The sequence below is a fragment of the Hemicordylus capensis genome, chromosome 4 (assembly GCF_027244095.1).
Source record: "Hemicordylus capensis ecotype Gifberg chromosome 4, rHemCap1.1.pri, whole genome shotgun sequence".
In the NCBI taxonomy this organism is placed as follows: Eukaryota; Metazoa; Chordata; class Lepidosauria; order Squamata; family Cordylidae; genus Hemicordylus; species Hemicordylus capensis.
The window spans coordinates 311,457,085-312,033,800 of NC_069660.1; the positions used below are offsets into that span (position 1 = coordinate 311,457,085).

General features: G+C 45.2%; 8 protein-coding genes, 1 long non-coding RNA gene and 1 pseudogene across 12 annotated transcripts; 8 read left to right on the forward strand and 2 right to left on the reverse strand.

The window, feature by feature from the left end:
- Positions 1–65,209: 65,209 nt before the first annotated feature.
- LOC128323241 (leucine-rich repeat protein soc-2 homolog) lies at positions 65,210–66,061 on the reverse strand. The gene has a single exon (XM_053245970.1). The coding sequence runs from the start codon at positions 66,005–66,007 to the stop codon at positions 65,210–65,212; it is 798 nt and encodes a 265-aa protein (XP_053101945.1). The 5' UTR covers positions 66,008–66,061.
- An 803-nt stretch (positions 66,062–66,864) lies between these two features.
- Positions 66,865–97,943, forward strand: LOC128352836 (uncharacterized). The gene is made up of 3 exons (XR_008320652.1): positions 66,865–66,940; positions 94,307–94,368; positions 97,887–97,943. It is a non-coding gene; the product is annotated as an uncharacterized LOC128352836 (long non-coding RNA).
- Positions 75,006–336,525, reverse strand: COL22A1 (collagen type XXII alpha 1 chain). Of its 4 annotated transcripts, none has more exons than XM_053313307.1 (65): positions 336,443–336,525; positions 298,797–298,955; positions 295,791–296,357; positions 251,670–251,744; positions 233,781–233,892; positions 229,475–229,598; positions 227,951–228,226; positions 226,849–226,929; positions 223,346–223,459; positions 222,171–222,215; positions 215,966–216,019; positions 213,890–213,928; positions 194,813–194,866; positions 193,031–193,084; positions 189,972–190,025; positions 189,689–189,742; positions 187,269–187,313; positions 185,427–185,480; positions 183,608–183,661; positions 182,792–182,827; positions 179,382–179,411; positions 173,567–173,620; positions 171,192–171,245; positions 157,262–157,315; positions 153,753–153,788; positions 151,966–152,010; positions 150,818–150,871; positions 150,174–150,227; positions 146,500–146,544; positions 146,068–146,130; positions 145,508–145,561; positions 139,266–139,307; positions 136,163–136,195; positions 132,922–132,975; positions 132,604–132,657; positions 129,803–129,856; positions 128,203–128,256; positions 126,664–126,717; positions 124,741–124,845; positions 122,542–122,586; positions 120,527–120,604; positions 116,790–116,825; positions 114,597–114,650; positions 112,315–112,359; positions 111,324–111,371; positions 109,580–109,693; positions 109,152–109,205; positions 107,596–107,649; positions 103,459–103,512; positions 102,206–102,259; positions 100,606–100,659; positions 98,440–98,493; positions 97,717–97,770; positions 97,325–97,369; positions 95,871–95,924; positions 93,977–94,030; positions 92,407–92,460; positions 91,634–91,705; positions 90,435–90,470; positions 88,278–88,322; positions 87,692–87,871; positions 80,869–80,935; positions 79,726–79,908; positions 76,929–77,006; positions 75,006–75,330 (listed from the first exon to the last, which is right to left on the reverse strand). In XM_053313307.1, the coding sequence occupies exons 2-65, from the start codon at positions 298,885–298,887 to the stop codon at positions 75,143–75,145; spliced, it is 4,830 nt and encodes a 1,609-aa protein (XP_053169282.1). In that variant the 5' UTR covers positions 298,888–298,955; positions 336,443–336,525; the 3' UTR covers positions 75,006–75,142. The 4 variants fall into 4 exon arrangements, with proteins under 4 accessions (XP_053169282.1, XP_053169281.1, XP_053169284.1 ...); XM_053313306.1 differs by lacking the exon at positions 336,443–336,525 and adding an exon at positions 325,546–325,989; XM_053313309.1 differs by lacking the exons at positions 295,791–296,357; positions 298,797–298,955; positions 336,443–336,525 and adding an exon at positions 283,649–283,717.
- Positions 336,526–352,324: 15,799 nt separating this feature from the next.
- On the forward strand, positions 352,325–353,272 carry LOC128323242 (mas-related G-protein coupled receptor member H-like). Its single transcript, XM_053245971.1, has one exon. It carries the CDS (start codon positions 352,325–352,327, stop codon positions 353,270–353,272), a length of 948 nt encoding a protein of 315 aa, XP_053101946.1.
- Positions 353,273–383,304: 30,032 nt separating this feature from the next.
- Positions 383,305–388,079, forward strand: LOC128323243 (mas-related G-protein coupled receptor member H-like; annotated as a pseudogene).
- Positions 388,080–433,123: 45,044 nt separating this feature from the next.
- Positions 433,124–434,089, forward strand: LOC128323244 (proto-oncogene Mas-like). The gene has a single exon (XM_053245972.1). The coding sequence runs from the start codon at positions 433,124–433,126 to the stop codon at positions 434,087–434,089; it is 966 nt and encodes a 321-aa protein (XP_053101947.1).
- A 32,362-nt stretch (positions 434,090–466,451) lies between these two features.
- On the forward strand, positions 466,452–467,489 carry LOC128323245 (mas-related G-protein coupled receptor member H-like). Its single transcript, XM_053245974.1, has one exon. It carries the CDS (start codon positions 466,452–466,454, stop codon positions 467,487–467,489), a length of 1,038 nt encoding a protein of 345 aa, XP_053101949.1.
- Positions 467,490–486,035: 18,546 nt separating this feature from the next.
- On the forward strand, positions 486,036–493,467 carry LOC128323246 (mas-related G-protein coupled receptor member H-like). Its single transcript, XM_053245975.1, has 3 exons — positions 486,036–486,084; positions 486,334–486,363; positions 492,662–493,467. The coding sequence occupies exons 1-3, from the start codon at positions 486,036–486,038 to the stop codon at positions 493,465–493,467; spliced, it is 885 nt and encodes a 294-aa protein (XP_053101950.1).
- Positions 493,468–529,278: 35,811 nt separating this feature from the next.
- LOC128323247 (mas-related G-protein coupled receptor member H-like) lies at positions 529,279–530,223 on the forward strand. The gene has a single exon (XM_053245976.1). The coding sequence runs from the start codon at positions 529,279–529,281 to the stop codon at positions 530,221–530,223; it is 945 nt and encodes a 314-aa protein (XP_053101951.1).
- Positions 530,224–559,358: 29,135 nt separating this feature from the next.
- Positions 559,359–560,288, forward strand: LOC128323248 (mas-related G-protein coupled receptor member H-like). Its single transcript, XM_053245977.1, has one exon. It carries the CDS (start codon positions 559,359–559,361, stop codon positions 560,286–560,288), a length of 930 nt encoding a protein of 309 aa, XP_053101952.1.
- The last annotated feature ends 16,428 nt before the right edge of the window (positions 560,289–576,716 follow it).

Consider the following 576,716-nt stretch of genomic DNA (forward strand, 5'->3'; position numbering starts at 1 on the left):
TGGCTGCAGTGTGGCACCGCGCTGCAGCACCGTGCCATGGCAACACATAAGGAGACCCCCACCAGGTGGCTGAAACAAGCCTCCCGCCCCTGGGGATCTCTCTAGGGTGCCCTGCATGCTCACGCGGGGCATCCTGGAAATTCCGGGGGCTGGGCAGCACCCGGAACCCCACAGTCCTTGCCGGCTCCGTGACAGAGCCAGCAGTCATGTGGGTGTTCGATCCGTTCGATGCTCGTCTGCAGGTTAAGCCCGCTCTCCCCACTAACCCCATTCAGGTGAGTCTCACTGATCGTGAGACTCGCCTCTCTATCTATTTCCCAAAGAGCTAAAAATGCTGTGATCCTTATGGATGGCAGCCTCTGCAGGCAGACTCAGGACAACCCACAGATATGTCACAAAAACCACAAGGTTCTGAAAGGGAAACACCCTCAGGTTCCCCACTGTGGATTCAGAGGGTAGTTAATGGATAATCGAGTGAGCAGAGCTAATGGACCAAAGTGGTAAGGATGAGGGGCAGGGCAGGAAGGAGGTCTTTAATAAAAAGAGCATGGAATTCCTCAGCTTGCGGGAGACTCCCTCAAGACAGTCACAACCCCTTCTTTTTCTGAGGTGTCTACAATTTTCACCATGCTCAGGCACAAGTATGCACCAGGGAGATACTGCAAGTCATCACACCCAAATAAGTACCAGGTCCTGCAACCAAAGCAGGTCAGATGAAGGAGAGCGCTCACAGTCTGGTGACAGAACAGATGCAGAAAGGCCCCCGGTTTTTTTCAATCCCTGTTATGTGAACACTTGGTGAAATACCAGCAGTCAGATCAGCCACTGGTACAGCCTTAGAAAAGCATACAATCTCCAGATAACCCTGAAGTCCTGAGGCACCCCCTGAATTGAAGCAGGGCTACTAAATTTGCACAGTCCTACAAACTCTCCTCCGTGAATGATAGGAAGCATCTCATCTATCTCCAGAGGAGCAATTATTCTGTAATTGCTAAGTGTTATCGTAGCTCGGCAGCTTGGGAGAACTGCAGTCCCCAGAGATGCAATTCCAACAAGAGTGTCTGCCGGCATATTAGGATGTATGCCTGTTTAATTCAAGCCGATCTCTGAGTTGTCGTCTTTCTCCCAGTCTTGTTTTCAGCTGCTTTCAAAGGAAACAATTCGATCTTTGCATTTCCCATTTCCCACATCTGAAAAGTGACATCAAGTTGACCTGCATTATGCATATTCAGCTATTAACATTTCCATATTTTTAGACTGTAAATACCACATGCACATCATCATTTTGTCCCCAGTCCAAGTGAAACGCGCAGATGCTCAACTTCTCTTTAGCACCAATGGCAAGTGGCAATTGCCAATCTCCATTTTTACAACTGTGCATGAACAGAAGGACATATCCAGAGCCCAGCTGGAGCAGACCAACCCCCCGCCTAATCCAACTTCCTGTTTCCCACAGTGACCAACAAGTGACAACAGTGCCTCTGGGAAGCCCACAAGCCGGACATGTAGGTGCACAGCCCTCTCCTGGTATTGCTTCTCTACAACTGCTATTCGGAGTGGTGCACAGTCTGAAACAGATCGTAGACTTCAGGCAGATCTTAGACTAGACTTTGTGCTCAGAAATTTACTGGGAGCAATACTCAGAATAGTGCAGTGGGGAAGGAACCTGCCTAGGGAGCAAGAGGTTGCCGGTTCAAATCCCCACTGGAATGTTTCCCAGACTATGAGAAACACCTATATTGGGCAGCAGCGATATAGGAAGATGCTGAAAGGCATAATCTCCTACTGCATAGGAGATGGCAATGGTAAACCACTCCTGTATTCTGCCAAAGAAAACCACAGGGCTCTGTCGTTGCCAGGAGTCGACACTGACTTGATGGCACAATTTTACTTAATACTCAGATTGTGGGAGGGGCTAGGGGCAATCCCTCCTGTAGCTTTGAAACAGCCTCTTTAGCTACTTTTAAAAGAAGGCCATGGGGGAGCACAATTTGGCTTAAAGTGGGGAGAATCATGGGATATAGCTTCTGGATTTTCTTAAGGATCCCCTATATCCTCCCCCCCCCCCGTAATCCAAGTACTGACCGGGAATCTTTAGCATACTTTGATTTGAATTTGACAGAGCCTCCAAGGGATCAAACTGACTCTGCATCTGGCCCCTGAGTTGTCAGCCGGCCGTCTCTGACCTGAATTATAAAATGCCCCCTGAGAAACAGAGAAGCTGGCCATTGTGCATTAGAAAGTTCTCAGGATGACAAGAAGCACCCCAGGGGATAGAGCAGTTTTGGAAGGATATAAACGACATGGGACATGAGACGTCTTGAAACGCAAAGACATTCCTTAATGTTGCCTCTGTGCACATTGCAGAGGTGGAGGGAAGAGATCAGGAGCTTATAAGCAGCTTCCTGGGTTCTGCCTTGTGCTGACTCTCCAGAGACTGGCGGAACGAAAGGATGACATTCTGCAATATCGAGGGCCTGGATTTCATTACCTGTATACTTGCTGCCTGGGAAATAAAACCACAGCAGGTTTCTTTAACATCCCTACCAATAAGCACTTCTTCTCTACTCACAGCCCTTGGACACCAATAAGAGCAGTTCCACATAACCAGATGCTTACATGGAACAGGCCATGTTTATCCAGCATGTTGGTTGTCATAGGATGATCACACATCTAATCTTAAATATTATTTATACAATTTAGGGGCAAGCAACATAGTAAGGTCATTCACAGGACCGCTACTGGGGTGTGGAAGGCAGTGCAGGGGGGAAGCGGGGTTGAACCTACCATCCCCCCAGATAAGCATCTGTCTTCTGTGTGGCACATGGCTCGTGCGCCCTCACAATCTTCTCTGCTTTGAGCAGCACAGATCTCTGGAGGCTGGAAACATGAAGCCCGGACTCCAGATATCCCTAAATGCACCATGCGAGGAGCTGGACGCTTTAGGTGCTTGGCGCTGTGTCAGCTTGGGCTGACCTGGATAAAAGGGTGTGCTCATCCAGGAAAAATTCCTGGAGGTGGGTCTCACGATCAGAGAGACCTGCCTGGGGAGGGTGAGTGGGGAGAGCGGGCTTATCCCACTCTCCCCGCAGATGACCAGTCAGTCTGCTCTGGGCAGCTGCAGCGGTCACCCACACGACTGCCAGCTCCTTCACGGAGTCGGCCAGGGCTGGGGAGTTTGGGGGCCGTGTGGCCCCCAGAAGCTCCATTATGCCCTGTGCGAGTAACTCATGAGCAAAAAAACACAACAAAACAGGTTTGCAGAGTGCTCGCTCCGCAAACCCAGAATAAGGGGAGGGTTACTTGAGTGGGTTAACCGCTCAGGAACCACTGGACTCGCAGCCGAGCCCAGTGGTTCACACGGTTGTAGAAAATCGGGCTAGCAGAAGCTAGCCCAATTTTCTACAATTGTGTGAATAGCCTCCTGGACTGTCCAGGGATGTAGCACCAGGATTGGCCTCAATCCAAGCCCTTCACACGAGCAGCACTACCCGGATAGGGTTGTCCAAACTTGGGTAGGGCTCCTCTTGTGAACAGCCTAATTATGTTAGAGCTCCATGATTGGAAGTCCCAATGTCATGTTGTTCTTATAAATGTAGCCACAGCTGCGGGGGGGGGGGAGGGGGGCTCAATTTGGCTTTGGGACACCATGTAGAGAGACTGTTCGAAGTTAAAGGACTTTGCGCTGTCTCTTTGTCTCAGACAGTGGAGGACAGACTAGTAAGTCAGAGGGCTAGAAGGTCAAGACATTGGTCATCACTTCTCCACTGCTCTGATGCTATCCCTTTGATATGTAGATTGCTACTCTTAGGGATAACTTCCTCTTCCTCTCTCTCTTCCTACCTGCCGGCTACCTTGCAATATGGCAAGCCTCTCTCCCTGCACCATATGTTCAGAGAGGATGCAGAATCCATCTGCATCCAGATAGATAGATAGATTAGAGATCCTAACTCCTCACTTTCCTATCTAGAATGGAGTTCCTTAATAAATGCCTTTTATATTGATTTGAAACTATGAATTGGCTCCAAGTTACTTTACTCTCAGCATACAAGCATGCCTAAGTAAATTCCGCTGTGTTGTGCCTCTGTGCACTCTGCTATAATGAGAAAGGGATTCTCTCACCACAGAGAAATTCCAACAGAGACAAGGGGTCCAACTCTTCTCACCAGTGCCGTAGTTCCAATCCAGATTGCCAGCCCCCACCAAGCTATTTGCCATGGAGGCAAAAGCTTACTGCTCCAAATTGTGCTTCTAATTTCTCCCCATGTGGTTAATTACAGCTTTGGGGGAGATTTAAGCTGGGAAATTGGCTGCGAGGGGAAAAATCAAACATCTAGTCCAGAAATGCCTACTGCTACTGCTGTGGCAGCTGCTACTACAGCCTGCATTGACAGGCAGAAGATCTCCAGGTCTCAGGGAGAGGTCATTCCCAGCCCTACTAGTTGAGATTCTGTTAAACCAAAGATACTATGGATAGAACCTAGGGAGCACACACTTTATGACCAGTTTATAAGCCCTTCCCCAACCAACGGTTGCTTCTTGTGAATTTTGTTCCTCAGGTACAATACATAAACATTGGCTGGCATGCTGCACACCCCTCTCCTTCTTTCTCTTTCCCTCTATCTCTCTTTTCTTTTCCCACCTCTCTCCAGTCAGCACACAAAGGCTGGCTAGGGGTGGGAAGGTTGGAGGTGGGGCGGGGTGGGGCGAGGGGAACGGCTGGGAGAAATGGGGAAAGATGTATGTAAATTACAAATTGTCCAAAAAATTTTTTTTAAAAAAGAATACATCTGCCTAGTAACACTGCATTTGCACAATCTTTATGGGTTGCAATGAGAAAGGTGTGCAAATTATATAACAAAAGAGTAAGACTATTGGAATTAATGGGTTTACTCACATGTAACATGAATTGTGCATATGCCTACCCAATATAAAGGATATGTCTGGTTCTCACGATGATTGATTGATTGATTAAATGCCGTCAAGGCGGTGTCGACTCGTAGCGACCACACAGATAGATTCTCTCCAGGATGATCTGTCCTCAACTTGGCCTTTAAGGTCTCTCAGTGGTGCATTCATAGAACAATGGACTTGACTGCTGACATAATCAAGTCCATCCACCTTGCTGCTGGTTGTCCTCTTCCTCTCTTTCCTTCAACCTTTCCCAGTATTAGGGACTTCTCAAGAGATGTGGGTTTTCACATAATGTGTCCGAAGTATGATAGTTTGAGCTTGGTCATTTGTGCCTCGAGTGAAACTTCTGGATTGATTTGTTCTATGACCCATTTGTTTGTTGTCCTGGCTGTCCGTGTTATCCTCAAAAGTCTTCTCCAGCACCAAAGTTCAAAAGCATCAATGTTTTTCCTATCTTGCTTCTCCAAAGTCCAGCTTTCTCATCCATAGCATGTCACGGGAAAAACTATTGTCGGGACGATTCTAATTTTTGTAGGTGTAGACACATCACAGCATCTAAATATCCTTTCCAAGGCCTCCACTGCAACCCTTCCAAGTACTTGTGTGTGGTGTGTTTCTTGACTGCTGGATCTTTTCCTGTTCATGGTCGATCTTAAAAAGCAGAAGCTATCCACTGCTTCAATGTATTCATTATCAATTCTGAGGATGGTTGCTGTACTCCTTGGCTTTTATTACTAGAGCTTGCAGATACTTGCACAGTTGGACTTGGTGGCGGGGGCGTTTCCACCATCTTTCCCTTTAACATTTCTTCAAGTGATGAGCCCATGGCCTTTGGGATGAGGTGGACTCAACAATTCAATTCCTTCACAAAGACAATAAAATTAAAATGAGGCTGCTTGGATTTGTTCTACCTTCCATCTTGCTGATGTTGCAACTTTAATAAATGATGTGACAATGACAACAATCTTATCTCCCTCAGCAGCACTGCATGTGTAGGTCACACTGATGAAAAGAATAACACCATCTTCCACACAGAATTTAATTTAGCCACCAATACTTTTAAAAAAAACAACACACCACAAACACCCATAAGAACAATAACTGTACAGGCTTGATTTCCTTGCTCGGAAGTAGAATTGGATGTACATAGATCCCATTAATCTTTGCAAATAGCTGTCTCCCACTTTCTTGGCCTGTGAACTCCTCATATTCAAAGTTCCAGAGTGTGAGGAGAGTCTCCTCAGCCCAGTGCTTGCCTCTACAGACAAGTGCTAAACCTGGTAGCAGCAAGGGATGGTGCAATGAACCCTGATTTCATCCAGGACTGAGAGGGAAGAACCTGGCAAATCCCCAGTACAGCCACTCGCTGCTAAGGTGCAGGCCTCAGGTCCCAACAGTGAGGGTGAACCAGGCAATGAGGAGCTCCAGGAACCCACTCATCTGAGGGGTCAGACCCACATGGATCAGGAACCTCTTGACTTTCAATGCCCACTTACTGATGCAGAGAATGCATCAGGCAAGAAGTGGCTAAGAGATGGTGGTGTGGTTGAGGGCTGCTCCTTTAAGGATCCACTCTCCACCTGACAGGCTGACGGTGTGACACCCTGGCATTAAACCATCATGCCAGTGGCTGCATTCACACATAACACAAAACCGGAGTAGAAGGGCCCTCCGGCTGAAAGTTGTGTACATCCGAATGTGGGCAACTGTAGTTTTTACCAAAAATCTACCTACGGTTTCCTCCCCCAGACTCCTATTTGTAGCTTCAGTTTGCAGTAAGTTTTGCTGCCTTTAGTTACAGTTTTGCTGTCCCAGTGTTACATCCAAACTAGAGTTGAGAGAGGAAGCTTCTCCCTTGCTCCAGCTGCAATTGGCTGCCAGGGCTGTCCTTCAGTCAAGAAGGAAGCTCACACAGCCAGTTCCCTCTCTTCTTTGCAGTCTCCATGACTGCAGTTCGCCTCCTCTCCATTACATGGAAACACGGACAGGAGAGCTGGGGGAGGGGGGAGAGGAGCCACGGTTCCATTGGACCTGCTGTTCCATTTTCCATGTGGATGTGGCTAGTGTGTGGATGTTAGAAGGTGTTGGGAAAGGGCCAGACACTCAGTGAGTGGGACAAGGAGATGCAATCTTGCTTCCCTCTGGTGTATAGGGAGAAAGTATAGAAACTCTTTGAGCTCATTTGTAACAGTTTGGTGATAACACAGAGCCCAAAAGAAGCCATATGAGATCTCAGGGTTTTGAAAGGATTATTTTTCCTTCCCCCCCCCCCCCTTTTGTCATTTCTATTTTTCTTATGTTTTTCTGTTTATATCATGGATAAAATAATAAAAATATTATTTTAAAGGGGGGTTGGATTCTGCTTCTTAGAGATGACTGAAGATATCACAGGGACAAAATGTGGTCTTTCAAGGGCCAAACTTTTACCAGACACAGAGGAGACTCTTTCTGTCATTGTCTTATGAAAAAGTCACTCCTCAGCAAAAACCACTTGTGAGAAATCTCGTGAACTGATTTCTGCATTGCCTTGGCAGGCAGCTGAGATCAATTTCAATTGAGTTACTCCTTTGGCTAGCAGAATGGGATTATGTTTACATGGAAGCAAGATTTTTTAAACCTCAGTCAGAGTTTTGTTCTGCCAGCATTGGCCGTCCTGATTTTAATTAGTCTTTGCAGGGTCATTGCATAGTTGGCCACAGTGAGATGCAACTCAGGCTAAGAACATAAGCGTTGGCTTTCTGGCTCACACCAATGTTCATTGGGCCTATCATTCTGTTTCCAACAGTAGCCACCTAAATAATTCTGGGAAGCACACACGCAGGTCATAAAGGCAGCAGCCGACACTGTTCTTTGTCTCCAGCACTTATATATGAGGTATACTGTCTCTCTCTATAGAGGTCTATTGAAATTGCCACATCTTGGAACAATGAATTAAATAAGTTAAGGACGATGGCGGTCACAGTATGCAAGGGTTACAGGGACGGGAGGGTCTCACAGCACTGCTGCTGTGGACAAGGAAGCAGCAGAGCCAATGAGAAGGATGGCAGTTACCAACCACCAATGGAGAGAAGACATAGTATTGTCATAGCGAGCATGAATTGTCACAGTTGCTAGGCAGGGTTCTCCCTGGTTTGCATTTGAATGGGAGACAACATGTGTGAGCACTGTAAGATATTCCCCTTAGGGGATGGGGCCACTCTCAGAAGACCACCTGCATACTTGCATGCGGAAGGTTCCAAGTTCCTTCCCTGGCATCTCCAGATAGGGCTGGGAATCTGGGAGAGACTCCTGCCTGCATCCTTGGAGAAGCCACTGCCAGTCTCTCTAGCTAATACTGAGCTAGTTGGACCAATGGTCTGACTCAGTAGAATGCAGCTTCCTTTGTTCCTACCAGCATTTCTGCAGTTTCTCCCAGCTTCCCTGGTGGTGCTGCTACTTCTGTGTCCACAGCAGTGATGTTACAATAGCCTCCAGTCCCAGTTACTCTTGTCCATCATGTCAGTGACTGAAGTTATAAGGGGGGGGTGAGGAGAGGGGGGGAGGGAGGATCAAATATGCTTGATTTCTCAGGGCTCCAAGCCAAACAGCACAGGCCAAAGCAAGACAAAAGATAGCAACTGTGAGTCCAAAAGGCAGGTAATATGGTACAAGATAGCAGGTAGTAAAGCTCCTGGTAGGCAATGTTTAATGGAGCCAGAGGCATGTGACCAGATCTAAAAAATGGAGATGACCAGATTTTAGAAAGCAGGCAAGGGGATTCTAAATAGCTGTTTTTAGTGATGTTGTTTAGATCTAGAAGACAGGTCAGGGCAAACTGGGATCCAGCCGGGGCCCTATTGGCTCCCCAGATCATGTGATTCATGTGGGTTACCATCTCTCTGCTTACTATGATCAGGGTGGCTCTTTGGAGACTTAGGTCAGCTATTTCACCCCCCTACAAGTTGTCCCTGGAGATCAGAAAGTAAGGGATCTGGGTTCTGCTGCTTGATTGCCAGGTGGCGCCTGGTGACACCTTTAACTCACATTTCAAAGGGATTTATTAACATAAGAATGGCCCTGCAGGATCAGGCCCAAGGCCCATCTAATCCAGCATCCTGTTTCACACAGTGGCCCAGCAGATGCCTTCAAGAGGCCCACAGGCAGGAACTGAGGGCATGTCCTCTCTCCTGCTGTTACTCCCCTGCAGCTGGCATTCAGAGGCATCCTGTCTCTGAGGCTGAAGCCGGCCTATAGCCCTCAGACTGGTAGCCATTGATAGATCTCTCCTCCATGAAGTTATCCAAACCCCTCTTAAAGCCATCCAGGTTGATCCTCAGAATCCACATCTGAATGCAAAATCAGGCTTGTTTTGAGAGTAATGTTTTAGGATTTCACAATAACCAAAAGGGGAAGGAAGGACTAAACTCCAGCCTCGGCTTCCCAGTGACTTGGCAGGGGAACTGGGATGTATCACCCATCAGCGAAACTCTTTCCTTTGGTTGGGGGAAACCTCCAGTACCAATTGTAACTCAAATTTTCACAACCCAAATCACAATCTAACAGAAAGCAAACGCCACCTTTTAAATTGCACTCTTCTTTCCATCGCTTTGAGGTGACTTCTACACATCCATTAATTTTACATGTTTCAACCACTCAGACTTACCACCACCTGGACACTCAGGATATGACCTAGTAAAGAGATGAGTGCTGAAAACAGGCCTACACAGCCAAGCTTAATAGCAAAAGCATGAAGAGGATATGAACGAATCAGTTTGTCCCAAAGTTTGCTCTGTAACACAAGCCTGTTTGACCTAGTAGCTCTGAAACAAGAACAATGCCGTTGATTCAGATAGTGTTACATGGGCCGCCTGCATGTTAGATATAAACTTTTAAGTGAGGAGCAAAGAGTACCGTTGTCTTGCTCTCAGGCGTACGGGGGTAGCAAGTGTTGTGATACTTAGAAACTGCCGATGTGATCAGATGTGAGCAAGACCTCTAAGAAAAAGGCAAGTGTCACAGTAAGAGTGAAGAATATCTGCATATGACTCCAAATATGTGAAGTATGGAGCTTTTTTAGTGTAGATAACTAATGGGGCCCAGATAATGGAGGGTTATAACATTAGAGATGGTATGGAAAAAGAGAAGCATGCATCTATCTATCTATCTATCACATTTTTATACTACCCAAAATGCAAGTTCTCTGGGCGTCTTACAACAAAACAATATCTATCACATTTTTATACTACCCAAAATGCAAGTTCTCTGGGCGTCTTACAACAAAACAATAAAAACAACCAATAAAACGATTGAAACATTTCAACAATTAAAATGTACAACATTAAAACTATTAAAACACAATTAAAACAATATCTAATTAAAGCCTGGGTGAACAAATGTCAGCCTTTTTAAAAGTTGTAAGAGATTTTGGAGACTTAGGTCAGCAATTTCATCCCTCCACAAGTTTTCCCTGGAGATCAGAAAGTAAGGGATCTGGGTTCTGCTGCTAGATTGCCTGGTGGCTCCTGGTGACACCTTTAACTCACATTTCAAAGGGATTTATTAACATTAGAATAGCCCTGCTGGATCAGGCCCAAGGCCCATCTAGTCCAGCATCCTGTTTCACACAGTGGCCCAGCAGATGCCTTCAAGAAGCCCACAGGCAGGAGCTGATGGCATGCCCTCTCTCCTGCTATTACTCCCCTGCAGCTAGTTAGGGATGCAGTATTTTAGGGATGTGCAGACATGTTCAATGGTCTGATATCGAACCGAACCCCCCCTTCCCAGTTCAGTTCTCTAACGGACTGCACCCCCCTGGCTTTTTGGGGTGGGGGGGTTGTGAGTTTAAAATTTAATTTTGTGGAAAAAACCTTGCACCCCCCCCCAAACCAAACTAGGGGGTGTTTGGGGGTGTGTGTGTGTGCCAAAACCGAACATGCCCATCCAGTTCAAGTCCAATCCAGACTCTAACCAAACCGGGCATCCCAGTTTTGTGCACACCCCTAGAAGTTGATTATTTTTCCCCTCTCCCATAATTCTTTGCAATTATACAGCAAGGGGCAGATTACACATTACCAGCTTAATGCTGGAAACAGTTAATTATGAGGTGAACTGCCTCAGGCAGAACTGGGTTCTTGGTAAACTGACTTCCATGAACCCCCTCCTGTCTAAGCCTTATTGTTATTGTTATTGGTAGTAGTAGTAGTAGTTAGCAAATTTGTATGCCACCCACTACCAAAGTATCTAGGCAGTTTACAGCATAAAACAAACCAAGAATTTAACAGTTAAAACATATAAAAGCTAAAATTAAGATACTCATAAAAACACACTAAAAAGCTAGACTGAAGAGCTGTGTCTTTAGCTGTTTCCTAAAAGCCAACAGGGATGGAGCAGTTCTAATCTCAGCAGGAAGCGCATTCCACAGCTGTGGGGCAACTACAGAGAAGGCTCGCTTTTGTGTCATCACCAGATGGGCTGGGGGCACCCTCAGATAAACCTCCCCTGAAGAGCTTAATAAGTGGCGGGGTTCAAACGAAGAAGGCGTTCTCTTAAATACCGTGGATCCAAGCCGTTAAGGGTTTTAGAGGCTTGTTGTGGGGATTAAGTTGGATGAGATGCGAGAAAGTATACAAGGGAGTGACTCTCTTGGCAAAGAGAGATGCTCCATCACTGTAGATGGGACTTCTAGGATTGGCAGTGGGTCCTTTTCAAGTGATCTGGCCCAACATTGACTCCGGATGCCAAGTCCACAAAACTGTACAGTGACATATCTAAGCTTCTAACTTCCTGTTCCTTTATCTTTTAGTTGTAATTCACACTTCCATAGTCTTGCCATGTCCCCCAGAATTTAGGGTAGCCCCCGGATTTTGGCTCCTCCACCCGGCTGCTAAATTCCACCTGGATTTACATGGATTTCAAATGCGCTGTCTGGATTGCCTGGATTTTACTCTGGATCCGATCACATGGGAGGGCAGAGAATGAGGGGAAAGCATACGGATCTGTCAAATAAATAAATAAATAAACAAACAGCAATGCAAATTAGCTGCTGCATCATTTACATAATATGTAAATTAGACCACCCGGATTTGGGAAGCTTGAATATGGCAGCCCTACACTTCCAGTCTGCGAGAGCTTCCTTATTTTAAGGTGATAGGCACATTTCTCAGAACAGCGGTGAGCAGACTTTGGGCTTGTGGGATCCACTTTGTTTTTCACAAAATCACAGGGATCTGGAGAAACCATCTGAGAAAATTCTCCAGTGTTACCCTTGGGAAGAACTCTCTTTGCGGGGGGTGGGATATCAGTTTCAACCTCACCACCTGGCACTACATGCAAAATAGTGGCTCAGGAGAGTAGACATAAACTTAGAATTAAGGGGGAAAGTGCCAACATGCACATCTTTAGAACTGGAATTTGATCTCAGTGGCTGACATCCTAAATGAATTATTCAGTGGAAGTTCCATTGAGATGTATAGGGCAAGTCAGCCCTCAATGGTTTCCCATTGAGTAATTCAGTGGTGAGTTTGCATGACACAGAGAAGCAGTGGTGTAGCTGAACCACCAGTTCCCAGAACATGCAGGGAACTACTACTACTACTAATACTACTATGGATATTTATATACTGCTTTTCAACAAAGGTTCCCAAATCAGTTTACATAGAGATAGAGAGAGAAATAAATAAATGAAATGGATCTCTGTCCCCAAAGGGGTCACAGTCTAAAAAAGAAACATAAGATAGACACCAGCAACAGCCACTGGAGGGATGCTGTGCTGGGGTTGGATAGGGCCAAGTCCTCTCCCCCTGTTCAATAAAGATAAGCACTGCTTTAAAAAGGTGCCCCTTTGCTCATTTAGCAGGGTGTTAGAAGAAGTTAGCAACCTCCACTTCCAGTGCTGGGAAGCTGATTCCGATATTGGATGTGTTGTCCAAACTCACCAATGTCAACATATTCTACCCTATTTGCATTTCCAAACCTGGGATCTGTAAGCAAGATTTGAGGTAGGTTACAGTTCTCAGGTTCAGAACTGCAAGAAGGGTGGATGGTTGCAGCACAGCTGAGATCGGATGACACGCCAAATGCCAGCACCTGCTTCCCAACACTGGAAGCCATGATTCCACGCACATGCAGGGAGCCAGCACTTGGGCCGCATCACCAGTTCTCCATGTAGTACAGACCGACCCAGGATGTTAGCCAGAACAAAAACTGTAGCCTTGCCTCATAAAGAAGGTGCCACAGGCACCTGATCATCTTGGTTGCTCTCTTCTGCACCTTTTCCAGTTCTGCAATGTCCTTCTGGTCACCGTATCTTAAGAAGGACATTGTAGAACTGGAAAAGGCACCGAAGAGGACAACCAAGATTATCAGGGGCCTCGAATACCTTCCTTATGAGGCAAGGCTACAGTATCTGGGGCTCTTTGGTTTGGAAAAGAGGCAACTACAGGGAGACATGCTCGAGCTGTATACAATTATGCATGGAATAGAAAGAGTGGACATAGAGAAATTTTTCTCCTTCTCTCACAACATTAGAACTAGGGTACATCATATGAAACAGAAGACCAGGAGATTTAGGACCAACACAACGAAGCACTTGTTCATGTAGCACATAACAAATTTATGGAATTCTCTGCCACAGGATGTGGTGATGGACACTAGTTTGGATGGCTTTAAAAGGGGCTTAGACAAATTGACAGAGGACAGGTCTATCAATGGTGACTAGTCTAGTGACTATAGACCACTTCCAGCCTCAGAGGTAAGATGCCTCTAAATGCAAGTTTCAGGGAGCAACAGCAAGGGAGAGGGCATGCCCTCACCTCTTGCCCATGGGCTTCTCAGAGACATCTTGTGAGCCACTGTGGGAAACAGGATGCTGGACTTGATAGGCCTTGGACTTGATCCAGCAGGGCTGTTCATGTGTTCTTATGAGATCTCCGACCTTTCACACAAAAATCAACTCCTGGTTTCTCCCCATATTATCTTCCTTTCAGAAACTTAGTTTGTGGGAGGGGACAGGTTTTTTTGCTGCAATTTTTGTTAAAATATTAAGAGTCATAAGCAATAGCAATAGAACATAAGAACAGCCCCAATAGAACATAAGAACAGCCCCAATGGATCAGACTCAAGGCCTATCTGGTCTAGCATCCTGTTTCACACAGTGAACCAGCAGATGCCCCTGGCTCTGGGGAGCCCAAAGGCAAGAGCTGAGGGCATGTACTCTCTCCTGCTTTTACTCCCCTGCAACTGGTATCTAAAACTTCAGAAACATTTGCTGATCTATCACAAATTTCACAGGGATCTGTCAGCTCTGTAGTAGAACAAACTGGAATAAAAGGATACTATTTATTTGTTTGTTTGTTTATTAATTAAAATATTTAATATACAACCCAATCCATGGACTCGGGGCGGTGTACAAAGCATGAACAGCATCCAAGGTTTGTGTGTGTGTGTGTGTGTGTGTGTGTGTGTGTGTGTGTGTTTTAAACCTTAAATTAAAGGGCAAATGCCTGGTGGAAAAGAAATATCTTCAATAAAGATTTAAAGGCTGAAAGAGAGGAGGCAGACCGAATCTGGGGCAAGGGGAGAGAGAGTTCCAGAGTTAAAGGGCAGCAACAGAGAAAGCCTTTCCATGGGTCCTAATACTATTGACCTCTCTAAGACCAGGGATATACCACCAACTATGCCATCAACATGTCCCAAATTTAATTATTCAGTATCAGTGAGAGGCATCCTGTATTTCAGTCCAGCCAGAAAGCATATATATGCTCTAGGCCAAAAGTTCAGCCTGAAGTGTTAGCAGTGCTAATTAAGATTTCTGAGTTTCCCATGGTGATTACAACTTTCATAAAGAAAGCACTAAGGACAGCTAGTCATTACTGAGCAGGGTCAATGGGACGGCACATAACATCAGTGAGAAACAGCAAGAGGGAGAGGTGACTTCACGGAGTCTTAAAGATTGCCTTGTCCATGCCCGTATGTTATCCAGGCACACAATTAAAAGCTCTGCTGTGACCTGGCCATATGCTTGGTGTTCAGTCTAGCTTTACTTTATTCCACAACTAGCTGCTTAATGCAGCAATTAGTGAACAATGTGACTGATGGAGAGATTAATTATGGATGCAAGCAGCCCTAATTAGAGCTGGGTCAAAAGATTTTTTAAAAGCATACATTTACCGTGAATCTGTCAAGCAGGGGGTGAGATTATAACTCCATGTGCTTTCTGTTTTCCATGTCCATGTTTGCATGACTCAGTTATTGCAGGATATGTTGAGCGGGATTCATCATCTTGAGAACCTTATCTTGTATTTATTTCTAAAGCAAAGAAGCAACTCGGCTTGATGGCTGCAGAAGCAAGCTTGAAAACATGCATTCAGTGTCTATCAAAATGTTCAGATACTGCCAGGAAGTGAAACTGAGAGCACAATTTCAGGGAGTCGGGAACTTTAGCTCTGAATATGCAAGCAGTGCTTTATGACCTACCCTCGGTTTTTTTTACAGATGGGGAAGTAAAGTTGAAAGCTTCCTAGAGTTAGAGAATTGCTCGAATCGTTTTGGCACCTCTTTGGAGAGGCACTGAAACGATTCGGCCTCCTGAAGCTGAAATGTTGTGGCATAGGGCGAGGGGTACCTTTCAAAGGTAGCAGGCATGACCCACCTGCTCCTCAGCGAATCACCACCTGCTGTTGCTGACCACACAAATGCCATCGGCACATGAGTCGATGCCATTTGTCTGTCAGTGTTGCATGAGGGCTGCTGGGAGCAGCATCCCATTGACACAGGGTGGCCATTTAAAGGGGTGGCAGTGGGGCTGCTGTTTTCAAGTTATATTTAAAGAATGACAGTGCCATGATAGAGCGGCGCGTAGTGGCGGCAGTTGACTGGAGGAGCAGGTAGGACTTGCCTGCCTCCTCTTAAAGGTACCTCACCCCACTTCCTGGGAAATGCATGAAGCATTTTGTGCACATCCCTATCCTATAGTCAGCCAACATATTCTTCAACTGGCCCTATTTATCAGTGAGACTAACTGTTCTGAAGCCTTTCTCCAGTAAATCATACTTCCTAGTTTTGTCCCTTGAGGATGCCCAGTTAAAGTTTTGTTGTTGTGGTTTACTGCAGCTCTGATTCTTATACTTCCTTGGGGACTCCTTAAATTAATCTCGAAGTGGGTAGTGGTGATGGATGAGGAGGAGGAGGAGGAGCAAGAAAAGGCGGACATGGAGATGGTAGAAACATTTTTATTCTAACTCACATGCATGCAAATGCGTCCACAAAAACTTTATAGTGCCATATTAACATTAAAGTGTCATGTTAACGCCTGCCATTTCACCTGCTAGTGAGGCACTTTCAGAATTGCTAACAACAGATCATAGGACAATTATGCTCTTCTAGCATATCTCGAATGTAAAGGGCAAAGACCTTCTTGGCTTTTAAAACTGAGGATTTTTCAAACTACTCAGTGGAAGAGTAAATGAATACAACATATCATGGTGGAGGAGTTTCTACTCCTCAGCAGTGTGTAAAGCAAGGTAGTCAGAGGTCAAACTTGTGGTATCTATTTTGTTTTTTATATTACATTGTTTTTCTGCTGCAGCACCAGCTTAAACGAGGGCAAAATACTGGCAGAGGATAGTAACTTAGAATTAAGATACATTCAAGCACATGCTCAGCCTTGGGCTTTATTTTCAGTACCAAAGCTGAGCCCACAGTCCTATCATACAGAAATCCACTCCTGGTTTTCCTCTGAACATTCTTCATTCTGGCTGCCTAGGTGGGAGATAAGCTTGGGCAGATCTACTGCAAATAACCCATAGATATAGAAGTAGTAGATATGCTGGTATCTACTGTAATGGGGTGGGAAAATAGCTTACTCCTTTACACCAGGTTGTCACCTACTTTCTGCCCACCCCTGGTGAAAAAGACAGAAGGGCTTGGCCATCAATCTTCATAACCTTCTTATGTTCTTATGTCTTCATGGCCATGAGTTTCTATGACTTTAGGTGGGGCTCAGATACATTCATGGAGAACAGGTCTATCAATGGCTACTTGTCTTGATGGCTATAGGCTACCTCCAGGTCCAGAGGGAGGATGCCAGTATCAGAGGAGCAATGGCAGGAGAGAGGGCATGCCTTCACCTCTTGCTTGTGAGCTTCTTAGAGGCTTCTGGTGGGTCACGCTATGGGAAACTGGATGCTGAACTAGATAGGCCTTGGGTCTGATCCAGCAAGCTTTCCTTATATTATGTTATCAGTCCTTGCTGTGAGAATTAGAGTATTACAAGATTCCCTCTGCTTTCACCTGTAAAATCTTGGAGGGCATGAACTGGTATATCGATAGCTGGACTCCATAACTTTTGATACACCAAACCAAAAGCTGCACACTTGCCAGGTATGGCAGTGCATCAAACACTTGAGAAGTCGAATTGTTTTACTGTAATCTAGGGATAGCAAAAGAGAGGTGGGACATTCAGGAACCTAGCAAGCTGCAATAGATGGCCGGTGGGCTGCATTTGGTTTGTTGGGTCACAAGTTAGGCAGATCACCTGTCATAGCTAATCAAGGCTTAGCTTAGCATAGCAGATTATGCAGTTACTCACAAGAGCAGCCCTACCTGGGTTTGCACAGCCCTATCTGGTTAGGGCTGCTCAGGTAGAGCACAGGGATAGATCCCAACGCTTTTCACCGGGGTAGTTTGGTTTGGTTTGGTTTTTACCCGGGCTTATACTGGGGTAGAAGGATATGAGTGTGTATAAATGTGAGTTGTATAAATACTTGGGCTGTCTGTGTGATGCATTGTGGGATTTCTGGAAGCTGGGTTGCATTTCCCTGGCCTCTAGATGACTGCATCACTCGCTGCAGCTAGGCCTGTGTGGGCACACAAGCGGCATGGCTGAAGAGGAAGGCTGGATCATCTGAGAGGAAGATAGGTGTGATCTTGCCTTCAACTCAACCTCCCCAGCCTCACACAATCAGGTCGTGTGGACGACCTTAGTGTGTTGGCTATATTTGCAGGCTGGCATTCAGATGGGCACTGTGCTGGTGCTGTAGGGGAGTGGCATGGTCCTCATGGACCTATTTCTGGGAGGCACAGTGGGCTCCTGAGGGAAAGGAGAGATCAGCAAACATTGTTCTTTCCCAGCAAAGCATTAGACTGGATGTCAGCCAAGGCATATTCTTTCAGGTGATGTGATAAACTTTGGACATTTGTGCTTGGTTGAAAGTGAAGATAACAAGTTGGGAACAAGCAAAGAACATGGAAGATATCGTCATCATACGGCAAGGCAAGAACCCCAGGAGGAATGATAATTAATGGAAATGAATGTCTCTGCTTGAGTCGCTGACACTGGCATGAATATAAAAATCCATGAAAGGTGAGAACTGGAACATCAGAATAGAAATGATGCCCCAGGAGTCTTTTTATAATGTGGCAGAGGCCTCAATAAATATAAATAAGTTTTGGAAGGGGGAGAGGGAAAGCACAAAGTGTAAATCGCAGCAGTTTGAAATGGACAGTGTATGGGCAAGTATCTTCAACTTGCAACCCTTCATGCCAAAGACAGGCTGGCCAGCTACAGATAGGCCACCTTCAGATATAAGGCACACACCCCTCCCCCCACTCCCCTATCTGCATTCAGACATTTGGGAGAGCAGCCTCTTTGCAGTCAACGAGACTGCAGAGAGGTGGGGAAGCTGGCTGTGTGGGCTTCCTTCTTGACAGAGGGACAGCCGGCACAGCCAGTTGGGTTGGAGTGAGGAAGGAACTTCTTCCCTCAATTCCAGCTCCATGGGGATGAAACTGTGGTGCCAGTGTTCGGATGTGATGCTGGCACCACATAACCGGAGTTAAGGGCAGCAAAACTCCATTCTGAACCCAAGGTTCAGATTGCAGTTTGGGGTGGGAAACCACAGGTACCTTTCGACTGCAAGCTCCATTTTCCCGAATACAGATTTGCAGGTAAGGAAACTGGTGAAGGGAACTCTGGTTTTCTGTTAGATCTGAAATGAGCCATAGTCTCTGGGCCTACCAGTTGTTTAACAACCCCTTGTTTTTTGCATATATGAAATTGCCTTACACTGAGTCAGACCATTGTCTGTTCTGACTGGCAGCAGTTCTCCAGGATTAGAAGAGGAGGTCATTTCTGTCACTTTCTTCATGAGATCTTTTTCACTGGAGATGGCAAAGGTTGAATCTGGAACCTTGCTTTTTCACTGAGCTAAGGCCCTGTTGTGAGAGATTATACTTGGTGCTAGTTTGGTGTCACCTGACTCCCCAGGCCATGAGAATTCTAGGGTGTTGTGATAAGAACATATGAACCATATGAACAGCCTTGCTGGATCAGGCCCAAGGCCTACCTAGTCCAGCATTGTGTTTCACACAGTGGCCCATCAGATGCCTCCGAGAAGCCCACAGGCAAGAGGTGAGGGCATGCCTTCCCTATTGCTGTTGCTCCCCTGCCACTGGTATTTAGAGGCATCTTGCCTCTGAGGCTGGGGGTAGCCTCTATAGCCACCGGACTAGTAGCCATTGATAGACCTGCCCTCCATGAATTTGTCTAAGCCCCTTTTAAAGCCATCCAAGCTAGTGGCCATCACCACATTCCATGGCAGAGAATTCCATAGATTAATTACGTGCGGTGTGAAAAAGTATTATGTGAAAAGGTACTGTTGGTCCTAAATTTCCTAGCCTTCAGTTTCATAGGATGACCTGTGGTTCCAGGGTTTTGAGAGAGGAAGAATTTTTTTCTCTGTACTCCATGCATAACATTATACACCTTGATCATGTCTCCCCATAGTAGCCTCTTCTCCAGACTAAAGAGCCTCAGATGCTGTAGCCTTGCCTCATAAGGAATGTGCTCCAGGCCCCTGATCATCTTGGTTGCCCTCTTTTTGCATTGTCTCCTAGATGGAATGGCAGTGCCCTTCTGTGACTTTGGTGGCACAAAGAGTATGAAAGCAGTGCCTCATCAACAGAGCTCCCAGTCTGAGGATGCTGGTTGTGTTGAGCCTGGAGAAGCAAAGACTAAAGGGACAAAGGAGAACCATCTTCAAACATCTGAAGGGCTGCCACATAGAAGGAAGAGCATATTTCTTCTCTTTTGCCCCTGGGGACAGTACTAGAACCAATGGGTTGAAGTTACACAAGGAAGCAGATGTAAATTTGAGATTAGGAAGAATTTTCCAACTCCAAGAGCTGTTTGTTTGTGGTATAGTCTGCCTTGGGTGCTATTTCTGGTGGGAAGAAAGAGCACCCTTCATGGAAGGCTTTCAGAGAGGTTGCCCAGCCATCTGCCAGGGATGAAATAGCAGTTTCTGCACTGAGTAGGGAGCTGGACGAGAAGACCTCCAAGTCCCCTTCCAACTCTTTGATTCTAAGGGCCCCATTACACCTGATGGTTCTTAAAGAACAATAGCATGGAAGTTAAGCGAAGAGTCTCCTGTTGCTGCTGTCTAGTCAGTCCTGTGGATGCAGAAGCCAGAGCAGGGAACAACTAAGCTTTCTCTTTCCTGTGCAAAAACTCCAAAAACTGGGCATTTGGCACAGCTGTAAGCAGCAGACTCCATGGCTTGCCTAACTGTAGGTTGGGGACACTCGATGCTGTCAGATCTCACGGCTCAGGCCAACAGTCAGATAAGAAAGAAGGAAAACAGCTGGCTGGTGGACAGGAAGATCTCCACGGACTAACAAAGGTCCAAGCACCATCACTTCACACAGCCTGTAACTCAGTGGGCATCAAACAGACACCCACTGCGAGCTGTCACTTCAGGGCAAGGAGTTAATGTGCATCAGTGCTATCGGAAACATCTTGGGGAACTGTGTGAATTACATTTATCTTTGGGTCTGGAAAAAATAAGCTGTGTTTAAAGGGCCATCAAGAGCCTGCCTTCCTGTTCTCATTCCTTCAGCTTGGATGCAGTTCTAAGAGGGCTACATACTGTCCACCCTCTGCAATAGTTGGGGTGATTCATTTTGCTAAGGGGCCCAGGCAACAGCCTTCTTACTGTGGGGGCTTTATTGCCTTTTGTTTTCCTCTTGAAAAACAGGGCCAGGAGCCCTGTACTTCTTCAGTACAGAGGAGGAGTTTAAGGGCTACAGGCCACCTCTAGCCTCAGAGGCAAAATACCAGTTGCAGGGAAGTAAGAGTAAGAGAGATGGCATGCACATACCTCTTGCCTGTGGGATTCTCAGGAGCATCTGGTGGGTCTCTGTGTGAAACAGAATGCTCAAATGGATGGGGCTTCTCCTGGTGGAAAGTTTGGCATCACACATGGAACCCACTAGCTCAGATGGCTTTAAAAGGGGCTTGGACAAATTCCTGGAGGGCAAGTCTATAAATTACTACTCTGGTGACTATAGACCACCTCCAGCCTCAGAGGCGAGATGCCTCTAAATACCAGTTAGGCAACAGTAGCAGAGAAGGCATGCCCTCACCTTTTGCCTGTGGGTTTCTTAGAGTCATCTTTTGGGCCACTGTGGGAAACAGGATGCTGGACTAGATGGTCCTTGGGCCTGATCTGGCAGGGCTTTTCTTATGTTCTTACCCAGGTTAGAAGCGAGAGCTCAAAGGAAGAGCTGCTGAATCACCAAATATTACCTGCAAAGGGGTTGCTTTAAGAGTCTTCTCCCCACCAGGGGGTTCCTCTATGTCAAATGGGCTGTTTGGTGTCCAGCTTCCATAAATGACACTGGCTCATTCAGGCTTGCCTTGCAACAATCATGTCATTCTCACAACCAGCCCTACCTGGGTAGCAATGGGCAAGCCCAGGTAGCACTAGTCATCTGCAGCCCCAGAATTCCTCCTGATTCTGCCGCTCCTCCCCTGGGTAGCCCTGCTCACCAGCCCAGGCTTAAAGAGAGGTAGGAAGGCAAGCATGAGTAGAATCCAAGGGAGAGAGCTGTGGCATGCAAGGATAAGGCAGTGGAGTGCAATCAGGAATATTAATGAAATAGATATTATGCACAGAAAGACAAATGCAGTCTTCTTTTTCAGTGCTCTTGCTACTGGCTGTTTCTTAGCCCCACCTTTACTCCAGGACTGGAATACAAGTAACTAAAGCCCCATTCAAAATCTGGCCTGGATCAAGTAATGGATTAACCAGAAAACCCACAGTGTGGACCTCCTCGATGGTCATGTGGAACTTCTCGCTCCTGGCAGCTGCTCCCAGTCTGCCAGCAGCCATCTTTATCATAGAGCCAGTGGGAAGGAGTGGTGAGGCAGTGCAGAGCTTTCCCAATGAATGGGGTACCTGGTGACCCTGGCTTGCTTCCATCTGATCATCGCCACTGGGCTTTCTGCCACACCACTCATATGGGCACGTGGGCAGTGAAGCCCAACAGAGGCTACAATGGTGTGGGAGGGAGCAGGTAGGTTCCTGCATTCTCTCCATCTCCCTCCATTTGGTCTTGAAAACAACCTCAACATGTACACTGTTTTTCAACAGGTAACAGAGAACAAGGCAGGCACAGGTAGCTGCCTACATCTGTGCCTGCACAGTCCTTCTCCCTCAGGTCCTGGGGCTTGTTAATGCACAGCCTTCCAGTAGGTGGGCTGGTCTGCCACATGGACTGACATCTATCTTTCTCTTCCTGGGAGGTCTCCCTGCTCTGTCCTCCCCTCAGGTGCTGAACTATCTCCACTTGCAGCAGGTTTCCAGGAAGGCAAGAGGCGCAAGGCCAGGCAAACGCCCTCTCCCAGTGTTTCTGTTACAGGCAGACTACTGCCTCTGAATCTGGAAGTAGGAGATCGCCATCAGGAACAGTAATCATGGTCTTCTCCAAGTGGAGAGAAGTCTATTGGGTGTTTGTAGCCCACTCTGGGTAAAAGGATTAGGCAGCCTAGTTTGCAACCATAGAAAGTTGACATATTGAGTTCACTTAGTTCACTATTGTCCACATTAGGAGTGTAGGGAGCTGCCTTCTACCCAGTCATACCATTGGGCCATCTCTGCATTAACTGGCAGGGGCTTCTCTAAAGTATCAGGCAGGCATCTCTCTCAGCCCTATCTGGAGATGCCAAGGAGGGAACCAGGAACCTAGATGCTCCTCCCAGAGCGGCTCCATCCCCTGAGGGGAATATTTTACAGTGCTCACATTTAATCTCCCATTCAAATGCAACCCAGGGCAGACACTGCAGGGGACAAGTCATGCTTGCTTCCACAAGACCAACTCTCTGTAGGGACACTGACTGGCAGCAGCTCTCTGGAATTTGAGATGGGTCTGACTCGGTCTTACCTACCCGGAGATACCAAGGAATAAATCTGGGACCTTCTGCATTCAAAGCAGGTGCTCTACTTTTGGCCTACTGCCCTCCTCCAATTTATGGAGCTTATGGCCTTGGCTTGGGGGAAATCCCACCCCCTTTACACACACACACACACACACACACACACACACACACACACACACACCACTTGAATTACTATCTCAATGTGGCTGTATTTTCTGATAAAGCTGTTTTTGGGAACTCAACCGTTTATGTTCTGTGCATCATTCCTTTTGCTGGATGGCACAAAAGGTTCTCAGAGTCTTACTGAATTTGATGTTTTTGTTTAATTCCAAGGTTGAAGAGAGGAGACGAGACAAGAAATCTGTGTTACTAGAGACAGCTCTGCATGGCTGCAGCTGTGATTAAGAATCCAGAAGGCAGCACAGGCAAAGCCTACAGGCTGCCTTATTTTCTCATCTCATAAATCAAAGGCTCTCCCTGCTACCATCATCAAGTCAAGTTCAGACCAAGCACTCCAGTTATGCCTCTGGCCTGTCCTAATTTGTGTCTGCAGTTTGGCTAGTGGTAGAATCCATCAGTTAAATAGAAAACAGACGAGGCACTAACATCTGTTATGTTTGTTTTCCATCCTATTGAAAAATATTGAACGGTAAGGATAAGCACCATCACTAGTTTCCACTCCGAAAAGTTTTGACAAAAGTAAGATAAAATTACCTTGGGGGCCCTCAAGACACAGACACAGACACAGACACAATCTGTGGCTGCCAGTCCAATGGCTGCCAATACTTAGCTGTAGATAGCCGCTGAATGGGAGTCAGGAGCCAGGAACCAACAGCGGAAGGGGTTAAAGCTCTAGGATTGCCAACCCTGACAGAAGCAATTTGCATATATTTTCCCCCATTTCTTTCCCCACAGTCTCATAAGGCTGCCAATATGTTTCCAGGTGAAATACAAACTGCTGGTTATTACCTATAAAGCCTTTAATGGCTTGGGTCCAGGCTGTTTGAGAGAGCGCCTCCTTTGGCAGAATCCCTGCTGCCTGTTACGATCTTCTGGAGAGGTCCGGTTATGGTTGCCACCGGCTCATCTGGTGGTGACCTAGGTCCGGGCTTTTTCTGTGGCTGCTCCAGGGTTTTGGAATAAGCTCCCTGCTGAAATAAGAGGATCTCTTTCTCTATTTGTTTTCAGGAAGAACCTCAAGACCCACCTGTTTCCTCAGGCTTTTAATTAGAATTAATTTTAATAATTTCAAAAATGTGTTTTAATAATTATTTTATTCTATTTTTATTGTCATTTATTTTTATTTGTGACTTTTACATATTTTAAATTTTGTACATTGCGTAGAGATTTATATATCGGGTGGTATAAAAATATGATTAATATAATATAATATAATATAATATAATATAATATAATATAGAACATAGGAAGCTACAGTATGCTGAGTCACAGCATTGCTCCATGTAGCTAAGTATTGTCTACACTGACTGGCAGCAGCTCTCCATAGTTATAGGCAGGATCTTTCCCAGCCCTACCTGAAGATGCCAGGGATGGAACTGGAACCTTCTGCATGCAAAGCAGCTGCTCTACCACTGAGCTTCCCTTACGGGGAATATCTTGCAGCAGTGTTAACATTTAGTCACCCATCTAAATGCAAACAAAAGCAGGCCCTACTTAGCAAAAGGGGAGATTCATGCCCACTACTGCAGGACTGGCTCTCCATGCTTAATCTCAAGCCATTACAATCTCCAGGATCACTTTCCATAGTTTTCTGGAGATGGATACCATCTCCTGGAGTTTCCAGATCAGTCCTGGAGGTGGACTGGCAACAAGAGCCAATCTAAAATACTTATTTCTGGATTTAGAATCAGGAATCAGGCTCAAAGCTAAGAGGGGTTATCATTGCCCTAGCAAAGTCCTAGCCTCAACAGGCAGACTTTATAGCCTTTCTTGTTGAGGAGAACTCATGGCCAGCCTGGACTGGTGGAGGCACCCCAGAGACTGAACCCTCTTTACTGTGCAGGGAAATGGTCCAGCTTGTTGTCCAGGTAGTTCACTACACAGACCAGCTGTGTACAGCTGGATTCACAGTTCTAGCACCAGCAGCAGATGTGACAGCATTGTAAGCCCCTGACAAATGAATTAGGCTGTTCACACAGTCAAAAGCTGAGTAGGACAGGTCAAAAACTGGGTAGGACAAACTGTACCCAGGTTTGGGAGCTGTGCATGCCCCCAGTTTTCAGCTTGTGGAAGCAAACAATGAGATAGGAAGAGGGAGAAATGATTAAGAACATAAGAACATAAGAACAGCCCTGCTGGATCAGGCCCAAGGCCCATCTAATCCAGCATCTTGTTTCACACAGTGGCCCACCAGATGCCACTGGAAGCTACAGGCAGGAGTTGAGGGCATGCCCTCTCTCCTGCTGTTACTCCCCTGCAACTGGTTGTAGGGGAGTGTTTGTACGAGTGATTGTAGGAGACAGGGGCTGGGTAGGACAGCACCATTCCACTCAGTTTTCTATGTTTCTAAGCTCAGCTACAAGACTGCATGAACACTTTATGAGAGGAGAGCTGGTCTTGTGGTAGCAAACATTAATTGTCCTCTTTGCCAAACAAGGTCCATCCCGGTTTACATTCGGATGGGAGACTACATATGTGAACAATGTAAGATATTCCCCTAAGGGGATGGGGCCACTTTGGGAAGAGCACCTGCATGCAAAAGGTTTCAAGTTCCCTCCCAGATAGAGCTGAGAGAGACTCCAGCCTGCAACCTTGGAAACGCCACTGAAGACAATACTGAGCTAGATGACCCAATGATCCTACTTGGTATAAGGAAGTTTCCAGTGTCCGTAAGCTCCATGCCCAGCATTGGTCCAAGTTTGGAGCGAAAAACACTTGTCCTACCCAGATTGCAGTTGTGTGAACAGTGTCATCATGTGATGGGGAGGTCTGGCTATTTTTATCTGGTTATGCCCCTGGTGGCGCAGTGGTAAAACTGCCGCCCTGTAATCAGAAGGTTACAAATTCGATCCTGACCAGGGGCTCAAGGTTGACTCAGCCTTCCATCCTTCCGAGGTCGGTAAAATGAGTACCCAGAATGTTGGGGGCAATATGCTAAATCATTGTAAACCGCTTAGAGAGCTCCGGCTATAGAACGGTATATAAATGTAAGTGCTATTGCTATTATGCTAGGAACAGGCAGTAGGTGGCTAGATATCTTAATGAATTTGGCATGCATTCAATGGAGTGGGGCCATAGCAAAGTGGCAGAGCATCTGCTTTGCATACAGAAGATCCCAGGTTCAATCCAAAACAACTCCAGGTAGGACTGGGAGCAGTCAGTGTAGACAATGCTGAGCTAGATGGACCAATGGTCTGACGGTTTAAGGCAGCTTCATGAGAACATAAAAACAACCCTGCTGGATCAGGCCCATGGCCCATTTTGTCTACTATCCTGTTTCACACAGTGGCCCACCAGATGACTCTGGGAGTCTACAGGCAGGAGTTGACGGCATGCCCTCTCTCCTGCTGTTACTCCCCTGCAACTGGCACTCAGAGGCATCCTGCCTGTGAGGCTGGAGGTGGCCTATAGCCCTCCGACTAGTAGCCACTGATAGACCTCTTTTCCATGAAGTTATCCAAAACCCTCTTCAAACCATCCAGGTTGTTGGCTGTCACCACATCTTGTGGCAGTGAATTCCACAAGTTGATTATGTGTTGTGTGAAAAAGTACCTCTGTTTCTTAGTCCTAAGTTTCCCAGCAATCAATTTCATGGGATGACCCCTAGTTCTAGTGTTCTGTGAGAGGGAGAGGGATTTCTGTCTATCCACTTTCTCCACACCATGCATGATTTTATAGACCTCTATCATGTCTCTCCGCAGTCGTCTTTTTTCTAAACTAAATAGCCCCAAGTGCTGTAGCCTTGCCTCATAAGAAAGGTGCTCTAGGCCCGAGATCATTTTCACAATGGAGGGAAGTAAGAATTCAAGTCCCCCAGGGATCAGTAATGGGACCGGTGTGTTCTAATTTATTCATAAATTATCTAGAAGTAAGCAGTGAGGTGGACAAATTTGCAGATGATACCAAACTCTTTCGGGTAGTGAAATCCAAAACGGATTTTGAGGAGCTCCAAAAGGATATCTCCAAACTAGAGGAGTGGGCGACAAAATGGCAAATGTGGCTCAATGTTGGCTAGTATAAAGTGTCATGAACATTGGGATGAAAAACCCCAACTAAGTATACGTTGATGCGATCTGAGCTGTCCGTGACTGATCAAGAGAGGGATCTCGGGGCCGTGGTGGACAGCGCATTGAAAGTGTCCACTCAATGTGCAGCAGCTGTGAAAAAGGTCAATTCCATGCTACTGATTATTAGGATGGGGACTGAAAATAAAACTGCTAATATTATCATGCCCTTATACAAAACTATGGTGCAGCCACACCTGAAGTACTGTGTACAATTCTGGTCACCACATCTTAAAAAAGGACATTGTAGAACTGGAAAAGGTGCAGAAGAGGGCAACCAAGATGATCAGCCAACAACCTGCATGGCTTGAAGAGGGGTTTGGATAACTTCATGGAGGAAAGATCTATCAATGGCTACTAGTTGGAGGGTAGTATATGCAAAACAGTTTCAACCAAGATTATAGCAATAGCAATAGCACTTACATTTATATACCGCTTTATAGCCGGAGCTCTCTAAGCAGTTTACAATGATTTAGCATATTGCCCCCAACATTCTGGGTACTCATTTTACCGACCTCGGAAGGATGGAAGGCTGAGTCAACCTTGAGCCCCTGGTCAGGATCGAACTTGTAACCTTCTGGTTACAGGGCGGCAGTTTTACCACTGCGCTACCAATGGAGAGGAAAATAAGAGTTAAAAAACGCTAGTTCTGGCATACCAAAAGTAATATGTGTGTTATAAATACAAAGCCACATATCCACCAGTTTATGAAATTCACGTACAGTTGCAAACTGGAATAGAAAAACCACAGTAAAATAATGAACAGAGATCAGCTAAACCTTTAGTAATTCCACTCCTCTGTAATGAAAAACAAATAAACATACTGGAGAGATAAGTGGAGGGATACTAAATTCAGCCTTGACTGATCTTTATAACCTACAACTGGGAGCAGAGAAACAGCAGGAGATAACGCATGCCCTTAACTCCTGCCTGTAGGCTTCCAGCAGCATCTGGTGGGCCACTATGTGAAACAGGATGCTGGACTTGATGGGCCTTGGGCCTGATCCAGCAGGGCTGTTTTTATGTGCTTATGTTGTTATCATCTCATTTGCCCTCTTCTGCGCCTTTTCCAGTTCTAGAATGACCTTTTTTAGATGTGGTGACCAGAATTGTACGCAGTACTCCAGGTATGGCAGTACCATAGTGCTTCCTATGTTCCTATGCTTTCACTCCAGCATAAACCCAATCTAAAGGAGATGCCCTTGAAGACAGCAAAGTAGATTGATGAATGTTATTTTAATATGTGATAGAGATCTACAGATAAGTGTGTATTGAGGTGTATGTGTAGTACAACAGGCTTTGTACGACTAGAACTACACCTTTGTACAACTTGAAAATAACTTTGTACAACTTCATACAACTACACCTATTACCTCCCCACTTTTTGGTTGTGTGAACAGCTTCAGTGTCTGCTAGCAGTCCTTTCTTGTTGACACTACCGTTTAATGGCTGGAGTGAAGCTGGTGTTGGACAATTTTCATAACTCTGTTATATATATGTAATTTGGCATGCTGTTTTATGATTTAGTCATTTTTATCTCTTTTGTGAACAGTTATTCATGGCATGGACACAAAAAATATGTGCTTACATGATGAGGAAAATTACTCAAGAGTAGTTAGGCAAAGCCTAACATATCCTTTAAATTTCAACTGGAACTACTTTGAGTAATTTTTCCTTAACATGTGAGCTGATATCTATTCATTTATTTTTGTATTAAAATATTATACCATGCATCTTTGTTCCACAAAAGAAATCCTCAAGGTTGCTAGCAACTATCAAAATTCCATAATGAATAAAGCAAGAAACAGAAACCAAAGCACTCACACAAATCACCACCAGCAGCAATAATGAATTGAGAACAAATAACCATAATCAAAAAGACGCTATTAAAAACCACACCGAACAATATTGCTTTAAACTCTTGCCTAAAGACATGGAAAAAGAGAACTAAACAATCTCCCATAGCATTGAGTTCCATAGACTGGATACCATAATCGAGAAGGACCTAGGTTATGTTCTCACCAGCTGGTCACAAAACAGCTTATCTTCCGAAGACTGAAGGGTACCGAAAGGTCATGAGGGTGGATGGATGCATGGAGATAGACAGTCTTGAGTCCAGTGGGCGAGAAAAATTGCTCTGGAAGGGGAGATTAAAGAATGGGGGAGCACACATTAAAAGCAGAGCTGCTGTCCCTACCTGAGCCAATCAGTGACCCCCGGTGTGACATCTCCACGTTTCCTCCATGAGTTCCCTCACCAGCTACTCTGGGAGGAGAGCCACCAATAAGAACATAAAAACAGCCCTGCTGGATCAGGCCCGAGGCCGATCAAGTCCAGCATGCTGTTTCACACAGTGGGCCACCAGATGCCTCTGAGAAGCCCACCGACAAGAGGTGAGGGCATGCCCTCTCCCCTGCTGGTGCTCCCTGTAACTGGTATTCAGAGGCATCTTGCCTGTTCCTGAGTAGCTGCCAAACAAGTTGAAACTGATACATTCAAATTGAGCCAGAGGAGTCTGGCTCAACAATTGAACCCGCCATAACTATGGAGTCCAAGTCAGCTTGAATTGGAGAGATTTTTATCTGCAAAGAAGTTGTTAAAAACCTCACAGCAGGAGAAAGAAAAATCCAGATCTAAGTTCAGAGAGGAGGGAACCTGAGTTAATCCCCTCACAACTCTGAACAACTCCACTGGACGCGAACTTGCAGACACAATACATACAAAATAGAATTGCTTCTTTGCTGTATGTATTGCCAAATAATAAGCCCTCAAATGGGTTTTGTGCTGTGTCTTAGGGCTTTAAAGGTTAGAACCAGCACTTTGAATTGGGCCCGGAAACGGACTGGGAGCCAGTACAACCACTGAAAAGGTCCTCTCCCTAGTAGCCACCTGCCTCAGTCAAATAGGTTGTGCTCAGTCCTTAAAGATCCATTGGAGAGGCTTTAGTTGGGACTTCTTGTCATATCTTCTGTGTGATCCCCACTGCATGTTAAGGTAATCTGAAGAGGTCCGTCTCCAGTTACCACCAGCGTGTCTGGTGGTGACTCAGAGGCGGGCCTTCTCTGTCGCTGCTCTTGGGCTGTGGAATGCACTCCCTGCAGAAATCAGTAATTTGAATTCTTCATTGGCTTTCAGGAGAGCCCTTAAAACCTATTTGTTTGGCCAGGCCTTCCAGAGTTTTTAAATAGTTGTAAATGGTTTTAATATTTTTACCTGGTTTTTCAAGTTTTTTTTAAATTGTTCTGATTGTTTAACTGTTGCTTTATGATGTTTTAATTGTTAACTGTTGTTGTTTTTACGCTGTTTTATAATTTCTGTTTTAATTGTTAACAGAATTTAATGGTTTTGTTTTAATTGTAAACTTCCCTGAGCCATTCTGGAGAGGCGGTATTCAAAACTGAATGAATGAATGAATATACAAAGAGAGAAGGCCCAGTTGGGGGAACTTACCAGGGAAGCACTTTGCAATAAGTGCTGAAATTTAAAATGTAATTAAAAGGAATATAAATGGAGAGGACTTATAATTGTAACATTAGGGCTCCTCAAATTTGTTCACTAGAAGCACCTAATTCCATAGTAGCAATAGAAGCCCCTAAAATGGAGCAAGTGCTTTGCAGAGGAAGCAAAGACTGTGGCAGTAAAGCCTGAACGCCACCCAGACTCTATGCTGAAGTGCTGGATTTCAAGTCAAGCATCTGTTAATGTTTCTGGGCTGGCCTCGCTCCCCCCCCCCCCCCGCCATCTCTCTGATATGCCGGATGGCAAAGGAACTGCTGACAGTTGCAGAGTTGGTGCCCACCTTAATCTCAGCAGGCTGTGTCGCATTAAACCAGAAGCCACACTGCGCCAAGGCCCTGCCTCCCAGCCAACATCCCAGCTGCTCAAGTGGCTCCAAATGACACTTCCCCTTCCCTCTTTGAGGGAGGACTGTGGCTTTGGTTGAAATTAAAAAAAGTGGTGGGAAGATCCATGTTGGGTCTTATAAATTTACAGGGGGAAAGGTAGCTGTGTCGAGGCAGGACAAGTGGGGCCCCAGGCAAGGAGTATCTTCTGCACCCCCTCTGTCTGCTTCCTTTTGAATTCCGTATTCTTGCTGTTCTCACAGCCCTTTTCATGACTTGGATGCAAGATCTGCATGCCTGATTTATCCCTGTCACATAAGATGATACATATGCAGTCATGGATCTAAAGAAACTGCACATATTTAGACCATGAGGCTGCGTGTCAGAACCCCCAGGATCAGGCCCATTCCCAGTGGACAGCACCACCTAGCCCATCTTTTTAGCCTGGCTGTTAGCCTGGGTTAACGGTGCCAGCATGTTGTTAACCCAGGCTCCGGAATTGCGTGTCTTCTTGGATGTGGCTGTGCTCCTTGGGTTTTGTTTAGCACAAGGAGACATTGAGATGGGCACCTAGAGCACCCATTTTCTGGGGGAAGCCCCCCATGCATTGAACCTGGTGCATTGTGGGATATGCAGAGGGCAGTGTGTTGCATCCCGGTCTCCAGAGCACTGCACAGCAGCAGATTGTCTGGGAGGGCAGTTCCCACTCCCAGCAATGTCCTGTTGCTCATCTGGGGAGAGGTAAGATTCTTGCAGCCTTCCTCCCACCTGCTCAACCGCTGCCCTGCCCACCCGATTATGTGAAAGCCCCCTACGTATACACAGAAAAGAACAAATGTGTTTCCTCTCACAGATAACTTAAAAAAAACCCCAAAACAAAGTATAGCTGAAATGCCCAGTGCCCCTGAAGCCAAGGCTGGAGTGCTTGCCTCTAAATCCAGGCCTGGAAATATGACTCGTGCAGTTGTCTGGTGAGGATCGTCAGAGAAAACTGGCTGCAAAGGGCTGGGCATGGAAAAATAATTGGGCTGGAGAGGGCATGGTTTTAAAAATCAAATGTCTTTCTGAGAGTTCATCTTCTCAATTTTGAAAATTCAAATTGGAAGGAAGGGCTGACATACTGCACAATGACCTGTGCATGTTCTAACAGAATATGTTCACAGTTGCACAGGAGCGTTCTTGCAGAAAATGCAAAAATTGTGTGTGGCATGATGGACGGCCATTATTTCCAATGGATATCCGTTGTATAATGGCTTTGTGCCATTCTTGCATTTTGCACAGCTGCACGCACAGACATGGGACATTGTGCAGTATGTCAGCCAAGATGTGGAACTTTGCAGAAGCCTTTTCGAGGCCCAGGTGTATAGAGCAAAGATTTATTTTTTCCATTTCACCTTTCTCCTTTCCTTCCTCCAAGGAGCAAAGAGTGGCACGCAGGCTTCTCCCTCCCTCCCAATAACTCCGTAAAGTTGGTTAAGCAAAGAAAGAAAGTCTGGCATAAGATCATCCAATGAACATCATAGCTGTGTGGGGATTAGAACCTGGCTCTCCCTGCTTCTGGTCTCTCACTCTAATCCAGGGCTGCTCAACAACGGCCTTCCAGTGTTTTTGGACTACAGTTCCCATAATCCCCAGGCACAGTGGCCAATAGTCAAGGTAGGGAGAGCCGCTCCTGGCTTCACTGCCAATGCAGTGAAGCCAATCTCCCTTTAAAGGTAGGGAGAGTCACTCTGGCCCACGCTGCCCAATGCAGCATGGGCCAATCTCCCTGACAAAGGGGGCTGCACAGCCCCGTTTGGGAGGGGCATCATGCCCCCATGTCTGACATCAGGCATGGGGGCATGGCTAATGGCCCCCAGTGTCTGATGTCAGATGCCAGAGGCGGGGCCATGGGGCCGTGGCAGCGGCCAAACACAGTCCACGGCCAGCCTCCCTCTGTCATCGCTCTAAGAAGCCTGCAAGCAAAAGGTGGGGGCATGCCCTCTCTCCTGCTGATGCTCCCCTGCAACAGGTATTTAGAGGCATCTTGCCTTCGAAGCTGGAGGTGGCTTGTAGCCCTCAGACTAGTAGCCATTGATAAATTTGTCCCCTATGAATTTATCTAAGCCCTTCTAAAAACCATTCAGGCTGGTTGCTGTCACCATATCTTGTGGCAGAAAATGCCATAGGTTAATAATATACTATGTGAAAAGGTGCTTCCTTTTGTCAGTCCTAAATTTCTTGGAAATCAGTTTCATGGGATGACTCCAGGTTTTATTGTTATCCGACAGGAAAAACAATTTCTCTCTTTCCACACCATGCATAATTTTGTAGGCCTCTATCATGTCACCCCTCAGTTGTTTCCCCCCCAAAAAACTAAAAAACCCTAGGAGTTGCAGCCTTACATCCTAAGGAAGGTTCTCTAGACCCCTGATCATCTCAATTGCTCTCTTCTACACCTACAATGTCCTTCATAAGATATGGTGACAATAACTGTACACAGCACTCCAAATGGCTGCTCCATCGATTTGTATAAGGGCATTATGATATTAGCAGTTTTATTTTCAGTTGCCTTCCTTATTATTCCAAGCATGGAACTGGCCTTTTACATTGCTGCCACTTATTGAATTGACACTTTCAACGATCTATCTACTAGCACCCCAAGATCTCTCTCCTGGTCAGTTACTGACAGCTCAGACTCCATCAGTGTATATGTGAAGTTGTGGGGGCTTTGCCCCAATGTGTATCACTACACTTGCTAACCATAGAACCGCATCTGCCATTTAGTTGCCTACTCCCCATTTGGGAGGGAGGAGCTCCTTTGGGAACTCCTCACAATCTCTTTGGGATTTCACTACCCTAAATAGTTTGGTGTCATCTGCAAATCTGGCCACCTCACTGCTTACCCCAACTTCTAGATCATTTATGAACAAGCTAAAAAGAACTGGTCCCAGTACAGATCCCTGGGAAACCCAACTTCTTACTTCCCTCTATTTAGAGAACAGTCCATTGATTCCCACCCTGTCCTTCAACCTGTTACCATTCCACACATGAACCTTTCTGCTTATCCCATGACTGCTAAGTCATGTTGATATCATCCTATACACTATGTGATCCCTGACTTGCTGGGATCTTTAATCCAGTAAGGCAAATATTTAATCCAGTAAGGCAGTAGCCATGGGGAGATGGGGGCTGGATTAACTGCAGACTGGGGAAGTAATGGTGTTGAAATAAACTGAAAGCAAGTGAATGCTTGTAAGGCAAAGTGTGTCATCAAGTGGATTTCGACTCCTGGCGCCCACAGAGCCCTGTAGTTTTCTTTTGGTAGAATACGGGTGGGGAGGGTTACCATTGCCGCCTCCTATTCACTATGAGATGATGCCTTTCAGCACCTTCCTATATTGCTGCTGCCCAATATAGTACCAGCGGGGATTCGAACCGGCAACTTTCTGCTTGTGAGTCAAGCATTTCCCTGCTGCACCACTTAAGGTGTGCTGTACAATGTAAGCATTTTTCAGTGGGGGGGGAGAAGTTTACCCCTCCAAAATCACTAATTTGAAATGATTGAAATGCCAAGCTATCTTGAACACATACTCTAAGATACAACTCTAGTAAACTGGATTGAAGCTAATAAAACTGCATCCTCCCCTGATGTATTTAAAGAAGGGTTTTTGTTTTGTTTTTTTTTTGTTATCCCCATTGATGCTTTTAGCCAAAGTTTGGGAACATTGGGGGTAGAGTTTTGGTCACCCAATTGCAAATCAGGATTTCCAAAAGAAAAGGGGCAATAGAAACATAGGAAGCTGCCTCATACTGAGTCAGACCATTGGCCCATCTAACTCAGTATTCATTGGCAGCTGCTCTTTGGGGTTTCAGACTGGAGTCATTCCCAGTCCTATCTAGAGAGGCCAGGGATTGAACCTGGGACCTTCTACATGCAAAGAAAATGTTCTACCATTGAACTATGGTCCTATCCTCTAGCTGTGGCCCCATCCTCAGATACAGCCTCCCTGAATAGACATGATCAAGGCTTTAAGCCCTTCCTTATGAGAAACAATTACAACATTTACAACTATTTCGTTCATTCAAAAATACTGAAGGGGTACTTGTGGGAGGTCTATCCAATGGTGGCTGGAGAAAGTGAATAGAAACCTTTCATCTCTTTTCTCTAATACCAGAACTGCAGACCACCCCCGCCCATAAACTTGATTGGCAGGAGATTCACTCCTTTATACCGTGCATAATTACCTTTCATAATTTGCTGTCACAACAAGATGGAGTCATGGTCACTACAGAGTGGTAGCCATTTCCATCACCAGCCAGACTCCTGCCTGTCCTTCTGCCTGGCCCAGCTATTTGAAACCCATGAGATCAATAATATGACAGTTTCTTGGGCACGGAGAGAGCAGAAATGTTTTACTTCTGTCATAACTACAAGAAGTAGAAGAACTCCCAACTTCTGGTATAATACAATGACAATACGGCTGTCATAATACTAGTGATGATGACCACTAGTGTTGAAGGATTTTTAAAGTGGGGTGGGTGGGGAAGAGGGAAGGTTGCCAGCAGCCTTCTCTGCTCTCTTCATGCTTCTTGACTGTTTTGCCAGGAGTATATGAAGCAGTGCTCCTTGCAAATTTAGCAGCAGCCTCCTTGCTCACAAAGAGCTATTCCAATGGCATTTTGCCACCCTGGTGGTGGCCCAATAATCCTCCAACACCTAGTCTTGCCAACAGGCCTGTATTATACAGGAAGTCACATATCTGAAGCAAAAAAACACTTGTCCCTTATGAGATGCTGTTTTCCCCATATTATTTGCAGAGCCCGGGGATCTCCCTCATTCCTCAATGCATTTGCACTGAGCCCTTTGAAGTCTGGGGCTGAAGTCCATATTATAATGTGAAAGAAATAACAATGTTAACAAAACAAGCCCTAATCACTCTGCAGACTTACAGGAGCAATTGACCTTGCTAATCATTTCCTGGCTTGGAAGAAGATGAGCATGGTATTAAAGTTGGAGGAAGAAGCATCAATAACCTGTGCTACGCAGATGACACCACTCTGATAGCTGAGAATGCAGATGATCTGCAAGCTCTAGAATCAAACTAAAGGAGCACAGTGAAAGAATGAGACTATGACTAAATGTAAAGAAGACTAAACTAATGACAACGGGTACAACAACCAGCCTCAGAGTTGATAATGAAGACATTGAAGTGGTGGATAGCTTATGCCTTTTAGGATCGACCATAAACAGTAAAGGATCCGGCAGTCAAGAAATACGCCGCAGACTAGCACTTGGTAGGGTTGCAATGAAGGCCTTGGAAAGGATTTTTAGATGCCATGATGTGTCTACACCTACAAAGATTAGAATCATTTGGACAATAGTTTTCCCCATGACACTATATGGATGGAAAAGTTGGACTTTTAAGAAGCAAGATAGGAAAAACATTGGTGCTTTTGAACTTTGATGCTGAAGAAGAGGATACCACGGGCAGCCAGGAAAACAAACAAATGGATCAGAGAACAAATCAATCCAGAGTTTTCACTCAAGGCACAAATGACCAGGTTCAAACTGTCATACTTTGAACACATTAAGCAAAATCCTAGCTCCCTTGAAAAGTCCATAATGCTGGGAAAAGTTGAAGGAAAGAGAAGAAGAGGATGACCAGCAGCAAGGTGGATGGACTCAATTACGACAGCAGTGAATGAACCACTGAGAGACCTTAAAGACCAAGTTGATCATCCTGGAGAGAAACTATCTATGTGGTCGCTAAGAGTCGACACTGACTTGATGGCACATAATCAATTAATCAATCAACATTGTTTACTTGTCAAATGTAAATAGTCCCACAGACTCCCGCTGACTCATCATTTCTGGCAGATCAAGCAGTCTTTCATTGGGTTACAGCCATGGCAAGATGGAGGTAGGTGTGTGTGTTTGTGTGTGTAAACCTGGGGGGTTCTCTTAATTTTTTTAATTTTTCACCTGACATGTCTGAGTGCGATCATCTGTGTGAAAAAGAAGCTTTGTGAAATCATGGGGCATGTGCTGTTTTGTTGTTATAAATGAATTGCTTCTGATTAGCCATGGGATGACCCTACCCCCAGATGACCCTGCCCCCACAACCACCCCTTTGTGTTCCTTATTCAGGCAATGGAATGTTGGAAACCCTACCTCTGCCTGAGGTCACCATCTCAGCTTGCCACATAAAGATATTGCCCCTGTTCTCAAAAGCATTTAAGCCATGATTTATTTATTTTTTTAAAAGGATCCTTATGCCCAGCTTTTGTACTTGGCTCTTGGACAATCAGTTGTGCAAATACATTCCCATTTTAAAAGTTCAAGTCAATTTCATCAATCAGGGCAGTTTTATTTAACAGGAAGAGGTTCAAGCAATCAGCTTTGGAGCATGCATTGACCAGCTTGGAATATCTAAACTGTTGAGTTCCAACTGCGCTTTAATATTGCAGATTGGAGAAAACTGGAAATTTGACTCCATTATTTTTGAAATGTGGTGAGATATCATGAGGTGGAAGAAGGGGCAATGGCAGAGTAATAGGGAGGAAAACCTCAAACTGTGACCTGATCCTTCTCTGCACAAACATCACTCAATGGTTTTTAAAGATAAATGTTATCAATCATTCTTTTTTTCCAGAGGGGAAGCAATTTCACCAACATCTTGTATGTCAGTAAATAAAAATGAGCTGGGATGGTGGGGAGACTTTTTGACTTTTCGTTTCGGCTGGGAACAGATCTAAGACTAGCATGGTATGAGATACTGCAAAACAAAGAAAGAAGTCTGGGGCCTGGCAAAGAAATTGTGTCCTTTACGCAGAGAAACTGAGGGAAGTGCACACATATCATAAAGCTTCTCCAAAAGCTTTCAGGACCTTGGAGAGCAATGGATGGAAGATGCTTTCAGAAGAACTGATGACAATAGAACAAGGAATCTTCATTTGAGCACTGCATGAAGAATGCTTCAGAAAGACAGGGGACTCAACTGGGCTAGCTATGGAAAAGAGGCACTTGAATGTCAGTCTGGCAGGCTGGAACCTAACATCTCCTTGTAAAAAACAAAGGGGGGAAAGCAAAAAATTAATCAAAAATTGAGAAATGTCTATTCCCGCATCAGCAACAGCATGGAATTGACTACTACAAAATATATGGTTGAGATGAAAGCTGATCATTGTATGTCTTCAATTCAAAGTTTGGGAAAGGCAAAGTTGCCTCAAACTGCCCTCTGGCTCCTTGCTTTTTTGATGCCTGTTTCATGGTCCTGACAGGATGGCTTTCCCAGGGTTCCCATTGGCTGCCAGCTACTTCCTCTCCACCTCCTCATGAGTCACTAATGAGGCAGAAACCTTTGACTTCACTCTGATAGTTCTATGACAACATGAAGCCAATGAGTGAGGGCAATACTTCTTCCCCTCATTCTGGAGACTCTTGAGTGTGGGTGGGGAGGATGGAAGCCACTGAGGAAGGATCCTGAGAGCACCATCACTGCTGACAGCATTTCCACTGTTAGCTTTTCCCACTTTGCTGTCTCCCTCAAATGCCTAAATAACCTCCCCACAGCTTTTCTGCCTGCAAATTGGTAATAACACTTCAGCTGAACTGGTAGAAGAGCAGAGATTTGAACCAGTATTTCAAAAACTCCTCACTACAGTGAACATTATAGGAACATAGGAAGCTGCCCAACTGAGTCAGACCATGGACCAACTTGCTCAGTATTGTTTACACAGACTGGCAGCAGCGTCTCTAAGGCTGCAGGCAGGTGTCTCTCTCAACCCTGTCTTGGAGATGCCAGGGAGGGAACTAGCCTCAGATGCTCTTCCCAGAGTGGCCCCATACCCTAAGGGGAATAACTTACAATACTCACACATGTTGTCTCGCATTCAAATACTAATGAGGGTGGAACCTGCTTTGCAAAGGGGACAATTAATGCTTGCTACCACAAGATCAGCTCTCATTATGTTCAACACTCATACAACACATGTACCAGTTCAGTGTACACAGGTAAAGATCTGCACTCAATTACAATTATTCAGACATGATGCTGAACACAGATTCCACAGTCCATCTCCTATCTGTGTAATTGACTAATGAACAGGTTCAGTTTTAATATGAATTCAGATAGCTATTCACACCAATGAGTGTAAAGATATCTTTGCACTCATTACACTCATACACAATAATGTCTAAACAGGGATTCTGTTTGCTTTAAGAACATAAGAACAGCCCTGCTGGATCAGGCCCAAGGCCCATCTAGTCCAGCATCCTGTTTCACACAGTGGCCCACCAGCTGCTGCTGGAAGCCTACAGGCAGAAGTTGAGGGCATGCCCTCTCTCCTGCTGTTACTCTCCTCCAACTGGTACTCAGAGGCATCTTGCCTTTGAGGCTGGAGGTGGCCCTCCGACTAGTAGCCATTGATAGTCTCTCTTCCATGAAGTTATCCAAACCCCTCTTAAAGCTATCCAGGTTGTTGGCTGTCACCACATCTTGTAGCAGAGAATTCCACAAGTTGATTATGCGTTGTGTGAAAAAGTACTGCTATTTTCTGGTTCTAAATTTCCTGGTAATCAATTTCATGGGATGATCCCTGGTTCTAGTGTTATGTGAGAGAGAGAAGAATTCCTCTCTATCCACTTTCTCCACACCATGAATGATTGTATAGACCTCTGACATGTCTCACTGCAATTGTCTTTTTTCTAAACTAAATAGCCCCAGATGTTGTAGCCTTGCCTCATAAGGAAAGTGCTCTAGGCTCCTGATCATCTAGGTTGCCCTCTTCTGCACCTGTTTCAGTTCTATAATGTCCTTTTTTAGATGAAGTGACCAGAATTGTACGCAGTACTCCAGGTGTGGCCGCACCATAGTTTTGTATAAGGGCATTATAATATTTGCAGTTTTATTTTCAGTCTCCTTCCTAATGATCCTTAGCATGGAATTGGCCTTTTTCACAGCTGCTGCACATTGAGTCAAAACTTTCATCAAGCTGTCCACCAAGACACCAAGATCCCACTCCTGGTCAGTCATCGACAGCTCAGATCCCATCAGGGTATACTTGAAATTGGGTTTTTTTGTCCCAATGTGCATCACTTTACACTTGCCAGCATTGAATCCTATTTGCCACTTTGTCGCCTACATCCCCAGTTTGGAGAGATCCTTTTGGAGCTTCTCACAATCCATTTTGGATTTCACTACCCAAAAGAGTTTGGTATCATCTGCGAATTTGGCCACCTCGCTCCTTACCTGTGCTTCTAGATCATTTATGAATACATTAAATAGCACCAGTCCCAGTACAGCTCCCTGGGGGACCCCACTTCTTACTTCTCTCCATTCTGAAAATTCTCCATTTATACCTACCCACTGTTTCCTGTCTTTCAACCAGTTAGCAATCCACACATGTACTTGTCCCCTTATCCCATGACTACTAAGTTTTCTCAGGAGTCTTTGATGAGAAACGTTGTCAAAAGCTTTTTAGAAGTCCAAGTATACTATGTCAACTGGATCAGCTTGATCCACACACTTGTTGACATTTTCAAAGAACTCCAAAAGAATTCTTTGAGGGCTCTTGGATAGATGCCATCTGGCCCTGGAGATTTCCTAGTTTCCAGTTTTTCCAGATAGTTTAGAACATCATCTCTTGTCACTTCTATCTGACTCAATTCTTTAGCCTCCATCCCTAAAAAGCCTGGTTCAGGAATAGGTATATGCTCAGTATCCCCTGCCGTGAAGATGGATGTAAAGAACTCATTTAGCTTCTCTGCAACCTCCATATCTTCCTAAATAACCCCTTTCATTCCCTCATTGTCTAATGGTCCAACTGCCTCCCCAGCAGGTTTCCTGCATCTGATGTATTTAAAGAAGTTTTTTGTTGTTCCTCTTGATGCTTTTAGCTACATGTTCCTCAGACTCACTTTTTGCCTCCCTTATTGTCACCTTGCATTTTTCTTGCCAGAGTTTATGTTTCTTTCTGTTCTCTTCATTTGGGCAGGCCTTCCAATTTTGGAAGGAAGTCTTCTTCCCTTTTATGGCTTCCTTGACGGTACCTGTTAGCCATGCTGGCATCCTTCTGGGCTTATTGGCACCTTTCCTTCTTTTGGGTATACAACCTAACTGGGCTTCTAGAATTGTGGTTTTGAATAACCTCCATGCATTCTGGAGCGCAGTGACTCTCCTGATTTTCTCTTTCAGCTTTCTTTTCACCATACTCCTCATTTTGGTGAAGTTTCCTCTTTTGAAATTCAAAGTGTCTGTGTTAGACTTCCTTGGTGATTCTCTCCCCGCATGTATGCTGAATTTAATGGCACTATGGTCACTGTTCCCTAAAGGGTTGATGACACTGACATCTCGCACCAGATCCTGGGTGCCACTCAGGATTAAGTCCAAGGTCACCTTCTCTCTAGTTGGTTACAAGGCCAACTGTTCTAGGGCACAATCATTCAGCATATCTAGAAATTTGACCTCTTTGTCATTACCTGACTGTTTAGAAAAGCTTTCTCACCTCCTGAAGCTGCTCCCGCTCTTCCCAGAGCAGAGCTTTGGATCTGAAAGAGCGAATGTGAAGTCTAGTAGACTGTAACCCTTTAGATAGGGCCTGGTTGGCTATGCCTTTCATTCGGTGTTTTGGATTGAAGGTGCTTTAGAAATCATCAGGCTTGCAACATTTAACAAATAATTAGATTAATCAGGCAGCAGATCCACCCCCCGCAAGTTACAGTTTTAAATGCAAGTACATAGACAAGCTGCAGATGGCAAGCACTAACTCAAAAGCTGCACTCCTCCTTCTGTCATGCATGGGTAGGAATGTTTTTTTTAAGATTGTGCCAGTGATAACACATGATACGTCATTGTCTAAAAATCTATGCTTATTGCTTCAGAACTCCATTTCCATTTCCATTTCCAGCAGCCATTTCCAAAGCTGGGGGATTCAGACAGGCCTCAGCAGCATAGCTACAATTGTACAATTTGTCCCTGGGTTGACTGAGGGAAGGGCTGCCAGCTGCGTGACAGCTTCCTCTTTGCTCTCCCCTTCAGAAGAAAGAAGGGACCCACCTTTACTTTTGTCCCTGTATTTCTGAAACATTCTTCCTTGTTCTACTGTCATCAGTTCTTCTGGAAGCAGATTCCATCCATTGCTCTCCAAGGTCCTGAAAGCTTTCGGGGCAGCTCTATCTGATCATATGCTTGCACTTCCCTCAGTTTCTCTGCCTACTCCAACCTTGACCTGCGCCACTTTGTAGAAGGTTTCGCAAACTGAAGGCTCCGGTTTCAATCTCTGGCATCTCCAGGTAGGGTTGGGTTGCTGGTGATGAGTTGCTGCTAGTCAGTGTAGAAAGGAGTGAGCTAGATGAACTGAAAGTCTGACTCAGTCTGAAGCAGCTCCCAATGTTGCCCTCCCTAGCCCTAAGGACAGTGGGGCTGGGGAATATTTCTGCCAGCTAGCTCCTGCTCCTCTATTGTTGCCCCTGCAGAGGAGAACAATCTGGAGCTAAGAGGAGTCAACAGGACAACTTGGCCCAAGTACTTTGACCCAGCCCCTAGGAGTGCCTGGCACTGGCCCACCTAAGTGGCCATTTCCAAGGTGGGCAGGAGGCCTGGCCCACCTTCCCCATGCCCAGAGGAATGGCAACACAACAGAGACAGCCAACTGCTGCCCTGAGATCAGAGGAACAGGAGATACATTCCACCACCTAGCCCCGCTGCTCTATTGCCATTGTGACAATGAGACAAGCTCAACCCCGGGATGCATAGCACCCTCAGCAAGAAGTGCTCACTTCAGCCAGTACACTCACCAAGCAGCAAACCACCAAGCTCAGCCCCTTCACGTAGGTGCCCTGGGCAAGAAGACCACAAGAGCTGGTCTTATGGTAGCAAACATGAGTTGTCCCCTTTGCTAAGCAGGGTCTACCCTGGTTGCATATGAATGGGAGACTTGATGTGTGAGCACTGTAAGCAGGGGCATAGCAAGGTTGGAGTGGGCCCGGAGAATACAACTGAAGGAAGCCCAGGTGGGTATGCAGCTGGGGGAGTCAGTCATGTGACTTGCCTCTGCCCCACCCCCAGGCAGTGGGCCCACAGACAAATGTATCCCCTTGCCCTATAATAGTTACGCACCTGACTGTAAGATATTCCCCTTAAGGGATAGAGCCACTCTGAGAAGGGTAGAAAATTCCAAATTCCCTCCCTGGCTTCTCCAAAAAGGAAACATTCTCTCTCCCTGGCTGTGAGAGATTCCTGCCTGCAACCTTGGAGAAGCTGGTGCCAGTCTGTGTAGACAAAATTGAGCCCAATGGATCAATGGTCTGACTCGGTATATGGCAGCTTCCTATGTTCCAGTTTAGCAGCCCATCTTGCCTGCCCATAAGGCCTATCCTGAGAGGAGAGGAAGACCAACCAGGAGTCAGGAGGACTCATTATGCTTTATAGCTGATTGTCTGGCTTAATTGTATTTTTATTGTAATTATAAGGCACATTGGGCACTCTCTGGGTGAAAGGCAGGATAAAAATCCCCCAACAAATAATATAAAATTCATACCATTAGCTGATTACTATTTCTTTAACCAGGTGACAACCCTAAACATACTTTTATATGGCTGCTGTCATGTAAATGGAGTTAGAGAGCTCTAATAGAGCTCCATTTGGCTTGCAAATGGCGTACTGTGCACTGTGAGGGGGAAAGAGAGGCAGCCCTGCTGAGATTCCTGATGAGGAATCTCAATTCTTTGATCTCTGTGATCCAAGGTCTAACTTTTGAGGCTCTTTTTTGAACAGCAGGGAAACAAGGCAAGGAATATACAGCTCCTTGGTGGAGCTAAGGGATTTGTGCAACCCAGAATGGAGGAATCTATAGCAGAGAGAGCTGTAGCATTTGTGACTGTGCTGAAAATTTTCAAGTGAAATGTGAAACTCAGCTTGAGTTTTGCTGCCACTTTTGCAGGAGTATCAGCAGCTGTGTTGCCTCCCGGTGGTCAGCATTGCATGGGCACCATTTTTATGTGAGAATATGTTCTTGCACACTTTTGAGGATACCATGGACAGCCAGGAAAACAAACAAATGGATCAGAGAACAAATCAATCCAGAGTTTTCACTCGAGGCACAAATGGCCAGGCTCAAACTATCATACTTCGGATACATTATGTGAAGGCCCAGCTCCCTTGGGAAATCCACAATGCTGGGAAAAGTTGAAGGAAAGAGAAGAAAAGTACAACCAGCAGCAAGGTGGATGGATTCAATTATGAAAGCAGTGAATGCACCACTGAGAGACCTTAAAGGCCAAGTTGAAGACAGATCATCCTGGAGAGAATCTATTGCTGTGGTCGCTAAGAGTCAACACCGACTTGACGGCGCTTAATCAATCAATCATGTTCTTGCAAATGCTAGCTGACATCCAGACTAATGCTGCATTGATGCAAGGATGTTGTGCTGACTAGCTTTGCTATGTCCCGAGCTTGCATTCCAGATTAGCGTTGTATTGGTGCAACAAAAGTGCATTTGCATACCCTGTGGCACACTTCCTGCTGTGAAACCATCTATGCTGCAGGGACATTGCCATGCTGTTTGTGATCCTTGTCGTGCACATAACGCAGACAAAGAGCACAAGAGACTAAGCAAATTTGAGGATCCACTCAGCTCCATGAACTCCCTGCATGGTCGCATCTTTGTAATGTTTGGCTACATGAAAAATGCATTGAGGTAAGGGAGATACTTTTTAGGAACATGGGAAGCTGCCCTATACTGAATCAGACAATTTGTCCATCTAGCTCAGTGTTGTTTACGTACACAGACTGGCTTCTCCAAGGTTGCAGGCAGGAATCTCTCCCAGCCCTATCTAGAGATGCCAGGGAGGGAACTTGGAACCTTCTGCATACAAGTATGCAGGTGCTTTTCCAGAGTGGCCCCATCCCCTAAAGGGAACATCTTACAGTGCTCACACAGGTCATCTCCCATTTAAATTCAGATCAGAATGGACCCTGCTTAGCAAAGGGGACAATTCATGCTTGCTACCACAAGACCTGCTCTCCCTACTATTTTTGTAATAGTATTAGGTAGCTAAGATGGATTTTGCACTTGTAATGGGTTTTCACGATGGATGCAGATAGGTTTCATCAACAGAATGTGTCCTGGATTATGCAATGCTGAGGAGTAATAGCACTAAAGCATGGTACAGCTTTAGTGTGGAGGTGTGAGGGCTTCAGGCTCTGGAAATTTTGGCATTGTAATGCTGGAAGAGGTCTGTGTGCATCTCAGCTCATTTATCTAGGTTTTTTTTTTGATGTGACACTGAAGTAGTAGAACAAAGCTACACTCTGGACTTTGCATTTGAAAGGACACCGCCAGTATATAGACGTACCATGCATGCATTGCATTGTAGCATTCCCTAGTGCCTCGGTGTGGTATTGCACATGTCTTCTCTCGTCTCCATTGCTGCAGGGCTAAAAACCCGAGAAGATGCTTTGCAGGTAAGTTACCACGCTAAAGTCAGGGTCCTGAGAACCATCAGATCTAACTTGTTGGTAACGAGATACAGGCATGATGAAATGCTTCTCCATACATGCCCTGCAGATGGAAAGGGAGCTGACAGAAAGCAAGATTCTAACCTAGTTCTTCCGCTCCCCAATGTGGGGATTTTTTTGAGGAGGTGGGGATGAAGAAACATTCAGTGAGGTAGTGCACACAACCTCAGCCACATGCTCCCCAGGGCTAGGATGCGGGGAGAGGCAGGAGCTCAGCTGCTTTCGCCTACAGATGAACAGAGGCAGGATTCCCTGGGAGCACAGACACTTCTTCCCCTGGCTTGCTTCCAGGTGGGAAGCTATTTAACCCAGCAGTGATCGCCCAGACAATTGCAGGTTAAAACCAGCCACACGCCAAGTCAAAAACTAGGGCTTGGCACGGGGGTAGTGCCAGGAGCGACCTCACTTCTGGTGCTTCAAATGAGCAACCTAACCCAGGCCTGGGTTAGGCTGCATGTGTGAATATGCTTAGTATCCTTCTACATGATCCCCATCACACGCTAAGGTCATCCGAGGAGGTCCGTCTCCAGTTACCACTAGTTCATCTGGTAGCAACTCAGAGGCGGGCCTTTTCTGTAGCTGCTCCTGGGCTATGGAGTGCACTCTTGGCAGAAATCCATAGTTTGAGTTCATTGCTGGCCTTCAGGAGAGACCTTAAAAGCAATCTGTTTGGCCTTCCAAGGTTTTTAATTTGTTGTATATTGTTTCTAACTGCCTAAGTGTTCGACCTGGTTCTCCAGAGTTTCCAACTATTTAAATGTTGTAAATGTTTTAACTGTTAATTAGTTTTATGTTGTTTTTATAGTTTTGATTTTAACTGTTAATTGATTTTAATTGTTTTTATTTTGATGTAATCCGCTCTGAGCCTTATTTTGGAAGGGTGGTATATAAATGGAATCAATCAAACAAACAAACAGTATGTGTTGCCCACCTGCAGTCTTAAGTTCCTAGTTTACTGCAAGTTTTGCAACCTAAATAACTCCCCCCTGCTAACTTGGCAAAGAGGCACCTTTTAATGTGGTGATTCCCTTTCTTTAGCAGGGGGAAAGTAACTGGCCCTATCCACCCCCAGCACAGTACCTCCAGTGACTGTTGCTGGTGTCCATCTTAAGTTTCTTTTCGATTGTGAGCCCTTTGGGGACAGGGAGCCATCTTATTATTTATTTATTATTTCTCTGTGTAAACCTCCCTGAGCCATTTTTGGAAGGGCAGTATAGAAATTAAATAAATAAATAAATAACAACAATACTAGGTGCAATTCCTTTTTTTTTTTTTTTTGCATTTTAAAATTTTATTGTCTTTTACAATAGCTTTACAATCCAACTACATTCATTTATTTGATTAAGTAAATATTGATTTCCTGCTTACCTGTCTGCACGGTTCATGTTAACTATACATATAAACCATTGCTATAATAATTCAAAACATACATACTCCACATTGCTACTCGGTTTTACCCAACCCAACCTGCTGTTATTACTATATTTCAAACCCTGCTGAAAGGTCCATATTAGAACAATAGTTCTTTAAGTAAAGTAAGAATGGCTCCCAATCTTATTTGAAACATTCCAAATTTTCATCCTTTATAAGTGCTATAAGTTTTGCCATCTCAGCCTATTCCAAATTTTTTATCAATACGTCTTCTTTTGAGGGCATTTCAGGGGCGTAACTACCATTAGGCAAGGGGAGGTGGCTGTCTGGGGGCCCCCACGCCTCGAGGGGCCCCCCCAGAGGCAAGTCACATGAGGCAAGTCACATGACTATATATTGTGAAGTGTGTGTGCACATCAGCGAGGGGCCCATTTTAAAATTTTGTCTCTGGGCCCACTCCAGCCTTGTTACACCCCTGGGGCATTTTATCGTCTTTCCATTTCTGCGCATATACTATTCTAGCCGCTGTGGTTGCATACATTAAAAATGTTAAATTTCTTCTAGAGAACTCTCCTTGAGTTATTCTGAGCAGGAAGGATTCTAGCCTCTTAGGAAATGTCATTTTCTAAATTTTCTTCAGCTCATTATATATCATATCCCCAAAAGCCTTTGCCTTCCCGCATGACCACCACATATGAAAAAAAGTTCCTTCACATTGTCCACATTTCCAACATCTGTTTGAAACATTTTTATACATTAATGCTAATTTTTTCGGTGTCAAATACCACCTATACATCATCTTATAAATACTAGGTGCAATTCGAAAACAACTTGAAGAGCACCTCAACACCATAGGGGCCACAGAAATCACCATTGGCCAATTACAAAAAGCAACTTTACTGGGAACGGCCTATATTCTGCGACGATATCTATAACAACAGCAACAACATTGACAACAAAATTCAGCCATCCCAGGTCCTTGGGAAGGACTTGATTTCTGGATAAAACAAACCAGTCAATAACGCCTGTCTGATTGTGTAAACAATAATAATACCAAAAAAGTATGCAGAGGTCTTTCTCACAAACTAGCTGGGGAGGGAGGGAGGAGCTTGCTTGCCTTCCGCAGCCGACAAGCTGCCACTGTCCTCCCCTCAGCTGTACCATGCACCCACATGAGAAGTGGTGTGGTGGAGGGAGACATGGAGTGGGAGAAACCCCCCCCATTTCTGCATCCCAGTGTGCCCCAGAGGAGAAGTGCAGAGGATGCTCTAGTTAGAGCAGCCGCCACGCTCAGATTGGCCAAACACACCCCACCTTGCTGCTGGAAACGTTGGTGGGCCAGTTGGAAGGCTTTTAACATGGCGGCGATCTCCCAGATGATTAAAATGTGGGGCTTGGCATGGGGACAGAGCCTGAAGCGATCTCATTCATGGCACTTCATATGTGCAGCCTAACCAAGGCTAGGCTGCCCTAGCCTGGGTTAGGTTGTGTGTGTAAAAACCCTTATTGTCTTTTTAACGGTCCATTTGAAATCCAACCCTGATGGATTCGTTCTAAAAACGGAGTCCATCGTTTTGAGTGCAGCTGCCTAAGCAGCACAGAGGAACTGCCATAAATGTCTACAGTGTTCTGTTCCCTTCTTCCCTGCTAATTGGGCAAAAAGGCCTCTTTTCAGACTAGCAATTCTCTTATATTTAACAGGGGGAGAGTGGCAGGACCTTTTCATCCCTAGCACAGCATCCCCCCAGTAGCTGTTTCTGGCATCTTCCTTATGTTTCTTCTTAAACTGTGAGTCTTTGGGGGTCAGGGAACGCCTATATTATTATTATTATACCATTTTGAGAAGTTTTCTTTGTCAACGCAGTATATAAGTAGTAGTAGTAGCAGTTTCCCACATTCCGCCTATATGGATAGCCAGACCGTTATCATAAATCACTGTCCAGCACACCCTTTTTATTCAGGTGCACGTTACTTATCCTTCACCTATGTCCCGTAGTTGTACACTGTGTGCACACCTGTGCATGTGTGCCAAGGAAAGGCAAGATAATGGGAACAGGCTGAACCCTCCATGTGCAAGCAGCTGCATGGGTCTAGATTGTGCCCCTTCCCAAATATTGTGGCTAATTTTAAAGCAATACTATTGATAAGGCTACTAGCCAATCATGCCTCATTTAGGGAAAGTGTTTGAAAATGCCTAGGGTGGATAGCTGATGTGTCCACCACTTGGGCTGCTACACAGCTTAAAAGAATGTTTGGCAGTGTCATGTGACAGGGCTGCTATGAAGCAACTTAACACCACTTCTGGTCAGCCCCAAATCACTTCTGGCAGGGACGCTGCATGGCTTCAGCCTGGAAGTAGTTTTAAATCTTCAGGGTTTACTTGTGGGGCATGAAGTCAACTTTACGGTCAGACCATAAACTCTTTTCTGCTTTATTTAATACTCGGGGATGAAGTCAAGCAACCCCAAGAATAGTCAAATGGATCACCAGAATTATAGGCTTCAAATTCCAGCTGGAATATCTGCCAGGTATTCTGCATACAACTACAGATTGAGGCTATTCACACGATGGGAGGAAAACGGGCTAGCGGAGGCTAGCCCGATTTCCTCCTGTCGTTAGAACCACAGGGCTCGGCTGCAAACCCAGTGATTCTTAAGTGGGTCACCCGCTTAAGTAGCCCTACCCTTAAACCGGGTTTGCAGAGCAAGCACAATGCAAACCCAGTTTTTCTGATCATGAGTTGCCGCAGCGTGGCTCTGCACTGCAGCAACTCACGAGTAGGTCTCTGACTGGGAGGCTGAATAGCAGCCTCCCAGCTCAGGGGGTCTCTCCAGCATGACCTGTGCATTCACGCAGGGCATGCTGGAGCTTCCAGGGGCTGTGCGGCCCCCGATCCTCCCAGCCCCTGACAGCTCCGTGACAGAGCCGGCAGTCATGTGGGCAGCCACTTCAGCCACCTGGAGCAGACTGCCTGCTCATGTGCAGGGAGAGCGAGCTAAGCCCACTCTCCTCGCCAACCCTCCCCAGGCGGCTCCCACTGATCGTCGGAACCACCTCATTGTTTATCTGAATTCTCAACTTCCAGGCCAAGAGGAGATCCCAGAAATAGAAGATTAAGGAGTAGTAATTGAGCAAATAGCTCCATCAACTGAGTGATCACATCTTCTGAATGGAAAGTGGCCCTCAGTGCTGATCAAGTGCTTCCTGATTACATAAATAATGGATGGCCATGTACAAACAAGGTACCTGAACTTCTTCAACCATACATGCACACATTGTTAATCTTTTCCCCAAACCCCCATAGAATCCTATCAGGGTTTGGGAAAAGGTTGGAAATTTGTAAAAAAAAATCACCCACTTGCCCATTTCTTTCATATCCTTGAAGAGGATACATCAGGAGAGGAAGAAGGAAGGTTTGATTTTGTGGGTTTCTCAGCACCAAGTATAATATGGTGAGCTGTTACTGCTTTGACTATCTGGTTTTGCTGGATCCCAGATTAGCAAAGGCAGAATTTGGGTGCCTTCCTTCCTTGAGCTGTTATTCGTTTTGTTTGTGAGATAGTGTTGTGGGAGATAGACAGCGGCAGCTGTTTCTGTGTGTGTAATATTTTTTGGTGACTGTTGTGATGAAACATTTTGGCACAGGGTGAGAGCTGCCTTTAAAAGGAGGGAGGCAGGTCTTACCTGCTCCTCCCTCAAGCCTTCGTCACCCCTTCCCAATGTGGTGCTATTCTAAGCAGAGCCACTGGGTCCTTTAAAGTGCTGTGCCAACAGGATGCTGCTCCCAGCAGCTCTTGCATGGCATCAACACACAAATGGCATCGATGCCTGCCTCCTTTTAAAGGCACCCTTCTCCAATCCCTGGGATGTTGCCCAAGTATTCCGTGCACATCCCTACTATCTAGTCCAACACACAATGGTGCACCATATGCCCCTGGGAAGCCCACAGGCAGGAACTGAGGGCATGCCCTCTCTCCTCCTGTTGCTCCCCTGCAACTAGTATTTAGAGGCCTTTTGCCTCTTGGGCTTGAGGTGGCCTATAGCCCTCTGACTAGTAGCCGTTGATAGACCTCTCCTCCATGAAGCTATCCAAACCCCTCTTAAAGCCATCCAGGTTGTTGGCTGTCACCAAGTCTTGTGGCCGAGAATTCCACAAGTTGATTATGTGTTATGTGAAAAAGTACCTCCGTTGGTTGGTCCTAAATTTCCTGGCAATCAATTTCATGGGGTGACCCCTGGTTCTAGTGTTGTAAGAAAGGGAGAACAATTTAACTCTGTCCACTGTCTCTGCACCATGCATATTTTTATAGACATCTATCATATTTCCCCTCAGTCATATTTTTTCTAAACTAAAAAGCCACGGGTGTTGCAGCCTTAATGCTTAAGGAAAGTGCTCTAGGCCCTCTTCTGCACCTTCTCCAGTTCTATAATGTCCTTTTTGATGTATGGTGACCAGAACTGTACACAGAACTCCAAATGTGGCTGCAGCATGGATTTGTATAAGGGTATTATGATATCAGCAGTTTTATTTTTAATTCCCTTCCTAATTATTCCAAACATGAAATTGGCCTTTTTCACAGCTCCCACACATTGTGTTAACAATTTCAACTAGCTGTCCACCACAACTCCAAGATCCCTCTCCTGGTCCGTCACTGACAGCTCAGACCCCACCAGCATATATGTTAAGTTGGAGGGTTTTTTGTCCCAATATGCATCACTTTATGCTTGCTAACATTGAACTGCATTTTCCATTTTGTTGCCCACTCCCCCAGTTTGGAGATCCTTTTGGAGGCCTTCACAATCAGTTGTGGCTTTTGCTACCTTGAATAATTTGTTGTCAAATTATTGACAACAAAATTGACTGCAAAATTGACCACCTTGCTGCTTACCCCAATGTTTAGGTAATTTATGAATAAATTAAAAAGCACCAGTCCCAGTACAGATTCCTGGGGGACCCCGCTTCTTACTTCCCTCCATTTAGAAGTCCATTTATACCTACCCTCTCTTTCCTGTCCTCCAACTAGTTACACAATGGCAACAACTGGCAGGGCTTTCTGTGACATCTCACCCTGAGGATATAGAGATTTGTTAAAGACTTTCAAGCATGCATATTATGAGGAAAGAAGGAAGGGTGTCTGCTCTCAAGAAACGAACAGTAGAGGCATTTGATCTTGCCTCCAGTTTTGACCTCATGGGTGAGGCTGATGAAACTGATGGACAATCCTCTGTTCCAGAAAACAAATCATTAACAGCTCCTGTGCCAGACACCCCAAGAATTAGGAGAAGTGTGTGTGATAAGAGACCAGCAAAAAGACTTCAAGACTTAGTCACCAAATTTTAATCCATTCAATTATGTTTGCTATAAGAGGGAAGAACATGTTGTATTTTATCTAGTAGTCCTTTATGTTCTGTTGATTTGATGTTTTTCTCAGTGGGGATCCTGTAGAGAGTGTGGGTGGGGGATGGGGTGGAGTTGGAAAGAAAAGGGAGGGGAAGGAGAAGGAGAAAATGGAATTGTTTCTGGAATAAGGTCGTTAAACATGCATACGATTGCTTTGTATTTACACAGGAAACAGCTATAAAACAAGGCTTATTAATAATGTGAACTTTAATAAAACCCAAGGAGCTTCCTATTTAAATGAATAAATAGCAGCAGGACAAAGTAGGAGTTTTGGAATATAAGGAAATTTGATCTCCCAAAGAGACACTTTGAAAACAAAATTAAGTATTCCAGGAGGTAGGCTAGAAGGTTTGCTTATCTATGGCATTTTAGAGTTGGAAGGAACCTAGGAGATTTTCTAGTCCTACCCACTAGCCCAGGAATGGATGTCCAGTCTCTGGCCACCTTCAGATGTAAAGCAGAAATGCAGATCCAATGGAGCTGTGGTTCCACACACCCCTCCTTTTCCTGCTTTTGGACATTTGGGAGAGCAGTCTCTTTGCTGTCAGTGAGACTGCAGAGAGGTGTGGGAGCTGGCTATGTGGGTTTCCTTCTTGACAGAAGGTCAGCCTGCACAGCCAATCAGGCTGGAATGAAGGAGGAGCATCCTCCCTCAGCTCCAGTTCCATGGGGCCAAAACGGCAGGACCTGCATGCAGATGTAATGCGGGTTTCACAGAACCGAAGGTAAGGGCAGCAACACTCCACTCTGTTCAGAGTGGAGTTTGGGAAGAGAAATCACAGGTCCCTTTTCATCCTTAACTTCGATTTCACCAGTCTGGGCATGTGGCTTGGAAAACCAGAAGTGAAGAGACCTCCGGTTTCCTAGAACATCCAAATTGGGCCTCTGTTTGAAAACTTATAGTGAAGGAGAGCCCACTACTGCAAAAGACTGACTATTCCATGGTTGAATAGCTCTTAGGAAATTCCTCCTAATTTCTACCCTGAATCGGTTTCCTTGTGATGCTGTCACAGCCTGGTGTCAACCAGCCCTGTGATCTTAAGCTTCACCACTGCCACCAATTAGTCCTTTGTATTCCCTCTGGCTGTGTCTACTAAAACAGCCTTCCAGATTTCTGCTTCCTTTAAAGCTACGTAAGGTGGAAAGGCTTCTAAACATGGGGTGGAGAAAGCAGACAGAGACCATAGTCTGCTAAATTCAAAAAGAGAGGCATTTTACTGTAAAACATTTCAATTCTAAACAATTGTTCTTTTGGAAATTGTAGTACAAAGAAACAGCAGCCAAATGAGCATAAGGAACAAATAAAATACAAGAAAAATGCATCCAAATTAACCTGCACCTAATCCTGTATTCTAACTCAGAGTCCTTACCAGGAGTCTTCCTATAATAATCTCTAGTCAGCTTCTGCAGTAAGCCTGGCTTTCTCAGCCTTGAGTCTTGCCCTTTCTATCCTTTTCTGGTGGTTCAGTTCAAGACTAATCCTGCTTTGAGAGTGATTCACATCTCCAGAGAGTTTCAGCTTAACTTTCCCAGTGATTCCTCAGCTCCAATTTCAGTACTTCTTCTCTTCTGGCTCCCCAAGACTCCAGCTTCCACTCCAACTGGAACTTGCTCTCTAACCCTCTGCTGCAGGCAAGCTTCCTTTTATTCTCTTTTTCCTCTCCAATTTTTCTAGACAAACCAATCAAAACAACTCAAGTTCCCTCCAGTTTTAAAAAACAGATCAAATTGAATCAAAACAGTATAACTCTTCTCTTCATCCAACCTAACTATAGAACAGGAGCTGTGAAGTTTGACTCCTGAACAGCTTTTTTAAAGCGTAGAACATAGGGAGGAAGCAAATACAGATGCAAGACAGAAATCTGTAACACAAAAAGAGGCCTCATTCCTTCACCGATGGCAACTGTCTGGTTCTTCTTGTCCTGCCCTCAGGTGCAAGAGAGAACTCTTTCTATGTGATAGCCCTGCAGATATTTGCCCTTCAGATAAAGCCATCACATCTCCCTTCCATTTTCTCTTTTCTAGGCTAAACATACCCAGCTCCTGTAACCATTCCATATGGGAATTGGTATCCCTTCCAGACCCTTCACCATCTGTGTTGCCCTCTGAACTCATTCCCAGTTATCAACGTCGTTCCAGTCTTTACAAAGAGATAGAAGGGAGATTTTGATTTCAAACATGCAACCTCCCATGTCTCTCTGGGGCCAGTCCCAACATGCAGGAAGGTGATTCAGATTCGGATCAAGCTTATTTGTTTATATTTATATTTTTCAGACTCCCTTGCACCATATTTTTAGATCTAGCATACTTCCCACTGAAGTTCACCTGAGTTTCTCCTACCCTGCCCCGTTTCTCTGATTGGGCACTTTCATACTCCACCTACAGACATATGGGACTTGTTCTTACATCCCGCATGATTGTAATTAAAGGGAATGTGATGTGTTATGCAATTTTACCAGTGATGCATAAGGTGTAGCCCCTCTGTGCAATAGGATGAGCCATAGATCTGCCTTTTGATGAAATAAGCTTTCCTATCATCACAGTGACGTGTTTCTGAGCATCTCGTTATTTTCACCTAACTCCATTCAAATTGGGGGGAAATGATGCTCTGAAGTTTTAAAATAGTAAGGATAATGAGCAGAGAGCACTACAGAGGAGGTGAGGAGATGATGTAGGAAGGAAGGTAGGTGCAGAAAATGCCTTTGATGTCCAGCCTGAAAAGGAAGGGAAAGAAGCCAAAATGAGGAGATTTCTCACATCGTTGTTTGAAAGGGGATCCGCAGAAAAGGCATGAGACTCTTTGAGGCTGATATAGGAAGGGATAGCAAAGGGAGCTGAAGTAAAGAGGAGGAAATCTGGGGCACTAGATGGAAATCAGAACAATAATCAGGCCAGTCCTCCAAGACGTTTGTGCTCGTTTATCCAAACTCCACTACATCTCTTCTTTGTTTGTAAAGCTTGTTGCTCCTTTCCTTTGTTCCTCATTTGCCCTTTAGGCTTAATCTCTTATTATTTATTTTTGCGTTTTGAGAACTTTGGTTGAAAAGTGGTGTATAAACACTGCTGCTACTACTAGTCTTCCCTGCAATTCATTGACCCTTTAGTTCAGGGGTGACCAACCTGAGGTTCTCCATCTGCTGTTGGATGACAACTCTCAGCAGCAACAGCAGCAGTTGTGGCTGGGGATGATAGAAGTTGTAGTCCAAACACAGCTAGAAAGCCTAAGGTTGCCAATGCCTGCTTTAGATCTAAGTACCCTCATCCTGTCCATTACTGTATCCAGGCGCTGATTCAGGATGGTCACTGCCTCACCTGTGTCTGATGAAATGGAGATATACAACTGAGAAGAAAGAAGATAGATAAGAAAGATAAGTTTATTCGGTCATTGACCAGCAAACACTTACAATAAAACAGTATGCATTTTACAGGTAATATAACAGAATCTGGCCATGACAGAAATAATATCATTGTCCACATTAGTTAAACAATAATTTAAATAAAATTCATCAGACCGGCCAGGCAAATTATCTAACATGGGAGATATAAGTCTGAAATGGGATTCACTCTAAAAATCACAATGAAGGATAACATGTGAGGTGGATTCTATAACCCCTTTACCACATGGGCAAAGTTGTAAAGATAGCGGAACTCCCTTAAATCTGCCTTCCAATATTGCTGTGGGAAGAGCATTTAATTGCGCTAAAGTGAGAGCTGGTCTAAATTTAGGAACAAGCACCACATCAAAATACTTAGCATGTTTAAAATTAGCAGCTTGACTCCTTAAGTATAAACCATGCTTGATCCATGCAACTTCTTGTTGAATTTCTATATCGAGCACACGTTGCTTAACTAACTTCCTGCTCTGCTCAATTCCTAGAGTATGCAAATCATCTACAGAAAGGCCAAAAAGAGAAAACTTCCTCAACACAGCTGGTTTCCAGCTTGAATTGAAACTATCCCTCATAACCAAAGAGGCTAACCCACCTGTCCAAAAGCCAATTTTAACCAGAACCGAAAAATACAACACCAGTATAAGGATTCCAACCTAATAAGCCCAATGTCAGGGTCTGGCCAACTGCCAGGGAAGATCACGGGACAAAACGGAGCTGCTGCAACAGGGTATGGCTCAGAAAGTTCGTCTTGACCGGACTTGGCTGCACGCTGTCGACATGGAGGTTAACAAATGTTGCTTTTCAGCAGTGAATAGAAAGCTGGTGACGTAATTTATAGTGCAAGCCAAGAGCTCCCAGCTGACGGAAATTGAAGGCTTATCAGCCCTCTGCAAGAGGCGTTTGCTCCTCCTAATAGTCTCTAGTTGAGTCCTGCATCTCATAGGATGCCGCTGTTGTGGAGTCAGTGGAGGTTGATTGCATAGCTCCTCTTCGGATTGGTACTTCACGATTTCTGCTGTCTCAGGTTGTTGTGCCTGCTCTGAATCATTAGCTGGATCTGCCACAGCTGTTTCTTGGAAACTGAAAGCCGGGCTCTGCCCCTCAGACACTCCTGCATCGGCTGGAAAGTTGACAGCTTCCCCTTCCTCCTCGCTGTCTGAGATTGAGGGTGTGACACCCAGCTTCTCTTCTAATGACAGCATTATGAGCACAACACGGTCCCTGCACAATGCATCTGATAAACTTAGTTTGCATAGCCTCAAGTGGGGTGAAATTAGTTGCAGATCCCAGTTGGGCTCCATATAAAAACAAAGGCAATACTTGAGCTGTATAAAGTCTCAATGTAGCAGGTTTAAAGGCAGCACCATGTGGAGAATGGTAAGATTTGATTTGATTTACAGCCGATTGAGCAGACTGCCTGATGGAATTTAAAATGGGCATTTCTAGAACCAACAGAGTGAAACGTAATTCCTAAATATTTAAAGAATTAACCTGCTCAATCTTGTGTCCTTGTATGGACCAATTATAATGCCTAGCTCGCTTGTTTACAACTGAGTATCATCCGCATACTGATGGCACCTCAGGCCAGATCTCCAGATGACCTCTCTCCCTGTGGTTTCATGTAGATGTTAAACAGCATAGGGGAACGAATGGAACCCTGTGGAACCCCAAAGCAGAACTGCCAAGGGGTTGAGCAGTCATCCCTCAGCACCACCTTTTGGAAATGGACATCAAAGTAGGAGCGGAACCACCTCCAAGCAGTGCCTCCCACAGACTACCCTTCCCCTGATCATTAAGTTTGGCACCACCCCAAATTCAGCCTGCCACACTGGGAAAGGAGGGCCAAGCTTGCTCTTCTCTGGTCAGCCACTGTAGGAGCGCCTGTGTGGCACTGGGCTCCAGGATTGTGGGTTATTGCACAATCAGGTGAGGGAGAGAAATTTTTCTCCCTCAAAATGGTAAGAAAATTTAGATGCCTCTAAATACCAGTTGCAAGGGAGCAGCAGGAGAAGAGAGGTCATGTCCTCACCGCTTGCCTTTGGGCTTCTCAGGGGCATTTGGTGGGCCACTGTGGGAAACAGGATGCTTGACTAGATCAGCCTTGGGGCTGATCCAGCAGGGTTCTTCATATGTTCATTATGTCTGAACCCGCTCCCTCTCTACCTCCATTTCAATCTGTTTCCCCAAACTATGAACTCCTGTTTTCCCCATACACACTCATGCACCCACTCCCATTCCCGTGCAATATCTGGCACAGTCCCTTCCTGCAAGCTCTGAAAGCTTTCCACAGTTCAGAGCAATCCCATACCCAGAGATGCCCATTAAGAGAGAGCTAGTGTGGTGTAGTGGTTCGACTGTTGGTCTGGGACTGGGCAGACCTGAGTTCAAATCCCTGTTTAGCCCTGAAACTCACTGGGTGACTTGGGCCAGTCACTTATATCTCAGCCTAACCTACTTCACAGGGTTGTTGTGATGATCCACATAATCATGTACAGTGCTCTGGGCTCCTTGGAGGAAGAGTGAGATATAAATGTAAAAATAATATAAAATAAAGTTTAGGAAGGATGGATTTTGTGTTTGTAATGGATATTCACGATGGGTTCAGAACGTACTTCACAGGGTTGCTGGGAAGATAAACACAACCATGTGCACCATGCTAGGATCCTTAGAGGAAGAGCAGGTTAGGAATGTTGCTAAAAGATAAATAAACATCTACTGATCAATGACCATTAACTTAGACATCTCGGATTATTAACCAGTAACCTGCCTAATAAAAAGGATGGCTGGCCAGCAGCCATTGCAAAATCCTTTCCAAGCAAGTCCATTCCTAAACTGATCAAATTTATTTTCCCCAAGTCTGCTAAGGAAGGATAAGCTCAGTAGTAAAAGTGTTAAAATACTCCTTTTGTAGCAGCCCCCCTGCATCTTGAACAGCCTCAGAACTGGCAGAGATTTTCAGTAAATGCAGCATTTCCATCGCACAGCATCCCCATGCTGGCAAGGAAAAAAAAGGTGCATTGCTTGAGATTGTGCTGTCATGTAGCTATTAAAGGCATAGCAGCCCTGCCAGAAATAGCATACATACATAAAGCTGAAGACTCAGTGACCTGGTTCATACTGTCACTCAAATCTAGGTTTCACGTGGGTTACTGACCTTAGGGTGATTGTGTGAATCCACGCCAAGGTGGTTTATAGTCCAAGATGAAACTGAGATTCCCACCTTCATGTGTGTTCACACACGATTACACTCATGTTGGTAAGCCACATTAAACCTAGATTAAAACTATTGTGTGGATCAGGCCACTGTAACATTTTGATTCCTTGATGCTTTTAAAGTGGGCAACCACAGCCGGAATTGCTCCAAAATAGCCAAATGATCTAGCATTTCAGGAGGATGCAGCTTGAGGATTTCACCAGAGCTGTCCAGAAATGGAACAAGCAAGAGGGAGCTTAGCAACAAATACCACAAACAAGCATCAGAGAAGCCAGGCATGATTAGATTTTAATGTTGTTTTAATAACAGGACTTCAGGTTAATGTTGGTTCTGTGTAATGATGCTATTGAGATCTATGGCATGATTATATTCACATCACTCAACATCCAGGTCATGGAAACCAGTGAAGAAAACCATCTACTTTGGAATATGCTCCCTGCTGAAATAAGAGCATCTCCTTCTCTGTTTGTTTTCAGGAAGACCCTCGAGACTCTCCTGTTCTCACAAGCTTTTAATTAGAATTAGTTTTAATAATTTTATTAATTTGTTTTATATTGTTTTTGTTTTTATGTATTTTAATCTGTGATTTTTAATATTAGAAATTGTACACCACCTACAGATGTACATATCAGAAGGTATAAAAACATGATAATAAACAAATAAATCTACAAGCAGCCAGGCTCGATGGCAGATGAGAACATGGTGGGGTGAAGAGTCCCCAGTTGGCAGCATAGACAGCAGGGCTACCACATTCTTCTTCCTGGTGCCAGGGCTGCTGAACCTGGAGAAAAATATAGTTTTGGGGTTCTCCTCCCAAGGCTGTCAGTGGACAGCTATAGTTAAAATACAAGTGGACTATGTGCCCCAAATGCTGCTTTATATCTGAAATGTCATAAGGTCATTCTCATGACCAAATTGTGGGGGGACCTTTCTGCTCCCACATGACACAAGCCCTGATTAACAGTGCAGCAGTGAGCTCCAGAACTCAGGTTGGAGGGGAGGGAACTCATGCTCGGTCTTCTGAGTTCACACAATGTACTGCACGAGGAGTAGTGTGTCTCCCCTCAGAATTGCAACAGGTCCATTCTTCCTGACCCCTCTTTCCCCCCAACTCTGTGATCAACATAGCCTCCCACCACCCAGGGGTAGTTTTCAAGTGCTGGTAGCACAGGTGACCAGAGGAGGAGGTAGAGAGGGGTTTGTTCTCCTCCTACCTCACTTTTAACCTGGGCAGCAAATCTGGGCTCCCCAGCGATGGAGTTTCTGGGTTGGTAAGGTTCCCGGTGCTCCAGATGACCAGAGCTACCTGGGACAACCCTATCCTACTCGGATAGCTCTGGTTGTGAGAATAGCTCCCATATATTATATTGTAAGGAAGGGGCAGACTAGGGCATTGGTGGGCAGCAGGAAGGAAAATATAGGGTAGGGAGGGTCTTATCACAGTGGTGTTTCTTTAAAAATTAAATTAAAATTTAATCATCTCCCTCTCCCTTTCTCCCTCACCCCCTTCTCCCAGTTCTTTCTCTCACCCTTTCCCTCCCCAAGACCCACTGCCATTGGCTGTGCCCTATTGATTGCCAGCAGGAAAAGAACCTCATTTTGGAACCTTGGTTCAAGAATTCCATGACCTCAAAGTATATATAGGGGAAATCTAGATTTGGACTGCAACATGTGGGAAGAGGGTATATACCCCCTTTCCTCTGTGCTAAAGGCTTGACTAAAATCACTCCTGCCAGCTGCTATATGGGAGCTTCCCTCACAGGGCTCATAATAATAACAATACAGTTTTGGTCATGGAGAAAGGGGATTTCTGTCAGGAATAAGGTGTGGAAAGACAGGACTAAAATACCCCTCTGCATGTTTTGTGGCTCACAGCCTGCAATTATTTCGATGTAAAACAAATTGATGGGTGTCTTTATGTAATGCCACGTCCAGTTTATGACCCTAACTCCTCCTCTCTCTCACCACACCTAGACAGTGGGGCGATTCTCATGACCAACAAAAATCGGGCTAGGAGAGCCTATCCTGATTTTTGTTGGTCGTAAGAACCACTGGGCTCGCAGCTGAGCCCAGTGGATCTTGAGCGGGTAACCAGCTCAAGAACCCCTGGTAAAAAGCAGGTTTGCGGAACGAGTGCTCCAGCAAACCTGCTTTTTAGGCTTGTGAGTAGCTGCAGTGCGGCTTCGCGCCGTGCTTACTCATGAGTAGACCCCTGGCTGGGAGGTGGAAAGCCTCCTCCAGGCTCGGGGAGCCTCCCCAGTATGCCCTGTGCACTCATGCAGGGCATACTGGGGCTTGCGGGGGCCGCGCGGTCCCCGCTCCCTGCTCCCTCCACCCTCCACCGGCTCCATCACGGAGCCGACCATCGTGTGGGCAGCCAATCCGGCTGCCCAGGGCTCCCTGCTCGCTCGTGAGCAGGGAGAGCGGGCTTAGCCCGCTCTTCCCGCTCATCGGTAAAAACCGGGTCTCACTGATCGTGAGACCTAGTCCAGTGTGTGGAGATGAGCAGATCTCTTCCAGATATTCTTGCATGGGGGAGATATGTTTTTCCCAGGAAGACCTATCTGCATTATGGAGATGAGTCTTCCTGGGGAAGATAGCCTACCTGTTATGCACTACTGAGATCTGGTTGGGAGAGACCAGTGGTCCAGTCTGGTCCCAGCTTCTCTTGGGGGGATACTGTGTGGTGGAGCAGGTGGAAGGATGAGGGTAGCGTGGCTGTGGTCTACAAGAATACCATCTCACTTAAAAGGATCCCTGTCAGGCAACTGGCCTATTTTGAATGGGTGTACCTAAGCCTAGGGACCAAGGATAGACTGGGATTTCTGTTGGTGTACCAATCAATCTGCTGCCCCAAAGAGCCCCTAAATGAGCTTAAGGACCTGGTTGAGGTGTTGCTGCTGGGGTCACCCAAACTAATAGTAGTGGGGGACTTCAATATTCATTTTGGGATGAAGTTGTCTGGAGAAGCTAAGGAGGTCATAGTGGCCATGACAACTATGGGCCTATCCCATGTGGTCTCAGGACTGATGCATGATGCTGGCCACATTCTTGATTTGATATTTTGCTGTAATCAGGGTAGTGTCCCATGGGTGGGGACTCCTGTTATTTCCCTTTTGTCATGGACAGACCACCATCGGTTTAAGATAGGATTTGCAGCTGCAGCCAACCTCTGCAGGAGTGAAGGACCTATTAGGCTGGTCCGCCTGAGAAGGTTATTGGATCCAAAGGATTCCAAGGAGATTTGAAGATTTTCAAGTTGGCTCTGCTGATGATTCTGTTGATGCTCTTGTACAAACATGGAATAACCAACTCACTAGAGTCGTTGACACCATCACTCCTAAGTATTATCTTCAGCCTGCTGCAAAATTAGCACTATGGGGTTGAGACTGCTTTGGTTGGCCTGATGGATGATCTCCAATTGGGTATTGACAGAGGGAGTGTGACTTTGTTGATCCTTTCAACGGCTTTGAACACCATCATCAATCCTTTTGGCAACTTCCGATACCATCAAACATGGTATCTTTCTGGGTCACCTGAGGGAGATGAGACTGGATGTCACTGTTTTACAGAGGTTCTGCTCTTCCCTCTTGGGTAGATTCCAGATGGTATCACTTGGAGACTGTTGCTCTACAAAGTGAGAGTTACTGTATGGAGTTCCACAAGGCTCCATACTGCCTCCAAAGCTCTTTAACATCTACATGAAATCATTGAGAGAGATCATCAGGAGATTTGGTGCAGGGTGTTATCAATATGCTGATGATACCCAAATCTATTTCTCCATATCAAATCTATCAGGTAATGGCATAACTTCCCTAAATGTCTGCTGGAGGCAGTAATAGGCTGGATGAGAGATAAAAACATGAAATTGAATCCAAATAAAACAAAGGTACTAACTGTGGTGGGTCAGCACTTGAGAGATGGTTTAGATCTGCCTGTTCTGGATGGGGTTACACTCCCGCAGAAAGAACAAGTATGTAGTTGGGAGTGCTCCTGGATCCAAAACTCTCACTGGTCTTTCAGGCTGAGGCAATGGCCAGGGGTGCTTTTTATCAACTTCAGCTGAGGAGAACTGGTCTTGTGGCTGCAAGCATGACTTGTCCCCTTAGCTAAGCAGGGTCCACCCTGGTTGCATATGAGTGGGAGACTTGGTGTGTGAGCACTGTAAGATATTCCCCTTAGGGGATGGAGCTGCTCTGGGAAGAGCATCTAGGATCCAAGTTCCCTCCCTGGCAGCATCTCCAAGATAGGGCTGAGCGAGATTCCTGCCTGCAACCTTGGAGAAGCTGCTGCCAGTCTGTGTAGGCAATACTGAGCTAGATGGACCAATGGCCTGACTTGGTATAAGGCAGCTTCCTATGTTCCTATGTCAGCTATGCCTATTTCTGGAGGTAAATTACCTTAAAGCAGTGGTACATGTGCTGGTAACCTCCAGGCTTAATGTACTGTAATGCACTCTATGTAGAGCTGCCTTTGTACATAGTCTGGAAACAGCTGGTACACAATGTAGCAGCCAGACTGGTCTCAGGGATAACCTGAAGAGAACATATAACAGCAAACTTAAAATAACTGAACTGGTTGCTGATATGTTTCTGAGCAAAATACAAAGTGCTGGTTATTACCTATACAACCCTCAATGGCTTGGGTATTTAAGAAAGTGCCTCCTTTTTCATGAATCCTCCCACCTATTAAGATCATCTGGGGAGGTCTGGTTATAGCTAACAATGGTTCATTTGGTGGCTACTCAGGACTGGGCCATCTCTGTGGTTGCCTGCTGGAATGTGCTCCTTGTTAACATCAGTTTCTCCATCTCTGGCTGTTTTTAAAAAGACCATTAAGACACACCTGTTTTCAAAGACTTTTAATCAATTTGATTTGGTTTTATATCATATTTGTTTTAATCATTGTATCCTGCTTTTATATTTGTTTTATTTTAACTTGTGTACACCGCCTAGGGATGCACATGTCAGGCGGTATGGAAATAAGATAGATAAATAAATATACAAATCTGTGGTTTAGACAGGATGCAGAATTGCAAGCGGTATATCCATTCAGTATCTATCTGTTCAGAATCTCCAAAGCTACCTTTGGAGACCCAATTCAGATGCATAGCAAATAGCAATCCAATTCCCCTGTCCCTGCTCCTCACCAATGTGTATGTGTCCATTCTGCATTTGGATTTTTAGGCACATAAAACTTGTTTTGCATTCTGTCCCTTTCTTTCTTTGCCTTTTTTTGCAGAAGATAAAACACCATGGTAATTGTGTCTTCTTCGACAGTGGACTTCATGGGCAGTCATTCATATATGAGAGAACAAACCTCTCCCTGAGTGAGCTATGCGTATTTCTGGGTTTCATAGAAGTATGGTGAGAGGAAATGGGAGTCACTCAGACTTCTTTTCAGCATTTAATCTAAAACTACCCATGGCTGAAAAGATCATACCTTGATTCAGCTAATTACTGGCATTTGCTTTCAGTGAGTCCTTTGGTGTAGAACCCAGATGTCTGTCTTGGACCTTCTCATCTTAAAAAAGAATGCATTGTAAAAGAAGCAGGGGGCAATGGTGGCCACTCCTTCACTCCAGGAATTGAATCACTTCCTCATGCTAATCTGAATTGGGCCTGAACACAACAGTCACTATGCTCTAATCGCACAAGCACATCCCCAATATAGCCAGGCTTTATACTCCTTCCCATCCTTAAATGTATATATACTCATAATGGTTTCAAGAAAAGTAGTATAATATACCACCTCCCACCAACGCACCCATACATGATCAGAACTTGGTTCTCATGATCAGAACTTGGGTATTGTTGGGAGAAGTGCACACTCCCATTTTCTAATTGTGTGTGAGTTAAAAATAAGGTCGGCGGTGGAAAGCTTGATCATTTGCAAAGCCCCAGTTGTGTAGGATGAGCACACCCTACCCAGACTCCATCCACAGCACTTTGGAACAAGGTAGGAGGAAAAACCCTCCTACCTAGCTGGGGCTTAGCAAACCATCGAGCTCCCCACCTCCGTCCTTGTTTTTAACTCACACACAATCAGAAAACAGGAGTGTGTGCAGCTCCCAAACTTAGGTAGGCTTCTCCTACCCAAGTTCTGAGTGTGAGAACAAGCTTATACTTTGTGTCTCCTTACAATGAGGCAAAATACCTTCTGATTGCAGTAGGCCCCCCACTGCATACTTCAGGGGGTGGCTGCACCAGTGGATTGCCCTCAAAATTGCATGAACAGTAATTTGATCCCCAATCCAAATTCACCAACCAGCCAAAGTTCGGTGGAAGGGCCGGCAGCTTGTTGTGGCCCAACCAGAGAGTGCCCAAAGACTTCAAAAAGCAGATTCCCCTTGGCAAACTCTCCAGAGAGTTGAAGAGCAGCAGCAGAGTTTCCAGTTTCTGTAGTTGCCGGATGCTGTCAGGGAGGAAACTGATGTGGTTATCTGTGGCATCCAGGAAGACCAGACTCCTCAGCTGACAGATGGATGCTGGCAGTTCGGCCAGGTTGTTATTCGCCAGATGGAGGCTGCGGAGTCTCTGGAGGCCCCTAATCTCCTTGGGCAGGGAGATTAAACTGTTGTTGCTAAGAGTAAGCCTTTCCAAGTTGGCTAAAGAGCCAATCTCAACAGGAAGTTCTTTCAGGTTGTTGGAGTCCAAGTAGAGGAATGTTAGGTTCCTCAGCTGTCCAATTTCATGTGGGATGAGATCCATCCTATACCTCAGACAGCTCTCCCTTTCTGGGCTCATCTCCAAAACCTGCAGTCCTTCCAGTGCAAAGAGCTGGGGAGGCACCACCACCAATTCCTTGCCTTCTAATTTGAGCTTTTTCCCACCTTCATGCTGAGGATCATGTTCTGTTTGATATTTCCATGGCAGGTCAGTGCCAAGACAGGGCAAAGGGGTGCGACAGGCTGGCTTCATCTTCCTGCCAGCCATAGCAGAAGAGAAAAAGTTATTTTCCAATGTTAGCCACTCTTGATAATATTATCAGCCTGGCTCTCGGTCTATCTGAATCCTCCTCCTTTGTGCCGAGCACTTAGGTTGCTCAGCTACATCTGATAGGTAAACATAAATGTCTGTGGAGAGCTAAAGTTCAGCGCCATTTGCATAGGTTGTGATAAAGTACACAGCCAACCCCACGTTGCTCTCTTGAAGAAAAGAGCACTTCCATCCCTGCTCAAAACTGAAACTGCCCTTTGATCCTTCTTCCCATCTGTCAATGTCACCTGTCATTGTTTACTTTTCACAACCTATTTTTCCACAAGCCACAAGGTGACAGTTGATTCCTCTCCTTCAGAGGCTCTATTTGAAACATCAGTGAGAATGCCAGTGACTTCAAAGGCTTGGAATCTTATTTCTTGTCGCACAGAAGCATGAAGCTGCTTCCTGGTTGGTTCAGTCATCTGTATCCAAGTGGATGAAATGTCAGATCTCTTTAATCAGTACAATATCAGATGGCTTATTATGAAACTGATCTCATACATTGAGATCATTGTGCACATTGTGTTAGGAAACTCTTAAAAATGTGGTCATTGACATTGAGAATGGGGTCTGTGTGCCACATAATAAAAAGTAAATCTAAAGCAAAGCCCTTCAACATTCCTCCTCCTCCTCTATGCTTCCGCATGGGACTCAAAAGGGCTGGTTCAGATGAAATATGGAACTATGGGTCCCGTGGTTCCATTTCCCCCTCCCCCTGCTCTCCCGTCTGCTTTAAGACCTATTTCAGTCTTGCTGACTTGAAGTCAGTGAGACTGTAGAGAAGCAGGGGAGCTGGCTGTGTGGGCTTTCTTCTTTTCTGAAGGACATGGCCAATAGGAGCTGGAGCGAGGGAGAAGCTTCTTCCCTCAACTCTGGTTGGAGGCAAAGGTAAAGACGCATCTTTAAAGATGCATCTATTCACTCAGGCTTTTAATTAAATATTGTGTTAATAGTTTTAACATTGTTTTAAAATTTAAATTGTTGTAATTTACTGTATCATTGATTTTTTAAATTAATTTTTTAATTGTTGTTGCTATTTATTTTAACTAATGTTTTAACTTTTTCTGTTGGTTTGCTTTGTTGTAAACCGCCCAGAGACATGAGTTTTGGGTGGTATTAAAATATGTTAAACAAACAAACAGTGCTCCTGGATTGGATGTAATGAAGGCACCACCAAAATGCAGTTATTGGCGGCGTAACTCACTACAATCCAAAGGTAACAAATCAAGTTAGGGGAGGAGAACCACGGTACCATTTTTACTTTTAACTACAGTTCCCCGGGTTCAGATATTTGGCTTGCGAAACCAGAGATAAATGGACCTCCAGTTTTGTGTTTTGCCTGAATCTGGCCTATGTATGCTCTCTTGGCTTGGCCATTGCTCAGAATGGTGGCATCAGCTTCCTGGGGCAGGTGAAGACACTCCATCTCCTCCTGATTGTGCAGAGGATTGAGGTCTTAGCTGCACAATTTGATGGCTCTTGTTCACATACTTTGATTCATACCCATATATGAACAGAGTTTGGAGCAAAAATATTATTTGGACATTACCCTGTTCTCCCCTCCTGCCATTTCCTTTCCTTTCCTTTCCGTTCCTTATGGAGCAAGAGAATTTCTGGGGACCCACCAGGTCATCTTCGTTCTCTTCAAATCCTGACTCATCTTGTCATAGTAGGAGACAGTAGGGGTTGGAAGGCTGTACACTACATCATATCACTCTGAAGGCAGTTCATTTGATTGGATTACTGTCAGAGCCAGGATGAGGACTGTGCACAGCTTTACCCTAACCCAGGGATTTTCAGCCTTTGGTGCTCAGGTGTTGTTGGACTACAACTCCCATCATCTCCAGCCACAGTGGCCTTTGACCATTTGGTGGGAGTTGCAATCCAACATCTGAGCACCCCAAGGTTGAGAACCCCTGTGTTAATCTAAACCTAGAGTTCTTGTTCTCCAACTCAAAACTCCCACTGGTTAGTTGTGGGGACTGCGCTGACATACAGCAGCCAGAAGAGAGGGCTTTTAGGGCTGTGCACGGAACCGCTCTGGGCAGTTCGGTATGAGTCCAGTACACAAACCAAGCCGCCTGGTCTGTGTACCGATTCTGCTGAACCAGCCAGTGGTTCGGTTTGTGTCCAGAACTGGGATCATTGAGCTTGAGCTGAGCAAAATTGGCCCTGGTACTAATGAAGCAGTTTGGAAGAGGTTTGGAAGTGGTTTGACCAGTTCGAGTGCTTGTAAAGGGGAATCTGGTAATGACCCCCCCCTTTAAAAGCACCGTCAGGGAGCCCTACAGGGGTTTAAAAGGCCAAGCAGGAGGTGGGTGAGAGGTTACCTTATCCACTGTGGCAATGGCATGGCTACTTGGGTGGAGGTGGGGTGGTGGTGGCTCCCCTAGGACCCGCCAGTGCTCCCCCCATCATCTGGGCTAGTGGAGGCCTGGTTTGGGCCTCCGCACAAGTGTAGAGGCCATTAGAGTGAATTTAGCACATGCACGGAGGCCCAAACCGGGACCTTGCCAGCCCAGATGATGGGGGGTGCTGGTGGGGACTAGGGGACCCCCACTTCTGCTCCAGAGTAGCTGTGGTGCAGCCACAGTGGGTAAAGTAACCTCCTCCCCCCACCGCCTGGCCTTTTAAACTCCCATTGAGTTCCACAGCGGTGCTTATAAGGGGGAATCCTTACCGGATTTCCTTTTACAAGCACAAAAACCAGTTGAACCAGTTCTGAACTGGTTCGTTAGAATTGGGGCCAGTTCAGCTCGAACTGGCCGGTCTTTTTGGAGGGCCTATCGGGTTTGACTCAAATCCAGGTTCAACTTGAACCGGTTTGTTCATCCCTAATGGTTTTCCCAAGCTGCGGTTATTTACACTAATCAATCCAATCCAAAAGCTGCATACTGCCTGCCAATCAAAAGGATTCTGAGGCCTGTGTGGCCACAGGCTCAGTCCTAAGCACAAGACATCAGGGTCCTGGCTGAACCCTCTGACTTCCTCACATCAATTCCCAAGCACTCTTTCCATGAGAAGAGATCCCATTTAAATTGGGAATAATTCCGAAACTCTCTCTATCTGAATCTCTCCCCAAATTTTGAATTACTTGGTCTCATTTGGAGTGGCACTGATGTAGTAGCTATTTGCCATTCTTCTGGCATTGCTTTCTGGGCACTGTACCTGACTTCTTTACAGAAATGGTTCATGTATTTTTTTTCCTTCCAGTCTGCTAATATCTGGAACTACCTCTCAGAACAGTTGTGTGAAGCCTCTTCTCTTACTTCCTCCAAATCCCTCCTCAAAACCCCTGTTTTCTTTTAAGGCTTGGTAGAATCCCTTTAGCCACCTAACAGCACAGCAGAGAGTAACTTGCTTAGGGAGCAAAAGGTTGCTGGTTTGAATCCCTGCTGGTATGTTTCCCAGACTATGGGAAACACCTATATAAACACCTGGTATGTTTCCCAGACTATGGGAAACACCTATATCGGGCAGCAGCCATATAGGAAGGTGCTGAAAGGCATCAATCATCTCGTACTGTGTGTGAGCTGGCAATGGTAAACCCCTCCTGTGTTCTACCAAAGACAACCACAGGGCTCTGTGGTCACCAGGAGTCAACACCAACTCAATGGCACAACTTTACTTTAGAACCCCTTTGGCCTTATATCAGAATATAACGAAACCTAAGGATGTGGAACGGAAATAAATGCATATTCTTTCCTGTTGATCCTGCTGTAATCTCTGTTCCCTTTTTCTATTGTCTTCCTTGATCTGAATTATGTTAAGGTCCTTGAAGCAGGGATTTTTATATTGCAAAAAGAACTACACACACTAATAGAACTAAACAAACAAGTCACAGGCATGATTATTTGGGTGCATTGATGCAACACTAGTTGATAGTTTATCAAATGTGCACAAATGCTCAGGCACATCAGTGAGGAAAAAAAGTAATGCATATGAAGATATGAAGTTTGACAAATGACTCCTGTATCAATTCCAAAATGAATTTTAGAACTTTTCTATGTTAAACTGGAATACAGGCAGAGAAGGCAAAACAGAGGAAAACAGCTTATCCCTAATTTCCATACACATATTTATAGGTACAAGTGTGGACCAGCAACAAAATGTTGCAGTATATCCCAGGTGTGCATGTTACCAGTGCCTGAGCATGGTGAAAGTTTTAGGCACCTTTTCCACTCAGAAGAAGAAGGGGTTGTGAGGGAATATTCTTCAAGCTAAGAAATTTCCTACTTTTTCTTGTTACTCCATCACACCACTGAGTTCCACTAGCTTTGCCCTCCTGGTTGTCTGTTAACTGACCTCTGAGTCAACAAACATTCCAAACATTCCAGGCTATTGAGTTACTCACTGGGACTTACTTTGGGATTTCCCCCTTCTGTAGGTTTTTTTCCTTTAGATTTTTGTGAGACCAACATATCTGCAGGCTACCTCAAGTATGCCGATACCTCCCTCCAGTGGCTGTTGCTGGTGTCTATCTTATGTTTCTTTTTAAGATTGTGAGCCCTTTAGGGACAGGGAACCATTTAATTTGTTTATTTATATTTATGTAAACCACTTTGGGAACTTTTTTTTGAAAAGCAGTATATAAATATTCATCATATTCATATCCGTATTCCTGTCACTTACAGGTGCTCCAGTTACGCGTCCATACGGACCATAACATTCCCAGCTCTTTCTGAATACTTGTAGTCAGCAATTGTTCTCAGAGGAAAAGGTTTCAAAGGCTTGTCCTTGCAAACAGAACTGAGCACTGAAGCCTCCACTCTTCGAAATTAAGCACTGCACACAAATGCACTGGACAACTCAATAGGGGAATAGTTTAATAATCCCATTAGAAATGGCAGTCACCACCTTAGTCAAATAGCACCATGAGGCAGGGCTGCACAAGGAACCAGAGAGAAAACAAAAACTCAACACCAACAAACACCTTTTGCAAGAAGACTCAGTCCAGCATGAAAGAGATGAAACCGCAAATCAAACTTCCTTAAAGATTTTGGCAAACAGATTTGTTTGCCACCAAAATGCTTCTGGGATTTCTCTTTCCAAGACAAAGCAAGCATCATAATTGTTTGGAATACAGCCTATTTGCTAAAATCACAATAACTTAGAAACTCCATTTTTGTTTTTAAAGGAACGCACTGATGCCATAAAACCCACATAAACATAGCACCATTTAAAATATATAAATAACATTTGTCTGCAGTACTAAATCTTAAAGAGCATAGTCTAAGCATTCCTCTTTCTGAAATGCTGGACTTTTTGGTGAAGTGCTGCCCAACTAGTGCCCTGATTCCCCCCCACCTACCCATCCCGCCAACACAGCTGATGAGTCCACTGGTTTAATCCATTGTCTGTTACTGCTCCACAGCCTACAGGAAAAGATCAGATTATTTCACAAAGGGAGAAAAAGTCCACATGGCTGTTTATAGGCAAATTCAGATGAGAAATGTCAATGTGTGTTAAACAGCTGCAAAGGGATTTATGGGAATTGTGCTGTCACACATCCACGAGAACCCATCACTTGGTGATGCAGCAACTGGTTTACATGAAGAAGGCCCCAGTTCCAATCAGTGGCATCTCCAGTTAAAAAAAGACCTCTAGGTAGCAGGACTGGGATATGACTCTTGGGGAGCTGCTACCAGTCAGAGAAGACACTACTGGGCTGAATGAAGCAATAGGATAAGGTACCTCTGTGTGTTCAAAGCATCACAGTAGGAACATAGGAAGTGCCATATACTGAGTCAAACCATTGGTCTATCTAGCTCAGTATTGTCTTCACAGACTGGCAGTGGCTTCTCCAAGGTGCAGGCAGGAATCTCTCTCAGCCCTATCTTGGAGATGCCAGGGAAGGAACTTGGAACCTTCTGCTCTTCCCAGAGTGGCTCCATCCCCTGAGGGGAAGATCTTACAGTGCTCACACGTGTAGTCTCCCATTCATATGCAACCAGGGTGGACCCTGCTTAGCTAAGGGGACAAATCATGCTTGCTACCACAAGTCCAGCTCTCCTCTCAGTAGCTCAGTGGTAGAGCATCAATTTTGCATGCAGAAGGTTCCAGGTTCAATCTCTGGCATCTCCGGCTGAGAAAAACCTCTGACTGAGAACTTGGAGAGAAGCTGCTATTCATTGGTTGCCATCAGATGTAAGGCAGAACCACAGGTCCATCTGATCCACACCCACTCTCCCATCCGCATTAGGATGTTCTCTGCAGTCAGTAAGACTGCAGAGAAGCAGGGGATCTGGCTGTGCGGGCTTCCTTCTTTCATGAAGGACAGCCTGCACAGCCAATAGCAGCTGGAGCGAGGGAGGAGCTTCTTGCCTCAGCTCCGATTGGCTACAAGGCTAACAGTGGTGTCAGCAATCAGACGTAACTCTGGCACCACTCAACCAGAGGTTGAGGCAGTGAGACTTAGAGATAAGTCTTGGTTTGGGGAGGGAAGCCGTGGGTCCAATTTTGGTTTAACTGCGATTGCCCATGTTCGGATGTGCAGCTTGCAAAACCGGAGGTAAAAGGACCTCCGCTTTCATGTTACGTGTGAATGTAGTGTAGATAATATTGAACGAGATGGCCCAATGGTCTGACTTTGTTTCAAGCAGCTTCCTATGTTTCTAATACCCTGAGCCAATAGGAGGACTTTCCCCTGCCACCTCTTGCAAATCGGTGGCGCAGTCCTGACTTCAAGTCCAGAAACAATGAATAGTTGAATGTCTGGAGCACATGTCTGCCCCTCGTGGTTCCATTGAAGTTGTGGAAGGGGAGAAGACTCACACCCCATGCCCCTTGATGTCTGCGCATTCAGGATTAGCGGGATACAGCTGTTTGTGTGCAAGGCTTCTTCATGCATGCGGGAACCCTGATCAGCTCGGGTTCCTAGTTACACAAAAGAACTTGATGCACCTAATGCTGCAGACACATACGTACTTTCACACTAGTACTGGATGTGCAGATAAAAGAAATGGGGCCAGCTGGGCCTGTCCCATTCCCCCCTCCATGCATGCACTGAATGCACAGGAATTTAGGGACATAGGAAATTGTAATATACAGAGTCAGGCCATTGGTCCATCTAGCTCAATACTGTCAACACCGACTGGCAGCAGATTGTCCAAGGATGCAGGTAGGAGTCTATCCCAGCCCGATCTTGGAGATGCCAGGGAGGGACTTGGAACTTTCTGCATGTAAGCATGCAGATGCTCTTCCCAGAGCAGCCCCATCCTCTAAGGGGAATATCTGACAGTGCTCACACATGTAGTCTCCCATTCAAATGCAAAGCAGGGTGGACCCTGCTTAGCTATGGGGACAAGTCATGCTTGCTACCACAAGACCAGCTTCTTGTAGTACCTTTTGCATTGCAGAAAGGTACCTGTGGGGAAAATAGCTCTCGGTTGAATTTGTGAAATCCGTTCTGGGCCACATGAACCTTGGATTGAGCCAGCTTCTGTCCATGCATTGATCCTGGTGCCATTTCAACCTTGTCCCTGAGAACAGTGCTTCTTCTCACCATAGCAGTGGAAGGCAGACATTCACTTCTATGGGAGAAAACTTCATATTGGTAGTAAATGCGATAGGTTAGGGATTTTCTATTTGCATACTAATTGGTTTACAACGCTGTCACCCATCCTGCACCTTTGGGAATGGGGCCAAATTTAAAAACCAAGAAAATAGATTGAAAATAATAGGTTACCCACAACACACGGATATCATAAACACACACCACTTGGGTTTTATGGTTTCTCTCAGTGATGAGGGACTGAATGGGGTTGGAGATTCCACTTAAAACAAGGCAAGAAGTATTTGGGACCAAGGAGGGCCAAATTGGATTTTGGGGCTCAGTACCAGGTGCAGGAATCTGGGACTCCATTGAATATCTAAAACATGAGAGGGCAAGAGAAGAACCAGCAGGCAAGAGAGAGGGTGCTGAATTCTTCTTTCCACTGCCCCACTTCCACTGGACACACCCTTCATTCAGCCATTTCCCCCTCTAGCCAGGGCATGTTTACTGTAGTTGGAAAAGAAATAGCTGACCAAGAATGCAGAGGAAAAGAGGGGGAAGGGAGAGGCTTAAGTGCCCCTCATTTCACCCACCACATCGCCCCCTACAAATTCTTGGGGTTGTGCGGTTTGGGGGAGTCCTGGGGTCCCAGCACCAGGTTGCACTGTCTCCTGGGGTAAAGCACTTCAATGGACCCTTACCCCATTGCATGATTGGCTCCCATCCACCCACCAGCTTACCAGCCAGCGGTGTTTGGCAGGCCGTGGCAGTCGCTGGCAGTTTCCACCCGCAGAGGGTGAGAAGAATAAAAGCTGCCACCACGGCTAGAAAACCCTTTAACTCCACCTCTCCCATTGGCTAGTGGGCTTTCTCCCAAATGCCCCTCCATTATTGCCAGGACTTCTGGAAGAAAGCCCATTGGCGAGTGAGGAGGGCAGAGAAGGAGCAGCTGTCTTGATTAATGTGATAGCTCATCTTTCTCCCACGGTCCCCACTGACTAATGGAAGCAGCCCCCCAGGACTCACAAGGGCATAGGGGCCTTTGGGAGATGCATCCATTGGCAGATGGGAGACCCTGGCACTAATGGCAGCAGTCACACAAGTCTGCTGGCTGACATGCTCCACTGCTACCACCAGGGGGAGCCATGGACTCTTGGACCTGTGTGTGATCTGGCCCACCTAAGACACTGGCCCTGTTTAGTCTCTACTAAACACTGAGTTTGGCCCTGAGGGACAAAAAAGAAATCCAGCAGCCAATATAACTTCCTTTTCTCTGCTAACCTGTATTCTGACTACAGAATGTTTATGCTTCATTGTCGTTATTTATATTAAAAAAATCTTTTTTACAAATCTTTAAAAATTTGCCCTGATATTGGGGGGGGGGGGGAGAAATCACTTATCACCTCATAAAAGAACAATGAATCGTTTCCTTATTTATAATAAACTTGACCGACCGGCAGCATTTGATGGTTTTAATAGTCTTAAAAGGCCTCTTAGAAAGAAACAGGAGTGTAACTGGTTAGTTCTCCTGACTTCCTGACTGAATTCAAGTTTCAGAAGTGCATCCATAGGAAGTCCAAGGGAGGCTTCACTGTTCAGGGCCCCTTGACGTTGCTGGGCCTGGCTGCTAGGCTTGCATAGTAGGCACACTGAGAGGGGTCACATTGTCCGTTGGCGCCTGGAGGACCTTGGGGGCCCATAAGGCCAGGAGCGCCCACATCTCCTTGGGGGCCTGGTGTTCCCGGCATCCCGTCTTTGCCATAGCCAGGTTCACCCTGAACACCTATGAAACAAAGCATTGTGGGTAAGCGTCGCTGCCATAGGCTGTATCAGGAATCTGTATGGCCACAAATACAGAGCATGCTGCACATATGATGGTTCATAAAATTTAAACCTGGATAGGTAAAAATATAAACATCATTCTATATTTATTTAACAACATTGCAATGATTCTTCCTCACTTGGAGGCAGTCTGTTTCTAGCACAGTGGTTCATAAGAGCATAAGAACAGCCCTACTGGATCAGGCCCAAGGAAGCCCATCTAGTCCAGTATCCTGTTTCACACAGTGGCCCACCAGATGCCGCTGGAAGCCACAGGCAGGAGTTGAGGGCATGCCCTCCCTCCTGCTGTTACTCCCCTGCAACTGGTACTCAGAGGCATCCTACCCTTGAGGCTGGAGGTGGCCTATAGCCCTCCGACTGGTAGCCATTGATAGACATCTCCTCCATGAAGTTATCCAGACCTTTCTTAATGCCATCCAGGTTGTTGGCTGCCACCACATCTCATGGCAGAGAATTCCACAAGTTGATTATGCATTGTGTGAAAAAGTACTTCCATTTGTTGGTCCTAGATTTCTTGGCAATCAATTTCATGGGACGAAATTTCATGGTTCTAATGTTATGTGAGAGGGAGAAGAATTTCTCTCTATCCACTTTCTCCACCCCATGCATGATTTTATAGACCTCTATCATGTCTCCCCGCAGTCGTCTTTTTTCTAAATTAAATAGCCCCGGGTGCTGTAGCCTTGCCTCATAAGGAAGGTGCTCCCAATTTGTGGGCCTTCAGCTGCTGCTGAACTATATCGCCCATTATCCCCAGCTACAATTTATTGTGGCTGGGGATGATGGGAGTTGTAGTTCAGCAACATCTGGAGGACCACAGGTTGGGAACCACTGCTCTAGTCTATAATAGCAAGTTCTAATTTTTATCCCTTCAAAGGGCATGTTTCTACACAGGGTGTTCTTTTCAGGAGCACTGAAATAACAATAGGGTGAATGTGATCACAAAAAAAGCCACCAGGAGTTGGGGAAAATCTTCAGTCCTCCTAAGACATGCTTGAAGGGAGTGACAGCACCATCTGCCATATAACATATGATTGTTCCTGCTCTTAAAGCAAGCTGTCATTCTTTAAATAGAGGCTGTTGTCATGTCACAAATTAAAAAAAAACAATTTAAAAAATCCCTAGATGGGACAAAGCAGTGCTCTAGGTGGGATGCTGCCCCCAGTGGCCCACACCTTGGCTATAGGGCTGCTCTGAGGGCACTTTCAAAGGAGATCTCCAGTCTCATCTGCTAAGAATTCAGTCCCCTGTTAACTGAGCAAAGAGGCACCTTTTAAAAGTGGTGATTCTCTTTATTTAGCAGGGGGAGAGCAACTGCACAGCACAATCTAACCCCTGCACAGAATCCCTCCAGTGGCTGTTGATGGTGTGTATCTTGTGTTTCCTTTTTAGAATTGGAGCCTTATGGGGGAAGGGAGCCATTTAATTTAATTTAATTTAATTTAATTATGTATATATATGTAAACCACTTTGGAAACTTTTGTTGAAAAGCTGTATATAAATATTTGTCATAACCGTAAGAACAAAATGGCCACCCACCTGGAATTCCTGGGGGACCTTTTTCACCCCGTTGGCCAATACCAGCATCTCCTTTTTCTCCTTTGTCTCCTCTTTCACCTGGTGGGGGAAAGCAGTTACGTTTGACCTTAACAGTTACAAAATTCTGACAAAAAAGCAAAAGGCATGATCCTAATCCAGACCATTTTACCTCCAGTGTCCAATATATTAACACAGGGGTTCCCAACAGGGAGTACAAGAACCCCTAGGGGTACTTGAAGGACTCCCAGGGGGTACTCAGAGCCATCTGGCCTCTCTACACTGCAGCTGCACTATTTGTTCCCCATCTGAGGATTGCCAGCTTGAAGCCAATGCATCCCCAAAAATGCATCTGCTGCAGAAGGGGAGGAAGGAGGGTGAAATTCCTCCTCCTCTACTTCTGGTTGGCTGGCCATATCTGTTGGAAGTGAAGGACTTTGCGCTGTCTCATGTCTCAATGACAGAGGGGGACAGACTAGTGAGTCAGAGGGCTAGAGGGGTCAAGACATTGGTCATCCCTTCTCTACTGCTCTGACACTATCCCTTTGGTATGTAGATTGCTGCTCTTAGGGACTAACCTCCTTCCTTCCTGCTTGCTACTTCCTCTTCCTCCTTCTCCTTCCCTTCCTTCTCCCTTGCAACATGCAAGCTCCTCTCTCCCTGCAACATGTGTGCAGAGATGCATCCATGTGCATCCAGCTAGCTAGCTAGATTAGAGATCCTATCTCTCCACATTACTATTTAGAATGCAGTTCACTAATAAATGCTCCTTATATTGATTTGAAACTATGAACTGGCTCCAAGTTATTTTGCTCTCAGCATACACGCATGCCTGGGCAGACTCCGCTGTGTTGTGCCTCTGTGCACTCTGCTATATTAGAATGGTATCTATTACCAGAGAGAATTCCGAACAATATGCTGAAGCTCAATGTACAACTTTTACCACTTTGTCTCAGCCTGATTGACAGGCTTCCGGAAATTAGCGCTGAGCATTCCCAATGAAATTAATAGGACAAATAAACTTGTCGCATTGATTTCAGTGCGAATACCAGAAGGTTGCTGGTTCGAATCCCTGCTGGTATGTTTCCCAGACTATGGGAAACACCTATATTGGGCTGCAGTGATATAGGAAGATGCTGAAAGGCATCATCTCACACTGCACAGGAAGAGGCAATAATAAACCCCTCCTGTATTCTACCAAAGAAAACCACAGGGCTATGTGGGCGCCAGGAGTCGAAATCGACTTGATGGCACATTTTACCTTTACCTTTTACTCATGAGTAGCTTAGTCTGGATGTAAGCCAGTGACTGGAGTAGCGTGTCTCATAACTGTAGCTAAAAGCTTTTGAACTGAAAAAACAAATCTTCTATTCTGATGCAATTTCTAACTTTTCAATGCTAGCGATTAATCCATAGACACTAAAATACACAGGCAATTGGGCTTTGTGGCAGTGTTATAGATGTTTCCACTGGTTATGAGGAAATAATTGCTTCTCCATTCATTTCTTTGAAGCTCCACCTTGTTATGCAAACATCTCAAGAGAAAAAAATGTTGGCAGTGGAGGACGATTGAGAATACAAGGAGATGCAAGTCATTCTGTATACAGAATGTCCAATATTTACTGATTATCAGTGCTGACAATATCAGATTAATTTTGTTAATGCCCTCAAACAGATGTATTCCCCTCACTTTTAGGACACAGAATGTAGACAATCTCATTTAAATGATGATCAGCATTCATCAGTGTATCTCTGAGTTTTGAGGCATTCACAAAATTTGTCTGGGGTTGCCAAGCAGACATGAATGCTCATAATTATAATGATTTGGACATTCACTAATATATATTAAAAACAGGGATTTAAATATTCATGTTTTCAGCTTCAGTCAACCCTATCTTCTGTATCTCTCAATTATATAAACAAGGAAAGTGTATGAAATTTATAAATCACAGCATCAATTTAAAATATGTTTCATTGGGGAAAATACGAAATAATTGCTTGTTACTGACAGATTGACTTAGCTATGGAATGTCAATTCGCCTGTTCAGATGTTTGAATCTTAGGTTCAAATTCTGGTTTACTTTAGAATGCTGGCTAGAATAAGCCAGCAGTCCTCCATCATGGCCCAGTTCAGATGCAACAGGGGACCGCAAGTACATTCTGTGCCCTCTCTTCTGTCTGCGTTTGGGGATAGGGGCCGCTATGAAGTCAGAGACACTGCAGAGGGGCGAGGGGGCTGGCTGTGCGGGCTTCCTTCTTTCCTGAAGGACAGCCCACACAGCCAATTGGGCCGGAGTGAGGGAGGAGCTTCTTCCCTCATTTCCGGTTCTGTGGAGCCCAAACTGCTGTGCTAGTGTTTGGATGTAATGCTGGCACCACAGAAATGGTGTGTGCGGTGGTGAAACGTCATTGTGGAGTTTGGTGAGGGAAACCACGGGTCACTTTCTCCTGCAAATTCCATTTCCCTGAATTTGGACGTTCAGGTTAGGAAACCAGGAGTGAAGGGACCTCCTGTTTCCTGTTATGTATGAAGCAGGCCAATTAGTGATTCTGGCTTGTTCCTAAGCAGAACTGAAAGCAGAATTCTTTTGATCCTCTTATGCAAGGGGGAGGAGGAAGCACGCATTTCTGAGTCATTGTGTGAAGCCAGTATTTAATCCTGGCTCCACAGTACATCTGAACTTACCTAACATGGAATGATTCTGCAATCATTCTGCCATAATCAGAATGTTAAATTTTTAAAAAAAATCAAGCAGGAACTCGGAGCAGACACTATTTTCCAAATTTGAAGTTCACTCACCTTTGGGGCCCATTGGTCCTGATGGTCCTTCCAAGCCAGGCTGTCCAGGCCTGCCAGGTTCTCCTGGAGGACCTGACCTACCTGGAAGGCCTTCCTTACCAGGTGACCCTGGAGGCCCTGGTCTACCTTGAGGTGCTTTGATGTGGGACGGTTGCACCTGACTCAAGAGATAGGGCAGTCTGGCTGCAGAAAAAAATAGAAAAAATTACTGGTAGCTGGAGATTTCAAACTAGAAGGGAAAATCATTTAACAAGGTCAAATATTGCATCCATTCTAAGTTGGAATGTGTGTATTCCATGTTGAAGGGCGGGGGGATCCATGAACAGACAATCAAAATTCTGTACCAGGAAAGCTGAATTCTGTGACCTGTACAAGGATGCATAATTTCTGCAGTTTTGCATAATGTATTCTCCAGTGTTTACCATTCTGAATTTATTCAGAAGCAGTAGGAATGGTCTGGAACCTTGTGTTTTATCATAAATGTTGTCAAGACAGGAATTAACACCCTAGGACACCATGGACACATGAAAAATGGCTCAATGGAATACGGTCACAATGCCATTCAAACACAGACACCCAGCTTTGCTAATCAAAACTGTTTGGCTTCTCTTGAAATTCCTCAGAACATATAGTCTATGGCGGAACTCCAGAATGCCCTTCCTATTTCACTTGAGCAGAAATCTGTTAGAACTGAGAATTTTACATCGACTCTTAGCAAGTACCCTCTTCTGGCCACTAGAGGCATGATGAGCTCTTAATAGGTCTGTCTTGGTCAGCTAAGTGTCAGAACTCTTCATTAGTTCTTGAAGGCTACTGCCTTTTTGTGTATGTTGTTCGATGGCTCTCTATTAGTATGCAATACTTAGTTTCCTAATAAATTGTTCTTTGTTTTTTGAACTCAATCTACTGTCTCCAGGTAATCTCTCAGGCTAAACACCTTTACCACCAGAGCATACTCTGCTATTTGAGGGCTTTAATGTTTCTCCTCACACACCTCAAAAAAATGTTGGTGGAAATACTAATTCAAATTGATTTTGAAGTTCGAAATTAGATTCTGCCCCTTCCCGCGGCCCTGATTTCTATGCTCATATGTACGTATGGGTGTCCCAGTCCCTCTCTGGGGTTCACAGTGATAGTTCATACCATCGAGTTGTTTCCCTAACTCTTCTTGAATGAGTCTTCGCAGAGTTTCCAGTGATGGAGGATCCCCCTGGGGAAGAAAACAGAACAAATCATTATCTCCTCTGGCTTCTTTTAGCATCCCATGAACAATTTAGGGTACTGTGTTTACCTACAATGTCCTAATGGGCTTGGGCCTAACATATGGTTATGACAAATATTTGTATACCACTCTTCAACTGAAGTCCCTAAAGAGGTTTACATAGGTATAAATAAATAAATAAAATGGCTGTGAGTCCCCAAAGGGCTCACAATCTAAAAAAAGAAACATAAGATAGACACCAGCAACAGCCACTGGAGGGATGCTGTGCTTGGGATAGATTGGGCCAGTTGTTCTCCCCCTGCCAAATAAAGAGAATCACTGCTTTTAAAAGGTGTTTTTTTGCTCAGTTAGCAGGGGGAAGTACTCTCTCATGTAAGACTAGGTCACCCCCAAAACTGATGGTCCAAAAGAAACAAAAAGACATACCGTATTTTATGGAGTATAAGACGCACTTTTTCCCTTGAAAAATAACCGCCCAAATTCAGGTGCGTCTTGTACTCTGGGGAGAAGTTGGAAGTTGGGCTTGTCGGGAAAGAGAGGGGGGAGGAGGAGGAGGAAGGGCAAGCAGGGAGGATTCGCTTCCCACCTCCTTTCCTCTCTCGCTGGGGCCTGCCGGGAGCGTCCTAGTCAGCCCGCCCGCTGCCCCCTTCCCCAGGCTGCCTCCGGTTGCCGCTCCGACGCTTCTGCAGTGAGGGAGGCTGCTGCCCGCCGACGGCTGCGATGAACAACAACCAGCGGCTGCCGCCGCCGCAGGCCACCAACGTGGGCTCACTGCTGCTCACTCCGCAAGAGAATGAAAGCAAGAGGACAGAGCGGGGCGCGATGGAAGGGCTTGGAGGGGATACGGAGGTGAGGGGAAAAGGAAAGCTCAGAGAAGGAAAACTCAGAGAAGGAAAACTCAGAAGGAAAGCTCAGAGAAGGAAAACTCTCAAAAACTGGATTAAATTTAAGGTGCGTCATATAGTCCGTAGTGTCTTATAGTCCGTCAAATACGGTACTTTTCACATTGCATAACTCTAGCTACTTTATGGAATTCAGAGCGATAAGGTGTGGTGATGGCCCCTTTGATGGCTTGAAAAATGGGATTAAGCATGAGGACTGGTCTACCAAAGGGTATTATCCATGGTAGGACATGGTAACCTCCATGTCCAGTGGTACCAGATGACAGGGACCGGGGCGTAGCAAGGTTGGAGTGGGCCCAGAGACAAGATTTTAAAATGCCCCCCCACCCACTGATGCTAAGCTCATGAAGTAAATAAAGCTTAAATGAGGCTGAATAAGCATAGTAACACACACACACACACACACACACACACACACACACACACACAACCTATGAGCCACAACAGAACATCATCCTAATTTAGTTTTTAAAAGGTTTTGTAAATTGTGAACGATGCAAGTCATTTAATGGCACCAGAGAAAGACATGCTGTTCTGGTAGCTCCAAGTCTTAACACTCACATCAATTTTGGAGGATGGATACAACTGAAGGAAGCCTAGGTGGGTGTGGAGCTGGGGGAGTCAGTCATGTGACTTGCCTCTGGGGGGGGCCAAGGCAGTGGGCCCCCAGACAACTGTCTCCCCTTGCCCGATTATAGTTACGCCCCTGGACAGGGACAAAGCAAATGAGCCCTGCTTGTGAGCTTTCAGCAACACTGAACTGGCCACTTTTGGGAACAGAATATTGAACTAGATGGAAGTTGGTCTGATTCAGCAACACAGTAGGGATGTGCGAATCAATTCGGGTACAAAATGATTTGTACTCAAATTCACATGTTTCAGGTGATTTGTGGTGTGGCCAAAACAAATCACCCTTGTGCTAGCTGGCCAGATTCGGGTCCAAAACAAACCGCCCGGATTTCAGAGCCAAAATAATTGTAGATTTGGACCTCCATTTTGTGGCGATCTCTCTTGCTGTCTCCATTTCATGTCAGGAATTTTTTTTTTTTTAAATCCCACCCTCCCAAGCTTCAGATTTAAAGTTTGCAACAATTGGCTGGCGATTCTCCCCTGGTTTCAGATTGGTTTGTTTCTATTCGGATCTTGTGTTGCCAGGGGTGACTGACCCAGCATTGGCTAGGGGAGGGGACAAAGAAGGGACAAGGGTGGGGAAAGTTCGAAGGAGACATTTTCAAATGTATCCACCATTCATTTCCCCTTCCTGCCTCATGGGAGGAGAGAGAGAGAGAGAGAGAGAGAGAGAGAGAGAGAGAGAGAGAGAGAGAGAGAGAGAGAGAAGCTTTACTTTGCCTTGCCTGCCTGCTGTGGATTCTCTGCCTTTTTGTTCCTTGTGACTTTGGGGAAGATTTGGGGCAAAAATAGGGGTCCGGGGCAGAAGGGTGGGGTGGGTGGTAGTGCCCAGTGGGTGGAAGCTACCACCCAAATTTCAAAGAAATTGGTCAAAGGGGTGATTTTTAAAACAATTTTTTAAAGTTTGCACTTCTTTAAGGTTTATTTTAAAAGTTTGTGCATCTTTGAGAGGTTTTTTCCTATAGGGAATAATGGGGATTTCTGTGGCCTCATAACTCCACTTGGGTGGTGCCAGGGTGGGTCAGAGCAGGTTGTGGTGTAGTGCACATGGGGTGCCAACTACCCCACAAACCACAAACCCATGGGGTACTGGTTTCTGTTGTTTTCAATTTTTGAGATGTTCTGAAAGGATTCTTTGATGCAAAATCATAGTGGATTCTTTGGTCAAGAATCCCTTTGGCCAATTTCTATGAAATTTGGGTGGTAGCTTCCACCCATTGGGAACTACCACCCACCCCACTCTTCTGCTCTGGACCCCTGTTTTGCCCCAAATCTGCCCCATAGATGCACAAACTAAAGAAAATTGGTTTTAAAAAAATCATCCCTTTGGCTAATTTCTTTGAAATTGGGTGGTAGCTTCCAGCCATGGGGCACTACCACCCACCCCACTTATTTGCCCCAGAAACCCCCTTTTTGCCCAAATCAATTCAGATATGGTTTCAGATTAATTCAGATCCAAATAGAATCTGGGGTGATTGGGGTGGGGGGCGTAGATTTGGACCCAAAACAAATTGGGGGTGATTCGATTCAGGTACAAATTGAATAAAAAAGTTGATTTGTGCACATCCCTACAACACAGTTTTTATGTTCTTAGTTGACCACATGTCTTGGTTCATCTAGTCAAAGTCATAGTTAGGCCAATCTGTTGACTCAAGTGGCTCTTGAGAATACAGACTGCTCAGTCAATGACTTTAGTAGGAGTGTGCACGAAACCAATTTTGCATTCCATTCTGATTGCGGAATGGGACGCAAAATGCATTAAATGTTCCATCGGAACAACCAGGTGAGCCGGTTGTTCCCACAGAATAACCCCTGTCCCACTGGACAGTTCTGATCACTATTTTCGATTCCAAAATGGCGGCCACGCATGCATGGCAGTCATTTTAAATCCAAAATGGCAGCCGGACCAGGGTTGGGACGTTCCGCCTTGGAAGGAGTCTTTCTGTTCTGAGCTTCGAATGGGACCCCCTTTTAAAGGGTGTTCTGTTACGAGCTCTGAATGCTTGAAACGGCCCGTTTTGAGACGGAACGTTTTGCCCTTGGAGCATTATGCACATCCCTAGACTCTAGCTATAAGAACCAAAGTATATGGCTCATATATTGATAGTCATTATTTTATTCTCCAGACTTGCAGATGGGGCTGTAGCTCAGCATCAGAGCATCTGCCTTTTATGCAGAAGATCCCAGGTTCACTTTCTGACATCTTCAGGTAGGGCTGGGAAAGACTCCTGCCTGGATCCTTGGAAAGCTGCAGCCACTCAGTAGACTATACTAAGCTGGATGGACCAATGGTCTGACTTGGTAAATTCAGTTTCCTATGTTCATTGGTCTGAATCCAATTTAAGGTTTATGTTGTATACTTTGTTGTACAACATAAACCTTTCACAGATGACCAAGACCTTTGTAACAAAATCAAGTTCTGGTTGGGGATGAAAGCCAAATAGATGTAATGCCAATACTTTAAATTGCTCTCTCTCACACACACAACTTATTGTTTTCTTCTCTTTTGAGTCAAATTCTGGGCATTACATTTTGCTACATGGGAAGGGTGCAGATAGAATCACTTCATGAGCTGTATCCAGCCTGAGGACCATCTGTTGGCCATTCCTAGCCTAAGTGATTCTCCACTTTCCATTTCGCTTTCCATTTCAGCTGGAGATTCAATGCTCCCCTGCCTACAGTCCTCTTACACATGAAGGTCGTTAGAACCCCATTTTTCCAGTCTCAATAGATCCTGATGTGTTGGGGTGGGAGTGGGCATGTGTGAAAATTATCCCCATAGATTATCTCTACCGTATTTTCAGATGTTGTAAAAAGCCACAGGAACCTTTCAGGATAGTAGATATCATTATTTTCCCATTAGCAAAAATAGCAGTAATTTCAGATCTCCTGAAGCACAGTGTGGCTTAAAAAAAAGGGGAGGTAACAATATTTTCCCCATGAATGTGCAAGTAAAATTAATTCTGGCAAAGGTTCTGCAGTCCTCTTTGCTTCCTGCCCTGAGGTCAGCAATCAAGAAAGGCCTGGCCTAGTCTATCAAAGCAAGCAGAGACAGGCTTATTCTTTTTGCTGTGACTGTAGTGTCAGTTGTTCTGCTCCGGCAATCTGTCTAGGGTGCCAGGTCTCCAAGGCATGGATGCAACCCTTCTGCCCACATTAGCTTTTTTGTTCACCTCAATGGAAGAATCAAATTTGTGTGGACATTTATCATGACTGCTTCTCTGTGGTCCTGCACCTCACTGCATCTTGTGGCAGCCTGCTAACACTGAAAGCAGAATCCCTAGGGTCCTGAAGCATCACCCTAGGAAACCACTCATTGGCTTCTCCCTGCAGCAGAACGTATAAAAGGCTTCCTGGACGAGGCAGGTCTTGCTTTAGTATGAAGGTCCTCTTCTGCTGGTGTGTGGTTTTGTTCTTACTCCTGACAGTCTGCTTGGTGTGATCCTTGGCTCCTTCCTGAGTCCTGTCTTCTGTCTCCTGACAGTGACTAACAGGAGACTGCTGTCTCCTGACCCATACTCCTGAGAGTTACTCAGTTTGACCTTTGGTGTGTTCCTGCCTACTGGCTTCTCTCTGACCCTCTGGCTCCTGATGACTACACAGCTTTGAGCTCCAGCATGCTACTGACCCTTAACGCTTACTTGATCATCCTGGCCCCTGACTGTCTACCTGGAATTATCCCTGATGTGTTCCTAGCTCTTGGAGTCCCAGCTTTGGGCTTCATTCCCCTCATGTCCACTGCCATGGTTCAGCTGTCTGTTAGCATCCTTTGTGCACAACTCAACTGCCCCCCTTTTACGGTGGAGCTCTTGTGCTCAAAAGCTCCTTGTGAGCATTTTAGTACTTATGAATGCTGAAGCACTTATGAATGTTGATTGGAGGGGTTTCTGCATTTTAGGATTTTGTACATATGAGAGCTGAAATGACCTTCCTTCCAAAATTATTTTTTTTTTTGATATTTTAAATGTTCTCCAGATATCCTACCATCTGCCAAATATACATGGCATATTGACAATATCTATATATTTATTTCTCTTAGCCGCCAATGCATGGGGATGTGTGCGGATGATGTAGCCACGACCAATGAAAAGGCGGGGGCGGACCTACTGCTCAGCGCCGGGGCAGACAACAGAAAAAGAAAATGGCAGTGGGCAGTGGTGGCAGATCGCAAAATGGCCTGGCTGCCAGGAGGAGGAAGCGGGAGGCGGTGGCACCGGGATGGCCTGGCCCTGGCCTGCCCGGGTAAGGAGGTGGTGGCAGCAGCAAGCCCTGGTTGTCAGGAGGAGGTGGCGGGAGGTGGGCTCAGAAGGCAGCACAGTGGTGGCATGGCCGCCCAAAAATGGCAGGGAGGGAGGGAGGGAGCCAGGCGACGGGCAAAGCCCCACCCCCTGGAGGAGGCCACCAGTGGGCTTAGGAGGAGGTGCAGTGGTGGCAGAGCTAAGCCGAAAATGGCAGCCAGCCACTCGGTGAAGAAGAGACGCAGCGGGGCCTGGCTGAAAATGGCCTACCACCACAGAGAGGGATAGAAAATGACCTGCTGCTTGGACAAGTAGGACAAGTAGACTAATGACAATTTGAAAATGACCTGCCGCTTGGTAAGGAGGAGGCACGGCAGCAGCAGTGGGGCCTGGAGGGTGGGCAGCAGTGGGAGGGCAGGAGAGACTGGGGCAGGAGGTGGGGTGGGGAGGGCAGGAGGTGGGGTGAGGGAGGGCAAGAGACTGGAGTTGGAGACTGGGGCAGAAAGTGGGAGGTGGGTGGGAGGGGAGCAGGCAGCGAGTGAAGCCCCACCACCTGTTGGAGACTGGGGCAGAAGGGGGGTGGGGGATGGCCTGAAGGTGGGGGGGTATACTGTCGAACAGATGCTCTGTGGGGGTTCAGCTTGTATATTTTAATTTATCTATTCTAAATTGTCATTAGTCTACTTGTCCTTTAAAAAAAATGGCACAAGTGGCCCATAATTATATCAGTTAACAGGAAAACAAGCACAAATTATAACAACCTTCAGCAATCAATTAATTTAAGACCTTCAAAGGCATGTTGAAATAAGTGTGATTTTTACTTCTCACCAATTGAGCCCAGAAAAGCAAACTGGTCATGAAGATGCATTAAAATAGGGGTCGATGTGATCTGATTAAGGTGCCTTAGTTAACAACTGTTCTAGCAGTGTGTACTTTTCTAAATTTTATCCCAAAATCCCATTTCACGTACTCACCCTAGGCCCAGGAAATCCTGGTTGCCCTGGAGGACCTGGAGGTCCACCCTGTCCTGTGTCTCCCGATGGTCCTGGTGGGCCCATTAATCCAGTGTGTCCTTTACGACCAGGGATCCCAGGTTCTCCTGGTGGGCCTTTCTCTCCTGCTGGACCTTTTTCGCCTTTATTGCCAGAATCTCCCTGTTGGATGAAACCATCATAGTCAGTGCAGTTGGTTCTAGGAAGCCAGGCAGATGGTGATTAATCGGATCAGGACAGAAACTGAAGAAAAAGTCTTCGCTATCAGTATTTCTGATATAGTTCCAGTTAAAAGCAAGTGCCAGTTATCCAGGATGACTTCAGTTCCCAAGTCTTGCTGTGGATGCTTGTTGGGACCTTTGTCAATGACTGCTGGAACAGCCAAATCAGACAAGGGGAACAGGAAGCAATCAAGAAGCCAAGGCAAATAATCGCAGAAGCTACCCCATGATTCCAATGTAGCAAGGGAATGGTGGTAGGCAGCATTAGCCAGCCCACCACTGGCACTTGCTTAAGGACCTTGGAAATCAAGGATCATATCTTGACATTAATGAAGCTCTCAACTTACCCTGTCACCTTTGCCTCCAAGTGGGCCGGGTTTTCCTGGAGTGCCCTGCAAGAAAATAAGAACAGTGCTGCAGGATCAGGACCAACACCCATCTAGTCCAGCATGCTGCCTCCCACAATGGCATGCCAGAATGCCCCTGGGAAGTCATAGACAAGAGGTGAAGGCATGCCCTCTCTCCTGCTGTTGTTGCTCTGCAACTGGTATTCAGAGGTATCCTGCCTATGAACCTGGAGGTAGTGGTAGCCTATAGTCAACAAGACTAGTAGCCATTGATAGGCTTGCCCCCTTTAAAGCCACCCAAGCTAGTGGCCATCGCCACATCCCTTGGCAGATAATTCCCTAGATTATGATAGGTCTGACAAAGGAAAAGTCAACTGTGATTGTTGATGGCACATGGGCAAGTATTTTCAGTGGTGACACCATCCTCTGGAACTCCCTGCCCCTTGGTCTTAGGCTCACTTCCTCTCTGTTCAGTTTTAAACAAAAGCTGAAGCCCTTCTTATTTCTCCCTCTAACTATATACATATTTCTCTCTGACTTTGCTGTATGAATTATTGTCTTTTATATCTGCACATTAATGATTCTAGAGGCTGCTGTGGTTTACTGTGGGTTTTTATTTAAATGTTGTTACACACACACACACCGGTGTTGAAGAGGGGGAAATAGCAGTGGTGAGGGGAAAATAGCACAGCGGGGGCTGGGCAGCAGCAGTGGAACATTGGGGCTCCCAGAGGATTTGGGGGCCCCAGGAGGCCACGGACCCCTGCCTTGTCATCCGTTCCTAAATGCACCACTGGAAACAGACAATAGATGCTGGAGTGCACTCTTCTCCATGTGACTAGATAGTGGGTGTGTCCTGTTGGTTCCAGTTCCACTTCTGGAAGCTCAAGAATGTTGAGAAACCCCTGAAACCTCTTGTGGTCTCAGAGTGGAGTGCTGAGAGAGTGGAGGTTGCTCCCTTCTGAATGGACTCAGAAGTCTCCTGGCAACAGAACTGGGATCATGGGGCTAGTGGCTTCCCTGGTTCCCCCAAATATGAATATGACAAATATTTAAATACCACTTTTCAACAAAAGTTCCCAAAGCAGTTTACATAGATATAAACAAACAAACAAATAAAATGGCTCCCTGTCCTCCAAGGGCTCACAATCTAAAAAAGAAACACAAGATAAACACCAGCCACAGCCACTGGAGGGATGCTGTGCTGGGGATGGATAGGGCCAGTTGCTCTCCCCCTGATAAATAAAGAGAACCACCACTTTTTAAAAGGTGCCTCTTTGCTCAGTTAGCAGGGGACTTAGCCTATCTGCATCATTAGCCCCTGGGAGTTTAAAGAGGGTCTGGCACACTGTGCAGTCTTGTCCAGGGGAGGGACTCCCATCTCCTGAGTCCTCCAGATTCTTGCTCTCTTGTGAGTGCTGAGGTGTCAATTCTGGGGGCAGGAAACACTCCCTTCCCCCCAGCTACCGGAACATCCCCTGGTGGAAGTGACACCACCTCCTGCAGATCACTGGGGAGTGAATGGGTCATGTGGGGATGAGCCCTTGGCCTCCACCAATCCCCGCACTCCAAAACATGCTTTGAATTGCTTCATCTGACATGTCTCTGTCATGCCCAGGTCAATGTGAGGAATCCTCACCCTGCTCAATGAGAGGGCCTATTGAAAGCAAAAGGTTTTTTCTTAAGAGTCCTGGGCTATTAAGAGAATTTTGGAGTCCAGTTGGGGAGGTACGTTTATTGGTGGAGCCCTTTCCCTTCCCTTGGAAGGCCTGTCTGGAACCCATGCTGTCCTTTCATCACCTGGCAATGGCCTTTTTTATTCTCCCAGGACTTTTAATTTGTTTTTAGCCCATGTTTGAACTGCTGTGTTTACTATTATTTTCGTGGTGCTTTATGATATTGCTTTATTGTTTGATTTCCTTTTTAGAAATTGCCCTGGAAACTTGCTGTGTGTGTGTGTGTGTGTGTGTGTGTGTGTGTGTGTGTGTGTGTGTGTGTGAGAGAGAGAGAGAGAGAGAGAGAGAGAGAGAGAGAGAGAGAGAGAGAGAGAGAGAGTTTGTGTGTGTGTGTGTAGGCAAGAAAGGAGTGATACTGACAGGTATGGACAATCCTTTTAAAAACAGTGCCTGCATTTAATCAAGATGACAGAAAACTTACCTCTTTCCCTGGGAGACCCTTCTCGCCTGGTTCTCCCTGTGGAATACAAAGTACAGAAGACACACACTATTCAGTTTCTCCATCCATGGTTTCATTTATCCATGGATGGGATACTTATATCATAGGGACCCACCTTTTTTATCCAAAGGGCGAAAAGAGAACCATTTTTTGTCTATTTTCCTGAGTGGCCAGAAATGACCTCCAGCATCATTTCTGGCCACTATTTTGTAGCACAGAACCATGTTGTGGCTCTTTTCTCCCTCCACAAAAAAAACCCAGGTCAAAAATTGGAGGCTGGGGCAGGGTGGTTGGGGGCATTGCTGGAGAGCAAGCTACTGTGTTTATTTCTGCTCCCCAGTTTTTGTTTTTATTTACTGTGATTTTCAGCACACTTCAGTGTGCTTAGAAACCTAACCCTCCAATCCCCATAGGGCCAAGGTCTCTTCATTCATCTATATATTTAATCCTCCTAGATGTGCTTGATGTGTGGAGAGGGCAGGTGATTGGCTGAGCTATGGAGGCACCAGATTGGTTAGGCACCAGCAGTCGGCACCACTTGCTAGAGTGGTGGGCTGTTTGGGGAAGCTGGTGGCAAGGCGGCTGGTCGCTTAGGGAAGCGTGCGGCTGGCGGTGACCCACTTGGGGAAGCAGGCGGGCACCTGGCAGTGGAGCCTGGGTCGGGAGGAGAAGGGGCGGCAGGGTGAAGCTCCAGTGCCCATTTGAGGCTGGGGAGGGAGGGGAGGGAGGGCAAGAAGCAAGGCTGGGGCAGGAGGTGGAGAGAGGGCAGGAAGAGAGACTGGGGAAGGAGGCGGGGGGAGGGAGGGCAGGGAATCAGGGGAAGGAGGTGGGCTGGGTGTAGAAGAAACAACCAAACAATTGAATTATCCCACCTAAACCCTTAAAAGTAAGTAAACTACTGCACAGATGCTCTGTGCGGGTTCAGCTAGTAGTTCCATAACCCGTGGGAATAGGTGGGAACAGAACCCGCATGAATAAACAGGGCCTCCTGTATTAAGGACTTGATAGTTATACTGTCAAAAACTACTTCTGATAAATGCACCCATTTCTGAAATTCCCATTGGGTTTTGCTTTTCTGCTCACATAGTACCACCAGCCAGGACAGCATCATCAGCAATCACTGATGAATGAGATTCCATCACCGGTTCTGTCTGCAGTGCTATCATTCATTTGCCACTTACCGGAGGCCCTCGAGGCCCTATGAAGCCCGGGAGTCCTGGGCTGCCAGTTTCACCTTTGTTTCCTTTGGGGCCCTTAAAATATAAACATGAAGCAGATGCTAGTCCACAGTCTGAACAAAAACAATGAAGGGAGCCCACTGTACTTGTGGCACTGCTAATCCGATCAAGCGCAAAAGGTCCCTCCGCTTGTGCAATGCAAATTGTGTGCTTTTGCATATGGAACTGGATGCAGCTATAGAACCCGCATCAGAACAGTAATGTCTAAAAAGGGACAGAAGCAGGAAAATGTGTTGTGTAGTTTATTGAATTGGACTGGTTGCCAGACTTAAATTGTTTTAGGCGAATTCTCAGAAGTTGTCTTGAGATGAAAAAATGAGAAAGTCCTCACAGTTGGCCTTCTTAAGGTTCTGGTTTCCTGGAGTCTTGTTACAGGCAGACTGATTTCAAAAAGAGCATGTTCGATTCCATCACCTTGCTTTGACCTGCCATTCCCTCAAAGCCCCCCATTTCAGTTGTGCTCATGCTCTCATTCTCACTCCCTGCCATGGATCTCTGCCAGGTTCATTCTGGGCCTGTTTCCATCCACATGATGTTCTCATTCAGTTGTACATTTCTCCTCTAGGAGGATACTAGCCCGGGCAGAATTAAATATATCCCAAGGATGAGACATATCACTCTTTCCTCTCCACTGGGCCATAAATCATGGCTTATAACTCTTTAATAGCTACTAGAGAGGGAGGGGGGGAGGGAGACTCAGCAAGGACAGTACTTACTGGGCCACCTGGAGAGCCAGCTTCCCCTGGAGGGCCGGGTGATCCATTCTTGCCCTGAAGAGGGTAGGAAAATGGCAGTCAGTCTAACAGACCATTATCTCCGCAGTCTTAGAGCTTGTCTCGTTGTTAGTTTTGTTAGTTTTGCTTACACTCCAATGGAAGTTACCAATATCTTTATTAAGAATATGACGAATATCCCAAATGGTTGGCATACCTTGAAATTCATACATTGCTTCTTCTTATCAGTACCTGGTAAGTTCATTTTAGGTGACATTCAGGGCTGTCCTTGAGGAGCCCTGGCGGGGTGTGGGGCCCAGGGCAAATCAGCCAGTGCGGGGCCCCCTTCCAGTTAGTTTTAATGGGGGTTAAAAGAGCGGGGCTCGGGGTGATCACCCTGCTTGCCATGCCCTAAGGACAGCCCTGATGACATTCAATGCCACCACTGCTAACTGGGCAAAGAGGCACCTTTCAAAGTGCTAATTCTCTTTATATTTAGCTGGGAGAAAGCAACTGGCCCTATTCCGCCCCAGCACAGCATCTCTTCAATGGCTATTGCTGATGACTTCCTTGTGCATCTTTTTAGACTGTGAGCCTGTGAAGGATAAGGAATCAGCTTCTCCTTATTATTCATTTTTCTATATAAACCACTTTGAGAACTTAGTTTAAAAGTGGTATATACAGTAGATAATGATAGTAATAGCAATAGCAATAGTAATAGTAATCCATATCAAATTTGCCCACTGTGTAATGATTGGTCTTCAGTAGCCCAAAACTCCCAACAGGACATCCAGTGATGCTGAGAGACAGATTGCATCCTTAGTACAGCTTGACTACTGATTTGCATTAATAATTTTGGTGAGCCTCAGATTGGGATAGGCAGAACTTCCCCTATAATTTTGCCCCAACTCTCTGTGCTTCTTTTGGAATTCTTTGGGTGTTTTTTTTTTTTTTTTTTGGCCTGGGCACCAAAGCTTGCTACAAAATTGAACCTTTAGCAAAATTCCATGGCAACTCTAATCATTATGGAGTGGCAAAAGGTTGCAGTAATTCCTCCCTAAAGGTTTAAGAAGCCTGGATCTCTGAATTATTTCTCGATGCATTCCATCCATTATGCTGTGGAACGAGTTGGGCCATTTGCAGTCACAAAACAAGTGGAGACAACGCTTCTGCAGTCTTCAAGATGATAGGAAATCCTATGTGCCTTCCCCTTTTCATACATGAACCATTCGGCCCTAGAACTTGAGACTTTCAGCTATATTCCCACAAGTCACATACTTTTTACAGGTCACATCTTTCTTTTTTTTCCTGAGATGGTGACAATCAGCATAGAGACCACTACTCTCACTATTGTCAGCACCTTCAAGTGATGCCCAGGGCATGTGCCCTGCCTGCCCTACCCTAGATACGCCCCTGCATTCTGGTGTCCATTCTTGGGAATTTGAGTGGACCTAGTTTGTCCAAATGCAAATTCTTTGCCAAGGGACCTTCTGGGGCATTTAAGTACCACAGCTTAGATCTAGGGGGATGCTTCAGTCTTCTAACCTACAATCCCTTGAGAAAGGCAACTCACCACCAATCCTCTGAGTCCTCGGGGGCCCTGAGGCCCAGTGGGTCCTGGATCTCCCTGTAACACAAGAGAAACCGTTGTACCTAACAAACTCATTGACAAGAAAATTCTGTTACCAGTGGAATGCCTGGTTATGCCACCTCTGTGACTAAGAACTCTTTGATTCGTGCACAAAAAAGTGCCACATCATTAACATCTCGTACAACATTTTGAAATGGAGCTTTGTTCTCAAAGTAGGCAACACCACAGATTCTATGACCACGTAATTGAAATGCCCTCCTGATGAGCATGCCTTGAAGTCTAACCTTGATTGTTTTTCTCCCTTCATAATAGTTCTGTGGGACCCAACTGGACCTAGAGATTTTCATTATACTATTTCCGGCCAGCATATTTATGTATGTATTTTTTCCTTTTCATGATTTTGCCCCTGGAACATCTGGGTAAACTGGAACATTCTGAGAGCAAAATGGCATGTTATGTGAAAGATTTGTGATCTGATTTTCCAACATATTAATATTAACTTAAATTTAAATGTAGCTTAGCCCCTTTCCTATGCACTATTTCCATGATTTTATCCACCTTTTCTTGGCTTTGCTGGGGAGAAATATAGACACTTATAAATATCTTTATATATCTTTTTCTAAGGCATATCCATTGCTAACCCCATGTGTGGCAGCTCTCGCGAGAGTTTGCGAGCAGCTGCCCAGATAGCGATGGGGACAGGGGAGAAAATGGTGGTGGTAGCTGGCCAGCCGACAGGCAAAGAAAATGGAGGCAAATGGCGGTGGCTGGCTGGCTGGCCAAAGAAAATGGCAGGGTGGGTGGGAGGGAAGAAGATGAAGGCAGCGGCAATGACGGCGGGGGTGGGAGAAGACGGCTGTGGGGGCGAAGAAGATGGCTGGTGGTGGGGGGAAGAAGGCGGCGAGCGGGCAAGCAAAAAAGCAGTGGCGAGGATTGGGGAGAGAGAGCAGTAGCAGGCGAACTAGAGGCTCAGATGCTCTGTGTCTTGCCCAGGTCGTATATTATATTTCTTCTTCCGGAGGCTAATAGCAACTTCAAGGTGAGATTTGTTTAGATTGAGAAAACAGCATGAGGTGAAAGGGTTAACTCCTCTCCTCTAGTGCCATTGCCTCAGTCCAATTCACTCCCCTCTCAGCCATCTTTAAGGATATCAGAAGTTCCAGCCACAGATGTCCCACATGGCAATTAGTTTGGTCCATAGCCAGTCCTTTTTTAATCTAAAGCAGGGTTCCCAAACTTTAGTCCCCAGATGTTGTTGGACTATGGCTCCCATCATCCACAGCAGCATTTGGCAGGGAATGATGAGAGCTGTATTCCAACAACATCTGAGCACCCAAGCTTGAGAACACTTGATCCAAAAGAACACAGATAGCTGTAGCCTCTTCCTTCCTTGAGTCAAAAAGGTGCCCATAGAACAGACAGCTCCAAAGAAGAAGGCAAATATGATGAAGATCCTAAAGAAAATTCATTCTGGAGCTAAAAATGAGTTAGAACTTCAACACAGCCTCGCAATTTATATTTTGTACCAGGCTTTTGTTAAATTTTGCAAGATAGATTTTGTGCCATATTTTGCACTATGTATATTTTGTACTCCGCTAGATACTATGCAGATATCTCATAAACAAGGCCGTGCACCTCTATATTCTTTGCATGTCCCTCCCTTTAAAAGACGTCAGCTTTTGAACCCAGCAATTTCCTGGTCACCTCTGCCAAGTACTTTTAAATTGTCAGATTTTTAAGTCTGAAATTAAATTGTTTGACATTTGTCTGTTTGTAAACTTCTGTGCAAAACTGCATGTTAGCACCAACTCTAATCACACGGTTTTCTGTTTGTGCAACAAGAGCTTTTACTGTCCCCCCAGAAGTGCACACTTACATCTTTTCCTGGTTGTCCCTCTCGGCCTGGGACACCTGGCGGGCCTGGTTCTCCCTGGAACAGAGCAGGGGGAGGGGGAGAATTAAGCTCAAAACAATTTGAAATATCACTATTCAGGATTCTAATGGCCCAGCCATTTGGAGTCCCCATGATGAACTTTCTAGACTTGGATTAACTATGGGCTGGTATGGATGATGATACAGGGCCCAATACCTATGTTTATGATGGGCAAGTTGAGAGCATGCCCACCATGACGTCCTCCTGGTGTGCCCTTTCATCGGGGGGCGGGGGGGCGGCTGTTAACACTGGCTGAATGAGAGGATTTATGTGCGTTGTGCATTTAATGGCATTGATACTTTAATTTCCATGCAGGGATGGCAAGACCAAGTGCCTGTATTCAGAACCATACACAGTGAAAAGCCCTGACTGACATTCTGACCGGAGTGGAGAGCCAGTCTTGTGGTAGTGAGCATGAGTTGCCCCCTTTGCTGCTGAGCAGGCTTCATCTTGGTTTGCATTTGGATGAGTGATGACTTATGAACGCTGTAAGATATTCCCATTAAGGGACTGGGCCGTAGCTCAGAGGCAGGGCAACTGACTGCATGCAGAAAGTCCCAGGTTCAATCCAGGTACGGCTTAGAGAGTCACCTTGGAGAGTCACTGCCAGTCAGTGTAGACAATGTTGAGTTAGATGGACCAGTGGTCCAACTTGGTCTAAGGCAGCTTCCTATGTGCCAAGCTATCCATCAGCAGAGCTGGCTATTGACAGCAGTTAGCTCCTCATTCTTAGGCTGACTCCAACTCCCCCCCCCCTTTCATGGATTCCCCACTATTGTTTGGGGACCCTTCCCCCATGCCACCATTTGGGACACTTACTTGCAATTGTTAATATGTGATTTATTTATTTATTGCTCCCCAAATGGAAAATCATGTCTATTGGCTGCCATGCCTGTATATAGAAGTGCGAATCTATAGCCCAGTCAAATTGAATTCCTCTTGATTTGCTGCTTTGATAAGGATTGGGATTATGCTCAAACATCATAATTCAATATACGCTTGAATATATGGTGATTCCATAATATATACGTACGTATATGTTCATATACATGATCTGTTTCCTTTTTGACTAGGCTGCTTATTTGGCAACCACATGGTAGATTTCTACAGGAGTGGAACATGGGCAAGGAGGGAGATGGTCCTTTCTAAGATAAACCTTTAGAGTCGCCTATTGCTGTTGAAGCTGTCACAGTCCTTCATGGGCAATTAAGAGCTCCCAGGAATATTGGGCTGGCACAATGAAGAAAACAGTGTCATTGTCATTTATAATTGTGAAAGAGCTGTACTTTATTGGCTTCAAAAATTCAGAAGACCATATTAAGCTCATCTGGAGAAGATGTCTGGATTGGCAGCTTTTGGTCAGAGGCTGTGAACAGGGCTGTGTACATGCTACTTACCCTTGAGCCAGGCGTCCCTGTATCTCCTCTGGGTCCCTTAAAACCCTGCGACAGGAAATGGAGATTAGTGTGAACCCTTCTTCTAGTTATGCAGCACATACCAATGATGCTCATGAATTATTTGCAGCTTTGCCTCAGGCCCACTTCACACAGTACTTTTGAGGTATGATTCTCTCTCTCCCCCCAACCCCTCAGAAATGCATGTTTGCATGCACACACACAAACACACACACACCCAGCCAACCCTGCTCTAAAAAAATGGTTGTCCACTACTGAATGGTCATTTCAAAATAAATAATGCACAACTAAACATCAGCCTCATCCCCACAAAGTTCCCGATAGAAGAGAACAGTCATTTTTATGGACCCATAACTGCCTGCAACAGGACTTACTGGCAGGCCCCTAGATCCTTCTGGTCCAGGTATCCCAGGCTCACCTGGCTTGCCCTAGAAGAAAACAAGTTGTCAAAAGTCATTTCTAACACCCAGCTCACTCAGCTCTCACCATTTATTTTGTTCTCTCTCTCTTGACAATCCTATCCTCTGAATGCAACATCTCTCAGCAAGCTAGAGAAGAGTGGATTGGAAGAGGATATCAGAAGTTGTGTCTTGGTTGTGGCTTTATTACTATTTTGGTAAGACTTAGGAACAATGTTTTTATGCCACACCAAAGCCCTGTTCAGGACAGCAAAAAAGGGAACTGTACTAGCATACAATTCAGTTCCATGCACATCCTTACAAAATGAGGTCCTTTAACCTGGGCTAAGTGCTTGTGTGTTCATTGGGGCTATGTCAGCATTATTTGTGATGATGTCATCTACCCCAATCAAAGATGGTGAACATGTAAACTTTTGAGGCACAAGTGGGCTAACTTATGAACCGCTTAACCGCTTTGAACCAAATTTGGTACAGCTGTAGGGACAATGGCACAGTTTGTGGAATAGTTGAACCTGCACTGCTTAACATAATATGATGAAATGACCCTTTCCCTGCCCAGTAGTGAAACTATAAATGGAAACTTCAAGATAGTCCAGCAGTTTAGGCAATGGTGGTGGCTGGCTGGCAAGAGAAGTCAAAACAGCCAAGCCATTCTATAGGTAAAATATATTCTTTTACCGGTTCCCCGGGAGGCCCTGGTTTGCCATCTTTGCCTTCTTTCCCAGCAATGCCCTATGAATGAAACAAAGGCTGAGAGTCAAGATTAAGGATGCAATAAATAGACATGATTTTTTCCCAGAGTGTTGGGTTACATTCAGATCCCTGCTCAGGCATGACGCTTACAGGATAACCCATGTCCCAACACTCTCTTTCAACCTAACCTACCTCATAGGGTTGTTGTGAGGAGGCAGAAGATCTATGTATACTATCCTGAGCTCCTTAGAGGAAGGGTGGTATACAAATGTGATAAATAAATGGCTGACATTCTTGCTAACAGTGAGCTTGCACCAGTGCAAGAAGATGGCACAACTTCAGTAAATCAAGGGGATGTTCAGAATTGTGCTCTTGTGCAAAAATTCCCTGCACATCATAGGAGGAGTGCCACAAGCTTTGCACCTTGATGTGCAAGCATAAATCTTTGTGCTAGTGCAACACTCAGCTCGAAAGCAAGCTCCAGACTTACTACTTAGTATCAGCCTTGTGCTGGTGTGGCATTTTTGTATAATCACAGCATTAGTGAGGATGTTGGTCAACATGAACAATGGCATATTTATGACTATGGATATAGGAAAAGATTTCCTATATCACAGACATGCAAAAATGCAATTCATTCATTCATTCATTCATTCATTCGATTTCTATACCACCCTTCCAAAAATGGCTCAGGGAGGTTCACACAGAGAAATAAAAAATAAATAAGATAAACAAAATGGATCCTTGTCCCCCAAAGGGCTCACAATCTAAAAAGAAACATCAGATAGACACCAGCAACAGTCACTGCAGCTACTGTGCTGGGGGTGGATAGGGCCAGTTACTCTCCCCCTGCTAAATAAAGAGAATCACCACATTAAAAGGTGCCTCTTTGCCAAGTTAGCAGGGGTAGCATTGCAATGCAATGCAATACTGGCTGGTTGCTAGAAAAATCCTGGATTTTTAATTTCCATCACCAAAAAAGACCAGCTGCACATAATGGAGAAGGATTCATAATAGTCTAGAGCTATGTACAATAGCTCACCTGAATAATTCAAAATGAATGGGGTACTCCTCTGAACCATACTAAGGTAGCATATGAAAAAGCATGTTGGGCAGCCTATTGTACATTAGCCAGTATATGAAAGAACAGTAAGCTCATCATCCAGAAAGGCCAACTCTAGGCCAGTTAGCAGTGGGCCTTCTGGACATCATCCATAAATTCCCCTGCTAACTGAGCAAAAAGAGGCACTGTTTCAAAGTGGTGATTCTCTTTATTTAGCAGGGGGAGAGCAACTGCACATGTTGATCCCCAGAACAGCATCCCTCCAGGGGCTGCTGCTGATGTCTCTCTTATGTTGTTGGGTTTTTTTTAGATTGTGAGCCCTTTGGGGACAGAGAGTCATTTTTATTTCCATCCATCCATCCATCCATCCCACTTTGGGAACTTTTGTTGAAAAGTGGTATATAAATATTCCTCACATTTGTATCTATATACTCTCACTAAACTTATGTATTGGCTTTTGCAGATAAGTATCTCAAACAAATGCAGTCAATGTGCTAAACGTTCCGGAAAATTCACCCACACAAGTTCTCAGGTTGGGATAGGCAGATCTCTCTGTTTCTTTTCTATCCAAAATTTGTATGATTTCCTTCTATTTTCATTCCATTCTCTTCTGCTAGAAAAATCCTGGATTTTTTAAATTTCCATCACCAAAAATATATATATACTTAATTTTGACCCAAGTATTTTAGCTTATTCCCTATGCAAACAGCTGGTGCAATAATACATTGCAATATATACATTTAAATGCATTTCCAACACAGATGTACAGAATGCAAGAATCTGTAAACATCTCCATCTCTTCTAAAATGTAATCCGTTTTGGAGAGCTGGGCATCTGGAAAGATGCATTCTGTTATGACATTGATCAAGAAAGGGACTTGATAATAGCCCCTTGGTGATAGCCCTCAGGACGGCAATGTCCTTGCATCTCTGGACCAGCTGAAATATTTGATAGCATTCAGCAAGGAGGTGTGGCAAACATGCTTTAGCAGGGCCTTTTTGGTAGGCCATGCTTCCCAAACAGTGTCATACATCTATTGATGATGATGATGATGATGATGATGATGATGATGGAGGAGGAGGACTCACCACAATTCCAGGCAATCCTGGTGGGCCTTGAGGTCCTGGTGGGCCTTCTTTACCCTACCAAAGAGACACAGATGTGACAATATTCACACAAGATTTTCAGAGAGAAATATCTCTTATTAATCTCTTATATACATGTTAGGCAACATTTGTTGTCAACTGGCTTTCCAGATATATCAACAAGGCAAGAAAATATCTAAGCAGAAGAAGACATTTGATGACAGAAGCAGTCTGGCTGATTCTTTAAAGCCAAGTGGCCTTCTTTTGAGTGTCATGGTGATTTTCAAAGTTCCTGGCTTCAGGGAATCCTTTTTACAGTAAATTGTTCATCCAAGAATCTCTAAACACTAGCTATGGAATTTCTGGATAACCCATTCACACATTATGTGCAAAACTCATACGATGTGCATACAGCATTCTCAGGAACAGATTTGTATGCAGGTAAGTCATTCACCTGTTATGTTGAATGCAACAGTACACTTCCTATGTGTACGACGCATTTTAGGGCCCAATACCCAGGTTCACTTTTAAAATGAAGGCAGCTACAGTCTTTCACACACGCACATGTGTGAGTGTACAAACATGTGAATACAAATAGAATATAATGTACAAATAGGGCTTATGTTATAGAGAGTTCTGAGAAGTGGTCTAAGATTAAATAAGATACACTGTAATTATAAATTGTTCATGCTAACACATAATAAATTATTTATCAATAAATAAGACACACAGTTAGCTTAAAAAAATCTGTTGGGTCTCACCACTGCTCCATGACAGCACATCTTAACATACTCTCAACCCTCCCTTAAGGGTGTACATTTTAAGAGACGATTGATACCGGTTTTGGAGAAACCTCCTACCATTACAGTACTTGTCCCTGGGAAACTCCAATGAGATTTCAATGAGTCCCAAGATTCTCCAGAACACAGTCTGAAAAGCACTGGAGGGTACAGAGGAATACCCTCTGTTTAAGTTCAAGCCCCTCGCTCTTATTTCTGCTTTTCATATTAGAGATCCCCTTACTAGAGGAAGCTGACCAAGCACTAACCCAGGCAGGAGCAGGCAACCTTGGTTCTCCAGCTGTTCTTGAACTACAATTCCCATCATCCCCAACTGCAGTTTAATGCAGCTGGAGATGATGGAAGTTGTAGTTCAGCAACATCTGAACAGCCAAGATTGCCTATCCCTGCCCTAACCCATCTCCCACCCTTTTCCCAACCCAATGCTTTTTAAATCCTTCCTGCCCACACTCAACAATCCCTTGCTCAGTCTTATTGCAAAAAGTGTATCCAAACGGCGAGGCCCTTCCACTCCCACAGTCGCCCTTAGGCGTTGCCCTTCAGTATATACCCTCATGGAAAATACAGATTTATAGAGCCCAGGGAAAGTGGTGGAAGAGCTGTTCCAGGTGGAGCTCCTTGGGGTGTTGATAAGCACTTCAAAAGCTCCCTTTGGACTCTTCTCTCTAGCCTTCTTCTCAAGGCAAATAGGTCTTTGTAGACCTTTTGAAAGAGGGAGGGAGGATTTCTATTCATGCCACTGAAGTTTCCCTCCCATCTTTTGTATTCCAAAGATTCTTTGTATAACTACAGATTGAACTTACTAGATCTCCAGGATTCCCTGGTGGTCCTGTGGGTCCTGGTGAACCATCCGAGCCCTCAAATAACAGGAAGAGGGGGAAAGGTTCAGCATTATTCACTCGCTGTACAATTTTGAGCATTACAAATTGCACTTCTGCAACCTGGAGCTAGCCAATCCATCATGAAGGAAGTTGCTCTTTTCCACACCTGAGATTTGGACCATACCATCCTCTACGCTAATGCATAGCAAGGCATCTTGGGGCAAGCTTCTCGTTGTGCTCAGCCCCCTACAAATACGTCAGCCCCAATCAACCACTTGGGTTGTGTATGCAATTCAAGCTGGCCATGGCTCTGTGCATATCTTTATGTTTGTCAAGGGGAAGCAAAATGCAATATCTGAATTCAGCATTCCCAGCCTTTGTCTAACAAAACAAAAGCAAACACATTTTGCTAGTTCACATTTTTGTGGGAAACCACTTCAAAATATCTCCACAGTACTCCACTCCACTCTCAGTTTCCTTTCCATCTGCTATCTTCTTTCCTTGCCAAAACATTCTAAATTTGAAGAAGCTGAATACGTTATGTGAAACATGTAAATGAAGGAATTACAATTTTCCTACGCAATTTATGTGTATCATACAATGTGGCCTAGGTCGGTTTGGCATTTGAGTGCAGAAGAAAAGGGTTCTCTCCCCTTCTCAATCTAGAATTGCCCTTAGATTTCTGTGGGCTGAAGATAACAGCTGACATCTAGATGAACATTGCACTGGTCATTTTTGTTGATCTCCCCTACCCTTTGAAGCCACCATGCCTCTTGAAAATATGTCCCTGAGGGTCGCACAACACTCAGGGACATATTTTCTGGAGGCACAGTGGGCTTCAGGAGGAAGGAGAGAATGGTGAAAACTCCCCCTCTCCTTAATGCCAGCACAGCATTAGTTTGGATATCAGCCAGTCACTGTGACTGTCAGGATAGGGCTGAGAGAGACTCCTGCCTGCAGTCTTGGAGAAACCGCTGCCAGTCTGTGTAGACAATATTGAGCTGGGTGGACCAATGGTCTGACTCTGTATAAGGCAGCTTCCTATATTCCTAGGCTATAGTTAAGGTCATTAAGTGATTATTACTAATGCCCCAAAGGGTCACTTTGTAGGGAAATAAACCCAGTCAAAGACTGGATGCCCTTTCTTAATGTAAAGGATACACATATATAGTAATATGAATTAATGGATTATATTGCTTTTTAATGCAGGAAAGAAAGAGGTTAAAGCATCTTACAGGTGGACCTGGATTTCCAGGTGGACCCACGAAGCCAGGAATACCAGGATGGCCCTGCAGGAGACAACAACAGCCTTTAGCACTGACATATCACTTACATGCATAAATAAAGAATGTTCCTGGGGATCCTTTCAAATCTCATTAAAAGCTAGCAAGGAGAGCAGGACTGCTGAACAAAAGCTATCTTGGCATCACAATTTTGTACACAGTTTTTTCAGAGCATGAACTTCTATGTTGTAACAAAGACCTTTGCTATGCACAGGCTTCTGGGAGCAAATAACTTGTCAAGAAACATTACAGGGTTGGTTGGATGCAGGGGGCTGAAGAGACATTGTGTGCAAATAGGTGCAATGGAGCATTACTCCCCGCCCCCGTAATGCCTGCTTGCTTCGGGAAAATAATTGCTTTGACATAATTCAGCCTGCCACTTCCTCAGATCACTGCACCCACAGTGATGATCATTTCTGAGTGAATGAAGAATCCCCCTTCCTTGCAAAATGTGTGATGCAGGGGTTAACTACAGTATATGTATAATTTATTTTGTTTTATTTATTACATTTCTATACTGCCCCATCCAAAGGCTCTGGGCAGTGCACAACAGGGAAAATACTACAACAGATATGTATACACAAATATGTACAATGGAATCTCAATGCCAGTCTACAAAATACATAATTCTAGTGGTTAGAGTGTTGGACTAGGACCAGGAAGACCTGAGTTTGAATCCCCATTCAACCATGAAACTCACTGAGTGACTCTGGGCCAGTCATGTATCTCTCAGCCTAACCTACCACACAGGATTGTTGTGAGGATAAAAATAACCATGTACACCACTCTGAGCTCCTTGGAGGAAAAGCGGGATATAAGTGTACAAAAAGCAAAAATAAATAAATACATAATAGCTGATGAATTCTGACCCGAGAAGCTGAAGGTTGATGGGAGAGCGGTGATTAACCCCTGCACACCATTTCTATGCTTCAAATCCACCCTGGAATTGAGGAGAAGCAGTTTCCTGCCTCAGTGGGGCAAAACAATGTGGGGTGGATCAATTTGGAGCAGAGCAGATGTAAGAGGTGAAAAGGTTAAGCAGCAGTTTACCTGCTGCTTCCTCTCAAAATTCCCCTGAAGTGGTTTTTTTTCCTTCTTCAAAAAACAAATAAAAAATCTAGCATTGGGACATGTTCGCACAAAATGTACAGTTTGCCCTGAATCACATGTTTTACAAGCAAGGGAAATAGTCAGCGTGTTCATGCAGAAATGATCCTGTGTTTGCAGAGATCAGAGAAACTGGCATGCTACATGATGTTAAAGTAGTATTAATAACAATGCTGTTGAAGCAAAGAACTGGCAAGGGAATGCCCCTCGCAAAATGACTCTTTTTGCCTCACCTTCCTCAGCTGAAACAGTTGGAAGTGTGCAGTGCAATAGGTCAAGAGTTCCCTGCCTTGGATCCTGAGAGTTGTGATGCACTACAACTCCCAACTCCCCCCAGCCACCATGGCCTCCTATATGAGCTTTCTTCCAACAGCATCTGGGGGCCCAAGATTGGGAACCCCAGTTTAAAGGGGAACAAGTACACCTTCATTTGTTTCTCGATCTCCCTTGAAAGAGTCCAATATTCCTTATGGCTACATCTGCCAGCTCTCCCAATTTTGGAACCAAAAGCCATAACAAACCAATGGTATCCCAACAGCCAAGTCAGGCTTCTTGGGCGGGGGGGGGGGCAGTGATTGGTGCTGGTTGGTAAATATGGTACCACCTCCTTCCTTCATAAGAGCAGCAGCTGTGTCTGCTTGGAGGTTCCAGTGATCATCGCCAATATGCTCAAATCAACTGTGTGAACATTTGGAATGTTGACAGACATAAACACAGCATATATTTGCAGTTAACACTCCTGAGGTAAACCTGGAAGCTTCTCTGAGCTGCAATACACACAAGGAAATAGCATGATCAGCAAAAAACAGAGTGGCAGGCAAAAAGCATGGCTTGTTCTAGAGGAAGCCAGGTGGGGGAAATGCCTGAGCCCCATTAGTGACAGGGGGCCCACTGAGAAAGTTGGACAAAGCCTTCATATGAAGGCCTCATATAATCTTTGCTGGCCCTTTAATCTTAATTAGGCTATTTCCCTAAGTTGGGGGGGGGGGGAGATACTGCTGCCAAATTTGGATATGAACACGTCAACTTTCCATTTTCAAATATAAGTTATGGTAGTGCTGAGAAGTATGGCCGCGTTCACACATAACACAGAACAGCGGGCCCAACGTTCCACCAACACTACCACAACGCTTTCCTTTCCTCATTCAGATGAAATGGAGAGCAGCCTCTCTGCAGTCTGGGAAACTGCAGAGAGGAAGGAGAACTAGCTGTGTGGGCTTCCTTCTTGCTTGAAGGACAGCCCACACAGCCAATCATCCATGGAGAGAGGGAGAAGCTTCAACTCCAGTCGGACAGAATGCTGCTTCCAGTGCTGCATTCAGTCGTAACAGATGCAGAATAGAACCTCGGTTATGTGCAGCAAAACTCACTACAAACTAGATTCAAATTAGAGTCTGCCAAGCAAAAGCCCAGGTTGCCTATAGGAATGTGCAAATTGATTCAGGCACAAGCCGATTTATTCCCAAATCTATCCGATTCAAGCGATCTGGAGACAGAACAAATTGCCCCTGTGGTCCTTTGGCTAGATTCGGGTCCAAATCGAATCATGCCAGATTCTATTAGAATCAATTCAAGATTTGGATTCCTCTTATTATTTTCCCCAGCTTTCTTTCTTTCTTTTTAAGCTAAGCTCTAGCCCTTGTAGAGGTGCAGTTATGGGGCAAAATGTGTGGTTCCTATTTTTCAAGTGTTTGGATTTTTGGTGTATGAATCCCTATGAGCATTCATTACACACTTTCAATTTTTCTGTTCATTTCGAATGTCTTTGGACAGTGCCAACTGTCAACTCCCATGTGCCAACTACACCCCCTCCCACCCGCAAGGTAATGGGGTACTACTCAGTTTATGTTCTAGGAATTTTTTTCAAGTGTTTAGACTCTTTGGTGTCTAATAACCTTTCCTCATAATAAATCCCTATGAGGATTCATTATACACCAAAGAATCTGAACACCTCAAACATTCCTAAAATATAAACTGAGTACCCAGCGGCTTGCGGGGTAGTTGGCACACGGGATGCCACTAATTCCTTACCCACACCTGCAAAGAAGTGGGGTCATAATGAACAAGAGAAATGCAGGTGTGTAATGAAGACACCAAAGAATCTCCACAACTCAACTTCAACAAGGGATAGAGCTTAGCTGTTTTTTAAAAAAAGAAATAAAGCTGGGGATCCATGTTAGGATAGGGCGACTTTGACTCCCCATTGTTTCCTATGGCAGAAATATACAAAATCCATAACAACTAAATGAAATCATTAAAAATCAACCACGTTCTCCACTGCCTTGAAATTTGGGTGGTAGGCGGAACCGATGGGGACCTATCCACCATCCAGATTTGGTGCCTTTAGGACCTTTTAAGTGGTCTGAATTGATCCAAATCTGAATTAAATTGAATCAAATCCAAATGGAATCTGGGGTGATTTGGGGGGACAGATTTGGACACAAAACAGATCAGGGGTGATTCAATTTAGGTACAAATAGAACTAAAAAAATCAATTCGTGCACATCCCTAGTTGCTGGATGAATGGAACTGGAGTTGCATGTATTTGGATGTAACAATAGGGAAACCTTTGCCCCATGCAACTCTGGTTCTGCATTATGTGCGAATACGGCCACAATCTGATGACCTCTTTAAAAAGAAAATGTACAGAACAATCATACACAGACATTGTTGCTAATTGTCCTGAAAGGAAACCCCTTATTATGTCCACAATTTTTTTTCCTCCCACAAGTTTCAGTACAAATGCAAATGGGATATTCTACTCCTGACCTGTAATCCCTTTGCCCTTCATAAGGGCAGTCACTGATGACCTCTTGCCTGGAGCTTGCCCCCACCACCTACTGATGTAATCATAGTGATATGTTAATTAGTGCTTTAGGGAGGGGTAAAAACCTATTTGGTGATCTAGAGATGTCCAAGGGAGAACTACTGTTGCTTACTGTATTGTCTCAAGAAACACATTTCTTCCTCATTTTCTTTTACCTGTTCGCCCTTCAGTCCAACCTCACCAGATGTCCCACGGTCTCCTTTAGCACCCTAATGACAAAGAGGTTTTAATCTCACCATGTTCAACCACACAGTTATATTTTAAGCATCTCTTACAGTCAATGGTTTTCACAAGACATGAGAAAGGTGTGAAGGCAAACCTTTCAGACATTCAATAGGCACAGAGGACTTTCATCTCATCTCATTTCATTTCATTTCTCCTAGTTTTTAGATTTTTAGCTTCGAAGAAATCCCTTCCATATTTACTTTACTGCCAAGGAGCTCCTGCATGGCTGGTATGGAATCCTTGTGTTGAACAGAGGATTCTGGGGAGTGTTCTAAATTGTGTGCGCACACACAGACACACACACACACTATGTGCCTCGTGGCTCTCACAATTCCTCTATATCAGTCACAAGTGCATGCTTGGAAACAACCAAAATCACCATGCAACTTCAGGCAAAGGGTAAAATCAGTAGTAGTGGCCAAGGGATTTGTCAAGGCCACCTTTCTGCCACTACTAAGCTTCTCTTTCCCGTTACAATCTTCTGAGGAAACCCAGAATTCCTTGGAACTTGCCGTGGGTAAGCTCCCCTAGGCTCAAATTGGATTGGCTGGAAAATAAGCCAAGCTATTTCTCCAAATATTGGGAAAGAGCTTATCTTATTTCTGAACCAATCCAAATCCATGCCCGGACCTATGAGCCTTCAACCCCACCCGCTACAATGTGTGTGCACAAACCCGGCTGGTCTGGTTCTGTTTGAGTCTGAAACAGACCCAAACAGGACCAGTCCAGTTCAGTTTTGCTCCCCATTGAACTCCCCCAGGTTTGGTATGGGAGGGGGTTCTCTGAGGCCGGTGGGGGGTCCTATGGAGATTCCCTCTCCCCCCGCTGGCCTTCCTCGTGCCAAAAATCACCCAGTTCAGCCATTCTTTGGCCCTTTCCAGGCCTTTTCCCTCATGGTGGCCATTTTGGAGGCTGCCGTACATGCACAATGGGCCTCTGTGTGGCCTGGGTCATGACCCTACCTGCTACCAGCATCCTAGCTCTCACTGCTTCCTTCCCATTCTGCTTACAGGCTGATGCTCTGGTGGCAGAGGTAAGTCACACTGAACCACTTCAAATGACAGGGAGGGAGGTCTCACCCTCTTCCCTGCTCCAGCGCCTGCCATGTTGCTGTGCAGTGCACCAAGCCACAAGTAGCTCTTTGTTCTTGGGGCAACTACATTTCCCAGAAGCTATCTGTGGGCTGAAATAGCACACTAGCTGCCAGAGAGAAAAGGGGTATCCATCCCTTTGTCTGGAAGAGATCCCCCAAATTTTCAGATCATTATATGCTTGGATAAGTTGGAGTAATCCATAAGTTGAGACATGGAGGCATTTTGATAAGCAGAACTATTATTTCCTTAGATTTGCCCTTTTACCCTGAAACAAACTAATGTTTTTTCACCAGTATGGTATGGGAAAGATTTCTGCCCTGATTATTTCAAATGTGTTCATGTGTGTGTAATTATTCTGAAGTTACCAATGGAGGAGGAAGCACACTACTGACCTTGGGACCTTCAACACCTGGTGGTCCAGGAAAACCTCTGGGTCCATTCTCTCCCTGAAAGACAGAATCCACATCAAATAGTTATAGCATACCCTTGTAACTGCACGGTGAGCTAGCATCTGTTTTTGAAACCAGCCTATTTTAGGAAAATCTAGCCTTGTCAAACAGCTGGAGAGGTGGTACAAAACTGTTCTAAAGAAATCAAGCATAATTAGAATGCATTCATTCAAAAAATCCTTTCGCAAACTATGAACATATTTTCATCAGCGCTTTTAGTGCAGTGCGATTGGAACAAGAAAGACTGGTTTCCCCCACATTCAACAGGAACAGCTGCAACACAGCATCTGTTTCAAGTGGCATTTATCTTGTGCAACTTTGACATGTAAACTAGCCCTCAGGTTCTGTGTGTGTTCCTTTCCCCCCCTTACCGTCTTTCCAATGGGGCCTTCACTGCCAAGTGGGCCTGGGGGTCCTCTGTCACCCTTGAATCCGGGGATGCCGGGAAGTCCAGGTGGCCCAGGAGGACAATCAGTGCAAACATCCTAAAAGAGATAATAAATACCTTCACTGATGTGGCCGACAGCCTTTTCAGATCCAAGCTAATGCTTGTGCCTACAGGCAAGTGAATTTGTTTTAACCTGGTTCAACTGTCATGGCTTCCCAAGGAACTGGGAACTGTAGTTTGTTTAGGGTATGGAGAGTTCTCTGTTAGAAATTCACAGCCCTCTTCCTTCACAAAATTATATTTTTCAGGCTTCCTCTTAAGACAGGGGTTCTCAGACTTGGGTCAAATGTTTTTTGAATACAACATCGGCCATTGTGGCTGAGGATCATAGGAGCTGTAGTACTACATAACCTGGGGACCCAGGGTTGAGAAGCCCTTCCCTAAGGGGAAGAAAAATTACTATTATAACAGAGATTAAAACTTAGATGTAGCTATGCACTAAATGGGTGACTAGCACCCACATGAGTATTGTAAGAAAGTGAGAAGATGTTCAACACCACTGTGAGATAATGAAATTTACAAGGGCGATTAAAATTCATTTCCACTATTTTATTTTTTAAAAATGCACAGAACAGAGTGTATAGGAGAAAACACAGAATATAACCAGTGGGCAGTTTATAACAAAAGGTAGTGACAGAGGTCCAAGTTGCCTGGAGCCATTTTCTCCAGTGCTGAATCCCTGTCATCCAGTTAATCTTTATTCATAGCACAGCTACACTGCATTTGAAAATCATGTTTGAAACTTGATCAAAGAAAACCTGGGTCTTGTGCTTTCATGAGGCTGTTGAGAATGGTGTGTGAGCTGGCCAGTTCACAAAACCCCAGTGCCCAAGATGGGGTGGGGCCATAACTCAGTGACTGGGCTATGAGAGTGGTAGAACTCCCCTGATAACTGAGCAAAAAGGCACCTTTTAAAAGTGGTGATTTTTTTTTATTGAGCAGGAGAAGAGCAACTGGCCCAATCCATCCCCAGCATAGCACCCCTACAGTGGTTGTTGCTGGTGTCTATCTTATGTTTATTTTTTAGATTGTGAGCCCTTTGGGGACAGGGGACCATCTTATGTATTTATGTATTGTTTATGTATGTTTTCTACGTAAACCACTTTGAGAACTTTGGCTGAAGAGTGGCATATAAATATTCATCATAGTAGTAGTAGTAGTAGTAGCAGCAGTAGTATGATATGTTCAAGTAATGCACTTCTAACATTCCTATGAGCACTCTGGGATAGTGTGTGCTAGGTCTGTGCAGCCTTAAGAACATCCTTTGAAAAAAGGATGTTCGGATCCGAATCGAAACACCGAAAATCCAAACTGCACACCCCTAAATCGCACCACCCTAGCATGTGTCCCTTTGCCTGTGGGGAATGAACCTTGATTCGCTTCAGATGTTTCACCAAAGAAGTAAAAAAGGCAGCAGGAGTGATTCCAACATCCTCTCTTCACGCTGCCAGGTACCACCAGGAAGATGTACAACTTTCCTTATGGAGAGGGAAGAAATCATTCACACTTCCTTTCGCATGATGAGCCCCCTTTGCTCCTTCATTATCATGCACATTTGTAACTGTTAGGAACACCCAGAATTGTCTTGTGACTTCCTGGAGGGAGATCTTCCTGGAGGGCGATCTCCTCCAGGAGATCTTCCTCAGACACCTCAGAAGAGGCCTTACCTTCACTAGGAGCCTGATATCACCAGGAGAAAGGATAGGAGAGGCACCCTGAGGGGAGAGAAAAGAAAAGCCTTACTTTAATACTGCTCTTTGTAGTGTGCTTTCAGAGGATATGAAATCAAAGGTGAAATATCCCCCAGCTCTTGAAAGAGATTATTAGCCACACACTGGCTGGAGTTCAGTGAATTAAACCCATCTTTCCATGTCCAACGGCCCTGAATTGCCTTTCACCAGGCTGCTGATACCCTGCCAGTGTAATGAAAGAAGTGTCTGCAGTGTAACTGAGGAAGAGAGATGGTCTTGTGGTAGCAAGCAGGACTTGTCCCCTTAGCTAAGCAGGTTCTGTCCTGGTTGCATATGAAAGGGGGACTAGAAGTGTGAGCACTGTAAGATATTCTTCTTAGGGGATGGAGCCGCTCTGGGAAGAGCATCCAGGTTCCAAGTTCCCTCCTTGGCATCTCCAGGAAAGGGCTAAGAGAGATTCCTGCCTGCAACCTTGGAGAAGCCGCTGACAATCTGTGAAGACAATACTGAGCTAGATGGACCTACGGTCTGACTCAGTATATAGCAGCTTCCTATGTTCCTAAGGGTCAACAACAAACATCCTCTTTAGCATTTTTAAAATTTACTTTAATTGTTTCAAGAATTCTTATAGGGTATCAATTTTTCATATTGAATACATTCAAGGCAGCTCACAGCCGAGTGTAACTAATTTATTAATGGATCTATCTGTTTTTTGCCCTTCAGCAAGGGAGGGGCTTCGCACAAAACTGTCCGTCCCTCTTAGACATGGGAAGGAGGCGAGATAAACAGGGAAAGGAGAGGGCAGGGGTGCTCAGCCTGAGACTCTCCAGCTGTTGTTGGATTACAGCTCCCATCACCCCCATTCACAATGTATTGTAGCTGGGGATGATGGGAGTTGTAGTCCAACAACCATTGGGGAGCATCAGGTTGGCCATCCCTGCAATAGGGAGAGGGTGAAATGGCATACCGGTTTCCCTGGAGGTCCTCTTTCACCTTGATTTCCTGGAAAGCCCTACAGGCAAGGAAGAGAAAGGAAGAAGTGTGAGGTCATACAGTCCTATTGGGCCATTCCACATCTTTACACAGAGGCATATAGGGCAAGGGAGTGCTCTTTAGTGCTTCCATTTTGCATCTTAGGGGTGGGCTCCAATAGGCCACATTTACATGAATGGGAGCAAATTGCATTAGGTACTTTGGACATAGGATAAGGAGGGGCCAGAGTCTCCCTGAAGAATGTGGTGGATTGGTTGTTAATGGGTAACATTGGAAGCATTTTCCATCAGTCCTGAAGCAGATTGGCTCCCATCTAATTTCTGGTCTGGATAGAAGAGAGCTGGTATTCTGGTTGGAAGCATCAATTGTCCCCTTTGCTAAGTAGGGTTCACTCTGGTTTGCATTTGAATGGGAGACTACATGTGTGAACACTGTAAGATATCCCCCTTAGGGGATAGGATCACTCTGGGGAAAGCATCTACCTGCTTGCATGCAGAAGGTTCCAAGTTCCCTCCCTGGCATCTCCAAGATAATCAACTTGTAGAATTCTCTGCCACAAGGTGTGGTGACAGCCAACAACCTGGATGGCTTGAAGAGGGTTTTGGATAACGTCATGGAGGAGAGGTCTATCAATGGCTATTAGTGGGAGGGCTATAGGCCCCCTCCAGCCTCGAAGGCAGGATGCCTCTGAGTAGGAGTTGCAGGGGAGTAACAGCAGGAGGGAGGGCATGCCCTCAACTCCTGCCTTCCAGCGGCATCTGGTGGGCCACTGTGTGAAACAGGATGCTGGACTAGATGGGCCTTGGGCCTGATCCAGCAGGGCTGTTCTTATGTTCTTAAGAAAGGGCTGAGAGAGACTCCTGCCTGCAACCTTGGAGAAGCTGCTGCCAATCTGTGCAGGCAATACTGAGCTAGATTTATATAAGGCAGCTTCCTAATTCCTATGTACCTCAGGTAAGTTTTTGCTTGGAGTTTATTGCTTAATTTTTTTAAAAAGTGTCATAAAGGTCCAAAGCTGAGTAATGTAAAAGTAAAGTGTGCTGTCGAGTCAATTTTGACTCCTGGCGACCATAGAGCCCTGTGCTTTTCTTTGGTCGAATACAGGAGGGGTTGACCATTGCCTCCCCCGTGCAGTATGAGAGGATGCCTTTTAGCATCTTCCTATATCGCTGCTGCCCAATATAGTACCCGTGGGGATTCAAACTGGCAACCTACTGCTTGTTAATCAAGCATTTCCCCGCTGCGCTACTTAAGGAGTCTTGTACAGTCACATAATTCCAGAGTCGGAAGGGATCTTGGTCGTCTTCTAGCCCTCTGCTCAATGGAGGAAACTGCTACAGCATTCCTGGCAAATGCCTGTCCAGCTTGGACTACAACTCCCATCATCCCCAGCGACAATTTAGTAATTCACCTTCACTGCTTACCCCTGGGCAGCTCTACATTTTTCTACCTTTCGATGACTATTGCAGCCATCTTTCTTTGAAAGATGGCTGAGCCCATCTGGAAGAGAGAGTGGAAGGGAACATGAGGAATCTCACTGGACGTTGCCTTTAAATGTGGGCATGCTCCCCACTACCTTATCAAAAGAAAGGTAAAGATAAACCTCACCAGAGAATAGCTTTTCCTGCTGTGTAGTTCAAAATACAGCCAACGTGTGCTTTGAACTAGAAGGGGAAACATGTTGGCTTGAAGCTTTGGAGTGGAGAAACTGCAGGTGAGAAATGGGCTAAACACTTCCTCCCGCTGCTGTCTCACCACTCAAAATCCACCCCACTGGCTAGTTTTCTTCTAAAAATTGGCTAGTTTTCTTTTTAGCAATGTTGGGTCTCTTAATAAAAGTAATGTCTAGTTAGCATCTCTGTGCTGGTCTGTGATCATAATAAAGGAATTGAATAGAATTGAATAGTTATTATATTATATTATATTATATTATATTATATTATATTATATTATATTATGGCAAATGATTTGTTTAAAGGAGACAACAAAGGTGTTTTCTCTAGGACAATGGAGCACCTGCTTCGGCTGGAGATCCACACATTCTCCCAGGTGCATATGGAACCTTGACTGCATTTCTGATTCATGCTACATATGAAACGTTGTTTGTTAATCCCTTGTGATTAAATTTGACTTCTATGGCTATAACATTAGATGGAGAAGCAGAACATATTGCTGGGGGGAGGGTGTTGACCCCAAGAAACTCCTGACTCCCAATGCAGCTCCTGGGTTTTCCAGTCCCCCACTCTCTTTACTTACGTCCTGACCAGATTGTCCAGGTGGGCCTTGGATGCCTGGCAAACCTCGGGGACCCTGATCAAAAGAGGAAAAGGAATTGCTCTGACATATTCTTTCACCAACTTTAGCAACATCAGTTCAGGGGAGTTCACAGATTTTATTTAAGGCAGGGGCTCTCAAACTTGGTTCCCCAGAGGTTGTTGGACTACAATTCCCATCATTCCCAGCTACAATGGCCTTGGCCATTGGGAGGTATAGCTGTTGGGAGATGTAGTCCAACAACATCTGTGGACCCACGTTTGAGAATCCCTGATTTCAGGAACAGGCGTCACAAGATAATTGGTAGCTGAGCCATAAAAGAAAATGTATCAGAGGGAACTGAGTTCCATTTCTTGGGAATTGTTTGCATAGGAGCACATACCCCCCAAACACAAGTAATGCAACAACCTTCTTGCTTCTCACAATAACTCCTGAGCATTTGCAGGGAAAGGGAGAGGGAGAGGGAGAGGGAGAGGGAAAGGTCACACTGCCATTCTGGTGCCAGTCCTTCCCATTCTCACAAGAACAAGGACAAGACTGTCCTTGGTGTATGTGCTGTGATCCTTGATTAGCACACTGTCCCAATTGAACTTCAGCCTGGCTTCTTCACCCTTCCTGGTGGGATGGCACAACTGACAAGGTAATGATTGCTTAGAGACAGCCACACTGGATGTGCACTCCTAACATGATTATAACATGACAACTGTGTTGTCACTAACCACAGACCTGAGCCACACACTCAAGTCCTGTGGCTCAGCACTTCTGGTGAGCCATAATGGGTGTCAATGAATATTCATTCCTCTCTCTCTCTCTCTCTCTCTCTCTCTCTCTCTCTCACTCACTCTTCCCACAGGACAAATGTAAAGATGGAATCTATCTTCCTAACCTGCTAGTTTTCTGTGCATTCAGGAAGCTTTTATATGCAGGACTATTCAAACACACAACCACACACCTCCAACTTGAAATAGTGGTACAGTCCAGCAGGGGCTGCACCATACAATTCAGCTGATCATATAGCTTGGCCCACAGAGTGAATGAAGCTGCCATTTCTGTCCTCATGCAGGATGACTGTGTGGTATTATTCTTAATCTAATATTCTTAGATTGTGAGCCCTTTGGGGACAGGGATCCATCCATCTTCCTTTCTTGATGGAAACTGCTTTGGAACCTTTTGTTGAAAAGCGGTATATAAATATATTTGATGTTGTTGTTGTTGATGATATTAGCAGTGTTTTTGCTAACTGGGCTAAGAGGCACCTTTTCAAGTGGTGGTCTTCTCATTTTTAGTAGGGGAAGAACAACTGCCCCAAATTAAGTCCAGAACATCATCCCAAATTTCATGGGCTGTTGCTGGTGTCTCTCTTGTGTTTGCTTTTAGACTGTGAGGTCCTTTGGAATAAGGAAATGCTTTCTCATTCCTTTTTGCTACGTAATCCAATAATTTGTGGTGGTGTTGTTGAAAAGCAGCATATAAGGTTCTAAACTCACATTGCTTCACAAGTTCTCCAAGAATAACTTCTGGATGAATTTAGGAGGAGGGTGTGGAGGGGCATTTAACATTTAAATATTTTTGCAGAACAGCAACTACTTCTACTACCACTCCTCCCCCCCTCCTCCTCTAACTGGCATCTTTGTAAAACTGAGCATTTCAACATCATCTACCAACTTATTTTCTCCTAAAATTCTGGACCACTTCCCTAAACAACCTACACCTCCTTTCTCTTCAGTGTCTTCAGTACTATAAGGTTATTCTTATTATCTCCTCTACTGATCCAGAGCTCACCTGCTATGCAACGGTGTGCACATATGCATTCACGCTCAGTGTTTTGATACCACTGCACCAGTAACATGCACCATTCAACTAATTCATGGGTAGCATAATCCATCGGCCCCTCTTATTGAAAGGTCTATTGTCCTTAAACCTGAACCAGCATGGTAAAAAAGTAAATGGACTGACTGGGAAACAAGAATTCTTGATTTTCAAAATGGAACTGGGAAGCCAATAACACTCTACTGTCACAGCAATGGAGCTCTCTTTCAGCCTTGGAAAGATGCATAACTTAATGTTTCCACAATCATGTCATCACCATCAGAAGTAGTAGAAGCAAGTATGCAACCTGTTTTTCTTCCCACCCCTGCCAGGAAAGCTGGGTGTAGTTAGAAAGACATACTGTACCGATGGCCCTTTGTCTCCGGGAGGTCCTGCGGGTCCCTAAAACAAGAAAAAGCAGAGGGGTGAGTGGGTGAGAGATAAGGTTGGTTCACATTGTCTATAATCCAATTAATGAATATTGTCAGTGCAGCTGGGTTTTTTCAGAGCCTGCTATGGGCCTTCAGATATGACACTTCTTGAGCTACTAAGATCCTTTGCTTCCACTGATACACAATAGACATGGGCATATTCATGCACACTTTTCTGAATGGCAGCTGTCACACGTTTGCCCCTGAATCATACTGCAAGTCAGAGGACAGAAAGTGCAGAAGACAGAAATTGGTAGAGTACGGCCTTGAAGCCTGCCTCTGCATGCTTTAAAGAGAGCCCCGGGCGTTGCAGGAGAGCAGAAGCCTTCAACTGCTGCTTGGGGACTTCTCAGAAACACCCGGTGGTCCACTGTGAGAAACAGGATGCTGGACTAAAAAGGCCTTGGGCCTGATCCAGCAAGGTTCTTCTTAGGCTCTTATGTAAATGCTGCTTGATTAGTATACAGATACTACAAGAATGTTTTCAGCCTTGGTCTCTTGGTTTTTAGGCATGGCTGGACAAAGAGATGAAGGGAGTGTTTCCTTCTATTCTATCAAGGGCTAGATGGATAGATGAATCAATTTGTTCAGTAAGTCATCCTCCAGAGCAAAGCACACCCCTCATATCTCATGACTTGAACTAGCCTTAGGTTTGGCCTCAAATTCTTCAGGAACATCGTCTTTTCCACAATGAACACACACAATACAAATCTAAAATTTCACTCCAATTTAAATTAGAGTCAACGTGAGATGACCCCCATGATCTGTCATTCAAATTGCCTTAAACTCTCTGAAAAGGCTCTAGCTTGTCTTCAGTCAAAAATTATCAGATCTGATTGGGAGTCACCCTACAACCATTTTGTCCATCCCTTTTACAGGCACAGATGGAAAGAACTCTTAAAAATTAACAAATATGATCATCTTGCCAGGATGATGACCATTCTAAGATTATAAAATATATATCAAGTAACCAGGTCCTATCTCTACAGATATATGGTAGGTACAATATTCACAAATCCCTTCTTCTCTCTGCTGGCCCCACTGCCCCCAAATATTGTGTCGCTGGGGGTTGGGGACCCTTGGGAACATATTTTTGGGGATCAGGGCAGCAGGAAGACACTGCCCCCTGTTATGGGAGAACAATATCCAGCATTGTGAGTGTGAATTTTTCTCCCCTGTGTGCAATGTTAAGTCTGGTTTTCCACTCCCCATCCCCAGCTTTTAAAAAATGGTTTTCTGGTGGTAGTATCCTGTGTCAAAAGGGAAAAAAAGTTCAATGCAGACAAAATGATTTAAATATGGCTGTCCTTAAGCCAAAGAAGCAATGAATTAAATAATGTTGAGCCTTTGTAGAATGGAAACTCTTTTGAGACAGGGGACCATTTCCTCTTCCCTTTTACTATGCAAATCGCATTGAGACTCTTGAGAGGTTGCGATGCATAATTACCTAATCTCTCTCAAATTATGCATCATAGTTTGACAAGAGCATCACACTACCACATCTCTGTTTTCCACCAGGACCACCCACAGGCTACTGAAACAAATATAGCAGTGTCAGGACCATACTAGGCCTTCAAAGAATCATCTTTATACAACTTTGCTGTTCAAATGGAGGACGCACAGCAACAGCTCAGATTACAACTCCTTAGATCACCCAAGGGACTGTTGATAGACACTTGTGTTACATCACAGATTAAAAGGCAATGGCTCACATCCTGCACAGGGTAACGAGGATGGTTCAGTACTGCCTGCACTGCTGGGAATGTTTAAAATAAAATATGTAGTGCAGCAGAACAGCCCTGTTCTATAAAATCGCCCAGCACAGATGTATGATGTTGCATCCATTGGAAATAATGGATATAACACTGCAAATGCATGATTCTAAGAACATAAATGCTGGAAAGACAGCTCTAGAAGAATTGACTCTTCACACCTTCTATCTCAAACATAAGAAAAGCCCTGCTGGAACTAGTCCAGCATCCAGTTTCACAACTAGTGAACTAGTAAGAACGAGTCCAGCATCCTGTTTCACAAGATGCCGACAAGATGCCTCTGGGAAGCCTGCAAGCAAGAGGTGAGGGCATGCCCTCTCTCTGGCTGTTGCTCCCCTGCAACTGATATTTAGAGGCATCTTGGCCTATAGCCACCAGACTAATAGCCACTGACATACCTGTACTCCTTGAATTTGTCTGAGCCCCTTTTAAAGCCATCCAAACTAGTGGCCATCACCACATCCAATGGCAGAGAATTCCATTGATAAAAATTATGTGATGTGTGAAAAAGTAATTTATTCCATTGGTCCTAAATTTCCTGGCCTTCAAGTTCATGGGCTGGCCTCTGGTTCATATGTTGTGAGAGAGGGAGAAGAATTTATCTTCTGCCCACTCTCTACTTCTTGCATAATTTTATATACCTCGATCATGTCTCCCCGTAGAGACATTTTCCAAACTAAAGAGCCCCAAGCTTTGGAACGCGCTCCCTGCTGAAACAAGAGCCTCCCCACCTCTGACAACTTTTAAAAAGTCTTTAAAGTCACACCTATTCACCCAGGCTTTTAATTAAATATTGTTTTAACAGTTTTAACATTGTTTTAAAATGTTGTTTTAAAATTTAAATTGTTGTAATGTTTTAACCTTTACAATATGATTTATTTTGTTTTAATGACTGTTTTAAGTTTTCTCTTGTCATTTATTTTAACTAATGTTTTAACTTTTTGTTTGTTTTCTTGTTGTAAACCGCCCAGAGATGTGAGTTTTGGGAGGTATAGAAATATGTTAAATATAAATGAATGAATGAATGAATGCTGAAGCCTTGCATCTTCACATCTGTGAAGCCCTCAAGTGGGGAAAAGTGGGCAATGACCCCTCCGGTTGGTATTAGTGGCGTATCCAGTGGAAAGGTGGCCCGTGTCCCTTCTGTTGGCAGCCCCCGCACAAAGGGGACATGAAGCGATTGCCCATGCGTGTGACATCACGTGCAAAAGGGGCAAGGCCTGGGCTCCAATGAGCCCGTTTGAGCTTTCCTGAGCTCATTTCCAGCCAGTGTTTGCTGAGTGGAAGCATGTATTTCCCTTTCTCTCCCTCGCTAAAGGGAGAGAAAAGGAAATGATTCCAGCCAGCCATCAAAAGTTGGCTGGAAATGAGCTTGAGAGAGCTCAAATGGGCTCGGCAGAGCCCACGCCCCATCCCGTTTGCGTGTGACTTTATGAGCAACAAGGGTGAGCTCTCCCATGCTCATTTCTAGCCAGCATTTGATAGCTGGCTGTGTTTATTTCCCTTTCTCTTCCCCCAGCGAGGAAGAGAAAGGCAAATCAATGCTTCCAGTCAGCAAACACTGGCTGGAAATGTGATCAAGAAGGCTGGGGTGAGCCCACTGGCTATCAGGCTACACCCCCGTTGCGCGTGATGTCACATGCATGGAGGGCACCTGCGGCCCTTTTCATTGGCAGCCCGGGTTGTTTGAACCCTACTGCACAATGGTGGCTCTGCCCCTGCTTGGTGTTCTCTAGCTGCTGGTGTTCAGGGGCATGCCTCCTCTGAACTTAAACTGCAACAGAAGAGGGCTGTTCCACAACACTGCAGATGGTGCTTTAGACACTCGCAGCAGCATGGGCGGTGATGAACTGTCGGTGTGACCCTGCACAGCTTGTGAGCCACTGTGTTTGGTACTTACGGGTGGCCCAGAGAGGCCAAGTCCTGGTGCCCCCCGATCCCCCGGCTGGCCAGGAACACCAGGAGCTCCTCGGTCTCCCTGAAGGCAAGAGAGACAAAAGAAGGAGAAAAAAGAAAGAAAAAGTTTGGGTCATTAAATTGATGTGTTCATTTGAAAGAGTACTTAGTAAGGCCTAATGCTATTGTAATGGCCAGGCTAAATCCATCCTGAATGGTGTTAGGGCTCCATTTTCCTTTGGTGCTTTCCTAGTCTAACAACTGCAGAGTGAAGAGGCAGGAAGTATTCACCCCCTTTCCACCATGTCTGTCAAAAATACTGTATTTACCCAAATAATAGGAACATAAGAAGCTGCTATATACAGAGTCAGACCCTTGGTCCATCTAGCTCAGTATTGTCCACACAGACTGGCAGCGGCTTCTCCAAGGTTGCAGGCAGGAAACTCTCTCAGCCCTATCTTGGAGAGTCTGCCAGGGAAGGAACCTGAAACCTTCTGTTCTTCCCACCCCCTAAGGGCAATATCTTACAGTGCTCACAGATCAAGTCTCCCATTCATATTCAACCAGGGTGGGCCCTGCTTAGCTAAGAGGACAAGTCATGCTTGCTACCACAAGACCGGCTCTCCTCTCCATGACAAGGTTTCTCCCAAATTCTAAGATTTTAGAAATCGGGGGGTCGCCTTCTCTCTGCCTAGCTTATTCTAAGCTAATTCCCTTAAAAATGACCCAAGCAACAGCACAGCCAAACTGTGTTGAGTCCTGGAGCTTTACAAACAGTGAGAAGTGGTCATTGGGGGAGCTGTGCATTTCCTCTTCCCTTCTCCTTCTGCTCTCAAGCAAGGATTGCTTCCAGCATGGCTGATCCTGGCGGGTTCGCATGCATGCTCTTCCCCCGCCCCCTTGCTTGCCTGCTTTTCTCTCCCTTCTAGCCCTGGCTTTGTGCTTCCTTTTTTCCTTTCTGCTTTTGGGGCAAGTGTGAGGAATGTGACAAACCAGCAGGATCCAGGCCCCAAACAAAAGGAGAAGAAAACAAACAAACCCAAAACCCAAGCAGTGGCTGGTAGGATGCACCTCAGGGCAGACTGCAACAAAGGGCCAGATGGGGGATGAAGATGGTAAAAATGGAGGGAGATAAAAGGGTCTGGCTCTGATGCTTTTTTGCTTGGGTTTTGTTTGTTTTTGTTTGGGGCAGGGAAAGGTGGAAAAAGCAGGCATGCTTCTGATGAAACTGAAGGGGAGGTTTTGCTGGGATGGTTATTTGGGAGAACTGGAGGCCAGAAGGTTAGCTGCTCTGTAGGTACACACAGAGTGGCAATGAGAGTACCGAACCATTTCTTCTGGCACTCACTTGAGAACCAATCTGAAAAATTACGTGAACCCCTGGGTATAACCTGTATTTAATCTGCATTTTTAAGGAGGTCGTCTTAAATTCAGAGTCATCTTTGATTCGGGTAAATACAATATGACTGGATTTATCATTCCCAATTATAGATATTATTAGATAGAAGGCTGAAGTTGGTTAGGAAAAAGAAGAAGAAACTATCAAGAGACCCAGAGATAGCTCCACACAACAAGGTCTGAAGCACAGCTACTAATAGTTAGCAAGAGCACAATGCTCCTATTTATGATTCTTTGAATGGATCATAGGTGTGTTGAATTTGACAAGTTGATAGTTAAGAACACTACCTTAAAGTTATCAGCATGCCCTATTAGTAAAGCAGTATCCATCAAAACTGAAGCTTTTAAAAAGCTGAATCTAAATTACTCCATTTTACTCAACTTCAAAATTGAGTTTTCAACTTGAGTTTTCAAGTCTGTGCTGAAGCCATTCACCTTTGGGAACACTACTTCTGTAAGAACAGTATTTCCCTGGAGTGGGCAGGTTGCCGTATTCAACAATGAATAAAGTTTCAATTCCCAAACAGAAATCTCAGTGTTCACTCCCAGACTAAATCAGGGGCAACTGCTGTCCTAATTGTGGATGATACTGCCCAACAGAATGGCAAGATAAATGCTCACCTTGTGTCCGTAGGGTCCAGGCAAACCTGGTGGTCCTCTTTCACCCTAGAAATAGGCACAGTCATACAAACCATCAGCTTTGCTTTGCTTCTTCCTTCTTTTCAGATTTATTAAATCATTCTTATACAATTAAATAAAACCAATATACAATTTTCCAATAAGCCAAATCATTTTTCCAAGGGAAGAAAATACATAAAATGAATGAACAATTCCTGTTAGAGTCTCATGTCTTAAATCAACACTGTAGAAACAGAACAAAATCAAAATTAATAACATTTGATTAGTGATGTATTGAGTTCCAATACACGATAAATTAAATCCAGATATCTGACACTGAGCTAAAGCTGTTTCTCCTCCTCCTCACATTCTCCCCCACCCAACCTTTGGTAAATAACATCAGCACATTTTGATAATATGAAATATGAAAACTGAAGGCAAAGAAAAGAAACAAAGAAGTACAAATAACATAATTACAAAAACATTCCACCTACATGTAGAAAGCAACTTATTACCTGTGTTTACAACACTAAATACACTGCCAATGAATCATAACAGAGATTGGGTTTACTTTTTAGTTTAAATTGTGCCTAAAAGCACAAATCAAGTTATCTCGAATTATTATCAAGATAAATATGAAATTAAAAGACTCCATTAGCTTTGCTTTCCTAATGGAGAAACATGATACATTCCAAGCACTTAATCACTGGGCTTCTTTGAAAACAAATAAAGAAATTATCATGATGATTCTGCAACCTTGCTGAAGTTAAGCAAGATTGCCCAGGAGCACTATACAGGCTGGGTTATTATGCTGAGCATATCAGTATATTGTAATAAATAAAATGAAAAGAAATGATACTGCTTTCTCTCTGCAGCAGGAAAGCAAAACAAAACCCAGCTGTACTTCCTGGTAAGGCAAGTCATGGAAATACTTTTTGCATGTGCCACCAGAAGAATTTGGGGGAGCTCAATTAGGATGGATAGATCCTTGCAAAAGGATTATAAACATGCCGGCCCCAAGAGCTTTTTTTCTTCAAATTAGAATCAAAAGATTCATCTGCAAATTGCAGAAAGAGACAGATGGTGGAAAGATTCAACAGTGCCTCAGGTAGCCAGAAGAAGCATATTTTGCTTGGGGGAAGCCACTGTGGAGTCAGAATATGCTGGTATTTAAAGGAAACTTAAAGGAAACTGAATTTGTCAGGGTACTGGTCTGTCACCCCGGAAACAATTATAGTTCCGTCATCTATTGCAGGCAATTGCAAATGTAGGTGTGAATGAGCCTGATTAGACTATATACATTGGTTAGGGGTGTGCATGGAACTGGCTGGCCTGGTTCAGTTTGGGTCTAGACCGGACTCGAACCAGACCGGCCAAGTACGGTCCAGCCCCCATCAAACCCCACCCCCCACCGGTCTGGGTCTGGACATGTTCACAATTTTTTTAAAAAAAGAATTCTAAAATAAGTTTAAAGTACCTTTAGCCCCTTTGGGGGGCTTCCTCTGTCTGTGTGTGTGTGTGTGTGTGTGTGTGCGCGCGCGCGCACGCGCGCAAGGGTTCCCCTTCCCCCCGCTGGCCTCTGGGGGGAAAAAATCACAAACATGTGGGGGGGAAAAATTAACCTATGGACTGCTTCCATGAGCAGCCCACCATCACAGTCTGCAGCATCTGAGTTAGGGATGCTTAAGGAATTCTCCCCCTATGCATTTCAACTTGGAATTAAGGATTTGGGATTGCCTGGTTTTGTTCGCGGAATGGCACCAAGGAGTTAGTAAGCTGACATTCTTCCTTTGGGGATTTTGTTCCCGTTACTGTGTGTGCACACTCTGCCATAGTTCCTGGTTGGAATTCCTTACAGGTTATCAATGCACACATGCACATGTATGTATTGATTACGTCCCAGGCCAAAAACGTAATCTGGATGTGACTATAGAATCACATGAGCTTCCCTTCCCCAGTGTTTGTATGTCTGTATGGTATTTTCATAGGCCTCCATGCAATGGTAAGGGAAAGCAAGTCAACTTAAAATTGCGGCAAACTGCATGTGCCCCCAATTCCAAATCTGGTTGTATAAATTATCCAAGATCAACAAGTGGAATGTGGGGCAATGACAATCCACAGAACAAGAACAGGAGATATTTGCTTATCTCTAACCTGGGATCTGAGCCTGGCTAGGCAGAGAGTTTTGGGAATGGAACTTACCCTCTCTCCATCTCGGCCCTTGCCAGGTAGCCCAGGTTCTCCAGCAACTCCTGGTCCACCTGTGGGCCCAGGTGCTCCCGGTTTCCCTTCCTTCCCAGGATCACCCTGTGGAGGGAATCACAGCAACTGGTATTAATGGAATTAGGAGAAGACAGTAATGTACGAAGTAAGAGCCATTTATGAATCACAAACACAGCAAAGCAATGTTGGCATATCTGGAGTTTGTTCCATCCTTGGAACCACATCAAATGTTTCAAGAGTCTTCTTCATGGATCTTTCCTTTGAGGATCACTCAGCTGGTCCCTTCTGTGAGATTTAGTCCTTGCTGGTCCACCTTTTGTCCATGTAGCAGATATGGAGGAGAGGCAGATGAAGGGTACTTAAGAGAAAATGATCCTTGATACAAACGTTAGGGTGAAAAGTGCTTTGATACACGGGTAGCCCAAGGTGTCATGCCACCTGAAGTGAGGCACGGCATGCTGCCCTGCCCCATGGCCCTGTCAGGGCCAGCCTCCTTTCAAAACATACTCTTGTAACCTTCAAAAGGGGTGCAGGGAGGAGGGAAGGTGGACAACAGCCACTTGTTCTCTCTCCATACTTCTTGCAAGCTTTGTAAAGAGCAGGAGGTGGGCCCATTTGTTGTAACGCTTGCAAGAGTCTGATTGGTCCAGTCATCTGCTGCCTGAAGCAATTGCCTCACCATGCCTCATGAGAGGACTTCCTCTGCATTGACCCTTGATATTCCAAATGAAGTCTTTCTTTCGTTCTTTCTTTCTCTTTCTTTCTTTTTTTCTCCATCCAATCCATTCATCCATCCATCCACATTTATATCCCAGTCTTACAACGAGGAGCCCAGAGTTGTGTACATGCTTATGTTTATCTTCACAACAACCTTGTGAGGTAGATTAGGCTGAGAGAGAAGTGACAAGACCCAATGAGCTTCATGGCCGAATGGAGATTTGAACTTGGATCTGTGCAGTTAACACAATCCAAAGTGTGATGGGTTTGCTACGACATTCCCTCTTGAGGACCTCTCCCAAATCCCTTCATTGGTGCTAAGTCATCAAACTGGAATTGAGAAAGGCCTCTTTTTGGATTCATTCTCACTGCCTTTTCTAGTTGGACATCCTTCAGGTTTCTAAAATGTTCTGAATGTCTAGTGGCTGTATAGATAATTTGGCATGCATACATAACGGAAATAGTTGATCAAAACCAATACACAACTCCAAGCATTGGGAGTACTTACTTTTTCTTTCTTTGTTTTCCATTTTACAGCGTCTCAGATTACTACTTTTTGCATTATTATCCAATCTGGATGCATGTTCATGGACAGCCTATTGTGACCCTATAGACCAGGGGTTTCCAACCTATGGTCTTCCAGATGTTGCTGAACATCAACAACCATCATCCCCACCCAACCACAATAAATTGTGGCTGGGGATGATGGGATATGTAGTTCAGCAACATCGGAGGGACCACAGGTTGGGAGCCCCTGGTCTATAGACTATTGCTTCTGGATAAAGTATGAGAACTCCATTTCTTCCCTTGTGATGGAACTTGGATCTAGTTCTCACAAGCAGCAGAGGAGGTGGTTAAACTGCGTTTGGACTCTACCAATAATAATACTACTTCAGACTGTAGATGGGGTCTTATACCATGGAATACTTATCTATCAGAAAATATCCCTATGCATAGACAGCTAGCATGTCAGGGAGAAGGCTAGGCTAGTACTTGCAAGCTAGTTTTCTATGTGCAGGTGATTATTTTATGGAAGAAATTCCATGGCCCAGGTTTCCACCTATAATCTGAAGTTGTACAGTCCTGGCACAGATTTACCTCCTCATCTGTAGTTTGTAAGAATAAGGCCTGGTTCCAAAGACATAGCCAATAGATTATATCTTAAATATGAAAGCACTTTCATACCTTGTCTCCTTTTTGCCCATCATTTCCTTGTTGACCAGGGTCTCCGGGCACACCCTGTTAAGAAAACAAAATACAGCAATTAAAACTTTCCTGTGGAAAGGATTGTAGTAGGAAGTTAAGAGGGATATTCAAATCTATGATGAATTAAACAGATTGTCTGCTAACTACTTGCCTGTTTGGTTTTAATCTAAAGATAGTAATAGTTGGCCTGAGTGCAGAGCACCTGTGCCTCTAGTTCTCCCTTGTTCTCGGCCCTTCATTCTCTGCCCTCCCCGCTCCTTTTCCCTCTTCCTCCTCCAATGTTTTCTCTCTCTGGTCAGTGGTGGTGGTGGTGGTTGTTGTTATTATTATTCAATTTCTATACCACCCTTCCAAAAATGGCTCAGGGTGGTTTAGGGTAAATAAGATGGCTCCCTGTCCCCAAAGGGCTCACAATCTAAAAAGAAAAATCAGACAGACACCAGCAACAGTCACTGGAGGTCCTGTGCTGGGGGTGGATAGGGCCAGTTACTCTCCCCCCACTAAATAAAGAGAATCACCAGGTTAAAAGGTGCCTCTTTGCCAAGGTAGCAGGGGTCTGCTACCCACTGGCTGCCCGCTGCTTTCTTCCCCTCCTAGCCATTGCTGCTTTCTCTCCCTTGCCCCGCCACTGCCACTGCTTTCTCTCCCTGCCACCAACTCTTTCTCTCCCCCACCCGCCACCACTTTCTCTCCCCGCCCACCCACCTCCCTACCCACCCATTTGCTGGCCTGCCCATTGGTCTTATGTTCCCCACCACTGTTGCTTTCCTTTTCCCCTCTCCTCACTTGCGGACTCTCGTAAGAGCTGCCATGCATGGAATTAGCGACAGGTACGTCGAAGAGAATTATATAGAGAGGTGGTAGTAGTAGTAACAACAACAACAATATAATAATAATAATACTGAGATGAACAGGTAATCAAATTCCATATTAATGCACTACTACCACACATTTCTCCTAAAGCAGAACTGCAAGGTGAATGTGGAGGCTTTTGCTTCAGTGAAAAACCCAAGGGATTTTGAAGGAAGGGAGATCCATTTCTACCAGAGTAGTGACATTTCTCTGTAGGGTCTCACACATCCCTACCTAGAAACACACCTCTAACACATCCTCAGCCTCATCGGAAAGGCTTCAGATGTGTTTGGTTGGTAGTGCAGGAGCATCAACTGCCCTGAGCCATTTCGGAAGAGCAGTATAGAAATCAAATAAATAAATAAATAAATACATACATACATACCAATTTTTGGAAGGGCAGTATAGAAATAAAATAAAATAAAATATATATCTTGCCGGGGGTGGGGAGGCACTGGGTGCATTGCTCAGGCTCAAGATGGCGCTGGATCCCCTTCTAAGATTATGTAAACAGTCTGTTTGCAAAGCCCCCTTCAGATGTGATGATGTGCTGCCAGCAGCTTAAAGCAAAAGCGACCGCACACTCAATTGGCTCACAGTGTCCTTACAGGTAAGGCTGTCATCGTCTCAGAAAAGCAAAAATCCTCAAATCTGTTCTATACGTACCACATTTCCAGGCAAGCCACGTGGGCCTGGGGGGCCTGCAGGTCCAGGAGCTCCCTGTTGGAATAAAACAAGATTGTGTTTGTGTGGTGCAGGTTCTATCTTAAGGGGAAATTAAGGGAGGACTGTTCTCAGGGGCAATAGAAACAGGACCACACTGGCGCCTTGAAATTCCAGTATTCACTACAAATCACATAGTGAAGGTAAAGTGTGCTGTCTACTCCTGGAAACCACAGAGCCCTGTGGTTGTCTTTGGTAGAATACAGGAGGGGTTGACCATTGCCTTCTCCTGCGTAGTCTGAGATGATGCCTTTCAGCATCGTCCTATATCACTGCTGCCCAATATAGGTGTTTCCCATAGTCTGGGAAACATACCAGTGGGGACTCGAACCGGCAACCTCTGGCTTGCTAGTCAAGTCATTTCCCCGCTGCTATAATCTTAAATATAGGATAATTAGATCTGAAACTAAACTGGATGAATTTCCATAAGTTTTCCTTTTCATAGTGAGGGACAACCTTGCAGCTCAGCTCTGTCCCATAGCAGAAGGAAGAGAGTGGAGGCAGTCATTTGAGTGGGTGGGTGGGTGAAGCAGGAGCAGCCATGGCTTCCTCTTACTGAAAGACAGTCTGTCTCCCCACTTCCTGCCATGCCCTCCTTCTGCCCAATTATCTGCATCACCCCTTGGAAGATAAACTGATTGTGAGATGTGATTTCAGATTCATGGTAGTGAGGATGCATTTTGGCAATCATAGCATTTTAGAGTTAGAGGGTCCCTGAGTTGGAGGTCATCGAGTCCAACCCCCTACTCAGAGTCGGAAATGACAGCACACTTGACAAGACGGCCAATCAGTTGCTGTTCGAAAATCCCTAGAGAGGGAAAGCAGACCACTCCATTGTCCAACAGCTCTTGCAGTTAAGCAATTCCTTCTAAGATGTAACTTGAATCTGCCTCCTTGTCATTCCCACTCAATGGTTCCAGAGTTCCCTCTAACAGGGATTCCCAGATGTTGCTGACTACCACTGCCACAATCCCCAAGCAAAAGCCATTGCAGCTGGGGATTCTGGGAGCTGCAGTCAGCAATATCTGGGAATCCCCATTAGAGGGAACACTGATTGGTTCTAGTCTGCCCTCAGGAGCCACAGCGAACAAATCCACTCCTCCTTCTAGGTGGCAGCCCTTCCAATACTGTGAACTGGTGTTTAACCCAGAGGACATCTAGGTCCTAACTTCTGGGAAGTTCTTCTGTGCACACCCCATTGAAATGAATGAGCACTGTGTAAGAGAGCACTAGTGCCCCATCCATTTCGGGGGGGGGGAGTGCACAGAAAACCATCTGCTGGACTGGAACTACTGATCTTCCCCCCTTTCTTTCAGCAGAAGGTACATTTGCTCATTAAATTGCCTGACTATTTAAATTCATTTGGTTGAAAAGGGATGTTCAGAGTTCCTCTTTGGAGACACAGTGACTCCTTATTTGTTGATGAGTCAAAAGCACCCCAAGTCCAGGATCCCGTGTGAAATTGCTCGCCTGTAACCAAGGTATATCCGAGGCCCGCTGGCCATTGGGGGACAGCAGTTATGGAAGGGAAGCAGTTACTCACAGCCTCTCCAGAGGCTCCTGGTCCTCCGATTGCTCCTTCTTGTCCCTTCACTCCCTGAGGAAAAAGGAACAGGGATTCAGTCCGACTGGAGAGCGGATGAGATTCAAGGACAAATCGCCACCAGGCAGGACAAAAGCGGCTCAGAAGGCAGGTGCTGAGACAACTGCTGGAGCAACTCACTTTGCAAAAGAACTTCAATAGCGGAGCGAGGCAGCCTGTCCCCAGTTTCATACACTGAACAAGACTAAAACTGGATTATCAAGTTGAGAAACTCAAGATGGATGAGTAGCAACTCATCGCCGATGCCTGTGCCACTGCTTCGAACCTGGAATAGGCCCTAATATCCTCACTCTATGGAGCCAGCTAGGGGTGGGAATGAAACGTTTTGGGCAGGCGGAGGCGGGGGAGAGCGGTAGCTTTAAGGAGCAGGTAGGCAGGTCCTTACCTGCTCCTCCGCCTCCCTGCCTCCACTCCAGTCACAGTGCTGTGCTGCTCAGAAGGCCACACAAATGTTCAGCATGGTGTTGCTGACCATGTAGATAGCGCCCACGCATGCGCGGATGCCATGTGCATGCCGGCACTGTTGTGGTCCAGGCCTGATTTGTATACTAAATATGCTCATTAGCTAGCATACAAAATTAGGCCTTTTATATAGTGACCATGTTCTTTTATATAGTGACCATGTAGGATCTAGGCGCAAGGAAGAAAGGAGATCAAAGCAATCCTAAATGATTCAATGGGCTTTATTGAGTATAAAAGAATAACAACATCAATCTAACTGAGCAGAAAGCAGAACATTCTATCAGTATTACTAACAGTATTTCAACCCTAGCCAGCAACAAATATTCACCCAGTGTTCCTAACTAACATATGTGTGTGTATTAAATCTTCCTAGAGCCTAATACAATTCAGATATAGACGGAAAAGGGCGGGGGGGAGGTAAGGAAGGCTGAGGGCTGGCATGGTTTGGGGAGATCAGGAATTAGTAGAGGGACAAGGGGAAAGGAGAAGAAGGGGAAAGGATGGAGGGATCCAAGGCTTGTGGGGTGGCATATTACCCAGATCAGAGGCTTGAGAACGGTGGATCTTTCAGCTGAAGGAGAGAGGCTTTTGGCTGGGGACAGGAGCTTTGAGAGCGGTGATCAAGCATGCAGTTTGCTCAGAGCACAGCTGAGAGTCAGAGCACCATGGCTGGGGAAGTCTTGACTTTTCACTGTGCAGCAGAAGTCACAGAGAGTTCCTGTCCATGGACAGAGTTCCTGCTTGTTTCCCTGAGGCTTAGCAGCAAACCCTTGGATTGTTCATGAGCAGATTTTGCTTGTAGGCGCAAGATTGCTAGCTCTCTGTCCCGTAAGCCTCATTCTTTATAGTTGTATTTTCCTTTGATCTCTCATAGAGTCTGTTCAAATCTCCTCATCTTTTCCTGGGTCTCCAAAAAGGTGACAATGCTGTTACCTTCTGGATAATGTCTTTTAATTAGTCAGGATATTCGCCAGTCCAGAGAGATCTTAATCTCATCTTCTGTTAGCTGCTATTTTGAGGAGGGGACTTTGCCCAAGGCAAATCTGCATCTCTGAGCTGCAAATGGGCATCTTCTCTTGTCCCAGATTTGCCAGCCTCATCCCATGAGGTGTTAAGGTGTTAGTAAAGTAAGAATTAAAGTCTATAGGTGTTTTCTTTGTGTGCATTTACCTATGCTGAATTTCTATAGAGAGCAACTGAGTATAGCAGAGCAATCATTGACAAAGATTAACATAGACTTCTTGAAACTTCTTGACATTATCTGATAGTGAGTCACATTTTAGCATTTGGATTGTTCTGGCCTGGCTTTTGTGCTTCCTTGAGTACCCATTTCACAATACAATGCTGGATCGCCTCTTCCTTCACAAAGCAGTTGAGACCTGGGTGTCAGTTCACCCTGAGTCCAGGCATTTAATTCATTTCTTAATAAAATGAAGTCAGACACAGGCCTAAATTCCATATAATTCTGGGTTGGTATCTCTGGGTCTAATGTTGGGGGGGGGGTGCACGTCCCCAACAGCACCACATGCAGGCAGCTAGGAAAAGGGCAGCAGCTGTGCTTGGCCTTTTGAGCAGCACAGCACCATGACCAGAACGGAGGTGTGGCAGCAGAGAAGAAGGTAAGAACCTGTGTACTTGCTCCTTAAAGCTATCATTCAACCCCTGCCAAAACATTTAGGCTACGGCAATCTGAATCGTTTTGGCCTGAAATCTTTTGGTGCCTCTCTAAGGAGGCTCTAAAACATTTTGTGTAGATCTCTACAACTGGGTCCCTTCTGCTCCTCCCATAAGTTGAGCACTGGATTAGTCGCCCTGTTTAAAATAATGCTCTATGTATTAGGGATGAGCACAGAACCAGTTCCGTGCACACTCAGGAGGACGGAGGGGGGATGCTGCCAACTTACCAGCCCCACCCTGGAGCTCCCCCCCCCCACCTGCACTCTCGTAAAAAGCAGAGACACAGAGCTGCAGCTTGCCTCCCTGCAGCCCTGGTCGGGGGGAAAGAAACATAGGGTAGACACCACCAGCAGCCACTAGAGGGAAGCTGTGCTGGGGACAGATAGGGCCAGTTGCTCTCCCCCTGCTAAATACAAGAGAATCACTACTTTTAAAAGGTGCCTCTTTGCTCAGAAAGCAGAGGGTCTAACGGTAACTACTTGGGTCCCTTTCTCTCTGATTCCACACAGCATGACTGTAATCATTCTCCACATACAAGTAGGCTTTGAAAGGATGCCCCCCCCCACCAAAAAAAACAACCCCATGCTGCTTTGCTACTCTACCTGCTTTCCTGGTGGTCCAGGGGGCCCTTGTTCACCTGGGATGCCACGTACTCCCTGTTGAGAAGAGATAGGGGGAAACATACATGTCTCTGGCAATAGCTTGACTTGTCTACAGAGAATCCTAAATGTCCTTTTTATGTCTGAAAGTTTAAGTTTATATGCCACTTCCTCTGCTTCGATGACTGCTAGTATTAGGTTTGTTTTCTGGTCTTGCAGAAGCCAACAAACATTGGCAGCCTGCCCCACACCAAAAATATCCCACCCCGCTCCTTCCCAGCACATCAAGCAATCAAAGAAGAAAGATTCCAATATGCTTACGGGTTCACCTCTTTCTCCATGGTCACCCTTTTCACCTTTTGGCCCTTGTTCTCCCTGGGAATAATAACAAACATTTATATTCTGTGATCATGGGAGCAGGCTCATGAACATCACAAGGGAATGTGGAAGACTGGATATATAAACCTCCTTGAGTGCAGCAATCTAACACCCCATTGCAGGAAAACAGCAGTGTAGCCTCCATTTGATAAAAAGTGGAAGAACAGCAAGCATCCTCCTTCATTTGGGTAGCTGGGCTTTCCTGATATTCCCATGTCAATGAATATTTATAGGACGGATATTTATATACAGCTTTTCGACAAACATTCCCAAAGCATTTTGCATAGATATAAATAAATAAATAAATAAATGAATGAATAAATAGATAGATAGGCTCCCTGCACCCAAAGGGCTCACAATCTAAAAAAAGAAACATAAGATAGACACCAGCAAGATGCTGTTCTGGGGGTGGATAGGGCCATTCCCCCCTCTCCTCCCGCCCCGCTAAAGAAAGAGAATCACCACTTTAAAAAAATGCCTCTTTGCTCAGTGAGCAGGGATTCCCAAAGTGAAGGTGATGTGAAACTGGCATGCATTTAAGGGCTTAAAAATAGTGCAGACACAGCACTGAAGATGGCTTCAAAAGCAGCAAAACCACTTCAGCGTCAGTGCTCCCTCTAACAAGAATTTCCAGATGTTATTGACTACAACTCCCAGAATCCCCAGCTACAACGGCTTTTGCTTGGGAATTATGGAAGTTGTAGTGAACTACACCTGGGAATCCCAGCTACAGGGAACACCAGGGCATGTGTGTTGCAGGTGTGTATGTCTCCATTGTCATACCACCTACCAGCAAAATACATATATCTATATCCTGTTTGCTTCATGTCGGTGTCAGCAGCACCTGTGACCAGCACAGCTAAGTTGTAATTGCTGTTTCCTATGAACTGGCAAACAGGGACAGATTTAGAGGCAGGTGACCTACAGAGGCACCAGGTCTTCATTTCTCCTTTCAAAGCTATAAAGTGAGAGTAACTGTATTTCATTTCTTATTGTCTTATGTAACAGGGATAAATCATGCCTGCAGATCAGGCATCCAAGTCATGAAAGGGCTACAAATAAAACCCACAAATAAAACCCCACAACAACCCGGTTTTGAAGAGTTGAAAAACAAATGGCTTGCTCAAGACTCTCCTTGCCTGGGGTGCCATCTGGTTTTGATTTGGAGGAGAACTGGTCTTGGGGTAGAAAGCACGAAACGTCCCCTTTGCTAAGCAGGCCCCACCTGGTTTGCATTTGAGTGGGAGACTACATATGTGAGCATGGTAAGATCTTCCCCCTTAAGGGATGGGGCCGTTCTGGGAGGAGCATCTGCCTGTTTGCATGCAGAAAGTTCCAAGTTCTCCCCCTGGCATCTCCAGATAGGGCTGGGAGAGACTCCTGCCTGTAACCCTGGAGAAGCCGCTGCCAGTCTGTGTAGGCAATACTGAGCTAGATAGACCAATGTCTGACTCTGTATATGGCAGCTTCCTTTGTTCCTCGGTTATTCCTATGAGTTGGCCCTGTTGGCAAAGGAGGTCTGAGGCCTACAGTCACATGGACACAGTGCAGACTCCTGGGATGTCCAGTTCTATCAACATCAGGAATTTGCAAACAACCCAAAGTCTGGATTATATTTTGTAAATCAGTGGTTCTCATCACAGGTCCCCAGATACTGTTGGACTATAACTTCCATCATCCCAAGCCACAACAGCATTGATGGCAACAACATCTGGGGACCCGAGACTGAGAACTCTTGTTCTAAAGGAAACTGTTCCCCAGCAACTCTCACATCTCAAGGAGCGAGTCTGGGAAATTCACCTGCCTGAGCCTTTGGAGACCAATTCTGGAGGCAGCTTCATCAGTCTTCTGTGAAGAATCTCTGCTGCCATCTAGTGGCCTGAGGAAAGATGGCTGAGTAATCTGAGCTGCTTTAATGTAATGAACTTCTTCTCCCTTCAATCTACTCATGCAGATTGCTCATTTCGGAGAAATATTCAAAAAGCCATCCAAAGCCTTTAACTCCAAACAAAAATTGCTTGGAAGCCTAAATTGCCATGATGGGTTAATTAAATTAGAATAATTATTATCATCAAAGAAGGATCATCTTTAATAACTCTAAAAGCAAGCCACCGTTGGCATGGAAACCAAGGCTGCCAATTAATCCAAGGAAGCTGGTTTGATATCCTCGCCTTTCAGTTATCTGCTTGTACACTTTGAACAGTCTTTTCAGGTGGGTTGAAAAGAATGGAAGAATAATTACCAAAAAGTGTGGGGTGGTGGCGGGGCGGGGGTGGGGTGGGGTGGGGGGAGGAACAAAAGCTCCACCTATATACAATATTGAAATGATCCCTCAGCAGGATCTTGCATTTCTTTGCAACTCAACCTATTGGATTCTAGCAGCTAACTTGAGTCTGTCTCGCTAAGGAGGAAGGGTGGTATCAAATGGAGACAGATCTGGGGCAATGGTCCTGCAGGGTGTCAGGGCCAGGCTGGTGGGTGCCATACCTGAATCCAGGCCTGTTCTCCAACCCAGGTCCCTGAGACCAGTTGCTGCAGCTAACGGGCTTGAGCTGGACCCACAAGGAGGCACTGCTCTACTGAGGAGGGGAGGAAGACTGCTAGCACTGGGACCAGGTGTCTGGGACTCTGAGGAGTGGCAGGCCACTGAATTACAGCAGCTTTCCCGGGGGATGGAGTTCTCAGGCTTGGACCTGACTCCGCCCAACAAGGCTGTTCATTGGATAGGACAGGAAAGTTATCAAAGCTTCCTGCCCAGGCTCAGGCTTTGATGCAGTTTAAAGCCTTCCGTGGTTCTGGTGTGTTGTGTTTTTGTGTCCTGGTTTGTGCTTCGCTTGACACCTGGCTTTGGATTTGACTTGTATTCTGCTCCTGGTTCTTGTTTGTCTGCTTGGTTTGAAACCTGGCTTTCGCTCCGATTTTTATTTTGTTTTGGCTTGCCTTCTGTTTAAGCCAGGGGTTCCCCAACCTTGGGTACCCAGATGTTGTTGGACTACAACTCCCATCATCCCCAGCTGCGGACCCCAAGTAACAGCTGAAAACCCATGATTGGGAACCCCTGGCTAAAACAATGAAGCAGGTCTCATTGACTTCTATGGCTGCCATGTAAATGTGTTTCAAGAGTGTGGCTTTTTTTCTATCAGAGCAAGAAAGCAGAGGCCAACAAATTGGATATGATACTTACAGGAACACTGGGACGTGGAGTAAATATGGACACCTAGAAAGGCAACAAAGAAAAAAGGAAGTCATCACCATCACCCAATAATCCTGGTAATTGCCCCGTAACTCATTGTCTCTGCTCTCTATTCCATTGTTCAGAGGAATAAGACAGACTAAGGAAGACTAAACATCTCCCATTCCAAAGCCAAAGAAATGGCCTCTAACATTAAATGTAAATGTCACAGAGTACAATCCACCTGGAAATCCTCCTGTGCCAGACCAAAGGCAATTAATGGGAGCCATGCAAGAGCACGACACTGGGACCTGCACAGCAAAACTTCCTGGTGAGTTTGTGCCTATTAGCTTTGATTTTTCCATCAAAGGAAAAAGAGAGCATGAGGGACCCTCACACTCTCTTTGCACCAGATCATAGAATATATTTTTTTCTGAACATGCACACAGCCCACATATCTGAGATGCAAATGCAAACATGGACATGTGTAATAGGGATGTGCACAAACCGGTTCGGCACTCGCTTCTTGGAGCGCTTGAACCAGTTTGATCAGCTGGTTTTTGAACCAGATCCAAGAGCGGGGGGTGGGTTGCTTTAAGGGACAGAGAAGGTGCTACCTTCCTTTCAGCCTCCATCCTGCCACTTTCCCCAAAACAGCAGGTGCACTGGGCTGCAGCGTTCCTGCTTGCACCCTGAGCAGCATTGACATACTCATGGCCGACGTGCATGCACGGCAGGGTGCAAGCAGGGACGCTGCAGTCCAGCACACCTGCTGTTTTGGAGAATGCCGGCAGGGGGGAAGTGATGGTACGGGGGCTGACAGCTAGACAGTGCCTTCCCTGTCCCTTAAAGCAACCCCCTGCTGGTCTCCCCGGAGTGCATGAACAGTTCTTGCACATCCCTAACATGTAATGTACAATCCAAGCAAGCAGTCACAGATAGGCATCCATTCCTATTATCGTACTGGCTGGGGAAAGGGTCATCAGAATTTTCACGGCTGTATTTGTGAAATCCAGTTCATCTGATACTGTTCTCCATATGAGCAACAGAGAGGAGAGCTGGTCTTGTGGTAGCAAGCATGACTGGTCCCCGTAGCTAAGCAGGGTCCACCCTGGTTGCATATGAATGGGAGACTTGATGTGTGAGCACTGCAAGATATTCCCTCGGGATGAAGCCGCTCTGGAAAGAGCAGAAGGTTTCAAGTTCCCTCCCTGGCTTCTCCAAGATAAGGCTGAGAGAGATTCCTGCCTGCAACCTTGGAGAAGCCGCTGCCAGTCTGTGAAGACAATAGTGAGTTAGATGGACCAATGATCTGACTCAGTATATGGCAGCTTCCTATGTTCCTATGAGCATATGTCTGAGAACAACTGGGGACTTCTCCTGTATGCAGGGGAAACCATTCCCAGAACCAGCCATTAAGACGCCCCCCACCTTTTACCTGCATTTAGTACAAAAAATGGTCATTTCTTCCAGATGGTGCTAAAATCTAATTGTCTCCTATAGGAATGTGTCTTGTCCCAATTTTTGTGCAGCCAGGCTGTTAGGATGGAGATCAATGGTTGTCTATATGCTGTAATGTTATGAATTTCCTTTCTGGGGAAATCATTCTCACCTCCAGAGAAATTACCCCGCACATTTGTTGCTTGTGGAGGCAGTTTGTGTTGTGATGTACCACAACATTGGCATCTCACTATAGAAGGCTCTTACAAATAGCACATGAGTCAGCTGGGATAGTCAATACAATATGACCTCAGGGGACAAGGGCTCTCTGTGGTCTTTGATAAGGTCTACACCCCTAGAGATGTGGAAGCAGGAATAACATTGCAGGACTTTCAGCTTTCAGTGTGCTGTCATGCTTTCATTGTCCTGACTATTGGGCCTGCGGTGGCTGAATTTGCAGTGGTGTAGGTGTTTTAAAATATTTTAGAAGTTCTAAAAATAGAGATAGCCTTTTCTCATGATTGCATGAGAGGGCTTGAGGGGTGGGTGGGTGGGGAAGGCAGCAGAAGCCTGCCTTCCCCACAGCCGATCGGGATGGGGGGTTCTGGGCGTGTGGATCACGTGCCCAGATCGTTCACAGCTGCCACAGGCAGCACGGAGCTGCAGGGATCAGGATGCATCATCCTGGACCCCAGAAATCCCACAATGCACCACGCAAGTGCGTGGTGCATTGTGGGATCTCCCCAGCGGTGGGTGGGAGCCCATCAGTGATTCAGTGCCAGCAGAAAGCAATCAGGTAAGCAGTCAGATAAGCATGCTCGCTCCCTTAACCTCATTCCACACCCAGCTTCTTCGTTGGGTTTGCCGACGAGGCACCGCAGACCACCAGTTGGCTCCTGGCAGTTCTCACGGGCAGCCAAGCCTGGGCATAGCTGCCTTAGCCCGGTCTTGGCTGCTTGTGAGAACAGCCTCAAAGACGACTATAAAATTGTATTGCTGTGAGAGGAATGGAAATGAAAATTGGCAAGAATGTCCTCCAAAGATTACTCCATGGAGTGAGTACAACCATTTGTTCATTGTTACCCAAACCCTGACCCTAACACTTTCCACTGTGCAAAAATGACTGTCATTTTACCCTAACCATAGAGGGGTTGGGTTTAAAGGACAAGTGATAACACAGAGAAATCTGGCAGTGCAACAATGCTACCCCCTCTTTACCATCTCTAGAGGGGTGGATGTTGCCAGAAATCACTATGAGCATTTGTCACCTGAGAAGGTACCAACATTTGTGGGCTTTGATCATGGACTAAAGGGTTATATCAGAATTAAAGTAAAGTGTGCTGTGAAGTCATTGTCGACTCCTGGCGCCCACAGAGCCCTGTAGTTGTCTTTGGTAGAATACAGGAGGGGTTTATCATTGCCGCCTCCCACACAGTATGAGATGATGCCTTTCAGCATCTTCCTATATTGCTGCTGCCCGATATAGGTGCCTACCACAGTCTGGGAAACATGCCAGTGGGGATTCGAACTGGCAGCCTCTGGCTTGCTAGTCAAGTCATTTCCCCGTAGCACTCCATTATTTTTTTTTTATTTATGGCACGTACAGACCTATTAATTACCACAATGGCCATTTCTAAAATTCCCACAATGGCACTCAAAATCCTGTACCACTTACCGTTCCTGGTAAGCCTGGGGGGCCAGCCGGACCAATGTCACCCTAGAAAAGTTAAAAAGAGAATTGACGGGGGTAAAAGCAGGGAACGGAAACCCATCACAATTTCAGCACTTGTGGATTGTGTGGCTATCTCTGAACAAGATGATCATCCACCTTATAGAGAAGGACACTGACTGCTGGGAGAGGTCATCTGGAGCTTTGGCCTGAGGTGTCATCAGTATGAGGCTAACACTCAGTTGTATCTCTCTTTTTCATCAGGTGCAGGGTAGGCAGTGACCAGCCTGAATCAGTGCCTGGATGAAGTGATGGACCAGATGAGGGTGTACAAGCTGAGACTCAATCCAGACAAGACAGAAGTACTGCTGGTGGGTGGTCCCTCTGCCTGGGGGAATGATGTTCAGCCTATTCTAGATGGGGTTGCACTTCCCCTGAAGGACCAGGTTTGAGGGTACTCATCGATCCATCACCGTCACTAGAGGCTCGAGTGGCTTCTGTGGCTTGGAGCGCCTTTGATCAGTTTCGGCTGATACACCAACTATGTGTTTACCTGGATAGAGATAGCTGGGCCACGGTTACTCCTGCTCTTAGATTACTGCAATGCATTGTACCTGGGGCTGCCTTTGAAAACAGTCTGGAAACTGTAGCTGGTACAAAATAGCGCTGCAAGATTATTAACTGGGACTGGACATCTTGAGCATATTATGCCAGTGCTTCATCAGCTGTACTGACTCCCAGTCCATTTCTGGGCCCAATTCCATGTGCTGGTTTTAACCTTTAATGCTCCTTAGGGTCGAACTCCTGCTAACTTGGCAAAGAGGCACCTTTTACTGTGATGATTCTCTTTATTTAGCAGGGGGAGAGTAACTGGCCCTATCCACCCCCAGCACAGTACTTTCAGTGACTGTTGCTGGTGTCGATCTTATGTTTCTTCTAGATTGTGAGCCCTTTGGGGACAGGGATCCATCTTATTTATTTATTATTTCTCTGCGTAAACTGCCCTGAGCCATTTTTGGAAGAGTGGTATAGAAATCGAATGAATGAATGAATGAATGAATGAATGAATGAATGTATAAGGCTTGGGACTCAGTTTCCTGAGAGAGCCCCTTGCCTCATATATCCCGACCCGGACCTTAAGATCTTCTGAGGCCCTCCTCTGAGTGTCCCTGCCAAATGAGGCGAGGGGGATGGCTAGAAAGAGGCCTTTTCGGTGGTTGCATTCCGTTTATGGAATAGTCTCCCCAGTGAGGTTTGCCTGGCTGCATCACTTTGTTCTTTTAGATGCCAAGTTAAGACCTTTTTATTCACCCAGGCTTTTAAAAAGTTGATTTTTAAAACTGATTTTTAAAAAATGTTTTAAAATTATTGTGTATTGCATTTTGTATTTTCTTTTGTTGTTTTGTGATTTCTTGTCATGTGTTTTTATATGATGTTGTAATGCTCTGTTGTGAGCCGCATTAAAATGTTATGGGAGGACTATTCAATAAAGTTTTATCATCATCATCTATTATTATTATAATTATATCATCATCACCATATTAGTTTTTCTGGGTGTCACTTCATGTTGCTGCTTTAGAGCTTAAGCCAGTGGTGGGGGCTCCAGATGTTGCTGAACTACAACTCCCATTGGCCCCAACTACAATTTATTGTGGCTGGGGATGATGGGAGTTGTAGTTCTGCAACATCGGGAGGCCCCCAGGTTGGGAACCACTGGCTTAAGCCCCTTGAGGCAGGGCCCTGTGTCATGCACATTCAATGATAGCAGCTGGATTTCTCCACACAGTTGTGTGTGGGTATGTGATGGTATATGGCAAGCCTTCCCAACTTAGGCCCCTCAGCTATTTTTGAACCACAACCCACATAAACCCCATCCACAGCGGCCAATAGCCAGTCATGATGGGAATTGTAGGCCAACATCTGCACATGGGCCGAACTTGAGCATCCCTGGCATAGAGCAAGGCAAGTGTGACCCAGATAGCACTCACCATAAGCTCTCTCTGCAGTCACATTTCTTTCAGTTTATACTGAAATTCAAAGGTGTCTGCAAACCACAGAGTGTTGAAGAAGACAAATCTCTTAAATGGAAGTGGTGCAATAACTTCCCGCCCTAATTGTTCTGCTTTTTCCAACTCCTGAATTCATCTCAGATGTCGCACGGAACCACAGATAAAGCCTGGTTGTGTACAATGTCCCGGGGAACATCCCCTCCTCCCTGCCTTCATGGGCATCTTCTTCTGATTTAGGTTACAATAAACCAAGGTCATCTGTGACATCTGACCGACCAATCTTGGTTTTTACTAACCTACTTATAGGAAATAAACAGCAATCTATGTTCAGTTGCTGCATGCAGCCTGGTTGTGTACAATGTCCCGGGGAACATCCCCTCCTCCCTGCCTTCATCGGCATCTTCTTCTGATTTAGGTTACAATAAACCAAGGTCATCTGTGACATCTGACCGACCAATCTTGGTTTTTACTAACCTACTTATAGGAAATAAACAGCAATCTATGTTCAGTTGCTGCATGCAGACATAACACTCCACAGCTGGAACCCCGGTTATGAGGAGTCAAACTCACTACAAACTGAGGGTTCAAACTGGAGTCTGTGGAGTGAAATTTTGGGTCGCTGGATGAGAGGGACTGGAGTTGCACGCATTCGAACATAACAGTACAGAAACCACTGGCCCCTGCAACTCTGGTTCTGCGTAACATGTGAATGAGGCCAACATTTGACTTCCATTTAACCATTCAAAAGGCACATTGACATAGACCTTAAACATAGATAAAGGCAAAGCATAGCTCAGCAGTGTTTTATTGAGGATCAGTCATACACCACAGCAGCAGCTGCTCATGCCAGATCCCTGCTGAAACCAAACAAGGTGTCTGACTAGTTTGTCATGAACAGAAACTGAACATTTGCTTGTTGTTGCTCAATCCACACTGAGCAGGTGCAGTGAGTCTCCCATCGGCTCTAGAACACTGACCTCCTTAGGGTCGGATTGAATGAAATTCTGGAGATCTGTGATCAGAGGATCTCCTGACTTTAAGTAAAAAACAACACATTCCTCCCAACCAAAAAATGGAAAAAAGAAAAGAAAAAGCAATGTGATTACATTACACAGGACGGCGGGTTTAATGGTATCCTCACGTGACATTTTCCCAATATAATTCAGGCCTCCGAACTTCTATTAGCCTTGATTAGGGAGAGCTTATAGGTAAACATATGGGATATGAGATGGCATAAGTTTAATAATGCTCACCAGCTGGAAGGGACCAATGGGCTGCATCCATCTCTCCCAGTGGTAAGCAATTAATTCATTGCCTGAGTGCGCTCTCTCTCTCTCGGAGCAAGGGAGAGAAAGAACACCCAGCGGGCAAGGGGCTGCATTGCACACCCAGCTGATGAGCACTTCATGTTCTGGGTGTGTAAGGGGGTCAAAGAAGTGCCCCATTCCCCCTTGCCAAATGGTTGCGACACCCAAAGTTTCTCCTTATGAAGAATCCTACTTATAAGGAATGGAGGTATTATGGGAGCAAGGCTACAGATCTCCTATAAATGTTACTGGATTATCTTCAAAACAGCACTTTGTGCAAATTAGACAGGGCCATCAGTCCAACCTTGTGAATGACCCAAAAATACATTGTATGTGTTCAGGGCAGCAAAATCTACTTCTGCAGAAAACTCCATGGTTAAAAGGAAGACCTAGGCTTAACTAGATGAAAGGAACATCACTCTTGCAGAAATGGACAACAGAGTTACAAAACAGAGCACTGAAGACGGGTGAGGAAGAAGTGCATACAAGAGATAGGCAGTTCTAGGATTGTGCTTGGTATCATCACAAATTAGACCATTTCTGGGTTCAGATGTAATAGGGAACCAGAGGCAGAGCACCCAGAGGTCCCCAAACCTGAATGCTCACACCCTAACCCAACCCAAGGGTTCATTCACCAAACTCCAATTTGAACCCTCAGATTGTAGTGAGTTTTGCTGCTTGGGTCTCCGGTTTGTAGCTGCCTCCATTACGTTTGATTCCTCTGCCAACTAAGCAAAGAAGCACCTCTTTAAGTGGTGATTCTCTTTATTTAGCAGGGGGAGACCAACTGGCCCTCTCCATCCCTAGTACAGCAGCCCTCCAATGGCTGTTTCTGGTGTCAGTCTCATGTTTCTTTTTTTAGATTGTGAGCCCTTTGGGGACAGGGAGCCATTTTATTTATTTATCTATGTAAACAGCTTTGAGGACTTTTGTTGAAAAGCAGTATATAAATCTTCATCATATTTGTATTCATAATTCAGTTATGGAGGCAGCATTTTGCAGGACTGGAGTTAAGGAAAGGAAGCTCCTCCCTCTCTCTATCCTGATTGGCTGCCATGGCTGTCCATCAACCAAAGAAGGAAGCCTGTTGCAGGAGGAAGCTCAGCAGCCAGTTTCCCCTCCTTGCTACAGTCCCTCAAACTGCAGAGAAGAGGTCAGCACTTACATCTGAATTTGGGGTGGGGGTGGAACTGTGAGTCCATTGGAGCCTCGGTTCCATATTACGTCTGAAATGGGCCAGAATGGGGATGGAAAGGAGTCATAATTGGGGAGAGGAAAGGTGAACAAGGTTCAGCATCAGCTGCCTCTAGAAAATGGGAAGTGGTTCACTCAGAGATTACCAAAGGGCAGAAAATGACAGAGAACAATTAAGAACACTTGAATGATGGACATGGATTAATTGAGAGCTGAAGTAAGCAAACAACTGGAAAGCACTTCTGAAAAAGTGTTTGCAACATGTCAGGTACCCAGGTCCACTGGCCAGCAAGATCCTGTCTCCAGCAACTTGGAAAGTAACCCATCACAGAAGCAGAGAGGGCAACAGGATGCTAGTTTGGAAGTGAAAAAGGAGTGTTTCATGGGTTTGCTCAGTGATAAGTTGCCCAGGGTGAGAGAGAATAGTAGGTATCTTGGGGCTATTTAGTTGTCCTGATAACTGAGTAAAGAAGCATCTTTTAAGTGATGGATCTTTTATGTTTAGCATAGGGAGAGCATTGACCTTTATTCAAAATGGCCTGGTATCCTTCCAGTAGCTGCTGCTGGTGACTCCCTTGTGTTTCTTTTGAGACTGTGAGCCCTTTTGGGTCAGGGAACCATCTTCTCATTCTCTTTGTTATGTAAATAGCTTTGTGAACTTTTCTTTGAAAAGTGGTCTATACATATTTTCAATAATAATACAAAATAGCAGGGGATAGGCTCCCTAGGACTGCTTGTTTCTTACGACTAGCAGCATTCTGGGATGTGTTAATATCCTAGGTTAGAACTGTGTTCAATTCCTTCATCAAATCAATGATGTCAGGAGTACTGAATCAGGGCCTGACCTTCAGGGTTGTTCATTCCAGCGCTGTGCTGAAAAAAGAACTGGGCTTTCTCAGTGGTGGCACATGTAGTGTATGTCACCTCCAAAGGGTGTCCTGCTCCAGGCACTAGTTATTTATTTATTTATTTGATTGATTGATTGATATACCACCCTTCCAAAATGGCTCAGGGCGGTCTACAATTAAAACACTGCCACAGTCACTTCCATGACCATGGATACACCAGACCATGGACAGCTCCCAGGGCAACTGGTCAGGACCATGGTCAGAGCTGATCAGAAGAACTCAGAACTGGGATTCACAACAAAAGAGGAAATTATAGGCCAGTCTCCAAACTCCCATGGTTGGGCAAGGTGATTGAGAGAGTGGTGGCTGACCAGCTCCAGGTGGTTTTGGCAGAAAGTGATTATCTAGACCCATTTCAAACTGGCTTTAGAGCAGGCTAATGTGTTAAGACAGCCTTATGGATGACCTTTACCAGGGAATCAACAGAGGGAAACCTTCCAAGGTTTTTAAATTGCTCTTAGGTGGTTTTTAACTGTTGTAAAGTTTGTTTTTATATCGTTTTAAGCTGATTGATTTAAATGGTTGTTTGTTTGTTTTCCCTTTTGGTTGTTATATACTACCCAGAGCCTTTGGATGGATAAGGAGGTATAGAAATGTAAAGAAAGAAAGAAAGAAAGAAAGAAAGAAAGAAAGAAAGAAAGAAAGAAAGAAAGAAAGAAAGAAAGATTCAGATGACATATTGTATGAGCATACAGATATGCTACAAGCTGGATGGTGGAACACTAAGTAAATAAAATGAAATCATATGTACATGCAAGATCACACATAAGTTGTACTTATGCAGATGCACATGAAGACCTTGGAATCATTTAAGTTGCTATGAGACTCACCTTGTCACCTCTTTCACCTTTGAAGCCAGGAAGTCCTGCTCTTCCTTTTTCACCCTGGAAGGCAAGAGGACAAATACAGGTGTTTATTTGATCATATGAGACACCGAGGCTATTCTAATGATCAGCAAAAATCGGGCTAGCCTCTGCTAGCCCAATTTTTGCTGAATGTCAGAACCACCGGGCTCGCAGCCGAGCCCGGTGGTTCTGGAGCGGCAAACCCGCTCTGGAACCCCTGGTAAAAAGCAGGTTTGCGGAGCGAGCGCAAACCTGCTTTTTACAAACGTGAGTAGCCGCAGCGTGCCTCCATGCTGCGCCTACTCATGAGTAGACCCCCGGCCGGGAGGTGAAAAGCAGTTATAGCACCAGTTGTGAAATCAAAAGATCATGGCTTGACATCAATTAACAGGAAAGCCTTTAATAGGCTGTTAACAGGCCTGCCCATTTGTGTTTGGATTTGTGTGAAAGGCTAGCCTAAATCAGCTTTACAACAGAAATCACTTCACATTCAAAATTTTGCAAAGATCCAGGCAAAATTGAGCAACACCCCGCAAACTCCTCACCTGATCTCCTTTCTCTCCTCTTAATCCTGGTAAACCAGATGGTCCTGGAAGGCCAGCCTCACCCTAAGGCAAGACACACAAAGAGGAACAAGCTCAGACAACAGTACATTGCTTATACCAAGCCCCAACCACCGGCATCTCACACAGTTACTGTAGTGTAGTATAACCATCAGTGTGTTACCCCATATCTACACTTCGGGACCCAAGGAAAACTCTATGGATTTCTTGAGGCTGGATGGCTAAACAGGCTTGAAGGCCTTCTTGCTGATGCAAAATCAACTTTCCAGTGTTGGCTGGAACTCCAAGAGGGAGATGGGGTTTGCCTGATGCTGTAGCGATTCTCACCTGACCTCAATACAGCTCTGGCTTGGAATGAATTTTAACAGGCAATTCTTACCCTCTCACCCATGATACCAGGTAGGTACCACTTACCCTCTCACCCATGATACCAGGTAGGCCAGGGTCCCCTGCTTCACCCTGGAAGTAAAGAGAGAAAACAAAAGGCTTACAGTGGAATATGTGCGGCAATCAATGGCTATACTTTTTAAAAACAGAAGCACTCAGAGAAAAGTGGGGAGACCGGGGGAGGATTGAGTGATGTCTTTAATCATCTTCTGTGCAAGGAACAACTTATTGCATACTTGCCTGTATTTTCAAGGTTCCTTTGCTTGCATTAAGAGCATGGAAGGGGAAATTGTCAGATACACAGGAAACACAGGAGACAACTATTCAGATACTTTTCAGTTACTCCCTGCCCCACCCCATCAACACAGATACTTAGGGTTATGATAGAGAATTTTTCCCATTAGCATTTTCAGTTACCTCTACAAGTTACTTTGGCAACTCACTTACTTAGAGAGGGGAAATATAGAAATAAATTGTTATGGGCTGACAAGATGAGGAAGGTTACTCAAAGCAGTCCCACTGAAATTAAAGGGGGGGAGAAACAAGTTAGGGATAACCTAACTCAAGGATAGGCAACCAATTAAAAGGACTTGTGAGTTCAAGGGTAGGCAGCCTTGCTAACTGGGCAAAGAGGCACCTTTTACTATGGTGATTCTCTTTATTTAGCAGGGGGAGAGTAACTGGCCCTATCCACCCCCAGCACAGGACCTCCAGTGACTGTTGCTGGTGTGTGTCTTATGTTTCTTTTTCGAATGTGAGCCCTTTGGGGACAGGGAGCCATCTTATTTGTTTTATTTCTCTTTGTAAACCGCCCTGAGCCATTTTTGGAAGGGTGGTATATTAATCGAATTAATAATAATAATAATAATAATAATAATAATAATAATAGTAATGATGATGTTGAACCAGAACTCCCATAATCCCCAGCTACAATAAATTGTGATTGGGGGTTGATGGGAGTTGTAGGCAACATCAGCTGGACAGCTAATGCTGCCTACCCTTGGCCTATCTAGCCCTTGTAATAGGTTGCTGACCCTTGAGTTAGGCAATTCCTAACCCCCCCAACCTTTAATTTCAATGGGACTACTTTGAGTAACTTTCCTCATCATGTCAGCCATTATTTTTAAAAGATCATAAGCATGATCTGGGTAAATTTCTGTGTTATAATGCCCCATTGAGTTCATTGGATAATAACCGTTGTGCTTAGACAACTGCATTGGACTTAAAATGGCTTTAGAAGGAACATTAACTGCATTGTGCTCTATACATAAATAACCATTTTTTTGAAGGGCTTGAATGGCCATCTAATCATCAGGAAGGAACTGTGAAGTTTTTAGAAATGGCATTTTCCCTTCTGGTGAAATAGGAACGATTAGTAAATTACTTTTTGTGGTCAACTGAAAACCCACAAAGTTGTTGGTTTGCTTTGCCATGAGATGTTGTTGCTGAAATTGTACTGTCATTTTATGAGCCTTTTAATTTGCCTTAAAGTTTTCATTTATTACTGAGGAAATGTTGGCGCAGACACAATTTTCACTCCGAAGTCTATTAAAATGAATATTCAACCTGAAAGTGCAAACTGGAAAGCAATGAAAGGCTTTGGGCCAGATAACTAGAGTCTAAGGCCAATACACAATGCTCTCACATCTTTCCTTCCTTTTGATGAACTTCCTTGGCCAGCTCCTTCCATTCTACTGTCGGGTAAAGGAGCTACAGTAGAGCAAAGTGGAGTGGGAAGTGAAAAGTCCTGGGGTGGGGCTGGGGGTGGGGAGTTGGGGGGTGCCAATGCAGTTGCACAAGCGGGAAAGAGTTGGCAATGAAAACAACTGAATAAACAGTAAATCTTCTCTTAGTTTAGAATATTTTCAGGAGATCTTTTTATGTCCCCAGTGCTGCTGAGAAATCAGTACTTCCAGGCTGAACATTGAAAGGCAGAATATTTGGTTCAGCCCTACCCTGGTATAATTTACCTGTGACTGAAGCTTGAGGATAGATTATATGACTGCATTCACCTGATTCAGACATTATGCTGTATGAGTGTACAGATGTCTGTACACTCATGTATGTGTTTGTATGAATGACTGTACCTGTGTTCAAAGTAAACCTGGATACAGGCTTTTCAAATGCAGGGTACAGATAAGACATTTTATTTATTTATTTATTACATTTTTAAACCACCCAAAATGCAAGTTCTCTGTTCTTCTATACCTGTGTTCAGCAGAATATGTGAATGACCCTACCTGTGTACAGATCTGTATCTGCATACTAGGGGTGTGCAATTTGGGTTTTTGGTGATTTGGTTCGGGACCCGAACCGAATCACCCCCGTTCTGTTCTGTGCCCAAATCTGGGCTACCCGAATCATCCCTGATTCGGCTCGGATTCGGATTAAATCCAAATCTGAATTGAGTCGGAAGAAAAACAGGTCCCAGGGGTAAAATAGTGGTGTGGGGTGGTAGTGCCCAATTGTTGGAGGCTACCACCCAAATTTCAGGGGAATTGGGCAAAGGGCTGATTTTGGGGAAATTTTTGAAGTTTTAGAGTCTTTGGGGCAGATCAGGGGCATAGCATGGGATCTGGGCAAAAAGAGTGGGGTGGGGTGGTAGTGCCTAATGGGTGGAGGCTACCACCCCAATTTCAGAGTGATTGGACAGAGGGCTGATTTTTGGGGAATTGTTGAAGTTTACGCGTCTTTAAGGTTTTTCCCCATAGAGAAGCATTGAGGTGTCAGCAAATGTATAGCTTCATGCGGGGGGCAACAGGGTGGCCTAGAGCAGTGTGGGGTTGGTGGTAGTGCCAGGTAGGGTCAAGGAAGCTAGCTGAATTTTTTCAAAGGATTTGGGCAGAGGGCTGATTTTTGGGGAATTGTTAAAGTTTACATGTCATTAAGATTTTCCCTCATAGGGTATACATGGAGCTTTCAGCAGCCCCATAACTGCACTTGGGGGGTGCTGGGGTGGCCTGGAGCGAGTGGTAGTGTAGTGCACATAAGGTGCCAACCACCCCCATGGGTTTCTAACCCATGGGGTACAGGGTTCTGTTGTTTCAGAGCCCCTGGTGGCGCAGTGGTAAAACTGCTGCCCTGTAACCAGAAGGTTACAAGTTCGATCCTGACCAGGGGCTCAAGGTTGACTCAGCCTTCCATCCTTCTGAGGTCAGTAAAATGAGTACCCAGAATGTTGGGGGGCAATATGCTAAATCATTGTAAACCGCTTAGAGAGCTCCGGCTATAGAGCGGTATATAAATGTAAGTGCTATTGCTATTGCTATTGCTATTCTGAGTGTGGATTCTATGATAGCAAATTAGAGTGGATTCATGGTGTTTCATTGAAAATCTCCATGTATAACCTATGAGGAAAAACCTTAAAGACGCGTAAACTTTAACAATTCCCCAAAAATCAGCCCTCTGCCCAAATCCTTTGAAAAAATTCAGGTAGCTTCCTTGACCCTACCTGGCACTACCACCAACCCCACACCCGAATTTTTCGGGCATGAATCAGGGGTGATTTGACCCGGCCCCGAAAAATATCGGGGGACATCGGGGGTGATTCGGTTCGGACCCGAATCAACCAAAATTGCTCCTTTTGGGCACAGATTGATCTGTGCCCAAAATTTTTTGCACATCCCTACTGCATACCCTGTCCACTCGTTGAACATAAGATATGAATGGACCTATCATCTGTGTGAAATGCATGTTTTTACCTTGGGCCCGATCTTTCCAGGAAACCCATCCTCTCCCCTTTCTCCTCGTTCTCCCTGTAAGGAACACAAGCAAAGGAATACAATTCATACAATTATTATCTAAAGCCAAACCTAGATGCTAAGGGGCAAATATGTATGTCACAACCCTATTAACCTTAACACTATTAATAATTATTAATAACACTATTATTAATGGTCAACATTTACAAAAGAGGATCAGTGGGCAGGCAAGAGGGTTCCTTAATTCTGATTCTACCCTGTACATGTCTCCCTGGTCATTTCAATAGGCTTTTTCCCCAACACAAGACTCCAAAACTGGAAATGGGGCCAATAGAAGAAAAAATGGCTTTCAGAGACATCTGTAGGGAAGACCCATTGAGCCTATGGGGGGTGCTGATGAGCACCCTCCTTCCTGTCCATCCCATATTCCCATTACTTTGTGAAATGATGGTTTGGGAACTTGGATTTTCCAAGAAGATATCCAGTTCCACCCTAACAACAACATTATCTACTGAACATCAAGTCGAGACCTTTTTATGGCTTCAAGGTATTTAGCTGCAAATGATGTCATATATTTGGGGCGTCATTTTTTCTCCCCAGTAACATGTGGAACACATAATTGCACTTTACATATCAAAACCTACTTTGGATCCAGGAAGTCCAGGCAACCCATCCAGGCCAGCTTTGCCAGGTAAGCCCTAAAACAAAAGAAAATGATTGTAGAGTCCAGATATGCGCTGGTCTGTTTTGTACAGGATGCAGGAAGAAGTGTGTCTATGTCTCTGTGTGTTGAGTAGGTGGACATGTATGAAAGAAAGGACTCAAGAGAGTGCAACAAATGTGTTTATGATCATGAGCCAGAAAAGGCTCCGGACAGACTCACATACTCTCTGTCTCATTCATGCACAAGCCAAGAAGACTGCCATCTTACCTTTGTGGTCTGTTAAAACCAAAAGTTCCCCCATTATGCCAAAGCTCAGGAAATGGTGGTTTCTTTAAGCAGTTTAGACACTTTAAACAATTAGTTAACATGCCATGATATCTTACCAGGCTGTCATATCAAGATTAGATCCTGGTTTGATATTCTGGACTGTTAGCGGAATGTGGTTTGTCTAAACCACAGTTTCCTGAGTCTGGACCAAATGGGAAACTGCAGTTGAAACAAAAGGAAGCTTTCAATCTTCTCCTCTAACTTTCAACGGAGGGAGGGAGGGGAGGGGAAGTGTGCAAGTCTGAGGCTTGTGCTGGCTTATGCTCATAACACACACACCCAGGCTGCATGCATGCACACGTGCGCGCACACACACACACACACTCCAGCCACAGAGCTCTTTTCCTAACCCTAACAAATATGGATTCTTTATTTAGCTTTACGTCCTACACTTTCTTCACTATGAGACCCACCGCCCATTGAGGTCAACTGAGGAGGTCCATCTCCAGTTACTGCCAACTCATCTGATGGCTACACAGAGACAGGCCTTCTCGGTTTTTGCCCCAAGATTGTGGAATGCGATTCCCACTAAGATACGATCTTCCCCATCTCTGGCAATTTTTAAAAACATCTAAAAACCCATCTTTTTTAACCAAGCTTTCTCAGCCTTTTAAAATTTTTGGTTTTAATTTTGTGATTGATTTTAAATAGTTGAATTGTTTTAACTTTTTATATGTGTTTTGAATGTTTTATGTTAACCACCCAGAGACAAAGGTTTGGGTGGTATATAAATGTGATGAATAGATAAAAATAAATAAATGTATATCTTGTGAAGACAAAAGCACCCATTGAGGCACTTACGGGTGGTCCAGGTTGTCCATTTCTGCCAATTTCTCCTGGAAGTCCCTAAATAGAAACAAAAATAAAATCAGATCTTGGCTTTCACAGTGTAATCATATGTGCTGTCCCGTCACCCAACCATACAAAAAGAGCTAGAGTAGAAGAATCTTTAGGATAATTAGCTGTGAAGAAGAAGGTTTCTGCTTCAGCTTCCTGCAGCCATGAATTCACAAGGTGGCCTACAGCCAGTCACTCTTCTTTCAGCCCTCCTCATTTGTAATATGGGACAAGCACCACCATGTACCATAGGAACATAGGAAGCTGCCATATACCGAGTCAGACCATTGGTTGATCTAGCTCAGTATTGTCTACACAGACTGGCAGCAGCTTCTCCAAGGTTTCAGGCAGGAATCTCTCTCAGACCTATCTTGGAGAAGCCAGGGAGGGAACTTGGAACCTTCTGATCCTCTTCCCAGAGTGGCTCCATCCCCTGAGTGGAAGATCTTACAGTGCTTACACTTCTAGTTTCCCATTCATATGTAACCAGCGCGGACCCTGCTCAGCTAAGGGGGCAAGTCATGCTTGTTACTACAAGACCAGATCCCTTGCAGAGCTCTTGTAAGGATGAAAGGTAAAGTGTGCCGCTGAGTCGGTGCCGACTCTTGGCAACCACAGAGCCCTGTGGTTGTCTCTGGTAGAATACAGGAGGGATTTATCATTGCTATCTCCTGTGCAGTGTGAGATGATGCCTTTCAGCATCTTCCTATATCACTGCTGCCCGATATAGGTGTTTCCCATAGCCGGGGAAACATACCAGCAGGGATTCGAACTCACAACCTCTGGCTTGCTAGTCAAGTCATTTCCCCGCTGCGCCATTAGGGGGCTTCTTGTAAGGATTACAAGGAGATAATAATTTCAAGCCCTTAAAGCACTGGGGAAGAGCTTTAAGTGCTATCATAAATACGAATGTTGACTGTTTTTCCTCCCACCATGCTCACTAACAACTTCTCTCCCCATCCTGTTTCCAGCAGGAAATGGCATTTGAGCATGTGCCGATGACACCTTGAGTGGTCAGAACTCAGACCTGACCACTCAAGATGGCATCCACACATGCTCAAACACCATTTCCTGCTGGGAACAGGGAACTTCCTGTTTCTAAGCAAATGCACTTGGTCAAAGAGCGCCCCTCTGGGGTGGCGGGGGGCAGCAAAGGTGTAACGGAGGGGCAGGTAAGACCTGCCTTCCTCCTTTTAAAGTGCCTGCTCTCTGCTGCCCCGGATGTGCATGGAACATTTCATGCACACTCCTACCCATTGGCAAGCAGCTGGCTCCTGATCAGAATGTGGGGAATATGTGGTTATCTGCATAGAAATGAAAGAACAGGCGTGCCGATAATGTTTTGTCTTTCACCATGTCCATATAGTTCTTACCATGTCCATCTTGTCCTTCTGCAGCAAAGATATGGGGTATCTTTGGGAGATATGGGGTGGGAGAGAAGAAGGTGGCAGACAGCCCAGGGGCCTATCTTCATGTCTTGTCCCAGAGCCCACGTCAACCTTGCTATGCCCCTGAAGGGGCTATTCTAGTGCAGGGGCTTCCAATAGTGGGCCCTTATGTTGTTGGACTATGATGGTGTTAGACTATATCTCCCATCATGCCCACAATGGCCATTGTGGCCAGGGATTATGGGAGTTCAACAACATCCGAGGACCTGGCTGCAAAGCCCTGCTGTAGCATTACATAATCATCAAATTTTAGCAATCATCAAAATAGCAGTCATCAACTTTTAAGTCAACAAACTTTCTTACTGGAGGACCAGCGACTCCAGGAGGACCTGGGGAACCCTATGCAAAAAATACATAAAAGAGAGTCACATAAACGTCCACTGACTTATCATCTCATCCGTGCAGTTATGTCCCCCCGCCCCCAGGTTCACTCACAGAACCTGTGGATCCTTGTAATAGCGACAAGTCAGGAGATGAATACAACCACCAGGAATTATTTTCCCTTCACTTTAGCTCTATTGTGGGAATAGCTCTCTTTGAGATAGGGAAATGATTGTGAGGAAAGCTCCACCGAGCTTCTTTGAGCTGCAGCTGTCTTGGGAGAGTGGGGGGGAGCAACGGTAAGAGCAGCAGCAGCAGCAGCAAGACATTTCCCCTGTAAATAGGGAGGGATGGTGGCAATGTCATCGGTCTGTAAGACATTCACATTCAAACCAGTGATGAACCAATCCAGAAGCAGCTGCACCGGTGTCAGCATATGGCAATCTTGGACAGATCCTGAAGCTATTCCCGCGACCAGGAGAGATCAGGCTAAGGGAGCCTAGCTTGATTTCTCCTGGTTGTCTGCTGCCACGGGAGATGTGCGGTTCCCGGCAGAAACCTACCAAAATTACCCCTCCCCTTAAACGAGGTTAGCGGAGTGAGCAGAGACCCCCTCCGGGAGGCTAAAACAAGGGTCTCGGGAGGCTAAAACAAAACCTGTGCACTCACGCGGGGCATCCGGGAACTTCCGGGGTCCACCTGTCCCCGATCCCCGTCACCCCTGCCGGCTCCCTGCCTGTGTACGGGGAAAGCGGGCTAAGCCTGTTCTCCCTGCACTAACCCTAACGATGCTTCACACTATCATGTGAAGTGCCTCACTGAGTCTGAAGCACTCCAAGGCGGGGGTAGTTGTAATGTCTGCCTTGCCCTTCCTGAGAGGATTGGACCCAACCAGCAACTGGCAATGCTATGTTGGGCACTGTGTCCGTGGGGCGGGTGTGTGTGTGTGGTGGACATCAGTAACTGGCTAGAGCTTTGTGGTTGCTGTTGTTGACCCAAAGGAACCTGTACCCACCATCGGAAATCACTACCCCTGTGAGATGTAAACTCAAGATTTAGCTGTGGCCCACGTGGACCTCACCTAATTAATGCTAAGGCACAAGTCAAGAGGTGCTGAGAAGTGTCCAGAATACATCATGGATTGGCCAACCCAATACAGGGATGCTTCAGGATGTTGTGCAAACATGACTCAAGAAAACGGCAACTGATATGGGTATTTTGACTCCAGATGTAAACTGAGTTTAAATTACTGCATTGGTCATAGTTTCTCCTAGGAAACAATGGAAATTGAAATGTTGCCAGGGTGCTGAGAATCCCTATTCGTTAACATTGACACCTAATAGAACTACAATTTCTAGATATCCTTGGCTGGAAGCCATGACAACTTATTCAATTATTTATTCATTAAATTTCTATACCATCCAACCAAAATGGCTCTTTTTCTATAAGCAAAAACAATTATAATAAACAATTATTAAAAGAGTGAAAACAGTTTAAAACCATGTAAAAACTACTAAAGGGCAGGCAGGCTAAAAAATCTGTTTCGGAGTTTTTGAGAGGCCATTAAAGATGTTGGGCCTTTGATTGCATCTCAAATATAACCTGATTCTTTGTTTTGAGAGAAGAATTTAGCAACCATAAATAGTAAATAGTATGAAAGATCACAGAATGTGGGACTCTTGCAGATAAATGCATAAGCACATTGATGCTTTAAGGAAACAATGAAAGGGAGACAGAAGAAAAAAAGTGTAAGGAACAAAAATGAAGGCTACAAAGATGTTTGAAGCAGTTTAGAGAAACTAAAAGTTGTACAGATTTATGCCTTGAAAACATGCTAGCAAATGTCTTAAGAGAAGACAGAATCTTGCCACTAGAGGGGGCAAAATGACCAGAAATTGGATCAAGATCACCATTGCACACAGAATGGAGCTTAGGTTTGAGTTGCAAGGAAACCTTCTCTATTTGTCATTTAACTTGTTTCTGTTTGTTTTGTGTATAGCCCTATTCAGACATTCTGTTGTCTGTACAGATGTCTCTGCATCCGTACATGCTTTTGTATGAATGACTGTTCCTGCATTCATTTTAAATGGGAACCTGGGTACACCCCCCACCCCCAATACAGGGTATATTCGTTTTATAGGAAGCATATTACTGTACATGTGTTCAACATGGCACATGAATAACTGTGCCTGTGTACAGATTCATACCTGTGTTCACTATACACTCATTGTACAGGTGTTGAACATCATGTCTGAATAGGGCTTATGAGTTCAATATTTCAAAATTCTGTCTGTCAAGCTGATCACTTATTCTCTCCTGGACTTTCTGCGTGACATGATTTAAAATCATGACCTGGACTTCCTTTCATGATTTGATTTTTAAAAATATAAGGATTTGAATTGAGCAGTTTTATTTTATGAATTCTGGGAACTGCTTTAAAGACCAGTAAAAGGGGATTATTAGATGTCTAATAGTTAAGGCTTACTTCTGAGTAAACATGAATAGGACCAGGCTGTAAATCTCACACAAACTGGTCATGAGCATGCATTTAGACCCCTTTGCATCCCTTGAGATCCCTCAGCACAAATACAACTCCACGTACAGCTTCGTAAGCATGGATAGTGCTATATTAACTACTACTATTTCCATCACCACCAGCTTTATCTTTCTTTTAAAAGGGCTTTACTTCAGCAGGGAATTTGCAAGAAGGTTAGTGAGGTGCTTGAAGGCTTATGCAATTTTTTTAAAAAGCTATGGTAAGTATTATATATATTGTCTGCTCAAATCTGGCCTTGAAATATATAATGGGAGGAAAATCACAGCACAATGCTAAATACTTGGCCATTCCAAAGTGGCTGCAGCCCAGGGCAGCTGGCCAGCTTACCTTTTTAATCATCTCAAGCACACACAGGAACCTAGTCCCAGGTTATTTGGCAAGGAGGACGTCTGTGCCAAAGGCTGGCCTTCTTGGAGAAAATAAATGGCTTTCTCTACCAAACAAAACAATAATAGCTTTGAATTGCCCAGAGGCTCTAAGCAAGCTGAGCATGGCTGGATCTGTGCATAGTAGATTCCTCTGGAGAGCACTGCAGGTTTTCAGCAGGAAGGCAAGGGGCTATTTATTTAACTTTGCATTTAAATAGAAGAAGGGTACTCCTTTGGGATTTCTTGGCTCATGATGGAAAGGTTTAATTGTATTTTCTGGTTGTTTTTCAAGGTTGTGCCCTGAATCAAAGCAGTTTAAGAAAGTAAACATGCAAGCAATTGTTATATCAGTGCTCCCCGCACCTGCCCACAAAGCCCCTTGGTGCCTAAGGTGCTGTGGTGAAATGCTGCCCTCTCTGCCCCCATGGTGTGCAGAGTACACCACTCACCCACCCTCCCCTGCCACCTGCCTCAATCTTACACACACACACACACACACACACACACACACACACACACACACACACACACCAGTCTCCTTCCCTGATAAGTCAGATGTTACTTACTGGAGGGCCAGGCAATCCATCAACTCCCGAGAGACCAATTTCACCCTTCTTGCCCTAAATATCAGACAGAAAATTTTAAAAAGTTATTAACTGGCCCCCAGAGAAGACATGGACTCAGTTCTTGCTTTGAGCACTCAACAGAATAAACATTTATGCTCATTTTCTAAAGCAGGAGGACTACGTAGCTTCAGGATTTTCGAGAAAAATCTACATGCCTTTGCCTTCCGCGCCAGATTAAGAAGAAGAAAACCCACTGTGATTCCATCCCAAGATCTAGAAATAATATGCATTTGTTAGTTAGATTTCTACACGGCCCTTTCTCCAAGGAGCTTAGAGCAGCATACAGAGTTCCCTGCCTCATTTTTTCCTCACAAGAACCCTGTGAGGTAGGCTAGGCAGAGAGGTGGTGACTGCCCAAAGTCACCCAGTGAGCATTATGGCTGGATGGGGAATTGCAATCATGCCTCCTAGTGTTACACTCTTAACCACGACAAAACACTGGCTCTCATATACCACCATCTGAGGGGGGGGGGGGGGTTAAGGAGCTCACCAGCAGCCTGGGGGTGGGCTCCTGCTGGAAGCCCCTTCCCCCTCTGCTGGCACCAAATCAGTGTTCCCTCTAAGCTGTCTGCATGCGAATGCACACATGTGGTGTTGTTGTTGTTAATGTCTGTTCAGTTAATTTTAGTTCCTGCTCAGGTTGAATCAGGAAAGCCCCCACTCTAAATGCACATAGGCACACACTGCCTTGATATTGCCTCCCAGAACAAAACTCCATGCACAGGTGAAAAAAGAAATGGGGGGGGGGATAGTTGCCAGACTGGCTTTTTAAAAGCCAAATTCTGGGTTACGGCCCATTTGACCCACGAGTATACCCCTCAGGTTCTGGCCATGCAACCAGCCTTTTGTTTGCCGGGTGGGAATGAGCAGGGATGCCCCATGCTCCCAGCTGACAAGTGCTTTGTTCTCTGGCTGGGAGAAGGAATGTGGAGTGTCCGGGGGGAGGAGGTGTTATGCCGTGACCCCAGAAGTTTAAGAATATCCCCCCCCGTCCAATAGTGGCCACATCACTGCCACCATCGTCCCTAAAGGTCCCGCAACGTTCACATAGAAGATGAAAAAACCAATGGAAACACAAATGGAAACATTAAAACCAATCCACACTAAAAGCAAGTGTCCAGATATGTCTGTCCAGATATGTCCTCGGCCCCTGAAAGGGGATAGGTAGAAGTATGTGGTCAAGCCTCAGAAAAAAGGGGAGAGGATTAGTGGCACCTGTGTCCTCTTCCTTTGGCAAGTTCTAGTCACGGGCTGGCTCCCAGAGGTGCTCTCTCTTACCCCAAGATCTTGGGGACCCAGTCTGTGTTCTCCACAGTCCAGGGAGGCCTCCTGCCACCACCCATTGGGAGACCACCACACCCCCACCCTGCTGCTGCCCCGCGGTACCAAACCATGGTGCCAAAAACTTCAATAATACTAGCCACAAGCCTGTGATGTTAGGGCTTGCAACACTCTATTCCATCTGCACAGGTGTGCTGGAGTGCCTCACAATTCTCAAGGGATGCTGGGGCGAACGTTAAGGCCCAGTGGCCACTCCCACTCCGCCTGCTGCTGCCACCACAGGGGTGGCGGAGGACTGCTGAGCTCATACAGCCCAACACCCAGTTGCACACATGGCAGCTAGAATTACTGAAGTTTTTGGCACCGTGGTTAAAAAAACTCATTGTGAGGGGGGCACGGGGGTGGGTGGGGGGCCTCCAATGCCCTTCAGGTCCGGGCACCAAAATTACCTAGCTGCAACCCTGGTGGCTCCTCCCTGGGAGACCACAGCCTGCTCATCATGGGCTGAGCCAATTTAAGGCAGCATCACAAGCCAAGCACCCCAGCCCCACCCTTCCAATTTCTGCCTCCATTCTCTTTATTAAGCCCCTAGAGTCGGCCCCCTCCCTTCCATTTCCCTTCTCGCCACCTCCTCCTAATCCCCACTCCACCTCTCAGGCAACCCCCGCCTCTGTCAGCTGCATCGTCCCACTGACATCATCCGTGGGCAATCCTTGGCCCATTGAGCCATTTTCTAGAGTCTGGTCACCTGTTCTGCTCTTGACTAGCCAGCTCTGTCCGGCCTCCCATCCAGCTTCCCTGCACGTTCTCTGTCTCCTTCACCTTTGTGGTAAGCTGGGGTTGCAGGCCGACAGGCCGGCCAGACAACAAGCATAAATCAACTTTCAAAGGCATAGTACCAAAAGCTATTAGGGTTAGCATCCAAGGTTAAAAGCATATTCAAGTCCTACTTGGAGAATTAAGCAGGTGTTTGGGTTGCGGTTGTATAACGGTGTGTGTGTGTGTGTGTGTGTGTGTGTGTGTGTGTTTCAGAGAGGGGAGGGGGAAGAGGGAGAGAGGGTAACTGAGCAAAGGGGTAACTGACCCCTGCTAAATGAGTAAAGAAGCACTGTTTTAGAGTGGTGATTCTCTTAATTGAGCAGGGGGAGAGTAACTAGCCCTGTCCACCCCCAGTACAGCATTCCTCCAGTGGCTGTTGTTGGCGTCTGTCCAATGTTTCTTTTTAGATTGTGAGCCCTTTGGGGACACACAGCCATTTTATTTATTTATATCTAGGTAAACTGCTTTGGGAACTTGCGTTGAAAGACGGTATAGAAATATTCGTCGTCATAGGGAGAGGGAGAGAGAGAGAGAACATAGAAACAGTCTAAAAAAGGAATCTGCTGTATACTGAGTCAAACTATTGGTCCATCTAGCTCAGTATTGTCTACCCAGACTGGCAGCGGCTTCTCCAAGGTTGCAGGCAGGAGTCTCTCTCAGCCCTATCTTGGAGATGCTGCCAGGGAGGGAACTTGGAACCTTCTGCTCTTCCCAGAGCGACTCCATCCCCTGACGGGAATATCTTAAAGTGCTCACACTTCTGGTCTCCCATTCATATGCAACCTGGGTGGAACCTGCATAGCTAAGGGGACAAGCCAGGCTTGCTACCACAAGATCAGCTCTCCTCCCCTAAGCTCTCTTCTTGTTCTCTGAGGGGGGGAGGGAGAGGGAGAGAGGGAGAAAGAAAGAATAGGGCTATGCTCAGTCTATATTCACTATATACTAGGACAGTCTACATCAAATTAACTTTCTCCCCTGCCCCAAGTGCTAAACTTTGGCCAGATTGTATCCAGTTTATTTATTTAGAAAAAAATAACTTCTATTAAGCATTTTCAAAGTAGTAAAGGTTAATCGGCAGCGCCAGTGCTGCTTTCCAGCTCTTCTCTCCTGTGGATGGATCCTCTAAGAACCACGTGTTGCTTAACTTTGCCATTTGCTGTTTCTTGTTGGCCTCTGCAGTGCTCTCACTAGGCACCAAAGACTGTCACAACTTAATCTCCAGCAGAGGCTGCTCCTGCTCTACATTTGTCCAGCCCCAATAGTTGGAAGAGTCATCTGAGTAGCACTGTTTGCTACGACTGAAAACTCCATCTGCAGTGAGGCATTCAAAAGGCTCTTGCTGTTTCTTTCCACATTACTGCCTAATGAGAGCTGATACCTCTAAATCAGGGTCCCCAGCACTGGGTCTCTGGATGTTGGACTACAACTTCCATCATCCCCACAATTTGGCTGTTGTGACTGAGGATGGTGGGAGTTGTAGCCAAGCATCATCTGAAGAGCCAACATTGGGCGCCTGCTAACTGATCAAACTAGCCCCTGCTAACTGAACAGGACCTTTTTAAAGTGGTGGTTTTCTTTACTGAGAGCAACTGGCCCGATCCAACCCCAGCAAAGCATCCCTACAGTGGCTGTTGCTGGTGTCTATTTTATGTTTCTTTTTTTAGACTGTGAGCCCTTTGGGGACAGGGAGACATCTTTATTTACTATTTTGATTTCTCTTTATGAACTACTTTGGGAACTTTTGTTGAGAAGTGTAATATTCTTCGTATTATTATCATCAGTAGTAGTAGTAGTAGTAGTAGTAGCCTCTGATCTAAATGTTTTGGACTCAGCAAGGCTTCCTGTTGGTCTGACCCACAAAAATAACTGCCATTCATGTCTACGGTCTATCATCTGCCTTTGCCTTATTCAGGCAGGGTATGTCAGGCGTAAGTGAGGCTTGTTCAGGCGTAAGTGAGGCTTGTCCATGAAGAAACCATCTGAGAACATTCACCAATATTTCTCCATTGGGTGAACTCTGAAAGTCTCTTTGAATTTCAGTTTCTCCTTGGAGGAACCCTGGAACTCTCCTTTGAATTCTAGTTTCAAAAAATGATGGGCCCAAACCCAAACCAAGCGGCCCAGGACTTGGCAACAAGAAGCTCTGAGGTACTGTGAGATAACTCCTCAAAACAGCCTTTTCAAGGTTAAGGGGTCTCTCTAAGGGCACTGTCCCCAAATCCCTTGGAAATCTCAGCTCCAGCATTTTGCACAGGACTGGATCTGACAGTCATGCATGTAACGACCCATGCAATCTTACTCACTCATGTGTTTGCTTCACTCACACACAATCATTTGGGGCCACATCACAGAGAAGCTCTACTCTTTAGTGGAATTGGGTCCCCCCCCCATTGTATTTTTATCCCACCCAGTTTCCCTCCTGCTCAGTGTGTTCTCACAACAACCCTGTAGAGTAGGCTAGGTCTGAGGGAGTGTGCTTGTTGCCTGACTGAGAGATTTGAATCTCAGTCCTAATCCTAGTGAAACACTCTAACCACTAGGTACATAGGAAGCTGCCTTATACAGAGTCAGACCATTGGCCCATCTTGCTCAGAAATGCATTCCTCATGATGTTGCTGAACTACAACTCCCATCACCCCCAGCCATGATAAATTGTAGCTGGGAGTGATGGGAGTTGAAGTTCAGCAACTTCTGGAGGAACCCTGGTTGGGAACCATTGCTCTAGAGTTTCAGAGAATAGTCTTTCCCAGCCTTACCTGGAGATGTTGGGGATTGACCAGGGGACCTTTTGAATTCAAAGCAGATGTTCTACCTACTGGGCTATGGCCTCATCCCATATAAATACATAAAGCTGCCTAATACTGAATCAGACCATCAGACCCCTGATTGGCAGTGGCTCTCCAAAGGCTCAAGTAGATGTTCCTCTGAGATCCTAAGGACCTTTTTTTTAATGGAGGTGCAAAGGATAGAACCTGGGACCTTCTACATGCAAAGCATGTGCTCCCTACTAAGCTATGGCCACGTCTTACACAACATTCACAACGACGGCACAATTCTTTACATAGGTGTGTGTGTGTATGTGTACACATGTGCATGCACATACCTGTGTGCACACATCTTCCAAAGAGGCTTTCCTCCCACCAAAACAGTAGGTTACTCTAATTCATAATGGCTATGAGTGCAGCAAAAATGATATTTTCCTTTCTGTTTTGAACCTTCAGCATGCATCTGCTTAAAACAAGAGAGTGCCCCTAACAAAGCATTTAATTATCCTAGATGAGGAGTCAAGGAATGCAAATTTCCTATTGTAAGCCTGAAAATGGAGGGCAGGCACAAAAGGTCAAGGCACAGCAGAGCCACCAGCTTATGTGAGAGGTGTGGGTTTGTATTTTTTCACCTCCCAGAATGGGACTGAAAATGCTCGCCAGGAAAAATTATACCTATAGCCGTAAAGCCCTGCAAAATGACATCCTACCTAACAGCAGGATAGACACAGCCAGCAATTATGCCGTTCTACTCATAGCAAGAATGTGCATGACTTTTGAGTAAACAAGAGGCATAGGAATGGCCTCAAATCAGCAACTCAAATAACAACACAGTTCAAAATTATGTGCTGTATCAGGAATGGATGTAATTTACCTTTGCTGGCAATTACGGTTTTACTCTTGATTTCACCTAGACCATCAGCCAAACGTTTCTTATCTTCAAATGGTGTCATCTGTGCATGCTATACTGTGTGAGATGCTCCCCACCATGTAAATGGGCCACTTCCAACTAATTTCAACATGATGCTTACAGATACAAGACAATGAGGCTGTTCTCATGCACATCCTAACCCAGGCTAGGGAAGCCCAGCCTGGGTTGGGCTGCACATGAGAACTGCTGGGTTCGGGCCTGATCCCAGCAGGGCAGCACCACCTAGCCTAGTTCTTCAACCTGGCTCTTAGTTGGGGCTCAAGGCTCAAGCGGGCCCTCGACCCAGGCTCTGTTGGAGTATCTACCACCCCACTGCACTTCAGTCTCCCTACCTGAGCTGGAGGGGGTAGTCTCGGAGGTGGCTTTGGGTTCTCCCAAGGTTATAGTCTTGGGGGACTTCAATGTCCATGCTGGGGCCCCTCTTGTAGGAATGGCTCAGGATTTCATGGCCTCCATGGCAACCATGGACTTATCTCAGCTGGTATGGGCCAATCTAAGTTGGCCCTACCCACATGGGACATAGTCTGGATCTGGGTTTTGCTGGCCAGGGAATAAATGATCTGGAGGTGGGGGAATTTGCGATAACTCCCTTGTCATGGACAGATCATCATCTGGTGGGGTTTAGTTTGACTGCTTCGTCTACCCTCTGCAAGGGTGGTTGACCAGTTAAAATGGTCTGCCCCCAGAGGCTTATGGATCCGCTTGGTTTCCAGACAGCCCTCAGGGAGTTTCCAGTGTCCAGAGCTAGTGACTCTGTTGAGGCCTGGGTGAATCTCTGGAATGTGGAGACAGCCCAGGCTATTGATACAGTTGCTCCTAACATTCTCTCAGGCTTGGTAGAGCCGGTTCTGCTCCTTGGTTTTTCTTGGAGCTTAGGACGATGAAACTACTCGGACAGTGGCTGGAACGGCACTGGAGGAAGAGTCGTGGTGAATCTGACCGAATACAGGCTAGAGCCCATTTTAGGGACTATTCCATGGTAGTGGGGACGGTGAAGAAACGCTTTTTCTCCTCCTCTATTGCATCTGTTCAGTGCAGACCAATGGAGCTGTTCTGTGTAGCAAAGGAATTGCTCCACACATCCACCCACGTAATGCAGGAGGAACTATCTACAGCCCATTCAGTTTGAATGTCACTTTGCAGATCAAATCACTCGCATCCGTGTTGATCTGGATTCGAGGGTTTTGGCAGTTCCTTTAGATGTGCCTCAGGTAACATCTAGTCCTATTGTGTTGGATTCTTTTTGGTTAATATAGCCTGAGGATGTGGACAAGATTCTGGGCAGTGTGTGGGCAACATTTTGCGCTCTTGACCCTTGCCCTTCACGGCTAATAAAATCTTCCAGGGAGGGTACAGGTAGATGGTTGGAAGCTATAATCAATGCCTCATTAAGGGAGGGCAAGATGCCATCATGCCTCAAGGAGATGATGGTAAGACCATTATTTTAAAAAGCCCTCCTTTGATTCCTCCAGTATGTGGTGGTGTCACAGCTGCAGAGGGTTTTGAGTGATACAGATTATCTAGACCCTTTTCAATATGGTTTCCATCCTGGATATGGAACTGAAACTGCCTTGGTCACTCCAGAGGATGACCTGTGCCAGGAGCTTGACAGGGTGAGTATGTCCCTGTTGGTTCTGCCAGACCTCGCAGCGGCATTCGCTACCATCAACCATGATATCCTTCTGGACCGCCTCAGGAGTATAGGAATTGGAGGCACTGCTTTGGAGTGGCTTCAGTCCTTTCTTGGGGGAAGGATCCAGAAGGTGGTGCTGGAAGACTACTGCTTGGCTCCATGGGCATTGGCCTGTGGGGTCCTGCAGAATTTGGTTTTGTCCCCCATGCTGTTTAGCATCTACATGAAACCGCTGGGAGAGGTCATCTGGGGACTTGGACTGAGTTGTCAGCAATATGCAGATGACACTCAGCTCTATCTCTCCTTGTCACCTGATTCTAGGGAAGCAGTGGATGCTCTGAATTGAGGGCTGGAGGTAGTGATGGGTTGGATGTGGGCTAACAAGCTGAGATTGAATCCAGGCAAGATGGAGGTACTGCTGGTCAGTAGGAGAACCAATCAGGATGAGGAGATTCTATCAGTGCTGAATGGGGTTGCACTCCCCTTGAAGGAGCAAGTGCACAGTTTGGGGGTACTGCTGGACCCAGCTCTGCTTTTGGAAGCTCAGGTGGAGGCAGTGTCCAGGGGTGCCTTTGCACAGCTTCGGCTATTGTACCAGCTGCGTCCCTTTCTCAATAAGGCAAATCTGGCCACTATTACCCATGCCTTAGTCATGTCATGGCTGGATTACCATGGGACTGCCCTTGAAGAATATTTAGAAGCTTTAGCCAGTGCAAAATGCAGCAGCTAGGATGTTATCCAGAGCTGCCCGCTAGGACCATATTATCTCCATTCTGAAAGAGCTACATTGGTTGCCAATCTGTTTCCAGGTCAAATCTAAGATGCTGGCTTTGATCTTTAAAGCCATAAATGGTTTGGGCCCTGGATACCTGAGGGGCTGCCTGCTCCCAAAGATTTCTGTCCACTCTACAAGGTCATCCAAGAAGGGTCATTCCAAGAGGCCTCAATCTAGGCCTCATCATGTGGAATTAAGTGTGCATAACATGTATGACTGTGCAACTAATTGTCCACAGCCGCTTAATGCACATAATTGTACAACTACTTGTGCACAACTAGCAACCCCAAAGGGCAATGGTGGCAGCAGCAGAAATAACCAATTTAAGGAGGGAGCAGCACAGTAGCAGAGGCCACTCCTTGCGACCATCCACCAGAGCTGCCCTTGAAGATGACTCATCTGAAGCTGTGGCTGATGCAACATACTATCACCCACTTCAGGTTCTATATCAGGAGGCAGGGGCACATCCAGCTGGTTTCGTTATTATAGTGCCAGCTGCTAATCTGCTTCAGGGCCAATTGTGTCACAGTCTGCTTCAGGGCCAATACTTCACATATAACTCAACTTATATGTTGTTGTCCCATGGAGCTGCCTGGAGGCATCTTTGAATTAGGCATGGTGACAAAAATCCCCCCTCCCAAAAAAGTGACACTTGATGTGAATTTCAGAGTGCCTACCAAAGCAAAACATCTGAGAATTTCCAAGGGAAGTTAAGCAACTTTCTACAAGTAACATTTCTCAGCAGTTTCTCCACACCCCTACTTTGGACATCTATAGGACTAAACATCTTATCTGGCACCACTTGTTATTTCAGGGACATGTTGTTACACTTTAAGCATTTCTAATGGTTCAAGAACATCGGAAGCTGCTGTATACTGAGTCAGACCATTGTTCCATGTAGCTCAGTATTGTCTACTCTCACTGGTAATGGCTTCTCCAAGATTGCAGGCAGGAGTCTTTCCCAGTGGTACCTGCAGATGCCCGGGATTGAACGTGGGACCTTCTGCATGCAAAGCAGATGCTCTCCCACTGATCTCTATTTGTTTCTGGTTTGTTTTTCACCGAATGTTGTTGTTGTGTTCCATTGATTATCTGTTTCTACACTAGCTGTGTTGACCCAGGGAAAGGCAGGTTAAGAAATATTTTAAATAAATAAGCTTTTCTTTTTAGAAGACACGAAGCACCCAGGGGAGAGAGATGATGACTGTGAGGAGAGAGATTCAAGAGACATCTCTCCAGCAGTGAGCTTCAGAACGTTCTGCCTTCCGCGGTTAAGCCAGCCCCGGATCCAGCCACTGTGTTTCTGTGTTCTCTTGGGGCTAATGGAGCAAGGCAGCTAATGAAGGCCCACCGAGGGAGCGTATCACAGAGGCTCGTTCCTCAAGATTTATGCTCCAGCCATGACATAATCTAATTGTTGGTCTCCATGATTAGTTTATGGGAAAATAACTTTCTGGCAAACTTTTGAGTGTCACCATCTGTGCTATTTGCTAGCTTTGTGCTTAAGGCACTTCGCACTGGTTCTTTCTTTTTTTTCCAAATCAGCAACATGAGCTTGGGAAATAATTATATGTCTCTTGAAAGGGAATATGCCACTCAAATTCAAGCAATTTTACCTGCTGTCCTTTGGCCTTGGCAAAATGAAGCAACTGGTGGGGGAGAGAATCCAACCATTCTGTATAAATTTGAAACCCATTTCTGAACAGAGAATTTTATTATCTTGTGGGATCATTAAATTATTTCCTTGGATACCTGATGCACTTTCAGTTACTCTAGCATAGTGGGATAATGCCAGGATAAATGAGAGATTCACCTTTTTGATCCTAGTGAGTAAAGAATAGTAATTAAAAACAACAGGGATTGGTCCAACAGCATGGCATGTGTCACTGATGTGAGGCTTTGAAGATGGGCTAAACCCACACAGTTTAATTCATCCCAAAATGAATTCCAGCAGGAAATGGATCATTGCATTTTAGACTGAGGCAGATAGTAAGAGTGTGTGTGTGTGTGTGTGTGTGTGTGTGTGTGTGAGAGAGAGAGAGAGAGAGAGAGAGAGAGAGAGAGAGAGAGAGAGAGAGAGAGAGAGAGAGAAGCATTACAGCCATTCATACTGTAGGTTGTACACACTGGAGGTGTTTTTATGCATGTACACATTTTGTGTGTGTGTGTGAATGTACATCTGTTCATTTTACAAATCAACTCCAGGACTGGACCCCTCAATACTGTAGAGTAGAAATCATGTGTTGAACAAAATGTCTCCAAAGAATGTACCTCCCTGGCAGACGACCCAAGGCTTGGTGGTGGGAGCACGTTCCATGTTCCCACACTAGGAGTCCTGCTCCATGAAGCAAGGAGCAGGGAGGAGGGATCTGGGGTGGGAACCTGTTATCCCGGTCTCAGGGCATCCCACAATGCAATGTGCCACATACATGTTACATTGGGGGATTCCCCCATCAGACAGGCACCCTATGTGCCCATCTCTGTGTCTTCTTGGGCTGAACTCAGCCCAAAGAGACACATGATACACAACAGTCACGTTAAGGGTGAGATCACACCCTAAATCTCAGATAACAGCCAGGTTGTTTAGGAGGGTTAGGCGCATAGAAAGTGTCAGGATATGTAGGTCTCACGACCTGCCTAACCCAGGGTTGGTTGCCCCAGAGGCTTAGGGTGGTCATGAGAACAGCCTCTGTATGTGAATAGCTGTATGTTCACACACATCAACAATCAAGTGTATGCTGCACTTAGATTGTATGCATGCTGAACCTGCCCTGTGAACAGAGGCAATGTGGTTGGATAATCAGGGATGGATTACCCTGAACATAGTGGTAAGGGTCTAAAAGTGGCCACTGTGCCTACATACATACAATTGCACCTGTTTAAAAGGTACAATTTTTCATAATTAGATTTCACTCATAAATCTTTGAGTTTGCAGGTCTCTAACAAAGAAATGTTGCCAAGGGAGCCACTGAACACCCACTCTCAGGGTCAGATGGAGTGCCCTGTCAATGTGGAGTTGCAAAGAACAAAGCTCAGTGTTTGATGAATCCCATTGATACCTGAGTGGACAGTTGAGATAACTCTGCATGGCAGAGCAGGGATAAATATCCATCATATTATGAATGGCTTTCTGGAAATAATCAATTATTTAGCCTGACGTTGTTAAATTGCTATGAGAAATAAAGTCTCCAGGTTGCGAATAACAAACTCAATGCAAGTTTAATCGCAGATTTGCTCCTCCTCTCTGGGGCTCAAGCAAAAAGGCTAGATATAGAGTTCATTCACTTGACCAAACAGGGCAGGGGAAGCGTGGGAGAAGGCAGTATCTTTCCTACTTTCCCCCAGATGATTGAACCTCTTCAGGGCTCCACTGCTTGCACATGAACAGAAAGGTGGGGGATTCCTGAAGTGGGATCAGGAGGAAGAAGTCCTCCCGCATCCCATAATACACTGTGCAGACAGCGGAGAGGCAGCCTGCAGATGTGCTCCTCTCCCTGGCCACACTTTCCACAGCGCTCTAGAGTCACTTCTCCCGGTGGCTGTTTTCAGAGCCACGGCTACAGACATCCAAAAAATGAGATAGGACGGACTCCTTTTCCCTCCTATTTCACCTTTTGCCCAGGTAGCAAATCTGGGCAACCCGGGTCGCAGGAGGCCTCCCAGTGACCCAGTCGACATGGGTGTTTGGATCAACTCTCTCCTACCAAAGTAGCTTGTGCTGGGAGAATGACCTCATAGAATTCCAGAAGCATTTGTTGGTCCACCAGGGATCCTAAATGTTATCAAGTCTACGAATATGACAAATATGTATATACCGCTTTTCAACAAAAGTCTCAAAGCGGTTTACATAGATATATTAATCAATCAATCAGTCAGTCAATCTATCCAGTCCATAGGATCCCTGTCCCCAGAAGGCTCACAATCTAAAAAAGAAGCATAAGATAACCAGGAACAGCCACTGGAGGGATGCTGTGCTGGGGATGGATAGGGCCTACACTTTGCCCCCAAGACAAGGTCTTCCACCTTCCCTACAAACTAACCAACATAATCCAAATTTTGGGTTGCTGCAGGTAGGAGACAAGAATGTATGAATTGACTGAAAGCAAAAGCATTGACAGGGACTCTAGGACCTGAACTAAGCCTAGGGAGCTACTTTGGACCACAAGTACTCAGGCCTTAAAGCCCCCTTCCGATGCAGAAGAGAACAAGGGTGTGCACTACTGGTGGTGGCAACTGGCAGGTAATATGCAACTTTTGACACTATTAACCTGGCCTTCTACCTTTGCCTGATCCACTCAGCAGTGCCTGCTGCTTGCACTTCAGGTTCTGTCTTCTCTCTTCACCAGCTGCAGCTCAAGCCACTGGACTCTAGGCAGGAGAACACATCCTCCAGTTCTAGATCCAAGCACCCATGGCTTTGAGTGGCCCAACTGTTATAAACCTCCCTCAGTGCTATTCTTCTCTCATAGCTGACATCTTTTTACAGTAAAAGCGGATACCACCATTCTGTCTTTTTTCAGTCAAAGCTGAATGTTCCCATCCAACATCCACTTAACAAACAAAGAACATGGCTAGGAAGAGATGACATTTAAAACCATTTTCAGCCATGGGGGCTGAATATTAACACAAGTGTGTTAACACAAGCTATGGGCACAAGTGTATTCTATTGTGCCACACAGCTCCTTGATGAAACCTTGCTTTTTTAATGAACATCTACATATGATACTAGTAAAACTGCTTGCAGTTTGCAAGCATATTGATGCCTGATCTTGTTGTGACTCTAGCATTTTCCTGGTTCTATGAGGTCTCATTACCCATGCTGTCCAATGGGAGAGGGCTTTTTTATTTTCTGGGAAAGCAATGAAATTTCCAGGGTTTTGGATTTTCGTGGTACTCTGGGCAAGGTCTGGAACCTACCCGCAAAAACAGCATGTTTCCATCTGTCATGGTTTAGTCTGGGAGTTTCATGTCAGCAGCCAGTGAGTGAATCAGGGAAGGCTTGTAGTTGGTAAGCATATTAACATCTTAGCTCTCTGTGGCTATCTCTATGAAATATAGAGATAGTATCCCCTGCTAATTGAGCAAAGAGGCACCTTTGAAAAGTGGTGATTCTCTTTACAGGCAAACCTCTGTATATGTGGAAACACTATTTGCGGGTTCGTGTATCAGTGGGTGTCGAATAGACACCTGACCTCTTTATCCATGGATATGAAAGGGTTAAAACCCACATATCCATGGTTCCTAGAAGGCCGAAAATGATGGTGGATGTGGGGAATTCAGGTTCAACCCCTGCTCATATAATGAATCTCAAAGGCTGGACTTGGGCCAGTCACTACCTTTCAGCCTAACTTAAGCTCAGAGGGCCTCTGTGAGAAGAAAGCATCATTCTGAGCTCTTTGGAGAAAGGGCAGGAGAGAAAACCAGCCGATTGTTATAGGGAAAATAACCTTAGGGCTCGCAGTGTAACTACATTGTCTTTTGCCTTACACCCTTTGGCTGCCACTTTTAACCCAGCAAAAACAAGTAAAATATAGACCTTTTCCTTTTTCGAGGAATGAAGAGAGCAGGCTGTGAAATACTGAAAGTGTCAATACACACTTCCAAGCAAACCAGGTAACTGCTCTGTGAACAAATCTGAGATATTCAGAAGTAAAAGTGTTGCCCACCCTTTGACCTTGTAAGCCAGCAGGTCCTGGCTTGCCCTCTGGTCCTGGGGGACCCTGTAAACAAGAAAACAGTCAAGAGTTAATAAATAAAAATGCATTAACACATTCAATTAGTTCAAGGCAAAATGGTGCTTTTCTAATGTTGTCATGTTGGAGATCGGGGATCTGAATCAGAAGAATTGTATTGTATCTCCTGGACTGTGTCTTCTATTGAAGCTCTGTGTGCTCTGAAACAGAGGACATGCCTCTGTGCATGTGCAAAGGGCTCTTCCTTCACCACTGAGTCACAAAATGCAGGGCTAAGGAGGCTTGAGGCTGAGCATCCATCTCTTTAGGAATATAGGAAGCTAACTTATACAATGTCAGTTCACTGGTCCATCTAGCTCAGTATTGTCTACACTGGCTGCCTTCAGATGTCACGGAAAACCTGAAGCTAAGTCATATAAGGTTGGCCCCCTGTGACATCCAAATGATCAGAACTGCCATTCTGGGACCCAACCGTGGTTCCAATACCCACCCCCAGCCTCCAATTGAACCCTCGGTTGCAAGTAAGGTTCACTTACCCAACCAAGGGTCTGCAGGCTGCAGCGTGTCGTAGGGATGTGCAAACTTGGTCGATGTTGAACTGGATTAATGTTGAACCGGTTCAGTTTGAATGTTCAGAGCTGAGCGGAACCACCCCTGGTTCAGCTTGACCCCAGACCGACCCCTCCCCAGCCGTTTGGGGGAGTTTGCAAGCCTTTTTACATTAAAAAAAATTTGTTTAGCCTCCAAGGTGCTTCTCTGAAGCTATGTGTGGGTCTGATAAGGTTCCCCCTCCACCCGTTTTCCTTTCGTTTTGGTAAAAACCACCCAGTTCAGGGGTTCTTTGGCCCATTCCGGGTCTTTCCTCCACCATGGTGGCCATTTTAGAGGCTGCGTTGCTGGGCCATGACCCAAGCCACACAGAGACCCATCATGCATGCGTGACAGCAACCAAAATGGTGGCCATGGAGTGGAGGAAGCCCGGAAAGGGCTGAAGAATGCCTGAACCGTGTGGTTTTTGCAAAAACGGAGGCCGGCAGGGGAAGTGGGAACCTTAGAGTAGCCGCCCAGAGGGGGAAAGTACTAAATACATATTTAAAATAAAAAGGCTCTCAAAACGCACCCCCCCACACACACAAAAAACCCCTGAACTGAACTGGGGGGGGGTTGATGGTGGGCAAAACTGAACTAACCCAGTCCGGGTCCAGTCTGGACTCAAACTGAACCGGGCCAGATGGTTTTGTGCACACCCCTAGTGTGTAATCTGGATTGGGCAAAAGGTTTACTCTTAAGGGAGGAAGCTCCTCTTACTGCTTTAATTCAACTGGCTTGCACAGCTTCCCTTCCTTGGTCAGAGGAAGGTCAGAGGGCCGTTGCTCCCCTTTTGCAGTCTCCCAGACGCAGGTTGTAATCTTCGGGTGCGCACCAGGAAAACAAGGGAAACTGTGGGTCCGTTGAAGACACAGTTACAAGGAATGACTGAAGGCAGCCATTGACTGGCAGTGGGTTCTCCAAGGTTGCAGGCAGGAGTCTCTCTTAGCCCTATCTTAGCGATGCCAGGGAGGGAACGTTCTGCATTCAAACAGGCAAATGCTCTTCCCAGAGCGGCCCCATCCCCTGACAGGAATATCTTACAATGCTCACACATGTACTTTCCCATTCAAAGACAACCAGGATGGACCCTGCTTAGCAAAGGGGACAATTCAGGCTTGCTACCACAAGACCAGCAATCCTTCCATGGACTTTTATTGCAGAAAAAGATGCTGATTGCAACTGAAGTTGCAATTGGGCTGTTACAGGTGTAGCAAGCCAGGCAGAAGAATGAAGGGAAATTGGATTACGGTTCACTGAGCCAGCAATATTATATTTAGCATGAGGTAAGATATTTGCTGCATACAGGTGTTCTTCCCTTATAAAGCCAAACTATTGGTTTCACCTGGCTCAGTAAAGTCTGCTCTGACTGGCAGTGACTCTCCCAGGCCACATGCAGAGATGTTTCCCAGCTTTGCTAACTGAGATCCTTGAACTGGAGATGCCAGGAAGTGAGCATAAGGCCTTTTGAATGCAAAACACGTGCCCTGACAAGAAGCTATCCTCAGAATGAAAGACATCTGAGGCACTGGTGAATCGTGCAGTTATTTGAATGGGCCATTGGTCCCTGTATTAGTCAGCCTTCCTCGCTCTCAAGCTGAGCTATCTTAGGCATGTGGAGTTCTTTCCAACCCTATCTGCTCAGAGCCTGTAGCTATCCCTCCCAAAATGGACTTTGCCTCATCTGTGCCTCCTTCCCCTGCCAGACCCTACTGTATTATGTTCTGGTACAGAAAGTGTCAAGGAAGCAAATTACTTACTGGGCTACCTGGAGCTCCGGGAGGGCCTACGGATCCTCTTGGGCCAGGAGCTCCCTGTATACAAACAAAAGTATTTCAAATGTTAAAATATATACATTGATTTTTTCCCCCTGCCTTTTCATATGCATCTCAAAAAAGGTTCACAAACTAAAAGGGCAACAGAACAGCCACAAAGTAACCCACTCCAAAGAAACCAAAACACCAACAAAAAGCAGAATAGGAACACAAGGAAAGGAAACAAGAAATAGCACAACAGTGAGATTCAGATAAGGACAGGGAGGTGGGGAATAAGTTACTTTTCAAAAGCAAACCAATAGAAAAATAAGTTTTTGCTCATTTTCAGAAAATAACAAGAGGCAGCTGAATGGATCTCTCTAAAGCACCGTTGGGGATGCTACAGAGAATGTTTTCTGTTGCCCTTCAAATTAGTCCCTCCAGAAGGGTATCATATTGGTAAGAGCGAGATCATTGGTGGACTGCAAACAGCTGCCTCAGTTTTATCATAGGAACACAGAAACATAGGAAGCTGCCATATACTGAGTCAGACAATTAGTCTATCCTGCTCAGTATTGTCTTCACAGACTGGCAGTGGCTTCTCCAAGGTTGCAGGCAGGAATCTCTCTCAGCCCTATCTTGGAGATGCCAGGGAGGGAATTTGGAACCTTCTGCTCTTCCCAGAGCAGCTCCATCCCTTAAGGGGAATATCTTACAGTGCTCAAACATCTAGTCTCCCATTCATATGCAACCAAGGCAGACCTTGCTTAGCTAAGGGGACAAGTCATGCTTGCTAACACAAGACCAGCTCTCCTCTCTGCTATAGATTTTATCCTTCTCATAAAATCTATAGCAACTATCTATCTACAAGATGACTTTGATTCACACCTTTAGGTTACCTCTGTCACACAGACTTTTCTCTACCATCCCTTGTCATATAATCCTAATTTCATGCCTGCATTCAAACTCCATACAATACACACATCTGTACAGATGTTCTGGGAGACTGCTCCATAGGCTTTGATGCTCTCCCTCTGGAGATTGACCCAGGCTGAGTGTGGTCTTTCTATCTGGGCTATGGGTAATATACAGCCTTGTATACAACACTTGATCTAAGCCAAATGACCAAAAATCAATATTGGGGCTATTTATTTATGTATTTATTTGGGTATTGGATGTAGGCACAAAAAAGGCAGCCCTCTGTTGATGCTAGGGAAGTGCTGGGGCTGTTACACAATCTGAAAGGGAGCCTCAGTGGAGTAGCACAATGGAGCTACTGCAGAATAATGTAAAACCACCTTCCAGGCACACTGTGTTCCTTCCACTGGAAACAGTAGGAGGCAATTGGAAACAATGGAAGGAGCTCTGTGCAGTTGCCTAGAGGCAAATTTAAGCCATTTCTCAGCAGACTTGATGCTCAATCATCAGGGGGGTCTTTCAAGATGCACAGCAGTCTCGGCAGGTCCCTAATGTTGATTGAGGGCTGCCTGTCATGTCGGCCACCATTATTACCATAATTACCTGAATCTAAGACTAGGTTTTTTTCAAGTTCTTTGGAGTTAGAAATTGGGGTGTCGTCTTAAATTCAGAGTCTTCTTCCTTTGGGATAAATACAGATTTATCCTGTATTTAACCTCTGTTTTTATGGGGGTCATCTACATTCAGAGTCATCTTGTATCCAGGTAAATACTAGGGATGTGCAAAACATTTCGGGCACAGAACGATCTGTGCCCGAAACGAACAATTTTGGGTGATTCGGGGCTGAATCGAATCACCCCCGATGTCCCCCGATATTTTTCGGGCACGAGCCGAATCACCCGAATTTTGGGCACAAAAAATTCGGGTGATTCGATTCACGGTTGATTTTTGGCGATTTTTTAAAGTTTTAGTGACTTTGGGGCAGTTCGGGGGCATAGCATGGGATCTGGGCAAAAGTAGTGGGGTGGGGTGGTAGTGCCTAATGGGTGCAGGCTACCACCCCAATTTCAGGGGGATTGGGCAAAGGGCTGATTTTTGGTAAATTTCTGAAGTTTTCATGTCTTTGGGGCAGATTGGGGCATATTGGGGCAGAAAGTGGGGCATGGGGCAGAATAGTGGGGTGGGGTGGTAGAGGCTAATGGGTGGAGGCTACCACCCCAATTTCCTGGGGTTTGGACAAAGGGCTGATTTTTTGAGAATTTTTGAAGTTTTAGTGACTTTGGGGCAGTTTGGGGGCAGAAAGTGGATCTGCCCCAAAATAGTGGGTGGGGTGGTAGTGCCTAATGGGTGGAGGCTACCACCCCAATTTCAGGGGGATTGGGCAGAGGGCTGATTTTTTGAGAATTTTTGAAGTTTGGGTGTCTTTGGGGCAGATTGGGGACAGAAAGTGGATCTGCCCCAAAGGAGTGGGGTGGGCTGGTAGATAGTGCCTAATGGGTGGAGGCTAACCCTAACCCTAACCCTAACCCTAACCCTAACCTTTTCTGAGGTGTGAATTCTCATTCTATCATAGCAAATGAGATATTTTTCAATTAAACAACTCTCATGACCCCACTTTCACTTTTTCACACTTTCCTTTACTATGAATAATATGAGGAAGTAATCAGTTTAGCACACTTCACCTTATGAAGACAAACCTCATACAAATAAATTCACCATAATTCACCCCTCTGCCCAATCACTCTTAAATTGGGGATGGGTGGTAGCCTCCACCCATTAGGCACTATCTACCAGCCCACCCCACTCCTTTGGGGCAGATCCACTTTCTGCCCCCAATCTGCCCGAAAGACACCCAAACTTCAAAAATTCTCAAAAAATCAGCCCTCTGCCCAATCCCCCTGAAATTGGGGTGGTAGCCTCCACCCATTAGGCACTACCACCCCACCCCACTATTTTGGGACAGATCCACTTTCTGCCCCCAAACTGCCCCAAAGTCACTAAAACTTCAAAAATTCTCAAAAAATCACCCCTTTGTCCAAACCCACGGAAATTGGGGTGGTAGCCTCCACTCATTAGGAACTACCACCCCACCCCACTATTCTGCCCCAGGCCCCACTTTCTGCCCCAATATGCCCCAATCTGCCCCAAAGACATGAAATTTTCAAAAATTTACCAAAAATCAGCCCTTTGCCCAATCCCCCTGAAATTGGGGTGGTAGCCTGCACCCATTAGGCACTACCACCCCACCCCACTCCTCTTGCCCACATCCCATGCTATGCCCCCGAACTGCCCCAAAGTCACTAAAACTTTAAAAATTCACCAAAAATCAGGATTTTGCCCAATCCCCCTGAAATTGGGGTGGTAGACTCTACCCATTGGGCACTACCACCCACCCCAAAATTTTGCCCCTGGGCCCCTTTTTACCCCCCCGAATCGATTTGGATTCGGATTCGGGTTAAATCCGAATCCGAACTGAATCAAGGGTGATTCGGGTGACCCAGATTCGGGCACAAAACAGAACAGGGGTGATTCGGTTCGGGTCCGAGCCGAATCACCCGAAATCCCGAATTGCACACCCCTAGTAAATACAGGAGGTATAATTTATCATTATTTTATTATTATTTCTTGTTTACCCAGTCAGACAGGTGTTATTGACTGGTTTGTTTTATCCAGACATCGAGTCCTCCCAAGGACCTGGGATGGCTGAATTTTATTATCAATATCATTGTTGTTATTATTATAGATATTGTCACAGAATATAGGCTGTTACCAGTAAAGTTGCTTTTTATAATTGGCTGATGGTGATTTCTGTGGCCCCTATGGTGTTGAGGTGCTCTTGAGGGTCTTTTGGAACTGCACCCAGGGCGCCAATTACCACTGGGATTATTTTGGTCTTCTTCTGCCACAGCCTTTCAATTTCAATTTGTAGATCTTTGTATTTTGTGATTTTTTTCCTATTTATTTTTCTTGTAACTGCTATCCCCGATAGTAACTGCTATCGACATATTGCTATGTCGATTATTTTGACTTGTTTTTCTTTCTTCTCAGCTACAGTTATATCTGGTGTATTGCGTGGCAGATGTTTGTCTGTTTGTAGTCGGAAGTCCCATAATATTTTTGCATCATCATTTTCTTCAACTTTTTCAATTTTATCGTCCCACCAATCTTTGGCTACAGGTAGCTTGTATTTTTTGCAGATGTTCCAGTGTGTCATCCCTGCTACCTTGTCATGCCTTTGTTTGTAGTCAGTCTGTGCGATCTTTTGACAACAGCTGATTAGGTGGTCCACGGTTTCATCTGCTTCTTTACAAAGGCGGCACTTGCTGTTTGTTGTTGATTTTTTGACTTTTGCTCTTATTGCGTTTGTTCTTAGTGCCTGTTCTTGTGCAGCCAATATTAAATCTTCTGTTTCTTTCTTCAAGTTGCCATTCTTAAGCCACTGCCAGGTCTTGGTGATGTTTGATTTTCCAGTTATATTGTGCAAATATTGACCATGTAGTGGCTTATTTTTCTGCTCGGTTCTTGATTTGTTATTTCTTGTAGGCCTGCTTTGTTTCATTGGTGTTCAATAGTTTCTCATTATTAACCATTTGAAGTGCCTCTTCTTCACTGTCCTTTATGTATTCTTCAAGGCCTATTATTATTATTATTATTATTATTATTATTATTATTATTAACTGTTGTTTTCTTGTACACTGTATTATTTTGAATGCTAAATTATGGAAATGTATATTTAATACACTGATAGTAACACACACAAATATAGTCTTGCATATCAGCTAAGGCCTGTACGGAACTTTGTGCACTAAAAAGTAACAGCAGCAATAGCCAAGAGCATTATAGCTTAAACAAACTGACTCTAGGAATAAGAGCGTTTTTCGCATTCTCTTCCTTTATTCTTCCCCTGATTCACTTTGCCCTGTGTTCCACTCCTCCTGGATACTATTTTGAACTAGGAACATTTGTAAAATCAATCCAAGAATGGGAGCATACACTATTTGCTGTAGATCTCCATTCCTTTTGTTCTTTTGCACCAGGGGCCGAACCGGGTAGACTTCCCACATGCAAAGCTGTTCTGTCATGGAGCTACAGCCCCATCCCCAGTCCCCCACAAATCCCTCTGTATTCAATGGGTCTTACTACTAAGTGACCAGTTAAATTTGCATAGAATTTTAGGACTTTTCGGTTGTGGCACTTTGGCTTTGATACACCCTCCACCATGTTTCTTCCCTCAGCATCTCATAAAGGCCCATCTCATTAGATAGCTGTTTTAATATTGGCACTGCATTCTATTAGTTGTATATGGTTTATACATTGCATCTGTGATTACTGATTGTGTGAGCTGCCCAAGCTGCAGTGTACTGGAGGGGTGAGGTATACATATTTTAAGTAAGTATTTCCCAGCATGCTTCCATTGCTTTAATGAGAATCTGTAAAACGGTTTCAGATTTAAAGGGGGGGAAAGCAACTCTGAATCCAGAGCAAGTGAAAACAAACTATAGATAAGAAAAAGCTTCTACAGCTACCGCTCAGACGGGTATCTTCTTCCCACTCTCCTTGGGTAATGAAAACAGACAAAGCAATTTCATTTTGGAGCTCTCATGAACTAGCCAGAGGTGAGTGGGTTGGATGACCGTAACCCTTGAATAAAAGCTATTACGGAGAAGATAAACAACTTGCCAGCATCTCCTTTGATTTAAAGGGAAGTTTATTCATTGTGGAAAGGTTTCTGACCACTTGGGCTGTCGTTTCTGAAGCTTTTGTTGACTTTATCACTGACTTTGATTGCTAAGAGTCAGAATGGGCCTTCCTGAAAAATTGTGTGTGTGTGTGTGTGTGTGTGTGTGTGTGTATGTGTGTGTGTGTATAATTGCTGGTGCAAGTGTGTTTAGAAAGCACTTACCTGTTCTCCTTTCAAACCTTCAACTGGTACCTGGAACAAAGAAGATAAACACATAATATAGGGAGGGGGGGAAAAGAGATCTGTATTTTCTTTTATCAGACAGACAGCAAGCCATAGAGCCGGGTCTCATGATCAGTGAAACCTGGTTTGGGGAGCTAAGCGGGGAGAGCAGGTTAAGCCCGCTCTCCCCACACACAAACAGGGCGGGAGCCCTGGGGGGCCGGATCACCTGTCCACACGATTGCCGGCTCTGTGACGGAGCTGGCGGGGGCTGGGGGGAGTGGGGACTGATTGGCCCCCGGAAGCTCCAGCATGCCCTGTGTGAGCGCGCAGGGCATGCTGGCGAGACCCCCGGAGCCGGGAGGCGGCTTTTCGCCTCCCCTCTGGAGGTCTCCTTGTGAGTAGTTGCAGCACGGCGTGGAGCCATGCTGCAGCTATTCATGATTTTTACAACCAGATTTGTGGAGCACTCACTCCACGAGCCTGGTTTAAGGGCAGGGGTATTTAGGCAGGTTACCCGCTTAGGAACCACCAGGCTCGCAGTCGAGCCTGGTGGTTCACACAATGGGACAAAATTAGGCTAGCCTCCACTAGCCTGATTCCGTCCCATCATATGAATAGCCTCATTGTCACAGAATGTACAGAGTGGCCATAGGGCATATATTTTTATATACATAGGGCATGGTGTCTCCTTGTCTTAAGAAAACTATTATTAAAACTTATTTGAAGAAACCTGCATTGGATCCTTTGGAGTTAGCTAATTGCAGACCTGTTTCCAATCTTCCATGGCTGGGCAAGGTGATTGAGTGGGTGGTGGCCTCTCCATTCTAGGCAGTTTTGGATGATACAGATTATATAGACCAATTTCAAATCAGCTTTCGAGCAGGCTATGCGGTTGGTCAGTCTGATGGATGATCTCCAATTGGCTATTGACAGAGGGAATGTGACTATGCTGATCCTTTTGGTTCTCTTGGCAGCTTTTGATACCATCAACCACGGTATCCTTCTGGGTTACCTGAGGCAGGTGGTGTCGGATGGCAATATTTTACCATGGTTCTGTTCTTACCTCGCTGCTAGATTCCAGATGGTGTCACTTGGAGACTCCTGCTCTGCAAAGCAAGGACTAAAGTATGGAGTTCCACAAGGCTCCATACTGTCTCCAATGCTCTTTAACATCTACATGAAATCGCCGGGAGAGATCATCAGGAGGCTTGGTGCAGGGTGTTATCAATATGCTGATGACTCCCAGAACTGTTTCTGCATATTGTGCTCATCAGGAAATGGCATAACTTCCCTAATTGCCTGCCTGGAGGCAGTAATGGGCTGGATGAGGGAAAACAAACTGAGGTTGATCGAAATATGAAGGAGGTACTGACTGGTGGTAAGGGGGTGGTCAGGACCCAAGAGATGGTTTAGATATTACTGTTCTGGATAGGGTTACACTTCCCTTGAAAGATCAGGTACATAGTTTGGGAGTGCTCCTTGATCCCAAACTCTCTCTGATTTCTCAGGCTGAGGCAGCAGCCAGGAGCACTTTTTATCAGCTTTGGCTATTATGTCAGCTACACCCATTTCTAGAGGTAAATTACCTTCAAACAATAGTGCATATGCTGGTAACCTCTAGGCTTGACTACTGTAATGCACTCTACATGGGGCTGTCTTTGTTCATAGTTTGGAAACTACAATTGGTACAGAATGTGGCAGACAGACTGGTCTCTGGGACACAACCTGAAGGGACCATATAACACTGATTTTAAAAGAACTGCACTGGCTGCTGCTATGTTTCCAAGCGAAATACAAAGTGCTGTTTATTGCCTATACAGCCCCCAATGGCTTGGGTCCAGGGTACTTAAGAGAGTGCCTTCTTTGTCATGAACCCTGTGGCCTATTAAGATCATCTGGAAAGGTCTGGTTATTGTTGCCACCAACTGGTTTGGTGGCACCTCAGGACCAGGCCTTCTCTGTAGCTGCCCTGGGCCTTTGGAATACGGTCCCTGTTAAAATAAGAGCATCTTCCTCTCTGTTTGCTTTTAGGAAGACCCACCTAAAATGCATGTTTTCTTGGGCTTTTAACTGAAATTACTTTTAAACTGTTTTATTTGTTTTGATCTCATGATAGTATTTAAACATTTTATTCTGTGAAATTGTTTTAACTGTTTTGTATTTGTTGTCGAATTGTGTATTCCACCTAGAGATGAACATATCAGGCGGTGTAGCAATATGATCAATAAATAATAAATATATTTAATGAATGTGTATGCATCCACAGCCATAGAGTTGGCCTCAGAGTGAAGCAAATTGAGGCAGCCACCTCGGGGCCAATTTTCAGGTGGACCATCACTCCTCTCCTTCATATTCCTTTTAAACTCCCTCTTTTTAATATGTGTCAGGAAGAAAGTCTGAGTCCTATCTGTGAAAGGATGTGCTCAGAGGGCAAAGGAAAGGCTGGGATGAAGAGGAAAATGCTGGTAGGATAGCATATAGGCCACCACCTCAGGCAGCAATGGCTCTTGGGACATTGCTGCCTGAAAGTTCTCTGATACCACAAAGGGTCAGTAAATCACTGCTCCCTTCTAGGGGTGTGCACAGAACCGGCTGGTCTGGTTCAGTTCGAGTCCAAACTGGACCAGGCCAGTTCGGTCCGGCACCCCCTCAAACACCCCCCTGATCTGGTCTGGTCCAGTCTGGGGGTGGTGGTTTGTGAGAGTTTTTTTAAATTATTATTTTTTACACTTACCCCCTCTGGGGGAGTTGTCTGAGGTGGTGGGGGGTCCACAGAGCTTCCCCCTCCCCCCGCCGGCCTCTCTTATTTAATAAATAAATAAGGCCTCTCTTCAGCCTTTCCCCCTCAGCGTGGTGACCATTTTGTAGGCTGCTGTGCCTGCGCAATAGGCTTCTGCATGGTCTGGGTCATGCTTATTTCTTAAATGCCGATTTCTTAAACAAGGGAGGCTGCCGGGGGAAGGGGGAACCTCCACGGAAGCCCCGCCTGCTGCCACCGCCTCGGACAAATCCCCCAGAGGGGGTGAGTGTAAAAAAAGATTTAAAAAAAAAAAACCTGTTTGCACATCCCTACTCCCTTCCTGTGGAGTGAAATATGGAAGCCATCCCAGCCTCCATAATCTATTTTCTCCATAGAATAGTAATGGGTGGTTCCACTAACCCCTATGTAAGACAGGGCTCCTCACTATAAGCACACCTTCCAAACATATCTTACTTTTTATGTCTTTCTGAGAGCTTATTTTTGAAGTTCTATCAGTCTTCCAGCATTCACTTTCCATAATTTAGCATCTCTGCACAGAGTATATCATCTCTTTGCAAATGTTTCGAAATCCTAAACATCCACTTAAATTCAAGGAACCTCCATTTTTATTCACACAAAGGATGTCCCATATAATAATTGTCCTTACCGCTGAGCCGGGTTTTCCTGGAGGTCCTATGTCACCCTACAAGGAAAACAAATTGAGAAAAAAAGCAGCTGAAAGACCATGTGTTAATTTAAGCAGCATTTTCTTGCCCTTATATACAACTCCATCATTCAGTCTGAGGGCATTTCTGCCTAGTAGGGCAAACCTACATAGTTCTTCACTGGACTGGCCATGTTGGTTGCAACCAGTCACGCTGGTTGCTGGCCTATCAGAATATCACATGACTCAAGAGAACAGAAGGCTCTTCACATGACCCAGTCACTAACATAGGAACATAGGAAGGTGTCATATACCGAGCCAGACCATTGGTCCATTTAGCTCAGTATTGTCTACACAGACTGGCAGTGGCTTCTCCAAGGGTGCAGGCAGGAGTCTCTCTCAGCCCTATCTTGGACATGCCAGGGAGGGAACGTGGAATGTTCTGCAAGCAAACATGCAGGTGCTCTACCCAGAGTGGCCCCATCCCTTGAGGGGAATATCTGACAGTGCTCTCACATGTTGTCTCTCATTCAAATGCAACCAGGTTGGACCCTGCTTAGCAAAAAAGGGCAATTCATGCTTTCTACCACAAGACCAGCTCTCTTCCTATAACCTCAGGACAAAATAAACCATGTGAGTAGATTCAGGGTATGGTCATGGCTACATAAGGAATATAAAAAGAGGAAATTCCTCTGTGAAATCTGGATGCTGGTTCTTTCCTGCATCACTGCATTGAAAACAGGTGAGATTTATAATAAAGGACAAGTCCAGTAAAAAGTTCACACAGCTAATGCCGCCCTGCACACAAACAGTATTTACCTTTTCTCCTTTGGGTCCTATGAGGCCAGGTTGGCCTGGACTTCCTTGGATGCCCTAAAATCAAATCAATCAGCATCTGTCAAATAGCATTTAGAGGGGCACTACAAGTGATAATTTTTAAAAATCAAGAAAATTGGATAGCCAGAGGGTCTTTTTTACTCTTTACTGTATCACAGAAGAAAGGCCTAGAGTATGAGAACAGAAGAAGAACATGTAATTTGTACAAAATTGAGAAAGCTATAGAAAAAAAATGGTATTGGACAAAGACTCAACATGTGTAAAATGATATATCAAGAGCACTCCCTATTCACTGCACTGTAACATATTTCTGCAATAACAAGGTGCACATTTGACACATAAGCAAATGGAAAGCAAATAAATTGCTTTTGCTTTTCTACAATGGCAGATACAGAAAATTTCAAGATCAAGATCAAGAAAATTTTAAATACAGAAGCTGACATTCAGACTAGCATTAGGAATGTGTGAACCAGCTCAAGATCAAGCTGGTTCACCATTGAACCAGGCTGGTTAGATGGCTCGTCCTTGAGCCAAACTCGGCCCAGTTCGGTTTGGTTCAGCCTCGAGCTGAACCCCCCAGACCAGCTCAGGGATTCTACAATGTAATTTTTTTTAAAAAAGAAAACTTACCTCTGGGTCCATCAGCCTACGGCGTGGGCAGAGGGGGGGCAGTGCTGCCACAGCCACAGGCGGTATCCAACAGTTCCCGCTCCCCCTGTTGGCCTTCCCTTGGTATTTTTATCAGCCTGTTGTCGGGTCTTTTCGGCCATCTCCCTGCTCACCATAGCCATTTTGAAGGCTATCACATGTGCACACTACCATTTTCATGCCCGGGTCTTCAAAATGGCCGCTGTGAGCAGGGAGAGGGCCAAAAAGGCTTGAAAATGGGCCAAAATATTCCTTAAAAGACTGGGGGGAGGCCAGAAGGGAGAGCCTCTCATGGCCTGTGGCAGCATCCCCGCCCCAGGGGTATGTTTTCTTTAAAAAAAAAAAACTTTTTCTATCCCGGACCCAGCAGTAAGTTTTCTTTTTAAAAAATAATGTTGTTATTGTGGAACCTCCCCCCCTCAAGCTGGGGCTGCACCAGTTCGGCCTTGAACTGAACTGAAGCCCTGCTCAATGGGCCGGTTCGGTTTGTGTCTGGTTCAATTTGAACTGAACCAAGTCTCCCAGTTCCATGCCCACCCCTAACTAGCAGGCAATGAACAAAGATGCACCCATGCAAGGTGGTACCTGCACAAATGTTCAAAGTTGCTCAGTCCTGGAGCTTTTTCATCCACTTGTGCAAGCACAATACTAGTCTGGAATGCAAGGTCCTGACTTAGCAGAACTAGGGATGTATGAGCCGGCTCAAAGTAGAGCACAGGGGGGCATTTTATTTATTTATATCTATGTAAACCGCTTGGACACTTTTGTTGAAAAGCAGTATATAAATATTCATCGTATTCGTAGAATGCTGATAGATAAAATTACAGAGCAAAAGAAACAAAAAGCTTTTGAAATCTTGGGTTGGAAAAGAAGACCATTGATCAAACTGGATGGAAAGGAAAACTAGCCAACAACTGAATGTGATCAGAGCTGGATGAGGATCAGTGCAACATATGAAAAGGAAGAAATCAATGTGTCCGAGCACATTCTGAGAATTGGGGGGCTGCCTCCAGATGCAATTGAAGAAAAATTGAAAAAGTAAAGAAGGTGTAGATACAAATACATGAGACAAACTAAAAAGAAAAGAAGGTAGAGATACATGCAGACCTGACAAGGCTTGTACAAGACAGAACACTAGGAATTGCCTACATACCTGTTTCCCATCCACACCAGGCTTTCCAGGAAAACCATCAAGACCTGGTTCTCCCTGAACAAAACAAAAGAGAAATAGACAATTTACCATTGAAGATATGAGGCCATGCTAGAAGAGTTCAGTAAGATAGAAGAGTTGTGGTCTCTTGAACATCTTTGCTCAGACAGAAACACAATTAAGTGAAGAATAAGTGTTGGTATTCCATACCAATCTGCATGGTAAAACAGGACCATAGTGAGGGCAATTTTATTTGAATATTTAGCACAGTGCTAAAGGCATGAACAAGCTGTGTGGCAAAGTCCTATACAAAGTTGTCCTTGGCTACACTTATATAAAGGTGGACCTCATTAATCACAGCAGCACTATTCACGATTCCATGTATCTGCAGGAGGAGAACAGGCACCCGGCCTCAATATCCATGGATACAAAAGGGTTAAAACCAATGGATCCATGGTTCCTAGGTGGCCAGAAATGACATCCGGCGTCATTTCCGGCCACCATTTTGTTTAAAAGAGCTATTTTGTGGATCTTCTGTTGAATTTTCTGTGGAAAATTGGCCAAATTGACAATTGGCCAAATATTTGGGGGGGGGGGGCATTGCAAGACAGCAGGAGACCCACAGAGCATGGTACAACACTTTATTTCAATTATTTCCATTTTTCATGTTTTTTTCTGACTTTTTTTTTTTTTTGCTCTGAAGGAACCTAACTCACCAATTCCCATTCACTCCATGACTCCGTGGTTTCATTACCCACAAAAATTATTTATTTATTTGTTCAATTTTTATACCACATTTCATAAGACATCCCAAGGCCATTTACAAAAGTTAAAATACAGTAATACTCCATAAAAATCACATTTAAAAACCTTAAAATCAGTTAAACAATAATAACCATTACAAAGACAAACAAGCAGGAAAGCTGAGAGACCCAGCAGCCCCTAAGTGGTATTCTGAACAAATACAAAGCTCTTTAGTGGTTGTTAGTTTTTAAAGAAGCCACAGATGTCAAAGAGTGGACAAATTGGTGGGAACGGAACCTATGTTGATAACAAGGTTCACCTGTATCCACACTCTATATAACTTGTCAGAGAGCATCCTGAAGGTCTTCAAACCCGGGTTGTTAGATAGGATTAAACTGACTTTTACTGTGTTTTTGGACCAATATTTATTTCCATTTTGAATGGCATAATTATGTTCCAGAATTGTTGAGGCCTTGGCAAAAGGAGCATCCCATATGTGGGATCTAGTGCATGTTTCTTTAGGAAATGCTTTATGCCAGGGCTACACAACTTTGGCCCTCCTGCAAATGTTGGACTGCAGCTCCCATCATTCCTGACTATTGGCTACTATAGTGGGGGATGATGGGAGCTATAGTCCAACAACAGCTGGAGGGCCAAAGTTGTGCAGCCCTGCTTTATATCCTCACAACAAGACTCAGAAGAAATTATTATTTTTGCAACTTATAATGCAACTTGCAACTACAAACCTTATAAGACTACTTTTCACCTATGGGAAATGCAAAGATATCCTTGAATACTGAAGCCTGAAGACAGCTTAACCCAGGATTCAGTGCAACTGTGATTAAACAATGAATGTGTAAAAAACATATGTACCTCCATCAAGCAAGAAATTTCCAATATGGGAATTATGACAGCAAATATGACTATTTGAATAGTGAAAGGGCACATTGATTTCTGATCGAAAACCACTGTTCTGAGCCAGGAAAGCCAAACACTGGGTTTCCTCCACTCCACAGTTCTGTATTGCATTTATTTCAGAGGGGCAGATTCCATGGCTCTACTCACAAAGCTGAAACGTTATTTGACACCCTTTTTCAATACCTTGATTCCTTGAGGTCCCCTTTCTCCTCTCTCTCCCTGCAGGCCCTGAAAGGGAAATGAAAAAGGACATGATATGGTTTCTTATTCTCCCTTCCACTACACCAGAGCAAAACTTGGATGAATCACCAATGCGCTAGGAGCGAGTGACTCATTACATGCTGAAGTCATATGGAAGGAAAATGGTGATTCAGAGCTCTGTCTAAAATGTAAAGTAACATTATTCCCAAGAAGTCCTTGCATATGGCTAATTGTTTTCGGAGAATTCATTAACCTATCGGCATTGCTGACCTGGTCCCAGATCCGCCTAAAGAAAACTGTCATGTGTTTGTAGCTAGAGGGACGGGCATGGAGAAAGTAGAATGACATTCTCCAGAGAAACATGTGCCTCTTTCATGGGGAGCAAAAACTTTCAACAAGGTGAACTGTTACCCAACGAAGAATCTGGAATCTCATGTAAAAGCACCAATGCACAATCAAGTTAGCACAGTGTCAATGCAAAGAAACTCAAATGAGATCAGGCACATAATAGAGCAATCTAGAGCTGTTAATGGCTTAGTGAATAGAGATAGCTGACATTAGGAACAATTTAAACTGTTCCTGAAAGCACTTGATACAATAGATAATTGGTTCACATTAGCGTGGATTAACCTCCATGTTATATAAATGGAAAACTTTTATGACCTGGCAAAGCTAAACTGATGTCATGAACCCAATCTCCAAGGATATTTTATTTTGTGACTAAATAAATAACAATCTCTTGCTTTTGAATTAATGGCAAAATTGCAGATGTTGCAGGGGTTAGAAATGATTCTCAATTCGCACTGTGCACCAAATACTGTCAAGTCAGATTTCTGGTTTATAGGGGAGAAAGGGCTGTCAAGAATATGCTCAACAGTCTTGTATCTGTTGTATAGGATCAGAAAGTCAATTGAGATGAACACTGGTAGACTCCTTAACTGTGACTCTTTAACAGTCCCCACTTTTCAAGCAGTGGAAAACTTTGTCCTGAAAGTGTTGGGATGCTGGAAAATTGCAAAGTTCCGAGCTGCAGTTTCAGACCAAATGAAATGTCATGCCATCCCTAATCATGAGATAGCATCTGTAGCCGATGTTCCTACTCCAGCTGTCCTCCCAAAATCCTATTTGTAAAATAACTAGATGCAATACAACCCATGTTTCATGGATGCTTGCCATAGATCCAAGATTAATTATAAGAAATTGCAGGAAAGGTAATGATACTGCAGTGCGTGGAGACCAAAGTATGTCAGAGGAGAGTGTCCATTTCATTTTGTGGATTAGGACATGGTCTCCTTCCACTAACTTTGCACAGTGGATAAAGTCTGCATGCAGAGATGATGCACAATTGTGGCCCTCATGCAGATGTTGGACTGCAAAGCATCATCCCTGACTATTGGCTACTGTGGCTGGGAATGATGGGAGTATGTCCAAGAGCTGGAGGACTGAAGTTCTGCAGTCTTCCAATAAACATTTTTGAGGGGTAAGCAGGGGTGGGGAAAGGACTTACAACAACATGTAACTAATGAAAGCATTTTCCCCACCTCCAGCAGCCTCTTCCACTTTCTTTTTGTCTAGGAAACATAGGTCATGCCAGGCCAAATGGCCCTGTTTTGGATGGAAGGCCCACGGGGGGGAGGGGGAACCTCCATGGATCCCCCACCCTGCCTCAAAGAAACGGCCCCCCGGAGGGGATAGGTTTTTAAAAAGATTTAAAAAAAATAAAACAAATGCTTGTGAACCCCCCCCCCAATGGGCCGGGGGTGGGTGGGGGGTTCTGTTCGGGGTTGGACCAAACTGGGGTGGTTCAGTTCAATCCCAAACTGTCAAACTGAACTGATTCGATGTCAAACCTGTTTGCACTTCCCTAGTGGCTACTCAGGGACAGGTCTTCTCCATTGCTGCCCCAAGGCTTTGGCATGCACTCCTTGCTGAAATAATAGCCTCCCCATCTCTGATAAAGTTATAAAAGGTGGGTAAGACACATCTGATACCCAGGATTTTAATTTGACTCATAGATTTTTAAATTGTTTTAAATTTTAAATTGTTTTAATGTTTTGATTTTGTTTTGATTTGTACTGCTTTATGGTAAACCACCCAAAGAAAAGAGTTTTGGGCAGTGTATAAATATGTTGAATAAACAAACAAACAAAGGATTGGCTCTTGGATCTGCACAGCCATCCATGCAGATTTGAAGATCCTCTATGGTACCTCGTGGTTTTGATATCTGTTTGTATATGCACAACATGGGCATTAGCCTGGTGTTTCTTTCACAGTCCAGTTTTTCAGGTTAGGTATCCATGCACCATGTGAGTGAGGTGAAAATTACATTGAATAAGGGTAGGGCCTTGGCTTACTTATGGATCATTGGGCAGGTTAAGCAAAAACGCAGCATCATGACTTACAGGTGCTCCAACATAACCTTGACGTCCCGGGGGACCTGGCTGACCCTCTGCTCCCTGAACAGAAACATAAAGAGAGGAAAAGAAATTAATTTGTTTTTACATGATGTTTAGGTTTTAGTTGTTGTTTAGTTTAAATTGTAAACCACTCTGAGATTTTATATAAGGGGGAATAAAAATACAACAGATAGACAGACTGGTAAATTAAATTGAATTAAATTAAAATAATTGGTGAAAGCAACATGAACTCCAGTGTTGCTTTTCAAATGGATAGACATCTGCTCACCTTCAGCCCTGGCTGTCCGGGAAGTCCAACTGCTCCAGGAAGTCCAGGCTCTCCCTCAAAAGAAAAGGCAAAAATGTGTGTCATAAAAATTAGCATTTTTTGACATTTGATGCTAAAATGATCTATGAGACACACAGACCATCTATGAGACACACAGAGATGCCTAATACTCAGACAGACTAGTGGTTCACTTAACTCAGTTCTGTTCATTTCAACTTGCATGCTCTCCATGAGATCAGATACTTTTCCTAGCCATGGTACATAAGAGCCTTTAATGGAAGATGCCAGGCAAGATCTTTCACATGTAAATAGTGTCCTTTCCCATTTAGCTATGCCCCATCACCAAATAGCACAGACCTCAGGTATAGGTCAGAGGAGGCAACATATTCAGCTCAAACCCAAACACTGATGGAAGATTATAGAATAAAGATGGTGTAATTTTCAGACAAATTCCCTTCAGCAAGTATTCCGAGGCTACACCGCTTTTTGAGGATTTTGACAAGCTGTTTCAACATGCCCAGCCCAATTTTAAAACCTAATGGAAATCTAAAAATCTAATCCAAAAGTCAATATTTGAATGCACTCCCTGCTGAGTTACGATCCTCCCCATCCTTGGCTATTTTAAAAAAAACATTTGAAAACCCTTTTTTTAACCCAAGCTTTCTAAGGTTTTTAATTTAAAAAAAAACCTGTTTGTTTAATTTTATGGCTTTTAAATTATTCTATTGTTTTAACTTTATATGTGTTATATGTTGAACTGTTTTAACTTTTCTATGTGTTTTAATTGTTGTTGGCCACCCAGAGACGTAAGTTTGGGCAGGGTATAAATTTGATAAATATAAACAAATAAATAAATATTTCTTGTAAAAATCAATCATATACCAAATTCTATAATTTTGGGTTACTTTCCCCTTAAAACCTGTAAATACAACACCATCTGGAACACAGGAATATAGGAAGCTGCCATAAACTGAGTCAGACCATTGGTCTATCTAACTCAGAACTGTCTGCACAGACTAGCAGCAGCTTCTCCAAGGTTGCTGGCAGGAATCTCTCTCAGCCCTATTTTGGAGAAGCTGCCAGGGAACATTCTGCTCTTCCCAGAGTGGCTCCATCCCCTGAGGGGAATATTTTACAGTGCTTATACATCAGGTTTCCCATTCATATGCAACCAGGGCAGACCCTGGTTAGCTAAGGGGACAAATCATGCTTGCTACCACAAGACCAGCTCTCCTCTCCAAATGTTTTCCGAATAGGAACATTAGCTCAAATATTAGAAACATAGGCACATATACCACATACCAAGTCAGACCATCGGTCCATCTAGCTCAGTAATGTCTACAGACTGGCAGCGGCTTCTCCAAGGTTGCAGGCAGGAGTCTCTCTCAGCCTTGTCTTGGAGAAGCCAGGAAGGGAACTTGAAACCTTCTGCTCTTCCCAGAGTGGCTCCATCCCCTGAGGGAAATATCTTGCAGTGCTCACATCCGCAAACCAGGTTTAAGGGGAGGGTTACTTGAGCAGGTTACCTGCTCAGGAACCACCGGGGTCAGCTGCTATGCTTCAGGACTCAGGCTCCAGAGATGAGGATGGATTAGTCAAGGAGGCGGTTCCCACAATCAGTGGGAGCTGCCTGGGGAGGGTTATCAGAGAGAGCGGGCTTAGCCCGCTCTCCCAGCACACAAGTAGGTAGTCTGCTCCAGGCGGCCAAAGCGGCCTCCCACAAGACTGCCGGCTCCATTACGGAGCTTTTCAGCCTCCCCATTGGGGATCTGCTCATGAGTTGCTGCAGCGCGGAGCTGTGCCATGGCAACTCACAGTCAGATAAACCGGGTTGGGGAGCAATTGCACAGCAAACCCAGTTTACGTGCCGGGCTACTTAAGCAGGTGACCCACTTAAAAACCACAGGGCTCGCAGCCGAGCCTGGTGGTTCTCACAATGGGAGGAAATTGGGCTAGCCTCCGCTAGCCCAATATTCTCCCATCGTGTGAATAGCCTCAATGAAGAGCTACAACAACTCTGATCCCTTTTGAGCCAGATACATTTGAGGGTTGGAACCAGGGTTGGATCCAGATGTATTAGGATCCTCTTGCCTTTTGGTACTCCCTCATTCATTCAGGGAATGAATCAGGCAAGAGGTGGCTAAAACATTGGAGTGCTTGGCTCCAGACCCAGGGGCTGCCCGTTTAAGGATCAACACCCTGCACCAAAGGAGTGGAGCCTGAGGAAGGTAGTCAGAGCCAAAAGACTTTAAAATGGTTACAATGGAGTTGGGACTCTGTCAGATCAGCTTTCTCCTTAGAAGCTCTCCAAGGTCCTGCAGATCAGCTTTGCCTTACCGACAACTAGGACAAGAAAAAAGGCATTCTCTAGAGCATGGGTTCTCAACCTTGGGTCCCCAGATGTGGTTGGACTTCAACTCCCATAATCCCCAACCAAAGGCCATTGGGGCTACTCGCGAGTTGCCGCAGCATAGAGCCGCACTGTGGCAACACATTTAATTGTTTGCTCCACAAACCTGGTTTAAGGGCAGCGGGTGACCCTCTGAAGAACTATCGAGCCCGGTGATCCTCACGATGGGAGAAAAATGGGCTAGCCTCTGCTAGCCCGATTTTCTCCCATCGTATGAATAGCCTCTTGGTGTAAGGCGGTTTCCTGTGTTCCTAGGGAGAAGATGCCAACTCTGCTTCCAGATCCAGCCCGAGCACATTCACTTCAGTCATCCACATTGTAACTACCTCACCTTTGCTGGAATGAAACACCCCATTGGGAGGTCTCTAGCCACAACAACATTCATGGCCCCATGAATGGCCATACCCACTCCCTCCTTTGAACAGCCAAGAGCAGTTGAGTCTATCCATATGAAGGCTGCCTGTTGCCTTGGCCCAAAGCCAAGACTGCTGAGGTTATTAAATGGCTGTCATTGTTTCGCCTGCATTCAAAATGGCTACAGCAACCCCCAGGACATGCTACACTCTATAGACCCTGACTTGCAGCATCTGGCTTGTGTTCTAAAGAAAAGAGGATTACAAGGAAGGAAGGAAGGAAGAGAAAAGCTTACAGTCTCTCCTTTGGCACCGTCTCTCCCTGGGATGCCAGGTGCACCGAGTGCGCCCTAAAATAATAAGCATTATCATAACAGAATGAATGGGCAATGTTCGTCAGCATAAAATTAGCACTGTCTGAAAACAAAAGCACATGAATAATACACAAGGCAGGTCTAATCACAATCAACATTAATTTACGGTCCCAAAGGGGCTCATTGTCCAATACCCAGTTATGGATATTAAACACTGTATTCATTCATTTAGCTAAATGTCCATCAGGATGACAGCAGGGGCTGTCTGGGTGGCTTGTCTTGACAAGAGTCCCCTCCTCCTCCTTGCTTCTCAGCCATGGCCAGGTCTAGACAAAGCCACTTGTCAGGTTGCTGCTGGACTGTTACACTTGAAGACTGCAGGTGCAAGACTGCATATTTGGATCTCCAAATACATGGGGAATTTATTAAGTCAGGGACTAGGCTAAGGTAAAACCCTCTTTTCTGAGATGAATCCTTTTAAGTCGGTCTGCATCCCTCCTGACATTTTCTTCACCAGAATTCAGGGAGGAAAAAAATGGGAGGGAGAGTCTGCACTTTCATGGAGAGACCCATTCAATCCACAATGAGACTATTCACATGATGGGACGGAATTGGGCTAGCCTCCGCTAGCCCGACTTCGACCCATCGTGTGAACCACCGGGCTCGGCTGCGAACCCGGTGGTTCCTGAGTGGGTAACTCACTTAAATAACCCGCCCCTTAAATCAGGTTTGTGGAGTGAGCGCTCCGCAAACCTGTTTTTTTGGATTGGGAGTAGCTGTGGAGACCTCCGACCGGGAGGCTTAAAAGCAGCTTCCTGGCTTGGGGGTCTCTCCAGTATGCCCTGCACGCTTGGCCCCCGATCCTCCCAGCCCCCGCCAGCTCTGTCACAGAGCTGACAGTCATATGGGCGGCCGATCCGGTTGCCGCCCTGCTCGTCTGATTGTGAGACCTGCCTCAATGTTTATCCTGCTCTCACCTTGCAAAAATATGCCACTTCTGTGGGCAGTGGCAGCAGAGTTCAGAAGCACTTTGCGTTTGTCACATCAGTTAGCTCACTTTACAGCTACCAGCTCCATTTTGCTTCCCAGAATGCACCAGGAACTGATTCTGTGTTATGATATATGATCAACTCCTGGGGCATTCTGGGAAGCAAAATGGAGCCAGTGGTCAAGCCAACTGCCAGGAGGAAAGTGTTCCTACCTCAGGCCCCACACATAAGTGGTAGCTTTCCCTAAAATTTAAGCAGGAAAAAGATCTCCCCAAGTTGCCAAGATCCTGGTGAATAGCTAGGGTGGGACACTTTGAGTTTAGCCCTAATTATTATTAATAATAAAATAATTATTATAATTATGTATTAGGCATCATCGAATCAGGATCAATTTGATTCAGGAACCACCTTCATGGTTTGGAAGGGCCCCCAGTTTGAGGGGCCTCACTACAGCTCAAACCCATACCAGGCAGGAGAAATGTTTTTACTTTACTCTGTTCCTGACAGTGAGGGAGCAGTGGTTGCAGTGATTTGACTGTCAAAGAAGACTCCCTGCAGAAGTCTCCACTTTTTCTCCCTACATTCCTGGTAAAGGTGTGGAGATTCTTTTGAGAATTATATAGTAGTCTTTTCAGAGGCTAGGGTAATGGTCAAAGACCCTGAAAAAATTACAATTCCCGAAAAGACCTTGCACCATTCCAGGATGACAGGGGAAGGAAGGGGGGGGGACACCTTCTCCCAAATGTGTTTGTCATTGTTGTGAACAGATAGTTACCTTTTCTCCTCTCTCACCCATCAGCCCAGGTAATCCTTGTGGTCCTCTTTCACCCTAGAATGAGAAGTGGGTGGGGAGGAGGAGAAGGTTCAAAATAAAATTCTCTCCTAAAATAGACTGATGGATTAAAGCTCATTTCCATCCACAAGTGGGGTTGTCAAAACCATTTTTAAAAATTCAGAATTTTAAATGTAAGAACTTACAAACTGGACTGCCTTTTGAAATAGCAGCTGCACATTTCCAGATACTGATTTATATATATTTTTTGCCAGACACAAGATGCCCCACTTGTGCAATAAATTAATTACCACAGACACAGAAGATACACATGATCAGGAACATATAGCAGCATTTATTGCATACTAGATATCCTCTTTCACCCACCTCAGTTCCTGCAGAAGACTGATTTTCTGTCCCCTCCAGTACACATAGGTGGAAGGAACAGATTTGAGACTGGAATGAGTTGTACAGCTTGTCTGACTGGGTTTCCTCACTCACCACAGGATCTCGGGCATAAAAGACCTGCTGTTCTTTGGCACACTTCTCAGGTTCCTTAGTGGGTAGCTACTGCAGTGCACTACACTACCACTCGCTCTGGGCCACCCCAGCACCCACCAAGTGCACTTATGGGGCTGCTGACACCTCAATGCTTCTCTATGGGGAAAAACCTTAAAGACGTGTAAACTTTAACAATTCCCCAAAAATCAGCCCTCTGCCCAAATCCTTTGAAAAAATTCAGGTAGCTTCCTTGACCCTACCTGGCACTACCACCAACCCCACACTGCTCTAGGCCACCCCTTTGTGCCCCGCGTGAAGCTATCCATTTGCTGACACCTCAATGCTTCTCTATGGGGGAAAACCTTACAGACGTGTAAACTTCAACAATTCCCCAAAAATAAGCCCTTTGCCCAATTCCCCTGAAATTTGGGTGGTAGCTTCCAACCATTAGGCACTACCACTCCACCCCACTATTTTGCCCCTGGGACCCAAAATTCGGGCTGACATCACTTCAGACCTTTTTGCATTCAAATCAATGGATGCAAAAAGGCGGGAAATTCAAAGAGATGTCATCCTGAATCACCCGAATTTTTCAGGCCCGAAATTCAGGTGATTCGGCTCGGCCCCGAAAAATATCGGGGGACATTGGGGGTGATTCGGTTCAGACCGGAATCACCCGAAATTGCTCGTTTCGGGCACAGATCGTTCTGTGCCCGAAATGTTTTGCACATCCCTAATGGAAAGGCAATGGTGTTACCTCTCATGCCACCTTGAGTGTCTTGTAATGCTGCTTCCTTCCCCTATCTGTGTCCACATTTGCACACAGGGAGACTCGTGGTTCCACTATGGTCTTGTGGTAGCAAGCATGAATTGTCCCCTTTGCTAAGTAGGGTCTGCCCTGGTTTCATTTGAAAGGAGACTACATGTGTGAGGACTACAAGCTATACTCCTTAGGGGATGGGGCTGCTGTGGGAAGACATCTGAGGTTCCAAGTTCCCTCCCCAGCATCTCCAAGATAGGGCTGAGAGAGACGCCTGCCTGTAACCTTGGAGAAGCCGCTGCCAGAAAACTATACTGAGCTAGATTGACCAATGATCTGACTCAGTATATGACAGCTGCCTATGTCCCTATGTTCTGCCTTCTTCTCCCCCCACACCCCCTACACAAAGGGGCTTCTGCCTAGAATTCTCTGGGAGGATGTCTCATATGCCAAGGTCTGCCTCTTCCTCTGTCTCCATGAATGGGGAGGAAGCATGACTGCTCTTCATCCTTCTTCATTAGTGTATGGGGAGACTTGTGGTTCCACTCCCTCCTTCTGCCCTCTTCTTCTCTCCACAAAGGGGCTCCCTCCCAAAGTTCCCTGCATTAACACTAATGAGTGGAGGATGCCCGATTCACTAAGGTCTACCTCCTCCTCCATCTCAGTGAATGGGAAGGACATGGGTTTGTTCTTCATCCTTCTTCTACCAGTAGGAAGGTGTGGAGGAGGAAGAACTCTACAGCCCAGCCCACAGTTCACCCCTTATTCACCAAGTGGAATGGAACAGCCACCTGCTGGCCCATCACTACCTCTCACCCATCACCATCACCCGCCACCATATCCCCCTCCCTCCCTCTTCATGTAAGCTGGGATAAGAAAAACATGTTGGGGGTGGAGTGTTATGGTGGGAAAGAATGCCAAGGGGGAACCCACTACAGGTCTTGGTCCCCAAGTCCCCAGCAACTTGTCCTCACTTCTGAAGCATGGAAGCCTAACTCATCAAACCAGCCTATATTTTCTTATTGCAATCATTTGCACCACACACACCTTTGCCTTTTAAGCAAAAGGCAATTTACAATAAATAAAACTAAGACTGGGAAAAAAAATAAACACACAACTCCCACAAAACAATCAAAGGTTTATTGCTGTTTGAAAACTGGGGGAAAGAGGAAGTTTGGCATATCTTCCACAAAGGGCACCACCACCGAAAAGATCCTGTCTCTGGCACTCACCAAACATATCTCAGTTAAAGGCTGGCCAGAGAGCTAGACCTTCAAAGCAAATGCATAAGGAGCTAAACGGAACTGAGGGAGGGAGTTCTCGGTCTGATTTCAAGTGAATCTAACTGGATTGCTTGGATGGCTGCTTGTTTGTTCACCTTCAATGAGATGCAAACGTCCACCTCCAACCACTTGCAGATGCATTAACAAGCCATGGCTGGTCCCTTTCCCTCCTGGACACTAGTACAACCTCTAGGCATCCATATGTTTGGGGATGTTAACAAAAATCTAGAAATGATTAACCCCCACTGCTGCATCAAGCCCATCATTTGATCACACCCATGGGTTACCCATGGAGAGTGTAGGGAATCTGCTGGCAATGAAAGACGAGTCAGCTAATGAGTGACAGAGCATTCTGGCAGAGGAGACCTCCCAGGAGCCTCTGATAACTCAGCTTTGTTATTGAGGCCATTAAAGGCTACAGGAAGGTAATTCGTCTCGCTTACGGCTGCCAGCTTCAGAATGAGGAAGCTCTCTGGGGCTTTTCACAGCTGAGATAAAAGGGAAAAGGTTGGCAGAAGTAGCTAGGACACTGATTGAAAGAGTTGCACCTGTTAATAGGTGCCCTTCAATATTAACTATCTCACTCCCCCTCCAAATTAGTGTCTCTATCTCAGATCTAAGCCAACTAATGGTGAAGCGGGGAAATGATTTGCCTAGTGAGCAAGAGGTTGCTGGTTCGAATTCCCACTGGAAACACAGCAGCGATATAGGAAGATGCTGAAAGGCATTGTCTCACACTGTGCAGGAGGCAGCAATGGTAAACCCAAAAGAAAACCACATGGCTCTGTGGTCACCAGGAGTCGACACCAACTCGAGGGCACAACTTTACCTTTATCTCAGATCTACCTTTTCAAACTATTGGAGTCTGATCTCATGTTAACAGCAGCATAAAGACACTTGCTTTCAGACTGTTCAAACAGCCATTCCAATGGGGATAAATTATTCTTGCTGATCCTCTCTGCTCGGTTCTGATGCTGACAAGAACTCTAGCAATGATCCCGCCAGATTCCCTTGCAATGAATATGGGCATATACGAGATCCATGGCTTTTGAACAGATATTTGACACAACTCTGTCTGCTAGAGATGCTTGCGGAATCTGATGGATTCCAATTTCCAATCTGAACTCAGGTTTTGCTGCACTGGATATGATGTTTGCCAAAGCAGAATCCAGATGGCCAGAAATTCTATTCGAGTGTTTTACCTGCATTTAGGCTGAATGTGGAGAAAGAGAGAAACAAGAATATTTAAGATCATGGGAAGAAGCTCTCTCCAGATTCAGCAGTTGACTCTACAGATAAGGCTGAATCTGGGGAGAGCATGGGGGTATGGCTGGACAGGTTTGATTAGCTGGCATGTATCTGTCCTTTCCCCCTCTTCATACATTCAAGCAGAATAGGGTCACTTTATAGAACAGTATACCTAGAAACACAAGGAACAAACAACTGGCTTTTAAACCAGTGGAAGATGGAAAGTAAACTGCAAAGTAAATAGTAAATACAGCATACAACAGATAGGGCAGAGCCTTCAGAAATGTGTTATGGTGAAGGGGGCTCAGGCAGTTGACTTTTCTATGATAGCAGGGGTGTTGAAAAGTATGCCATGACTCCTTATGGTTGTGAGACTGACTGCCTGATTGTTGATGAATGATCCCCTTGCTCTAGGGTTTCCCAATGGCAATGCCTGCTCAGAATCCAGGATCTGACAGAAGCGCTCGATTGGGTATCCTGATGGGAGAGTTCTCTGGAAGGCCTTCATAGCCTGGAAGAAGACAGATTGATATAAGAGGGAGGTGTGTGCCTGTGTGTCCAAAAGAGACTGCAGTCCCTGGGAGAGACAGAAGTTGTGCAGAGCTGAGAGCTAGACATGCCTAATGGGGTAGAGGGGTGCTGTCTCTGGGAAGCAAGTGTGATGTATGAGGCCTTGAAGGAGTGCACATACTCCTCACCTTGATGCTCAACCCTACCTTACCCTGTTTTGTACAAAGCTTGATACACCTCTTGATCAGCTTGTATTTTTTATAAATAAACTACATATGACAAGGATACCATTAAGTCTCCAGTGATCTCTGGACATCTTTGCCCAGTGAACCTGCTACCTGGGCAAAGAAGCACCTTTTAAAAGTAGTGATTCTCTTTATTTAACAGGGAGTGAGTAACTGGCCCTATCCACCCCCAGCACAGTACCTCCAGTGACTATTGCTGGTGTCTATCTTATGTTTCTTTTTAGATTGTGAGCCCTTTGGGGACAGGGAGCCATCTTATTTATTTATTATTCCTCTATGTAATGTGTTTTCAAAACTAAATATTTGTCTTGTTCTTGTTGTTGTTGTTGTTGCTGCTGCTGCTGCTGTTTTGTCTTCAAGGGAAAGCTGAAAGTTGGGTAGCATTGTCCTTGATGGTTCTCACCAATTGGAGAAGTGGGAAGCGTAACATGGTATTTTTAACTGAGAAGCACTGGAGCATAGGCATGGAACTATCCCCCAGTTCAGATCAAAACAATATAGATTTAGGATGCCCTTAGAATATGAGAACATTCATAGGCATGACAGCAACTGACTCTTAAGTACATTCCAGTTAAAAGGATTCCCACCAGATTTCAAGTTGGTGAACTAATTCAGCTCCCCTTCCTTCCTTCCTTCCTTCCTTCCTTCCTTCCTTCCTTCCTTCCGTCCTTCCTTCCTTCCTTCCTTCCTTCCTCTCTTTCCTCCAGAATTACAGGCATACTTGCAAATGCACTTATTATTAACCCAACAGCAGGTTGCTGATACCACTGTGGTAAACATTTATGATGAATGCTTGAAGCCACCACACAGAAGCTACAAATCATTGCCCTCTTGAAAACCCAAGTGTAAAAATCTATTAGCTTAATTAGATTAAGCCTCTATTAATATTTTGGCATACATCTTGCCAAAGTGTGGGTTGAGCTTCTCCAAGAGGTAAAGCAATCCATCACAACTAATAGTTTGCCTTAAAACATTTGTCAAAAAGGCAGCAGGGGGGAGGAGGAGATGTTCCCTCCAGGACCTGCACTTTATTATTCCAATTTAAGCAAGTAAGGAACACAAATGCCATCTGAGCCTCCATTGAGAGGAGAATAGATAGGAGAAAAAGAGTTCATTACAATGAATATGGACCTGATGAATGGGCATGGGCAATTCTCTTGTACTGTACCAGGGCTCATGGCAATACATCTGTTGAGTGGAGAGCTGAAACCATTTGGAAGTAGCCAGGGGCTGGACACGGGATTCTAACACAAATTATCCTGACATGTATTGGTTTACAGAGAAATTCCATAGCTATAGGAACATAATTTGAAATTATTCCATTGTTCCAGTAATGCAATGTTGAAATGTGGCTTCCGGTTATGTAAACTAAAAACTAGTTATGAATACTAGATTTAGGTGGCTTGGAGTTTAAAAAAAAAAAAAAAAAAACCACCAAAAACAAAGTTGTCAAAGAATGGAATCTGGAGAGCTGACACTTCGAATGGTCTTACTATCCAGCATTTTATTAAGGGGTTAATATAGGGATGGGCAAGATAAAGCAGAGCAGGGTGCGTGGGGCATAGGAGCATACAGGCACGGAGGGAGCCTGCCCCTGCCATGGCCCCCTCGCCAGCCCTGCCCCCTGCGTCTGATGTCTGGCACAGGGAGCATTTAGCCGAATTTGCAGCGCAGACGGAGCAACTCTCCCTGCCTGGTTTATTTATTTATTTATAATATTTCTATCCCGCCCAAAACATGCATCTCTGGGTGGTTTTAATGGGAATGCAGTGCTGGCCCCTCTAACTCCCAAATGGGGCCGCACAGCCCCGTTTGGGAGCAAAATCATGCCTGCGAGGTAACTCACATTAACATCTGAACAACTGTGTGAACCAGACCAGAGTATTCCAACTCTGGGATGCAGTTTCTCTAGTACAGAGGAAGAAGGTGGACTCTGAGAAATGTATAGAAATATCATGATTAAATATCTGATGGCGTGTCTGGGGCGTGAGGCGTGGCCCCTGAATGGCTGCGGTCCAGGTTCTTTGAATCCATTCGCCCTATGGTGGCTCCGCCCCTGGGAACAAAGGAAACCGCCATATACTGAGTCAGGCCATAGGTCCATCTAACTCAGTATTGCCTTTACAGACTGGCAGTGGCTTCTCCAAGGTTGCAGGCAGGAGTCTCTCTCAGCCCTATCTTGGAGATACTGCCAAGGAGGGAACTTGGAACCTTCTACATGCAGGCATGCAGGTGCTCTTCCCAGAGTGACTCCATCCTCTAAGGGGAATATCTTACAGTGCTCTCACACTCAAAAGCATTCTCGTTGATGACAAATAGGCATCCAACATTGCCAATTTTAACTTGAAGGGGCACTGAGAAATTGAAAAAAGTGTCTTCTGTGGGTCCTCTCTCACATTCTTCTGCCTCGGTGTCCCTGGACCGAATTCAGTATAAATTCTGTTGTTGACCTGATTCCATTTTGCCTCTGTCTTGGACCTAATGCTACGCTAGCTTCATTGCTTCCAAATTTCTTCATTATCCTGGATCCTAAAAGTTCCCTCTGGCACCATCCTGTGCACCACTTACTTGTAAGCAAGATCCATTGAAATCAGTGGGATTAATTCCTGAGTTAGTAGTACAAAGAATTGCAGCCTTGGGCCCAGCATCCTTAAAACTACTCCCAACAGGGGCTTCCTCCTTATGTTCCCAACATAATTATTAAGTATTTTTTAATCATGTTATTTCTATCCATTTCTCAGAGCCCACCTTCTGCACTAGAGAAACTGCATCCCAGAGTTGGAATACTCTGGTCTGGTTCACACAATTGTTCAAATCTAAGTTTAATGTGGGTTACCAATAGTAACAGGATTGTGTGACTCCACAACAAGGTGGTTTGTGACCTGAGATAAATAAGAGATTCCTCCCTTGTTGTAATTTCACCCAATTATACTAATGCCGGTAACCCTAATTAAATCTAGATTCAAACAATTGAACAATTGTGTGAACCAGGCCTTTATGTCTCCTGGATATTGTGCAGCACCACATGTTCTGCATTTTTATCTTAGAGGGTGCCTTCTTCTGCATGATCGCCACTGCACGTTATGGTCATCTGAGGAGGTCCATCTTCTGTTACCACCAGCACGTCTGGTGGCGACTCAGAGTTGGGCCTTTTCTGTAGCTGCTCCTGGGCTGTGGAATGCACTCCCAGCAGAAATCCATAATTTGAACTCATTATTGGTTTTCAGGAGAGTCCTGTTTGGCCTGGCCTTCCAGGGTTTTTAAATTGTTGTAAATGTCCAGCCTGGTCCTCCAGGGTTTTAAAACTGTTTTAAATGTTTTTATTCTTAATTGTGTTTTATGTTGTTTTTACAGCTTTTGTCTTTAACTGTTAGTTGATTTTAATTGTCTTTTCTTTAATATAAATTGCCCTGAGCCATTTTTGGAAGGGCAATATATAAATTAAATAAAATAATAAATAAATTTTAGCAGATGTACACTTAACATAAGTTGCCTGGAAATAGCCATTGCTTGGCCAGGTTCTTCCAGGCCTGGGGTGATGCTGCTGCTTCTGCATCCCCTTGGGCCTTATATCTGGGTGGAGAGAAAGTTCTACAAGGACTCAGTCTCCTTCTCTACTGTACTAGGTTTGAGCTTGTAGCTGCCACTTGATTTCTGGGCTTCTCTTCTTCAGCCTGCAGCCTCACTGGCTTTAAATAGGCAGCCAAAAGCCACAGGCGCTCTACACTTTATGGGGAAATCCCATGAGACACCTAGGCCTCCCTGGGTCTGGTGCCATGGCATCAGTGATGGGAAGTCACCTCCCTTGATGTCGATGTGGCAATCGGTACTGTGGCTTCTTTGGCAATTTCAGCCATGGGCAAGTCAGCCATGGCTAATTGCTCTCCCTCCTACCAAGCCATCATGCCAATCCAGTGAACTACAACCCACTTCTTCCACTGAACTACAACCTCCTCCTTCCTTGCCACTGGGAAGTGAATGGTAAAAACATCCCTCTTTCTTCTTTAGCAGGATTGGAGATTCATGGACTGCAGCTCATTCCAGATACACCTCATCTCCTCAAAAAGATTTACAATGGTATAGATAAAATGGACCTAAGAGCACGGGACTATTTCACTCCTTCCCAATTTGCCCTTGATAAACTGCCTGTGGAAAATTCTTCCACAGCACTGAAGCAGCCAGTAGATGTCAGTGCTTCCTCACAAAAGGATTGCTTCAGTGAAGCAAGGAAGCAGAGCAGGAACAGCTGTTCTGTTCTGCAAAGTGATGTAAAGCAAAATCAAGCAGCAAGCAAGCAAGCCTGTGATTCCTGTGGTGCTGAGAGCTCGGCGGCTGGGATACACAATTATGTGGTCTTGAAACAATTATGTGCTCGTTATTCTGGGTCACAGAAGCCAGTGAATAAAACTAAAACCCTGCAATTACAACATTTTTGTTTATTCTGCTAAACTTACCTAGGAATGAAACTGCACCTCTTGAGTAAGAGAATTAATGCTCTGAAAAACAGAGGCCTAGAACAAAGGCTGTTTCTCAAGTTATGGATCCCAACCTTGTATTCTGCAAACAGAAGTTCTTCCAGGGATGGAAGGAGACTTCTGCTTACGGAAGGAGCCAAACTCCTTCTGTGAATGGAAGGACTTCCATCCAAGGAGCACAAGGTTAGGATCCAAGCCACTGGAATTCACCTGTGCATTATTCCTAGGATTGAAAACAAAGACAGGAAAGATAAATATGCGGACCTAACTCAGAAAAAGACAGAGGGCCAATATTATGAACTAACCTGCGTGCTTCCAGATTAAACCCTACAACAGTGTCATTACACATATGCTAAGTGTACTTCCATACTTCCAGTGTTGTGACACCGCAGAGCCTGCACTGACATTTCCATTCACATTTCTGATGCCTTCTTTCAGATTTGATCTTTGTGATATAGTGCTACAATGTTGCATGTGTGTCACAAAGAAGTAGCTGTATTTTCCCATTGAAGGAGTTTGAGATTCCGGGGATCGTTTTCAATACGATCCTGCCAAGCCGAAGCATTTTACCTCTGTTGTAGGGTTTGAACTGGAAAGCACCCTGTAGACTTAGGGCAGTTGTTTCAAATTCACACATGTGATGGCTTTGAGCTAGTGGCAGGGATGGGGCTATAATAGGGTGAATGGGTTCAAAGAACCCAAGCCAGCCAGCTCCTGAGGACATCCTCTGATGCTCTGATTATCTCCTGAGGACATCCTCTGCTGGCCGACCACATCACCTAAGACAGACCAAAGAGGATTACCCTCCCCCCCTCCCCAGGGAGTGTGGAGAACCTGAACTTCAGCCCTAAATTCCTGCGGGAAGAGCATCTCTGGATGTATGCAGAGGGACCAGAACCTTGCCCTTTGGTCTGGACGAGGCGTGCCTGCCGCTGTCTCCCTGGAGAGCAGAAGTTCTCTCAAGCTGGGCACCAGCTGTGGATGGCCTCCACCTCCCATCATTCATGGCCCCGATGGCCCAAGGGAACCCAAAGGGCTGAGAACATCTGCTCAACGAGGGGGCGTGGAGGAGGGCAGCCGGCCTTGCATCTGCAGATGGGGATCACCTGCATTGCTAGTTTTTATCATCTCCCCCCAGCCCTGCCTGCCAAAAAACTCTGTGCAACCCACCCAGATAACAGGCAGCAGCATCTTTCATCAACAGGCAGCATCAACAAGCAGCAGGTCATCTTTCCAAATTTTATGTGCCTTTCTTAGGATACAAGAGACATCAGTGATTCTAGAGGGGTGTTAGCTGCCATAATATTTATTTTAATCTCAGTGATTGTGTTCTCAGAGAGGATGCACCAGAGAAAATTCCTCACGATACGTTCCACTTCTGAATATGCTAAGAAAAAGTTGCTGTCTTGCTTACTGATGGGTTTTGCTCATTGGTCTAATCTGCAAGATTGGATTATTTACTTGCCAATAGTAATAAGGAGATAATGTAGCTAATTTTGCTATGGCAGTAGAGAAATGCCAGACAAGTTTTTATGATGTTCATGTTGTACACTGTAAATTGGATTTCTGATGTTTTATTGTAGTAGCTTCATGATTTCTGACATTTTAATTCTTGTCATGCTTAAATTGATTGCAGTATTTTGGATCTTGAACTTTGTTATGGCCCATAGCTTAAACAAATAAAACTGAACTGAACTGAATTATAGACATCTCACTTTTTGAGTTGTTACCACTATCAAACCAGGTGGCAGAGGTGAGGGGGAGTTACAGAATTCCGCCTGGAAACATCACATTCATTTACGGATATCAACGATCCCCAATGCATGGCAAATTGCAGTAACATTTGAACAAGTGATAATTCACAGGACTTGATCAGAGGGATGTAGCTTCCACTTATCACCTCCTCCCTCCACTAAGAACACTAGGAGATAGGAAGCTATGTGCAATCACATGCACATGTGTGCACACATGGCAATTTGAGCTCCCACCCCAACCTCTCACCAAGCCAGGCTTGGAAGAAAATCAGGCTCTCTATAACCTCCTCTCCCTGGCTGACATCTAGACTAAATTACTGAATGGTACACTCAATGAAATTAATAGGATATGTTAGTCATGACTAGCCTATCATTCATTTTTATGGGACGTCTGTTGAGTAAGTTCGTCAGGATGCCAGTAACTGTTTGTATTGTACTATTATCAGCCCAAAGAATGAAGATGGAGAATTATTGAGGGCTGCCCATTCTCCAGAGCCTAAGTTGGGGTGGGGAGCATCGGCCTCCAGAACTAACCCACACCTTTGCCTTCAAGCTTATGGTGGCAGCTATTCAAATGGCAAGGCAGTTAAAAAATAGAGAGGCGATTCTCATGATCGCCAAAAAGCAGGCTAAGGGAGCCTAGCTTGCTTTTTGGCAAGCGTGTGCTGCCACGGGAGCCCCGGGGCTCCCAGCAGTGAACCGCCAAAACTACCCCTCCCCTTAGCCATGGTTAATGGAGCATGTTTAACGGAGCCATGGTTAATGGAGCAATTAACGGTTCATTGCTCCGTTAACCTCAGTGTTCTGCTCGTGTCACCATGGAGCACGGCGACACACGAGTAGATCCCCCAACCGGGAGGCTGGGCTTGGGGGTCTCTCCAGGATGCCTCGCACAGTCATGCAGGACATCCTGGAACTTCCGGGGGCCGTGTGGTCCCCGATCCCTGCAGCCCCCGCCAGCTCCGTGATGGAGCCGGCAGTCGTGTGGGCAGCCGATCCAGCTGCCTAGGGCTGCAGGCTTGCTCGTCTACAGGGAGAGCGGGCTAAGCCCGCTCTCTCCACCTAACCTCATCTGGTTAGTGAGACACTCCTCAGAGTGTCTCCTTTGAAGTCAATTCCAGAGTTGGTGTGGCCCTGCACATCTTCCCCACACCATCTTTTTGAGCTGCAAAATGGCAGAAAGGAGTCACAAATTGTGGAGCTTAAAAGCTGGAGTTGAGGTTAAGCACCATCTTCAAAACTTTCCTCTTCCCCTCTGCTGTGGGGAAGTAATAACCTAAATGGCCAGGGGGAAGGGGACGTGGTGGGAAGCAGCTTCTCAGTGCATGGAGAAGCAGGTTGGCCGCCTTCGGACATTGGGTGACATCAGTGCCCCCCTCCCCCTGCTCTCCCATCTGCATATGGATGTACTGGAGAGCATCCTCTCTGCAGTTTCTTTGCAGTGGGGGAGTTGGCTGTGTGGGCTTCCTTTTTTCATGAAGGTCAACCCTCACAGCCAATAGCAGCCAGAGAAAGGGAGGAGCTTCCTCCCTCAACTCCAGTTTGGGAGAACGCTAGGAGCCGTGCCAGCACTTGGATGTAACGCTGGCACCGCCAAACCAGAGGTGGAGGCCACGAAGCTTAGAGAGAACCAAAGGTACAAAATAGAGTCTGGGGAGGGAAAATGTGGGTTCATTTTTGGCTCTAACTGTGGTTGCCTGCATTCGGATGTGTGGCTAGTGAAACCGGAGGTGAAGAGACCTCTAGTTTTGTGTTAAATATGAATGTGGCCATTGTCTGGCTCCCAAAACTCAAGGAATATCTTTCACTTTCTCAGCCACCAGGTTTTTGTTTGGCTTGTTTATGTTTTATTACTTGGCAGCCGTTTGGTTACTGATGGGCTGAGCTCAGCAATCTAATCTGCAAAATTAGATTATTTACTTGCAAAGAGTAATAAGGAGATAATGTAACTAATTTTGCTAGGGCAGCAGTGAAATGCCAGATGAGTTTTTATGATGTTCATTTTGCACACTGCAAACTGCATTTTTCCTTGTCATTGGTGTGTGTGTGTGTGTGTGTGTGTGTGTGTGTGTGTGTGTGTCTTCTTTTGCAGATATTTGCAAAAATTAAAAGCATAAGGGAAAAAGTACTTTGTAATTTAAGTAAATTTGAGAGAACACCATTCAGAATTCCAGTAAGTCTAGCAGAACATATCAGAGCGTTTCTGCATCTTCCTAGAAAATAAAAAGCTCTTGTACAAGCAGAAAACACATCTGATGCCAGAGCAAAAGAACAGGTCAAATGTGATGGCAGAGGGGATCAAACTGAACCAGAGAAATGGTGAGACCAAACCTATATTACAGCTACACCTGAATATGGATATGACAGATATTTATATACCCCTTTTCAACAAACGTTTCCAAAGTGGTTTACATAGATATCAATAAAGATGGCTCCCTGTCCCCAAAGGGCTCACAACACCAGCAACAGCCACCAGAGGACTGCTATGCTGAGGATGGATAGGGCCAGTTGCTCTCCCCCTGCTAAGTAAAAAGAATCACCACTTTTAAAAGGTGCCTCATTGCTCAGTTAGCAGCTGAATGCTCCATAGATCCAACATCTCTTTGCCTTTTGAAAAGGTGCTCATTTCCTTTGCCAAGTAAAACAGTAGCAGCACTTGGCACAAGCACGGCTGCACCGATGCCAATCCTGCCAAACAGACACTAACAAAATGTTGCCGGCAGGTGTACATCTTTTCAAAGTGTTGATGTGCCAAAAGTGCTGCTTTGGCTAAGAAATGCCAGTCCCGGGAGCCTTCTACTGGCAGGAGAACATAAGCACACAGCAGGATGCTCTGAATTCAACAACTCATTCGAGGCCTTTTGCTGCCCACTCAAGGCCATTTAGTTGAGGAGCAGCATCTGGTTCTTGGGCACAACTTTTCTCTTGGCAAGTTTTCAAGGTAATCTGGTTGATAACCCAGTTCTTAACCCTCAGAAGCAGTCATGGGATTAATGTCACCCCTGCTGAACATTTTGCACAACAATGCAAAGGGTTTTTTAAAAGTTTTTTTTTAATTTTGTAATGTGGTCCTATTAGGTCAGGAGTCGGCAAATGTGGCCCTCTAGCTGTTCCCATCATGCCCAGGCAGCGGGGGATGAAGGGAGTTGTAGTTCAACAGCTGGAGGGCAACGTTTGCCCACCCCTGATGTAGGCCATTGTCTCTGGCACCTCAGTGCTTCAAAATATTACGTGATTGGCATAAAGTGTTTGGTCTCTGTGGATGAAAAAGTGCCCGGGATAACTTTGTATCGCAGATGTGAATGGGTTGTTCATATTTAGATGCAGGGTGTCTCAAGAACATGGGCCTATCCGCCCTTGGGAGCAGCCCCATCTTTCCTCTCCTTTCCTTCCTCTGCCTCCACCCACACACCGCTGCTGCTTCTCTATGTAGGAAGAGCTGGCAAGCAGCAAAGCAGGAGCCAGGCAGGAAGTCCATGTGAGAGTGGGTGAGCAGGGACTGGGAGGTGAACACACGCCCCTTCACACCAGACAAGCCAGTGTTTAGATGCAAAGCTACCACGGTCTCATGGTCATAAATGGACCAGGACTTGCCTGGACATGTTTGACCAGACTTTGCAAATGTAGTTCAAGGTGCATTCAAAGTTCATTCAGACCTAGGGCTGTCAACATTCTGTTGCCCGAATACGGGACATGTTGGGGGAGGTAGTCTTGGGGTGGGGCTTGGCCCCACGCGGGAACTCCATATAGAGGAGTTCTGCCTCTGCGGAGCAAGGAGGGTTTTTGGCTGGCCCGGGGCAGGAGTGGAGAACAGTGGAGGAGAAGAGGGCGAATTAGCTCAATAGTTTCAGGGCTCCACGGCGGGAAGAAAGGCAGGAGGGAGCATGCAAGACAAATAGGATGTGCTCCCTAGCTGGCCTTCCTAGCTCTGGGACTGGCTGCGGGATGGCTGGGAGAAGATGGCACCCGTGGCAGCGGCGGGACAGGGGAACGCTCTGATCTTGCTTCCCACTCAATAAAATTTATTTATTTATTTATTTAACATATTTTTATACCACCCAAAACTTACATCTCTGAGCGGTTTACAATAGTCTAAATTTACCCTTTACTTTGGGGATTTCCTACCTCCCATCGTGAACAGTTCAGTACTGTCCCAAACCTGAATTGCAGCATGGAGCATGCTAAGTTCTGTGCAGCGGTACTCCTCAGTGGGCTCCTTGTAATGAAGTGCATGGACATTGGAAGCAAACTCCTTCCCTGACATGCTGCCTGCCTGCCAGGCGACCTTCCCATGACAATATCTCAAAGCTCACTGCTGCTGCTGCTGCTGCTCTCCCGGACAAGCAAGCAAGGTGGCAGTGCTTTTTTAATGCATGCCCCTGCATTGGCCCACAGCCTCTCCTGGCCTCCGGACCCCCTTCACTCTCACTGTGTGGCCTTGCCTGCTATTCCTGCCTTCGCTCGGCTTGCCTCCTTGCCTGTCCACATGTGCCGCTCCTCCTCCTGGGGCGCAATCTCCACATGGCGGAACCAAAATACAGGGGAAATGGCTTCTCAGATGGGACGAACATTGCCCCTAAGAAAAATGGGATGTCCCAGGTAATCCAGGACCCTGGCAACCCTATCAGCACACCTGTCCTGGTGTCCTTGGTAACTTCCTGACACTCCCACCTCACTTCTTGCTTTTGCAACGTTTTTGCAAGATACTTTGGCCTGTCTGTTTCCAGGATGTCATGCCATCTCACCCCTACCTCATTTCTGACGTTGTGGTGGGGTGGCATTTCATATTCCCCGCTCTGCCCTTGGTATATAGATATGAGCTTTTGTGGCTCCTTTGGTACCATGAACAACATATAAGGAACACAGAAGGAGCTGTAGAGTAGAAGGATACACAGTGGAGTTTTCTAAAGTGCTGTTCCGCCCATTCCCTGTTCTCAGGGACCCTCGCATGAGTCGATTTCAAGCTGGGTGAGCACTTTGTTGCCTCCTTTGCCAGGTGTGTGATACAAAAGTACCCCATGACCGCAACAATAGTTAGGATGACGTGACATATAGTGAGGGTTAAAACATTGTGCTAACATTCAACTGAGCCTTGGAATGAACAGGCAATTTGCTTCTGCATAGCTCTTTCAAACTTGCAGGCTGATCCCTACAGCTGCCTACGAAAGACTGGCGATACCACCACTCACCCCTCTTCGTCTGGTACAAGCTACTTAGCACCCAGTTCCTAGGTGGCACTGTCTTGTGTGTTAAGGCTGTGCTTTATGATGAATCCGTATGTCATTCACACGCAGCTCGGCCCTTTGAATATTCCCTTCTATAACATACACACCTTATATAGTCGCTTTCCAACCCATTGCTACATCTTGCTTTCCAACCCACCTCGCTTGGTGCCTCTAGGATGGAAAGACTGTCTACTTGGAAGAGGGAAATTATGCATCCCACATTTCCATGTGTTGCCATTGCAACCTGCGTCTCTGCTCTGTTACCAGCAGCGCTTTTCTGTAGACTTCCAGGAGTCCCCTTCGTTCATCTTTTGAGTCTCCAGGCTTGGAGATCTCACTCTATACATGCTCAGGAGTATCACAGCATCATGAGTTATCTGTTTATACACATGGGGACAGGTCACTTAGTGACAGTGGGCCAGTTGTCTCTAGATTTGGCTCCTAAGAAGCAAGTTGTAAAGCAGAGCAGATGCACGTCCTGCCTAATTCTAAGTAGACCCCAGAAGTTAACTAAAAGCAAGGCTACTCTGCACTCAGGGTGAATCACCCTGTGTTTCTCCTCCTTCCACAAAAAGGATAGCAGTCAGAGAATGTGCCAATTAGCTCAACAAGAAGAACATACACACACCCTGCGCGCACAAGAAGGTTGAACAAGCTATACGGACCACAAAGAAGGTTGAGCAAGCTATACGAACCTAAGAGATGCACCCATCAAAATACTTATTAGATTATTGAACTTTTCTGTTTATGCATGATTTCCCTTCTTCTCACATCTATTCATTCTGTTTTCATGAGAAAAGCCTTGACATCCCTCTGCTATTCCCACATTGTTACACTCAAGAAGAGAGATCTGCAACAATGGGATCCTTGCCGGTCCATCCCAACACACCTGTTAGACAGCTAGGGTCACATGGAATTTACCCCCAAGATATGTATTTGGGTATAAGGATTCCCAATTACATGATCCAGTGTGTTCCCTCATATGCTTCACTTGGGACTCCATCAGCTTTTTGGGCAATTTACTGTCTACTGGCCCCCACACATGGTGGTGTTCAATATTTTGTGCCATTTTCCAGAGTGGCTTTGTTGCCTAGTCTGATCTGTCCAGTCTTCCTTGCTAACCCAGAAAGCTGGGTCCAAGGAGGAATCACCCTCTTGGAATCACCTCCAATGACTAACCTCTCCAACCTTTTTGCACCTGCCTTGGCCCAACCTCTTCCTATAGAGCAAAGTTCATCAGTGGTCCCCAGAGTCTTCCATCCAGAGCAGGTGATATGAGCCTTTGCCCCTCCTTGGGCCCAAATTCTATCTCTGTCCCCCTTTCTTAAACTCTGCCCTACATCTCTAAAAGCCTCTTTCTCTTGCCTACCTGGGAACTTACACAATTAGGACTCTAGGCTAAAATGCCTCATTGCAGCTAAATGTATTGTTGATAATAATATTGCTCTAAGCACATATTTCTCTCCTTGGTACCCCCTCCTACAATAAATATCTTTCTTTCATTTTGAAACTTAAATCTTGTCTCAGTACAGTCATTTCTTGAGTCCAAATGTATGCACAAATTAAAACTGACATGGAGCTGCCCCATTAAGAGCTAATTCCCCCACAAAGCCCCAACATTGGGGTGCTGACCAATAATCCCAGGCAGCTCCATTAACAGCTCACTATGCAGAAGAGGTTATTCTGCTCACCGTGCAGAACATAAGAGCAGCCCTGCTGGCTCAGGCCCATGTACTCCAGCATCCTGTTTCACACAATGGCTCACCATATTCCTCTGGGGAGCGCACAGGCAAGAGGTTTGTACATGCCCTCTCTCTTGCTGTTGCTCCCCTGCAACAGGCATTTAGAGGCATTTTGCCTCTGAGGCTGGAGGTGGCCTATAGCTCTCAGACAGGCTGTTCAGTGGCATCCACCCTATAGAAGGCATCATATTAATGAAGCCCAGGGCTGTGAGTCAAGACACACTTTACTTGGGAATAATTCCAATTAAAATCAATAGGATTTACTGCCAAAGAAAAATACACAGAACCAGACTGCAAAATTGTCACCTTCAGCACTTCCTTTTAGGTTGGGATCCTATGAGGACTTATTTGGAAGTTAAACTCAAGGCTTGGGGTGACAATGTCTGTATTATCAGAACCCATGCTATTTTTCAGGCAGTAGTATGTGAGGAGAAATATAGTTTGTCACCCAAAGTAATCTGAGGATGACATATTGGAAGCAAATTTATTTTCCTTTTCAATAAAATAGTAGGCACTTTTTTGTTTTACACCACTCTCTGAAGGTTGGTTCTGGCCTGAGGGTTACCACTTTGCAATCCTTCTCTCAAGTAATGGGTTTTCAGTCTGGGATGTTAGAATATTTTCCAAAGGTTTATTTTGTGGAAACCTAAGATGGATGTTCATGGCCATGTTTCTCACAATATGGCTAAAATTGCCACATAATCATCAATGATTTGTGGCTTCCATCACATTTAATCTCTTCCTCAGAGAGCCTTTTGAATACACGGGCAGTTACTAGCAAAAGGGGAAGGTCCTTTTAAAATCATCATCACCACTGAGCTACTGTTTAAGCAGTGGTTTAACTTAAACAGGTTCTTTGTTAATGGATCAGTGTGTTGGTTGCTGACCCAAGAAGTAAGTTTGCCAATTTCCTCCGCAGCCTATTCCCAAAGACCTATTGCATTTGGTCACATCCACACAGATCACAACATCCTTGGATCTAAAGAAAATGTCAAGCTATGGAATAATCTGTTCACATATATGCATGATCTAATTTGTATGAGCATTTTCAAGATTCCAAGAACACCAAACCCAAGCACAGAAATTGGTACTGGACATTGGAATCATTATCCCATCACATTCAATTGTAAAAATAGTTGTGAAATTCCACAGCGAGCTGCCTGATGAGATCTTAGAAACTCAGAGAGGAACCACTGAGCAAGATTTTATGAGGGCAAGAGGGATAAATCTGCAGAGTCTTTCATAGGTCTCTGTTCCTCATCGTGGTGGGCAGAATAAGCTATGCAAAGTTAGCATGTGCATATTTTACTGTACATCCAGCTCTGATATGGCCATACCTTTCCTCCTTTCTCTCCTCTGCCAAATGCTCCTCCACCCTAAAAGAAGAGAAGGAAGCTGGGATTAACAGTAAGCATGGACGAGTGTACAAAGGTTCATTTGAACTGCTTCTCTCTCTCTCTCTCTCTCTCTCTCTCTCTATATATATATATATATACACACAGACCTACCTAGCTATCTATCCTATTTCTATATTGCCTGATATAGACATCTCCAGGTATTGTTTATTATAAAAACAATATAAAACAGATAAAATTCATAGAACAGGTAAAAACAATCTTGGTGAGTAAAAAGCAGATTAAAATTAAAAGTCTGGGGAAAGAGCTATGTCTTCAGGGTCTTCCTAAAAACAAACAGAAGAATTTTAGCAGGGAGCGTATTCCAGAGCCCTGGGGCAGCCACAGAGAAGGCCTGGTCCCGAGTCGCCACCAAATGAGCCAGCAGCAACTGTAATCGGACCTCTCCAGAGGATCTTAATAGACAACAGGGTTCATGACAGAGAAGGGGCTCTCTTAAGTAATTGTCACGAGCTCACTCTACTGAAGAAGTTGACCAAAGATTTATGACACAATACAGGGGCGTAACTATAATGGGGCAAGGGGAGACAGTTGTCTGAGGGCCCACTGCCTTGGGCCCCTCCCCCAGAGGCAAGTCACATGACTGACTCCCCCAGCCACACACCCACCCAGACTGCCTTCAGTTGTATTCATCCTCCGAAACTGATGTGAGTGTGAAGACCTGGAGCTACCAGAAGAGCATGTCTTTCTCTAGTACCATTAAATGACTTGCATCATCCACAATTTACAAAACCTTTAAAAAAATAATTTAGGATGATGTTCTATTGTGGCACATGGGTATATATATGTATATGTATATAAATTTTACTATGCTTTTTGTTACCACTATTCAGCCTCATTTAAGATTTCATTACTTCATGAGCTGAGCTTCAGTGCGGCGGGGTGGGGGGCATTTTAAAATCTTGTCTCTGGGCCCACTCCAACCTTGCTACGCCCCTGACACAACAGCCAGTTGGAATTGTAGCTCTAGTTTCCGCTTTACTGATAAATGATAAGTTTTAACAGTCTCACTATGATTATAGAAACAAGGACTGAAAGCACCATAGACCCAGTGCATATCTGATAATCTAGGCTTTCCAGTAAAACTTCAGATGCCCACTCCAGAGTCACAAACTCTCCGACAAAAGCTCAAAGCAGATTAGACTTGTTGTTCCCAGCTGTTTGTTCAAGGCACAGGCTGTCAAATTTATAGTCTGCAGTCACATGCAATTAATCAACACTCCACCCCCACCAGCTGCCATAGATTCAATCCAGCTCCTGCTGTCTTATTGTCAATTGACAACTTCTCCATAATTCCCTCAACTGCTGTTGACATTTTCCCTGCCTGCATCCTCTAAGAGATAGTGGCTGTTCCATCTCTGCCTCAGATCCTGATCCTTCTCTCCCAAGATCACCTAGCCCTGCTGCCCCCTCTGTGACAAACACTCACCCTGGCCTGTCTCAACTACTTCACCATTCAAAACACTGGTCTGTTCCTCCTCAGACGCCTCCTCACTTTCTAGTAAGTCCCTTGCCCTCCCCACCACTCCTCTCCAATGTCCTCGAGTGGGGGCATGAGAGTAAACAAAAGAGCTGGGAATGTGACAATCCTTATGAAGGAAGAAGGAAGGTTCTTGGCTCCTGAACAAGCTGAAGGCAGTGGGACGATCCAAGGGAACATAGGCCTCCACGGAGCGGATTTGTAATAAGTCATGTGACAAAGTTACAATCCACAGGAAAATGTTTACTCATGGATCCAGAATCTAGTTTAAGTAAGTCAACCAAAGGGCTGTTCTGATAATTGGTTTACTTGAATGCAACCTATTGTTCCAAGCACTTGTTTAGGATAGGGATGGGAAACAACCTAGTGTTTTAGGGCTCTAATACATTTATCTATCTATCTATCTATCTATCCATCATATTTATATACTGCCTGATATAGACATCTCTAGGCGGTGTACACAATCCAAATCACAATCTGAAAATCTGAAAACCAAGCAATTAAAACACTTTTCTTACCAATTCTCCTTTTTCTCCCTTTGGGCCAGGAAGTCCAGTCAGCCCAATTTCTCCCTTGACAAAAGGAATAGAGTATTAGCTCTGGAGTCTAAAGTGAAATTAGTTTGTCACTTTTTATAGGCCCACCAGTAATTTAAGTCAAAACTTATTTGTGAGCACAGAGATTTCAGAGCAAAGGCGGTGGGGGGGGAGAAATACTTTATTTCTTCTCCCCACCCCCCACCACAGTTGAGTCTGCAATTCATTAGAATGAGAAACCACCGCAAATTATATTAATTAGATTGCAAAAGGAAAGAAAATTCCAAGCCAGAAAACTAGATAAGAATAAAACACATTAAGCTACTCTGTACTCAGGTCAGACTGTTGGACGGGACCTTCTAGCATAGTGATGTTCTTAGTGTAGTTTAATCTATCAGACAGACTGGGCTATATTTCCAGCCTTGTTCCTTAGGAAGCTTTTAACTGGAGATGCCAAGAATTGTACCCAAGACCTTCTGCATATGTGCTCCACAACTAACCTCTAGCTCTTCCTCAAAATAATTGTTCCCCTTATAAAGGTCCCAAGTTTGACATAGGATATGTGCAACATTATCAGTACCAGAGCTAAAACATCTCCAAGATATGGCTGCTCTGCTTCTGCTTGAAGACCTCCAAAAAGGAAGAGGCCACTCCACTCCAGGTCTAACTCTTTATCCCAGCTCTTGGGTTTTTCAGGTTTGTCAAGAGATGAAAAAGATGGGGAGGGAATGCTTTTTAGAAAGCCTCCCTTGGTACCGTCAGAGTAACCACTCAACACAACTAAATAGATAAGTAGAAAATAGTTGGCTCTGTGGTTTAAGCATTTCCCCTGGCACAATCTTAGAGCAGATACTGGGGCCTTCTAAACAAAAATAGTCCACTTTAGTAGCAGAGACTGGTGTTTTAACTGGTCAATTGAAGGACACAAAATAGATCAAGTAAAGCAATTTAAATATCTGGGAATGGTTTTTCAGTTTAATGGCCATAAAACTGCTCACACTAGATCGGTGATAGACATGGCTAAGCGCAGTATTGCAGCCATTTTGAAATTCTTCTGGTCTCAGGGAGGGAAATACATTCCTGCAGCCATTAAACTTTACATGGCCAAAGTGATCCCCCCCACTTCTTTATGGGGTACAACTGGGGCTGTATACCAACTTTAACGTTTTGAGATCTATATTCGGCGCGCCTAATTGTGTCCCCAATTCAGTGATCCGCCTTGAAGCGGGTATACTTAAACTGGAATCCAGGGCTTGGTTATTAATGATATTTTACTGGATCAAAATCCATCTTCATCCGGCAGGGTTTATTCCAAAATTTCTTTCGGTTGAGCCTCAATCATCTTGGTGCCATAAAATAACCGATAAACTCCATCAAAGTGGGCTATCACCTGCTTTATTCCTGGAGTGGGGTGAGAATGTGGCCCGTAGAATGGTGCAACAAAGATTGTTTGATATAGCCACCCAGAACGAGAAGGCTTGTTTGCCATCTTTTTACAAATCTTTATATACTAAGGTGGACCTTGCCCTGGCAACATATCTATTCACAATCACCTTAAGTAAATTCTGATGGGCATCTCTAGGGCTAGATTTAATGCTTTCCCCATCAGTGAAGCTTTATGGGAAATATGTGAAATTACCATATGAAAAGCGGAAGTGCCCCTGTGGTGAGGCGGTTGAAACCATGGCCCACATATTGTCAAAGTGTTCAGTCTATCAGGAGATAAGGTATCAGTTAATTAGCCCACTGATGAATGATTTGAAGGGACAATCTGACAATCTTGTAACATGTTTACTGGCTGATAAAGGTGCAACAACTTCTTATGCAGTAGCCAAATATTGTTATGTGGCCACTAGATTGCGAATCTTAAAGGAATAGTTGATTATATAGTACTGTGTGTCTTAATGCCTTAATATTTTAATTATATATATGTAATCTTTTTAATTTTTTTCTTCTTCTTTCTTCTTTTTTATTAATTTATTCTTTTAATCTTTTTGGTCAAAGACAGTAAATAAATGATTATGATGACTGGGGCCTTCTTAATGTAACTTTCTTCTAAAGTTCATTTCCACCAAGTCACTCTGTTACAGAATTGCATTTCAGTTTTATTAAGCTGGATATGCATTAGCATTTCTGGAGCTGGCTATGGATCCATATTCTTGGGGGATGGTGGTCATTAAAAACACAAGTTTTCAATTGCTGCCAGCCTACAGATCCTCCTTACAGTAATTTCTCATGTCATTCCACAAAAGGGCCTTCATCACTTAAATTGACACAATTGAAATGGGAAGTTGCTATTTACAGACCCAAAGGAATACAAGGGCCCGTCCTTTGGTTTCTTTTGCAGCTCAAAGAAAGATGCAGCTATATACCCCTTTGGATGAACAGGTAACATGGCTCCCAAAGCACATCTCTTTGCCTACCAGTTCAGTTTTATGCTCAACTCTGCTGGAGAATGATATAAACAGATTAGTCCCCACACAGTCTCTGTGACAGATTGTCAGGGCTGAGCCAAAGGCAGAAGTCATTAGGAGGCACAAGGTTAGAAGCTGAAAGAGCCTGGAAACCAATCAGCTTCATCAGAAGTACATGAACAATTATGTAATACAACCGTGATAAACCTATAATTAATTGATCATGTACTTCTGATGAAGCTTATTGTGAAACGAGGCTATATTGGGAAACCTTGTCAAAAATGAAGTGATTAATGAAGTGATATTTGATATGCATACTGCTTACCATTTTTTTTTTTTTGGTATTTTTTTATACTTCATTCATTGGGTGGTATTTTTCTTCTTTGGAAACCAATCAGGGCAGAGGTTACGTCAAGTAGACAATCAGGGATTTGAGGACAACTGATAACTTGAGGTCCTTGATGTCAGGGGTCAAGCAAATACTTCAAGGAAGCAAGCAGGAAACAAATGCACCACAATATGGACACCTTAGCCTCAATCAGACATTAGAAAATCACCCTGCTGTAGTAGCCATGTACTGGAGGGAGGGGAGGGAGAAGAAATCCTTCCCTTGCTGCATCAATCCAATCTCACAATCATGGAAGCATCCACCATCATGCTTACAGCTCTCCCCTCTTCACACAAGCCCCACTGTAAGTGTGCATGGAGGGGCACACTGCTGACCAACACAGTGGGGGGCGGGACTTCCTCTCCCTATGCCCCACTGTACACAACTACAACAGAGTGATTTTGTAAGATCTGAACAAGGCTGTTGTTACTGAGGGAAGTCTGGTTTCAAAGCAATAATCTGCCTGTTTGGGAAGAGAACCTATGATTGGTCTCATTGGGAAGGGTGAGGCTACAACTCTGAGGACTCAAGAGCTGCTGCAGTACAGTGAATTGCCACAAGGGGCAGCAGCATATGGAGCCCCAGTATAGGCAGAACCTGACAAAGATCCATAATGGGCCGGTTCATTTGAACACAGCCCACACTCACAAAGAGGGTTGCAACATACCATTAGTGTGCCTGCCCTGATGTCAGCTGAGGAATGTCCCAGTGTGCTGTAGGGGTATCCATCAATCACATGTAGGGGCTGTTCATCCAAACAGCCCTGAAACACATGCTTTAAAACCCTGGTTAAATAGGGGTTTGGAGCAGGGGCATAACTACTATTAGGCAAGGGGAGGTGGCTGCCTGGGGGCCCCCACGCCTCGAGGGGCCCCCCAGAGGCAAGTCACATGTGAAGTGTGTGTGTGTGTGTGTGTATCAGCAAGGGGCCCATTAAAATTTTGTCTCTGGGCCCACTCCAGCCTTGTTACGCCCCTGGTTTGGAGCATGTGTTTATGTTGCAGAGTAGTTACTTATCTTGTATAAGTGATTACACAGGAAGCTTACTTTAACTGAGAAACAAGAGTTTGGTATTTATTACTAATTAAACAAAAGCTAAGAAAACAATAAACAAAAGCTGGGTTCAGGTGAAACATGAGACCAGAGGTCCATTCATCTCTGGTTTGGCTAACTGAATGTCTGAACCCAGGGGCCTGTAGTTAAAAGAATAAATGGTGCGGTTTCCCTAAGCTAACTCCATTTGTTACCTTCGGTGTGAAGTAAGTTATACTTCCGATAACTGCATTTCGGTGGTGCCTTCATTACATCTGATCTGGGATAACCGTTTGTCTTTGCCTCCAACTGAAATTGAGGGAGAAAGTTCTTCCCTCATTCCAGCTTCTATTGGTTGTGTGGGCTGTCCTTCAGGAAAGAAGGAAGCCCACACAGCCAGCTCCCCTATCTCTCTCTGCAGTCTCAATGACTACAGCTCAGCAAGGCTGCAGTCGCTGTGAATGCAGAGGGGAGAGCAGCGGGAGGGGGCGTGGAACCGTGAGTTCAACTGGACCTGCGGTTCCATATTTTCTCTTAACCAGCCCTAACAGTCTCCTATGCAGTGAGAGAGGGAACCTCTTGGCTTGAATCCAAGTCAACAAGGAAGAAGCAAACAAGGAAGCTATTCCCACGATCACTGGAAAGCGGGCTGTCGTGGGATCCACTGGGCTTGCAGGTGAGCCCGGTGCGCCCAAGGCAGCTAGCCCACCTAAGCCACCCTCCCCTTAAATGAGGTTAATGGAGTGAGAGCTCTTTTAACCTCATTTGGTTGCTCCTGTGTCAATGTTGTGTACGGCGACACATGAGTAGACCCCCGGCTGGGAGGCTGCAAGCAGCCTCCCAGGCTCAGGGGTCCCTCTAGGATGCCCCATGCACTCATGTGGGGCATCCTGGAAACTCCGGGGGCCACATGGCCCCCAATCCCTGCAGCCCCTGCTGGCTCCGTGATGAAGCCAGCAGTTGTGTGGAAGGCCAATCCGGCCACCCAGCTACAAGCGGTTGCTCATCTGCAGGGAGAGCGGGCTAAGCCCGCTCTTCCTGCAGAACCCCCTCAGGCACTTCACACATGTCATGTGAAGCACCTCAGACTGTGATTCCACCCCAAAGCCAATGCATCAAGACAAAACATACAGACAAGCATGTCTAGTACAAGAACTGAGGCAATGCTGTGGCAAACTCCCAACAGTGTAGAGGCTGAATAGTCCCCACGAATGATTGACAGACATCCTAACAGCATGTCAGGACATCCTTCAATGACATCAGGGTGGGCATGCTCTTGGCGCATCTCTGCCTGCTTCATGTGTTGGGGCTGTGTTCAAATGAACAGTGTGGCCCACAGTGTGGTTGGGAAATGTATGTAACAATATGAGCTTTGAACGTGTCTAGAAACCATGGCCAGTCACAGCTCCTGGGCAGAGGTGTGCACAGAACCACGGAGCTCTGGTCCAGCAATGGGGTGGGGGTTCCTTAAGGGTGGGGCGAGGGTTTACTTACCCCTCCTGCCACTTCCCCCCCTCCGGCACACATATTTTAGTAAGTAATTGGGGCGGCAGGATACCCCACTACCACCCCTTCCCCCGCTCAACTGCAAAAGGCTTCAGGAAGACTTTTGCGTGTGAGCACGTCGTGCGCGCTTCACGTCTCTGCGACATGTGTGTGTGACCGCGTGTGACCGCACGTTGCAGAGACGAGAAGTGCATGCGTGACGTGCGCACGCGCAAAAGGCTTCCTGAAGCCTTTTGCAGTTGAGCGGGGGAAGGGGCGGCAGGGAGGTATCCTGCCGCCCCAATTACTGACTAAAATACGTGCGCCAGAGGGGGGAAAGTGGTGGGAGGGGTAAGTAAACCCTCCCCCTGCTCTTAAAGGAACCCCCACCCCAATCTGCCTGAACTCCGAACTGCCCATGTCCGGACTGGTTCGGAGGCCTGTAGAATGGCCTCCGGACCGGTCCGTGCACATCACTACTCCTGGGCATGTGCTTTCAGGCATCCTATACATGTGCAAAAACATCTGGGTACTGTATACAAGGCAGGGTCATATGATTAAACTGCAGTAGATTACAGAACACACACCACAGAATGTATACAATTAGAAATGTGGCTGTGTCGTACTACCCCAGGCTTTATAATTTTACAAGACTGTAAGAAACTGTAGTCAACACATGAACAGATGGGATATTTAGAAGAAATGCAAGTATATCTCCATCACCCCTCTCACCCAACCAAATTTCAACACTGGAAGAACCACAAAATTCATTCAGAATTGTATTTTTCATGGAATTCAGCAGCAACCAAAAAAATACCCTTCATGAATTTATCTAGATTTAAAAGCAAAGCGTTTGGACAGCACTGACCTTCTGGCCTCTCAAACCTTCAAACCCAGGCAGACCTCTCTCACCCTGAAATGAGACAGATTGTATCAGTGTGGTTTTTCATTGCTTCCAGCACACTCTTAGGGGTGTTCCACAGACAAAAATGGCTCATATAGGTCACCATGTGTTGAAATACCAGTGATGTTTGCCTTCATAAACACTTCCCAGTTCTGCTTCCACTTTGTGTTAGAACCAGATAACAAGTTTCCTTTCCCAGCCACAGCATATAATTGTGTTTCCTCACATTTAGCACTGTTTAGTCTTACATTTCCTCTGCTACTGTTCTTTCCACACTGTCAAACTAGATAATATACTCCTTGGATTAGGAAATAGTCTTTCTTGGCTAACACTACAACACATCTCTTTGATGTGTTACAACCAACCAACCAACCAACCACAAGGAAACACCCAATAACCTAGCTGATCTGGTACCAGGTTATGGATCTGGATCTGGATCTGGATCTGAATCTTTAGCAATGGATCTGTCTACAGAGCTATGGATTTGGATCTGTAGGTAATAGTGACAATAGGACTCTCTCAATATCGGTTTTCATAGTCGCTGGGTTCAATGCATGCCTATGGATTGGGCCACTTTTTACCTGGAAAGTTCCATAATTCTCTAGGCAGAAACAATCCATAATTGGGCACTAAATGGCCTATCTTGGCACAGTATGTTAGACTTTGGGACAGGAAGTCTTGGTATCTGCAACATTAAGTCAGAGGATAAACGCAGCAAAAATTATTCAAACACACCATAGTCTTTGCACACTGAAGACTCCAGTCTTATATATACAAAACACTTATTGTTCATTTTCTGGCACTTCTCAGCATAATCCTAATAATGTTTGCTGGGAAGAATGTTCCATTAATTTCAATTGGACCTACTTCCAGATGAGGGTACTTAAGATCACAATCGTAGGGCATAACCCAGTCCATGCTCTGCAGAAGGCAGTCTCCATATGAGAGGAGGTTGACAGGGATGGGTTCAATTATAAAGGAAGTGGCAATGGCCTGAAACAGCCCCTTAGTTGTTTATTATTATCCCCCAGTGATGATGATGATGATGATTTTAATATTAAATAATATTATTACTAGTATTAGCCAATAACTGGCAATGTTTTAAATTACACTTTTCCAAAACAAATAACTCTCCTAACCTTTTCTCCAGGCGGACATGAACAGTTGACTGTTGTGATGTTTCCAATATGTTCACTTCCATGAGTAGGTGTTATATCTTGGGGAGGAGCTTCCGTAACGTGGGTCACTATGCACTGAATCCAGGACAGCACAGTCAGTTAATGTGTGTTTATAAATATCTGCATTTAATCATTTGCATTGGAACTAGAGCTGAACTGAAAGCTACTTTATTCATTCATTCAATTTATTAGGGATGTGCAAAACATTTTGGGCACAGAACAATCTGTGCTAGAAACAGTGAATTTCGGGTGATTTGGGGCCGAACCGAATCACCCAAGAAAAGATCTGAGAAATTTCGGGCACGAGCCAAATCACCCGAATTTCGGGCCCGAAAAATCGGGTGATTCGGACCTCCATTTTTTTTGCCTTCTTTCCCCCCTCCGTTTTGAGCTATGACGTCTATTTGAATTTCCCGCCTTTTTGCATCCCATTGACTTTAATGCGAAAAGGTTGGATGTGACGTCTGTTCGAATTTCGGGTGCCAGAGGCAAAATAGTGGGGTGGGGTGGGGTGCTAGTGTCCAATGGGTGGAGGTTACCACCCCAATTACAGAGGGATTGGACAAAGGGCTGATGTTTGGTGAATTTCTGAAGTTTTAGTGTCTTTGGGGCAGATAGGGGCATAACGTGGGATCTGTGCCAAAAGGGTGGGGTGGGGTGGTAGTGCCTAATGGGTGGGGGCTACCACCCCAATTGCAGAATGATTGGGCAGAGGTCTGATTTTTGGTGAATTTCTGAAGTTTACGCGTCTTTAAGGTTTCCCCTGTGAAGGGTGTATCGCTTCACATCGGGGGGAAAGGGGTGTCCTAGAGCAGGGTAGGGTTGGTGGTAGTGCCAGGGTGGGGCAAGGAAGCTACCTGAATTTTTTCAAAGGATTTGGGCAGAGGGCTGATTTTTGGTTAATTGTTGAAGTTTTCGCGTCTTTAAGGTTTTTCCTCATAATAAGTTATAATGGAGCTTTCAGCAGCCCCATAAGTGCACTTAGGGGGTGCTGGGGTGGCCCAGAGCGAGTGGTGGTGTAGTGCACATAGGGTGCCAACCACCCCCATGGGTTTCTAACCCATGGGGTACAGGGTTCTGTTGTTTCTGAGGTTTTCTGAGTGTGGATTCTATCATAGCAAATGAGATTTTCAATGAGACACCATGAATCCACTCTAATTTGCTATCATAGAATCCACACTCAGAAAACCTCAGAAACAACAGAACCCTGTACCCCATGGGTTAGAAACCCATGGAGGTGGTTGGCACCCTATGTGCACTACAACACCACTCGCTCTGGGCCACCCCAGCACCCCCCAAGTGCACTTATGGGGCTGCTGAAAGCTCCATTATAACTTATGAGGAAAAACCTTAAAGACGCGTGAACTTCAACAATTCGCCAAAAATCAGCCCTCTGCCCAAATCCTTTGAAAAAATTCAGGTACCTTCCTTGCCCCTACCCAGCAGTACCACCAACCCCACACCACTCTAGGCCACCCCTTTCCCCCCGACGTGAAGCGATACACTCCCCATTCTACCTAATGGGGAAAAACCTTAAAAACGCTTAAACTCCAGAAATTCACCAAAAATCAGCCCTCTGCCCTATAACTCTGCAATTGGGGTGGTAGCCTCCACCCATTAGGCACTACTACCTCACCCCTCTCTTTTGGCCCAGATCCCACTTTCTGCCCCAACCTGCCCCAAAGACATGAAAACTTCAAAAATTCCCCAAAAATCAGCCCTTTGCCCAATCCCCCTGAAATTTGGGTGGTAACCTCCACCCATTGGGCAATACCACCCCACCCCACTATTTTGCCCCTGGGACTGGTTTTTTTAACCTGAATCGATTCAGATTCGGATTTAATCCGAACCTAATCAGTTGTGATTCGAGTAGCCCATATTCGGGCACAGAACAGAACGGGGGTGATTCAGTTCGGGTCCCAAACCAAATCACCGAAAACCCGAATTGCCCACCCCTACAATTCATACACTGTCCTAATTTTTAAAAACCCAAATAAAACAACTAAAATTCAGAAACACTTAAACCAGATTAAATTGCATTACACTTAAGGTTAAAACTAGATATCATTAAAAGCCAGGCTGAAGATATGGGTCTTTACGGCTCTCCTGAAGGCCCCCAAAGAAGACAGTCCTCTTATATCTACAGAGAACGCGTTCCACAACCTAGAAGCAGCAACTGAGAAGGAACGATCCTAGGTTGCCACCAGATGAAGTGGTGGATTTTCCACTAATATTTTCAGCATTCCCACAGACATTTCCACGTTCTATGATTTTTCAACACTCCTTGCAAAAATGTTCAGACCTCATTTGCACCCTCATTCTTAATTGCCTGCACTTCTCCCAATGACATTGTCATTGGGAGACTAAAGAGCCCCTTGTCATTGTCAATGGGAAACTAAAGAGCCCCTGGTGGCACAGTGGTAAAACTGCCGCCCTGTAACCAGAAGGTTACAAGTTCGATCCTGACCAGGGGCTCAAGGTTGACTCAGCCTTCCATCCTTCCGAGGTCGGTAAAATGAGTACCCAGAATGTTAAATCATTGTAAACCGCTAAATCATTGTAAACCGCTTAGAGAGCTCCGGCTATAGAGCGGTATATAAATGTAAGTGCTATTGCTATTGCTATTGCTATTGTCATGAGATAAACCTGACTGGTGAATTAGCATTGTGACATTAAACTGTTCAATTTATAACTCTGATTGGGTGGGGTTACCTGTGCGACTTATTCCGGATGGTGGAAGAAGCTGCAGCAGCCAGAGAAAAATGGTATCAAAACAGCAAAGGTGAGGGGGAAAGAATGGTGCTCAACAGTCCACAATTTTTAAAAAACTAAATATCCACACAATCAAAAAAATGGATAACCACACAATCAGAGAGTTTTTCAGGAAAAGCTTCTAAACCACTAAAACTGCTAGGTTTTTTTTTAAAAAAAAATGTTGCATTGCTCTGTTTTTAACACATATATTTAAGATGATGTGTTTGAAGATTAAATATATATATATTAGCAGTGGTGCTGCTAAAGCTGTCCAAATTACAGGAAAAGGACAATTTTTGTCCATTTCCCTTTCCTTCTAAAGCCCACCGTGTATCCCAAATGTGTACCTGAGGGCTGTGCAACCATCAAGGACATATTTGCACTGAAGTCTGCTTCAGTGGGAAGGGGAGACTGATTAAAATTTTCCTTCCCCCATAATGCATATATCATAATTTGTCTGGATGTCAGCCATTGTTCACTTCTCCATATCTTTGGGGTTTTTCTTCATCAAAACTGAGTAAAAACTGTGTCAACAATTATGAGTTTAATGCTTCTTGACTAAATCTGTTTCATAAATCAAACATATAATATATCCCAAGATAAACTCAGCACCTCTCATTTTGGAGAATAGATTTCAATGATGAGTCAATGTTGTGCTTGCCAAACACACACATACTGAACCTTAGACAAAGGCATACATTTAAACGTACCGGCCCAGATGGAATGTCACAGCATGTTTCCAGTTCAGCATGTCGTGAATCACAGTAAATAACCATCCGCTGTAGGTCAAACTAAGGGAAAAGGAAATCAAGACAGTCACTTTTCAGGGAAGGATAGTAGGTCACCTTTCTCCCCTTTGTTTTCATGCTTTTGACATACAATAATCTGGATGGTGCATGATGGACATATATGAAACTTTTCCTGCACATAGGTGGCATCTCAACAAAGATCCATTAAGAGCTTGTGACACCCAACAGGCAGGGAGAATGTGAGTATGTAATGCATCCCAAGTTAAGGCAAGGGACACAATCCAGCGTGGTGTAGTGGTTAGAGTGCTGAACTAGGACTGGGGAGACCCGAGTTCAAATTCCCATTCAGCCATGATACTTGCTGGGTGACTTTGGGCCAGTCACTTCTCTCTCAGCCTAACCTACTTGACAGGGTTGTTGTGAGGAGAAACTTAAGTATGTAGTATACTGCTCTAGGCTCCTTGGAGGAAGAACGAGATATAAAATGTAAAATAATAATAAATAATAATCCTAGGCTGTGTGTGGAAACTGGGATTGAGGAATGGGATACAGCCTGGGAAGGAAAGGTTTGGGAGCATAAAACACCAAGCATTTCCTTCATCAAAAGTACCGAACCTCCAAAAAGCGCAAGTCCTGCTCTTGATAGTGCTGGTACTCATTTGAAATCTCTGCCTGTTTCTGACTTTTTAATCTGAATCTTTCACCATAGTGATCATTCTTCCACTTGTTCATTTCAAAAATGTGTTGGCTCTGTATATCACTTTGCCAGGACAATTCCGGTCTCTCAAATGTGTTGAAACAGACATTAATGAGCGGTTCCCTTTCTTTAGGATTTCTGCATGCAGTTTCTACATCTGTTTAAATTTATTAATTCATCAATTAAACAGCTGCAATTGTTCCAGTAAAGCATCTGTGATGGGTTGACAGCCCTCTAGATCAATCATGTCAATGAGGAAAGAGATTCCACAACTACAGCATGATGACAGAATGTTCTAGAAGACAAAGTCAGTGACCGAGCTAGGCCCCTGTCCCTGATAGGCAAGTCTACATCTTGGGTACCTACATCAATTGGCACGCTGTCATAGAGGCGTTTGCCAATCACCGTCTTCCCTTGAATGTCGATATTTTCTCGGTCCTCAATAGGCAGCGTCTGAACCAGTTTGCAGTCGATATAGAGGGATACACTCTGAGACTGAACACTGATAGCAATCTTGTGCCAGTTGCGGTCAAACAGGTCACTGACACGACCGTTTCGAAATACCACTCTCACTGCATCCTTGGTCAATCCAACTGCATTGTACTCCAAGGCTTTGTTTTCACCATCCAGTCGGATTGATACCTTCAAAAACAAAATCAAGATTCTAAATGCAACACAGAGCCTGTTCTCACAACTGTGGATTCCTGGGTGGGACGGAATTAACCCAGAAATCTGTGGTCATCTGGGGAACCTGGAGGCCTCTCAAGCCCAGATCCGCTACCCAGGTTAAAAGTGAGGTAGAAGACAAAGAGAACCATCCTACCTATCTGTTTGAGTAGTCTGCAGCACCAGTGCAATAAAAACTCTTCCCGGGCGGCCAGTTCCTAGGTTTACCATAGAGTTCTGGTCGTCTGGGTGGCATGAGGTAGGGATGTGCATGGAATTGGGTGGGGGTGGTTTGAAAGCGGGGTGTGTGTGTGTCAGATTTTAAGGGTGGGGGAGGGTGCACTTAGCTCTCCCTCTGCTTTACCCCCACCAGCGCTCGGTTTGTGTAAAGTCCTTCGGGGCGGCAGCATACCTCCCTGCTGTGTGTGTGAGTGATCACGCTGGGCACATGTACCGGGTTCTTCCGGCCACTTCTGGCCAAAGAGGGGATGGGGCAGCAGGGAGGTACACTGCCTCACTGAAGGCTTTTACAAAAACTGAGCATTGGGGGGGGAAGCAGAGGGAGGGGTAAGTTCACCCTCCCCCACCCTTAAAGTCCGACCCCCCCCACCTTTGAACATTCAAACCGGCTAGTGTTTGGACCAGTTTGGAGGCTCATAAAAGGGCCTCCGAACAGCTTCGTGCACATCCCTAGAATGAGGTAGAAGTGTGCCTTCCCTGCAGCCCACCCCCATACAGTTGTGAGAACAAGCCCATAAAAATTGTCACTGTTTAGAGTAGGAAGATCCAACTGGCAAATGCAGGTCATTTCCACATATCAGGGAAATGAAATCCCTCAACAACTTGTGCCCTGGATAAGCAAAGGACCACCTGCTTCCAGGCAACTCTACCTGCCTTACAAGATTTTCTGAGGGTGCGGTGTTCTGCTAAGCAGAGGAAAAATTTAAGAGATGAGAATTAGGGGGATTTGAAGAATATTTGTGCCAAATATTATCATCCCTTCTAAGTGAAGAATTAAAAAAACTGAACTGGAGAATATTCTTTTCCAAGTCTAGCTGACCCCTTCCAGACCCAACATAACTGTCATCCTTGTTTCAAAGTTTATTGCTGGTTATGAGAATGAAAAGGCAGAGTTGTATGCAGAGGGCAGTAGTAGGTGACAAAGCAATGGGGCAAACTGGAAACGGCAGCAGAACTCCCTAAAGACCAAAGAAAGAGTCCTACCTGAGGGATGCCATATTTGTCAATGATCTGCCAAATGTACCAGTCTTCCCTCCTGGAAGCCTTGCGGAACTTGAAGGTGGTTACAAAGGCATATTCATCAGGAAGGCCTTGCGGGAAGACATCTCTGGAAGAAGGGGAGAGAAAGAAATGAGAAGAGTTGTGTACAGGCAATACTCTTCCAGAGACTCAGACCGAACAGATTTTGGAATCCAACCAATTTGACCAGTGACCAGATCACCCATTACCCCTTTTCTCTCTGCCTACCTGGTGTGGTGGCTCCGCCTTCACCAGCTCCACAAATCCATGCATAGGTGAATCTAATATAGCCTTTGGGTATGAGTGAAAATCATGCAGGTCAACTGCATTGGCTTCCAATTCATCCCCAGGTTCAAAAATAACTTGGATCCTAGGTAGCTAAAGGACCATCTGCTCCCAAGACTTCTTGCCTTACAATATCTTCTGCTCCATATGCAAAGAGTGATGGAGGCCCATTTCACAACCACTGATAAGGGCCTTTATCATTACACCCCTCATGGAAACTTGTCTTCTCAGCAGGTTAAGACTTCATTCTCCCTTCAGCTTTTTGGAACATGAAAGGATTTGGGGGATAACATTTTAGCTGTCACTGTGGACCTGGTTGTATTTGCTCCTGTGTCTGCTTTTAGCTGTTACTGATTCATCTTGCATTGTTGTGATATTATCGATTGACATTTATATTATTTGTAAGCCACAAATATAAAAGTCAAAATATAAAAGGTAGCCTAAAATACAATACAATCACAGGATTGTTCTGGGGACCATTTAATTATTTTGGCCTGCTGGCATAGTATTTTATGTGTGTGCCATGTTCCTTCCCCACATGGATGCATGGAGAAGTGGGGTTGGCAGGTCCAATGGTCCATCAGAGCAGATATATGCTTGCCCCCTTCATGTGACGGGCTGGATTGGAGAAAATATCATCTAATCCAGCTCTATAGTAGGATGGGGAATTAAGGTAATGCATGTAATGTGGTAAAAACAATTTCTACCACATTTGTTCTGAAAAAAACGATTGTCAGTATGCAGCCTTAGGAACACAAGAAGCTGCCTTATACCAAGTCAGACCATTGGTCCATCTAGCTCAGTATTGTCCACACAGACTGGCAGTGGCTTCTCCAAGGTTGTAAGCAGGAATCTCTCTCAGCCCTTTCTTGGAGATGCCAGGGAGGGAACTTGGAACCTTCTGCATGCAGGTGCTCTTTCCCAGAGCATTCCCTAAGGGCAATTTCTTACAGCATTCACACGTAGACTCCCATTCAAATGCAAACCAGAGTAGACTCTGCTTAGCAAAGGGGATAATTCGCTCTTGCTACCACAAACCAGCTCTCCTTATCCATGAACAATAAAAAGATGTATACAAGAGATGCTGAAAATCCTATCTAGATTTTCCAAATGGCATCAGTGTGTATGACCTGCTCTATTTAGCATCTGGAAGGAGCAGAGCTATGAACACACCGGCTCCTGCTATTCCTTTCCCTGGAGGACTTTTTCCGTTGACACAAGGGGGAATTGCTTGCTCTGGTTTAAATGCCAAAAACCTGGAAGCTTGCAGGGAACTACGCTGGCTGCCAAACAGACACCTCTGATGGATCTTCCACTGGGTATTTTAATTCACCATGTTTTGGCATCTTGCTGCTGCCAGGGAGTCTGGCACGGAGAACTGGAAAGTGAGCAGGTGAAACTTCCCAAACGAGTAGGCAACTAAGGCAACAGCAAAGACCTCCATGGCTTGCTGAAACATCACTGTTTATGTTGGCTTCCACAACCAAGGGCCACACTGTACAGAGATAATTTATGCAACAGTTTCCTCCTCCCAGAAGCAACCAGCCTGACATTATACCATGGAGGAAGATGTCTGGCTGACATGATCTGGAGTGGCTGAAGTGCATGGCTTGGACCTTGCAGATCTGGTTTTATGTTCCACTCCAGCCATAGGCCCTCAAGTTAGGAAACGGTTCAGACTCTGAAGTGGAAATTGTCAACTATGCAACCACCCTTGCTGGAATTCTAGCAGCCCAATTCAGAGTGAGCACAGCTCCATCTGAGCCACCACTCCATGAACTGGGGCTCATGACCCATCCCACCCTCCCTGCCAATCCCCCCCCCACACCTTTTTCTTAAAAAAAAAAAAAAGCCTCACCTTGGAGAAGTGGGAGGGGATGGCAGGTGGCAGAGGATACCAATTAAAACAGGAGAACCTGGTGAGTGGCAAATATTGCTCTCACATTGTTTCCTGATGGGGCACATAAGGCTTGACTATAGGTCCCATTGTACCCAGGATGAAATGATGCTCTGTGCATAAATTGCAACCAAGGACAAGAGATCCTTTGTTCACTGCGGCCTTCGTCACACACTACCCCTAGCTATTCCCCAAGGTGAACTAGTATTCTTTCCTTGCAGCGAGAGGAGGGAGAACTGGCAGGAAGTACTCAGCATCAATTGGGTCTTTCAAGAGTTCCTGTTCCTGTTGAATGCTTAAAAATATCCTTGTGGGTGGGGGGTTAATGATAGAAAGTGTTTAATGATAAAAGACTTTAGAAAGATGAAGATAAAAAGATAAAGATGAAATTAAGATAAACTTTAAATCATCATCATCATCATCACCACAAAATACAAAGATCTACAAATTGAAATTGAAAGGCTGTGGCAGAAAAAGACCAAAATAATCCCAGTGGTAATTGGCGCCCTGGGTGCAGTTCCAAAAGACCTTGAAGAGCACCTCAACACCATAGGGGCCACAGAAATCACCATCAGCCAATTACAAAAAGCAGCTTTACTGGGAACAGCCTACATTCTGCGACGATATCTATAATAACCAACAGTATTAAAATTCAGCCATCCCAGGTGCTTGGGAAGAACTCGATGTCTGGATAAAACAAACCAGTCAATAACACCTGTCTGACTGTGTAAACAAGAAATAATAGAAAGAAGAAGGAGAAGGAGAAGACGACGAAGACGAAGAAGGCGCCACAGAAATCACCATCAGCCAATTAAGGGGGCACAGAAATCACCATCAGCCAATTACAAAAAGCAACTTTACTGGGAACAACCTATATTCTATGATGATATCTATAATAATAACAACAATATTGATAATAATACTCAGCCATCCCAGGTCCTTGGGAAGGACTCGATGTCTGGATAAAACAAACCAGTCAATCACACCTGTCTGACTGTGTAAACAAGAAATAATAAGATAAAGATAAAATTCAGGCCAATGATAATGTTAAACGATGAAGCTTTTTTAAAAAAGTTCAACGACAAAAGAGTTCCTGTTCCTGTTGAATGCTCAAAAACATCCTTGGGGTTTTAAGCATTTAAAAGGGATGCTCAAAGGGGCTAACTGATTTTCAGAGCCAGTACTTTGGTGCTCGATCTGTCCTAGCATTAGTTCATCTTGGTCCGTCCGGCTCTTATGCAATTGAAATGTTAATGATCTTCCTTAATGGAAGGTTGGGAGGAAAACCCAGACTGTGTCATCCTAGATGTGGGTCTAGGTGAAGGCCTGAAAAGACAGCGGGCCAAGGAAAGGGACAAGGGAACAAAGTACAAGGCTTAGAGGGAAAGCAGTGGTGGGATAAAGGAAACTAAAGGAGGGAGGGAGGGAGAGAGAATTCTTCTTAACCATTAAAACAAAGGGAAAAGAAGGGCTGACAGCTTGTCTTCAGGAGATCCAGTTCAGACAGCCACATTGCAAATACAGTACTTTGGGCAAAATACAAGGAAGAAATGGAATTAGAGTCCCATGGAAGCCAATAGAGCTAAAACTTCTAGCTGTGTGCCTAAGTCCCACTGACTTAAATACATCTAGTTTATGCCTGTTATCTGGCTTGCCTCCTTTTTCTGAACCTTCAGTCCTCTGCTTAGCTACTCATGCAGAAGTCCTACTGAAGTCAATGGTGTAACCAATGGCAAGAATAAATTCAATTCCACTTCAATGGTGTAACCAATGATGGGAGTGCATATTCAAATAATGCGTAGCTTGGATTGCTATTTTTCAACTGAATTTTTAAAAGTTTGGTTTGCCAAAAAGAAGGAGAAGGGGAAGGGGGAGGAGGAGGAGGAGGAGGAGGAGGAGGAGGATGAGAAGGAGAAGGAGAAGGAGACACAAGAAAAGCCTTACTGCCTAATTGTGTCAACTATCCCACTGCATAAGATAAAGGACTTGGTCCAGATATCATAATCCTTCCGCTGATTTAAAGAGACTGTGCCAAAGCCAAGACGTGCTCAAGCAAAAGGGAGGCAAAAGGGAAGAAGTGGAACTTACTCTGTTCTCTGCACAATGGGGAAGCTCCCCAGTCGGACATAGGAGCTGTGGGGTCCGTTGTCCTTCATTCCAAATATCTCCCTCACACTGAACAGCTCCATCAAATTAAACCCTGTCAAAAAAGAACAGACATTGTGGGAGGAGGGAGAGACAAGTCAGGAAGATGGGAAGAACATGGAAGGAAGCGTGCAGGCAGGGGTAGCTCTTCCATGGGGCAAGCTGGCAATTGCCTCAGCTGGCAAATTGTTAGGGTGTTGGCAAGGAGGTAAAATGTCTCCCACTGTTGCCACTAGAGAATTCTCTGGGAGCAATCTGACCCTTGCAAACTTTGGAAGGAGTGCCTTTGCTCATATATGAAAAAAAAAAGGCACAGAGAGAAGACTGTTAGCAACCGTCCCTCCCCCATCTATCCACTTTTAGAGCTTTCAAGGTAGGGGTGTGTGTCCCCCAGCAGGGCTTAGGGCAAGGCATCATTTTGTGCCTTGCCTGAGGTGTCAAAGCATATTGGACCACTCCTGAGTGTGGGGTTATTGCAGGCAGGAAAGCTAGCCTTGTGATAAAGGTTAAGTGTGCCGTCGAGTCAGCGTCCACTCCTGGCGACCACAGAGCCCTGTGTTTTTTTGTTTGATAGAATACAGAGGGGTTTACCATCTTCTGGTAGCAGGGATGAATCGTCCCCTTTGCTAAGCAGGGTCCACCCTGGTTTGCATTTGAATGGGTGACTAAATGTGAGCACTGTAAGATATCTGCTTGGGTCATGCAGAGGCCAAATGTGCAGCGGCCTCCAAAATGGCCGACGTGCTAGAGGGGGAAGGCCCGGACAGGCCGAAGAGCCAGCCAGCCGGCCAGTATGGGCATCAAGGGAGGCTGGCAGGGGGAGGGGAAATTGAGAGTGGTCATTAGGATAGTTGGTGCAAAAGAACAATGCACTGGAACTCCATCTCCAACAAGAATTAAGCTATCTCACACATATCACATATACTTGGAAAGATTTAAAAATGGCTCTGCTCATACAACCAAGTTTCCACTCTTATTTTTATCTGCACAATGATTTCTATGGGTAGGGGTTAGCCTGGACTATGAACTCTACCATTCTCAGCTCACCAGAGGTCTCATGGTCTCCCTAAAGGACTCCCTAGGACTCTCCATTTCCCGCCAAAGCCACATATGCATAGAACTTTCTCCTTGAACCTGTTTGTGGTGCCATCTCTCCCATCTCTTCAAACCTCTCCTCAAAACCCACCTTCTCCACATGGACTTCCACCTATTCTTTTAATACTTGTGTCCAATAGTAACCAATCTTTAATGTTCTTTGTTAATGAAAAGCCATTTGCTCACATTCTTCTCTCCTCACCTCTTGTCTCCCCCTCCCCTCTGATGTTGCTCCACTGCCTACTTGAGATGGCCAACTTCCTTGAGAGGTGCTATGTACATGGTTAGTATTAGAGAAAAGCTGGACTTGTGGTTGCAACCATGTCTGCTTTGCTAAGCAGGATCCATGCTGGTTTGCATTTGAATGGGAGACTACGTGTGTGAGCACTTAATTTGTTGTTAAGTTGTTCTCCTTTGGGGAAGGGGCCGCTCTGGGAAGGCCATCTGCATGCTTGCAGGCGCATGGCCTCCATAATGGCCGCCAGGCCAAAGAGCAGCCGAACTGGCTGAGGGGGTCATTTTGAAGTCCGGTGAGGGGAGGGGGAACCTCTGCGGACCCCACCCCCCACCCCCGGCTGCCTCTAGGAACTCCCCCGAGGGGAGTAAAAGGTTAAAAAACATTTTTAAAAAAATTAACAAAATGAAGCTTGCCAACCCCCAAACATCCGAGGGTGTTCGGTCCGGGGTCGGACTGAACAGATAATGATTCAGTTCAGCCCCAAATGGTTGAACCTGTTTGCACACCCCTAGGTTCCAAGTTAGGGCTGAGAGAGATTCCTGCCTGCAAGCTTGGAGAGGCCACTGCCAGTTACTACAACTACAAGTCCAGCTACAAATTCTGCTACTATTACTACTACTACAATCATCACAATCCATTCAGAAGTCTTTGTGTTATTCTAAGAAAACTATAACTTCCTCTCCATCATCGACAATAATAGTCTTTGTTGATATTTGCAAAATAGCATGCCCCAGGATAAAATGAGGTGAGTACAAACTTCAGATCTCAGCAGCGGTTGTTTACTCTCTGGGACAGAGCAAGTTTAGAGAGGTCCTTGGACAAAAACCCCTGCCCACTCAGGCAACGTCTTCTACTTCAGAGAGGCATGAGGGGAAGAGCAAAGAGCAAGCTGTCACCAGCAAGTGGGCCCCCTTCCTCAGGGGTCCAGGGACATTTGCCCCCCTGTTGAAATATAGTTATGCTCCTGTTTACTCTCTTTCCACTTTCTTCACTTTCTGAACACACAAAGTCAATCAAAGCAAGTTCATGGGTTGTCCTCCCAGGATGAGCAATCGTGTAAGCAAGCCCATGAGGTCTGGGCTAGTGCAGTCATAACCAGGTAGAGCTGCTTGTGGAAACTTACGGGATCGGGACCGATCCAGGGACTCATTGGCCAGATAGCCCAGGTTTTTCAATCCGGGCTGATAGTGAGGTAAAAGGGCAGGTGCATGTCCTTCTACCCCACTCCCTGGTCATGTGGACACTCAGGCTGCCTGGGCAGCAGGGCAGCAAAAACACCTGGCAGTGGGGAAATGGTGGGATCCCTCCTTCAGTTCCCAGCTCTATTGCCCACTGCTGTGGTGAGTGGTAGAGCTGTCTTACAAACTGTGATTGTGTGCAGGGAGGAAGGTAGGAACCTGCCCAGGGGCGGAGACACCATTGGGCGAATGAGTTCAAAGAATCTGGGCCACCACCAATCAGGGGCCACAAGTGTGGCCCCAGACACGCCCCCTACATCTGACATGAGACGCGGGGCATTATTTCAGTCCCAAACGACGACGCACAATCTCCCTCCCTCCCAAACGGGGCTGCGTGGCCCCGTTTAGGAGAGAGATCGGCACGCGCGGCATTGGCAGAGAGACCAGGAGTGGCTTTCCCTGCCTTTAAAGTAGGGAGAATTGCTCCGGCCATGCTGCCAATGCAACACAGGCTGATTTCAGAGACTCATTCCGCTCCACGCTGCCCAACACAGATCAGGCCAATCTCTCTTTCAAACGGGGATGCACAGCCCCATTTGGGAGGGAGACCACAGCCCCCGTGTCTGACGTCAGGCACGGGGGCATGGCTAGCATCTGATGTCAGACATGGGGGCAGGGCCAGGGGGCCACGGCGGCCACACACAGGTCACCACCAGCCTCCTTACACTCCTGAGTCTGCCTCTCCACCTGCTTTTCTTGACTCTGAGAAAGAAGGTTGTGTGAACGGTTTTTATCTCTGAAACAGTTTGAGCACCCTATATGAGATGAATTTCTACTTTCTTCCCAGATCACATTTTTTAATAGAACAAAGTTCATAACATTACAGCACAGGGACAGTGGATGGTTTGTTGCGATTCTTTGCCAAAGTTGTAACTGCATTTATGTTACAGGTTACGGTAATTGCCTTGCAAGTATTTTTCCTTGTTTCTTGGAGCCTTTTCTCTGCTCTGCTTTCAATCAGGAGATCAAATATGGCATTTACTACCGTCCAATGCCCTATGGCTTCACCCCATGAAAGACCCTCTTAACAACTTTAATGGGAGAATGTTCTGACATATTGCAATTGGCCCCAAATGCTCTTTTTAACTGCAACCAATATATTACTTACTACTGTTTTGAAAGCTCCCTACTGACATGAACCATTTTCTTTCTCTTTCTTTTTCTTTCTTTCTCTTTCTTTCTTTCGCATGGCCTGACTTTAAAAACTCTACAGCACCATATATCATCAGATGATACTTATTTGCCATCTTGTCCCAAAAGTGCTGGAAGTAGTCTGAGAGATAATGCTGACTGAACAGAAAGCTTCTTAGCTCACAAAAAAATAAGTTGATTAGCTAGAGGCTTGGCTGAAATCAGATTCAAGCCCAGTGACCCAATCCAAGTACAACTTCATCAACTGTTGAAGTTAGAGGCTGGCATCCATTGCAAGGATGCGCAAAACCTTCTGTTTTATTTTCACAAATATTTCTGTGTAGGCAAAATGTGGCCCATTATGGGATTTTTTTCAGGCTAGGGCTCTGTGTGCTAGTTTGGAGGGCAATGGGATTCTTGTCACACAGTGGTAGCTCTGGAGAGGAGATCTAGTCTTGCAGGAGTGAGGTTGAATGGCCCCCTTTGTTAAGCAGGGTCCACAGTGATTTGCATTTGGATGGATGACTGCATGTAAGCTCTGTCAGCCCTAAGATATTCCCCTTAGGGGATGGGGCCACAGCTCAGAGGTAGAGCATTTGCTTTGCATGCAGAAGGTCCCAGATTCCATCCCTGGCAGCATCTCCAGGAAGGGCTGGGAGAAGCTCCTGCTTCAAACCTTGGACAGCTACTGCCAATCAGTTATTTAATTTTATTTATGTATTAACTTACTTACTTACTTCTTTGATTTCTATACCACCCTTCCAAAATGTCTCAGGGCGGTTTACATTAAAAACAACACTAAAATCTGTTAACTGTTAAAATCGAAAACTGTAAAAACAACATAAAACCTGTAAAAACAACATGAAATTATTAAAACAAAAGTTTTCAAAACCCAGACCAAACCTTTATGGTTTAAAAACAGTTTTTAAAAAACCCTGGAAGGCCAGGCCGAACAGATGGGTCTTAAGGGCTCTCCGGAAGGCCAATAATGAACTCAGATTACGGATTTCTGCCAGGAGTGCATTCCACAGCTCAGGAGCAGCCACAGAGAAGTCCCGCATCGGAGTCACCACCAGATGTGTTGGTGGCAACTGAAGACAGATCTCTTCAGATGACCTTAATATGCGGTGGGGATCATACCAAAGAAGGCACTCTCTGACAATATTATGACAATACTGAGCTAGATGGACCAATGGCCTGACTCAGCTAAGGCAGTATAAGGTAGCTTTCAATGTAGCTCAGGACCTCTGTGCTCAGCTGCCAAATGTTGCCTCCTCCTTGTATGCACCCTCCTCCCTCCTTCCCCCTTTTTGTGGGGAAGTGGTGGGGGCATCTTGCTGCCTCACTGGCACCCCAATAATCTGCTGCCTGAGGCAATCATCTCACCTCACCACATAGAAGGGCTGCACCTGTTACTACATGACTTGGCAAAGTCAGGGAGGCAACCCAGTGACGGAAAGTTTGTGAACTTGTAATGCCAAGATTATATACTCTCTAGTATCAAAGGAGTTTCTCCAGTGAAATGATGGCAGAGCTCACTTATTATTATTTATTTATTATTTATTCAATTTCTATACCGCCCTTCCAAAAATGGCTCAGGGCGGTTTACACAGAGAAATACTAAATAAATAAGATGGATCCCTATCTCCAAAGGGCTCACAATCTAAAAAGACACATAAGATAGACACCAGCAACAGTCACGGGAGGTACTGTGCTGGGGACAGATAAGGTCAGTTACTCTCCCCCTGCTAAATAAAGAGAATCACATGTTAAAAGGTGCCTCTTTGCCAAGTTATGAATATGCAGTACAAGTGAGCTCTACCAGGTTTCCCACTTACAGTTTCTCAGCTGTCAGTCATACTTGAAGCCCCATCCATGAAAAATTAGAGCTTTGAGGGAGAACAAGGGAAAAGTGATGGCTGGAAGAGCAGAAGAGGGGTGGCTTCTAGCAGAATGATCCTCCCCTCCAGCTTGTGTGGTTGTTCACATGACCAGGCAGGTGGCGGTGTGGGTCACCTTCCCCCCAGACAAGTGCTGCTGGTCTGTTGCTGGGAGTGCAGACCATGCTCCCAGATGATCCCAGACGATCTGTGCCATACCACGGAGCTCTGGAGGCCCGGACAATACATCCTGGCCTCCAGATATCCCAAAATGCACCATGTGACATGCACAATGCATTGGGAGATTCCTCCAGGAGATTGTTGCTCTAGGTGCCCATTTCTGTGTCTGTTGGGGCTGCACATGCCAGTGAGCATGCCCCTAGTGAACATGTGATCCCAGAGCCTGGGTTAAGGGCTCACTTGAGTTTAAGGGCTTGCTTGAGCCCGGGTTAAGGGCTCACAAAGAGCTGGGTTCCAAAGCAGGGCTAGGTGGCACTGCCCTGCCAGGATTGGGTCCAATCCCAGAGGTTCTCATGCAGTGTGAGAATAGCCTCTTTGTCTTCTCCCCCAGAAAAGCAGAACTTGAAAACCACTGGCTGTATACAGACTTGTCTTTCCTTACAGGGACGTGGAGGTCAGCTATTTTGTACTCTACTTCAGATCTTTCTGCACCCAGTACTGCATGAATCCATCTCAAAGAGAAGATCAAATATGAACCGAGGGGGAAAGCCCTCTTTCTGACAGCAAACTCACATATTGCTTCCTTGTCACTTGAAATGCTCTGCTCTTCCTAGCAGACTGTCACACTTATCAATTCAGTCTCTTCACTTATCCATATTCCTGTTGGCTTTTGGCTACCTGCAAGAGGTTCACTTCTCTCTTTTTATCTGGCTACTCTCTGTCCCTGCAAGAGGGTGGGGCATTGCATGTTCTAATGCTAGACATCTGGATCAATGCCTTTGGTCTTTTCAGTTCTCATTCTGCCTCACAGAGCTGCTGCTGGGCCCTTTGATGTTCTCAGAAAGCCAGACAGGCATGTACTACTAAAAATTACCTGAACTATCAGTGAAAAGCAGAACTGTCATTCTGGTTCCCCCCCCCCCCGAAATTACATTTAAAGTTAATTTTGAAGAGGATGTAGGGATTCCTCCTCGGATGAAACAGCTTTGAGAAAAGCTAAGGGAGTCTTAATAAGGTTAGCAAACCTAGTGGGTTATTAGTGGATTTTGCCAAAAGCGAAGTTGAAAGTGTCCACATCCAGATTAACCCTTCCCTGATGCACCAGGGGTTTCTCTTGCACAAGGGAACAGGGTCAATTACCAGCGACACCTTGCAGCTGCCTGTGCCTCCTGAAATGATCTCACTGAGGGTTCCCCAACATGGTTTGGGGGAGGCACAGGTAGTGGCAGAGTGAAACAAAGATCATCTGTGTAACAGTAAACCCTGGCATGTGGTGGGAGGGTTAGTAATAGGAACATAGGAAGCTGCCATATACCGAGTCAGATCATAGGTCCATCTAGCTCAGTATTGCCTACACAGACTGGCAGCAGCTTCTACAAGGTTGCAGACAGGAGTCTCTCTCAGCCCTATCTTGGAGATGCTGCCAGGGAGGGAACTTGGAACCTTCTGCATGCAGGCATGCAGATGCTCTTCCCAGAGCGGTCCCACCCCCTAAGGGGAATATGTTACTCTGCTCACATGTAGTCTCCCATTCAAATGCAAACCTTGGTGGACCCTGCTTAGCAAAGGGGACAATCCATGCTTGCTACCACAAGATCAGCTCTCCTCCCTGGACGTTGGCCAGAAAATTTGGAGGTTCCTCTTCAGACAAAGCATTAGAGAGATTTCAGGGGAAGCCAAAAGAGTATACTATTAAACTACCAGAGTTTCTCAGAGGGATGTATTAATTCATTCAAGGATACCCCTTTCCATACCCCACCTTTCCTGTAAATTACAGTCCAAAGTGGCTAATATATTTTAAAGCATAAAACTGAACGAAAAAGCAATAGAAAATCACCATGAACAATTAAGGAACACAGAGCACAATGTATCTGATGAAAAACAGTTTTCAATGGCTTGCAGAAAATACAACACAAATCAACTTCCATTTAAAATGGACAAGGGGAGAGCTAGCTGGGAGACCATGGGGAGGGTAGCTGAAAGCTGTGACACTGCTGTCGGAACATAAAGTTGCCTTATAGCGAGTCATAACATTGATCAATTTAGCTCAAGCTTGTCGACACCGAGCCCTTCCTCATGACCAGTGAGAAAGGGCAATAAGGTTGGTAGGGAGAAAGCCCTGAAGAACTTACCTCCCTGCACACCAACAGTTGCCATTCCTTGAGTGCCATTTCTCTGAGTACCAGTTGCAGGGGAGCAACAGCAGGAGGGAGGGCATGCCCTCAACTCCTGCCCGTGGCTTCCAGTGGCATCTGGTGGGCCACTGTGTGAAACAGGATGGTAGACTAGATGGGCATCCTTGGGCCTGATCCAGCAGGGCTGTTCTTATGTTCTTGGGCAGGCAGATGGCCTGCTCAGATGAGTACTGGCTGCTCCCAGTAGCTCCAGGGGTTGGGGTGCTGGGATGTAACACCTCGTGTCACCCATCCCCCGGAGGTCCAATTATCCACCGTGCAATTGTGCACTGCATTTTGGTGATGCACTTCATCCCATCTTCTTCCCTCTTCGAGTCCACTAGCCACAGCTGCTTGTAGAAGCAGCTTGCTCTCTTAACCTCATTTTAGAGGGAGGCTCCATAGGTGGGTTTGCCGCCATGGTGCTTCCGGGATCGGGCCCATTCCTGGTGGTACACACGTGTGCAAAACCGCGCTGTGCTTCCTTAGTCTGGTTTTGCACATGCATGTGAACAGCCTCCAAAGCTATTCTCACAAGCAGCCGAAGGGAGCCCAGCCCGGTTTCTGCTGCTCGTCTGCAGCAACATGGGTAGTGGCTAGAGTGCTGGACTGGGACCAAGGAGACCCAAGTTCAAATCTCCATTCAGCCATGACACCAGCTGGGTGACTCTGGGCCAGTCACTTCTCTCTCAGCCTAACCTATTTCACAGGGTTGTTGTGGGGAGAAACTAAAGTGTGTGGTACATCGCTCTGGGCTCCTTGGAAGAAGAGCGGGATATAAATATAATAATAATAATAATAATAATAATAATAATAATAATAATAATAATACCACAATCCAGGGAGTTGCTTTAGGAACGCCAAAGGGCTTGTGCAGGGCCCAGTTGAACTTTTGCCATTGGTTTTCCCATGGAATGGTACATACCCATACTGTAGCAACAACTGAATCTGAAAATCCCCTGAGCTTTTAGAGTGGCTTGCTGTCAGGATTTGGGAGCCGCTTTTTGAGAAACACAAGCTGAAAGATTAGTTGGCCATATGGAGCTGATTGTTCCGTTCTCTGAATTGTGATTTATACCTGAGAGGACGTGTTGTCTCATATCTCTGGGTCAAGAACACATATTTTATACATAGAGGGTCTCACATTCAACCCCTGGCATATCCCAGGAGTTATTCACACATGGCTTATGGTGCGGGGTAAATATGAGAATGGATTCTTCTTTCACTCCTGTTGGAGATGAACTTCCAGTGCATCGACCTTTTGCACCAACTGTCCTAATGACCACTAGGGGCATTGGGAGTAGAGACAGTGAGTCAGGGTCTCCCTATCTGTCCCTACTCTATGACCCCTGAACTGACTCTGCAGCACTTCCTGTGCTGAGTCACAATCCCCCCTTTCCTCCTAGAGAGCAGATGGAAACATCTCTCTCTCTCCTTACCTATCCACTATGTAGTCCTTTAGATTAGAGATAGGTCTTTCCTATCTAAGTGTATTTAACCAATAAATATTTAGTGTTTAGTCATACAAGGATCTCCATGTGTTTTCTCTAAATAGCTGCAGTATCCAAACCATCCTCTGCTACCTACTCTGTAACTGGAGTGTGTGCTCATTCCTTAGTGCTCTGCTATTTTACCTATTGTGGGTAAAAATCAACAACCTCTAACAACTCCATTCATAAGTATTGTAGGAAACTCTCTCCAGGAAGATTCTGAAGTCCACTGAGCCAGCGTGGTGTAGTGGTTAGAGTGCTGGACTAGGACCGGGGAGAGCCGTGTTCAAATTCCCATTCAGCCATGATACTTGCTGGGCAACTCTGAGCCAGTCACTTCTCTCTCAGCCTAACCTACTTCACAGGGTTGTTGTGAGGAGAAACTTAAGTATGTAGTACACTGCTCTGGGCTCCTTGGAGGAAGAGCGGGATATAGAATGGGCAGGGGCGGGAGCAAGCCTGCTTACGGAGTCCACTGCTTAACCCGGGTTTGGGATGCAAGTGTGCCCCCCAAATGGGTTATCTGATCGCATGTCTGCCACAGCTGCTTGCAGCAGTGGCAAACAAACTCGGAGCGGGGGGCAGGGGGGATTCCAGTAATGGATCCCTGCATATGTCAGCTTCCTATGTTCCTATGTGAAAAGGAAATCTGTAAGCATGCGCTATTTTTCAGCCTTGGATTACTGGCTGACTTTGCAAATCCTTGCTCCTCAATCTGGTTTGGGGGGGGGCTGCTTTGGAACACCCACACAACCCAACACCCCATCCTTCAGAGGAGAGATAATGAGGGCCAGGTTTCAGTAAGTAAATAAGTAAGTAAGATACACACAGAATATGTGTGTATCAATTTCAACTTTTTGTCAGCGGAGGGAGTACCCAAACAGAAGCAATATCTTAGTGAGGACGTCGGGCCCTTTCCTACTCCCACATAATATGTGTATAAATGCAAGGAATCAAAGAACACACAATTGGGCCTTTCTCAAAATATCGATTAGGAAAAGGCCTCACACAGAGGTTACTCTGCCTGCGATGCGATCCGCTTCCTTCTGTGCTGCTTGGCTGGCAAGAGCCCTGTCGGAGCATGTGCTCTGTGCAGCCAAGAGTCTGTTGCACAGACCTGTCGCCACATATGCTGAGGCGATTTGTCTTTGCAAAGGAGATTAGCCACGGAGACTCCAATATTGAAGGCTTCCAGTACGGAGTGCAGAGGAAGGGCAGGATTCACGTCGCTCCAGGGCAGCCAAACAATAGGCAGAGCAGATGTGTACAGCTACACAGTCTTGGTTTAATATGCCGTCGGAGGATCAGCGGGCTGCCTGCCTCTCCTTTTGCCAGTGCAAAACACATATAACCCTTGGAGAATGTTATAATTAGCTGGTGAGTCACTGGCATCTTTGGAATCCAATCCACTCCTCTGCTGACCACAGGCCAGCAGAGAGGGGCCGGCTGACAGACAATCACAGCCATCCCTGGCTATAATTGCAGTCTCTTTGGTTTACAGTCGTGCTCAGCATCCCCAAGTGCAAGGCCCTGACTCTCCCACAACAAGCTTTAAATAGTAGAGAGGCCTATAGGCAGAGGGTTTCATTTTCTCGTTTGCCTGTCTGCCGGGAAAGAATATTCTCCATCTTCACTACAGTCCTTCCGGGACTGGATGGCTTCAGACTGCTCTAGCCTGCAGCTTGGGATGAAGCACATTAGAATATCCCCCCACATTTAAAACAATGAAGCTATTCTCACGAGCAGCAGAAACCGGGTTAAGGTTGCCCACCACTCGCGAGAACCAATGGGCTCAAGGGCAAGCCTGGGGGCTCCACAGAGGCAAGCCCGCTTGTGTAGCCACCCTCTTAAATGAAGTGAACGGAGGGAAAGATACCTGCCTGAATCCTTGGGAGCCTCTGCCTGTCCATGTAGGAAATACTGAGTTAGATGTACCCATGGTCTAACTCCATATGAGGCAACTGAATGATGACATCAAGAAACATGGGCATGAATGTGTGGATGAGACCTAATGAGGCTAAGCCCACTCTCCTTGCAAACCCCCTAGAGGCTCACCGATCGTGAGAAGAGCCTCATTAGGTCTCAATAGAGCCTCATTAGGTGGCTAAGCCCACTCCTCACAGATGAGCAGACAGTCTGCTCTGGGTGGCCGCAGCAGCCGCCCACACGACTGCCAGCTCCGTGATAGAGCCGGCAAGGCCTGGGAGGATCGGGGGCCGCGCAGCCCCCGGAAGCTCCAGTATGCCCTGCGCAAGTGCGCAGGGCATACTGGAGAGACCCCCGAGCCGGGAGGCTGCTTTTAAGCCTCCCGGTTGGAGGTCTACTCATGAGTTGCTGCAGCGCGAAGCTGCACCAGAGCAACTCACAATTTTAAAAAACGGGTTTGCAGAGCGCTCACTCCACAAACCCAGTTTAAGGGGAGGGTTAGTTAGGCGGGTTAACCTCCTGGAAGCCACCGGGCTCGCCTGCGAACCCGGTGGCTCACACGGTCAGGCAACATCGGGCGAGCCTCTCCTAGCCCGATTTCGCCTGATCATCAGAATAGCCTCAGTGTCTAGTTGACAAGGTCTCTGCAGCCAGGAATTCTGTCTGCATGACCCAGATTTAAAAAATTACATTGGAAATCTCCATTATGTGCATACATTTATATGACTGGAGAGGAATTTGCACAATTTTCCCTTTCTGCCACAACTGTCAAAAAGGGATAGAAAAATATTACACGAATTTGGGCGACATCGTAAGTGCATAGCCACTTTGGTACACTCGAGATCTAGAGGCTGTTCTCACGAGCAGCCAAGCCTGGGCTTGGCTGCCTGTGAGAACCACTGGGATCCACACGGCTCTTAGCCGAGGTCAAGGGCACAAATGCACCCTTAACCTGACTTCTGGGGTTGTGTGTCAGCGTGAGCTGCTTTCAGAGACAGGTGCTTAGCGCATGGTGCAATGTGGGATTCTCGGAGGCATGGAACAAGGCATGGAACAGCCCTCCGTGCTTCCACATGGAAAATCATGATCATTGCAGGATTGGGAGAGAAGGCAGGGTTTGGAAAGCCTTTTCCCTGCCCACCCGGTAGGTCATGTGAATGGCCCTCTAGTATAATGTAGCCGTTAACAGACTGAGCTATCAGCTACCTGGTCCCCAGTTCAAATCTTGCCTTTTCCACACACTCACTTAAGTGGCCTTAGGCAAGCTACTCTCTCCCAAATGGCGAGGGAGGCATCTGTCTGCAGGATGGGGAAGTAATTTTGGCCTGCCTTGTGTAAGGCCATTTCAAGAATTAGTGAGACCATCTATGTGGAGTGATCTGAAGACACTCTACATGTCTTGCTAAGAACAGTTTGTGTGTGCTTGTCAAACACTTTAGTGGGGTACAGATTAAAATTCAAGCTGCAGAAAAATTATGGGATCATAATCCTCACTCATAGAAAAGGCAAGCATTACATTACATAGGTACGGTGAACATAATATTGTTTTATATTATGAAGCCAGAAAATATTTTCAGTGAAATCACTAAGAAACTGTGTTTACTTCTAATCTGAGTTGTTATCGGAATCTCACTGAAATCAATATCTCGAAGCAGATGTGGGGTTATTCCCCAGGTGAAGTGTCAAAGGATGTCAGAAGAATTTTGATAAGTCTAATGAAATCCATCATATGGGTTCCTGGAAATCCTTATATTGCTGTCTGATTTTGTCCCTGGCATAACTGAAAGCGAATATGAGATGTCTGTCCTCAGACAGCACATCTACAAAATGTCAAGGGAGCAAAATAAAATGAAATAAAAATAGCTTCAATGAGATTTCTCAGAATGGTGAGAATTTCAGGTGCCTACTTCTGATGTCTCAAGGGGAAGAAAACCAACATTTTTAGATTTTAAAAAATATATTAAACCCCATCACTGCCATTAAAAAAGCACCCTGATGAAAAAAAAATCTGTGATGCAACATTCCAACATTCCTTTACACAACCTCTGGTGTTCTGCAGACGTTCTGGCTGGAACAAGCATCAATAATAAATCCTGTGTAACAACTATGAAAAAAACAGGCTAGATCTATTTTCCATCCCAGCTTCCCCATTCACAGTGTTGATCTGCTGCCAAGATTTCAGCCCGGGTAACAACTGACCATTCCTGGGCTCGTTAATACTTAGCAGTGTATCTATGTATTGGGTCACAAACACTAGAGTACATTAATATTGCCTGGAAGTTGCTCTATAAAGCTTTGTTTAAGCCTGACTCAGACTTGCTTTGATGGGTTTCTCTTTATGTGGGCCTCTGCATTTTTACATCCACAATAAAAAGGGGAAAAGTTTTGGCAACCATGTCATTCTGCTTCTCTGAACTTCAGTTTCATTGTGGTTTTTAAAAGGTGCCAAACAGCTCTGGAATCAAATTTGGATTGATTGGAGCTGAATTTTGAAAATCTGATTTGAATTCAAATCTAATTGGTCTTTTAAAGGGTGATTCAATTTGAATTCTAATCGCTTGAATCAACCAGGTTAGAGTTAAATTGATTCAAATTTGAAGTGATTTGCACATCCCTAGCAGGTTCATTATTCTTCCCCTGCATTGGGTAAACACGAAGAAAAGAGGTTAGCACCTGTTCCAAGAGGCATCACACTTTTATTTACTTGGTGGCATTGCAGTCCTCTCCAGAATTATACCTGCTCTCTATAGGACTGCCATTGGAGACTAAACAGAAGCTGAGCCACAGTAAACAGACCATTTTGCTTACAACCATTTGAGACTTGGGCCAGAGCTTGGAGGCAGAGCAGATGATTTGCATGCTGAAGGTCTCAGGTCCAATCCCTGGCATCTTCAGGTAGGGCTGGGAGGAGACCCTTCTCGGTCTTAAGCTCTAAGGAGCCACCATCCTCCAGTGAAAACAATACTGAGCTAGATGGACCAGTGGCCTAACTTTGAAGCTCTTCTCATGATTAGTGAGAAGAGCTTCTGGCAGTTCTGAGGGGAATGCAGATTTAGCCCACTCTCCCTGCAGACAATCATGCCTGCAGCCCTGGGCAGACAGATTGGCCACCCACATGACTACCGGCTCCGTCACGGAGCTGGTGGGGCTGTGGGGATTGGGGGCCGTGTGGCCCTCGGAAGTCCCAGGATGCCCTTCACAAGCATGCAGGCCATTCTGGGGGGACCCCAGAGGCCGGGAGGCTGGCTCCAGTCTCCCAGTCGGGAGTTTACTCATTTGTCGCCGAGGGCCGCAGTGGCACACAAGCAAAAAAAAAAAAAAAAAGAGGGTAATGGAGCGCTCACTCCATTAACTTCATTTAAGGGGACGGGGGATTAGGTGGGCTAGCCACCTTGGAACCACCAAGCTCACCCACGAGCCTGGTGGTTCCCACGATCAGTAGAAGGCAGGCTAGGCTCTCTTAGCCCACTTTCTACTGTTTGTGGGGATAGCTTCTTGGTGTAATACGACCTCATATGACTTCCCATTTCCATCTGTCTACTGAATAATTTTATTTTTTGCTATCTTTTACAAAAATTATGTGGAGAGGTCTACTCTCTTCTCTTGTGAAATTTCACTAATTTCATCGGAGAAAGAGATAAAGTCAGCTGAGAGTTAGTTGCAGGGGGCGGGGGGGTGGGTCTGGCTAAGGACAGACTCAAAGAGGAGATGTTCTGTGACTCAAAATAATAGAGATCAGGGCTAGGTTTCTGTGAAAGTGCTTGGTTTCGACTTTCATTTAAAGGTTAAGGAGTACCTTGCAATAAAGTAAAGTGTAATCTTGTGACACCAGCAAGTACAATACCCTACAGCCTTATAGAGATAAATCAAACCTCAGAAACATCCATTTGAAATAAACATCTTGTTTGCTTGTTTTGAACCTCTGGTCTATGTGAGATCTGTCACTTCCCTACTCATGCCAAGCAAGGCTACGTTTCCCAACACCGTGAGAGACTGAAAGGAGTCTAAAGTATCATGCAGGCTTTATAGATTATTATCCCTGCTGGCAGTATGTATAAATAATTAATAAAGCCTAAAACACTCCAATCATCCTCAAAATGGAGCATACTAAACCATCATAAACCCCACACCTTCTCACATAATTAAAGGACATGCCACAAGTGCATCGGCATGTCTGCTGGTGATGTCAGGTGGGCATGGCCTCAGTACAACCCTGACATTCTCACATGTAATGGGTTGTGTTTATCTGAACTGGTCCAAAGTAGACACCAGCAAGAGCCACTGGAGGAATACTGTGTTGGGGTTGGCTTGGGTCAGCTGCTCTCCCCCTGCTAAATAATTCACTGTATTTGTTTAATTGTTGTTTTAAAATGTTTTTAAATTGTTAATTGTTGTTATATTGTTTTTAATTTGTTTTAGCGCCTTACTGTTTTGGTGGTTTGTTTTAATTGTTAACCGCCCTGAGCCATTTTGGAAGGGCGGTATACAAATCAAATCAAATAAAACCAATCAATCAATCAATAATAAAAAATAGAAGATAATCTCACTTTGTAAAGTGCCTTTTTTGACCATGTAGCAGAGAAGGCGAAATGTATGCTGTAACAGATGAAATGCTAAACTTGATATGTTAGATATGTGCTTTGCATTTCTGTCTATTGGAGTTTTCATTGTACATAGAAGTCACAGGTGGGGCACCGATGCAGACCGAGGGGATATCCCCAAGAGGACTCAAATATGCCTGCATTTAATATTACATTTAGTTTGACCTTAACGTGGCTTTAACATGCCATTCCTTCAAAATTTCTCACCATTGATTTTGTGCATGTTTATTTATAATGAGTAATATATGTTATATAACTAAAATTATGGATAGATAATTTTATAGAACCCTATATAGAATAATATAGATAAAATCATTATAGAGGAGAGGACAGCTGGTCTAGGAGAGGAGAGCTGGTCTTGTGGTAGCAAGCATGACTTGTCCCCTTAACTAAGCAGGGTCTACCTTGGTTGCATATGAATAGGAGACTTGATGTGTGAGCACTGCAAGATATTCCCCTTAGGGGATGGAGCCGCTCTGGGAAGAGCAGAAAGTTTCAAGTTCCCTCCCTGGAAGCATCTCCAAGATAGGGCTGAGAGAGATTCCTGCCTGCAACCTTGGAGAAGCCGCTGCCAGACTGTGAAGACAATACTGAGCTAGATGGACCAATGGTCTGACTCTCCAGAGCTTCCTGTGTTTCCTATGTTCCAAGTTCCCTCCCTGGCAGCATCTCCAAGATAGGGCTGAGAGAGATTTCTGCCTGCAACTAGGGATGTGCACAAAACTAGTCCGCCCGGTTTGGTTCGGATCCGAACCGGATCCAACAATCAGAGGAGTGTCCAATTGCCTTGGGATTTTTTGGGTAGTAGGCACCCCTGTCTGTCTACCACCCACCCCACTTTTGTGCCCCTAGGTGCTCTACAATAGGGGATATGGACTGGTTCGGGTCCCATTATACTCAATGAGAAAAATAATTAAAACATTTCAAATATTCATAAAAAATCATAGGGGTGTCTGATTGGTTCAGGGTTTGCATGGTTGTTGGCACCCATGGGTGCTGCACAATAAGGAATAATGGCCTGGTTCGAGTCCCATTATATCCTATGAGAAAAAATAAAAATATTTTTCAAAAATTCATAAAAAATCGTACGAGTGTCTTATTGCTTTGGGGTTTGGGTGACAGGTACCCCTGGTTGCCAGCTACCATCCTACCAATTTTTGAGTGTCCGAACCATTCCAAACCAGTCCGAATCGAACCACACCCAGGTTCGGTTTGAATTCGAACTTGCAGCCCGAACCTGAGGGCTGGTTCGGTTCGGTTGTGAACTGCCGAACCGCCCCGGTTCGGATCCGAACCAGTTCGCACATCCCTACCTGCAACCTGGCAGAAGCCACTCTGGGAAGAGCAGAAGGTTCCAGGTTCCCTCCCTGGCACCTCCAATTTGCATATCCACACCTGCTGCTGTGAGAAAACAGATTCCCTCTGGGACCACGGAGGACTCTGCTCTTTCCCTTATAAAGAATAGTGGCGCTCTTCAATAACACATAAGAACAGCCCTGCTGGATCAGGCCCAAGTCTTATCTAGTCCAGCAATCTACTTCCCACAGTGGTCCACCAGATGCCTCCTAGAAGCCCATAGGCAAGGGCACGCCCCCTCTCTTGCTGTTGCTCCCCTCAAGATTCAGAGACATCTTGTCTCTGAGGCTAAAGGTCATCTATATTCATCTGACTAGAAGCCATTGCTAGACCTGTCCTCCACGAATTTACTGAAGCCCCTTTTAAAACCACCAAACCATCCAACATCACCTCCCTTTCCAAGAAATAACACAATCCTAGCCATGTATCACATCTTCTTGACTTGCTAGAAAATGAGGTCCTGCTTTTATTTAAAGGAACCACACACTTTGGCAACAGCTGGTTGAAAAGAGCATCTCATTACCTGGAATATCATCAGTTTCTCCATTGGTGTGTTTGAATCGGTCTCCTTCCACATGCACACTGGGACAGAGCACATCTAAAAATAAAGAAAGAACACAATTGTATTACATAGTTATTTAGACCTCTTTTCACTGGAAGTGTTCTCTCTCAACAAACGCTGGGCAAAACAGAGCCAAGGTTAAGCATTTTAAATAAGCACTAACCGACCACTGCACAGAGCATCTGTGCGCTCTTTGGGGCCAGCAGTTACCTCTCCCTCCACCTTCTGCCCCGGTCTCTGCTTCCAGGCCCAGCCACCTCTCCTCCCCACTGCCACTTCTGCCCCCCTTCTTTCCCCTCTCCTGGGCCTTGCCTCTGTGCCACCTCTGGCCTCCGCGGCCGGACCACCACCACGGCAACCAATCCTCCTGGGTGTGCCTGAGCCAATCAGGTGCATCTGCCGCCCGGCCAATCAGCTGGGCTCTAGGACGCACGTTCCAAGGCACACCCAGGAGAATTAATATAATAGATGTGCAGAAATCCCTTGAGAAATTTCTCTTCTCTTAAGGAAATTTGTTTGGCACATCTTGCAAACTCTCAGATATTTCCCTTTAGGAGGAACTATGAAATTCGCTTTGATTTCTAATTTTTCAAAATCAGTGTGCAAACTTTACTTTTAACATTCATTGAAGCGAGTCTCACGATCAGTGAGACTCACCGAAATGGGGTGTGCAGGGAGAGTGGGCTTAGCCCGCTCTCCCTGCAGATGATCATTCCTGCAGCCCAGGGTGGCTGTATTGGCCGCCCACACGCTTTTTGCTGATCGTGAGAATCACCTCATTGTTTGTGTTTACAGTGTTGCAGTGTTGTTTAACGAGAAACACTGTTACCCCTCTGCATGTCATATATCTATGGGGGTGGAATTACTGTAAAAAAGCACTCTTCTGCCCTTTGCCATGCTCTGCCTCAACTATTTCATGTGCAATATGATGTTTTTGAGTAGCACCTCAGCAATGTATCTATAGCAACAGTGCTTTTGGTTGCTAGTATGCTGCTGCTAGTCAACACTGGTGCAACATTGTGTGACCTGTGATGCTAATACAAGAAGTGTTGACACCACAGTGGATCATAGCCATTTATTTGTTGAGCAGCAATAAACCAATGCTTACTGATGGCTGTTAGCCGGGATCACAAAATGGAATCTCCAAGATGGAGCAAACCTCTTAGAAGTAGATCAGGGCTGCATAGCTTCAGCTCTCCAGTCCTGTTACTAGACTACAACTACCATCATCCCTCTTTGTTGGCCATTGTGGGTGGGGATGATGAGAACTGCAGTCCAACAACAGCTGGGGGGCCAAAGTTGTGCAGCAACTACAAAGTTGTAGTAGATGCTAGAAACCAAACAACGGGATGGTTGCCATCTCCATGCCCTGTATGTGAGGCACCTGTGGTATCTATCTGGATTCTCTTTGGAACAGAATGTTGGGATAAACAGAGTTTTGTTCTGACAATTCATTATTTATATATTTATATATAACACACATTATTTATATATTTATATATAACATTACACACACACACACACACACACACACACACCATGATGCTTTTGAACTTTGGTGCTGCAGAAGACTTTTGAGGATACCATGGACAGCCAGGGAAACAAACAAATGGATCATAGAACAAATCAATCCAGAATTTTCACTTGAGGCATAAATGACCAGGCTCAAACTGCCATACTTTGGACACATTATGCAAAGACTCAGCTCCTTGAGAAATCATAATGCTGGGAAAGATTGAAGGAAAGAGAAGAAGAGGACAACTAACAGCAAGGTGGATGGACTTGATTATGACAGCAATAAATGCACCACTGATAAACCTTAAAGGCCAAGCTGAAGACAGATCATCCTGGACAAACACACACACACTGCAGATAACAGAGATGCAGATACTGAGTCTTTGAGTCAATGGGACTGGGGGAGGGGGGTAGGTTCATGGAGGCAAAAAGGGCCCTAAAAACTACCCCAAAACTGCCCTACTGTGTTCTATGGGTTTCCATGTGCCCAGCAATGCCTGGGGGGTTGGGGATTAAAACAAATGAGCTAAATAATGGCCCCTTTCTTCAAAATGGTGCCTGGAAATGACTTTGGATGTCATTTCCGGCCAACCCAAACCTGCAGATATTTAAGATTAACTGTCTGTGAACCATTTTTCCCTGCATATGCCGAAGTCAGATGTCAATTACCTGACTGCAGATACACCAATATCTGCAGATCACTAAATTTATAGTCTGCAGATATTCCTAGTTCTCGCTTTTCCTGACCACACATCCACAGGAACATTTCTTTTATCTTGTTCACCTAAATTCATAATTTAATTTCATACACTGAAGCAAGAATAAAAAAGGATCAAAGGGGCAATTTGAGGAACAATGTAAAACAGTATCTCCATCTGTACTTCAAAGATCTCTATGTTCTCTTTTTCAGGGCTTTAATGAACAACCTGATATGAGACACAACATAGGAAGCTGCCTTATACCATGTCAGACTGTTGGTCCGTCTAGCTCAGTACTGTCTACATTGCCTGGCAGCGGCTTCTCCAAGGTTTCAGGCAGGAGTCTTTTCAGTGATACCTGGAGGTGCCAGGATTGAACTTTGGATATTCTACATATAAAGCAGATGCTCCACAACTGAGCTGTGGCCTCATCCCCAAAGGTAGCATACATGGGTCTCCCATCCAGACATGATCATATTAAGACCTGATTAGTTTCAGCAAGGTATCATGTGCCCTTAGACCATGCTTTGGGACCAAGAGATGCAACACATGTTCAGTGATTCTAATACCCAGTTTTCTTGGCCATACACTCTTGGAAGCCTTATTCTCCCATAAATCCCTCTGCATTCCTTGATATTATTAGTAGATGCAATCAACAGTGGGATCTATGGGGAACAGAAGGCACTCGTTTTTTGTTTCTTCACCAAAAGCTGAAGAAATGATGGATACTTCATCATTTCCAAATAATAAAAAAACCTTGCCACCAAGAAAGATGCCAGGAGCACAGAAGACAAGCCAGAAGTGTCCCTCAAATCAGGAAAGCCATTATGAGAAGACCACACAAGCCAATGTTCAGAATCAACTGCTGATAAATCACTTCTATTATTAAAACAGCTTCAGGCATTTCATTAGTGTAGGGGAGCTGTGCCTACAAAATTGCACAAAGTTCTTGTGGGTGGATAGATTTAGCTCAAGGCTGCATAATAGGATGTTCTTGAAACATTTCCTTGAATGAGAGAAATAAGGGACACATTTCCCACAATGTCAAGAAATGCATGACAAGCAGAGCTCCTAATTACAAAATTTAGTTGGTGGACTATGATGCTCTTCCAGGTGGGAACACAGTTGCTAAATAATGAAAATAAATCTCAATAACAACACCAGAGACATGTATGGAGCTTTAAAAGTCCATGCTCTGAGGCATATACAATCTGAATACTGATGAAAAGGAGGTGACATTGGGGCTGAGGTAGATTCGTGAATTCCATGACCTTGCATATGGAAGAGAGGTAATTGAAAGCCAGTGGTCAGTTTCCCAGTGAAGGGTAATCACTAGTTTGGGCATTGAAGTTTCAAAAAAGTGAAAATTTATAGCGAATTTCAGGTTTTCTCCCAAGGAAGAAACATCTGAAGTGTTCAAGGGAAGCCATATGAATTCCTATCAGATAAGTGACATTTCTCAAGGGGGTTTCTGTGTATCTCTAGAGCTGGTACTGAAATGTAACAGTAACTCGACGGCACAATCTTTCCTACTTTATCTCAAGCAAGCAAAGATATCCAGGTATCTCAAGCTACACATAATTCTGGATAAGGCAAAAAAAAACAACACCAATCACACAAATAAATATGGCTGGCCAAATTGACTACAGATTTGCTTATCAGTTGATCACATGGAACAGGGATTGGTAGTCTCGAAAGGACATGGAGACCCTGCAGTCCACACCCTCCATTCTGTTTTCATCTGCAAAACTCCTGCCTTGCACATTTAACACAAAAGAGTCCTCTCTCCCCTCTTTTAAACTTATGCTGAAGAGTCACCTGCTTCATTCCCTGCTGTAGAAGTTAACTCTGTGATAGCTTACTAAAGTGTAGTTGGTTTTTAAAGTTATTATGTGACATTTTAGTGTCAACATACAGGTACACAGGCATTTTTGCTCTAATGTACGTGCATGTATCTACTCTTCCTGCATCAAGCAAGCAGTTGGACTACATGCTTTACAAAGCTCCCTTCAACTCTGGGATTCTGCCACTATTTAGAGCAGAGCTGCTCAACTTTGGCCCACAACCCCCATAATCTCCAACTATTAGCCACTGTGGCTGGGGGTGCTGGCAACTGTAGTCTAGAGATGAAGGAGTTTAAATGTGTAGGAGACACTGTTCCTGGACAAGCTGGGGTCTCTGCCAAGGCAGGGACATAGACCTAAAGCAACTCCAAAGGGAAAGGGGTCAGGACCCCAATTAGCTCCACGGAGGACCACACAAGAGCTAGCAAGCCATTAGTAATAATGCTCCAACAGCTGCTTGGAGCAGACTGCTGATATTCATAGCTGATGCCAAGATAGAATGAGCCACAAAATGGCTCATCTCCACAAAATGGCGGCCATAAATGACCTCAGAGATAATTTCTGGGGACCACAAGCCTGCGTAAATGTGAAATTAACCCTTAAGAACATAAGAACAGTCCTACTGGATCAAGCACAAGGCCCATCTAGTCCAGCATCCTGTTTCACACAGTGGTCCACCACATGCCTCTGGGGAGCCCACAGGCAAGAGGTATGTGCATGCCCTCTCTCCTGCTGCTGCTCCCCTGCAAGTGGGATTGAGAAGCATCATGCCTCTGAGGCTGGAGATGGCCCATGGACACCAGACTAGTAGCCATTGATAGACCTGCCCTCCTTGAATCTAAGCCCTTTTTAAAGCCATCCAAGCTGTGGCCATCACCACATCCCATGGCAAAGAATTCAATAGATTAATTATGTGAAGTACTTCCTCTTGTCGGTCCTAAATTTCTTGACCTTCAGTTTCATGGGTTCTAGTGCTGTGAGAGTTTGGAGAGACCTTTTTGGAGTTCCTCACAATCGGTTGTGGATTTCATTACACTAAATAATGTAATGTCATCTGCAAACTTGGCCAATTCATTGGTCACTGGTCCCAGTACTGATCCCTGGAGTCACTGGTCCCAGTACCAATCCACTTCCTACCTACTTCCATTGTGAAAACTGTCCATTTATTCCTATTCTCTGTTTCCTGTCCTTCAACCAGTTACCTGATCCACACATGAACCTTTCCCCTTATTCCATGACTGCTAAGTTTACTCAAGAGCCTTTAGTGGGATCATGGGGAACTTTAGCAAAAGCTTTTTGGAAGTCCAAGTATACTGTGTCAACCGGATCACCGTTATCCACACGCCTGTTGACACTCTCAAAGAACTCCAAAAGTTTGGTGAGAAAAGACTTTCCCTTCCAGTAGCCATGCTGGTTCTCCTTCAACAAGGCCTTTTCTTCTATATGTTTAACAATTTTGTCCTTAAGTATGCTTTGCATCAATTTACTCATCACCAAAGTTAAGCTGAGCAGCCTGTAATTTCCCTGATCCCCCCTGAATCCCTTTTTGAAAATTGGAGTAACATTGGCTACTTTCCTTTCCTCTGTTAAAGAGTATGATTGTAGGGATAAGTTATATATTTTTGCTAGGAGATCAGCAATTTCACATCTGAGTTCCTTCAGAACTCTTGGGTGAATGTCATGTGGCCCTGGCAATTAAATAATAATAATAATAGTTGTTGTTATTATTATTATTATTATTATTTAATATTAATAATATTAATTTTTAGTTTTTTCAGGACAGTTTAGAACATCTTCCCTTGTCACTTCAAATTGGCCCAGTTCCTCAGCCACTAAACCTGAAAAGCTCAATTCGGAAGAGCATAAATGGTCAGTATCCTCTGGCATGAAGACAGATGCAAAGAACTCATTCAGCTTCTCTGCAATATCCTTATCCTCCTGAATAATTTCTTTCACCCCCCATCATCTAAGGGTCCAACTGCTTCCATGGCAGGTTTTCTACTTCTGATATATTTAAAGAAGTTTTTGTTATACCCCTTGGCACTTCTAGTTATATGCTCCTCAAACTCTCTCTTTGCATCCCTTATTGTAGCCTTGCATTTCTGTTGCCAGAGTTTATGTTCTCTTCATTTGGGCAGGACTTCCGTTTTCTGAAGGAAGTCTTCTTCCCTTTTATAGCTTCCCTGACTCTACTTGTTGTGAATATAATTTATATATTTATATATTTATTTCCCCTCCATCCTTCTGCCTGCAAAAGCAATAGAAGGGTTCTCTACCAGCACCAGGATTGGGGGCCTGATTCTAGCAAACTGGGGCCATGGAAGCAAAAGATAGTCCTCTTGCAGCAGGATATTGAACTCATACCAGATTAGTAAACAACAGGCAGAGATCAGGAGCCAGACAGGTGCCCTGTTCCAACCAAGTCCTGTCCCCCAGAATGTGCAAAGCACAAATTAAAATACAGGTTAGATCTCTTCTGCCTCTGCCCTATGGCAGGTCTTGTCTTCATCCATCCCTAAGTATTCTTTGAACGTCTAGATGACTTCATTCTGAATGCCTCCATGTATTTTATAGGATTGTTTACACCCCTTCCACTGACCTTCTGCTGAAAGGCAATCCTTGGAATGGGATAGATCACTAAAGCAGACTAGTGTGATGACTCATGTACAGGAAGAAGCTACAGCAACAGGCAACTAATCAGTCTCAAGCAGTAGGAAAACATCATAAAACACCCCGAAGAGATCACTAGCTCAACCCAATGCTGAGTGACTTTTTTCCTTTCTAATCCTATATTTCCCCCCTTTCCAGTGTTAGCATCTTTGCCATTTAATTTGCTTTCCCAAGGGTGCTTGGGGCAATTAATGTGGTCATTTTCCATATAAGAAGACTTGCATCCCTCTAAATTCCAATGCACACTTTATGGTAGGAGGCATGCTTTCCACATTTACACCATCGATCCATCCCTCTAGGAAACATGAGGTGTGAACAGGAGAAAGAGGCATGACTTGGTATAGTTCCATGGTGCAGGTCTCTAGCATGTCTGGAAGAGTGATCTTGCCATCAGATTATATGCACTCTCTGCAGAGAACACTGGTTCATAGGGAGAAAATATAGGGAAGTGATAAAGTGATTCAGCTCTGAAACTAGCAATCTGCTCGAATCGTTTCAGCACCTCATTAGAGGGGTGCCAAAATGATTCAACAAGGTCTCCTGCTAAATAGGCAAAGGGGCACCTTTCAAAGTGTTGATTCTCTTATGTTTAGCAGGGGAAGAGCAACTGGCCCTATTCAACCTCAGCACAGCATCCCTCCCGTGGCTGTTGCTGGTGTCTACTTTGTAGTTCTTTTCAGACTGTGAGCCCTTTGTGGGACAGGAATCCATCTTCTTAATTTGCTGTGTAAATCACTTTGAGAACTTTTCCATTGAGAAGTGGTATAAAAATAATAGCAGTAAGGTAATATTCAGCAGGGGAAATTTCCCCATAGACTATCCAATTTACCACTGCTACCTCAAACCATCCCTGCCCACATGTCAAGGGAGATTTCCTGCCAAGACACCAAGAGCAGCGACATTAAGTTCTGGATTTCACACACTTCTCGGAGCATCAAGTGGGCACTTAAGGTTACCATTATCATAGAAAGCCTGCCAAGGGGGGTGGCCTTCCAGTATGTAAAGAAAGATTCAGGGCTGGCAGAGTCAACTTCTACTAAGTGTAGACAGGCACACTTATTTATTATTTATTTATTTATTTATTTATTTATTTATTAAACTTTTATACTGCCCTTCCAAAAGCCTCAGCGCAGTTTACATTAAAACACCATTAAAATCAGTTAATAATTAAAACAAAAATTATAAAAGCACAGAACAATGATTAACAATTTAAAAAATCATAAAACAACAATTAAATAGTCAGAATAATTTAAAAACAAGTTTTAAAAAGCTGAGAAAGCCTGGTTGAAGAGATGTGTTTTCAGAAGTTTTTTAAAAAATTGCCAGAGGTGGAGAGGCTCATATCCCAGCAGGGAGCGCATTCCACAATCTCAGGGCAGCAGCCAAGAAGGCCTGTCTCCGTGTAGCCACAAAATGAGTTGGTGGCAACTGGAGACGGACCTCCTCAAGTGACCTCAATGGGTGGTGGGGCTCATAGCGAAGAAGATGCTCTCTTAAATACCCAGGGCCTAAGCCATTTAGGGCTTTGTAAGTTATAACTAACACTTTGTATTTTGCCCGGAAACCTGTTGGAAGCCACTTGATGAATGCCTCAAGCTGAGAAGCCGCAACTGTAAACCGAAGGCATTGAGAGGAGAATAATTTTCAGAGGAGGGCAACAAAGTTCTATGTGTTCTATGTGTTTTTGCCCATGTATAGTTTTTATGCTTGTATTGTATAGATTTTAAATTAGGTTTGTTTTTATATTTTTAGCTTAATATTTTTATTGTATGTTTTTAAACTTTTGTAAACTGCCTTGAGATTGTTTCAATGAAAGGCGGTATATAAGTTCAACAATAAATACAATAAAATAAACAAAGATGGTGAGGAGTCTAGAAACCAAGTCCTATGAGGAACAGGTGAAGGGGCTGGGTATGTTTAGCATGGAGAAGAGAAGGCTAAAGCGAGAGAAGAGAGATGTCTTTAGATATCTGAAGGACGGTCTGATAGGAGGAGGAGCAGACTTGTTCTTTGTTGCTCCTGAGGGTCAGGCTAGAACAAGTAGGGGTGTTCACCGACCGGTTGAGGTATTTCAGTCCAAATGTGAACCAAATCTGGACTGAACCATGGGTGTTTGTACCGGTTCAGTCAAAATGAATAGCTGGGCCAGTCGGTTTGACAAAAACTCAAAGCGGTTCACAGTGGAACTGCTCGAACCGGCCTGGTTCGCAGCAGTCCTGTTCACTATTATCGCTGTTCCAAAAAGTTGATGGGACAAGAATAAAGGAGGGATAACCCCATTCCTCTTCACCACCCAGAGTAACCCGGAGGAAAAGTTGGATATGGGTGAGGAATGGATGGTCTCAGAAACCCTTGCATCATGCACAGTCAACCACTTCTTACCATATTGCAGATGGAGATATACAGTTAGGAAGGATGGGCTTGACTACATACATCCTCAAGTGAGTTCATGGCTCTAGTGAAATTTGAATCAGGGATCTTTCAGCTTACGTTGAGCCACTACATCACCTGAATATCTGTGGAGCCAACCTCGGTATGGTCAGGCTTAGAAAATATGGGCATTGGCCTCTCCCGAAAGGAGAGTAAGAAAACAAAGGAGAAAGTAACTTCAAAATTCCAAGAAAACAGTCCAACTCAGTAGTGTATGCTTTATTCTATTCCCAGCCTTACCGTATCATGGCACACTGCCTTCACTCTTTATTACAATTGCATACTGTGCAACAATTTCCATCTCCTAGCTTTGTTACATTTTAAAAAGGTATACAAACGTGTCAACCAGCAACACGCCTAGAACTATGCCCTCAAGACATGAAGGACAAGACTTCAGCTGTGCAAAAATCCCACTCAAATGTGACAGATTTTTCCCCTCCAGTAGGCACTCACGTTGTCAATGCCAAGAGAAACAAGTTTACTCCCTTGCTAACAAGTGCTGAGCAAAAGAACTCAAGATCCTGCTCCCTCCAGCCATTTTTTTCCAAGAAGCCAGCATGGGAATTGATTTGAGGAAATGAAGGGTGACGAGAAACAGAAGGCCAGACACTGAGAGAGGCAGAGGTGAGGTCATCCCCATGGAAACATGTGCCTCTAATATAGTGTGCATCAAAGCTTACAAGATTCAGACCAAGGTTCTATGGCCTTTAATTAACTAGAAAAATTGCCAGTGGACTCGGGTGGATTATTTGGTGTGACCAATCAATACTAGTGAATTTTGTGCATTGGGTTTCTGTGGTGCTCCCTGTAGACCAGGGCGAGAAATAATGAATCCATTGTTTCCTTCCAGCTTTTTAAATTACAGTGACTCTCATCTACTTGGGGGAGGGGGAATAGCTCAGTGGTAGAGCAGATGCTTTGCTTGAAAATTTGACTGGCTCAAACACTGGTCAAAACCAAGAAGATGAATGACAACAGAACCAAATATTTAGCTAAGAAAATGCAGGTCCACAAGTATAGGATGTGGAGACAGCCTGGCAGCAGTACATGTGAAAAGGATCTAGGAGTCTCAGTGGACCACACATTGAACCTGAGCCAGCTGTGTGATGCAGTTGCTAAAAAAGCTAAGTCAACTTTGGACTGCATTAACATAGGCAGTGTGTCCCAATCATGGGAGCATTCACACAGCCAAATAGAAGGGAACGATGGAGGAGATGCAGAAACCTACTTACCACCCCTCAGATGATCAGAGGCTCCTTTGCCAATCGCACACCCAGACAACCAGTGAGGTGGAAGTCAGCAGAGCTGGGATCAGGAGGAGAAAGTCCCCCATTATCCCAGAATGCATTGCACAGGAAGCAGAGTGGACACCCATGCCAATGCATGAGGGCTCCTCCCCCAGCCTCTCAAGCCACAGCACTCTATGGTCACCGGCCCCGAGAGCTGCAGAAGCCACCACAGGCACCCACACAACCAAAAACAATGGTAGGACAGCAGATGCTTCTGTCCTACCTAGGTTAAGGGAGGGTTGAAAAGCTGGATAGCCCAGCTTGACAGGCACTGGGGAAGAGAGCCTCTGTACCCAGGTTAACCCAGGTCTGGTCATGTGAATGATCCCCATGAAAGGTAATAAGCTCTATTCAATTATCTGCTGGTCATACCTCACTTGGAATATTCTGTCCAGTTCCCAACAGCACATTTTAAGAACATGGATCAACTAGAATGGTTTTAGAGGAGGACAATCAAGAAGTTGAGGTCTGAAACCCAGGTCCTATGAGGAATGGTTAAAGGAATTGGGTATGTTTATCCTAAAGAATAAGGGAAGACTAAGAGGAGATACGACAGCCATCTTCAAATCACTGAAGGGCTGTCACAGAGCAGGGGACTTGTTCTCTGTTGCTCCTAAGGGCATGACTAGAACCTATGAGGTGAAATTACAAGAAAGCAGTCACTTCTTTCTCAGCCTAACCTACTTCACAGGGTTGTTGTGAAAGAGAAACTCAAGTATGTAGTACAGCGCTCTGGGCTCCTTGGAGGAAGAGCGGGATAGAAATGTAATAATAATAATAATAATAATAATAATAATAATAAAGACAGCTCTCCATTCATTCAGCATTCTTGCAAGGATGGTTGACTGGAGGAGATGATGAGGAAATGCAGTGCTGGGGAGCTAAGCCACAGAGAGCATGGAGTGCAAACAGTGAGAGAAGTGCAAACAAGCAGGTGGTGATGACAGACTCACTCCAAGGGGGGGGGAAACAGCTGGATGCATACTCTTCCAGTAAGAACAGTGGTGGCAGGTAGGCAGCATTCGTCTTGAGAACAAGACACTGGCTAGAGTGGAGAGCAGAGAACATAGAAAGCTGCCTTGTTTGGAATTAGTCCAGGTCTGCTCAACCTAGCCCCCCCCCTCCCAGCTGTCGTTGGACCATGAAAAACTCCTATGATCCCCAGTCACAGTGGCCAATAGCCAGGAATTATGGGAGTTGTAGGTCAACATCTGCAGGATGGCCAAAGCTGAGCAGCCCTGCCTTAGTCCATCTAGCTCAATATTATCTATACTGAATGGTATGGCAGAGGCTCTCCAAGGTTGCAGGCAGGAGTATTTCCCCCATCCTACCAGGAGATGCCAGGGACTGAACCTGCTACATTCTGCATGTAAAGCAGATGTTCTGCCACTGAGCTACAGATCCCCATTATTAGGTAGGGGAGGACCATATTTTATGCCTGAGAGGTATATTATGGGAATCAACCAAAAGCACTACATAGGAAGCTGCTTTCTACAGAGTCAGAACACTGGTCAGTCTTGCTCAGTATTATCTACCTTAGAGAACATCTTCTTCGGTATGATCCCCATTGCTCATTGAGGTCATCTGGAGAGGTCCCTCTCCAGTTACCACTGGTACGTCTGGTGGTGACTTGGAATCGGGCCTTTTCTGTAGCTGCTCCTGGCTTATGGAATGCACTCCCAGCAGATATCCTGCAGTTTAGGCTCACTGTGGGCCTTTAAGACAGCCCTAAAAATTTACTTGTTTGGCCTGGCCTTCCAAGGTTTGTAAATTGTTTTTAAAGTATTTTAATTAGTTTTAAATGGTTTTTAATTGTTTTTAATTGTTTTTATATTGTTTTAGCAGTGTGTTTTAAATGGTGTGTGTTTTTATGTCTTTTTAAATTGGTTGTACATCGCCTAGAGCCTTTGGATGGGGAAGTTTATAAATGTAATAAATAAATAAATAAATAAATAAATAAATAAATAATACACGGATTGACAGCAGCTTCTCCAAGGTTTCAGCAGGCAGGAGTCTTTCCCAGACCTACTAAGAGATGCTGCCAGGCATTGAATCTGGGATCTAGGCATAGCAGATGCTCTCCCCCTGAGCTGCAGTGTCTGTGAGATCCCACCTAGGTAAAGCCAGGGGCAGGTAAAGTGGGCAGAAGAAACAAAGAGAGAAAATAATCAAGAAGAAGGGTGATGAGGGAGGAAGACATATCCAGGAAGAGGAAATAGTTATTTAAAAATGATAAACTATTTCAAAAAATATTGGCCCACATGTCAAGAAGTGATATGGGGGCTTGAAAGAAGCTGTGGCGAAGGCTTGCTCCACAGCCCAATGTGTGCAGAGTGGGATGGGGAAGCAATATTCACCTCCATAAATATGCCCCTGAAGGCTGCAGAGCCCTCAGAGCAAGGGCCTTGTGAAGTTCGACAGTTAGCAACTGGACAGCAGACACGCAGGTTACTTGACCACAGTCTTCCTCACAATGATAAGTTTTGTTGTAGTTCTATTTTAAATTATAGTAATCATTTCTAAATGTGCATTTACAAATAAAGTCAAGTAAAGTGTGTCGTCGAGTCGGTGTCGACTCCTGGCGACCACAGAACCCTGTGGTTGTCTTTGGCAGAATACAGGAGGAGTTTACCATTGCCATCTCCCACGCTGTATGAGATGATGCCTTTCAGCATCTTCCTATATCGCTGCTGCCTGATACAAATGTTTCCCATAGTCTGGGAAACATACCAGCAGGGATTCGAACCGCCAAACTCTGGCTTGCTAGTCAAGTCATTTCCCAGCTACAAATCAGCATATGCAAATTTGTGCCTTCTGTTGTCATTTCAGGACAACAGAATAAGTCTGAATAAAGATTCTCAGGTATGATCTACAACTTAGTCATATTTTCCCTCTCATGGTAACGGGGAAACCCAGATGGGACCCCTCTGGATCTCCAGGCTCAACTAAAGTTTCCTGCCCCTCATACCTGGATCCGATTTCCAACTGAGGTTAATCTTGTGGTAGCTAAGATTTGCTAAGCAGAGTTCACCCCGGTTTACATTTGGATGAGTAACTGCATGTGAGCACTGCTTGCTGTAATGGATGGAGCCAGAGCTCAGTAGCCGAGCATCTATTTTGCATGCAGAAGATCCTAGGTTCAGTCCCTGGCAGCTTCTCCAGTAGGGTGGGGAGAGACTCCTGCCCGAAATCTTGGAGAGCTTCTGCCAGTCAGTGAAGCCAATACTGAGCTGCTCCTGGCCATGCTGGGAACGAGACGACACCCCCTCCATCGGATATCAGGCGCAGGGGGTGTGACTAGGGATGGGACTGGGGGCAGGCTGAACTGGAGCCACCACTGGCCTCCCTACACAACTGTCAGGCTATATAGCTCCTCTACACAGTAGGATGTAGGATTCTAGTTTTCAACATCTACATGACTAATGTGAATTATAAATCTCAAAGTTTTTCGGCAGTTACCTTAAACCCATCAACAGGTGTTTTTGTTTTTTTAAAGTATTTAAGTATCTAAGCAAAACAACTGAGCTAAAGTTTAAAAAAAAAATCAAGGAAGAAGAAGGCAAGAGGAGAAAGATGGTACAAACCCACTTATGCTGGCCTGAAACCAGCTAGTGTTTTAGCACTGCTTCATCTGCTGTAAATTATAGAGAACAGACAAACGATTACAGTGACTGAGTGTCTTGCTATAAAATCTAAGCATGTAAGTTTCACGGCCCAGCCACTTGTGCCTTTATGGAACAAGTGCCAATCGGGCAGCACATCAATCAGTGCCAGCTGGAGCTCCGGTTGAAGTGCTATTTCCAGAGGCAAAATTAGAGGCGAGGCAAGCCGACAGCTGCTATTCTTATTTGGCTCCTGCCTGCCTCCCAGATCCCAGACAAAATTGAGGAGAAACAAAAGGCTTGGAACATGGCAGGGTTTCAGCCAAAGACAAGACCAGTAGGATCACTGGCTGTGAGAGTCTAAAGCCTCTCTGGATTATTATCTCTACAGCTGAGTCCTCCCCACCCGACTGAAGATGGGACCACTCAAAGGAAGAGCCCATTAAGATGCACAAATGTCTTGCCAAGACAAGAACACAAGAAGAGCCCTGCTGGATCAGTCACAAGGCCTATCCAGTTCAGCATCCCATTTCCCACAGTAGCCCACTAGCTGCCTCTAGGAAGCCCACAGGCAAGAGATGAAGGTGTCCCCCTTCGCCTGCTGTTCCTTCCCTGCAACTATATTCAGAGGCATTCTGTTTCTGAGCCTGGAGGGTAGCCTACAACCATCAAGACTACAAGCCATTATCACTGTCCTCCACCTTGTGTCATCACCACATTCCATGGCAGAAAATTCCATAGTTTAAAACTGTGTGGTAAAGTACTTCCTTTTGTTGGTCTTAAACTTCCTGGTAATCTGTTCCATAGGAACACTCCTCATTCTAGTGTTGTGACAGAGGGAGGAAAACTACTCTCTCCACACTATGCATAATTTTATCAACCTCTATCATAGCTCTGCTTAGTCAACTTTTTTCTAAACTAAAATGCCCCAGATGCAGTAGCCTTCGTTTTTATCGATCTATCTATCAAATTTATATACTGCCCAAACTTTAGTCTCTGGGAGGTTAACATAAAACACTTAAAACACACATAAAAAGTTAGAACAATTCAACAATTTAAAATCAACCACACAATTAAAACCAACAAATTTTAAAAAGCTGAGAAAGCTTGGGTGAAAAGATGGGTTTTCAGATGTTTTTTAAAAAACTGCCAGAGATGGGAAGGATCTCAACTCCTTTTCCTTCCTTCACATTTTGCATCTGTCATTCAAGGGCTTCATGATAATTCCCATCAAGTGGCAGACTGTCAGGGATCCTTTGAAGAATGCAAATGAGATGGCAGCATAACATGATGTATATGAAATGCACAAGGGATCTCAGTGCTTCTTTAGCACACTGGTAGAGCAGCACATGCATTAAATGAAGAATGTATTAAATGAAGCAACTAAATGATAATCATTCCCAGGTTCAGTTCCTGGGATCTCTATTTAAATGGGCCTCGGGTCGGAGGTGATGAGAAAGACCAAGAGAGATACCAAGAGAGTCAGAATAGAGAATCATAGGCTTCATACTGGTCAAACTCAGTATAAGCATATGGATATGAGAAGCCATAGCTCTGGAGCTCATTGGGGAAGAGCCATCGCTCACTGGTAGAACACTTGCTTTGCATGCCCAGTAGAAGGTCCCAGGCTCAACCACTGGCAGCATTTCTAATTAGGGCATGGAAAATGTCCATCTGAAACCCTGGAGAGCTACAGCCAGTCAGAATAGTGAGTATAGTCAGTATAAAGAAGCTTCATATGTCAATAGTCAGTATAAAGAAGCTTCATATGTCAATAGGAAATGTTTAAGCAAGAATGTTTCCATTTCCGTTCTGAGACATGGCGGGGAGTTGTTTTGGTTGGGACAATAGCACGAAGGGGGAAGTGTTACATGCTATAGCCATGGTTGTTCTCAGGGGTCAACTGCATCCTTTCAGCAGCCCTAAACTATGCTGGACCAATCCAGTGATGGGACCTTTGGGGCAACAGTGCTTTCAAAACAGCTGGCTGTAGTTCACTTGGTTTCACCATTCATTTATACACTCAAGTACAAATGAAGCATTTAGCACCATGTTTGATCAAAGCCTAAGACTCCAGGCAATACACAGTCAATCATTCCACATGTCAAGGTGGTAAAGTTAAGTTTGAACTGTTCATAAAGTCCCAGGGCAATTGGGTTGTATGAACTATGACTTCCCCCTCCAGATCACCCCTCTGCTGATCACTGACAGGCCAGTTGTCTGGGCGTGTGTTCGGTAGAAGTAGAAGGAGCTGCCAGTCGTCTGGGAGGAGGCAGGTAGGAACCTGCCTACCCCCTGTACCTACCCCCCAGTTCATAGTTTGGTCATGAGAATGACCTCATTATCTAGTACATTTCCATCCTGCTCTTCATTTATATACATCTACATCCTTCTCTCCAAGGAGCCCAGAGTACATGATTACAACAGCTCTGAGAGGTAGGTTAGCATGAAAGATAAGTGACTGGGCCAGAGTCCCCCACAAAGCTTCATGGCTGAATGGGGATTTGAACTTGGGTCTCCCCAGTCCAACACTAACCACTTCATCATGCTGGCAACTGTTTAACTGCTGCTATGGCCTTTTCTGGGGCTCCAACTTCTGTTTTACCTGCTGCTATTTTCATATATATTTTCATAAAATATTCTCTCTCTCTCTCTCTCTCTCTCTCTCTATATATATATATATAGAGAGAGAGAGAGAGAGAGAGAGAGATACATTGATATTTTCAGTTGTTTATGTCTTAAACACCTTGGGCATTTTCTCATACCTTTTGCTATGCAAATGTCTTGGGGAACCTTTTTGGTCGAAACAGTCTATAAATATTTTAAACAACATAATAATCATCTTAACAGCACAGAAAGGCAGAATGCAAATGCTGACAACTGTGAAATAAATTTAATCTCTGTCATGAACTCTATGGGTGAAAATTCCAATTTCACATAGAGATCTGAGCTCTGTGAGCTAACTGAATTCCCCTTTAAGCAACAAGAACAAATATACTAACAAGTACATGATTTTTTTTAAAAAAAACCACATAGCATTATACAGGCAGTTAGTAAGCAGTTACATGGATTAATAATAAAACACTCATAGCGACTGTTGCCGTAAAAAGTCTCTGTGGGCAGCAGAACTGCCTCCGTCCAACCTGAACCTTGCCACAGCTCTCCCTCCCAGGGTTGCTGCTTCTGCACAGCTTGACCTCATCTAACTCGGCCATGAAACGTGCGGTTGCTGAAGCTCTGACAGACCCCAAATGAAACCAAGACAAATAGCCATTCTGAAAGGCAGTAGCACGCCTCAGAGAGACGAGTGGGCAGGTCATGCTTCTGCAGCTGCAAAGCTCCTGGAGGTCATGCCCAGACAAAACACACTGTGTCGTTTGCCCAGCAAGAGCCTTGACAGGTCAACGGCATGAGAAGTTGATGATGATTCATCCACAGAGGAAAGAAGTCTGCACCCTGGGAGGCCCTGTGGTGGAAGGCTGTCAAGCCAGCACGCTTCATGCATCAACACCTCTATGCCTCACCGTTCACTTGGAGGCCTCCTCACCAGTTCCATGCTTGCTGGAATCAGAAAGAGAGGCCCCGCTTGGCTGAGCGAGGGCTGTGCCTGCTAACTGACTTCTCCGGAAGGCCAATGCCTTCATTAGGGCAGTTTCTACACACAGCCGAGTCAAGTGGAAAAGCATTTTGAGGTAGGCCAACCCTCCTATGAAGCAGGGTGAAGCAGATAGAAGACTGGGGCCAGTTTTCATGGGCAATACAACATCCTCCCAGCACCTCCACCTGGATAGCCCCATAACTGGCGGGTTATGGGATTGAAAGTGGGTAGGAAGTCCCACCCACCCCCATTAGCTCTGTCACTCACCCGCTCCAGCTGGCCCACTCACAGTTCAGGTGCCATTTGGGTGAAGAGGGAAGGACCAGAACTGTGATGGCTGGCGCTTCCGTGATCAGCAGCCACAGGCAATCTAGGCTGACCCTGCAGAGCCTGTCTAGCAGTGCCCTCTCTTTTTATGGATAGATCCTCCATAGATTTACCCACTGCATTACAAGTAGAATTCTATGAAGATGCTTTATACCAAGTCAGCTCATTGGTCCATCCAACCCAGTACTGTCTGCTCCAAGTGGCAGTAGCTTTCCAGAATCTCAGTCAGAGGACTCAGCTGGCCTTATTAACAGACATCTTTTAGCTGGAGAGACCTGGCTGAGAGATCTCCTGTATGTTTACCAGTTGCAGGGGAGCAACAGCAAGGGAGAGGACATGTCTCTCATTCTTTCTCGGAGTAAAGTGGGGACTTCCCATGGCATCTACCCTAGCTGCTACTGGTCTTAGACTCATTCCTTGTGCCATGGCCGTGATCCTTCAGCACTGCCAGACTTCAGGCAGGGCTGCTCAACTTTGGCCCTCCTACAGATGTTGGCCTAGAACTCTCATGATCCCTGGCTATTGGCCGCTGTGGCTGGGGATTATGGGAGTTGTAGTCCAATGTGGAAAGTTTTCCCTTAAAGCAGGCCTGCCCAACTTTGCTCCCTCTCCAACTGTTTTGGGACTGCAACTCCCATCATCCTCAGCCACAGTGGCCAGTGTCTGGGGATGATGGGAGTTGTAGTCCATGATCTGCAGGAGGGCTGAAAGTGGTGCCACTGTGTTCCATAGTCACTATCGTATCATATATGGAGAGGAGAGCTGGTCTTGTGGTAGCCGGCATGACTTCCCCCCTTAGCTAAGCAGGGTCCACCATGGTTGCATATGAATGGGAGACTTGATGTGTGAGCACTGTAAGATATTCCCTTTAAGGGATGAAGCCTCTCTGGGAAGAGCAGAAGGTTCCATGTCCCTTCCCTGGCTTCTCTAAGATAGGGCTGAAAGAGATTCCTGCCTGCAACCTTGGAGGAGCCACTGCCAGTCTGGGTACACAATACTGAGCTAGATGGACCTATGGTCTGACTCAGTATATGGCAGCTTCCTATGTTCCTATGCCCCCTCATCTTTTGCCTGTGGGCTTCTCAGAGGCATCTGGTGGGCCGCTTTGTGAAACAGTACGCTGGACTAGATAGGCCTTGGACCTGATCCAGCAGGGCTTTTCTTATGTTCTTATGTATGGAAAGGATGTGCTCCACTACTTAACTCTCATTCCTCCATCTACAGGTGAAAAATCCTCCATCACTGCATGTCCATACCTAGGGAAATTTACATGTGTTGATTTCAGCTTGTCCAATTCACCTGACCTGAGGACCTGAGCTCCTGAAGTTGAGGGTGTATATGGCAGGATGTGGAACAAGTAGCAGGGTTGCAGGAACTCAGTGCCTTTGATCATCCCCCCACCCCACCTGGTTAAGAAGTAATCCGGGATACATAAATAATGGCCACCAGAGGTTTGGACTCTTCCACCTGTCACAACCCTTTGTCAAAGTTAAGAACTATTTAGTAAAAAGGCTGTTTAGAAGCAATATGTTGACAGTGGGGAATGGAAGAGATAAAGTGGGTCTAGCGACAACTGTCCGGTAAAAGACAACCTCCTCCTCTCTTTTGTCTCTCTCAGGAGAAAGATGCCAGGATTAAACCTAATAGCCTCTTGCCTGTGTGGGATGATTATGGCCTTAGGTTGTAAATCACAGCCAGGCAACAAGCTGAACTCTGTCCCTTTTGCCAGATGCCAACATTTGTCAGAGCAGACACTCTTTCGCCTCCACCTCCTCCATCCCACTCAAAGACCACCAAAGGTCAATTGTTCCTCTCTTTGTTAAGTGTACAGAAAGGTGTACTACGAGATTTTAGATGGGTTGTTGGGGAGGGGAACACCTTTTAAAACACTTTATCAAAAGGATTTAAGGAAATCTATCAGACTCTCGAAGGGCAACTTGACAACATACAAATAGCAATCCCAATACTCCTGCAAAGCATCTTGGGATGGCGATATGCTTCCTGACTGCTGCAAAGAAATTAGCCCAAACACTGATTTGAGGAAGAAGGCATGTTCCATACTTTTTGATACAGTAGGTATTTTATCCCACCCTTCTTCCAGGATGCTCAAGGTGGCATACACTATCTCTCCCTGTTCATTTCATCCTCACAATCCTGCTGTGATGTAGGGTAGACTGAGAAAAGGTGACTACCCCAGAATCACTGAGCTGGTGGCCAAGCAAGGAAACTGGGTCCACCCATCCCATCCTGTTCCTGCATTCTAACCACTCTAACGCATTATCTCAATTTGGAGAACCTGTCAGAATTTTTTTGCTTGGAAAAAACTCTGGAATTCGGTGAGGATTTCCACTGTGCCAAAATTTCTACATTCATCTTGAAGCAGTTTTATGGGTTCATCTTAATGAATCCATTCATCTTGATGAACCCATTCATCTTGATGCAGTTTTATGGGTTTCTCCTTTAGTCATGATAAATGCTGAACCCACCACATAGTAACCCAGTTCCAAATATAAATAGAAACCCTAAAAAGAACCAACACAACCACTGTATAAAACACAGAACAAGGCCCGAGCCGAGTTTCAATGCCTTGCAGAAAAATATGGTCAACTGACTTTAGGAAGTCATAAAAGAGAAGCAGTTTTTGCCAGCCTATCTGAGGAGGAAGTTGACTAAGATGGGTGCCTATTGATTATATGCGACTTGATGTTGTTTGGGAACACTGTAGTCTTTGGTTAGTAATTAATTTTAATGAATTGGTGCTTAATTTCCGAGGCTTTGGAATGCGCTCCCTGCTGAAATAAGAGCCTCCCCATCTCTGACAATTAAAAAAAAAACATTTAAAGGCACATCTGTTCACCCAGGCTTTTAATTAAATGCTGTTTTAATAGTTTTAACATGGTTCTAAAATATTGTTTTAAAATTTTTAAATTGTTGTAATGTTTTTACTTTTTGCTGTCATACATTTTAACCAATGTTTTTGTTTCTCTGTTGTCGTTTATTTGTTTTAACTAACGTTTTAACTTTTCTGTTGTCATTTTTTTGTTGTAAACTGCCCAGAGTCGTAGGTTTGGGGTGGTATCAAAATAAAATAAAATAAAATTTTATGTCATGTCTTCGTTTAACAAACTGAAAACCTGAACTTTGCTTGTCATTTCTGTGTCACCACACATGGTGCATTTATAATGAAGGCACCCTTTGGGGGGTATATTCTTTCCATAAGAAAAGAGCCTTGACTGGGTTGTTGAATTGGAGGTCCAGTGGCTATCTAAGTTATTAATTTGCCTCAATCAAGCTTACAGGCAATATTGACAAGACACGAGGTTTAGTCAATAGCTTCTCTCCTCTTTGCTGCACAACATGCTCTGTCACAAAGATGCAGAGAAGAGACTCCTCAGATATGAGTCAGGGTTTGATCGGAGGCATTTTAAGACTTTTTTTCAGGGTCTGCAGGGGAACAAGCAACATTGGGGTCAGAAGCAAGAGGGCATCCTGTTTCCCTGAGAGCTTTTACAGTTCATTCCAGTCCACTCTCTACCCCTGTCAATCAGGCTGCACTCTGAGCCACTACAAGGTTCTATTCCTCATGACCACCAGGATCATCCTCTGCCCTCCTAGGAGCCAGTTGAGTTCCCAGGATCTGCCCCCAATTTTCAGGGACTGAGGTTCAGTAGATCTGGCAAAACCCAGGAGTTAGCTAGGAGGATTTAACAGTTTATTAATAAACATATCTGCCCTGCTACCCATCCCTTGTGGAGATTCCTAAGATGGAACACAACAGACAAGGAAAATGATAAAATATCAACAACAAGATCAATCCAGGGAGATATAGCCAGAGAAGGAGGGGCATAACATAAATCATAGGTGGTGCAGTGGAGACGCACACAGGAATAAATCAGTATTTAAGTTGCCATCAAAGATGGAGCTAAATGAACCTCCCATGGCAAGGAGTTCCACATGCCAAGTTCATGACAGAAAAGGCCTTCTCATGCATCAGCTACAACCCTCAATGCAGGCCTTACCAGACAACCTCAAAGAAGGGTTATCTAGGTAAAACCCTTTTTCTTCCTGGTATTTCCAACATCCCAAACTCTGACATAGGTTGTTTAGGTTACAACAACATGGATACGTTATTTTCTCACTGCTAAAATGCATACAGTTCTTGTGCTGCCAATGTGCACACTGTTGCATATCACGAACACGCTAATACATGGAACATAGGAAGCTCCCATATACTGAGACAAGTCTCACGATCAGTGAGACTCGCCATAACGGAGTTTGTGGGTTTGAGTCCGCTCTCCCTGCAGATTATAAGGGAAGCCCTGGATGGCTGGATCAGTCACCCACACGACTGCCAGCTCTGCGCAGGCTGCCGGGATCGGGGCCCACATGGCCCCTTGAAGTTCCAGGATGCCCCGTGCAAGCTCACAGGGCATCTTGGAGAGACCCCCCCAGGGTCAGGAGGCTTGTTTTAGCCTCCCAGCAGGGGTGTCCTCATGCGTTGCCACAGCGTGGAGCCGTACCGCATCAATACATGATCAAAAAGAGGAGGTTGGCGGAGCGCTCACTCCACTAACCTCGGCTAAGGGGAGGGGGAATTCGGAGGGTTTGCTGCCGGGAGCCACGCAGCTCTCATGGCAGCAGACGATCAGCAAAAAGCCGGCTAGGCTCCCTTAGCCAGCTTTTTGCTGATCGTGAGAATCTCCTCACTGAGTCAGACCATTGGTCCATCTAGCTCAGTATTGTCGACACAGACTGGCAGTGGCTTCTTCAAGGTTGCAGCCAAGAATCTCTCTCAGCCCTATCTTGGAGACGTACTGTATGCTTTGGTAGTTTGTTGGATCAATAAAAAAATCTTGTCCTATTAAAAATAATAATAATCTTGTCCTATCTTGGAGATGCTGCCAGGGAGGGAACTTGAAACCTTCTGTTCTTCCCAGAGCAGCTCCATCCCCTGAGGGGAATATCTTACAATGCTCACACTTCTAGTCTCCCATTCATATGTAACCAGGGTGGGCCCTGCTTAACTAACGGGACAAGTCCTGCTTGCTACCACAAGACCAGCTCTCCTCCATCACAGAAAAACTGTTGACCATTCAAAAGCAAAGGTCCAGGCAATATAATAGAAATTCAAATCATTGTCATGCAATTGCATGTCTGATGTGTATTTCTAGAAAGAGCTGCAACTCTCTCTCCAGCAGCCAAAGTGTACATACTGTAAACTTCTAATTACAGTGGAGGGATGATTCAGTGAAACCTCCTGTTGAGCATGTAAGATTACATGTTTGTTGTTGAGCAGAATTCGACAGAAGTTTTTAAAAGGTCCAGTAGGTGTCACTGCAGCTCGCCAATGTACAGAATTTAAGATTTCTATTGAAAACCCAGCAAGGATAGTTTCATGGTTACAAGTAGAACAGCAGGAGAAACTTCACACAGCATCTCATTTTCACATCGGGAATTGTTTGTGCTGTGCACCCATGTGAAAAACGGGAAGGCTTCCAAAGCTTGATAGATTGTTAGTATGCTCTAATTTATGGTTGAGGCTTTGCTTGCTTGTGTATTTGACTCTTTCAAACACGCACCCCACCAGAGGAGAAGGCCAGAGTGTCATTTTTACCATTCAAACAGCCCGACAGGCATTAGCTTTCCAGCTTGCTTGGGCCAATTTTTCAATCTAACCTACTGACCTGCAATGGGCCACACACTGATTGAGCTCCAGCCGTGGCCTGTTCAGGGTGATGTGGTGGGAAAGTAGAAAAGCCACCAATACAGCTCATTCCCAATCACCTCTCCCCATCGGGGCCAATTTGTTTTGCTTTTCCTCCCATATCATAGGCTTGGACTGGCCCACAGAGCAGCAGGGCATATTCCCGGTGCACCCTACCCATGGGGTGCCTCTGCGCTCTGACTCCCACCGTTAATTACCCATTCTGCTCAAAACCCGGCACCCTCCCCACATACATCCCACTGCCCCCTCAGTGCCCCCAGTCCGGCCCTGTCGTATCGTTGTGTTAACCCAGGCCATGGGCTGCTCATTCACCCAGGTTCAGCAGCCTGTGCACTTGGGGTTGACTCGGCGAATGGGGCGGGTAGCAAAGAATGAGGCAGCAGGGGTAGGGAGAGGTGAGTAGGGGGTGAGCTGCACTTGTGGCTCCTTTACTGACCCCCACCCCTGCTCCACCTGTATGGACTGCTACTGTCTAGCCCCCTCGGAAAAAAAACAGAAAGAGGGCCAGCAGGCTGGTTGTAGGATGGGCACTTTATTCCACTTACTTACTTGGTTGATTTATATACCACCCCTCCAAAAATGGCTCAGGGCCGTTTACAACAAATAAAGGCAATTAAAATCAACTGACAGTTAAAATCAAGAATAAGTAGTCACTTAAACAATTAAAACTATCTAGACATTAAAAACATTAACTTTAAAAGCATTAAAAACCGCCGTTCTCATCTATACTGCTGTGCCTCCAGATAAGGAAAGAAGGATATTTGTGACACTGGGATGCCAGCTTGCAATGGGGTTCTCCCATCACTTGTTCCCATGGGGTTCCCAACATGCAACCCCTCTCCCAAGGACAGGAAGCTCATAATGACCAAATGGGATCTAGTAGCTGACCTTCATCATACTAGGAAAAGCTGACCAATGGGGTGTATATGGTGGGAGAAAGTCAAGGGGATGCAATGCCCACCTTGAACCCAGCTAATACAGTTTTTTAGGTATGTTCCTCACCATAACAATGATATGAGATAAATTAAAGGAGCACACTTAGTGACACCCCTGGGAGAGAGGCAAAATCTTACTTTTGTCTCTAAGGACCCCCAGTCATTGAACAGAATCTACTCCTATTTTCAGAGATCTTGGGCCTGTGCCTCTTTCTCAAGCAAACCTACCACACAGGATTGTTGCAAGGATCAAATGAGGGGAGAGCTATTTCTTGGTCAAAGTGATGTGTAAAGTAATTTTGGGAACTAACTTTTATGTCTATAGATCACACAGAAGCTATTCTCATGAGCAGCGAGAAGAGGGCTAGGGAAGCCCAGCTCAGTTTTCACTGCATGAGACTGCTGGAAGCTGAGAGGCTCCCAGCAGTGGCACGCGGGAAATCCTCTAAAGTAGACCACCGCTTAACCCAGGTTTTGGGTGCGAGCGTGCCAGAAAAATGGGCTAAGTGATCGTGTGCGTGCCACGGCTGCTTGCAGCCATGGCGGGCGCACTTGGGGGGGAGCTCTTAGTAATGCAGCATGCATTATTGGGGCTCCAGGGTGTGGGGCACAATGGAGTGGCGCTTCCCTGCACCCGGCCCCCAGAACACCCGAGTGAGGTGCAAAGCAAACAGGGTAGGGAAAAGAGAAAAAACAGAGCATGGTTTAAGAGCCCAAAGGTCTGCAGTTTGCAACAGTCTTAAAGTGGAAGAGGAGTTACACATCCTTAAGCTGATAAGTCTCAGTAGGTACCAGTGGAGGAACTGAAGATGGCTGCTCCTTCATATTTCACTTTTTTAAAAATATACAATTTAGCAGTTACTCAGTTCTGTATCAATTATTAATCAAAGTATACAGGCCTCTTCCAGGGCTGATCTTCGGGTTTTTGGTGCCCTAGGCAAAATTTGACTTTGGTGCCCACCCCGCAACTGAGAAGTGTGGAGCCCTGGCTTTAATTGGTGAGCTTGAATGTCCACCCCGCACAGATAACAGGCGAATGACTAGCCCATGCTGGTTTGAGGATACAGTGGGAGAGAGTTCCCTCCCCAGTCTATTATGGTGTAGGGATGTGCATGAAGCACGATTTGGGTGCCGAATTGCAGCACATCTCCTTTAACATGGAGGAGAGCAGGTCCATTCCTGCTCCTCTGCCACTTGCCATCAAACTATCATCATGTGCCAGTGGTGCCCACAAAACTATCATCACATGCCAGTAGTGCTCTCCCCCAGCTGCCCCTGCACAGCGCCGGCATACACAAAGATGCATGAATGGAAGCCATGTGCATGCCAGTGTCGTGCAAGGGCAGCTGGGGAAGAGCGCCGCTGGCGTGCCACAATTAAGGAAGTGTCAGAGGAGCAGGTATGGACCTGCTCTACTCCACGTTAAAGGGGGTAACATGGTTATATCCATGTTAAAGGGGATAACCTGCGCTCCTCTGTATTCAAGGGATGTGCTGCGATTCGGCATCCGAATCACATTTCATGCACATCCCTATTATGGTGGCAAAACTCAAAACACTCTAATATCATCAGTCATCATCATCATCATCAGTAGTAGCAGCAGCAGCAGCAGAAGTAGTAACACTTCAGAAATGAAAAGGTGCTGCTGTTAACTGGGAAATCCAGTCTAAAGCCATTTATTTTTGGGAATGACTGCCAAGGCAAGCATTTCATTTTCAAGAGATGGAGCCCCGCTTATGCAACCAGCTGTTTATTGGGGACTGAGGTGCAATGAGCAAAGAGGACGGTGTATTTCAGGTTGCAGAATGTTCAGGCCCCTTGAGAAGCAGAGTGCCATATCACACATTTCATTCTTACAAGGAATGCAGTACTTCAGGGGTGCAATGCAAGAGGGAGAGAAAGAATAATTGGCACTGCTATGTCCTGGAACTGTTTATACCTCCTCCCACCAGATTTTTTTTTTTTAAAAAAATGGTGCCCTGGGCATCCATCTAGGTCTGCCTAGTGACTGGTCCCCTCTGGCCTTTTGCAAAGTAGAGTGCAGAAATAGGGAAATGTGCCATATAGTTAGTCCTAATCAAATAGGACGAAGACTGAGAGGTCATTCACACAATCGAAAACTGTGTTCTACCTGTGTTTGGGGGCTTTGTGTACTCCCAATTTTTGATTGTGTGGAAGCAAGGTTAGAGGAAAACCTGGGTAGAAGTGATTGTGTGGAAGCAAGGTTAGAGGAAAACCTGGGTAGCTTTTTCTCCTACCTTGCTTCCACACAATCACTTCTACCTAGGTTTTCCTCTAATCTTGCTTCCACGCAATCAAAAATTGGGAGTACACACAGCTCCCAAACCCAAGTAGAAAACAGTTTTTGGTTGTGTGAATGACCTCTATCACTCTTGGATTTTTTCCTAATGTACTCACATGGCTACCCATAATTTGTGTATTTTGCAATGGAAGTACTTTAAGATACAGGCTTCATGTTAAGAGTGGATTTCTGGATTTAACCCCCAGAGGAGCCAGCAATGACATGCAAAACCACCTTCTCTCAGCACTTTCCCAGCCAACACACCTCGGCAGCTTCCCAGACTCCAGTGACCATATCCCCCTTTACAGCTTTATGCAGAAACAAAGTCTTCAATTTGTCTTGAATTGTCTCCACAAGCCTTGCCTTCCCATCAGTGGCACAAGCTTGCTGTTCCCACCCCCTCACCTCTACATCCTCTGCTCCTGTGAGGCCTCGATTCGCTACAGATGCTGAAACCATCAAAAGAACAGAGTTCCATGTCTAGACTGGTACATCATCCCTCCCACAAGAGTAGAAGCAGTGGAACGGAAGTCCGGTGGGAGAGTCAACATTTCTTCATCTACCGACCTGTCTGGGACAGAACCTGAATGCTCTATCAGCAGACTGCAGTCCAAGTGGAAGTTGGGCCCATCAGGGTCTCAAAATCAGGAGGAATTTCAGCAATTTGAGTGTGTGGGTGTCAGCTATATATTGGGTCCAATCACTGGGATCCCCATGTAGGGCTGGAAAAGACCCTGGACTCAAACCCCGGAGGACTGCTGCCAATGAGCAGAGATAGCACTGAGCTACAGGGGCATAGCAAGGTTGGAGTGGGCCCAGAGACAAGATCTTAAAATGCCCCTCCCTCACTGAAGCTCAAAGGTGAGGCTGAACAGTAGTAACAAAAAGCATAGTAGTACACACACACACACACACACACACACACACACACACACACCCTATGTGCCACAATAGAACATCATCCTAGATTATTTTTTAAAAGGTTTTGTAAATTGTGGATGATGCAAGTCATTTAATGGTACTAGAGAAAGTCATACTGTTCTGGTAGCTCCAGGTCTTAATACGCACATCAATTTCGGAGGATGAATACAACTGAAGGAAGCCCGGGCGGGTGCGCGGCTGGGGGAGTCAGTCATGTGCCTTGCCTCTGGGGGGCCCCCCATGGCAGTGGGCCCCCAGACAACTGTCTCCCCTTGCCCTATTATAGTTATGCCTCTGCTGAGCTAGATGGACCAATGGTCTGATCAGGATGAAGCAGCTTCATGTATTCATATGCTTAATTCCTCAAATTCCTTTTTCAAAATCTCTCTGCATAAAACATGCAGCGACATTAGGGTTCTGCTCACAAACCTAGGAGGTCCAGAAGTTAGTTGAGTGGTTCTTGATATGAATAAGCTGCTGACTTTTGAAGAGTGGCTTTCCCAAGAGGGCACCAAAATCTATGTTCATAGCTCAGCAGCCTTTCAATACTCCTTCCTTCAAGGAAGAAGAAAGCATTGACTCTTGTATGAATCACACTCTCTAGAGCCATGGGTTCAGCCTCCTCAACAGAAAGCTAACCATCTGCAGAAAGAATTCTCTGCACTGATTTTCTGAAAGTGGGGCAAGTAGTACAGTTGTCACCATAGCTCTTTGGCCCTACCACCATGAATAGCCAGTTTGGTGACCAATGTGGCCCCAAGTCCTAGGTTGTGCTTGCATTTTGTGGAAGGACAAATCCCATTTTGGGAAAAAATATTCCCCTCTAGCTGGAGCTATAAAGGGAAGCAAGCAGGTCTTGTGGTAGCAAGCAAACAAACTCAGGCAAACCAAAAATATTCTGGGGTTTGCTCTTGGCTCTGTACCCCCATATAAACACACAGTTGAAGAATGTCATGTGAAGCCACACCCTGAAGAATCAGATCTTGTTTTCTTTAAAAACAAAAACAAAAAAACACGACCAGAGTTAGATTCCAAGAACAATGCTATGCTCAGAATAAGATTGTGCACAACAGTCAGTTCTTTGGCTAGAAGAATAAAGAACTTACTCTTATTGCCACTAGGACCCTGCTTTTCAAGCTTTGTTTTGCATGTGTGCTGTGTCACACCATTTCCCAAGGTGAACTCACAACTGGACGAACACATTGCTCCATAGTTAGGCAAGAATAGGGCTGTTCACATGAGCAGCCCTACCCAGGCTTGAACAGCCCTACCTGGGAAGGGCTGCTCATGTGGAGAACTGTGAACTAGGCCTATCCCAGCACTGCCCCACTGGGTAGCCCAGGATTTTTACCCGGCCTTTTACTGAGGTAAGAGGGCATAAGCACACCCTCTAACCCCAGTCCCTGGTCATGTGGCAGCACAACTTTCAGGGACATTCAGGCTGCTGGCAGCCCATCCTATCATAGAGACCAGAGGAAGGAGTGTCCCAGCTTCTAGACTGTCTTCAATGAACTATAGAAGCAGCATGGTGCATTGTGGGCTTTCTGGAAGCCAGGAGTCCTTCCCCCAGCCTCCCTCTCACTGTGCCACTTGCTGAAGCGGCAATTGTGTTGCAGTGTGGTGTGGCAAGCATCAGACTACCAGTTGGTCATGTGGGGAAAGGAAAGAAAGCCCTTGCCATCCCCACTACCCTCCCCGGCCCCAGGATTGACGGTCATCGGAACATAGGAAGCTGCCATAGTCAGACCATAGGTCCATCTAGCTCAGTATTGTCTATATAGACTGGCAGTGGCTTCTCCAAGGTTGCAGGCAGGAATCTCTCTCAGCCCTATCTTGGAGAAGCCAGGGAGGGAACTTGGAACCTTCTGCCCTTCTCGGAGCAGCTCCATCCCCTGAGGGGAATGTCTTACAATGCTCACTCTTCTAGTCTCCCTTTCATATGCAACCAGGGTGGACCCTGTTTAGCTAAGGGGACAAGTCATGCTTGCTACCACAGGACCAGCTCTTGTGCATGACCTCTATATGTGCCAGGGTGTGGGGAGCTTGCTGGCAGCCTGGGGACAGACTGCCACCACTGGCCCCTTCCCCTACCCATTCACACCCACTGGCCATGCCCCTGAATCGGCATCTGGTGCTGGGGCTGTAACCAGCACCTGGAAGGGTCCATGTGGCTGCTTTCTTACCCCTTCCTAGCCAGTGTTTTGTTTGCTGGCTGGGTGCTGGGTTTCTTTCTTTCTATCCACCACTCTGAGCAAGAGAGATAAAGAAAGCACCCAGCTGGCACTTCATTTGCTGACTGGGAAGGGGGGTCTCCCAGCCAGAAAGTGCTTGGTTCATCAGCTGGGTGCAGGAGGAGGACGACGACCACAAGAGAATGCCCCAGAGGGAGGGGTGCCATGGTGGCCCCCACACATTTGCCCCACCTTGTCTAATGTTGACCACACCACTGCAGTGTATAATAATGGCTCAGTTAACACATTTACCTAAGCAGTCCTTCCATAGCCATCATGGGGAGGAATTAACCCTCACACACTTCTATTAAGCTAATAACAACGGACAACACAGCTGAATGCAAGGATAATACATGTAATTCTTCCCCTATGCCACATCACATGTCATGCCATTGGTGTGGTGACACTGCATGAGTGCTCATGTTTCACTAAGGAGCATGGAAGGCCCTAGTGGGGGCTGCTATTTTTAATGTATGGACAGGGCCAAGGTTTCAGGATGGCATTCTCCATGCTTTTGAATGGGAACATGATACTCAAATCTTTTGTGATCTAAAACAATGATTTGAGCTTTTCCATGTACAACAAGGACTTGGAATGTGCATGCAAAAAGAATGTCCATGATTAGTGGACTCAAATCCCAATTCAATGGAATAGGACAAGCCCAAATGTACAGTGTACCTCACCACACAGCTTGTGATACATCACAAGAGAAGTGAAGTCTCAATCCATCCTCCAGATTCCATGAAAGAATCTTCAGGAATGAACTAATAGGAGAAAACATTATTAAACTTCAAAGTTGCTAGAAGAACTAGACTCAAATATGGTAAAGGAAAATCAATTTTGGGACCCACGAGGCAGACAAAAGCTTTTGGGCAGTTCCGGCTTTGTGTGGGATGTTATGATCCCAAGAATGGCACTGAGGGGGCGGAGAAGTATTCAGAATGGGAAAGTTCACAATTTCAGATATTGCAGGAACTCTGAAACTGGGGGACAGAGATATAGAGGGAGAAATAAAGAAATACAGCATATATCAAGTCCCCACAAGAGGCACAGCTTTCCCCAAAAGTCTATCTGGCGAAAACAAATGGAGTGGAAGGATTCAACAAACCACTCAGTCTCTCTTCTTGGGCAGAAATGGGTAATACCTATGCATGGTAGGGATGGATAAGTGCTTGTCCACCTGGTATACCCTACCTTCTACATTACTGGATATCTACATGGGGGCATAATGTTGGTATAGAGTGTACATACACATCTAAAATCCAGCATACATATGCCTATTGATGTAGTTGATAACATCTGGGAATCAGCTATGCAGCTGGCCCCCAGCAATGAATTTTATAGGTGTAGCCCCTCTTCTTGTGATCTCATATGGAAGCACAGTGAGGTTAGAATCAGGAGGGTGTGCTCTAGTTTTCCACCACATATCTGTGGAAAGTCTCTTCCAATCCAGCCCATATCTAGGAGGTCATATAATGCACTCATGATAAACAACCTCTAGGATGGAGAAAACTATCAATTCATTTTGATAGTCATTCACAATACTAAAACACTTTTACAGGATGGAAGAGGCAGAAGTCCATGTCCAGAAGCAATCTACATTTTACACTGCTTTGCAGGGCTTAAACCCATGCCCTCTGACCCACCACCTGTCATACATCCCTGAGGGGCAAAACTACCTATTAGGCTTGTTCACACAACCATCAACATCAAGGTAGGAGGGCCTTGTACCCTGGTTTGCATAGGTGTGTGAATGCACAGAAATTCCTACAATGCAGGTTTCTCAAAATAGGGTAGCCCAACTTTTATACCCTGCTCTTAACCCAGGTAGGAGGAAAAGAGAGCTTTTCTACCTTGCTGTTGTGGCCATGTGGATCCATTTACCTTTCCTAGCAGCTACTGGGAATGAGCAGGCCTGGGAACAATAGAAAGCTGTGACTACCAGGGCTTCCTGTCCCACTCTGTAAAGCACACTCTATGATCCTACGCTTGCAGCCACTTCAGCAGGACTGAGCCTGCCTCCTGCTCCTTCATGGTTAGAGAACTGCTGCTGATGTAATGAGGCTTGCCAGTCTACTGGTGGCTCAAAGCATGCTGGGAAGGCTTTCACAGCTCTGGGAAGATCTTCTATGTTTCCAGTTCCCAATTTCAGCAAAGGAATGTTCACTTGGCTTACTCGTGTGTCTGCTGAGTTTGGTGACCAAAAACAGAGGTTCCGATTGTCAGTTACTACTAGAGTAGAAGCTCGTTACCCCCACCCCCATATGGTCGTGTGAAAGGCCCTATTATATTAAAAACATGTCATTGGCTCCAATATGCTTTTATTTGCTAAATAGGAGACAGGGCAGGGAGTTGATCTGGATCGCCACCAGAGGCAGAGCCACCATTGAGCAAGCGGGTTCAAAGAACCCGGGCCACCACCCCTCAGAGGCTGTGCCTTGCACCCCAGCCACGCCCCCTGCATCTGACATCAGGCGCAGGGGGTGTAGCTTTGCTTGTAAACAGGACCTCGTGTCGGACGTCAGTTGCATGGGATGGGGCTAGGAGGCTGCGGTGGCGGGCTGGACCCGGGCCACTGCTGGCCTCCCTCCACCCCTGATCATCACCTTTGCCTCTGCCGCAGCCCCCACATGAATTGGGACCACCACATTTGATGTGGGAAGGAAGCTGCCTTTGGTACCAATGGAGGCTTCTCTCTCAGTCCAATAGCAGCCATGAGGGCAAAGGGTTAAAGCTGCCATCACTCCATACCATCCTTCCAATCCAGATCAGGTTTCCTGCAGCTAATATTTAGCGGAGGAGGGGACCCAGCCAATGACATATTTAACACACCCTGTCCCTGTCATTTGGCCCCAAGTGAGAGCATCAAGGAGGAAACAGCTCCTCCTCAAGCAGCCTCTGGGAAAGGACAGCAATTTGCAATCTGCATCCGTCGTTTCTCTGCCAAAGGCATGAGGGGCAACAAACAAGATTAAAATCCACAATTCAAGAACCACCACAACACATAAAAACCAAAACGATTTAACTCAAAAACAGTGGCAGCAATAAGCTGTCAGAACATAACTCACTTCCACAGACAATAAAATCCTTGCACTGAGACGCCAGCAATAAAAGGCAGTGATGGAAGTCGCTGGCAGATAACCAGTCAAGGCGGATAAAGCAGTGCACAGCTGCAGTGTCTGCAGCTTTCAAAGGGCCTTTCAAACCTAAGCCATCTTGGCCTGCTGAAGGAAGCCTGTCCGGGAGTTTCCACTGGTAGGAGATTCCACAGTGTGGGCTTAAGGCCCTGCTCTTCAGCCTTTCTGGTTTTACTTGGGCAAATGTTGCAACACAGAGCAGAGGTACTCTAAGTGTGCCACGGGTGTGTGTGTGGGGGGGGGGCTTTTTCAGTATCTGAATGGAGATTCTATTGTACCTGGATTCAGTATCTGAATGGGGGTTCTGTTGTACCTGGGTTCAGATATCTGTACACACTGACAAGTTTTTTGTGAGAATGGCGGTACCTTCATTCATTTTAGATTTAGATAGATCATTCAATTTTCTTATATTGTGAGCCCTTTGGGTATAGGGATCCATCTTATTCATTTGTTATTTCTCTGTGTAAACCACCCTGAGCCATTTTTGGAAGGGCGGTATAGAAATTGAATGAATGAATGAATGAATGAATGAATGAATGAATGAATGAATAAATAAATAAATAAATAAATAAATAAATAAATAAATAAATAAATAAATAAATAGAGAATACATATGTAGCACTGCACTTGTGTTCAACACAACATGTGAATAAGTGCACCAGCACATAGAACTGTACTTATGTGCATTATATACAGATTGTGGGAGTCTGAACACAATCCACACATTATGCTCTACACTCGTACGGGTTTACAGTGCACACGGGTATAGGCATTCACATGCTATGTTGAATGCAGGTACAAAAGTACACTTCCTATCTGTACCATGATTTTGAGGGGCCTGTATCCAGGTTCACTTTTAAAATGAACACAGGAGCAGTCATTCACACAAACATGTGAATAAGTGTACAGACATCTGTCCACCCGTACAGCATAGTGTCTGAATGGGGCTAATGTGTGCTCAGCTGTGGCAGGATCATGTCACAACTGTGGCAGGATTCCCTACAGATCAGCCCCCTTCCAGGATGAACTCCCAAGCATGTATCAGGAGTGGGTGAACTGAGCATCACTCCAGAATGACTTGTGATTCTAACCCAGGCAACCACGCCCTGTCCCTCCAAGGAAAAGGTCAACCTGGCTTTAAATTATGTAACATGTTAGCTTTAAAATCTGGAGAGATTTTTCAGCTAGTTTAAAAGGAAATCCAGCCCCTGGGTGTAACTTCATGAGGTCGCAAAGGAACTTGGGACAACCGCCCTGCAATTTCAGTTAACAAAAATAACCCACAAGGTCCATTGCAAGCTGTGTGCTGCGCCACCGCTGAAGAAGAATATTCTTAGCCAGGCAGAGCAAACTGATCTACTTTAATTACAGTGTCTGTGTGTACAGTACATGCAAAACAAAATGAGTTCTGATTTTTCTTTCTATTTTTTAAAAAAAGCACTTCAGAGGAATTATGAAAGACTCCAGGCTAATCACAGGCTCAATTGTTACAACAAAGGTTGAATTAATGGGTGTAAATATTTCAGCAACAACAGGGGGCTTCTGGGTAGACTGAAATGTCACCCACCAGCTGCTCTCCTTTTTCTCAGCTGTTTGCTGTTTGGGGTTTTCCCAGATGGGAATTTCCCATTAGTGCCGTTTCCCCGATTGACAGCTCTCTCCCATTATTGCAAGCTTTTTTAAAAATGGAATATAGGATTCTTGTTGCTTAGAACAGTGATCTCAGCCAACTAGGGATCATATCAGAGGCAATGATTTCATGTTGCCAGATCTGATTGGCTATGTGGCATGACATCATGAAGCCAATTCATGAGAATGCGTCTCATCCTCACTCTGAATGAGCAAACAATTCCAGCTTGTTCACAGCCCCCTTCCCCAGAAAAGGGGACGCTCTTTTGGCTCAGTGCTACCTACATCACACTCAGTGAGGCTATTCTCACGATGGGGAAAAACCAGCCCGGTTTCCCCTCATCAAGAGAACCACTAGGCTCACAGGCAAGCCCGGTGGTTCTCTTGCGGCTAGCCCACCAAAGTAGCCTACCCTTTAACCCAGGTTTTCAGAGCGAGCACTCCGCTAGCCCGGGCTTTCTGATCATGTGCTGCTGCGGTGTGACTCCGTGCCATGGCAACACATGAGGAGACCCCCACCAGGAGGCTCAAACAAGCCTCCGGGTACCGGGGGTCTCCCCAGGATGCCCCACGCGCCTGTGCGGGGCATCCTGTGACTTCCAGGGCTGCCCCACCCCAATTGGCTCTGGATGGAGTCAGTAATCATGTGGGCAGCAAATCGACCAGCCAGAGACAGCTCGGCAATCATCTGAGGGGAGAGGTAGATCTTCCCGCAGATCTGCAAGAAGCTCTTCCCACTGATCGTGAGAAGAGATGCAATATTTATTGGTTTGGCATTTTACGAAACTTCATACTAAAACAGTATACAGTACTGCTCCTGGAATGACATTTCTTCACAGTGAATACTAGTGCTGACCAGTGTTCCCTCCAAGGCATGCACATGTCTGTACACTCAGACATTTTTAATGTCCACTCAGTTAATTTTAGTTCCCATTCAAGTTGGATCACACTGCCTTGATACTTCTGCCCAGAACAAAACTCATTCTGTACACAGATGTAAAATATTAGGGGGAACACTGGTGCTAACTCTTGGAGTTAGATTGCATGTTCTTGGCTATTCCTGACCTGCTACAGGATATCAGCCTCTTTTGAAAAATATAGATAGAATCAATTCCACACAGACATTTCACAAACCAGAACACGATACTTGTGCTTGCTAATGGAGACTTAGCAAAATCCATGAGTAAGCACATGACAGATCACTAGGCTGCCTGTTTAAACATTCAGATTTAATGCTGGCAGTGCTTGGGCAAAGTGACTTGTTAATTAATACCCCAACTTTCCACTTAAATGAACCCACAAGCAGTGTTCCCTCTAACAGGGATTCCCAGACGTTGTTGACTACAACTCCCAGAATCCCCAACTGCAATGACTTCTGCTTGGGGATTCTGGGAATTGTAGTGAACAATATCTGGTAATCCCTGTTAGAGGGAACACTGCCCACAAGTAGGATTACCATGTCCTCCACATATGTCCTCTTTTCCAAGAAAAAGAGAATTGTCCAGAAGGAAAGGCAACCGTCTGGTATGTGCCTACCCCCATATGCAAACTGCATGGCAGACCTGATCCCTATGAGCCATGGCCAGGTCGACCAGTTTCCCCAAGCCAGTTCAAGAAAAGAAAGTTGGTAGATAGACCTGCCAACCTTTGTGCCAGTGACCAGGGCTACTATGGCACAGGAGGCCAGGTCTACCATTATGCACAGGAGGGCCTGGGTAGACTGGACCTCTGGCACAAAGGTGGTCAGTTAAATTGGACAGGTGGGGCAGGTGCCTCCCTTTCACACACACCCCTGCCCCCCAAAAGGATAGACCTCAGCACTCTGGAGGCCAGATCTACCATGATTGCCATGGCTGGATCATTCAGGTAGATTGATAGACTCGCCTCTGCCACTGAAGTCAGTTGGTACAGTGAGGGAAATAAGTATTTGATCCCCTGCTGATTTTGTCCGTTTGCCCTCTGACACAGAAATGACCAGGCTATAATTGGAATGGTAGGTTTATTGTAGCTGTGAGAGACAGAGTAGCAACAAACAATCCCTCAAAAGCCCAGTGCCCAAAAGTCAGTGATCGATTTGCATTGTAGTGAGGGAAATAAGTATTCGATCCCTTCACAAAAGATGTCTTAGTACTTGGTGGCAAAACCCTTGTTGGCAATCACAGAGGTCAGACATTTCTTGTAGTTGGCCACCAGGTTTGCACACAACCCAGGAGGAATGTTGTCCCACTCCTCTTTGCAGATCCTCTCCAAGTCAGAAAGTTTTCGAGGCTGATGTTTGGCAACCCGAACCTTCAGCTCCCTCCACAGATTTTCTATGGGATTAAGGTCTGGAGACTGGCTGGGCCACTCCAGGACCTTCATGTGCTTCTTCTTGAGCCACTCCTTTGTTGCCTTGGCTGTGTGTTTTGGGTCATTGTCATGCTGGAATACCCATCCACGACCCATTCTCAATGCCCTGGCTGAGGGAAGGAGGTGCTCACCCAAGATCTGACGGTACATGGTCCCGTCCATCGTCCCTTCGATGCGGTGAAGGTGTCCTGTCCCCTTCGCAGAAAAACACCCCCAAAGCATAATGTGTCCACCTCCATGTTTGACGGTGGGGATGGTGTTCTTGGGCTCATAGGCAGCATTCCTCCTCCTCCACACACGGCGAGTTGAGTTGATGCCAAAGAGCTCGATTTTGGTCTCATCTGACCACAACACTTTCGCCCAGTTCTCCTCTGGATCATTCAGATGTGCATTGGCAAACTGCAGACGGGCCTGTACATGTGCTGCCTTGAGCAGGGGGACCTTGCGGGCACTGCAAGATTTCAGTCCTTCACAGCGTAGTGTGTTACCAATTGTTTTCTTGGTGACTATGGTTCCAGCTGCCCTGAGATCATTGACAAGTTCCCCCCGTGTAGTTCTGGGCTGCTTTGTCACCGTTCTCATGATCACTGCAACTCCACGAGGTGAGATCTTGCATGGAGCCCCAGACCGAGGGAGATTGACAGTTGTTTTGTGTTTCTTCCATTTCCGAGTTATCATGCCAGCTGTAGTCACCTTCTCACCAAGCTGCTTGGCGATAGTCTTGTAGCCCAGTCCAGCCTTGTGCAGGTCTACAACCTTGTCCCTGACATCCTTCGACAGCTCTTTGGTCTTGGGCATGGTGGTGAGTTTGGAAGCTGAGTGATTGCTTGCTTCTATGGACAGGTGTCTTTTATACAGGTACTGTAACAAGCTGGGATTAGGAGCAATCCCTTACAGAGGGTGTTCCTCATCTCAGCTCGTTACCTGCATATAGTGAAAAGACACCTGGGAGCCTGAAATCTTGCTGGTTGATAGGGGATCGAATACTTATTTCCCTCACCACAATGGAAATCCATCGCTGACTTTTGGGCACTGGGCTTTTGAGGGTTTGTTTGTTGTTATTCTGTCTCTCACAGCTAGAATAAACCTACCATTCCAATTATAGCCTGGTCATTTCTGTGTCAGAGGGCAAACGGACAAAATCAGCAGGGGATCAAATACTTATTTCCCTCACTGTAGATCTGGGCTCTGTACTTTAAAAAAAACACCACACACAACAGCAGCATTTTAAGGGTGTCCTGTTTTATTTAAGTTGAAAATATAGTAGCCCAACCCACAAGACCATTTACAATGGTAGTAATAATAGGCCATGGGGCTATTCCCACAATCAGCCAAAATCGGGCTAGGGGAGCCTAGTCCGATTTTGGCTGGCCCGGTGGCTCCCAGGAGGTTAACCCGCCTAAATACCCCTCCCCTAAAACCGGGTTTGCGGAGCAAGCGCTCCACAAACCCGGTTTTTAAAAATTGTGAGTAGCTGTGGCGCGGCTCCGCACTGCGGCTACTCATGAGGAGACCCCCAGAGAGGAGGCTAAAAGCCGCCTCCCAGCTCCGGGGGTCTCGCCAGCATGCCCTGCACTCTTGCGCAGGGTATGCTGGAGCTTGTGGGGGACAATCGGCCCCCGTTCCCCCCAGCCCCTGCCAGCTCCATCATGGAGCCTGCAATCGTGTGGGCAGCCAATCCAGCCACCCAGGGCTCCCTCCCCACTCAGCCACCAAACTGGGTCTCATCGATCATGAGACCCGGCTCCACATCATCTGGATTTGTGCAAATGTTAACTTGCACATTCTCTCACATCAACCCACCTCACAGGCTTGTTGAGAAGATTCAATGGGAGAGAAGCACCGTTCATGCTATTATGACCAAAATGGAAGAAGGGTGGTTACAAATATAAGAAATATGCAGAGCTGCTGTTAAGGCCCAGCTACAGTACAGTGGTAAACTAAAGCTAACAATCCTAGTTTGAAAAGACTCACGCAACATGCCTAGAATTCTACAGCTCAGTGATCCATCTTCTTGCTGCCATCGTGAAAAGTCATCACTCAGTCGGAATAGTTGACTATAGTTTGGAATGGCAATCGAGCCCCACAGGTAAATATATCTTACAGTGACACACTGTATGCATGTGTTGACTAAGTCCACAGTGTTTATTTCCATGACATCTGCTCCAGGCTACAACACTTTCCTATATCCCCATTACTCATTTCGGATGCATGGTAACAGCAAGATATACAGACATGATGTAGCTAGTATTCCATAACATAAGGCATGAACAAGCAAATATGCAGTCAGTGGTATATATGACTGAAAAGCAGCATTGGCCCATTTCTCTGTTCCCAGAGCCACTTTCATGATTCCAGATAGCAGTTCAGAGGTGGAGAGGTGTGTTTTACTTCATGGCCAGACAATGACATACAAACAGTGTTCCCTCTAATAGGAAATTCCAGATGTTGAGGACTACAATTCCCATAATCTCCAGCCAAAGGCCACTGCAGCTGGGGATGCTGGGAGTTGTCATGAACAACATCTGGTAATCCCTGTTAGAAGGAACACTGCATACAACAGAGACATATATCTCTGAAGTGTGAAATATGTCCCTTGTACAATCTTTGAGGAAAGAACTGTAGCTCACTTGAAGAAAGCCCAAGGTCCGTAGCATGCAGAAGGTCCTAGGTTGAATATCTGGCATTTCCAGATAAAGTAAAGTAGTGGCGTTGAATCGGTGTCAACTCCTGGCTCCCACAGAGCCCTGTGGTTGTCTTTGGTAGAATACTGGAGGGGTTTACCATTGTCACCTCCCGCACGGTCTGAGATGATGCCTTTCAGCATCTTCCTATCTCCCTGCTGCACGATATAGGTGTTTCCCATAGTATGGGAAACATACCAGCAGGGATTTAAACCAGCAACTTCTTGCTCGCTAGGCAAGTTAATTCCCCACTGAACCATTAGGTAGGCCCAAAGAAAAAACTCTATCTGAAAACCTCTGTCCACCAGTCAGTTTAGACAGTACTGAGTTAGATGAACCAATGGTCTGACTCAGTATAAGACAGCTTCCTATGTAGCTTATGAAAACCAATTTATTTTTTCTTTTGGAGTACTGTAGGCATTTTTGCCACACCTTGGTTAAAATTTGTTAGAGTGACCAGAAGCCTGATAACAGGCCTCTGCAGGCTGAATCTTGCTGATGGGCTGCTGGACACCCACTGTACTATTTTTTTAAAAGACTCAGCATAATTGGTTGTAAGAATAGATCATGAAATAGGCAGGTTGAAAGGATCTTTCTGGCTCTTAATCATAAGCCGCTGCTCAGATCCTGTAGTGGGTAATTAGGGGTTAACAGGGCCTGGAATTCCACAGGAGCCCTGTGATTGGTAGCCAGGCCCAGCCTGAAATCAATCAAATTCAAACAGGGGTGTTCCCACTCTTTTGGGGAAGAGGGTCAATAGCTCAATCTTGTTTAGAGATACTTTCTCTTTTGGTGATTCAGTTTTGTGGAAGCTGAAGAGAGAACAGCCAGAGAAGGCTGGGGTCTCCCTCTCTTCCCAGGTCTTCAGTGGCAAGCCTGGACTGACAAAGCTAAAGGAAAAGCTACAGAAAATGAAGCCCTTCAAGGAAGGACTGCCATCTGAAGGGGGGGCGGAAACAGTGGTAGGAGAAGGTCTTTCTTAGACATTGAGGTTATTCCCACGATCAGCCAAAACCCTCCCCTTAAACCGGGTTTGCGGAGTGAGCGCTCCACAATCCCGGTTTTAAAAATTGTGAGTAGCTGGGCCGCGGCTCCATGCCATGGCTACTCACGGGTAGACCCCCAGCGGGAGGCTGAAAAGCAGCCTCCCAACTTGGGGATCTCCCCAGTATGCCCTGAATGCTCACACAGGGCATACTGGAGCTTCCGGGGGCTGTGCGGCCCCTGAACTCCCCAGCCCCCGCCGGCATCATCACGGAGCCAACAGTCATGTGGGCGGCCAATCCAGCTGCCCAGGGCTCCCGCCCTGCTCGTCTGTGTGGAGAGCGGGCTTAGCTTGCTCTCCCCACTTCCCTTCCCAAACCGGGTCTCACTGATCGTGAGACCCGGCTCATTGTGTTAGGTAGTTTCTTCTTTTGTTCTAGTGAGCATGCGAATCCTACAAATTGATATGCAATCAAGCGCTTTGGAGAATTAAAAAAAACCTCGGACTTCTATATAAGACTGGTTTGGAATGCTCTGTGGGAAACTAGGGGAAAGCTCCCCAGGGCCACATTAACAAGCCTTGGAGCTTAGGGGTCATCAGTTGCACTTGTCCAGTAAGGGCACTTTATTGATTCCAGATGGATGGTGGGTGGTTTCGGTCTCCTACTCTACGCAGTCCAGGACACCCAAAGGGAAGGAGAGTACGGACCCTACCCTAAAGGAGAGGAGGTGGTGGCAGTAAGCATTACCAGCGTGAAGGACTAGTCCTTTTAGTAGGAGTCAATTCTTTGGTCACACTGTAACCAGGGAGGGGGTCTACCCAGTGGGTCTTGGGGGGCACTTTGCTACAGCTCCAAACATCAGTTCTCCAGGTCATTAATCAACATAGGCCATCCCTTACTTAAATGCTTACTCATGGATTCCAGCTGAAAAATACATGGGGATGAGTAGCTCCAACACAATATTCTTTGTATGTATGTCTCCAAAGAAATCAATCCAAGAGCACCCAGCATAAGAACTGTTACACTAGAAAAGATGAAATATACATCTAGCCCACCATTTTGTTTTGGAGAATGTCAGCCACTTTGGCACTGAAGCTAACTCTGAATTCCTTCAACCTTCTGAAGTTGAACTTCAGTGAGAGAGGAATACCTTAAAAGTTAAAGATACTGGCTGACATCCAGACTAAGTTACTTAATAGTACTACTCAGAAGTTATTCTCATGGTTATCCAAGGGGCAAGAGGGTGCAGTCTCCCCTGGATTAAGCCAGTCTCACTTAATTCAATGGGGCTAAACTCCCAGTTAGGTGCAGCATTTATACCTCCACACCCCGGGGAAAGGCCTACAGACCTCCATGCTCTAGAGGACTACTTCAATAGGAGTTCTATGATCTGGATGTCAGCCGATATATTCATCTTATTTTAATTTAATCATCATCATCATCACCACCACCACCACCACCACCACCACCACCACGACGTCCTGGAAATGGCTTAAGAATGGCAACTTGAAGAAAGAAACAGAGGGTTTAATACTGGCTGCACAAGAACAGGCACTAAGAACAAATGCAATAAGAGCAAAAGTCAAAACAACAACAAACAGCAAGGGCTGCCTTTGTAAAGAAGCAGATGAAACAGTGGACCACCTAATCAGCTGTTGTCAAAAGATCGCACAGACTGACTACAAACAAAGGCATGACAAGGTAGCAGGGATGACACACTGGAACATCTGCAAAAAAATACAAGCTACCTGTAGCCAAAAATTGGTGGGACCATAAAATTGAAAAAGTTGAAGAAAATGAAAATGCAAAAATATTATGGGACTTCCGACTACAAACAGACAAACATCTGCCACACAATACACCAGATATAACTGTAGTGGAGAAGAAAGAAAAACAAGTCAAAATAATCAACATAGCAATACCAGGGGATAGATGAATAGAAGAGAAAGAAATAGAAAAAAACAACAAAATACAAAGATCTACACACAAACTGAAAGGCTGTGGCAGAAAAAGACCAAAATAATCCCAGTGGTAATTGGCACCCTGGGTGCAGTTCCAAAAGATCTTGAAGAGCACCTCAACACCATAGGGGCCACAGAAATCATCACCAGCCAATTACAAAAAGCAACTTTACTGGGAACAGCCTATATTCTGCGATGATATCTATAATAACCGACAGTATTGATTATAAAATTCAGCCATCCCAGGTCCTTGGGAAGGATTCGATGTCTGGATAAAACAAACCAGTCAATAACACCTGTCTGATTGTGTAAACAAGAAATAACAAACATATTTTATGCCACCCAAAACTTACATCACTGGGCAGTTTACAACCAGATAAAAACAAAGGTAAATTTTTTATGATATGGACATGTTCTTAGGCAACCTTTCATCCACCCACCCGCAAACACGCACTCGAGCACACACTCCTATATGGCAAGATTAACCAAGCTGGAGCCTCAGCAAGAGGCTGTGGAGTTGGCAGCACCCTCAACTACCTTTCACAGCTACTGCCACTCCTCCCAGGTTAGGACGGGGGCTCATATGCTCCTGAAACCTTACTTTGCCTCTGGTATGTTTCCCCATCTCCTACATCATTAGTCTCTTTTACCCAAATCTACAACAGGTGCTATAACAGTTTCTGTTCCTAAGCAGGACATATCACCAGATTCCTCCAAGGTCCTAGTGCCTGCCCTAACCTTTCTCTCACGCTGCCCCAAATCCATAGCAGGAAGATGAGTGGAGGAGAAACTCCCAAATGCCACTGATCTAAATTTTCCCTCCAAGATGCATGCATTAGGGCAGATTCATGTGGCTTTTATTCTTGGATGGATCTTAATTGCTGTTGGATGGTTCACTCAGTTGAAGAGCAACCAGCAGCAGCCATCAAGTGAGAGGAGGTTTATACGTAAGAAGATTATCACTTTATGACCTAGTCACATACTATGTACACTGTTAAATATAATACAACCAAACCCACTTGATGTCAAGGTCATAAGACCTTGACATCAAGGTCAAAGTCATGAGTACCAGCATGTTATTTCCATTAACATCAATGTGACTATTAACTTACTGCAAAAGATACAATAAAATTATTAATTGCTGGTTTTACCCGAGTACTTTTACTTCCCCACATTTAAAAAGACATCCGTATACACACACAACAAGAATACATAGACCTCTTTTTAGAAAAGGGGTGGTCTTACTTACTCTCACAAAGCCGCCTCCTCAGCTTCCCACGTATCTTATCAATAGCATTGTAATCGGAAACATGGAATACATGGGCAGACTTAGGCTCAGAAGCAATCTCGTCAAGCTCTTCTTTAAGGGCTTCACCAACACCCACAGCAAAGATCCTTATTCCTGCTTTATGTGCTGTAGTAGCTGGATCCAAGACGTAATCCTGGCTCCTGCCATCGGTCAGAAGGATGGCCACCTTTTTGATGGCGCCATTGCTTGGCCTGCCACCAGCCTGTGTGGAAAAACTGTATGTGTTGATGTACCGTAGGGCATCGCCAGTGTTCGTATTGCCCCCGTAATATTTGATGTTCTTGGCAGCTTCTTTGATTTCCTCTCGAGTTTGATACCTTCCAAGGTCAAACTCAGTGGTTGGTCTATCACTGTAGCGCACAACACCGACGCGGGTTTTGTCTGGTCCAATCTCAAAGGTGTCCACCAGATTAGCCACCCACTGGCGGACCTTCTCAAAGTCCTCTTTGCCGACACTGGAGGAGGTGTCCAAGATGAAGACGAGGTCATAGTGAACATTCTTGCAACCTGCAAGGGAGAGACGAGGGACTGCTGAGATGCGGCAGAAGAAGAAGAAGAAGGGCACCAACACCGCAAGCTCCAGAGACATTTCTGCTTAGCATAGAAATTCTACTTGGAGAAACTTTGCCCATCTCTCTGATGCACGGGGCATGTCCCACCTTGGAGACCCATTGCTCTCCTACCTTTCGGCTTTAATGAGATCTAAAGTAGATCAGAGCGCAGCATTTGCCTTGTTATGCAAACCTTGTCGCTTTCTGTTGTGACTGCTGTGTCTCAGCTCAGCCCTTTCGCCTACTTCGTCTGCATGTCTATGAGGCAACTATTTTCTTTGAAATCTCAACAGACTGCTCTCTGTTCCCCCTCCCTCCTTCCCCTTTAATACAACATGCTGAAACCCCTTGGCAGATCAAGAGTTGCCTGCCTTCGACCTGCCTTTTTTGACTCTAATCTCCAGCAGTTGGCATTCCATGTTCTCGTTCAAAAGCACCATTATCTTTTATTTATTGTTAGCCTGGAGAAATGTTTTCCCTTTCACTGGCGAGAAGTTTTACAAGATGAGGAGGGGGGAAAGGGATGAGGAGGGGGGAAAGCCGAGTCAAATGCAGTGTTGACAAGGAGATGATTCACTGAACAGGCGAATGAGTTCCTTGACAACTAAAGATAATTCATTTGCTAAGAAAGTCTTTCTCATAACAAAATCTGGCTATAATCCAGCACTGGATGAGCACAAGCCGCAGGACACAAGTTGGAGAGAGTGGCTGGCCTGACCAGTCAACCCTACCACCACTCATCTCAGCCACACATAAAGGGGCAGTTCACACAATTGGTACTTGGGTAGGAGTCGTGTCCTACCCACATTTGGGAGGCATGCACACTTCCATTTGGTGAGTGTGAGTGTAACACAAGATGGGAGGCAGGGAGCTTGATTGATTGCTATGTCGGAGTTGCGTAGAGCAGTTTTCCCCCCTACCTCATTCTATATCTGGGGATGGAATCTGGGTAGGGCATGCTTGTCCTACACAGCGGGGGCCGAGCAAATGATCAAGCTCCACACCTCCTACCTCGTTTTACACCCACAGACGATCACAACATGGGAGTGTGCACAGCTAAAAGACTTGGGCAGGATGAGTACCAATTATGTGATGTACCCTAATTATCCCTCGAAGAGTACTCAACTTCCTCACCAACTCATATCCCATGTATTTAATTACTAGCAATGTACTTACTAGTAATTTATTTTTTCCAGTAATTTAATTAAGATTACATTGATTATTATTGTAAAATGATAGTAGGGATGTGCTCGAACCGTGGTTCAAGCAGTGGTTCGAGCCCTGGCTGGGAGTGGGAGCTTTAAGAAAGAGGAGAGCAGGGCCTAATCTACTCTCCACTGTCCCATGTAGCTTCCTGCTGGGGCCAGGGTGTAGATAGGGGAGGGGGGCCCATGTTCACTCCTCTCCCCATCAGCCCCTCGGAGTGAGGGAGATAATGAAAACATGGAGGGGTGGAGCTGGGGGACCCTCAGGAGCTGGGGGGCTGGGTTTTTTGAATCCATCTGCTCAATTAAAGCTATACCCCTGGCTTGGGCAGTGCTCCAGCAATAGCATGCTAACCACACAAATGACACCTACACATGTGTGGATGCCATGTGTGTGCTGGTGTCACACAGGAGTACTTGGGCCGAGCTAGGAACCTCCTCTCCTCTTTCTTAAAGCTCCCGCTCCCTGCTTCCACCCAGGGCTTGAATGGCTGTTCAAACCACGGTTCAAGCACATCCCTAATCAATGGATTTTGAATCACATCCTTCATGTTCCAGAAAGCTCATCATGGGCTCCCTGTGCATTAGAGACGGCAACAAGTACGGATGTTATCAAATTCTTCTCTTGCCAAAATTTGAAATGGAACACGGTTCCAGACTGCTCTGGGGGTAGGTCAGATTTTTATAAGATACGGAGATATCACCAATAAACTGAAAGGAGTTCAGATGAAGACAACAAGGATGATGAAGGGTCTTGAAACCAAGTCCTATGAGGAATCGTTGAAGGGGCTGGGTATGTTTAGCCTAATGAATAGAAGTCTAAGCTATACCAGAATATAAAACTGGTGCAGAGAGGACTTTTCAGTGAGATGAAGCTGAACCTTAAGTGGTGTGGTTGCCTTATACCTGAATCTGAACTGAACAAGGGGTCCCAAACTGCAACTCCCCAGCTTCTGTTGAACTCCCATCATGCTCAGTCCCAATGGCCAGTAGCTAGGGATGATGGGAGTTTAAAGCCAACAATTGCAGGAAGGTTCCAGCTTGAGACCCCTGCCTGAAACATGAGCCCCTCACACACTTCCATCTTTTGGTCCTCCATCATTGTCCTCAATGCTTTTGTCCCACTAACAGTATTTTTAACTCAAACAATGCCCCTGCTACATTCCTTTGCAAATAATGCAGACACTTACCTGCTCTTTGAGCTTGAGGGTTCTCTCCAGGCCAAAGGGCCAGAAGTAGTAACAAGATGCATGGTATCCGGTATCCTCCTGGAAGGGACATGTCTCCCTTCGTCTCCAACACGGAGTTCTCTTCCTTTTCTCCCTGCTGCAGAAGTTACAAATTCATGTCTAAGGGGGGGGGGGGAGAAAGAGAAATAAAGAACAAAAAGCAATGTTTAACTTGAGGAACTACCTATTGTGGTGCCAGAGGAAGGCAAGAATAAGCCAAGGAGAAGATAGGAAATCATTGCAACTATACACTCATTCAGATGCTGTTTCCTCTTCTTGTTTTTCTTGAGGGGCTGCAGATTATACACAGACAAAGCAGCACCAGGCTCACCGGCAGTGGAAAAGAGCAGCTTAAACAGTCTTTGTTGTAGGCTCAGGCCCAGTTGTCTGAAGGGGGAAAGATTGCCACATTATTTACTCTGCACTGAGTCCATCTTTAACAGTGTACTCAAAGCAGCAGACTGGAAACTATCCCAGAGGCTGGCCGATCATGCGTCTGTGTGAGCCACGCAACTCATTTAGAGGCTTGCAACAGTTCCGAACTAAGTTGTCTGCACATCAACATATGCAAGAACAACAGTAGCGTTGCCCCAGCTGTCATTACATATGCTTGACCCCAGGTTATGGTGTCCACGGATCAGGTTGGGAGCCCTCTACCAGAAGAATGCTGCTTTTGTGAAGTCCCGTTGTAAATGTGAACAGCGGGTCGGACAGACGAAGACTTAATTTGCAAGACCGCTCAGGCAGCAAGGAAACGGTTTCCAGCCCCAGTGGCTTCAGGATGTTCACTCCGACCAGGCAGGCTCATAACTGTACTGAAAGGGGAAAAGGTCTCTTTTGCTGGGGAAACCCTTTACAGAAGCCTGTGGAAAGCAGGTGTTAGGGAGGGAGATTTGGATCCTGACTACAAGCTACATGCTCACTCATAGGTGTGTAACTAACTACAACTTAACCAAGGACTGACATAACACTAGAACCAGGGGTCATCCCATTAAATCGATTGCCAGGAAATTTAGGACCAACAAACGGAAGTACTTTTTCACACAATGCATAATCTGCTTGTGGAATTCTCTGCCACAAGATGTGGTGACAGCCAGCAACCTGGATGGCTTTAAGAGGGGTTTGGATATCTTCATGGAGGAGAGGTCTATCATCGGCTACTTGTTAGAGGTCTAGAGCCCCAAAGGCAGGATGCCTCTCAATGCCAGTTGCAGGGGAGCAACAGGAGGAGAGAGGGCATGCGCTCAGTTCTTGCCTGTGGGCTTCTCTGGTGGGCATCTGGTGGGCCACTGTGTGAAACAGGATGCTGGACTAGATGGGCCTTGGACCTGATCCAGCAGGGCAGTTCTTATGTTCTTACGACTGTCTCTAGTTACTGGTATCTCTGAGCCTAGGATAGCCTTTCTCTGATGGTGGGTGAGCTAGTCAATTTAGACACAGGCAGTGGGGGTGGGGCAGCAACCACTGGCTCCCCACCACCATAGGCCCCACTCCACAGACCTTTCTGTTGCTGCAGACCTTTCTCACCCTGTGAGGCATGCTGTTCTTTCCCCCTTTCTCCTCCTCCTTCGCCCAATGTAAGTTAGGAATGCCCCCTACTAACGCTGCCTGACTTTGTGGTATAGTTTGAGTGTTCGTGTGTGCCACTATTGCTCCCTTGGTATCATGGCCTCCTGGACACCCATCTACAGGCTGGGTGGGGCCATGTCTTGGTCTGCCCCTGCACACCCATTACCATTCTGGAGACGTTCACACGATCCAGTTCAATGAGGAGAAAATATGGAGCCATATGGGAAGCATGCTCTGCAGCCCTCCTGTGTCTCTTTCCAACCTGGGCCTCAGCCGTAGTCTTTTGTGAGTTGCAGGGGGGAGAAGAGAGCAGAAAAGATCCCTTATGTGAGTTATGTTCCATTTCAGGTTGGTCTGCAACCCTTCCAAACTGACGGGCCCAAATATATTGAATTGTAAAAGCAAGAAATGTTCCTGCTAATGATGTCAGAAAATATTCACAATTTCCCATAAAGATCATCACAAATGGTGAAAACAGCTAGAATCAGGCCCCCTGGATGACAGCAATGAATACTGGGCAGAATTTCCTGTCCAGAATACCTACTGAAAAGGCCTGGTGGCGCAGTGGTAAAACTGCCGCCCTGTAACCAGAAGGTTACAAGTTTGATCCTGACCAGGGGCTCAAGGTTGACTCAGCCTTCCATCCTTCCGAGGTCGGTAAAATGAGTACCCAGAATGTTGGGAGCAATATGCTAAATCATTGTAAACCGCTTAGAGAGCTCCGGCTATAAAGCGGTATATAAATGTAAGTGCTATTGCTACTGCTATTGCTATTATAACATATTTTAGGCACACATGCGAACACAGAGAGAGAGAGAGAGAGAGAGAGAGAATGGCTATGTGTGTGGTAAGAAAGCTAATTCACTAGCTGGAAAATGGCTTGTTAACTTGCTGGCTGTTTTAAAAAGCAACCAAAAGGCCAAAGAACAAGCCTAAACTGCATTCCCATATATAGACTCACGTGAGTAAGCTTCCTCCTTTGCATGAAAGAAAGCCGTGGCAGCCAATCAGAGAAGATCTGAGGGAAGAGCTTCCTATGCTCCAGTTTTACACAGTGGCAGCTTTCAGACGACATGGTGGTGCTTTCTAACCTGAGGTTTTGGGGGTGAAACTCAAGTGGAACTGAATGGTCCCATTCAGGTTTGGGGTTGAAAACCTCGGGTTGCTTTTGTGATGGAACTGTGGGTTCCCACATTCGGACTATCACGAATCTGAATCTCTGGCATGGTTTCCTCTGGTTTGGCGTGATGTCTGAAGGTGGCCTGTAATTCCATGCACACTTACTTTGGAAGCAGATTCCTTGAACTCAGGAGGACTTACTTCCAAGCCAACATGCAGGAAATCAGATGGCAAAACACTCACATTCCATGTTCAAATTCAGATGTCAAGACCTGAATGTTGTAAAGCACTAAGTGGTTTTCCTGGCAGAGAGCAACTTTGGCTGCTGTAGTTCTGTACTTTTCCAGTAGGTGTTCTTCTAACATCATGGGACTCACAAGACTTTTTTTGGAGTGCTAAATCTACCTAATCAGCCAAAGCTGAGTTGCAGCAACATAATTCAAGTGGACAATTCCAGGTGATTAACATTTTGGATAATTCTACTCCTGTTTTTAACAAATCACAAACATGTATCTAAAAAACTGTTGATTTTTATGGAGAAGGCATTTGGATATCTACCGCACATAATATATTTCCTCTGTTACTCTGTCCAGAAATCCTGTTGCAAACTAGGAAGGGGAAGAGGAGAACAAAAAGATACCTGGTGGCTTAGAAGTCTTTGTCAAATGTGCCTATTTAAACTAGCCCTGTTGCCAATAGAACAAGATAATACAGACACTTCAGCAGCACTTTAGCATGGTTCATTTAAGAGTAGCTCTATAAATCCAGCAAGCTTCTAAAGGGCCTTTGTTTTTAGCACTGCCACAAGTTCTCCCACTGCACTCTAAGAACCTTGATTCTTATTGACTTCCTTGGAAAAAACAAAGGCAGTCTAGCCGCTTGCCACTTTTAAGGCTCTTCAGGGCTAATTTCACATTCACAATAAGGCCTCTTTTAGAATGCTCTGAAGGTGCAAAGGGCTCTTGGAAGTCGCTCTTAGCAATACATTGATGTTCTTGTTTAACTGTTTTCACTTTGTATAGTTGCTGGGCTTTGATTTGTATCAGGTGCTGTCGGGCTCAGTCTTCCTGCGGGCACAAATTCTTTATACCCAGCACTTCAAAACCACTGTTAACAGAGGGAGCTACAGTACCATGGCCCAGAATCCTCTTGGTGCTGGGACTCCAGTGGTCTGGAAGAGGAAATCCCTGCTCATTGTCTCATTAGGGACAACCAGCTACAGGTTGGGTGGGGGGCTTAGTAAACAACATAAGTACAGCCCTGCTGGATCAGGCCCAAGGAGGCCTATCTAGTCCAGCATCCTGTTTCACACAGTGGCCCACCAGATGCCTCTGGAAAATTGGTTGCCAGGAAATTTAGGACCAACAAACAGAAGTACTTTTTCACACAACACATAATCAACTTGTGGAATTCTCTGCCACAGAATTCTCTGCCATGTGGTGACAGCCAACAAGCTGGATGGCTTTAAGAGGGTTTTGTATAATTTCATGGAGGAGAGGTCTATCAACGGCTACTAGTCAGAGGGCTATAGGTTACCTCCAGCCTCAAAGGCAGGATGCCTCTGAGTACCAGTTGCCGGGGACTAACAGCAGGAAAGAGGGCATGGAGAGAACTCCTGCCTGTAGGCTTCCAGTGGCATTTGGTGGGCCACTGTGCAAAACAGGATGCTGAACTAGATCGTCCTAGGGCCTGATCCAGCAGGGCTGTTGTTATGTTCTTATGTTCTCTGGAAAGCCCAAAGGCAAGAGATGAAGGTGTGCCCTCTCTCCTGCAGTTGCTCCTTGCAACTGGGATTCAGAGACATTTTGCCAGTAAGGCTGGATGGAGGTGGTCTGTAGCAGGGATTCTCAACGTTGGGTCCCCAGATGTTACTGGACTTCAACTCCCATAATGAGCCCCTGGTGGCGCAGTGGTAAAATTGCCGCCCTGTAACCAGAAGGTTACAAGTTCGATCCTGACCAGGGGCTCAAGGTTGACTCAGCCTTCCATCCTTCTGAGGTCGGTAAAATGAGTACCCAGAATGTTGGGGGCAATATGCTAAATCACTGAAAACCACTTAGAGAGCTCCAGCTATAGAGCGGTATATAAATGTAAGTGCTATTGCTATTGCTATAATCCCCAGCCCCAGTGGCCTTTAGTTGGGGATTATGGGATCTGAAGTCCAATAACATCTGAGGACCCAACGTTGAGAATCCCTTGTCTATAGCCCTCAGACCTGTCCTCCATGAATTTGGAACCTTCCTCCATGGGCCCCCTCCAACCTAGTGAGCACAGAGATCTGTGGGTACAAAGGTGGCTCCCAGGAGGAGCAGTGGGTCCTCAGCAGCTGCTCAGTGATGCCAATCTTCAATGTCAGCCTTGCCATCTTGGCATGCCCAAGTATTCCCCTGGCACACAGCTACTTCACCTCCTGCACCTGCCCTCAGTCAGTCCTCTGGCCTGTCCACCCCACTGTACCCTGCTATGCCCCTCAGCTGTTGGGACAGTGGCATTGGCCCAATAGTCCATGATGCAATGATCCAGTATTCTTCACTGTGAGGCCTGGGGGGCAGAGGCGGCCCCCCTCAGCCCTAAGGGTGGCTCCCTGACTAACTGCTCATTGGGCCTGTGTGAAGCTTCAGCCAAAGCTGAATACTCTGCACAATCCCCTGGCACCATGTGGAGATTATCATTCACACCAGGCCTGCTCAACTTTGGCCCTTCTGTAGATGTTGGCCTACAACTCCCATAATCTCCAACCACAGTGGCCAATAGCCAGGGATTATGGGAGTTGTAGGCCAACATATGCAGAAGGGCCAAAGTTGAGCAGCCCTGATTTACACCATTCACTCAGTGCTGTGTTTTGCCAGTGCCAGCCGGTGGGTGGTTCCTTTAAGGGAACGAGAGCACTCTTGAACTCCTGCAACATCTTGGAAGGTGTGTGGCCCTTTCCAGCCCTTTCCCCATAGACCTCTCCTACCACTGAGAAATAAACCACCCTCCTACTCCTCCAGTCAATTCAGTCCTTCTGTTGAGAGAAAGAAAGTGAAACCAGATATGAGAGAGCGCTGCTCTCACTTTGGGGGGGTGCGCATGTCTAGGAGAGTCTGAGATACTTATTTATTTATTTATTGCTGCATTTATATACCGCCTTTCATTAAAAACAATCACAAGGCGATTTTGAATATCATTTTGGCAAGATACTGCATGTCAAAAGGGCCTTTACAGCTCAAAAAATAACCGAGAGCCAAAACAGATACTCTTTGCTATAACTCTGTGCTGAATGCTCCAGGCCTTAGCTCTGTACAAATATGATGCAACAAATATTACAATGAAAATTCATCGTATCCACATTAGATCTGTACCCGTCTACCTGCCTTTTGCTACCACTGCTTGCCATACAACTAACCTGCTTTTAATGAGTAGTCACCTGGGGCACCATAATAATATATACGGCTTTGTTTTCTGCTCTAATGTGGCCTTGGGGAGCTCTTTCTGTACCCAATAATACTACAGAGCCCTTGCAATCTTTCCAGCACTGCACAAACATTAGCTAATTCATCGCCGTGGAAGTTTAATTGCTTCTGACATCTCAGAGGAAAGAGGGAAAACACACAGGTGGAGAAGCTTAGAAGCTTAAAAAAATAGTATCAGTATATATATGAAGTAGGCTTAGATGAGAATTCTCATATTCATCTCTTGTGTGGATACAGTGGCTTTTAGAAGATGCTATTAATGGTCTCCTGACAGAGTAGCAGCTATGACATTCCAGAGCAAGGACCAGCTGAGACTCTGGAAATATATTTTTGCCTGCTTCAGACAGAGGCATGGAGTCTGCAGGCTAAACACCAGCGGAATGCCCTGGAGTGTGGTCAGCCCAGTGCTTTTGTTCAGAGAACTAAATAACTCTGCTTTTTGACTCTCGTCAGTGGTGAAAGAGGAGGCAGGCAGGCATTCTGGGACCCTGGAAGCACATTCTTTTCTGCCAGGGACTGGGGTTACCAGCTGTGATCCAAATTGCCACCTGGAACTGCTAATAGCCAAGGAGGGGAAAACATAATGTCTGGGCAGCCCTAGAATTAATAATGCCCTGGGCATGGAGTGCCTTTGATGCCCCCTGCCCGATGGATTGATTACTGCTTTTTCTACCTAGCTCATGGCAGACAGTATATTCAATAGAAACAAAGCCTCTAATTTCATTTTGACGCCCCCTTCTGGTAGACACCAGGAGAGCTGGTCTTCTGGAAGCAAGTATGAATTGTCCCCTTTGCTAAGCAGGGTCTTCCCTGGTTTGCATGTGAATGGGAGGCTACATGTGAGTGCTGCAAGATATTCCCCTTAGGGGATGAGGCTGTTCTGGGTTCCAAGTTCCCTCCCTGGCAGCATCTCCAAGATAGGGCTGAGAGAGATTCCTGCCTGTAACCTTGTAGAAGCCACTGCCAGTCTGTGTAGACAACACTGAGCTAGATGGACTGATGGTCTGCTCTGACTTGGTATGTTCCAATGTACCCTAAGCTGTCACCTGGCTCACCCACCCCTATAGGCCAGTTCTGCATACAGGAAAATACAAGCAGCAACTCCAACAAAATCCCAAGTGAATTTGGAAGCTCCATTCTGAGGAACACATTTGAGGAATTTCAAGAGCTGCTGAAATAGTTTCAGAAAGACTAGTCAGGTTTCTCAGGGGGCTTCCCACACATTTGTTCCTGCCCGGTAGAATATCATGGAGTCATCTCTAAAACTTAGAACGGAGGAGCTGTCAAAAGGCACAGATTTTACATACGCACATGGATGGCTTCATGCTTTTTATATCCACAAAGAAGCTATTCTGGCTCCATGGATGAAATCTAACCTTGTCTTTTTTAGTTCAGTACAGGATTGTGTCAATAAGAGACACCATATGTCATGCCTTTTTATAGGCAAGAGAAGGATAGGGCAACAACAGGCCTTAATCTGGTTTGGAAAATCTTTGCCCATTCCCCATACAAAGGGCTAAATGTGAAACAATGTTGGCTCCTTTGATCTACCTCATATGTGGGACGCTCATGATGTGTGCAGCTAAGAGTTTGCATACAAATTATGCTGTACCCTTTGGGCACTAATATATTTATCTGTTCCCAACAGCATACTATGTGCTTGGTTGTCAGTGCCTTCACATCTCAGTAGCTCCAAGCCTGACTCTGAACTGGCTGTATGCATACTGGGGGTGGTGGTGGGGATTTACATAAATTGAAACTGCACAGCTTTGAAACTGAAGGAGATACTCAGCAGCTACCGATGAAACAGCGTGCAAACTTCAATTCGCACCGTGGTGGTCATGCAGCAAACCTATTGAATTATGTGCTATTTCCAAACTATGGCAGGGAGGTAGCCATACAACAACACATTATGCTTTATCTGTAGAAGGTTCCAAACGGAACCCCTGGCATCTCCAGGTAAAGGTGTCTGCAGCTGAGTAGCATGAATAGCAATCATGAGGGGTGCAAGTACAGGGCCAGGACCACACCAGAAGTCACACTGGAGTAGACAGCCATGAGACAGAAGGTCAAGCAGAGCCAAGAGCCAAGAACACACCAGAGGTCCAGACACGTAAATGGTCAAGAGCTTGTATTGAAAGTAGATGGAAGCCAGGAACGCACCATAGGTCAAGTCAATTAAACATGTAGTGAAGAGTCAGAGATAAGCCAGAGGTCACACCAAGCAGACACGAGAAGCAATGAAACAAACACACCAAAACAAGGTAACCTTGATACTGAGGCAAGGCATACCTCTGGTAGGAAGGCTTTTATACTTCCAGCTCTAGGGAAAGCCAACAGATTATCTAATAGGGCAGGGCTTGACTAGAGCCTCAGAGCAGAGGTATGCACAAAACTGGAAAGCCTGGTCTGGCTTGAATCAGACTTGAGCTAAACTGGGTCCAGTTCCATTTTGTACACACTGGAACCAGGTCTGGTTCCGTTCAAATTCAAACCTGTTAGGGCCCAGCTCGAGGGGACAGGGGCAGTGATGACTCACTGCCACTTAGGGCTTTGGAGGCCTCGGAGGTGATGCGGTGGCTGTGGGGGAGTTTCCAGTGGCTCCCACTCCCCCGCCAGCCTGCCCCCAGGCCATTTCATCCAATTTCAGGGCCATTTCTGTGTGCATCTGTGTGCATGCACAACCACCAATTTTTGAGTGCTGCAAATATTCACTATCCATCTGCCAAAGCCCTTGGCGGTAGTAAGTCAGCATTTTTTAAAAAAACAATTTTAATGCCTCAAGCTGTCCCCCACAAGCCAAGCTGGGCCCGGCTCGAGGTTGAGCCTTCCAGCCGAGCCGACTCGAGCCGGCTCACACAACCCTACTGCAGAGGCTTAAGAACCTGCTGCAGTGAATGTAGAACCTCAGACAGGCAGAACACAACAAATGGAACTTAACTAATGGGGACTGGAAAGACCCTCCGCCCAAGACCTTGGGGAGCCACTGTCAAAGTGGACAATAATAAGTCAGGTGGACTCATTTAGCCTGTTTTTGTAACCTGCGTAATTATAGTTAAAGGGTTAACTATTGCATATTCTCATGGAGTGGGACATAAAAACGTGTGTGTTACTGGCAATGGGAGTTGCACCACTGCAATTAACTAGCATTAAACTACAATCAGCAACTACTGTACAAACTGATCATGGCTGTCAAGCATAGTTTAATGCTAGCTAACCGCAGTGGTGGGGCTATGATTCCCAGTACAGTGCAGGTTTTCACATTACACTTTGTAGGAGCTCACTTGGCTTTGGCTATTGTAGTTAGCCCTTTAACTACAATTGCACAAATAATGCATAACTCATCCTTTTACTTTCAGTGGGACTATTCCAAGTAATTTTCATCATCTTGTCAGTCATTGTCACCAGTTTTCAACTAAATGAATTAGTTGAATTAGAATTCAAAATCTAATTAGAATTAGAAGCAAATGTGTTGGTTTCACCTAAAGCAAAACATTTGCAGGAATTTTAGCGTAAGACAAACATACGTTTCAGTGAAGCCAATGAAGTGACTTGTGACAGTGGCAACTCACAGATGTGTGAATTTCCAGGGTTACCGTACATCTCTAAATTGTCAGTCACATGGTGGCTGTGTTGTGCACACTGGCCCTCAGAGACAAGAAAGGAAAACAGTGAAAGAAGATAAAGGAGTTCTAAGGAAAACTCTTGTCTGGAAAACCAAATGCAAGGGGAAACAGTAGTCTAATTTTCAGAAAATCTGTTTTTGGTGGTCATGAATTCTTCCACTTATCTCGAGTGAACAAGGAGACAGTTGGGTTTTCCTCGTAGTCTGGAATTTGAAGAGAAGATAGAAGGAGATTAAGATGAAAGGGAAGCAAAGTCTCTCTGGTAAATAGCACCAAACACAGGAAAGTTCATGGGAGTCCTTTCTCTAGCTGCCCACACAGAGTTCTCACTATACTACTTCCTGGATAGCCGGCATTCACTGAGGAGTCTTTCACAGCAGCAGCAATGCGGATGTCTGACCCCTATAGCACATGAGGCAAAAGAATGGTCACCATAACTCATTCCCTGAACAACCTCTTGGTTGTGTCCTGCTCCACCCCTGGGCCTCTGGCAGGTGTTGATGCAAAGACCAGTCACTGGTCCTGACATTCACTGGAAGGAATTCAAACCATCCTAGCTTGGTGGTTTTGTCCATTTTCTCTTTTCCTCTGTCCCCCTCCTCCTGCTGTCCATTCTTTCATTGCTTTGCAGAAAGCGCAGGAGAAACAGCATCACTTTTGTAGGCCACAAAACAGTTCAGCAACACAGGCCACAGTTAAACAATCCGCAATACTGAGAAATGGAAGGGGCAAGGGAAGCCACGTAAGGGGTTCCCACTGAAGCTGAGTTCCCACTGATACTGAGTTCCCACTGATACTGCTCCTTGGTTTGTGTGGGGTGGGCTTTTACAAACTACAGGAAACAGTCTATCAGGACATTCAGGAGTAGCAGACTGACTTAGAATGTGTTTAGGGGCTAGGGGCTGAAGATGAACTGTACAGATTTCTCAACACTAAAATTGTTCTCCATTCAGAATTTACCTCAGAATTTACCACGGCATTTTTGATATGGTTAACCTGATGTATAGAAGTTGGAGGAAGAAACATCAATAACCTGTGCTACACTGATGATACCACTCTGATAGCTTATAATCAGGATGATCTGCAAGTTCTAGTAATGAAAGTCAAGGAGCATAGTGAAATAATGAGACTATGACTAAATGTCAAGAAGCCTAAACTAATGACAACAGGTACAGCAACCAGCCTCAGAATTGACAATGAAGACATTGAAGTGGTGGATATCTTCTGCCTTTTAGGATTGACTGTCCACAGTAAAGGATCCAGCGGTCAAGAAATACGCTGAAGACTAGCACTTGGTAGGGTAGCAATGGAAAGCCTTGGAGGCTATTTAGATGCCATGACATGTCTACACCTACAAAGATTAGAATCGTTCGGACAGTGGTTTTTCCCATGACACTCTATGGATGCAAAAGCTGGACACTGAAGAAGCAAGATAGAAAAAGCATTGATGCTTTTGAATTTTTGTGCTGGAGAAGACTTTTGAGGATACCATGGACAGCCAGGAAAACAGACGAATGGATCATAGAACTAATCAATCCAGAAGTTTCACTTGAGGCACAAATGACCAGGCTCAGACTATCATGCTTCAGACACATTATGCAAAGATCCAGCTCCCTTGAGAAGTCCATAATGCTGGGGAAAGTTGAAGGAAAGAGAAGAAGAAGAGGATGACCAGCAGCAAGGTGGATGGACTCGATTACGACAGCAATGAAAGCACCACTGAGAGACCTGAAAGGCCAAGTTGAAGAAGACAGATCATCCTGGAGAGAATCTATCTTTGTGGTCGCTAAGAGCCAACACTGACTTGATGGCACTTAATCAATCAATCAATCAATCAATGAATCAATCAATCAATTATAGAATGTTAGAGTTGGGAGATTACTTGGAAGTCTTCTAGTTCAGTGCAGGAAACTGCTACTACAGCATCTCTGTTCTGCCTCTGTTCCAGAGTTGCCAGAACCTAAGGGGTATACTCGTGGGTAAAATGGGCCGTAAGACAGAATTTGCCTTTTTTTAAGCCAAATCTGGCCACCTAGGTTTGGAAACCTAGAATGGAGAGCCTACCAACTCTTCCACTGTCAAACAGCCCTTGCAGTCTGGAAATTCTTCCTAGTGTCTAGCCTAAATCTGCTTCCTTCCCCTTTCAACCCATTGGTTCTAGTCCTGCCTCAAGAGCAGCAGAGAACAAGCCTGCTCCTCCTTCTGTGCAACAGCCCTTCAGGTATTTGAAGATGGCCACTGTATCTTCCATTAGTCTTCGCTTCTCCCGTCTAACATACCTAGCTCCTTCAACCATTCCTCATAGGGCTTGGTTTCCAGATGGCTATGCTTAGTCTGTAGTGTGAAGAAGAGAGTCTTCAGCTAGGAGAGAAAGTCACATAAACATTTATATCTCACCCATCCATTATTTCCACACCATGTTGTTTTCAAAACCACCCTGTGAGGTAGCTTAGGCTGAGGATGGCATGGCTAGCCCAAGGCCAGCCAGTAAGCTTCATGGCTGAGTGAGGATTTCAACCCAGAACTCTCACCCTGTCCCAGCTCCAATATTCTAACCACTACAACACAACTGCTTTCATCCAGCAACTAATCATTTGGAAAAATCTACCCTTGCAGAAATGACCGGTCCCCTTTTGCAAGCACTCCATACAACAGCTAATCCTCACTGTGCTTTCCTTGGATGCCATTGCATTTTGTGAAGAATCTTTAAAGGTTTTTCTCCCCTCTCGGGGATGCATCTGATGTCACCACTTTGCAGACAGCCTGACATTTCTCCCTGGCATGTGCTGCAGCCAAGGTGTTGCTGGGACAACCCCCAAAATTCCTTCCTGGAATCTTGCCTTTAAAAGTAGGAGGGGCACCACACTGGGAACTGAAACTCTCAGCCGATCCTTGCACTTCCCAGACGGATGCTTTGTAATATCCATGCCACAGAAATAGCACTGTCTGTCACACATTGAGTTTAGGCAGAACTATTAATATTAATACGAGTGCTGCAGCTCCATAAATAATAAATTGTTTGCGATCTGAATTTGCAAATAGAAGGAAAATAGGAAAAGTACCCCTAAAAAGCCGCTTGGAAAGAAAAACAAAACTGAGAGAAAATTAGATTCGAGAAGATATTATCGTTTTTATGCATTTGATTATGTTTTTATCCCATCATTAGGCAGATCCATCAAGGAGTGAATCTGGAATGCACCCCCTGCTAAAATAAGAACTTCTCCATCTCTGGCTGCTTTAAAAAGGTTCTTAAGGCAACACCTGGTTTGTTTTTCCCCCCAGGCTTTTAGTCAATTGGTTTATTTTAAAACTGCTTGTTGTATTTCATAAAATTGTTTTAATTGTTTTATCCTGTTTTATATTTGTTGTATTTTAAATTAGGTATACTGCCTAGGGATACACATATCAGGCTGTACATAAATATGACAAATAAGTAAATAAATTATTCCAAAGAAGAATGCTGAGGGCAAAATACAGTGTTCTCTATCTATCATATTGTATCCTCATATCCATCCTGTAAGGTAAGTTAGAGTAAGTGAGACTGACCAAAAATTACCCCGTGAACTTTAGGGCTGAGACTTTGAACACATCACCCCTCCACCATTGTTCATTCAACCCACTAACCATCACACCAGACTGGCTTTCAGGATACTAGATACATTCCTCCCCCCGCCTAAAGATGAAGGAAGTAACCCTGCTAGTTTTTGCCAGATTGCTCAGTACAGTGGCATTCACGCTGAAATTACAAAATGCCCAGTTTGGATGCAGGAAATGTTCAATAGGAGCTGTGCATACATGTGTAATCAAAATGTAAACAGCACCTTCTTCAAAACCTGTTTTAAAATAGATTGTATACACTCTGCATTGCCTCCCAAACTGTCTCTTGATGTTCTTCCCCATCTTCATTTCCCCAAGATCTCCTCTCCTCACTTTTACTCTCCAACACCTCAACCACCCCATTTATAACCGAGATAAATACAACTCGCCATGCTTTGTAGCCTGCCAAGTGCTGAAAACCCCCCACCCCCCACCCCACTTTTTCTGCAGTTCCAGGCAGATAGCAAAACCAGAAGGTTTAGGGCACCACCATCCATGGCTGGTGGGTTTTGTTTGGCTTAGTTTGTGCCGGCCCAACTTACACCAACACATGATTTCCCAACTGGAAGTGTACATTCAAAATTCAGTGGAAACTATCCAATTCTTAAATTAGTTCCAGCACTGCCATGCAACAAGGGAATACGAGGGTGGCAGAAGGTGTGGGAACAGAGACTTTGAGAAGGCCATAAGGACACATAATGCTCCTTGACATCTGGTGGAGACCATAATATGCAACGTTTCCAGCTTTGAAAGTGGTACAAGAGGCCGAGAGGAGACCAGAACCTCTGTCATCATATGCAGAACTTCCCTGAAATCCTGAAGATTACCACTAGATATTTCATTTCACCCAGGAATAATTCAATTCACTTAAGTCTATTTTAGTATGGTGCTCTTTTCTCCAACATCTGCCATTAAGTGGCCTGGCATCTGTTATTATGTGGTCTGTAATATAGTCCCTATGTTTGCCCAAAGCTGGGAGGGGAAGGCAACATGTTCCAAGCTCTGTCATTATCCTGTGTCCTTATACACTTGCTCTACAACTTCAGGTGCTGGCCACTTCCAAAAATAGATTCCTAGACTAAAAGGACATTGACCCTATTTCCCAGCCCAATGCAGAGAAATGCAAATGTGCACATGCAATTTATGACATTGCTGCAGTGATATCCTATGGAAACCAAATTCATCCATTGTCAGGAGGGTTGGCATCCTAGTTTTTAAAAAGTGGAATCCTGTGTGAACTTCAGATTTCTTCCCAAATAAATGAGACAAGTGACATTTCACTGGGGAGGGGGCAACCAGGGCTCACGGATGTTCAGACAAACAGGGTTAAGAGAGCACTCACTCTCTTAACCCCGTTTAAGAGGGTGGCTGGCTTGCTGGGTTTGCCACTGAGGCATCGCTGGTATTGGGCATGATTCGACTGTTTTTCACACACAGGCAAGAATGGGTTTGGCTTCATTAGCCCAGTTTTGCCTGCACATGAGAACAGCCTCTATGGTTTGCTGCCTTCAGATGAACAATACAAAAGGAACTTTAGAAACTATAGGAACATAGGAAGCTGCCATATACTGAGTCAGACCATTGGTCTATCTAGCTCAGTATTATCTGCACAGACTGGCAGTGGCTTCTCCAAAGTTGCAGGCAGGAATATCTCTCAGCCCTATCTCGGAGAAGCCAGGGGGGGAACTTGGAACCTAGATGCTCTTCCCAGCGCAGCTCCATCCCCTAAGGGGAATATCTTACAGTGCTGACTCATCAAGTCTCCCATTCATATGCAACCAGGGCAGACTCTGCTTAGCTAACGGGACAAGACATGCTTGCAACCACAAGACAGAGAAGCAAGTGTGAATTTGAGATGACTGCTGCTCATGTATGTAATGGCAAACCACAATTTGGCACAGTGCTGACCTGAACAATTACACTGACATGGTTTTTTGGCAATAGTGTTCAGTGAAATGGGTTTATTGAGGCTCAGACAAAACAGGGCTTTTTGCCTCTCCAGTAAGCTTTGGAGAGATTACCCATGGCATCATCCTGGGTTTCCTTATAATCATTCTTGCAGGCAGTGACAGTAAGCAAAGGACGTGGAACTGGAAGAGTTCACAGTGATTTTCACAACCCACACAAGGCCGCCTGACCAGTATTTGAGAGACTTGCATGCCATGCACACTCCTGATTTCCAGTCATAAGGAACCAGAAATTGTCACCAGTGCTGTATTGGCACCGTACGAACCCGACGTTTAACCAGGCTTGATAGTCTAAGACTTGATCTGTGGTTGCTCATCTCAGTTAAATGTTGGGTTAGCACGGTGCCAACCCAACACTGGTGATAATTCCCAGGTTCTCGTGATCAGAAATCAGGAGTGCACGTGATGCACAGATCTCCTGATTCCTCACTGTCATGGGGATTGTGAGAACCAGCCCATTGCCTGGCTAGTACCAGACAGCATCCACCTCACCCCCCAAATGATGCAATGTCATTAGGGGATGATAAAGTGTTATCCTCTAGTAAATTTTAGGGGGGGGGATTGTGGCCCTTGCAGGGTAGCCATTTTCTCAGAAGGCACTGAGGAATGCTACAACGTTGTGACATCATGTCAATTTCCTGTGCAATTCTAGGGGAAATGGAAGTTTTCCAGGGCTGACTGTCACTGTTGACAGCAATAAGGAGTAAAGTGACACTTGCATGGATGCCATTGCACTAGTAAGCCTCCCTGCAAATACTTGTCCCCACCCCACCCTTGAAACCACCCTAAATGCCCCATATCTCTGCTACCTGAAAATGGGGAAATAAAAATGAAGGGGAACTTTTGAAACATCACTATTTTGCTGTTATGTCTGGATTCATCCATTGTTTCCCATTTTTTCAACAGTGTTTCGAGGATGTTCCCCCCAAAACCCTAATGAACATGAAACCTATCAGGCATGAATTATGCAAACAAATGCAAGTTAATTACACATTAGCCAGAAGATTCAGAACATTAAACAGATCCAAGGATCAAAATATAGTTGCATTCAGGCATGGGTTGCTGAGAGAAAAATACAAACACAGGCAAAGAAATCTCACTCTGTGAGCCTCTTCTCACGATCTGTGAGAAGGGCTCCAGAGTGGGCTTTGGGGAAGGTGGGTTAAACCTAGCCTCCCCGCATGTGATCACAGCAGCATTGCTGGGTGTGCTTCCCACATGCTCAGATGATTACCCACATGCCCAGGCAGCGGGGAGAGTCAGGGGCTGGGATGTGTCATCCCAACCCCCCAGAAATACCATGATGCACTGTGTGAGTGTGCAGTGCATCATGGGGTCCCCCCCTCCCTGGGTAGCTTTTCCTCCTATCTTGTTTCCACACAATCACTTCTTCTCAGTTTTCCTCTTACCTTGCTTCCACACAACCAAAAATTGGGAGCACACACAGCCCCCAGACCTGAGTAGAATACAGTTTGGATTGTGTGAATTTCCTCAGATAGTACGATCCCCAATGCACATTAAAGTCATCCGATAAAGTCTGTCTCCGGCTGACACCAGCTCAGCTGGTGGCGACTCAGAATCGGGCATTTTCTGTAGCTGCTCCTGGGCTCTTTTTGGCCTGGCCTTTAGTGATTACTGAAATTATTTTAAATTTGTTTTAATGACTTATTTGTTTTTATCTCTTTTATATTTGTGAACCGCCTAGAGCCATCTGGGTGGGTGTGGTGGTATAAAAATATAATTAAAAAATACCAAAGGGGCAATCATTATTTACAACAGAAGCCATTGGATCACTAAGAAAAATAGCCTTGTTCTATCTTATCAGAGCCCGCTTCTCTCTCTCTCTCTCTCTCTCTCTCTCACACACACACACACACACACACACACACTGCCCCATTTCAGACATCACAGCCAAACCACAGTTTAGCCATCAGGATGATGCCTGTCTCATGGGCTCCCTTGTCCCCATATGCACTCCAGTCCTCTATTTCCTAGTTCATTATAATCATAGATTGATACTACATCCAAATCAGCCAAACCGGAGGCAAACTATGGGTTCGGAGGCAAAATATTCTTACTAGCAATCTTAAGTTTGCCTCCAAACCATAATTGGAAACCCAGTTTGGCTGTGACATCTGAACCAGGTCTATGCATCAAGAAGGTCTCAGGTTTCAGCTTAGATTAAGGACCTTCAAAAGCTTTCTGTTTAGTAATTACCAGCCAAGAACTCTGCAAATGGTGTCTAGGCCAAGCATATTACAAGGAAGCAGATTTGGGCTAGGTATTAGGAAGGATGTCCTAACCGTTAGAGCTGTTAGACAGTGGAACAATCTGCCTCATGCAACAGTGAGCTCTCTTTCAATTCAGGTTTTCAAACAGAGGCCGCACAAGATGCTGAACTAGAAGGTCCCTTCCAAATCTAAGGTCCCTTTCAACTCTAAATCCCATGATGCGTGGAGAATCAATCCTGGATTTGGGGGAACAAATGCGAACATTTGTCCATCACTATTGTGTTTCTTGCTCTGAGTGTATTTTGTAATACACAGGGAGAAAAATTAATAGGAAAGTTTACAGTATGTTTATCCTGAGTTAATTTTGGACACATAGAAAGTTCACTAAAATAAACAAAACAGAATGATACATATGGAGAAGATGCAAAAAAAAGAGAGCAAAAAAAAAAAGGACATAGAAAATATATCTATAAGAATCTAAGACCTGAGCAAGCCTAAAATAACTGAAGTGAATAAAGTTAAACATCTAAAACAAATTAAGGGAGGAGGGAAGCGGAGTGATATTTCAGGCCCAAATGAAGTTGAGTTAATTTCTCAAATTGGACATAAAAGGTACAGCCCATGTAATTGGGGAAAATCTGCAAAAAAAAAAAAGCATACAAACCTCGGAATTACACCACAGGGAGCCGTGCAATTAAGACAGCAAAGCAGGGAAATTACTGAGTCAAGCATTAGTCAAGTTATGAAAGACGAGAGCCAAATCAGGATGTGCACCCTCACTCCATATGGATGAAGGCTGCTAGAGGGAATTGCACTCGCTAGCAGTTCAGGGTGGAGATTTATGTTCTCCACCTCTTACCAGATGAAGCAGAGAATGTAGCTTTAATGTGTCAATTTAGTCATACCACGAGTAATCCTAATTACTCCACTGATGTAGCCATGGAAACATCCCACACTTGGAATCTGAGATAAACAGGAAGTATAAAAAGCTGTACCTGACAGAACAGGGAACTAAATGGTACAATATGAGGTGCTGTTTCCTGTCCCTTTGCAACATAGTATGGTATAAGGATCAAATCCTGAACAGTTACGAGGTCCCTCCCCAAGGGAGCAGCTCCTTTCTATAAGGAGGGGAAATGGTAGTGTATCCATCCTGCTTTGCTTTTTCCTAATAAAGCTCCCATTAACAGGCTATAAAAGAGATTTAATGGACATATTTTCACAGGGACCCATATGTAATACTGGAACAATTTCAGCCTCACAACGTCAGTGAAATTTTCACTTCAGTGATGAGAGGATGTGTAATATCTCAGTTAGTTAATAAGTGGGGTGTGAAGAGCCACAGAACTAAATGTATCCGCCAAGCAAAGGGACACACAGAGAACTGATTTCATGCATCATGTCCAAATATGCATTATACAGATCCAAACAAATATTTGGAGAGTGTAAATTGATAGTGGGTGTTGGTGAAATCCATTCTTGAACAAACCTAAGCACTCCCATGCAATTTTGCTGTAAAGTGTGCCATCACGTCGGTGTGGACTCCTGGTGCCCACAGAGCCCTGTGGTTGTCTTTGGTAGAAAACAGGAAGGGTTTACCATTGCCTCCTCCCACACAGTATGTGATGATGCCTTTCAGCATCTTCCTATATCGCTGCTGCCCAATATAGGTGTTTCCCATAGTCTGGCAAACATACCAGCAGGGATTCAAACCGGCAACCTTCTGCTTGCTAGTCAAGCATTTCCCCGCTGCACCAATTAAGATGTTCATTTATTCAATGTAACTAATTAAGTCAGTGTCCAAAATGGCTGTATTGACCCAGAGTCCACAACACTTCATGACCACCAAAATAATGAATGATGATTTTGCCATCATAAGAGGCATCATAATGATTATGATGCCATCATAAGAGGCATCTACTGCTACATCTGAGTTGGACTATTGCAGCTGAAGGTGTCTCCCCATGTACTGGGATTTAGCCAGGCAAGCGTAACATCAAAACTTGTCTTGGGCCCTTAGTCACCTGAGTAATTGAATGCATGGGTCTACCACACTTCAGCTTTTTACAATCCATCCATCCATTCCATTCAAAAGCTTCAATCTATTTATTTATTTGGCACATTTATATACCACCAAAAACTTGCATCTCATGGTGGTTTACAAAAATTAACACAATACAATCACATTAAAACCATAAACACAACAACAACAGTAGCTAATCTGCCAGTCCAACACAGAGAAAGAACTGTGTTTCAGAGGCAAACTGGGAGAAGAAACAGACTGATTATCATCAACAGGTCCTTTTCTTGGGTGGTGGGGGGAAGCTTCTACGGTTGGCCCCTGGGCCCCTACCCCATTGTAAATGGTGCACATGCAAGCACATGACCCCTAACCACACCCCTTATATCAACATCAGATGCAGGGAGGCATGGCCAGTATTGGGAAGAGGGACAGTTCCATCTCTCTCCTCATCCTCAGCAGTTAGTACTTAATTTGAGGCTGACTGTCAGCTTTTCTTCTCTGTCTCTCGGAGAGACAGAGAAACCTCCAATAGGCAGGGGGGAAGCTCCAAATGAAGCTGAATGAAGCGCTGTCCAAAGAATCAACAGGGGGCAGAGGCACCCCCTTCCTGGTACTGACTGGATCTGGGGGGGGGGGCTAATTGGCCCCTTGCCCCCCTCCCCCATGGACACCCATGCTGATGGAAGAAAACTGATGGTCATCATTCAAGCCTCCATTCCCCCTTACAAGCGTTTCTCTAGGATTCCTTCTTCTGGTCATGTTAAGTAGGGATGTGCACAGAACTGGAGGCAGGCAGTACAAAGGGGGGGGGCTTAACTTTAAGGACAGGGAGGGTGTCCTTACCCCTCCCGCCACATTTCCCTCACCGGTGCTCCATTTTGAAAGTCTTCGTCAGGGTGGCAGTGTACCTCCCTCCAGCTCCGGTGTCCTCCGCGGACATAATTAAAAGGAAGTACCCAGCGCACATATGCATAGTGGGCATGTGTGCATGCACATCACTCCTACTGAGGCACACACCCAACATGTGCGCAAGCATGACATGCACACATGTGCGCCTGGCGTGTGCACACACGCTGGGTCATTCCTTTTACTTCTGGACACCGGGGCAGCAGGGAGCTACACTGCCACCCCAATGGAGACTTTCTAAATGGAGCGCTGGTGGGGGAAACCCAGCGGGAGGGATAAGGGCACCCTCCCCTGACCTTAAAAGGTATCCCCCCACCTTCGAACTGGCAGAACTGCCGGTCATTCCAACTGGTTCAGAAGGCCCATAAAGGTTCCATGCACATCCCTAATCTTAGGCACCTCCCTACCTTTTATATGCCATGACTGATTTATTTATCTTTATTTATTTATTTACATTTATATCCCGCTCTTCCTACAAGGAGTCCAGAGTGGTGGCTCTGTAAGGTACATAATTCATAGCTACTCCCAGAACCGCTATGGCAGCCCTAAGTGTAGTGGGATATTAAGCAAGACAGCAAACTCACTACATCCCTCCTGACATGCATATGCTCCTCTTCGCACTCTTTTCACTAACATAAGGCTATAGCCATTGCCTTCCATTGCTCAGCTTCTACTGCCTGCCATTTTAGTCCCAGCCAGTTGGCCCCAGAAAGTGAGGGGGGAAGAGTAAAAAACCAAAAGGTTGCTAGATAGTGATGCAAGGCCAGCCCACGGTATTGCCAGAGGCGTAACTATAGGGGGGGCAGGGGGGGCACGTGCCCCGGGCACCATCTTTTCTGGTCACATGGGGGGCGCCGCCATGACAAATTTTTTTTTTAATTTTTTTAAAAAAATTTGTTAATACAAATGTTTCCTGCTCAGTGCAGCAGCGCTGCAGCAGTCAAGGGAGCGCGTCAGCGCCCCCTCCCCCACGAGCGGTCCCTTCCGCGCCGCCCGGCCCCCCCATTGCTTTGCTGGCACCTGGCGGCCAGTCAGTGGCCTGGCTTGGCAGCGGCAGCGGGCGCTTGTGAGGAAAAACCTAAGTATAATGTAGTATGTTGGGGGGGCGGGGAGGGGCACGGGGGGGGCGCCATTTCAGTGCTTGCCCCGGGCGCCGTTTTCCCTAGTTACGCCTCTGTGCCTTGCCCCACATCCCAGATGGGAGACAACCATCTTTCCAAACTGATCTTTTCCAGCTTTGAAAGTGGTACAAGGGGCCAGGAGGAGACCAGAACCTCTTTTTCTCCCCTCATGCTTCTTGCAAACTTTGCAACAAATGCAAGGAGAGGTGCTCTTTGCAAAACTTGCAAGGCTCAGGTTGGCTGAGTTTGGCTGCTCCAATGGTGGGGGCATTTTTTCCCCATTTTTAAAAAACATTTTATATCCTGCTCTTCTTCCAAGGAGCCCAGAGCAGTGTACTACATACTTAAGTAGGTTGGGCTGAGAGAGAAGTGACTGGCCCAGAGTCACCCAACTAGTATCATGGCTGAATGGGGATTTGAACTCAGGTCTCCCTGGTCCTAGTCCAGCACTCTAACCGCTACACCACGCTGCCTCTTGAAGTCCTACTGATGGTAATCTGCTAGGGCTTTGCACAGGGGGGCATACCTATATGGGTGGGGGAGGGTGCTCTTACCCCTCCCACCGCTTACTCCCCACCGGCACTCCATTTTAAACTGGTCCAGCGGGGCAGCAGCATACCTCCCTGCTGTCCCATCCTCTCGTCGGACCAGAAGTAACTGCACGCTGGGCAGACGCACGCTGGATACTTCCGGTTACTTCTGGTCTGACAAGAGAACGAGTCGGCAGGGACAGGGGCATAGCTAGGGGAGAGGGGGCCCATGTTCATCCCTCTCTTGGGCAGCCCCCCCAGAGTGAGGGAGACAATGAAGAAAATAGGGAGGGATGGAGCTGGAGGGCCCTCAGGAGCTGGGAGCCCGTGTTCTTTGAACCCTTTCGTTCAATTATAGCTACACCCCTGGGCAGGGAGGTACACTGCCGCCCTGCTGGACCAGTTTTAAATGTAGTGCTGGGGGGGGGGAAGAGGTGGGAGGGGTAAGAGCACCCTCCCTGCCCTTAAAAGTATGCCCCGCCTTCGAACCAAGAGCCAGCGTGGTGTAGTGGTTAGAGTGCTGGACTAGGACCGGGGAGACCCAAGTTCAAATCCCCATTCAGCCATGAAACTAGCTGGGTGACTCTTGGCCAGTCGCTTCTCTCTCAGCCTAATCTACTTCACAGGGTTGTTGTGAGGAGAAACCTAAGTATGTAGTACACCGCTCTGGGCTCCTTGGAGGAAGAGCTTGATAAAAAATGTAAAACAACAACAACAACAACAACAACAACCTGAAATCCCAGTCGTTTGAACCTGTTTGGAGGCCCATAAAAGGGCCTCTGAACAGGTTTGTGCACATCCCTATAATCCGCTGCCTGAGGTGAATGCCTCATGCCTCATGAAGGGCTGTCTCTGAAGCTATGTTCTGACTCAGAAAAGAGTCCTGCTGTAGGAGTTGTGTTCTCATACCTCCATCTTGAGAGAGGCAAAATCACCAGAGTCATGGAGGAAGTGAGCCCATCCAACCCAGAACTGCAGCAACAATAGGCAGGTGGAGATGAAAATGAACACACCACACCTAGTGGAGTAGAGCAACTATATCATTTGACCTGGGCCAGAGAGACCTTGGTTCAAGGCCCTGGACATCCATGAAGCTTACTCAGTGATCTTGTGCCCATCATTTCTCTCTCAGCCCAACATACTTCACAGGACTATTGTGAGAAAAATGAGAACACTACAAGTATGCTGCCCTGAACTCCTTTGAGGAAGGCTAGGAAAGAAGTTTACTACACAGCAGCGAAACACTAGTAACTTGCAACTGCAAGAGCATGACCAAATGCAAGTGTATGGTTTGTTTCAGGGGCATAAGAAGCTCTGAAGCGGCCCATATGCAAGAATTGAGCATGGGCCCATTGTTCCCTCTAACAGAAAATCTACAGCTAGGGATTCTGGGAGCAACACAGGGAAGACTGCATGGGCCCCACTGGTAATTTTCCAATAAGGATCAATGGGAAACTCAAAAGAATCAATAACCCCAGAACAGCTGGGCAGAACGTTCTCAAAATCCATATGGTAGTAGCACATGGTGTAGTAGCACATTGTAGTGGCACAGGTCATTCCACCCATTAATTTTTGATGGGTTTAAAAAAAAAGATTAAAAAATTCATTTAAGATCAACAGGTGGGCTGACCTCTTTAAACACCTACACATTTAATGCTATTATAATGTAAGAACGCCATCAAAATTTCAGAGCTTTCTGCCCAGCCATTCAAGAATTATTACTCTTTTTTATATTTTTCCCATTAAGCCCTATGGGGAAAGTATTATATAAGTAGGAAATTCATGCACCGCTTCACCCAGTGGCAACCCTGTTCATTGCACATGTTTGCTCAACTGTAGATCCACCTCTGATTTGTTTGATGTGTGATTTGTACCTTTTGACATTCACTTTCCAAGAATTGTATTTGGAAGCCAGTGAAGTGTGCTTCAGAGAACATACCCCCAAACAGCAGAAGTAACAGAAAATTACCAATACAATTTACTCTACTGACCCCAAGATGATTGTTGAGGGTTTCCATTCTAAATGTGTGTGTTTTCAAGCTCTTTCACCTTAATAGGTGTGCATGAGAAGGAAGATTTAAGAGTGATTATAATGAGCCTTAATATGTGCCTTAAGGGAAAATGTTATAATGTGACTTTAAAAAAAAAAAAGGCCTTTAAGCAGACACATCTACCAAGCATTCCACAGAAAATATCTACTGAAGAGTATTCCAGTCAATTTAGGAAGTAAAGGCACAAATATCTTTTTAAATGCCATCATCTTTTCAGCATCAAAAGCTAGCTCTGACATGCAGCACAGAAATGTTTGCCCTGAAACTATTAATATTAGCAACAAGAGTCAAACATGAATGTGTTTGTAGCTTTACACACAAAGATACATTTGGTTTATAACTGCTCCTCTGCCCATAATCCTGCAAATCAATTATCAATTATGAAATTTTTGAATTTCAAAATAATTGCAGTGGGGTGCTATGAGCACCGCAGTTATTTTGAAATTGGGAGATATGTTCTCCAATGCCTTTCTCAAGAGTTCTGGTGATCCTCCCTGTACATAGACATTTGCAGGGACATGTGCTGAAACATCTGAGTCTTTTTTAATGATTTGCAGAATCATGGAAATATGATTGTTTTTCCAAAAATGTTTGGTGATAATATATGTAATTCTTACAGTGAAAATGTCCCTGTACAGGTTGGTGCAAGGGGGGGCAACAACATCTGGGGACCCTAATTTGAGAACCCCTGTTCTGGAGGCTGCAGTAACACCTGATGGATCTCCCGGTGGAGGGAGCTCCTCAATGCAGGTGCCTCTACTGGAAAAGCCCAGTTTCTACTGGAAGCCGTACAGTCTTCCTAATGACAGTGGTGGCACCTGTATTTGCTGTTGACATAAAGAACAGGCCATTCCCATTTTGGTGGGCTATTCCTGCATGCCTGTGGAAACCTAAGAAGACAACGCATAATTAGGTGGCAGCCAAGCCACTGTCAGACTAAATATGACTTGAAATAGTTTGTTATGGGAATGGCAACACCACTTTGAGAAATTGTGGGTACCAGTGGACATTATTTTAAGCCCTTTAAGTATATATTTAAAAATCTAGCTTACAGTGTAGCTGTGCTCAATGTATGGCATTAGCCGAGACCAAGGACCAAACTACATGTTACATTAAAGCAGGGGTTCACAAGCTTGGGTGCCTAGATATTGATGGACTACAACTCCCATCACCCCCATCCTCAATGGCCAAAGACAACATCCGGGGACCCAACATAGGAAGCTGCCATATACTGAGTCAGACCATAGGTCCATCTCGCTCAGTATTGTCTACACAGACTGGAAGTGGCTTCTCCAAGGTTGCAGGCAGGAATCTCATCCCTATCTTGGAGATATCAGGGAAGGAACTTGGAACCTAGATGCTCTTCCCCTAAGGGGAATTTCTTACACTTCTAGTCTCCCTATGCAACCAGAGCAGACCCTGCATAGCTAAGGGGACACAGCATGCTTGCTACCACAAGACCAGCTGTCTTCTGGACACAAGCTTGAGACCCCCTGCATTTAACCCCATTGTCAGGCTTGCATTTTACTCAACAAGTAGCAAATGTGGGGAAAGTGATCTGCAACAGTATCATGGCATGAAGGAAGGTAATTTGACTGTTTCATCCCACAATAGTCCTGATCCAACGAGTAATCCCAAGAAAAATGCTCCCATTCTCACCCATGATACTCTTTTTTCTCCTAGTGCAAATGGAAGCCATGTGGAACAATTCAGGCTGTGGTTGTGGTGAGGGCAAAGGTTAAAAAAAACCCCTCCCTTCCATGGCACTATCCTAATCTGGATTGGACCCACCCCCCAGCATCTTCCTTAATAAATACAAGTTAAGCATATATGTTCTAATGATGTGCTTAACTTAACGTGTAATTTGGCCCTGAGCTGGAAAGCCATATATAACTTACTGTAAACTAGCCTCATGGGCTATTTATTCCAAAGCAGATAGGTCACATATTAGCCAACAACTCATCAGCAGTTAGATCTAAAGTAATTTTGGGAGGAATTAAAAGCAGGATTGTATTATGACAGACAAACATCAATTGAAAACTATCAGGATATGTTATTTGTTACATGGATCCTGAAAGGCTTCCTAGAGATTATTTATTTTCTGTGTAAACTGCTTTGAGCACTTTTGTTGACAAGTGTTATATAAATATTCATAGTAGTAGTAGTGGTATTCTTGTATCAGATACAATTCTGCTGACTTGTGTTGGACTCATCACTCATGGATGAGAAAGAATTCCCTTAACCTGGTCAATTTAAGACACAGACCACTTTCAACATTTAAGACAAGCCCTGTGTAATTCAAAAGCATCTTCTGGCATTCCAGACATTTGAGGGTTCAATAAAGTTTCCACCTTGCTTATTCAATGTGTCCTTCACATCCATAAGGGAGTGGGGGAGAGTCCTACTCTTTTTCCTTAACTGGCACAGAGGAAAAACAGAGAGACCAACAAGAAAGCAACCGTTGAATTCAGTTTTCCAAGTATTCACTTAATGCAATTGCAAGATTTCCTCTTACCTGTGGCAGCTGAGAGCTTCTAGCTGGAGGAAATGGTTCCAGCGCTCAGCTAAATGCACTTGCAGCCAGAATGGAACTGGAAGCTTGTTCTCCAGACTGAAAAAAGCAAACCAGAAGCAGCCCAAGCTCAGCAGGATGTTTGGGTACTTTAAAAAGAAAAAGGAGGGGGAAAATCTCTCCACATCCTAATCCCAAACAGTGAAACACACTGCCTAAAAAGACAGATTTAGAAAAAGGAAATTAAGCAAGGGGGAGGAAACTGAAGAAGTGAACTTCAGAGATTCCACAGCAGCAAGGACAGAGCTATGAGCCCCTGCTGCTTAGAGTGAAGCTAACTTTGGAAGATGGAAAGCAAAAGGAAGAGGGAAAGGAGGAGGAGGAGGGAACATTGGGAGGGGTCTGTAGAAGAGATGAGGGTGGTGCAAATTGAGGTGGGATGGAGGCAGAGAGAACTTGATGGGAGAGGAGGGAAGAAGAGAAGGTGAGGAGGGGAACAGGAAAACAAAAAGAAGGGTTTAAGAGCACAGGAAGGAGACAGATCAGTCAGGAAAGAGAGTGATGGTGACTTGACTCTGGAGGAAGAAGTTTAGGTGGGGAAAAGGTAAAACAGGATAAATGTTGGCTTGCACTGGATAGACCTAACAAAAGTCTTCTTCTTATGGTATCTAGGGGTTGTAAGATGGGACAGGTTGTGAGCTGAGGAAAATGCAAGAGATGGGAAAGTGGTTATTTTAGGGAAGGAGATTATGGGCAGCTTCAGACACAACTGTGCCAACTAACTTGGAGAAAACCACTGGTTTTTCTGATGGGCATGCACTTCTGATGCTTGCAAGTGCTTTCACCCTTTTCTGTGTTGTGTGAACCCACCAATATTGGGTGGACAATGTTGCATCCCCTCCACCACCTGACATTCTCTGCCCACCTTCAAATATAAGGTACAAAGGTTGGACAAATGTTAAATTTGCTGGGAAGAGGAAATGCCTTTCAAACAGGCATTGTTTTTCTTGTTTCTCTTTTCTGTCCACTTTATCCCTCTGTCAATCCTCACTAGATTCCCCTCTGAGACAGTTTGAACTGGTTCCATTCTAACCCAAATCATGAACTGGTTCGACTGGGCACCAACTGAACTGGGCTGGTTTGGCTCCAATCTGGTTTCAATTCATGTCAAACCAGCAAAACCAGTTTTGTGCACATCCCTGCCCTAGGCAGGGTCCACCTTGGTTTGCATTAGAGTGGGAGACTACATGTGTGAGCAAACCAAGGTGGACCCTGCTTAGCAAAGGGGACAATTCATGCTTGCTACCACAAAACCCAATGGCACATACTGGAAATGACTTGATTAGGAAGCCAGAGGTTGCAGGTTCGAATCCCTGCTGGTATGTTTCCCAGACTATGGTAAACACCAATATCAGGCAGCAGTGATATAGGAAGATACTGAAAGGTATCATCTCATACTGTGCGGGAGGAGGCCATGGTAAGCCCCTCCTGTATTCTACCAAAGACAACCACAGGGCTCTGTGGTCACCAGAAGTCAACACCGACTCAACAGCACACTTTGTGCTGTCAACAAAACCAGCTTTCCTCTCATTTTCTTTTCCTTTCCATCCCCACTCCTTCCCCTTTTTCCTTTGTAAATCAGACTCACCTCACATGTTCTCCACCTGCTTCCCCAAGGAAGGTCAGGGGAAGATTCATGACAGGAAGGTTGGGCGGGGGGGAGAGATAGATGGTGAAGGTATGATTCCCTGCCCATAATGAGCCACATTTTGTGGCATTTGCTGTTTGATTCAAGGCTTGGGGGACCCTTCCTATGACTGCTATCTCCCCCTCTCCCCAAGGTGATTCGTGTGGGGGTGCAGTGGTGGGTTGAGCTCTCTCAGGAGTGGGGCAGATAGGAGGCCATGGACCAGATACCTCAAGACCTTGGGCTGTTTCAAGCACTCTGAGAGGAGGAGGGGAGAAAAAGACCAACAGCTCCTAGGACAATTTTAGCTTCCGTTGGTCAAGTATTTTGGTCTCTTTATAGATGCTTCTGAAATAACTCACTATAGGGGAGGGGATGGAGGGAAAGATGACACTAAGACTAAGAATGGAACTCCCCCCAGCCCACCTGCTTTTTTGAGAGATGGATTCAGGTTGTCGCTTATCCTGCAGGGATAATGGAGTCGCAAGGAACAAGAATGTGCCCCAGCAGATTTGGACAGGAAATTAGATTCTTGCCAAATTGCTTTCTAGTTTGTGGTCTCAATGAAAAGACCTTTGGAAATTGCAAGAGTATTTTGGGAGGTCCTTCAGCTGTGGCTTGATGGAAGGAGCCACCCCACCCTGCTGCAGAAATCCCAGGTTATTATTTCTGTGCAGGCTCATTGGGCAGCCCTGATCCCAGGCCTCTATTATGAGGTATGGCACTCACAGCTGGTGCGGAATGTTTGTCTACAAGGTTTCTACAAGCGGGATGGGGAATCTGACATGTTTTACTGCAGTAGTTAAATCTTGTGGCTGCTAGATGAGAGATACTTGTGTATGACTTCTCCTGAATAAAATACTATGTTTAACTCTCTCTGCTGAAGTCACAGAATCTGAACTTCCGAGATACACACTGGAACTAGGGGTGTGCACAGACCAGTTCGCAGTCAAACTTTGCAAACCAAGCGGTCTGATCGCAATCCACTCTGAACGGGTTCAAACTGGTTCCACTGGTCCACTTGGTCGGTCTGGCCAAAACAAGCCACAGTCAGTGGCAGTTCAGTCTGAATTCAGACCAAACTACCAGAACACATACTGCTACTTCTCTTGTGAGCAAGAGACAATGATGTGCTAGTGCCATAAAAGACATGGGCAGACACTAAGCACAGATCTGAAATCTAAAGGGATTGCAATCAAACAACATTGGAATTCAAAGAAAGAGAAAGGTTCTCAGCAGCAACAGAGCAGTGTAGTCGTACTGTGCCTGGCTTCACATGGAGCACAGAACAGATGGTTCAGCTGAGTTGCCACAACCCCAACTGTACGTGAATGCCCTACTACTGATCTTGGGAACGATATGCTGGGATTGGATAGGGGGGCGGAGAAATGTTCCCCCTAACAGAGATTCCCACATGTTGTCAACTACAACTCCCAGAATCCCAAGCTGCAATGGCTTTTTCTTGGGCATTATGGGAGTTGAAGTCAACAACATCTGGGAATCCTTGTTAGAGGGAACACTGGAGGAGAGCTATTATTGGGCAAACACGTCCCAAGAATTCTTGCCTCCTTGACTCTGGGATGGCCTGGCTTGCCTCCCCTCCCTTGTTTTCCCTCCCTCACCAGCCAACTGGACAGCCACTCTTGCCACCTGCTGCCATGCTTCAGCCAGCTTTCTTGTTCCCAGCAGGCGCGGAGCCAGCCGAGCGGCGGCCTGTGTCCAGCCCCGCTAGGCGGCCCCTTCCAAAATGCCTGTGTGCATGATGTCATGCGCATGGGGCGTAGCTTGGACTCCATAGGGGCCCAGAGCAAACTCCCCCCTCCCATGCCTGGGCTGCCGAGAGCCCGGGCAAACTTTCGGCAAAGTATTTCAGGGAGCTCCGACTGCCTAACAGAAAGTTTTTCCCTTCCTCTCCCTCTCTGGAGGGAGAGAGAGGGGAAAACATCCTATTAGGCAGCCAACACTGCCTGAAATGACACTCCGAGAGCTCGTTTGGGCTCTCGGCAGCCCAGGCCATGCCCCCTTGTCATGTGACTTTGTCATGTGCAAGGGGGTGTGGCCTGGGCTGCCGAGAGCCCGAACGAGCTCTCAGAGCGTCATTTCAGGCCAGAGAGGGAAAGGAAGGGAAAAACGTTCTATTAGGCAGTTGGAGCTGCCTGAAATACTTGGCAGAAAGTTTTCCCGGCCTCTTGCAGCCTGGGAATGGGAGGGGGGAGTTCGCTCTGGGCTTCTATGGAGCCCAAGCCACACAGGGTGGGGCTCTCTCTGTGGCTTCTCGCCATTGGTGGCTTGGGTTCTTTGAACCCTTTCGCCCAATGGTGGCTCCTCCCCTTGTTCCCAGTGAGGAGTTCCTGCAGCCTGCCACTGCTTCCCAGCTGCTTAGGGTTCTGACCCAAAGTTATCTGGGAATGAGGGTGTATACCCTGTAACATCAGGGTGCACGGACACTCTTCATTCCCAGCTGTCTTGGCGGCTGGAGTGCAGAGCACAGGCAGTAGGAGTGCTCTGTTACTGTGGTTTGGAGGTGGCTGCTGCCACCAGGGGAGGGGGCGTGCCTCCATTGCCAGTACAGCTGGGTATTCTGGGAGTCATAGTCAACAACATCTGGGAATCCCAGTTAGAGGGAACACTGGTAAGTATGGAGTCTCATAATTTTGTGTTGGAAAGCAATTTGTGCCAATAATGTTACTGCAGCACAAGCACTGTGGCTGGCTGGCAGTGGATTCTGGTTCAGGGATTCTTTTTTTCGCCACCTTTGGACTGTGTGTTTGGCAAAATGTGGTGTTCTCTGTTGGGAGAGACTGTGTTTGCTGCTTCTTTTCTGCAGCATCATTTTTCAAGGCAGGGATGCAACATGTAGGCACTCAGCTTGTTTCACCCATAGGGAACAATGGGGAACTTGAATCACCCCATTGTTCTGCATGGGTGGGTCCTAGGGACAACAAAGTAGGTTGGGTGGTATGGTATGTTGGATGCACAAAAGAAATGGGCAAGCAGGAGATTTTTTTAAAAAAACATACACCCCCATAGGTTCCTATAGGGGTCTTGGGAATGGTTTTTATATATATATAAAAATAAATATTACCTGCTTGCCCATTTCTTTTGTGGGTTGGGTGTTACTTAGCACCCATCATGCTGTACCACCCAGCCCAATTTGGTGTCCCTAGGACCTACCCATGGAGAATAATGGAGTGATTTGAGTTCCCCATTGTTTCCTATCGGTGAATCGGAATTTTCTTTTTGGAATTTTTTGATTTGATTAGTTGAACCAGCCAGCAATGGCCAGCTGGTTCAATGAATCAATTCTATTTTCTGCTATCAATTTGAGATTGAATCACAATTCATTCGATCAATTCATGCACATCTCTTGTTTGGACATCACACCTAATCTTGGCATACTATTCTTGAGACTGGAAGGACAGAATGTGTGCATGCTTGGGACTTCAGCAGATTGGCTGAAGTACCAGTTCAGCACTACACGTGAAGTTAGCCTGTATCTCAGTGGATAGTGCTTATTGTATCTACCCATAATTCTCATGTGTTATTGGGACCCTTGCATGATCAGCATATTTGGTCACCAAACATTTAGCATGAAAACGGATACAACTTTCACCGGAATGGAATGGAATCTTTAGTTCAGTCATTGATCAAACAAAAATACAATACAATAGCTAAGTAGTAACCTACAGTAATCATAGTTCTGCCAGTACTTTCTTACAAAACACCATTTGCAACATAACAATATATCATACAATTGACACTCCCCATCTCTGGCAACTTTAAAAAGGCACTAAAGACACATTTATTCACACAGGCTTTTAATTAGATTTATAGTTTTAATAATTTTTAATATTGGGTTTTAAATGTTTTCAATGTTTTCAGTGATTATCATTGTTTTAAATGATCTGAGGTTTTATAGGTTTTTAATTGTAAACTGCCCAGAGATGCATGTTTTGGGCAGTATAGGGATATTTTAAATAAATAAATAAATAATGATTGTACCAATTGCTTCCCTACACAGCTTGCAATATAGCAAAATCTTGCCACATTGGTGGAAACATTAATATCACTGTTGGCTTATTTGGGAATCTAGACAAAATAGGTACAGTAACAAAAGTGCTAGTTGAATATCTCTTTAAAACAAATAGATCATGGAGGAGAGATCGATCAATGGCTACCAGTCGGAGGGCTGTGGGCCACCTCCAGCCTCAAAGGCAGGATGCCTCTGAGTACCAGTTGCAGGGGAGTAACATCAGGAGGGAGGACATGCCCTCAACTCCTGTCTGTAGGCATCCAGCAGCATCTGGTGGGCCACTGTGGGAAACAGGATGCTGGACTAGATGGGTCTCCTTGGGCCTGATCCAGCAGGGCTGTTCTTATGTTCCTAAACAGTGAAGCAACACATGATCAATAGTCTCAACTGCTCCTGACTGACATGGACATAACCGTTGAGAAAAAGGAATATGAAGATAGAGACCCTGAAAGGGATCTGAGGACAGTGCATTCAAGCGTGCCAAGGCAAATGCCCTTCCTGATTTGGCAAGAACAAGCACATGTAAATATTTAGCTGGTCTAGGAAGATGAGTTGCATTACCTAAGAAAGGTAAGTGTCTGTCTAACTGAGTCGCTATGTCCCAAATCCACTGCCTATTTATTTAATTTATTTATTTATTTATTGTTGATTCAACATATTTCTATACCGCTCAAAACTTGCATCTCTGTGCAGTTTACGATTAAAATCCTGTAAACAGTAAAATCAATTAAACAACTGCATCCTTTAAACAGTGAAATCATTAGCATTAAAATTAGTTAAAACCCCAAATTAAAAGTATTAAAACTATAAATCTAGTTAAAAGCTTGGGTGATTAGATATGTCTCCAGGGCCTTTTTAAAAGTTGCCAAGGATGAGGAGGCTCTTATTTCAACAGGGAGCCCATTTGAAAGACCAGAGGCAGCAATGGAGTCCCCGAGTAGCAGCCAGATGAGCTAGTGGCAACCACAGATGAACCTCTCCAGATGAACTCAACGGGAGATGGGGCTCATGGTGAAGAAGATGTTATCTTAAATACCCAGGGCCCAAGCTGTTTAGGGCTTTATAGGTAATAACCAGTACCTTGCATTTTTCCCTTAAACCTATCAGCAGCCAGAATAGCTCTTTACATTATCTCCTTGGCTTTTAAGGTCCCTAAGGAGACCAATGTTTGGATACATTACCCATAACTTTCTTTTTTCCTCTTAACTCCCTCTTTCCAAACAGATGCAAAATTGTACTTCAGGACCAGAGGTGCAAGGCCTGCTTGATCAAAATTTAGTTTCAAATAATAAGAGATCTTTGCAACCCAAACATTGGCTTCAATTGGCACTAACCTCAATTCCAGCCTTAACGCTACATTGGGTGTCCCTCTTGGCACCCCAAGGATCGTTCTAAAGAATTTGATTTGTACCAACTCTAGGGAGTGGAAATCCTTGTAACAGCTGAGCACCATATAGTAGTTGGGCTAATGTTTTCCCTTTGACGACCTCCATTGCCATAGGGATGTAACCACCACCCTTCCTGGGGGAAAATCTAATGAGCGCCATTGCATGTTTTTGTGCCTCTTGTGCAAACATTCACTGCCATTCTCACTTCTCTAGAGATCAGATTGTGATCATGCTTTTTCTGTCTGTCTACCTTGTGGTTAACTATATATACCACTATTTAAAATTTTTAAAAAGCTACATAGATGAACAAATGTGTGATTATGTCTTGGAAATACCTGTATGTTTATTTTATTTATTATTTAACACATGTTGTTCAAGTATAACATGAAATTTTTCTTGAGACTTAATCTTTGGAAAGTGAATGGCATTCATGATAACAATTGTATCATACCCTGATAACAGTCATTAAAGCAGTCAGGAAGAGTATCAGAAACTGACCGTGGCTAATGGATAAGATTTTGATGGGATGACAATTTTTTTAATGCTGCATTAATGCAAATTTCAATGGGCTTCTTTGGTTCTTGGCCAAAGTTCCATTCCAAAGGTGGCTTTTCCTCCTAATGGAGCTTCTTCTACAAACTAAAGATGTTCTTAGGTGAAATCCCATTGTCTTACACCTGGACTAATGCCGTGCCAACACACCGGCATTTTCTGTTGCACAATGGTGAAGGGACGATTTTTAGCCATCTTTCCTTCTTTCTGCAGGTGCCTGTCCCTTTCAAATTATGTGCATGAGGGCTGCACAGCCCTAAGGGACATAGTTTCATGAGGCACAGGTGATTGCAGAGGGAAAGAAAGAACATTAAAAATTGCCCAATGCTTGCTGCATGGGGAGAACGACTGGGCCTATCCCCAGCACAGCATCCCTCTAGTGTCTGTTGCTGGTGTCTATCTTAAGTTTCTTTTTTTAGATTCTGAGCCCTTTGGGGAAAGGGAGCCATTTTAGTTATTTATTTATATCTATGGAAACTGCTTTGGGAACTTTTGTTGAAAAGCGCTATTCGCCGTATTCATTGTGCAACGGAAAACATTGTTGTGTTGATTCAGCCTGGTGTGGATGTTGGCCATTGTATTTTACACTTGTTAGTGATGTGTTTTGTGTTTTGTAGTTGTTGTTGTTTTGGTCAATCACCTTGTGCTTGTTTTAACACGAAAGACATCATTAAAACAATCATTAAAAAGCATTAGAACAAAAAGCATTAGAAGTAGGAATCATTCAAATAATTAAATATGCATAAGGTATGTTTTTCAGGCTGTGTCCTGACCATGCTAAGCTGGAAAACAGCATCTATCTCTCACACAGACTGCCCAGGATTGGGTTTTCAATGTAGGACAGCCACATTTTTATTTTAGATAAGGTATTATGCTTGGAATCCTGACATTTTGGAGATGAACCCTTTACCACTGTCAGAGATGCACCAAGTTAATTTTGGAGGCTGGACCTAAAGGCCTTTTGAGAACACCCCCACCCCCACCCCGCCGCAAGTTAACCATCATTTTTAACATGTAGGTTCTTGAGGGCAAAAATCACACCACCCAGGACAGACTAGAGAGGATTTGGAAGGCCCCAGGGGTGTGGAGTCCCTGGACCTTGGCCCCAAAGCCCATGGCTAAGAACTCCCCTGAGCACAGTTTCTTTAAATCTTTAAAAAGATGACATTGAAATAGGGCAGTCCGTTCTCTGCATGACCGACTTACTGGCCACAGACACTCAGCATTGATTCCTATAGTGTTGTGGTTCCCACCTTAGCCTTAATTATTGCCAAAAGCCTATATGAGATCGTGATCAAGATTCTTACCCATGCCATGAAGCTTACTCCAAAGGGGGATTAGGGCTGGGAAGAGGGCAGTCACTGGATTGGCTACTCTCTCTGACCGAATTGATGTACACTGAATTACTACCCCAAGAATGCCTTACGCTGGCTTCATCTAACTCTGTACCACTTAGAGATGAATACAGTGGAGCCTAACAGCCTCTCTTACAGGGGCAGCAAGCCTGACATTTTCAAGCACTATTATGAACACGAATCTTGATCATTCATTTTCTTGGGTAGTGCTAGTCTGAATGGTGGATAGAGCTAGTTTGGCAGCCTGAGGGCGTATAAATAAGTTGCGGTTTCCTTACACCAGAAGCCTTGTTTTGTGGTTGTTACATGAAAAGGTGCGTGAAAGTTGTTCACACATTGTACAAAACTAACTGGGAATGACTTTGTTTACTTATTCAAATCACAACCCAACAGATCCGATGAGACAATGAATGCAAAAAAGCATAAGAAATGAAATAATATTCACCTTGACTGTGTTATAAATCATGGAATAATATAGTAGAAATAGTATTAGAAATTGATCTCACAAAGTAAAAATAATAATAAAACATGAGATCCACTAAATAGAACTATATAGTCCATAATATATGCAAAATGACAGCATCCGAATGATAATACAGTCAAGGTTAATGTATTTCATTTCTTATATAGCTTTTTTGCATTTATTGCAAAATCTGTTAGTTTGTGATTTGAATTCTTAGTTTCAGATCATTTTATGCTAAATGTGTGGTGTGTTGTTTACTTATCAAACATTTTCAGATTTTTCCAGTGGAAGTTCAGGGCTGAGCTTCAAAGAGAAATAAAGTCCACTACTGCCTTTAACCAATATACTGTACTTGTCTTGAAAAATAAACGATACTGGTGTAATGATGCATTTATTACGTCTCCTTTGCATCTTGTAAATCTTTATATCAACTGTTATGACAATAATCTTGATTGGCTGAGCAAATACCATTACAAATGATGCACACAAATTCCATTTGAGCTAGTCAAAGCTCCCATAAGAATGAGCAGTAAGTGTGCCGATGTCAGTTACAGTACATCCAAAAAGAAACGGCATATAAAAGAAAGAAATAAAACAATGAAGGAGCAGAAGGAGAAGTTGGTTCTACATGCTGAAGGTGTTGCCCCAAAGACCCAATCTGGATTAAAACATTACTGAAAACTCAAGAGGGCAGTGTGTGTGTGTATGTATGTATGTATGTGTGTATGTATGTATGTATTGGTTTATTTCGGCCCAAGGCCAGCATAAAGAGTGCAGTGGATTAATCTGCTTCAAGCTGACTATAATTAAGGGGTCAAGGGCCATTTCAATAGACATACTGCCATCTACTGGCCACTTTACAGCAGAGCAGTAGAGTGGATGTAATGACTTATGGGCCTCCATCTGTCATAGGTTCCTATAGAAACTTAGAGTTATGATTATTACTGTACCTGATGATCTCTTATTCATAGCCATTTTTAAGAGGCATGAGTTTCCCTAATAAATGCCACCAATGTGTCAGGAAGCTCAAACCAGTGGAGGCTCCTCTTTAGGGCCAAATGGGGCCAGGCAGGCCCTCCCAAGAAAAGAAGAAACTAAATCAAATATTGAATTGCATTGTGTGGCCTTAATCATTGCTGACTATTTAATCCTGGGTGGGGGTTTTCCCCATTGCTTCTCTCATGTCTGAATCCTGAGTCTTGGCTCTTGCTGGCTGAGGAAGGGGCCTGCAGATTACAGATCACATGACAAGGTTTCCCTGCTCCAGTCTTCCCAAAACAAGGAGGGCCAAGCTGGCTTTTCTTGTCTTGGCCCTCTCTGGGCAGGAAAGGTTCCATGGGGTTGGATAATGATCAGCTAATAGAAATTTTAAGCAAAAGAGAATTTTCAGCCAATCACAGAAAGCACAATGGTGTAAGATACCTTTAGGAAGGGCTGGATCCTCGGATACTCCTTGAGATACAACTGATCTCCAGTTGAGATAAGCTTTCCACTGTGAGTGCTGGGCCATGCACACAGAGACCAGTTGGAATGCTGGGAAGAAGAGGCAGAGTTCTAAAGAGCATATTATTCCCCACCCCTTTTCCTTTGCTGTTTGTAGACAGAGCAGGATGGCCTAGCTTACTGCAGTGGATGGAATTCAAGGTAAGTAGGCCTAGCCTAGTAGGCCTTTGGTTTCAAATGTGTGTTCCAGTTAGTGTTGGCAACTCCTACTCAACCTATTTCTGCATGACCCCTAGGCCCCGCAATGTTTTTCACAATAATAACCCAGGGGAATGGACCTGCCTGCTTCTCAAAGCGATTTACATAGCAAAAGGAATGAGAAAATGGTTCTCCCCTCCCTCACCAAGAATATGTTATTTTGTGGCCTATTCCTTTTTGTGGCATCAAAATAAGATTTTATAAAATGAATCATGGGGAATTGTTTTGAAATATGCCTCTTTGCCCTGCCACTGAAGTGCTTGCTGAGTCTTAAATCCTTATAATTGAGGTAAATCCAGGTATAGTTTGAAATCAGATTAGTGGTCAAACTCAATATGTATTTGCCTATACTGAGACTATTCTTACGAGTAGCCAAAACTGGGCTAAGGAAGCCAAGCCCGGTCTTAGCTGACCGTAATAACCAGGGGGATTGTGCCCAATCCTGGGGGCGTTTCAATGGCAAACCAGCCAAAGAGGCCAGCCTCTTAAATGGGGTTAAGGGAGTGAGCTCTCCTTTAGCCCTGTTTTTCCTATTTTATTTATTTATTATTTTATTTATTTGTTAGATTTCTATACCGCCATTCCAAAAATGGGTCAGGACGGTTTACAGAGAGAAATAAGAAATAAATAAGATGGATCCCTCTCCCCAAAGAGCTCACAATCTTTTTTTTAAATTAATTTTTATTAATTTTAACAATAATTTTTACATTAACATTCACAACAAATAAACAGATATGGACTTCCCGCTCACACCTCCTCGTGAATCATCAGTTATAGAGTTAACCCTTGCTATAATAATAATTCAAAACATAAATTTAAACCTTACAAACACGATTTTAATCTACCCAACCTGCACTTATTAGTAAATTTCAAACCCTGTTGTAAAATCAATAGTAGGAAAATAGTTCTTTGGATACAGCAAGAATGGTTTCCAATCTTCTTTAAAGCATTCTAAATCTTGGTCTCTTATCAATATTGTAAGTTTTGCCATCTCCGCATATTCCAAAATCTTTATCAGCCAATCTTCTTTTGAAGGCAGTTCATTGCTCTTCCATTTCTGTGCTCACAATCTAAAAAGAAAAATAGACACCAGCAACAGTCACTGGAGGTTCTGTGCTGGGGGTGGATAGGGCCAGTTATTCTCCCCCTGCGAAATAAAGAGAATCACCATGTTAAAAGGTGCCCTTTTGCCAAGTTAGCAGGGGTAATTTTCTGCCAGCACCATCTGCTTATAGCCAGGGTTAGGAGACTGCGGGGCTCTCGGCTGTCACCGGTGGGATATCCAGAATCTCTGCAAGTGTGAGGTGCATAATGGGATTTCCAGGACCTGGATAATGCATCCGGGCCCCCAACCCTCCACACTTCCTGGGGAAGTTGGGGATCATCTGATTGGAACCAAATTGGGTCTATTGTAAGGACACATATAGACACCTCAACAGGTGTTTATAATACTACTTCCACCATTTTTTTTAAAGTTGGAAACTTCAAAATAGGATTTAATTTGGATGCTAACAACTAACACTGTGCCAGAGTTTTAACATATATGTCTCTAATGTTTACAGATGAAGTAGAGATCACATTTTTGCCACATTACTGAATAAGTAGTATTCTCTGTATCTGTGTGCTCTATGGTTGACATCCTAACCAAAGGATCAGATATGAACCAGGAAGACATGTCCATGTTGCGGAGAGCTCTTTTCTTTTCTTCTTTTCCTTTCTTTCGGGGTTTAGCTAGGATGTGGCACAAACTGCCCATCAAGATGAAATTTCCTAAAAAGCCATTAGCTGGTTCCCATTAGCTATGCCTAGGGCTCAGCTGTTTTCCCTTCCTGCTTTGGAACAGTACAAAGTAAATAGCTCCTCAGACTTAGCTTTTCAAAGCAGCTCTGCACTAGTGTGATGTCTCCCATGGGGGTCATCAGGAGAATTCCTCAGATGAAGACCAAGAGCAGGAAGAGCAGCCTGAAACTCCGGTTGACTCAGCAGAGCCAGAACTGATGGGCCTGCAGGCCCCTCGCATCCACCCCTCCCTCCTCCTGAAGAAGCCTCCAAGGCCACTGAAGTCAAGGTGCCTGCCCCAGATCCCCGACAGCGATGTTTGGCCAGAGTAGAGGCCCAGAGGGAGGGATGCCGTAGGTCAGAGAGGCTGGTCAGAAGGAATAATTGTCCCAGATCTGACCCGGCTGAATCTCCCTGAAAAGGCCGAGCTGCAGTAATGGGCAGGGCTCTCAGCACACTGCCTATTTAGAGCAGCCCAAAAGCTGGGTCTGTGCTGGAAACAATGTCTGTGGTGACCAGCCCTACTATCCCGAGCAACCTTGACCTAGAAATCTGGACCTGTTTGTTTTTTTCTGACCCCAATTCGGGTTTACCCCTGACCCTGTGGAATTCCTGGTGTGGACTTTTGGCAGTGTTTGTGACTACTCTCCATTCCTGTCTGTCAGCTCTCCCTTCCCCTCTGAAAAAAGTGTTTTTGGCAGTTGCTGGGCAGTCAGCCAAGGCAGGTCATTACAGAGAGGGATGTGCAAATCGATTTGGGTACAAATCGATTTATACACAAAAGCTGATTCAGTTGATCTGAACAAATCACCACTTTGGTCCATTGGCAAGATTTGGGTCCAGAATCGATTTGAATTAATTCAAGCTTTGGATTCCTGCTATTAATTTCCCCAGATTCTCAGCTTTCATTTTTCTAAAAAGAAAAGCTCTAGCCCTTGTAGAAGTGGAGTTATGGAGCAAAATGTGTGGTCACTATTTTCCAAGTGTTTGGATTCTCTGGTGTATAATAACTTTCCTCAATGAATCCCTATGAGAATTCATTACTTAATTAATCCCATTAAGTAATTAATTCCCATTAAGTAATTAATGAATCTCTATGAGGATTCATTACATAGTTACCTTCATTTCTTCTGTTCAGGTTGACTGTCTTTTCAACAGTGCCAACTGCCAACTGTGATGTGGCAACTACACCCCCTCCCATCTGCAAGGCAGTGGGGTACTAATCAGTTTATATTTGAGGAATATTTTCAAGCGTTTAGACTCTTTGCTGTTTAATAACCTTTCCTCATAATGAATCCCTATGAGAATTCATTGCACACCGAACAGTCTAACCAATTCCTAAAAGATAAACTGAGTACCCAGTGGGTTGCGGGTTGGGGGAGGGGTGTAGCTGGCACATGGGATGCCACTAATTCCCCACCTGTCAGGAGCTTGCTCGTCTGACATCTGGGTCAAGGTCTCTGTCAAGGTAGCTGGAAGTCCAAGAGTCCTCTCCAGTCTGCAAAGAAACACAAGAGAGCAATTTACTACAAGTATCAAGTTCAAACTGCCTCCCACGCAACCTGGGTCGCTCACCAGATTCCATGTGTCCAGAGCCCCAAAAGGTGCAAGGCATCCCCAAGGGCTTGGATGAGGCTTGGCACGGCTGGTTGGTCTTGCTCAGGAAACAGGGTTCAATCAGGAAAGCCTGGGTCTCCAGCGGCCAACACAAAGCTGGAATTCCATGGAGTCCAAGGCTTGGGCTGAAGCACGCTCCAAACAACATGTTGTCTTCCAGCAGCGTTTCGCTAGCTTGCTGGTTGATTTATAGTGCTCGGCTAATGGCTCTCCTCCCCTGGCCAGCAGTCAGAGATTCAGTGATTATCTGGCTTGTTAAGGAGGCACTTACTCTTTCTGAGCATCTGCAGCTGCTGCCGTCATCTGGCTCATAGGGTTGTGCATTTTGGTTATTTTCTGTTTTGTTTTTGGCCCAGATCCAAAACACCCCCATTTTGTTCTTTGTTCAGAATCAGCCAATCTGAAACACCCCAGTTTTGTTCTTTGTTCGAAATTGCAAAATCCAAATCTGAATTTTTTTTTATTTTAAAAAATGGCCCTGGGGTAAAACTAGTGTGTGGGGGTGGTAGTGCCCAATGGGTGGAAGCTACCACCCAAATTTCAGAGGAATTGAGCAAAGGGCTGATTTTTTGGTGAATTTTTGAAGTTTAAGATTTTTCCCATAGGAATAAATGGAGGTTTCAGCAAAAGTATAGCTTCACGTTGGCTGGAAAGGGGGTGGCACAGAAGACAGCAGGGTGGGTGGTAGTGCCCAGTGGGGGCAAGGAATCTGCCAGAATTATTTCAAAGGAATTGGGCAGAGGGCTGCTTTTTAAAGATTTATGTGTCTTTAAGGTTCTTCCCCATAGGGAATTATGGTGGTTTCAGCAGCCCCATAACTCCACTTGGGGGGCACCGGGGTGAGCCCAGAGCAAGTGGTAGTGTAGAGCACATTGTGTGGCAACTACCCACATGGGTTGCTAACCCATGGGGTACAGGGTTCTGTTGTTTATGAGATCTTTTGTGTGTGGATTATCTGGTAGCATATGATAATGGATTCATGGCTTGTCCTTGAAAATCTCATATGCTACCAGAGAATCTACACTCAGAACACCTCAGAAACAACAGAACTCAGCACCCCATGGGTTAGCAACCCATGGGCGTGGTTGGCACCCTATGTGCACTACACCACCACTTGCTCTGGGCCACCCCAGTGCCCCACAAGTGGAGTTATGGGCTGCTGAAACCTCCATTATTCCCTATGGGGAAAAATCTTAAAGATGCGTAAACTTCAACAAATCACAAATAATCAGCCCTTTGCCCAATTCCGTTGGAATCTGGGTTGTGGCAGCCTGGCAGGCACCCATGGTGCCTGGCAGCCTGGCAGGCACCCTGGCAGGCAGTACCACCCAACCCACTCTTCTTCCCCTGAATCCATTCCCAAGCTGGCATGCAGTAGCCATAGCAGGCTGGCAGGCTGGGGTCAGGTTGGCAACAAGGCAGGCATAGGCAATGGCATGGCATCATGGCAACTTGAGGCATGCAATGCTGCAAACTAGTTCTCTCTCTCTCTCTCTTCAATGAGGCAGAAAGTCAGAATGGAGACTACTAACTTGCTGAATGAATTGAAAACTCCTCCTTGAACTCCCCCCCGACACTTGCCCCTTCTTCGACCCTTCCCCTGGCCAATGTGGGGTTAGTAAAGAGTGGCAAGAGTCAATGGGGAACAAGGAGGGAATTGTCAGCAGGTCAGCCAGGGGCGTATCTAGGGTGGGGCAGGCAGGGCACGTGCCCTGGGCGCCACTTGAAGGGGGGGCGCAATTCTTAAAAATTAAAAAAAATGGCTGCTGAAAACAAAATAGCCATAATGCATGCTCAAATGGGATCTGTGAGGCCCTAGGTCATGCCAGGCCTTGCAGAGGCCATTTGAGCATGTGCAGTGGCCACTTTGTTTTCAGTGGGCATTTAATTTAAAAAAAAAAAAAACAACGGCCACCGCACATACTCAAATGGTCCCTGCGAGGCCCTTGAGGTCAGCAGGGGGAGGGGGGACCTTTGCAGACCCCCTACACATGGCCTTTATGAAGCCCCCCTGAAGGGGCTGTAGGTAATTTCTTTAAAATATATATAATATGTCACTGTACACTTATTTAGTTGGACACTAAGTACAGAGAATCAGGGATTGTGAATACTGAGCTGAAGCTTATGATCTAGGATTGTATTCATTTGCTCTTACTTTGCTTCTTGTGATAAGTGAGTTAAGTGTGATGTCTTAATAATATGGCTATTAATGGTGAGTTTGTTTTTGAATCGGTGTGAAATCCTTAGTATTAAGGCCCACTGGGAGTTTCTTGCTCTATTTCTCTCATTTTAACTGTCTTTCTGAAATACTAGAATATATTCCGAGCAGCGACACAGTTTACTTTAATTATTTTCAGAGTATCTGGGAAAAGTCAAATTCTCCATTTATTTTTAAAACTTATGTAATAGTGATACTACAATGCATAGCAGAGAATTAGACAGGCACTTCTGTTTAGTTTTCCAAGTACACCTCCACATAGTATTTGGGTATTTCATGAGCCCCAGCATACTGAAATTTGTAGTTTTCCAGCATTTTTTGGTCTGGCTGCGTCTACTGCTAAATAGTTTTTGAAATATTAAAAGATTAACAAGCTTGACTTGTATTTTTGAGCTGATATTATGGTAAAGTTATCTGAAAGATGGGCATCAGATGTTTGGACAGGGGGCGCAATTTCAGTGCTTGCCCTAGGCGCTATTTTCCCTAGATACGCCTCTAAGGTCAGCCCATGCTTTAGGTCACCAATCGGAAGGCTGGAAGGGTGAGGAATTCAAAGAGATGTCAAACACAAAATGGAGACTGACTCAGAGATCGTCACAAAATGGAGGTCCAAAACAACAAAATGGTTTGTAACCGAAACAGGGATGTTTTGTTTTGTATACAAAACTTTTAGATTTGGAAAATTGGTGTTTTGTTTTGTCTACAAAATGGGCTGTTTTGGGTACAAAACATTTTGTATCCAAAACGTTTCACACATCCCTGCTGCCACCCAGAACAAAAATCATTCTGCTAACCGATGGAAAGATTAGAGGGAACACAGGCTCACTTTTAAAATGCATGCATGTTCAGTCATCCACCCCAAACAGGTGCATGTGTATAGAGACATCTGTATGCACTTACAACATCATAGGGCAGTTTGTACAATCATCAACTGGGTACGAGACAGTCCTCCCCAGGTTTGGGAATGGGGTGAGCTCCCATTTTGCAATTCTACCCCAGCAGGGTCGGATTATATCCCCACCTAACTCATCCAGAAGCTGAGGATGGAATCTGGGTAGGGTTTGCTTGAGCTACCCAGATGGGTCTCAGCAAACAATCAAGCTCTCCACCTCCATCCTTGTTTTTATCTAACACATGGTGGTAAAACGGGATTGTGCCCAGCTCCCGAAATGAAGTAGGACTCATCTCATACCCAGTTTATGCTAGTGTGAACTGCCCTATTGTCTGAATAGAGCCACAGTGTCATTCCAAGGGGGCTACTATAATAAAAGCTGGCAGCCAATGCAGTAAGAGATGTTTCTGGAAGAAAATGGATTGGGGGAATTTTCAAGCTTCCCCACAAAACTGCTGGAATGGACTGTGCATAGTCACTTGGGGTGGCAAACAGGAGGGGCATTTCAGATCAGCTCTCTGTACTGCAGAGGTTTCAGTGCAGAGCTGAATTGCATTTGGTCAGCTGCTTAGCAGGAACTGAATTCTCCCCTTCTCTTTTCTCAGAGCAGGACAGCCAGCAGGACAGCCTATACAAGATGAAGCCCCAAAGAAGAGCTATACTATACTATCCTTCTCTTTTCTCTGTGGATTCTGGACCAGGATATAGTAGAATATACAACATTCCTCACATTTGGTCCCCCAATAAAAATGTAATTATCATAATTACTAGGGATGTGCATGAATCATGACTCACAGCATGATTTGAAACACATCCCTGACACTTTTAAAATGGAGGAGGGCCGGTGCATACCTGCTCCTCCTCCCCTCACCCCCACTTCCTGCCACTTCGGTGGCATTCCCCCCAGCTATCTTCGCGCACTGGCAGTGCTCTCTCCAGCTGCCCTTGGCAATGCCAGCATGCACATGGCCTCCATGCATGTGTAGCAGCCATTTGCATGGTCATCATGGTTGCTGAGCAGCCCCCTCCCCACACTCACACCCCACTATAAAGTCATTCACAAAATCAAACATTGAGGCTATTCCCCCAATCACTGGGAAACAGGCTAAGGGAGTTTTGCCTGCTTTCCAGTGATCATCGGAACCACCAGGTGAGCCTAGTGCTTCCAAGGTGTCTAGCCCACCTAAATCCCCCTTCCCTTAAATTAGGTTAATGGAGCGAATGCTCCGTTGACCTCAGTTTTTGGCTTGTGTGCCCCCATGGCACGCAGCAACACACAAGAAGACACCCAACAGGGAGGCTACAAGAAGCCTCCGGGTTCCGGGGGTCCCCACAGAATGCCTCGTGTGCTTGTGCAGGCCATCCTAGGACTTCTGGGGGGTGAGCAGCCCCTGTTCCCCACAATCCCCACCAGCTCCATGATGGAGCCGGTAGACGTGTGGGTGGCCGATCCAGCCGCCCAGGGCTACACGACTTCTCATGTGCAGGGAGAAGGGTCTAAGCCTGCTCTCCCCACAAACCACCGCAAGGTGCTTCACACTGCTCATGTGAAGGCTATTTTATTAAACATTGAAGCTATTCTGCCAATCACCAGAAAGCGGGCTAAGGGAGCCTAGCCCCCATTCCTGGTGATGGTTGGAACCATTGGACTCGAAGGTGAGCCTGGTGGTTCCATGGCAGCTAGCCCTCCTAATTTCCTCTTCCCTTAAACAAGGTTTTGGGGGAGGGGGAAACAACCTGACTGGAGCAGTTAAAATTCCCCTTCCCACATTCATGGAGGCCTAACTGAGGATGGAGGTCAGATAAATAGCACCCTACCCCAAAACCGATAAGAGGGTGATCCTGACTCAGAGCACTGGGTGAGACCATTGTAGATCAGTGTTCCTTCTAATTTTTTTCCATCTGTGTATGGAATCAGTTCTCTTCTGGGTGGCAGTATTAAGGCAGTGGGTGCGCATGTGAATTTGGAGTGGGGTTTCTTGATTCAACCTGAGCACGATAAAAAATGAAGTGGGCAGACATCAAAAAACTTGTGAGCGTGTGTACATGTGAACAGCTTAGAGGGAGCACTCTTGCAGATCCCTGGTCCTCTTTGCCAGATAGGGCCCCTTGAAAGGCTCCATCTCTCCCCCACCAGAAGCTAGGGATGTGCACGGAACCGGTAGGGTTCGGTTCAAAGGCGGGGGGAATAACTTTAAGAATGGGGGAGGGTGCACTCCCCACCGGCTGCTTTTTTCCTGCCAGTGCTCACTAAAAACGCGGTCTGGTGGTGAGGCAGCATATCTCCCTGCCACCCCATCCTCTCCTCAGACCGGAAATAAGCGGAAGTAGCCTCTGCACATGCGCATGTCAGGTGCATGCATGCGAGTCAGCCCGCTCTACATGTGCATGCACCAGGCAACTTCCACTTACTTCCGGCCTGAGGAGAGGATGGGGTGGCAGGGAGGCACGCTGCTGCCCCACCAGACCAGTTTTTAATTGAATGCCGGTGGGGAAAACATGGCGGGAGGGAGTAAGTGCACCCTCCCACATCCTTAATGTTATCTTCCCCGCCTTTGAACCTTCCAACTGCCCGGTGTTTGAACCTCTTCAGAGGTGCATTAGAGGGCCTCCGAACAGGTTGGTGCACATCCCTACTAGAAGCTGTTCAGCCTTTTAGGTTAATGGAGCCCCAAAGCAAGGATGAGCAGCACTCATAGCACTCTAGACACCAAACTTCTAGTGACTGCCTGAGCCACTCCCTCCTTTCTCAAATGAGCCCTCACCAAACAATCAACCCTATGCCCTGCCCTCACTGAAGCTGCCAGTTACGACCTTGTGCCTCCTTCCAGTCACCACCGCTAACATGTGCGTGAGGTTAGTGGTGTTCTCTCCAAGCTTTTGTGGTATTTTATAAATTTGTGAATATTCATATGGTCTCTAGCTGCCTCACTCAGCCCTTGGCCCAGTTTACTCCAAAACCTCTCACTGTGTTGTCTTCCACCTGCTCACCCTGCCTCCCAATGAAATCCTGAACTGCCTGTTGAAAAAGCAGAGGACGGAGAAGTTAAAGTGTTAAGCACTTCTGTTCACCTTCTGCTGCTCCAGCTTACCCACCTTCTGAAGGAGCAGTGGCAGGTTAATATCTGCCCCCTTCCCAATTTGCTACTGATAACAACAGGACTGGAATCAATAACTTCATCCACCGAAGACATAGGAACAAAGGAAGCTGCCATATACTGAGTCAGACCATTGGTCCATCTTGCTCAGTATTGTCTACACAGACTGGCAGCGGCTTCTCCAAGGTTGCAGGCAGGAATCTCTCTCAGCCCTATCTTGGAGATGCTGCCCTGGAGGGAACTTGGAACCTTCTGCTTTTCCCAGAGCGGCTCCATCTCCTGGGGGGGAATACCTTGCAGTGCTCACACTCGTAGTCTCCCATTCATATCCAACAAGGGTGGACCATACTTAGCTAAGGGGACAAGTCATGCTTGCTCCCTGCCACTGTGCTGCCACTCCCTGCCACATCTGCCACTGTGGGTGCCCTCTTATGGGTCTCTCTTTCATCTTCTCTGGAATTCCCTTCATCCTCATGCTATGTCACAAGTTCCTGGGGTTCTCTGGACTACAACCTAGAACTGTGTGCTTTTCACTGCTGCTGAATTTTTCACCAAAAAAACACAGCCTTAGTATATATGATAGAGAAAAATATGGGAGAACTTTCTTCTTAGAATATGGAGATCAAAATTAATGTCCTAAAAGCTCCATTTCCATCTGCATCTAAGTGCTGAACTATGTCTTGGAAATCACACATTTGTCTTGAGATTTAAACTGGAGGAAGATGTTTCCTCCACACTGGAAAATGTTGACAGTGCACCCAGGAAGTGTAAAAGAAATTGCTATGGCTAATCAGCCAAATGCATTAGGAGGAAGTTGCATGATGTTTTAAGGTCTCTGCCATTGCCTTCTTGAACCAATATAATGTACACTCTGGCATTCTCAAATGTGCCAACTGAACAAATACTCTCCACAGAAAGGGTTATCAGCTGAGACATAGGGGGCATAAAATAGGATGTCAGTGATGCACCGTGGATTTTTATTTTCAATAATAAAACTCCTGAATAGGCCAGAGAGTTTCCAGGACTGTCAGAATGTCAAGAACCTCATCATCTCTTCTCTCCATCAACAATATTATTTTCATTCAACAATGAGCACCCAAACATTGGTCGAGAGTGCCAGGAAGACAGCTGGGGGTATGGCTGTTGAGAGCCAGTGATGGGGCTAAACTAAAGTTCATCTGGGCTGAGAGGGTGGCTAGTGGATTTTATTAAATGAGACTCAGCCTATTGTACCAAAAAAATTGGCAAATAAGTTGTAAACATGTGTGCCTATGTCTTTATTCTGTATTTCAAAAACGGTGAACTAAAAAACCACTTTCCACATCTGCAATTTGCATAGGTGCGCTGGTATGCCTTAAATCCAACAAGCTTTTCTTGACACTTAAATTGCAGGAAATAGTTTCCTCCAGATTATAAATGTTGCCAAAGCACCTTGAAATGACCAGAGAGACCTGACTAAGGCTAATGGATCAATGGCTAATGCACTGATAGGAAATTGTGTGAGTGTGGATTAATCTGTGCCACTTCCAGCTGAATCAATATAATGCGTGTCTCTGGCCTTCTCTGCCCATTGGGTGCTCATTGCTGCATGAAAAATGGTATTTTTAATCCAAAGAGCTGCTTATGACTGGGATCCAAACATTTTGAAAGGATTCGTCTCAAGCCTGTTTTTTCCCTTCTTTGAAAAGTTTGGCCTAGAAGTAGGTAGGACATTCTTGTTTGAAATTATTCCTTCGCTTTTCTTCTCTTCCATTCTGTTACCTTGCTCGCTTTCTCTTCCTTCATCCTCCTCTTCAAAGGAAACCTTTTCTGTAAAGTCAATATATAAATGCCTTTTAATATTATCCTAACAACCTCAGAATGCACTCATTGGTTGTGATGGGTCTTCCCTGGCTCATTTGTTATTTTTGGTATCCTTTTATTCATTCCCTGACTGTTATAATTTGTATTATAATATCCTTGGGGTGCAAATCTATCTTTTTCTACTTATATTCTTCTGTGGAGAGCTGTGTAATATAATAGAGATATGCAAATTTATTCAGGTACAAAACAATTTGTACCTGAATCTAGCTGATGCAGGTGATTTGTAGACAGAACAAGTCACCCCTGTGCTCAAGTGCTCAGATTCAGGCACACAAAAAATCACCACAGATTCTGACACAATTTTTTTTTTTTTTTTTTGAGATTTGGACTTCCATTTTGTAGCCACAGTGGGTTGGGTGGTAGAAATTTCAAAGAAATTGGGCAAAGCAGTGATTTTTAAATTTTTTTTGACATTTATGCATCTTTAAGCTTTCCCCATGGGGAATAATGGGGATTCCAGCAACCATATAGCTCCATGTGGGGGCACTAGGATAGCCCAGAGTGGAGTTTGGTGGCTGGTAGTGCCCAATGTGTTCAAGGAAGCTACCACTCATATTTCAAAGGAATTGGACAAAGAGGTGGTTATTAATTGATTTTTGAAATGTGTACATATTTAAGCTTTCCCCCATAGGAAATAATGGGGATTTCAGCAGCCTTAGTTATAACTCCAAGGGGGTGGTGGCACAAGGGTGGCCCAGAGTGTGTCGTGGTGGGTGGTAGTGCCCAATGGGTTCAAGGAAGCTACCACCAAGATTTCAAAAAATTGGGCGAAGGGATGATTCTTCAATGATTTTTGAAGTTGGCATGTCTCTGCGGCAGATTCAGGGCAGAAAGGGAATTTCAGGGGCAGAAGAGTGTATCAGGTGTTAGTGCCCCAATGGGTGCCTGCTACCATCCAGATTTCAAAGGAACTGGTGAAAGGGGTGATTTAAAAGAATTTTTGAAGTTTGAATGTCTTTAAGCTTCCCCCCCCCCAGGGAATAATAGGGATTTCAGCAGCCCAATAAATCCATTTGGTGGGCACCAGGGTGGCCCAGAGAGAATGGTGGTGTAGTGCACATAGGGTGCCAACCACTCCCATACCCACAAGCGCATGGGGTACTGGGTTTTGTTGTTTCTGAGCTGTTCTCAGAGTAGATTCTCTGATAGCAAATGAGAGTGGATTCATTTTCAATGACAACGATGAATCCACTCTCATTTACTACCAGAGAATCTACTGATATCTCTAAGTTGTTTGTAGAACAACCAACAACAACAACAACAACGTAAACTGCTTTGAGAATGTTCATTGGCATAATAAGGGACGGGCCCTCACAAGACCATTAGGTCCAGAGTCTGAAGTTAGCTAGTTGTACTTCTGGGGCTCATTCATCCTGAATGACTTTTTAACCATGATCATTTTGCTTGTGAGCACAAAGCCCTGTAAGATGTTCCAATCTTGATCCCAACTCAGATGATGTTGCTCATAAACTGTTGGATTTTGTTACATGCAAAGCAGTCATTTGCAATGATCTGTCTGTACCCCACTCACCTCCAGACTTCTGTTATGAATGGCTGTCTTTTTTGGGAGAGGGCATTAAGACCTAGACAAGTAATGGAAGGAGGAGGGCCTTTTGTCCAATATTCCCTTTTGAGTCACCAAAGATAGAAAAAGCAAACTCCAAATCCTTGGCAGAATTATGCCAAGGCACATTACTTAAAGAAAAGTTGCAACACTTACATGAAAAGCTTTTGGGGAGTACTGCAAAGCTTGCAAATATGTTCCAAACCAAGATACAGTTGATTTCAAAAGAGTCAATAAGTAAACTTCCAGAGAAAAAAGTACTCCATGAGGCTATTCCAACGAGCAGCAAAAATCAGGCTAGGAGAGCCTAGCCCGATTTTTGCTGACCGTGTAAACCCGGCTAGCCCGCTTGAGTAGCCTGCCCCTTAGCCAAGGTTAGTGGAGTGAGCACTCAGCTAACTGGGGTTAACGGATCGTGAGTTGCCATGGTATGGCTCTGCGTTGCAGCAACTCATGAGGAGACCCACGACCGGGAGGCTGAAAAGCAGCCTCCCGGGTTGGGGTCTCTCCAGCATGCCCTCCGTGCTCGCACAGGGCATGCTGGAACTACCGGGGGCCATGCGCCCCCCAAACTCTAGAGCCTCCGCCGGCTCTGTGATCGAGCTGGCTGTCGTGTGGGTGGCTGCAGCGGCCACCCAGGCAGGACTTGCTGCTCATCTGCGGGGAGAGTGGACTTAGCTTGCCCGCTCTCCTTAGCTTCCTCTAGCTCCTTAGCTTCCCCACTCTCTTCCCCACTCCTACCCTAGCCCGCTCTCCTCGCAAACCCTCTCCAGGCTCTTCTCACGAATCATGAGAAGAGCCTCCATAACTTTCAAATACCCAGAAAAATGAGGTGTCATTTTAAAGGCCTTTCTTCTCCCATAGCTTTCTCCTTAGCTGTCTACGTCGCTGTGTGCTTTGTGGAGTTCCTTGTCCTCAGTATGCCCCTAGCTCAGTGTCAATGTGAATATTTGTATGAAAAACAGCAATTAGAGTTTGCAGACAATATATTGGAGAATGAAGGATGTAAACACACAAGGAGGAGATTCTCACGATCACCAAAAAAGCAGGCTAAGGGAGCCTAGCCCGCGTTTTAGGGAGCATGAGAACCACTGGGCTTGCAGACGAGACCAGTTGCTTCCAAGTGGGTAACCCGCTTACAGAGCCCTCCCCTTAGCCCAGGTCTGTTTCCCCGCAACTCATGAGGAGACCCCCGACTGGGTGGCTAAAAAGCAGCCTCCCGGCTCAGGTAGTCTCTCCAGCATGCCCTGCACACTCGCACAGGGCATGCTGGAACTACCGGGGGCCATGTGGCCCCCAATCCCCACAGCCCCCACTGGCCCCTGTACAGTGCCGGCAGTCATGTGGGTGGCCAATCTGGCCATCCAGGGCTCTGCGGGTGCTCATCTGCGGGAAGAGCGGGCTAAACCCGCTCTCCCTGTTTAGCCCTTTCTGCATTTACAATCAGCCCCTAGTGTGAAATATTATGTCTTTGTGTATTGATGCAAGAGAAAACTGTCATTACGTTTGACTCCATGGCTGAGACGAAATCTGCTGATTCATAAATATTCTCTGTGCTCTTTTGTGCAGAATTCAAGGTGTGCCATGGAGTAAGGAAGGGGTTTTGAGAGAGGGGAGGGACACACCAGAGTAGTTTCAGGGGATAAACAAAACATTCTCTAAAGTTTGCAAGGGATAACAGACCATGTTATTGGTTCTTCCTGCCTTAAAAATATGAAGGTACTCCTTAGCTCCCGACAGAGTTACTGGTATTAGCCTGTATCCAATGCCACAAGGGGTGGCAGACGATGGGGCCACCATGGGCCACTCAGCTGTAGCTGGCCCTTCCTTCTCCCATCCTCCCACCACTTGCTCCTGCAGTTTCTGTCACCCACTGCCACTTTACCTGACAGCTCAAAGCCATTTGCATCCATAGGGAATCCATTCCTACCTGCAGAGAGGAACAGGGCCTCCGTCCTTCTGAGGGTATGTGGAGGCGACTGGGAACCAAGGGTGTGCATGTGTGCAGTGTCATCATCAGAGTGCATGCATGCCACCCATAGCAAAGTGGCAGCACAGGCGACAGCACAGGACAGCATGAACACCATGTGCACCACCACTGGGGTCGGGTGGACACAGGCCGCTCCTACACTAGCTGTACCACGGCCACTTCTCTTCAGCTGATAATGCCAGAGTATCCTGTCCTGGAGTGGGAGGTGATGGGAACACTGGCTGGGTTTCTGTGCAGAAAATAGATGACAGAAACAACCCCTCCCTATACCACTTGCAAGAATGGACAAGGCAGACTTGCTGCATGGGTGGATCTCTTCCACTCCAATAAAGTCCTGTGCAATTGCATCCTGCACAGATACTTCCATTATTCCTGGTTGAAGAGGCCATGCAGCATGCCATTGTGCAGGATTTCATAGAAGCGGAAGAGCCCCGCAGAGCAGCAATGCATGGGACCAACAATACATTACTACTTCTTCGACTCAATATCAAGAACTGAATCCATATGTCTCTTTTCCAATAACAGGAGAGAGTTGGCACAAGAGGAAGAGACGAGAGTTTCACTCTGACATACTTGTCCCCGATGGAATATAAAACAACATCCGAGGAGACTTGGAAATCAGACAATGATACTTCTCGCAGGGAAAGTCCAGAAATCTATAGAGGCAGTATAGAAATTTTTCTCACTATCTTCATTTGTGTCATCTGCACATTTGGACTTGCGGGGAATGGAATTGTCATCTGGCTTCTTGGATTCCGCATTAAGAGGAATCCTTTCACCACCTATATCCTGAACTTGGCTGTGGCCGACTTTGGACTTCTTCTCATATTAGTGCTTTGGATAATTTTGCATACAGTATTACAATCTAATATTTCCATGACTGGTCTTTATTTTTCTTTATTTTTCATAGCCATTTATGTTATTGGTCATCTTTTACTGACAGCCATCAGTGTGGACAGGTGTGTGTCTGTCCTCTGCCCAATTTGGTATCGCTGCCACCGGCCACCACACTGCTCCACCTTTATCTGTGTGGTCATATGGGTTCTCTCTTTTGCATTTAATGGAATCCCCACCATTCTCCTGTCTGGAAATTTTACCGAGCTGGCAAATTTCACTATCAGTTTTCAATTTCATGTGAATGCCTTTCTCTGCCTTCCACTCATCACTATTTCTTCTTTGATACTGTTCATAAGAGTCTGCTTTAAATCACGACAGCATAGGCGGGGAAGAATTTTAATTGTCGTCCTGCTTACCCTCCTCTTTTATCTCTTCTTTGCTTTTCCACTGACTGCTCTTATTGTAACTGTAATTTATTTTCACTTTCTTTCGGGGACATTCATTTATTACGCGGATTTCGTGTTTTTAAGCACCTCCTTAAACAGCAGTGTTAACCCATTCATTTATTTCTTGGTTGGGAGAATGAAGAGGAGTTGCTCTAGGGAAAGTATGAAGGTCACACTCCAGAGGGTTTTCAAGGAGGAAGAAGTCCCTGAAGCAGAAGAAGAACCACCACTAGAAACCCAGTTATGATGTCTGCATTTGTGCTCAAATATTCTAGCCTCGTCATTCTAATTACAATGCTTCAGATTCCTTTAGGCATTCGATCAAAAGATGGCAGATGAATTTGTTTGAACTCCTGTCGGTCTACCATGAATCCTATGGCTAGGCTGTATATGGGTGATGCATTGTTCCCACTGAAGAAGGTTCTGTGGTAGACCATTCCTCCGAGACAGGATGATGCAGTAAGTCCGGAGTGCAGGGCTCACCTACCCGCTGATCCCAATCGGTAAACCAACTCTCCTGTTTTTTCCAGGGAGAGCTGCTCTGCCAATTGGGGTTGGCGAGCAGAGCAGCCCTCCACTCCAGATTTAGTGAGTCTTCCCACCTCGGATGACTGGTCTGCTCAGGGAGAACTATCCTCTGAGCAGGGGTGTGCACAAAACCGGTTTCCCCATTTGGTTTGAGTCTGAACTGGACTTGAACACAACCAGGCATGTCTGGATTTGTGCCCCCCAGACAGACCCCTGGTTCAGCTCGATTTTTGAGCTGGTTTGGGGGTCCTAAAGTTAGAATTTTGTTTTCAAAAAACCCTCACCACTGGGTCTGGTGGCCTCTGGGGTGCTGGTTACCTACTTTAAATATAATAGATGACTAGACTTGTATTTCCTCAGAAATTTGGATAACTTCCAGACTGGAGTACTGCAATGCGCTCTATGTGGGGCTGCCTTTGTAAGTAGTCCAGAAACTACAGTTGGTCCAGAATGCGGCAGCCAGTTTGCTATTTCCCTGAGCCATTTTTTGGAAGGGCAGTATAGAAATCAAATGAATGAATGAATGATAAATAAATCTCTGAGAGATCATGTTACTCTCGTGTTGAAGGAGATACACTGGCTGCTGCTAAGTTTCTGGGGGAAATACAAGCTGCTGCTTATAACCTATAAAGCCCTAAACAGATTGGGCCCTGGATATTTAAGAGAAGATCTTCTTTCCCCACCCCCCATATCTGACAGTTTAAAAAATGTCTATAAAGACGCATCTGTTCATCTGGGCTTTTAATTAAATATTGTTTTAATAGTTTTAACACTTTTAAAATACTGTTTTAAATTCTTTTAAATTGTTGTAATGTGTTAACATTTGTGTCACTATTTTGTTTTAACTAATGTTTTTACTTTTTCTGTTTATTATGCTTCATTGTAAACTGCCCAGAGATGTAGGTTTTGGGTGCTATATAAATATGTGGAAGGAAGGATGGTAGGTAGGGAGGAAGGGAAGCTTTGGTTTTAGTTCAACCCAACTGATGTAACCATTCAGTATGTTGTATTTTTTCTTCTGTGTTCTGCTATGTCATGACCTGTGGTCACAACAATAAACTAATTACTTACTTACTTCCCTCATCCCTTTCATCTTTTTCCTCCTTCAGATCTGATGCACTGAAATCACTTTTGTCCTGCATGGACCCCTTCACATTCTGGTCCCGTCCCTTTCGTATTCCTGATTACCATCTCTTCAGTCATCATCACTCTTCTCTACAATATCACTGGTCTTAGGCTCCTTCTTTGGCGCCTTCCTTTAGGGGAACAAAGTTCCCTTGATCCATCCTCAAAAAGACCCCTTCACCCATCCTGGCTCTCTAATTCCAAACCAATCTCCCTCCTACCCTTGTTTCCAAATTGCTTGAGTGTGCTTTTCTCTCCTCCACCTCTGATCTGGATCACTTCCAAACTGGGTACCCCACTTAAACGTCCACCATAAAAGTCACTAATAATCTACCTACCATTAAACTCAAAGGTCTACATACTGTTCTCATCATTCTTGATTTCTGTACATTTTATTGTCCCCCTTTCTTCCATAGCTTCCCAGATTCTTTCCTGAGGCACTTATCTTCCTATCTCTCTAATCTACTGACAATGTAGTCACAATGCACATTGCAGAATACTGTGCAGAGAGTTGAACACCTACACTTTTGTGCAACTGTGATTATTGCTGGAATATTGTATTTACACAAGATTAATCCCATTACTTCCCATCCAATTAATCTTATGTAAATTCAATTTGCACATTTTTTGCAGCTGCACAAGAGCACACCTGCACAACTTTTGTGCTCAAAACACCAATGTGCACACTTGCACACTGCATTGCAAGCACTGCGGGTCACTTTCTTTAGTGTGAGCTGATCAAATTTCATAGCATCCTGCATGGCATTTGGAAGTCCAGCATCCTGTTTCACACAGTGGCCGACCAGATGCCGCTGGAAGCCTATAGGCAGGAGTTGAGGGCATGCCCTCCCTCCTGCTGTTACTCTCCTGATATTCAGATGTATCCTGCCTTTGAGGCTGAGGTGGCCTATAGCCCTCCGACTAGTAGCCGATGATAGACCTGTCCTCCATGAAGTTATCCAAACCTCTTTTAAAGCCATCCAGGTTGTTGGCTGTCACTACATTTTGTGGCAGAGAATTGTATGAAAAAGTACTTCCGTTTGTTGATCCTAGATTTCCTGGCAATCAATTTCATGGGATGACCCCTGGTTCTAGTGTTATGTGATAGGGAGAAGAATTTCTCCCTATCCACTTTCTTCACTCCATGCATGATTTTATAGACTTCTATCATGTCTGCCCGCAGACGTCTTTTTTCTAAACTAAATAGCCCCAGGTGTTGTAGCCTTGCCTCATAAGGAAGGTGCTCCAGGCCCCTGATCATCTTAGTTGCCCTCTTCTGCACCTTTTCCAGTTCTACAACGTCCTTTTTTAGATGTGGTGACCAGAATTGTATGTAGTAATCCAGGTATGGCTGCACCATAGGTTTCTATAAGGGCATTATGATATTTGCAGTTTTATTTTCAATTCCCTCCCTAATGATCCCAGATTTTGCCTTTTTCACAGCTGCCACACATTGAGTCAACACTTTCAATGAGCTGTCCACCACAACCCCAAGATCCCTCTCCTCGTCAGTCACCGACAGCTAAGATTGCATCAGTGTATATTAGAAGTTGGGTTTTTTCGTCCCGGGGAGACCCAAGTTCAAATCCCCATTCAGCCATGATACTAGATGGGTGACTATGGGCCAGACACCTCTCTCTCAGCCTAACCTACTTCACAGGATTGTTGTGAGAACAAACCTAAGTATGTAGTACACCATTCTGGGCTCCTTGGAGGTAGAGCGGGATATAAGATATATACATAAATAAATAAATAAATAAATAAATAAATAAATAAATAAATAAATAAATTGCCATTTTGTCGCCGCTCCCCCAATTTGGAGAGATCCTTTTGGAGTTCCTCACAATCCATTTTGGATTTCACTACCCAAAAGAGTGTGGTATCATCTGCAGATTTGGTCACCTTGCTGCTTACCCCTACTTCTAGATCATTTATGAATAAATTAAAAAGCAACGGCCCCAGTACAGATCCCTGGGGGACCCCACTTCTTACTTCCCTCCATTATGAAAACTCTCCATTTATACCTAGCCAATAAGAACATAAAAACATAAGAACAGCCCTGCTGGATCAGGCCCAAGGCCCATCTAGTCCAGCATCCTGTTTCGCACAGTGGCCCACCAGATGCCGCTGGAAGCCTCAGACAGGAGTTGAGGGCATGCCCTCTCACCTGCCATTACTCCCCTGCAACTGGTACTCAGAGGCACCCTGCCCTTGAGGCTGCAGGTGGCCCACAGCCCTCCGACTAGTAGCCATTGATAGACCTCTCCTCCATGAAGTCATCCAAACCCCTCTTAAAGCCATCCAGGTTGTTGGCTGTCACCACATCCTGAGGAAAAGAGATCCACAAGTGGATCACACGTTTGTGTGAAAAAGTACTTCCGTTTGTTGGTCCTAGACCTTCTGGCAATCAATTTCATGGAGTGACCCCTGGTTCTAGTGTTGTGTAAGAGGGAAAAGATTTTCTCTCTCTCCACTTTCTCCACACCATGCATGATTTTATAGACCTCTATCATGTCTCCCCGCAGTCGTCTTTTTTCTAAGCTAAAAAGCCCCAGATGTTGTAGTCTTGCATCATAGGAAAGGTGCTCTAGTCCCCTGATCATCTTGGTTGCCCTCTTCTGTACCTTCTCCAGTTCAACAATGTCCTTTTTAAGATGTGGTGACCAGAATTGAACGCAGTACTCCAAGTGTGGTCGCACCATAGTTTTGTATAAGGACATTATAATGTTAGCCGTTTTATTTTCAATCCCCTTTCTAATGATCCCTAGCATGGAATTTGCCTTTTTCACAGCTGCCGCACATTGAGTCGACACTTTCAATGAGCTGTCCACCACAACCCCAAGATCCCTCTCCTGGTCCGTCACCGACAGCTCGGATCCCATCAGCATATAGTTGAAGTAGGGGGTTTTCATCCCAATGTGCATCACTTTACACTTGCTAACATTGAACTGCATTTGCCATTTTGTCGCCCACTCCACCAGTTTGGAGAGATCCTTTTGGAGCTGCTCACAATCCATTTGGGATTTCACTACCCGGAAGAGTTTGGTATCATCTGCAAATTTGGCCACATCGCTGCTTACCCCTGCTTCTAGATCATTGATGAATAAATTAAAAAGCACCGGTCCCAGTACAGATCCCTGGGGGACCCCACTTCTTACTTCCCTCCATTGTGAAAACTCTCCATTTATACCTACCCTCTGTTTCCTGTCTTTCAACCAGTTAGCAATCCACACATGTACTTGTCCCTTTATCCCATGACAGCCAAGTTTCCTCAGGAGTCTTTGATGAGGAACTTTGTCAAAAGCTTTTTGGAAGTCCAGGTAGACTATGTCAACTGGATCACCTTGATCCACACACTCGTTGACACTCTCAAAGAACTCCAAAAGGTTGGTGAGGCAAGATTTACCTTTGCAGAAGCCATGCTGGCTCACTCCCAGCAGGGCCTGTTCTTCTAGGTGCTTTACAATTTTATCCTTGAGGATGCTTTCCATCAATTTGCCTGGAACGGACGTTAGGCTAACTGATCTGTAATTTCCCAGATCGCCCCTGGATCCCTTTTTGAAAATCGGTGTTACATTTGCTACTCTTCAGTCCTCTGGTACAGAGCCCGATTTCAGGGATAAGTTAAATATTTTAGCAAGGAGGTCGGCAATTTGACATTTGAGTTCTTTGAGGACTCTTGGATGGATGCCATCCGGCCCTGGTGATTTATTAGCTTTCCATTTTTCCAGACAGTTTAGAACATCATCCCTTGTCACTTCTATCTGACTCAGCTCTCTAGCTTCCATCCCTAAAAAGCCTGGTTCAGGAACAGGTATATGCTCAGTATCCTCTGCCATGAAGACAGATGCAAAGAACTCATTCAGTTTCTCTGCAACCTCCATATCCTCCTTAATAATCCCTTTCACTCCCTCATTGTCTAATGGCCCAACCGCCTCCCTGGCAGGTTTTCTGCTTCTGATGTACTTGAAGAAGTTTTTGTTTTCCCCCTTGATACTTTTGGCTAAATGTTCCTCAAACTCTCTTTTTGCCTCCCTTATTGTCACCTTGCATTTCTTTTGCCAGAGTTTGTGTTCCTTTCTGTTCTCTTTGTTTGGACAGGCCTTCCATTTTTGGAAGGAAGTCTTCTTCCCTTTTATGGCTTCCTTGACGGTACCCATTAGCCATGCTGGCATCCTCCTGGACTTAGTGGTTCCTTTCCTCCTTTTGGGTATACAATCTAACTGGACTTCTAGTACTGTGGTTTTGAGTAAACTCCATGCATTCTGAAGTGAAGTGACTCCTGATTTCCCCCCTCAGCTTTCTTTTCACCATACTCCTCATTTTGGAGAAGTTTCCTCTTCTGAAATTCAAAACGTCTGTGTTAGACATCCTTGGTGATTCTCTCCCTGCATGTATGCTGAATTTGATGGCACTGTGGTCACTGTTCCCTAAAGGGTCGATGATACTGACATCACGCACCAGGTCCTGGGTGTCACTCAGAATTAGATCCAAGGTCGTCTTCTCTCTGGTCGGTTCCATGACCAACTGTTCTAGGGCACAGTCATTTAGTGTATCAAGAAATTTGACCTCTTTGTCCTGACTTGAATGTGAATTTACCCAGTCTATGTGTGGGTAGTTGAAATCGCCCATAATTACAGCCCTGCCTCTCCTTGACGCCTCCCTGATTTCCTCCTGCAACTCTGAGTCACTGTCAGCATTTTGATCTGGAGGGCGATAGCACGTCCCCAGTAGGATGTTTCCTTTCCGGCCTTGTATAGTCACCCACAGGGTTTCTGTGGAGGACTCCAGTCCACTTAGGTTTTCTAGCTTATTAGATCCTATCCCTTCTTTAACATACAGTGCTACCCCTCCTCCAAGGCGACCCTCCCTGTCCTTTCTGTAGAGTTTATACCCAGGGATAACAGTGTCCCACCGGTTCTCACTGTTCCACCATGTTTCTGTTATGCCCACTATATCTATTTCTGCGTTAGCAACCAAGTATAGGCATACAAGCACCTATACGCTGAATCTCTCCCCTGATGTATGCTATTATTTTGACTCTTTGACCTGCTGGCACAGGCTCCCGTCTGCTCTTTATGCGGTTTTGCTCCGTCCCCTTCTGTTTTATTTGCATTCTTTGCAGCCTCACACTTTAAAGGATTGTTTTTGCCAAATGGGATACTGCCCAGCTCCCATCGGCTGTTCCCCAAGTGTCATTTTAAAAGCTGGTCTGCAACCTTTTTGATTTTAAGCGCCAGCAGTCTGGTTCCATCTTGGTTCAAGTGCAGCCCGCCCCTTTTGTACAGGCCTTGCTTGCCCCAAAATGTGTTCCAGTGCCTAACAAATCTAAACCCCTCCTCCCGGCACCAACGTCTCATCCACGCATTGAAACCCCTCAGCTCGGCCTGCCTCACTGTACTTGCGCGTGGAACAGGTAGCATTTCTGAGAATGCTACCTTGGGGGTCCTGGACTTCAAAATGCTACCTATCAGCCTAAATTTGGCTAAATTTGGCATTGTTTACTGTCTTTCAACCAGTTAATAATCCACACATGTACTTTTCCCCTTATCACACTGTTGTGTTCAGAAAACCAAAGAAACTCAATTTTCCCTAGAAAAGCTCATTTTAACTTAAAGCAACCTAGCCCAAACTCAGGGATATCACTGCCTCTCATGATTAACGCCATTATCTCTCTCCAGCTAAATTGCATCTATGAAACTTGCTAAGACAGCTAAGCTTCCCAAGGCCAGAAAACAGGATCTAACTATATAAGGAGTAATCACCAGATGAACAATGAATCATTCGCATGTGTACTAGATACTTAGACCACCATTTTATTGCCATGTATACTGTGTCTAGGGTGTCAGCACCATTTAGATTGTCTGTATAAATGTAAGATGCACCTGTAACCAAACTGTAATCGGTTTGAGAGCATGAGCCTATTGATTACCTATTGCTAACTGCAGAGCAATAAAGCCTCAATTAATAATTCCCAATCCTTGTGTCTGACTGATTGGCTAAGCAGACCCAGGAACGAGCCCCATCCACATCAATTTGGTGCCGTGGCTCAGATGTAGTCTCCTGGGTGGTTGTCCGACCCGTAATGGGAACCCCGATACCCCAGCCAGCCCTCTGCTGTTTGAGCAGAGTGGGTTCTCGGGAAACCAGGATGCGCCGTTCACCACAACACACTACATCTGGGAACAGGGAATAGTGGATTAGGGAGTGGGGAAGGTGAGGGAGAGAGAATTCAAGAGAGACATGAATTCCCGCAGAAGCGGGGGGCGGGAATAAAGTTCGTGCAGGGTTGAAAGTAGGATCCTACAATATTTGAGACCTTACTGCCAATAAAGGCCACTAGGTTCTCGTGGGTGTCATGCAGACTCTGTAGAACAGAAGATACTCGAGTGTTAATGCGGGGGAGGGGAATGGGGAATAGATTAGAACAAGAGGGAAAATCCTATTGGAAATCCTACTCACCTTTAGAGTAAAGCGCTTCTGTATAGAATCATGGCCATACTATGAACTTGAGTCAGAGGCCTTCTGTCCCCGAAAACAACAGCCTTTTGCAATTGCTTTTATTTTATACACATACCGGTAAATTTTAATAACACCAATATGCGCAGGCCCACCAAAGAAGCCCCCACCATATGTATTACCATCATGATCCGAGCAGCTTCTCCTTTCCAGCATGCTATGGAGAACAAGGGAACTCTCTTAGTCTGTGAAGAGAGGAAGGGGTCTGATGAAAGTATTAAAGAGGAAAGAATGACTGCATTTTGCTAAAATCATGCTGTCTGTGTTCTGTTTCCAAGCTCAAACAGCTGCTTGCTGCCCTTGTGTTGCAAACTGTCTAATTTCCTGATGCTACCCAGTACCAGGCCAAAAGATAACACTATTCTTGCTGCAAAAAAGTTTCTCCAAACAAAGGCTGCTTTCGTTCTCTTTTTCTTCTTCCTTCCTTCAACTGCTTGCAGTTGGAAAAGAGGAAAGAAAATGGAGTTTGAAGGAATGTGTGTGATGTAGTTCTGTGCGGGGAATTGCAGAGAAAAGACTGGAAGGAGACATGGAAAGGAATGTCTTAAGGATTTTGGTTGGAAGTTGTTAAAAAGTTGAAAAGCACCTGTAAGTTGAAAAATGTAAGTTGTGATGTGGAAAGGTAATATGGAATTACAGATTGTTTTGTGGATGACTGTGATAACAGTTTGTTCTGTTTGAGCTACTTTCTTAACTGCGTTTTATGGCTAAATGATTGTTTGTCCTAAACATATTTAAAATGTTATAAAATCCTATGTGACCCATGTGAAATTCCCCTTGTTTAGTCCTTTGTTCTGTGAAATACACAAGACAAGCCAGTGTGTGTGTGTGCATGTTTCTAAGCGGGAGCCCAAAGCTCCGGTTCTGTGCAGGAATCCAACCCCCATCAATCTTATAACTCATCTCTGTGAAGATGAGATTTCTGTTGTATTTGTGAAAGTATTTATTCTAGTGACATGTTTTTTCTGTAAACTGTTCCAGACCAAACTTGCTCTGACATTGAATTCCAAAATTCGCAGTTATTATATTAATTGAACATAAAATTGATCATGGCCTGAGCAACAGAGGGAACTTTCAGCAGTCCCAGCTGGCCAACTGGGGTGCTGAAGTTTTCCTTCTTTGTGAGTCTTTCCCACCTCTGCAAAAGGGAAGTGCTGCTTATAGCTGGCTAAATGCGTTAGGCATAAGGGCAAGCTCTATTCCATTCATTCTTATATCAAGTTGATTGTGTTATTTCTGCCACTACTGAATGTCATAAGCCTTTATATGTTATGCTTACTAATTTCCTTGACATGGTCTATCTTACCTATTTTCTGTGAGCTCAGAACTTTGCTCTTTTCTCTAACCGGAAGCTTCCCCTTTCACTTCTTTCTCACAACTGAAAGCTGATCTCTGATGAAGAATGATAACTCCACCCATTTCTGGATGGGAGGGGGAAGGAGGTTCTCTGTAAAGCAGTTTGTGTTCCAGCCAGTTAACTGTGGTTGAGAAGGAAAAAAGGATTTTAAAATAAATTAGTCTAATTGTATTTCTGTCTTATGTTCTTGCAAAATCTATGCACTATTTCTGCGAACTGATTTTGATGTAAACTGAGAGCTAATTATCGAATGGTCTAAGGCTTAAATTTTAGATTTGTCTCATTCGCTAGCCCTGCTTTGCTTTCACAGTAGCTGAATCCCAGTAGCTGAATGATGAGATCCCAGACATGAGATTTGATGAAAAGAATTTTGTTTTGCCACTCCTGCAATTGGAAGGAGGTTCCAAAGTACCAGTTTGCATTTTATCTAGAAGACTTCCCAGTTTACAATGATCAAGCTTTGTGTGTTACTGTGAAACCCATATATTGTTTTCACAGCTCCTGATGAGAGACTTGACTTTATTATCACAGGTTTTACCCCTCTGCAAGATTATGGACAATTTTTCTGATAATACCTTTTGCTAAAGAGGCCTGTAAAAAGGGACACTTTAATTTGCTTCATGAGACGTTAGGCCTCACCCAGAAGTCTCAATCCTATTTCAACAAGGTATAGTATTTTGCCTGGGGGCAGGGACTGTTTCTGTCTTACACAGGGTTTTCCAAGAAGATATCGTTACCCTACAAAGATGTCAAACCCCAAACTCTTACTCATTGGTCACTTGCTAGTTATGAGGCTGAAGATGGAGAGCTGGAACACCACAACTATCTACACGTGACCTAGATGAAGATCCCAAAGCCAGAAGTTACTGACGAATCACCCCTTTATGGAAAATGAAGTCAGGTATACTGGATGGAGATTGATTGCCCTGACAAAGGCCTGTAAGTATGATTGTCAGCCAACGTGGTGCAGTGGTTAGAGTGCTGGACTAGGACCAGGGAAATCCGAGTCCAAACCCTCATTCAACCATGACACTTGCTGGGTGACACAAGGCCTGCCCCTTAAATGGTTTGGCCTGCCTCACAGAGTTGTTGTAAGGAGGAAGAACGGGATAGAGAAGACACTTTTGAAACAGGACTTTGTCAGCAGTTACACCCAAAGGGCCTTGGTGAAATTCAAGCGCTGGAGTTTTATGTTGCAGCCTCTCAGGTGATAAAACTATGTTTGACCTGTCAGGTTTTAATGCCTCCTCAAAACCCCGGGGGGGTTAAAATGTGGATGCCCTTTTTCCTTTTGACTTTATTGCTTTGCCTTTTGCCCAGGATTGCCGTTCTGCAGCCTACAACACAAGCTACCAAGCCCTAGATGCGGACATCATCCCCTGTTCTGGACTTCGGTGGGGAGAGGGACCCATGGCAAGCAGGAAAACAAAAACATAAATTGGAGGGGGGGGGGATGCCAAAAGACCAAATTGAAAATAGCCTCAGGTTTTATCCATCCAATGTATTATTTGCCTTGAAACCTTGACTTTTCCTTTTGTGCTGATGGTTGGCACCCGGGGACTTACTCAGGACGCTGTCCCTACATTGGGGGAGGGAACTGGCAACTCACTTGCCTATCTTTCTCTCAAGTAAACAGGTTTGCAACCAACAGTGCCTTGAATTGTCTTTCCTAGACGGATTGGTCCTCCCCAGATTGAAGGTGTACCATGCATCCAATTGCCAGAATGTGATCCCAAGGGAGTCTCCAGAGGACATCAACCCTGACCCAGGAGAACTAAGCTTCAGCAGCAGCAGCTACCCGAAGGGAGTCCCTATCTGTGTCTCCAGTCCAACCCAATGGTGACAGAACATTCCTCTGCTACCCTGTCCTGTGTTCGAGGAAGACGGCCTAATGCAAAGTTGATCTTCCAGCTCCTGAGTGCTGTAGGAGAGGAATAGACAACAAATGCCTGAAGACTGCTTGATAGCAAACTGGCAAACCAATTTGTTTACTTTTCTCTGGAGTCATACGTACAACAGCATCTCCCTGAGCCTTTGGTCGCTTCTGTAAAACCCTGGAACCATCCTACCCAGGTAAGATACCCTGCCAAAGACACTATTTCAAATGCAGCCAAAGACATTATATCAAATTGCCCACAAGGGGGAGGGGGGAGTCAAGGCTCCCAAACACATGAACATTCGAGCTTGTCTATGGACACTAGTCAGACAAGCCAAAACAACATGGATCAGAGAACATCCAGGATAGCCAAAATCCTGCAACTTTGGACAAGAGCATTTGGTTCTCAATTGAAGGACTATTTTTTTTTTTAACCAAGGACTCTTAGTTTTTGGAATTCTAGAGCTCTCCATAGCTTCCTTTTGGCCATGGCAGACTCTAGAGGACACCAAGTGGGGTAGGAGTTGATGATTTACACCACTTCCTTACACCACTTTCTTGTAGTGACTATTTGCTATGATTATGTTGAAAACCCTGCTATCCCCTGTGCTGTAAGGACCTGAACCTCACATGCTTGCTTTCTGGTCATTTCCTTACTTGCTTCCCTGACATCTTGTGCCAATCATCTCACTATTTCACCCAGAGCAAGTCTGCACCTTTCCCCAACTTACTGGTTCCTTTTGTGCTCTAAAGACATTAAGCTAGCCCAAGCTTTACCTGCTAATTCTATAGACACCTCTATTTAACTAATGCGACTGTACATGACTTGTCATTACTATTGCTTTCCACGAGCTGATAATCCATTGATCGCCAGAAGCACCTGGTTCCATAATGCAAGGCTGTTATTGATACTTTATTTGGGATGGATATGGGTTAAGACAATGTTGCTTGCTATAACTTGTATGATCTTTATATGTACACCTTGCTGCTGTGTGTAAAACCTTTTATCTATATCAAATCAGGCCGGATATGGGTGGTTAAGGATATGTGTGTTGATTGATGGAATTATACTAATTATGCTTGTAGCTCTAGGATGTTGTATGCAATGTATCAGGTTTTATTGCCATGTGTACAGCCCATTTAGCACCTACCATTTCTGTAAAATCTGTGCTTAAGGCATCACAAGTACTTAAGGCATCCCAAACCCACATATGTCCCAAATCCTTTAGCCACACAAAACACAGATCTATATTTCCAAGATTAGGAGTTTATGCATTAGAAAGAGCTATTATTAATATTTCCAGACAGTTAGAACTTTCATTTAACCTGACCCTATTAGATTTAACTAATATGGAGAACCTATGGATTTATGGGCAAAGAAGATATACAGCTGTACCTTTACAAATCTTAATTAAGACATCCTGAAGATTCAGGATAATCCAATTTCAGGGGGGAATTGATTTGTTCAGAAAACCAAAGAAGAAAAGCTCATTTTAACTTAAAGTAACCTAGCCCAAACTCAGGGATATCACTGCCTCTCATGATTAACGTCATTATCTCTCTCCAGCTAAACTGTATCTATGAAACTTGCTAAGACAGCTAAGCTTCCCAAGGCCAGAAAACAGGAATCTAACTAAATAAGAAGTAATCACCAGATGAACAATGAATCATTCTCATGCGTACTAGATACTTAGACCACCATTTTATTGCCACGTATACTGTGTCTAGGGTGTCAGCACCATTTAGATTGTCTGTATAAATGTAAGATGCACCTGTAACCAAACTGTAATCGGTTTGAGAGCATGAGCCTATTGATTACCTATTGCTGACTGCAGAGAAATAAAGCCTCAATTAATAATTCCCAATCCTTGTGTCTGACTGATTGGTTAAGCGGACCCTGGAACGAGCCCCATCCACATCACAAATAATGAGCCCTTTGCCCAATTCCTTTGGAATCTGGGTTGTGTCAGCCTGGCAGGCACCCATTGGGACACTACCACCCAACCCAATCTTCTGCCCCTGAATCCATTCCCAGGCTGGCATGCAGGAGCCATAGCAGGGTGGCAGGCTGGGCTCAGGCTGGCAACAAGGAAGGCATAGGCAATGGCATGACATCATCACAACTTGAGGCATGCAATGCTGCAAACTAATCACCCCCCCCCTCTTCCTCTTCAATGAGGCAGAATGGAGACTACTAACTTGCTGAATGGATTGAAAACTCCTCCTTGAACTCCCCCCACCCTTGCCCCTTCTTCGACCCTTCCTATGGCCAGTGTGGGGTCAGTAAAGAGTAGAAAGAGGCAAAAGAGCCAATGGGCAACAAGGAGGAAATCGTCAGCAGGTCAGCCCATTTTCTAGGTCACCGATCGGAAGTCTGGAAGGGTGGGAAATTGAAAGAGATGTCAAACACAAGATGGAGACGGACTCATAGATCCCCACAAAATGGAGGTCCGAAACAACAAAATGTTTTGTAACTGAAACTGGGACATTTTGTTTTATGTACAAAACTTTTGGATCTGGAAAATGGGTGTTTTGTTTTGTCCACAAAATATTTTGTATCCAAAATGTTTCACACATCCCTACTGCCACACAGAACAAAAATCATTCTGCTCACTGATGAAAAAAAAATTGAGGGAACACAGGCTCACTTTAAAAATGCATGCATTTTTAGTCTTTAAAAAGTCACTTTAAAAATGCATGCATTTTAGTCATTCACCCCCAACAGGTGCATGTGTATAGAGACATCTGTATGCACTTACAACATCATAGGGCAGTTTGCACAACTATCAACTGGGTAGGAGACAGTCCTCCCGAGATCTGGGAATGGGATGAGCTCCCTTTTTGCAATTCTACCCCATCAGGGTCGGATTATATCCCCACCTAACTCATCTAGAAGCTGAGGATGGAATCTGGGTAGGGTGTGCTTGTGCTACCAAGATGGGTCTCAGCAAACAATCAAGCTCTCCACCTCCATCCTTGTTTTTATCTAACACATGATGGTAAAACGGGATCATGCCCAGCTCCCGAAATGGTGTAGGACTCATCTCATACCCAGTTTATGCTAGTGTGAACTGCCCTATTTTCTGAATAGAGCCACAGTGTCATTCCAAGGGGGCTATTATAATAAAAGCTGGCCTCCCTTTGTTCTACCCAGGTTTGGGAGCAGTGTGTGCTTCCAATTTTTGGTCGTGTAGAAGCAAGTTAGGAGGGAAACCTGGCTAGAAGTGATTGTGTGGACACAAGGTGGAAGGAAAATCTACCCAGCTTTTCCTCCTGCCTTGCTTCCTTACCATCACTTCTACCTAGGATTACCCCTTACCTTGCTTCCACACAACCAAACATTGGGAGCACACACAGCTCCCAATCCTGGGTTGAACACAATGGGGCTATTCTCATGACCAGGAGAAATTGCGCGAAGGGAGCCTAGCCTGATTTCTCCTGGTCGTCTGCTGGTATGGGAGGTGCGCGGCCCCTGGCAGCAAACCACCAAAACTATCCCTTCCATTAAATGAGGTTAGCGTAGCGAGCACTCCACTAACCCTGTTTAGTTGACCATGTGCTGCCACCACGCAGCTACACACAAACACAAGGCAACACATGCGGAGATCCCCCACCGGGAGGCTAAAACAAGCCTCCCGGTCTCAGGGGTCTCCCTAGGATGCACTTGCACGGGGCATCCTGGGATTTTCGGGGCCTGGGTAGCACCTGATCTCTGCAGTCCCCACCAACTCTGTGACGGAGGCTTGTAGGCTGCTCATGTATGGGGAGGGTGGGCTAAGCCCACTCTCCTCATGTAAACCCTCCTGTGATTCCACTCAAGTGGTGTGAAGCACCTCAGGGTTTGATTGTGTGAATGGCCTCTATGTCTTGAAATACCTGTAATTACAAAGAGCAAAATCCTCTGGAGACAAATGCTAATTGCAGCAATTTCCTCCAGTGATGCAGAATAACAGAACCTTCCTCCTGGCTAATGGGGCAATCAGTGGCAAATTGATGGGTCTCTGACTCATTGGTAGCACATCTGCTTTGTCTACAAAAGGACCCAGGTTCAATCCCTGGCATCTCCCAGACAGGACTAGGAAATATTTCCCACCTATATTTTTATTTATTGTGGGGGGGAAAGATAAAATATCTATCTATCTAGCTAGCTAGCTAGCTAGCTAGCTAGCTAGCTAGCTATTCGATTTTTATACCGCCCTTCCAAGCTGGCTTAATATGATAAACAAACAAACAAACAAACAAACATACAAACAACAACAAAAAATTACGAAAAAATTAAAACCCTTTTCTGAAATTCTGGAGAGCTGCTTCCGATTTGTGCAGGCAGGACTGAGCTAGGTGGCCCAATTGTCTGACTCAGTATGGGGAAGCTTCCTATGCTAGTGACCTGGACTCAGCACCCACCACTTACTTCAGTTATGACAGTGCCCCCAAAGTGTGCAAGGCATACGCAAGGCACTTTGCCTCCACACCAGAAGACATGAGGCAATAAAGACATTGAAGCACAATATGGGAGAAAGGGCCACCATTTTATTAAACATTGAAGCTATTCTGCCAGTCACCAGAAAGCGGGCTAAGGGAGCCTTGCCCACCTTCCTGGTGATCGTTGGAACCACTGGGCTTGCAGGTGAGCCCGGCGGTTCCATGGCAGCTAGCCCTCCTAATTTCCTCTTCCCTTAAACAAGGTTTTGCGGGAGGGGGAATCAACCTGACAGGAGCAGTTAAAATTCCCCTTCCCACATTCATGCAGGCCTAACTGAGGATGGAGGTCAGATAAAAAGCACCCTACTCCAAAACTGATAAGAGGGTCATCCTGGCTCAGAGCAGTGGCTCAGGGTGTTTCTTCTAATTTTTTTTTCATCTGTATGGAATGAGTTCTCTTCTGGGTGGCAGTATTAAGGCAGTGGGTGCGCATGTGGATTCGGAGTGGGGCCTTCCTGATTCAACCTGAGCACGATCGAAAATGAACTGGGCAGACATCAAAAAACTTGTGAGCGTGTGTACATGTGAACAGCTTAGAGGGAGCACTCTTGCAGATCCCTGGTCCTCTTTGCCAGATAGGGCCCCTTGAAAGGCTCCATCTCTCCCCCACCAGAAGCTAGGGATGTGCACAGAACTGGCAGGGGTCGGTACAAAGGTGGGGGGGGGAAACTTTAAGGATGGGGGAGAGTGCACTCCCCCCGGCTGTGTTTTTCCTGCCAGTGCTCACTAAAAACCCGGTCCGGTGGTGCGGTAGCATATTTCCCTGCCACCCCATCCTCTGTAACCTCTGCACATGTGCATGTCAGGTGCATGCATGCGAGTCAGCCCGCTCTGCATGTGCATGCACCAGGCGACTTCCACTTACTTCCGGTCTGAGGAGAGGATGGGGTGGCAGGGAGGCACGCTGCTGCCCCACCAGACCAGTTTTTTATTGAATGCCGGTGGGGAAAATGTGGCGGGAGGGAGTAAGAGCATCCTCCCACACCCTTAAAGTTATCTCCCCCGCTTTCAAAGCTTCCAACTGCCCAAACCTCTTCAGAGGCGCATAAAAGGGACTCCGAACAGGTTGGTGCACATCCCTACCAGAAGCTGTCTAGTCTTTGAGGTTAATAGAGCCCCAAAGCAAGGATGAGCTGCAATCATAGCACTCTAGACAACATCTAAGAACTGCCTGAGCACTCCCTCCTTTCTCAAACTAGCCCTTACCAAACAATCAACCCTATGCCTTGCACTCACTGAAGCTGCCAATTACGACCTTGTGCCCCCTTCCAGTCACCACCCCTAACAGGAGTGTGAGGGTAGTGGTGTTCTCTCCAAGCTTTTGTGCTATTTTATTAATTTGTGAAAATTCATATGGTCTCTAGCTGCCTCACCCAGCCCTTGGTCCAGTGTACACCAAAACCTCTCCCTGCACTGTCTTCAACCTGCTCGCCCTACCTCCCAAAGAAAACATGAACTGCCTGTTGAAAAAGCAGAGGATAGAGAAGCTGAAGTGTTAAGAAGTGTCCTGGATCACCTTCTGCTGCTCCAGCTTACCCACCTTCTGAAGGACCATTGGAAGGTATCTGTCCCTTTTCCAATTTGCTACTCATAACAACATAACATCAGGACTGGCATCAATAACTTCATCCACCAAAGATATCTACCACTGTGGGTGCACTCTTTGGGGTCTCTCTTTCGTCTTCTCTGGAATTCCCTTCATTCTCATGCTATGCCACAAGCTGCTGGGGTTCTCCGGACTACAACCTGGAACTGTGTGCTTTTCACTGCTGCCAAACTTTTCACACACACCCCAAAAAAGCAGCCTAAATTAATATATATGGTATAGAAAAACATGGGAGAACATTCTTCTTAGAATATGGAGATCAAAATTAATGTCCTAAAAGCACCATTTCCATCTGCATCTAAGTGCTGAACTATGCCTTGGAGATCATACATTTGTCTTGAGATTTAAACTAGAGGAAGATGTTTCCATCACACTGAAAAATGTTGACAGTGCACCCAGGAATTGAGAAAGAAACTGCTATGGCTAATTGGCCAAATGCATTAGGAGGAAGTTGCATGATAATCTTTGCCATGGCTTTCTTGAACCAACATAATGTACATTCTGGCCTTCTCGACCAATGCTTGGGTGCTCATTGTTGAATGAAAATAATCTTGTTGATGGAGAGAAGAGATGATGATGAGGTTCTTGACATTCTGACAGTCCTTGAAACTCTCTGGCCTGTTGAGGAGGTTTATTATTGAAAATAATAATCCACGGTGCATCACTGACATCCCATTCTATGCCCCCTATGTCTCAGCTGATAACCCTTTTCTGCAGAGAGTACTTGTTCAGTTGGTACATTTGAGGGGGCATTTCCTTTTCTGAATCTCCTTTCTCATAAGTCAAGTGAGAACAAAGAGGAAGAATGTTACAGCTGCCGAGGGTATTTTCCTAGCAAGTGATCTGCAAAAATGAAGCTTATGAGAAGGCACGTTTATGTTTGCCATTTCACTGCAATTAAGAAAGAGTAAGAGGTCATCCCACGTGGTATATTAAAAGCCTCCCTACTGTTTTACATGTGTATAATTTTGCAGCACCCTATAGGAAGACAGCTGGGGGTATGGCTGTTGAGAGCCAGTGATGGGGCTAAAGTTCATCTGGGCTGAGAGGATGGCTACTGGATTCTATTAAAGCCCCCCTTAATTTCCCCCTATGCTTCAAGCACTAAAACTCCCTAAACCTAAATCTGTGAGTTGAGAGAAAGAGAGAAAGATTAGACTCAGCCTATTGTATGAAAGAAATTTCTCAAAGAAGTTGTAAACATATATGCCTATATCTTTATTCTGTATTTCAAAAACGGTTAACTAAAAAAATCACTTTCCATATCTACCATTTGAATAAGTGTGCTGGTATGCCTTAAATCCAACAAGCTTTTCTTGATACTTAAATTGCAGGAAGAAATTGCCTCCAGATTAAAAATGTTGCCAAAGCACCTTTAAATGACCAGGGAGACCTGACTAAGGCTTATGGAACAATGGCTAATGCACTGATAGGAAGTTGTGTGTGTATGGATTAAACTGTGCCACTTCCAGCTCAAGTGCCAGACTAGGACCACGGAGACCCGAGTTCAAATCCCCATTCAGAGATGAAACTAGCTGGGTGATTCTGGGCCAGTCACTCTCTCTCAGCCTAACCTACTTGACAGGGTTGTTGTTGTGAGGAGAAACTTAAGTATGTAGTACAGCGCTCTGGGCTCCTTGGAGGAAGAGCGGGATATAAAATGTAAAAAAAAATAAATAAAATAAAACAATATAATGCGTGTCTCTGGCCTTCTCTGCCCATTGGGTGCTCATTGCTGCCTGAAAAAGCGTATTTTGAATCCAAAAGCTGCTTATGACTGGGATCCAAACATTTTGAAAGGATTCATTCCAAGCCTGTTTGGTCCCTTCTTTGAAAAGTTTGGCCTGGAAGTAGGTAGGACATTCTTGTTTGCAATTATTCTTGGGCATTTCTTCTCCAATTCAGTTTCCTTGCTCTCTTTCTCTTCCTTCATCCTCCTTTTCAAAGGAAAACTTTTCTGTAAATTGGATATATAAAAGTATTTTAATATTGGACTAAATGGATCCTAACAACCTCAAAATGCACTCATTGTTTGTGATCAGTCTTCCCTGGGTCATTTGTAATTTTTGGTATCCTTTTGTTCATTCCCTGACTGTTGTAATTTGTATTATAATGTCCTTGGGGTGCAAATCTATCTTTTTCTACTTATGTTCTTCTGTGGAGTGCTGCCTGATATAATAGGGATATGCAAATCGATTCAGGTACAAAATGATTTGTACTTGAATCTAGCTGATGCAGGTGATTTGTAGACAGAACAAATTGCCCCTGTGCTCAATTGCTCAGATTCGGGCACCAAAAAATCACCCCAGATTCAGACACTTTTTTTTTTGAGATTTGGACCTCCATTTTGTGGCCACAGTGGGTTGGGTGGTAGAACCCAATGGGTGGAAGATACTACCCAAATTTCAAAGAAATTGGGCAAAGCAGTGATTTTAAAAGAATTTCTGATGTTTATGCATCTTTAAGCTTTTCCCCACGGGGAATAATGGGGATTTAATCAACCTTATAGCTCCATGTGGCGTCACTGGGATAGCCCAGGGAAGGGTGTGGTGGGTGGTAGTGCCCAATGTGTGCAAGGAATCTACCACCCATATTTCAAAGGAATTGGGTTAAGGGCTGATTTTTAAAAGATTTTTGAAGTTGGTATGTCTTTGTGGCAAATTCAGGGGAGAAAGGGGTTTGGTGGCCAGAAGAGTGGGTTAGGTGGTAGTGCCCCAATGGGTGCCAACTACCATTCGGATTTCAAAGGAATTGGTGAAAGGTGTGGTTTTTAAAGAATTTCTGAATTTTCTGCATCTTTAAGCTTTCCCCCGTAGGGAATAATGGGGATTTCAGCAGCCCATTAACTCCATTTGGGGGGTACCAGGGTGGCACAGAGAGAGTGGTGGTGTAGTGTACATAGGGTGCCAACCACCCCCATACCCACAAGCACATGGGGCACTGGGTTTTGTTGTTTCTGAGGTGTTTTGAGAGTAGATTCTCTGGTAGCAAGTGAGAGTGGATTCATTTTCAATGACAAACAATGAATCCAGTCTCATTTGCTACCAGAGAATCTACTGAAATCTCTAAGTTGTTTGTATAACAACAACAACAACAATGTAAACTGCATTGAGAATGTTCATTGATAAGGGGGGCATAATATGGGAAGGGCCCTCACAAGTCCATTAGGTCCAGAGTCTGAAGTTAGCTAGTTGATGCTTGGACAGGGGGCGCAATTTCAGTGTTTGCCCTAGGCGCTATTTCCCCTAGATATGCCTCTGAAAAGGAGGTGGCTTAGGCCTCGTTGCTTCACAGCTTGTAAGAAGAGCAAGAGGCATGGAGGAGATACAGGCCAAAGGAGTATGTAATCTTCAGGCTCAGTAGCCATGCTTGGTCATTTCTGGCTCCTCTAAAGCTCAAAGTGCTTTCCATGTACATCTCTCTCCTTGCCATACATGTCCCCCTCTGTGAAGGTCAGCCCCAACTCCCTGAGTTCAGCCTCTGTTATTCACCCTCTGTTTCTGGAGAACCCCAGTGGCCAGCAGTAGAGGAAGGGAGCAGACAAAGTCCTTCCACTTTGCACCAAGAATGGTTTTGCATGTGTTGGTCATGGTAATATTCCATGTGAGTGACTGTAATTTTTGTGTGTGTGATTATTGTGTTAGATGCCTTGAGAAAGAAATCAAAATGGCATGAATCTCTTAAAAAAAAAAATTTCCATTGGTTTGGGTGCTGCTGAGATATGGTCTGCAGAGATATGGTCTTTCCTTATCAGTTGCACAGGAGCTAGTCTCAAAAACGCTTGGTCACTTCCTCTGAAGTACACTGATAAAGAATATGTTCTTATCATGATGTAGGCCAACTTTCTGAGAAATGATGAGGATCAAGAGGAGCAAGTGGGGTTTCTTCTATATAATCTAGTGCAATTAGAAAGACATCTGTTTCCTTCAAGCCTTGAGAGTCTCACATTCTCTCTTCAAGTGCTCCCATCACTTGCCATTCCAGAAGAGGATCCTGGCCATGACAATTTTCCACTCAGAATGTCTGCGATTTGCTGATCCCTCCTAATTTATAGGCTCACGAAACTGGTAAGTTATGTGTTTTCAAGAGGGGAGATGCGATCGCTCAGTGACAGATCATATATTTTGCCTGTAGGAAACTATTATGCCTGTAGGAATGTAAATAAAGAAATATTTTCCATTACATGGTTGCATTCATAGTGTTAGAACCACCTCCAAAACATAGGATAATATTTTGCTTTCCTTCTTTCCTGTTTGAATCCATTAATCCTGACTTATAGGTCTCTTCCTTCATGTGCCTTCTCCAGTTGGGAGGCTGGTGGCCAGCAAAAGCCATAGATTTCAGTCCCTAGAATCAAGGATATCTTCTGTGTCCATTTCTAGCTATTCTTTCAGGTCAAGAGTTATGGGTGCACACATTCCAGATCCAGGAAGCAGAGCAGCTGACTAAGATGGATGAATTCCAAGTTCGAAGCCTTGAGCAGCTGACTGAGGTGGATATATTCAGATTTCCAGAGTTCCAAAATAGTCCTTGAAAACTGCCTAGGTACCTTATTTAAGGTTTCAACCTTGAGGAAAGTTTTGAAGCATTACCTTCAGTCCTTCGTGAGGAAGCTTTGGCGAAAAAAACTGCTACCTAGGCAGTTTTCAAAGACTATTCTGGAACTCGGGATCTGGAATGTGTGCACCCATAACTCTTCATTTCTTCAGTGACCCATGAGGTTTATTATCAAAGACATTACATCAAAGAAACATTAGAAATGTCAAGGATACATCAAAGAAACATTAGAAACTGTACTCTCTGGGTCCATATAGGAGCCTGGCTCCTCCTCTGTGCACATTATGTTTAACTGCAATATATGAATATATGGATTGATTATACCATTTATTTAGTATTTATTTTTCCACTGCATTTGTGTGTTCCATTAACACGGTATTCTGTTTGAGATTTCTTGATTTCACATATTCTCCCTTTTGTGTTATGGAAGCTGGATGAGGGAGAATAAACTGAAGCTGAATCCAGATAAGACAGCGGTACTTATTGTGCGGGGTCAGAACTCTAGAGACGATTTTGATCCGCCTGTTCTAGATAATAATAATAATAATAAATAATAAATAATAATAATAATAATAATAATAATAATAATTCGATTTCTATACCGATTTCTAGATGGGGTCACACTTCCCCAAAAGGAACAGGTACACAGTCTGGGAGTACTTCTGGATTCACACCTCTCCCTGGTTTCTCAGGTTGAGGCGGTGGCCAGGGGTGCTTTCTATCAGCTCTGGCTGATACGCCAGCTGCGCCCGTTTATCGAGATCAATGACCTCAAAATGGTGGTACATCTGTTGGTGACCTCCAGACTTGACTTTTGTAATGTGCTCTATGTGGGGTTGCCTTTTTACGTAGTCCGGGAACTTCAGTTGGTTCAGAATGCTGCAGCCAGGTTGGTCTCTGGGTCATCTCAGAGAGATCATGTTACTCCTTTACTGATGGAGTTACACTGGCTGCCAATAGGTTTCCGGGCAAAATACAAAGTGCTAGTTATAACTTATAAAGCCCTAAATGGCTTATGCCCTGGGCACCTAAGAGAGCATCTTCTTCATTATGAGCCCCAGCCCCCACTGAGGTCATCTGAGGATGTCCGTCTCTAGTTACTGCCAACTCATTTGGTGGCTACACAAAGGCAGGCCTTCTTGGTCGCTGCCCCGAGATTGTGGAATGCGCTCCCTGCTGAGATATGATCCTCCCCATCTCTGGCAATTTTCAAAAACCACCTGAAAACCCATCTTTTCACCCAAGCTTTCTCAGCTTCCTAAATTTTGGGGATTTAAATATGTGGTTTATTTTAAAATTAAAAACCCAATTTTGGGATTTTAATTATTGTAATTGTTTAATTGTTGTTTTAAAATGTTTTTAAATTGTTAGTTGTTATATTGTTTTTTAATTTGTTTTAGCTCTTTACTGTTTTAGTGGATTGTTTTAATTGTAAACCACCCTGAGCCATTTTGGAAGGGTGGTATACAAATCAAATCAATCAATCAATAATAGATTTACTAGAGAATACACTGGACCAAGAAGGTGGAGACTGAATAATCTTTTGTTACTGCAAAAAGTTGTAGTGCCAACATGAATTAAAGAGTTTATTCCGGAGAAATATTATTTATTTATTTATTTATTTGTTTAACATATTTTTATGCCGCCCAAAACACAAGTTCTCTGGGTGGTTTACAAGACATCAGAAGTCTCACAATTCTCAGTATGGGATTCCAGTAAAGCTTTTATGAGAGGACTGTTCATCTCATTGGCTTCAAGGAGAAAGAAAGATCTGCAAAAGCAGAAGGAGTCCTTTTTAAAGGAGTTGAATCACTTAGAAACGACCCACAAGATGAACCCTTTGAAGGATATATGGCAGAGTATAAAGAAGCTTCATAAACAAATGGATGTCATAGAAGCAAAAGAGACATATAAGAATATGATTTATGCAAAACAAAAACATTTTGAGAAGGGTAATAAACCCAATAAACTTCTGGAGTACCAACTGAGAAAAGAACAAGAGAAGAGAGTCATTATGTCCACATGGAACGGGGAAGAATTTGTTTCAAATATGGACAGAATGATAGACCAGTTTATCAATTATTACACCAAATTATATAGAAAGGAAATGTTGAATCTGAAGGGGGTTTCACAGTACTTGGAAGATCTACAGATATCAGAGTTTACAGACAGACAGAAAGAATTGCTTAATAAACCGATCTCTGAGGAGGAAACAAGAGAGGCAATACAGAGTTTAAAAATCAATGCCCCTGGCCCAGATGGGTTTTCTTCAGTTAATTAGAAGTATTTTCAAGAAATATTAATTTGCCCATTGGCTCAAGTAATGAATGAAATACTACATTGCCATGCATTGGCCTCCTCTTGGCAAGAAGCATTTATCTCTCTTATCCATAAGGAAGGATCCAACTCGACCAGAATCATATAGACCAATTTCTCTATTGAATGTTGATTATAAACTCTTTGTGGCGATTCTGGCAGGAAGAATGAAGGGCTTTCTGATTGATATAATACACCTGGATCAAACAGGATTTATACCAAAGAGATATATGAAAGACAATTTGATATCTGTACTGAATGCAATAGACAATATTTCAAATAAGAGTAAAGCAGCGATGGTTTTCCTGGATGCAGAGAAAGCTTTTGATAATTTGGATTGGTCCTTTCTGTTTAAGGTTTTGGAAAGAATGAACTGTGGGTCAAATTTCCTTTCATGGATTCAAAGTATTTATCAGGAGCAATCGGCGAAGGTAATAGTGAATGGAATGGAATGATATCCCAAAAAATGTGCCATTAACAAGGGTACCAGACAAGGATGCCCCCTCTCTCCATCGCTATTTATTTTGACTCTTGAACCCTTGGCAAAGAAGATTCGGCAGGAGGAAGGAATTTATGGAATTAAGATGGTGAATCAAGAGCAATTCATGGAATTGAGATGGTGAATCAAGATTGTATGCTGACGATGTGGTTCTTACAAATACTCGACCAAAGGACTCTCTAGATACAATAACGGAGCATATAAACCAGTACAGCAGGATCTTGGGATATAAGATTAATAAAAATAAAACACAGATCATTACATGGAATTTGTCAGTTATGGAATTATTGTATCTGAAAGATAAGACTGGATTTCAAATAACAGCAAAACTGGTTAAATATTTGGGGATTAGTTTAACAGGGAATGATAAATACCTGTTCAAGAACAAACTTACCAGTGTGGAATCTTATTTTAGCAGACTTAAATAGGTGGAAAAAACTAAATCTTTCTTGGCTGGGGAAGATAGCATCAGTTAAAATGAATAATTTACCAAGAATGAATTTCTTATTTCAAATTATTCTGGTTAAGATAAGACACTGAATATGTGGCAGAGGCATATAAACTCCTTTATTTGGGCTTATAAGAAACCAAGAATCAAGTTTAGGATTATGCAAGATGGAAATGAGCAGGGAGGATTGGCTGTCCATAACTTGAAATTATACTTCCATGCCAGTTGTTTGACATGGATTTCAGATTGGATCAGATAATCATATTGTCTGATAATGGATATGGAGGGATCAGATCTTTCAGATGGGTTACATATGTTTTTATGGACTAACATAAAAAGAAATGACCAGCACATAAAATCCCACACAATTAGAAATAGTCTGTTAAGTGTTTGGAACAAGTATAATAAACTGATCAGCGCAGATTTATCACCTTTGGCATCTATTTTAAATATTATTTTTCATAAAGAAGAAAAATCTAATAAGTTTGATCCCTGGAGAGAGAAGGCATATAATATGCAAAGTATAACTACTGGAAAAACAAAACTTAAATTTATTCAAACTTTTACTTTGGAATGGTCCAAGGAACCTTCATGGTTTCAATCTTTACAAATTAGTTCTATAGTGCAGAAAGAAATACAAAGACAAGGTTGTAAACTTAGAGATTTAGTGGAATTTGAACTACTAATAACCAAAAATGCTGATCATTTACTGGGATTGATATATAAGTTGCTGTTGAAATGTACCACTCTGGCATTCTCTGCCAAAGTTTGGGTGCTCATTGTTGAATGAAAATAGTATGTTTAATGAAAAGAAGATATGATGACTAGTACTGTATCTTTACAATAGCTTTTACATTCAAATTACATTCATTTATCAAATCCTACACATAAGTAAATATTGACTTCTCGCTTGCCTATCTGCGTGGTTCACAATAACTACACTTATAAACCATTGCTATAATAATTCAAAACATACATACTCCACAATGCTACTCATTTTACCCAGCCCAACCTGCTGTTATTACTATATTTCAAACCCTGCTGAAAAGTCCATATTAGAAAAATAATTCTTTAAGTAAAACAAAAATGGTTCCCAATCTTCTTTAAAGCATTCTGAATTTTTGTCTCTTACAAGTGCTGTAAGCTTTGCCATCTCAGCATATTCCAAAATTTTTATCAGTCTTCTTTTGAGAGCATTTTAGAGTCTTTCCATTTTTGTGCATATACTATCCTGGCCGCCGTGGTTGCATACAAAAAAAAAAAAAAAAGCCGAATTTCTTCTGGAGAACTCTCTTTTAGTTATTCCCAGCAGGAAGGATTCTGGCCTCTTAAGAAATGTCACTTGTATATCATATCCCAAAAGGCCTTTGCCTTCCCGCATGACCACCACATATGTAAAAAAGTTCCTTCACATTGTCCACATTTCCAACATTTGTTCGAAACATTTTTATACATTAATGCTATTTTTTCCAGTGTCAGATATCACCTATACATCATTTTATAATAATTTTCTTTTAAAGTATAACATGCAGTAAACTTAAAATCAGTTTTCCATATTTTTTCCCAAGCAGCCATATCTACATTATGACCCACATCTGGAGCCCATTTTATCATAGTTGTTTTAACCACTTCATCTCTTGTCTCCTCCAAAAGCAACAACTTATACATTTTAGAGATTAATTTTTCATCATTTTCACACAGCTCCTTCTCAAATTTCGACATTTGATCCACAAATCCAACCTTAAGATCCTTTTTAGAAATTTCATTTAGCTGATGATACTGAAACCAATTACTAACCAAATTTTGTACTTCATTTAAATTATTTAATTTACAGCCCTTCTCTTGAAAACATAACAAATTGCTGTAAGTAATTCAGATTGCATATTTGTCTCTTTATGTGCCAAAGCTTCAGTTGGGGATACCCATAGTGGAGTTTTACACTCCAACCATTTTTTATATTTTGCCCCATCTCCCATCAGACTCCTTCTTACATAGTGATTAAGAAAGTCTTTATGCACTTTGCTTTTATCTTACCACAAGTATGAGTGCCAGCCAAACCTTCTTTCAAATCCTTCCAAATCAAGTATTCTGGGATTTCTTAATGTTATCCATTCCTTCAACCATGTCAAAAAAAACCCAGCATCGAAACACAGCCTTAAATCAGGCAGGGTAAGACCACCTCTTTCTTCAGTATCTGTTAAATTTTTAAATTTAATTCTCAATCTTTTCCCTTGCCAAACAAATTTAGTTATATTCTCTTGTCATTGCTTGAAACAGGTTAGCGTATTAATTATAGGAATAGTCTGAAAAAGAAACAACATTTTAGGTAAAACATTCATCTTCACAACTGAAATTCTTCCCATTAAAGATAAGTTCATTCTAGTCCATCTTTGCAAATCAATTCTTACTGTACTCCATATTTTAATATAATTATTTGAAGACAACAAAGAATTTTTATTTGTCAACCAGACACCCAAATATTTGATTTTCTACAATGACTAATATCTTGACATTCTGACAGTTCTGGAATCTCTGGCTTGAGGAGTTTCAGTATTGAAAATAATAATCCATGGTGCATCACTGGCATCCTGTATTAAAGAAAAACTGTGCTGTCCAGTTGGTGTCGACTCCTGGTGACCAAAGAGCCATGTGGTTGTCTTTGGTAGACTACAGGAGGAGTTTACCATTGCCATCTCCTGTGCAGTATGTGATGATGCCTTTCAGCATCTTCCTATATTGCTGCTGCCCGATATAAGTGTTTCCCATAGTCTCGGAAACATACCAGCAGGGATTCAATCCAGCAACCTCTTGTTCCCAAGGCAAGTTACTCTGCTGCTGTGCAATTCATAACCCCTTCCCTGTTCAGTGAAACAAGATGAGTTAGGTTTTTCCCCCCCTCCTGGATCCCATTGCTCATGAGTAAAATGAGAAAACAGAGAAAGCTGCAGAGAGTTTCCCGCCCTACCAGGCAGGGATGTGCAAGCTGGCTCGGTTTGAGCTGGGCTTGACATCAAGCCACCTTGACTCAAGTGGTTTGGGGTTGAACTGGGCTGGCCTTGGCCAGTCTGAGTTGGAGCCAAACAGTGCCTGGTTTGAACTGAGGTGGCTCGGAGCTCTACTGGTAAAGGGGAATCTAGTGAGGATTCCCCTTTGCAATTAAAGGGGCAGGAGGGCTTGCCTAAGGGTGGAGTGAGCCGGAGGGGAGTAAGAAACTACTTACAATCCTACAATCCAATCCCCAGAGCAGGCTGGCAGCAGCATTGTTAGAGATGAATCTATAGTTTGGGATTTTTAGACAAGGGCTAACTTCTGCATCAGAATGGAATGATACCACAAAGGGAGATGAGAAAGGCTTCTAACACATAATAGTATATTTTATTATATGGTGCTCCTAGACCAATACTGAAAGGCAAGTAGGGGGGTGCAAAATAGGGATGTGCAAAAAGTTTCGGGCACAGATCGATCTGTGCCTGAAATGAGCAATTTCAGGTGATTCGGGGCTGAACCGAATCACCCCCGATGTCCCCCAATATTTTTTGTGGCCGAGCCGAATCACCCAAATTTTGGCGCCAAAAAATTCGGGTGATTCAGCTCATGGCTGATTTTGGGGGATTTTTTGAAGTTTTAGTGACTTTGGGGCAGTTTGGGGGCATAGAATGGGATCTGGGCAACAAGAGTGGGGTGGGGTGGTAGTGCCTAATGGGTGCAGGCTACCACCCCAGTTTCAGGGGGATTGGGCAAAGGGGTGATTTTTGGGAAATTTCTGAAGTTTTTGTGTCTTGGGGCAGTTTGGGGCATATTGGGGCAGAAAGTAGGGCCTGGGGCAGAAGAGTGGGGTGGGGTGGTAGTGCCTAATGGGTGGAGGCTACCACCCCAATTTAAGTGGGATTGGACAGAGGGGTGATATTTTGGGAATTTTTGAAGTTTTGGTGTCTTTGGGGCAGATTGGGGGCAGAAAGTGGATCTGCCCCAAAAGAGTGGGGTGGGCTGGTAGATAGTGCCTAATGGGTGGAGGCTACCACCCGTCCCCAATTTCAGAGTGATTGGCCAGAGGGCTGGATTTTGTTGATTTTCTGAGGTTTTTCTTCATAAAGTGCTTTGTGGTAGATTGATTCATTCATCATATTCATAGTAAATGCGAGTGTGAAAAAGTGAAAGTGGGGTCATGAGAGTTCTTTAATTGAAAAAAATCTCATTTGCTATCATTGAATGAGAATTAACACCTCAGAAAATAAGGGAATAACATCCCTTCAGAAAAACTTCTGGAGTGATACATAACCTTGGGGGTAGGGATGTGGCCAAACTGTTTCAGTGCCTCAGGGAAGTGCTGAACAGGCTTGGGCACCCGCATCCAACCCAGTTCAGCAGGGCGGGAAATGGTACCTTTATAAACCAGCTAAGCAGGCCTTACCTGTTCCTCCACCACCCCACCCCTTTTTTGGGCATGGCACTCGCTTTCCAAAGGCAGCACACATCAGCTATGGTGCTCCCAGCAGCCTGCATGGGGTGCTGTCACACACATGGCCACAGTGTGAGGATTCCACTTTACAAGTTTATATATGTATGTATGTATGTATGTATTAAAATATTTCTATACCGCCCCAAACTTGTGTCTCTGAGTGGTTTACAAATAAAATAATTTAAAACATCGAATCAACAAGTAAAGGGGGATTCCCTTTCCAAAGGGTGGGGAGGAGCTAGTCTAGTGGTAGCAAGCATGACTTGTCCCCATAGCTAAGCAGGGTCTGCCCTGGTTGCAGATGAATGGGAGACTTGATGTGTGAGCACTGCAAGGTATTCCCCTCAGGGGATGAAGCCGCTCTGGAAAGAGCAGAAGGTTTCAAGTTCCCTCCCTGGCTTCTCCAAGATAGGGCTGAGAGAGACTCCTGTCTGCAACCTTGGAGAAGCTGCTGCCAGTCTGGGTAGACAATACTGAGCTAGATAGACCAATGGTCTGATTCAGTATATGGCAGCTTCTTATGTTCCTACGGAGGTAAGGAAAAGCATAATTACTTTCTCTGTGGTGGAGGTGGAGGTGGCGGAGGTGGTGGCTCCTCTAAATCCTAAGCCAGCCTCCAAAGAGCAGTTTGTGGCAGGTGTGGCCTTGTTTGGGCTTCCAGGCATGCACAGAGGCCATTTTTGTAACCTGAGTTGCTCTTCAGGAGTCAAGTGGGGGGTGGGCTAGAGGATCCACCACCATCTCCACCATCCCTGATGCTGCCACAGGGAAGGTAAGTACCCTTCTACTTGCATCCCTGCCCTGAGGATAGGGAATTCCTCTTTACTTGTAAAGGATAATCACTGCCAGATTCCCCTTTACAAGTAGATCCCCCTGATTTGTTCCAATTCTATTTGAACTGGTGCCAGTCTGGTTCAAGCTTGGACAAGCACCCCCTTTGGCGGGGGCAGTCCAGTCCAAACTTGGATTGGTCCAACCAGGTTTATTCTATTTGAACCACAGTTCAAATAGAACTACACCTCAAATCAAACTGGTTTGCATATCCCTAAAGCAGAGTATTCCAACTGGGTTGTTACCATCTTTTTATGTGAGGAGAAGAGCCGGAACCTTAACCAAAGCAAATTGTCCCCTGTGTTACAGAGAAGAACTTGGTCTACACAGTAAGAAAGAACACTTCAGTTGACAAAGCTTCCTCCAGGCTGTGTGGCATTTCCCTGGAACTGGCTGCAGCACAGAATCAGAGTAGGCACCAGAGTAATCAGTATTTAACATCAGTCCTCTGCTGTTATGGGTAAGTAATAAGAAGTTCTTGCTCAGACTCTCTTTGGGGAATTTGTGGGGTTGAAGGCCTGCTACTAGTAGATGCTGGGAGTCTATGCTTTATCTCTAGTGAGGGGTGCAGGAGGCTGGGAGTCCCATGAGAGAGTTATTCTTGATCTCTCCTCATTTGGGAGTCTGTGTTTCCTCTTCTCCCATTGTTCTCCATGGGCTGTTATGGTTGAAGAAGACGTGAGAGCAGTCCTTCCCTCCCTTTTGGCTCTTGTTCATTTAGGGTGGGCTTGATGAATCTCTACTTAAAAGTAGGGATGTGGACAAAACCAGATTTCATGGTTTGGTTCAAGTTAGAACCTAGCTTGAAACGGGTCCCCCCAGTTCGAGTACCAGTTTGGTACCGGTTCAGATCTGACCCGTGGTTCAGTTCAAACTCAAACCATGTTCAAATCAGTTCTACAAGGTTCTGCCATGGGAATAATGGGGATTTGAACCACCCCATAATTCCCCGTTGGTAGCACCTAGGGACACCAAAATTGGTTGGGTGGTAGGGTCTCAAGGGTGCCCTTTACAAGTATCCTAAGGGTGGGGGTGATGTTTGTAGTGGTTCCTTCATAGGGAATAGTTCGGTTCCCTATGAAGAAATTACAAACCAAGAAACCACAATGCATTAAAGTTCCTTAAAATTCACCCCTTTGCCCAATTGCTTTGGGTGTTGGGGGTAGGTGGTACCCCTGGGGACTTAGCACTCAACCTGTTTTGGTGTCCATAGGAGCTACCTGTGGGTTATTATGGGCTGCTTTGAATCCCCATTTTTCCTTATGGCAGAAAGTTAAAAACAGCCACAATAGTAGTCTAAACCTAACCTTGCCAAACACAGAAACAAGTTAAAAATTGCTAAAAATAAAATAAAAATAAAATCACCCAGTTTCCCTACTGCCTTGTGGGTTGGATGGTATGCAGCACCCATGGTGCCCACTGCCACCCAACCCGCTTTGGAGTAACTAGGCACTACCAAAACTACAAACCCTAACCAAGACCAAGAAACAACAAACCTAACTGCTCACGACAAATCAAGACCTAGACTATAACAAACTATGGACACAAACTACAAAAAAGCAAGTATTCGCAACACAGAGAGAGCTGAAAGAAGTTTAAAATAATGTACCTACTAAGAAGTCAACTTCTTTTTTTCTGTTTGTGCATGCAAAAATAATGCTGCTCCAGACTGGAAAGACCACCACAGCTTTGCAGAGAGCCTGCAAGGCTGACAGATATGTGGTGGCACCAGATCACTGACTCACCATTGGCGGTGAGTGCGCGTATGAGTGTGCACGCCAACTAAGAAGCAGCAACTATTTGCAACATTTAAAAAATATTAACTATTTACTATACATACCTGTTCCTAGTGTGTGTGCTTTGCCACAGTCCCCTAGTGTTTCTGGGCAGGGTCGCCAGTTCATCAGAATCATGGGTGCTGCCAGTGGAGTGTGTGCATGTGTGTCTGCATGTGTCAGCAGCACTAATGGCAGACTGTGACACAGCTGGTTTGGCCAGGGTGAGGGTGAATGAACTCTGAAGTGATGTTTCAGGTGGGCGAGCATGACCATGAGTCACTCACTCTCCCTCCACTTCCAGCTTGGGGTAGAGTAGCCCAGGAGGGGGAGCTTGGCCTTGAGTAAGACCAGTTGCTCCAACAAGCCAGCATCCAATGGCAAGTGATAGGCTGTCACCGCACCACCACCACCTCCCAGCCATGGAAAACACTCTCACTCTGGACACTGGTTGGGGGGCATGAGAGGAGGCATCCAGCAACCACCAGCTAGACTTGGTGATGCACTGCCCAAAACCAGATGCACTCCATCTCCGGGTTCTCATCCACTGGCTCCTGTAGGTACTGCAGAACACTCTGCTCAACAAAACTATAGGGCCTGGGTGGCACCTTCTGAAACACTGGCAAAGCACCAAGGCACCCCTGTTTTAACCTATGGGTGGAACAAATGGGTGGAACAGCTGGCCACATTGGCGCTGCCAGGGATCCCATGCTGCTGAACTGGGAAGAGGAGGGGAGGACCTACTACTGCTGCTGGCCGTAAAATGTGCAGCTAGAGTCCCAGAGGCCAGGAGCTGCAGGACTGGCACTCGCTCACAGGCGGGGGGAGGGCAGATGGGGTCCAAACAACAGCAATAAAACACTGATTTGAAATAAATTGAAAGGCTTTTTTTTTTTTAAAGGGAAAATATGAGACAGAGTGTGGTGAGGCTGGGGATGCCTCTCTCTGTCTCAGACTAGTCAGGCCCAGTCAGTGCCATTTTTAAAAAAGAAAAAGAAAAACTGGGCCGGCAACAGGAGCCAGGCAAAGCCGCACTCTCTCCTCTGCTTCAGTAATAAAAGCAGACAGCCTGGCGGTTGGGGGTGGGGGATAGAAAATAAAAATTTAATAATAAATAATTTTTTTTTAGTAACCTGTGCATGCACCTGCCTCTTTCCATGTCTGCTAGCAGTTTCCTCTGCTGCTTCCCTGTGTATGTTCTCCTGTGCCACTTGCCTGTGCATGTCCACCTGCAACTGCCTGCACTCACCCACCTATACCAATTCCTGGAGGCAATATGCAAAGGGACAGGAGGACAGAATGAGCAATATGCCCCTCTGGTGCATATTTACTGTCTGGTGCATATTTACTGGGATGGCTATATGGAGTCATTGCACAAGGACTTGACCCCAGCCTAAGTTCCGTCTGTTAAAGATTGGAAGCACTTCATATTGATTAATTGGGCTATAAGATGACAATCTGTCTAAGATCACATTAGAGAACCATAAGCTGTTGACCAAATTTCTCCAACATAGCTTACAGTTGTTTTAATATTCTTCCTATTTCCAGTCACCATCCATGGTAAACTGAGTTTCTTGGAACTGATAAAACAACTACATATGGAGCTATTCTGTGGCATTATTTGTTGCATCATGTCTAGGATTTAATGTACCCTCATTTATCTTGCTCCATAAATGACACAAAGTATTTCCTCCACCTAACAGGTATGCATGTGACCAAAGAAGAACTCTCAAAAAGCACCATAAGGAACTTGGAACAATTGAATGGAACTAATGTTTCTTTATAAATGCCTTCGTTCTCATCATATGCCTTTTGGGCTTAGTGGGGAATGGAATGGTCATCTGGCTTCTTGGCTTCCGTATTAAGAGAAATTCTTTCACTACCTATATTCTCAATCTGGCCATAGCTGATTTTGGGATCCTCATTTCTATAGCTATTGATACTACATTTTGGATTATAGCATTGAATTCATATGTCATATTTCGTAAGTTATTTTATAATTTACTTTTATTTCATGGTTTATGTTTGGAACTATTTGTTTTCACATATTCTAGTGGTCAATTTCTACTGGCAGCTATCAGCATTGAGAGGTGTGTGGCTGTCCTCTTCCCATTGTGGCATCGATGCCACAAGCCACCACGTTTATCTGCCATAGTGTATGCTGTAATATGGATTCTCTCCTTCCTGCTCTCTGTTATTCACTTCACTTGTTTAATTACTGGGAAACTTGGAATCATAGGCATTTTTTAACCTGTTCTGGTGAATGTGTTCTTTGGCACTCCAATAATGGTTGTCTCCACACTGACCCTATTCATCAAAGTCTGTTGTAAATCACAGCAGCGTCGACGTGAAAAGCTGGTCACCGTCATCTTGCTTACACTTCTCTTCTTCCTCATCTTTGCTGTCCCTCTGAATGCTGTGCTTATCATCATATATGTTGTTGGTGGTTTAAATGCGTTTCTCCTCATGCAACTAGGTATCTTTTGTACCGTTCTAAACAGTAGCATCAACCCAGTGATTTATTTCCTAGTTGGGAGGAGACAGAAGAAAGGTCACCCCAGGGTGTCCATGAAAATTGCACTCCAGAGGGTGTTCAAGGATGACGAAGATTGTGTCGAAGAGCAGGATCCCACTGCTGAAGCTGAAGCCAAGTTAGGATGCCCCCTAAGGACATGAAAGTGGATTTGCCAACTTTTTTTTATTTTTAAGAGTCTTCTTATCCAGGTAACCATAATTGGGCTGGGCATGTGCTTTGCCACATAAACAGACTCCTTTTTTCTTAGAAGCCCCTTTCCAAATTACACAACATCAACAAATAGTGTTTTGAGAGCATGGAGAGAAGATGGCAGCAACCAGATGGAATCTGAGGGGAGGAGCTCTGGCAGGAATGCTATGTTCTGCACCACAATCCCAGAAACATGCCCCTAAGATGTTTCATCCAGCAACCCTTTACCCAGAAGTTGCTGGACTATAGCTCCTTTCATGTGCATTGGAGCATTGGAGCTGGGGTTGATAGGAGCTATAGCCCAACAAGATCTGGAAGCCCAATTTTTCGAACCCCTGGCCCAGATGATACAAGAGCTGAAAGTAATGGGATTCAGAACTTATCCTGGAGAACATTTTCAATCTGGTTAAAATTTCCTGGATGCACTAAGTTCAGAAAGTTATTAACATTTAGTATCCAACAACTGTGTGTTAAGAACATAAGAACAGCCCTGCTGGATCAGGCCCAAGGCCCATCTAGCCCAACATCCTGTTTCACACAGGTTTTTAAATCCCTTATTCTGATCATGAAAAATATTGTTTAAGCTGCCATTCTGAGATTGGCTCCACCTCCCCACGCCACCATTTTGTCTCTGATGGCACCTCCCCAGGTTCCTATTTCATATTGGTAGACCCAAAGCTCTGCTCAAAAGAGGTAGCTCCTGGAAGCCTTAGGTCTGCCCATGCAGTTATAAGGTGCAACATCAGTCAAAGAAGCCATTTATCTTCTCTCTAGTATTCATCCAATTATGTGTGTATATCTACGTAGCTCATCAAGTGATAATATCTACACTGAATATCAAATTATAGCTTTCTAGGTGACCTCAAGCCATGGCCAGAACAACTGCTACCCCAACCAGCTGTTTCAATATTGCTTTTGTGGAGCTATTGCAATCCTTGCCTTTTTTGTATTGAAAGTGACACCAAATGGGTATACTTCTATTTGCATATATGAGTTACAATAAAAAACATGGGGAATGTCTACTAATGGAGTGGCAGAAGTTATTGCAAATGTGCCACACCCAACAAAGAGCAAAGTTTGTCTGCAACTATGGCTCCCTTTCTAGGAACACCATTTCTAGCCACAACACAAGTCAGACCGGCGACTCTGATCAAGGAAATAGTCTCCCCACCACAATTCCCTCCCCACCCCAAATCCCTACATTTTATTATATTGTGCTATCCCGTCCCTCTGTTCTGCTTGAGTTGCCAATTTGGTTTGTAACTTTATAGGCGGATCTTGGCTTAAGATGCTCCAAATTAAGATAATGGCACTTAACATTTGTGAACTTTCAACTTTCCTTTCAACTTTCCAACTGTGGTTCAACTTGACAACAAGCAGGAGGGGAGGCTCCACTAGACGGCAGCTCAGCTCACACTGTCATTGACACTGGCATAGGAGCATAGGAAGATTGAAACAGGCCTTTGGGGAAAGGAGACACTCTCTCCATTTGAGGGGCCTCTGGGCTCTATGCTGTCCTCACCCCACCTGTGCCTTTATTGCAGGACAACAAAGTGGATATGTAAAGAACAAAACACGAGAGCCTAAGAGTTTCTCAGAATGCCCTTTCTCTTGCTACTATGAAAACAATATAGCACATTCTCTACACTCTGATCAGGGGGTTGCAGCTTGCACTGAGGCAGGGCGGCAGAAGGGCAGAGCAAAGAGTGGGCTGTTTTAATAACACACCGAGGGTACTTGCAGTGATGTTGACATCATGTGCAGTTTGGTCTTAAAATACCTGAAGACAGGGATTCTCAACCTTGGGTCGATAGAAAATAGGAAGCTGCCTTATAATGAGATTAATAATTAAAATGTATGAGATTAACAACTAAAATGTGAAGAGAGATAGAGATATGTTCTGGATCCTATTGGTCCATCGAGTTCAATATTATCTACACAGACTGGCAGTAGCTTATGCATAAGAACAGCCCTGAGGGATTTCTGCTGGATCAGGCCCAAGGTCTATATCTAGTCCAGCATCCTGATTCACACAGTGGTGAGTTACACTGCAACTCTTGGACTCGTGGCTCCTGCCCTTGAATAAGCCATGCTGGTTCTCCTTCAGCAATTTCAGTGGATCAGCTGCCCACATGACTACTAGATCTGTCACGGAGCCGGTGGGGGCTGCAGGGATCGGGGGCCACTCAGCCTCTGTAATTTCCAGGATGCCCCATGTGAGCGCATGGGGCTTTCTGGGGGCACCCTTGAGCCTGGGAGGCTGCTTGTAGCCTCCCAGTCAGGGGTCTATACTTGTGTGTTGCCATGCACTACAGTGGCACATGAACAAAAAAACAATGTTGATGAAGTGCTCAATCTGTTAACCTTGTTTAAGGAGAGGGGGAATTAGGAGGGCTAGCTGCCATGGAACCACCAGGCTCACCTGCGAGCCCAGTGGTTCCAACGATCACCAGGAAGGGGGCTAGGCTCCCTTAGCCCGCTTTCTGGTGACTGGCAGAATAGCTTCAGTGTTTAATAAAATGGTGGCCCTTTCTCCCATATTGTGCTTCAGTGGCTTTATTGCCTCGTGCCCTGCATATGCCTTGCACACTTTGGGGGCACTTTCTTATAACTGAAGTTAGTGGTGGGTGCTGAGTCCAGGTCACTAGCATAGGCAGCTTCCTCATACTGAGTCAGACGATTGGTCCACCTAGCTCAGTCCTGCCTGCACAAACTGGAAGTAGTTCTCCAGAGTTTCAGATGAGGATTTTAATGTCTTGGTAATTTGTTTTTCTTTGTACATTTATTTATTTATCATGTTTGATCATTTTTTCTTCAAAAAAATAGAAATATGGGGAGAGGGGATATTTCCTAGTCCTGTCTGGGAGATGCCAGGGATTGAACCTGGGTCCTTTTGCAGACAAAGCAGATGTTCCACCAAGGAGTCAGAGACCCATCAATTTGCCACTGATTGCCCCATTAGCCAGGAAGAAGGTTCTGTTATTCTGCATCGCTATAAGAAATTGCTGCAATTAGTATTTGTCTTAAGAGGTTTTTACACTTTGTACTGTAATTACAGATATTTCCAGACATAGAGATCATTCACACAGTCAAAAACTGTGTTCTACCTGGGTTTGGGAGCTGGGTGTGCTCCCAATGTTAGGTTGTGTGGAAGCAAGGCAGGAGGAAAACCTGGGTAGTAGTAATTGTGTGGACCATGGTAGGAGGAAAACCTGGGTAGCTTTTCCTCCTACCTTGCTTCCACACAGTCACTTTTACCAAGGTTTCTCTCCTACCTTGCTTCCACACAACCAAAAATCGGGAGCACACACACTCCCAAACCTGGGCAGAACACAATGATCTCAATCCCACAACCACTAGAAAGTGGGCTAACGGAGCCTAGCTCGCTTTCCAGTGATCATCAGAACCACCAGGCTCATGGGCTGAGTTGTCCCCACAACAGTACCAAATTTGGTTCAAATTTGTCCAAGCATTCTGAAGTTGATAAAGCGGGACACAGAGAGAGAGAGAGAGAGAGAGGGAGGGAGGGAGGGAGAGAGAGAGAGAGCGAGAGTGAGAGCGAGAGCTGGGTGATCTCGTAAGCTTGCTTTTCTTATGTGCTTTTAACATGTTTTAATCTAATTTTTATCTTATGGATTTTAAATGTGTTGTATTTTATGTTTTAATTCTGTACACCGCCTCAAGATTTTTATACTAGGTGGTATATACATTGCCAACTGTCAACTGCCATGTGTCAACTACACACCCACACCCACACTATTTTTAACGAATGTTTGAAGTGCTTAGATTTTTTGGTGTCTTTATTACACAGCTTCATTTCTTCTGTTCATTTTGACCCCCCTGCTTTGCAGGTGGGGGATAGGAAATTAGTGGCATTCCATGTGCCAACTACCCCCAAATCTGCAAGCCACTGGGTACTCAAGTTTATCTTTCAGGAATTTTTGAGCTGTTTAGACTCTTTGGTGTGTAATGAATCCTCATAGGGATTCATTATGAGGAAAGGTTATTAGACACCAGAGTCTAAACACTTGAAAAAAATTCCTAGAACTTAGCCTTTTGCTTTTTAATGAAAGCTGAGAATCTCGGGAAATTAATAGGAGGAATCCAAATCTTCAATCGATTTGAATCGAATCTGGCACAATTCGATTTGGACCTGAATCTTGCCAATTGACCACAGGGGTGATTTGTTCTGTCTCCAAATCACCCAAATCAGCTAGATTTGTGTACAAATCAATTTGTACCCAAATCAATTCAAACATCCCTAGTTGTAATGACTTGCCTAGGCCAACTGCCCAGGAGCTGCGAAAACCATTCTTTTCAGAGGGGAAGGGAGAGCGAACAGACAGGAATGGAGAGTTGTCAAAAACGTTGCTGGAAGTCAACACTGGGAATCCCACAGGATGGGAGGTAAACATTAATTGGGGTCAGACAACAAAAAGGTCCATAATTCTAGATCAGGGTTGCTCATAGTAGGACTGGTCACCACAGATGTTGTTTCCAGCACATACCCAGCTTTCAGGCTGCTCTAAATAGGCAGTGTGCTGAGAGCCCTGCCCATCACCGCAGCTGGGCCTTGTCAGGGAGATGCAGCCGGGCCAGAGCTGGGACACCTGTTCCTTTTGACCAGCCTCTCCGACCTATGGCTTTCCTCCCTCTGGGCCTGTATTCTGGCCAAATGTCGCTGTTGGGGATCTTGGGCAGGCACCTCGACTACAGTGGCCTTGGAGGCTTCATCAGGAGGATGGAGGGAAGGAGGCAGAGGGGCCTGCAGGCCTGTCAGCTCTGGCACTGTTGAGTCGACCGGAGTTTCAGCCTACTCTGGGTCTTCATCTGAGGAATCCTCCTCCACGACCCCCATGGGAGTCATCACACTAGTGCAGAGTTGCTTGGAAAAGCAAAGTCTGGGGAGCTATTCCTTTGCACTTAGAAAGTTCCAAAGCAGGAAGGAAAAATAGCTGAGCCCTATGCGTAGCTAATGTGAACCAGCTAATGGCATTTTAGGAAATTTCAGCTTGATGTGCAGTTTGTGCCACATTCTTGCTTAACCCCAAAAGAAAAGAAAAGAAAAGAAAAGAAAAGAAAAGAAAAGAAAAGAAAAGAAAAGAGCTATCCACAGCATGGGCATGTCTTCCTGGGTCATATCTGCTCCTTTGGTTAGGATGTCAACCATAGAGCCAGCAGATACAGAGAATACTACTTATTCAGAAATGTGGCAAAAAATGTGATCTCTATTTCATCTTGATATGTTACGGAAATATATGTTAAAACTCTGGAACACCGGTAGTTGTTGGCATCCAAATTAAATACTATTTTGAATTTTCCAATTTTTCCAAAAAAAAAAAAAAAAAAGGGTGGAAGAAGTTTTAAAAACACCTGTTGAGGTGTCTATATGTGTTCCTACAGTAGATCCAATCTGGTTCCAATCAGATGATTCTCGACTGCCCCAGGAAGCGTGGAGGGTCGGGGGCCCAGATACATCATCCAGGTCCCAGAAATCCCATTATGCACCTCACACTTGCAGGGATTCTGGATACCCCACTGGTGACAGGCGAGAGCCCCGCAGTCTCCTAGCCCCAGCTGTAAGCAGAAAATAGAGGGGAAAAACAGGGCTAAAGGAACACTCACTCCCTTAACCCCATTTAAGAGGCTGGCCTCTTTATGGGGTCCCTATGGAGCACTGCATACTGTCTGGATTGCAGCCCAGACATGGCTGTCCTTAAGAAATGGAGGTAATGTCCCTCCAACTAGGGATGTGCACAAAACTGGCTTGACCTGTTTCATTCAAATTCAAAACAGCTTTGAACTAGAGTGGGTAGGCTTGGTTTTGGTTTTGCTCAAACCCCAGTTCAGTTCGAATTCAAACCCAATTCGAACTGGATCTAAAAGGTTCTACATAGGGTATAATGGGGTATCATACCAGCCCATTATTCCCCATGTGAAGCACCTAGGAGCACAAAACCAGGGTGGGTGGTAGGCACCCACCTAGAGCCAGGGGGGTTTACAAGCAAGTAACTTGCTTAATCGCTCCGGCCCTTAGCCGAGGTTAGTGGAGTGAGCGCTCCGCTAACCCCATCTTTGTGCTTGTGTGTTGCCACGATGCAGCTCTGTGCCGAGGCAACTCACGAGTAGACCCCACGAGACCCCATGAGTAGACTGAGAGACTTAAAAGCAGCCTCCCGGCATGGCGCAGGGCATGCTGGAGCTTCCCGGGGCTGTTCGGCCCCCGATCATCGCAGCCCCCGCCGGCTCTGTAATGGAGCCGGCAGTCATGTGGGCATCCTCTGCAGCCACCCAGAGCTGCTACCCTGCTTGTCTGCAGGGAGAGCCGGCTTAGCCTGGTCTCCTCGGAAATCCTCTGGAGCCTGGTTTCTCCGATTGTGAGACCAGCCTCATTATGTAGAAGCAAGATATGAAGAAAAGCTACTCAGGTTTTCTTCCTACCTTGCTTCTACACAAGCACTTCTACCCAGGTTTTTTTCCTACCTTGCTTCTGTTGGGAATCCTCTCTGGTAAGAGATACCCTTCTATTACTGCAGAGTGCACAGAGGCAAAGCACAGCAGAGTTTGACCAGGCATGCGTGTCTGCTAAGAGCCAAAAGAAACTTGGAGCCAGTTCATAGTTTCAAATCAATATGAGGAGTCTTTATTGGGGAACTCCATTCTAGATAGGAAAGTGGAGAGATAGTGAGCTGGGTCTCACAATCTGTGAGACCGGGTTTGGGGCGGTTAGTGGGGAGAGTGGGCTATGCCTGCTCTCCTCGCACACAAGTGGGGAGGGAGCCCTTGGCAGCAGGATCGACCACCCACACAATTGCCAACTCCGTGACGGAGCCAGCAGGTGCTGGGGGGGGGCTGGGGGAGCCCCTGCATGCTCCAGCGAGTGTGCAGGGCATGCTGGCAAGACCCCCGGAGCAGGGAGGTGGCTTTTCGCCGCCCCTCTGGGGGTCTCCTCGTGAGTCGCCGCGGTATGGAGCCGCACCGCGGCTACTCATGATCTGATAGCCCGGGTTTGAGGAGCACACACTCTGCAAACCCAGGCTAAGGGGTGGGCTGCTTGAGTGGGTTAGCTGCTCAAGAACCACTGGGCTCGCAGCCGAGGTCTGTGGTTCTCACGACTGAAGAAAATCGGGCTAGTGGAGGTTAGCCTGATTTTCTTCAATCGTGTGAATAGCCTCAGTATCTCTAATCTAGCTAGCTAGCTGGATGCAGACAGATGCTGTTGGCATCTCTTTGTACACATGGTGCAGAGAGAGAGGCGAGTGTGTGCGATAGGGAGAAGGAAGGAAGGAAGGAAGGAAGGAAGGAAGGAAGGAAGGAAGGAAGGAAGGAAGGAAGGAAGGAAGGAAATCGCTGGGAGTAGCAATCTACATATCAAAGGGATAGTGTCAGAGCAGTAGAGAGGCGGAATGACCAATGTCTTGACCTCTCTAGCCCTCTGACTCACTAGTCTGCCCCCCATTGAGGCATGAGGCAGTGCAAAGTCCTTCACTTCCAACAGCTTCTACAGAACCCAAAATTGGGAGCACACACAGGTCCCAAACACAGGTAGAACACAGGTTTTGATTGTGTTAATGACCTCCTTGAGTGTACATTTCCCCCAAAAATAAAGTGCAGAGTAGGGATGTGCACAAATTTTTTTTATTTGCTTTCAGCCCAAATTGAAACACCCCGATTTGTTTTGTGTCCGAATCTCTCCCCGCGAATCACCCCAGATTTGATTTGGATTTGATTCAATTTGATTTGGATTCAGATCAATTTGGACCACTTATAAAGGTCCTAGACGCACCAAATTAGGATGGTCGGTAGGTCCCCATGGGTGCCACCTATGACCCATATTTCAAGATAGTGGGGCACTTGGTTGAAATTTAATGATTTTTTTATTTTTTACTGATCTTGTATATTTCCACCATAGGACATAATGGGGATCTTATGTTCCCCTATCCTAACCCTAAAATGCATCCCCAGCTTTATTTATTTATTTATTTATTTTTTAAAGCTAAGCTCTAGCCCTTGTTGAAGTGGAGTTATCAAGCAAAATGTGTGGTCACTATTTTTCAAGTGTTTGGATTCTTTGGTGCATAATAACTTTCCTCAATGAATTTCCTATGAGGATTCATTACACACTTTCATTTCTTATATTCATGTTGACTGTCTTTGGACAGTGCCAACTGTCAACTGCCATGTGCCAACTACACCCCCCACCTGCAAAGCAATGGCGTCAAAATGAACAGAAGAAATGAAGGTGTGTAATAAAGACACCAAAGAATCTAAGCACTTCAAAAATTCATTAAAAATAGTGTGTGTGTGTGTGTGTGTGTGTGTGTGTGTGTGTGTGTGTGTAGCTGACACATTGCAGTTGACAGTTGGCACTGTCCAGTGACAGTCAAAATGAATAGAAGAAATGAAGGTATGCAATGAATCCTCATTCTTTATGAGGAAAGGTATTATACACCAAATAATCCAAACACTTGAAAACTATGACTCCACATTTTGCTCCATAACTCCACTTCTGCAAGGGCTAGAGTTTAGCTTTTTTTTTTTGGTTAAAAATGAAAGTTGTGAATCTGGGGAAATTAATAGGAGGAATCGAAATCTTGGATCAATTTGAATAGAATCTGACACAATTCGATTTAGACCTGAATCTTGCCAATGGACCACAGGGGTGATTTGTTCTGTCTCCAAATCACCCGAATCGGCTAGATTTGTGTATAAATCAATTTGTACCCAAATCAATTCACACATCCCTAGTTGTAATGACTTGCCTAGGCCAACTGCCCAGGAGCTATGAAAACCACTCTTTTCAGAGGGGAAGGGAGAGCTGACAGACAGGAATGAGAGCCCTGCCCATCACTGCAGTTCGGCCTTGTCAGTGAGATGCAGCCGGGCCAGAGCTGGGACACCTGTTCCTTCTGACCAGCCTCTTTGACCTATGGCATTCCGTACTCTGAGCCTGTACTCTGGCCAAACGTCACTGCTGGGGATCTGGGGCAGGCACCTCGACTTCAGCGGCCTTGGAAACGTCATCAAGAGGAGGGAGGGAAGGAAGCAGTGGGGCCTGCAGGCCTGTCAGCTCTGGCTCTGCTGAGTCGACCAGAGTTTCAGCCTGCTCTCCCTGCTATGGGTCTTCATCTGAGGAATCATCCTCCACGACCCCCATGGGAGTCATAACACTAGAACCCTTTGCACTTAGAAAGATCCAAAGCAGGATGGGAAGATAGCTGAGCCCTATGCATAGCTAATGGGAAACAGCTAATGGCTTTTTAGGAAATTTCAGCTTGATGTGCAGTTTGTGCCACATTCTTGCTTAACCCCAAAAGAAAAAGAAGAGAGAGAAGAAAGATGAAAAAAGAAAAGAGCTCTCCACAACATGGGCATGTCTTCCTGGTTCTTATCTGCTTCTTTGGTTAGGATGTCAACCATAGAGTCAGCAGATACAAAGACTACTACTTATTCAGAAATGTGGCAAAAAATGTGATCTCTACTTCATCTGTAAACATTAGAGAAATATATGTTAAAACTCTGGCACATTGGTAGTTGTTGGCATCCAAATTAAATCCTATTTTGAAGTTTCTAACTTTTTTTAAAATGGTGGAAGTAGTATTATAAACACCTGTTAAGGTGTCTATATGCGTCCCTACAAAAGACCCAATTTGGTTCCAATCAGATGATCCTCAACTGCCCCAGTAAGCGTGGAGGGTCGGGGGCCCGGATACGTTATCCAGGTCCCAGAAATCCCATAATGCACCACACACTTGCAGGGATTCTGGATATCCCACCAATGACACGTGAGAGCCCCACAGTCTCCTAGCCGTGGCAGGAAGCAGACGGTGCTGGCAGAAAAATAGAAAAAACAGGGCTAAAGGAGCGCTCATTCTCTTAACCCGATTTAAGAGGCTGGCCTCTTTGGCGGCTTTGCCACTGATGTGCTGCCAGGATTGGGCACAATCCCACTGGTTTTTACAATCAGCTAAGTCCGGGCTTGGCTTCCTTAGCCCTGTTTTGGCTGCTCATAAGAATAGTCTCAGTATAGGGAAATTTTCTCATTCCTTTTGCTATGTAAACCACTTTGAGAAGCAGGCAGGTCTGTCCCCCTGGGTTATTATTTTGAAAAACATTGCAGGGGCTAGGGGTCATGCAGAAATTGGTTCAGTAGGAGTTGCCAACACTAACTGAAACACACATTTGAAACCAAAGGCCTACTAGCCTAGGCGTACTTACCTTGAATTCCATCCACTGGAGTCAGCCAGGCCCTCCTGCTCTGTCTACAAACAGCAAAGCAAAAGGGGAGGGGAATAATCTGCTCTTTAGAATTGTGCCTCTTCTTCCCAGTATTCCAACTGGTCTCTGTGCATGGCCCAGCCCTTACAGTCGTAAAAGTTAAAGATTGAAGATATAATACAAAGGAGACATAATAAATGCATCATAACACCAATATTGTTGTTTTTTCCCATGAGAAGTATATTGATGGCAGAACAATTTGATTATATTAAGGTTATCCTTAACGACAGCTGTAGACCTTATTTCTCTTTGAAGCTCAGCCCTGGACTCCCACTGGAAAAATCTGAAAAGGTTTGATAGGTAAAAAAAACCTTCACACATTTAGCGTAAAAAGATATGAATCTAAGAATTCAAACCACAGCCGAATAGTTCCAATGATACAATCAATGCAAAAAAACATATAAGTAATGAAATATATCAACCTTGACTGTATTATAAATCATGGAATCATATAGAAATCGTAATAGTAATTGATCATACTAAGTAAAAATACCAACGCTGTCACTTTGCTTATATTATGCACTATGTAGTTCTTTTTTGATTGGATGTTATTTAGTGGATCTCATGTTTTATAAGTATTTTTACTTTGTAAGATCAATTACTATTACTATTTCTATATGATTCCATGATTTATAACACAGTCAAGGTGAATATTATTTCATTTCTTATGCTTTTTTGCGTTCATTTTATCATCGGATCTGTTGGGTTGTGATTTGAATAAGTAAACAAAGTCTTTCCCAGTTAGTTTTGTACAATGTGTGAAAGACTTTCACACACCTTTTCATGCAACAACCACAAAACATGGCTTCTGGTGTAAGGAAACAGCAACCTTTTTTCACGCCCTCAGGCTGCCAAACTAGCTCTATCCACCACTCAGACTAGCACTACCCAATAAACTGTATGATCAAGATTTGCGTTCATAATTGTGCTTGAAAATGCCCGGCTTGCTGCCCCTGTAAGAGAAGCTGTTAGGCTCCACTGTATTCACCTCTAAGTGGTACAGAGTTAGATGAAGCCAACGTAAGGCATTGTGGGGGTATACATTCAGTATACATGAATTTGGACAGAGAGAGCAGCCAATCTAGTGACTGCCCTCTTCCCAGCCCTTGTCCCCCTTTGGAGTAAGCTTCATGGCACGGGTAAGAATCTTAATCACGAACTCATATAGGCTTTTGGCAATAATTGAAAGCTAAGGTGGGAAACACAACACTATAGGAATGCTGAGTGTCTGTGGCCAGGAAGTAGGTCATGCAGAGAACGGACTGCCCTATTTCAATGTCATCTTTTCAAAGAGGTAAAGAAGCAGTGGTCAGAGGCTCTCTTAGCCCTGGGCTTCGAGGCCAGTGTCCAGGACCTCCACACCCCCTGCCCCCCCAGATCCTCTTTAGTTTGTCCTGGGTGGTGTGGTTTTTGCCCTAAATAACCTAACGTTAAAAATGATTAACTTGGTATGATTAACTTGCAGTGGGGGGCTCTCCAAAGGTCTTTAGGTCCAGGCTCCAAAAGTACCTTGGTGCTCCTCTGACAGTGGTAAAGGATTCATCTCCAAAATGTCAGGATTCCAAGCACAATACCTTCTCTAAAATAATAATGTGGCTGTCCTACATTGAAAACCCAATCCTGGCCAGACTGTGTGAGAGATGGATGCTGTTTTCCAGTTTAGCATGGTCAGGACACAGCCTGAAAAACATCCCTTATGCATATTTATTTATTTGAATGATTCCTACTTCTAATGATTTTTCTTCTAATGGCTGTAATGATTGTTTTAATGATGTCTTTCATGTTAAAACAAGCACAAGTTAACAAAAAACCCCAAAACAAAAACATATCACTAACAAGTGTAAAATACAATGGCCAACATCCAGACCAGACTGAATCAACACGACAATGTTTTCTGTTGCACAATGAATACGACGAAAAGCCCTTTTCAACAAAAGTTCCCAGAGCTGTTTCCATAGATATAAATAAATAAAATGGCTCTCTTTCCCCAATGGGCTCACAATCTAAAAAAGAAACATAAGATAGACACCAGCAACATCCACTAGACGGGTGCTGTGCTGGGGATGGATAGGCCCAGTTGTTCTCCCCGTGCAACAAAGATGGGGCAATTTTTGATGTTCTTTCTTGTCCTTTGCAATCACTTGTGCCTCTTGAAACTGTGTTCCTGAGGGCTGTGCAGCCCTCATGAACATAATTTGTAAGGGACAGGCACATGCAGAAGGAAGGAAAGATGGTTGAAAATTGTCCCTCCACCACTGTGCAACTGAAAATGCTGGTATGTTGGCACAGCATTAGTCTGGGTGTAAGACAATGGGATATAACCTAAGAACATCTTCATTTTGTAGAAGAAGCTCCATTTGAACGATTGATCAGATGTAGCTTCACTGTTTATTTTATAGAGATATTCGGCTAGCACTGTTGTAACCTATTTTGTCTAGATTCCCAGCTAAGCCACCAACGTTTTGTGTGTCTCTCCTTTTGTCCAACTGTGATATTAAATTTTGCTACATTGCAAGCTGCGTAAGGAAGCCATTGGTAAAATGATGGGTGACGATTGTATTATATATTGTTATATTGCAAACAGAGTTTTGGAAGAAAGTACTGGCAGAATTGTGATTGCTGGAGGTTACTACTTATCTATTGTATTGTCTTTTTGTCTGATCGATGACTGAAATAAAAATCGCATTCCATTCCAGTGAAAGTTGTATCCCTTTCCTGCTAAATTATTGGTGACCAAATATGCTGATCATGCAAGGGTCCCAATAACATGTGAGAATTATGGGTAGATACAATAAATACTATCCACTAAAGTACAGGCTAACTTCATGTGTAGTGCTGAGCTGGAAGGTCAGCCAATCTGTTGGATTACATGTAACATTTTTACATGTAAACATTCGTACATATTATAATTGCTGAGGTAATGGTGTCCGTTATACGTAATTAGTTGCTGCTAATTGAAGAATTGCTTTTATATTCCCTCTTATTTAACAGCTTTTACCAGAAATTTTGTGAAGAGGGAAATCTTTGAACTAAAAGCTAAATTTCTTGTATCATGGGTAAAATTTGAAATATGATTTGATGGTATTGTAAAAGATTGTGGTAATGCTAATTTTAGTTTATCCCTTCTTATTGTCTATCTTTTAAAAATCTTTTTTGTACAATAGGTTTCGGATACCAGTCATGAATATCTGTTAAATTGTCATGGCCTTCTCAGTCCACCCGTTAATTTTTGATGGGTGTTTTTTAATTAAAAAATTCATTTAAGATCAACAGGTGGGTTGACCTCCTTGAGCACCTACACATTTAATGCTATTATAATGTAGGAACACCATCAATATTTCAGAGCTTTTTGCACAGCCATTCAAGAATTATTAATCTTTTTTATTTTTCCCATTAATCCCTAAGGGGAAATTATTATATATGTCGGAAATTCATGCAGTGCTCCATACAGTGGCCACACAGTGGCCGCCCATGTTCATTGCACATGTTTGCTCAATTGTAGATCCACCTCTTATTTGTTTGATGTGTGATTTGTACATTTTGATATTCACTTTTCAAGAACTGTATTTGGAAGCCAGTGAAGTGGTCTTCAGAACATACCCCAAACAGCAGAAGTAACAGAAAATAACCAATACAATTTAGATGACTGTTGAGAGTTTCCATTCTAAATGTGTGTGTTTTCAAGCTCTTTCACCTTAATAAGGGTGCATGAGAAGGAAGATTTAAGAGTGATTAAAAATGAGCCTCAATATGTGCCTTAAGGGGAAATGTTATAATGAGACTTTAAAGCCTTTAAGCAGACACATCTACCAAGCATTCCACAGAAAATATCTACTGAAGAGTATTCCAGTCAATTTTGGAATTAAAGGCACAATTATTATTTTTTAATGCCATCATCTTTCCAGCTTCAAAAGCTAGCTCTGACATGCAGCACAGAAATGTTTGCCGTGAAACTATTAATATTAGCAACAAGAGTCAATCATGAATTTGTTTGTAGCTGTACACACAAAGATACATTGATCTTGCAGGACAAGATTGGCTTCACTTGCTCACTCTTTCTCTGTTGCTGCAATCAAGGCCATCTCTATGGGTTATCCCGCTTGTGTGCTCCTGGGCAGGACTATGATAATGAGCTGAAGATAGGAAGCCTTAAGAGCCTGAGGGGGAGGACTCCGCCCAGTTCTTTCAGTCTGGCATTGCTCCTGGCAGGTTTCCTCTCTCAATTCCTCCATAATTCCTTCTTGTTTACCACTTACAGTTTCCTTTCCTATACAATATCTTCTCCACCTCCCCTAGATTTTCAACCTCTTTATTCTCCATAGACTTTTTTTTTAAAAAAAAACACTTCTATCTTTTCTCGATCTCTTCCCTTCCCTTTCCTCCTTCCTTCCCCCTGTGTATGGAGCACGCAGGGCGCATGAGGAACATTTGCATCCCCACAGGATGACCAAAGCCTTCATTCCCAGAGTGCTCCAGACCTCCCAGTTTGCCACCTCCGCCAGCGTCTCCGTCAGCTGCCAGAGAGCCCTCCGACAAGATGCAAGAAAAACCGCCTGTTTGTCCCCTGCCAGCAGCCAGCAAGACACGGACTGTGCCCAAACCAGCCTCCTGTTTCGCAGTGCCATAGTTGAGACTCTGTATCAATTAAACTCTCCTAAGAAGGGTAAAATATCTAAAAAACATAAGCTCCCTTCCTCATCATCAGCGGAGTCATCTTCCTCAGATCCATTCCCAAAAAAATCTAAATACAAAAAGAAACACACCAAGAGAGCTGCTAGCAAGGGGGCCCTTAAAAGCAGGAACAAGGAGCATAGAAATTACTTGATTAACAAGCCAGAGGTTGCCGGGTTGAGTCCCCGCTGGTATGTTTCCCAGACTATGGGAAACACCTATATCAGGCAGCAGTGATATAGGAAGATGCTGAAAGGCATCATCTCATATTGCACAAGAGGAGGCAAAAGTAAAGCTCTCTTGTATTCTACCAAAGACAACCATAGGACTTTGTGGTCTCCAGGAGTCAACACCGACCAAATGGCACACTTTACCTTTACCACAAAAGCAGCTCTCCTCTCATTTCCTTTTCCTTTCCATCTCCACTCTTTTCCTCTTTTCCTTTGTAAATCAGACTCACCTCACGTGTTCTCCACCTGCTTCCCCAAGGAAGGTCAGGGGAAGATTCATGATAGGAAAGTTGGGGGGGGGGGGATATAGATGATGAAGGTATGATTCCCTGCCCATAATGAGTCATGTTTTATATCATTTGCTGTTTTATTCAAGGCTTGGGGACATCTCCTATGCCTGCTATCTTCCCACACCAAGGTGGGGTGTGTGTGTGTGTGTGTGTGTGTGTGTGTGTGTGTGTGTGTGTGTGTGTGTTGGTAGTGGTGGGGTGAGCTCTCTCAGGAGTGGGGCAGATAGGAGGGTGTGAACCAGATACCTCAAGACCTTGGGCTGTTTCAAGCACTGAGAGGAGGAGGGGAGAAAAAGACCAACAGCTCCTAGGACAATTTTAGCTTCCGTTGGTCAAGTATTTTGGTCTCTTTATAGATGCTTCTGAAATAACTCACTATAGGAGAGGGGATGGAGGGAAAGATGACACTAAGACTAAGAATGGAACTTCCCCTAGCCCACCTGCTTTTTTGAGAGATGGATTCAGGTTGTCGCTTATCCTGCAGGGATAATGGAGTTGTGAGGAACAAGAATGTTTCCCAGCAGATTTGGACAGGAAATGAGATTCTTGCCAAATTGCTCTCTAGCTTGTGGTCTCAATGAAAAGGCCTTTGGCAATTGCAAGAGTATTTTGGGAGGTCCTTCAGCTGTGGCTTGATGGAAGGAGCCACCCTACCCTGGTGCAAAAATCCCAGGTTATTATTTCTGTGCAGGCTCATTGGGCAGCCCTGATCCCAGGCCTCTATTATGAGGTATGGCACTCACAGCTGGTGCGGAATGTTTGTCTACAAGGTTTCTACAAGCGGGATGGGGAATCTGACATGTTTTACTGCAGTAGTTAAATCTTGTGGCTGCTAGATGAGAGATACTTGTGTATGACTTCTCCTGAATAAAATACTATGTTTAACTCTCTCTGCTGAAGTCACAGAATCTGAACTTCCAAGATGCACACTGGAACTAGGGGTGTGCATGGATCGGTTCACAGTCAAACCGAGCGGTTCGATCACAAACCGTTCTGAACTGGTTCAAGCCAGTTGATTGGTTTGACTCGTCCACCTGGTTGGTATGACCAAAACAAGTCACAGTCAGTGGCAGTTCAGGCTGAATTCAGACCAAACTACCTGCTGCTTCTCTTGTGAGCAAGAGACAACAATATGCTAGTGCCCTAAAAGACATGGGCAAACACTAAGCACAGGTCTGAAATTTAAAAGGATTGCAATAAATCCCTCGAATTCATGTTGGCCATTTGTGCAAGTGCACTGGTGGAGAAAATGGCAACCACTTCAAGTTACAGAGGTCTGAATGGGCCAAAAATGATGGTAAAATGGGCCGCGGTGGTGAGGAATGAGGCTGGTGGGGGAGGGGGAACCTTCATGGACATCCCTCCCCCGCGGCCTAAAGGAAGCCCAACAAAGGGGCTAAAGGTTTAAAAAAATCAAAATACTTTGCGATTCCCCCCCCCAGACTGAACCAAACTTTGAAGGGGGGGCAGTTTCTAAGGGGTGTCAGACCAAACTGGTCTGGTCAGGTTCGAGTTTGGTCCAAACTTGAACCAAACCAGGCCAGCACATCCCTACTATTTACCAGCTTCAGCTGACAGGCCAGCTGCGTCTGTTTCTTCAGATGAATGACCTCAAAATGGTGGTACATGTGCTGGTAACCTCTAGGCTGGATTACTGCAATGTGCTCTATGTGGGGCTGCCTTTGTACGTAGTCCAGAAACTGCAGTTGGTTCAGAATGCAGCAGTCAGGTTGGTCTCTGGGTCATCTAGGAGATACCATATTATTCCTTTTCTGAAAGAACTATACTGGCTGCTGATACATTTCCAGGCAAAATACAAGGTGCTGGTCATTACCTATAAAGCCCTCAACAGCTTATGGCCAGGGTATTTTAGAGAATGTCTTCTTCACCATGAGCCCCCCCACCTGTTAAGATCATCTAGAGAATTTTGCCTCGTTTGGAGGCTCCTTGGAAACGGGCCTTTTCCATCACTGTACCTGGACTTTGGAATGTGTTCCCTGTTGAAATAAGGGCCTCCTCATCTCTGGCATTTATTCACCCAGGCTTTTCATTAGATCTATGGTTTTAAATTTTAATGTCAATTTTAATTGTTTAATTGATTTAGTTTTTATTTTAATTAATTGATTTTAATTGTTCTTATTTTGTTGTAAACTACCCTGAGCCATTTTTGGAAGGGCAGTATAGAAATAGATAGATAGACAGGTAGATCCATTTGATCAGTTCATGCACAGCTCTTTGGACATCACACCTAATCTTGGCATACTATTCTTGAGACTGGAAGTACAGAATGTGTGCCTGCTTGGGATTCCAGCAGATTGGCTGAACTTCAAGCTCAGCACTACACATAAAGTTAGCCTGTACATTAGTGGATAGCATTTATTGTATCTACTCATAATTCTCACATGTTATTGGGACCCTTGCATGATCAGCATACTTGGTCACCAATAATTTAGCAGGAAAAGGTATACCACTTTCACTGGAATGGAATGGGATCTTTATTTCAATCATTGATCAGACAAAAAGACAATAGATAAGTAGTAACCTCCAGCAATCAAAATTCTGCCAGTACTTTCTTCCAAAACACTGTTTGCAATATAACAATATATAATACAATCGACACTCATCATTTTACCAATAGCTTCCTTACTAGTTTGCAATGTAGCAGAATTTTACCACATACGTGGAAACATTAATATAACTGTTGGACAAAAGGAGAGACACATAAAACACTGGTGGCTTACCTGGGAATCTAGACAAAATAAGTGAAAACAGTGCTAGCCGAATATCTCTATTAAATAAACTATGAAGCTACATATGATCAATAATCCTAATGGAGCTTCTTCTACAAACTGAAGATGTTCTTAGCAGGGGCGTAGCTATAATTGGGCGAACGGGTTCAAAGAACCCGAGCCGTGCCCAATCAGGAGCCGTCATTCGCGGCCCTGACAAGCCCCCTGCATCTGATGTCAGACGCGGGGACGGTAGTTTAGCTCCCGAGCGGGGGCCGTGCGGCCCCTTTGAGAGCTAATCAAAGGCTGGTGCTGCCAATGTAGTGCCAGCCTAAGTAGCTTCTGAAGGGGCCACGCGGCCCCTTCAGGAGCTAAGACTGGTGCTGTGTTTGCAACGCAGCCCAGAAGCGTCTCTTCCCTGCAGGGAAGAGCCGCTCCTGGGCTGCGCTGCGAATGCAGCACCAGCCTTTGTTTAAGTGCTGAAGGGGCCACATGGCCCCTTCAGCAGTTAAGTCGCTTCTCCCGAACGGAGCCTCAAGGCTCCGTTCGGGAGCCAGACCATGCCCCCCGCATCTGACGTCAGACGTGCGGGCGTGGCTATCCCCTGCGTCTGACGTCAGAGGCAGGGGACGGGGCTATCGGGGCACCCGCCGCGGCCGCTTCGGGCCCCCAGCAGGCTAGCTACACCCCTGGTTCTTAGGTTAAATCACATTGTCTTACACCCAGACTAATGCTGTGCCAACACACCAGCAGTTTTTGTTGCACAATGGTGGAGGGACGATTTCCAACCATCTTTCCTTCCTTCTGCATGTGCCTTTTAAATTATGTGCATGAGGGCACCCATCTTTCACACAGTCTGGCCAGGATTGGGTTTTCAATGTAGGACAGCCACATTCTTATTTTAGATAAGGTAGTGTGCTTGGAATCCTGATATTTTGAAAATGAATCCTTTACCACTGTCAGAGGAGCACCAAGGTAATTTTGGAGCCTGGACCGAAAGGCCCCTGCTGCAAGTTAACCATCATTTTTAACACATAGGTTATTGAGGGCACAAACCACACCACCCAGGACAGACTAGAGAAGATTAGGGGGGGGCAAGGGGTGTGGAGGCCCTGGACTTTGGCCTCGAAGCCCAGGGCTAAGAGAGCCTCTGACCACTGCTTCTTTACCTCTTTGAAAAGATGACATTGAAATAGGGCAGTCCGTTCTCTGCATGACCTACTTCCTGGCCACAGACACTCAGTATTCCTTTAGTGTTGTGGTTCCCACCTTAGCACTAATTATTGCCAAAAGCCTATATGAGATTGTGATGAAGATTCTTACCCATGCCATGACGTTTGCTCCAAAGGGGGACTAGGTCTGGGATGAGGGCAGTCACTGGATTGGCTGCTCTCTCTGACCGAATTCATGTACACTGAATGACTATCCCCATAATGCCTTAAATTGGCTTCATCTAACTCTGAACCACTTACGCATGAATACCGTGGATCCCAACAGCTTCTCTTACAGGGGCAGCAATCCTGACATTTTCAAGCACAATTATGAACGTGAATCTTGATCATACAGTTTATTGGGTAGTGCTACTCTGAGGATAGAGCTAGTTTGGCAGCCTGAGGATGTGAAAAAAGGTTGCTGTTTCCTTACACAGAAGCCATGTTTTGTGGTTGTTGCATGAAATGGTGTGTGAAAGTCTTTCACACATTGTACAAAACTAACTGGGAAAGACTTTGTTTACTTATTCAAATCACAACCCAACAGATCCGATGATAAAATGAACGCAAAAAAGCATAAGAAATGAAATAATATTCACCTTGACTGTGTTATAAATCATGGAATCATATAGAAATAGTAATAGTAACTGATCTTACAAAGTAAAAATACTTATAAAACATGAGATCCACTAAATAACATCCAATAAAAAAGAACTATATAGTGCATAATATAAGCAAAATGACAGCATTGGTATTTTTACTTAGTATGATCAATTACTATTACGATTTCTATATGATTCCATGATTTATAATAAAGTCAAGGTTAATATATTTCATTTCTTATATGGTTTTTTGCATTGATTGTATCATTGGATCTGTTAGGTTGTGATTTGAATTCTTAGTTTCAGATCTTTTTTATGCTAAATGTGTGGAGATTTTTTTACTTATCAAACCTTTTCAGATTTTTCCAGTGGGAGTCCAGAGAAATAAGGTCTACAGCTGTCTTTAAGGATAATCTTAATATAATCAAATTGTTCTGCCATCAATATAATTGTCTTGAAAAATAAACAACGATACTGGTGTAATGATGCATTTATTATGTCTCCTTTGCATCATGTCTTCAATCTTTAACTGTTACGACAATAATCTTGATTATTTATTTATTTATTTATTTATTTATTTATTTATTTATTTATTTATTTATATACTTATTTGGCATATTTTTATACCGCCCAAAATGCAAGTTCTAACGCTGATTTACCAAACAATAAAAACAACCAATAAAAAAGATTAACATGTTTCAAAAATTAAAATTTAAAAAAAAAAATTTTGGCTGAGCAAATAGCATTACAAATGATGGGCTGGAGTTCCATTTGAGCTAGTCAAAGCTCCCATAAGAATGAGCAGTAAGTGTGCAGATGTCAGTTACAGTATATCCAAGAATAAATGGCATATAAAAGAATGGGGGGAAAAACAATGAAGTAGCAGAAGGAGAAGTTGGTTCCCCATGCTGAAGGAGTTTCCCAAAATACCAGATTTGGATTAAAACATTACTGAAAACTCAAGACAGCAGTGGATTAATCTGCTTCAAGCTGACCATAAATAAGGGGTCAAGGGCCATTTCAATAGACAGATACTGCCATCTACTGGCCACTTTACAGCAAAGCAGTAGAGTGGACGTAATGACTAGGGATGTGCATAAAACCGGTTCTCCCGGTTCGGTTCGGGTCCGAACCGGGTCCGGACCGGACCGGGGTGGTTCGGTTTTGGTTTTGCCGGACCACCCCCCCGGTCCGGTTCGGTTTCCAACTGATTCGGATCACAAAAAGTGGCTGGTTTTGAAGGGGACATTGTGTTCTACCTGCCACCCAAATTTCAAGTCTATTGGACCTTCCTCTGATTTTTTACAAATTTTTTTCAAAAAATAAATTTTTGCCCATAACTCACAATGTGGAGCCCTTAGGGGCAAAAAGCTGGGGTGGGTGGTAGCCACCCATGGGTGTCCTCCACCCCAAAAATCCCAAGGCAATTGGTGGCTCCTAGTATTATTGGTGAATTTCTGAAGAAAATTTTTTTTCCATTGGCTAGAATGGGGGTTTGGGGCTGCCCCAGACCCACCTCTGTGGGGTGGCAGCACCACCAAAGTGGGTCCGGGGCCATGGCAAAAATGCCCTCAGTCCCTCCCAGCAATCCCCGGAGAGATAGGAATGATGGTTCTGTTGTTTTTCTGTGGTGTTCTGAGTGAGTGTGGATTCTGTGATAGCAAATGAGAGTGGATTCATGGTGTCTCATTGGAAATCTCATTAGCTATCATAGAATCTACACTCAGAATACCTCAGAAAAACAACAGAACCATCACTCCTATCTCTACGGGGATTGCTGGGAGGGACTGAGGGCATTTTTGCCATGGCCCCGGACCCACTTTGGGGGTGCTGCCACCCCACAGAGGTGGGTCTGGGGCAGCCCCAAACCCCCATTCTAGCCAATGGGAAAAAAAATTTTCTTCAGAAATTCACCAATAATACTAGGAGCAACCCAACAATTGCCACCCCATCTTTTTGGCGCCTCTCTCTGGGCGCCCTAACACGTAACACCTAGTCAGTCCATCTTAATGCCTACCTACTACCACCACTCCTATCCAAGCAAGTAAGAGGAGGACACTCAGAGAGACAACACCCACTCTCTGATCTAACAAAAAGGCCACTGCTGTGCTGCCTGCCAGCACAGCAGCAGCAGCGGAGCAGCACACTAAGCACAAGAGCAGCACACACAGAGAAGAAGCAGGAGGCGGAGCAGCAGAGCAGCAGACCTGCCGCTCTGCATGATGGGTGACGTGATGCCCAAAGAAACCACCGCCTCACTCAGTGCCTGCCACTGACTAGGCCCGACAGACAGAAGCCAGCCAACCTGCTCTGCTCTGCTCTGATGCTCCCCATGGATGATGCACACACACCCTACATCTGCATCCAAATTACCAGACCAGACCAGACCAGACCAAGTGCGCAGAGTCAGCACAGGCCAGCAGCCACCAGCCCAGCAACAACAACAGCTACTACTGCTACCACCACAACCAGTGTTGCCGCTACAATAACATTCCCAGTCCAGTCACGCGCGCCACAGCCTGAGCCTAGCACACAGCCAACAGCTGCTGCCAGCCAGTGCCTGGCAAGCCCAGCCAACATGAGGAGGAGAGAGCTAAGTAGACGGCGCACGCACATCACCAACCCATCACGACGGTGCAACTGCAAGGGGAGAGGGCACAATTACAGGCAGGAGGAGGAGGAGGAGGCGAGGCAATCCTAGCACAGATTTGAAAGTTTAAAATCCACCAGGACATCTTCTAGAATCTAGACTTCTGTTTTCTCTACCACCAGCTGTAGTGTCTAGTTAGTCAGTGTGCTGTGCAGCTGAGCTGCATGTGAGGAAGGATGATTGTAGCTAGTTCTTTAGTTTCAGCAGACTGAGCATTGAGCATGGGCAGTGGCCTTGGGAAGCAACACAATTACACGACACTCACCTGCTGCTGCTGGTTCTAGAAGTTGCCTCTTCTCGTCTTTTCACCTCTTCGTTCGTGTGTGTGTGTGTGTGTGTGTGTGTGTGTGTGTGTGTGTGTGTGCAGTGAGTGCATGCCTTTTGTCTTGCTGGAAAAGATATGCTTCTCTGGTCCACCACCACATGTTTGCTCAAGGAAGGACACAGAGGCCCAAGGCAGAGGTGGTGGCACCAGTGTGAGTGCATGTGTGCTGGTGGTGCTTGCCACCAGAAGTGTTTTGTGTGTGTATGTGTGCGCTGCTAGCTAGGAGGGGGGAGGGAGGCAGGGAGGGAGGCAGGGGGGAGGAAAGGGGAGGGGGAGAGGGATGTAGAGGGGAGTGAAGGGGGGAGGGTCCGGCTCAGAGTTGGTCAGCCACATATTTGTGCACACACGTGCTCACGTGTGTGCTTCGGTGGGAGAGACCAGACTCTCATCATCTGCCAGACCGGGGTTGGGGGCAGGTGAGGCGGTGGTGGGCTGGAAGGGAGGGAGGATGGAAGGTGGTGAAGAGGAAGGGGAGAGGATGAGAGGGGAAGGATGGAGGGAGGCCTGGGGGGGAGGGAGTTGGGGGGAGGAAAAAAACATGTAGACACACAGCACACTACACACAGAAAGCATCCACACACAGAGACAGTGCTAGGCATCCATTCACACAGACAGACAGACAGACAGACACACAACAGGAAGAGACAGACTGAGCCTGCACCACACACACACACACACACACACACACACACACACACACACAGAGACCCAATTCCCCCCCTGCACAGTTATCAATCAATATGTTGTGTTGGCAGCCAGTTCATTGCTATTCTGATGGTTTTGGGTTTTTTGCCATCAGCCAACATCAACAGTGACCACAATCAAGATGAACATAAGATGATAATAATTCATTCATTTCATTTGAAAAAATCATCTAATCATTTTCTCCATGTAAACCAAGCCCCCCCACACATGATTTCTGGTAACATTTTCAATAAAATCAATTCATTTAGCATTCATCAATCATTTTCTTCTCCCTTTGTTACCTCTTTTTTCTTTCTCTTGCATAATTTTGAGGCTTGATTTTAACATGGGGTTTTTAAAGAAAAAATTATTTACATGTTTATTTACATACAGTATTTACATATCTACACTGCATTTTAGAACGTATACCCGCCGCTGCCGCTAAGTCTAGTACTCCGTGGGCTGTGCTACTTTGGGGGTGTGTGCCGTGCCCACGCCAGGTCCCCAAATGCTGACAGGTGGATAGATAAAGGGCCTGTGCTGGTCAGCATTGGGTTTCTTTTTAGGTGGGCGTGGGCATTGTAAACATCTGGCCAGTCGCAGCACTACAACTACTACTACCACTGCATCTCTGTGTGGGCACACTACACGCTGCGACTGGCTGGCACGGCTCAGCATCTGTCACGTCAGCTCAGCTAGAGGTGGAAGGGGGGAGGGTAGGGATAAGCACAGAGGTCGAGCCAGGCAGGTGACCAACCATGGGGCAACCCACGGTAATCACTCGCCCGGCTCAAACTCCAGCTTGGGGTAGCCCAACAGGGGGAGGTTCACCTTAAGGAAGACCAGCTGCTCCACCAGACCAGGGTCCAAGCGGGAGCGAGAGGGTGTCACCACGTCCCCGGCACGTGAAAACACCCGCTCGCTCTGGACACTGGTTGGGGGGCAGGAGAGGAGGTGCACAGCCACCACCGCCAGGTCCGGCCAGACTTGGCGGCGGCTCGCCCAGAACTGTGCGCAGTCCACGCCGTCTCCCTCCACAGGCTCCTCCAAGTACTGTGCAACACATTGCTCAGCACTGGAGGGGGGCCTGGCAGGTCGAGCCTCCCGCATACCAGGCATGGCGCCATAGCAGAACCGCTGAAACCACTGGGCGGATCTCGAGTCGGTAGCAAGTGGCTGCTGCGATGGCGCCGCCTGGGATGCCGCGCTGCTGGACTGGGAAGAGGGAGGGGAAGGGGAAGCTGACGCCGGCTGGCCGCCCATGCTGCTGCTGGGTGCGGGTTGGGCCGCGAGGGCTGCCCCCGCACCACTACCAACACCCTGGTCTCTGCGGGCCCTAGTGGCCTCCTCCTCCCTAACCTTCTCGACCAGGATGCCCTTCCACCTGGGCAATTCATCGGCACTCACGGCATTGCCCTTGAGGGCTGGGTGACAGAGACAAGCGAGGACATACTCCTCCCTGTCTCCCAGCACATCAACGAGCCGCTTGTCAACCCCAGACCTCAGCCTCCCAGCCAGAGCACGACCCTCTGGCGTGGTCAGAGAGATATGGAGTCCACCCATCAGCTTCTCTAGACCAACAGCTGTGGGCAGTGCCTGGCTCAAGGGAGTGGTGTCGCCACACAAGCCCTTCATGGCAAGCTGGAAGGTCTCGAGTGCCGACACCGCCTCGGACATCTGCTTCCACTCTGCGTTCGAGAAGTCGCAGACATCCAAGGACTCGTCCCTCGCCAGGGCGACAAGGGCTCTCTCCTGCTCCAACAGGCGCTGGAACAGGAGGAAGGTGGAGTTCCACCGCGTCTCCACATCCGTAGGGATGAGATGGCGAGGAAGGCCAAGGTCATCCTGCTTCTGGCGAAGCAGTCTCCTGGACTTCTCGCTGCGGTGGAAGTGGGCGGCCAGCTTGCGAGACTTATCCACAAGCGTGGCCGTGGCAGCAACAGCAGCTGGGATGGGGCGGGCCCCCTTCTCCTGGGACGCCTTCAGCTCCTTAAGGCCAAGGGCGTCCCTGACGGTCAGATGGAGCGTGTGCGCCATACACCGTATGTTCACACAGTCCATGACTGTCTCGACAGCGGCGGTAACGTTGGCTCCATTGTCGGTGACAATGAAGCCGCGGGAGAGGTGTGGACACCCGCCAATCCACTCCTCTATCTGGCGGTCGAGTACGGCCGCCACCTCCTCCGCGGTGTGCCTCGTGTCCATCGTCTCCACGTGCAGGACGGCCCACCTGTGCCGTAGTGCAGCGGAAGCCGTGCTGGACCCGGAAGCATCCCCCGCGGAGGTCCCCTCACTCTCCGGTCCCCACCAGTGGGCAGTGAGGGCCAGGAAAGAAGCGTACATCCCACTGACACTGGTCCAGAGGTCATTCGTGAAATGCACGCTTGTCCCGGCCGGAGCTGCACGCAGCTCGGCCGACACGAGCTCCCTGCACCGGCGGTACAGGGAGGGGACCACGTTCCAGCTGAATGTGGTCCTTGAGGGGATGACGTATTCGGGAGCCAGGTATTGGAGAATCCGGCGGAAGCCGTTGTTCTCGACCACCTGAAACGGCTGGTCATCGGTGGAAATCATCTCCCCTATGAGGCGGGTGAGGTGATGATGGTCCACGCGAACAATACGCTGGCTGCCCGAGGACTGCGTCCACCGCTGGACGGGCAGTGTAGCCTGCCTGCTGGCTGGCACACTGCCGCTGCCTGCCCTAGTGGCAGATGCACAAGGCGCACTAGCGCTGCCAGCCTGTCCCCTGAGACCTGGGTGGTGACGCTCTAGGTGTCTCCACATAGGCGTCGTACCCAGGTGCGCAGGGTCCCTTCCACGGCTGACAAGCATCCTGCAGTGGACACAGCGGGCGTGGAATGGGGCATCTTGAGGGACCTCAAAATGCACCCATGCACCACTGCCCTTGGCCTCCTGCGCCCTGGGCGCAGTCCTAGGCCGTTTCTCGCAGGGTGGCTGCAGTCCTGGGGGGGGGGGGCCGCCGCTGCCTGCCCACTGCTGCCACCCAACCCGCCCCTTCCGCCCTCCACAGCGGATGAAGGGCCCGGCTGAACTGGCATCGGAGAGGCAGGCCTCTCCTCCACCACCTCGCCAGACCGCTCCCCACCAGAGTGTCGGGCTTCACGAGGGGGGGCCCCACTGAGCGGCGAAAGGATAGGGGGAAGGGGCCCCAGAGGGAGGGAGAACCTGGCTGCATCGCTGCCAGCCGCAGGGTCCTCACCGCCCTCTACCTGCTCTTCCAACTCCACAGTCTCCTCCACCTCAACAACTGGCGGTAGCTCAGCAGCACCTGGTGCCGCCGGCGAGGGGGGACCCGCCACAGCCCTAACGGTGCCTCTGCCTCTGCCGCGATTGGCGGCAGCAGGCGTGGGGAACTGAATCCTGCGCACCAAAGATGGGGCCGGAGCAAAGAATTCTCCAATGGGGAGAACTGGGGTGACCTCAGGCTCCCCGCGTCCTCTCCCTCCCCGTGCCGCAGGCGCACCCCGCACCTGGCCTCTCCCACTTCTGCCTGCCAGCCTTGAGCGAGCCCTGCCCGCCACACGGCGCTCAGACATGCTGCTAGGTCAGAAGGAGGGAGACTTTAGGAGGAAGGCCAGACAGGGTGAAAAAAATAATTTGGAGGGGCTTAGGGGCCAAAAAAAAGGCAGCCGATTTGGAGGCGGCGGGGGGGAAGTTTGTTTTCAAAAAAGGAAGCCAATTGGGGGGAAAGGAAGACTTTTTGATATGGGGGGGAAAGCCAATTGAAGTGAGGGGGAGGGTGTCCTTTTAGAATTTGGGAGTCTACCACCAAGCCAATTGGGGAGATGGGTCTGGGAGGTTTTTTTAAAAAAATAGGGGGTTAAAGGGTGTACCCCTGGTGTGGGAGGGTGGCACGGGCAGTTGGGTGGAGTAGTTGTGGTGTGGGTGGCAAGTTTTTAACTTTTTTGGGGGGGGAGTGGATGGGGGGAGGGCACAGCACCTACCGGGGGTGGGGGAGGGACGCAGTCAATGCTTGGGAACCTGCAGATCAAAGGAGGAAACCCTTATTTAGTGAACTGGAACACAAAGTGTGGGTTCTGGGGGGTGGTTCTCAAGTAATGCTCCTGTGGGGGGAGCATCAAACTCAATGCAGCCTATTTAGTGACTCTAAATTGCACACAACCCAAGCCAGAACCCAGTCACACCTACACAGAGGTTGAACCCACCCACTCTGTGACTCTGCCTGCCTAATGCCATGGCAAGCAAGCAGCAGCAAACACTTGATGGCAGCCTCATGGATTGAACATCATGATCATCATCATATGTGTGTATTGGCCCAGCATGTAGTGGCAGCATCAGAGCCCAGGACCCCACTCAGACTGCCCCAGAGGCAAGGAAGCACTCTGGCGTGGCATTGGCCCAGCATGTAGTGGCAGCATCCAATCCCCTGACCCCACTCAGACTGCCCCAGAGGCAAGGAAGCACTCTGGCATGGCATGGGCCCAGCATGTAGTGGCAGCATCAGAACCCAGGACCCCACTCAGACTGCCCCAGAGGCAAGGAAGCACTCTGGCGTGGCATTGGCCCAGCATGTAGTGGCAGCATCCGATCCCCTGACCCCACTCAGACTGCCCCAGAGGCAAGGAAGCACTCTGGAAGAAGGCACCTGTTCAAAAACCACCTGCAAGATGCATGCAATGCAACGCAACACACAGCAGCAATTTCTTTAGTGGGCATGAAGACACAAGTTACAATGGTACATCTCCTCTCCCTCCTCCCCACACCCAAATGCATTTCAAGATAGGGGTGTCCCTATTTAAAACCGCCAGCTAGGGAGAGAAAGGGGGCAACAAAAGGTGCACAATTGCACACGCACTAACCCCTCTTCTTCCGGTCCTTCTCCTGCCGCTCACTGCTGGTCACGGATGCGCCGCCAACAGCCAACCCCCTGGGCTGGGACACAACAGGGCGGCCGCACGAGGCACAGGCAACCGGGGTAGTTCAACGATGGAGGGGCAGAAGTGAGGAGACAACACTATTTATGTGTTGTTGCTCAACTCACCCCCAAGCAGAGACAAATGAAATAAAACAACTTTCAAAAGAAAAAAAACCGATGGCTGGGACCTCCAGGTGAGGTCGGAGGTAGGATACTGTGTGGCTGCAGCTGTGGGAGGAAGAAGAAGTGAAGGGATGAGGAGAGAGAAAGAGAGAGAGAGAGGAAGAAGAGAGGAGGAGCTGTAATGTAGCAGCAGGGAGGGGGATTCGGGTGTGGGAGGAGGACAGCAGCAGCAGCAGTAGTGACGGTCCCAAGAGGGGGAGAGACCAACAGAGGGTGTTTGGGGGGTGGAGTGTGTTTCAGGGGGTCTGGGGTATGTAGCAGGGAGTCGGGGGGCAAGAGGGGGAGAGACCAGAGGGTGTTTGGGAGGTGGAGTGTGTTTCAGGGGGTCTGGGGTATGTAGCAGGGAGTCGGGGGGCAAGAGGGGGAGAGACCAGAGGGTGTTTGGGAGGTGGAGTGTGTTTCAGGGGGTCTGAGGTATGTAGCGGGGAGTCGGGGGGCAAGAGGGGGAGAGACCAGAGGGTGTTTGGGAGGTGGAGTGTGTTTCAGGGGGTCTGAGGTATGTAGCGGGGAGTCGGGGGGCAAGAGGGGGAGAGACCAGAGGGTGTTTGGGAGGTGGAGTGTGTTTCAGGGGGTCTGAGGTATGTAGCGGGGAGTCGGGGGGCAAGAGGGGGAGAGACCAACAGAGGGTGTTTGGGGGGTGGAGTGTGTTTCAGGGGGTCTGGGGTATGTAGCAGGGAGTCAGGGGGGCAAGAGGGGGAGAGACCAACAGAGGGTGTTTGGGGGGTGGAGTCTGTTTCAGGGGGTCTGGGGTATGTAGCAGGGAGTCGGGGGGCAAGAGGGGGAGAGACCAGAGGGTGTTTGGGAGGTGGAGTGTGTTTCAGAGGGTCTGAGGTATGTAGCGGGGAGTCGGGGGGCAAGAGGGGGAGAGACCAGAGGGTGTTTGGGAGGTGGAGTGTGTTTCAGGGGGTCTGAGGTATGTAGCGGGGAGTCGGGGGGCAAGAGGGGGAGAGACCAACAGAGGGTGTTTGGGGGGTGGAGTGTGTTTCAGGGGGTCTGGGGTATGTAGCAGGGAGTCAGGGGGGCAAGAGGGGGAGAGACCAACAGAGGGTGTTTGGGGGGTGGAGTCTGTTTCAGGTGGTCTGGGGTATGTAGCAGGGAGTCGGGGGGCAAGAGGGGGAGAGACCAACAGAGGGTGTTTGGGGGGTGGAGTGTGTTTCAGGGGGTCTGGGGTATGTATCAGGGAGTCGGGGGGCAAGAGGGGGAGAGACCAGAGGGCAGGGTGTGTTTTGGGGGGATTAGTATGTGTCAAGGGGGATGAATCTGGGTGGGAGGGGGCAGGCAGGGCAGTAGTGGAGGAGGAGGAGGTGGCAGTGGGGGGAGTGGGTTTCTGGAGGGGAGGGAGGGGGGAAGCTGGGAGCAGAGGGCCACACAGAGAGGGGAACAATCAATGAATCAATCAAAGCAAACCAAACAATATGAAAAAAAGTCCAAAAAAACACACACCTGGGAACAATGGGCAGAAAGTCTGGGGAGGGGGGGAGGAACCAACAACAACCAACAGGGAGGAATGGGACACACACACAGCAAAACCAGAACCAAAAGAAGCTAATTGATTTCACACAAAAAAACCAAAGTAACTAAGACAGGACTCAACAGGCAGCAGCAGCAGCACCAGGGAGGATGGGGAACAACACTCAGTCTGGGTGGGAGGGGGCAGGCAGGGCAGGAGTGGAGGAGGAGGAGGTGGCAGTGGGGGGAGTGGGTTTCTGGAGGGGAGGGAGGGGGGAAGCTAGGAGCAGGACCACACAGGGGAACAATCAAATTTGAATCAAAACAATCTATACACAAAGTTAAAAAAAGGAAACCAAAGGGCAGCCAGAAAGTCTCAGGGCGGGGGGTGGGTAACAACTACCAGGGGGAGGGACTGGGGGAGTGGGTGGGACACACACAGCGAGCAAAACCAAAACCAGAACCTAATTCCACAAATAAATCCAAAGAATGCAAGACTCAACAGGCAGCAGCACAGGAGGGAAACAATCTTATCTGGGTGGGAGGGAGGGAGGGAGGGAGGGAGGGAGGGAGGGGGGAAGCTAGGAGCAGGGCCAGAGGGGAACAAATTAACAATCAAAATCAGAACACAAGGAATCAAATTGCAGCAATAATATAAACTAAATCCTCAGAAACACAACTCAGACAGGCAGCCAGCAATAACAATAGCAGAAGTTATTAATTAAAAACCAAAATCAGCAAATATATAAATTTACACAGAAGCAATAATTGAATGAAACTCAAAAAGTGGAACAAAAGTCAGGCAAGGCACAAAAACAGGAAAGCAATGCAGAAGAGGGGGGTGGGGGGGGAGGAGGGAAAGCCAAAACTTTGGGAGAAGGGTTGAGAGAGAAAGGGTGAAGAGAACAGAAAACACAACAGGAAAAGCTGGAAAAAGTTGAGGGGAAAGTATTAAAGAGGTTTGGACAGAGACAGACAGAGGGCAGATGGACAAGGTGGCACACAACAACACACAGAGAGAGCAGAGAGACAGACACACACTAATGTGACACACAGTCAGGGACTCACAGCAGACACCAGCAGCAAAAGAGCAAGCAAGGTCTCAGAGATGATCCCACAACTGCAGCCAAGAGAAGTTTCCAGAGAAGAGGCTTGGGTTTATATAGGTTTGAAATTCCCTCCTTTGGGAGCCCCCACCTTTGCACTCCCCCCACGGCCAACAGGGTGCCAGGTCTCAACAGTGCAACAGCCAAGCAGCCTACCAGACCAAAGGACTCATTCTGGCCAATCAAAGGATCAATAGCGCAGCCAATACAATGCCTGAAAATAGCATCACAAAATGGATGCTAGGAGCAAAAGTTTCAGGAATGAGCCACAAAATGGAGGACACACTTCTAACTTCACAGAGACACTCAAGACACTCAATTGAAGCCTCTGGCACTCCCGAACCGGTTCGGGAAACCCGAGCCGGTTCGGAGCTGAACCGACTCGGATTCGGTCCGGATCGGTCCCAGAAGGGCCCAATTCGGTCCGGTATCGAACCGCCGGATCCGGACCGAACCGCACATCACTAGTAATGACTTGCTGATGGGCCTCCATCTGTCATAGGTTCCTATAGAAACTTAGAGTTATAGTTATTACCTGATGATCTCTTATTCATAGCCATTTCTAAGGGGCATGAGTTTCCCTAATAAATGCCACCAATGTGTCAGGAAGCTCAAACCAGTGGAGGCTCCTCTTTAGGGCCAAATGGGACCAGGCAGGCCCTCCGAAGAAAAGAAGAAATTAAATCAAGTATTGAATTGCATTGCATGACCTTAATCATTGCTGACTATTTGATCCTGGGTGGGTTTTTTTGTTTTTTGTTTTGTATTTCCATTGCTTCTCTCATGTCTGAATCCTGTGTCTTGGCTCTTGCTGGCCGAGGAAGGCGTCTGCAGATTATAGATCACATGACAAGGTTTCCCTGCTCCAGTCTTCCCAAAACAAGGAGGGCCAAGCTGGCTTTTCTTGTCTTGGCCCTCTCTGGGCAGGAAAAGTTCAATGGAGTTGGCTAATGGTCAGCCAATAGAAATTTCCAGCAAAAGGGAGTTTTTAGCCAATCACAGAAAGTACAGTGGCGTAAGGTACCCTTGGGCAGGGCTGGATCCTCGGATACTCCTTCAGATACAACTTATCACCAATTGAGATAAGCTTTCCACTGTGAGGGCTGGACCATGCACACAGAGACCAGTTGGAATACTGGGAAGAAGAGGCACAGTTCTAAAGAACAGATTATTCCTCTCCCCTTTTGCTTTGATGTTTGTAGACAGAGCAGGAGGGCCTGGCTGACTCCAGTGGATGGAATTCAAGGTAAGTACGCCTAGGCTAGTAGGCCTTTGGTTTCAAATTTGTGTTCCAGTTAGTGTTGGCAACTCCTACTGAACTGATTTCTGCACGACCCCTAGCCCCTGCAATGTTTTTCAAAATAATAACCCAGGGGAACGGACCTGCCTGCTTCTCAAAGCGGTTTACATAGCAAAAGGAATGATAAAATGGATCTCCCCTCCCTCACCAAGAATATGTTATTTTGTGGTCTGTTCCTTTTTGTGGCATCAAAATAGGATTTTGTAAAATGAATAATGCGGAATTGTTTTGAATGATGCCCCTTTGCCCTGCCACTGCAGTACTTGCTGAGTTTAAAATCCTTAAAATTGGGGTAAATCCAGGTATAGTTTGAAATCAGATTGGTGGTCAGTATGTATTTCCCTATACTGAGGCTATTCTTATGAGCAGCCAAAATTGGGCTAAGGAAGCCAAGTCTGGTCTTAGCGGACCGTAATAACCAGGGGGATTGTGCCCAATCCTGATGGTGCTTCAATGGTAAACCAGCCAAAGAGGCCAGCCTCTTAAGTGGGGTTATGGGAGCAAGTGCTCCTTTATCCCTGTTTTTTTCTATTTTCTGCCAGCACCGTCAGCTTACAGCCGGGGCTAGGAGACTGTGGGGCTCCCACCTATCACCTGTGGGATATCCAGGATCCCTGCGAGTGTATGATGCATAATGCGATTTCCCTAATAGGCTGGTTCAAGACCCCATTATACCCTATGTAGAATCTTTTAGATCCGGTTAGAATTGGGTTTGAATTCGAACCAAACTGGGGTTCGAGCAAAACCAAAACTGAACCTACCCACTCTGGTTCAAAGCTGGTTTGAATTGGAACCAAACAGGTCAAACCAGTTTTGTGCACATCCCTAGTTGGAGGGACATTACCTCCATTTCTTAAGGACAGCCATGTCTGGGCTGCAATCCAGACAGAATGCAGTGCTCCACAGGGACCCCATAAATCTTAGCCAAACACTGTTGCTGCATCGACTGCCACAATAGGGGAAAGGTGCAATGATGTGCACATTGAGCAATTTTACAGGCAATTTGAAGATGCCTCTGCACCCCTTGCCCCATGGGAATTCAGGCCCCATAGACCCTGACAACATGTTTCAGAAACTTGGGATGATTGTCTAGGAACCTTTCTGCAGGCCAGTTCCTTTGACCCTTTAAAGCAGGGGTCTAGAGTCCAAGGGTTAGAACTTTTTCAAAAATGATTGCAGCTGCCAATCGAGCAAATGATACCCTTAGGCCGCTGATAGTTCACATGTGTCAGGTTAAGCAGGTGGGGAGGTGGGTGGAAGCACTTTATGGACTCCCTTCAGAGTCTCACCCACCCCTTTTGAATAGCCTTCAGGTCTGCAGAGGGATTCCTCCAAACACGCTTACTGTGCTGCTTGCAAGCCGCTATCAAACCAATTGCAGCTAAAGCTCCCAACAAGAGTCTTTTGCTCCTTCCCAATATTCCTCCTTCAGGCTCTCCAGGTTGGGACTGCCCCAAGGAACCACTGACACTGGAGGATGCTCCTGCTCATCCTGCACCTTTGAAAAAATGGCTCACTCCTAGAAGGCCACTCTTTAACATGAGCGAGAAGACAATGGAGCACAACTGAGGAGCAGGAGGCATGTGGATCGTACTCAGCTTGAAAGGGACCTCGTGTCCCAGGATACAGAGAGCTACCAAGCCACTTGTGCCTTTCTCAGAGAACTGGACCGCATTGAGGAGCCGAGGCGGGCAGAATACAGGAGGGCCTTCCAGGAGGTCACCGAGCACGCAGTGCAGGAAGTGGTCAGGGCCATGGAGATGCCACAGCAGAGAGGTGATTTTAAGACAACACAGCCTACCTGGAGAGGATGGCAGAATCAATGGTGCGACTGGCCAAGCAGGCACCAGCTCACCCTCCTCTACAGCAGCAATGGTACCAGCCACAGCTGCTGATGCAGGCACCTTTCCTGCTGGCACAGCCAGGGCCATCCCATGTCACGCCAGCCTTTGTGCCTCTGCAGGCACCATTCATGGGTCCACAGGTGGGGTAGAGGTCCTCTGCACGCACACACTAACAGCCAACAAAGCAGCACCCCAGGATCCAGAATATGGCACACACTGCCCCAAATATTGTGCATGGTGGCAAAAGGAGTATGCATGCACTACAGAAAGCATGCTGTGGACACCTGCACATCTCCCAGGAAAAAGACCACTGTGCAGAAGGGCAAGCGTGTGCACCTGCAGTCCTGCCTGGGTTATGGGAAGGGCAATGGGAAAAACTGGGGCAGTGGAGGTGGCGAGCATGGGCGCAGTGGTGTCAGCCAGCTGAGTTCTTCCGCTTTAGTGAGGGTCAAGGGATCTTGGGAAAGGGGTCAAGTTCCTGCGTGCTGTGACTAACTCCCCCCACCACCAGGGTGGTCTTGCCTTTCTACGAATGCAAATGGAATAAATTTGCCCTGTGCTTCAAATACTCACTAGTAGGGGGTATGTTCCCACACACAAAGGCTGGTTGAGGCTTGTGCCATCAGTTCCCCAAAATTCTTTCTCAGACATAGGGGGGATGATGTTCCCCAAATGTAGGTGGTGGGATGGTAACATTGAGGGACGAAGAACTTCCCCACGGGGATGTCTCCCTGCGTTCTATTCCCCATACAAGGGTTAGTAGCTGGACAAGTGGCGGGGGGCTGCTTGCTTCCCAGGGGGTGGGCTGTGGCCACAGCTCCCTTCACTGTGGGAGTAGCAAGATGCTATGGTCTCCGCCTCAGAAGGTGCTGCCTCAATGCACACCATCTACCCCCAGGCAATGTGTTCAGCACTGTATTGGTGGATACAGTGTACAAAATTGGGGGCCACGCCTATGGGGGGCATGCTGTGAGACAGCAAGTCCAGTGGACTCTAGGACAGTTTCCCCTTTCGTTGAAAAGCCATATATAAATATTTGTTGTTGCTGTTTTTCTTCTTAATGTTAAGACTTGCCAATGTGCGCATGCAACAACCCTTTTCAGTGCCTCCCCTGTTGCATTTCGATCCCACAGGGGAATGTCCCATTCTGCCCAGGGCAAAACTCATAATGAGCACACCTGGCAAGATGTTGAGGGAAAGTGTTTGCATTCTATCATTAACCAGTTAAAGTAGAAAGAGAGAGACCCAATCCCCTCTTCCTGGGGGAGAGAGGAAGGGGGCTCCAATTCCCTTCCTACCTAAATAGGGAACAGAGCCTGTCTTTCCCCAGGGAGATTAAAAGAGGACACCCCCCCCACACACACACACAGGGAATGCAGGATCCTCACAGCTAGGAGTGACAAGCTATTTTTCTGGATGTTTAAGGCCAAAGCAGCAAGCAGGTTCCCCCTTGGGAGAGTCCAATTGCTGGTTTTAGGATCACAATGAATGGTGGGGAATGGGTAAGAAATGGAATCGCGACCAGGGACGTACCCATGATAGCCCTTTCAAATGCTGCAATCGCAGCCTACAAGCAGACTTCCCTCCATGTTTCAAAGCTGAGATGTATACAATGCAGCTAACTCCTGCCCAAAGTTGGTGGTTACAGTGGCTTTACCAGGCACTGCCTTTCCGGCAGCAACTAATTTTCATCAAAACACCAGCAGCAATTTGCATCAGATCCACCCTTGGGCCCCGAGAACAGCTGCACAGACTCCACATGGCATCAATTCTCAGGGGGCACCGTCCCTTTTTGCACCCACCAAGCCAACAGCCCATCACCCTCTTGCCCCCATTTCTGAGGTACAGTTCAGCATCCCTCCCACAAAGAGCCCATAACAATTGGAAAGTGCCCCTTGCCATCTGGTCCCACTGTCAATTATTGTTCTTGTGCCTGACCCTCTGGTCCCATAGTTCTTGCAAGGGCAGTGCTGCAAGTGGTGTGAGGAAAGGGTTAAAATTTCGTCGCCCTGCCGAAGGTGAGTGATCAATGCTGGGGAGGCATAATCACATTGGGAATGCCCACTCTAATCCCAGTGGTCATCAACAGAAGAGAGTACTTCCAGAGAGAGAGTACTTCCACTTTGCACCAAGAATGGTTTTCCAGATGTTCATAATAATATTCCATACGAGTGTTTGTAATTGTTTTGTGTAATTATCCTGTTAGATGCCTTGAGAAAGGAATCAAAAAGGCACAAATCTCTTACACAAATACATTTCTCTTGGTTTGGGTGCTACTGAGTAATGGGCAGTTTCCCCTTTCCTTCTAAGTTGCAAAAGAGCTAATCTCAAGAATGCTTGGTCACTTCCTCTGCAGTACACTGATCAAGAATATGTTCTCATCATGATGTAGGCCAACTTACTGAGAAATGATGAAGATTAAGAGGAGCAAGTGGGGTTTCCTCTATATCATCCAGTGCATTTAGAAAAACATCCATTTCCCTCAAGCGCTGAGAGTGTCACGTTCTCTCTTGAAGTGCTCCCATCACTTGCCTTTCCAGAAGGGGATCCTGGATGACAGCAATCCTCCACTCAGCATTTCTGCAATTTGCTGATCACTCCTGATTCACAGGCTCCTGAAACTGGTAGGTTGTGTGTTGTCAAGAGGGGAGATGCTAAAGCTCAGTGACAGGTCATCTACTTTGCCTGTAGGAAGCCTCTTATATGGTCTCTTATATGGTCTTATATGGAGACCTCTTATATGGTCTCCAGCTAAAAGAATCCTCAGTGAGGGGCTGGGAAAGGCTCAGTATTAGATCGCTTAGATGGATTTCTTCTTCTTCTTAATGCAAAGCAAAGCTTAGGTTGTGATCACTGTCAACCTGTATTTATTTGTGAGAACCGCATAGAGCCTTTGGAACCAGTTCCTGTGCAGTTCCTGTGGAAACTCTGAGTGGGACATTCAGTTTATTGACGTGTGACTGGAGGAGTTGCATGAAGAATCTTCAATTTGAAATACAGTAGATGTCACTTAAGAAGTAGTTAGGTAAGGCTTATCATATTAACTGAGACTTCTTACTTATGCCTTTTATTAGTAATGAAAGAAATATTTTCTGTTATATGATTGCATTCAGAGTATTAGAAAACAGTAAAGCGCACAATAATTTACAACTCCAAAAAATAGCATAATATCTTGCTATCCTTCTTTCCAGTTTGAATCCATCTATCATGACATATAGCACAACTTCCAAAACTGCAAATCTGGAAGAACTGCTGATACTATTGACACAATCATTACTACTCTGATAAAAAGTTCAGCTCCAATTACACACACTTAATGCTAGCTTTGCCCAACCCAAGGAGTCCCTCACAAATATTAAACGATAGCTATATGAAAAGCCTTTCATCAAAAATGAAATCTGAGGGCTGTCCCTCAGTTGTATAAAGAAGCCTGCCATTGGTATCCAGCTGATAGCAAGCCCACCCTCTACCAGAAAGCTTAAATGCTATGCAGAAATGGCTAGCAAATCTAAGAGCCATATTCTCTGCACAAGTATGAAGTTAATAAAATATAGTGCGGTGTATCTCATTGCACTGATGATCTGAACTGATGCCATGCAAGCCTTACCAGGCAATTTCTCACTGGGTATGATCGAAGAAAAATATGTCTGAAAAAAGATACAATTCAATGAGAGATCATAGCACATTATATTGTAACCAACTGATATCGTTGAGAGGCTTTCCTGAATTCAAGAAATAGGCTTCATTCTAATTGGAAAAGGGCAGCCTTCTGGGCTGCTACTGTGCTGGTCCTTTAAAATGCCCCCTTTCCTCCCAGGAGTTGCCTCACAAAGCCCCAGGGAAGGAAGCAATGCCATGGCATTACTGGGGAGAAATGGCCACTCCCTGTAAATGTGATTGTGAGTTAAACTGTGTACTGTGCTAGGAGATTCCCTTTTTGTACTGTGAGACAAGTCACGTAGAAGCATGCAGTTTTGCCCATAGGGAATAATAATGGGGAACTCAGAGCATACTACTATTCCTCATGGGTAGTGCCTAAAGATGACAAAGCAGGTTGGGTGGTAGGGCATGATGGTTGCTACCTACCACCCAACCCGCAAGAACCTTTTTGTGAGTTAACTTCAAAAGTCTACTTAGGCATTCCCAAACATATGGAAAGGCGTGAGGCTAGTTCCCTTTCAGTTTGGCTTTGGAAGCTGCTAAATCTGGGGGTAACTATCCCACTGCCGGCTAAGTGACTAGTCCCAATGTGCCAACAAACTGAGAGCTCACGAATGATCCCATGATGCACCTGATCATGTCAAGAATGAGAATCAACAAGCCTGTAGCCTGAAGCATCAGAGAGGCTTCTGGAAGCCTGCAGTGCTTGCAACAGTGCACCCCAGAAGTGTGGAAGAAGCTACTATGGCTAACAGGCCAAATGCATTAGGCAGAAGTTGCATGATTATGTAAACTCTCTGCCATTGCCTTCTTGAACCAACATAAAGTACCACTCTGGGCTTCACCAAAAATCACACGATTGACCAATCTGCTTAAAATTCCCTGGACCATCCCCATATGTGTGGCAAGTTCCAATGCTCTAGATCCAACTGGTGATTTTTAGTGATCCTCCCATTTCCCCATTGTCCTCTATGAGGGAAAATTCAAGTTTAAGTCAGACTTCCCACTGGAATTCTTACTCCAATCTGATATCCAACTTGCCCAGGGAGCAAAGAACCCCATTCCGACATTTTAAAGATAGGATTGGGTCAGGTTTGGATCAGATCCTACTTTTTCCACATACACAGGCCTATTTTCCTTCCCCCATGTGTCTTTGTCTCTGGTAATGTACCATATAACAGTCTATGAAATTTGAGCAGCCATGTTTGCACCCCCAGAAACCACAAAATGGTACCAAACTAGCAGAAAACTCTGGAAGAAGTTTGTGAGATACAGTATATGACAATTGTAACAATCCAAAACTCAAGCCCAGGCCACCTGAGAGGAGACTACAGCTTAGCCATGCCTCTCTGAACCTCATTGGCTGACTGGGTTTGAAATTAATTAAAGCATCTCTGTTAGGTTGTATTGCTAGGGGTGTGCAAACCGGCTTGACATTCGAGAGGTTCAAAGTCGAGCCGGTTCGGTTCGATGGTCTGAGGTCGAACCAAACCACCACCTGTTTGGTCCGACCCCAGACCAAACACCCCCCAACTGTTTGGGGGTTTGCAAGTTTGTTTGGTGTTATTTTTTTTTTTAAAAAAATTAAGTCACTTACCCCCTTTGGCGGAGTTCCTGGAGGGATCCATGGAGGTTCCCCCTCCCCCCACCGGCCTCCATTATCACCAGTCGGGACTCAAACCAAACCAGGCCAGCTGGTTCCATGCACATACCTGAAGCTATGCTGCTTCAGGGGCATAGCTAGGGGAGAACGGTCCAGTGTTTGCCCCTCTCCCCAATGGCCCCTTGGAGGGAGGGAGATAAAAGAAAATAGGGAGGGATGGATCTGGGGGTCCTTAGAAGCTGGAGGCCCGAGTTCTTTGAACCCATCCACTCAATTATAGCTATGCACCTGTGCTGCTTCCAACCGCTCCTTAGCTAGCAGGGTTCCTTTGACAGAAAATGAGTGATATTGCTTCAATCCCCTCTTTATTTTGCTAGCAAGCAAATATTAAAACATGGCTCCACTTATATATATTTAAGTAGGCAAATAGCAGGCTTTGCTGTCCCTCCCCCATCACAGAGTCAGTCAAACACTCCAAGAGGGCTTGTGAACAAAGAAAACAATTTATTAATTTACTACCAAAAAAAGCAGATTTAGAACTTTAAGCATAGCTGCTACAAATAGGATTAACTTCGTAGCAGTTACAAGAGTTATTCCTATCACCCAGATGTTTATGGGTGGTACTTGACTTAATCTTTACTAGGCTGTTGTTGCAGTGAGATGATTATAAAGTATATAGAGGGAATTTGCAAAGACATGAACACAAAAGAAAATAACTTCCAACACAACCCTTAGTAAAGTACTTTCCCTACATCTAACCTTCTGAAGCCATACACCTTGGCTTCCTTCCTTCGGACCTCACCAGAACTTAAGCGAGACCAACCCTGCATCCCCTGACCCCCAGGGACTTGAAAAACGCTCCCTGAGAGAACTTGGCAAGACTCCATTGCTCCATTCTCACCTGGGCACACTGTCCTTCTTCCCAGAAGATCCTCAGGAGCCCTTCAGTCCCACCCAAGTTGTTAGCCGATTGGGTCATGACCTAGGGTCTATAAACTGTCAATCAAGGAAAATCACTTGATGTCATTAACCCTATAATTTCTGGAAGCTGCCCACTCCAACAATAAGAAAATATACAATTTATACAGAAGCATTTCCCTGGAACCCCCATTTGAGATGTCCATTACACCCTTAAAAGAGGCAGTGCAAAATTAAGGGCCTGAGATACAAAATGGTACAAAACTAGCACAAAAATCTGGTAGAGACTTGGGTGATATGGAGATATTAATTTTTTGGAGAGTCAGGAGGAAATGCAGCTGGCACAAGGGAAGAGTGGGAATTGATGGCTGTGTGTAGAGCCCTGAATTGTTTGATCTCTTCTTTCCCCTTCTGCAGGTACAGAAGAGATGTGTTAGTCAGTTGGCATGAGCCAAGTCCTGTGAGTCCAGCCTGCAAGAAGAGCATGTTTCTTGCAAACCATTTTTGGGAACTTTCAGATTCCAGCTGTCTAGGAGCTTGAAACTTATGTCTTCCTGCTGGTTTCAGAAAAGAAGAACCAGGGATTTGCCCTGAGGAATTTGCTGGGTAACCTGCAGTCACCTTTATACAACAGTCTTTGGGAAGTAGGGATAAAGCAAGCAGCAGAGAAAGCAGAGTGTTCCATAAGGTTTGTTACCAACATCTTGTGGCCACCTGTGTGTGAGGAGAAGAGCCAGAACCTTAATCAAAATCACTTGTCCCCTATTTTACTGAGAAGAACTAGGTCTTACACAATAAGACAGGACACTTCATATGACAAAGCTTCCTCCTGGTGGTGTGGCAATTCCCTGGAAGTGGCTGCAGCACAGAGTAAGAGTAGGCACCAGTATTTAACATCAGTCCTCTGCTGTTATGGGTAAAGCAGCAGATAGATCTTACACATATTCTCTTTAAGGAATTTACGGGCTTGGGGGCCTGCCCTATTCAAACTGGTAGTCTTCTTTCGGTGCTTTATCTCTACTGAGGTGTATAGGAAGTTTTGAGTTGAGTGAGGTCAGTATTCTCAGGGGTGCAACTAGGTAATTTGGGTGCCCAGACTGCCAAGTGGCAAGCCCCCCCCCCCCCGCATGAGGCCCCCTGAAACCTCATTTGGGGGGCCTGTCCTGCTAAACCTCCACTGTTTTTTTTTTTGTTTCTTTTGTTTTAATTCTTAGCACAGCTGAGGGGTGGCTATGTAGGGGAGTGGATCAGGCATTCTCCCTTCTTCCTCTCCCATGACATCATGAGCCTGCAACAATCTCAACTGCGCAGATGCACCTCACAGTTGGTAAAAGAGGCTGGCCCAAATGGACAGTCCCAGTGTTGCTCCAGTACCCTCCACCACTGGGGGAGGGGAGGAGAGAGGAGAAGGACTGCTCAACTCCCCTTCCCCCCACAGCCACCCCTCAGCCACTGTAATTAAAAAAAAAAACAGCGGAGGTTTGGCGGGGTGAGCGCAGGGGTGGGGCTGATGGAGGCCCTCGGCCCCGGCCATTTGAAGGCCCCTGAACACCAGGGTTTTGGCAGTTCCCGGAGACCTGCCTCAGCAACCATCAGGTCCAGTTGTGATGGATTCTTTACAGTTAATGCTGCTTAGGAAGTAGATATGTTTATGGGCAGGAAGTAGATACATTTCTGGGCAATGTATGGGCAACATCATGAGCTATAATCCATTGCTATTCTTCGCTAATAAAAATCTGCTAGGGAGGGAACAGGTAGGTGCTTGGAGGTAACTATTAATGCTTCATTGAGGGGCAGCAAGATGCCATTGAGCCTCAAGAAGGAGGTGGAGGCTCAAGTAAAAATAAAGAGTCCTCCCTCGATTCCTCCAGCCTTGATAACTACTGGCCTGTTTCAAATCTCCCCTTCTTAAGTAAGGTAATAGAGCACGTGTTAAGAACAGCCCTGCTGGATCAGGTTCAAGGTCCATCTAGTCCAGTGTCCTGTTTCACATAGTCACCCACCAGATGCTGCTGGAAGCCTAGAGGCAGAAGTTGAGGGCATTCCCTCTCGCCTGCTATTACTCCTCTGTAATTGGTACTCATGTTAGCTGTGCTGATGGATGCTGGTTCTCATGTTTAGGGTCCTTAATTTTGGGGGTCCTGGATACCTGGCCTGCCTCTTAAGTTTCCAGCCTGTCCAAGAAGGTCATCAGAGGGAGCTTTGGTCCATGCACTGAAACTGAGGGAGGTTGAGTTGCTATGCATATGGTATAGGGCCTTCTCTCTTGTTGCACCCTAGGAATGCACTCCCTGTTACATTTTCTGGATTTGGTGAATGTGGGGCAAATGGTGCCCTAAAGAGGAAAAAATGGAAGCATGGGGTAAAAAGGAAAACACACTGATTTATTCAGGGCCACTAATTGGGCCAGCAGTAAGCATGATAGATGCAGATAGGGAGAAGTTCTTCTTCTCTCATCTCACTAGATCCAGTGGTCATCCTATGAAACTGATGGACAGGAAATTTAGGACTGAAAAAAGGAAGCACTTTTTACAGAATGCCTAATTAATCTGTTTATGGAATTCCTTACCATGGGATGTGGTGATGGCCACCAGTTTGGATGGCTGTAAAAGGGGCTTAGAAAAATTCATGGAGGAGAGGTCTATCAATGGCTATTAGTCTTGATGTCTAGGCATAAGGGGAAGGAGGACCCAAGTCAAATGGCACATAGGTCACCCAAAACCTTAGGGTGCAGATACGTGCATGAACAAAGGGATGGGTTCTGTCTGCAGTTGTATAATGGATTGAATGCTAAGCCAACAATTCTACTGAAAAAGCAATTTCTGCCTGAATGGTGTTCAGGGATCTTGCATGGGAAGGAACCTGACCAGAGGGAGCTCCATCTCTAACTCACAGCAGTAACAATCAAATATATGGCAGCCCTGCCTTATGCAGTCTCTCTGCTCCCACTAAAGTGCACTTTGGGGACATTGAACTATGTTTCTCCCCCCACCACACTAGATAATACCTGTTGGAGCAGTAATTCCTTTCTGTGCCTCTGCCTTTGGAGTGTGGAGCCATAGTACATTAGCCTGCAGCCTTGTTCTTTTGTATTGAGATCCTCTGAGACTGTCCTACACAACCTCCACTTTTGTATCTGCTCTCCACCTGCCTGTCCCTACCTGCCTACCTGTTGTCCCTACCACCTACCTGCATTCAGCCACACCTATCTGCCTGAACCCCCCTGCATATTTCTCCCCGCCTGTAGCTACTCAACTGCACCCAGCCTCACTTGTTTGCATCTACCCATGCCTGTATCCATGCATATTCATCTGCACCTGCCTGCACTCACCCACCAATACATTTACACCCAAGCTGTGCATGCACCTGCCTCTGCTGCTTGCCTGTGTATGCTCTCCTGTGCCACTTTCCTGCACATGCCCACCTACATTTGCCGGCATTCACCCACCTATACCCATTGACAGAGGCAATATGCAAGGAGGGAGCAGGACAGAATGAGCAATAGGTCCCTCTGGTGCATGTTTACTGGAATGCCTATATGGAGTCATTGCACAAGGACTTGACCCCAAACCTAAGGTCCATCTTTTAAAGATTGAAGTACTCTGTGTTGATTCTTAGGCAATCAGCCTAAGAGCACATTACAGAACTATATGCTGTTGTCCAAATGCTTCCAGCAAAGCAGGCACTTGTTTAAGTAATCTCCCTGTTTCCATGCACCATCCATCGTATACTGAGGTACTTAGGACTGGTTGAAGAACTACATGTGGTGCAATTCTGTGACACTCTTTGCTCCATCATGACTAGGATTTAATGTCCCTTCATTTATCTTGCTCCATAAATGACACAAAGTCCTCCACATAACAAGTAAATAAGTAAGTAAGTAAATCCATTATTATGGTTCTTGGCCAAATGTAGTATAGATGTAATGAAACCATAAGGATGTAACAATATGGATGTAACCATAGGGAAGTTACCAATGGATGTAACCATAGGATGTAACGCCAGATGTGATATAACCACAGGGAATAGAAATCAAATATCTAACAGTATAAAATGTAATGACAGAATAACAATAAAGGACACACATCTCAAAAATAATGATAGAATAAAATAGAATCTATTGAAACAGGCAGAGACCAATTAAATTTGATAGTTTATCGTTACTCAGTTCACCCAATTATTGATTGCAGTAGTCATTTGTAAATTCACAATGCACTCTGCTAGCCATAGTGCAAAATTTTGCCACTGAATAAGTTAGGACTGATGAAAAAAATGACATGTCATGCTTCCATGGCACTCTTTGCTCCATCAAGTATAGGATGTAATGTATCCTCATTTATCATGCATTTCTTGTACCTAACAGGTATGGATTTGTCCAGAGAAGAACCCATCGAAATCACCACAATGAATGGATCTATTTGGATTTTTTACCACGAGCCCATTTATTTCCCAAAAGATCCTCCATTGGATAAGGCGCTATGGATTATGAATGGCATCTTTTTCATCATATGCCTTTTGGGTTTAGTGGGGAATGGAATGGTCATTTGGCTTCTTGGCTTCCGAATTAAGAGAAATCCTTTCACCACCTATATCCTCAACCTGGCCATAGCTGACTTTGGTGTCCTCCTCTTTGTAGGTAGTTTTGCAGTTTGGTATGCGGTAGATCTTAGTAGAAGATTTTGGGGCGGGTATGTGTTATTAACAGAAGTATTTTTTTTCCTGCATTGTAGTAGTGCATTTCTACTGGTAGCCATCAGCATTGACAGGTGTATGGCTGTCCTCTTCCCACTGTGGTATCGATGCCACAAGCCACCACGCTTATCCGCCTTTGTGTGTGCCCTAATATGGATTCTGTCCTTCCTGATCTTTGTTTTACGCTTAATTGTTTTAATGGCTGTGAATGATGGAATGTTTTCATTGAAGATCCTGGGTACTGTGGCTGCTTTCCTTTGCACTCCACTAATGGTCATCTCCACACTGACCCTGTTCATCAAAGTCTGCTGTAAACCACAGCAGCACCGGCGGGGAAAGCTGGTCACTGTCATCTTGTTTACACTTCTCTTCTTCCTCATCTTTGCTTTCCCAGTGAATGCCATTTATATCATAACTTTTTTTAATTATGGTAATTTCCTCCTAACGGCATTGGGTTTCATATGTGCCCTTCTAAACAGTAGCATCAACCCACTGATTTATTTCCTTGTTGGGAGGCGACAGAAGCAAGGCCGCCCTAGGGTGTCCATGGAATTTGCACTCCAGAGAGTGTTCAAGGATGAAGAAGGTTGTGTGGAAGAGCAGAATGCCACAGCTGAAGCCCAGTTAGGAGCCCCCTGAGGCCATAACAGTGGGAAGGCCAGTTTCTATATTTGTAGGACACTTCTTTTCCAGATAACTGTAATTGGGCTGGGCTGGAGCTTTGCCAAATCAATTGACCTGTTGTTGTTTTTGGAGGCCCCTCTCTAAATTATACAACATAATTAAATAGCGTCTTGAGAGCATGGAGAGAAAATAGCAGGGACCAGATGGAATCTTTTGGGAGCAGCTTTAGAAGTGGTTGTACCTTCTGCACCCCACAAGAAAGTATTCACCCTCTTCCTGAAAATCTCAGAAACTTGGCACCAATTTGATATGATGTGAATGGAACACAAAATGGAGATTGTCCATTTGGGACTCGATCAGGGATTCTCAAAACTAGTCCAACCAGATGTGGTTGGACGAGTGTCCTTTCATCACCATTCAAGGTGGATATGATAGGATATAGTTGAACAATATCTGGGAGCCCACATTTGAGAACCCCTGGCCAGATGATACAAGAACTGAAAATAATTAGATTCAGAATCTTCGCCTGTAGAATGTTTTCAACCTGGTGAATATTTCCTGGATGTGTTAAAGTTCAGGAAATCATTAATATTTAGCATCCAACAATTGTTCAGCATCCAACAACTGTATGTTAAATTCTGAGATGTACTATCGGATTGAGGTGAAGCCATTGATATTGGCAACATTTGGCAGCTGGGATTTAGTATCAACATTCAGTAGCATTAAATCAATGCCTTACTAGGGATGTGCCCGGAACTGGGCAGGGATGGTTTGAAGGTGGGTGGGTGCTGCTTTAAGGGCAGGGGAGGGTGCACTTACCCCTCCTGCCGCTTTCATCCCACCAGCACTCCGGTTTTCTAAAGTCCATCGAGGTGACAGCATACTTCCCTGCTGCTCCGTTGCCCCTTTTTACCTGAACTAACTGGAAGTATCTGATGCCCCTGCATATGCCATGTGTGTGCGTGAATGTCATGTGCACATGCCCAACACATGCGCTGGTATGCCCGACATGCGCATGCATGCACCGGCTCACACAGGCATGTTGGATATTTCCAGTTAGTTCTGGTAAATGGGGGCAACAGGGCAGCAGGGAGGTACACTGCTGCCCTGATGGACTTTAGAAAACTGGAGCACCGGCAGGGATAGAGTGGCGGGAGGTGTAAATGCACCCTCCCCAACCTTAAAACAGCACCACTCTTTCCCTGCCGGTGCTCATTAGTTTAGTCCTATTTACATTTAATTGTAGTCCCATTTTCTCACTGTGCTCCTTGACTTTCATTACTAGAGCTTGCAGATGTTTCTTCCTCCAGCTTTAAAACCATGCTCACCTTCTTTCAATCCAGCTTCTCTCAGTATATGTTCAGCATATAAGTTGAAGAAATACGGAAAAAGTATACAGACTTGTCTTACTCCTTTGCCGATCTTGAACCAGTCTGTTTCTCCAGTCTGTTTCTCCACGTTCCTTCTGGACTGTGGCTTCCTGCCCTGTGTATAGGTTTCTCCACTATATGGCTGCTGGTGCACTGGCTGGAGGAGTAGAAGTGTGAGGTGACAATGACAGCTCAGCTCACATTGGCATTGAGACTGGCATAGGGGTGTAGGAAGATTGAAATGGGCCCTGGGGAAGAAAATGAAGGTGGGCCTCTGGCCTCATGCCACCTTGTTCTTCTCTCCCCACCCATCTGTGCCTTTGCTGTTAAAGAGCTATGTGGATATGATAAAACCCAACAGTTTTTCTTGCTCCTGTACAAATAATATCAAACACTCTCTGCACTCTGAGCAAGGGCCAGCATCTTGCCACTGAGGCAGGGAGGCAGGAGGGCAGAGTAAAGCGTGGGCTGTTTCTCCCTTTTCAGGACAAATATCTGAAAATGAGAACCATTTTTAAAGGAGTTCCCTGACTCCCCCACCCCCTACTGTCCAAATCCAGACTGTACCACCAGGCATATGCAATTCACAAATAACAACCGCCCAGAGGTACTTTCAATGATGTAATTGACATTGTGTAGTTTAGTCTTAATATATCTTAAGACAAGGAATCTCACACTTAGATCTCCCTTTTTAGAACAAATATTTAGAAGTGAAATCCTTTTTAAAAGGAGTTCCCTGACTCCCCTGCCCCTCACAGTCCTAATCTGGACTGTGCTGTCATGCATGTTTGCAAATCACATCAGACTGGGGGTACTTCCAATGGTGTTATTAACATCCTGTGCAGTTTAGCCTTAAAACAGGGGTTGGGCCATATATAACTTGGGCCATAGGAACATAGGAAGCTGCCATATACCAAGCAAGACCAGTGGTCCATCCAGCTCAGTATTTTCTACACAGACTGGCAGCAATTGCTCCAAGGTTACAGGCAGGAATCCCACTCAACCGTGCCAGGCAGGGAACCTTGAACATTTTGCATGCAAGCATGAAGGTGCTCTTCCCAGAATGGCCCCATTCCCTAAGAGGAATATCTTACTGTGCAGAAAGATGTAGTCTCCCATTCCAGTGCAAATCAGAGCAGGCCCTCCTTTGCTTGGCCTTTCACATGGTGGTTGAGGATTACGGCAGCTGAAGTCCAACAACATCTAGGGACCGGCGTTAGAAAATCCCTGCCTCAATAAAAATACATCTAAGACAAATCAGACCCCATGCGGACATAATGCCAAACCAGAGGTAAACATGCCAGAGGTATGAGTTGGAATTTGTGAAGCTGTGGTTTTGTCCCTGTGGCAAGTTAAGTTTCTTGTTTGTATTTAAAATTCTGTAGCTTCTGTCTGTTTTCTTCACTCCATGTTTAAAGCCTTTACCGCAATACATACTTTTTACTACAACAAAAGTTGGAAGGCTGTTTTCAGTAGACTCAGCCAGAAAATGTAGAGCAGCTGCGTTCCTGGCTGGCCACCTCTTGGAGCTGATGCCTTGCCCACTGCCATCTCCATTCTCCTCCTGGGTGGCTTCCAGACAGCACACTGGTGTATGGGCTATATAAGTTGGAACTAGGAATCAATTGCTTGACATAAGCTTCGCCATTTTGTTGGGGTTTATATTAAGATATTGCTTATGCTGAAATGCCCTTCACCCCTGGTAGTTAGTTTCCCCACAGTTAGCAAAAATCATATTTAGCATGGGAACCGCAAGTGCTGAGGGGGGCAAGATAAAGACGAGACCGGCCTACTGCTTGCACGACTAATTTATGACCTATTTCCAGACCCATTTCCAGACGAAAGGGGAACTAACTATGAGTTATGACCTATGACATATAACTGTTTCTTTTTCTGTAACTATCTGTAACTGTTTTCTTAAGGATGCTTTGGTGTATGAATGTGCTGCTTCTGTATCAGGCCTTTGTCCTGCTTTGAGCGCGAGCCAAGCAGCACCTTTGCTACTTAAGGGCAAATAAAACTTTGATTTTAAGTCCTCTCGTCTGGGCTGATTATTGGGCTCCATCTGCCCAGGAACGAACCTCCCCTATTGGTGTCAGGGGTACCCCGATACTTCAACACTGTACATAGCAAAAAGTGGCGTAAACTGCGGCATTTTGTGGTGCTGATTTAAAACCGCAGTTGAAATCAGTTGCCTCCTACAACGGGCAAAAAGCATCAGAAATGTGAATGGCACCTTGCTTACAGCACAGGGACTGCGATGTCACGACATGGGCAGTACAGAAGCACACTTAAGGGATACATCATGACACTGTGGTGGCGTGAAATCTGGAAAGCGCCCTGCTGCTCCTTGGCATCAAGGATATCACATCCCTGGAGTTCATGCATTCAAAGGGACAGAACCACATCAGCGAATGCTCACTTTACAAGTTTTGGACCTCTAGTGTTCCCCACCAATACAAGGAAGGTAGAACAAGATGGAGACAGGGGGAGAGTTCCCCCACAACTCATCACTGCAGAGTTTTTTACACAGATAGACAGAGTCCTGGTAGAACCATCAATTGAACACATCCCCCAGCACACACATCTCCATTGCCCTTGTTTCCCCCTTGTTCCATCATAAGAACTAGGTCCTCCTCATGGGTCTATGTTCATGCGGTTGACTTCCTTCCACACCTATGTCTTACCTGTGCTCCACGATGTGCATGTTACACACTGTTGTATTTGGGTTCAAGATACTTCACAAATGTGCCATTGTACCAATGTGGCAGTGCACAAAGGTTTGAATATGCTATTGAACCATGGTCAGAGGCTATGGCCTGAAGTGCTGTGGCACCCACACACTACCAAAACTGGAGAGAGGTGATGGGCAAGTGAAAACAGACCAGGGATGTCCTTGGGTGGGCTTGATTGAGGACCATGCTTTAAAGAACCACAAGGACTGCCAGGTCTCGCCAAGCAAGAACTATTCCTTCAAATATTGCCAGAAAGCGAGTCTATCTATCAAAGGAAAGTTGAGAACAGAAGATGGTGAAGGGGAGGAGCCTTTTTTTTTTTTGGTGGGCAGTAGCTTTCAAAGGGCCACACCTTTCCCTTCCTAGTCCTTTGAAGTTTACCAACAGTTCAAAAGTGGGGCTATATTAGGGTGATGGGAGAGGGGTGTGCTCACAACCAGGTTTTCCCCCCAAGAAAGTGCACATACGCCTTTCCTTTGAAAGAGTGGTATAACAGGGCATGGCAGAATCTGCAGTTTCTCAGATCTGTTCTCATTTCTCCACAAGCCATGGTGGTGAACCATTGATGCTGCCAATGTCGGGCTCAGAATTCAACCACTGTAGCTTCCAGAGCCTGACTTAGTCCTGCCCATGAATCTTTCAGCCCTGTCCTTATTGGATATCTTTGGTGCAATCTCCTACCTCCCAGCTGCTTGTGTGAACAATGCCTGTGTAGAAGCTGACACAGGAAAAACAAAGTTATGACATTTTTAATGACTTTGAGGCTGGTCTCTGTTAAACACTTGCTCGGCGTGCACAAGGTTGATGACAACTCCCCTCCTGCCCTGCTCCTCTAACCCCCAGCTTTTGAATCCTTCACCAGCTATGCAGTCTCAGCATTCGACCACCACTTTGCCATCCATGACATGCCACTGAAAGCAGCCAGGCTGAGGATGGGGCCAAGAAAGTCTGTGCCAAGTTGTGGACAGAGGCAGAGATAGGGGTGTTTGTGGACTTCTAGGCACTGACCATGTTCAATCAAAACTGTCATAGTAGTTCAGGAAGCAGACCACGTTTAACTGGATGTCCAGTGAGATGGCATGGAGGGACTTCCAACACATGGGTGTGCAGTGCAAGGAAAGACTCCAGCACCTCAAGAAAAAGTTCAAGGAGGTGACCATCCAAAACAGGATGTCGGGAGTGGAGCTAAGGACCATGCCACACAATGAATAGTTGGCATCAGTCCTCTTGCATAGGAGGGATGTTGCACCTGGGAGCATGGCTCGGAGTGGGCACCCCACCCCAGAGAAAAGGCAATGGGAAAACCAGATGGTGGCACTTACCAGCATGCCAGGGAGCAGCAGGCCCCTCCAAAAGGAGGCTGCCCCACCCACTGCCTGGGCAGCCAACTCCTCTTCTGCCTGTCTAGGTGGTTCAAAGGCAGCCACAGCCGTGGCACTGTATGCAGCCATGCCCATGGCGCAGGCTTGGGCCACAGAGGTTCCAAGCCACTCTGGGGTGCAAGGCCAACTATGTGGGTGGGCCACTCTGGGGTGCAAGGCCAACTATTAGACCACTTCTGGTTCGCATGAGTCAGGTTAGGCAGGCAGGAGATGAGTGGAAGAACTTTCTGGACCCTCTGCAGATTCTTGCTCACCCCTTCTGAATTACCTTCATGTCTGCAGAGAGAGATTTCCCCCAAAATGGTTTCTGTGCTGCTAGCAAGACACTTTCAAACCAGTTGCAGCTGTGGCTCCTAACAAGAGTCTTCCACTCCTTTTCTGCTATTCCCCCAACAGGCTCTCCAGGTTGGGATCACCCAAGGGAACCACTGCCACTGGATGATGCTCCTGTTCATCCTGAACCTATGGAAGAACGACTCGTTCCTAGAAGGCCACTCTTGATTCTGGAGCATGCAGCGCAACTAAATGGCTTAGGCCCTGGGTATTTAAGAGAGCGTCTTCTTCGCGATGAGCCCCACCGGCCATTGAGGTCACTTGAGGAGGTCCATATCCAGTTGCCACCAACTCATTTGGTGGCTACACAGAGACGGACCTTCTCGGCTGCTGCCCCGAAATTGTGGATTGCGCTCCCTGCTGAGACACGATCCTCCCCATCTCTCACAATTTTCAGAAAACACCTGAAAACACACCTCTTCAACCAGGCTTTTTCAGCTTTTTCAAACTTGTTTTTAAATAGTTCTGAATATTTAATTGTTGTTTTATGATGTTTTTAATTGTTAATTATTGTTTTATGTTTTATAATTTTTGTTTTAATGATTAATTGATTTTAATGGTGTTTTAATGTAAACCGCCCTGAGCCTTTTGGAAGGGCGGTATAAAAGTTTTAGTAATAAATAAATAAAATAAAATAAAATAAAATAAATAAAATAAAATAAAATAAAATAAACTGCTGAACAGGAGATGTGTGGATCACAGGCAGCTTGCAGGGGACCTTATATCCCAGAACACAAAGAGCTGCCACGCCACTTGTGGCCTCCTCAGAGAACTGGGCTGCAATGAGGAGTAGAGGCAGGCAGTAGACAGGAGGGTCTTCCAAAAGGTCACTGAGCACGCAGTGCAGGAAGTGGACCAGGACCACGGAGTGCTCAGATTCCGCAGCAGAGAGGCAATTTGAATACTACATGGCCTACCTGGAGAGTATGGCAGAATGAATTGCAAGATTGGCCGAGCAGGCATCAGCTCATCCTCCACGGCTCATCCTCCACAGCAGCAACTCTGTTAGCCACAGCTGATGATGCAGGCACCTTTCTGGCTCATGCAGCCGGGGCCATCCCAAGCCAATCCAGCCTCTGCAGGCACCATTCATGGGTCCACAGGCAAGGCAGAGACCCTCTGTGCCAACACACCACTGGTCAACCAAGGACCCACAGCTGGTTCCAGGGATGCAGCACACGGTGCCCCAAACATGGAGTGCAGTGGCAACAGGAGCTCACATGTGATACACAAAGCATGCTGTGGCCACCCACACATCACTGAGGAAAAAGTCCATTGTGCAGAAAGGCAAGGGTATGCACCTGCACTCCTGCCTGGGTTGTGGCAAGCATCTGAGTGGTGGTGGCAGCAAGCATCCTCCTGATTCTTCCTCGAACTTGGATTAGGATAGAGGCACTTTGGGTTGGGAGGGGAAGTCTAGTCTCCCTCAGTTGGAGGAAGGTGTGCCAGAGGAAGACACTCTTTCGCCTCACTGGTGAGGGATTTGATTTCAAAGTTGTTGAGCACGTCACTGCTGGTCCCAAACAGCATGCCTGCCCCAGCCCAGCCCCATTCAGCATTTGGGAGGCGGGACAGCTCTCGCTGCCATCCAATGCTGCCTTTAACAAGTTTTTTTTTAAAAAAAACACACAGAGTCCCATCAAGTCCCACCCAGAGTCCCTGTCCCGAACTGAGCCAACGCAATGTCAGCAACCCCAGCTACTACTCAGGTCCGAACACGAGGGGACTTGCTTCTTTTTATTTTATTGTTAAAGGGATCAGTATGGACTGGTGCAGGGGTTGGGACACACACACTTTTGTATTTTTAAAAAGAAACTCTGAATAAGATATTTCCCAGACCTTCAGATTCCACATTTTGCATGGGCAGTCCAGTCTTCCTCCTGCCAGGAGTCTCCACCGCTGCCACCTGAGAGTCTGGTTCATATGCCGCTGCCACCACCTCTCCCCCCATCCCCACTGGACCACAGGGGAGGCACCTAGCTGATGACATGCACACTGCATAATACTCCAAAATTGATATTTTCATGACCTCCACACCTGTACTGAGGCAATTTGCATCACCACACGGTTTCCCTCACAGTCATTTTTCTGGATATTTGAGATCAAAACAACGAGCTGATTCCCCCTCAGGAGAGTCCACTTGCTGGTTGTAGGCTGGCATCCAAAGGTGGGGAATGGGTTAGCAATGGAATCACTACCGGGGTGGGGGGGAGGCCCCATGACTGCCCTTTTAGATGCAGCGATCACATACTACAAACAGAACCCCCTTCTGGGCAGGTAGCAGTTCCCAGAAATACCAGCAACATTTCCCAGAAATACCAGCAACATTTCACAGAAATACCAGCAGCAATTCTCAGGCGGCACTGTCCCTTCTTGCACCTGCCAATTCAACAGCCCATCGCCCACTTGCCCCCATTTCTCAGGTACAGTTCAGCATCCCTCCCCCAAAGAGCCCATAACAATTGGAAAGTGCCCCTTGCCATCAATTGTCAATTTTTATACTTCTGCATGACCCTCTGGATCCATACTTCTTGCAAGGGCAGTGCTGCTAATGCTGTAAGGAAAGGGTTAAAAGGTCTTCACCCTGCCAAGCACAGTCAATCAATGCAGGAAAGGCAGGATCGCAGTGGGCACGCCCACTCTAACATCGTAGCCATTGGTTGCCGCTTCAATAGCATGGTGATGCCTTGGCCACAGAGTGGCGACACAAGCGGAATGGAGCTTGCTGGGCTGCAGCCTGTGTCAACTAGGTAGAGGGAGGGCTTCCTCTGCCCAGAAGCTGAAGGCTGTGATCCTCTGTGTCATCATTCCCAGCTTCAAAGAGTAACCACAGCTTTGCCTACCCGAGGTTTCATGCTATGTCTCAATGGGGCCTCAGAAGAACACCACATGGGTCAGAGATCCCACCATGCTGCTACTATGTGTCACAATCTCTTCTCAACTAGCCCCGGGATTTTTAAGTTTAACCGCTGCCACCAAATAGACTGCTAGGCTTTCTCTGACTGAGTCTTCTGACAACAGCCTTCCAACTTCCGTTGTACTAAAAATTAAGTTGTGTAGTATAGGCTTTAGGCATGGGATGGAGAAAACAGACAACAGCTCCAGAGTCTTTAAATACAAGCAAGAATTTTTGCTCTAAAAACAGTTCAATTTATACAATAGTTTCTTTGGAAAATTTAGTGCCGAAACAGCAGCCAAATGAGCACAAGGGAGAAATTACGTGTGATCAAAAATGCATCCACACTGCCCTAATACTGTCTAACTTCAGAGCCTTATCCAGAGTCTTCTGCAATCACCTCTGCTTCTCCAGCAAACCTGGCTTGTCCCTTGTTCAGACTGAGGTCTTGCGCTTACTTCTTGGTTTTGGGGTTTCAGTCCCAGACTGCTGGGGAATGATTCAGCTCTCCAGAGAAATTGACTCTTTCCTAATGACTTTGCAGCCCTTATTCTCAGCAACTCTTTCACTTCTTGCCCGCTCCAGCTGCACAACTCTTTGCAGATCTAGTGTCCACTTGATCTTCACTCTGACTCCTGACTCTGACTTAAAATGCACTGAAACTCAGCTGAAGGCAGCTTCCTTATACACCCCTTTCCCCTCCAATATCCCCCACACACAAACCATGCAATCAATGCAACTTAAGTTCCCTCCATTTTGTAAAATGTACCCAATAAAATCAAAGCCTCGCACCCCTCCAAAATCAAGCCAGTACATTTCATCTCCCTCCAAACTCAAACTGTAGAACAGGAGCTGTGAACATTTGATTCTTGCACAGATTTCTTAACACATTGAATAACTGAGGCAATTGCAACATAAAATCTTATAGTTCTTCCACTAAGACCTCTCTATAATTATGCATATATAAAATACCAGATTTTACAAATTAAAACAAAACCTTATATACAAAAAGGATGTGGCTTAGGCCCTGTTCCTTCACAACTTGTAAGAAGAGCAAGATGCATGGAGGAGATACAGGCCAAAGGAGTATTAATCTTCCCAGCAGGCTCAGGAGCAATGCTTGGTCATTTCTGGCCCCTCTAAAGCTCTCTCCTTGCCATACACGTCCCTCTCTGTGAATGTCAGCCACAACTCCCAGAGTTCAGTCTCTGTCATTCAGTCTCCGTTTCTGGAGAACCCCAGTGGCCAGCAGTAGAGGAAGGGAGCAGACAAAGTCCCTCCACTTTGCACCAAGATGGTTTTCCAGATGTTGGTCATGGTAATATTCCATGTGAGTGGTTGTAATTTTTTTGTAATTATTGTGTTAGATGCCATGAGAAAGAAATCAAAGTGGCACGAATCTCTTAACCAAATATATTGCCATTGGTTTGGGAGGTGCTGAGTAATGGTCCGCCTTTCCATATCAGTTGCAAAGGAGCTCATCTCAAGTACACTTGGTCACTACTTCTGAAGTACACTGATAAAGAATATGATCTTATCATGATGTAGTAGGCCAACTTACTAAGAAATGATGAGGATCAAGAGGAGCAAGTGGGTTTCCCTCTATATAATCCATCAGTGCAGTTAGAAAGACATCTGTTTCCCTCAAGCCTTGAGAGTCTCACATTCTCTCTTCAAGGGCTTCCATCACTTGCCATTCCAGAAGAGGATCCTGGCCATGACAATTTTCCACTCAGAATGTCTGCGATTTGCTGATCCCTCCTAATTTACAGGCTCATGAAACTGGTAAGTTATGTGTTTTCAAGAGGGCAGATATGCGGTCGCTCAGTGACAGATCATATATTTTGCCTGTAGGAGTGGTCGCTTAATATATCCAGCTAAAAGAATCCTCACTGATGAGGCTGGTAGAGGCTGAGTAGTAGATCTCTTAGACTGACTTTTTCTTAATGCAAAGCAAAGCTTAGGCTGTGATCTCTCAATCTCTCAGGGATTTCTTATTGACTGGAATTCCCCCTAACAGTGGCTGACATCCAGCCCAAGTGACACAATAGTGCTATTCAGGCATTATGCTATAGAGGCACTTGGTTAAGAAGTACTGTGGATTGATGATTAAGAGTGATGCTTCAAGTTGCAAAGTAGGAATTCATTTATGTATCACTGTTGATGAACTAAATACTAGAATTCCCTAGTCCCCGACAATAGTCTGATCAAATGAGCCATCTTAAACAAACCTATTCTCTTCCATCTTTACACATGTCCGCAGAAAAAACTGTGTGCAGTGATACGTTTGCCTCCTACTCCACCCCGCACCACGTTTTGCTGTTCTGCATATCTGCTGTTGAAATGCAGAGCATAACCCTCAATTTATTGACACATGGCATGAGAAGTTGACTGCATGAAGAATCTTCTTGAATATGTGTCATTTAAGAAGTTGTTAGGTAAGGCTTATAGTATTAACTGAGACTTTTTTCTTATGCCTATTAGTAATTAAAGAAATATTTTCCATTACATGGTTGCATTCATAGTGTTAGAAATCTGTAAACATCACAATAATTTACACCATCTCCAAAACATACGATAATATTTTGCTTTCCTTCTTTCCTGTTTGAATCCATTATCCTGACTTATAGGTCTCTTCCTTCATGTGCCTTCTCCAATTGGGAACCTGGTGGCCAGCAAAAGCCATAGATTGTGGTCCCTAGAATTGAGGATGATATCTTCTGTGTCCATTTCCAGCTATTCTTTCAGGTCAATCACCCATCCCGTTCTCCTCCTTCCCCTTGATCTTTCCCCTGCTAGCTTTTCCTCTAGCGTTAGTTGTGGCCTTTGATATTTTACTCCTCTGACAATATGCCCACAATATTCCAGTTTACATCTCTTGATTGTCTGTATTATTTGTTTATGTGTTTTTGCTTTTTGAAGTACTTCTTCATTTGTTGTTCTGCTGGTATACCGTATTTTATGGACTATAAGACTCACTTTTTTCCTCGAAAAATATCCGCCAAAATTCAGGAGCGTCTTATATGTTTTAACAGTTTAATATGTTAAAACTCTGAAAAACTGGATTAAAATTAAGGTGCGTCTTATAGTCCGTAGCGTCTTATAGTCCGTAAAATACGGTATTTGATCTTGAGTATTCTTCAGAGAATCTACATCTCAAAGGCTTCCAGTTTTGTATGTGCTTCTTTCTTGATAGTGGTTTCATATCTATAAAAGAGAAGAGTCCAGATGTAGCATTTCATCATACTGATTCACAAATCTAGTTTACTCTCATAAGAATATAAGAACAGCCCTGCTGGATCAGGCACAAGGCTCATCTAGTCCAGCATCCTGTTTCTCACAGTGGCCAACCAAATGCTGCTGGAAGCCTACAGGAAGGAGTTGAGGGCATGCCCTCTCTCCTGCTGTTGCTCCCCTGCAACTAGTATTCGGAGGCATCATGCCTCTGAGGCTGGAAATGGCCCACAGCCATCAGACTAGTAGCCATTGATAGACCTGTCCTCCATGAATCTGTCTAAACCCCTTTTAAAGCCATCCAAGCTGGTGGCCATCACCATATTCCCTCTAGTGGTTCTAGTGTTGTGAGAAAGGGAGGAAAAATATCTCTGTCTACCCTCTCCATTCCATGCATAATTTTACACATTGATCATGTCTCCCCTTAGTTGCCTCTTTTCCGACGTAAAAAGCCCCAGATGTTGTAGCTTAGCCTCATAAGGAAAGTGCTCCAGGCCCATGATCATTTTGGTTGCCCTCTTCTGCACCTTTTCCAGTTCTGCAATATTATTCTTAAGATACGTTGACCAAAACTGTACACAGTACTCCAGATGTGGCCGCACCATAGATTTGTATAAGGGCATTATAATATTAGATTTTTTTTATTTTCAATCACCCTCCTAATGATTCCTACCATGGCATTAGCTTTTTTCACAGCTGCCACACACTGAGATGACACTTTCAATGAGCTCTCCACCACGACCCCAAGATCTCTCTCCTGGTCAATCACTGACAGCTCAGATCCCATCAGTGTTATGTGAAGTTGGTGTTTTTTGCCCAAATATTTTGCATCACTTTACACTTACTTACATTGAATCGCATTTGCCATTTTGTCGACCAGTCCCCCAGTTTGGAGAGATCTTTTTGGAGTTCCTCACAATCCATTGTGGATTTCACTACCCTAAATAGTGTAGTGTCATCTGCAAATTTGGCCATTTCGCTGGCACCCCAGAAGCACCACATAAACTCCAATTCTGGGGTTGGGAGCCCGGGGGAAGGGATCCTGCTTTCAGTGCCAGATGGGAGGGGGAAACTCACATTCTCTGGAATGGGATATGCAGATGGGGAGGGCAAAGTATGCTAGGGGGTCTATATCATATGGGGAGACCCCTGCAGACCACTCGAGTTAGACCCATTACAAAGCCGCTGAAAGCAGCTTGCTGCTCAGTAGGCTCTCATACTCATGAAAGGGCTAGTCTATTGGGGATATGCCTGAGCCCATTAAGGCATTATCTCCACCCATGGACTGTGAGCTCATGGCCTGAGCTGCCCACTTAACCACCAGGGAATCCAAGGAAACCCCACTCTAGTGGGGCCCCGAACTGTCTTTGCTGGGGGGAAAACGGGATAATGTAGCTACTTCCCTCTCCAGCTTATACAAAAGATAGCTCTAAGGAATCTATACTAGATCGATTCAATATCTGAACAGATCCCCTGAGTCCATATGGAGACACCAAAGAGCAATTGAGACGCAATGTTAGCGCGAAACACACACAAAGCCATGGGTATAAATTGAATGCCTCTTCTAAAGAAGAAGCGCAAGAAGGCAAATAATGTGTTGCGTGCCAAAGAGATAGCATATAGGCGCTGAGATTTCCAATTTAGATTGGCCTGAAAATAAATCCCAAGATATTTGAACTTGGTGACCTGTTCTATACAGATCTGATTAATCCTCCAGTTATAAACTTTCCTAGAGTTCGAAAATATCAAAACCTTAGATTTATCAAAATTAATGAAAAGTTTATTTGAGTTACAATAGTGGGCAAACACTTTGAGAAGTCTCATTAAACCAAGCCGAGACTGAGATAGGAGCACTGTGTCATCAGCATATAGTAGCACCGGTACTCGTATGTCTGCCAGTTTGGGGGAGTGGGCATCCACCTTCCCAAAACCTGGGCCAGATCATTTATAAATAGGTTAAACAATACGGATGACAGCAAGCAACCTTGCCTGACTCCATGAGTGGTAGCAATATGGCCAGTTAGGGCCCCTGAGGGATCATATCTAACTTGAATGGAGGAATTAGCATAGAGACATCTGATTAGAAATAAAAGCCTTTTCTCAATGGATGTTTCGCTAAGTTTGGCCCATAACAACTCTCTTGGGATAGAATCGAAGGCCGCTCGCAAGTCCATAAATGTGACATAGAGTTTACCTTTAGGGGCAGCTGTATATTTGCATGCCAGATGGTATAATACCATACAATGATCCAATGTCGAGTGACCGGCCCTAATTCCCATCTGCTCAGGGCCCAAAATATGGTGCTCCGCCATCCAACTCTCCAGCTTATACAAAAGATAGCGGGCAAGGTGTGCCTTTAGAAGAACGACACTGCCGTTGTGGGTCAGGAGATACAGAAACTGTCGCACATATCCTTCTCCACTGTAATCTCCATTTGTATCCCAGGGAACGCCTTATTGCTCCTCTAATATGTAAACTGGCAGATCAATCCGATGCTAACCTTGTAAAACATCTGCTTTCAGACAAAGATGCTTTAATTTCTATTCCTGTAGCTAAGTTTAATTATATTGCTTTTAAAAGGTATAATGGGATATCACCCCAATCTTAAACTGTATATATGTATATACATATTTTAATGTTTACTGGTTTTTACTCTCTGTTTGGTCAATGACTGTAAATAAAATTACATTACATTACATAGCGGGCATAAAGTTTGCCTATCACCGATAGCAAACTAATAGGTCAATAGCTGGAGGGAGCAGAGCGGTAGCCATGTTTATAGACTGGGACCACAATGGCCTCACTCCAAGAAAAGAGAATAACACCCGTGTTGTTAATTGAGGTAAATAAAATGGCTAGGACATGAGCCCACCAACCAAGGTTACCTAATACTGTTTCAGAGAGGATAAGATCAGGACGCGGCACTTTGTTTTTCTTTAAGCCTTTAACTAAATTAACTATGTCATCTGAAGTGAGAGGGGGCCACAAGGGGAGGCTCTTAGAGGTGAGGGAATCATTGCCTGGTGAAACCGAAACTTCATTAAAAAGAGCATAAAAATGGGCTTCCCAAGCCTGAGCTGGAACCATAGAAACCAAACTGGAGTGAATGGAACCTGAGATAATATGCCAAAAGGCACCACTGTCCTTATTATGGGTAGCCTGAATTAATCTCCTCCATATGTTATTCTGTGCCTGGGATTTAGCGGACCTCACACATTTTTTATAAACCTTCTTGATAGTGAAGTATTCTGATGGAAGCTCTTGATTGGAACTGGCTCTATTATCACTATATAAACCTTTAAGCCTGTTGAATAAATCCCTGCACTTGGAATCAAACCATTCGTTAGAGTCATACATCCTACGTCTCTACGAGAAGCAGTTGGTCGGTAGACGAGATCTTATGTGAGACCTCAGCCTCAAGATATTACTGTCACTCCCAGCTGGGTTTGCACAACAGAGTTACTGTATATAACTCAGTACCAGCTGGGGAGGAGTATAAGATGTTCAATTCCCTCTCCATATCAGGTGACCATTTTACCTTCCACCCCGTTCGAATGGGGGGGGGGCGGGTTTTGGGTAAACCAGCTAAGAAACAATCCTTCCTAGGTCGTGGGATATTAAGACAAAAAGAGAGGGGCAGATGGTCGCTAAGGGCTTGAACACCAACTTCAGACATTACAACATGGCTAAACAGCAGGGGAGAGTCCAAAATATAGTCTATCACACTGCTTCCACAAGAGGATAGGTATGTAAATTCACCGGGGATATCAGGAAAAACCGACTCGTTTAGAGGGATTAGATCAAACGAACTAGCTAAGCATAGCAAATTTGCCCCAGCCTTATTAAATACTTTGTCTTTAGATAAACGAGTATGGGATAGAAAACCAACTGAGTTATCTCCCCCACTACAAAGTTGGGAGGCAAGTATCATGTTGTTATCAGGGCCACATCTAGAATTGAAGTCACCAGCAAGAAGAATCTCTGCGCGCGGAGACTTCAAGCTGATTACCAAAATGTAAGAATCCAGTTGGTCCCAAATGGCAGCCATAGGGCCATAAGAGGAACCAGGAGGGATGTAAACATTGATTAGCAATATATCCTCACACGGGGTCTTGATGAGAACAGCCATTGCAAAGGGAGGGAAATCAGGGAGCTGCAGAGAATCCGCTTCCAAGAAAGCAAAATGCAGCATGCCAGGCCCCCTTTAAGTCTCCCCCTATTGGAATCAGAGTAGGGGTCCAACTAATAAACCACATAACCATTGATATTTAGATCTTCCTTAGACCAGGTTTCCTGCAGCAATATCACATCCCACTTTTGTAAGAAAGATATGAATGCTGAATTGCACCTTTTCCCCACCCACCCCGCTACATTCCAACTAACAAAACTCCAATTGGAATGATTATAACCAAAAACACAATGTTCTGAGCCCATTGGAAAGTAAGACTCAATCGTAGCTGGATCAGTAGCACATGGAGGGAAATCCCGAAGGGAAGACACTCCTTGTACGGTAGACATGGCATCTGTGAGGTAGGTTGGGTTATGGAACACATTTGGGAGTCCTCTCAATGAAGGCGTTGGCCAAGGCAGTCATATCTGGGGGTAGGCTGAAGTCTGGAATGACGAGGAGTGCTGTCTAGCATCCGAGAGAGAAAAGTTGTTAATTTGAGTTTGTGTTAAACGAGGAATAATCGCATGAGGTTCAAGGCTCAAGGGACCTTCCTTAAGAACTGGATCAGAGGAAAACCCCTCAAGGGAGCGGTTGGGAAGAGTGGCCAAGCTCTGAGGATTCACTTGCTGGGGACTTTTCATATATTTGCAGTTTTCAGCCAAAATGGTTTCAAGGTGGGACAGTTTAGAGATGTTAGACCACAAGCCGTCCTTGAGGAGAGATCTAGGTTCCCAAGACAAATCACTCTCCTCATCTGAGGATTCTGAGGTGTGAGTGAGAGCAGAAGGGTTATGGACTTCCTTCACTTTAGTCAGACCATCCATTATCAGATCAGGGGAAGCGACAGGAAAAAGCTCAAGGAAGTTTGATTGGCCATAGTGCCGGTCAGGCACAGACGGCTCAAAGGGCACACCAACTTCTGGAAGGATTAAAGGGATGAAACCTTCTGCTTTTCCTGGAGGGAGTAAAACTAGCTCAGAGAGGGAAGGGAAAACCCTCTCAGAGGGAGCCACATAGCCAGAGTTCGAGGTACAGGTCAAAGAGGCAGGAGGTAGGTGAGTCTCCTGGTCTCCTTTAGAAGTAAGATGGTGCTCTTTAAAGGAGTGCCTTCTATCTGAATGGCCCAGAAGGGGCTTCTCGGTGAAAACCTGTGGTTCCAATTCACCAAAAATCAGTGGAGTGACACATAACCTTGGGGATAGGGTTGTGGCCAAACTGGTTCAGTGCCTCAGGGAAGTGCTGAACAGGCTTGGGCACCCGCATACAATCCATTTTGGCAGGGCAGGGAATGGTACCTTTATAAACCAGCTAAGCAGGTCCTTACCTGCTCCTCCACCACACCACCCTTTTTTCAGGCATGGCACTCACATTCCAAAGGCAGCACACATCAGCTACAGTGCTCCCAGCAGCCTGCATGGGGTGCTATCACATACATGGCCACCATGTGAGGATTCCCCTTTACAAGTTTATGTATGTACTTATTTATTTATTTATTTAAAATACTTCAATACCACGCAAAACTTGTGTCTCTGAGTGGTTTACAAATAAGAACATAAGAACATTAGAATAGCCCTGCTGGATCAGGTCCAAGGCCCATCTAGTCCAACATCCTGTTTTACATAGTGGCCATCAGATGCCGCTGGAAGCCACAGGCAGGAGTTGAGGGAATACCCTCTCTCCTGCTGTTAATCCCCTGCAAATGGTACTCAGAGGCATCCTGCCTTTGAGGCTGGAGAAGGCCTCTAGCCCTCCGAATAATAGCCGTTGAGAGACCTCTCCTCCATGAAGTCATCCAAACCCCTCTTAAAGCCATCTAGGTAGTTGGCCATCAACACATCTTGTGGCAAAGAATTCCACAAGCCGATTATATGTTGTGTGAAAAAGTAGTTCCATTTGTTGGTCCTAAATTTCCTGGCAACCAAATTCATGGGATGACCCCTGGTTCTAGTTTATATGAGAGGGGAAAGAATTTCTCTCTATCCACTGTCTCCACACCATGCATGATTTTATAAACCTCTATCATGTCTCCCCACAGTTGTCTTTTTTCTAAACTAAAAAAAGCCCCAGGTGCTGTAGCCCTGCCTCATAAGAAAGGTGCTCTAAGCCCCTGATTATCTCATTTTGCACCTTTTCCAGTTCTACAATGTCCTTTTTTAGATGTGGTGACCAGAATTGTACGCAGTACTCCAAGTGTGGCTGCACCATAGTTTTGTCTAAGGACATTATAATATTAGCAGTTTTAGTTTCAATCCCCTTCCTAATGATCCCTAGCATGGAATTGGCCTTTTTCACAGCTGCCGCACATTGAGTCGACACTTTCAACGAGCTGTCCACCACGACCCCAAGATCCCTCTCCTGGTCAGTCACCGGCAGCTCAGATCCCATCAGCGTATACTTGAAGCTGGGGTTTTTTGTCCCAATGTGCATCACTTTACACTTGCCAACATTGACCTGCATCTGTCATATTGTTGCCCACTCACCCAGTTTGGAGAGAACCTTTTGGAGCTGCTCACAATCCATTTTGGATTTCACTACCCAAAAGAGTTTGGTTTCATCTGCAAATTTGGCCACCTCGCTCCTTACCCCTGCTTCTAGATCATTTATTAATAAATTAAAAGGCACCGGTCCCAGTACAGCTCCCTGGGGGACCCCACTTCTGACTTCCCTCCATTGTGAAAACTCTCCATTTATCCCTAGCCTCTGTTTCCTGTCTTTTAACCAGTTAGCAATCCACACATGGACTTGTCCCCTTATCCCATGACTGCTAAGTTTCCTCAGGAGTCTTTGATGAGGAACTTTGTCAAAAGCTTTTTGGAAGTCCAGGTATACTATGTCATAAAATCATTTAAAACATCAAATCAACAAGTAAAGGGGGATTTCCTTTCCAAAGGGTGGGGGAGTTAAGAAATATGTACTTACTTTCTCTGTGGTGGAGATGGAGGTGGTGGTGGGGTGCCGGCTCCTCTAAATCCTACGCCGGCCTCCAAAGAGCATTCCATCTCCACCATCCCTGATGCTGCCACAGGGAAGGTAAGTACCCTTCGTACTGCATCCCTGCCCTGAGGATAGGGAATTCTCCTTTACTTCTAAAGGGGAATTAATGCCAGATTCCCCTTTACAAGCAGATCCCCCTAAATGATTTGTTCCAATTCTATTTGAACTGGTGCCAGTCCGGTTCAAGCTCGGACAAGCACCCCCTTTGGCAGGGGTACTCCAGTTCAAACTTGGATCAGTCAAATCAGGCTGAGTCTATTTGAACCACAGTTCAAATCTAACTACAGCTCAAATCCAACTGGTTTGCATATCCCTAAAGCAGAGTATTCCAGCTGGGTTGTTACCATCTTTTTATGTGAGGAGAAGAGCTGGAACCTTAACCAAAGCAAATTGCCCCTGTGTTACAGAGAAGAACTGAATCTACACAGTAAGAAAGAACACTTCATTTGACAAAGCTTCCTCCAGGCCATGTGGCATTTCCTTGGAACTGGCTGCAGCACAAAATCAGAGTAGGCACCAGAGTGACTCTGTCTTCTGCTGTTATGGGTAAGTAATAAGAAGTTCTTGCTCAGACTCTCTTTGGGAAATTTGTGGGGTTGAAGGCCTGCTTTTTACAAACTAGTAGATTGTGGGAGTCTGTGCTTTATCTCTACTGAGGGGTGCGGGAGGCTGGGAGTGAGAGAGGTATTCTTGATCTCTCCTCATTTGGGAGTCTATGTTTCCTCTTCTCCCATTGTTCTCCATGGGTGTTAAGGTTGGAGAAGACTTGTGAGAGCAATCCTTCCCTCCCTTTTGGCTCTTGTTCATTTAGGGTGGGCTATAAAAATCTCTACTTAAAAGTAGGGATGTGGACAAAACCAGATTTCGTGGTTTGGTTCAAGTTAGAACCTAGCTTGAACCAGGTCCCCCCAGTTCGAGTACCAGTTCGGTATTGGTTCAGATTACTGACCCGTGGTTCAGTTTGAACTCAAACCATGTTCAAATCAGTTTTACAAGGTTCTGCCATGGGAATAATGGTGATTTGAACCACCCCATAATTCCCTGTGGGCAGCACCTAGGGACACCAAAATGGGTTGAGTGGTAGGGTCTCATGGGTGCCCTTTACAAGTAAAGGGAGGTTCCTGATCCTAAGGGTAGGGGTGAAGTGAGAAAAAGGGTACTTACCTTTTCTGTGATGGTGAAGACGGTGGAGATTGTGGGTGTGGGGGCTGTGTGGATTCTCTGTTTGTAGTGGTTTCTTCATAGGGAATAGTTTGGTTCACTATGAAGAAGTTATTACAAACCAAGAAACCACAATACATTAAAATTCCTTAAAGTCCACCCCTTTGCCCAATTGCGTTGGGTGGTATGTGGTACCCCTGGGGCCCTAGCACTCAACCTGTTTTGGTGTCCATAGGAGATACCCGTTAGGGATGTGCACGAGCTGGTCCGGAGGCCATTTTAGAGTCCTCCAAACCAGTTTGGAATTGGGCCGGGCTGGTGGTCCAGCACTGGGAGTGAGGGTCTAGCTTTAAGGGTGTGTGTGGGGTCATAGTACTTACCCCTTCCGCCGTTCTCCCCTCTCTGGCACTCGACTTTTAAGCAAAGCTTTAGGGGCAGCAGCATTCCTCCCTGCCGCCCCTGGCCCTGTTGATGCCCGGAAAAAGAGGAAGTTGCCGGCACGCAGCAGGGGGAGCTTGGTCTTGAGAAAGACCAGTTGCTCCACTAAACGATCATCCAATGGCAAGTGATGGGCTGTCACCTCACCCCCCAGCCATGGAAAACATTCTCACTCTGGACACTGGTTGGGGGGCATGAGCGGAGGCATCCAGCAACCACCAGCCAGACTTGGTGATGCACTGTCCCAAACCAGGTGCACTACATCTCCGGGTCCTCATCCACCAGCTCCTGTAGGTACTGCCGAACACTCTGCTCAGCAAAGCTACAGGGACTGGGTGGCACCTCCTGAAACCCTAGCAAAATGCCAAGGCACCCCCATTTGAACCTATGGGTGGAACAAACGGATGGAACTGCTGGCCACATTGGCGCTGCCAGGGCTTCCATGCTGCTGGCCTGGGAAGAGGAGGACAGGACCTACTACTGCTGCTGGCCGTAAAATGTGCAGCTGGAGTCCCAGAGGCCAGGGGCTACAGGACTGGCACTCGCTCACAGGCGGGGGGAGGGCAGATGGGGTCCAAACAACAGTAATAAAACACTGATTTGAAATAAATTGAAAAAGACAAAGGCAATTTATTTTAAAAATGGGAAAATATGAGACAGAGGGCGGGGGGAGCCTCTCTCTGTTTCAGAGTAGTCTGGCCCAGTCAGTGCAGTTTTTAAAAAAGAAAAAAGAAAAACTGGGCAGGCAACGGGAGCCAGGCAAAGCCGCACTCTTTCCTCTGCTTCAAAAATAAAAGCAGACAGCCTGGGGGCGGGGAATATGTTTTAAATGGGATCCTCATGCAATTAGGTGTCCTGTGTACCCTTCTAAACAGTAGCATCAACCCAGTGATTTATTTCCTAGTTGGGAGGAGACAGAAGAAAGGTTGCCCCAGGGTGTCCATGAAAATTGCACTCCAGAGGGTGTTCAAAGATGAGGAAGATGGTGTGGAAGGGTAGAATGCCACAGCTGAAGCTGAAGCCTGGTTAGGATGCCCCCCAAGGACATGAACACTGGGCATGGGCATGTGCTTTTTTAATTTTTTAAATAATTTTTTTTAAGAGTCTTATTATGCAGGTAACCACAATTGGGTTGGGCATGTGCTTTGCCACATAAACAGACTCCTTTTTTCTTAAAAGCCCCTTTCCAAATTACACAACATCAATAAATAATGTTTTGAGAGCAATGAGAGAAGATGGCAGCAACCAGATGGAATCTGGGGGGATTCTGAGGGGACTCTGGCAGGGGTAGTATGTTCTGTACCACAATCCCAGAAACATGCCCCAAAGATGTTTCATCCTGCAACCCTTTACCCAGAAGTTGCTGGACTATAGCTCCTTTCATGTGCTTTGAATCTGTGGATGATTGGCGCTATAGTCCAACAAGATCTGGGAATCCCAATTTTTTGAACCCCTGGCCCAGATGATACAAGAGCTGAAATGAATGGGATTCAGAAAATATTCTCGAGAAGGTTTTCAATCTGGTGAATATTTCCTGGATGTGTTAAGTTCAGAAAGTCATTAACATTTAGTTGGGCGATCATCACGATCAACAAAAATCGGATTTTTGTTGACCATAAGACCCACCGGGATCGCAGCTGAGCCCGGTGGTTCTTGAGCGGGTAACCCGCTCAAGAACCTCTGCTAAAAAGCAGGTTTGCGGAGTGAGCGCTCCAGTAGACCTGCTTTTTCAGATCGTGAGTAGCCGCGGTGCGGCTTTGCGCCATGGCTATTCGCGAGTAGACCCCCGACCGGGAGGTGAAAAGCCGCCTCCCAGCTCCAGGAGTCTCCCCAATATGCCCTGTGCACTCACACAGGGCATACTGGGGCTTGCGGGGGCTGCACGGCCCCCGCTCCCCCTACCCCCCGCCGGCTCCATCACGGAGCTGGCCATCGTGTGGTCGGCCGATTCGGCCTCCCTGGGCTCCCTCCCCGCTTGTGAGTGGGGAGAGTGGGCTTAGACCGCTCTTCCCGCTCACTGCCCCAAACCAGGTCTCACTGATCATGAGACCCAGTCCAGTATCCAACAACTGTGTGTTAAGAACATAAGAACAGCCCTGCTGGATCCGGCCCAAGGCCCATCTAGTCCAGAATCCTGATTCACACAGTGGCCCACCAGATGCTGCTGGAAGCCTACAGGCAGGATTTGAGGACATGCCCTCTCTCCTGCTGTTACTCCTCTGCAACTGTTTATTCTGAGATGTGTTATTTGATTGAAATGAAGCCATCAATAAGGACAACTTTTAGCAGCTGGCATGTTGTATCAGCTCTCTGCTGCAGTTTCAATTTGGGTGTGGCTGTTCAATTTTTATTCTTGCTCTCTTCTAGTAATCAGGATAATTCCGGTTTTAAAATCCCTTATTCTGATTATGAAAAGTATTGTTTAAGCTGCCATTCTGAGATTGGCTCCACCTCCTTGGGCCACCATTTTGTCTCTGATGGTGCCTCTTCAGGTTCCTGTTTCATGTTGGTAACCGCAAAGGTCTGCCCCCCAAAAGTAGCTCCTGGAAGCCTTAGGTCTGCCCATGCAGTTCTAAGGTGCAACATCAGTCAAAGAAGCCATTTTTCTTCTCTCTAGTATTCATCCAATAGTGTATCTATCTACATTGAATATCAAATTATAGCTTTCTAGGTGACCTCAAGCCATGGCCAGAACAACTGCTACCCCAACCAGCTGTTTCAATATTGCTTTTGTGGAACTATTACAATCCTTGCCTTTTTTGTATTGAAAGTGACACCAAATGGGTATACTTCTATTTGCATGTATGAGTTACAATAAAAAACATGGGGAATGTCTACTAATGGAGTGGCAGAAGTTATTGCAAATGTGCCACACCAAACAAAGAGTAGAGTTTGTCTGCAACTATGGCTCCCTTTCTAGGAACACCAGTTCTCAGCTTCAGAAATACACACTTGATATAAGTCAGCTGTCTCACTGGGGCCTGGTAAGGGAAATGGTATTCTTATGGACCACAGCCCCTCCGCCCCTCCCCCGCCCACTTCCCCATATCTGCTCCACAACAGAATAACCTGGAGGGAGAAGCTGAGCCCACACTGGACCACTCGCCTCCCCCAATCAGGTCTCAGTTATACATCCGAGGTCAGGTCCCTCATCCACCATCAAATCGTGGACAATTTTGGTCTTATTATGTACTGACCTGGCATTGCAGAGGAACAAGACTGGACTCTGTGGGTAATTGGAGCTGTTCCCCAAGATCTGAGAGTTGACAAAGCAGTTGGAAGTGCAAACAGTTACTAAATTACTGATTTCCCTTCCCTGGTAACAGCCAGCTGCTCTACCAGCACCAATTTTTCTATTCCCCACCACTACAGTAATAGCTGCCCCAGAACTGCTGGGCACACCCCAGCACCATCCCACTCAAGAGATCCCAAACACATACCTGCAAAAGGCCTGGCACAACCCAACCCCCAAGCCCTCAGTCCCACCCTCGAAGGCCACGAGGGATCTTGAGCCAAACAGCCTGGCCCTCACCCTCATTAACCTCTGAAGTGACTCCCCCAAAGGGGCGACCCTTCGGTGGTGGTTCTGCCGCCACAGGCAGTGTTCCTATAAAGCCCAAAGCTGAGCAGGTGACCCGAGGAACTGCTGAGTCACACAGGAGGTGGTCTCAATACTGCCCACAATACCCACAGATATTACCCCAAGGCAGCAGCCCCACAGGGGAAGCAGGAGCAGGCAGGCAATAGCAGAAGGAGCCCCCAGAACCATTTGGTCTCTCACCCCAGGCAGCACTGGGTGGGAAGCAGATGGACTCTCCCTCTCCTCTGCTGGGCTTCTAATTTCAAGATTCTTTGGCCACAGAGTTGCGACACATGTGGAACAGATCTTGTTAAACTGCAGCCTGGGTGTTCTAGGAAGATGGAGGGCTTCCTCTGCCCAGAAGCTGAAGGCTGTGATCCTCTGTGTCATCATTCCCGGCTTCAAAGATTAACCACAGCTTTGTCTACCCGAGGTTTCATGCTATGTCTCAATGGGGCCTCAGAAGAACACCACATGGGTCAGAGATCCCACTATGCTGCTACTCTGTGTCACAGTCTCTTCTCAACTAGCCCCGGGATTTTTAAGTTTAATCGCTGCCACCAAGTAGACCTCTAGGCTTTCTCTGATGGATTCTTCTGACAACAGCCTTCCAACTTTCATTGTACTAAAAATTAAGTTGTGTAGTATAGGCTTTAGGCATGGGATGGAGAAAACAGGCAAAGGCTCCAGATTCTTTAAATAAAAGCAAGAGTTTTTGCTCTGAAAACAGTTCAATTTAAGTTCCTTTGGAAAATTTAGTTCCAAAGCAGCAAACAAATGAGCACAAGGAAGAAATAACGTGATCAAAAAATGCATCCAGACTGCTTTGCCTTAACACTGGGCTGTAACTTCAGATCCCTTATCCAGAGTCTTCTGCAATCACCTCTGCTTCTCCAGAAAACCTGGCTTGTCCCTTGTTTAGACTGAGGTCCTGTGCTTTCTTCTCAGTTCTGGGCTTTCAATCCCAGAATGCTGGTTAGTGATTCATGTCTCCAGAGAAACTGTCTCTTTCCTAGCGACTTTTCAGCCCTTATTCTCAGCAACTCTTTCACTTCTTGCCCACTCCAGCTGCACAACTCTTTCCAGATCTGGTGTCCACTTGATCTTCACTCTGACTCCTCATGACTCTGACTTAAACTGAACTGAAACTCAGCTGAAGGCAGCTTCCTTATACACCCCTTTCTCCTCCAATACCCACCCCCACAAACCATCCAATCAATGCAACTTAAGTTCCCTCCATTTTGTAAAACATACCCAATAAAACATAGCCCTCTCATCCCTTCAAAATCAAACCAGCACATTTCATCTGCCTCCAAACCCAAACTATAGCACAGGAGCCGTGAACTTTTGACCCGTGCACAGAACACACTGAATAAATGAGGCAACTGCAACATAAAATCTTATAGTTCTTCCACCAAGTCCTCTTTATTATTACACAGAGATAAAATACCAGATGTTACAAATTAAAACAAATCCTTACATACAAAAATGAGGTGGCTTAGGTCTTGTTCCTTCACAGCTTGTAAGAAAAGCAAGAGGCATGGAGGTGATACAGGCCAAAGGAGTACTTAATCTTCCCAGCAGGCTCAGGAGCAATGCTTGGTCATTTCTGGCCCCTATAAAGCTCTCTCCTTGCCATACACGTCCCTCTCTGTGAATGTCAGCCACAACTCCCAGAGTTCAGTCTCTGTCATTCAGTCTCCGTTTCTGGAGATCCCCAGTGGCCAGCAGTAGAGGAAGGGAGCAGACAAAGTCCCTCCACTTTGCACCAAGAATGTTGGTCATGGTAATATTCCATATGAATGATTGTATTGTGTGTGTGTGTGTGATTATTGCATTAGATGCCTTGAGAAAGAAATCAAAATGGCATGAATCTCATTTCTGTTGGTTTGGGTGCTGCTGAGTAATGGTCTGCCTTTCCTTATCTGTTGCACAGGAACTAATCTCAAAAACTCTTGATCACTTCTTCTGAAGTACACTGATAAAGAATATAATCTTATCATGATGTAGTAGGCCAACTGACTAAGAAATGAGGTGGATCAAGAGGAGCAAGTGGGTTTCCCTCTATATAATCCATCAGTGCAGTTAGAAAGACATCTGTTTCCCTCAAGCCTTGAGAGTACCACGTTCTCTCTTCAAGGGCTCTCATCACTTGCCATTCCAGAAGAGGATCCTGGCCATGACAATTTCCCCCTCAGCATGCCTGCAAACTGCTGATCCCTCCTAATTCACAGGCTCATGAAACTGGTAAGTTACGTGTTTTCAAGAACGGAGATGTGGTTGCTCAGTGACAGATCATATATCTTGCCTGTAGAAAGTTCCTTATGTGGTCGCTTAGTAGATCCAGCTAAAAGAATCCTCAGTGATAAGGCTGGGAGAGGCTGAGTAGCAGATCTTTTAGACTAACTTTTTCTTAATGTAAAGCAAAGCTTAGATTGTGATCACTGTCATTCTCTCGGGGATTTCTTATTGACTGGAATTCCCCCTAACAGTGGCTGACATCCAGCCTAAGCAACACAATAGTGCTATACAGGCACTATGCTACGGAGGAAATTGGTTAAGACTATTTGACTATTTTTAAAAAACATCTGAAGACCCGTCTCTTCACCCAAGCCTTTTCAGCTTTTTAAATTTGTAGGTTTTAATTTTATGCTGTTTTTAAATTGTTAAACTGTTTTAACCTTTTATATGTGTTTTAATTGTTTTTATGTCATTGTTAACCGACCAGAGATGAAAGTTTGGGTGGTATACAAGTTAAATAAATAAATAAATAAATAAATAAATAAATAAATAAATAAGGAAGGCATACTGTGGATTGATGATTAAGAGTGATGCTTCAAGTTGCAAAGCAGGCATTAATTTATGTATCTCTGTTGATTAATTAAACACCAGAATTCCCTAGTCCCCGACAATAGTCTGATCAAATGAGCCATCTTAAACAAACAAACTCTATCCATTCTCTTCAATTTTTACACATCTTTGCAGAAAAAAATTGTGTGCAGTGATACATTTTCCTCCTACTTCCCCCCACCCTTTGCTGTTACCTGCATGGCTGCTGTTGAAATGCAGAGCATAACCCTCAGTTTATTGACATATGGCATGAGGAGCTGATGACTGCATTAAGAATCTTCTTGAATATATGGCATTTAAGAAGTTGTTAGGTGAGGTCTATAGTATTAACTGAGACTTTTTTCTTATTAGTAATTAAAGAAATATTTTTCATTACATGATTGCATTCATAGTATTAGATATCTGTAAACTTCACGATAATTTATACCACCTCCAAAACATAGGATAATATTTTGCTTTCATTCTTTCCAGTGAATCCATTAATCCTGACATAGGTCTCTTCCTTCATGTGCCTTCTCCAATTGGGAGGCTGGTGGCCAGCAAAAGCCATAAATTGCGGTCCCTAGAATCGAGGGTGATATCTTCTGTGTCCATTTCTAGTTATTCTTTCAGGTCATCCATCCATCCTGTCCTCCTTCTTGCCCTTGTGGAATGATATCACAAAGGTAGATAAGAAAGGCTTCTAACACATAATAGTATATTTTATTATATGGTGCTCCTAGACATAGGAACATAGGAAGCTGCCATATACTGAGTCAGACAATTGGTCTATCTAGCTCAGTATTGTCTTCACAGACTGGCAGCGGCTTCTCTAAGGTTGAAGGCAGAAGTGTCTCTCAGCCCTATCTTGGAGAAGCCAAGGAGAGAACTTGAAACCTAAAGCAGCTCCATCCCCTGAGGGGAATATCTTAGAGTGCTCACACTTCTAGTCTCCCATTCATATGCAACCAGGGCACACCCTGCTTAGCTAAGGGGACAAGTCATGCTTGCTACCACAAAATACTGAATGGCAAGTAGGGGGTGTAAAGTTGGACATATGCAAAAAGATAGGGAGGCCTTTAGTGTGCCATAACTACAGTAAATTGGCAAAAATAAGTCTGTGTTCCCATAAGTTTCATTTTTTGAAACACCGGTTAGGAGCTATGTGCACAAAACCGGTTTTGCCGACTGGATTGATTGTGTGCCTGGTTGAGCTGGACCCAGTTCAAGTTCAAATGGAGCCGTTCGACCGGCTCAGAGATCGACTCCCCCCCTTTCTCCCCTTCTTCTCTTGCCTTGGTTGTTGTTTTAATTTATGTAAACCGCCTCGAGTCTAAGGAAGTCAGGTGATCAATAAATTGGCTAAATAAATAAATACTGGTAAAGGGGGATCTGCTGAAGATTCAGTAAATGGGCCGGGCGAGGGGCTTGTCTAAGTATAGAGCGGGTGGGAAGAGAGTAAGAAACTACGTACAAGTGCCAGTAGTGGTGACTATGGGGGGGAGGGCTCCTCCCACCCCCAGGTGCCTCTCCCACAGTTGGCTGGGCCAGCAGCAAGCCAGTTTGGGCTTTGTTCAGCCAGGTTAAGGCCTCTGTGTATGCATGGAGGCATGCACGCGCCTGCCACTGCTGCCGCAACCACCGCCACTGGAAATTGTAAGTACTTTCTTACTCCCTTCCTGCTTGCTCTACCCTAAGGTGAGCCCCACCCCCTGCCCCTTTACTGATAAACCAGATTCTCCTTTACCAGTAGAGCTTTGGATTTTTATGTTTTTGTGCTTAGAAAGAATTCCTCACTCTCCCTTCTAGCCATTAAGGGATGAAAAGTTGTAAAGTGCTGACTCTGCCTGTTCCTGCAATGGGGAAATAAAAAAATTAATATAAAATCAAATGAAAGTCTTTTCTTTGAGAACTTGGGACTACATTCAAGGGGCAGATTTCAAAGTCCTAGGGACAGCCATTAAAAAACTGTAAAGTGGCCTGCAGAAAAGTAAGGATTGTACCTTTGGTATGGTATCCCTCAGGGCTCCATATTGTCTCCGATGCTGTTTAACATCTACATGAAACAGATGGGAGAAATCATCAAGTGATTTGGTGTAGGGTGTTATCAGTATGCTGCTGGAATCTCTGCCAGATTCCCCTTTACAAGTTGAACCCCCAAACTGATTTGTCCCAGTTCTATTTGAACTGGGGCCAGTCAAGTTCAGGCTCAGACAAGCACCCCCTTTGGGGAGGGCAGTCCAATTCGAACTTGGACCAATCAAACCAGGCTGGTTCTATTTGAACCGCAGTTGAAATCAAACTGTTCAAATCAAACTGGTTTGCATATCCCTAAAGCAGAGTATTCCAGCTGGGTTGTTATCATCTTTTTATGTGAGGAGAAGAGCTGGAACCTCAACCAAAGCCAATTGTCCCCCTTTTTACAGAAAAGAACTGGGTCTACACAGTAAGAAAGAACACTTCATTTGACAAAGCCTCCTCCAGGCCGTGTGGCATTTCCCTGGAACTGGCTGCAGCACAGAATCAGAGTAGGCACCAGTGTGATCAGTATTTAACATCAGTCCTCCGCTGTTATGAGTAAGTAATACGAAGTTCTTGCTCAGACTCTCTTTGGGAAATTTGCAGGGTCGAAGGCCTGTTTTTTTCAAACTAGTAGATGGTGGGAGTCTATGCTTTATCTCTACTGAGGTGTACACCTAGGGACACTGAAATGGGTTAGGTGGTAGGGTCTCATGGGTGCCCTTTACAAGTAAATGGGTGTTCCTGATCCTAAGGGTGGGGGTGAGGTGAGAAAAAGGGTACTTACCTTTCCTGTGGGGATGGAGATGGTGGAGATGGTGGGGGCTGTGTGGATTCTGTTTGAAGTGATTTCTTCATAGGGAATAGTGTGGTTCCCTATGAAGAAGTAGTTACAAACCAAGAAACCATAATATATTAAAATTCCTTAAATTTCACCCATTTACCCAATTGCTTTGAGGGTTGGGTGGTAGGTGGTACCCCTGGAGCCCTAGCACTCAACCTGTTTTGGTGTCCATGGGAGCTACCTGTGGGTTATCATGGGCTGCTTTGAATCCCCATTTTTCCTTATGGCAGAAAGTTAAAAACAGCAACAGTAATCTAAATCTAACCTTGCCAAACACAGAAACAAGTTAAAAATGGCTTAAAACAAACAAACAAAAAAAACAAAACCCACCATCCAATTTCCCTAGTGCCTTGTGGGTTGGGTGGTAGGCAGCACCCATGGTGCCCACGGCTACCGAATCCACTTTGGAGTAACTAGGCACTACCCAAACTACAAACCCTAACCAAGACCAAGAAACCACAAACCTAACTACTCACTACAAATCAAGACTTAGACTACAACAAACTATGGACACAAACTACAAAAAAGCAAGTATTCGAAACACAGAGAGAGCTGAAAGAAGTTTAAAATAATGTACCTACTAAGAAGTCGTCTTCTTTTTTTCTGTTTGTGTATGCAAAAATAATTCTGCCTCAGACTGGAAAGGCCACCACAGCTTTGCTGAGAGCCTGCAAGGCTGACAGACATGTGGTGGCCCCAGATCTTTGACTCACCATTGGCGGTGAGTGCGGGTATGAATGTGCATGCCAACAAAGAAGCAGCAGCTATTTGCAACATTTTACAAACATTACCTATTTACTATACATACCTGCTCCTAGTGTGTGTGCTCTGCAACGGCCCACTAGTGTTTCTAGGAAGGGTCGCCAGTTCATCAGAATCATGGGTGCTGCCAGTGGGGTGTGTGCATACATGTTTGCATGTATCCACAGCACTAATGTCAGACTGTGACACAGCTGGTTTGGCCAAGGTGAGGGTGGGGTGATGTTTCAGGTGGGTGAGTGTGAGCATGAGTCACTCACTCACCCTCCACTTCCAGCTCAGGGTAGGGTATCCCAGCAGGGGGAACTTGGCCTTGAAAAAGACCAGTTGCTCCACCATGCCAGCATCCAACCGCAAGTGATGGGATGTCACCACATCCCTAGCCATGGAAAACACTCTCACTCTGAATACTGGTTGAGGGGCATGAGAGGTTGTATCCGGCAACCACTGCTGAGTCCAGCCAGACTTGGTGATGCACTGCCCAAAACCAGATACACTCCATCTCCGGAACACTCTGATCAGCAAAACTACAGGGCCTGGGTGGCACCTCCTGAAACCATGGCAAAGTGCCAAGGCACCTGGCTATGGACCAATGGGTGCAACAAATGGGTGGAACTGCTGGCCGCATTGGCACTGCCAGGGATTCCATGCTGCTGGACTGAGAAGAGGAGGGGGAGGACCTCCCACTGCTGCTGGCTATAAAATGTGCAGCTGGAGTCCCAGAGGCCAGGGACTGCAGGACTGACACTCGCTCACAGGTGGGAGGAGAGCACATGAGGTCCAGCAGGGGGCAGATGGGGTCCAAACAACAGAAATAAAACAATGATTCAAAATACATTGAAAAAGACAAAGGCGTTTTTTTAAAAAAATGAGAAAAATGAGGCAGAGAGAAGAAAGCCTCTCTCTGCCTCAGACTTGTCAGGCGCAGTCAGTGCTGTTTTTAGAAAAGGAAAAGGAAAACAGGGCAGGCAACAGAAGCCAGGCGAGGCTGAAGTCTCTCCTCTGCTTCAAAAATAAAAGCAGACAGCCTGGGGGCGGGGAATATAAAATAAAATTTTAATAATAATAATAATTTTAATAACCTGTGCATGCACCTGCCTCTTTCCATGTCTGCTAGCAGCTGCTTGTGCTGCTTCCCTGTGTATGCTCTCCTGTGCCACTTGCCTGTGCATGTCCACCTGCACCTGCCTGCACTCACCCACCTATACTGATTCCTGGAGGCAATATGCAAGGGGACAGGAAGACAGAATGAGCAATATACCCCTCTGTTGCATGTTTACCGGAATGGCTATATGGAGTCATCGCACAAGGACTTGACCCCAGCCTAAGTTCCATCTGTTAAAGATTGGAAGCACTTCATATTGATTCGTTGGGCTATAAGATGACAATCTAAGATCACATTAGAGAACCATAAGCTGTTGACCAAATTTCTCCAGCATAGCTTAAAGTTGTTTTAGTATTCTTCCTATTTCCAGTCACCATCCATGGTAAACTGAAGTTCTTGGAACTGATTAAACAACTACATATGGAGCTATTCCATGGCAATATTTGCTCCATCATGTCTAGGATTTAATGTACCCTCATTTATCTTGCTCCATACATGACACAAAGTATTTCCTCTACCTAACAGGTATGCATGTGATCAAAGAAGGACTCTCGGAAAGCACCATAAGGAACTCGGAACAATTGAGTGGAACTAATATTTCAATTGAAGTCTTCTCTTATTCTGATAACATAATGCAATTTATATTGACAAATTCTGTGACAATGAACATTATGAAGGTCTTCGTTCTCATCATATGCCTTTTGGGATTAGTGGGGAATGGAATGGTCATCTGGCTTCTTGGCTTCCGTATTAAGAGAAATTCTTTCACCACCTATATCCTTAACCTGGCCATAGCTGATTCAGGGGTCCTCATTTCTCTATTTATTCTTACTATGTTTTCAATTGTACTATTTATTTCATATTTCACAGTATATAGGTTCGCTATATTTCTATATATGCCTTCATTTTATTCTTTAGTTTTTGAACTGTTTTTTTTCATGTATTCTAGTGGTCAATTTCTACTTGCAGCCATCAGCATTGACAGATGTGTGGCTATCCTCCTCCCACTGTGGCATCGATGCCACAAGCCACCACGTTTATCTGCCATTGTGTGTGCTGTAATATGGATTATCTCCTTCCTGCTCTCTGTTATTCACTTCACTTGTTTAATTACTGGGAAACTTGTAAGTGTTGCCATTTTATTACGCCTTCTGGTGAATGCTTTCTTTGTCACTCCACTCATGGTTGTCTCCACACTGACCCTGTTCATCAAAGTCTGCTGTAAATCACAGCAGCGTCGACGTGGAAAGCTGGTCACCGTCATCTTGCTTACGCTTCTCTTCTTCCTCATCTTTGCTTTCCCTCTGAATGCTGTGCTTATCAGCACATATGCTGATGTTTTAAATGGGATCCTCATGCAACTAGGTATCTTTTGTACCGTTCTAAACAGTAGCATCAACCCAGTGATTTATTTCCTAGTTGGGAGGAGACAGAAGAAAGGTCGCCCCAGGGTGTCCATGGAAATTGCACTCCAGAGGGTGTTCAAGGATGACGAAGATTGTGTCGAAGAGCAGAATGCCACAGCTGAGGCCGAAGTCGAGTTATCATGCCCCTTAAGGACATGAAAGTGGATTGGGCATGGGCCACCTTCTATTATTTTTAAGAGTCTTATTATCCAGGTAACTATAATTGGGCTGGGCATGTGCTTTGCCACGTAAACAGACTCCTTTTTTCTTAAAAGCCCCTTTCCAAATTATACAACATCAATAAATGGTGTTTTGAGAGCAAGGAGAGAAAATGGCAGCAACCAGATGGAATCTGAGGGGAGGAGCTCTGGCACGAGTGATATCTTATGCACCACAATCCCAGAAACATGCCCCAAAGATGTTTCATCCAGCAACCCTGTCCTCAGATTTTACTGGACTATAACTCCTTTCATGTGCTTTGGAGCTGGGGATGATAGGAGCTATAGTCCAACAACATCTGAAAGACCAAGTTTTCGAACCCCTGGCCCAGATGTTACAAGAGCTGAAATTAATGGGATTCAGAACTTATCCTGGATAAAATTTTCAATCTGGCGAATATTTCCTGGATGTGTTAAGTTCAGAAAGTCATTAACATTTAGTATCCAACAACTATGTGTTTATTCTGCGATGTGTTATCTATCTGATTGAAATGAAGCCATCAATATGAGCAACATTTGGCAGCTGGCATGTTGTATCAGCACTCTGCTGCAGTATTAAATATTTGTTTCAGTGTGGGCGTGGCTGTGCAATGTTTATTATTGATCTCTTCTAGCAATCAGGATAATTTGGGTTTTAAAAATCCTTATTCTGATCATGAAAAGTAATGTTTAAGCTGCCGTTCTGAGATTGGCTCCACCTCCCCAGGCCACCATTTTGTCTCTGATGGTGCATCCCTAGGTTCCTGTTTCATGTTGTTAGCCCCAAAACTCTGCCCCCCAAAAGTAGCAACTGGAAGCCTTAGGTCTGCCCATGCAGTTCTAAGGTGCAACATCAGTCAAAGAAGCCATTTTTCTTCTCTCTAGTGTTCATCCAATTATGTATGTATCTCTACATAGCTCATCAAGTGATATTATCTACATTGAATATCAAATTATAGCTTTCTAGGTGACCTCAAGCCATGACCAGAACAACTGCTACCCCAACAAGCTGATTTAATATTGCTTTTGTGGAACTTTTACAATCCTCCCCCCCCCCTTTTTATTGAAAGTGACACCAAATAGGTATGTGCATGTATGAGTTACAATAAAAACATGGGGAATGTCTATTAATGGAGTGGCAGAAGTTATTGCAAATGTGCCACACCCAACCAAGAGCAGTTTGTCTGCAACTATGGCTTCTAGGAACACCATTTCTAGCCACAACACAAGTGAGACCGGAGACTCTGATCAAGGAAATGCCATGCCTCCTTTGTGCCAGTCTCCCCACCACATTCCCTCCCTACCCCAAATCCCCTATGTTCTGTTATACTGTGCTATCCCTTCACTCTGTTCTGCTTGAGTTGCCAATTTGGTTTGTAACTTTTTAGGAGGTTTTGGGCTTAAGATGCCCCAAATTAAGATAATAGCACTTAACATTTGTGAACTGATAGTTATTTATTTATTTATTTATTTGATTTTTATACTGCCCTTCCAAAATGGCTCAGGGTGGTTTACAATTAAAACAAACCAGTAAAGAGCTAAAACAAAAATTAAAAACAATATAACAACAATTAACAATTTAAAAACATTTTAAAACGTGTGCCTTGCTAAATGAGGATGTTATACTTCAAGCACCGTAGGACAAAGGGTCATAGTAGCCCCATAACCCTGGGTGAACAGGAGATTTGAGAATTCACCATCTTGACAGCCACCTAATTGTCACACGCAAAATGGACGGTGGAGTCATGAAACTCCTCTGCCCGTAGATGCACAGTCATGACCATGGGGGAAACTCCAGGAAGTTGAGCAGATTAACCCCCACCACTGCATCACACAGGTGGCTTTAGAAGGCCTGACCAGGAGCCACTGCCCTACAGACAAAGTTAAGGTGACCAATGACTACCTGTAGTTCCCTAAGGGTAGTTTTCTTGGCTGACTCTAATGCCCGAAAGAGTTCCTCAGCACCGCAAGCTTATCCCCGGGAAGACGACTAAATCCCATTACAGTGTCCATTTCAATGTACAAAAAGGACAATCATGTGGAGGGCCTTTCAGTCTTATCTTTGGCCAGCAACACCCCTGATCCCTAGTCAGCTGGGTGAAACTCTCAAGCAGATGGTGACAAACAGTAGAGGCACCCGGCCCAGCAAAAAGAAAATCATCTAGGAAATGTGCCGTGAACACAATCTGCAATCTGCCTTCATCCCCAATGCCCATCCTAGAAAGGTGCTCAATGCCTCAAAAGCAGCACAAAAACAGAGAAATCCACAGGGAGAGCCCTGTGAAAATAAAACTTACCGGCAAAGCCTAGCAGGTCAAAGTCTAGAGGATGTACAGGCAAGAAGCAGAAGGCAGACTCAATATCACACTTAGCTAACAGGGCCCCAGGGCCTCAGCCCCTTACCATCCTAACCACTTCCTCAAAGGAGGTATATCGAACCGAACAAAGGTGTTGGGGGATCCTGTCATTAACAGATGACCCTTTGGGGTAGGAGAGATGGTCAATCAGGTGAAACTCGCCTGGGGTCTTCTTGGGAACCACTCCTAACAGTGACATGCATGGGTTAGGAAAAGGGGGTGAATCAAAGGGGTCCAAATCTCTACCTGCTGCTACCTCCTTGCCAAGTTTCATGAGCACCATCTCCTCCATGCCAGTTTAGGAGCAGAAATTACGGGCAACAAAAGCCTCATGCCGCGAGGACAAAGGGAACCCGAAACCGGTAAACAGGGGCAAACAGGGCAGCAGGGAAGTACGCTGCTGCCCTGAGGGATGTTTTGAAAATGGAGCGGTGGTGGGGGAAGAGCAACAGGAGGGGTAAGTGCACCCTCCCCCACACTTAAAGCACCACTTACCACCTTCGAACTGGCAGAACCATCCAGCATTCGAACTGGTTCAGAGGCCCATAAAGGGGAGATCCAAGAGAACCAACAGAGTCACACTCCCTCTGTCGATTTCCCAGTAAAGGTCATCCATCAGGCCGACCATGCCTGTCTCAACCCCATAGCTTGTTCTAAAGTCAGTTTGAAATGGGTCTAGATAATCAGTTTCCTCCAAAACTGCCTCAAGCTGGTTGGCCACCATCCTCTCAATCACCTTGCCCAACCAAGGGAGATTGGAGATTGACCTATAACTATCCATCGCTGAGGGATCCAGGAAAGGCTTCTTAAGAAGAGGTCTAGGTATTGCCTCCTTCAAACATGGAGGCACCCTACCCTCCTTTAGCGATGCATTTATGAGGTAGACAAGCCACTTCAAACAATCTCCCTGCTAGATCGAAGCAGCCAGGTCAGGCAGGTGTCTAGAGAACAAGTGGTAGGCTGCACCGCCCCAGGCAGCTTGTCCACATCATCAGGGGTCACAGATTGAAACTTATCAAACCTAACGCTGCAAGAGGGATCGCTGGACACCTCCTTCATAGACCCCGCAGAAATAGTGGAGTCCAAGTCGGCTCAAATACAGGAGATTTTGTCTGCAAAGAACCCACTAAAAGCATCACAGCAGAGCACCTCTGGGAACTGATTTATAACAGAAGGAGCAGAAATTATACTCCTCACGACCCAGGATAGCTCTGTAGAACATGGACCTGCAGACACAATGTGTGCTGACCAAAATTCCTTTTATGCCGCACGCACCGCCATCACATAAGCCTTCAAATGGGCCCTATGCTGCATCCTGTCAGATTCGAGCTGAGTTCTCCTCCACTTGCGTTCCAGTCACCTACCCAGCCGCTTCAGCCCTCTCAGCTCCTCGGTATACCAGGGGGCCATTTTTGAAGCAGGTCTGGAGGGACGCTTAGGAGCAATCATGTCCACTGCCCTATATGGCAGCTTCCTACGTTCCTATGTTCCTATCCCCTAATTGGAATATCATCTTACAATACTCACACATGTATCCTTCCATTCAAATGCAAACCGGGGCAGGCCCTGTTTTTCTTGGCCTTTGGCACTGAGGCTGAGGATTATGGGAGCTGAAGTCCCACAACTTCTAGGGCCCAAGCTTGAAAATCCCTGCCTTAAGAAAAATATATCAAAGATCACACAGAATAACATCACATGTAAGAGGAGCCTGAATAGCACTATTGTGTCACTTCTGCTGAAGTATAAGGATAACTATCTGACCACTTGACAGCTGATAAATAATATGTTCTTCTTGTCACAATGTTAGCAAACTGACTGAGAAACAATGAAGATTAAGAGGAGCAAGTGGGGTTTCCTGTATATAATCCAGTGCAGTTAGAAAGGCATCTGTTTCCCTCAAGCCTTGAGAGTGTCACATTCTCTCCTCAAGTGCTCCCATCACTTGCCATTCCAGAAGAGGATCCTGGGCCATTTCAATCTTCCACTCAGCATGTCTACAAATTGCTGATTCCTCGGCTTGTGAAATTGGTAAGTAATGTGTTTTCAAGAGGGGAGATGAGGTAGATCAGTGACAGATCATATATTTTGCCTGTAGGAAGCTCCTTATGTGGTTGCTTAGTATATCCATTATCTAGCTAAAAGAATCCTCACTGATGAGTCTGGAAAAGGCTGAGTAGTAGATCTCTTATAGTGACTTTTTCTTAATGCTAAGCAAAACTCAGATTGTGATCACTGTCAATCTCTCAGGGATTTCTTATTGACTGGAATTCCCCCTAACCGTGTCTGATATCCAGCCTAAGTGACACAATAGTGCTATTCAGGCACTATGCTATGGAGGCACTTGGTTAAGATTACTGTGGATTGATGATTGAGAGTGACACTTCAAATTGCAAAGTAGGCATTAGTTTATGTGTATCTAGTTTTTTTTAAAAAAAATATTTAAAATCACAAGATATCATTACAATACATTTATAAAAACCATCATTAAAAAGAAAAAAAAGAACAAAAACAAACCCTAACCTATGACTACAAAACATTAGACACCTAACACTCTACAATGTCGAGGTCATTCTTAAATATATATATATATTTCCAAACTTGGATGAATTCGGTTGTCCCCTCCTTACCATAATTTTTAAAGTTCAAAACTAATAATAGATCCTGCCAAATCATAATAAAAGATTGAGATGGAATTATACTTTTTCAGATATTTAAGGAATAAATCATTTTTTCAGCTATTGCAATATACCAGAGTGTTATACCATTTTTCTAAGGATAACACTCCATCCTTCCAGGTTTTGGCTGTGATCAATCTAGCTGCTATCAGCATAAAGGACAGTAAATCTTTAGATTTTTATTGTCTCTAGTTCTCCTGAAAAAATGCCTAATAATGCAAAGAGGGGAGCTAGCCGAATCTGTAGGTCAGTTATTTTTGCCATCTCTATGAAAACCAATTTCCAGAAATTTCTAACTCTTGGACACATCCACCTTAGATGGTAGCAAGTCCCCTTCTCCTTACAATCATTGTTCCACCATTTAGTAGACATTTGCAATATGCACTAATCTCACTGGAGTTATATACCATCTATGGACTTTTTTCATATAATTTTCCTTAATTTGAGTGGAGATTGAATATAAAGATTTACTAGTCCGGATTTGTCCCCATTATCCATCATGAAAGATTCTTGACAAGTCTGTCTCCCAGACAAGTTTTAATCCAGTCAATGGTTTTAATTCATGTTTTAGCAGAATCAAATAGAGTTTAGATATTAATCCTTTTCTTTCATAGCTGCTGTCTATCACCAACTTCTCAAAATTGGTCAAATCTCTACTAGCCATAGATAGCATCTGGGCAGTGGTGCACCTAGGTAATGTTGGTGCCTGGACCACCCCCATCATGAGGCCCCCCCACTGCGAAGCTCCCTGCATTTGGGGGGGGGCTCCTTCCGCCACCCCACGCCTACCTTGCCACTACCCCACTGTGCCGAACCACCAAAATGTACCTTAATTTTAGCAACCAATATGAATGGCCGGGGTGGGGGGAGTGAGCCAAGCAGGCCTACCCCCACCCCATGGCATCAGTGAGTGCAGCGGCCTCTGGACCTGCCCATCTGGCCCAGTGGCCCTTGAAAACTGTGAGGCGCTCCAGCGCACCGGCACAGAACACTGGAATGCTGGAGTGCCTTGAAGTTTTCAAGGTACACGGAGCCAGACAGGCAAGCCCAGTGGCCACTCTGCCCGCTGTCCCTACTACAGGGTGGGGTGAGGCCTGATCAGCTCACACCCACCCACCCCACCTCCCAGGCGCACATATTGGCTGCTAAAATTAAGGTAAATTTTGGTGGTTCAGTGCGGTGGGGCAGTGGTGCGGTAGACGCGCGGTGTGTCCAGAGGGGCCCCCAAAAGCCCCCCTGGACCGTTGGAGGCCCCCCAGATCTTGGAGTCCACAGACTGTGGCCCCAAAGTCCAGGGTAAGAATGCCTTTGCATTTGGGATGAAGATAGGAATGACCTCAGTTGTATCAACTGAAACCACGACCAACTGTGTTCCACAAAAAGTGGTTTTATTTCATCAGGTGTCTTAATTTTACCTTTATGGTATATATCTCTCAATCTCACGAACTTGTTCTCAGGTCTCTTTATTATACCAATTATTTCTATAGTTTTTGGATGGAATATTACTGGGGTAAGTGGGGAATTAAGATATGATAAATGGAATAACAATTTCTTCCAAATCATTAAAGGAACCTTTTAAAAAGTATTAGTAATATTCTAGTCCATCCTTTAAAAAATATTACTATGGGGTATACGTATTGTTATTATATTGCTGTCACTTAAAAATTCAAGGTCATACCATGTTTTATGTTCCGAAATAACGATGAAACCTACAATATTTCTCATTTGTGATGTCTCATAGTAGATCTTAATGCTGGGGACACCCCATCCCTCATCTTTGGTTTTAGTATATAAGACATTGTTTGGAAGTCTGGGTCTATTCTTTCCATTTATAAAAGTTAAAAGTAATTTCTGCCATCTATTAATTGTAGAGTGTGATAGATAAGTAGGAATGACTTGCAACAAATATAACAACTTCAGTAGGAGGAGCATCTTAGTTACAACAATGCGACCCAACCAGGATAGATGACCATTATCCGATTTAAGAATCTTACCTTTAATTTATTTGACAACTGGAGTGTAGTTTAATTTATTTAACTCAGAGAATTGGAGATTTTTATACCCTGATAACTAATTATTGAAGATGGTTTAGATAAGCTCAGCATTTATTTATTTATTATTTATTTAATACATTTCTATACCGCCCAAAACACAAGTTCTCTGGGCGGTTTACAAAACAATAAAAACAGCCAATAAAAGATTAAAACATTTCAATAATTAAAATTAAAAAGTTAAAACTATTAAAACACAATTAAAACACAATTAAAATAGTATCTAATTAAAAGCCTGGGTGAGCAAATGCGTCTTGACTGCCCTTTTAAAAATTGTAAGAGATGGGGAGGCTCATTTCAGCAGGAAGTGTTTTCCAAAGCCTCAGGGCAAAGCCTCAGGGCAACAATGGAGAAGGCCCGTCCCTGAGTAGCCACCAGACGAGCCAGTGGCAACTGCAGATGAACCTCTCCAGATGATATCAATTGGCAATGTGATTCATAGCAAAGAAGACATGGAAACATGGAATTTATCTTCTCTTTTGCTTTTGGACCTATGTTAATACAAATCAGTTCTGCCTTTTGGTAATTAACTGAGAGCCCAGAAACTACTTTGAAGCCTTGAAGAACTTCTTGAATAATAGGTATGGGCCATAGAGGATCAGATAGAACCAACGTCACATTGTCTGCAAAGAGACTGATTGTATGTTCCTTATCAATAATATTTAACCCCTTAATAAATTCATTATCTCTGATTACCTGGGCTAGTGCTTCCATCACTAAAACTTGGTATCCAGCAATGTATGTATCTATATATGTATGTATGTATGTATGTATGTATGTATGTATGTATTTATTTATTTATTTATTTATTTATTTATTTTATTGTTAGATTTTAATACCATTTTTTCATTAAAACAATCTAAATAACAATCATATCCTATACCAGAAAACTTAAATGCTATGCAGAAATGGTTAGCAAATCTAAGAACCAGATTCTCTGCAAGTATGAAGTTAATAAAACATACTGCTGTGCATCACATTGTGCTGACAATCCAAACTGATGCCATGCAAGCTATATCAGGCAATTTCTCAATGGATATGATCTATGAAAAATATATCTAACAAAGTATCATAGAACACTGAATTGTATCAAATTATATCAGAGAGAGTTGGAGGGCTTTCCTGAATTCAAGAAACAGGTTTTCCTGGCTTCTAATAGGAAATGGGCTACTTTCTGGGCAGCCATATTGGTGGTGCTTTAAAATGCCACCTTCCCCCTGCCCCTGAAATCACCTCCCAATGTCCCAGGTAAGGAAGGGAGAGACCAAAGTACTCCTTTCCATTCCAGTAATTATATTACTTTCAGATCTGCTGACAAGTAGAGAAGAGAGGGAGGAGGTAGAATCATATACACATCGACAAATAAATCAGTCAATGCAAAAACATCTCTCATCCACGATTTGATTGTGGATGAGCATGCTGACCTAGTATGTGTGACGGAGACCCGGTTGGATGAGCTGGGTGGGGTTGGTCTCTCTCAGCTCTGTCCTCCAGGTTTCCAGAACATGCAACAGCCCCGCCTCAAGGGTTGGGGAGGGGGCATTGCAATCATCTATCAAGAGAGCCTCCCCATTTCTAGGTGCCTGGTCAGGCAGTCTCAGAATTGTCTTTGAGGGTGGGCCTCTGAGATAGGCTGGGGATTCTGCTGGTGTACTGACCACCCCGCTGCACTTCAGTCTCCCTACCTGAGCTGGCAGGTGTGGTCTCGGAGGTGGCCTTGGGTTCTCCCAAGCTTATTGTTTTGGGGGATTTCAATGTCCACCCTGAGGCCCCCCTAGTGGGTGAGGCCCAGGATTTCATGGCCTCCATGTCAACCATGGGCCTGTCTCAGTTGGTATTGGGAACAAAACATATACTAGGTAGTATATATACCGTGTATAAGAGTCTATTCACACACACAACTTTCATGAAACATGGATAAATTAAACATACTGTATATAATGAAACACACAATTACTGAAGAAAATGTCTGTGTTCTAGACCCCCAAAAGTGTGGCTGAAGGTCAATTATGCTCATAGCCCTTGTACATGTAGATATATAAAGTCCTTCCAGATCTTTTCTCTTACTAGTTCTTGTTCAAGTTGTTGCTCTTTATCCAAATATTACTCAAAGTTCTTCCAGATTTTTTTCTTGCAAGCTCTTATTCTAGTAACAGCTCCTTGTCCAAATGTTGTTCCTTCTAGTTGTTGCTCCTTGTCCAAATATTACCCAACAGGTATCCTAGGTAATTTTTGCCTGTTTCTTCCTGCTTGAGCAGGACTTCATCAGGAGAAGTGAGCTAAATACACAATAACGCATGTATCATTTTAACAAAAAAGTACCTTCAACAAATTATGTTAACTCAAAGGGCTAGAAATTTTTAATTATTACTCACATTTATTTCTTACTTCAGAATAAATAAATGTGAGTAATAACTAAAAACTCACATTTATTTCTTACTTAGGAAGAAATAAATGTGAGTAATAACTAAAAATTTCTAACCCTTTGAGTTAGAATCAGATTTTACATTTTCAAACATGCATAAGCTTATTATACTCCCTTCATGTGTCTCTGTGTCTCTAGCACTGTATAATGTAACAACTGATGACATCTGAACTGCCAGATTTTCTCCCTAAGAATCCACAAAATGGCACCAAAGATACTCAAAACTCTGGTAGAAGTTTGTGAGTGTGGGTGGGGGAAGATAGGACAATGATATGAAAATATTCGGTTTGGCGGGGAGCACAAGCCTCAGGGTGTGTGGCACAAAATGACACAAAATTAGCACCAAAGTCTAGTAGAAGTTTTGGGGAGATACAATGATGATGTGAAAATATTCATTTTTTTGGAGGATTTCCCTGGAACCCCAATCTGAGTTGTCAGTTACACCCTTAAAAGAGGTAGTACTAAATTCAGGGTCTAAGATACAGAATGGAACAAAACTAGCACAAAAATCTGGTAGAGACTTGGGCGATATGGGGATATTAATTTTTTGGAGGGTGAGGAGGAAATGCAGCTGGCACAAGGGGAGATTGGGAATTGACCGCTGTGGGTGCCACCCTGAATTGTTAGCTCTGTTTTTCCCCCTTCTGCAGGTACAGAACAGCTTCTAGCAGGGAGGTCTAGGTCTCTTGGCATGTGTTTAAGGCTTCTCATCCTGTGAGTCCAGTCTGCAAGAAGAGCCTGTGTGCTGCAAGCCATTGTTGAGAACTTTAAGATTCCAGTTGGCTGAGGGCTTATAGCTTCTGTCTTCCTGCTGGTCTGAGAAAGGAAGAAACTGGGATTTGCCCTGAAGAGTTTGCTGGCCAAGCTGCAGTCACCTTTATACTGCAGTCTTCAGGAAGTAGGGGCAAGGCAAGAAGCAGAGAAAGCAGAGTGTTCCAGCTGGGTTGTTAACATCTTTTTTGGCTGTGTGTAGAAGAGCCATTTTACTGAGAAGAACTTGGTCTACATAGTGAGAAAGAACACTTCATTAGACAAAGCGTCTTCCAGGTGGTGTGGCATTTCCCTGATAGTGATTGCAGCACAGGGTCGGAATAGGCACCAGTGAGCAGTATTTAACATCAGTCCCCTGCTGTTATGGGTAAATAATATGAAGATCTTGCTCAGACTCTCTTTAGAAAATTTCCAGGGTTTAGGGCCTGCCCTGTTTAAACTGTTTTATCTCTGCTGAGGTATATAGGAGGCTAGGAGTTCCGTGAGAGAGGTATTCTTGATCTCTCCCCATTTTGGGTGCTATTTTTCCTCTTCTCCCATTGTTGTCCATGGGCTGTTGAGGTTGGAGAAGACTGTTGAGAGCCATCCTTCTCTCCCTCTTATCTCTTGTTCATTTAGAGTGGGCTTGATGAATGTCTACTTAAAGGCTGATACACGTAGCACGGTGTGATCTGTGACAATGCTGAAGCCCCCAACCCAGTCAGAGCGACTCAGTATTTCATGGCTGCGATGACAAGCAAGGGCCTATCTCAATTAACATCAAGTCCAACTCATGTGGCGGTTCATATGCTGGCTCAGCTTTTTGCCGACTGGAAACTGAATGATCTGTGGATAGAAGAGTTTTATATGATTCCTTTTTCATGGACATGAGGTTTAGTTTGTTTGCTTCGACCAACCTCTGCACAGGTGGTAGACTAGTTAGTATAGTCTGTTCCGGGATTTATGGATCTGCTCACTTTCCAAAAAGCCCTCAGGGAGTTTCTAGTGTCCAGAACTGGTTTCAAAGCCTGGTGAATCTCTGGAACATGGAGACAGCCTGGGCTATTCACAGTGATTCACACAGTCACTCCAAAACACCTTCTCAGATTTGATGCCCATTCTATTTTTTGATTTTCTTTGGAGCAATGAAACAACTTGGATGATGGCTAGAGCACTGCTGGAGGAAGAGTCGGACTGGATCTGACCGCAGAGCAGCTAGAGCCCCTTTTAAGGACGACTTCATGCTGGAGGCAGCAACAAATGAACTTTTTTCACTGCCGCCATTGCATCTGCTCAGTGTAGGCCAGTGGAGCTGTTCTGTGTGGCAAGGTCCTTGCTTAACACAGACTTCCCGTGTGACAGGCAAAGAACCATCAGCAACTCATGGTGAACAGTTTGCTTGTGAATAAAGTCGCTTACATCTGTGCTATTTTGGACACCAGAGTTTCGGAAGTTTCAGGGGACCGCCTGACTCCAAAGGCTCTAGGTGGGCCACAGCTGCACAGGATCTTGAAAGCTATGGATTATTTAGACCCTTTTCAATATGGCTTCTGTCCTTAATTTGGGACTGAATCCATCTTCATTGCCCTAGTGGATGGCATTAGAGGGGGGCAAGTATGTCCCCATAGGTTTTGCCAGATCTCTCAGTGGTGTTCATTACCCACAACCATGCTATCGTTTTAGACTACTCTTGAGTATTGGGGCTGGGGTGCTGCATTTTTTTGAGGGGAGGTTCCAGAAGGTGGTGCTGGGGAACTTCTGCTCAGCTCCTTGGGCATATAACTATGAGGTCCTACAGAGATCAGTTTTGATCCGGTTGCTGTTTAATATCTACATGAAACTGCTGGGAGTGGTCACTAGGAGGTTTGGACTGCAGTGTCATCATTGTGAGACTTAGCTGTACCTTTGTTTGTCATTAGATCCGATGACCATCATAGGATCTTTTTGATGAAGGGCAAAGTTCCTCATCAAATTCTCTCAAGAAAACTTAGCAGTCATGGGGTAAAGGGACAGGTTTAAGTGTGGAATGTTAACTGTTTGAAGGACAGGAAACACAGGGTAGGTATTACTGGAGAGTTTTCACAATGGAGGAAAGTAAGAAGTTGGGTCCTCCAAGGATCTGCACTCAGACTGGTGCTTTTTAATTTATTCATAAATGATCTAGAAGTTGGGATAAGCAGCAAGGTGGCTAGATTTGCAGATGACACCAAACTATTTAGGACAGTGAAATCCAAAACAGATTGTGAGGAGCTCCAAAAGGATCTCTCCAAACTGGACGAGTGGGTGACAAAATAGCAAATGTGGTTTAATGTTGGCAAGAGGAAAGTAATGCATATTGGGACAAAATATGCTGATAGGAGCTGAGCTGTTGGTGACTGACCAGGAGAGAGATCTTGGGGTCATGGGGGACAGCTCGTTGAAAGTGTCAACTCAATGTGCAGCAGCTGTGAAAAAGGCCAATTCCATGCTAGGGATCATTACTTATTTATGTATTTATTTATTCAATTTCTATACTGCCCTTCCAAAAATTGCTCAGGGCAGTTTACACAGAGAAATAATAAATAAATAAGATGGACCCCTGTCCCCAAAGGGCTCCCAATCTAAAAATAAACATGATAGACACCAGCAACAGTCAGGTACTGTGCTGGGGGTGGATAAGGCCAGTTACTCTCCCCCTGCTAAGTAAAGAGAATCGCCACATTAAAAGGTGCCTCTTTGCCAAGTTAGCAGGGGTTAGGAAGGGGATTGAAAATCAAACTGATAATATTATCATGCCCTTATACAAAACAATAGTGCAGCCACACCTGGAGTACTGTGTTCAACTCTGGTCAACACACCTAAAGAAGGACATTGTAGAACTGGAAAAGGTGCAGAAGAGGGCAACCAAGGTGATCAGGCCTTACTTATGAGGCAAGGCTACAACATCTGGGGCTATTTAGTTTAGAAAAAAGCCAACTGCAGGGAGACATGATAGAGGACTATAAAATCATGTATGGTGTGAAGAAAGTGGATAGAGAGAAATTTTTCTCCCTCTCACATAACACTAGAACCAGGGGTCAACCCATGAAATTGATTGCTGGGAAATTTAGGACCAACAAATGGAAGTACTTTTTCACACAACACATAATCAACTTGTGGTATCCTCTGCCACAAGATGTGGTGACAGCCAACAACTTGGATGGCTTTAAGAGGGGTATGGATAACTTCATGGAGAAGAGGTCTATCAATGGCTATTAATCTGAGGTCTATAGGCCACCTCCAGCTTCAGAAGCAGGATACCTCTGAATACCAGTTGCAGGGGAGTAACAGCAATGGCTACTGTGTGAAACAGGATGTTGGACTATATGGGCCTTGGGCCTGATCCAGCAGGGCTGTTCTTATGTTCTAAGGCAGTGGAAACTTCAGATGTTGCAGAATGCAGCAGATAGGGTTCTTCCTAGAATCACTTGCTCAGGGCATGTTACAAATATTTTGAAACATCTGCACTGGCAACCAGTTTGTTTTCGGATCCAAAGCAAGGTATTGGTTCTTACTTTAAATGAGTTGGGCTCTGGATATCAGAAGGATCACCTCCCCACTGAGGTTTTTGTTTGTCAGTAAGGTCATCAGAGGGGGCTTAGGTCCATGTGCCTCTGCATGCTCTCCTGCGCTTGCCTGCACACACCCACCTATACCCATTCATGGAGGCAGTATGCAAGGGGGCAGGAAGACAGAATGAGCAAATAGGCTACTCTAGTACATGCTTACTGGAATGCCTATATGCAGTTATCCCACAAGCACATTACTCCAAACCTTAGCTCCATCTATTAAAGACTGAAGTATTCTGTATTGATCCTTTGGGTTATAAGATGGCTACCAGTCTAAATTCACATCAGAGACTCCTATGCTGTTGACCAAATTTCTCCAGCAAAGCAGACACTTGTGTTAGTACTTTTCCTGTTTCCAGTCACCATCCATGGTAAACAGAGGTACTTGGGACTGATTAAACAGCTATATGTGGTGCTATTTCATGACATTATTTGCTCCAGGATTTAATGTCCTATCGTTCATCTTGTTCCATAAATGACACAAAGTATTTCCTCCGCCTAACAGGTATGCATATGACCAAAGAAGCGCTCTTGGAAAGCATCATAAGGAACCTGAAACAATTGAATGGATCTACTGTTGGCTTCTTGATTTAGAAATCAGGGAGATATTTTCTTTGACAAATGAACTGGCATTGGATGATGTGATAGTTATCTTTATAAACTGCATCTTTTTCATCATTTGCCTTTTGGGTTTAGTAGGGAATGGAATAGTCATCTGGCTTCTTGGCTTCCGTATTAAGAGAAATCCTTTCACCACCTATATCCTCAACTTGGCCATAGCTGACTTTGGCGTCCTCCTCGTTATACTTAGTTTAGAATTTTTGATTGTACTAGGTCTCACTTTAAGGAATGAAAATAAATGCTTGGGAAATGTCTATTAATGAAGTGGTAGAAGTTATTTCTACTGTGCCATACCCAACAAAGAGCAGTTTGACTATAATGATTTCTCCCTTCCTAGAAACACCATTTCTAGCCAAATAGAAGTACATGCATTTGGTGTCATTTTAAATACAAAAAGGCAAGGATTGTAATAGCAGTGCAAAAAACAATATTGAAACAGTTTGTTGGGGTAGCAATTGTTCTGGCAATGTCTTGAGGTCCCTAGCAAGCTATCATTTGATAATCAATGTAGATATACACACATAACTGGATGAATACTAGAGAGAAGAAAATGGCTTCTCTGGGCCTTTGACTTATGTTGCAACTTATAACAGGTTGGGCAGTCCTAAGGCTCCTGGGAGCTACTTTTTTTTAATGGCAGGGCTTTGGGGCTACCAACATGAAATGGGAACCTGGGGAGGTGCCATCAGACACAAAATGGTGGTCTGGGGAGGTGGCCAATCACAGAATGGCAGTTTAGAGAGCAATTTACATCATCAGAATAAGGGATTTTAACATCTGCTAATTTGTCCACTTCGCTGCTGACCCCAATTTCTAGATCATTTCTGAAGAAATCAAAGAGCACTGGTCCCAGTACAGATCCTTGGGGAACTCCACTGATTCCACTGATTCCAGGCGTCACTGAAGCCTGAACTCGAGTAGGCTGGCAGGCCCCAAGGAAGGAAGAAGGAAGGAAGGAAGGAAGGAGGCTGGCATCAAGAGTGGCCACCACAGTTTTCTGCAGCAGACCCTCTGCCCAGGCCAGACAGCTCAGCCTTTGCCAGGTAAAATGTGAATACCTTTTTGTGGTTACATCCCCACCCCCGATATATAGGGATCTGCTTGCCATAGGGCTTTGATATGGTGGTGGGGAGAGACTGAGAAGTCTCTGAATGTTTAATTTAAAACTGATTGGAAAATTTGCTGGCTTAAAAAAAAAACCTATCTAAAAAGTCCTATAAGTGGCTTGTTTCATGGCAGAAAATTACAAAAACTTCTGGAACAAATTCATTCATTCATTCATTCATTCATTTATAAATGCACTTATGTTCAAGTTGTTTTGCAACCCAGAAGGTCTGAGTGAGAACTGTGAAGCATGGGTTGTGCTTTTATTTTATTTTTCTTGTGTGTGAACTGCTCCCCAATAACTCACAGGGACTTCAGGGTACATCTGGCCAACATGTGAATGCAGCACCTCCATTCCAGAGGAGATGTGTGTTAAAGGGCTTTAAAAGCCTTCTGTGAAAAACCTCCTGGAATCAAACTTTACTGGATTTGTTCAGAATTCTGTGAAAACATACATTGGCCTATATTCACATCAGGCTCACACTGCATGGTTGAAAGCCTCCTTTGCTAATCTGCAGCAAGGGACCCATTTTAATAATTAGTGTTTCTAGTGTGTTTTAGGCATTACAAATATATAGTATTCAATGTATATCACTCTATATTGTGAAGTGTGTGTGTGATATATTGTGAAGTGTGCATGTGTGTATTCAGTGAAATGTATTTCCAGGCAGCATACTTATTTTGAAATATCAGACGTAAATCCATGGGGGCCTGGGGTGTGTGGAGGCCCTGGACTTTGAGGGGCTGGGGGCCCATTTTAAAATCTCATCTTGGCCCATTCCAACCTTGCTATGCCCCTGGTGGTCACTTTGGAGGTGGGGCATTTTAAAATCTTGTCTCTGGGCCCACTCCAACCTTGCTACACCCCTGTGACCATCCCAACCTTCCGAACAAGGAAAGAGGAAAAAATGTCCTATCTGGATGGGGCTAAGCACACAAGGAAGCTCCCTGCCTCCAACCTTGTTTTAACTCACAGAGGATCAGAAAATGGGCACATGTGCCACAACTGAGCTAGGCTATGATGCTTGTCCTGCCCTAATAAAAATCATGTGAATGAGCCTACTGTCGCCACTGGTGGCATTTGTGGGGAGCATCATGCCTTGAAGAAATGCATCAAGATGCAACTCTAGCAACTGACGGGAGCTGCACCTTCTTTATTTTTCTATTTATTATTCAAGTGATATACCTGTTGAGATTATACCTGGCTGTATCTCTTCCCAGCCTAGTACTGCATTGAAAGATCAAGGCAAATTATGGTTAAAATTAGCCTGATTAGTAAAGGCAGCATAATGTATGTAACTCCACAGAGTATTTCCTACTCAGATGATACAGAAGTGAATGTGAACATTAAGAAAGTGAAGCTTCCCCAGGATCACTTCAGAGAGATTTGGAAATGCATTAAAATATTTTTCACCAATTTGGAAATAATTTGGCTTGAAAGACAAACCTGCAGAGGAGCCCTCTGACCTTGAGCAACCACCACGGGAGTATTTTTCCTCCATTTACATTTCCTCCACCAATTTTTTTGGATTCAACAGAAAAAAGTCTTCACCATTTATCCTGACACTCCTGAAGGCTTGTATCCTGGAGGGCAAGGACCTCATGAGGGGCAATGACCAGGCATTCCGCAATATTAGCAACAATCTCCACAACAACAAATGGTTAATCAACAGCTATTAATGCAAATCCATCCTTCTTCATCAGAGTGTTTGTTTCTTTGTTTGGGCAACCAAATTAAAAAATCCATAAAAACACCAACCAACTATAAAAAAGTGGTTGAAAAGATGTGTCTTCACTTGTTTCCTAAAAGTCAACAGGGATGGAGAAGCTCTAATCTCAGCAGGAAGTGTGTTCCACAGTCTGGGGGCAACCACAGAGAAGGTATGCCTTTGAGTCACCACAGGACGAGCTGGTGTCACCCTCAGATGAGCCTCACCTGAAGATCTTAATAGGTGGCGGGGTTCATAACAAAGAAGGGGTTCTCTTAAATAACATGGGCCCAAGCCATTAAGGGCTTTATAGGTAATAACCAGAGCTTTGTATTTTTCCCAGAAACCTATTGGTAGCCAGTGTAGTTCGTTAGGACTGGAGTAATATGGTCTCAGTGGGATGTCCCAGAGACCGATCTGGCAGCAGCATTCTGCACCAATTGCAGCTTCCAGATTACATACAAAGGCAGCCCCACATAGAGTGCATTGCCATAGTCAAGCCTGGAGGTTACCAGCATTAATACTTTTAATGTTGAGTTTTAATGTTAATTATTTTAATGTTTATATGATTTTAATTGTAAACCACCCAGAGATGCAAGTTTTGGGTGGTATAAAATTGGTTAAATAAATAAATGTGCACCACTGTCTTAAGGTCACTCACTTCTCTCTTCAGGATTCTGCAGAGCTCTCTCTGTGCCAGAGCCACCCACACCCCCAGCATCTGCTTCCAGCCCAGGACTTAATCCTGCAATGTGTTCCCACCCCCCACCCCTTCCAAAAAATAGTGGACGGGAACAAGATATATAATTAGGCTGGGTGAGTTTCTTCAATAAATCTTTTCCACTGAGTTCTTCCCAAGCTTTTCTTGTCTCTCACTTTCGTTTACCTGAGGCCACCTCTCTGGGAAGTTCAATGTGAGGCTGTCTTCATGCTCTTCCTCTTCTGCAGGAGCAGTTGTGGCTTAAAGGGGCCATGTCCTGTTTCTCAGATGCTGGCTCTAGTGCGTGCTTGCCTGCCTGCTGCCTGGGCCAAGCTGCTGGAGAGGCAGGCTACCCGCCGCTCACCCGGAACCCCCCTCCCCTCCTCCCAGACAGTAGGTCATGACACGGTGGAGCAGTGGCTGCTACACTGGGCGCCGCCACCACCACACAAGGCTGCCTGCTGTGGCTGCCGAGTGAGTGCCGAGGCAGGCTGCTCGCTCAGAGGCTGCCCCCGCCCCCCAGTACATCATGGTGTGGGTGCTGTGGCTACTGTGCCGCACGAGGCTGCCTGGGCCAAGTGAGCCCCACAGAGAGGCAGCTCGCTGTTCGTTCGGAGCCAGGAGCCCCCAACTCCAGACCCAGTATGGCTGCACCATGCAAGGAAGCTGACTACTGTGCTGAGTGAGCAGAGAGGCAGGCTCGCCACTTGCTTGGACACTGGTGATGTGCCGCAACGCCGCCGCCGCTGCCCTTCTGGGGCCTGTCAAGGTACGGGGCCCGGGTTGAGGACCCCAGTCGCCCAGCCCTTTGCCACACATATTGCCAGAGTATAGGTCTTCGATTGTGCTCTGTGTTGTAATCTGTCAGATTCGAGCCAGGTCCTTCTCTACTTGCACTCTAGTCAACTACTTAGCTGCTTCAGCTTCTGTAATTCTTCCATATATCATGGAGCTAATTAAGAGGTGGGTCAGACAGGATGCTTAGTTGCGATTGAGTCTACCACATGAGTGAGCTCTTTATTCCAATTTCCCACCAGGGTGTCAACAAGGTCACAAGGTGAGCGGGTTTTCTTTTCCTTACTAGCAGAAACCTCACTTTTATCCCAAGTGATGCCCTGATCATGAAGCCTTAAACAGCAAGATTCTCCTCCTTTCATGGATAACAATCTTACAGTTAATAAAAGAACTTTATTTCTTGTCACATGACACTGACAAACTGATAAAGAAAAGACAGGAAGCAAGTGGGGGTCCATTTCCTGTACATTTGAAGTGAGTTTTGTGAACAACTGCAAGCATCTCCTTAGAACTTGAGGGCTGAAACATCTAGTCTTTCCAGCGTTTCTTCTTCCAGTACAGAACATTGTGCTACGGTGGTCTTCCACTCACCATACTGAAAGGTTTCTGATCCACACCTAGAGGTATGTGAAAATCTAAACTTGAAGGACCTTTTATTCAAGAAGGGCGATGCTGCTGCTCACTGGTAGAGCACTTGTTTTGTATGTCCAAGGTCCTAGATTCCATCCCTGTTAGACCGATTTTAACTGGCATGGCCAGGAAAACTATAGAAGACCTTGGGAAGAGAGCCATTGCCCATCAGAAGATGCCACTTCACCTTAGTCTAACTAATGGGCTAAATCAGTATTTAGCTGTTTCATATGTCCATGTACTTAAGCTGATTTGAGTTAATAGGAATTGAGAAGATTCTTGCTTCTCATTTGTTACAAATCCTGATTACTACTATCAATTTTATATTAGCATACCGGACTATCTAGATGAATGCCTGTACTTCAGCACCTCCCTAAACAGCGATGTTAACCCATGTATTTTGGTTGTTTGTTTGTTTGTGAGAAAGAAGAGGAATCGATCTAGGGAATGAATGAAGGTCATACTCCAGAGGGTTGTCAAGGTGGAAGAAGTCTCTGGAGCAGAAGAAGAACTCCCTTTAGTAACTGTGTTATGCACTAAGGGTCCAGGGATGCACTGCAAAATGATATATATTCACTAATTCAAAAGCCTTCTTCAGGGGCATCTTTAGCAAGTGACTGGAAAAGCATCACCCGCTGAATTTCTGCCTGGACTCTTGGGGTGTGCATGAACCATTCAAATTCAAACCAGTTCATATCGAACCAGGCTGGTTCAGTGGTTTGGTTGCAAGCCAAACTGGGGCCAGTTCTCTCCACAATCAAACTGGACCAAGCCTTTGTTTGACCTTTCATGGATAACAATTTTACAGTTAATAAAAGAACTTTTTTTCCTCGTCATATGACGCTGACAAACTGATTAAGAAAAGACAAGCAGCAAAGGCAGACCCATTTCCTGTACATCTGGAAGGGAGTTGTGTGAACAATAGGAAGCATCTCATTAAAACATGGCTGAAACATTTAGTCTTCCCATCGCTTCTTCTTCCAGTACAGGATATTGAGCCATGGTGGTCTTCCACTCATCGTACTGAAAGGTTTCTGTTCCACACTTACATGTATGTAAATATCTAAACTTGAATGACTTTTTTTCCGAGAGGGGAGATGCTACTGCTGACAGGCAGAGGAACTGCTTGCATGTCCAAGGTCCCAGATTCCATCCCTGGGATCTCCTGTTTTCCAGATCTCTACTGGCATGGTCTGGAAAACTCTATAGAAGACCTTGGAGAAGAGAGCCACTGACATTCAAAAGAGGTCACTTTGCCTTAGTCTGACTAATGGGCTGAATCAGTATAAAACAGTTTCATGTGTTAGTGTACGTAGGCTTACCTGAGTTAATCTGAATTGAGAAAAATCTTGCTCCTAATATATTTATATATTTATTATTTATTTAGCACATTTTTATACCGCCCTAACCCAAGGTCTCAGGGCGGTTCACAATAAACAAATACTAAAAACAATTTAAAACAAATAATAAACAATCAAAAGTTTAAAAATTAAAAGTTAAAAAGCTAAAAAGTTAAAAAGCTAAAAAGCTTGGGTAAAAAGATAAGTCTTTAGACCCCTTTTAAAAGCCACTAGAGATGGGGAGACTCTTATTCCCACGGGAAGTGCGTTCCAAAGTCTTGGGGCGACAACAGAGAAGGCCCGTCCCTGGGTGGCCAACAGGCGACATGAAGGTAGCCACAGACGAGCCTCCCCTGATGTACGCAGTGGACGATGGGGATCATGCAGAAGAAGACACTCTCTTAAGTACCGTGGGCCTAAGCTGTTTAGGGCTTTATATTGCAAATGCCAAGCCATTGACAGTCTCCCATTCATCTTTCAGACACTCAGCTGGTGTCCCTACAAGGCTCCTTTCCCACTACTTCCGGATTCACAACTCAACAAAGACAAGGGTGGACTCTATCGCAGCGAGTTTGTTGCACAACACCAAATAATGCCCAGGACCTGAGGGCGAAACAAGTGTTCCCATCACCTTCCACCCTTGCATGGGCTTCTGTGCCACTGCTTGTCTTCCCATCAGCGGGTTTGAGGATTGTTCATCTGCACTTACACAGGTAGGTGAAAATGTCTACCTGAGGGTGTTTACTTTTAGAATGGGAGGGTGCCAGATTTCAGTGCCAGTGCACATGTGTTGCATGAAAACGAAAGATGCTAGTGAACATCAAGATGTCTGGGTTTGAGGCTAAATATGGGAGCTCAAACAGTACCAACTCAGCTCTTTGATTTCCTCTACTTTTGAAGTAAACCTGCTCAATACTTCCTGGACGTTTTCTGCATACAATAGTGAACAGTGATCTCCATGGAAAAGTGCCATAACAAACATAATTTTGAATTAGTCCCTGTGATGAAATATCTGTGCAATCCAGAACTGTGAGTGAGTTGGACTCATTTTCAGAAAATAGTGATGATATTAAAATGCTCTTTTCTGGAGAATTCAGGAAGTAGCATGGGGCAGTAAAGGGGTTCGGTGTGAGAGAGATGAACCAACGTTGTTGCAGGGCATGAACACAACATTCTTCATGGTTTGCTTATTAGAAATTTATTGTTGTGGCAGATATCCTTTCACCTTTCTTTTTAAACCTCTATTTATCACTCTGCCTGCTGTGTCCAGCTTATGATTTAATTAATTAATTAATTAAAATTTCCTTACATACTGCCTCCTCCAAAAACTCTAGGCGGTGAACAAAATCTCCCCGCAACCTTGCAATATCTGGAGAACAGAGGTGTAGAAAGCCTGGCAGCAGCCCAGGGGCATGATGGGAAGGTGGGCGCCCCATGCGAGGCCCCGCCACTGCTGCAGTTGTTGCCAGAGGGCACCTGCCAGCCTTCCCTCCATGCTGCTGCTGGGCACTGTGGCCCCACAAGGGAACTTGAAACCTAGATGCTCTTCCCAGAATGGCTCCATCCCTTGAAGGGAATATCTTGAGGTGCTCACACTTCTAGTCTCCCATTCATATGCAACCACGGCAGACCCTGCTTAGCTAAGGGGACAAGTCATGCTTGCTACCACAAGACCAGCTCTCCTCTCTGAGGCCCTGCACGTGTCTCCACAGAGAGGAAGAGGAGCAAGCTGGATGTGGTAACAGGGGTAGTTGGGCACAGTGTCTGGCAGCATTGGAGGGCACCCACTGTTGGGGACAGCAGTGGCAGCAGTAGTGGCTACTGTGGCAGCAGCAGCCCTGGGAGGGGCAAGGGGGGAGTCCAAAGGGAGGAGCGAGGAGCTCTCTGGAAGCCTTCTCTCACACACACCCATTTTTGAAGAGTGGTTATGGCACTGCCCACAAAATATGCTACATCATAATGTGGCCCTGCACTCAAACATGGCGGGAAATGAATTGCTTAATAGAGAGGACCCTGTATGGGTTTGAGGGAATGGTTACAAATAGGTTTAAAATTGTCCGCTTGCCCATTTCTTTTTTGGATTGGGTGGTTGGTTGCACCCACCATGCCCTACAATGCAACCCACTTTGATCTCCCTAGGAACTACCCATGGGGAACAAAGGGGTGTTTCAGTTTTCCCGACTATTCCCTATGGCCGAAGCACCTGAAAGATTTTGAATTTGTTTCATCCATTTCAGCTAGTTCAACCGCTATTTCAACAAAATCTTTTGGCCGTGTTGCATTTCATTTCAAGTTCAAAAGAAAATGCAAAATCCATTTTTCGTGCACATCCCTAGCCACCAGTGGCTCTGCAGGTCGTGCAATGAAGTCAGAGGTGCTCTTATCCCTGGACTTCTGGGGGCCCCCCAGATCCTCTTTAGTCTGTCCCAGTGATGTGGTTACCACTCCTGCGCTGGGCAGCCGAATGTGACCTCTGCTTTAGAGACAGAGTGGGGAGTGGGGAAAGAAGTATGTGGGATGGAAATATGTTATCTTGCATGTTGAGATGTTTCTGCTAATGTGTATTTGCGTAAATGTACCTGTTCTATATTCTAGCCCAGTTCCTGCTGCTTGTGTGCAGCGATGGGAGCTGCATGGCTCCCCGTTGCGGCTTGGCGGCAAGTGCGCTTACAAAGCCCGCCGCTTCACTTGGGTTTCAGGTGCAAGAGTGCCCCAAAACCAGATTAAAATATGGTGAGGCTATTCACACGATTGTAGAAAATTGGGCTAGCCTCTGTTAGCCCGATTTTCTGCAAATGTATGAACCACCGGACTTGGCTGTGAGCCCAGTGGTTCCTGAGCGGGTATCCGTGGCGCAGCTACTCATGAGTAGACCCCCGTCCGGGAGGCTTAAAAGCAGCTTTCTGGCGCGGGGGTCTCTCCAGTATGCCCTGCACACTCATGCAGGGCATACTAGAGTTTCCAGGGGCCGCATGGCCCCCAAATTCCTCAGCACCGGCTGGCTCCGTAACAGAGCCGGCAGTCATGTGTGCAGTCAGTTGCTGCAGCCACCCAGAGCAGACTGGCTGGTCATCTCTGGGGAGAGTGGGCTAAGCCTGCTCTCCCCGCTCACCCTCCCCAAGCGGGAGTCTTTGATCGTGCGACCTGCCTCAATGTTTCACCAAGGCGCGGCTCTGCACCACAGCGACTCAGGAGTGGCCTCCCAACTGTCATATTTTAAAAAAATCATCCCCCACCCCGAACTGGGCCTGAACTGGTTCGGACTCAAGCCAGTCTGCGCCCGGCTCTAGTGTGCACAAAACTGGACCAGAGTTTCCAGTTTTGTGCACATCCCTATGCTCTACAGCACAGGGCAGAACTTCTGCTGTTAGCCTGCATCCAATGAATATGGGCTGCCAGAGGGTGGGGCCACCAAGGGCCCCTCAGCCATCACTCGCTCTTCATTCCCGCATCCTCCCACCACTTGCCACTGCAGTTTCTGCCCCCCACTGCCTCTTTGCCAGCCAGCTCAGAAGCCACTTAGAAGAAAGGAACCCATTCCTACCTGGAGAGAGGAAACAGTGCCTCATTCCTTCAAAGTTTCCCTATATTTGACTGGGAATGGAGGGTGTGCATGTGCCCTGTGTCAACATCAGAGTGCATGCATGCCATCCATTCCCAGATGGCTGTGGGGCCAGTTGGGAGTAGGGAGGCACAATTCTAGGTTCCCTCCTTTGAAGCAACCCATAAACCAGCTGGCAAAGCGGCGGCTCAGGCTACAGCACAGAGCGGCAGGAGTGGCACGTGAATACCATCATTGTGGTGAAGTGGACACAGGCTCCTTCTGTCCTAGCTGCACCACTGCCACAACTCTTCAATTAACAGTGGTAATGCCAGAGTGTCCTCTGCTAAAGTGGAAACTGATGGGAATGCTGGCTGGGTTTCTGCATAGCAAATACAGTATGGAAACAATCTCTGCCTGCATTGCTTACAAGAATGTAAACGCCAGGCCTGCTGCATAGGTGGGTCTGTTACACTCCCATGAAGTCCTGCACAATTTCACACTGAACATATACTTCCATTGTTCCCAGGTTAGCTGATGGTGGAGGTTCAATTGTGCAGGATTTCATAGAAGTGGAACAGATCCGCCAAGCAACAATGCATGGGACCAACAATAGAATTGTTACTTGTTTGGCTCAAGAGCAAGAACTGAATCCATATGTTTCTTTTCAAATAGCAGGAGGAAAAGAAGAGTATTTAACTCTGACATACGTGTCCGCCATGGAATATAATACAACATCCAACAAGACTTGGAACTCAGTCAATGACAGCTATCCTTCAGAAAATGCAGGAATATATACAGACAATATAAATCTCTCTCTCAATTTCTTCATTTGTGTTGTCTGCACATTTGGACTTGTGGGGAATGGAATTGTCATCTGGTTTCTTGGCTTCCACATTAAGAGGAATCCTTTCACTACCTATATCCTGAACCTGGCTGTGGCCGACTTTGGACTCCTCATATCAGTGCCTGTGACAATTTTACACCCAATATTAACTACTTATATTTTATGGATTATTTTTCATATATTTTATGGTTTTTTCGTACTCTTTTATAGCATTGGTCAACTTCTACTGACAGCCATCAGTGTGGACAGGTGTGTGTCTGTCCTCTTCCCAATTTGGTATCGATGCCACTGGCCACCAAAACTGTCCACCATTGTCTGTGTGCTCATATGGGTTCTCTCTTCTGTATTTAATGGGATTCACATCATTCTCTTTATGTCTCAGAATTGGTATTTTGAACCAACCAACTATCAATTTGTTTTGAATGCAATTCTCTGCCTCCCACTCATCACTATCTCTACTTTGATACTGTTCATCCGAATCTGCTTTAAATCGCAACAGCATAGGCGGGGGAAAATCTTAATTGTTGTCTTGCTTAGCCTCCTCTTCTATCTCTTCTTTGCTTTTCCACTTAATGCTGTTTACCTAATCTTTGTTTATTTTCCTTTTAATGGATTCAGCTATTCAGTGGAATGCCTGCATTTAAGCGCCTCCTTAAACAGCAGTGTTAACCCTTTCATTTATTTCTTGGTTGGGAGAAAGAAGAGGAGACAATCTAAGCAAAGTATGAAGGTCCTACTCCAGAGGGTTTTCAAGGAGGAAGAAGTCTCTGGAGCAGATGAGGAACCGTCATTAGAAACCCAGTTATGATGTTTGAATTTTGCTCAAATATTCTAGCTTTGCCATTCTAATAATAATGCTGCAGATTCCTTTAGGCATGTGATCCAAAGATGTCAAATGAACTTGTTTGAACTCCTGTAGGACTACCATAATTTCTATGTCGGTGATGCATCATTCCCTTTAGAGAAGGATCTTTGGGTAGACCAGACTTCTGCTTCCTCTGCTCCAGACTTACCATGTCTGCTAGCTGGCTGGTCTAGCTGATTCGGGAGATTTGGAGACAAAGCAAATCATACCTGTGGTCCATTGACTAGATTTGGATACAAATAGAATGACGCTTGATTTGATTTGAATCAATTTGAGAGTCGGATCACTCCTATTAATTCCCCTAGATTAACAGCTTTAATTTTTTTTTTAAGCTAAGGTCTAGCTCTTGTAGATGTGCAGTTATGGAGCAAAATGTGTGGTCACTATTTTCCAAATGTTTGGATTTTTTGGTGTATAATAACTTTCCCTCAATGAATTCCTGTGAGGATTCATTACACACCTTCATTTCTTCAGTGCCATGTGCCAACTACATCCCACTCCCACCTGCAAGACAGTGGGGTACTACTCATTTTATGTTCTATGAATCTTTTCAAGTGTTTAGGCTCTTTGGTGTCTAATAACCTTTCTTCATAATTAATCCCAATGAGGATTCATTGCACACCAAAGAGCCTAAACACGTCAAAAATGCCTAAAATATAAACTGAGTACCCGGTGGCTTGTGGGTTGCAGGGTAGTTGGAACATGGGATGCCACTAATTCCCCACCCCCACCTGCAAAGCAATGATGAACAGAAGAAATGAAGAACTGTAATGAAGACACCTAAGAATCTAAACACTTCAAAAATACCTTAAAAATAAACTGAGTACCCCAGTGTCTGTGACTATTGGGCGGGGGCAGGGCGGTAATTGACACATGGCAGTTGACTGTCCAATGATAGTCAAAATGAACAGAAGAAATGAAGGCATATAGTGAATCCTCATAGGGATTCATTATGAGAAAAAGTTATTAGACACCAAAGAATCTAAATATTTCAATATTCCTAAAAATTAAATGAGTACCCACTACCTTGCAGGGGTGGGTGGGTGTAGTTGGCACATGGCAGTTGACAGTTGGCACTGTTCAGTGACAGTCAAAATGAACAGAAGAAATGAAGATGTGCAATGAATCCTAATAGGAATTCATTATGCAGAAATGTAATTATACACCAAAGAATCCAAACACTTGAAAGATAATGAGTGCACATTTTGATCTATAACTCCACGTCTACAGGGGCTAGAGCTTAGATTTTTTTTTTTTTTTTAAATGAAAGCTGGGGATCTGTTTTAGGGTTACGATATGGCAACTTCGAATCCCCATTGTTTCCTATGGCAGAAATGTTCAAAATCATTATAAAATAAGGAAATTCATTAAATATTAAGTAAGAGTCCCACTGCCTTTAAATTTGGGTGGGAGGTGGCACCCATGGGAACCTACTCTACACCCAAATCTGGTGCCCCTAGCACCTTGGTAAGTGGTCCAAATCAGTCTGAATCTGAATAAAATCAAAGCAAATACAAATCAAATTTGGGGTGATTTGGAGGGGGAAGATTTGGATACAAAACAAATCAGGGGTGATTTGTTTGGGGCACAAATTGTATCAAGAAAATCAATTTATACACATCCCTAGCAAAAAGTCCAGACTGGAAATGTAACAGATCCCTATAAGTACCCCATTGTGATTGCATATTTACCTCTTTACGTGCTAAAGCTTCAATCGGAGATACCCATAACGGAGTTTTAGGTTCCAGCCATTTTTTATATTTTAGCCACACCCTCATTAGACTCCTTCTTACATAGTGATTCAGAAAATCTTTATGTATTTTACTTTTTTCACACCACAAATATGAATGCCATCCAAACCTTCTATCAAATCTTTCCAAATCAAGTATTCTAGGATTTCTTTATGTTATCCATTCTTTTAACCACATCAAACAAACAACATCAAAATACAACCTTAAGTCTGGTAGGGTAAGACCACCTCTTTCCTTTGCATCTGTTAAATTCTTAAAATTAATTCTTGGTCTTTTCCCTTGCCAAACAAATTTAGTTATGTCCTTCTGCCATTGCTTAAAACAAGTTAAAGTATTGATTATAGGAATAGTCTGAAAAAGAAATAACATTTTAGGCAAGACATTCATTTTCACCACTGAAATTCTTCCCATTAAAGACAAATTCATATTAGACCATCTTTGTAAATCAGTTTTCACTGTATTCCATATTTTAATATAATTATTTGAGAACAACAAAGAATTATTGTTTGTCAGCCACACCCCCAGATATTTAATTTTCTTGTCCACTTTCAACTCACTTATTTCAAAGAATCTATCCTTAGATTTCTGATCCATATTTTTAGTCAAGACCTTCGTTTTAGTCATATTTATATAAAACCCAGCCAATTGGCCAAATTGTTGTATTTTTTCCAAGAGTCTTCCAATCTTATCCAATGGATTTTCTAAAAAGAACACAACATCATCCGCAAAGGCTCTTAGTTTATACTCTTGTTTCCCAATTTTCGAGCCTTGTACTTGATCATCTTCTCTAATATTTCTACAAAGCACTTCTAAGACTAATATAAAAAGCAATGGGGAAAGTGGACATCCTTGTCTAGTCCAATAACAAACTAATTCTTGATATAAAATTTCACCAAGAGGACGGCAAAGTTTTGGCTTGGGTGTTGAAAAGCGAGCCTCTTTCTCTTGGCTGTCAAATGCTGGAAGAAATTAGCATGTCTATGAGTTAATAAATCCTTCTGTACACTGTGTGGCTGTCTCTTCCTGATTTGCCATGAACTTTCAAAGACAAACATCAGAGAAGAGTCACTTATAGCTTAATAGTCACCAAAAAGCACCCAAGGGGGATTCCTTTCACTCTAGAACATTGCTCACATAATTTATGCCATTTAGTCACCCTGTGGGAGGGTGAACTGCCAAGCTTTAAATTCTTCTCTTAAGTTCATTGGTTGTGTCTCAGTTCCCATCTTGTGCTGATGCAGCAGATGCCCTGGGCATCATTGATCCCAAGCAGCCTGTTGCACACCGTGGAGTCATTGCAGATTTAGGAGAAGGCGGGAGAGATCTCATCCAAGAAAGAGGACTGTTTCTTTCAAACGTTGTGAGAGAAGCAGGAAGAGAAATATGGTTGCATTCCATTCTTAATTACCATCTCTTCCGTCATCATCTCTCTGCTTTACCACATCATCAGTCTTTGGCTTCTTCCTTACAACTTTGGCTCCTTCCTTTTTGAGAAAGGATCCATCCTCAAAAAGACCCCTTGAACCATCCTCAGTTCAAGGGGCAGAAAATTCACTTTAGTGTCATACCATAAGCGTTTATCTGCTTTATTTCCTTCTTGGGGATCAAGTCGAGCAACCCCAAGAATAGCTAAATGATCACCAGACCTATGGATTTTGATTTCTAGATGCAATTTCTTTCAGGTCTTTGGAGATTGCAGATTGCTTATCTTGACTTCGACTTCCAGGCCAAGATGAGATCATAAAAGATGAGGATGCAGAAGTCATAATTGCACAAATACCTTCATTCACTCAAGGTGTTATCATGTCTTCTGAGTGGAAAGCTGCCTTCAGTGTTGATCAAGTGCTTACTGAACTTAAACCTTGCATAACTAATAGATGGCCACGCAAAAAAAAGTTACCTGAACATCTTTAAACATACATGCATATAGCAAGTGAGCTGTCTCTTCTGAGTGATCTGGTGCTGAGGACTGATCACTTGGTCGTGCCAAACTCTGTACAAGCAAAAGTGATCAAAATTGCCCATGGTGGTCACCTGGGCATGAACATAACATAAGAACATAAGAACAGCCCTGCTGGATCAGGCTCAAGACCCATCTAGTCCAGCATCCTGTTTCACACAGTGGCCCACCAGATGCCGCTGGAAGCCTCAGACAGGAGTTGAGGGCATGCCCTCTCACCTGCCATTACTCCCCTGCAACTGGTACTCAGAGGCACACCCTTGAGGCTGGAGGTGGCCCACAGCCCTCTGACTAGTAGCCATTGATAGACCTCTCCTCCATGAAGTCATCCAAACCCCTCTTAAAGCCATCCAGGTTGTTGGCTGTCACCACATCCTGTGGCAGAGAGTTCTACAAGTGGATCACGCGTTGTGTGAAAAAGTACTTCCGTTTGTTGGTCCTAGACGTCCTGGCAATCAATTTCATGGAGTGACCCCTGGTTCTAGTGTTGTGTGAGAGGGAAAAGAATCTCTCTCTCTCCACTTTCTCCACGCCATGCATGATTTTATAAACCTCTATCATGTCTCCCCGCAGTTATCTTTTTTCTAAACTAAAAAGCCCCAGGTGTTGTAGTCTTGCCTCGTAAGAAAGGTGCTCTAGGCCCCTGATCATCTTGGTTGCCCTCTTCTGTACCTTCTCCAGTTCAACAATGTCCTTTTTAAGATGTGGTGACCAGAATTGTACGCAGTACTCCAAGTGTGGTCGCACCATAGTTTTGTATAAGGGCATTATAATATTAGCCATTTTATTTTCAGTCCCCTTTCTAATGATCTCTAGCATGGAATTTGCCTTTTTCACAGCTGCCGCACATTGAGTCGACACTTTCAACGAGCTGTCCACCACAACCCCAAGATCCCTCTCCTGATCCGTCACCGACAGCTCAGATTCATCCGCATATACAAGAAGTTGGGGTTTTTCGTCCCAATGTGCATCACTTTACACTTGCTAGCATTTAACCACATTTGCCATTTTGTCACCCACTCCCCCAGTTTGGAGAGATCCTTATGGAGCTGCTCACAATCCATTTTGGATTTCACTACCCGGAAGAGTTTGGCTTCATCTGCAAATTTGGCCACATCGCTGCTTACCCCTGCTTCTAGATCATTTATGAATAAATTAAAAAGCACCGGTCCCAGTACAGATCCCTGGGGGACCCCACTTCTGACTTCCCTCCATTGTGAAAACTCTCCATTTATACCTACCCTCTGTTTCCTGTCTTTCAACCAGTTAGCAATCCACACATGTACTTGTCCCCTTATCCCATGACCGCTAAGTTTCCTCAGGAGTCTTTGATGAGGAACTTTGTCAAAAGCTTTTTGGAAGTCCAGGTAGACTATGTCAACTGGATCACCTTGCTCCACACACTCGTTGACACTCTCAAAGAACTCCAAAAGGTTGGTGAGGCAAGATTTACCTTTGCGGAAGCCACGCTGACTCACTCCCAGCAGGGCCTGTTCTTCTAGGTGCTTTACAATTTTATCCTTGAGGATGCTTTCCATCAATTTGCCTGGAACGGATGTTAGGCTAACTGGCCTGTAATTTCCCGGATTGCCCCTGGATCCCTTTTTGAAAATCGGTGTTACATTTGCTACTTTCCAGTCCTCTGGTACAGAGCCCGATTTCAGCGATAAGTTGAAAATTTTAGCAAGGAGGTCGGCAATTTCACATTGGAGTTCTTTGAGGACTCTTGCATGGATGCCATCTGGCCCTGGTGATTTGTTAGCTTTCCGTTTTTCCAGACAGTTTAGAACATCATCCCTTGTCACATCTATCTGACTCAGCTCTCTAGCCTCCATCCCTAAAAAGCCTGGTTCAGGAACAAGTATATGCTCAGTATCCTCTGCCGTGAAGACAGATGCAAAGAACTCATTCAGCTTCTCTGCAACCTCCATATCCTCCTTAATAATCCCTTTCACTCCATCATTGTCTAATAGTCCAACCACCTCCCTGGCAGGTTTCCTGCTTCTGATGTACTTAAAGAAGTTTTTGTTATTCCCCTTGATACTTTTGGCTAAATGTTCCTCAAACTCTCTTTTTGCCTCCCTTGTTGTCACCTTGCATGTCTTTTGCCAGAGTTTGTGTTCCTTTCTGTTCTCTTCATTTGGACAGGCCTTCCAATTTCGGAAGGAAGTCTTCTTCCCTTTTATGGCTTCCTTGACGGTACCCATTAGCCATGCTGGCATCCTCCTGGACTTAGTGGTTCCTTTCCTTCTTTTGCGTATACAATCTAACTGGACTTCTAGTACTGTGGTTTTGAGTAAACTCCATGCATTCTGAAGTGAAGTGACTCTCCTGATTTCCCCCCTCAGCTTTCTTTTCACCATACTCCTCATTTTGGAGAAGTTTCCTCTTTTGAAATTTAAAATGTCTGTGTTAGACATCCTTGGTGATTCTCTCCCCGCATGTATGCTGAATTTGATGGCACTGTCGTCACTGTTCCCTAAAGGGTTGATGACACTGTCGTCACACACCATTTTGGAGAAGTTTCCTCTTCTGAAATACAAAATGTCTGTGTTAGACATCCTTGGTGATTCTCTCCCCGCATGTATGCTGAATTTGATGGCACTGTGGTCACTGTTCCCTAAAGGGTCGATGACACTGACATCACGCACCAGGTCCTGGGTGTCACTCAGAATTAGATCCAAGGTTGCCTTCTCTCTGGTTGGTTCCATGACCAACTGTTCTAGGGCACAGTCATTTAGCGTATCTAGAAATTTGAACTCTTTTTCCTGACTTGTATGTGAATTTACCCAGTCTATGTGTGGGTAATTGAAATCACCCATAATTACAGCCCTGCCTCTCCTTGACACCTCCCTGATTTCCTCCTGCAACTCCCAGTCATGGTCGGCATTATGATCTGGAGGGCGATAGCATGTCCCCAGTAGCACGTTTCCTTTCCGGCCTTGTATTGTCACCCACAGAGTTTCTGTGGAGGACTCCAGTCCACCTAGGTTTTCTAGCTTGTTAGATTCTATCCCTTCTTTAACATACAGTGCTACCCCTCCTCCAAGGCGCCCCTCCCTGTCCTTTCTATAGAGTTTATACCCAGGGATAACAGTGTCCCACCGGTTCTTGCTGTTCCACCATGTTTCTGTTATGCCCACTATATCTATTTCTGCGTTAGCAACTAAGCACTCCAGCTCACCCATCTTGGCTCAGAGGCTTCTGGCATTGGCATATAAGCACCTATACACTGAATCTTTCCCCTGATGTATGCTATTCCTTTGACTCTTTGACCTGCTGGCACAGCCTCCCGTCTGCTCTTTATGCAGTTCTGCTCCGTCCCCATCTGTTTTATTTGAATTCTTTGCAGCCTCACACTTTAAAGGATGGCTTTTGCCAAAGGGGATACTGCCCAGCTCCCATCGGCTGTTCCCCAGGTGTCATTTTAAAAGCTGCTCTGCAACCTTTTTGATTTTAAGCGCCAGCAGTCTGGTTCCATCTTGGTTCAAATGCAGCCCGTCCCTTTTGTACAAGCCTTGCTTGTCCCAAAATGTGTCCCAGTGCCTAACAAATCTAAACCCCTCCTCCCGGCACCAACGTCTCATCCACGCATTGAAACCCCTCAGCTCTGCCTGTCTCACTGTACTTGCGCGTGGAACAGGTAGCATTTCTGCGAATGCTACCTTGGGGGTCCTGGACTTCAAAATGCTACCTATCAGCCTAAATTTGGCTTCCAGGACCTCCCGACTGCATTTCCCCACATCGTTGGTGCCGACGTGCACCACGACAGCTGTCTCCTCCCCAGCACTGCCTAAGAGCCTGTCTAGACGCTGCATAATGTCTGCAACCTTTGCACCAGGCAGGCAAGTCACCGTGCGGTCAACACGCGGGTCACAAACCCATCTCTCTAAACCTCTAATGATCGAATCACCAACTACAAGGAGGCCCCCACCCCCCAGAGGAGTATCTCCTGTGCGAGAGGATATGGGCTCATCATCCACGGAAGGGGTCCCTTCTAAAGGAGCATTTCCCTCTTCCTCAGACCGATGTCCTACTTGCCCAAGACCTTTATTCTCCCTGACAGCAGAGGAGCTACCAGCCCTGGAGTGGGATGCCTCTATCACATCCCTGAAGGTCTCATCCACATGCCTCTCTGTCTCCCTGAGCTTCTCCAGATCTGCCACCTTGGTCTCAAGGGAACAGATTTGTTCCCTGAGAGCCAGGAGCTCCTTGCACCAAGCACACACCCACGACTTCTGCCCATGGGGCAAATAGTCATACATGTGGCACTCTGTGCAATACACTGGGAAGTGCCCCTTCCCCTGCTGACCTTCTATCTTCATACTGTTTTTGTTGGCTGTTTACAGTATTTAGGGAGCTTATTGTCTGTTTATTAGATAGTTTATTAGGATAGGTCTCAGCTGTAATGGTCAACTATTTAACTGTCCAAACAGCCTTTCCCAAGAATATGAGGGAAACGAGGGAGGGATATGTACTTACGTTCTCTTCTCCACCAGGCTCCTTGTGATCCTTGTGACCGCAGGGGCTTGTTCCAGGCTCCTCCGCACACTTCCCGCTAAACTCCTACATCCTGTTTGCTATCCCTGTCCGCTATGCTCTGTCCGCTATGCTCCCGGGCCTTCACCTCATGTGTAGAGTAGCCTTCCAACTGTCACACAGGATGTGAGTCAAAGGAAAGGAATGTGGGGCCTCTCTCAGCCCTAGCTGACTCCACCCCCTCCAAGCAGCCTCTAAGTAAACACTGGAGTTAGGTAAGAACTCCTAAGAACTCCTAGCCCTGTGATATCTTAACTCTAACAAGTAACCCTAACAAGTAACAAACACACAGAAATAGAGAGACTAAGACCTACCCCTTAAAGTGAAACAACCCCTGCAAAACTCCCCTCTTCCTGTTAGTTTGTTTGAAGGAGAAAGGGCTAGATGTTTAGAAAGGCTTGTTCACCTTCTCAGCTGTGTCTGCTCTTCCCAGAGTAGCCTTCCAACTTCCCCAATCCATCTAGCTCAGTATTGTCTACACAGACCGGCAGTGGCTTCTCCAAGGTTGTAGGCAGGAATCTCCCCCAGCCCTATCTTGGAGAAGCCAGGGAGGGAACGTGGAACCTTCTGCTCTTCCCAGAGCGGCTCCATCCCCTGAGGGGAATATCTTGGAGGGCTCACACATCAAGTCTCCCATTTATATGCAACCAGGTTGGATCCTGCTTAGCTAAGGGGACAAGTCATGCTTGTTACCACTAGACCAGTTCTCCTCTCTGAGGTCCTGCATGACCAGTTCTCCTCTCTGAGGGGCACCCTCTGTTGGGGACAGCAGTGGCAGCGGTAGTGGCTACTGTGGCAGCAGCAGCCCTCGGAGGGGCAAGGGGGGAGTCCAGAGGGAGGAGCGAGGAGCTCTCTGGAAGCCTTCTCTCACACACACCCATTTTTGAAGAGTGGTTATGCCACTGCCCATGAAATATGCTACATCATAATGTGGCCCTGCACTCAAACATGGTGGGAAATGAATAGCTCAATAAAGAGAGGACCCTGTATGGGTTTGAGGGAATGGTTACAAATAGGTTTAAAACTGTCCGCTTGCCCATTTCTTTTTTGGATTGGGTGGTAGGTTGCACCCACCATGCCCTACAATGCAATCCACTTTGGTGTCCCTAGGAGCTACCCATGGTAAACAATGGGGTGTTTGGGGTTTCCCGACTATTCTCTATGGCTGAAGCACTCAAAAGATTTGTTTCATCCATTTCAGCCTGTTCAGCTGCTATTTCAACAAAAGCTTTTGGCCGTGTTGCATTTCATTTCAAGTTCAAAAGAAAATGCAAAATCCATGTTTCATGCACATCCCTAGCCACCAGTGGCCCTGCGGGCTGTGCAATGAAGTCAGAGGTGTTCTTATCCCTGGACCTCTGGGGCCCCCCAGATCCTCTTTAGTCTGTCCCAGTGGTGTGGTTACCATACCTGCGCTGGGCAGCCAAGTGTGACCTCTGCTTTAGAGACAGAGGGGGAAGTGGGGAAAGAAATATGTGGGATGGAAAGATGTTATCTCGCATGTTGAGATGTTTCTGCAAACGTATATTTGCATAAATGCACCTGTTTTATATTCTTACAATCTTGTGAGTTCAGTTGCTGTTTGTGCCCACAAGAACCCATGTGTTTAAAATTGGGGGGGGGGCGGCAGGGGGTAAGGATGCTTAACTTGTGGCCAGGGGGTTTGGGTGGGGGTTCTCCAAAGCCTTTCAGGTCCAGGCTCCAAAATTACCTAGGTGCGCCTCTAAATGAAGTATACTGGTGTATGCACAAGAGTGCTGTGTGTGAATGAAACTCAGATTTGTATTCTGCACCAAAATATGGGGCTTCGTGTTCAATCCTCTTAATGGATTGGGCCCCAAACTGAAGTGCCCAACAGACATATTAAGCTCTTCTTTCAACACTCTTGACTAGCTGTTGTGAGGGTGAGAGAAGGCAGCTTGGAATAATCCATACTTTTCCTTCCCACTTCCATCTTGGATAGGTATTTAGTTATGTGAATGCTAACAGAGCTTTCCGAGTGTTTGTTTAGGCGTATTCCTTTAAGCTGGATCACATGGCTTTTTAGTAGTATAACGGGCTGAGGGGGAGCATTTGCTATCATGCTGGATAAATATGCAGCATGGCATGTTCCTTGAGGGCTTGGCAAAGAAATAAAAGTCATAAAAGCTCATTTTGCTGAAGCATCATAGTAATTCTGTAATACTGAGGCTATTCTCACGAGCAGCAGGAACTGGGCTAAGGGAGCCTAGCCCAGTTCCTGCTGCTCGTGTGGAGCGATGGGAGCTGCATGGCTCCCCATTGTGGCTTGGCGACAAGTCCGCTTACCAAGCCCACCACTTAACTTGGGTTAATGGTGCAAGAGTGCCCACAAACCAGATTAAAAGATGGTGTGTCACCAAGGTGCGGCTCTGCACTGCACTGCACTGCAGCGACTTTCATCTCTGAGCAGTTTACAACAAAAAACAGATTAAAAATTAAGACTTTAAAACAATTAAAAACCCCAGTCCAGTTAAAGAGAGACTTTTTAAAAGTAGTCGGAGATCGAGAGGCTCTTATTAAATCAAGGAACACATCCCAGAGTCTCAGGGCAGCAACAGGAAGGCCAGACCCCGTGTATCCACCCAACGAGTGGGTGGCAACTGCAGACAAAGCTCTCCAGATGATCTCAATGGGCAGTGGGGCCCATGGCAAAGATGTTCTTCTCAATCCCCAGAGTCTAAGTTGTTGAGGGCTTTATATGTTACAACCAGCAGCTTGCATTTTGCCCAGAAACATATTGCTAGCTAGTGTAGCTCTTTTAGTACAGAAGTAATATTGTCTGAGATGATATGCGAAGCAATATCTGTGCAATGCCCCCTTCCCTTGCCTCGTGCTCAGGGGAGGGCGATTTGCCCAAGCCCCTTGCCTGACCCCCAAAGAAGCAGCCTTTGGGTTCTCATTGCTTTGGGGGCGGGGCTTAGGTAGCCTTTTTGGCATTTTCCTGCCCCAAACTCTCAGTTTGGAGTGGGATTTCAGCTGGGGAAGAGCTCTTTGGGTTCACTCCTCTACCTTCACTGAGTGCTGTGCGGAGCCTGGGCCCCAGGCAGGTGACAATGCCATGTGTCCCTGCGTCATCAGCTGTCGGCACGGCTGATTTGGTGGCCGTCGGGCCGGGCAGTTCCGGGATGTTTGCGCTCCCCCCCACCGTTCCTCTTACTCTGGTATGGGAAGCAGCTGAGGTCACTCCGTTAGCTTGGCGTTTCTCCCGAGGCTTCTTTGGTCTTGGCAGCTGGGTGAGCAGCCTACAGGGGAGGCCCAGGGAAGGGCCATTTGGGCTGGGAGGCCAACAGTTTGTGTGGGGGTTCCCTACCATTTCTGGCTTGGTTTGTGGCACCTTGAGGCATTTCACAGGGTATTTTCATGGAACCAGCAGGCATTGTCTACCTCCCCCGCCTCGTTTTCTTTCTTTGCCAGCCATGCCTCCAAAAAAGGCCAAGGGCAAGACTGGTGGCCGACCTGTTAGGCCCGTCATTCATTCATTCATTCATTCATTCATTCATTCATTCATTCATTCATTCATTCACTTTTAATATCTCGCTCTTCCTCCAAGGAGCCCAGAGCAGTGTACTACATACTTAGGTTTAGGTGTTAGGCAGCCTCCACCCCAGTCCTCCTCTTCTGATGAAGATGATGGGGAGATGGCTTTAATTCGACACATCATGCAGCGGGGAGAAACAACTGAGCATGCTAAAGTGGTACTGCCTGAGAAAGGGGCTGTGCTTTCTGGTGTGCCAAGCAAACCTAAGAAGCACACACATGGTGCGGCCAGAGTGCAGTTGTTCAAATCTCCGTCGGATAGGTTGTTGGTGACTGAACAAGGAACATCTTCGGTCAGGCTGGCCAGCCCCAGCAATCCTGTGGACCAGGCTGTGTTGATTCCTGAGGAGACCATCGCAACTGCTGTGGGGCCTCTGAATGCAGGGGGATCCTGTACAATGGAGCCACCAGTCTCTAGTCAACTGGGTGAGCAGGATACAATTGCACCACATGGCGGTACTGGCCAGTTGCCGCCATTTCCCTGGCTGATACCTGCCTCTGGGGGCTGTGTCTTTGCCACTTGGTGGGCACCAATGGCACAGTCATGGGCGCCTGGGCCTATGCTGGCGGGGGGGAGGAACTTCAGACAACACACCGGGCATGGCTGCTCAAGTTTGGCAGGGTGCCGTGCCACCCTCCACCCTAGCTACGGGGAGTAATACGCAGGAAGCAGGCTTCTACCCCAGGCAAGTCCTGCCTTCATTGCAGCATGCCCCATATGGTGCTGTGGGCCTCACCTTAGGCAACCATTTGCTACCTGCAACAAGGGGGAAAATCCTTAAGGGGGAAATCATAGATATATTCTCCCTACTTTTTTTGGGAACCCGAAGTTAAACACAAAGAAGGAGAGTCATGCAAGGACCACAAAGTCACAAAACACAAACCTGTTGAGAAAACCTAGAACTTCACAATATACATGGGGTTAGGGTTAGGGTTCACAATATACATGGGGGTTATATTGAGTGCTCAGCCAGCCAGGGGGCCTGCTTTGGCCAAGTATTTGGATATAATTCATAGGGCGGTCTCTGACTCTGCAGGCACCACCTGGACACATTATGACGAAAGTTTCAGGGTGCGGGCTGCACTTGACCCAGCCCTGCCTTGGAGCTTTGGGCCCTGATCATGTCCCTGGCATGCTCATTTTTCTGGTAAGGCTGGTAAGGCTGTTTCTACTATGAGTGGCTATGTCTTGGCCCTAGCGTTGGAAGTGCAGGTCAAGGGCGTGCGAGACAGCACAGGCGATCCCAGGGTAAGGAAGATGTTAGAAGGGTGGGCAAGGAGGCTCCCTAGATGTCCTGACCAGAGATGGCCTCTTGATGTGAATACCGGTTCGTCCCTGGGTCCGCCTTTTTGCCAATCAAACAGACTCAGTGGGGATCAATTAGAGGCAATTTTATTTGCTGCTGCAGCCAGCAAGGTAAATCAATGGGCTATTGCTCTGCATTGAAATACAAATTGGTTATAGGTGCATCTTACATGTATACAGACAATCTGAATGATGTTGACACCCTAGACATAGTATACTTGGCAACAAAATGGTGGACTAAGTATCTAGTACGCATGCGAATGATTCATTGTTCATCTGGTGATCACTCCTTATTTGGTTACATCCTGTTTTCTAAACTGTCCTGTGAGAACCAAGTTTCTTTAGATACAATTTAGTGGAGAGAGATAATGGCATTGATCATGTGAGGCCGTGTCCTTGAGCTGGCCTGAGCTGGGCTGGGGTTACTTTAAGTTAGAGTGAGGTATTCTAAGTAAAATGGAGTTACTTTGGTTTTCTAAAACACATCACTCTGATGCTTAACGTGGTGTTGGTTACGGCTGGGCACCTATTGACGTGCTGAAGTTCACTTTGGGAGATAGCGCTGAGGATCTGCTTAGTTTGGACTGAATGGTTACAGCATAGGGTGTGGCATGGGGTTCAGTTGTTGAAAGGGATAGAAAGGGCCCAATGTAAGGTATCGGCGGCCATTGGCAGGCTCTTAGTCACCACGGGCAGGGCAGTTTTTGAACAACCAGGATTGTCAGCCAATTTGCCCCATTATTCCATCTGGACAGGATTCATTTGTCTGAAGTGGGCTGTGATTTGTATTTACGTAACATCCAAAAGGGGCTTGTGGAGATGTTGGAGAGTGGTGGGTCAGGAAGGTCAAGCGAGGCTAACCTCCCCGTGTGAGTTGGGTGGTAACTAGATGGGTTGGAACATCGGTGAGCACCCTTGGATAGTTAAATGGGTGATTGGCCAATCACTCCCTTGTGGTTTGTGTAGCCCAGGGAGGATGATCCACCATGAAACCTGCTTCAGGACTTCACAAACCCTTGGGCTGCATGGTCCAGGGCGTGCAAACATAGGCGTAACTGGGGGGGGCAGGGGGGCACGTGCCCCGGGCGCCACTGAGGTGGGGGCGCCATACCAGTCCCTGCCACCCCCACCCCATTGCCCACCTGCCCAGCCCCAGGGCCCCTCAGCCACTTGCCTCCAGCTCCGCTGATCGGCAAAGAGGCCTAGAATTGGCAAGGCCTGCAAACTACAGAGCTCTTCTTCTCTCCCCGCCTCTCAGCTGATCGGCGGGTGGGTGGGGCTTCCAGAGAGGCCTCCGAGTAGGCCTTCCTGAAGCCTGAACTCGAGTAGGCCCCAAGCAAGCAAGGAAGGAAGGAAGGAGGAAGCAGGCAGCAGACCCTCTGCCCAGACCAGACCATCTAGAACAGCTATTGCTAGGTAGGCTGTGAATTCCTTTTTGTGGTTACCCCCATATATAGGGATCTGCTTGCCATAGGGCTTTGATATGGGGGGGTGGGGCGAGACTGAGAAGTCTCTGAATATTTAATTTAAAACAGACTGGAAAATGTGCTGGCTTTAAAAACAAAAACTATCTAAAAAGGTCTATAAGTGGCTTGTTTCATGTCAGAAAATTACAAACACTTCTGGAACAAGTATATTTTATGTATTTATTTATTTTTATTCATTCATTCATAAATGCACTTATGTTCAAGTTGTTTTGCAATCCAGAAGGTCTGAGTGAGAACTGTGAAGCATGTGTGGTGCTTTTATTTTATTTTATTTTATTTTATTTTTCTTGTGTGTGAACTGCTCCCCAATAACTTGCAGGGACTTCAGGGTCAATCTGGCCAACATGTGAATGCAGCACCTCTATTCCAGAGGAGATGTGTCTTAAAGGGCTTTAAAAGCCTGGTGTGAAAAGACTCCTGGAATCAAACTTTACTGAATTTGTTCAGAATTCTGAGAAAACAAACATAGGCTCACCCTGCATGGCTGAAAGTATCATTTGCTAATCTGCAGCAAGGGGTCCATTTTAATAATTAGCATTCCTAGTGTGTTCTAGGCATTAAAAGTAGCACAAATATGTAGTACTCAATGTATATCACTATATACTGTGAAGTGTGCATGCGTGTATTCAGTGAAATGTATTTCCAGGTAGCATACTTATTTTGAAATATCAGACTTAAATACTTGGGGGCCTGGGGTGTGTGGAGGCCCTGGACTTTGAGGGTCTGGGGGCCCATTTTGAAATCCTGTCTCTGGACCCATTCCAACCTTGCTATGCCCTTGGCAGAATAGTTACATATGTATTGATCACTACACATGGGTTTCTGCACAGCACCTGCACAGAAGAAACTTCCATGTAGAAAATGTGTCTCTTGTAAATTGACCCTGAATTTTCCATCCATGACTGGGATATCTGAGAGTTAGAGTCAATAATAAAAGAACAGCACACTGCTTGTGACAGGAAGGGGCAAATTACAATGATTTCTTAGCTTGGCAGGGGCTGGTTTTGGCCCTGGCAGAACTTGGCTATCTGCTCCTGTTGCAAATTCCTCTGTCTAGTGTGGCAAACTAATGCATCCTCCTCCCTCTTGGTGTCAAAGTAAGCACTGGTGTGTTGAATGCACATATACCCCATCATGAGCCAACAGTCATCATAAGACAAAGGCTGGCAGGAATCATTCACTGGTTTATAGACACACACACCCCACCACCTTCTTCTTCCCCTGTTTTGCTAGTGGCTATTTGGGCAGGTGATCCTCTAGGATAAAGTCATGTTTTTTAAAGAATGAGAGGAGACAGAGAAAATGACACTTGGAATTCTCGCATAACTCCTGACTGTTGTTCTAAGTCTTTTACAGAGATGACTCATGTTTTCAGGTTTTGATCAGCAAACAGCAACCATGTCTAGATGGTACAGTGTTCCTTTTAATGGGGATTTCCAGATATTGCTGACTACAAGTCCCATCATTCCTGCTTGGACAGTGGCGCAATTTCAGTGCTTGCCCTAGGCGCCATTTTCCCTAGTTACGCCTCTGAATACCTGTCTTGTCTTTTCCATTTTGGGTGGTGAGGGGCGCGCGGGGGGGCGCAATTTGAGTGCTTGCCCCAAGCGCCATTTTCCCCAGTTACGCCTCTGCTAACCAGATCTGTTTAACCAGGATTGCCCTGAAATTTTGATTCTCACAATCGGTTCCAGGGAACATGCCAGTGGTGCTATTAAGCCTGAACTTTGGGGCACATGTCATTGCAGATTCAGGAGAAGGCAGGAGACATCTCATCCAAGAAAGAGGGATGTTTCTTTCAAAGGTGGTGGGAGAAGCAGGAAGAGAAATACGGTTCCATTCTAAGGAATGATAAGCATCTGTTCCCTACATTGGATGCCTTGCTAAGACCTCTCCCTTTGCTTCTATTTCTGGTCTTTTGTGCCCAGAACATTGTCACCTTCTTCAATGCCAAATTTGAAATGATCCATTCCAAACTGACTCAGAAGTGCTCTTATCCCTGGACTTTTGAGGCCAAAGTCCAGGGCCTCCACAGCCCCTGGGGGCACCAAAATCCTATTTAATCTATACCAGGTGGTGTGGTCACCCGGCGGAGCATGATTATTCTTAATTTGCAGTGGCGGCGAGGGGGGGACCTCCAAAGCCCTTTAGGTTCAGGCTGCAAAATTACCTAGGCACACCTCTGATCTCACTTCCTTTGTCCCCTTCTCTCTTCCAACACTCCCATCCCTCTTCCTTCACCTCATTCAACCCTTTCATCCCCCTGCCTTGCAGGTTTCATGCAAACACTTTTGTCCACCCTGGACACCATCATATTCGGGTCCCATCCCTTTTGGATTCCTGATTACCATCTCTTCAATCATTATCTCTCTGCTCTACCACATCATCAGTCTTTGGCTCCTTCCTTATATCTTTGGCTCCTTCCTTATATCTTTGGCTCCTTCCTTTTTGAGAAAAGATCCATCCTCAAAAAGACCCCTTGTACCATCCTCCCTCTCCAACTACCACCCAATCTCCCTTCTACTCTTGGCTCCAAATGGCTGGAGTGTGCCTTTCTCCCCTCAACCTCTCATCTGGATCACTTCCAATCTGGGTACTCCACTTAAATTTCCATTACAAAAGTCACTAATTATCTACTTACTCTCTGAGGACATTGAGAAGAATGATGCTAAACTGACAGAAGAAAACTCCAACAACATGGACTCAGTATATCTGCAGAGAAATGTCAGTTGTTGCACACACTCGGTGACATACTAGGGACACATAATATCTCAGAGTGGCATACATCCCCAGTTAGACTTGCTGAAACCCATTGGGGAATCACCAGAGCCACAGAACAAGGATGCACTTTCAATCATTTTTAGGACTCTCTGAGTATTACTCTAAATACGTTAGATAATTTGCCTAAAATTTGCTCCATGGCATGTTCTTTTTTTTAAAAGAATGTATCATTTAACTGGGATGCATCCTGCAAGGCTAGTCTTCAGACTATCAAATTGGCCATTGCTGAAAGCCCTGCTCTCACTTCTTTTGACACCAAGAGGCACATTATCGTAACCATTGGTGCTTCTGAATATGGCTTGCATGCTGTCGACCCAGTGAATAAGGGACAAGGAAGTTACAGTTGCTTTTGCTTCCAGAGTGCTTACTACTTCAGAGAAGATGTGTTATGTCACTGAAAAAGAAGCTCTAGCATGTTTCTGGGCAGTGAGGCACTTCAGGACTTACTTGTGGGGCAGAAAATTCACTTTAGTGTCAGACCATAAGCCTTTATCTGCTTTATTTCCTACTCGGAGATCAAGTTGAGCAACCCCGCAAAATAGCCAAACGATCACCAGACTTAGAGATTTTGGTTTCCAGGTGGAATTTCCCAAAGAGAACCCATAGAGGTTATTGGATCCAGTGGGATTCCAAGAAGCCTTGGAAGGATTTAATATTGGTTTTGCCAGTGATCCTGTTGATGCCCTGGTTGAGAATTGGAACAACTTGCTCACCAGGGCAATAGACATGATAGCTCCCAAGCGTCCCCTCTGACCCACTTCAAAATTGGCCCCTTGGTATACGGAAGATCTACGGGGGCTGAAGTGGCAAGGTAGGCGATTGGAGCACAAGTGGAGAATGCCTCGACTCAAATCCAACAGATTAAGCCATAGAGCACACTTAAAGATCTATGCTCAGGCGATACGTGCAGCAAAGAAGCGGATCTTTTCTGCCCACATTGCATCTGCGAGTTCATATCCAGCGGAGATGTTCTGGGTTGTGAGGGGACTAGTATGTGCCCCTGCTTCCTTGAATCAGAATTTGGAGCCATCAGTTCCCCGCTGTGATGTATTTAAAGAGTTTTTTGCAGATAAAATCTCTTTGATTGGGGCCGACTTAGATGGAGACTCCACAATTAATTCCATTAGGGGTGTGCGAAACATTTTGGGTACAGAACGATCTGTACCTGAAACGACCAATTTCGGGTGATTCGGAGCCGAACCGAATCACCCCCGATGAGTTCCAATAAATTTCGGATCCGAAACGAATCACCCCTGTTTCGGATCCGAATTTTTCGAGTGTTTCAAATCTCCATTTTGTGCCCCAGAAAAGTGCCAGCCTTGCCTTCTTCTTCCCCCTCCATTTTCAGTTTGACATCTCTTTGAATTTCCTGCCTTTTTGCCTCCATTGATTTCAATGCAGAAATTGCTTCCCATTCACTTTAATTGAAAAGGTCCTGGGGCCAAAAGAGTGGGGTGGGGTGGTAGTGCCCAATGGGTGGAGGCTACTACCCCAATTGCAGAGGGATTGGGCTAAGGGCTGATTTTTGGTGAATTTCTGAAGTTTTAGTGTCTTTGGGGCAGATAGGGGGCATAACGTCTGATCTGGGCCAAAAGAGTGGGGTGGGGTGGTAGTTCCTAATGGGTGGAGGCTACCACCCCAATTGCAGAGTGATTGGGCAGAGGGCTGATTTTTGGTGAATTTCTGAAGTTTACGCGCCTTTAAGCTTTTCCCCCATTAGGTTTAATGGAGTGTGTATCGCTTCACGTTGGGGGGAAAGGGGTGGCCTAGAGCGGTTTGGGGTTGGTATTAGTGCTGGGTAGGGGCAAGGAAGCTACCTGAATTTTTTCAAAGGATTTGGGCAGCGGGCTGATTTTTGGTTAATTGTTGAAGTTTACGCATCTTTAAGGTTTTTCCTCATACGTTATAATGTAATGGAGCTTTCAGCAGCCCCATAAGTGCACTTGGGGGGTGCTGGGGTGGCCCAGAGCGAGTGGTGGTGTAGTGCACATAGGGTGCCAACCACCCCCATGGGTTTCTAACCCATGGCGTACAGGGTTCTGTTGTTTCTGAGGTATTCTGAGTGTGGATTCTATGATAGCAAATTAGAGTGGATTCATGGTATCTCATAGAAAATCTCATTGGAGGTGTCCAGCAACTCCTCTTATGTAGTTCGACTGGATCGGTTTCAGTTTGTAACTCCTGAGGATGTGGACAAGCTGCTTGGATCGGTGAGGCCTACCACTTGTTCTCTTGACCCTTGTCCAACATGGCTTATTCTATCTAGCAGGGAGACTGTTGTAGGCAGCCTGGTAGAAATCGTAAATGCTTCTCTGAGGGAGGGCAGTATGCCTCTTTGTCTTCAGGAGGCAATTATTAGACCTCTTCTAAAGAAGCCTGCACTAGATCCCTCAGAGTTGAGCAATTATAGGCCTGTCTCCAACCTCCCGTGGCTGGGCAAGGTAATTCAGAGGGTGGTGGCCTCTCAGTTCCAGGCGGTCTTGGAGGAAACTGATTATCTAGACCCATTTCAAACTGGTTTTCATGCGGGCTATGGGGTGGAGACTGCCTTGGTTGGCCTTATGGATGATCTCCAATTGGGAATTGAAAGAGGATGTGTGACTCTGTTGGTCCTTTTGGAGCTTTCGGCGGCTTTCGATACTATGGACCATAGTATCCTTCTAGAACATCTGGGGGGATTGGGGTTGGGAGGCACTGTTTTACAGTGGTTCCGCTCCTACCTCTCGGACAGGTTCCATATGGTGTAGATTGGAGATTGTTGCTTTTCAAAATCTGTGCTGAAGTGTGGTGTCCCTCAAGGCTCCATACTCTCTCCAGTGCTTTTTAACATCTACATGAAACCGCTGGGAGAGATCATCAGGGGATTTGGAGCTGGATGTTATCAGTACACTGATGACACTCAGATCTACTTCTCCATGTCAACTTCTTCAGGTGATGGCATATCCTCCCTAAATGCCTGCCTTGAAGCAGTAATGGGCTGGATGAGGGAGAATAAACTGAAGCTGAATCCAGATAAGATGGATCATCTCGGAGAGACCATGTTACTTGTTTGCTGAAGGAGTTACACTGGCTGCCAATAGGTTTCCGGGCAAAATACAAAGTGCTAGTTATATCTTATAAAGCCCTAAACAGCTTAGGCCCTGAGTATCTAAGAGAGCGTCTTCTTTGCTACGAACCCCACCACCCACTGAGGTCATCTGAGGAGGTCCATCTCCAGTTACCTCCAACTTGTTTGGTGGCTACATGGAGACGGGCCTTCTTGGTTGCTGCCCCGAGATTGTGGAATGTGATCCCTGTTGAGATACGATCCTCCCCATCTCTGGCAATTTTTAAAAAAACCTTTGGAAATGCTTTTTTTTTAACCCAAACCTTCTCAGGTTCTTAATTTAAAAATACTGTTTGTTAATTTTATGGTTTTTTAATTATTGTATTGTTTTAACTTTTATATGTGTTACATGTTTAACTGTTTTAACTTTTTATGTGTTTTAATTGTTTTTAGTCGCCCAGAGACGTAAGTTTGGGCGGGGTATAAATTTAATAGATAGATAGATAATGTTCCAACAAGGACTTCAGCAAGAAGCTCTTGCCATCATCACCAGTGAACAAGTGTTTGTTGGTGCGGGAGTCAAGCAAGGGAAATTTGCCTCTGGATTCTGGGCATGTCTCCCCTTCATGACTGTGCATGGATAAGAGTCCTGTGTGAGAGGCATTCTCATGTCTGCACCCTACATCCTGAACATGGAGCTCAATCCTCTTAAGGGACTGGGCCCAAATGGTCAGTGCCAGACAGATTCAATTATGTTCTATCTTGACACTCCTGACCACCTGTTCTGAGGTAGAGGTGCATTCATGTGGATGAATACCTTCACCCATCCATCTTCAACAGGTAATTAGTTCTGGAGAAACCAATATCCAGAGGCAACCCCAGCCCAAAGCCTTGGTCCAACTCCCCATGGTTCATCCAACTGCTGAGACCACTTTTGGTTTAGGTGTTAGCAATTGATGACAAACATTTTCAGGGGCTCAAAGTGCCTATAGAATGCAGTGCTTAATATCTGAGAACCACCTCAAAAGGTGCTGTGATCATGCAAAATCTACTTCAAGGTATTGCTGACACCTGCTATTAGCAGCACATTTGTAGAATGCTGTGGATAAAGTCACAGTGCATAAGGCAGAAATCCATCTGGTGTTTCTCAAGCAAGTTATAATGTATAGATGTTGGATCTGCTGAATTTCTCCCTGAATATTTCCTAGGCAAGCTCCCATGATTAGCATTAGGACAGGTCAAGTGTCATACCTTCATTTGGGATCTGCACTACGACCACTTAAAACCAAGGTCCGAGGTGGTGAGCTTGAGCCTACATTTAGCCCCCACTGGATAGCAGGCCCTACTCAGATTCCATCCTCAGATTCCCACCTCCCTGCTCCAGCACAGTACCTCCAGTGACTGCTGCTAGTGTGTATCTTATGTTTCTTTTTATATTGTGAGCCCTTTGGGGAGAGGGAACCATCTTATTTGTTTATTTGTTGGTTTATTATTTCTCTATGTAAAACGCTTTTGATAGTTTTGTTAAAAAGCTGTATATAAATATTTGTTGCTGTTTTCCCCTACCCAGATGGAGATAAGCCCACAAACAAGCTCCCTGAATCCAACCTTATTTTAACAAATAGATGGTCAGAAAATGGGCGAGTGCAGCTCCTCAGCTGGCTATGATGCTTGTCCTGCCGTAATAAAAATTGTGTAAATGAGCCTACTGTAGCCGGTGGCATTTGCGGGAAGTATCATGCCTTGAAGAAAAGTATCCAGATGAAATTCACCAGATACAGCTCTAGCAACTGATTGCTAACAATTATTAATGTGACATACCTGGTGAATTTATACCCCTACATCTCTCTCCAACCTCATATTGAATTGAAAGATCAAACCAAATTGTGGCTCTATGGAGCCTAATTAGTAAAGCCAGCATAATAGATGGGACCCTACAGATTATTCCCTATTCAGATGGTACAAACACGAATGTGAACATTAAGAATGTGAGAGCTTCCCCAGTATAACTTCCGAGAGCTTGGGACATGAATTATCTCCCCTCTGTCCCCATCCCACACAGGTTGGAAATAATTTGGTTTCTCATCTGAACCAGTTTGGGATTCTAAAGAGCAACCTCCTAGGAACTCAAGGAAAAGCATCCTTGTTTTTAAAGGATGTACCTGGAAAATGGGGGAGAAAGACAAATACCCCAGAGGAGCCCTCTGACCTTGCGGGAGCTCCAAGAGGGTATTTTCTCTCTATCTACCTCAATTTTTCCAGGATCCAACAAAAATAATCCCCAATACTTGTTCTGACACTCATGAAGGTTGTATCCTGGATATTAGAAGGAGGGAAGAGGACCTCACGAGGGATGGCTCCAGAAAGATCTCTCAATAGAGTATTTCACATACATTAGATGCCTTAAGGAGTATCAGCACAGGCATTCAGTAATATCAACAACAATTTCCACAACAACATAAATGCTGGTCAACAGCCATTAAAACAAATGCATCCTTCTTCGTCAGGGTGTTTGAGTAATGGACTGGTTTACCTTTCCTTACCAGCTGAAACCCCACATTTCTCCAGAGTAATGCCTTGATGGAGCCTTAAACAACAAGAGTCTCCTCCTTTCATGGATAACTATCTTACAGTTAATAAAAGAACTTTTTTTCTTGTCATATGATGCTGAGAAACTGATTAAGATAAGACAAGAAGTAAATGGGGTCTCATTTCCTGTACATCTTGAAGTGTGTTGTGTGAACAGCCAGCATCTCCTTAGAACTTAAGGACTGAAACATTTAGTCTTTCCATCACTTCTTCCAGTATAGAATATTGTGCCATGGTGGTCTTCCATTCATCATACTGAAAGGTTTCTGATCCACACTTACAGGTATGTGAAAATCTAAACTTGAAGGTCTTTTTTTCAAGAGAGGAGATGCTACTACTCTCTGGCAGAACACATGCTTGCATGTCCAATGTCCCAGATTCCATCCCTGCCATCTCCTGTTTGACACACTTCAACTGGCATGGCTTGGGTGACTCTATAGAAGACCTTGTTAAAGAGAGACATTGCCATTCAGAAGAGTCCACTTTGTCTTTGTCTGACTAAAGAGTTGAATCAGTATAAAACAGTTTCATATGTTTGTGTATGTAAACTTATCTGACTTAATCTGAACTGAGAATAATTTTGCTCCTAATTTCTTACAAATGCCAAGCTGTTGACAGTCTCCAATCCATTTTACAGACACGCACCATTTAAAGCTTAGCTGATGTCCCTACAAGGCTCTTTTCCCACTACTTCCAGCTTCACGACCCAACAAAGACAAGGGTGGAATCCCTTGCATTGAGTTTGATGTACAACACCAAATACTGCCTCAGGACCTGAGGAGGAAACAAGTGTTCCCATCACCTCCCACCACATCACCACCTTCTGTGCCACTGCTTGTCCTCACATCACCATATCTGAAGATTGCTATTCTGAACTTACTTACAGGTAGGTGGAAATGTCTACCTAAAGGCATTGACTTTTAGAATGGTAGGGTGCTATATTTCAGTGTCAATGCTCATGTTTTGCATCATAAAAAGGGATCCTAGTGAACATGAAAGTGTTTGAGTTTGAGGCTAGATATAGGAGATCAAAGAGTATAAACATACAGGATCAGCTGTTGGATTTCCTATCCATGGGAAGGAAACTTCTGAATACTTTGAAATGAAAAAGTGCAACAATAAACATAATTTAGAATTAGTCCCCTTTGATGACATCTCAGCTCTCTGTGCATCTGTGCAAGCCAGAACTGTGAATGGGCTGGACTCATTTTCAGAAAAGAAATAGTGATGATAAATAAAATGTTCACTTGATCCTTTCAGGAGAATTCAGGAAGCAGCATGGGGAGAGAAAGGGGTTCGATGAGTATACAAGTTTAAAACTTACAAGTTTACTTTTATGTAGATTCACAGAGCACTCTTCCATGTTTTCTTGTGGCCAATGGCTTCCTAGAGGAGGTGGGATGCCATGCCTCCTTTTTCCCCAAGGGTTTCATATTTAGAGCATGCTATGTGTGATCTGACTCTGTTGAAGTCTACACACACACACACACACACACCCCTCTGCTTAATTGGTTTGTGGATCAGACTGCCTCTTAACCATCAGCCTTGGCTTTCTAACCCCCACCCCCACCCCACCAGAGAGAGAGAGAGAGAGAGAGAGAGAAGTTCCCAGTATGTCTCAGTCTTCCTCCAGCATCTCCTCGGCTTTTTCAGTCCCATCCCATCTGGAAGGCATGCAAGGGAATTCTTACTTTCTCAAAAGACCTCCCAGATCAGCCCCCTCCAAAAACCTTCAAGGAGCAAAAAACCTGAAAACTGGGTTTCCAGCTCCTTGCATCAGGGCAAAGGCAAGACAGCTTTGTTTTTGCACTCCATAGGTGAGACTCCCTCTTATCCTGTAAATGTAAAGACTGATGTCTTTGCAGGCTGTGCCAGCTGGTGGGAGGTGGGAAAAGAATGGAAAGACAGAGGGAAGGTTTGGGGTTGGGCTGGGGCGGGTGGGGGGAAGGGGGTGGGAAACGGGGAGAGATGTATGTAAAATACAAAATATCAAAATAATAAGGTTGAATCCTTAGTTATAGTTACATTTACTGTTGAATTTTCTGTACTACCATTCATTAAAACAATCTCAAGGTGGTTCACACAATAGTTAAAACAAGACTACAAAAATTACACAAGTAAAATATTAGCTAAAATATAAAAATACAGATTTGATGAGAAGATGAAAAACAAGCACAATATAATCACCAAAGCCACAGTAATAGAAACCATCAAATAAAAGCCTGGGTAAAATTTCGCACAATTTCTAAAAACTGTGATGGAGACTGAGGAGTTGATGGCCACTGGGAGAGCATTCCAGAGTTTGGAGGCAACAACTGAGAAGGCCCTGTCCCACATGCATGACACCCGAGCCTCCCTCATTGTTGGCACCCGGAGTAGAGCCCCACCCATGACCGTGTCAAGCAGTCAGCAACCTTTGGGAGCAGGCAGTCCGTCAGGTATTCAGGGCTCAATCAGTTACAGACTTTAAAGGTGAAAACCAGCACCTTGAATTGGACCCGAAAATGAACTGGCATCCAGTGCAGCTCTTTCAAAATGGGTGTGATGTGATCCCAGAAGACAGCTCTAGATAAAATCTTAGCTGCTGCATTTTGCAGTAGCTGCAGTTTCTGAATATTCTCAAGGTCAGCCCCATGTAGAGCATGTTACGGTAATCCAGACATGATGTGACTAAGGCATGGGTAATTGTGGCCTAATCTGCTTTCATGAGAAAGGGATGCAGCTGGTACACTAGCCAAGGCCATGCAAAGGCACATCTGGCCACCGCCTCCATCTGAGCTTCCAAAAGAAGAGCTGGGTCCAGCAACAGACCCAAGCTGTGTACCTGCTCTTTCAAGGAGAGTGCAGCCCCATCCTGAACCAGTAGAGTCTCATCATTCCGATTGGCTCTCCTACCGACCAACATTGCATCCATTTTCTCTGGATTCAATCTCAGTTTATTAGTCCACATCCAATCCAAATCCTTGTCCATAAAGGATTCACTTACTCACTAGAAAGAACTTTCACATACTCATGTCTGGTTCATGTCTCACAATCACAATGATACTGGTTTAAAAAATTAATCAGAATCAGTGAGCCCCATGGAGCTGCTTGTAAGCATGCAGAATTTCAGGGCAATCCTGTTCAATGTTGGTCAATGGTAAACCAGCATTAAACCAGCATACATAACTAAGATTTAATGCTAGTTATCTTTCCTGAATACATGTTGTTTAACCAGAATTCTGTATTCTCACAATCAGTCTGCGAGGCCCACCAGGATTGCCATTAAGGCTGGACTTTGGGGCACATGGACAGAGCTCCCCCCCCTTCTGCCCCATATCTAGTGTGTGAGTCTCTGGAGGAGCACAGAGAGTACCTTAAAAAGTCCTCACCATGAGTCACAGGGATGATTTCTTATTGCTTACTCCCTCACCTCCGTGCTGGAGAGTCTGTTCAGGCTGAAAGGCAGCAGCAAGTGGTTCGGGCTGAAAGACAACATGAAGTGTTTCACAGGGTGAACAGCGGGTCAGAGGCTGGGCCCGGTTCTCTCCCTGCTGCCTGTCTGAACTACAACTCCGATATTCCCTTTTTGTGCCTTGAAGGGCTGGGCTCCGTTAAGGCTGCTGCAGAACTTGCTTTTATCTGTGGCTACAACTTACGGCATCCATCCGGTGGGGTGTGTGGTCGTCATTGGTCACGGAAGAATCATGCTAAGCCGCAACCTTGAGTTAAGCTTTCCAGAAAACCTACTCTTCACTCTCATACTATTTATCTGCTATGTATCTGTTTATTTATCTCATTCATTTCCTTTTATTATTAATGTCAACTGCTTTGAGAATTGTTATTGATAAGGGGGGCATAATAAGGGAAGAACCCTCACAACATGGTATTATTTATTTATTTATTTAAAATATTTATACCCTGCCCCTGCAGTGCAATGCTGCTCTGGGCAGCTTACAACAAGAAGATAGAAAAAAGATACAAGAAATAAAATTAGATTTAAGAAGAAGTCAGATTAAAAACAATTATTAGTCTCAAACTAAAACTGAAAATTATACAAAGCTAAAGAATCTAAAGAAGCTAAAGAACCTACCAGATATAATAAAATAATAATGATATTTAAAAGCCTCCTTAAAAAGGTGTGTTTTAAGATGTTTTTTGAAAATACCGAGGTCGGGAGCATGGTGAAGCTCTTCAGGGAGTAACCGAAAACACTCTGTCTCTAGTCCCCATCAACCAGATCTCTGTCAGTGGTGGGGTCATGAGCAGGGCCTGAGATAGTGATTGGAGGGCCCTGGAAGATTCATATGGGCAAATCCGGTCCGACAGGTACCCCAGTCCTAAGCCGTGTAGGGCTTTAAAGGTCAATAGCAGCACCTTGAATCTAGCCCAGAAGCGGACCAGTAGCCAATGAAGCTGATGCAGGATGGGTGTAATACTCGTGAAGTGACTCGCACCCACGAGCATCCTCGAGGCAGTATTCTGAACCAACTGAAGCTTACGAAGAGTCTTCAAGGGCAGCCCCACATAGAGCACATTGCAGTAGTCGAATCTGGATGTTACCAATGCATGAATGACTGAGGTCAGGTCCGACTTCTCCAAGTAGGTTCGCATCTGGCGTACCAGCTGTAGTTGGTAAAAGGCACTTCTGTACACCGCCGACACCTGCACCTCCAAGGACAGCGGTGGGTCCAGAAGCACCCCCAGGCTGCAGACTTTGTCTTTCAGGGAGAGCATGACCCCTTCCAAGACCAGATTGACCTCATTACTTGGATCAGGCCTACTCAACTTTGGCCCCCCAGCTGTTTTTGGACTACAACTCCCATAATCCCTAGCCATAGCAGCCAATAGCCTATGGGAGTTGTAGGCCAACATCTGGAGGAGGGCTGAAGTTGAGCAGGCCTGACTTGGATGATCAGTTCTACCAACCTAGTGCACTTCCGTCTTATCTGGTAAGCATGGACCGCATCACAGAGGGGCACCAACGTTGGGAATGGAGGTGCATGCTGCTCCCATCCCCCCACTGTGCTGCCTTTTCCCCGTCGCCTGATCCCTCCCCCACCACATCACTCTTGTGAGGCAGGATCGGTTAAATCCGGCTCTTTCTCTTCCAGCACCGGAGATTGTGCCCCAGTTGTCTTCCACTCACCACACTGGGTGATTTCTGATCCATGCTGAAAGGTTTGTGAACAATGAAACTTGAAGGAATGTGTTTTCAAGAGAGAAGGTGCTACTGCTCACAGGCAGAGCGCCCACGTTGCCACCCTGGCATCTCCTATTCAGTATATCTCGGGCATTCATTCATTTGTTCAACATATTTGTATACTGTCCAATACACAAGTCTCTGGGCAGCTGACAAGAAAACAATACAAATCACAACAAATAAAAGGTTAAAACATTGCAATAATTTAAAATTTAAAAGAATGTTTAAAAGATTAAAACAAACTACAAACTATTAAAACAGTATCTAATTAAAAGCCTGGATAAACAAGTGTGCCTTGACTGCCTTTTAAACAGTTGTCAGAGATGGAGAGGCTCTTATTTCAACAGGGAGTGCATTCCAAAGCCTCGAGAAAGCAATGGAGAAGGCTTGTCCCTGAGTAGCCACCAGATGAGCTGGTGGCAACTGCAGACAAACGTCTCCTGATGATTGCAATTGACAGTGAGGCTCATAGCAAAGAAGACATTGGACCGGGTCTCACGATCCATGAGACCCGTTTTGGGGCAATGAGCGGGAAGAGCAAGCTAAGCCTGCTCTCCCCACTCAGAAGCGGGGAGGGAGCCCTGGGCAGCCGGATTGGCCGCCAACACGATTGCCAGCTCTGAAACGGAGCCTGCGGGGGCTGGGGAGTTCGGGGGCTGCGTGGTCCCCGGAATCCCCAGTATGCCCTGTGCAAGTGCGCAGGGCATACTGGGGAGACCCCCCGAAGCTGAGAGGCGGCTTTTCACCTCCCCTCCAGGGGTCTACTCATGAGTTTGGGGGCTGCGTGCCCCCTGGAACTCCCAGTATGCCCTGCGCAAGCGCAAGCGCACAGGGCATACTGAGGAGACCCCGGAGCTAGGAGGTGGCTTTTCGCCTCCCCTCTGGGGGTCTACCCATGAATAGGCACAGCGCGAAGCCACACTGCAGCTACTCACGATTCTAAAAACCAGGTTTGCGGAGTGCTTGCTCTGCAAACCTGGTTTTGGGGAAGGGGTTCTTGAGCGAGGTACCCGCTCCAGAACCACCGGGCTTGCAGCCACACCCAGTGATTTTGACGATTGGGGAAAATTGGGCTAGACTTTCCTATTTTGTTCTTTGTTTGAAACCAGCCAATTGGAAACACCCCAATTTTGTTCTTGGTTAGAAATTGCAAAATCTGAATCCAAAACATTGTGGATTTTAAACAAACAGACCCGGTGCAAAACTAGCGGGTGGGGGTTGTAGTGCCCAATGTGTGGAAGCTACCACCCAAATTTTAGAGGAATTAGGCAAAGGGATGATTTTTTTGGTGAATTTTTGAAGTTTAAGATTTTTCCCTTAGGGAATAATGGAGTTTTCAGCAAAAACCTCAATGACAAGCTTCACGTCGGGGGGGGGGGAAGGGGGTGGCCCAGAGCAGAGTTGGGTGGGCAGTCGTGCCCAGTGGGGGCAAGGAAGCTGCCAGAATTATTTCAAAGGAAATGGTCAGATGGTTGATTTTTAAAAATTTAATGGAGTTTACACATCACTAAGGTTCTTCCCCATACGGAATGATGGAGGTTTCAGCAGCCCCATAACTGCACTTGGGGGGCATCAGGGTGGCCCAGAGCGAGTGGTGGTGTAGAGCACATTCATTGCCAACCACCCCTATGGGTCGCTAACCCATGGGTTACTGGGTTCTGTTGTTTATGAGATGTTTTGAGTGTAGATTCTCTGGTAGCATATGAGTGGATTCATGACTTGTCACTGAAAATCCAATTTGGTACCAGAGAAGCTACACTCAGAACACCTCAGAAACAACAAAACCCAGCACCTCGTGGGTTAGCAACCCATGTGGGTGGATGGCACCCTATGTGCACTACACCACCACTCACTCGGGGCCACCCCAGTGCCCCCGAAGTGGAGTTATGGGCTGCTGTAACCTCCATTATTCCCTATGGGAGGAAATCTTAAAGACACGTAAACTTAAACAAATCACAAATAATCAGCCCTTTGCCCAATTCCTTTGGAATCTGGGTTGTGGCAGCCTGGCAGGCACCCATTGAGGAACTACCACCCAACCCACTCTTCTGCCCCTGAATCCATTCCGAGGCTGGCATGCAGTAGCCATAGCCGGCTGGCAGGCTGGGCACAGGCTGGAAACAAGGCAGGCATAGGCAATGGAATGGCATCATGGCAACTTGAGGCATGCAATGCTGCAAACTAATTCTCTCTCTCTCTCTCTCTCTCTCTCTCTCTCTCTCCTCTCCCCCCCCCTCCAATGAGGTAGAAAGGCAGAATGGCAACTACTAACTTGCTGAATGAATTGAACCCCACCCCCTTGAACTTCTCCCCTACCCTTGGCCCTTCTTTGACCCTTCCTGTGGCCAATGTGGGGTCATTAAAGAGTGGAAAGAGGCTGGAAGGGCGGGAAATTCAAAGAGATGTCAAACACAAAATGGAGACTGACTCAGAGATTGCCACAAAATGGAGGTCCTAAACAACAAAATGTTTTATAGCTTGAACTGGGACGTTTTGTTTTGTATACAAAACTTTTGTATCTGGAAAATGGGTGTTTTGTTTTGTCTACAAAACACCCCAGACAGACTCTTTTAGGTACAAAACGTTTTGTATCCGAAAGGTTTTGCACATCCCTACTTATCGGCAGCCAGTGTAGCTCTTTCAAGACAGGAGTGATGTGGCCTCTCTGGGATGACCCAGAGACCAACCTGACTGCCTTCTGGACCAACGGTAGTTTCCGGATTACATTCAAAGCCAGCCCCACATAGAGCACATTATAGTAATCAAGTCTGGAGGCTATCAACAGACGTACCTCTGTTTTGAGGTCATTTATCTCAAGAAATGGACGCAGCTGGCATATCAACCAAATCTGATAGAAAACACTTCTAGACACTGCCTCACCAACCTTTTGGACTTCTCTGAGGGTGTCAACAAGTGTGTGGATCAAGATGATCCAGTTGACATAGTCTACCTGGACTTCCAAAAAGCTTTTGACAAAGTTCCTCATCAAAGACTCCTGAGGAAACTTAGCAGTCATGGGATAATGGGACAAGTACATGTGTAGATTGCTAACTGGCTGTAAGACAGGAAACAGAGTGTGGGTATAAATGGAGAGTTTTCACAATGGAGGGAAGTCAGAAGTGGGGTCCCCCAGGGATCTGTACTGGGACAGGTGCTTTTTAATTTATTCATAAATGATCTAGAAGCAGGGGTAAGGAGCGAGGTGGCCACATTTGCAGATGATACCAAACTCTTCGGGTAGTGAAATCCAAAACGGATTGTGAGCAGCTCCAAAAGGATCTCTCCAAACTGGGGGAGTGGGCGACAAAATGGCAAATGAAGTTCAATGTTAGCAAGTGTAAAGTGATGCACATTGGGACATAAAACCCCAACTTCAAGTATACGCTGATGGGATCTGAGCTGTCGGTGACTGACCAGGAAAGGGATCTTGGGGTCGTGGTGGACAGCTTGTTGAAAGTGTCGACTCAATGTGCAGTACTTGTGAAAAAGGCAAATTCCATGCTAGGGATCATTAGAAAGGGGATTGAAAATAAAATGGCTAATATTATAATGCCCTTATACAAAACTATGGTGCGACCACACTTGGAGTACTGCGTACAATTCTGGTCACCACATCTTAAAAGGGACATATTAGAACTGGAAAAGGTTCAGAAGAGGGCAACCAAGATGATCAGGGGCCTAGAACACCTTTCTTATGAGGCAAAACTACAACACCTGGGGCTTTTTAGCTTAGAAAAAAGATGACTGTGGGGAGACCTGATAGAGGTCTATAAAATCATGCATGGTTTGGAGAATTTGGAGAGAGAGAAATTCTTTTTCCTCTCACACAAAACTAGAACCAGGGGTCACTCCATGAAATTGATTGCCAGGAGGTCTAGGACCAACAAACAGAAGTACTTTTTTCACACAATGCGTGATCCACTTGTGGAACTCTCTCCCACAGGATGTAGTGACAGCCAACAACCTAGATGGCTTTAAGAAGGGTTTGGATAACTTCATAGAAGAGAGGTCCATCAATGGCTACTAGTCGTAGGGCTGTGGGCCACCTCCAGTCTCAAAACGCAGGATGGCTCTGAGAACCAGTTGCAGGGGAGTAATGGCAGGAGAGAGGGCATGCCCTCAACTCCTGCCTGTGGCTTCCAGCAGCATCTGTGGGCCACTGTTCTTATGTTCGTAAGTTCTTATGTCTCAGCATGTAATAGATGGTTCCAAGTTCTGATACAAGGGAGGAGGGCCACATGCTAGCCCTCTCTAAGCCCTGCCAGAAGTGAACTTGCAGATGCAATACAGGCTGTAAAGAATTGCTTCTTGCCACTCGTGTTGCCAGAAGAGAGATCTTCAAATGTTCTCTATGTTATAATCTGTTGGATTTGAGTCGAGTTGTCCTCAGACACGTAATGAGGGTGGGGCAGGCAGGGCATGTGCCCTGGGTGCAGCTGAAGGGGGGCGCCAAGTGCCTGCCATGCCCCCCCATTTTTAAAAAATGTTTAAGTCTGGGCCGGTGGCACCCCCTTCCTCCCTCGGTGCAGGTGGCCTGCGCAGCTTGCCAGTCGCAAGATGTGTCTGGGTAGGGCGGGTGCTCTCCCATTGACTCCTAGCGAGTGAAGGAGCGGAAAGGGAGGAGGGGAAAGGCAGCCAGAGGCTGGCACACGTGGAATTTGAGCAGAGGCGGGCGTGTGTACTCACTAAGAATGGGAACGTGTATAGACAAGCTTTTCCTCCTGATCCACTCCAGGCTGGAGAACCAGTAAGCTTTGTACTTTTTTTTGTTTATTAAAACAGTTTAGACAGCAGGACACTTTGGAGAATTATGGGCTGGTGAGGAGGGAGTCAGGGAGCCCAAGGAGGAGGAGGAGGTGCCATTGAAAGCCATCAACAATGGCTCCTCCCTTTCCCTTCCCCCTGCCTGGCTCGCTTGCTGCCTGACTGCCTGGCTCGCTCTTTTTTGTCTCCATTTTCCCCTGAACCACCACACAAAAGAAGAGCCGGGAGGAAGGGTGGGAAGTAAAAATGCAAGGTTCAGGCTGGGAGAATTTGTTCCCCGGCTCAAGCGTGCTGGCTCCCGTGTGCTCTCCACACACCCCCAAAGGAAATGAAGACGCAAACCAGTGCATTGGCTTTTGCTCCTGCTGCTCCTGGTGGTGGTGCTGATCTTTTTTGCCTTCTTTCCCACACCCTTATTTGCCACCGCCTTGCCTCCTTTCCTGCTGCTGCTTTCAAATCACCAACGCGGCATGGTATATTGAGTATTTTTGGCCCTTTCGGGACTCCGTAAAAGCGTGCAACAGCCATTTTGGATCATCTGCTACTGATCCCAAATTCTAGATCATTTCTAAAGAAATCAAAGAGCACTGGTCCCAGTACAGATACTTGGGGGATTCCACTGCTTACTTCCCTCCATTGTGAAAACTCTCCATTTATTCCCACCCTGTTTCCTGTCCTTCAACCAGTTACCAATCCACACATGAACTTGTCCCTTTAGCCCATGATTGCTAGGTTTACGCACAATCCTTTGGTGGGCAAACTCTCTAGAAGTTGGATAAATGGTGGATCTGCTGAATTTGTTCCTCAATATTTCCTGGGCTTGTTCCCATAACTATTAGAGTAGGACAAGTGTAACTTTATTAGGCTAGGACAAGTGTCATTATAGTGCCACTCTCATTTTATGAACAAAGAAGGTCAGGGAGCTTGACTCTGTGCTAAGCCCCATGTGGATCCATCTAGCATGTCCTACCCAGATTCCATTCCCAGCTTCAAAAGAGGAAAAAATGTCCTATCCAGATGGGGCTAAGCACACAAGTAAGCTCCCATCCTCCAACCTTCTTTTAACTCACAAAAGAATCAGAAAATGGGCACATGTGCCACAACTGAGCTAGGCTACGATGCTTGTCCTGCCCTGATAAAAATTGTGTGAATAAGCCTAATGTCACCACTGGTGGCATCTGTGGGGAGCATCATGCCTTGAAGAAATGCATCAAGATGCAACTCTAGCAACTGACTGGAGCTGCGCCTTCTTTATTTTTCTATTTATTATTCAAGTGATATATCTGTTGAGATTATACCTGGCTGTATCTCTTCCCAACCTAGTAGTATTAAGTTGAAAGATCAAGAGAAATTATGGTTAAAATTAGCCTAATTAGTAAAGCCAGCATAATGTATGTAACTCCGCTGAGTATTTCCTTCTCAGATGATACAAAAGTGAATGTGAACATTAAGAAAGTGAGAGCTTTGCCAGGATCACTTCAGAGAGATTTGGAAATGCATTAAAATATTTTCCCCAAGTTGGAAATAATTTGGCTTCTCATCTGAACTAGTCAATTGGGCCTGAACTGTTTTGGACCAGAGTTTCCAGTTTTCCAGAATTTCTGCTGTTAGCCTGCATCCAATGAACATGGGCTGCCAGAGGGTGGGGCCAACAAGGGCCATCACTCGCTCTTCCTTCCTCCATCTTCCCACCACTTGCCACTGCAGTTTTTGCCACCCACTGCCTCTTTGCCAGCCTGCGCAGAAGCTGCTCAGAAGAAGGGAACCCATTCCTTCCTGGAGAGAGGAACAGCACCTCACTCCTTCAACATTTCCCTGTATTTGACTGGGAATGGAGGGTGTGCACGTGCCCTGTGTCAACTTCAGCGTGCATGCATGCCATCCATTCCCAGATTGCTGCGGGGCCAGTTATTATTATTATTTCGATTTCTACACCACCCTTCCAAATATGGCTCAGGGCGGTTTACACAGAGAAATAATACATAAATAAGATGGATCCCTTTCCCCCAAGGGCTCACAATCTAAAAGAAACACAAGGTAGACACTAGCAACAGTCACTGGAGGTCCTGTGCTGGGGGTGGATAGGGCCAGTTACTCTCCCCCTGCTAAATAAAGAGAATCACCACGGTAAAAGGTGCCTCTTTGCAGGGAGGTCCCAGTCAACTTTCCTCCTTTGAAGCAACCCCCAAACCAGCCAGCAAAGTGGCAGCACAGGTGACAGCAGAGAGTGGCAGGAGTGGCACGTGCAACATAGTTTTGGTTAAGTGGACACAGGCTCCTTCTGTCCTAGCTGCACCACTGCCACAGCTCTTCATTGAACAGTGCTAATGCCAGATGGCCTCTGCTAAAGTGGAAACTGATGGGAATACTAGCTGGGTTTCTGCATAGCAAATACAGTATGGAAACAAACTCTGCCTGTATTGCTTGCAAGAATGTAAACTCCAGGCCTGCTGCAAAGGTAGATCTTTTACACTCCCATGAAGTCCTGTACAATTTCACACTGAACATATACTTCCATTGTGAGCTGATGGTGCAGGTGCAATTGTGCAGGATTTCACAGAAGTGGAACAGATCCGCCAAGCAACAATGCATGGGACCAACAATAGAATTGTTGTCAATAAGTTAATCAATATCTTAAATAAATATGTTAAATAAATAAATACATACATACACACATACAGTACATACTGTACATACTTGTTTGGCTTAGGAGCAAGAACTGAATCCATATGTTTCTTTTCAAGTAACAGGAGGAAAAGAAGAGAACTTAACTCTGACATACTTGTCCCCCATGGAAGATAATACAACATCCAATAAGACTTGGAACTCAGTCAATAATAGTTATCCCAGGAAAATTCCAGAAATATGTACAGGCAATATAAAACTTTCTCTCAATTTCTTCATTTGTGTTGTCTGCATATTGGGACTTGTGGGGAATGGAACTGTCATCTGGCTCCTTGGCTTCCGCATCAAGAGGAATCCTTTCACTACCTATATCCTGAACTTGGCTGTGGCTGACTTTGGACTCCTCATATCATTGCCTTTGTCTTTGATAATTTTATGTCAAAAATTCCCTACTTACATTTTATGGATTAGTTTTAATATATTATATATACTTTCCCTAGTATTTTACAGCATTGGTCAACTTCTACTGACAGCCATTAGTGTGGACAGGTGTGTGTCTGTCCTCTTCCCAATTTGGTATCGATGCCACCGGCCACCAAAACTGTCCACCATTGTCTGTGTGTTCATATGGGTTCTCTCTTCTGTATTTAATGGGATTCCCATCGTTCTCCTTATGTCTCTGAATTGGTATTTTGAAGCAATCACTTATCAATTTATTGTAAATACCGTTTTCTGCCTTCCATTCATTATTATCTCTACTTTCATACTGTTCATTCGAGTCTGCTTTAAATCACAACAGCATAGGCGGGGAAAAATCTTAATTGTTGTCCTGCTTAGCCTCCTCTTCTATCTCTTATTTGCTTTTCCACTTAATGCTGTTTACCTAATCGTTGTTTATTTTCAGTTTCCTGTTAATTTCAACTATTTAAAGGAATGCCTGCATTTAAGCACCTCCTTAAACAGCAGTGTTAACCCTTTCATTTATTTCTTGGTTGGGAGAAAGAAGAGGAGACAATCTAGGCAAAGTATGAAGGTCCTACTCCAGAGGGTTTTCAAGGAGGAACAAGTCCCTGGAGCAGAAGAAGAACACCCATTAGAAACCCGGTTATGATGTCTACATTTGTGCTCAAATATTCTAGCTTCATCGTGTTAATTATAATGCTGCAGATTCCTTTAGGCATGTGATCCAAAGATGTCAGATGAACTTGTTTGAACTCCTGTAGGTCTACCATGATTTCTATGGCTAGGCTATATATAGGTGAGGAATCATTCCCTTTAAAGTTGGATCTTTGGGTAGACCAGCCCACTGCTCTGTCTGCCCACCTCAGAGGACTGGTCTTAGCTGTCCGGGATGGAGGGCTGGTCTACCGGCCAATCCCAATTAGTAGACCAGCTCTCCTGTTTTTCCAGGGAAGTTTTCCATTAAAGATTCAGCTTTACTGATAAATGATAAGTTTTACCAGTCTCACTATGGATACAGAAATGAGGAGCGAAAGCACCATAGACCCAGTGCATATCTGATAACTCAGGCTTTCCAGTAAAACTTCAGACACCCACTCCAGAGTCACAAACTGTCCGACAAAAGCTCAAGGCAGATTAGATGTGTTGTTTCCAGCAGTTTGTTCAAGGCACAGTCTGCCAGATTTATAGTCTGCAGCCACGTGTAGTTAATCAACACTCCACCCCCGCCAGCTGCCATAGATTTTCCTATGGCACCTGCTGTCTTCTTTTCAGTCGACTAATTCTCCATAATTCCCTCAACTGCTGTTGACGTTTTCCCCGCCTGCATCCTCAAGGAGATAGTGGCCATTCCATCTCTCTCTCAGATCCTGATCCTTCTCTCCCAAGATCACCCAGCCCTGCTGCCCCCTCTGTGACAAACACTCGCCCTGGCCTGTCTCAACTATTTCCCCATTCAAATCACCAGCCTGTTCTTCCTCAGTCTCCTCCGCACTTTCTGGTGAGTCCCTTGCTCCCCACTCCTCTCCAATGTCCTCAAGTGGGGGCATGACAGGAATGCTGTGTCTTTTTGAGACCTATTTTTCCCAGCAAATTGGGCCTCAAAATGTTACTGGAATCATCCATATAGATATTTGGGTGATAGGAGGAATTAATTTGTTGGTTCTGCAATTCGATTTTACCTTGAATCGAAGAACAGAATTTGATTGGAAACATACTTTCCTCATGAAAAATTGTCTTATGAGATCCGTGCTCTGTGTCTATTTTTGTGTCCATGTGTTGGTTTGTACATATGTCTGTGCATCCCTAACAACTTCATGGTAACAAATGGAGAGGTAGGGAGAAGGGCACAGCACAATAAGTGTGAACACTGAGGAAATTTACAATTATTGTTGTTATGGATGCTAAGAACAAACCATTGTCACAAGAATGTGAGAATAGTCTTGAATGTATTGGAGTACTATGAAAAACATAGTGACAAACTGATAGCTATGATCTTTTTGGATGCAGAGAAAGCATTTGACAATGTCTCCTGGCAGTTTATGTGGAAGTTATTGGATGCAATGGGAGTTGGTATTAATTTTATTAGGGCTATTAAGACAATATATTTGGAGCAATATGCCAAAATAATTATAAATGGAGAACTATCAAATAACTGTAAATACAAAAAGGAACTACACAAGGTTGTCTGCTTTCCCCATTACTTTTTATATTAGTTCTGGAAGTGCTTTGTAGAAACATTAGAGAAGAAGACCAAATAGAAGGCCCAAAAGTAGGAAAACAGGAGTATAAACTCAGATCCTTCACAGATGATGTGGTGTTTTTTTCTGGAAAATCCATTAGGAAAGGTTGGAAGGCTCTTGGAAAAAAATAGAACAATGTGGCCAACTGGCCGAGTTTTATATCAATAAGAGCAAAACGAAAGTGTTGACAAAAAAATATGGACCAGAAATCAAATGATAAACTTTATGAGATAAGTGAATTGAAAGTGGAGAAGAAAATCAAAAATTTGGGCATCTGGTTGACAAATAAAAACTCTTTATTGTGTTCAAATAATTATATTAAAATATGGAATACAGTAAGAATTGATTTGCAAAGATGGACTAGAATGAACTTATCTTTAATGGGAAGAATTTCAGTTGTGAAGATGAATGTTTCACCTAAAATGTTGCTTCTTTTTCAGACTATTCCTATAATTAATACGCTAACCTGTTTCAAGCAATGGCAAAATGACCCCTGCTAACTTGGCAAAGGAGCACCTTTTACCGTGGTGATTCTCTTTATTTAGCAGGGGGAGAGTAACTGGCCCTATCCACCCCCAGCACAGTACTTCCAGTGACTGTTGCTGGTGTGTGTCTTACATTTCTTTTTAGAATGTGAGCCCTTTGGGGACAGGGATCCATCCTATTTATTTATTATTTCTCTGTGTAAACCTCTCTGAGCCATTTTTGGAAGGGCGGTATAGAAATAATAAATAAAATAATAATAATAATAATAATAATAATAATAATAATAATAATAATAATAATAATAATAATAGGATATAACTAAATTTGTTTGGCAAGGGGAAAGTCCAAGAATTAAATTTAAAAATTTAACAGATGCTAAAGAAAGAGGTGGTCTTACCCTGCCGGATATAAGGCTGTATTTTGATGCTGTTTGTTTGACATGGTTGAAGGAATGGATAACATTAAGAAATCCCAGAATACTTGATTTGGAAGGATTTGATAGAAGGTTTGGCTGGCACTCATACTTGTGGTAAGATTAAAGCAAAGTGCATAAAGACTTTCTTAATCACTGTGTAAGAAGGAGTCTGATGGGAGATGGGGCAAAATATAAAAAATGGTTGGAGTGTAAAACTCCACTATGGGTATCCCCAACTGAGGCTTTGGCACGTAAGGAGACAAATATGCAATCTGAATGGGGTACTTATAGGAATTTGTTATGTTTTCAAGAGAAGGGCTGTAAATTAAATAATTTAAATGAAGTACAAAATTTGGTTAGTAATTGGTTTCAGTATCATCAGCTAAATGAAATTTATAAAAAGGGTCTTAAGGTTGGCTTGTGGATCAAATGTCAAGATTTGAGAAGGAGCTGTGTGAAAATGATGAAAAATTAATCTCTAAAATGTATAAGTTGTTGCTTTTGGAGGAGACAAGAGATGAAGTGGTTAAAACAACTGTGATAAAATGGGCTTGAGATGTGGGTCATAATATAGAGATGGCTGCTTGGGAAAAATTATGGAAAACTGATTTAAAGTTTACTGCATGTTATACTTTAAAAGAAAATTATTATAAGATGATGTACAGGTGAAATCCGACACTGGAAAAAAATAGCATTAAAGTATAAAAATGTTTCAAACAAATGTTGGAAATGTGGAAAATATGAAGGAACTTTTTTCCATATGTGGTGGTCATGCGGGAAGGCAAAGGCCTTTTGGGATTTGATATACAATGAGTTGAAGAAAATCTTTAAAGTGACATTTCTTAAGAGGCCAGAATCCTTCCTGCTGGGAATAATTGAAAGAGAGTTCTCCTGAAGAAATTCAACATTTATTATGTATGCAACCATGGTGGCCAGGATAGTATATGCACAAAAATCGAAAGACACTAAAATGCCCTCAAAACAAGACTGGTTGATAACAATTTTGGAATATGCTGAGATGGCAAAGCTTACACTTATAAGAGATGAAAATCTGGAATGTTTTAAGGAAGATTGGGAACCATTTTTGCTTTACTTAAAGATCTATTTTTCCCAATATGGACCTTTCAGCAGGGTTTGAAATATAGTAATAACAGTAGGTTGGGTAGGGTAAAATTGAGTAGCATTGTGGAGTATGTATGTTTTGAATCATTATAGCAATGGTTTATATAAATAGTTAACGTGAACTGCACAGATAGGCAAGCAGGAAATCAATATTTCCTTATGTGTAGAATTAGATAAAGGAATGTAATTTGAATGTAAAAGCTATTGTAAAATCCATAAAAATTTAAAAGGCCCAAAAAAACCAAAACCCCAATTATCCTAGTCTAGTTCTCTCCAAGAACTCTTAAATTCAATAAATGCAAACATTTATTTATTTCTTTTTTCATATTTATCGACTGCCCCAACTTCCATCTCTGAGCAGTTTACAACAACAAAAAACAGATTAAAAATGAAGACTTTAAAACAATTTAAAAATCCAGTCCAGTTAAAGAGAGACTTTTAAAAAGTTGTCAGAGATCGAGAGGCTCTTATTAAATCAAGGAACACACCCCAGAGTCTCAGGGCAGCAACAGGAAGGCCAGTCCCCGCGTATCCACCCAACAAATGGGTGGCAACTGCAGACGAAGCTCTCCAGATGATCTCAATGGGCAGTGGGGCCCATGGCAAAGATGTTCTTTGAAATACCCAGGGTCTAAGTTGTTTAGAGCTTTATAAGTTACAACCAGCACTTTGCATTTTGCCCAGAAACATATTGCTAGCTAGTGTGGCTCCTTTAGTACAGAAGTAATATTGTCTGAGTTGATATGTGAAGCAATATCTGTGCAATGCCCCCTCCCCTTGCCTCGTGCTCAGGGGAGGGCGATTTGTCCCGGCCCTTTGCACGACGCCCGAAGAAGCAGCCATTGGGGCCTCATTGCTTTGGGGGCAGGGCTTAGGTAGCCTTTTCGACATTTTCCTGCCCCAAACTCTCAGTTTGGAGTGGGATTTCAGCCGGGGAGGAGCTCTTTGGGTTCACTCCTCTACCTTCACCTAGAGCTGTGCGGAGCCTGGGCCCTGGGCAGGTGACAATGCCATGTGTCCCTGCGTCATCAGCTGTCAGCACAGCCGATTTGGTGGCCGTTGGCTGCTCCCCACCCCGTTCCTATTACTCTGGTTTGGGAGGCAGCTGCGGTCGCTCCGTTAGCTCTGTTAGCTTGGTGTTTCTCCCGAGGCTTCTTTGGTCTTAGCAGCTGAGTGAAGGGGTCATTTGGGCTTGGAGGCCAACAGTTTGTGTGGGGGTTCCCTACCGTTTCTGGCTTTGTTTGTGGCACCTTGAGGCATTTCACAGGGGATTTTCATGGAACCAGCAGGCATTGTCTACCTCCCCCGCCTCGTTTTCTTTCTTTGCCAGCCATGCCTCCAAAAAAGGCCAAGGGTTAGACTGGTGGCCAACTTATTAGGCACGTTATTCATTCATTCATTCATTCATTCACTTTTAATATCCCGCTCTTCCTCTAAGGAGCCCAGAGCAGTGTACTACATACTTAGGTTTAGGTGTTAGGCAGCCTCCACCCCAGTCCTCCTCTTCTGATGAAGATGATGGGGAGATGGCTTTAATTTGAGGCATCATCCAGAGGGTGGGAGCGATCGAGCATACTAAAGCAGTACTGCCTGAGAAAGGGGCTGTGCCTTCTGGAGTGCCAAGCAAATCTAAGAAGTGCACGCATGGTGCGGCCAGAGTGCAGTTGCTCAAATCTCCGTCTGATAGGTGATTGAACAAGCGACATCTTCGGTAGGGTTTGCCAGCCCCAGCAATCCTGTGTCGATTCCTGAGGAGACCATCGCGGTGGCTGTGGCGCCTCTGAATGCAGGGGGATCCAGTACAGTGGAGCCACCAGGCCCTAGTCAACTGGGTGAGCAGGATACAATTGCACCGCACGGCGGTACCGGCCAGTGGCCACCATTTCCCTGGCTGATACCTGCCTCCAGGGGCTGTGGCTTTGCCCCTTGGTGGGCACCAATGATGCAGTCATGGGTGCCTGGGCCTATGCTGGGTGCAGGAACTTCACTCAACACACATGGCATGGCTGCTCAAGTTTGGCAGGGTGTTGTGCCGCCCTCAACCCCAGCTATGGGGAGTAATACCCAGGAAGCAGGCTTCTACCCCAGGCGGGTTCTGCCTTCATTGCAACATACCCCATATGGTGCTGTGGGCCTCCCATTAAGCAACCATTTGCTACCTGCAACAAGGGGGGAAATCCTTAAGGGGGAATTTGTAGATATCTTCTCCCTACTTTTTCAGGAACCCAAAGTTAAATACAAAGAAGGAGAGTCATGTAAGGACCATGAAGTCACAAAAAACAAAGCTGTTGAGAAAACATGGAACAATTGACTTTCCGGCTTCACAATATACATGGGGGTTATATTGAGTGCTCAGCCAGCCAGGGGGCCTGCTTTGGCCAAGTATTTGGATATAATTCATAGGGCGGTCTCCAACTTTGCAGGCACTGCCTTATCACCTTATGATGAAAGTTTCAGAGTGCGGGCTGCACTCGACCCAGCCCTTCCTTGGAGATTTGGGCCCTGATCATGTCCCCGGCATGCTCATCTTTTCTGGTAAGGCTGGTAAGGCTGTTTCTACTGTGAATGGCTATGTCTTGGCCCTAGCATTTGAAGTGCAGGCCAAGGGCATGCGAGACAGCACAGGCGATCCCAGGGTAAGGAGGATGTTAGAAGGGTGGTTGAGGGGGCTCCCTAGATGTTCTGACCAGAGATGGCCTCTGACGCTTAACGTGGTGTTGGTTAGAGCCGGGCACCTATTGACGTGCTGAAGTTCACTTTGGGAGATAGAGCTGAGGATCCGCTTAGTTTGGACTGAATGGTTACAGCATAAGGTGTGGCGTGGGGTTCAGTTGTTGAAAGGGATAGAAAGGGCCCAATGTAAGATATCGGCGGCCATTGGCAGGCTCTTAGTCACTATGGGCGGGGCAGTGTTTGAACAACCAGGATTGTCAGCCAATTTGCCCCACTTATTCCATCCGGACAGGGTTCATTTGTCTAAAGTGGGCTGTGATTTGTATTTACATTAACATCCAGAAGGGGCTTATGGAGATGTTGGAGAGTGGTGGGTCAGGAAGGTCAAGCGAGGCTCACCTCCCCGTGTGGCATGGACAGTGTGGGTTGGGTGGTAACTAGATGGGTTGGAACATCAGTGAGCACCCTTGGATAGTTTTTGCAGATAAAATCTCTAGGAGATTTTATCTGTGGAGAGGAGAGCTGGTCTAGTGGTAGCAAGCATGACTTGTCCCCATAGCTAAGCAGGGACTGCCGTGGTTGCATATGAATGGGAGACTTGATGTGTGAGTACTGGAAAATATTCCCCTTAGGCAGAGGATGAAGCCACTCTGGGAAGAGGAGAAGGTTTCAAGTTCCCTCCCTGGCTTCTCCAAGATAGGGCTGAGAGAGATTCCTGCCTGCAACCTTGAAGAAGCCGCTGCCAGTCTGTGAAGACAATACTGAGCTAGATAGACCAATGGTCTGACTCAGTATATGGCAGTTTCCTGTGTTCCTATGTTTCTATGATTCAGGCCGATCTAGAAGGAGACTGCACATTTAATTTGATGCCTAAACTGGAGGTGTCCAGCAATTCCTCTTATGCAATTTGACTGGATCGGTTTCAGTTTGTGACTCCTGAGGATGTGGACAAGCTTCTTGGGGCGGTGAAGCCTACCACTTGTTCTCTTGACCCTTGCCCAACATGGCTTGTTCAATCTAGCAGGGAGGCTGTTGTAGACAGCCTGGTAGAAATAATAAATGCTTCTCTGAGGGAGGGCAATCATTAGACCTCTTCTAAAGAAGCCTGAATTAGATCCCTCAGAGTTGAGCAATTATAGGCCTGTTTCCAACCTCCCATGGCTGGGCAAGGTAATTGAGAGGGTGGTGGCCTCTCAGCTCCAGGCGCTCTTGGAGGAAACTGATTATCTAGACTCATTTCAAACTGGTTTTCGGGTGGACTACCTGGTGGAGACTGCCTTGGTCGGCCTGATGGATGATCTCCAACTGGCAATTGACTGAGGAAGTGTGACTCTGTTGATCCTTTTGGATCTCTTCAATACTAATGACCACAGTATCCTTCTGGAATGTCTGAGAGTGTTGTGGGTGGGAGGCAATGTTTTACAGTGGTTCCGCTCCTACTTCTCGGACAGATTCCACATGGTGTTGATTGGAGACTGTTGCTCTTTGAGATCTGAGCTTAAGTATGGTGTCCCTCAAGGCTCCATACTTTCTCCAATGCTTTTTAAGATCTACATGAAACCACTGGGAGAGATCATCAGGGGATTTGGAGCTGGGTGTTACCAGTACGCTGATGACACCCAGATTTACTTCTTCATGCCAACCTCTTCAGGAGCTGGCATATCCTCTCTAAATGCCTGCCTGGAAGCAGTAATGGGCTGGATGAGGGAGAATAAACTGAAGCTGAATCCAGATAAGACGGAGGTACTTATTGTGTGGGGTCAGAACTCCTGAGACGATTTTGATCTACCTGTTCTAGATGGGGTCACACTTCCCCCCCAAAAAGCAGGTTCTCAGTCTGGGAGTACTTCTGGATTCACACCTCTCCCTGGTTTCTCAGGTTGAGGCGGTTGCCAGGGGTGCTTTCTATCAGCTCCGGCCGATACGCCAGCTGCACCCTTTTTTCGAGTTCAATGACCTGTAAACTGTGGTACATCTGTTGGTAACCTCCAGACTGGACTTTTGTAATGCGCTCTACGTGGGGCTGCCTTTGTGTGTGGTCTGGAAACTTCAATTGGTTCAGAATGTGGCAGCCAGGTTGGTCTCTGAGTAATCTTGGAGAGATCATGTTACTCCTCTACTGATGGAGTTACACTGGCTGCCAATAGGTTTCCAGGCAAAATACAAAGTGCTAGTTAGAACTTTCAAAGCCCTAAACAGCTTAGGCCCTGGGTATCTAAGAGAGCATCTTCTTCATTACAAGCCCCACCGCCCATTGAGGTCATCTGAGGAGCTCCGTCTCCAGTTACCGCCGGCTCGTTTGGTGGCTACACAGAGACGGGCCTTCTCGGTTGCTGCCCCGAGATTGTAGAATGTGCTCTCTGCTGAGATACGATCCCACTCATCTCTGGCAATTTTCAAAAAACACCTGAAAACCCATCTCTTCACCCAAGCTTACTCAGCATCCTAAATTTGGGAGGTTTTAAAATCTGGTTTATTTTAAAATCTAAAACCTGATTTCGAGGGTTTTAATTGCTGTAATGTTTTAATTGTTGTTTTAAAATGTTTTTAAATTGTTAGTTGTTATATTGTTTTTAATTTGTTTTAGATCTTTCCTGTTTTAGTGGTTTGTTTTAACTGTAAAATGCCCTGAGCCATTTTGGAAGGGCAGTACATAAATCAAATAAATAAATAAATAAAATAGTTAAACAGGTGATTGGCCCATCGCTCCGTTGTGGTTTGTACAGCCCAGGGAGGACGATTCGTCATGAAACCTGCTTCAGGACTTCACAAACCCTTGGCTGCGCGGTCCAGGGCGTGCGAAGACCTAGAAGGATCCAAGCCATTTTGGGGGGTCAGCTATGAAAGAGAGGGAGCAGGCTGCCTTCTGGAGACAGGGTGTGTCTCCCAAACAAGGTGCAGGGTGTGTCTCCCAAACAAGGCCCCGCACTGTCTAGGGGAGGGGGACTTACTCCTATCCAGTCCGCTTATTCTTTATAGTTGTTCAATAAAGCTGTGGTCCTTTTTGCCCACCATCTGGTTGTCTGCGTCTTCTTTGTGCCATGGTCTGGGGACAATATCTGTGCTCCTTATACAGACCAAACACTCCCAGGGATTTTTTTTCCCCCATCCTCAAAACCCGCCTTTAAATTTCTGCCTTTGGCTGAACTGCCTAATCTTTCATGCCCAGCAAGCTGAATTTTCTCATGTCCATCCTTAGTCACCAGATGGGCCCCCCGTTGTCTCCCTTCCCTCCGCAGCATTTGGACTGTGAGACTGTCACGGCTGACACCTCTTTGTTCTGCTTATATTTCTCTGCAAAGTATATTGATCATCCTGCATATATTCAAAAGTAATAACAAAACTAATTCTTGATATGAAATTGCACCGAGAGGGCTGCAAAGTCTTGGCTTGGGTGTTGCAAAGCGAGCCTCTTTCTATTGGATGTCAAATGCTGGAAGAAATGAGCATGTCTAGGGGTTAATGAATCAGTCTGTAAAATCAGGCTGTCTCTTCCAGATTTGCCATGAACTTTCAAAGACAAACATTGGAGAAGAGTCACTTATAGCTTAATAGACACCAAAAAGCATCCAAGGGAAAGGAGATTCCTTTCACTCTAGAACATTCCTCACCTAACTGATGCAATTTAGTCACCCTGTGGGAGGGTGAACTGCCAAGCTTTAAACTCTTCTCTCGAGTTCATTGGTTGTGTCTGAGTTCTCATCTTGTGCTGATGCAGCAGATGCCCTGGGCATCATTGATCCCAAGCAGCTTGTTGCACACCGTGGAGTCACTGCAGATTCAGGAGAAGGCAGGAGACATCTCATCCAAGAAAGAGGGATGTTTCTTTCAAGGTGGTGGGAGAAGCAGGAAGAGAATTACGGTTCCATTCTTAGGAATGATAAGCATCTGTTCCCTACCTTGGATGCCTTGCTAAGACCTGCCCGTTTGCTTCTCTTCCTGGTGTATTCTGCCCAGAACTTTGCCACCTTCTTTAATGCCAAATTTGAAATGATCCATTCCAAACTCACTCAGAGGTGCTCTTATCCCTGGACTTTTAAGGCCAAACTCCACAGCCCCTGGGCCCCCCCAAATCCTATTTAGTCTGTCCCAGGTGGTGTGGTCACTCAGTGGAGCATGATTTTTCTTAATTTGCAGTGGCGGGGAGCGGGGGGCCCAAAGGCCTTTAGGTCCAGGCTCCAAAATTACCTAGGGGCACCTCTGATCTCACTTCCTTTGTTCCCTTCTCTCTTCCAACACCTCTTCCTCTTCCTTCACCTCGCTCAACCCTTTCATCCCCCCCCGCCTTGCAGGTTTCATGGAAACACTTTTGCCCACCATGGACCCCCTCATATTCGGATCCCATCCCTTTCGGATTCCTGATTACCATCTCTTCCATCATCATCTCCGTCATCATGTGGCTCTACCACATCATCAGTCTTTGGCTCCTTCCTTACATCTTTGGCTCCTTCCTTACATCTTTTGGCTCTTTCAGCTGGGGCCAGAGGGGAAGGGTGAAATATTCTAGAGGTTAGGAATATCAGAATGTTTCAGTCAGGATAATAACCCAGATTATAAATCATGGTGGCATTTGGGCATGGCAGTAAAAAGAGCAAGGCTTGCCTGGATAGAGAGTTGTAGGGAAGGCATAGTCGGCCCATGTTTTCATTCCTCCCCACTGCCAGTAGCAGCATGCTCCCTACTCTGGCAATGGTGGTTCATGTGGCGGTGAGGTGGCAGCCTCCTAACTTCATGAGGTGGCAGCCTCCTATCTTCAGCAATGTGCTCCTTCCCGAGGTACTGTAACAGAGGGATGGGCAGGAAGCGGCGGTGAACCAGAGGAGTGAAGTGCATGGCACCACAGACCATTTTTTGAAGTAGGCAAGTAGTGGCTGCACGGGCAAGCAAAGTGGCCCCCAGGGCAGGGTTGTGCAGGTTCTTGGAACTCATGTGCCCTATTACAGGTCTGCCTCTGCCTGGATGCAAAGATGTAGAGATGAATGTATACTTTTTAGAGCATAGGCCTGATGGGAGTTAAAGGGACAGGCCTGGTCTGGATTCAAAGGTGTAAAGATGAATCTATACTTTTAAAGTTAGGAACATAGGAAGCTGCCATATACTGAGTCAGGCCATTGGTCTATCTTGCTCAGTATTGTCTTCACAGACTGGCAGCGGCTTCTCCAAGGTTGCAGGCAGGAATCTCTCTCAGCCCTATCTTGGAGAAGCCAGGGAGGGAACTTGAAACCTTCTGCTCTTCCCAGAGTGGCTTCATCCTCTGAGGGGAATATCTTGCAGTGCTCACACATCAAGTCTCCCATTTATATGCAACCAGGGCAGACCCTGCTTAGCTATGGGGACAAGTCATGCTTGCTACCACAAGACCAGCTCTCCTCTCTCGACAAACATTTTCAGTGGCTCAAAGTGCCTATTGAATGCACTGCTTTATATTTGAGAACCACCTCAAAAGGTGCTGTGATCTCTCAGCCCTATTTTGGAGAAACCAGGGAGGGAAATTGGAACCTAGATACTCTTCCCAGAGCGGCTCCATCCCCTGAGTGGAATATCTTACAGTGCTCACACTTCTAGTTTCCCTTTCATATACAACCAGGGCAGACCCAGCTTAGCTAAGGGCACAGGTCATGCTTGCTACCACAAGACCAGATCTACTCCCTGATGGAGCAAACATTGATCCACAAATGACAGATATAAACTGATGCAAAAGAACCGTTGATGACTGAGTCCTGATTAAATCAGCAATGACCCATGAAAAGAAAGCATATGACAGTTTATATGGGCAAAAGTTATTATTATTATTTTATTATTACATTTTATATCCCACTCTTCCTCCAAGGAGGCCAGAGCGGTGTACTACATACTCAAGTTTCTCCTCACAATAACCCTGTGAAGTAGGTTAGGCTGAGAGAGAAGTGACTGGCCCAGAGTCACCCAGCAAGTATCATGGCTGAATGGGGATTTGAACTCGCATCTCCCAAGTCCTAGTCCAGCACTCTAGCCACTACACCACGCTGGCTCTGAAATCTTCTTGCAGGGCATAAGAACTCCCACTCTCCCTAGAAAAAGAGGAACTTTGAAGCTTTAAGCTGTGATGACGAGGGGGTTGAATCCTCCTAAAGATCAGATCAAGTGGGTTCTTAAGGAGGTCTTAACCATGATCAACATTATCTCCCACAACATATTTGGTGGATCATATCTGAGCCTCACCAGCAAACATTCTATCTGGCCACTGAGAGTTCAGAGACAGTGTGAGGGGACTTGGTCCCAGGAAATAATTGCTACTCTTATACAACTGTTAAAACTTATCGCCAGTTTGATTGTGAATGTATTTGATTATGAGTGTATAGCAATAAAGCTGTAGCTTCTGCTCAGGTGGTGCACTTGATCATCACAAAGGAGGGAAGAGGCATACTTCAAGGCTTCCCTGGTGTCCCATTAGTATAATTTTCCAACAAGGCCTTCAACAAGAAGCTCTTGCCATCAACACCAGTGAACAATTGAGAAGCCAGGACTGAGGCAAGCAGTGCAGGAGTCAAGCAAGGGAAATTTCCAGCTGGAAGGTGGATTCTGGGCATGTCTTCCCTTCATTACTGTGCATGCATAAGAGTCCTGTGTGAGAGGCATTCTCATGTCTGCAGACTAAATACTGAACATGGACCTCAATCCTGCCCTGTCCTCTTAAGTGACTGGGCCCAATAGGTACACAGGGAGGCCTGAAATTGGCCATCCCGCCATGGCCACCACCGCCATCCCAGCGAGCAGTAGCTTTTTTTTTTTTTAAGGTTAAAACACAGCAAGAAAACTTTCCCCCTGCCCCCCTCCCCACCGCAGCCCTTTGTAAAAGAGAATCCTTCCTGGATTCACCTTTACAAGTATATTTTCCGCCCCTCGAGCCAAACCAGTTAGGCAGCTCCATGCTCATCCCTAGGAGAACTGTACCAGAAAGATTTCTGTATAAAGTATATCACATACATTAGCTGCCATAAAGAGCATCAGCACAGGCATCTGATAATTTTAGCAACAATGGTCAAAAGCCATTAAAGCAAATCCATCCTTCTTCAGTGGGGTGTTGAGTAATGGACCGGTTTGCCTTTCCTTACCAGCTGAAACCCCACATTTCTCCAAAGTGATGCCTTGATGGAGCCTTAAACAACAAGAGTCTCTTTTCATGGATAACAATCTTACAGTTGGCGAAAGAACTTTTTTCCCCTTGTCATATGATTCTGACAAACTTGTTAAGAAAAGACAAGATGCAAACAGGTTTCCATTCTCTGTACATCTTGAAGGGAGTTGTGTGAACAACAGCAAGCATCTCCTTAGAACTTGAAGGTTGAAACATTTAGTCTTCCTATCACTTCTTCTTCCAGTACAAAATATTGTGTCACAGTTGTCTTCCACTCACCATATGGAAAGGCTTACAGGTATGTGGAAATCTAAACTTGAAATACCTTTTTCCACAACAGGGGAGATACCACTGCTCACTGGAAGAGCACCTGTTTGCATGTCCAAGGTCCCATATTCCATCCCTGGCATGTTCTGTTTGACACATTTCAGCCAGCATAGCTTGGAAGCAGAGGCATAACCAGGTAAAATAGTGCCTAGGGCAAGCACTGAAATTGCGCCCCTGTCCAAACAGGAATGATGGGACTTGTAGTCAACAATATCTGGAAATCTCTGTTAAAAGGAACACTGTACTATCTAGACATGGTTGTTGATCAAAACCTGAAAACATGAGCCATCTCTGTAAAAGACTTAGAACAACAGTCAGGAGTTATGCAAGGATTCCAAGTGTCATTTTCTCTGTCTCATCTCATTCTTTAAAAAAAAAAAACATGACTTTGTCCTAGAGGATCATCTGCCCAAATAGCCACTAGCAAAATAGGAGAAGAAGGTGGTGGTGGGGGGTGTCTATAAACCAGTGAATGATTCCTGCCAGCCTTTGTCTTATGATGACTGTTGGCTCATGATGGGGTATATGTGCATTCAACACACTAGTGCTTACTTTGACACCAAGAGGGAGGAGGATACATTAGTTTGCCACACTGACAGAGGCATTTGCAACAGGAGCAGACAGCCAAGTTCTGCAAGGGCCAAAACCAGCCCCTGCCAGACTAAGAAATCATTGTAATTTGCCCCTTCCTATCACAAGCAGTGTCCTGTTCTTTTATTATTGGCTCTAACTCTCAGATATCCCAGTCATGGATGGAAAATTCAGTGTCAATTTAAAAGAGACACATTTTCTACATGGAAGTTTCTTCTGTGCAGGTGTTGTGCAGAAACCCATATGTAGTGACCGCCAGCGGCATAGCAAGGTTGGAATGGGCCAAGATGAGATTTTAAAATGGGCCCCCAGCCCCTCAAAGTCCAGGGCCTCCATACACCCCAGGCCCCCAAGGATTTACATCTGATATTTCAAAATAAGTATGCTGCCTGGAAATACATTTCACTGAACACACACACACACACTTCACAGTATATAGTGATATACATTGAGTACTATATATTTGTGCTACTTTTAATGCCTAGAACACAGTGTAGCAACGCTAATTATTAAAATGGCCCCCTCGCTGCAGATTAGCAAAGGAGGCTTTCAACCATGCAGTGTGAGCCTGATGTGAATATGGGCCGATGTATGTTTTCACAGAATTCTGAACAAAGTCAGTAAAGTTTGATTCCGGGAGGTATTTCACACAAGGCTTTTAAAGCCCTTTAACACACATCTCCTCTGGAATGGAGGTGCTGCATTCACATGTTGGCCAGATGCACCATGAAGTCCCAGCAAGTTATTGGAGAGCAGTTCACACACAAGAAAAATAAAATAAAATAAAATAAAATAAAATAAAATAAAAGCACAACACATGCTTCACAGTTCTCACTCAGACCTTCTGGGTTGCAAAACAACTTGAACATAAGTGCATTTATGAATGAATTAATAAAAATAAATAAATACATAAAATATACTTGTTCTAGAAGTTTTTGTAATTTTCTGCCATGAAACAAGCCACTTATAGGCCTTTTTAGATAGTTTTTGTTTTTAAAGCCAGCAGGTTTTTCATTCTGTTTTAAATTAAGTATTCAGAAACTTCTCAGTCAATCCCCCCCCCCATCAAATCCCTATGGCAAGCAAATCCCTATATATGGTGGAGGGGTGCAACCACAAAAAAGGAATTCACAGCCAACCTGGCAAAAGCTGTGCAGGCTGGTCTGGGCAGAGGGTCTGCTGTAGAACTCTGACTGCCTCCTCCTTCCTGGCTTGCTTGGCCTGCCGAGTTCAGGCTTCAGGGAGGCCTACTTGGAGGCCTCTCTAGAAGCCCCACCCACCCACTGATCAGCTGAGAGGCGGGGAGGGAAAGCTCTGCAGTTTGCAGGTGCTCTCATCCTAGGCCTCATTGCCGATCCTAGGCCGGAGTTGGAGGCAAGTGGCTGAGGGGCCCTGGGGCTCGGCAGGTGGGCAGTGGGGTGAAGGTGGCAAGAACTGACATGGTGCCCCCTCCTCAGTGGTGCCTAGGGCACGTGCCCTGCCTGCCCCACCAGTTCCGCCTATGCTTGGAAGACTCTATGAAAAACCTTGGAGAAGAGAATCTTTGCCCTTCAGAAGAGGCCACTTTGCCTTTGTCTGACTAATGGGCTGAATTAATATAAAGCAGTTTCATATGTTCGTAAATGTAAGCTTCTCTTATGCGGTCTTGGTAGCTCAAGTCCACTTCTTCTTCACTACCACCAGCTTCTGGCTGTGAATAATTGCACTGGCACGACACAGAGCTGAACTGAGAATAATCTTGCTTCTAAAACATTACAAATGCAAAGCTGTTGATAGTCACCCATCCATCTTTCAGACACACACCATTTGCAGCTCAACTGATGTCCCTACAAGGCTCTTTTCCCACAACTTCCAGCTTCATGACTCAACAAAGACAAGGGTGGAATCCCTTGCAGCGAGTTTGATGCATAGCATCAAATACTTCCTCAGGACCTGAGGAGGAAACAAGTGTTCCCATCACCTCCCACCCATCACCACCTTCTGTGCCACTGCCTGTCCTCACATCACCATGTCTGAAGACTGCTATTCTGAACTTACTTACAGGTAGGTGAAAATGTCTACCTGAAGGTGTTCACTTTCAGAATGGTAAGGTGCTATATTTCAGTTTCAGTGCACATGTTTTGCATGAAAAATATGGCTCCTAGTGAACATAAATGTGTTTTAATTTGAGGCCAGATATGGGAGATCAAAAAGTACCAACATACTAATTGAGCTCTTGAATCCTAGTTATCTATCCTGATTAAGTGCTCAATAACCAGATCAGTTTAACCAGGATTGCCCTGAAATTTTGATTCTCACAATCGGTTCCAGGGAACTTGCCAGTGGTGCTATTAAGCCTGAACTTTGGGGCACGTGTCCAAAGCCCCCACCCCCTCTTTCTGCCCCATCTCTAGTGTGTGTGTCTCTGGAGGAGCACAGAGAGCACCTGTCAAAGTCCTCACCATGAGTCACAGAGCTGATTTCTAGTTTCTTCTCCCCTCCTGCTCCTTCCTGGAGAGTCTGTTCAGGCTGATAGGCATCCTTCCACAGGAATCAACAATTTACTCTGAACCAAGAGGCAAGGATCAGGATATTCCTCTGCCACAAAAATCAGCCCGGGTCTGTCGTCCTACCTTCGGCAGGGCAAGAGTCAGATCAATAAGGTTGTTTAAAAATTCCTTTTTGTACCACAGGACAAGGGAGATTGATGTTTTCCCCCAACTCCCCAACTATCTTTCCAAGCTTCAGAGGCTTTGGTGGCAAAGAAATTCTCCAACATACGTGTTGACGCCTTCCATATCAAGGGCTTGTTTCAAAAAACCCAAGCCCAAGTATCTGGATGCATGAGACAGAGAGCTTTTTCCACAGTATTTTATCCAATAACTTGGTCTCCCCATCAATCTGAGGTTTTAACCATTTCAGAGCAGCTTCCTTCAATTCCACAATTATCACTCTGGGCTGATGCCCCTCATTTAAAACGCTAACTATGAAACCTCAGGCAATCTGTTATTTCATATCTATCTAATATGGCTTGTTTAACCACATCAAATCATGTATATCCCGAGCTGGGGAAGCCCCCAAAGCAGATGGTGCTGGGTCAAATAAATACTGCCCCAATATAGCAGCCCATTGAGGGTGGGGCCATTGGGCGGCCTCTGCTGTTCTCTCAAAAGTAATTAAAAATGCTTCCACATCATCATCAGCAGTCAATTTTGTAAGATGAGACACAGAGGTGGGACCAGCAGCAGCCATGTTTCACCTCCAACTACCAGTGGGACTGGCATCCAAGTTGCCTATCCATCACAAAAGCCCTTAATCAAATCAGCTCATGCCAGGTGCCGCTGTTGAACAAAGCCTCTGGTAATTATAGCCTGTTCTTCCATGAGCCATTTGCCAAATTGTGTTAAGGGCAAGCAGCATGATAGCCAGGCTCTTCCTTGCACTGGGGTAAGTTTTTCCGTATTCTCCTGCCCTGCGGCTTTCATGTCTTGACACACAGAAAATGCAAAACTCCAAATCTTTGGCAGAGTGATGCCAAGGAAAATCATTTGAAGAAAAGTTTCAAAAAAGCTTTTGGAAAGAACTGCAAATCCTGCATATGTGTTCCAAAGTAGGATACAGCCCATTTCAAAGAAGTCAAAAGGTACACTTCCAGAGTCAAAAGTACTTAATCACTTTGAAATAAAAGCATGGAAAATGAGGTGCCATTTCCAAAGCCTCTTTTATCTCTTACCTTTCTCCTTAGCTGTATATATTCTGAATGAAATGCAAAGTGCTGGTTATTACCTATAAGGCCCTTAACAGCGTAGGTCCAGGGAACTTAAGAGAGCGCCTTCTCTGCTGTGAACCCTTTCGCCAATTAGATCGTCTGGAGAGGTCCAGTTATGGTTGCCGCCAACTCCTTTGGTGGCAACTCGGGACTGGGCCTTCTCTGTGGCTGCCCCAGGACTTTGGACACGCTCCCTGCTGAAATAAGAGCATCTCCTTCTCTGTTTGCTTTTAGGAGGACTCTGAAGACATACCTGTTTTCCCAGGCTTTTAACTGAAGTTTAAATTTTAAATTTTAATGTGTTTTTATCTATTGTGATTTTTTCTTTTTATGAATTTAATGAATGTTTTGTTTTATATTTTAATCTGTACACTGCCTAGAGATTTCTATACTAGGCAGTACAGAAATGCAATAAACAAATAAATAAATAATAAATAATCCGCTTATATTAGGGATGTGCAAAACATTTTGGGCACAGAATGATCTGTGCCCGAAACAACGAATTTCGGCTTATTCGGGGCCGAACCGAATCACCCACGTAAAGATCCAAGAAATTTCGAGCACGAGCCGAATCACCTGAATTTTTTTGCCTTCTTCCCCCCCCCCCCGTTTTGAGATATGACGTCTATTTGAATTTCCCACCTTTTTGCATCCCATTGACTTCAATGCAAAAAGGTTGGATGTGACGTCTGCTCGAATTTCGGGTGCCAGGGGCAAAATAGTGGGGTGGGGTGGTAGTGCCTAATGGGTGGAGGCTACCACCCCAATTGCAGAGTGATTGGGCAGAGGGCTGATTTTTGGTGAATTTCTGAAGTTTACGCGTCTTTAAGGTTTCCCCCGTGAAGGGTGTATCACTTCACTTCCGGGGAAAGGGGTGCCCTAGAGTGGGGTGGGGTTGGTGGTAGTGCCGGGATGGGGCAAGGAAGCTACCTGAATTTTTTCAAAGGATTTGGGCAGAGGGCTGATTTTTGGTTAATTGTTGAAGTTTTCGCCTCTTTAAGGTTTTTCCTCATAATAAGTTATAATGGAGCTTTCAGCAGCCCCATAAGTGCACTTGGGGGGTGCTGGGGTGGCCCAGAGAGAGTGGTGGTGTAGTGCACATAGGGTGCCAACCACCCCCATGGGTTTCTAACCCATGGGGGTACAGGGTTCTGTTGTTTCTGAGGTTTTCTGAGTGTGGATTCTATGATAGCAAATGAGATTTTCAATGAGACACCATGAATTCACTCTAATTTGCTATCATAGAATGTTAGAATTATCACTTCCTTATGTATCGATGCAAGAGAAAACTGTGATTACGTTTGACTCAGTGGAAGCGAAGAAACTTCTCATTCAAAAATATTCACTGCACTCCTATTAGGAAAATTCAGGGAGTGCAATAGGATGATGAAGGGGCTTAGAGAGAAGGACAAACCAGAGTACTTTTAGGGGATAAACTAAACATCCTTCAAAGTTTTCAAGGAATGACTTAGCAGGTCGGTGGTTTTTCCTGTCTCAAAAATAGTTATACTAATGTACTCCACAGCTCAGGTCAGAACTACTGGTTTAGCCCGCATCCAAAAAACACGGGCTGCCAGAGGGTGTGGCCACTAAGGGCCCTTCAGCCATCACTTTCCTTCCTGTGGACATTCTTCTACCACTTGCTGTTGCAATTTCTGCTACCCACTGCCACTTTGCCAGGCAGCTCAGAAGCTTCTCTGAATAAGGGAACACATTTTTACCTAGAGAGAGGAACAGGGCCTCCCTAGTTCCAAGTGTCCCTGGGCTCAACTGGAAATTGAGGTTGTGCATACATTAGCTGCCATAAGGAACATCAACACAGGCATTCAGCAATATTAGCAACAATCTCCACAACAACAAAACAGCTGGTCAAAAGCCATTAAAGCAAATATATCCTTCTTCATTGGGGTGTTGAATCAGTTTACCTTTTCTTTACCTTTTGCAGCAGGGAAATGACTTGACTAGCAAGTCAGATGTTGCCAGTTCGAATCCCCACTGGTATGTTTCCCAGACTATGGGAAACACCTATATTGGGCAGCAGCAATATAGGAAGGTGCTGAAAGGCACCATCTCATATTGTGTGGGAGATGGCAATGGTCAACCCTTCCTGTATTCTACCAAAGACAACCACAGGGCTCTGTGGTCACCAGGAGTTGACACTGACTCGAAGGCACACTTTACCTTTACTGGCTGAAGCCCCACTTTTCTCCAAAGTGATCCCCCGATCATGGAGCCTTAAACAGCAAGCGTCTCCTCCTTTCATGGATAACAATCTTACAGTTAATAAAAATAACGTTTTTCCCTGTCTTGTGATGCTGAGAAACTGATTAAGAAAAGACAAGAAGCAAATGGGGTTGCATTTCCTGTACATCTTGAAGGGAGTTGTGTGAACAACAGCAAGCATCTCCTTAGAATTTGATGACTGAAACATTCAGTCTTCCCATCACTTCTTCTTCCAGTACAGAATATTGTGCCACAGTTGTCTTCCACTCGCCATTCTGGAAGGTTTCTGCTCACATTCACAGGTATGTGAAACTCTAACCTTGAAGGACATTCTTTCAAGAGGGGAGATGCTACAGCTCACTGACAGAAGACCAGGTTGCTATACATGTACAGGGTCCCAGATTCTCTCCTTGGCATCTCCTGCTTGACACATTTCAACTGGCATGGCTTGGGTAACTCTATAGAAGACCTTAGAAAAGAGAGACATTGCACTTCGCCTTAGTCTGACTAAAGGGCTGAATCAGTATAAAGCAGTTTCATATGTTTGTGTATGTAAATTTATCTGACTTAATCTGAACTGAGAATAATCTTGCTCCTAATTTGTTACAAATGCCAAGCTGTTAAGAGTCTCCAAAACATTTTACAGACACACACCATTTACTGCTCAGCTGATGTCCCTACAAGGCTCCTTTCCCTCTACTTCCAGCTTCATGACACAACAAAGTCAAGGGTGGAATCTCCCACTGTGGGTTTGTTACACAACAGCAAATACTGCCTCAGGACCTGAGGGTGAAACAAGTGTCCCCATCACCTCACACCCCAGGACCATCATCTGTGCCACTGCTTGTCTTCCGAGGACCATGTTTGAGGATTGTTAATCTGTACTTATTGACAGGTATGTGAAAATGTCTATCTGAAGTTGTTTACTTTCAGAATGCGAGAGTTCTATAATTCAGTGTCAGTGAACATGTTTTGCATGAAAAAGAGGGATCCTAGTGAACATGAAGGAGTTTGAGTTTGAAGCCAGTTATGGGGGAGCAAACAGTACCAACATACAGGCTCAGCTCTTGGTGTTCCTATACCTGGCAAGGAAACTTGATGAATACTTTCTGAATGATTTCTGCGCAGAATGCTCAGCAATAATCCCCATGGAAAAGATCAATAAACATAATTTAGATTTGTTCCTATTGATGAAATATCACTCTGGGCATCTGTGCAAGACAGAACTATGAATGAGCTGGACTCATTATCAGAAAAAAGAAATAGTGAATATATAAAAATGATCACTTGATTCTTTCTGGAGATTTCAGGGGGAACCATGGGGTGGTAAAGAAGTTCACTGAGAGAGATGAACCAGCATCTTTGCATGGGTTGGACACAATCTTTGACAAAGTTCTTGTCAAAGTTTTTGACAAAGTTCCCCATCAAAGGCTCTTGAGTAAACTTAGCAGTAATGGAATAAGGGGACAGGTTCTTCTGTAGATCAATAACTTGTTGATGGACAGGAAACAGAGAGTAGGAATAAATGGAGAGTTTTCACAATGGAAGGAGCTGGGAAGTGGGTTCCCCAAGGATCAGTAGTTGGACCAGTGCTCTTTAATTTGTTCATAAATGATCTAGAACATAAGAACAGCCCTGCTGGATCAGGCCCAAGGCCCATCTAGTCCAGCATCCTGTTTCGCACAGTGGCCCACCACATGCCACTGGAAGCCACAGGCAGGAGTTGAGGGCATGCCCTCTCTCCTGCTGTTACTCTCCTGTAACTGGTACTCAGAGGCATCCTGCCGTTGAGGCTGGAGGTGGCCCACAGCCCTCCAACTAGTAGCCGTTGATAGATCTCTCCTCTATGAATTGATCCAAACCCTTCTTAAAGCTATCTAGGTTGTTGGCTATCACCACATCTTGTGACAGAGAATTCCACAAGTGGATTCAAGAAGTTCGGGGTAAGGAGCAAAGTGCCCCAATTTGCAGATGACACTAAACTATTTAGGGTAGTGAAATCGATAACAGATTGTGTGGAGATCCAAAAAGATCTCTTCAAACTGGGGAAGTGGGTGACAAAATGGCAAATGTGGTTCAATGTAAGTAAGTGTAAAGTGATGCACATTGGGGCAAAAAACCCAAACTTCACATATATGCTGATGGGATCTGAGCTGTCGGTGACTGACCAGGAGAGAGATCTTGGGGTCATGGTGGACAGCTCATTAAAGGTGGCAGCTCAGTGTGGGACGGCTGTGGAAAAGGCTACTTTTCCAGGAGCCCCTGGTGGCGCAGTGGTAAAACTGCCGCCCTGTAACCAAAAGGTTACAAGTTCGATCCTGACCAGGGGCTCAAGGTTGACTCAGCCTTCCATCCTTCCAAGGTCGGTAAAATGAGAATGTTGGGGGCAATATGCTAAATCACTGTAAACCGCTTAGAGAGCTCCGGCTATAGAGCGGTATATAAATGTAAGTGCTATTGCTTTTGCTATTGCTATTGCTACTTCCATGCTTGTAATTATTAGAAAGGGGATTGGGGGAAAATGTGAATATTATAATGCCCATATACAAATCTATGATGCGGCCACATCTGGAGTACTGAGTACAGCTTTGGTCACCATATCTTAAGAAGGATATTGTAGAAATTGAAGAGGTGCAGAAGAGGGCAACCAAGATGATCAGAGACCTGGAAACCTTCCTTATGAGGCTAGGCTACCACATCTGGGGCTCTTTACCTTAGAAAAGAGGTGACTAAGGGGAGACATGTATGCAATTATGCATGGGGTGGAGAGGGTAGACAGGAAGCATTTTTCCCCTCCCTCACAATACTAGAACCAGGGGTCACCCCATGAAACTGAAGGTTGGGAAATTTAGGACGGAAAAGAGGAAGTACTTCTTCACACAGCACATGGAACTCTATGGAATTCCTTGCTATGGGATGTAGTGATGTCCACCAGCTTGAATGGCTTTAAAAGGGGCTTAGACAAATTCATGGAGGACAGGTCTATCAATGGCTACTAGTCTGGTGGCTATAGGCCCCCTTCAGCCTTGGAGGCAGGATGCCTCTCAATACCAGTTGCAGGGGAGCAACAGCAGGAGAGAGGGCATGCACATACCTCTTGCCTGTGGGCCCCCCAGAGGCATCTGGTGGGTCACTGTGTGAAACACAATGAGTAGGAAGGGCTCCAGCAGGGCTGTTCTTATATTCTTATGTTCTTAACTTTCTCAAAGGTTTGCTTATTGATAATTGATGGTGGTGGCAGATGTCTTTTCTCCTTTCTTTGATGTATTATTATTTTTCCTAATAATTAATCCCTATTGGGGTTCATTACACACCAAAGGAGGAGGAGAGGAGAGCTGGCCTTGTGGTAGCAAGCATGACCTGTCCCCTTAGCTAAGCAGGGTCCACCCTGGTTGCATATGAAAGGGAGACTAGAAGTGTGAGCACTTTAAGATATTCCCCTCAGGGGATGGAGCCACTGGGCAGAGGAGAAGGTTTCAAGTTCCCTCTCTAGCTTCTACAAGATAGGGCTGAGAGAGATTGCTGCCTGCAAACTTGGAGAAGCCACTGCCAATCTGTGAAGACAATACTGAGCTAGATGGACCAATGGTCTGACACAGAATATGGCAGCTTCCTATGTTCTAAAGAGTCTAAACACTTCTAAAATTCCTTTAAAAATTAAGTGGAGTAACTCACTGGATTGTGGGTTGGGGCAAGTAGTTGTCACATGGGGTGTCACTAATCCCCCCGCCGCCCCCCTCAAATGGCAGTGAAGTACTGAGTTCATGTTTAGGAATTTTTGAATTGTTTAGAGTCTTAGGTGTGTAATGAATTCTCATAGGTATTTGTTAAGAGGAAAAGTAATCACACCCCAAAGCATTTAAATACTTCTAAAATAGTGACTGCACATTTTGCTCCATAACTCTACTTTTACAAGGGCTAGAGCTTAGTGTATTGTTTTTTAAAAATGAAAGCTGGGGAGCCCACTACCTTGACATCTGGGTGGTAGGTGCCAGCCATGGGGCCCTAGCCACCATGGGGCCCTAGCCACCACAAGGAGCACATGTTGGTGCTCCTTAGACCTTTAAAAGTGGGTCCAATCAATTCGAATCAGAATTGAATTAAACCTTTATAAATTTGATCAGATTCGAGTTTGCAGATTCTAGTTCGAATAGAATCTTGATGGTTCTATTGACCTCAAATCAGATTGCAAAAATCAATTCGTGCACATCCCTATGAGGTGCCATATTCAAAAACTCTCCTTTCTCTTAGCTGTCTATGTCACTGTGTCCTTTGTGGAGTCCTGTGGAGATATGTGTATGCCCCTGAACACACAATGGCAATTACACAGTTTCCCCCCTTCTGGTAGCAATTATTGTTTTGACTTGGGACTCTTTGGTAAAAGCTAAAAAAACCCAGCTCACTGTCCTGCAGAAGTAGAAATAATAACACAACATCTACAAGCAGCAGAAATTCTTCTGGTGTTATTATGAAATTTGGGGTGGGGGGTTCACCAAATTGGCTCTTTATGTTGGAAATTATGGTCAAAACCGATGTCTAAGAAGGGCTCTAAAACAGCAATGGTAAATCCACCATTTACAACTCAATTGATATGTCTGAAATCTCCTTTTGTCTTCTCTCTGTCTGGTTCTACCAGCATCATTACTTAACAAATACAAAAGTGGATTTTCTTGCAGTGCGTTTGTTGGATTGCACCAAATACTTCCTCCGGACATGAGAGTAAAACAAGTGTTCCCATCACTTCCCACTCCAGTGCTGGATACTGTGGCACTGCTTTCTTTGAATCACCGTGTCTGAAGGTTGTGAAACTGTCCATATTCACAGGTATGTGAAAATCTCAACCAGAAGTTGAGTTAAAGGTCCAAGTGCACCCTTATGTCATGTTAACTCCTTGTGTGTGGACACCGGCTTCTATCAACTAGAGCTGGTACAGAAGCGAGCTCATCCTGTCACGAGGGGGATCCCTACAATGCAGCACCACTTGCGAGGTGCATTGTTGGATTTCCGGGAACCAGGAGGAGGCGTCCCGACCCCCACACCTCCGCACTACATGGGGTAGCACTGGACTGTCCATGTGTCATGACTCTCTCAGACCCAGCAGCTGTATCGTAGCTGTATCATCTGTGGGAAAGTCAAGCTTGAACTGTCTTCCCTGCCACCCACCCTCAAGCTCGCTCATGCAGTCATGAGAAAGGGCTGCTTATCTGCAAAAAACTCTAAACCATGATCTACATTAAACTACAACAAAAATATTTACGAGCAGAAACATTTATTATGCTGATTTCCCCATCCATTTTTCCTCCAGCAAAGGATATTGTCTTCCACTCTGGACTTAAGGGTATGTGAACTTGAAGGACTGTGTTTTCAAGAGAGGAGATGCTACTGCTCACTTGCAGGACACCCGCGTTTCATCCCTGGCATCTCCTATTCAATCGATTCATTGAATCTTTTGACTCATCCCTGGCATCTCTGTTCAATAGAGGTGATAAGTCTTGGATGAGTCCAGAGAAGACCATAGAGAGCCATTGCCAGTCTGAGGAAGCAACATTGCCTTAGTTAGAACAGTGGGCTGACTCTCTAAAAGGCACCATATTCACAATCACAAGGATCCTGGTAAAAAAAATGAATCAGAATCAGTGAGCCCCATGGAGCTGATTGTGAGAATGAAGGATTTCTGGTCAAGGTTCTGGTTAACCAGCATTAAACCAGGATACATAACTAGGATTGAATGCTGGTTATCTATGCTGATTAAATGCTGGCTAACCAAAACTGTTTGAATAGTATTGCCCTGGAATTTTGTACTCACAATCAGTTCTGATGGGCTCACCAGGGATGCCATTAATGCCGGATTTTCAGGCACATGTCCAGAGCCCTGGCCCCCTGCCTTCTGCCCCATCTCTAGTGTGTGTCTCTCTGGAGGAGCACAGAGGGCACCTGTAGAAGTCCTCACCATGAGTCAAAGAGCTGATTTCTTATCTCTTCCTCCCTCCCCATTCTTGTTAGAGAGCCTGTTCGGGCTGAAAGACAACATGAAGTGTTTCACCAGGTGAACAGTGGGTCAGAGGCTGGGCAGGTTTTCGCCTTGCAGCCAGTCTGAACTGCAACTCCTAGGTTCCTTTTTGGTGCCTTGAAGGGCAGGGCTCCCAAAAGGCTGCTGCAGAACTTCCTTAGATCTGTGGCTGCAACTTGTAGGATACTGAGTACCTCATGCATCCAGGATGGAGTGGTCAACATTGGTCACGATGGAAGAGGCACATTAAGCCAGAACCTTGAGTTAACAACCTATTCTTCCCTCTATTATTAAATCTATTATTTATCTGTTGATTTATCTTATTCAGTTGTAATTATTGGTGCCCAAGGATGTGGGCAAGGTGTTTAGTCAGGTCTGGCCACCCAACATGCATGCTTGACCCATGCCCTTCATGGCTTATTAAATCTAGTAGGGAGGGAATTTCTAGCTGGGTCCAGCAGGTTGAAGCAAGCTGCTATTTGACCACTCCTAAAGAATCCCAGTCTGGACCCAGAAGATGTAATCAACTATAGGCCTGTGGCCAATATTTCCTTCCTGGGCAAGATGCTTGAGTGTGTTGTGGCTGACCAGCTCCAGACACTCTTAGAAGAAACTGGCTATCTAGATCCTTTTCAATCAGGCTTCAGGCCCGACTTTGGAACAGAAACTGCTTTGGTTGCCCTGTGGGATGACCTATGCAGAGAGATAGATGGGGGAATGCAACCTTGTTAATTCTCTTGAATCTCTCAGAGGCTTTCAATACCATTGACCATGTTATCCTTTTGGATAGGCAGAGCCGGGGGTGGGTCATATGGTTTGGTGGTGTTTCCAGTCCTACCTTGAGGCCTATTCCCAAAAGATGGTGCTAGGGGATTACTGCTCAACACCTTGGCAGTAATACTGTGGGGTTATGCAGGGTTCTGTTCTTTCTCCTGTGCTGTTTAACAGCTACATTAAACTGCTGAGAGAGGTCATCCAGAGATTTGGCCTAAGGTGTCATAAATATGCAGATGACACTAAGCTGTATCTCTCTTTTTCATCAGACAAAGGTGACACGGTGTCTGTCCTGAATCGTTGCTGGAATGCAGTAATGGACTGGTTGAGGCTTCCAGTGGCATTTGGTGGTCCTCTGTGTAAAACAGGATGCTGTAATAGATGGGCCTTGGGCCTAATCCAGCAGGACCGTTCTTATGTTCTTATGAAGGTGAATAAGCTGAGACTCAATCCAGACAATACAGAAGTACTTCTGATTGCTAGTTCCTCTGCACAGGTGAATGATATCCAGCCTATTTTAGATGGGATTGCACTCCCCATGAAGGACCAGGTTCACAGCTTCGGGGTGCTCATTGATCAAGCACTGTCATTGGAGGCTCAAGTGGCCTCTGTGGCTCGGAGCGCCTGTTATCAGCTTTGGCTGACATGCCAACTGAGACCTTACCTGGACAGAGTTAGCTTGGCCACACTCGTGCTTGGTAACCTCTTGCTTAGATTACAACAATGAGTTGTACATGGAGCTGCCTTTGATAATGGAAATTGCAGCTGGTATAAAAAAAGGGCTGCAAGATTGTTACTGGGAATAACAGTGAATACAAGATTGTTACAGGGAATAACACTGGCATAATATGCTCAAAATTTCCAGCCAGTGTTTCATCAGCTGCACTGGCTCCCAGTGCATTTCCGGGCCCAATTCAAAGTGCTGGTTTTAATCTTTAAAACTCTAAATGGCTTGGGACTGGGTTACCTGAGAAAGCGTCTTGCCCCATGTCCCAACCTGGTCCATAAGATCTTCTTCAGAGTGCCTCCTCCGGGTGCTGCTGCCAAATGAGGTGAAGCAGGAGGCTACTAGGGAGAGGGCCTTTATGGTGGTTGCACTCCGTTAATGAAATAGCCTCCCCAGTGAGATTATCTTGGCTTCATCACTTTGTTGTTTTTTTAGATGCCAGGTAAAGACATTTTTGTTCACTCACTTTTAAAATTTGATTTTTCCACAACATAAGACACAAACAGAGGGGGGCGGGAGAAAGAACTTCCATCTCATCGTTAGAACAAGTATCAATTACAATACCAAAGTCTTGCCTGTAACTTAATCATTCTCCCCCAGTGAAATCATACAAAAGTCAGCTCTAGGGCATTTTTGAAACAATTTTGTTACCACTCAAAAGCCTGATACAAATCCTATTTTGTAATATGTGTTTAGGTAAATAAGAAGAGGGTCCCAATCCCTTTTAAATGCTTCAGATTTATTTCTTAATAATGCCATTAGCTTTGCCATTTCTTCAAGATCTAGCACTTTAAATATTCAATCTTCTTTACTCAGACAACCCATATCTTTCCATTTGTATGCAAATATCAATCTTGCTGCTGCTGTTAAATGCATTAAAAAGGATCCAGTATTTCCTAGGCCGTGAACTGTTATTGATGCCTAGTAATATTGTTTCTGTGCTCTTAGGGAAAGTTATTTTAAACACTTTCTTAAGCCTCATTGTATATCTTACTTACTTTATTGTTATTACAGCCAATGGCCTCTCATTATTGTATATCAAATCCCAATAAACTTTAGACTTATTACAAGTGCACCATAAATGTATATAGGAACCCTCCTCTTTTTTACACTTCCAACATTTGTTTGACATGTTCTTGTACATTAAAGCCAACTTCTTAGGAGTTAGATGCCATCTATCTATACATCATCTTAAGATTATTATCAACATCATTATTAATGTAAACTACACTGATAATATTTATTGATAAGAGGGTTCATAATAAGAAATGAATCTATATGTCTCTTTTCCAATAACAGGAGATAGTTTCACTCTAACATACTTGTCCTCGATGGAATATAATACAACTTCCAAGGAGAATTGGAACTCAGTTAATGAAAGCTATCCCAGGGAAAGTCCAGAAATAGACAGTATAGAAATTTCTCTCCGTATCATCATTGGCGTTGTCTGCACATTTGGACTTGTGGGGAATGGAACTGTCATCTGGCTTCTTGGCTTCCGCATTAAGAGGAATCCTTTCACCACCTATATCCTGAACTTGGCTGTGGCTGACTTTGGACTCCTTATATCTGTGGCTTTGATAATTTTACAACCAATATTACCTACTTATATTTTCTGGATTATTTTGGATATATTTTATGATCTTTTTCTAGTCTTTTACAGCATTGGTCAACTTTTACTGACAGCCATCAGTGTGGACAGGTGTGTGTCTGTCCTCTTCCCAATTTGGTATCGCTGCCACCGGCCACCACCATTGTCTGCCTTTGTCTGTGTGCTCATATGGGTCCTGTCTTGTGTATTTAATGGAATTCCCACCATTCTCTTTTTGTTTGGGAATAATGATTTTTATTCTCTCGATTATCAACTTCTTATAAATGCTGTTCTCTGCCTTCCACTCATCACTATTTCTACTTTGATACTATTCATCCGAGTCTGCTTTAAATCACAACAGCATAGACGGGGGAGAATCTTAATTGTTGTCCTTCTTACCCTCTTCTTTTATCTCTTCTTTGATTTTCCATTTAATGTTGCTTTCATAATTATTGAGCCTTTATATTCTCACAGATTCAGGTATTTCTGGGAATGCCTGCATTTAATCACCTCCTTAAACAGCAGTGTTAATCCGTTCATTTATTTCTTGGTTGGGAGAAAGAAGAGGAGTCACTCAATGGAAGGTGTGAAGGTCCTACTCCAGAGGGTTTTCAAGGAGGAAGAAGTCCCTGGAGCAGAAGAGGAACCACCATTAGAAACTCTGTTATGATGTCTGCATTTGTGCTCAAATATCTGAGACTTGTCATTCTAATTATAATGCAGCAGATTCCTTCAGGCATTTGATCCAAAGACGGCAGATGAACTTGTTTGAACTCCTGTAGGTCTACCATGAATTCTATGGCTAGGCTTTATATGGGTGATGCATCATTCCCATTGTCGAAAGTTCTGCGGTAGACCATTCCTCCAAGACAGGATGATGCACTAACTCCAGGGTGGAGGGCTCTGCTACCAGCTGATCCCAATCAGAGGTCCAGCTCTCCTGTTTTTCCAAGGAGAGCTGATAAACCAATTGGGATTGGTGAGTAGATCAGCCCTCCACTGGGAACCTAGCGAGTCTGCCCACTTCGGAGGACTGGTCTACTCAGGAAGAACTATCCTCTGAGTAGGGGCGTGCACAAAACTGGTTTGCCCAGTTCAGTTTGAGTTGAACCGGACTAGAAACAAACAGGTATGTTCAGTTTTATGCCCCCGAAGCAGACCCCTGGTTCAGCTGGAATTTGAGCTGGTTTGGGGGCCCTAAACTTAAAATTTGGTTTTTAAAAAACCCTCACCACTGGGTCTGGTGGTCTCCTGGGGTGCTGGTAACCAACATTCAGTATCATAGATGACTAGACATGTATTTTCTCAGAAATTTGTATAACCTCCAGACTGGATTACTGCAATGTGCTCTATGTGGTTCTGCCTTTGTACGTAGTCCGCAAACTACAGTTGGTCCAGAATGCGGAACCAGGTTGGTCTCTGGGTCATCTTGGAGAGACCATGTGTTGAAAGAGCTACATTGGCTGCCTACAAGTTTCCAGGAAAAAATACAAGCTGCTGGTTATAACCCATAAAGCCCTAAATTGATTGGGTCATGGATATTTAAGAGAACATCTTTTTCTCCCTATCTCTGACTGCTTTTAAAATGTCTTTAAAGATGCATCTATTCACCCAGGCTTTTAATTAAATATTGTTTTAATAGTTTTAATACTTAAAATACTGTTTTAAAAATTTTAAATTGTAATATGTTAACTTTTCTCTTGTCATTTATCTTGTTTTAACTAATATTTTTACTTTTTCTGTTTATTTTGCTTCATTATAAACTGTCCAGAGATGTAGGTTTTGGGTGCTATATAAATATGTGAAAAGAAGGAAGGAAGGAAGGAAGGAAGGAAGGAAGGAAGGAAGGAAGGAAGGAAGGATGGAAGGGTAGCTTTGGTTTTAGTTCTACCCAGCTGATATAACTTTTCAGTATGTTGTATTTTTTCTTCTGCTATGTCATGAACTATGGTCACAACAATAAACCTATTACTTACTGACCTCCCTCAGCCCTTTCATCTTTTTCCTCCTGCAGATTTGATGCACTGAAATCACTTTTGTCCTGCATGGATCCCTTCACATTCTAGTTCTGTCCCTTTCGTATTCCAGATTACCATCTCTTCAGTCACCATCCCTCTTCTCTCCCACATCACCAGTCTTAGGCGCCTTCCCTACTTTTTTGGTTCCTTCCTTTTGCAGAACAAACATCCCTTGAAACGTCCTCAGAAAGACCCATTGAGCCATCCTGGCTTTCCAACTCCAATCCAATCTCCCTCCTACCCTTGACTCCAAATTGCTGGAGTGTGCTTATCTTGAGTACACCTCTGATCTGGATTACTTCCAATCTGGGTACCCCACTTAAATGTCCACCACAAAAGTCACTAATAATCTACCTAGTGCAATCAAATACAGCATACATGTGGGGAGAGAATCACCAAGGAAGTCTGACACAGACATTTTGAATGTCAGAGGAGGAAACTTCTCTAAAATGAAGAGTATGGTGAAAAGAAAGCTGAAAGGGAAAATCAGGAGAGTCACTTCGCTCCAGAATGCATAGAGTTTACTCAAAACTACAATACTAGAAGCTAGGGGTGTGCACAGAACTGTCTGGTCCATTTTGGTTCGAGTCCAGACCAGACCCAAACCAGACTGGGCCAGTTCGGTCTGGCATCCCCTCGACTCCCCGTGGTTTGGTTCGGTCTGGGGGTAGGGGTTTGCGAACAATTTTTAAAAAATAATGTTTTAACTTACCCCCTTCAAGGGAGTTGTTAGAGGCAGTGGGGGGGTCAACAGAGGTTCCCCCTTCCTCGCCGGCCTTACTAATTACCACCATTGGCTGTTCATCCAGCTCCTTAGCCCATTCAGACCTTCCCCCTCCGGTGCAGTGGCCATTCTGGAGGCTGCCACGCCCCCCCCCCCACTGCCTCCAACAACTCCCCCGAACGTGGTAAGTTAAAAAAAATTATTTTAAAAATAAAATCCATGAACCCCCTAAACAGTCGGGGGTTGGACCAAACAGGGGATGGCTCGGTTCGACCCCAAATGGTTGAACCAAACATGTTCAATGTCAAACACATTCAACGTTGAACCTGTTTGCAGATCTCTACTAGAAGCCAAGTTAGACTGTATACCTAAAAGGCGGAAAGGTACCACTAAGTCCAGGAGGATGCCAGCATAACAGGTAATGTCAAAGACGCCACTAAAGGTAAAAGGACTTCCTTCTGAAATTGGAAGGCTTGTCCAAATGAAGAGAACAGAACAGAACAAACTCTGGCAAAAGAAATGCAAGGTGACAATAAGAGAGGCAAAAAGAGAGTTTGAGGAACATTCAGCTAAAAACGTCAAGGGGCATAACAAAAACTTGTTTAAATCAGATGCAGGTTGGATTTGTGGATCAAATGTCAAGATTTGAGAAGGAGCTGTGTGAAAATGATGAAAGATTAGTCTCTAAGATGTATAAGTTGTTGCTTTTGGAGGAGACAAGAGATGAAGTGGTTAAAACGACTATGATAAAATGGGCTCAAGATGTGGGTCATAATATAGATATGGTGGCTTGGGAAAAATTATGGAAAACTGATTTAAAGTTTACTGCATGATATACTTTAAAAGAAAATTATTATAGGATGATGTATAGGTAGTATCTGACATTGAAAAAAATAGCATTAATGTATAAAAATGTTTCAAACAAATGTTGGAAATGTGGACAATGTGAAGGAACTTGTTTCCATATGTGGTGGTCATGCGGGAAGGCAAAGGCTTTTGGGTATATGATATACAATGAGTTGAAGAAAATTTTTTAAATGACATTTCTTGAGAGGCCAGAATCCATCCTGCTGGGAATAACTGAAAGAGAGTTCTTCAAAAGAAATTCAACATTTTTTATGTATGCAACCATGGCAGCTAGGATAGTATATGCGCAGAAATGGAAAGACACTAAAATGCCCTCAAAAGAAGACTGGTTGATAAAAATTTTGGAATATGCTGAGATGGCAAAATTTACATCACTTATAAGGGATGAAAATTTGGAATGTTGCAAAGATTGGGAACCATTTTTGCTTTACTTAAAGAACTCTTTTTCTAATATGGACTTTTCAGTAGGGTTTGAAATATAGTAATAACAGCAGGCTGGGTTGGGTAAAATTGAGTAGTAGTGTTGAGTATGGAGTATGTATGTTTTGAATTGTTATAGCAATGGTTTATATGTATAGTTATTGTGAACCGCGCAGATAGGTAAGCGTGGAAGTGAATATTCACTTATGTGTGTAGAATTAAATAAATGAATGTCATTTGAATGTAAAGCTATTGTAAAAGCCAATAAAAATTTAAAATGCAAAAAAACCCAACAAAAAACCCAACTACCAAATGTACTCCACAGGTCTGGACAGAGCTACTGGTGTAAGCCTGCATCCAATAAACAAGGGATTGCTGAGAGTGGGTCCACCAAAGGCCCCTCAGCAGTTTCTGGCATTTCCTTTCCCCATCCTTCCATCACTTGCTGCTGCAGTTTCTGCCACCCACTGCCACTTTGCCTGCCAGCTCAGAAGGCACTCAGAAGAAGGGAACCCATTCCTACCTGCAGAGAGGAACAGGGCCCCACTCCTTCCGGGCATCCCTGGAGTCAACTGGGAGTGGAGGGTGTGCATGTGCCCTGTGTTGGCATGAGAGCACTTGCATGTCATCCATTCCCAGCTGGCTTTGGGGACATTTGGAAGCAGAGAGGCCCCATCCAATTCTCACACCTTTGAACCCCTGCCTGTACAACTCACAGGAATGTAGAAGCCTAGGTGGGTCTCTTCCACTACCCTGAAGTCCTGTGCAATTGCACATATCACCGATACTTCCATTATTCCCAAGTGATTTGATGGTGCAGCGTGCAATTATGCAGGATTTCATAGAAGCAGAACGTCGAAAGAAAGAAAGAAAGAAAGAAAGAAAGAAAGAAAGAAAGAATATTAAAACCTGAACTTTCCACATTATTGTATAGTGTTGGTCCACCTTTGCTGACTGCCATCAGTGTGGGTGATGCGAGGGTGATTTGTTCTTGATGAATAAATTCAATGGTTCTGCAATTTGATTTGACCTTGAATCAGACAGCAGATTTGGATTTGTGCACACCCCTAACAGCTAGTAAGGTAGTTTTTATCCTACTTTCTTCCTGAAATGTAGTCTTATGAGATCACTTCTTCTATTTCTGTTTCTGTGTCCCTGTATCTGTCTATCTGCCCATGTGTCCCAAAAAACCTACGGTAAGCCTTGGAGAATAAGGGAGGGATGCACTGCAACACAATATGTGTGAACATTGAGGAAGGGAGTCTAGGAAACATAACAGCTGGCATTCAAACCAACAACCTCTTGCTTTCTAGGCAAGTTACCTCCCCGCTGTCCCATTAGCATTTCACCATTACCACTACCAATATTTATATACTGCTTTTCAATAAATGTTTACAAAGCAATTTGCATAGAAATATCAGGTCTTAGATTGATTGTAGGCAACTCTCCCAGATCACTTCCCAGTGAATAATTCTGAGATTGTACTTGAGAAAAGCATAGAGGAGGGGCATAGGAAACCACCTTTCACACAACCTCTCAGCTGCTGCTGGGTGCACTGTGGGGGAGGCAGGAACTCACCTGTCGTCCTTGGCAGATGAGCAGTGGCTGCCCTCCCCTCTTCCACACCACACGCCCAAATGAGCAATGGAGCCCGAGAGCGGCTGCTGCTCTCATTAGTGGTGGCTGATCCCCCCCACACACACACACACACAGATCGCTGCTAGAAATGACAGCAGGCCCAGGGAAGCCATTTAACCCATTGGCAATAACCCAGATGATCGCTGATTGAGGTTACGTGAAACAAATGTTCACATCAAAAGGCAAAAAGAACCAAAAAAAACCCCTTCCTATCTCATTGTTCTGAGGCAAGAGGGACCTCAGTGGGAAAGCAAAGCCATGTAGAGTCATGTTTGCCCTAAGCAACTAAATCATACCAAAGGGGGATTCATCCGTCATATAGAGCCCCATCAAGAAACAAGAGTATCCATCATTGTTCTGTGTAGGGATGTGCGTGAATCTGGGTTTTTTTAAATTCAATGTGTACCTGAATTGAATCACCCCTGATTTGTTTTGGGTCTGTATATGCCCCTCAAATCACCCCAGATTCGATTTGTACCCAAATTTTCTGAATAGACTCAGGGCAGAAAAGGGATTGCAGGGGCAAAAGAGTGGGGTTAGTGGTAGTGCCCAATGGGTGGAAACTACCACCCAAATTTCAAAGAAATTGGGCGAAAGGGTAGGGGTTGTTGTTTTGTTTGTGTGTGTTTTTTTAATTAAGTTGGTTAAGCTTTTAACCAATTAAGTTGGTTAAGCTTTAAGCTTTTTCTCATAGGGAATAATGGGGATTTCAGCAGCCTGATAGATCCACATGGGAGGCAGCAGGGTGTCCCAGAGTGGGTTGTGGTGGGCGATTGTGCCCAATGGGTGCAAGGAAGCTACCACCAGATTTCAAAGAAATTGGGCAAAGGGTTTTGTTTTTGTTTTTTTAAAAATTGAAGTTGGAATTTCTTTGTGGCAGATTAGGAGCAGATAAGGGGTTTCAGGGTCAGAAGAGGGGCTCAGGTGGTTGAGCCCCAATAGGTGCCTGCTACCACCTAGGTTTTGAATAAATTGGTGAAAGGGGTGATTTTTAATTTTTCCCCCTGAAGTTTGTGTCTTTAAGCTTTCCCCCCATGGGGAATAATGGGGAATTTCAGCAGCCACATAACTGCACTTGGGGGGCACCAGGGTGGCCCAGAGTGGGTGTAGTGCACATAAGGTACAGGCACTCCCAAATTTACAAGCCCATAGGGCACTGGGTTTTGTAGTTTTCAATGTCTGAGGTGTTCTGAGTGTTGATTCTCTGGCAGGAAATGGGAGTGGATTCTCTCGTTTCCTACCAGAGAATCTATTCTTAGAAGAACAGCTTCTCAGTGTTCTCAGAATCTGTCTAATTTCTTGGAAATTTGGGTGGTAGCTTCCACCCATTGGGCGCTAGCACCCAACCCACTTTGGCCACAAAACAGAGGTCTGAATCTCTGAATTTTGGGGGTCTGAATATGGGGTGATTTGTTTTGTACCCAAATCTGGGCAACTGAGCACAGGGGTGATTTGTTCTCTCTACAAATCACCCAAATCAGCCAGATTAAGGTACAAATCATTTTCTATACAGCCGTATCCATTTCTATACTGCCCTATCCATCCAAAGGCTCTACTGGTGTACAACATTTTTTTTTAAAAAACCAAATTAAGAAAAATTTATAACCATCAGCTTAAAATGATGAAAGAGGAAAAATTGTCCAATTCAGGTGAGTTATCACATAAGCCAGCTCCCTACTTTCAACCTTGTTTTAACTCACAGATGATCAGAAAATGGACCCATATGCAGATCCTGAGCTAGACTATGATGCTTGTCCTGCCATAATAACAATCATGTAGCCAGTAGCATCTGGGGGAAGCATCATTCTTTGCTAAAATGCACGAAGATGAAATTCACCAGATGCAACTGACTTGAGCAGCACATTATTGATTTGTCTGTTTATTGTTCAAATTAAATGAATTGAATTATTTTTCCCCAAGTGGGAAATAATTTGGTTTCTCATTTGAACTAGTCTGAGACTCTGATGATCAACATCCTAGGAACAAAGGGGGAAAGCATCCTTTTAAAAAAGGGTTTACATGGAAAACAGAGAAAAGAAAGACAATCCCCCAGAGGGGCCCTTCGATCTCGAGAGCATTCCAAGAGGGTGTTTCACCACCATAAACATGCATTTTCTGGGATTATACAGGGGGGGGAAATCTAGCATTTGTTCTGTCACTCCCTAAGGGTTGTATCTTGGATAACCGGAGGAAGGAAGAAGATGTCAAAAGGGACCATTCCAGAAAGATAGCTATCTATCTGTCTGTCTGTCTATATCTCAATCATACATTAACTGCCATAAAGAGCATCAGCACAGAAATCTAGCAAGATTAGCAACAATTTCTGTTGGATCTCCCATATCTGGCCACAAATTCAAAAACCTTCTACGATCTCTCTTTTTCTTGTAAACCATGTGCATGGACACTGAAATATAGCATCCTCCCATTCTGTCTGTGTATCTGTCTGTCTGTGTATCTGTGTATCTGTCTGTCTGTGTCTTTCTATATCTCAATAATACATTAGCTGCCATAAAGAGCATCAGCACAGAAATCTAGCAAGATTAGCAACAATTTCTGTTGGATCTCCCATATCTGGCCACAAATTCAAACACCTTCTATGATCTCTCTTTTTCTTATAAACCATGTGCATGGACACTGAAATATAGCATCCTCCCATTCTGTCTGTGTATCTGTCTGTCTGTGTATCTGTGTATCTGAGAAATCTAGAAAGATCAGCAACAATTTCCATAACAAAAATTCTGATCAACAGCCATGAAAGCAAATCTGTCCTTCTTGATCAGGGTATACCCACTGAAAACCCCCTTTTCTCCATTATCATGGAGCCTTAAACAGCCAGAGTCTCCTTCATTCACAGATAACGATCTTAAAGTGAATTAAAGAACATTTTTTTCTCATCATATGACACGACAAACTGATAAGAAAGGGCAAGAAGCAAATGCGGTCCCATATCCTGTACATCTTTAAGGGAGTTGTGTGAAACAAGTGTTCCCATTAGCTCACACCCCAGCACTGTGCCACTGCGTGTCCTCCCTTCACTAAGTTTGAAGATTGTTAAATTATACTTACTCACAGGTAAGTGAAAATGTCTCCCTGGAGTTATTTACTTTCAGAATGGGAGGATGCTATATTTCAGTGTCCATGCACATGGTTTACAAGAAAAAGAGGGATTGTAGAAGGTGCTTGAATTTGTGGCCAGATATGGGAGATCCAACAGGACCAACATACAAGCTCAGTTCTTTGATTTCCTATACTTGGGAAAGAAACTTGCTAGATACATTCTGGATCTTTGCCCCTGGACCCCACAAATGAAGGCACGGCAACCATGTATGGGATGAAATAGGGTCACATTTTTAAAACTATCTATAAAGGATATGCAACAAGCTTAGCAACAATTAACTAGAGTGTGGACAACTCCAATTCCTCACAGGGGCATTCAACCTCCTAGTGAGAACTGTTTGCCCCTATAACCATTGGGTGACTGCTGCCCAGTTTCTTCCAGCCATACAGTGTACTGTGTTGAGGAGGCTACTGCCCAGTTCACGCCCCGCTCAAGCCCCACAAATCTCTGAGTGAGTGATCCAAGTGGCCACCTAAAAATGGTTCATTCCCAGCAAGCCCTGGCCACAAAACTCAGAGTGGCTGTTCCATGGAGACACCTGCTCTATGGAGACACCCTTCGCCTAAAAGGTGTGACTGGTTGGACACCAATGAATACCCTACCTTACCCAGCCCGCACTCACTCGGACACTCGCTCATGTGACCACCTCCTTATCAACTCCCCCCAAACATGCCACAGTGAGGAGTAGGTAAAAAATCCTACACCACAAGTCAATATGTGTGAATACTAAAATTCCTACTAGGCCTGGAAGTGACCAACTAGGCTCTCACTGGGTTATTGGGAGGGTGAGCGGGAGCCAACAGCCTGGTTATAAGTGAGTGCGGGAGGGCACGTGCACCACCTATTTGAACACAGCTCTTATTGCTTCCACATTGGACCAGTACAACGATGTGGCCTACCCCCCACATGGACAGGAGGCAGATGCACCCTACCTTGCCCAACAGCCATTAGGCGCAAGGCAGAATGGCATCTCTGCATACAATATGGAGCAATGATTCCCATGGAAAGCAATGACCCCTTGATGAAAGATCAGCTTTCTGTGTATCTGTGCAAGCCAGATCTGCAAATGAGCTGGACTCATTGTCAGAAAAGAAATATTGAAGATACTTTGAAAGTGCACTTGGTCTTTTCTGGAGAATTCATGGAGCTGCATGGGGCAGGAAAGGGGTTCGGTGAGAGAGATGAACTAGGGTCATTGCAGGGGAGTGAACACATGACATTCTTAATGGTTTGCTTATTAGTAGTTGATGTTGGTGGCTGATATCCTTTCCCCTTTCTTTTTAAGCCTCCATTGATCACTCAACCTGTTGTGTCCAGCTCATTATCTCTCCCCCCCCCCGCACCTTGTCATATCTTGAGAACAGAGGTGTAGGATACCTGGCAGCAGCCCAGGGACATGATGGGAAGGTGAGCACCACACACACAGCCCCTCCACTGGTGCCGCTGCCGCTGGAGAGAACTTGGCCTGCTTGCCCTCCTTGCTGCTTCTGGGCACAGCACTTTCTCCCTCCATCTTGCTGCCAAACCCATTCCCCTGTAGGAGCTTCAGTGCATCATTTCTGGTGATTCAAAAGCATTTTGGCAATAGCTATTGATCGGTAGAGTTTTTAGCTTAGCCAAACGTTAGCACAGGCCTGATTTAGTAACTCTAACATACTAGGCCATGTTTTGCTGTTTGGGGCTGATAAGACGTGGAAAATAGGAAGTTGATAAATGGAACATGTTAACATACTGGCAAAAGCCAGCCAGCAAGTGACCACAAACGTCCGGTGCATTGACGTGTAACCTGGGGGGCTGGTCATGTAATGTGCGTAAGCATATAAAGATCCAATCAGAAAGCAATAAACAACAATCATCATTAAAGTTACACAAATATCTGTATTAGACGTTCAGGAGTCCTTCTCAGTTATACACTGAGGAGTGTGTTTCGTTCCTCGTACCGGTTGAGATAATCTGGCTTGTGGCTTCCAGCTTTGAATTGTGGTAAGTTCACAAATATAGATGTGTTTTGAGTGAGCTCTTGCCTCTGCCTGAGATTATTAGGGAATCTATGCCTAAAACTTAGAATCTATCTTCCAATGGTGATGCCTTGCATTGAGTCAAGGCCAACCTGAGGGTGAACCATCCCTTTGAGCAATAAATAAATCTTTCACACACACACCCCACTGCTGCTGCAGCCGGGAGAAGGTGAAATCCTTTCTGCCTGAGCGGCATGCAAGGAAGAGAAAAGAAGTCCTCCCAACACATGTGGGGAGGCCATTGAAGGTAATAGCCCATTGTGGTTGTTTTGCTAGAAGACAGATATTTTTGTGCCAAACACTGGTGTCCTAGCTAAAAGAACACTGGGCTATCCCTGTCAATGGCCTCCACGAACTTGTGCAGAGGGCATTTCAAGGTTTAGCCTGGTGTGAACATCCTGCCACAGGGAAGTATGGCAGTTTGGGTCACCACCTTCTTACTCTTGCTTGCTGCTTGAAAGGATGGAAAGGGTTTTAGAGGATTGAGAGGCACAATAAAGGTAATTTCCCAGTGCCCCAACACCTCTATGTGTTTTTAAAAAGAAGACTGAAAGCAGAGGTGCTTCTCCCTGCTTAGCGTCCCTTGGAGCTACTCATGGGGATGAATGGGGTGTTTTGAGTTTCCTCATTGTTCCTCATGGCAGAAACGCTTGAAACGTTTCGAGTTTATTTCATCGAAACATCCAGTTCAACTGCTGTTCAACTGAAATGTTTTGGCTGTTCTGCACTTTGTTTCAAGCTCAAAACAAAATGCAAAATCCATTCTGTCCACATCCGTAGCTGCCAGTGGCCCACAGGCCATCAAATGAAGTACATGAGTGCAAGCACAAGAGTGCTCTGTGTGAGTGAATCTCATGGTTGTATTTTGAACCCTGAAAATGGGGCTTCAAATTCAGAGGTGAATTAACACATAGCAAAAGTAGGCTTTTTGAGGGGTGGCAAATTTTTGACAGGCAAACTAAGAAGTTCATTCTCTTTTAACACCCTTCTATACATATTGTACCATGGGGGGGACTGTGGCAGGGAGCACAGCAGTGTGATGCCCATGATCTGCACTTCCCGACCAGGCAAAGCCCAATGGGTTGAGGGTTCAGGAATGGGCAGTGGGCAGGGCCACAAGTGTGCTACGCCACCTCATGCTGCTACTGCTGCCACCTCTCTGCTTAGGAGTGATGCTGATGACCCTGGAGAAGCTGGACAGTACAGAACCAGGCAAGAGCACTGAGCCAAGCAGGAGGTTGACCAAGCCCTCAAGCAGGCCAGAAATGGAAAGCAGGGCCCACTGGCACCTGTCTCTTCCAAGCCAAAGCCGGTGCCCAGGGACACCCAGCAAGGTACGGCTCTGCTTGGGAGGCCAAGAGTGAGGGAAGGAGGCAATGCAACTGGCCAGCTGAGCTGACCCTGAGCACACCTCCCTTCTCTGTCTCTTCTTTTCCCAGTGGTGAAGTGAATCCTGAAGCATGTCCAAGTGTACCTTGCTGTACTGGATCTGGCCAAGAAACTGGGGCGGCAGCTGGTGAGGGAGGGCAGGATGGGGGAGTGGTGGACAGGAAGCCTTTGGCTGACCAAGGCAGCATCAGGTTGCCTTAGAACATATGCAGAGAGTGGCTTCCACCCCTGAAGCACCTGCATGCCTGTGGATGAGGTGCAGGGGGGCAAGCTAGTGTTTTTTATACAAAATGTCAGTGTTGCGCAGTCATCGTTCTGTTTTTCTGTCAGCTAGTTTCTTCTCTGTGTTTAGGGCAGCAAATCTTTCGTTACCTATGGGCAGCAAAGAGCTTAATCCACCCCTGTTCATATTCAGTGCTCTTAATGGATTGGGCCCCAAATTTCAGTGCTGCACAGATATATGAAGTTCTTCATTCAACACTAGCTATTGTGAGGGTGAGAGGTGGCAGCGTGGACTGGATCCAGACTTTTCCTTCCCATTTCCATTGAAAAGGTAGTTGGCTCTGCGAAAGCTAAAAGAGCTTTCCAAGGTGGTTTGTTTGTTTTTTAGGTGCATGCCTTGAAGTTGAGTAACATGGATTTTCAGTGAGTATAACGGGGAGGGAAGCATTCACTACCATGCTAGGTAAATATGCAGCACGGCATGTTTCTTCAGGGCATGGCAAAGAAATGCAAGTCATAACAGCTCAGTTTTCACAAGCTTCATAAGAATTCTGTACTATGCCTAGAAATAACTGGAAAATCAAGTGAACAGTTCTCTAGATACATTCTTTGCAAGCAATTCCTTCTGCACAGGAACCTGCCAAAGCAACCAAAGGCTTCCAACAGCATTTAGTGGATCTATATTAGAAACAGGATGCTGGACTAAACGGGCCTTGGCCTGATCCAGCAGGACTAGTCTTCTGTTCTTATGAAGGTGAATAAGCTGAGACTCAGTCCAGACACGACTGAAGTACTGTTGGTTGGTGGTTCCTCTCCCCGGGTGAATGATGTTTGGCCTGTTCTAGTTGGGGTTGCACTCCCCCTGAAGGATACACTCACTGAGACCTTAACTGGACAGAGGACAGAGACCTTTAACTGAGATTTTAACTTGGCCACAGTTTCTCATGCTTTGGTAACCTCTCACTTAGATTACTGTAATGAATTGTTCATGGAGCTGCCTATGATAATGTAAACTGCAGCTGGTACAAAATAGGGCTGCAGGATTATTAACTGGGAATTTATTATTATGATATTATTTATTTACACAGTCAGACAGGTGATATTGACTGGTTTGTTTTATCCAGACATCGAGTCCTTCCAAAGGACCTGGGATGCCAGAATTTTATTGTCAATTGTTATAGATATCATCGCAGAATATAGGCTGTTCCCAGTAAAGCTGCTTTTTGTAATTGGCTGATGGTGATTTCTGTGGCCCTGATGGTGTTGAGGTGCTCTTCAACGTCTTTTGGAACTGCACCCAGGGCGCCAATGACCACTGGGATTATTTTGGTCTTTTTCTGCCACAGCCTTTCAATTTCAATTTGTAGATCTTTGTATTTGGTGATTTTTTCTATTTCTTTTTCTTCTATTCTGCTATCCCCTGGTATTGCTATGTTGATTATTTTCTTATTATGAATCTTCTCTGCTCTGCTAGCCTTTGTTCTATTATTTCTGTATCTGGGTGCTTCTCTTTCCAAATTTGGTACATTCTTTTAAAATAACCTCTTCTAGTTGGACTAGACTTGTAATAGCAGATCATCATTTCCTTGTTAGCATTTTTTGCATTCCCCCCCCCCCCGGTTAAGCGACATTTCTTCCAGTAACCTTGCAGTCTCCAGCCCTGGTTGCTCAACTGAAAATCCTGAGTCCTGTTGCCCACTTGCCACCAGATGTCCAGGGACTCCAGCACCTGGCACGGTCCTTGTTGACCCGGGCGACGACTGATCCGGTATAGATTTATTAAAGTTACATCTCACCATATTGTTGATGGGAGAGGCACTCTTTGTCTGGCTCTTCTGGTGAGACCTGTCCAATATGGTTGGACCTCTGGCATAGCTCTCACCTTCCTCAGAGCACGCAAGCCCCACAACCACGCCAAGGTAGTGCCTCACTGGGAGTTATATTAATCATCATCATCATCATCATCATCATCATCATCATCATCATCAATATTATTATAATTAATGTAAATTGCTTTGAGAATGACCATTAGGTCCAGAATCTGAAGTAAGCTAGTTGTACCTCTGGGGCTCATTCATTAGGATCCTTTCACTTGTGAGAACAAAGCCTTGTAAGATGATCCAATCTTGAGCTCAACTCAGATTGATAAAAATGTTGCTCATAAATGGGTGGATTTTGTTACATGCAAAGTGGTCATCAGCTATGATCTGGCTGTACCCCACTCACTTTCCAGACATGTGTTGTAAATGGCTTCTTTGTTGGGAGAGGGCATTAGCACCCAGACAAGTAATGGAAGAAGGAGGACTTTTCGTCCTGTATTCCCTTCTGTGTGACAAAAGAATAAAAAATTAAAGTTGCCACCCAGACAAGACATCCAGAGTCAAAAGTACCCCATCAATCCTATATAATAAAAGGCTAAGTGAGTGGCCGTGGCTTTGGAACGTTGGGGATCTGCGTCCCTGCCTCCCTGGGCTGTTCTGGGCCTGTGCGAAGCACAGGCCCAGAAGAGCCCAAGGGACACAGGACCTCAGACACCAGTGTCCCACAGCCACGGGCGGCCATTAGCCGGTGTGTGGCGGTGGGGGAAAGTGGCCGAGGCGGCGGCGGAGCCACCGCCTCGGCCATGAGCTGCGGGACGGCGAGAGGAGGCCGAGGCAACCAGAAGCGGCCGCCCTGAAAAATGCGAGGGCAATGGCGGCGGGGGAAGACCGAGACGGGGGACAGGGAAGCTGGGCGAGGTGGCGGCGAAGCCGCCAACGAGGCCCCCGCCCGCTCACAGCCGCCGCCGCCGCCTGCTCACCCGCCCTCCCAGCTGCCCAAAATGAAGCTGGGCGAGGTGGCGGCGAAGCCGCCAACGAGGCTCCCGCCCGCTCACAGCCGCCACCGCCGCCTGCTCACCCGCCCTCCCAGCTGCCCAAAATCACCTTCCCCGCTCCCCCCCAAAAAAGATTAAGGGCCAAAATGGCCCATGAGAAGGTTGCCTCCCCCGCCTATCGCCCTCCCAGCTGTTGAAGACCACCTTACCCGCTCCAGCCCGAGGGAAAAGAGAGGAGCTCACGAGCAGAGCTCCTCTCTGTGCTAAGTCACTGCTCAAACTGCCGCTATGGACGCAAAGGACGCCTATTGCGTCCATTGCGACAGTATATGCAGCAGCTTAACACAGAGAATAGCTCTGTTTCCGAGTTCCTCTCTTCTCCTTCGGGCTGGAGCGGGTAAGGTGGGCTCCGGCAGCTGGGTGCGCGGGAGGGCGATAGGCGGGGGCGGCCACCTTCTCATGGGCCATTTTGGCCGTTATTCATCCACCACCACCCCAAAAAAAGTAAAAGCAAAATAAGGAAGAACAAAAACAGAGAACAACAACAAAACAAAAAACAAAAAGAGAGAGGGGACAAGGATGGGGGGAAGAGACAGAAAGAGAGAGAGAGACAGAAAAGACGGGATAGAAAGCTAGCGCCCGTTATCATAACGGGCTTAAAAATACTAGTTTCAAATAACAGCCAGGAAAATGAGGTGTCCTTTTCAAAGCCTCTCTTCTCCCATGGTTTTCTCCTTAGCTGTCTACGTCACTGTGTGCTTTGTGAAGTTCCTTGGAGTTCTGAGTATGCCCCTAGCTCAGTGGGAATGTGAATATTTGTGTGAAAAACAGCAGTTAGAATTGGCAGACAATATATTGGAAAATGAAGAATGTGAACACACAAGCTCAGCTCTTCACTCTCCGGAACTCAGAAAGCAAGTTTTATGAACAGAGATATTATCTGCAAAAGAGACTAACCATGCTCCACATAAAAATACAACAAAAACAATTAAAAACATTTACAATTAGCCCCTAGTGTGAAATATTACTGCTTTGTGTATTGATGCAACTTACAAGAGAAAACTGTGATAAGGTTTGACTCAGTGGCAGAGGAAACTCTTCTGCTTCAAATATATTGACTGTGCCCTATTAGCAGAATCCAAGGAGTGCTGTGGAGTGATGAATGGGTTTCGAGAGTGGGGGGGGGGTACAAATGCATGTGGTTTGGGGGGATAAACAAAACATACTCCAAAGGTTGTGGTCTTTCCTATCTTAAAATATGAATGTACTCCACAGCTCAGGACAGTGATACTGGTGTGACCCTGCATCCAATAAACAAGGAGTGGCAGAGGGTGGGGCCCCTCAGTCTTCACTCACGCTTCCTTCCCCCATCCTCCTACCACTTGCTGCTGCAGTTTCTACCACCCACTGCTGCTTTACCTGCCAGCTGAGAAGCCACTCGGAAGAAGGGAACCCATTCCTGCCTGGAGAAAGGAATAGGGCCTCCCTCTTTCCAAGGGTCCCTGGAGTTGACTGGGAATGGAGGGTGTTCATGTACCCTGTGTCAGCATCAAAGTGTGTGCATGCCATCCATGGGAAAGTGGCAGCACAGGCAACTGCACAGGGCAGCAGGAGTGGCATGTGCACCACCGCTGGGGTGGGGTGGGGTGGACACAGCCCCCTCCTACCCTCGCTGTACCACGGCCACATCTCTTCAGTTGGTAATGCCAGAGTATCCTGTCCTGGAGTGGGAGGTGATGAGAACACTGGCTGGGATTCTGTGCAGCAAATGGAAAAAGGAAACAACCCCTCGCTGTACCACTTGCAAGAATGTACAAGCCAGACCTGCTGCATGGGTGGGTCTCTTCCACTCCAAAGAAGTCCTGTGCA

Excerpts from the sequence above, each read along its gene's own strand:
- LOC128323247 (XM_053245976.1), top strand. The coding sequence starts at position 529,279 with ATGGAAGATAATACAACATCCAATAAGACTTGGAACTCAGTCAATAAT.
- LOC128323248 (XM_053245977.1), top strand. The coding sequence starts at position 559,359 with ATGGAATATAATACAACTTCCAAGGAGAATTGGAACTCAGTTAATGAA.
- LOC128323244 (XM_053245972.1), top strand. The coding sequence starts at position 433,124 with ATGGATTTGTCCAGAGAAGAACCCATCGAAATCACCACAATGAATGGA.
- LOC128323242 (XM_053245971.1), top strand. The coding sequence starts at position 352,325 with ATGGAATATAAAACAACATCCGAGGAGACTTGGAAATCAGACAATGAT.
- COL22A1 (XM_053313307.1), bottom strand. The coding sequence starts at position 298,887 with ATGTCCCTTCCAGGAGGATACCGGATACCATGCATCTTGTTACTACTT. Across the intron at positions 229,599-233,780 it reads CCCATTGTGCAGAGAACAGA|AGATGTCTTCCCGCAAGGCC; the intron begins GTAAGTTCCACT and ends CCCTTCTTCCAG. Across the intron at positions 95,925-97,324 it reads CAGGGACGCCTGGCTCAAGG|GGAGAACCAGGCCCGCCAGG; the intron begins GTAAGTAGCATG and ends GCTCTGTTCCAG.
- LOC128323241 (XM_053245970.1), bottom strand. The coding sequence starts at position 66,007 with ATGGCTGGCAGGAAGATGAAGCCAGCCTGTCGCACCCCTTTGCCCTGT.
- LOC128323245 (XM_053245974.1), top strand. The coding sequence starts at position 466,452 with ATGCATGTGATCAAAGAAGGACTCTCGGAAAGCACCATAAGGAACTCG.
- LOC128323246 (XM_053245975.1), top strand. The coding sequence starts at position 486,036 with ATGGTGTGGGTGCTGTGGCTACTGTGCCGCACGAGGCTGCCTGGGCCA. Across the intron at positions 486,085-486,333 it reads CACGAGGCTGCCTGGGCCAA|AGTATAGGTCTTCGATTGTG; the intron begins GTGAGCCCCACA and ends ACATATTGCCAG. Across the intron at positions 486,364-492,661 it reads TTCGATTGTGCTCTGTGTTG|TTGGACTTGTGGGGAATGGA; the intron begins TAATCTGTCAGA and ends TTGTCTGCACAT.